The sequence below is a fragment of the Oryctolagus cuniculus genome, chromosome 9 (assembly GCF_964237555.1).
Source record: "Oryctolagus cuniculus chromosome 9, mOryCun1.1, whole genome shotgun sequence".
Classification (NCBI taxonomy): domain Eukaryota; kingdom Metazoa; phylum Chordata; class Mammalia; order Lagomorpha; family Leporidae; genus Oryctolagus; species Oryctolagus cuniculus.
Genome location: NC_091440.1, coordinates 13925837 through 14438336, shown reverse-complemented (window position 1 = coordinate 14438336; position 512500 = coordinate 13925837). Strand labels below are relative to the sequence as shown.

The window sequence follows — 512500 nt, the reverse complement described above, 5'->3', positions numbered from 1 at the left end:
CTCTGCTATGGCCTGGGAAAGCAGTAGAAGATGGCTCAAGTCCTTGGGCCCCTGCACCTGTGAAGAAGGGAGACCCGGCAGAAGCTCCTGGCTCCTGGCTTTTGATTGGTGCAGCTCCAGCCACTACAGCCATTTGGAGAGTGAACCAGTCTTCCATCTAACGACCTGTCTGTCTTTGATTCCCACTCCTACCCCGTTTTTTTAAGATTATTTTTTTGTTTTTTTATTATTTGAAAGGCACAGTTAGAGATTGTCCATCCACTGGTTTACTCCCCAAATAGCTGCAATGGTCCAGGACTGGGTCAGGCCAAAGCTAGGAGGCAGGAACTTCATTCAGGTTTCCCACGTGGGTGCAGGGGTCCAGGCATTTGGCCACCTTCTGCTGCTTTTCTCAGGTCATTAGCAGGGAGCTGGATTGGAAGTGGAGCAGCTGGGACTCCAGTCAGCTCCTGCATGGGATACAGCATCACAGGCAGCAGCTACACCACAACTCCAGTTCCTCTTTGATACTTTTTTTTTTTACAGGCAGAGTAGACAGTGAGAGAGAGACAGACAGAGAAAAAGGTCTTCCTTTGCTGTTGGTTCACCCTCCGATGGCCGCCGCAGCCGGCGCGCTGTGGCCAGCGCACCACGCTGATCCGATGACAGGAGCCAGGTACTTATCCTGGTCTCCCATGGGGTGCAGGGCCCAAGGACTTGGGCCATCCTCCACTGCACTCCCTGGCCACAACAGAGAGCTGGCCTGGAAGAGGGGCAACCAGGACAGAATCCGGCGCCCTGACCGGGACTAGAACCCCGTGTGCCGGCGCTGCAAGGTGGAGGATTAGCCTAGTGAGCTGCGGCGCCAGCCCCTCTTTGATTTATTTATTTATTTTTTTCAGTTTATATTTCATTTGTATGTTAAAGTAATGTATGAACAGAATTTCAGTTATGTTGTACTGTGAAGCTTGATATGAAAAATAATGGTCTCCCTCCCATTTCTCACTCTCTAGAGACCATTACTTATAACTGATTTTAAGTGTTCTCTATCTCTTTCCATGACGCATTTACATGGCTGTGTCTAACCTTTTGAACTTTCGGTGTTACCTGTTGGTTTCCTGCTGTGGACTGTGAAGTCTTAGCTCTTTCTCATTTTGATTAGAGCACTACTCAGTGATACCATACTAGTAAAGGCCATGGAGTATTTTCTTTTCCTACACAACTGCATTTTCTCTGGAGCTAACAGTTATCTTCTGTGAATCCCCTAGATTTTCTTGGCACTTACCATTGATTTATCTATGACCTTTGGCATACCATGTCCCCCTTGGGCCTCAGTTTCCATCTGAGAGAGGAAGAAGGGCATTTCCGTGGCAACCAAGGTCTCCTCCAAGAGCAGCAGTCCATGGGCCCACAGCCTTTTGGTTGGATGACCTGCTGGTGATACAGCTTTGCGCTTCTGAGCCTCCCACTCTTCAGGGCTGGCCAGAGACTAGAATACGCTGGTCGGCATCAGCCAGCACAGGAGGTCTGAGAGAATGTGCCAGAGGCAGTGAGTGGTGGGTGCCAGCGGGGAATGCCTCCCTGGGCGCTGTTGTGATTGTTCGTGATGGCGGCGATGCACTGCATCCAGGAGTGAAGAGAGCCTGTGATGTGTTTTGCGGCTCCTTTTCTCTACAGGTGCCCTTGGCCCGCCTCCCGTCACCTGCTCACTGATTTCTTCCTCTTGAAGTGTACTTTGTCCCTGCTCACTCAGAGCCAAGCCCATGGCACCATTTGACAATGATTCAGAGGGCAGGTGTACCAGACCTGGTAATTCTTTCAGGATTTAACCTTTCCCTCAGCTGGTGCATGTGGCAAAGGGACCATGGGCAGGAAGGTTTGATGCAATATTGTTGGTAAAAGTGAAATCGTGGTAACAGAGTAGAAGTCTATCCCTAGGAGAATGGGAACTAGTGTGAGGCCCACAGCCGTAATGGGCTGGTAGGCTGCTGTGCAGAAGAGCAGGTGCACCAACAGATGCTGATGCGGTGAGTGGGATGCCCTGACACGTGCTCCCATTAACGTGAGCACAACACAGACCCTACTATTGATGGGGTTTGTAATATGCCAGGCTCAGGTCCAGCCTTTATGAGCATCAGCTCACTTAATCCTCCAGCAACCCTGCGAGGCAGATATTATTCTTACCCTTTTTACATCTGAGAAAGCCAAACTTGGGCCAGTGTTGTATGGATGCTGTCTAAGCCAGGACTCAAACCTAGGTAAGCCTGACAATGAGAGTGCATACGTGCACACGTGTGTATGTGTGAGCTCTCCTAGATGGATGGGATTTTCAGCGGCTACCTGAGGGAGGGTAGTCTTAGGGGCAGGTGACTTGGTGAAAGCAAATATTCATTATTGAACACTTTTTTGCATTATTGGCATTTGTCATTTTTTTTTTTTTTTGCAAATACCAAAAATGTTTTCGTACATTTTGAAAAGTCAGATGGAATGAAGAATGTGATACCGAGTGTAGTGATGGAGTGTATCTATGACTCTGATCCATGGAGCCTTCTTCTTCTTCTTCCCCCCTCACTTTTTTTTTTTTTTTTTTGACAGGCAGAGTGGACAGTGAGAGAGAGAGACAGAGAGAAAGGTCTTCCTTTGCCGTTGGTTCACCCTCCAATGGCTGCCGCGGCCGGCGCGCTGCGGCCGGCGCACCGCGCTGATCCGATGGCAGGAGCCAGGAGCCGGGTGCTTTTCCTGGTCTCCCATGGGGTGCAGGGCCCAAGCACCTGGGCCATCCTCCACTGCATTCCCTGGCCATAGCAGAGGGATGGCCTGGAAGAGAGGCAACCGGGACAGAATCCGGCACCCCGACCGGGACTAGAACCCGGTGTGCCGGCGCCGCTAGGCGGAGGATTAGCCTAGTGAGCCGCGGTGCCGGCCCCCCTCACTTTTTCTGCAAACTATCAATCAGCCTGCCATTGACCTCAGATTGCACTATAGATGGAATGTTTGCGACCCTCTGAGACTCCTGTGTTGAAGTCCCGACCTCCTTGTGAGGACACAGCAAAAAAGCAGCCATGAACCACACACCTGGGTCTTCAGAACTATGAGAAATTCATTTCTTTTGTTTATTAAAAACCACCCAGTCTATGACATCCTGTTATAGCAGGCAAAACAGTCAAATCCCTCACAAAACCAAAAATTCCTGTGAAAAATGCACCCTCATGTTTAGCTGCATTTAATGGGATTTTTTAAAAAAGATTTATTTATTTATTTGAAAGGCAGAGTTACACAGAGAGAGAAGGAGAGGCAGAGAGAGAGAGGTCTTCCATCTGCTGGTTCACTCCCCGAATGGCTACAATGAATACAGCTGTGCTGATCCGAAGCCAGGAGCCAGGAGCTTCCTCCAGGTCTCCCATGCGGGTGCAGGGGCCCAAGGATTTGGGCCATCTTCTACTGCTTTCCCAGGCCATAGCAGAGAGCTGGATGGGAAGTGGAACAGCCAGGTCTCAAACTGGTGCCCATATGGGATGCCAGCCCTGCAGGCGGCAGCTTTACTCACTATGCCACAGCACCAGCCCTTAATGGCATCTTTTTGAAACTACAGCATTGGCATAGCTTTTGTCATATTTGTATGACCAATAAGATCGTTCCCCTCTAGTCGTGATTGCGCTTAGTTCTGTAACCCAGTTCCTAAACCAGGTTATCATTGTCAAGAATGAGTTTTAGTAAGTGCATGTACCTGGCATGACACAAAAGAACCACACAGTATCACACATAGGAGGCACACACATATGAAATCTGTGATATGACCCAGCAGAAAACCCAAAACGTGACCACTTGGCCTTATAATTCACAGAACGCTAAAACTGCACCTATGAAATTTGCATTCATTAAATAAAAACTTTCTAAAAAATAATAATAATTCACAGAACTGTGGTTGTGACAAATCACAGTGGTGAGTCCATCCTGCCTCTGGTGTTTGGGATGAGAAATTCATGACGTGATTTACATACCTCCCATGAAATGAGCTGCCTCCATGATGTGGCAATTGAGATCAAAAACGGTCTCCAGCTGACCACTGAGCTAACAGATTCTTCAGGGCTTCATTGAGGCAGAGCTGCAGTCGTCGCCAGCCTTCCCATTCCCAAATCATCAGACTCACCCACCAGGTCTTCGCTGTTGTTAACACAGAGTTCTGGGTCCTCTCCAGAATTTCAGTCCTTTTGGCCGGGGACCCAACCCCTGGGTTGGTTGCCGTGCAACCCAGCGGGTTTCTGCAGCTCAGCCAGTGCGGACATCACTGGTCTGGCCTGTCACAGTCAGTGTGCTGAGGGAGCCGTGACCCCTGTAGCTGTGCTTCAGGAATGGGTCTGCTTAGCTGATGACTGTGAAATGTCCCGGATGCTTCTAAAGACACGTCCTGCCGCGTGTATGTGCACCACACGAGTTTAGGTTTGCAGAACAGCAGTTCACGTGTGGCCATCACGCCCTAGTCCACAGAAGGTACATGCAGATGTTGCAACAGCAGCAACACAGCGCAGGGGTCAAGGTTCTGCAGTCAGGCCGCCCAGCTTCAAGCTACAGTTATGCAACTTCCCATCCCTGTGGCCTGGGACTGGTTTTCTTACTGAAAGCTTTTCTGTGCCTCACTTGCTTCATCGACAAAATCATAGTTGTCACAGGACTCCAGGGGACTTGTACAGCTTGAACGGGGAGTGTAAGCTTGTGTGTGTGGTGTGTGTGCGCGCACACACGTGTGTGATGAATGGCCTGTATTGGTTACCATGCAAAATGGAGCAGAGGAGGGGCTATGACCACTCCTGCTCTTGGGGTCGCATCTGCAGACTTGCTCGCCACCCTCTCCTCTTTAAGCTCTTAAATTGGAGTGGGGCACTGAGTACTTACAAGTACTTGGCAGACACCCAGTGTTACTTTATGTGATCTTCACAAGGTGTATTTCCACTATTTTATGATTGAAGAAATGGAAGTTTCGAGAGCTTACATTACTGGCCCCGGAACAGATGAAAAAAATGGGGAAATTCAAACCCAGGGTTTTTTTTTTTTTTTTTTTTTTTTTTTTTTTTTTTTTTTTTTTTTTGACAGGCAGAGTTAGAGAGAGAGAGACAGAGAAAAAGGTCTTCCTTTTCCATTGGTTCACCCCCAAAATGGCCGCTATGGCCGGCGTGCTGCGCCAGTGTGAAGCCAGGAGCCAGGTGCTTCCTCCTGGTCTCCCATGCAGGTGCAGGGCCCAAGCACTTGGGCCATCCTCCACTGCTTTTCTGGGCCACAGCAGAGATCTGGACTGGAAGAGGAGCAGCTGGGACAGAATCCGGTGCCCCAACTGGGACTAGAACCTGGGGTGCTGGCGCCGCAGGTGAAGGATTAGCCAAGTGAGCCGCGACGCCGGCCAAACCCAGAGTTTTGACTCCTAATTCCATGCTGTCTGGACCTCAAATATTTGTTATTTAAACCTATAGAGTTGTGCAGGCCAACGCTGTGGCTTTCATGTTTTTTTTTTGAAGATTTTATTTATTTATTTGAGAAGCACAGTTATAGAGAGAGGGTCTTCCATCTGCTGGTTCACTCTCCAATTGGCCACAATAGCTGGAGCTGGGCTGATCTGAAGCCAGGATCCGGGAGCTTCTTCCAGGTCTCCCATGTGTGTGTAGGGGCCCAAGGAATTGGGCCATCTTCTACTGCTTTCCCAGGCCACAGCAGAGAGCTGGATCAGAAATGGAGCAGCTGGGACTCAAACCAGCACCCATATGGGATACCAGCACTTCAGGTGGTGGCTTTATCTGCTATGCCAGAGCGCTGGCCCTCAATTAACTTTTTTTTAAAAAAGATTTATTTATTTATTTATTTGAAAGCGTTACACAGAGAGGGAAGGAGATGTATTGGGGGGGGGAGGTCAGTCTTCCATCCGCTGGTTCACTCCCCAATTGACCACAATGGCTGGAGCTGTGCCGATCCGAAGCCAGGAGCTTCTTCCAGTCTCCCAAGTGGATGCAGGGGCCCAAGGACTTGTACCATCTTCTGCTTTCCCTGGCCATAGCAGAGAGCTGGATCGGAAGTGGAGCAGCTGGGGCTCAAACCGGCACCCATATGGGGTGCTGGCATTGCAGGCCACAGCTTTGCCCACTATGCCACAGCGCCAGCCCTCAATAACTTAATATTCTATCTTTCCAATCACTCCACCAAAGGAGCAAGCATGGCGGCTCCAGCCGTTGCGGCCATTTGGGGAGTAAACCAGCATGGAAGACCTTTCCCTCTGTCTCTCCTCACTATCTGTAGCTCTACCTCTCAAATAAATAAAATCTTAAAAAAAAAAAAAAAAAAAAAAAAAAAAGCAGTTATGGGGAAAGGTTCTTACTCCAGAGAGAAGATCTTTCTAAAATCCAGAAGAGTCCACTAATGAAACGGACACTAGAAGATGTAGCTTTCTGAATTAATTTGTTGCAGTGGACACAGCCAACTACTACAAGCTGAGCAGCTTAAACAAAGCCAGGTTCATGTTGCCACGGTGTTGGAGGATGGAAGTCCAAGATCAATGCGTCTACAAGTTAACTTCTTGCATGGTCTTTACTGTCATTTGTCTTACTCTCGTCTTCTTAGAAGGGCACTGTTAGATCAGACCAGGGCTCACTGGAAGACATCATTTTAACTTAATTACCACCCAAGACCTTATCTCCAGATGGGGTTGCACCCTGAGATCCTGGGGATCCAGGCTTCACCTGTGGATTTTAAGGAACATGAATCAGCCCATCACAGCTCCCCGAGTGTAAATATCCAATCAGAGACCCAAGACTACTGTCAGTAAGTTTTAGATGGGGGCCAGCATTGTAGCATCATGGGTAAAGCCACAGCCAGCAACGCCAGCATCCCACATGGGCACTAGTTCGATTTCCAGGTGCTCCACTCCCAATCCAGCTCCCTGCTAATGGGCCTGGGAAAGCAGCAGAAGGTGGCCCAAGTACTTGGGCTCTTGAACCCACATTAGAGGCCCAGAATAAGCTCCTGGCTTTGGACCAGCCCAATTCCAGCTGTTGCAGCCATTTGGGGAGTGAACTAGTGGCTGGAGGATCTCCTTCCCTCCCTTCCTCCCTCCCGCCCCTTCACACTCTCTGGTTCTGCCTTTCAAATAAATAGAAAAATTTTCAAAAAAAAAAAAAAAAGGCTTCAGGCTGGGTCTCCTCTACGTGAGGTACCACGAGCCCCTCACTGGTGTGCGGCCCTTTATTGATTAATGTGCGTGTCTTACACTGAGTCCGCCAGGAAACAGTCCCTTAGGCAAGGATTCAAATACAGGGGCAGTTCACTGGGGGAAACAGTGATTGGGGAGAAAAAATAGGAACAAGCAAAGAGCATTTCATTAAACAAACTACTGCTGTGAGCAGCTGAGGTCCAACTCTGCTGGAGACGGCTGGTTAGGGGCTCCTCGGAGTTTCCCCGCCCAAGGGGTGAGGCAGCCAGGGCGTTTGTCCATGGACTACTGCACAGCCTGTCCTCTCTGCTCCTGGGCAGGCAGGACAAGTTGCCAAAGCCAGAAGGAGCCCCCTGCTGAGACACAGGTGCATGCAGTTAGAGATCAAGGTATTGTTCATGAAAACAGTTCTTGCCCCAGAAACATGGATATGGCTCTGACAGCTTCTACCACTTTGTGAATTTTATTTTTGTGGCAACAGAAGGCCTACTCTCTTAAGGTGATTTATAGCAGACAGAACACGCAGTAGGGCAGGTCACCACTGGGTCTGGAATGGGCATTGCCTGCCCTGTGGAGGAGGCGAGAGGAGTGGACCACGGCACCAACAGATCCTTTGCTTCTTGGAAAGGCAACAACTTGCTTTCATGAGGTCAAGGCTGTTCTACTCCAGTAATTCCATTAAGAACCATTACCACATGAAAGTGCAAAGGGTGAAATCACCCGCGTGTCAGCTAACCCCTTAAAATAGAAGGCAGAAAGTTCTAGTGTTCCACCTTGTACTGTCATGGTAAACAGGACGATGTGAAACTATGTCCCAGATACATTTTTCATTGTTCAGGGAAAAACAACAGGTGCAGCACAAAGTGAGGGGCATGGCGCAATGGCAAATTTGTTCGAAATTAATAAATTATTCATTTATTTGAGACAGTGACAGGAAGAGACAGAGAGAAAGAACTCTCTCACCTGCTGGTTCACTCCCCAAAGGGCCACAACAGCTGGGGCTGGGTCAGGTCAATGCCAGGAACTCTATCTGGGTCTCCCATGTGGGTGGCAGAAGATCAGGTGGTTGGGCCACCATCCGCTGCTTTCCCAGGCACATTAGCAGGAGCTGGATCAGAAGCAGAGCAGTCAGCACTCCGACCAGAGCTCTATTATGGGATAAAGGCGTAGCGAGTGGTGGCTTAACGGGCTGTGCCACGTTGACCCCTATTGTGTACTTTTTTAAAAGTAAATCTATAGTCCTGTTCATCTGTGGTAGGATGATCTCTAGAATGATCCTCAAGACAATGGCAACAGTGTGTTGGATTACAGTTGGATTCACTCAGTTTCCATTCCATCCTCATTTTAGGGCATTATCTGAACTGTGCAGGTTAGGAAGACAAACACATTCTCAGGCCCCTTTGCAGCTAGGATTCTGCACACAAATGCGGGTCCATCAGTTGGGTACACTGATGCATGATTTGGGAAATGGAGGCACAGGGTGTCTTCCCGCTGCTCTTTCCAGCTGGGAAGCAAGGCCATGCATGGGTCATGGGCAGCTGAACGCTGTAGGGCAGGGCCAGCAGGCTTTCTGTGGTTGCTGGGAGACAGTTGTGGGCGTGGTGACCGCACTGCTTCCTGACTCTGGGTCACAGCACTGTGGCTGCTCTCAGACTGCACAGATGGCTTCTGACATTGCCTCTGACAGCCCTTCCAGACATTTTCTTCATGTTAAGTCCCCTTCTGCTTGAGGTACCTACAGTGACTCCCATCCATGCACCATAGGAAGTTGGGCAAGGCTATAAAATGGGAAGAAAACTTTTCACTCCATACCTTCCTTTTTTTAAAAAAAAATGTTTATTTGAAAGGCAGAGAGAGACAAAGAAAAATTTCCCATCTGTAGGTTGGCTCCTCAAATGCCCCCAACAGTCAGAGCTGGGCCAGGCCCAAGCCAGGAGACTACAGCTCAATCCAGGTCTCCCACATGAGTCTCAGGGACTCAAACACTTGAGCCATCACCTGCTGCCTCTCGGGGTGTACATCAACAGGAAGCTGGAGTTGAAAGCACGGCCAGGACTGGAACCCAAGTATTCCCAAATGGGATTTGAGTATCCATAGAAGCATCCTAATTGCCCAAATACCTGCCCCCCAGCCTTTTCTTAATAATTTTAAAAATTGTGATAAAATGGCCGGTGCCGCAGCTCAATAGGCTAATCCTCCGCCTTGCGGCACTGGCACACTGGGTTCTAGTCCCGGTCAGTGCACCGGATTCTGTCCCGGTTGCCCCTCTTCCAGGCCAGCTCTCTGTTGTGGACCGGGAAGGCAGTGGAGGATGGCCCAAGTACTTGGGCCCTGCACCCCATGGAAGACCAGGAGAAGCACCTGGCTCCTGCCATCGGATCAGCATGGTGTGCCGGCCGCAGCGCGCCAGCCGCAGCGGCCATTGGAGGGTGAACCAACGGCAAAGGAAGACCTTTCTCTCTGTCTGTCTCTCTCACTGTCCACTCTGCCTGTCAAAAAAAAGAAAAAAGAAAAAAGAAAAAAAAATTGTGATAAAATATGCGTAATGAAATTAGCATTTTAAGAGTCTTAGGAAGACTCTCCAGGGGCGTTAAGTCCATTCACATTGGTTGACAACCATTACTAGAATTCTTCTCATCATCGCAGACTGAAATGCCACACCCTTAAACAACTCCCATTCTCCCCTCTCCCAGCTTGTCTGGAAGAGACTGACTGCTCTAGGGACCACATAGAAGTGGGTCCACACAACATTTGACACTTGTGTTTACACAGTTTCCCTTAGGGCAGTGCCCTCAAGGTTTATCTACATCTTTAGCATGTGTCAGGATGCTTTTCTTTTTGAAGGCTGAGTAATATTCCTTTGTATGAGTCCACCACCTTCTCTTTCTCCGTTCGTCCATCCGTGAATACCTGAGTTGCTCCTACCTCTTGGGTACTGGGAAGAATCCTGCTGTGAACATGTGTGCAAGTACCTCTCCAAGACTCTGCTCTCTCTCTCTCTCTCTCTCTCTTTTTTTTTTTTTTTTTGACAGGCAGAGTTAGACAGTGAGAGAGAGAGAGAGAAAGGTCTTCCTTTTTCCATTGGTTCACTCCCAAAGTGGCCACTATGGCAGGCGCATTGCGGCCAGCGCGCTGTGCCGATCCAAAGCCAGGAGCCCGGTATTTCCTCCTGGTCTCCCATGCAGGTGCAGGGCCCAAGGACCTGGGCCATCCTCCACTGCCCTCCGGGGCCACAGCAGAGAGCTGGACTGGAAGAGGGGCAACCGGGACAGAATCCAGCACCCCAACCGGGACTAGAACCCAGGGTGCCAGTGCCGCAGGCGGAGGATTAGCCTAGTGAGCCACGGCGCAGGCCAAGACTGTGTTCTCAATTCATCGACTACTCGGAACTGGAACTTCTGTATCATATAGTAATTTTGTGTTTAATTTCTTGAGGAATTGTTAGCTGAGATGGCTGCTATATAGGTCCTTGTCTCCCCATAACAAAAGAATTTCAGGGGCCAGTATTATTGTGTGTGCAGGTGCGACACCAGCATCCCATAGTGGGACTGGTTTGAGTCCTGGCTGTTCCACTTCTGATCCTGCTCTTTGCTAATGAGCCTGGGAAAGCAGCAGAAGATGGCCCAAGTCCTTGGGCCCCTGTCACCTACATGGGAGACACAGACAAAGCTCCTAGCTCCTGGCTTTGGCCTGGCCCAGCCCCGGCTGGTTGTGGCCATTTGGGGAGTGAACCAGCAGATGGAAGATCCCTCTCTCTCTCTCTATCTCTCCCCCTTTCTCTCTAACTCTGCCTTTCAAATAAATAAATGGATCTTTTAAAAAAAAAGAAAAGAATTTTGGACATGAGACAGAGTAGTGGTAAGCAAACTAGCAAAGTTTAATGCAGAAGTACGTCTGACAGGTTGGATGGGCAACTACCAGGAGCTGCGAGTGCCCCATCTACATTCACACGGGATTCATATGGGCATAGGGTCCACTTCTTCCTGCTATTTCTTCTTCCCTCCCCTTCTTCCTCTGAGATATTGTAGGACAAAGGGCTTTTTTGTCTGGTTGTGAAATTCCCCTCAAGGTCTTACTGCCCTGGTTATCAGACTGTGTAGCCCCTCATAGCCTCCATGGCACCAGGCCAGGAAGATTCTCCTGGGAGGTTTCCAGCAAGGAGGGCTGGACTACCTACAAAGTTCTCAGGACATGGGTAGGACTTTGATGTGGAAATGCTGGGCTGCTTCTAAGGGTGCCGGGTAGGAACGTCCATGCTTTTCCTTTTAGCTTCACCACAGGCTAATGTCTACTTTGCTACCCAAGAGAATGACCATAGTGTCTTCCGTCACTCCATATCTTTTTATTGTATGTGAGCATTATTCTACTTTAAAAGCCTAATAAAAATTATTAGGCATGGTTAAACATAGAGAACTCCTAACTAGAGGATGGATCCATGATTTTAATTCTCTTCTGGGACATCTAAGACTGGGCAGACCCACGGTGAGTCTCTTGCCCCAGCTCCAGGCTCCTTGTCTTTTACACTTGTCCCTGCTCTCCTCCCCCTTCTGAGAGGATTCTAATGGGGGCGCTTTCAGTGTCCACCACTGAGGGTACCGATGCCAACGCCTGCTCCTCGCTTCTCCTCTTCCCTGAATGTTCTTTGATCTAGAAATGCTGATTTCCCCCACCCCTCCGTAACTTTCATCATTTTGTACAGTCAGCCAATCTGACTGAAGGCGGAACTGCTGGGATTCAATGGAACCAGCTCTCTGCTAGGGAATGTTGGCATAAAATGGTGGCGTAACCCACTGTGCCACATTCGTGGCCCCAAGGTTGTTCTTTTTTTTTAAAAAATATGTATTTATTTGTTTATTTGAAAGTCAGATTTAGACAGAGAAGGAGAGGCAGAGAAAGAGAGAGAGAGAGAGGGAGAGAGAGATCTTCCATCCGCTAGTTCACTCCCCAATTGGCCGCAACAGCCAGAGCTGCGCCAATCCAATTGCTCTCTGGGGATAAACTGATCAATTGTATTCCATCAGTGGGTCTCATGGGTCTCTGGCACGTCAAGGTTCCATTGATTTATGGTCAGTTTCAGAGATGCATCTGTCATTACCCAGGATAAATTTGGAACAGCCAAAAATACAGAAAGTTTTGCTATATGAGGGGACCTCAAAAAGTTACAAATAATGCCTGGATTTCAAAAAAATTTTTTAAAGATTTATTTACTTATTTTAAATGCAGAATGAGAGAGAGAGAGAGAGAGAGAGAGCTTTTATCTGCTGATTCACTCCCCAAATGGCCACAACAGCCAGGTCTGGGCCAAGTCACAGCCGGTGCCTGGAATTCCATCTGGGTATCTCACATGGGTGGCAGGGGCTGAAATGCTTGGGCCACCTTCTACTGCCATCCCAGGCGCACTAGTAGGGAGCTGGATGAGAAGTGGAGCAGCGGGGATTCAAACTGCTCATATGGGACTCTGGCATCCCAGGCCGCAGCTTACCTTGCTGTGCCACGATGCTGGCCCAAGGATTTCCAATTTTTTGCTTTTTTAGAAAAGCAATGTTTACTTATATGAGAGACAGAAGGAGAGACAGTATCCATCTGCTGGTCCATTCTCAACATGCTCACAATAGCCAGGACTGGGTCTGGCCAAAGCCAGGGGCCAGAAATTTAATCCAGATATCCCATGTGGGAAATAGAAACTCAACTGCTTGGGCCATCCCCTGCTGTCTCCCAGGGTATATGTTAGCAGGAAGCTGGAGTTCAGAACTGGAGGCACTCCAGTACTCTGGTATGGGATGTGGGCGTCTTGCTCAGGGTCTTAGCTGCTAGGCCAAATGCCCAATTCTAAATTAATCTTTCAATTTCATTTTCCAAGAACTTTTTTTCTGTGTTATGTGAATTTTATTTCAATAATAAAAGCAATATTGAAATGATGTGCTATTTTGTTCACAGTGTATTTATTCTGAGGTGCTAACAAGTCTGAAACCAGAGTAATGTTTAGCTTCATGTGTAAGTGGATTAGTTATCAGTCATAGGGAGAGGTAGGCGTTGTGGCCCAGAGGGTTAAGCCGCTCCTCCATATCAGAGTGCCCAGTTCGAATCCCGGCTACTGTAGCTTCCAATTCAGCTTTCTGCTAACGCTCCTGGGAGGTAGTTTCAAGAACGTTTTGAGGTACCCTTCGACGTTACACTACTCAAAAGCCTTAACTTCACAGGAGTATGTTGCCTCTCAAACACACGTGAACCCACCCTGACCACAATGGTGGCCCATGATAAAAGGTGGAAAGACATTTCAACACTCTGAAATGTTTATTCTGGAGAGAACTCAAGACTTCTGCTGCAGCTCTCACCATAGCATGAATGCAGCTGCCCTCAGAAGCCCACGGCGTTCTTTGCTGTCACTCCACGCTGGCCAAGCAGGCCGCGGCTACTCATGCGGCCTTCCAAGTACCTCAGTGCTTGGATGCCTGGATGCCTGGCCTTCTCAGAAGTGTGCGAAAGCCAAGCCAGTCAAGTAGCCTGCTTATCACCCTGTATGAGTCATACGAATTCTGATGGAAAGCTCGTTAGTCTCTTCTGGCCAGCTGAGAGACATGATGAGTTTGTGCTTTTGTTTGTTTACTTATTTATTTATTTTTAGGGCTTATTTGAAAGGCAGAGTGACAGAGAGAAAGGCAGAGACAGGAAGGGATCAGCTGGGTTACTCCCCAAAAGGCCGCAATGAACCAGATGGAACCAACAACGCTGGTTTCCCACGTGGGTGGAGGAGACCCAAGGACCTGCGCTGTCAACTGCCGCCTTCTCCAGTGTATTAGCAGGAAGCTGGATTGAAAGCTGAGCTGCTGGGATTCAGTGGAACCAGCTCTCTGCTAGGGAATATTGGCATAAAATGGTGGCGTAACCCACTGTGCCACATCCATGGCCCCAAGGTTGCTCTTTTTTTTTTTAAATATTTATTTGTTTATTTATTTGAAAGAGTTACACAGAGAAGGAGAGGCAGAGAGAGAGAGATCTTCCATCCGCTAGTTCACTCCCCAACTGGCCGCAACAGCCAGAGCTGCGCCAATCTGAAGCCAGGAGCCAGGAGCTTCTTCCAGGTCTCCCACATGGGTGCAGGGGCCCAAGGACTTGGGCCATCCTCTACTGTTTTCCCAGGCCAAGCAGAGAGCTGCATCAGAAGTAGAGCAGCTGGGGCTCGAAACAGTGCCCATATGGGATGCCAGCACTGCAGACGGTGGCTTTACCCGCCACGCCACAGTGCCGGCCCCCAGGTTGTGCTTTTAAGGATGGGGAGTGGGAGAGAACCTGAGTTCTGAGTCCTGATAAATTTCTGAGGTGCTGCATGACACACAGCCAGACTTGTGGCTATCGGAGAGCTCCCAGCTGAATATAGTGCCTGTCTCGCCTGTCTCTCCTTTACACACATCCTCTTGTGCCTTACCCAAGGGGTGCTCTGAAAATTGCTTACAAACAGGCAGAAAAAGCTGTTTCTTGGGCTTTTCTCCCATCCTTCAGGAATGTCACAGGATGTCATGGGTGACCCCATCTGACCTTTACAAGAATTGGCTTTTTTTGAAAATGAGGGAAGACTTTAATCACTGGATTGCATTTCTCTTTCTTCTTCCTGGCCCATTCTGAAAAGCAAAAGGAAAGGGAAAAGTCACAGAGCGCTAGTTGAGTTTTCCCCTCTGAATGAGGTCACATCTCTTCAAAGACTCTTCAGTTACCATGAAGTTTCAGGGTGAGCAGTGGCAACCTGGCTATAATACGTGCAAACCTGGCTAGCCACGAGTTGACTTCATGTAGGTCATGTCGTATTCCTAAGAGTGATCAGCTCACTGTAAGTGATGAACAACTATGACATCTTCCGGATTTCTGGAAGTTCCTTTTCTGGGGGAAAATTTCCTCTTTCGTTGTTCTGCCTTTGAAAAAATTACCAGATTTTGTGTACCATGTAGAAGGCGAGACTGATCTAATAGTTCAAAGTAAAAAGAAATACCCAGCTTGCTTTCCCGACCCCTGCCTGTGCCTCATAAAACAAAAAATGATCCTAATGCAAACATTTGTTAAATTCTTCCCCAAACGCTGAACGTCTTAAAAGGCCCCTAATTACCAACTGCACTACTCACAATTTCTTCTAAATGGAGTAAATGAGCTGGGTTATAGAAATAGGTGGTAATAAACATTTGAATTCTATTAAAAGTGCTAAAAAATGAAAATGTTATTGAAGAAAGCTAATTTCAATTTATCAACATAATCTAATTATTTCCAAAGAGGGAATCTGACCCAGAAGTATAGTTAAATGGTTTTAAAAAGGGGCCTCATATCCCTTGTTATTTGAATATTAGATTTTATTTTTTTTGGCACCTATAGGGGAAATTGGGTTGTATTATTTCTGTGGAGGGAAAAGCAGCCAACAAGTACCTGATTTTGGCTCTCTGGTTCTTACTGTTGTTTGTTATCTTGTGTTTTTTTTCCTCCGGGCTTCTGGAATGTTCTGGAGAGTTCAAGAATTTCTCAATTCACATCTAGCCTTCAGATTACACTAGAAGAGTATTTGTCACAGCAGGGTAGGGTGTATTTCACTTAGTGCTCTGCTCAGGTGTAACACAGGATTTAGCCTTGTAAAGGGTAGTCCTAGCTTTACGCCCTGTGTCCCACAGACGTTCAGGATGGACCAACGCTAAAGGCCTCCATGGCTCCCTGACCTGGAATTTGTCCCAGATGCTAGCTCCGGCTGCTTTCTCTCTGCACTGTTTCTCTTCTTGAACATTCTGTGCTCTTTAGGTTGGTCAGGCTGATATAACAAAACGCCACAGACTGGGTGATTTAGCATCAGAAAGTGGCTCTTTCACAGCCTGGAGGCCAGAGGTCTGAATGAAAATGGGCTGTGTGCATGGTTGGCTCCTTCTGAGAGAGAGTCTGCCCCGTGCCCTTTCCCAGCTGCTGGTGTTTGCTGCTCATCTGGCAGCCCTTGGCTGGTGGAGGCTGCTCCCCAGGCACTGCCTCTGTCTCTGTCTTCCCCAGTGTCCTCCCTCTTGCACGGCTGGGCCCATGCCCCCTTCCTGTAAGGACTCACGCTGGACTGGGCCCACTCTACACAGTGTGAGCCCATCTTAAGCTGATGACATCTGCAAAGTCACATTTGGAGGCAATGGGAGTTAGGACTGGAAAATACCTTCCTGGGGACACAGTTCACTCCCAGTCACTGCTTGTTTTTAGCCCACTTTAATATTTTGTGCAATGACTCGGTCATCACCTCGCACATCAGTGCAGGAGGGGGTGAGCTCTAGACGCAGTGTGGTCTATAGGAAATGCTCTGCACTGCTGCCTCAGGCTTGTCCCTACAGCAGGTGCACCTGCACATCACACAGGGCTCTCAGGGGCTGTAGGGCTCAGGTTGTCTCTGTAAGGATTCTGAACCAGGGAAGTTCAGTAGCAAGTCTCCATAGGCATTTGCTAAGTAACTGACCATTTTTCAGCCTCCACCTTCTCTCTTGTGTTTGTGTAAAGAATGAAGAATGAACTTCACAAGCCTGACCCTGGGACTTAAGATCTGGGTTTTCTAGTAACTAGAAGCACAGCTTTAAGACACATATAGGGACACTTCAAAAAAAGTTCATGGAAATGGAATTAAAATATAGTTTTATCATGGTGAAAAATGTTTGAGATGTGTTCATAGTGGTTTTTACCCCCATAGTACACATTTTCCTTGAATTCTTTGAAGACCGCTTGTATAGACCAGAGGTTCTCAGATGGCAACATACATATCATGGAAGTTCTTGGTAAAACAGCTTCTGCCCCCTTCCCCCAACTCTTGGAGTCTCTGAGTCAATGTGAAGCATGAGTGTTTTTAGCAAACTCTCAGGGGATGCAGGCAGTGCTGGCTCAGGGTTTGTACTTTGAACACCATTATTAGATACCATGGCCGACAAATGGAAATCTCACCAACCCACGGAGCTGAAAGACACCTCTGGAAAAGTTAAAGACGTACCACAGCAAGGAGAATGTGGGGAGCAACTCGGACTAGACTAAGTTACTGGAATTAAGACTTATTCTATGCATCTGCTCTCCCACAATATGGCGCTGGGAGAGAAGGAAACAGCTTCTACGCAGCTGCCTCCAGTTCAACCAATAAACTGTAGGACCTGCTCCTGATTGGAGGAGAGCAGCGTACTCAGCATGTGGGTAGCAGAGTTGGGATTGGCGGAAGAGGACTATAAAGGAGGAGAGAGACAACATGCACCAGGAACATCTGAAGGAACACCTGTGCAGCCCCCGAGAGAGCCGGCCGGCGGTGTGCCGCTCCCCCGCGGAAGTGGGGAATGTGGCAGGGGGAACCGCCCTTCCACGGAGGTGGAAGGGTCGGTAGCCAACCCGGGAAGAACCAGCAGCAAACCCCGGGAGGGCCGAGCAGACAGAAGAACAACGCAGGGTCCTGTGTCGTTCCTCCGCGAAGACGGGGAGCGACAGAGAAGAATGGAATAGTTCATTGTGACTGTGCACGCCCTGCCCAGCAGGGCCAGCTTTGTGCATGGAGGACCTGTGCACACAGAGCCCCATCTCGGAAGAGCTCCATGCTTGAACATTCTGCTGTTGGCGTCTTCAGATTCTTGGCCATTTCTTAACAAGTGTGCACGTTTTCCCTGCACGCTGAACCTGGCCAGTGATGTAGCGCCCCAGTGTCAATGGTTACCCAGATATTGCCAACCTTAGTCAGCAGAATCTTACTGAGTGCCTACTATGTTCCCAGTATCATACTACTTGGTTGGGTTCAAAGGAAAATAAGTGAGAATCCAGGCTTTCAAAGGACTTACAGTCTAGTAAGTAAAGCTGGTACATTTAGCAAATGCATACTCACTTAAATCATGCTTGCTTGCTTTGTTTTAGAAGGGCTCCTGGAGCCTTTTGAAATATATTTAAACATTTATTTATTTTTCACTTGTTTTGATTTGAAAGGTAGAGAGACAGAGACATAGAGACAGACAGATATAGCTTCCGTCCTTTGGTTCACGCCCCAAATGCTTGCCACTGCTCGGGCTTGGCCTAACTGCTCGGGCTGGGCCTAGCAGGATCCTGGCATCCAACTGGAGTCTCCCACGTGACAGGGACCCGAGCATTTGAGCCAGCAGCTGCTGACTCTCGGGGTACACATGAGCAGGAAGCTGGATCTGTCATCTGGGTTTTCTGAGATCTGAGCCCTGCATACGGTAAATATTTTGTTAAATGAACAAACAGATCTGAAGAAAAGGACTCGGTACTTTCTTGGAAGAGGTGTTTTTAGGGACAAATGAGACACTGCACTTTGAACATGGCAGAGGTCAATGTAGAAGCGCGGGGTACCGTGATCCTGTGGCCTGAAACGGCCTGTGTCTCCCTTAGCTCGCCGCTCTCGCTGTCCCAGCCTACTCTGGGAAGGGAGGGGCCCCAGCGTCCACGGCTCCCTTCTCTGTCACTTCTGCTCACTTTGGAATGTGGCTCCCTCTTTGGAGTTTTGCCGACTTTCCTCATACTTCTGTCTGCCGGTTCTTCCTCGGGTGGCTGTCGTGCAGTTATACTAAGTATTTCATTCATAGAGGCATGTCCAAGTGGACAACATGGACAGACCAGTGCTATTGAAAGAATTTATCACATTTGCTGGGAAGGGGAAATTGCCACCACACCATCTGGGGACATGGGAGCCGGAGGACATGTCACACCAGGCTGGCCCGTGAGCGACAGGGACACACTGCACCATGCAGGGCTGCAGGGAAAGCATTAGGGAGGGTGAGAGGCAGAGGAGGGCAGCGAGGGGAGCACGCAGGCCAGAGCCCTCCCAGGGGTCCCCGGGAAGGCAGGTCTGCAGACACAGGGGAAATCCCACTCACACTCCCTCTCTCCTGCCACAGCGGCACTGCAGGCCCCATGCCAGGGCTTCACACACACCAGCCAGCAGGCAGTTCCTCGGTGACTGTCCTCTGAGCCATTCTGTCCTGACCTGACACTCCCCGCCTGTGGAGACAGGATCAGCCCGCACAGGCTGGGGGCTCAGTCCCAAGACTGCTCTGTGTTCAGATGGCCACGCCAAGCCCCAGGTTGATGGACCTGTGTTCCTGACCCACCAGCTGTAGATCCGGGTTCCATACCTGCTCCTTGGGTTTCATGTATGAGCTGAAGTGACTGTCAGAACTCAAGCAAACACCTGCATTCTCTTTGCTATTGCAAAGGTTACAGGTGGGAGAGGCAGGGCCCAAAGGCAGGGCAGGGCACACAGCTTCCTCGCTCCCTTGCTGGCTCTCTAGACGCACCACCCCCCAGGAGTTTGGCCAGAAGCTCTGCAAGCACCATCCTTGGGAGTTTCTCTGGTGACCTCACTACCCAGGCATGGTGCTGATAGTCTGGGTGGGAAACCCAGCCAGGCCTGGCTGTACAGAATCTCCTGGGCCTTTCAGTCCAGCATTCCTTCCTCCAGGGTGCAACACAGGTCTCCTTAGGAAGCCAGCAGGGTCTTATCACGCGTTATGCTATGCGACACAGCAGTCAGAGGAAGGCGGGGAAAGTATACGCATTTGGGGAGTAAACCAGCAGATGGGGAAGCTCTTTCTCTCTGTCTCTGCCTTCAGATCCTTTTTTTAAAATAAACAATCCTTATTTTCTATTAATTTTCCCCATTGATTTCCTAGCCACTCTTCTATGATTTATTTTTTGTCTGCAGCCCAAGTCCTTTTGTCTCATCACATTCCTTGCATAAAATGTATAGAAGCCTTCAGCCCAAGAGCTTCTGGGGACTTCATTTTCTTTCTGAAGGTTCTCACATATTTGTAAAAATATTAAATAAATCCACATGCTCCTCTCCAAGTAAGCCCTTTTTAAAAAGATTTATTTATTTGGAAGAAAGAGTTACAGAGAGAGGTCTTCTATCCTCTGCTTCACTCCCCGAATGCCCACAACAGTCAGAGCTGGGCTGTTCCGAAGCTAGAAGCCAGGAGCTTCCTCTGGGTCTCCTTCATGGGTACAGGGGTCCAAGCACTTGGGCCATCTTCTGCTGCTTTTCCAGGCACATTAGCGGTGAGCTAGTTCTGAAGAGGAGCAGGCGGAACACAAACCAGCACCCACATGGGATGCCGGTGGTGTGGGTTGCAGCTTAACCCTCTACACCACAAAGCCACTCTCTAGCTAAGCCCTCTTATGTCAGTTTAATTCTTTTTTTTTTTTTTTTTTTTTTTTTTTACAGGCAGAGTGGACAGTAAGAGAGAGAGAGACAGAGAGAAAGGCCTTCCTTTGCTGCTGGTTCACCCTCCAATGGCCATCACGGCCGGCGCGCTGTGGCCGGCGCACCGCGCTGATCCGATGGCAGGAGCCAGGTGCTTCTCCTGGTCTCCCATGGGGTGCAGGGCCCAAGTACTTGGGCCATCCTCCACTGCCTTCCCGGGCCACAGCAGAGAGCTGGCCTGGAAGAGGGGCAACCGAGACAGAATCCGGTGCCCCGACCGGGACTAGAACCCAGTGTGCCGGCACCACAGGCAGAGGATTAGCCTAGTGAGCCGCAGCACCGGCCATCAGTTTAATTCTTAGGCCCAACCACAGAACCTAAGAAGGTAGAAGGAAGTTTTTCCTCCCCTACACTCAGCCAGGGGTGGGAAGGGGGAACAGTCTCCCTGGGTGGGTAAGGCCCCTAAGAGATGTCTGAACACAAGAGGCTTCAGGTGGTTAGCCTAGTTAAGAAGATGCCCACATCAGGGTCCCTGGGTTCACTTTCGGGCTCTGGCTTCTAGCTTCAGCTTCCTGCCAGTGCAGACCCTGGGAGGCAGCAGCAATGGCTCAAGAAATTGAATTCCTATCATCCCCTTGGGAGATCTGGATTGAGTTACCAGCTCCCAGCTTCCACCCCAGTCCAACCCCAGCCGCTGCGGGCATCTGGGGAGTGGATCAGAGGAAGGAGAACTTTCTCTGTCTTTCTGTCCCTCTGCCTCTCAAATACATTTTATAAACATCGTAAGATATGGGGAAATCCTATGTAATACAGGGTCAAACCAGCCGAGTCCTTTTGGGCCATCTGGAACTTCTGCAACTTTCCAGAAGTCAGGTTCCTGCCTGACTCTACCTGGATGCTGTTTGGCTGTGACTTTACCCAAGACATGTAGTTAAGGAAACACAAGAGCCCATTCCCAGGAAGACAGGATAGTTGTGAATTTGATCATTCTGGAGTCTGGCAGTAAAGCTGAGAATGCTGATGAATTACGTCCCATGAGTTGTACCAGACGTCGAACTGCCTGGTGATGAGAGAACCAGCAAGGAGGGTGCACTGTTGCCTTGTTTATTATTCACATTTCTTAGATGTTGACTGGCAGGTTATGGATGCAACTCACTTCCTGCTCAGGCACCTGTCCTGCCTGGATTTGAGCAGAGAAACACAAGGGCAGTAGGGCTTGCTCGTCTCACTCCACATAACCACTGCATGATGGGACATAAACCATGATGGTTCACATGAGAGGACTCAGGACACCCACCAGACGGTGGAACCTGGCTTTGCCACAGCCCAGGTGCCTGTGTCTTTGTCCTCTGCCGGCATCCAGACACCCTGACAAGCCTCTGGAAGTCACACTGTAGATTTTCTTCTTCTGCGATTTATTGCTTGCCTTTCCCTACTGCTCCTCCTCTTGTAGCTGCAATTTCAAACCCCTCTGCCTGTCTCATTCCCTGCTGGTATTTTTCTCAGTTGTTCCTTAGAAAACCAGTTATGATTAAGAAAGTTATTTAGACAGCTGTCTAGGTCTGTGGATGATACCCTAAAGTTTTTGACAGAAGAGACTACATCACACATCAAATATGTTAAAATTCATGAATCCATATTGCATCTTTATTAATAGAGCAAACGACCAATCCCAGGGAGCCCTATGAATCCAGACTGTTACTCAGAAAATTGGTAAACAAGGAGAAAGAATGAGTTGCTTGCTCTGGCCTTCTAAGATTCCTCTAGAAATTTCTCTTTCCGCTTAAATCCGTGAGGAAGGAAAGAGAGGATACTTGTAAATATTTCAGTAGTTGTATCTAAAAGATAGACTCCTTTGTAAACACATAGCCATGAGGTAATTGGCACATCTAAAAATATCCTATCAGCATCCAAATGTCTAAATAAAATAGTTTACATCATGATCATCAGTAGACACAAATTGCTTAAGGCAAGATCGCATAAGCTCCACCTCCTGTTGGAAATTTACAGTATCCTCTTATACAGAGTTGTTCACTCCCGCTCCCTGCCAAAAAATAAAAAAAAAATTTAAACCAAATCAGATCAAGCCTGAAAACATAATGACCAGTTACAGGAAATGGTGGAGCCATGGGGTCATGCAAATACCCCAAAATGAAGAATGTTGGAAGCTATGCAAGGCAAATGACCCGGTTTGTTCATCAATAATTTTCAAGGGAAACAAAAAATGGGCAGAAAAAGCCACCCATTAAGAGAGTTTTCAGAAACACTTCGATGCAATGCAGTGTTCTGAGCTTGTGTGCACACTGCCTCAAGAAAACATCTCCCAAACACTTATAAGAAAACTGGGCCACGTTGAATATGAAGCTTTTTAGTTGAAATAATAGTACCGAGATCCTAATACACACGTGTATACACATATGTAAAATGTGCCAAAATACTGACTGATGAAATTGTGAGATGTCCGGGAGTGGTTTCGAAATAATTCCAGTTGTATGGCTCTGGAGATGGAGCAGCATGGGATTTTACAAAACAGGCTGAGAGTTCGGTGAATGTTGCAGTTGGCTGATTGGGGTTTCGTCAGCCTATTCCTTGTAGTTTTGTGTGTGTGTGAAATTTTTCATAATTAGAAGGAAAATGAATGCATGAACGATCCAGCCAACTCTGCTGTACACTTGCCATGGCAGGTGGGTGAGGGCTCGCCACCAGTTCTATGAATAGGCTTTAACTTCCAGGCCTCAGAGACACCTGCCCGTGTTGGGTATTGAGATCAAGGATGGCTGATGCCCCTGGTGTGTTCTGAGCTCTGTGCCATCACGCAGGCATCAGCAGCTCACTCGGCCATGGATGTGCAGAGGGAGGCCCTGCACGGACCAGTCACCCTTTAGAGTGAATCAAAACCAAAGCAGTCCCATGCTGAGGAGGCCACGGTGTCTGCAGATGGCTCTACCCCTCCCTGTTCAGAGTCACGTCAGCCCTGATGGCTTTGGCTCCTTGGCTAGGGAATCTGTCTCTCATCACCAAGGCCTTGAGGTGGCCAAAGCCTTGACACTCGTCTTCCAGTTCTCACAAGCCCCCTGGAACAAAAGCTAGCATTGGGAAAAACCACACCAGCCCGTAAAATGGGTTAGAGATGCATCTCACAGCACAGAATCACTCTTTTCCTAAATATCATTTGGTTCTTAAATATTTAACATTGTTCTCTCTGGGGGGTTAAACACATTTGCCACTTGCCTTGTGGCTCACTCGAATATTGATGATGTTTTCCCACGGTGCGTTGCAACATTTTTGCTGCCTACCTTGAAATCAGGTCAGCGCTGGTATGTTAGGGGCTGCTCTCTTATTCTCCCTGTGCTCCCCACGCCGGCGCTCCTGGCCTCTTCAGTCTTGACTGATGCTCTCTTTCAGCCCCGTTGCAGGCACCTGCTAAAGATTGTCGCTGTCACAAGCACTGTGACTCCTCTGGCTTCCCTGAAGGGACCCTGAGGCCACTCACCAAATCTTCTGTCCCTTCATTTCACAACAGTGGCTTGGAAAATGCCACCCAGGGAAGGAAGAAACAGGTGGCTTATTTTTTTCTCCCTGAGTAAAGGGTTGAATCTTGAAAGGCTATTAATTTTTAAGAGCAACCAAAATTGAGGAATTTTTGTTAAGTGGAAAGAACAAAACAGTTCTTTAGTGGAAATGCTTCCTGGTGCTCCTTTGTTGTGCTTAGGGGAAAAAAAATATGGCTCCCAAATGCAATCAAACCCATATGAAAACACAGAATAGTCACAGAATAATCATTTCTTTATAATTGGAGTGAAGTAGCTATTTTTGAGCCTTTAAATGAAAAAGAAAAATGAACTCGCAAGTCCTCTCAGAGTCTGGGTTTCTTTTAAAAGCAGCACTTATTGTTTTAATAAAAGCAGGTGCTAGTTTAACACTTCTATAGTCTAATTTAAGAAACATTCATGGAGAATGTTAAAATATTCCACTGCCTTTGAAGTGGGAGTAGGGGCTAAAAAATAGAATTCTTAAAAAATACTTTTGCTTCTAGCTTTATATTTCTGTGGTAATTTTTATCCTTTCAAATTACCTAAACTATACACAACATGAATGGTTTTGAAACTAATAAGTGCCCAGAATCCACTCGGCGTCTCGTGTTGGGAATATATGTCACGAGTCACCCCAAATTACTTCTTTGCTCCGAGTGAGACTCATTGCCAGCAACACTCCCAATTCTCCCACGTTTATAAGTAACGGTCGAGATTTTGTAGAGCAAACTGGTGAAGACTCTCAGTCCATGTCAGACCCATCCCCATTTCTTAGCGTCGTGTCGGTTCAAGTCTAGCTGCTCTGCTCTGCTGCAGATCCAGCTTCCTGTTGGCGCACCTGGGAAGGCAGGGGAGGATGGCCCAAGTACGTGAGCCCCTGCCACCCATCTGGGAGACTCGATTGGAGTTTCTGGATCCTGGCTTCAGCTTAGCCCACACCTGGCTGTTGTGGCCATTTGCTGAGTGAAACAAGGGATGGAAGAACACCCTCTCCCTCACCTTCTCACTCTCCCTTTCTTGCTCTGCCTTTCAAATAAATACATCTGTAAAAAAGGAAAAAGGGAATAAGGTAAAACTGCAAAACCTACAAACTGATACATTTGGCAAAAAAATTCCTCACAAGTGTTTAAAAAAAATAATGACTAGCCGGCGCCACGGCTCAATAGGCTAATCCTCTGCCTTGCGACCCCGGCACACCGGGTTCTGTCCCGGTTGCCCCTCTTCCAGGCCAGCTCTCTGCTGTGGCCCGGGAGTGCAGTGGAGGATGGCCCAAGTGCTTGGGCCCTGCACCCCATGGGAGACCAGGAGAAGCACCTGGCTCCTGCCATCGGATCAGCGCGGTGCGCCGGCCGCAGCACACCGGCCGCAGCGGCCATTGGAGGGTGAACCAACGGCAAAGGAAGACCTTTCTCTCTGTCTCTCTCTCTCACTGTCCACTCTGCCTGTCAAAAAAAAATTTTTTTAAGTAAAAATAAAAAAATAATGACTACCAGAAGCCTGTATGGGTTGACTAAATACGAGTCAGACAAAATTCATTCCAGTGGCTCTTTCCCAAGTTGATTCTATATCCATAGAGTAAGGTAACAGCAGGGTCCTGTGGTCTTAATGGCACCAGGCAGTTGACGTCATCTTTCATGCTGCAAGATAGAGAAATGTGGGGTTCGTGATGATGAGATTTGTGAGAGGTTACAATGAATGGAACTCACACCTGGGCAGCATTCATGTAGAGAGTCTTTAAGAAAATACCTTGGGGCATGGCCCATGGCTCCTCCTGGTGATGTGATGTGAGAGGGACATAAACAGGACACGCAGGAGATGTCTGTCAACCTGTGACTGACACAGAGATGGGAAGAGAAGTCCAGAGACAGAAGACTACTCCCGAAGAGTGTCACACGATGGTGACCCTTCAGAACAGTGGCCAGCGCTAGCAGGAAGATGTTCAATGACAATCAATGCAAACCTTGCTAAAAGGCTCCTGGGACTTGTTTTCGTGAGGTGTGATAGGGTAAGCAGACCTGGAAATTAGAACCTTGTATTATCCTTCTGGGAGCCTGGAGCCACAGGCCATGCAGGGCCCACATGGCCAAGCAGGAGGCTCAGTCAGGGGGCGGGGCAGTGAGAAGAACAAGGGTGAGAGCTTCAAGTGTGGTTTCCTTGAAAGAGAGAGGCTGAGCTGGCTTGGGATGGGCTAGCTTGGAGGAGCGGTATTTAGGGGCCTGTTTCCTGGCCTTGTGGTCCCAGGTGCAGAACAGTGGCTTAAGTGTGAGAGCCCCTTGCAGGAGACTGTGGGGTGTGGGACGCTGCAGCGGTCAGTTTGCACCCTGCAGGCAAACTTGGGGGAGTTCTTCTGTCCTAGGAACTGGCTGACATGGGAGGGGCAGCCCCTCCAGGCTCCAGGATGTCAGAGCACTGAGTACAGAAGCTGGAATCTGGGGTGATTACATCAACACAGTGCATAGTGCTCCCTCTAAGGAATGACTAGGACGATCAAACTTAATAATTCATGAGGGGGAAACATCTCGGAGTTTGGTTTGCTGATGGGCTAATGAGCCAGCACTGCGACACTAGAGTTCACACAGCAACCTGTCACGACCCAGGCGCTGCTCACAAGACAGTGCCTCAGAGACGTCCTCCCTCGATACCCCGTCCAGCAGCGACCGCGTTCACGGTCACTTCTGGTGATGGCCTGGTTCAGGCCTTCCCAGCCCTGCATGCCTGCAATGCTCGGGCTGCTCTAGAAGGGAGGCTCTTGTTCCCTACTGCATGCCCAGTCTTTAGAGCAGTGCATGGCCCATAGCAGGTGCTGGGTGGGGATGCAGAGCTAAAACAAACCCCAGCTGCGTCTCTAAGTGCATTCATTGGCATCTGGAAGCTGTCCACAAAAGAATAGTTCCTTGTTACTAAACACTGAGTATGTTACATCAGATTTTAGATGTCACACTTTATTTTAGGATTTATTTCTTTATTTATCTGAAATCTAGAGAGTTAGAGAGAGAGGGAGAGGGAGAGAGAGAGCACATGGGTGCAGGGGCCCCAGCACTTGGGCCATCTTCTGCTGCTTTCCCAGGTGCATTAGCAGGGAACTGGATCAGAAGAGGAGCAGCTGGGACTGGAAATCAGGGCTCATATGGGAGAGGCAGTGGCTGAACCCTCTGAGCCACAACACTGGCCCCTGGGGACCATACATTTTAAGAAAAATATTGCCAAATTAGAGACTACCCCCACCCAGAGCATACAGAATTGCACCCAGGATAATCTAAACAATATCTCACAGGGGATTAGAGAAGAATGGACATTTAACTAACGGCTACTATGTGCCAAGAACTGTGTTAGGTTGTGAAAGACAAAACTTCAGATCTCCCTATTAGGCCTCTTGCTCCTGAATAAAACCGGCTGGCTTTGAGATGTGAGTGCACTGACGAGCTGGGAAGGGTGAAGCCCTGTTCTTTCCCAAGGGCATTTTCAAAAGGGTTGTAGAAACATGGAATTTTTTTTTTAAAAAAAAAGTTATTTTGGTGCAACTTTTTATTTTTACATCCATGCATGTGTTTTTCATAACACACATTCCCGTGAACTTTCTGAAGCCCCTTGTGTAGTCTGTGTCGACTGGGTTGTAGTCTCCAGGGTCGCAATACACCCAGAATCCAAGCGTTCTGTAGATGCAGTGAACATCACCTCCAGTCAGCTGGCCTGAAGTCAGGAGATCCCCATAGACAATCTGGCTCCACCTCATCCAAGCAGATGGAGGCCTTGAGAGCCAACCCAGGGTTTCCCCCAGGAAGAAGAAAGGCTGCCCAAGACTGCGGCATCGGGAGAAGCACAGGGCAGCGTCGGGAGAGGCCCAGGGCAGCGGTTAACCCACCATGTAGCAGGCCTGTGGGGAGCAACTGGGAGCAACTCGGACTAGACTAAGTTACTGGAATTAAGACTTATTCTATGCATCTGCTCTCCCACAATATGGCGCTGGGAGAGGAGGAAACAGCTTCTACACAGCTGCCTCCAGTTCAACCAATAAACTGTAGGACCTGCTCCTGATTGGAGGAGAGCAGCATACTTGGCGTGTGGGTAGCAGAGTTGGGATTGGTGGAAAAGGACTAGAGAGACAACATGCACCAGGAACATCTATCTGAGGGAACACCTGTGCAGCCCCCAAGAGAGCCGGCCGGCGGTGTGCCGCTCCCCCGCGGAAGTGGGGAAGGTGGCAGGGGGAACCACCCTTCCACGGAGGTGGAAGGGTCGGTAGCCAACCTGGGAAGAACCAGCAGCAAACCCGGGGAGGGCCGAGCAGACAAAAGAACAACGCAGGGTCCTGTGTCGTTCCTCCACGAAGAGGGGGAGCGACACAGGCCCACCTCCCACACTGAAGTACCTGAACTTCAGTCCCAGCTCCGCTCCTGATTCCAGCTTCCTGCCAGTGTGCGCTCTGGGAGGCAGCAGAGGATGGCTCAAGAGCAGGTCCCTGCCACCCACACGGGAGACCCAGATAGAGTTCCAGGCTCCTGCTTTTGGCCTGGTCTGGCTCTGGCTGTTGTGGGCGTTTGGGGAGTGAACCAGAGAGAATGGGAGACCTCTGTCTGTCTCTGTCTCTTTGACTTTCAAATAAATAAAAATCAATCAACTGGAAAAAAAAGATCAACTAAAAAAAAGATCAGAGCAGCAGTTGCTAGAGGTGGGCTCCAGAGTGCTGGCTTTGCTGCGGACAGCAGACCTGCCAGCCCCACCATCGCCTGAGTCAGTTCCCTGAAGTGAGTCAGCTCGCACACACACACATGCACTCACACATGTCCCTGGGGACCCTGCCTATGCACTGACCCTGGCCCCCAGGGGACAAAGCTCCCATGTGCTCGGCACTGGTGTTCCTAGGCTGACAACAGACAGTCCTTCCTCTCACCTGGCCAAACCCTGTACATCCACAGCGGGTCTCAGCCTCAAGAACACCTCCCTCGTCCGGTCACATCAGATCCGCCTCCTCCCCACGCAAATGAATCCCCGGCCCTGGCACCACGCAGGCAGATTTAGCACTCAGTAGGTGTCTGCCACCGTGTCTCAGGCTGAACATTCACTCATGCGCTCCCCGGTGTACAAAGAAACGCAGTTTTCTGCCCCGGCTCTGATCTCTGAGCGCACTGCTCTGCAGAGCGGTAGAAGGAAAACAGTAAACTCGGCTTTGCTGGACGGTGAAGCATCTGCAGTGGCATCCTTCTCTTTGAGCTGAAATAGTCTCTTTTTGGGAAAACAAAATTGCCTGTAAGAAATAACAGCAAATGTTCTTAGGAGCAAGAGTGCAATCAAAACGCTTCTGTTTTCGCCATGGTTTGGCACTGTGCATGTTTCATAGTTCTGTGACTTCTAGCTACCTTGTACTTGTCTTCACTGCACATTACAAACGTGATTCCTAAGAAATGACCCAACCCAAATAACTGAGATGCAAACTCTAACCTGGGACACTCACTTCAAAAGATACCCTTTACTTTGGTGGGTTTTTGATTTCCATAAAATGCATATGTTCATTAGTTATTTGTTTCTCTAATACTACCAAGCCATTAGAATTCTGCCCATGTTCTTGTATTGGATGTTTTTAAGAATCCTAGTTACTTTTCAGTGTTTTCTAGGAAAATTGCTGGAAATAAGTGCGTAACTGCCATTTAATGCTAATTTTAAAAGCATTAATAATTGAAGCTTCTGTTACCATCTCTCCTTTTATTTGTTTGAGGTTTTATTGATTTGCAGTGCTCAAGAAAGACTATTTATATAAGACACATTAAGCATCTATCAGATGACCAGATCTTTTTTGGATGAGTGCTGGTGTTTCTGGGGTTTTAAATTGTGTCACTCAGCATTGACTTGTCCCGCCTTCTTCCTGCCCTGGTGGCATCTCAGGTGCACAGGGATGGCTTAGCTTGGGCTGCTGTCTGAAATGGCATAGACTGGGTGGCTTACACAGCCAGAAATGCCTTTCTCACAGTTCAGGGGCCGGGAAGCCCAAGCCAAGAGTCCAGGTTCTGGTGAGGGCCCTCTTCCTGCCTTCTCATGCCGGGGCAGAGCGGGCAGCAGGGAGAGAGCGAGCTAGCCCAAGCTGGCAACAACAGCCTCAATACATTCATGAGGGCAGCACTCCATGATCCAAACACCTCTTATTAGGCCCCATCTCCCAGTCCTGCTGCACTGGGGATGAAGTTTACAACTCTGGGACACACACTCAGACCATACAAAGGTCCCCTCACAGCAGAGGGCAGTTAGCACAGCAGGCCCAGCAGCCACTGTGAAAGAATCGGATGACAAGGCTGACCCTGGGCTGGCATCTGGGAACTTGGACTTCAGGAAGTTTCCCATCATCATCTAACGAGCAGCTCCCTCTGCCTAAGCCGTGCCTGCTCCCTCTGCCTAAGCCGTGCCTACAACGTGGTCTATGTTGCACAGTGGCTTTCCCTCTGGGGCTCTGGGATTTGATATGCACCAGACAGCAGGTGCCACGTGAGCAGCCCCCAGTATCAACCCCAGGCGCTGAGTCTGCCGTGGGTTTTCCTGTAGAAGACAGTCACACATACTGTCACAATCCACACTGCTCAGTTAAAGGTGTGCTGGGGAGGCCACTGGGCGAGGACACTGGAAACCGGCTGCTTGCTTCCTCAGACTTCGTGGGCCGTCTCCCCTGACTGATTTTTCCTGGAACCCTTCACGGTAATAAGTCATAGATGTGAACATGGCCGCGTGCTGAGCGCTGTGAGTCCTAGGGAGTCACTGAACCTCAGAGTCGTCCTGAGGATCCCTGACAGGGCCCTACGTCATCTGGCCTGAGCCTCTGTCTGACCTCATCGCCTCTCCCTCCCTTCCAACTCATGTGTGCTTCTCCCTCTGTGCTGGGGTGTGAATGTGCCCCTGCAAAAGCCTGTGTGGGAAACTCAATTGCCAGTGCACTCTTGTGACTAGGCGGGACCCTTGAGAGGTGATTGGAGCATGAGGGCGCATCCTGGCGAATGCGTTAGTGGTGATTGTGAAAGGGCCTGGGCTGCAAGTCCCTCCTTCTGCCCTGAGATGACACAGAAGCTCTTCACCAGATGTAGGCCCTTCCACCTTGAACTTCCCGACCTCCAGATAAGTCTGTGTTTTGTAAATTACTCGCTCTCAAGTATTCTGTTACGTAGCAGCCCAAGGCAGACTCCACCTGGAACACTTTTTCCAGAGGACCTAGGCTCAGTCCTCTGCTCTAACAGTAACCATTGTGAGTGGAATAAACGGGCAGGGCATTAGTTTAGGTGAGCTGGAACTCTTGTGTGCCTGTGAAATGATGCTATCTCTTTAACTGTCAGTTTGGTATGCCCACCTTCCTAAATGCACCTGCTACATCCTGGGACCAGGGCACATGCTAAGACCCCACTCCATTTGCATATTCAATTGGGGTGCCACTCCTTTATCCAAAGAGGTGGAAGGGGGAGAGAGCTGTCTCTTCGCCATGGACCTCACGTAGGGGTACTGCCTCTGTTTTTGCTTTTTCCATCACCAAACACTCTCGGATGGACCTTTCTAATTAACTGTACCATTTTTGGATTTTCTTTTCTCTCTCATTGATGCGCAATTCTTTGGCCCACTCATGTTGTATATTTCTGTGTGCAGGGCACCCCACATTTGCACAAACATGTACATTGCTCCTCTCACTGCCAAATACACCCCGTTCTTGTTTGCACACAATACCCGCCTTCACTTAGTATTTCTATCTCTGCAGGTGGCAAGGACCTGGATTAAACATTTGATATATTCTTTGCCCACATCAACTGATGCATGAGATGCTTCTCAACCACTTGTGTTAGTCAGGATTCCCCAGAGCAGGAGAGCCTCTAGGGTGGGTGTTAGAAGTGAACCATTGGGGGCCGGCGCCGCGGGTCACTAGGCTAATCCTCCGCCTAGCGGCGCCAGCACACCGGGTTCTAGTCCCCGTCGGGGCGCCGGATTCTGTCCCGGTTGCCCCTCTTCCAGGCCAGCTCTCTGCTGTGGCCAGGGAGTGCAGTGGAGGATGGCCCAGGTGCTTGGGCCCTGCACCCCATGGGAGACCAGGAAAAGCACCTGGCTCCTGGCTCCTGCCATCGGATCAGCATGGTGCGCTGGCCGCAGCGTGCTGGCCGTGGCGGCCATTGGAGGGTGAACCAACGGCAAAGGAAGACCTTTCTCTCTGTCTCTCTCACTGTCCACTCTGCCTGTAAAAAAAAAAAAAAAAAAAAAAAGAAGTGAACCATTGGTATATTTTTATAAGAACTTAGCTCAGCCTAAGTAGAGCCATGATGCCAGCACCTAGTCCTCAGGTGCAACGTGGGCCAAGTAAACAATGATACGCTCACTTCACAGATGAGTGGAACAGAATTCAGTGGGAAAGAATTCAGGCGTGAGACAGAGAGGAGCGGTAAGCAAGGTGGCGAGGTTTAGTGGGGTAGGACGTCCATCAGAACGGATGGGCACCTCTCCAATAGGATCTGAGAGTGCCTGGTTTATAATCAGACTGGAGTTTCTAAGGGAATGGAATCCATTCTTCCCTGTTTCTCCTTCCCTCTTCTCCCTCTTCCTGGACAAAGGATTTGCTGCGTGTGGATTAGGTGGACTTTCTCTCGGGGTTTTACTGCCTAGCATGATGGGACTGGGTAGCCCCTCCTGATGTCAGGCAGAAGCGATCTCCCTTGAGGAAAGATTGAAACCAACTGCAGAGCTACTGGGTTGTGGGCAGGACTTTGTAGTGCAAAATCCCGGGCTGCTTCTAAGGTATACCTCCAAGGCTGCTTCGTTCCTTTTTGAAGAAATTTTGTTTTCGGGCCCTGGCTCACACCTAGTCTAATCTCTAACTTCCAAACAGTTTCACCTAGGGAACCACAGTGTAACCCTGTGGTTACGCCCAGCACCCAGCCCCCACGCTGTCCCCTCCCCTTGCATTGCTGTGTCCTATTTAGACTGTGCCTCCTGAAGTTGTTCAAACTGGGGGAAGGGAACTTCGCATGGCAGTTATAAAAGGAACTGGACTGCTGAGAGCAGTGCCTGCTTCCACCAGCTGGGCACTGCTCGCAAGACAGGGCATCAACAAACGCCCTGCTTTCTGCTTCCTTCGTGTTTCTGAGTCCACCCCTTGCTGGGTAGGTGGTCTCCAGTGGGCTTATTTCCCACAGTGGGTAACTGGAGATTCATTAGAAGGAAACGGCCTGCGCAAGAATGGGAGCTGGCAAGTCGCGAGATCTTTAGGCTGAGCAGGAAAGCTGCAGACCACACGGAGCCTGCAGAGGGAGCAGTTCCAGAGCAAAGACGGCTTTCTAGGGGCTGAGGCCCCCGGAAGGGCCCGTGCTTGGGTTGAGGGTGAAGGCAGGGACCAGCTGGGGTGCTCGTTTCGGGCTCTCAGAAAGGAAGAATTCTCTTTTTTTGCAGGAAGTTCAGCCTTTCACAGATGGGACCCAGGGCAACCCACCCGCTCGACTCTGCAGACCTATTGAAATGTTCATCCTGCCCCAAACACCCTCGCAGACACACCCAGGACAGTGCTTGACCCAAACCTGCCAACCCTGTGGCCCAGTCAGGGTGACACACGGAATGTTCTCCCACGCCACACCAGTGTGAAACAGCACCTCACGTGTGGTCCTCTGTTCCCTCCCCCAGCTTTGTTTTTTCTTGTTAGCACTTACTGCCACCTGTCCCTTCTGCATGTATTGGTTTCTCCATTGATGGCTTCCCCACCCCACCCACATCCAGATGAAAGCTCCCCAAGTGGAGGTTTTTAATTTTATGCACACTGTTCTGACAGGCACATGGGGACATGACAGGAAGTCAGGATTTGCCTTAAGGACAATCGCGTCCAAAACACTAACACAGTTCCCTGAGCACCAAGAATGCACCTGAGGATTCTCGGATGCAAAATACAGGCTTGCATTTATGATTTGATCGCATGATCAAGATCAGTTACTGTGTGATCATGACTACAGCTAGCGTGTGGAAGTGCAGTTCAAAAATTCACCACAAATACTTCCAAACAAAAGCAGCACGGGTGGCAGAATGAATTCTCACAAAGCGAAACTCAGCCATTGAAATTCTGTCATATTTGCTTCCCTTTCCCCCTCTGTTGTGGTATTTTAAGGCACATTTCAGGTTTCTTGTCACTTTACTCCTACTTATCTCATAATATATCTCTAAAAATTATGGGTATTTTCTTACATAACCACAGAGTCACTAATCACACCTAAAAAGTTAGCAATAACACGTGGAGCCGCAACACCCAGATGGCAATCAAAACGCCCTTATTGTCGCAAACGTGTCTTTCTGTATTTGTTTTGCTTGAATCAGCATCTAGCCAAGTTCTACACATGTTCTTTTGTTCTCTCTTAAATCTTTTTAAATCTACAACAGTTGCTTTCGTGCCATTTGTGGCGTAATATCCTTTCTTTTTAAGCTAAATGTTTATTTCAGAAAACACAGATTAGAATAAATAGGGAGAAAATGAGATTTGTGTGAACCGTGGAAATAGGGTCCTTCCTGGGAACTAGAAGGAGGGGAGGAGGATCCCTCTGTTTTCTTGCAAGGAGCTTGCCTTGGGACGCCTTGATTGAATTGTAGTCTGTTTCCTGCTCTTCCAAAAACAATAGTGGTTGTCATTTCTGTACTTTGTAAGGCAGGGCTATTAAGATGTTGGGACTGGAGCTGGCGCTGTGGCGTAGTGGGTAAAGCTGCCACCTGTGGTGTCAGCATCACATATGGAAACTGGTTCAAGTCCTGGCTGTTCCAATTCGGATCCAGCTCTCTGCTTTGGCCTGGGAAAGCAGTACAAGACGGCCCAAGTGCTTGGGCCCCTGCACCTGCGCGGGAGACCCAGAAGAAGCTCCTGGCTCCTGGCTATGGATTGGCAGAGCTCCAGCTGTTGCGGCCAACTGGGGAGTGAACCAGTAGATGGAAGACTTCTCTCTGCCTCTCCTTCTCTTTCTGTGTAACTCTGACCTTCAAATAAATAAATTAATTAAAAAAAATGATGTTGGGACTATGTTAATGTCTGGAATATTTAGTTCAGTTCCTGGTCCACAGGAGGCTCTCTGTGTACTGTTAAAAATCAGACAGTTGCATCAATAGGTACTCTAAAATAATCTATCAGTCTTTGTCTTACCACAGAATGCAATTGGCAGAATTTAGTCATGGTGTGTTAATTGGGATGAACAGAACTAGCTTGCAGCCTCAGGCTTGGGGACTGTGGGCCTTCCTCTTCATAATTACTAACATAAATTTAAAAGTGTAATTACAACTGGCATGGATTTTTTTTTCATGCAACCGCATTTTGGATCATGCAATCTGGAAAGTGCTGTCTTAAGACAGCCGACATAGCAAACAGGCACCTTCGCACCTGGCCCGAGCAGGGGCGGATCCAGCCTGCAGCCTGCACTTCGTGGTTTGCACCTGTCCCTTCAGCATTTAGTGAGAGCCAATCACAAAGCTGCAGTGTGACTCAGCCATGATAAGGAAAGACAATGGGCTGGGTGCTGCCTAGCATATTAATGAGAATTTTCTCTCCAGTCCGTGGAGAAAGCCACTCTGATGGGTGTCCAAAGGCACAGCCAAGCCTTCAGAGTGGGAACGGTGCCAGGCGAGCAGTAGAGGATCCGAGAACACCTGTGCAGGGTTGAAATGCGTCCCCTGCAGGAAGATTTTTGAAATCCTCACCCTGGGTGCCTGTGACCATGTCTGTGTCTGGAAATGCGAGAGAGGTCTCCAACTTAGGATGGCGCAGCTTACACAGTTTTCAGCTTTGCAACAGTGTGGAAGTGATGCGTTCAGTGGAAACCATACTTGAAGTTTTGAACGGGGAGCTCCTCTCCTCTCCTCTCCTCTCCCCTCCCCTCTCCTCTCCTCCCTCTCCTCTCCTCTCCTCCCCTCCCCTCCCCTCTCCTCCCCTCCCCTCCCCTCTCCTCTCCTCCCCTCCCCTCCCCTCCCCTTCCCTCCCCTCCCCTCTCCTCTCTTCCCCTCCCCTCTCCTCTCCTCTTCTCCCCTCTCCTCCCCTCTCTCCTCTCTTCTCCTCCCCTCCCCTCCCCTCTCCTCTCCTCTCCTCTCTCCTCCCCTCCCCTCCCCTCCCCTCCCCTCTCTCCTCTCTTCTCCTCCCCTCCCCTCTTCTCTCCTCTCCTCCCCTCCCCTCCCCTCCCCACTCCTCTCCTCTCCTCCCCTCTCCTCTCCTCTCCTCTCCTCCCCTCCCCTCTCCTCCCCTCCCCTCTCCTCTCCTCTTCTTCCCTCTCCTCCCCTCCCCACTCCTCTCCTCTCCTCCCCTCTCCTCTCCTCTCCTCTCCTCCCCTCCCCTCTCCTCCCCTCCCCTCTCCTCTCCTCTTCTTCCCTCTCCTCCCCTCCCCACTCCTCTCCTCCCCTCCCCTCTTCTCTCCTCTCCTCCCCTCCCCTCCCCTCCCCACTCCTCTCCTCCCCTCTTCTCTCCTCTCCTCTCCTCTCCTCCCCTCCCCTCTCCTCCCCTCCCCTCTCCTCTCCTCTTCTTCCCTCTCCTCTCCTCCCCTCCCCTCTTCTCCCCTCCCCTCTCCTGCCCTCTCCTCTCCTCCCCTCTCTCCTCTCCTCTCTCTTCTCCTCCCCTCCCCTCCCCTCTCCTCCCCTCCCCTCCCCTCCTTCCCTCTCCTCCTCTCCCCTCCCCTCTCCTCCCCTCTCCTCTCCTCCCCTCCCCTCTCCTCTCCTCCTCTCCCCTCCCCCCTCCTCTCCTCCTCTCCCCTCCCCTCCCCTCCTCTCCCTTCCCCTCCCCTCCCCTCCTCTTCTCTCCCCTCCCCTCCCCTTCCCTCTTCTCTTGCTCTGGGTCCAGTCTGGCCTGTGGCAGTGAGCACAGGCCCCAGTTGCCCTGTAGCCACGTGGGGACAACCAGTGCTCTACAGTGCCCTGGGAGGTAAGGCGGGTTCAATTTGTTTTCCACTTAGGATCTTTCCCACTTACAATGGGTTGATCCAGACAAAACCCCCTTGGAAGGTAAGAAGTGTCAACATAGTCACTGCAGATGTAATCATGTTCCACGGAGGCCACACCTGATTGGCACAATTGGAGGTCTTGTAAGAGAGAAGACACACAGAGGGAGGAGAGGGGGCACTGTGAGGACAGAGGCAGAGACTGGGCTGCTGTGTCTACAAAGCATCACCCACCAGGGCCTGCCAGAGAGCCCCAGGAGCCAAGAGAATAATGTGGAACAGAGATTCTCCCTTCCAGTCATCGGAGGGAGTGTGGCCCTGTTGATGCCTGACTTCAGATTTGCCTCTTCCAAAGCTGAGAGAGAAATTCCTGTAGTTTTCAACTATTCTGGTCTATGGCTCTTTGTATGGCTACCAGCAGCCCTAGGAAATTTATCCACATTTCAAAGAATGGGCCATCAAAGAAGGAGGTACCTTTCTCTGAAGGGAGGAGAGAACTTCCACTTTGACTATGACCTTGTCTAAATAATGTTGGAGTCAGCGAACTGAAAAGGCTTCCATAGCGTTGGCAACTCATGACTAGAGCCTAGGGTGATTACTGACACCATAAACAAGAGTGTCAATTTGTTAAGTCAACAACAGGAGTCACTGTGCACTTATTCATCATGTAGGATCCCTGTCCTTAATGTGTTGTACAATGTGAAGTAATGCTATAACTAGTACTCAAACTGTACTTTACACTTTGTGTTTCTGTGTGGGTGCAAACTGTTGAAATCTTTACTTAATATATACTGAATGGATCTTCTGTATATAAAGAAAATTGAAAATGAATCTTGATGTGAATGGAATGGGAGAGGGAGCGGGAGATGGGAGGGTCGCGGGTGGGAGGGAAGTTATGGGGGGGGGGGAGCCACTGTAATCCAAAAGCTGTACTTTGGAAATTTATATTTATTAAATAAAAGTTTTAAAAAAAGAAATTTATCCACATTTCTGCTCATGCTTCTGCCTCCCTCTGAGTGTCGTCTTTGGTATTACACGACCACCTGGGTCTTCTCCCCAGTTCACGTGGTAGCAGAGAGTGGTCTGCAATAGAAGGACACAGACATATAGCACAGTTCTCCTTCCCCTTTCCACTCTCTTAGGGAAGGGACTCAAAGGCCACCTTGCCTTGGGGGCCTGTCTTGGGATCCACACAAGGCGTTGCCTGAGTGGATGCGATGGGTCTCATCCATGCGGGGGCTGGGTTGGCGGTCAGCTAATGCAGCAGGTGCCCACACGCTGGCTCAAAGGAGAGGCTCCTGAGCTGGCTGGAGGGACAGGGAAAGACTGGGCAGACAGAGGGACGGGCCGGGTCCTCACACTCCCCGCAAGCTGATGTTCTCCTTTTCCTTTCTGTTTCATTACAGGAATGCTTTAGCTGCCTGGGTTTATTTGATCTTCCCAGGTGGACACGATTTTCATCTCCAGAAATGCAGAAACTAAGGTGGTGAGAAATGCAGGTGAAAGGTTACCTTGCCGCAGGTAGCAAAGTCAAGATAGGACGTAGGTACAGGAGAAATTCTGGCTATGAGGAGGAAGTCGGACAGTGTGGCTCCTGTGATCTGTTGCAATGCAAACTTTCAACCAGTGTGGATTTACAGCAATAGTAGTAATACGTGTTTTACCTCATCTCTTTCCAGTGCGCTTTGAAGCATTTTTCATATATTCCCATTTGATTTTATAAAGTACCTAAAAAGATTTTATGATCTTATATATTTTTTTCAAGTTTCACATATTTATTATTCAGTGTAATAAACTCCAATAAATCAACATGAATCCACATAAAGTTTAATCAGGTTAATGAAAATATCAAAATTTGTCACTTAGTGTATGGCAGCAGAAATTTAATTTTTGCTGTAAGTAATACAGTATTTGGTGTTTCCATTATTGACTAACTATGCTGCAGAAAGAGCGATGATCTTATATTTTAAAAAGAAAAATATGAATGTTCTGATCTGCTGTTCTAGAACCACTGGTTTTTCCAGATGGATGTTTCTTTGATGTATTTCTTTGTAATCCATCTTTTGTTTATTTTAAAAAGATGTATTTACTTGAAAGGCAGGACAATAGAGGAAGACACACAGAGCAAGAGAGAGAAAGATCTTGTGTTCACTGATTCACTCCCCAGATGGCTGCAGTGGCCTGGGGCAGGCTGAAACCGGGAGCCTGAAACTCCATCTAGGTCTCCCCCTGGGCGGCAAGGGCCTACGCATCGGCTCATCCTCTGCTGCCTTCCCGGGTGCATTAGCGGAAACCGGCACACAGTATGGAATGCCTGCTTCACAGAGGGCGGCTTTACCTCCTGAACCACAGCGCCAGCCTCAGCTGTAGCCCATCTCTGGAATAGCAGAACTTCACAGTACCACATATTCGTGGTGACCTGCTCTAGGGCCAAATCTGAGCACCCCGATGGAGCCCCTGAGTCTTCCACTTGCTCTTCCACCAGCATGGATTATCAGGTTGAGGTCAGATTCCCGATTTTATTTTTTGGTGTCTTTAACAAAAAAAAAAAAAAAAACACACACACACACTTCCTTTGTAATACCCATGCTATTCTCCCTCACTGCCTTCTCACATTCCTCAAAGATGCCTCTTTTATGAGATGGAAATCACTTTTCCTGGTGCCCCAAGGTAACTTTCAGCATAAAGCAAAGTCTCCCAAATTGGGCCCTCAAATATTCTGCTTTAGGGGAAAAATGCATTGAGACACACAAAAGACACAGGACGTTTTCTGCATTTGCTGACAAGGTGCTGGGATAGAGGCTAAGCAGTGTGCCCAGCGAAGTGGCCGCAGTGTCCTCCCTGCCAGACTGGGACTCGTGCAGCATCCTGATCCCATCACCCAGCACGGCTCTCCTGGCCAGGACAGAGGCCAAGAAGACCACCTGCCTTGCAGGAGTCCTGTGGCTGTATTTTGTGGCTATTGCATGAAGAAAGGCCATGAAGTAACCTGCAGACCACACAGCCACCTTGGCCCACAGGGTAGCTGAGGCTTCCATGCCCCTGCCCTTTGAACCATATGCCCAAGAACCAACGGCCAGGTCAGTGGCCATTCAGTGATACTGTGCGACCCAGCATTGTCCCTAGCAAGGAAGGTCTCTACCAAGGCAAGACTGGCCACTGAGGGCTTTAGGAGGCCTCTACCTTGTTTGCAGTGGGATGGGAGTTACGTGGAGCCCAAGGACAAAAGGAGTCACCTAGTTCTTTGTTTCTTTCTTTATTATTTTTTTTTATTTGAAAGAACTACAGAGAGACAGAGAGACACAGAGAGAGATTCCATCTGCTGCTTCACTCCCCAAGTGGCCTCAACAGTCAGGGCCAGGCCAGGTCAAAGTCAGGAGCCTGGAACTCTATCTGGGTCACCCAGGTGGGTAGCAGGGGTCCAGGGACTTGGACCATCCTCTGCTGCCTTCCAAGGTGCCTTAGCAAGGAGCTGGATTGGAAGTGGAGAATCAAACCAGCACCCATACAGGATTCCATCACCATAAGCCATGGCTTAACCTACTGTGCTACAATACTTGTGGTGTTAGGGACTGAGTTGTGTTCCCCCAAATGTTCAAGTCCTACCCCCCAGCATCCCAGAGTGTGACGATATTTGTAGACAGGGTCTTTAAAGAGGTCGTTAAGGTAATTCAGGTGAGCTCTAACCCCATCTGACCGTGACCTTTGTAAGCACCAGAAATGTGGACGCAGACAGTGGGGGGAAGTTTGCAGGACAGTTCAGTAAGACAGCCATGGCAAGTCGAGGAGAGAGGGTTCAAGGACACTGCCTCCTCAGACCTCCACCTCCGGAGCGTGAGATGAGCTCGTGCTGCAGCAGCTGCCCGGACCATGGGTGCCCGTACAGCAGCTGGAGCAAACTGATTCACGGAGCTCGCCCTCAGTTTCAGGATGCTTGAGTTTGCATCCAACTGGAAATAAAAGATGCACTGAAATATGAGGTTCACAGAAGTGGCTCTGTGTAGTGATGGCCATTCTTCCTTCCATGTAGCACGGTTACCACTTACTATGGATGACCCAGCACCATGAATATCAGCAAAACTCGGTCCCCCTCATCTTCCCATGGGAGCTCCCAAAGCTCAGCCCTTTGGAGGCCTGGCTTTGCTCACTCTCTCAGAGACTCATCTGGTCTTTGGCTTCGATGCCGTTAATATGCTGTTAGCTTCTGCTTTAATCTGCTTGGGCTGCTGTCACAAAGTACCTCCCACTGGGGGGGTAAGCAATAGAAACTTGTTTCTTGCACTTCTGAAGGCTGAAGATTCCATGCATGACCCAAGTGCTGGCAGGTTTGGAGTCCAGTGAAGGCCTTCCTCCCTGCTTGCGCTGGCCACCTTCTCCCTGTATCCTCAGATGACCTTTCTTGTTGCTGTAGGTGTGACAGAGGGAGCCGGAGGAGAATGAGAGTGAGCATTTCTTATGAAAGCAGTAGTCCCGGCTGGCGCCACAGCTCAATAGGCTAACCCTCCACCTAGTGGCACCGGCACACCGGGTTCTAGTCCCGGTCGGGGTGCCGGATTCTGTCCCGGTTGCCCCTCTTCCAGGCCAGCTCTCTGCTGTGGCCCGGGAGTGCAGTGGAGGATGGCCCAAGTGCTTGGGCCCCGCACCCCATGGGAGACCAGGGGAAGTACCTGGCTCCTGGCTTCGGATCAACGCGATGCGCCAGCCGCAGCGCGTCGGCAGCGGCAGCCATTGGAGGGTGAACCAATGTCAAAAGGAAGACCTTTCTCTCTGTCTCTCTCTCTCACTGTCCACTCTGCCTGTCAAAAAAAATAAAAAATAAAAAAAAAATAAACCAGTCCCATCATGACTTCACCCAACCCTAAGCACCTCCCAGGGGGCCTCATCTCTCTACAGCGTCACACTGGGGATTAGGACTACCCACCCGGTGTAGATGTTGTGGGGACACACGACATTCAATCCATCACCACTTTCAGATTTTGAGCTCTAGTCTGGCCTGAGACTGTGTCCAGCTGCCTCGTGGGTACTGAAAGGAGAACCAAACTCCATCCATGCTCTGTGCTGAGCAGACCTGGCCCCCACACTTCTTTCCCGAGCCGTCCCCAGCTCAATCAATAGCAGTTCCACTCGCCCAGTTGCAGAACAACCTGGATCCACCCTTGCCTGTTCGCTGTCTCCTTGCAGCCTCACACCCCAAATCTACTCTGCCTGCTCCACCTGGCCCTCCCTTCCCACGGTGGCCAGCGTCAGCCTCTGAGTATTTCCACCACTTGGACCAGCACCTGCTGGGGCCATGGCACCATCGTCTCATGCCTGACATTTGCTTCTGCCTGTAGTCAGTTCTCAGTACAAGTCCCTGGAGGATCCTTGTGCGACAAGTCCAATCCTGTCACTCCTCCCCCTCCTCCTCAAAACCCTCCAATCTGAGTCGAAGCCAGAGTCCTGTAATTCCCTGTTGTTCTGTCCCCTCCAGCTCTGTGTGCTCAACTCCAGTGAGACTAGCCAGAGCTGGCCTAGCTCCAGCCGCACTGATGCCCACTGTTGCCCAAGCAAACGCCCACCCAGCACCTTTCACTGCCTCTGCTGTCTACCCAGTCTTCTCTCCACCAGATGTCCACATGATGACTTCTTGCATTTCTTGTCACTATGGTTATTTTGTCTCTGGTTTATTCTGTCTTCTCTGCAGTATCCCCTTCTCATAAGGCCTTCCTGACCACGCTACCCAAAATCACAGCCCCCAGACACACTGTGCGCACCCCTGGATTGCTGTTTGTTCTCCCTAGGACTCTTCATCATGTTGCTTACTATAGATTTTGCTTATCCATGGGGAACACATTCACAGATCTCAGTGGGTGCCTCAAATCACAGATGACACTGCACCCTATATATGAGTATACTCTGTTTTTTCCTATTCATATATATTTATGATAAAGTTTAATTTATAGGAGCCACTGCTGTGCACAGCAGGCTAAGCCTCTGCCTGTGGCGCTGGCATCCCATGTGGGTGCTAGTTCAAGTCCAGGTTGCTCCACTTCCAATCCAGCTCTCTGCTTATGGCCTGGGAAAGTAGTAGAAGATGGTCCAAGTCCTTGGGCCCCTGTACCCACATGGGAGGCCCAGAAGAAGCTCCTGGCTCCTGGCTTCAGATCAGCTCCAGCCATTGCAGCCATCTGGGGAGTGAACCAGCAGATGGAAGATCTTTCTCTCTGTCTCTCTCTTTACCTGTAATTCTACCTCTCAAATAAATAAACAAAAGCATAAAAAAAAAGTTTAACATAAATTAGGCACTAGAGATTAACAACAGTAACTAATAATGACATAATTATAACAACATACTAAAATAAAAGTTACTTAAAGTTTATTTATTCCTGGACTTTTCCATTTAATGTCTTTGGACCACGGTTGACCACAGGCAGCTGAAAGCTCAGAGAAGCAGTCTACTGTATATTGTGGGTATTCTGTTCTCCCCACAGCCAGGACATAAGCTCCTTGAGGTGGAGAATTTCGTGTTTCTTTTTCTTTTTTTAAAGATTTTTATTTATCTATTTATTTGAGAAGTAGAATTACAACAGTAATTCAGACAGAAAGGTCTTCCATCTATTGGTTCACTCCCCAAATGGCCTCAATGGCCAGAGCTGTGCCAAACTGAAACCAGGAGCCAGGAGCTTCCTCTGGGTCTCCCTCATAGGTGCAGGGGCCCAAGTACTTGGGCCATCTTCTACTGCTTTCCCAGGCCACAGCAGAGAGCTGGATCGGAAGAGGAGCAGCCAGGACTACAACTGGCGCCCATATGGGATGCCGGCACTGCAGGCAGAGGCTTTAGCCCACTATGCCACAGCGCGGGCCCCTCATCTGTTTCATTCACTGCTGTTCCAGGTACTTGAGGTAATTCCTACACATAGCAGGAGCCAATAAGTACTCAGTGAATGTTGGAGTCATCTTTTTTCTGCTCATTGCTCTCCTCTAGGGAGGAACAGTGGAGGAGAGGATGGGTGTGGTGGGCACAATAATACTTCCCTATCCCTACTCTATGATGCTCACCTTCTAATCCCTGCAGCCTGTTACTCCCCACGGTAAAGGGACTTTGTGGATGTGATTAATGGAAGGGTCTTGAGATGGACCCATGATAATCATGAGGGCTTGTTTCGAAGGGAGGCAGGAGAGTTGGTTTGAGGGGGCCAGCGCTGTGGCGTAGCAGGTAAAGCTACCACCTGCAGTGCCGGCATCCCACATGGACGCCAGTTCGAGTCCTGGCTGCACCACTTCCAATGCAGCTCTCTGCTGTAGCCTGAGAGGAGCTGATGTGAGGAGGGAGGAAGAAGTCCAGTGAGGCAGGGCCACGAGCCAAGCATTGCTGGCCTCCTCCAGAGGCTGGAAGAGGCAAAGGCTCAGTTCCGGCTCCTGCGCCTTGATCTCAGGGCAGTCAGTGACAAGGCTGTATTGTTGGTGACAGTTTGTTACCAGCCCCTGTAGGAAACCAGTGACACAGACTGAACTGGCTCTGGAGCTCAGCCTTGGTCAACTGTGGGACACCTCCCTCCCCTCCCCACCCTGCAGACCCCTCCTCACCCGCCTTTCTCTGAAGGGCACTCACAGGAATCTGAGGGAAATGTACGTCATTTTCGAGTCTGAGCTTTCCATGTCTGATTAAGCCTGTGCCACGGAGCGGGACAGCAAGGTAGAACTGGCTACCAGGAGTCTGGTCTGCCCACCTCCGTCCTCACAAGGGCCCGGCTCTCCCTGGCTGGGGGTTCCACACGCATCCCCTAGCTCCCCCCTTCTCTCACTTGCACCACGTCTTCCCTTTGGGCCCGCCCTCCTCTGAGACACCTGTTCCCTCTGCCGGCCTTCTCCAGGGAAAGGACTGAATTCCCACCCCTTTGAGTCACGTGTGTCCTGAGTACTTTGGAGTTTCCGAGCCCATTCAGTGGCTTCTCCCACTGGCCCTATGACACAGACCCCAGAGCAGGAGCAGGTTTTGGTACAGTCTGTTTGTTCTTCTTATCAGGGAGAAAGGTCAGCCTGACCTTCACAGCAGTGCTAGGAAGGAGCTGGGACACACGTGACTCCTACTAGTCAGCTGTGCTCCCCCTGCAGGCACCATTTTTCCTATCATGCAAGCACTAAGATATAGGAGTCACAATGATTTGGGCGCCAGCGAGGTCTGCTGACCTGGAAGTCACAGTCCCTGTGTAATTCTGTCCTCCTATGTGTGCATCAAAACAGCCCCTTTCCCAGGATGCATCTGCTTCATCTGGGACCTAAGGGGAGGGAGCCATGAAAATATGGACACTGAGCTCCGTGTGGTATTTATGAAGGCGCCGTATAATTCCCAGGTGGCTTCACACCTGGCAACACCACCCCTACCTCATAACATAAACCTACAGCTGGGAGGTGCTCCTCCCTCTCCCCCTCCCTCTCCCCCCTCCCCCTCCCCCTCCCTCTCCCCTCTCCCCCTCCCTCTCCCCCCTCCCCCTCCCTCTCCCCTCTCCCTCTCCCCTCTCCCTCTCCCCTCTCCCTCTCCCTCTCCCCTCTCCCTCTCCCCTCTCTCTCTTCCCTCTGCCTCTCCCCCTCTCTCTTTCCTCTCCCCTCTCCCTCTCTCTCCCCCTCTCCCCTCCCCCCTCCCCTCTCCCCCCTCCCCTCCCCTTCCCTCCTGCTTCCCCTCTCCCTCTTTCTCTCTACTCTCTCACTCTCCTCTTTTTCCCTTTCCCTCCCTCCCTCCCTCCCCTCTCCTCTCTCTCCCTCTCCTGACAGCAATACCAAGGCTGGAGGTGAGCCAGGAGCTCTCTGTCTCCCCTCTCCCACCCCTTCTTTTGGGCACTCTCCTGGTCCACTGCCCACTCATGATGGGTATTTGTCTGTGTGTGGCAACCCCCACACCGGTGTGTGTTTGTGTGTGTTCACTCAGCCTTTGAATAAATTTTATCACATTGTGCACCTTATATGTGTCAACACTTAGAATGTTTGTTTTTGTGCATGATAAAAGCCTGGAGTAAAATTGATACCCCATCTTGTCCATATCAACACAAAACAACCAAGCTAAGTAACCAGATGCACTCTATTATTCTAATATCCACCAATCAATGTATTTGGGATCCAATTTTCCCAGGATTTAGGTAACACAAGAGTCAGGCACAGAATAAATCAAGCCTTCCAGAACAGGCATTAACGGCTATAGCATCAAGTGCATTAAGTAGGAAATCTATTGATTCACATTAGAAAACACAAAAAGCTTCAGTGGGACACAAAAGAGGTGCGTCCCGAATATTCCCAGCGCAGACCTGACAGCAGGGAGAACCACCCCAACATGTAACTAAGTCCACAAATATTTGTGCAAAGAGTGTTGAGAGCTGCGACCCTGGAGTAAAACTTCCCCGCACCATCTGCTCCGCTGCCTGGTGCACCTGCTCCATCGCCTACCCGAGGGTTCTGGCTTAGGGTCACTTCCTCCCCAAGCTCCTGCTCCTCCCGATCAGGTGGGCTAACCTTTGGGGCGTCCACACCCACCTTCACCTTCTCATACCTGCTGTTTCCTACTCTGTCTTCCTGCTGCTCCATCTGCCCCTCCTGGAGCCGCGCTCTCAACCCGTGTTTGCGGTATAAAGGATGCCTGTGACAGCTTCTGAGATAGTCAGGTTTTCCAAAAGCCAAGAGCCCAGTTGTTTGCAATGTCCTATGGCAACAGGTGAGCCAGAGCCAGTGCCTCTGACGCACCTGAGAACAAAGAGGTTTCCTTCCAGCGAGAAAGGAAAGTGGGCTGTGTGGTGTCACAGGCAGCAGGGACACAGCCGCACTTTTGGTCCCAGCCGTTCAGTGCCCTCTGCTAGAAGCAGCGTGTTGAAGTCACTCACACAGTAGCTGCACGGATCCAGTGGGCAGCCCAGGATGGCGCTGTCGCCCCCAGAGGGCCCCCTAACACCCTGGGCTCCTGAATGCTGGGACCTCATTGTCCTGCAAGATGGAGGGAGGGGTGAGAGGCTCCCAGTGGCTGCAGCTCAGTTTCCTTCTGCCTGATGGGATGAGGCTTGGAATAGAATTTAAGTGCTATTTCTTGCATGCCTGAATTTAGAAACTTATTGATTGAAATGGGAAACGAATATTAAGGGCTTCCACCTTTGAAAAAAGTGTGTCTGCTAATTCCACTTTGGAAAAAACCGAAGGCACAGTTAATGATCGCATGGCTCTGTCTTGATGACTCATTTGTGAGAACTAAGACAAATCTAGGGGGAATCAGCATCAGATTGTAGCGAGGTAGTCACACAGATCTTTTGCCAGGAGGTGGGGAGTGGGGAGTGATTTTGATGACTAGAATACAAACACTGGCTTGGGAGAATAATTGAGAAAAGGAGACGCCTTTGAAAAAGCCCTAAAACAGAGACGATGGGTCATCTCTAACATGGGGCCTGGGGGATGGACTAGGTGCCACTACGAAGTCCTTGTTTGGTCTTCTAAGTTCCGTAGGAAGAAGCCCATCTAAATGAGAGAATGTGTACACGAAGTTTCCAGATCCGAAGAGGCTTCAGAGGAATAGGAAAGGGTGGATTGGGAGTTTTTGTACTTAAAGGTGGTGGGGAAAATGCCAGACACATGGGGGTTGTTGCGTCTGTGGAAACAGTTTGAAAGAATCTTTCAGATAATTAGCTCGGTCTGGAGTAGCTTAAAACAAGGAAAATACACAAAGTATGAAATGGCAGTTTAATTATGGCTAATGATGTTATAACTGCACATCAACACTCATAAAAAAAGACACATCTAGAATATTGGTGGGAAGATTTCTACAATTATAATGCAGTTTTGGGCTGTACATCCTAATTCCTTTGTTCTTTTTTGTCTTTCTTGTACATCATAAGCATTCAATTAGTAAGAGAAGAATGAATGGATAATGTGGATAAGTGGATAATGACTCTGGGTGGGTAAACTGTCCCTTGTGTGGGGGATCAGAGCCCCCCGCCTCTCTCCCCCTTCCTCCCTCCATCTGTCCACCTGTTGCACTCTGGAGGAACTGCTAACCTGCTGGATTGGGCTGATGGTAGGGGAAGCCATCTACGCCCTGAGGACATCCATCATTCTCTGCTGCTGCGGGGGTGGGGGGTGGGGCCCACGAAGCACATGACTGAGCACTGAGAAACCCAGGGAGGATCTTAAAGGAAAACACATGCAACTTCCCAAGTAGGAAGAAAGGAAAACTAACGGAAATGAGAGTACAGCTACAAAGTCACAGGTGGATGTATGAAGTTTCGGGGTTGAGCATTTAGCACAGAGGTGAAGCCACCACTTGCGACACCTGCATCCCATATTGGAGGGGGTGTCTGGGTTCAAGTCCTGGCTGCAGCTCCTCACTCCAGCTTCCAGCTAATGCAGACCCTGGGAGGCAGAAAGTGATGGCTCAAGAACTTGGGTCTCACCCTAATACATCAGCAGTTTGTCTATTTAAGATTTACTGGGGCTGGTGCTATGGTGTAGTAGGCTAAGGCTCCACCTGTGGCACTGGCATCCCATATGAGCGCTGGTTTACGACCTGGCTGCTCCTCTTCCAATCCAGCTCTCTGCTATGGCCTGGGAAAGCAGTGGAAGATGGCCCAAGTCCTTGGGCCCCTGCACTCACGTGGGCGACCCAGAAGAAGCTCTTGGCTCCTGGTATTGGATAGGCCCAGCTCCGGCAGTTGTGTGGCCATTTGGGGAGTGAACCAGCAAATGGAAGATCTTTCTCTCTGTCTCTACCTCTCTCTTTCTGTAGCTCTGCCTCTCAAATAAATAAATCTTTTTTTAAAAAAGTTAAAAAAAAAAAAAAGAGCAAGAGGGAGAGACTACGCAGGTGGCTGCAATGGCAGGGGCTGGACCAGACCAAAGCCAGGAGTCAGGAGTCAGGAGCTTCATCAGGTCTCCCACATGGTAGCAGGGGACCAAGCACCCGGGCCATCATCTTCCCCTTCCCAGGTGTGTTTATCAGGAAGCTGGATGGGGAGTGGAGTATCTGGAATTTGAGCCAGCGCCTCAGTAAGGAATGAGAGCTTTGCAAGTGGTGGCATGAGGTGTGGCACCACAAAGCTGGCTCCTTACGCACTCATAATTTGACAGACATCTGGGTTCTTCCCACATTTTGGCTATATAATGAATATGAATGATGAATATATAATGGGGGCTGGTGCCGTGGCTCACTTGGCTAATCCTCCGCCTGCGGTGCCGGCATCCCATATGGGCACCGGTTCTAGTCCCGGTTGCTCCTCTTCCAGTCCAGCTCTCTGCTGTGGACTGGGAAGGCAGTGGAGGATGGCCCAAGTGCTTGGGCCCCTGCATCCACATGGGAGACCAGGAGGAAGCACCTGGCTCCTGGCTTCAGATCAGCGCAGCACCGGCCGTGGTGGCCATTTGGGGAGTTATCCAGCGGAATGAAGACCTTTCTCTCTGTCTCTTCTTCTCACTGTCTATAACTCTACCTGTCAAATAAATAAATAAATAAAAATAATGAATATATAATGAATATGAATAATGTCAGAATACTTGTGTGCAAGTTTTTATGTGGACATATAAGGGATCCTCAAAAAGTTCATGGAAAATGCATATTATGAAAATCTATGCATAGATTTCAAATATTTTGTACCAAAATAAATATCTTCTAATTACATTTTCCTTCCTTCTTTCCTTCCTTCCTTCCTTCTTTCTTTTTTAAAAAAAAGATTTATGGGCCGGCACCGCGGCTCACTAGGCTAATCCTCCTCCTAGCAGCGCCGGCACACCGGGTTCTAGTCCCGGTCGGGGCGCCGGATTCTGTCCCGGTTGCCCCTCTTCCAGGCCAGCCCTCTGCTGTGGCCAGGGAGTGCAGTGGAGGATGGCCCAGGTGCTTGGGCCCTGCACCCCATGGGAGACCAGGAGAAGCACCTGGCTCCTGGCTCCTGCCATCGGATCAGCGCGGTGCGCCGGCCGCAGCGCGCCGGCCGCGGTGGCCATTGGAGGGTGAACCAACGGCAAAGGAAGACCTTTCTCTCTGTCTCTCTCTCTCACTGTCCACTCTGCCTGTCAAAAAAAAAAAAAAAGATTTATGTATTTATTTGAATATCAGAGTTACAAACTGAGAGAGAGAGAAAGAGAGAGAGAGAGAGAGACATCCTCCATCCCTTGGTTCACTCCCCAGATGGCCACAAAGGCTAGGGCTGGGCCAGGCCAAAGCCAGGAGCTTCCCCCTGGTCTCCGGCATGGGTGGCAGGGGCCCAAGCACTTGGACCATCTTCTGCTTTTCCCAGAACATTAGCAGGGAACTTGATTGGAAGTAGAGCAACCCAGGACTTGAACTGATGCCCATATGGAATGCTGGTTTCACAGGCTTAACCTGCTGCTAGACCATAACACCAGCCCCTTCATTTTTCTTAGGAACTTTTGGAAGTACCCTTATATGTGTGCACATCTCTTAGGTACATATCTAGGCATGAAATTCATCATTTTATTCTAACATTTTCAAACACACAGCAAAAGTGAACTAATGTTACAGTGAATACTGCTCTGGTCAACACAAAGATCTCCTATCTATCCACGAAGGAACCTCCCCTGCAAATGTATTTCAAGGTGAATGACGTCATTGCTTCTCCCCTAAATGCATCTGCTGGTCTGTCGACTGTAGCTGTTTGTTTAATTGGACTCCCTTTGAGGTTGTCTTCCCACGTGATAGAATGTGCCAATCTTCAGCGTGCATTAACTAGAAGTTGCCATTTACATCTCTCTGGCCCAGACCTCTACCACCACTCCAGAACATTCTCTCATGCATGCTCCCAGCCAGTCTCCATCCACTGCTCTTCCAAGCCAACTCCTGTGCAGAGTTCTTCTCCATATATTTAGTTTGCTTATTGTAAAACTTCATACAAATGGAAATATGTATATCTATCTAGTTAGCTAGCTATCTTTTTGTCTGATGTTCCTTTCCGCTCTGCAACTGTCTTTGAGATTTGTCATGTTTTACATGTATGCATATCTGTAGTTCATTTGTTTTTATCGTAGTCGTGAGCCCAGTGAGTGTGGGCATATCCTGGCGTACTGCTGCATTCTCCTGTGGCTCAGCACCTGCCTGTCGTCCTCTCCCTTCCCTCCCATGTCGCACGTTATGAATAAAGCATCAATGAACATCTTTTGCACAGGCCGTTTTGTGGGCATGTTATCATTTAGGGGGATGTAGGAGTAAATACATATCAGCAAAGTTGCTTGGCCTTACCCATGAATGTCTGTTTATAAGAAATTGTCAGGAGCCGGCGCTGCGGCACAGTGGGTTAAGCTGCCACCTACAACACTGGCATCCCATATGGGTGCCGGTTGGAGCTCCGGCTGCTCCACTTCAGATCCAGCTCCCTGCTAATGTGCCTGGGAAAGCAGTGGAAGATGGCCCAAGTGTTTGAGTCCCTGCCACCCGCATGGGAGACCTGAATGGAATTCCTGGCTCCTGGGTTCAGCTTGGCCCAGCCCCGGCCATTGAAGCCATTTGGAGAGTGAACCAGGAGATGGAAGATCTCTGTCTCTCTGTCTCTCCTCTCTCTGTAAATCTTAAAAAAGAGAGAGAAACAGAAATATATAGAGATAATTTAGGCATTGGTGACTTATTTGGGTTGTATAATGGACATTTTAATTTGTATCATAAGTGATACACATTTTAAAATATATACTTATTTGAAAGGCAGAATTACAGAGAGGGAGAGTCAGGAAGAGAGAGAGAGAGAGAGATCTTCCATCTCCATCTGCTGGCTCCCTCCCCAGATGGCTGCAGTAGCTTTTATTCCATCTTTCCCCTAGTATTCTCAATCTGTATGACAAGGATAAAAAAAGGAATAATTCACTCAAGTTCCTGCTCATCACTACCTTTGTCTGCCTCTAACCTCTTGAGCAATGAGCTAAGAAAGCCGGCTCCTTCTGCTAGAAGTCACATCCTGGTGCTTAGGAACAACAGGGGTATATTTAGGGTTCTCTTTCTTTCCAAGCTGTAAGAGTTGTATTCCAGCACTCTGCATCCTGCACAGAATCCTAGACTGCGGGAGACCAGGTCCCCATGGAGTCAGTGGGCCTTGGGACTAAGAGGACTGAGTGTCCATGGCTAGGATACGAGGAGAAAGACCCCAACAGGGAAGGCAGGAGGTGGGCGTGGGCAGCAGGTGTCTGAATGCAGTAGCTGCCCTCACCCTATCTGGTGGGTGACTTCTTCTTTGACCTATCAATGATACTCCAGAATGCACTAAGGAATGTTGGGGTGAGGGTAGGAGAGGTGCATTTGTCCTTGCTTTGGCCTTAAAGTATATGGAGGTCCAATTTGAAAAAGGGTATAATTATTCTATATATATATATATAAATAATATGGGATTCCTCCTACTACAGTTTTCTTTTTAAAAATTATTTTAAAAAATTTTTTAAAATGAAAATAGAATATTTAAAACATTTTTATTGTATTTGGAAAGGAGACAGGGCGAGACAGAAAGAGAGATAACTTCCATTCACTGGGTTCACTTCCCAAGTGCCTGCAACAGCCAGGGCCAGGTCAGGCCAAAGCCAGGAGGCAGAAACTCCATCAGGGTCTAAGCAGGAATCCAAGGACTTGAGCCATCATCTGCTGCCTCCCAGGAGCATTCGAAGGAAGCTGCACTGGAAGTGGAGGAGTGGAGGTGGGACTCAACCCGGGCACTCTGATATAGGATGCGGGAATCCCAAAGGCAGCCTAACCTACTGTACCACAACTGACCCATCCCAGTCCTTAAATTGATAATTGTGGTAAAAACACAGAATGCAGAATTTACCATCATGCCCACTTTTAAGTGCACAGTTCAGCTGCATTCACCCTGGGAAGCATCACATGATAGCATCACGTCCTCGCGACCCATGGGAGACCCAGGCTGAGTTCCTGTTTCTATTGCAGACATTGGGCCATGACAGATGGGAGAGCTCTTTCTTTCCCTCTTTGAAATAAATGGAAGTATTTCTTAAAAGACTAAAGACAAGTGTTTATTTTTATTTATTTATAATTTAATTATCAAAAGGCAGAAAGAGAAAGACCTCGCCACTGTGTCACACCCTCAATACTTGCAACAGCTGGGGCTGGGCCAGGCTGAAGCCAGGAGCCAGGGACTCCATCCAGGTCTCTTGCGTGTGTGGCAGGGACCCAAGTACTTGGGCCATCATCTGCTGCCTTCCCAAGCATGTTAGCACGGAGCTGGATGGGAGGCAGAGCATCTGGGACTTGAAGTGGCACTGCCTATGGGATGCTGGGCCTTGCAAGCAGTGGCTGAGCCCACGGTGCCACAGAGCTGGCCCTCAACTGGCTCCTTAAACACAGTGCCGAACACCCCCACCTAGACAAGGGTTTAAAAACAAAATAACATAAGAAAAGATACTTCAAGTAAACTTCAGCAGTGACCTACAGTCCCCTCATGTGTTATTTTATCTTCTGAGGATCGTAGGCGAGATCACAGGCCAGATTCAAAGCCATAGCAATGCGTGCTTTCTGGTGTCCTTCTAAATCCCCTCTTTTGGAAATGATAAAAACCGTGTCCCAAGTCCTTACTTGTTGTCCTATTTTATTTTCTATCCTAAAGATGGATTTTTTTTAATGTACTTCTCTGTGTGTGCTTCATGTGTTAATACTGATGCACAACACAGCCCGTGGCTAACAGCATGGCCTTTGGCACCAGCTCCCCGGGTCTGAATCCCCTTGTCTGCCGTTTGCTGGCTGTGTGGCCCTGGCAGGTTACCTGGTCTCTCTGTGTCTCTGTTTCTCCTCTGTAAACAGTGGATAATAGTACAGTTCCGATTTCACGTGGTTGTGTCAGTTACATTAGTTAATACTCACTAAACTAACAACAGCTCAGTATGCCTTAGATGTTCTTATAAATAAAAAAGAAAAAACACTAGAAGGAGTTAAGGTTAAAATTCAAAGCAGTTCCCATCAAAATTGTAATATGATTACTCTGATAACTTAGCAAAGGACACTAGGATTCATCCGGAAAAACAGACATGCACGAGTAGTCGGAAAAGTTTTGAAATTGACAATATAAGCTCTAACAGCTAATAAAACACATTATGAAGCTGTGAACACAAACATTTCAGTACTGGAACAGGAACAGGCAGATAAGTGGAAAAGAGCATGGATTTTCCTAATGACAAAGTCACCATTTTAAAGAAGGACTGGAGATGTAATTCAGATGGATTATTCAGGGGCTATCTGCTTAGCCATTTGGAAAAACAGAGAGTTGGATCCATATCTCACTTCTTGATGCCAAAATAAATAACATACAGACCATTGGTAAAGTATAAAACTAAAACAGTTCAAATGTGAAAAAGCATGTTGGCTTTCAAAGAAGTCTTGAATGGGAGAGACTTTTTAAATGATGCCAAAACGTGGAATAACAAAAGCAAACACTAACAATTTGTCCATGTTGAAATTAAGAATTTCAAGAGGCCAGCATTGTGGCACAGGAGGCTAAGCCCTAACTGTGATGCTGCCATCCCATGTGAGTGCTGGTTCGAGTCCCAGCTGCTTCACTTCCCACCCAATTCCCTGCTAATGTGCCTGGGAAAGCAGCTGATGATGGCCTAAGTGCTTGGGCCCCTGCCACCCACATGGGAGACCTGGATGGCGTCCCAGGCTTCTGGTTTTGGCCTGGCCCAGCCCAGGCTGTTGCAGTCATTTGGGGGAATGAACTAGCAGATGGAAGGAAGATCTTTCTCTCTCCGTGTCTCTCTCTGTCTCTCCCTCTATCTCTTTAACTCTGCCTTTCAAATAAATACATATTAAAAAAGAAATTAAGAGCTTCTTACTGCAAAAAAAGATTATACCAAAACCAGAAAGAAAAATCACTATATGATAGCAAATGGCTGATTTCCTTAACACATATAGGATGTTGTCAATCAACAAGAAAAAAGACAACCCAGTAGCAAAATGAGCAAAGGTCACGAAAGGATAAAGAAAGGTCAATGGATCATTAAAAAAAAAAAAAAGACTCCATTTTCACCTGCAAGACTGACAAATATTTACTTATTTTTAGAATGTTATTTATTTATGTATTATGAAAGGCAGAGTGAGAGAAAGAAAGAGAAACAAATGGAGATCTTCCATCTACTGGGTCACTCCCAAATGCTCTCAGAATCTAGGGTGGCTCAGGAGCTCAGAACTCACTCAGGTCTCCCACATGGGTGGCAGAGACCCAAGTACTGATGCTTCTCGGGGTACCCATTAGCAGGAAGCTGGATAGCAAGTACAGCAAGACTTGAACCCAAGTTTGGACATGGGCATACCAAGTGGCATCTTACTGCTGGGCCCAGTGTCCACTCCCGAGACTGACAGATATGTAAGAGCTGCCAACCTGTAGACAGAAGCATTTTCCAGCCCAATCAGCAGGTGTTCTGGTCCTCAATTGCTTCATAGTAAATCATAGGAAGCTTAAGGGGTTTCTGTCAAATAAATACTATAAAAAGAGAAAATGGCCCATTTATGACAGATATGTGGGCCAGGAATTTGGAAAGGGTCCAAGGGCCTGATTTTTCCTCTGTCCCTAGACAGGGACAAGGACAGTGGAGGTCCCACTGCAAGATGGCTTCTTCACTCACATCTGGCACGTGGGCTGAGGTGGCTGAAAGAGCAGCTCATCTGGGACCATCAGCCAGAGTGTCTCCTGCCGAGCCCTTGAGCCTGAGGTCTCAGGATGCTTGGAACTTCTTCCATGGCAGCTTGGGCCTGCTAGGCGAAGCATATGCAGAGAACAAGCCGGAAGCCACATAACTTTCTCTGCCCTGGCCACAAAAGGCACATGGGGTCACTTCCACTACACTCCGCTGACCAGGAGCCACAAGGCTGACCCGGTCCAAAGGGTAGGGACCTAGACCCCACATCTCAAGGGGAGGAGTGGTCAATATTTGTAGCCACATTTTCAAACCTCCATAGCGGAAGGCTCAATTTCTGTACTGTCTTTGGATGGTGATTTGACAATATCTACCCAACCCGCAGCCGGTCTTGGAACCAAAGGCATCCCACACGGACATGTCCTTGGCCCCTGTTCTCCACTTTGCCCTCTCTCTCCTCAAGCTTTTCCCTGTCTGAGTGCCGTCACTGCCACTGCCGCCCCTTCCTCTCCTAGGTCTGGCCGCCCCTGTGCAGAAGAATCAAGGTTTCACCTCCAGACCCCTCCTAGGGTCCCATGGATCCCAGCGTCTACTTCACGTCCATTGCCTCTGCTGGTTCTCAGTGTCCGCAGGTTCCAATAAAGACTAGCTGGGCTGCAGGAAGTCCAGGATCTCCACTGTGGGCTGCTGAAATGAAACGCAGCTCACAAGGCCAAGCGTTTATTTCTCCCAATGGTGTAGGGAGGGTCATAGTCCCCCTCTTGACAAGATTGGAGTCTACTGTTTCTATCCCTCCTCCTCCTACCAGGTTTTGCTGCATGCCTTATCTATTGCTACAGATCAAGTCTGTGTACAACAGAGCTGCCCAGACAGCACCTCTCCCATCACAGATTCGGGGTCAGGTCTCTGGGAAGTGCCCAGCAGTTCCTCTGCCTCTGGGGGTCTTGCGACGCTGCAGTCATTTCAAGGCTTGGCTGGGAGGGACCCCCGTATTAGCTCACCCACAAATCTACTGCGGGCAGGATTCAGTACCTGTTGCACGAGGGTCTCACGTCCCCAGGAGGGGTTGGCAGGAGTCCCTCCCAGTTCCTGGCCACACCATGGCAGCCTGCTTCATGAAGATGAGCCAGTGTGAGGACAAGGACGAGGGGGCTAGCAAGGTGGAAGTCACAGTGGGCTGTAACCTCATCGTGGAGGCGCCCTCCCCTCCCTTTTCCATAGTCTGTCCATGAGCAATGAGTCACTAGGGCCCGGCCACGCTCCTGGTGAGGGGACGACGGGGTGTGTGACCATGAGGAGCTGCAGCAGAGTTGTCCACTACGACTGCTACAGGTGCAGGCAAGGCCCCTCGGCCCTGGCCTTTATGTTTATTTATTTATTTTTCTGGAAGTTGTGCCTCATTTTATTTTAAATTAATTCATGAATAGAGAGAGAGAGGAGAGTGAGCTCTTGTTGTTGCTGGGCTAAAGGTGGGGGTAGGGAACCCAGATCTCCCACATGGGTGGCAGGAACCTGAATACTTAAGCCATCACCTACTGCCTTCAGGATGCAAACTAGCAGGAAGGTAAAATCAGCAGTGGAGCCAGAACTTGAACCCAGGCTCTGTGGAATGCAACATAGGCATCTTAACTGCTAGGCCAAAACCTCTGCCTGCGGCTTTAGTGCGCTGTCCTCAGTCAGTGACAGTGTGGCATCGCTAAGCCTGGCCACAGACAGCTATGTGTTGTTGGGGAGTGGGTGACAACTACGGAATAAAAAAAATCTTTCATTGTGATATGTCATCTCTCTTCTTTCTCTCTCTTTTTTTTTTAAAGATTTATTTATTCATTTGAAAGTCAGAGTTACACAGAGAGAGGAGAGGCAGAGAGAGAAAGAGGTCTTCCATCCGCTGGTTCACTCCCCAGCTGGCCACAACGGCTGGAGTTGTGCTGATCCAAAGCCAGGAGCCAGGAGCTTCCTCAGGGTCTCCCATGCGGGTGCAGGGGCCCATAGACGTGGGCCATCTTTTACTGCTTTCCCAGGCCATAGAGATCTGGATCGGAAGTAGAGCAGCCAGGACTTGAACGGGCGCCCATATGGGATGCCAGCACTGCAGGCAGCAGCTTTACCCACCATGCCACAGTGCCACCCCCATTCCATATTTTACTTATTACCTTTCTCATACAACTTTTTTTTTTTTTTTGCATGTGTACCTATTTCTTAGGGAATAAAAAGAAACAGGTAAAATGAATGAAGAGTGAAGAAGCAAGTGACAGCTTAATTCAGGAAGATTTCGAACAAACCCCACAGGAAGGCCCGGGGCTCAGAGGGGTCCTAGGTCCTGCGCTGAAGGTGGGGCGTGAGTGACCCGCAAGCACCAGAGAGCACTTCGAGTCTTCTGGGGCTGCAGGTTTTCCAGGCCGCACAGCCCTGGCTTTTCAGGGAGGGGAACTGTAAGTGCTGTCTCTTGGGTGAGGTGCCAGTGCCAGAATGCTGGCGAGGGGGGGGGGGGAGGCTACCTTGCAGAGGCTCTGCCCGAGCCCCTCTGACCTCTCTCACTGGGTCCCCAATGCCCTGCCTCTTCCCCAGTGTGCACTCTGTCCTCACAGGCTCCTACCACAGCCTGCAAGCCCGCTCCGATCCCCGCCTTGGCACGCGCCACCTTCGTAACTGTCAGCAGTGTTCAGATAATGCAACAGCACAAGATGTTACTTCTGTATTGTGATCATCCATCTCTTACGAGCAAAACAAGACAAGCCTCATTCCAGACATACCAAGAGGATGGAAGAAATGCTGTGCCATGCAGAAAACACTGGCCTTCCCGGGAGGGTGACTGGGAAAATGCCCCTTGTCTTCTGCTTTCCTGTGACTTTGACCCATCTTTGGTTTTGGTGGTGCCGGGCGCTGGCACAAACCACATCACCTGAGAGCTTGCTAGAAACTCAGTCCTGAGACCAACTCCAGACTCCAAATCTGCAGTTTAACGAGGTTCCCAGGGATTCTCATCTCAAGCTTTTAACAAACACTGACTACCCACTACAATCACCTGTGCACAGCACCACTAAAAATCCAGAAGCTGGGGTCTCCACCCCAGGGCTTTAAAGATTTATTTGCTTGAGAGGCAGAGTTACAGCAGAGAGGAGAGACAGAGAGAAAGGTCTTCCATCCGCTGGTTCCCTCCCCAAATGGCCGCGAAAGCCAGAGGTGAGCCTGTCTGAAGCCAGGAGCTTCTTCCGGGTCTCCCATGTTGGTGCAGGGGCCCAAGGACTTGGGCTACCTTCTACTGCTTTCCCAGGCCACAGCAGAGAGCTGGATCGGGAGAGGAGCAGCCAGGACTAGAACTGGCGCCCATAAGGCATGCTGGCGCAGCAGGCTGGTGCTTCACCTACTATGCCACAGCACCAGCCCCGCCCCAGGAGTCTGGCTGCGGAGCAGCCTAGGCATCAGTTTTTGGTTTTGTTCCTATCTTTTGAGGATCCAAGAGTTTGAGGCCCATCGCCTGATTCAGCAGCTGCCATGGCTGGGGTCTGGTTAGAAACGCAGATCCACAGGCCCCAGCCCACACCTGCCGAATCAGAAACTCCTGGGATGCAAGCCGGCAATGTAGTTTAACTAGCCCTGCAGGCAGGTCGGCCTCGGGGTGGGGGGAGGGGCAGGGCTGAGCCTTTCTGAGTTTCCACCTGCTGCTGCTGCTGGTTGGTGGGAAGTGACGCAGGGGGTGCTTGTCAGCCCCACGGACTCTGCTCACCTGCAGGAGCCCACCTGCTGTGCTTTCCTAGGTGCGGCCTGGAGGCTCCTCTTCCGGAGCCCTCCCCAGAAACCGCTGCCCGCAGCTACCCGCGTGTACCCCGTCACTTCTAACGCACTCTGCTCTTGTCCAGGCCCAGCTCCCATTCAGCTCTGAGCTCAGCAATTGCCTTTCCCGTGGAACCGGCCCCCGCGGGCTGCTGGTCAGTGAAACTCCCCGCCAACGCGCGGCCTGACCGGCGAGTGGCCTCGCCGGGCCGCGCTGGCCGCGTCGCTGTCTCCCCTCGTGACCGTGATCACACCTGCGGCCGTCCAAGGTCTTTCCCCAGAGGGCGAGGCCAGAGCCCGGGGAAGGGACAGCATTCGTCCTCCTTAGGCGACTGCCTCCTAGCTCCTGAACCTCGCGCCTAGTCCCGGAACCCCGGCGGGTCACCAGGCGACTGCTCAGCAAAGCAGCGCTCACCTCCTCCACGCCGTTCCCCGCGGGGCACGCCTCCAGTGTCCCCCACCCACCCTCCGCGGGACGCACGGTAGGTGAGGCGGGCGCTGGCGCGGGATTCTCCCGGTGCGGGAGAATGGGCTGGGAGCGGACGTGGCAACGAGCCCCAGCCCGGCATGGCTTGGGGCTGGGCGCTGCGTAGGTCCCCGCAAAACCGTAGGTCAAGGGAGCCCAGGCTAGACCTCAGCAGGGGCCTGCGGGGTCCGCGCCACGGATCCCCCGCCGGAGGCTCCTGTTGTCACCCACTCTGCTTTCGCTTTTCACCTAAACAGCATCGGGGCTCCCCGGTGGCGCTGCCCGCGCTCGCTTTGGTGGCACAACGGCGAGCCCAGCCCCGGCCCAAGGCGCGAGTAAGGAAGGCCTGGCGGCCGCCTTGGGCGCACCTGCCCGGGGGCGGGGCGCGGCGCGGCGGGCGCGCAGGTCTCGGCCCGGACGCTGGAGGGGGCTGTGGCTCTCCGGCCGTGGCCGCCGCCGCTGCTGGGCTCGCGGCGCCCGGGCTCCCCCCGCCGAGGGGCCGGCCCAGGCCCGGGGAGGGGCAGCGGCCGCGGGCACTTCCCGCTCGCCGGCCTCGGAGGCGGCGGCGGCTCGGGCGCAGGGCTGCGGGCGCTCGGCTTGGGCGCGGGGCGGGGACGCGGCCGCCGCCCGCTCTGCGCCACTCCTCCCCGCGCGAGTGGCGCTCGCCCCGGCGTCGAGGCGGCCATGGCGACCCGGAGCCGGCTCCCCACCCACCCCGCCTGCTCCGCCCTCCCCTCCGCCCCGCGCCACCTTTGATGGCTCGGACCTCGGCCGGCCGCCGCCAGCCCCGCTCGCGCGCCCGCGCCGCCGCCGCCGCCCGCGGGTATTAATAGGCAGCGCCGCCCCGCAGGCGCAGCCCGACCGCCGCGCCCTCGGCAGCAGGGGCTGGGAGCAGCGGAGCCCGGAGCCCGGAGCCCGGAGCCCTAGCCCGGGAGTCGGAGCCGCCAGAGCAGCCGGAGCCGCGGGGATCTGCAGGCGCTTGGGAGGTAAGAGGCGCGCGGCGAACAATGACCGCGGCGCGCGGGGCGGGGGCCGGCGTGGTCCCGGCCGCGGGCTGCAACTTGTGCGAGTCCGGGCGCCGGAGCGCACCGCCCCAGCGCGGCGGAGGTGGGTGCGTGGCCCGCAGGGTCCCGCCTGGAGCAGGCGGGCGGCGGGGCCGGGCCCGGGCAGCCTCGGCAACAATAGCGGGAGCTCGGGGGCTGCAGGGCCCCGCGCCGCCCCTGGCACCCCCACCCTCCCCTCCGCGCACCCGGCTGCGGGGCCCCGGGGCGGCCCCGCTCGCCACCCCGGCCCCGCGGCGCCCTTCCCCCGCTCGCTCCAGGCCCACCCTGCCCGGTGACAGCGCCGGACGCCGCTTCCGGACCTCGGGCCGCAATCTCGGCTCGGGGCCGGGGGCCGCCCACGCAGGGGTCGCCCACGCGCGGGCGTGAGGCTGCTGGTGGGTGACAAAGGGACACGCCCTCTGCCCAAGTTCCCTGCAGACAGGGCAAAGTTGGGGCTTTGAAAAAAAAATCTTTTTATTTGTAAAGGCACGAACAGATTTATTTATTTATTTTTGGGGTGGGTGGTGGAGCCTTCCAAAGCTACAACTTCCGATTGCGGTTTTACGATTTAAGTTCCGCAAACTTTAGCCGGACCCCCAGCGTGCAAGCGAGCGTGTGCGTCCCGGACCCAGGCTGGGTTTCGCCGGCGGCATTGGAGGCCAGCGGCCCTCGGTGGTTGGGTGGGGTCCCCCCGAAAGGAGGGAGGTGAGGCTCTTAAAGAGGCGAGGCCGCTGCCGAGAGATGGCTCCAGAGACGCGGGGAGATGGCCCCTCATCTGGAACAGTTTATCAGCAGCCTCCGCCTCGCTCTCCCTCCCCGCCCCCACCGGCTCCCTGGAGTCCCGGCGGCCCCTGGCTGTTTCATTTCCTCGTTGTTAGGGCTGTTCTGGTCGGCTCCCCAGGTTTGACTTGCTCAGCCCCCGCTCTTGGAAGGGGGGGTACCCCGGCGTTCCCCCACCGCATCTCCTCTCTGGCAGGCATCTGTCTCCCAGCCAAACCCTGGGCTGGCGGTGGTTGTGTTTTAAGGTGCTGTGTGCATGGTGGGGTGACTGCCAAGCCCACTTCAGAGCATCTTCCAGCATTGTCTTGCTTTTCGTAGTCTGAACAAGGATTGGAGGAAGCAAGGCCTTTGGAATCCTGAAAGCTTTTCTGGGGAGCTGCCTGAAAAACCCTCTCCGTGGGGAGCATGCGCCACGCCTGCTGAAGTCCCTCTGTCTGTCTCCCTAGCTGTCTGTCCGCTCTCCCTCCACGGTGCTCCTGCTGCTGGCCGGTTTAGTTCTGCCCTGGCACACGGGCTGGTTTGGGGGAGATGACAGCGACAGTGCACTTGATCTGTGAGCATTGCCTCCACATGGCTCACTTTATATTCCTGCAGCATTGGCCTGCAGCACGGGCACCAGTTCTGGAGTTCCTCCAAGCACAAGGAAACGTTTGTGTTTCTAGAACGTCTGGCTGGTAGGGCTGCTTCTGGTTAAAATAAATAGCAGCATTATGGGGCGGTGGCTGGCTGGCGGGGGAGGGGGGATCTGTGGTGGAGGTAGTGAGTAGACGCCTGCCTTCCTCACTTGGTGCCTCTAAGCTGCTCCTGTTTCTTCGCGGTGGCCGGGAAGCTGCTGTGAACTGAGGGATGAGATACAACCTTGCCCTCGGGGACCCAGGTTCCATGGCGCGCTCCCCTGCCGGTTGGGGTTTGCTGTTGCGGGAGAAGTTCTGTCATAGTGGGAATCCTTCTGAAGTTGAGACACACTCACCCTCTTCCCTTGGGTCTGTAGAGGGTCATAACTTGAATTGATGCAGGGTTCTAAGGGAATCACGTTATAAATAGAATCATACTTGGCAGGCAGGCATACCTAAAGAAGATTTTTGAATCGCTGTCTTGGACAGATCTCTTGCTGGGTTCTTGCAGTGTATGTCAGAATTGCTGTAAGACCACCAGGAACCTGAATGAATATTTTTTGTTTGACTTTTCATTAAGGAAAACAGTTTTTTTTTTTTTTTAAGATAAAAATCAAAGGTAGTATTGAAAGGGTTAGCTTTAAAGAAACAGTAGCCTCATGAAAATGGAGTACACAGAGTTTAATTCATTTGGAAAATGATAGACATTATGGGGAGGGTGGTTGTGATAAGCATCAAAGAACACCACCTTTTGGTTTGCACATTGTGCTGCAGTAGGTTAAACCACCCTTCATCTCCGGTTTGAATCCCAGCTCCTCCAAAGACACCCTGGAAGGCAGCAGTTGATGGCTCAAGTTCTTGGTCTCTGCCAGCCACTTGGGAAAACCAGTTGGAGTTCCTGGCTCCTGCCCTGGCTGTTGTGGGCATTCGGAAATTAAACCAGTGGATGGAAGCGCTCGCTTGCTCTCTGTCCCACTGGCTTTGAAATAAATGAATCTTGAAAGGAGGTGGGGGAACAACTTCCTCCACCCTAGAGGAGGTCGGAGACTGTGGAGGAGTGATAAGCTAGTTTTTGCACACAGAGTATGCTTAGGAAAATGACATTGAGATGTCCCCAGAGGATGGGAGACATTTTGTGGATTGTAGGTACTTAATGTTTTGATAGCATGGTGAACTTGGCATTTGAAACAAACCCTTTGTAACCGATCTTGCTTATTGCAGAGAATGGCTCAGTGCTTTTGAGAAAGGCTCCTTCCCCTCTCGCTGGAGATGCTACAGAGCAGGGTGACCCTCACCATCCTGTAATACAGTTGTTCCATTCTGTTCTGTTTTGGGTGGATGGCTGTTCCCTGTGTTGGTTGCCATTTCCCTGGGAGAGCAGAGGGATGGATGGCTAATCCGCTTCTTAAGGCTGTGTCTCTCCTGTGGTTTGGTGCTTTTGTTGGAAAGGAGAGCTCTCCAGGCCTGGGTGGTGAATGCCAAGTGGTGGATCAACTTCTTGTTCTTGCTGTTTGCTGGCCAGAATTTATGCTGTGACCTGCTCAGTGATGTTCCTCGGTCCTCGGCTCCTGCCGTGGTGACTCAGGTTTGACTGCTAACCTCGTTAACCATTTCCACATGGCCACAAAGCGCAGAGCCAAATGGTTTCTATTTGGATGACTTGAAATTGTGCTTTCCCCAACCCCTTCATCCCCAATGCAGCCTTTGTTTTTAATCATAAGCCCCTGGAAATTTATTTTATTTTTTTAATGTGGAGAAACTGACTTCTCATAGGTTGCCTTTGCCCTGGTTTAAGTCAGTTAAGAATATTTTGCCAAGTGGCTACTTGGAGCAAAAGTGGACAATTGATACTTTCTGAAAACATAGTGCCTTAAGTTTTTTCTACTTGGCACCTAAGCCAGAGAGAGCCATTGATACAATGTGACTAAAACTGAGCTTTATGCGAACTTTGAACCCAGCCCCGCAGTTTATTTTATTGCAAGATGGAAATTAGAGAGGATAAACTGCACGATTTGCAATTAATGTGGGAATTTATTACTTAGAGTGATTCAGTTCCACGTGTAAAACTCATTTGTGCATACATTAAAAAAAAAGCATAGGCCAAGCTAATTTCCCTTTAATGCTGCTATAGGTTCTTAACCCAAAGAGTAAACTTCACTTTATGTTCTGAAGACTTTTGGTGGAATGTTTTCCACAAAGGTGTCTCATTAGTTCTGAAAGAAGACTTAGATGTCCACCGTTACGGTGAGTTTCAGTTCTGATCTCGAGCTGTTTCGGGTCTGGTGTAGTGCCTGGAACATAGCAAACCCTGGGTAAATGCCTGTTGAGTGAGTAAAGACCTCCAGCTTGGAATGTTCTTTGAAATTAGTCTTCAGAGTTCTTAAAGGAAACTTGACATCAGCACTGATAGGTTGCAGTTCTGGGAATTTGAAAAATTTGCGATTTGATTGTGTTTCATTTCATTCTCGTTTAGTATTTTAATTCTCAAAGTTGGGTAACACTGTAAAAAGATAGACTTCCTATTTTTTTAAATTTATTTATTTGATTTATTTATTTGAAAGGCAAAGAGAAGGAGAAAGGTCTTCTATCTGCTGGTTCACTCCCCAGGTGGCTGCAATGGGCCAGGGCTGCTACAATCCAAAGCCAGGGGCCTGGAGCTTCTTTCAGGTTTTCCACGCAGGTGCAGGGTCCCAAGCACTTGGGCCATCTTCCACTGCTTTCCAGGCCACAGCAGAGAGCTGGATTGGAAGTGGAGCAGCCGGGACTAGAACCAGTGCCCATATGAGATGCCAGTGCTGCAGGCAGAGGCTTACCCACTATGCCACAGTGCTGGTCCCCTTCTCCCTTGTATTTCTTGCCTCTGTTTACCCTCCGCCCTCCCTACTGTTCCTCTGCCCTTCCTGGTCCAAGCTCTCCCCCAGCTTCTTAGCAGTTTCTCTCATTAACATTTTGGATTCCCATGCAAGGCTTATGCCCTTTCACAGGGCACAGCGCAGTGCTTCAGTGCACACACGCTGCGTGAGCCGGTCAGGCCGGCTGCTGGACTTCCTATCTCCTGCTCAGCAGTGGTCCAGGGTCTGTTAGGCTGAGATGTGTCTCTTCCCCTGTGGCCATCCAGCTTGTTCTTGGTTTTGACTTCTCACAGATAAAGCTGTTGTGGATTTTCTGTGCACAAGTCTTTGCATCGAGGAACGTCTTCATTTTTCTTGTGGGTCTTACAGTAAACATAAATCTGGTATATGCTTAGTTTGACGAGAGATGGGCGTCTGGTTTCCAAGGTGTGTGTTCTGTTTGCCGTCCCCAGAGCCCTGTAGATTTCCACTTCCTCTCATCCTCCCAGTCGGGCGTTTCCATTGTTGCCGCCAGGTGCACAGAGCAGTGTCTCACTGCAGTTCTCCTTGATGTTTCCCCAGTGGCCTGGGATATGTTTTCTTGTGGTTATTTATTTTTGACAGGCAGAGTGGACAGTGAGAGAGAGAGACAGAGAAAGGTCTTCCTTTGCCGTTGGTTCACCCTCCAATGGCCGCCGCAGCCGGCGCACCGCGCTGATCCAGTGACAGGAGCCAGGTGCTTCTCCTGGTCTCCCATGGGGTGCAGGGCCCAAGGACTTGGGCCATCCTCCACTGCACTCCCGGGCCACAGCAGAGAGCTGGCCTGGAAGAGGGGCAACCGGGGCAGAATCCAGCGCCCCGACCGGGACTAGAACCCGGTGTGCCGGCGCCGCAAGGCGGAGGATTAGCCTAGTGAGCTATGGCGCCGGCCTTCTTGTGGTTATTGACCATTAGTATGTCTTCCGTGAATGTCTGTTAAAGCTTTTTTCTTTTTAATTTTTTTATCTGATTACTTTATATGCTTTTATTAAGTTTCCTTGATATACAAGAAATTAAATGTACTTAATGTCGTCTTACAACTAGGATTTATTTATATTTTGTGGCTCCAGGTCCTTAGATCTATTTTATGTGAATATTTTTTTACCCAGTACTTTTTTTTTTTTTAACTTTTTTACGTCTTCATTTTTTAATGATGTCTTTTGAAAAGCTATAAGTATCAGAAAAACATTTTATATGATCTAATTATTGAATTTATTAGTAGCCAATCAATTTACTCTACTTTGGAAAAGTGACACTTTTCCTGTGTGTAAGGCCCAGGCTAGTGCTGGGCTGCTGAACAGGTCAGCCTGTGTTTGCAGAGAAGCAGTTTTGTTCTTTTCTAACCACCGAGTTTGGAAGACCTGACCTGAACATGAAAAGAACATTAGGTGCTTAGTTTGAAGATGTGGGCAAGTAGGCATTTAAAATTATGACCAAATGAATACATTTCAAGTATGTTCGTTCTTTAGCACACAGATGGATTATAGGGAAGAAAATGTTTTTGAAATTAAAAAAATGAGAGACTCGGGTAAAAACAAGATGGAGGGATTAGGGTTGTGGTACAGTGGGTCAAGCTGCCTCTTGTGACGTCAGCATCCCATATCAGAGTCCTGGCTGCTCCCCTCCCAATCCAACATCCTGCTGATGCACCTGGGAAGGCAGAGGAAGATGGCCCAAGTACTTGGGTCCCTGCAACCCCCACTGGAAACCTGGGTGGAGTTTGTGGCTCTTGGCTTTGGCTATTTGGGGAATGAACCAGCAAGTGGAAGGTCCCCACCCCCTCCCCCGTGCCTTTCAAGTGACTAAGTGACTAAATTTTTTAAAATCTACAAAAACATGGAACATTCTGGAAAGAGATTAGTGTGGCACATGTGCTTTATAGTTGTGGAAGGAATTTAGTTCTTTTTGAGCAGTTGTTTTGTGTATTTTTTTTTAATATTTATTTATTTATTTGAAAGAGTTACACAGAGAGGAGGAGAGGCAGAGAGAGGGCTTCCATCCGCTGGTTTACTCCCCAATTGGCCGTAATGGCTGGAGCTGTGCCGATTTGAAGCCAGGAGCCAGGAGCTTCTTCTGGGTTTCCCATGTGGGTGTAGGGGCCCAACCACTTGGGCCATCTTCTGCTTTCCCAGGCCATAGCAGAGAGCTGGATTGGAAGTGGAGCAGCTGGGACTAGAACTGGCGCCCATGTGGGATGCTGGCACTTCAGGCCAGGGTGTTAACCTGCTGAGCTGCAGCACCGGCACCCATTTTGAGTTTCAGTTCTGATATTCTGATCATTTCGAATGTGGTGTAGTGCCTGGAACTCTTCTATTTTTCTGAGTCAGAAAAAAGGTATTGTGAGGTCAGACATAGGTTTTCCTGATTTTTGTTCTGCCCATAGAAGGTAAAAAATAAACATTGGTTGATTGGAGTTAAAATGTGTGAGATGAACACTGCTGTTTTAGAATAAGCAGTCAGCATGGCTTTGGAGGTGATGGGAGTTGGGAGGTGGGTGTTGAAGGCAGGCGGACCTGCCCATGTCCCCTTCCATCCTTTCGGTGCTGGGCGAGTAATAGGTCCACTTTGCCTAAATCCTCAAGGGGACGTTCCAGAGTGCCTTTCTCTGCAAGTGGCAGAATGCCCGACTAACAGTGTAAGCCATCAGATTGTTAAGTTGTCTCACATCAGGAGAGGAAAGGACTCCGGCTTCATGCCTCACGCCACAGCACTGTCAGGGGCCCAGGGCGTTCTGTCCTCCTAAGTCCACGTCCTCAGCCTGCTGCCTCCTGTGCTTGAGCCTGTGGTCTCTGCAGCCCAGGTAGCTCCTGTGGCCAGCGGGTGCTGTGGCTGCAGGAGTCATACCCTTGCACATGTGTTGTTGCCCCAGTTCTTTTGGTTGTTGAGAAAACCCCTTGCTTCCCAGAACCTTCTAGTACCTGGGAAGTCTTTGAAGAATGTTCAGGGCAATGTTTAATGTGCTCTTAAAAAGAGACCCAAAGGCGACTAGACAGGGTGCCTGGAACCCCAGCAGCCGTACTGTGACTTGGGACAAAGCAGGCAAGAGGATGACAGAGCTGAAAGATGGAACCAGGTTCCTTGGTGAGTTGTAAGATCTTTCTGTGCCTGGAATGTGATCCAGACCTGGGTTTAAGCTACCTCTAATAAATCTACTTGCTTTCTGATCCTGCCCGAGTTGGAGTTTTCTGTTACTGTCATGCAGAGTATCGTGGCTGATACATTAATTGGAAGATTTGCTCTTTTGTTTACTGTTTAACGTTATCAGCCGGAAAACTGATTCCTCATTTCTTATACAGAAAGTGATCTAGTGGTCGTGTCCAGTCACTGTAAGAGATGAACCATTTTCAAGGGCTTTGGACATCCGACGACAGGTGTGAATGGTGTTAAGGTCGTCTTACCTCCCACAATAGTGGCCTTCCTTGGGATTGGCTGTGGGCAGTTTGGATGACAGCATCCTTGAGAGTGGCATTTCATTTTTTTAAGAAAATGCAATGGCAGTGCCTGCCACCTCTGTCCGCTAGAGTGGCACCCGTTGCACTTCGCTGTGAATGAGGGACTGCTGAGGGCATCTTTCAGCTGGGGTCGATGACCCCATGGAGGCTGCTGTGTCTCCAGCAGCAGGTTGTGGTGGGCCCAAGGGGGACCCAAGTAGAACGAGCTTCTTGGAAGTAGCAGGATTTGGGGGGAAACGAGAAGATTCCTACATGAGACAAGCAGCCATGCCTTCATGAAGCTAAGTGGAGTGACTTAATAACCTTCATATGAATGCAAACACATGGGTTGAGCGTGAAACATCCGGGTGGAAAAATTGAGATATAGATGGACGGTCTTCTTTATATGTGATTGGCATCGTCTTTAACAAGGAATGAGTCTTGGCCCTCTTACCATGGTGATAGGAGGATAATTCACATTTTCACTGCTGGTTTATTTCAGACTGCAGTTTCTGGAAGGGCTTGGCAAGCCAGCAAGTGTTTACGGAGGACGTCCATTGGATGAACCAGTTTCTGTTGGGGTCTACCCCTGCTCTCGGGAAGCCTAGCATCTACAATGGGAGAGAGAGAGAGTGAGAATTGTGAAAGATGTTGGTGCTGAGGGTACCCTGCTAGCAATACAAGTGGTCAAGATCGTAGACACTGGATTCCCGTTGGGAGAAGTGACATTTGAAGTGAGCCTTGAGGCCGGCGCCGCGGGTCACTAGGCTAATCCTCCGCCTAGCGGCGCCGGCACACCGGGTTCTAGTCCCGGTCGGGGCGCCGGATTCTGTCCCGGTTGCCCCTCTTCCAGGCCAGCCCTCTGCTGTGGCCAGGGAGTGCAGTGGAGGATGGCCCAGGTGCTTGGGCCCTGCACCCCATGGGAGACCAGGAAAAGCACCTGACTCCTGGCTCCTGCCATCGGATCAGCGCGGTGTGCCGGCCGCAGCGCGCCGGCCGCGGCGGCCATTGGAGGGTGAACCAACGGCAAAGGAAGACCTTTCTCTCTGTCTCTCTCTCTCACTGTCCACTCTGCCTGTCAAAAAAAAAAAATAAATAAAAAAATAAATAAATAAATAAATAAAAAATGAAGTGAGCCTTGAATAACGAACAGTGTTGTGTGTGTTTTTTTTTTTTTTTGGTTTGCCTGCTTTTTTCTTATTTAGTTTAATGCTTACTCTATAGCATGTTCAAGTATAAAAGTAAAACATCTCTTATAATCCTGTCATTCAGAGATGATGAAAATTGAAATTGTTTCCATTAAACTGTAGGTGGATAGACATACGTCCTATTTGTTTGCCCCCCTCATATGAACAGACTTTACGATAAAAAATGGAGTGGGATCCTGGCATAGCAGGCTAAAGCTCATGGGATGCCCATGTCGTGTATCAGTTTGGCTTCCAGTTGCACTCCCTGCTAGTGCTCCTGGAAAGGCAGCAGATGGTGGCCCAAGTACTGGGGCCTCTGCCATTCACCCGGGAGACGTAGACGGGATTCCAGGTTCCTGGCTTTGGTCCGGCCCAGCCCTGCCCATGTGGGCGTTTGGAAAGTGAACCAGCGGGTGAAAGATTGAGTTCTATATCCCCTCTCTTTGCCTTTCAAATAAACAAGCAAACAGATAAATCTTTAAAAGGAAAATTGGTGGAATGACACACATTGGAGGCCATTTTCCCTCTTAACACTTTCTGAGGTTTTCCATGTTGAATTTTCTCTGATATTAAAATGCTTAGTGGTTATGTGATATTCCAGTGTTTTTTTTTTTTTCAAAAATTTATTATCTTTTAAAATTTATCTAAAAGAATAAGAGTGAGGCAGAGACAGAGGTTTTTATTTGTTTGAAAGACAGAGACAGAAGGAGTGATCTGCCATCTGCGGACTCACTCCCCAAATGCCCACAATAGCGGGACTGAGTTGGACTGAAGCCAGGAGTCCTCTACACATTGACGTCTCCCATGTGGGTGGCGGAGACCCAAGTCCTTGAGTGATCTGCTGTCTCCCAGGGTGCACACTAGCAGGAAGCTGGACTTGCAAGTGGAGCCGGGATCCAAACCTAGGTAGGCATGCTGATACCAGACGCTGGAGACCCAAGTGTCTTTTTTTTTTTTTTTTTTTTTTAACTTTTATTTAATGAATATAAATTTCCAAAGTACAACTTATGGATTACAATGCTCCCCCTCCCCCATAACTTCCCTCCCACGCAGACCCAAGTGTCTTAACAAAGCCCCTCCCTCCTATTTAACCTTGTCCTTTATTGGCCTTTTTATTGGGGGAGGGGCTTTCAGTATTTTGCTGCAGTCACCACGCAGGCATAAATCCACGGGGCGAGTCTCTGGGGTCTCTTGTGGCAAGGGACAGAGGCCCAGCGAGGCGGAATGAAGCAGAATAGGGGAGTCCCCTAGCTCTGGGTACCAACCCCAACCAGGGCAAAGGTCGAGCCAGTCCCAGGAATAGAAACCTGGATCCAAGAGTTGAAGCCTCTTGGTGTGTCTCAGTGTCTTGGCTGTGCTTTTTGCTGGACACTGACTTCCTCTTTGTTCTTACCTTCTCCACTGCTGTTCTCCTTGCGACAGTTTGGTGGTGGTGGGGGGGAAGGGGGCTGGCTGTCCTACAAAATGCAGCAGCTGTGGCATCCATGGTGCTCACCCCAGGGGTCCCCCAGAAGAAAAGTTTTTTTAAAAAATATTTATTTACTTGAAAGTCACACTTACGCAGAGAGAGTCTTCTGTCCACTGGTTCACTCCCCAAATGGCCGCAATGGCTGGAGCTGAGCCGATCCGAAGCCAGGAGCCAGAAGCTTCCTCTGGGTCTCCCACGTGGGTACAGTGGCCCAAGGACTTGGGCCATCTTCCACTGTCTTCCCAGGCCATAGCAGAGAGCTGGATCGGAACTGGAGCAGCCGGGACTCGACCCAGCGCCCATATGGGATGCCGGCACTGCTTCAGCCTGACCCAGCCCTGGCCATTGCAGCCATCTGGGAGGTGAACCAGCAGATGGAAGATCGATCTCTTTCAAATAAAATAAAACTTAAAAAAGACTTGGAATTTTTGATCTGGAATTTCTTCTGAGAACTGAAGATAATATGTGAAAACTGAGCCTGGCAATTAGTAAAAAGCTTGTGACATGGCAGTGGTTATTTGTGTTAAAAACTATGAAACTGGGGGCAGGCATTGTGGTGTGCTGGGACAGCCACATCCCATATTAGAGTGCCGGTTCAAGCCTTGGCTGCTCTGCACATCCCATCCAGCATTGCTGCTCATGGGGCTGGGAGGCAGTGGGTGAGGCCCAAGCACCTGGATCCCTGCCAACATCAGGAGACCCGGATGAAGCTCCTGGCTTCAGCCCGGCCCAGCCCCGGCTTGCAGATGGAGTTCCCTCTCCCTTCCCTCCCACTCCCTCCCCCTTATTCCATCCCTCCCTCTGTCAGTGTGCCTTTCAAATAAATAAGCCATTAAAAAATTTTAAAAAAAATTAAGTTCTTGGTAAAGGTTCTGGACATAATTTCTTTCACTTTCAGAATTTTTATGTCTCCTAATTTTTTTTTCCTGAAAAGGGGAAATCCAATCATGTGAAGACCAAATTCCCCATCAATGTGTTCTCACATCTTTTTTAACATTTTTTAATAGTTTTTTTTTTTTTTTTTTTGATGGTTAGAGTTAGACGGTGAGAGACAGAAAGGTCTTTCCTTCATTGGTTCAGCCCCCAATGGCCGCTGTGGCCGGCGCACTGCGCTGATCCGAAGGCAGGAGCCAGGTGCTTCTCCTGGTCTCCCATGCAGGTGCAGGGCCCAAGCACTTGGGCCATCCTCCACTGCACTCCTGGGCCACAGCAGAGAGCTGGACTGGAAGAGGAGCATTCGGGACTAGAATCCAGGGTGCCGGCGCCACAGGCAGAGGATTAGCCAAGTGAGCTGCAGTGCTGGTCTATTAATTTTTTAAAGATTTATTTATTTGAAAGGCAGATTTTACAGAGAGGCAGAGACAGAGAGGTCTTCCGTCTGCTGGTTCACTCCCCAGATGGCCACAACGGCCAGAACTGTGCCAATCGGAACCAGGAGCCTCCTCCGGGCCTCCCATGTGGGTGCAGGGGCCCACGGACTTGGGCCATCCTCCACTGCTTTCCCAGGCCATAGCAGAGAGCTGGATCAGAAGTGGAGCGCCCACTCGACCCAGCGCCCATATGGGATGCCAGCGCTGCAGGTGGCGGCCTCACCCGCTAAGCCACAGCACCGGCCCCTCACATCTTTAACAATACCCCCAAAAAGAGAGAAGGTAATTCCAAGCGTGCTGTACCATGCCGGTGGGGCCCTGAGACAGTGCTGGCCAGACCACCAGGCTGAGAGAGAGAACCGCGGAGCTTCCCTCTCCACAGTCTCCGCTAAATGCGCACCTGTACGCGTGGCCAGTGGCACCTGTGACCTTTGTGCAGGAGCTGAGAGCGCTTTCGGGAAGTGACGCCTTGCAGGATAAAGTGGCTGAAGATGGCTGGAGGAAACCTGTGCCTTTGCCCCATTTTCTTCCCCTGGCTCAGCTGTCCCCTCCCCAGAGTGACTCAGGCAGAACTGCTACAGGTAGTCCCAGGAGGCTTCCTGTCTCCATGCTCCCTGTCCGTGCACCTGCTGCTTTCTACTGAGTCCTCCTTGGCCCTGACACCCGCCCGATCCTTGCCCGCCGCCTTCCTAAAGGGACAGGTCTACTGTTGGCTGCCAGGCAGCAGGCGCTCCGTGTGTCTGCACTGGTGTTTCCGTCCACTGTTTCCGTTCATCCAGGTGTGTCTGGGTCCCAGGCTGAGCGCTTCCCGTTTCCCAGCTCCCTTTATGCACCCAGCTCCCCTGACTGTCATCCCCCGCTTCCCATCAGAGGAAGCTGAGGTGCAGAGAGGTTGAGAGACTTGTCCAAGGTCACACAGCATGTGCCCCGCAGAGCTAGAAGCATTCCTGGTGCCTGGCACACTGCGTGATTCCTAGTAAGTGCTCAGTATTTGTTGAACGTGGGCCCTCTGAAGTGGTAAACTTTTGCCACAAAGCACTGTTTTTAAAAGCCATTTCTCTGAGAAACGTAACTTCTGAGGGCCTGCACGGGCCCTGGGGTCTGGGTGACTGCTGACGCCCTCCTCTGACCCTCCGGTGTCGGGGGTCCCTCCCCCCTTCTTCGGTGGTTATACTCAGTCTCTGCCAGTTAGAAGGGGAGCACGTCTGTCTCAAGTTGCCGGCAAGATGTAGTCTCATAGACGTCGACAAAGGGATGTCGCTTGTGGTTTTCTTCGGCCGAGACCGAGGCAAGTGGTTCTTATTTTCCCCTTTGAACTCTTCTGTATTTTCTAAAGTTCCCATCATGAAGTTTTACTGCCTTTATAATTAGCGTGTCACGTGACTTACAAGGGGCCGAGCAAGCTCTAATTTTTTTTCCCCCGAGTTGCTTGAAAAGGAAAGCCTCTGAAAGAATTTCTCCCCCGTGGATGGAGCTAAGCCTGCCGCATATGTTCCCAGTCATGTGAGACAGACTTTTGGCTCCAGCACAGACACTGCAAATATGTCCCTGCTGTACCGTTGAAAGCAGCCGCTCGGAGACCGATTGCTTTTCTCAGAGTATCCGAGGCACGTAACAAAGAAACGTGGGTGCTCCTGACTCACACGCAACAGGCAGACTTCTTGGGGAGTTAGTTTTTTTTTTGTTTTGTTTTTTTTTGCGGTTTGGAAGTTCAGGGTTGTGAGGTCTGCGTCCAGACTGACAGGGTGGTTTCATTGAGGAGGCTTAGGAGCACGACCGCCATCCAGGTGCCACTCAAGAACAGTAACCCCAGGATCCCATACATAAATCCCAAAGCGTAAGAAAAGGGGGTTCCAAGCTGGCAGCAGTGGAGCCAGGGGAAGCCTCCCCCAGGCTCCAACCAGGGTCTTGTAGCCAGATCAGCACCGGGTAGGAAACTGACTTGATTCCTTTTATTTAAAGAAATAGCCGTTTTCTCCAGGGAAGACCGTCCTGACACATGCAGAAGTGGTTTTGTCCTTTAAGCCGGGCCATCCTGGCTGGACGTCCCCTGCTGGTTCACCTGGTGGGGCCAGACCGGACGGGCGAGCTCCGAGCTGTGTGTTTCCCACTTGTTCTTCCCCAGCAGGCCTCGGTGCCAGGAGCGCCTGGCAGTTGTGAAGACTGGGGAGAAAAAGAAAGCATGCTTGTTCCCGCGGATGGGGGCGGCCCCCCCCCCGCCCCGCCCCGCCCCACCCCGCCCCACCCCGCCCCGCCCCGCCCCGACATGCCGGCAAAACCCCTGTCCTGGCAATGGCTTGCGAGGTTGGGTGCTACTCCCTCGCCCACTTTGGGCTAGAACTGCTCACCGCGTGTTGATTTGACTTGATCATTGACTTATTCAGGCACAAAGTCTTGGGTTCATCTTACAGACGAGCAGACTTCGATGATGGGGAGGCGCCCGCCAAGGTCGCACAGTTCCTGATTGAAGTCAGGCTTTCTGCTCATCTGCACTCTTCCCCGCCACTCAGTTTGGGGTTTTCCCATCACGTAACCATCCCTGAACACCCCAGGCGAAGAAGCTTAGCTTTATGGAAAAGTTGATTTTGTTCATTTTTTTAAATTACTTTGGGTCAAAAATATGAATGAAGCATCATTAAAAATGACCCTCATTCTCACTGCGTGTTTAGGCGTCCCCAAGGCAAGCATCTCCCTTGCCTCGCCCAAGGGCCACAGAGCTCTGGGTGAAAGACCAAACGGTAGAACAGTTTTTTTTCCCCCCCTTCCAGGCATTTCTGGGCGTGAGTCATGGCCTTAAAGGGGAATCTCAGGCCAGTGCCACGGCTCACTAGGCTAATCCTCCGCCTTATGGCGCCGGCACACCGGGTTCTAGTCCCCGTCGGGGCGCCGGATTCTGTCTCGGTTGCCCCTCTTCCAGGCCAGCTCTCTGCTGTGGCCAGGGAGTGCAGTGGAGGATGGCCCAAGTCCTTGGGCCCTGCACCCCATGGGAGACCAGGAGAAGCACCTGGCTCCTGCCATTGGATCAGCGCGGTGCGCCGGCTGCAGCGCGCCGGCTGCAGCTGCCATTGGAGGATGAACCAACGGCAAAAGGAAGACCTTTCTCTCTGTCTCTCTCTCTCACTGTCCACTCTGCCTGTCAAAAAAAAAAAAAAAAAAAAAAGGGTGGGTGGGTGGGTGGGGGAATCTTGGCTGCACCTTAGAAGGTGCTACCCTGGCTGCTGTTGGTACCTAAGTCACTTATGGTCTCAGCTCTGGGCAACTGGAGGGAGCCCAGGTCCCCTGAAAGCCGCTGGGTGGCCAGGAAGCCGTGTGTTTTGTAGCTCAGTGGTGACCCTGCAGGGAAGGGTGTGCTGCTCCTTGTCACCAGTGCTGTGACAGGTGGGCCCCTGGGGCCCCTTCCCTGCTGCGGGAGCCCAGCTGTTCTAAATCCACCCTCAGGACAGCATCTCATGCCTCTCACGGGGGAAGTGGCTGCATTTCGCTGAGACTTCATTTTTAAATAGCTTTGTCTCTACTTTTTTTTTTTTGGTTTCTTTTTTTAATTGCAAAAATAATAGGGTCACTGTAGAAGCAGTTGAAAGGTGAAGAATAGCAGATAAAATACACACACAAACACACACACACACACACACCCCTCTGTTAACAACCACGACGCCATCACACAGGTTGCTTGCTTCTAAATGTTTGCGGTATTTGGTTTCCTTTAAAAAATTAACTTTCTCTTGCAGAGTAGCTTTAGGCTCACAGGGACCCCTGGTCAGATTTCCTGCCCCTCCCCCCAGGCACCCCCATCCACATCCTGTGCTTTGCTTGATTTAAACATTCTTTCAATGTTTCCCTCCCCCCTTCCACACATTGCACATATGTTTTGTGAATTTCTTCCCCTCCTGCTTGCTTGCATCAGTAATCCTTAAGTCAATCCCATGAAGGTCGAAGGTCAGAGGTCTTGTGCGGCCATTTCCTGTTGACCTCTGCTCAGAGGAATGCCGCTGGGTTCACGGGATGGTGGGGGGGAATACCCCGACGACCAGCTCTCCGCGTGTTTTAGGAGTGTTTGTCGCGGGGAGGTTTCCCAGCGGCTGCTGGGAAAGACTTGGGACCGGGAAGGCGCCTGGCCCTGGTCTCTTTCTGTTATCACCTGTTTTCTCAGGGTAGCCTGTGGGGGTGGGGCTTGGGGCTCACTTTCCCTTCTAAGTGTGAGAAGACAGAGCTGTAGCAAGAGTGCTTGCAGAAAAGGCTGGCGCGTGGAAGGACGAGTGCTTCTGCCTGATACTACTGCTGGGGGTCCTGCTTACCAGCTGGGGGGTTGCACACGGGTGCAGGACGGATCCCAGGGCAGTGGGCCTGCCTTGGTAATGGTGCGTGGGCTAGAGCCGTTCCCTTGTGCTCCCCGGGACTCTGCCTTGTTTTGTTGCCTTCTGTTTAATGACTGCCCAGTAGATGCTCATTAAATCTGCGCTGAATGGAGGGGAGACTCCCTCCTGGTGTCGCGGGGTGCACTTGCCTCGGCTTTCTCCAACCCAAGCCCCCTTCACTCTGGCCTCCTTGGTTTGTACAGACCTCGCGTGTGTAGCCACGAATGAGTGGCAAAACTCAGTTCATTCACAGCCTTGCCTGCTCCGGTGCTCTCTGTTTTCTCGGTTGTGTTGTTTCTGAATTCTGTTTCTCCCCAGGTCAGGTGGAGACCAGATTAGCTTCTGGTATCTGTGAGATGCTTTAACAAGGTTGTATGAGGCACCGTGGGAGTCCAGAGCTATGAGATCTTAACAAATATCCATTTAGAGAAAAAAAATACTCATTTGGGACTATGATATCACCCACTGGTGGCCTCTGAGTTAAACTTAGCATGGCTGTTCCTAAATAGCCCGTGATTATCCGTCTTGAGGGTAATTCTGAGTAAATTGCTAGGTTGTGTGGCTGTCCCTCTGAGTCACGCAGACTCTGCGTCCCGTGAACCGCCTCAGTGTAGCGGACTGGGGACCTGGGAGTGTGTCCGACTTGGGGAGGAGAGCGACTTGGCCAGAGCGGCTCTGGAAACCGGCTCCTGGGAGTTGTGGCGCTGTTGGCATTCCTTGGTTCAGTGTCAACCTTGGACCGCCTCGAGGGAGTGGCATATGTTAGAACTGCGCGGAGGTGGCTTGGACGTGTGGATTCTGCATCGCTGGCACCCGCTGGGCAGCACGCTGGGGACTGCGGTTTGGAGAAGGTGGACGAGGGAGTTTGCGTTCCAGATCAGAAGGCTCGGAATCGGGAGTGCCTGTGGTGGGTTGATGGTTCCAGCCGAAGTCTCCGCTCTTCCTCTCTGAATCCCGCGCGCAAGGCTCCTTTGATTGGCAGTTGATTGAACAGCAGAGTGACACGTGTCTGTGGCCTCCAGCGGGTTCACTTTAACCCACTGCTGTGAACTCAGTGAAGGAGTTGTTGGTCTTTTTGGGAATTTAGGTTTTGGTGGAATGCAAAATAAGCTTGTATGCTTGTTTGGAGAGTTATGCAGGGTGTTCCACTGCTGTTTCTCGTGTCCTCCTGTCACCCCGTGGGTGCACCTGTGTAAGAGAAGGGTGGCCTGGCTGAGATGTTTGTCAGGATTGCCCAAAGTGATTGACAGGATTGCGGGTTTATTGGTTTCTTTCATCTTGAAAACACTGGGAATTAAGTTGGGCTCACCTTAAAACACTATTTGTCTTTGAATCTGTTTTTGAGCTTGTCTTCTAGAGAATTGTACTGTCTTTGGGTACAGTTTGTGGGTGTTAAAGGAAATGAAATACTTTTTGGGAAGCAATGTCAGTGCTTTCAGACAGATTGTAACTGTTGAAGTATTGGTTTAGGTATTCTGAGTGCCTTGGATCAACATGCCTGGTTTAACCTGCGCTAATTTGGAGTTTCAGGCAGTTTGAACTTTGTCAGGTTCAAGGTTGTTTTAGCACAATGTGGTAGAAAAAAGTTTGTTCAGCAAATAGTTAAAGTTACACGGGAAAAGTTTACTCAGACTTTTCCAATGCTAAGGTGTGTGTGTGTGTGTGTGTGTTTTTTTTTTTTTTTTTTTTTTTTTTTTAAGATTTATTTATTTGAAAGGGAAAGGGGGAGTTAGAGCGAGAGAGGGAGAGCATGCTTCCATTTGCTGGTTCATTCCCCAAATGGCTGCAGTGGCTGGGGCTGGGGCTGGGCCAGGCTGGAGCTGGGAGCTTCCTCCAGGTCTCCCACATGGGTGCAGGGGCCCAGGCACTTGGGCAGTCTCCTGCTGCTCTCCCAGGCACATTAGCAGGGAGCTGGATGGGAAGTGGAACAGCCGGGACATGAACCAGCACCCATATGGGACGCCAGCATCGCAGGCAGCAGCTTAACCCGCTATGCCATACTCCCAGCCCTGCTAAGGTATTAATTCTTACCCTTTAAGCAAGCCTGGTGAAGCATTACTTTGATCCTTTTTTTAAAATGTTTTTTATTTATTTGAAAGAGTTACTGAGAGAGGTAGAAACAGAGAGGTCTTCCTTCTGTTGGTTCACTCCCCAATTACCTGCAACGGCTGGAGCTGTGCTGATCTGAAGCCAGGACCCAGGAGCTTCTTTCAGGTCTTCCATGTGGTGCAGGGCCCCAAGGAGTTGGGCCATCCTCTGCTTTCTTAGGCCATAGCAGAGAGCTGGATGGGAAGAGGAGCAGCCGAGACTTGAACCAGTGCCCATATGGGATGCCAGCGCTTCAGGCCAGGGCTTTAACCCACTGCGCCACAGCACCGGCCCCTGTGATGATCTATCATTTAAATAATATCCTTCAGAAATAGTTTAAGCATGGACACTTAATTCGGGTGGTAGCCCCTGTCTCCTCTCTTGACCTGGCTCTCTTCGCTTGGGTTGACTCTGAAGGTACTCCCATAGTCCACACAGATTTGCCTCTTTGTTTTCACAGGCACTTAAAAGGGGAGTCTGTTAAATGACCTGCAGAATTTTCTGTATTGATGAGCATTTGGGTTGTTCTGAGTATTTTACCAATATGAGCAATATTGCAGCAAAAAGCTTGGGCATCTCTTTGTGAGTATATCTGAAGTGTGAGTTGTAGGGGTGGGACTAGTGGGCAAGGGTGTATTTGTTTTTAATGTACATACTGCAGGCTGGCATTGTGGTGCAGCGGGTTGAGCTGCCACCTGTAATGCCAACATCCTGCTTGGGCACTGGTTCAAGTCCTGGCTGCTCTCCTGCTAATCCAGCTCCCTGCTAACACACCTGGGAAAGCAGCAGAAGATGGTCCCGGTGTTTGGGCCTCTGCCACCCCTATGGGAGACCTGGATGAAGCTCCTGGCTTCAACCTGGCCCAGTCCTGGCTGTTGTGGCCATTTGGGGAGTGAACCAGAGGATGGAAGATCTCTTCTCTCTTCTCTTCTTCTCTTCTCTCCTCTTCTCTTCTCTTCTCTCCTCTTCTCTTCTCTTCTCTCCCCTCTCTTCTCTCCCCTCTCCCCTTCCCTCTCTTTGCTATTCAACATAAACAAAACCTTTTTTTAAAAGATTTTATTTATTTGAAAGGCAGTGTTATAGAGAGACATAAAGACAGAGAGGTCTTCCATCTGCTGGTTCGCTCCCATTCAAATGGCCACAATGACTGGAGCTGGGCCAGGCTGAAGCCAGGAGACAGGAGCTTATTCCCGGTTTCCCACATGGGTGCAGGGGCCCAAGCACTTGGGCCATCTTCTACTGCTTTCCCAGGCGCATTAGCAGGGAGCTTGATTGGAAGTGGAGCAGCCAGGATTTGAGTCCAGGCAGCCTGCACCTGCTGTTGGCCTTTGATAACCAGGAGCAGCATGGCTTGGGCCCACCACCCAGGTAACCCACAGAGCATCAGGCGTTCCCACTTTTCCAAATCTGATGAAAGAGGTGACCTTTTTTCTTTTCTTTATCATTTCGCACTTTTTATTACTAGCTGAAACTGAGCCCATTTTCAAGTGTCAGCAAAGCCATTTGTGTTCATAATCAGTGCTTCCTCTGCCTGTTCCTGTCCTTTGCCCATGCTTCTGTTAGATTGTAACGTTTTCCTTATTGATTTGTGGGAGTTTCTTAGTCACCTGAAGAAAACCAGCCCTTTGTTGCATGGGTTTCAAACGCCTCTCCCCACCGTGTGCTTGGCCATTTGACTTCTGTGTTTATTAGTGTTTTCCTTATGGCACTTGGAATTTGTGCTGTGTTTAGAGAGATCTTCTGCAAGTTGAGAACATCTTTAAAAAAGATTCATTCATTCATTTGAAAGAGTTACAGAAGGGGGGGGGCAGAGAGAGATCTTCCATCTGTTGGTTCACTCCCAGGTAGCAGCAGTAACCAGGGCTCAGCCAGCCAAAGCCAGGAGCCAGGAGCTTCTTCAGGGTCTCCCATGTGGGTCCAAGCACTTGAGCCATCTTCCATTCCTTTCCCAGGCGCATTAGCAGGGAGCTGGATTGGAATTGGAGCAGCCAGGACTTGAACTGGCACCTGTATGGGATGCTGGCGCTGCAGGTGGCAGCTTTGCCCAGTACTCGATACACTGGTCTCAGAGAGCATTTTTTGTTTTTTTAAATTCTCATTGTCTTATAAAACTTCTTGCCTTTTTTTTTTTTTTTTTTTTTTTTGACAGGCAGAGTGGACAGTGAGAGAGAGAGACAGAGAGAAAGGTCTTCCTTTGCCGTTGGTTCACCCTCCAATGGCCGCCGCGGCTGGCGCGCTGCGGCCGGCGCACCGCACCAATCCGATGGCAGGAGCCAGGAGCCAGGTGCTTTTCCTGGTCTCCCATGGGGTGCAGGGCCCAAGCACCTGGGCCATCCTCCACTGCACTCCCTGGCCACAGCAGAGAGCTGGCCTGGAAGAGAGGCAACTGGGACAGAATCCAGCGCCCCAACCGGGACTAGAACCCGGTGTGCCGGCGCCGCTAGGCGGAGGATTAGCCTAGTGAGCCGCGGCGCCGGCCCCTTGGCTTTGTTTTTGAAGTCTGTATTGATTCAAAGAGTAACATTGGAGTCTACATTTTTTCTAGTATGGATCAGTAGCAGCGCTGCTCTACAGGAGTCTGAAACCTGCTGGTAGCTTAGTATTTGGCGCCGTGGCACTGGAGTGGACCCTGTAAGACTGTTGACAACTGAGCCATGTGGTGAGCTGCGTGGCTCACGTATATTCCATGACTAATTTTTCCTTCTGCCCAGCGGTGTTTTCCTTGGCGTTAATACCTTTGCCGCATTTTCCAGGTCTTTAGCCCGTTCATTTCAGGATCTCCAGAGCCGTCAGATGCTCTGTTTCGCCTCAGAGAGCCTTTGGCTGGGAGTCTCCAGAGCTGTTCCCACTGGCCTGGGTTTCTCTCTGGCCCGGGCATCGTCGGGGTACTCTCTGCTTCCTGTTTCTGCAATCTGTTTCTGGGGCCTCTGTCTCTGGTTTCCCACGTGTTCTCGCTCATTTTGGTGGTGCTGTTCGCATCATGTGTGCGTGGAAAATGTTTGAGAGCTTGTAGGCGGGGTAGAAAATCAACGAATCGGGTGAGGAGCCGAGAGACTGTCAGAAGCAACTAATGTGTCCAGGCCCCTGTATTTCCTGCTCTGGGCAGACAGGGTCAGCTCTCAGCCTCCACCTCCGTGGCCCAAATGCTTCTAGTGGCGTCTTTGGTTCCCTCCCTAGGACGTGTGTACGTCATTAGGACTCGTGGAAGTGGTCACTGACGAGCCAGACGCTGGCTTAGGATCATCTTTTCTTCAAAAACTTCGGTGTTTTTCTGGTGGTAATTAATTTTTTTCTTTATTTTTTTTTCTGTGTGCTCACTGCTAAGAACTTCAACAGTCCTGTGAGTTTTCTTTGAACTAAACTTTACTGAACTGTAAACCACACCTAACTGCTCAGCCCCTCCCCCTATTGTCCTTTTTCCTGATACCCCTCCCTCTGCAGCTCCCTGTCTTCCTGCTGCATCTGAAGGGGATGACCCTAAGCCCAGTACCCATCTACTGTTGAGGGACTTCCTTTCACTCTCCTCATTGTCTGGATTCTGTATCGTTTAATCTCATGGAGTACTCCATTGTTTTGATAGAACACGTGCTTCAGTAGCTTTCTCAGAAAGGTACATGGGAGCTACATTCCTGTTGTCCTTACATGTAAAAATATCTTTAATGCATGCTTAGAGTTCCTGGATGACTTTATCATGAATTAAAATTACAGCTGTTATTCTTGAAGTTTCAAAGACATTTCTCCATTGTCTTTTTTTTTTTTTTTTAAAGATTTTTATTTATTTGACAGGTAGAGATACAGACAGTGAGAGAGAGAGAGAGAGAGAGACAGAGACAGACAGAGAGAAAGGTCTTCCCTCCGTTGGTCCACTCCCCAAATGGCCACTATGGCCGGCACTGTGCCAATCCGAAGCCAGGAGCCAGGTGCCTCCTCCTGGTCTCCCATGCGGGTGCAGGGCCCAAGCACTTGGGCCATCCTGCACTGCCCTCCCAGGCCACAGCAGAGAGCTGGACTGGAAGAAGAGAAACCGGGACTAGAACCCAGTGCCCATATGGGATGCCGGCACCACAGATGGAGGATTAGCCAAGTGAGCCACAGCGCCAGCCCCTCCATTGTCTTTCTAAACACACTTGTGTGTGATTTCCTTCTTTTCATTGGGAACATTTTAGAATCTTAATTTCTGTTATTTTGAAGTTTTTTGACTCTGTCCTACATCTCACTGGGGGTGATTTTAAAGTTATTTATGCTGAGCATTTGCTTTTTTTCTTAGTTTTGTTTATCTGAGAGGCAGAGCGACAGGGGAGAGAGAGACACAGAATCTTTCATCCACTGGTTCACTCCGTAAATGGTTGTAGTGGTCAGGGCTGGGCCAGGTTGAACCCAGGAACCAGGAAATCCATGCTGTTCTCCCATGTGGGCGCAGGGGCCTGAGTTCTGTTGCTTTCCCAGGCACATTAGCAGGGAACTGCATCCAAAGCAGAGCAGCCAGGACTCCATCTGGTCTCGTAGGGGATGCTGGCATTGCAAGAGGCGCGATGGTGCTGGCCTCTGCTTTTTTACTTTTAGTCCAGAGAACTTTGTTTGTCAATCTGAGACATTTTCTTGAATTTAAGAAAAATAATTTCTGCAGGGCCTGTTCTGTGGTGTCGTGGGTGAAGCCGCCACCTGCAGTGCTGGCATCCCACATGGGTGCTGGTTCAAGTCCTGGCTGCTGCACTTCCCATCCAGCTCTCTGCTATGGCCTGGGAAAGCAGTAGAAGATGGCCCAAGTGCTTGGGCCCCTGTACCCGTGTGGGAGACTGGGAAGAAACTCCTGGCTCTGGATTGGCACAGCGCTGGCCATTGCGGCCAGTTGGGGAGTGAACCAGCAGATGGAAGAGTGCGCTCGCTCGCTCTCTCTCTCTCTGCCTCTCCTTCTCTCTGTAGCTCTTTCAAATAAATAAATACTTAAAAAAATTTATTTATAATTTCTGTTAGTTGAGCATTGGGCCTTTTGGAAGATTACATTTCTCCCTTTTAAAATTTCATTTTATATTTTGCTTTCCTCTCTGAGATTTTCTCATGTTAGCATTTCAACTAATTGTCGAAAGACAAACTTCAGGTACCCCTCATCCACCTCTGGGAGCTGTTGGTCGATCTTCATAGCAGCTCTTCCTACATTTTGGATGAGGTGTTCCTGTTCTCCCCGGAGGTTCTGGGTTTGGAACATAAATCATCTCTGCTCCTTAGAATGCGTGTTTTCAGAGGCCCTTTTGCCTCATCTTTGTTCTGGTTCTGTCTTTCATCTTTCAGGCTTTCTCTAAACATTTATTGATCTTCCACTGGCTAGTAAGAGTTGGTGGAGACCTGCACTGTGGCGTAGTGGGCTAAGCCTCCGCCTGTGGTGCCAGCATCCCATATGGGTGCTGGTTCGCGTCCTGGCTGCTCCACTTCCCACCCAGCTCTCTGTTCTGGCCTGGGAATGCAGTGCAGGATACCCCAAGGTTTTGGGCCCCTGAATCTGCATGGGAGACCTGGAAGATGCTCCTGGTTCCTGGCTTCCGATCGGCTCAGCTCCGCTCCGGCTGTTGCAGCCATTTGGGGAGTGAACCAGCAGGTGGAAGACTTCTCTCTTTGCTTCTGCTTCTCTGTAACTCTGCCTTTCAAATCTTTCAAATAATTTTTTTTAAGAGTTGGTGGTAAGAGCAGAGCACTAAAACTCAAACTTGAATCTTGGTGTGTGTAAATGGGGCTTAGCGGGTGTAAATTTTTTTCTCCATGCGCTGAAGCAGCTGCTAGCCTTTTTCTCTGAGGGCACCCTCTGTGTCAGTGTGGCTGTCCATTGAAATTCTCCGGAGTGGAATCCCACCAGCCCTGCTTGGGGTGAGCCTGGCAAAGCTGGCAGTGTCCGGGAAGCAGAGTGAAGGCCAGGACCGGGTCGGGGGTGGCGGGATGGGGGCGTGGTGTAGCAGGAAGACTTCGGAAATTCCTACCTCCTTTGCAGCCGGGTCACGCCCCCTTTCTCACTGTGCCTGGCACGTGTGAGTTTCTGACCAGCCTCTTCTATGTCTCTGGATAATAAAACTCTGCTTGGGAGTGGCGGGGGAGGGGCGCTGGGGTATGAATGTCCAGCTGTGCACTGAGGGGACCTTCCATGCTCTCTGGCCGTCACCTGCGTCGTCAGCATAAGGCACCTGGGACTCTGGGAGAGAACTGGCCTCTCTGTTGGAGCCCCTCTGAGCTATCATGTCCCCTAGGAATCTGCAGCTGCGTCTCTGCATGTCCTGTCACCCCAGAGTCAGTTTGATGTCTTGCCAGTTCTGTCTTTGCTGCAGTATATCTGAAGTCTTTAAAACATGGGTTGGGTCCAGCTCTGTGGTGTAGTAGGTTAAGCTGTCTCCTGCAGCACCGGCATCCCGTATGGTACCAGTTTGTGTCCCAGCTGGTCCTCTTCCAATCCAGCGCTCTGCTTATGGCCTGGGAAAGCGGTAGAAGATGGCCCAAGTCCTTGGGCTCCTGCACCCACTTGGGAGACTCAGATGAAGCTCCTGGCTTCAGATCGGCCCAGCTCCAGCCATTGGGGCCATTTAGGGAGTGAACCAGAGGAAGACCTTTCTCTCTGTCTGTAGCTCTGCCTCTCAATAAATAAATTAAAAAAACAAAAACAAAAACAAAAAAAAACAAAAAACAACCAAGCAACCAAGCATGTGTTGACCATCATTTTAGTAGGGGTTCTGGTAGAGAGAGGTGATACGGGCATTTGGTTAATCTGCCACATTCAACAGGAAGTTCATTTTATTTTCCCAAAGCACAACATGATTTGAAACAGATCTAAACAGTTAAAAAAAAAAAAAAGATGCAAGGGGCAAGAGGTGGGTGTTGTCCACTTGGGAATCCTGCATCCCATATCCCAGCATCTGGGATGGAGTCCCAATCCCACTTCCCATCCAGCTTCCTGCTAATGTGCCCACTGGGAGCCAGCAGATGATGGCTCGAGTCCTTGGTTCCCTGCCAGCCATGCTTGGGAGACCAGGATGGAGTTCCCAGCTCCTGGCTTTGGCCCAACCCTGAATGTTGCCTGCATTGGACGAGTGAATCACCAGATGGAATCTCTCCTCTCCTCTTCTCTCTTTGCCTTTCAAAACAATTTTTTTAAAGATTTTATTTATTTGACAGGTAGAGTTACAGACAGCGAGAGAGAGAGAAAGGTCTTCTTCCATTGGTTCACCCCCCAAATGGCCGCTACGGCTGGTGCTGCGCTGATCCGAAGGCAGGAGCTTTTTCTTGGTCTCCCATGCGGGTGCAGGCGCCCAAGCACTTGAGCCATCCTCCACTGCCCTCCCGGGCCACAGCAAAGAGCTGGACTGGAAGAGGAGCAGCCGGGACTAGAACCCGGTACCCATATGCGATGCTGGTGCTGCAGGTGGAGGATTAACCAAGTGAGCCACAGCGCCGGACCCCTCAAATCATTTGTTAAAATGTATGAGATGGAAAACATGCAAATGGTGCATTTTCCAGAGGTATGGGTGCAGGTGTTTGTGGCTGAGTCAGAGAATTTCACAACCCTCCGTGCGCGAGGCGGCCTCTGATGCGGTGGCTCGGCGTGAGTGGCGTTTTGGGGTCTGCCATTCACACACGCCTTTGCCCCTGTGCACGTGCACACGCCCACGCTCACAGCTTTCTGTCTCGGCTTTCTCCCCATCACACAACCAGACACAGCCCGAGAGCATTTTTTCTACGTTTCTTGCCTGCAGATGGTTCCCTCTATTGAGGGGGTGCCTGCAGCCTCGCGCCAGCCCAGCGGTTCCCCTAGATGTGTCCTGGCCTCCCCAGGCACCCCCACCCCCGCCGCCCCGAAATCCTGCTGGGCCTCTGCTGCTGTCTGCCCTGTGCTGGGCGGGGTGGGAAAAGTGCGAACTGGGAATGAGCAGGACTCCTGCAGGCTGTGGAGGCCGATCGAGTTTCAGCAGCTTAGGGAGGCAGTGAGCCCGGAAGTGATTGGTAGGAAGGAGAGGCTGGCAGCGTAAACAAGGCTCTGAAAATAGGGTGTCATGGGGGTCGGCCCCGTGCCACTGAGCACTTATGTGGCCGGCTGGGTTTCCGTCTCCATGACCCTCTCAGAATTTCCCCATGACCTCACCTCTCCAAGGGCCGAAGCCAGAAGCACTGAGAATCATGGCACCATCCCTAGCAACACCCAGGCATTCAGCATGAAGCAAGGAGGAGAGGAAAACCGATCCCTTAGTCCTTCGGCACTTCCGGGTTTCTCTCCGAGCTGGGCCAGGTGTGGGGGATGCCATATGTGCTTTTTTTTTTTTTTTTTTTTTTTTTCCTGGAGATGGAGAAGCGGGAGAGAGAAGGCAGGCAAGCAGTTGAGCAGCTCTGCTGAGCCTGGCTGACTTTTGCATTTCCTTGCCCAGGATTTTACCAAGCCCTGTTGATGTTCACATAAAGGAAGCTAACAACTTTGTCCTTGAACATCTGTGCACATCTCTTGGGTGGGGGTCTGGAGCCCAGAGAGAGGACGGGAGAATTCAGCACATTGCTGAAAGCCGCCGCGAGGGAAGACGGACCCATGCTATTGTGTTGCGCTGGCAGCAAGCCAGCCTCGCAGGCACACCGCCATGGCGTGTCTGAAACATGCGCTCTGGGTGCTGCCTAATCACTATTAAAAAAAAAAAAAAATGCAGTGTCCTAAAAAGTGGGAAGCTAGGTATTCTGGTCGCTTCATAAGTAAAAGCCCTCAGCATTCGGGATGTCTCCCGTGTTGACCTGTGTCCGTGGACACACGCCAGCCCCAGTCGCACGGCCGTGCTCAGGTTCTGCGCCGTGTCCGTGCGCCCCAGCCTTTGCACAGCGTGCGGCCGCGGCCTCTCAGGTTTAATGGGGTCATTTGTTCTTGAGAGTTCGGTCCTTGCGTAGCAGGAGAGGGAGGAATCTTGTTGGGCAGCTGGCAGCCCGTGGAAAGCCAAGAGCACGAAGCTGTTCCCTCGTTCGCTCCCATTTCGGGTGGTACTTGAGAAAATTCCTTAGGAAGAATGTTGTGTCGTCCAGGCCGTCTGTCGCACTGAGTAGAATTTCTTCGGTGTTCGTGGACTTCGCGGTTTGTGCCTGCGGATCTGGAGTCTTTGGAATCCCAAGGAGGGTGACCGCAGGCTGCAGCCCTGGGCTCTTCTGGGAATTTTCCAAGGCCTGGGGGGAGAGGGGGCGGGAGGGGCAGGAAGTCCCCCGGGAATGAGTGACGCGCACGAAAACCTGGATTTTGCTCCGTTTGTCTCTTGGTGTGACAGCGCTCTCCTGCTGGTCTGATGGTGCCTTTAATGAAGATGAAGGAGGTGGGCTGACGTCTTGCCTGAGCTCAGCCTCACAGGTGCATTCTTTGGACATGGGTGTGACCCAGTGGGCGCTGGTGACAGTGACCCCAATCCAAACAGTGTGTTGGTAGCCGCAGCCCCAGCGTCGCCACTCTGCGTCCTCCCCAGTGTAAGCGGGACAGTGGAGCTGTCCTCATCGCTGCCCAGTTGCTCACGGCTTTGAGGCCTTGCATGTGGGGACAGGCAGCCGCGACTCTCAGTGCGCGTGTGCATTGCTGGAAACCCTGGCTCACTTCTTGCCTTCCAGCTCCACGTCCTGTTGCTCTCCACATACTCCAATACATGTTGCTTTTTTTTTTTTTTTTTTTTTGGACAGGCAGAGTGGACACAGAGAGACAGAGAGAAGGGTCTTCCTTTCACCCCCCAAGTGGCCACTATGGCCGGCATGTTGCAGCCGGCGTGCTGTGCTGATCTGAAGCCAGGAGCCAGGTGCCTCTCCTGGTCTCCCATGGGGTGCAGGGCCCAAGTACCTGGGCCATCCTCCACTGCACTCCCGGGCCACAGCACAGAGCTGGCCTGGAAGAGGGGCAACCGGGACAGAATTTGGCGCCCCGACCAGGACTAGAACCCGGTCTGCTGGCGCTGCTAGGCGGAGGATTAGTCTATTGAGCCGTGGCGCTGGCCACGTGTTGCTTTTATGTGCTGAAAACACAGAGGAAAGACTGGAAGGAAATTGGCCAAAATGTTAACAGCTTGTGTTCCCCAACTGTGCACTGTGAGCCATAACCCCAAATTTAGGACCCACCCCCCAACCCAGCAGTGATTTCCCGCGAGTTTGATTTTGCAGGTGATCAGTCAGGAGCCTTCTCCTGTGACGCCAAAGGGGAATGCTAGGTAGCTCGGTGGCTCAGTTTATCACCCTGTGTCTGTGAGATCCAGGGAGTCATCCAATGCACGTAAAGTGTGGACAAGAAACCTTGTGGACGCTGCAGCCGCAGCGTAGCGCTTAGTTAGGAGTGCCTGCGAGTTTCACAGCTCTCCTTTTGCAGATTCCAATTGTTCTTTGGCCTGCTGGAGAGTGAATAGCTAGCCCTTTGGCGGACCTACCAGACGAGGAGAGGTTTAGGAGAGGGCCCTGTTTGTTGTGGTTCACGGCCTGGCGGTGTTCGCCTTGACTGAGACAAGTCTCAGAGAAAGCTCCACGTGGGACACCAGGGTGAACAGGTCACCTGCACCGTCTGCCTTGACTGCTATCAAGTCGCCCTGCCTGGAGAATGAGAAGCAAACACCTGTGTGTTGTATCCTCTGCCAGCCGCTCTTCTTCGTGCTGGATGTCTATTTTCTCCTTAAAACAACACTGAAGGACAGGTACGATTACATTTGAGGAAACTGAGGCACGGATGCATGGAGTAACATGCCCCTGGTCACTCAGCTGGAAAACCCCACAGAACCCAGATTTGAACTTGACCAGCCTGGCACCTGGGTCTGGCTGTGGTGGGGGCGGGGGGGCGGGCAGGGAGTGCGGCTGAAGGTCAGAGTCAGGTGGGAGACTCTGCTCAGGTTCGGCCTGCAGCAGGTGCTCGGCTCACTTGATCACCTTTCCATGAACCAACCACGTTTTAGCGCGGCACCTGCACTGTCGGCCGTTCAGACACAGGAAGAATGAGGCGTGCCGTGCTTTGTCTTCAAGGAATTTGCAGCCGAAGCTGGAAGATGAGATATGTTCTTAGGGAAGTCTAGGGAATCCAAGACACAGTTCTGTATAAGGAGCCGGGGGTAGGATATGTTTTGTGTCTGTGTTGGGAGAGGAATAAGTTGCCATCTTAAGTGAGGGAGTGTATTAACATCAGCGAAACCAAACCCAGCCTTCCATGGGGTTGCTACGATGTCAGCTCCCCCCTCCTTGCTTCTGAACGGATGTCCTTTATTTATTCTTTGTGTAACGCTAGGACCTCGTCTTCTCTTCCTCCTAGTCTTGCTTCCATCTTGTTTGCGTTTGCTTTTCTGAAAACACGATTTGGGGGCCGATGTTTGGTGCAGTGGTCACGTGGTGCTTGGGACTCCTGCGTGCCCTATCAGTGCCTCAGATTGAGCCCTGGCTCTGCTCCCCATCCCAGCTTTTGGATCGTGTACACCCCGGGAGGCAGTGAATGGTGGTCAGGTACTTGGTCCTTGCCACCCATGTGGGACACCTGGCGTGAGTTGTCAGTTCCTGGGTTCAACTGGGTCTAGCCATGTTGCAGTCATTTGAGGACTGAATCAACAGATGAAAGATCTCTATCTCTTTGTTTCCAAATAAAAAAAGACTCATTGTGGTTGGGGGGGGGGCACAATATAAAATTGACCCTGGAAGTGCAGGCTCAGCAGTGTTTTCGTCTTGCAAAATGGAACTGAACCCATGACATAGCGCGCCCCGTTCCTCCCGGGCCAGCCTCTGCAGCCACCACGCGACGTCCTGCTCCTGCGATTGTGACAACTTTGGACACTGTCTGTGAAGGAGATCACACAGCGTCTGGCCTCTTGTGGCTGGCGTCTTCCTCCCGGCCGGATGTCTTTGTGGTTTGTCCATGTCGTCCAGCACGAGGTGGAATGTGCAGACCATATTCCGTCCATCGATGGGCAGCTGGGTCGTGTCCACCTCGGGGCCCCTGTGAGAAGGGGTGCTGTGAACATAGACGTGAGAATCTCTCGTGGAGGTCGTGTCGCCAGTACTTTAGGGGGTAAACCTAGAGGTGGGACAGCGGGCACTCCAGTATCTGTGGTTGTTGGTTTTTGGTTTTAGATTTATTTTTATTTATTTAAAAGGCAGAGCTAACACACACACACACACACACACACACACACAAAACATGTGCTTCCATCCACCCACTAATTTACTCCCTAAATGGCCACAATGGCCAGCACTAGGCCAGGCTGAAGCCAGGAGCCTGGCACTTCATCTGGGTCTCTCACACATGGTTGGCATTCAGGCCATCTCCCACTGCTTTTTCCAGGCCATTAGCAGGGAGCTGGATTGGAAGTGTAGCAGCTGGGACTTGAACTGGTGCCCACAAGGGATGCGCACCACAGCATGGTTCCCTCCAGTATTTTTTTTTTTTTTTTTTTTTTTTTGCTAGGTAGAGTTATAGATGGAGAGAGAGAGAGACGGGGAGAAAGGGTTTCCTTCCGTTGGTTCACTCCCCAGATGGCCATCACAGCTGGCGCACTGCGCTGATCCGAAGTCAGGAGCCAGGTGCTTCTCCTGGTCTCCCATGGGGTGCAGGCGCCCAAGCACTTGGGCCATCCTCCACTGCACTCCTGGGCCACAGCAGAGAGCTGGCCTGGAAGAGGAGCAGCCGGGACTAGAACCCGGCGCCCACATGGGATGCCGGCGCCTCAGGCGGAGGATTAACAAGTGAGTCACGGCACCGGCCCCCCTCCAGTATTTTTTTAACCTTAATCTTGCTGCTGCTTCAGTGTCTGTCAGCAGACTTTTGTCTTTCTCATCTTAATCAAATACAAATTGGAACTGTTCCTTCCCAAACCGTTCCCTCAGTTGACCTGTTTCCTTACTCTAGGAGAGGTGCCTGGAGTTAGGAACCTGTGTTTCCGGCTCGGCTTCCTCATCTCACGTTCATTTTCCAGCAGGTTCTCTCCTGGAATTGCACTGCAACAGTGTGCTGACGGCCCTGACCCCAAATCACGCATGAGAACCCCCCAGAAGTTCGTGGAGATGGAATTAAATAGGTTGATTTTGGTGCGAAAAATTTCTTTGAGAAATTTCTTTGAAAGGTCATAGAAAATAAATATTATGAAGACTACGAGGGCCGGCGCTGTGGCACAGTGGGTTAACACCTGGCCTGAGGTGCCGGCATCCCAAGTGGGCGCCAGTTCGAGACCCGGCTGCTCCACTTCCGATCCAGCTCTCTGCTATGGCCTGGGAAAGCAGTAGAGGACGGCCCAAGTGCTTGGGCCCTTCCACTTGCATGGGAGACCTGGAAGAAGTTCCTGGCTCCTGGCTTCAGATTGGTGTAGCTCCAGCTGTCTCAGCTGATTGGGGGGTGAACCAGCAGATACAAGACCTCTCTCTTTCTCTCTCTCTGCCTCTCCTCTCTCTATGTAACTCTGACTTTGAAATAAATCTTAAAAAAAAGACTATGAATAGATTTCAAAATATTGTGCCGAAATGAACTTTTAATTCCATTTCCCATGAGCTGTTCGAACTGCCTGCCCTCATACACTTTTTAAAAGTGTAAAAGGGTCCAGTGTTGTGGCACAGCGGGTTAAAGCCCTAGCCTGCAGTGCTGGCATCCCACATGGGCGCCGGTTCTAGTCCCGGCTGCTCCTCTTCCAATCTAGCTCTCTGCTGTGGCCTGGGAAAGCAGAAGAAGGACCCCTGCACCCACGTGGGAGACACAATCTCCTGCCTTCGGATCAGCTTAGGTATGACTATTGTGGTCATTTGGGGAGTGAACCAGTGGAATGGAAGACCTTTTTCTCTCTGGCTCTACCTCTGTCTGGAACTCTTTCAAAAAATTCAATAAATCTTTTTTTAAAAAAAGTATATCTGAAAGTGATATATGCTAAGTGCCAAAAATTAAAACAAATACAAGTGAAAAGTGAGATATTGACAATCCCACACCTCAGAGATAATTACTATTAACAGCTTGATTTCCCTGTAACAACTCTATAATTAAAAAAAAAAAAAAAAAGCCTAAACACTACTTTATCCTGAAAACCAACTGTGCAGTGCCCACCCCTCTGTATTTCCTCAGGCCCAAGCTGAACCTTCTCAAATATTGTATTTCTTTTTGTCTGTGTATCTCTTCAAGGTGTGAAATGATCAGTTTGTATAATTTCAGTTGATTCCAGTTGTGAATTCTCCAGCAGTTGAGCAAGAGGCATAAGCAGTGCTATAAGTGAGTTCTTTTTCACATTTAGGCTTTTTTGCCTTTTTGCTTATGGAAGGAAGGTTCACAGCGTCGCAGTGGGATACAGCACAGGCTGGGTGGCTCTCTGTCCCCGTCACCAGAGCACCCCCAGTGGGAGCGAACGGAGTGGAGGAGCCTACAAAGAACTGATCATTAGTTGGCTCCCTCTTAGGATGGTGATTCCGGAGTTTGCTTCCCTGTGACTGATTCGTCCCCATCTTTCACGTTGGGAGCTTTGCCCGAATCCCTGGTTGTCTCTGGCTGTTTCTGTTTAAGGATGAGGCTCTAGAACTCAGCTGACTGAAATCTGTGTATTGATAAGGCCTGTACGCTGGAGGACTGTTCTGTGACTCTGTTGGGACCCCTCTTTATTCTTGGGGATCCCTCAGATGTTGGCATCTCTATGTCGTTCCTGCTGGGTTTCCAGAGGAGACGGCCTCAGTGTTTTGTGTGGTGTGTGAGCTTTGCTGCCAGGGTTCAACAGGAGCTGTAGAAGTGGGCTGGGGAGGGGAGGCCCCACAGTTAGTCCCCGTAGTCAGTACAGTGTCTTTGTCCCAGCCGTGATTGTTCTAGGCCCTTTGAGCATGGGTCCGTCTCTCTCTCTGTCTCTACAGAAGGAAACGCCCTGCTTCTGCTGGGCTGGGAGCAGGGGCAGGTGCCTGGCTGCATGGGGGTGGGAGATTGTCCAGGTTCTCGGCCACTTCTCCCATGTGCAGCCCCCTCTGTCATTAGTGCTGTGTGATGTCAGGAACCCTTGAGTTTTGTCTTGGCATTGGCGTGCTGCTGCTTGTCATCTTCCTTCTATGTCACTGACCGTTCTTCAGTTCACTTCCTGTCTTCTGAACTGTTGACATTGCTGTTTTCTGTTGCCCCACTGTTCTGACTTCCTTTGTGGGGGTACTGCCTGTTTAATTTAACGCTGTTCATTTTAACGGGATTTGGGGAAAGAGATGAACGCCCCAGTGCAGTCTGTTGTGTTGGAGGACGAGTGCTGGGGGCTCTCTTCCCTTGCTGAGTGTTGTCCCATGTACTTGTGTTTCCCTGTGATGTGCATTGCAGCACCTGCATTGTGTCAGTTATGTGATTGCACTGTGACCAGCCATGCGATTCCACTGGGTTTTGCTGTCGCAGTCCTTTTGTCATCAGATGGTGGATGGTGTGTTTCTCATTTTTTTTGTTAGTATGAATCATCCTCTGTTTCACATCTTTATGGACCTTTTCCTATCTTTACAGTTGTTCTTAGGTTGAAATACTAGATATAGAATTGCAGTGTTAAAGCAGACAAGCATTTGAAGCCCCTTGAAGGTGTCTTTCCGTTTTGTCCCCTGAAAGAGTCGTATGAGTTTCTGTGTCCATCAGAAGTGAAGAAGCAGGAATGGGTGTGGCCGTTTCATTGCGGGTCATGCTTCCCCCAGCTGGCGTGGACTTGCCTAGCAAGTGGGAAAGCAATGGGGGAACCAGCGAACCTCAGGAGTCCTGTCAGCCTGCAGCCCATGAAGCCTGTCTCTGAGGCCACGTCCCAGCTGGGTGACCTCGAGCAAACTGCTGACTTCTCTAGTTTCCCGTGTTGTGGGGGAGAATGGGAATAACAGTGGGTAGACTCCAATGTGGACTTTAGCTTTGCTGGCAGAAATGAAGAAAAGCAAAACCAATAAAATCACTCTTAGGTGACAATGATAAGGTGTTCTTTGTTGTTGAAAAGTGACTTGTTTTGGGGAAAATGTTATGTTCTATTAAAAAAAAAAAAGTCAAATGATACCAAAACATAATAATAGTTTGAAAACACTCAGTCCAGATCTCAGCATTCAGAAATGTGTTGTTAACTTTCTGTGAACTTTCTGGAACTTGCCATGGGCAAAGTCAGAAAGATGGATGGGATCTTACTGTGGGTGTTCTTCTACTTAAAGGTATAAAATAAAATTCACTTTAATTAAAGTGAAGAAGCTGAAGTAAGACCGAAAGAATTTCTGCCTTTCCCACAAGAGCGATTAGGTTTATCTTTTAGAAACCAAATTTATAAGAAAAGATGATAAATCTTAGGAGATTAGAGCAATTTCTCATAAGCTACATATTTCAAATAGAGACAGATGGATTCCTCCGAAAGCTTAAAAAAAAATTAGCGCTGGCCTGCCACTGCCCCACTCCCCCCAGAATTTTCTCGGTTATGGATCTTACAGTAAAGGCTTGTAGCATTGGTATTCTGTTCCAGCACCACAGTTCTCCCGGCTCCTTCACTTTGTCCTTTGGACTGGATTCAGTGCTTGCCACCAGGCGTTTGACTGTGGTTCTGCCATTCCTGAGTTTTAATTGTGGTCCATTCTTGGTTGGCTGAATCTCACTGGCCAATAGATGCATTCCAGGAAGCCCTGTTATGCACTGTGCTGCCTGCCCATGGCTCTTCTTGCCTTTAGAGTTGACAGAGTTTGGCTGAGAACCAAGTGTGGTACCCAGGGTGGGTCCCACTCTACGGAGAGTTTGAGAACCAAGTGTGGTACTCAGGGCGGGTCCTGCTCTCTTGCCCTCAGAATTCCACAAGATAGTGCCCACCATGCTTTTGTAGCTTTGGGTATTTCTGGAGAAAACAGCCGAGGCCAGGTCATTATTTTCCCCTCTTTCACCCATGACTGGCTTTTTCCATCAGATAGATGTGCCTGTAGGATTCTTTTTTTTTTTTTTTTTTTTTTTTTTTTTTTTTTTTTTTAAGTGTGAAGCTTTCCAGTGTATCTGGGCACTTGTCACTTTCCTGGGACTTCCTGTGCCCTAACATCTGTACAGTCAAGTCTGTTTTTGCATCAGGAATTTTTAGAGGTGTTTTCATATTTTACATATATTTTGAGTAGTGTTCCCTTTTCAGGAAAATCTATCTCCTTTGTCTTCCAAGTCGAGCATCTGTTCCTGAAATCATTTATGTATCTTTGTTCGTTTCCATTGTATATTGAGTGATTTTTCCCTATGTTTACAGTTGCTTTATCTTATTACTTAAGAGGGGGACACACACACACACACATGTGAGGGAGGGCAGGCAGGCGGGTGAGAGGAGAAGCAGACAGACAGAGGTCCCATCTGCTGGCTCATTCCCCAGATCTCTGCAACAGCTGGAAACATCTGAGCTGAAGCCAGGAGCCAAGAACTCGATCCACATCTCCCACATGGGTGGCAGGAAGCCGACTACTTTTTGGGCCATCACCACTGCTTCCCAGGGTCTTCATAGCAGGAAGCTGGAGTCAGGAGTGGGAACTGGGCATCAGTCCCAGGCACTCGGAAGTGAAGGCAGGCATCTAGCTGCTGCCTGGCTCAATGTCCTCTTCTTACTTTACGTTTCATCCTTGCATTGCTTCATAGCTTCCATTCTGTAACTTTTTTTTTTTTTTTTTTTTTTTTTACTGTTCTTTCAGCTCTGAGTCCATTTCTTTGGAACTTTGTGTCTAGTCTCTGAGCCCCTCTATTTTAAAGAGACCATTTTCTGTTTTTGCAGACAGGATTAGTACTGTTTTTTCTGAACTGTTCCTCTGCTGCTTTTGTTGGTCTTTCAGGGCCAGCTTCGTGGCCAGTCGCATGGGGCCAGTCGCTCTGCTGTCACCGACTTGAAATTCTTCCTTTTTGGAAAAATGGGCCCTGCATTTTCATTTCGTAGCACCCGGATCCCCTTGGCTTTTTTGGCGATGCCTGTTACCTTCCACTTCTGCCTCTCTTCCTGCTCTGTGACCACTCTTGTTTGAATGAGAGATGCTGGGGGTGTGGAGGCTGGGCTGGGGGCATGAAGGAAGATCCGCTCTCAGTTGTTGGCCTCACTGGCATTGTAACAGTTCAGCTATTAGGAGTTTTACCTTGAGAATCTCTTCCTTGGTGGCTCTTAGGAGGCTTGTGTGCCCACAGCAAATGCTCTGGAGGCCCAGGCTGTCTGAGCCCGGGTTTCCCTTAGAGTGGGCGTGGTGGTCGGTCCCTCCCAGTCCCCCCTTCTTCACCTTCACCTCCCTTGGATGGCTCAAGGCTACAGCGTCGGTATTAAAAATGCCATCCACATGGTTTCCTCTTCAGCTTCACCGTCCTGGCCACTGGCCAGAGTTTTACTTTTAAAGACTCGAAAAGGGAAAGCAACAGCAGGTGCAGAAGTCCAACACATATTTTAATATGTCATTTTAAAGTTGCATGCTCTAATAAGGGTATGGGAGATTATTTGATGTAATTGGAAAATTATTCATAGTATATTAAAATTTAAATTTTAAAAGGTATTAAGCATGTGTAGTATAGTATGATCCTGCGTTTGCTTTTTTTTTTTAAACCGTGACTTTGAAAATTTATTTGAAGAAAAAAATCTAGATAGTGTTAACCCTGATGTTAGACTGTCCCTGCTCCTGTGTGTGGTGGCGAACGCTGTGTCCTGTGAGGGCTCTCGGCATTAATGCCCGTTGTGTGTTACTAAAATAGAGTACCCGATTCTGGGTCACGTATGAAGGAAAGAAATACTCAGCTCACGATTCTGGTGGCTGGAAGAGCCAGAGAGCGTGTGGCAGCATCTGACTACGTCACACCTCGGTGGAGAAGTGGAAAGGGAGCTGCCGTGTGCCGAAGGAGCCTGTGTGTGAGCAAGAAAGCAAGAGGGCGGGGAGGAGGGGGCCAGGTCACTCTGTGACAACTCTTGTCTCAGGAGCTAACCCTGTCCTTGGAGAACTGCACCGGTCCCTTGCAAAGGGGGTGCCCCTCATCCAACCCTTTGTTAGGTAAAGGCCCCGCCACCTCAACATCATTACACTGGGGACCACGTTTCCAGAACACAAACCTCTGTGCAGATGTTTCAACCACAGCAGGTACCTGGCCTACCCTACTCCTGTGGAGTGAAGCCAATCCGTTCTCATGTTCTTGACCAATACCAGTAGCTGCTTCTCTAAGCTCATGACTTGTTTTTTAAGGTAGATAATTTTTATGATCCCAAAGCTCTTTTGAAAAAAACACAAACAGAACTCTGGTTCCCAGTGTTTGCCAATTTCCATAGGGTAAATATTCCATCCCACTTCAGGTAACTAAAGTAGAAATTTAGAAATAGAGCTGCATAGCCCATTTTTACATGGTATTGTAAACAGGCAAGCAGAACCTCAAGGTCATAGGCAATGATAAAATGTTAACTAAAATACTAAGCCATGATTTCTGAGTATTCATTACTTGTGCTGTGAATGTAATTTACATACAATGTTTTTATTTAACGGTTGGCTGGTAAAGTCCTGGAAATCCAACAGCGGTGCATGACGTGAGCTGGTGCAAATGGGCTCCAGCGTACCGCTGGAAAGAACGCTTTCGAGGGTTTGCAAGGACCACAGCGGGACAAGTGGTGAGAGTAAAGCATCCACACGTTGGGGTCGCCATGGCAGAGCTGCCTGTGGTTGGTTCAGGTGCTGGTTTGCTCCGGAGCTTAGTTCTGGCATGGCTTGCTTTTGAGCTTATGATTCCACGTGACCACAGGACTAGTTGAACACCTGGGGAAACCATCTGCGGCTCTCTTCCTTGTATTTCTTAGCATCTGGACTAGGATGGTTCTCTCCTTGGTGGGCAGCAGTCCCAGGAAACATCCCAGAGTATTCTGATTGTCTTTTCTCACTGCGGTTACAGGTGCACATTCTAACTGACCAGTGGCATTGCATACGTACATGTTGTTTGCAGTCATCACCACCGTCCGGCTCCAGACCTTTTTCTTTCTCTCCGGGTCAAGCCCTGTGCCCATTGGTCATTGGCTGCTCAGTCTACGCCCCAGCCATTCTTCTGTCTGAATTTGCCTATTGTAAATACTTCACGTGAGAGGAATCTAGCAGTGTTGGTCCTTTTGTGATCGGCTTGGTTCACTTAGCGCCATGCCTTCAAGGCTCACCCGCGTTGTAGCGTTGGGTGGAGATTTCCTTTTCACGACTGGATAGCCTTCAGTGGTAAGTGTAGGCCACAGTTTGCTTATCCGCCCATGTGTCAGTGGGCGACCCCCATTACTTTTGGCTATTGTGAATTAAGATGCAATGAGCACAGGTGTGTAAACACCTGTTTGAATTCTTGCTTTCACTTCTTTTGAGTGCACCAAGAAGTAGAATTCCTAGGTCATGTGGTAATTCAGTTTGATTTCTTGAGAAATTGCCATGCCATTTTCCACCAGTAATTCATCCCCACCCCCACCCCTTTTTTTTTCTTTTTGACTTGGAAATTAGTGCAGCTTTCCAACACAACTCCCCCGACTGGATCAGTTCTTTCCCACGCAGACCCATGTCTTCCTACGGGCCGTGGTGTCTGAAGTGCGATGTGGTAGTCCAGTGAGGAGTACAGGTGTCGGCACAGGATAGAGCACAGCGTGGAAGGTGCCAGACGGGAAATTCAGTGCCCTCTGAGCTCTCAGATGGAAGAAAGCAGGAAAAGCTCCATGGAGGGAGTGACATTGGAGATCGTCATTGATAAAGGAGCAAAACCTTCTCAGATGGAGATCCGGGAAAGAATTGTCCAGGCAGGCCGGCGCTAACTAGGCTAATCCTCTGCCTGCGGCGCCAGCACACCAGGTTCTAGTCCCGGCTGGGGCGCCGGATTCTGTCCTGGTTGCTCCTCTTCCAGGCCAGCTCTCTGCTGTGGCCCAGGAAGGCAGTGGAGGATGGCACAAGTGCTTGGGCCCTGCACCTGCATGGGAGACCAGGATAAGCACCTGGCTCCTGGCTTCGGATCGGCACAGCGTGCCAGCCTTAGCGGCCATTTGGGGCGGGGGGTGAACCAACGGAAAAAGGAAGATCTTTGTCTCTGTCTCTCTCTCTCACTGTCTAACTCTGCCTGTCAAAAAAAAAAAAAAAAAAAATTGTCCAGGCAGAGAAGGAAAGTGGGCGGTGTGCTCTCAGGGTACACAGAAAACTGTGGGACAGTGTGCGCCCTCGTAAGGGATCCGTAGTTTGTTGAACTTCCTGGGTAGTAGAGAGCGGTTGAGTGGACAGTATTGTAGTCTGGGCAGTCGGTTGGGTTACGCGGTGCAGTTGGAAGCTATGGTTGTAAAATCCCTGTGGCTGTGAGATGATCTAGTGAGGAGATCTGAGAGGCGACTGTAAATCAATGTCATTCCCGTAACAGGCGTTTTGTCCAATTTTCAGCCTCTTGCCTTTTGACCTTCATTTAAAACGTGCTATTCAACGTGACATGTAGAATGTACATTGAACATTCCGTAGGGAGCCAGTCATTAAGACAATGAGTGGTGACTTGTGGGGGAACGGTGTTCAGGCTGGGCGTTGTCAGCTGTCAGGGCAAATATCCATCGAGCTCCGTGGTTCCTTCCCACGGGGCGGTGTTTGCTGAGCGGAAGTTGCCACTGTCTCCAGCCTGAGCGTGGCCATCAGCTGTCCTGCAGGGAGTGGGCCTCTCCGGGTGCCCGGTTCTATCTGACCTTCCGTAGCACCCCTGTGGGCAGGGAGTCTTACCCCAGCTCTGTCCTGAACACCTGGAGCAGTTCCTGCAAGAAATAAGACTCAGTAAGTGTTGAATGCATGAAGTTTTGGGATACCAGGCCTCTTGGAAGTCCTTAAAGGTTCCAAGGAAGGCGCTAGTGCCTTAACTACTTCCTGAGATGCTGAGTTGCGGGAGGGCCTTCTGGTGGCTCTGGGGGAGGTGCGGGCTCCCCTTGGTAGGACAGAGGAGTCCCCCAGCAGTCCTCCTTCAGAGCCATGTGTGGGCTTAAAGAGGAATGCGTGTCCTGCACATCCAAGACACATCAGGGGGACCCAGACTCATCCTTGGATTGACATTGCCCTTATGTGTGGCGAGAAAAATCCTTGGCCTCTTGCACCAAGTGGTTTCTGTGGTTGAAAATCCGGGTTGGCGGCAGACTGATTAGGCCTGTGGAGGTTTTGCCATTTCTGCAAGTGTCCGGTGGCTTCCCAGCATCCCAGCCACTGTGCGGTAGAGAGAACTCTGCCATTTCTACCTGCTGTGCAACGCGGGGCTGGGACTGGAGCATTCCCAGTGAGTGCCTGTGCTGGTGCAGCTGCTGGGGCTTGGTGCTCGTTCGGGAGCGGGAGGCGTGTGTGGGGCCAGGTGCGTGATCTCCGCGCCTGCGGGGCTTCACATGGATGGGGCAGCCAAGGCCCCTTGAAATGGCACCAGGAAAAAAATGTTTGACCTGTATGTAAAGCTTCTGATTTGTAATTCATTTTATTTATTATTTATTTATTTTATTTGAAAGGCAGAGAGAGAGAGAGAGAGGTCTTCCATCCACTGGTTCACTCCCCAGTTGGCCGCAACCGCCAGAGCTGTCCCAAATCTGGAGCCAGGAGCTTCTGGATCTCTCATGTGGGTGCAGGGGCCCAAGGACTTTGGCCATCTTCCACTGCTTTCCCAGGCCATAGTGGAGAGCTGGATTGGAAGTGGAGCAGCCGGGACTCGAACCGGTGCCCATATGGGATGGCGGCACTACAGGTGGCAGCTTTACCCGCTGCGCCACAGCGCCAGCCCCCTTGTAATCCATTCTTACGAAACGTCCTCTGTCCATGTCGATCAACATAGTCTGTTAAAGGTATCATTTACAGAGGGGCCTACTATGTTTTTACTCCACACTTGGGTCACTGTCGCAGGCAATCACTGCTTTTGTTGAGGAGGCAATGATAAAGGGTTGTGTGAAGCAGCCTGGTATGATAATCAGAGCGTAGAAAAGGTTTTGAGTAGCTGACAGATTACTGAGCCGGATGATAGAAATTGTGGGAATCAATTCCCTCACCAACCCAATGTCTGTTCAATTTCAATCCATATGCAGAATGTTTAACTGCCTTGCATATGGCAAAAATTCAAGTCAGGCACAGACGACTTTTAAATTCAAGAAGTAGTTTGCGGCCTCATGTCATACAGGGATTTTATATTTTTAGCGTCGGTTCCCCAGCAAAGGCTTGAAACGTGGAGAGAGGACTGTCTCAATTGCAGAGCAGCAGCCGCTGAGTCCTGCGATTGCTGTTAGCGGGGACCTTTTGTGGGATTCTTCTCCAGCTTAATTATTCCTGCCTTGCAGGGGTGATCTCTGTCTTCGAGTTGTTCAATGTGTCCTTTGATGGCAGTGTCTACATTGAGCGACTGAAATTCGCCCCGTCTTCTGTCTCTGGCCCCTCGCTGCTGTCACTGACTCTTGTCCCTGTGCCCTTGGTTTTCGTGACCCTGTCTGTAGCAGCTTCTGTAACTTGTCGCTTTTGGAGTTGCTCTGATCCAGAGCTGTAATGGCGGTGGGATTAAAGCCATCTCCACTCCTTTGTCATTTGCTTTTAAAAATGTTTGACAGGGGCCAGCGCTGTGGCTGACTTGGTTAATCCTCCGCCTGTGGCGCCGGCATCCCATATGGGCGCCTGCTTCTAGTCCCGGCTGCTCCTCTTCCAGTCCAGCTCTCTGCTGTGGCCCAGGGAGGCAGTGGAGGATGGCCCAAGTGCTTGGGCCCTGCACCCGCATGGGAGACCAGGAGGAGGCACCTGGCTCCTGGCTTCAGATCAGCGCATCGCCGGCCGTAGCAGCCATTTGGAGGGTGAACCAATGGAAAAGGAAGACCTTTCTCTCTCTCTCTCTCTCTCTCTCTCTCTCTCTCTCTGTAACTCTAGCTGTCAAAAAAAAAGTTTGACATTCTTCTCCTTTCCTGCAAGGCTATTTTGCATTGAGAGAGGAACAGTTCCTAGGCAAGCCTTTTGCATGGGATTCTCTTCCTGTGCTGCACTTGTCCATCGTCTTAGTAAGCAGTGATACTCTGCACGAGTCCCTTTTTCTGGAGACACATGCGTCGTAAGTCAAGGTCCTCCTTCCCAGTCTTTACCTCCATAGGTGTTTATTCTATTCCTTTTTCTGCCTCTCAAACTCATTAGCAAAATCAAGGTTGAGTCATAGGAAATGTGCAGTCTGCTTCCTTCCCAGAGAGGTTATAGAGCGGTCACAAGCCTAATACAACCTTTCAAGTAGCTCCATGAACCACAGTTTTGGTTATTATTCTTATTTTTTGCAGTAAAAACCGTTACAGAGGTTCATGGTGACTTAAGAAGACCCTTTCTGTGGCACTATGGGTTAGGCCAGAGCCTCTGCTGCTGGCATCCCATGTGAGCACCGGTCCCAGTCCCGGCTGCTCCGCTTCCAATCCAGCTCGCGACTAGTGCACCTGGGAAGGCAGCGGAAGAGGCATCGAGTACTTGGACCCCTGTCAGCCAAGTGGGAGACCTGGATGAAGCTCCTGGCTTCAGCCTGGCCCAGCCCCTGATACTGCGGCCATTTTGGGAGTGAATCGGTGGATGGAATGTCTCTGACACTCTCTCTCTCTCTTTCTCTCTCTCTCTCTCTTTCACTCTCTCTTTCACTGTCTCTCTCTCTCTTTCACTCTCTCTCTCTGTCATTCTGCCTTTCAAATAAATAAAATCTTTAAAACACTGCCACCTCCCACCCACACCTACTGTCTCTGTCGCCCACCCACACCTGACCCTCCCCAAGAGAAGACACTTGACCCACAGCGGCAGAACCTCTATCGTCCCCCGTCCCGGCTGATGGAGGCCTCCTGGGAACTCCCAGCCCGGGCACAGCTGCCATGGCACCCTCTGAGCTCCTGGGTTTTTCCACAACGTCTGTTTTTCCTCCTTCAAAGAGCTTCCACCTGCTGAACCCTTCACCTGCTAACTCCCAAGAACCAAACCTCTTGGCCTTGCCAACTCCCAGGACCTGCCTATATCCTCAGCGTTAGTGGGCGACCTTCCGAATCTCTGAACAGGTGACATCAGCACTGGGTGAACGGGGCTGCAGAGTATGCTTTTCAGTGGAAAAGAAGCTCAGTAATCGTTAGGTTCCATCTACACCGTATGTAAGCTCCGTGTGGTTGGCTCGAGAACTCTCCTGCTGAGTAACAGTGCAGAGAGCTTTCGGGGGCCCAGGTATTTGTTCGTATGAGATTAAGTATTGGGAATATAAGCTGTTCCCACTCTGTAGAACACCAAGATGAGTTTTATCCCCATTATTAGGGCATTATAGAAGAGTGTGCTATTCTAGTTTATTTTTAATATTTCTCTTTTCTCCTCCCACAATACAGCAGTAAAAACCAGCTTGGAGGAGAAAAAATGAAATCCAGTCCAGAAACCCCAGCAGGCCCATGTCCCGTCTGTGCATCCATCATCATTGTACAGAAGCAATTTTGTGGTTTTACAAAAACATTTGGTTTAAGATTGACTTATTCGAAAGGCGGGGTTACAGGGCAGAAGTGGGGGAGGGGAAGGAGCTGTCTTCCATCCAGACAGGAGCCAGGAGCTTCATCTGGTCTACCACAGGGGTGGCAGGGGCCAAGCTCTTGGGCCATTCTCTGCTGCTTTGCCAGGCATGCCAGCAGGGAGCTGGATTAGAAGTGGAGCAGTTGGGACGCAAACCAAAGCGCATATGGACTGCCAGCGTTGCAGGTAGTGGCTTAACCCGCTGTGCCATGATGCCGACCCCTAAAAAATAGCCTTAACATTGTAACAAATTGAGTTTGTTGTTGTTGTTGCATGGATTTTGAGTCTGTAGTTTTGAGTGGAGATGATTTCAGGCAGAGGGCGTACCACAGTCTGACAGCCCTCCTTTGAGTTAACAGCAGCGTAAGTAACACTTTGAAGGACATCTTTGTGCTTGGAGTGTTTTCATTCCTTGGGGTGGTTTACCACAGCCTGCCGCGTTGATGGTATAGGCCGGTGTTGACTTCTCCAAGTGTGCTGTCACGTGTCTGTCAACCCCAGCAGCATGATCTTTATTCTGCTTTCTCAAATTCATCTCCAAAATGTTTTCTTTGGCCAGCTTCAGAAAAAACCGTGAATTATATAAGCAGACGTTTTAAGCTGAGGAAACCAGAGAAATTGGCCCATGTAAGAAATAAGATGTGCCTCTAATATAAAGTGGTGTTTTATGAAGGGAAATAGATCTTGCGAGATATCTCTAGTCCCTTAGCTAAGTGGCAACAGGTGTGTGTGTGTGTGTGTGTGTGTGTGTCTCTCTCTCTCTCTCTCTCTCTCTCTCTCTCTCTCTCTCTCTCTCAGGGCCCGGCAGCCTTTACTAAGTAGGATGCCGTGTTGCTGGCCCCTGCCTTGTGATAGGGTTGAGGGGTCACCAGGAACCACAGCTCTTCTTACCGTGTGTGTGTGTTTCTGCCCGCAGGGGCAGTCTGCTCAGCCGCCTGCTGCCTGCTTTATTCAGAGCCCCCTGTGTGAGTGGGGGGACCATAGGCCTGGCAGAGCTGTGGTGTGCACTGTTGGGTAGATCCTTCCTCCTGGCATTTCTGTTAGTGTTTTGTCATCCAAAAATACGACTCGCACACCGTTGACGCCCTCACCGAAGCGGTTAATGAAAGACCCGGGGAAGTGACGAGAACAGGGTCTTTGGCTGGGACTCAGTTGTTGAGAGTGCCGTGGGCATCTTAGTGGGAGCCCCCTGTTGTGCTGTCCCTGGCTCCTGCTCCACTGTTGCGAGTGTTTCCTCTGGACGCCCTGCGGAAATCTAGCTGTGCTCTGGAAGGCCGTCCAAGAAGGGAGGCAGGGGCTTGTGGCCTGATCTGTTCTCCCCGAAGCCATCCCAGCATCTAGCGAGCAGTGTCTGTTTCTAAGCCTTTTTGCTTTTAATGATCCATTTGGGCTAATCCCTTAGCAGTACATCTTTAGTTCCGGAGCTACATAAAATTAGTATATCTTTGGTGTCACTGCCTGTGTATTTTGTACGCAGACTTTCTGTTGCCTTGTCATGCTTTGCAAAGTATTCTTCAGGGATTTTTGTATTTCAGGAAATTTATGAATTTCAAGAAGGCTATTTCAGCTTCCATGTTTGATTCCCCTTTCCATTTGCGTGTATCATTATAGTCTTATTTATTTATTTGACAGGCAGGGTGGACAGTGAGAGAGACAGAGAGAAAGGTCTGCCTTTGCCGTTGGTTCACCCTCCAATGGCCACCGCGGCCGGCGCACCGCGCTGATCCAATGGCAGGAGCCAGGTGCTTCTCCTGGTCTCCCATGGGGTGCAGGGCCCAAGCACCTGGGCCATCCTCCACTGCACTCCCTGGCCACAGCAGAGAGCTGGCCTGGAAGAGGGGCAACCGGGACAGAATCCGGCACCCCAACTGGGACTAGAACCCGGTGTGTCGGCGCCGCAAGGCGGAGGATTAGCCTAGTGAGCTGCAGCACCGGCCTGTGGTGGTTTTTAATCAGCCTCAAGGTTCCGTGTTCATGGCAGCCTCTGCAGAGGGGCAGCCAGTGGCCCCTGCCCTGAAGGGTTCCCTGCCATCTGTCCTGGCCAGGGCCTGGGTGTCCTTACTGGCCCTGTGTGTCCATCCATTTCGCACTGACTTGCAGAGCTTCTACAAAGAAGACAAATTCAGATCGCCCCTGGCCTCACCTCGGGAAACTTCTCTTGCTGTGTTTACACCTGCTGACCGGCACTGCTCAGGTAACAGCAGTGTTGATGAAGAGTACACGCCAATACTTGAAGGCCTTTTGGATATCAGTTGCTTATTATGTAATCAATACTATTTCTAGTTACGATGGATTGAGTGGGTAGTTTTTCATGGGTTTATCCATTGCAAATTCCTACTTTAAAGTCTACTTATTCATAGTAGGTATTTGTGTGTGTGTGTGTGTGTGTGTGTGTGTGTGTGTGTGTTTCACTGCTTAGGTAGGATTTTATTAAGACTTTTGGGGTATAACTTTCTTTTGTAATATTCTTGTTTTGCTTGGGCTCAAGTAAAATAAGTTTGGGAATGTAACTTTTTTTTTTTTTAAAGACTGTTTATCTGAGGGTTTGGAAAAATTCTCAGGCTTATTTATTTATATAGACGTAGGGGAGAGGAATATTCCGCAGTTAACTTCCTGGCGTTTTCCTCCATTTGTTTGTCTATTCGTGTTTTCTGTAATAGTTTTTTTTTTTTTTTTTTTTTTTTTTTTTTTTTTTTTAAAGATTTCTTTGAAAGTGACACAGAGAGGGGACAGAGAGAGAACTTCTATTCCTGGTTCCCTCCGCAGATGAGTATAATCGCCAGGGCTGGGCTGCGCCCAAGCCAGGAGCCAGAAGCTTCATCCGGGGTTTCCCCATGGGTGGCAGGTTCTCAAACACTTGGGCTATCGTCCGCTGCTTTTCCCAGGCCATTAATAGGGAGCTGAACCAGAAATGGAGCAGCTGGGACACAAACCAGCGTCCATTTGGGATGGCGGCGTCCCAGGTGGCAGCTTTACCCGCTGTGCCACAGCACCAGCCCCCTAGATTATTTAATTTTTACTCCTAGTTTGGTATTCTTTTGCTAGTATCAAGATTCTTATTATTTTTTTTTAATTTTTTTTATTTAATTTTTTTTAAAATTTTTTGACAGGCAGAGTGGACAGTGAGAGAGAGAGACAGAGAGAAAGGTCTTCCTTTTGCCGTTGGTTCACCCTCCAATGGCCGCCGCGGCCAGCACGCTGCGGCCGGCGCACCGCGCTGATCCGATGGCAGGAGCCAGGAGCCAGGTGCTTTTCCTGGTCTCCCATGGGGTGCAGGGCCCAAGCACCTGGGCCATCCTCCACTGCACTCCCTGGCCACAGCAGAGAGCTGGCCTGGAGGAGGGGCAACCAGGACAGAATCCGGCGCCCCCACCGGGACTAGAACCCGGTGTGCCGGCGCCGCTAGGCAGAGGATTAGCCTAGTGAGTTGCGGCGCCGGCCTAGTATCAAGATTCTTTAAAGCCCTTTGTTTATTGTTCTTCTTATACTAGTGTAGAAAATAATACATTTTCTTTTAGTAGGCCTTTGATAGGGTACCATGTACTTATATTTTCAAGTTAAAATATTTAGTGGCTTTTTTTTTTTTTTTTAAGAAAAATTGTTTGTTTGAGAGGCAGAGAAAGACATCTCCTATCCATTGGTTCACTCCCCAGTTGCTGGCAGCAGATGGGGGCTGGGCCAGTGGAAGCCAGGAGCATGGAACTTAATGCAGTCTCCTGTGAGGGTGGTGGGAACCCGGTTACCTGAGCCCTCACCACTGCCTTCTGGGTCTGCATGGGCAGGAAGCTGGAGTCAGGAGCTGGACGTGGGCACGGAGCCCAGGCACTGTGGTGTGTGATAGGACAGCTTAGCCAGCATCTTAACCACCAGGCCCAGTGCTCACCTCAAGAAACTTTGTGTTTTTCAAAATTCCCTTCCAACCAGTGAATTCCTATAAAATAGGGTGTTCGAGCTTGCGCATGCTTGGTTGGGTTTTTGGTAACTTCCAAATTCAAAGCTCGTCATCTGAGAATGTATACCATCTACGTAGAAGTCGTGTGGCAGGTGCATATCTGTGTTCGCGCACAATCGTGACTCGTAAGACTAAGAGGACGGAGTGTCTTTGCCGTTTCCTGTTCTTCAGGGATCGTGGCTTCAGCTGTCGTTTACTGTCCAGGCTCGGCTTGGGTTTCCTTAATTAATGGCCTGTTGGAGTAGATTACAGAACGCTGGTGCCTTCCAGATTTGGGCCGCTGCCCAACTGCGCCTCCGGCCCCGCTGTCTGGGTTGCAGAGGTGGACACAGGTGGTGGTGTTGACTTGTCTGCTGGGGGAGGCCCCAGATCGCCGCCCGCGGAGGTCAGAACAGATCCTGGCTTCAGCCCAGGAGTTTGCCCGGCCTGTCCCCGTCCCTTCCCCTGCCCCTGTCCCTGCCCCGTCTCGAGTCTTTAGTTTTTCCCAGAGGCTCCCAGGGAAGCTTTCTTCTCCAGGTGCCTATGCCCCAGAGTAGGATCTCGACCTTAAATGAGGTCATGCGAGCAGGTGCCCGCTGAAGGTGCTTGCACTTAGTAGGTCGAAGTGCTCCGTGGCAAGTCAGGAGGATCTGAGCGGGAAACTGGACCTCGTCAGCACTTAGCGAGTAGAAGCGCCGAGCCGTGCCGTCCCTCTTCAGCCTGCGGCCCTTCCTTTCAGCCAGAAAGCCACCTCCGTGTCAGCCGGTCTGCTCCGCGCTGTGTGGCTTGGGGCGATACCTGGGCCTGCTTGTGTGTCTGTCAGGACCCAGCACTGCCTCTGACAAGAACCAGGTGTTTGCTACGCACCCCACCTTTATTTACTCTACTTGTCCCTGTCCACTCGATCACTGAGCCCCGCAGCTTTAAACCAGGCTGCCTCTGAGTGTGTGTGGTCCTTACTCCGCCTCCAGGAAGGCCCCCAGAATTGTCTTTCCCATGGTTCGAGGCCAGGCAGGCAATGGGTCCTAGTGTCTTCCGGTCTCCACGAGAGTAGAGCACATGTGACAAATCCTTGCTGAGGAAGTGAGAAAGGTGTGAACAGGAAACAGACTTGTAACTTAGAAGAGAAGGAAGATGGAACCAGCGTTCTGTGTGCAGGTTGCATAGTTGAGCAGGTGTCCGTCTTCCTGGGTGATGAGCCCAGGAGCTTGAGAGGTACCTGTGCAAGACCTTGATTGCATCTAAGAGGGCTGAGTCACCCAGGCTGGTCACCTTGTGCAGGAGGCTGGCTGAGACGGCGCCCCCAGGCTACTGCCTGCCCCCTGTCTACTGCGGCGTGGCTGAGGGACTGTGGGCAGGTCCACTTGACGTTTTGTGCTGTGGCTCCCTCCTCTGTAGAGGGGGCTGCACTTGTAGAGATGGTATGCACTTGACGGTGGCTGTCGGGACCCAAGGAGCATTTACAGAGTTCTCATGCAGCAGTGCTGTGTCGGTTCAATTAAAGTAAGGAGACTTGGAGTTTTTTCCTCCATATTCCATGAATGGGAAGCCTAAAGTTCCAGAAAGATGAATTCTACAGTACACTCCGAATGTCAAAAACTAGGGGTGGAGCTGGCCAGTGAATTCCCTCTGTGCGGCTCTGCAGGGACAACAGTTTTGTGGACGATCTGCTTGGGCTGAAATCTCTTTTCCTCCTTTTCAGCAATTTGCAGCAAGAATGGGCTAATTATTTTAATGGGCAACATTATTTAATTAAGCGCTTTATTTATCAGCCAGGCTGACATTTAGACTTTCTCATTTTTTTTCCACAAAGGATTTCTGATTTTTTATTTCAGATTTTTTTTTGTTTTGTTTTTCCTTGACATTTCACTGTTGTAAGTCCTCACTCGTTCTCAGGGACGTAGTCCAGGACTTGATACCCTTTATATGACTGTTGTATTGTATCCTTTGGTTCATGATGATCCTGTATAGTTTATTCCTTGAATAATATTGAAACTGTTAGAGAACTGAATAGCCCTTTTCTTAACGGCTTGGTAGAAATTGCTTTCCTTGCCCCACCTTGGAGGGACGTCCCTTCACAATTCACTGGACTGGGGAAGATGTGGGAAATGTTTTCCTTAAAGTCACTTAAGGTACTGCCCTTACTTCAGAGTGCATGTCCCTGAGGTGTTCCATGGGACAAAGGACGTGGTTGCATTTTGATGTTTCTTTTTAAGAAAATTTCTTTGAGAGGCAGAGGAGACGCAGAAGGAGAGAGAGATTGGTTTCCATCTGCTGATTCACTCCCCAGATGGCCACAACGGCTGGGGCTAGGCCAGGCTAAAGCCAGGAGCCATGAACTTCTTCCAGGTCTCCCACGCGGGTGCCGGGGCCCAAGGACTTGGGCCATCTTCCACTGCTTTCCCAGGCCATTAACAGGGAGCTAGATCAGAAGTGGAGCAGCCGGGACACGAACTGGCACCCATGTGGGATGCCTGTGTTGCAGGCAGTGGCTTTACCTGCTGCGTCCCAGCGCCGGCCCTGCTGAGAAGTTTTGACTTAAACGTCCTTATTAAGTAATGAGGCTGTTGGAAATAGACTGACTTGATTTGCAAACAAACTTAACAAAGTTTTGTAGTTTCTTAAAATACCTAGTACTCTTTTCTTTTAGTTAAAATCTTCCGGATTCATTTTTAGTTGTTTACTAAATCCTGTCATTTTCCCATGGAATAAGACGCAAGATATCTTGTAGGACCTTTGAGATAAGCTAAATTACCTGCTAGGAGCCAGGTGTGGGCGTGGCTGAGCCGGCAGCTGATAGCACAAGGAACTGGCCTTTGATTGCCAACCTCCAGTGATCCTGCTCTCCTGGGAGAGAGTACCTACTCACTGCCATGTCTGGAACTGCAAGACCGCTCCTAGTAACCGAGTCCTGCAGCCACCGTGATGTCCTTTAGCAAGGGAGCGGCTAGGCCAACTGTGCACAGCCGCACTCCGGAACACTATTCAGCAGTGAGCAGCAGGGAGCTCTCCAGCCATGAAGAGCCAAGGAGAGGCTGAAATGTGCGCTGCCTATGGCAGGAAGCCAGTCTCCAGAGGGCTCTGTATGTTCCTGCACTACGACATTGCGGAGGAGGCAGCCTGCGGGGAGCAGTTTGTAGTACAGGGCGAGGAAGGCCAGAGGTTGAACACCTGGTGAGGATTTCACAGCAGTGACACTGTTCTGGGTGATGCTGTCATGGGGGATGTGTGACTGTCGCCCGCAGAACACGCAACACCAAGCCTGAACCACCATGTAACTATACTTAATAATGTATCATCCTTGATCCACCAGTTGTAACGAATGTCCCACACTGATGGAAGATATTAATGACAGGAAAAAGATCTGGGCATAGAGATAAAAAGAACCCTGCTAGCTCCGCAGTTTTCTGGAAAAATAAAAACTTCTGTAAAAAACAGAGGATCTGTCTGTCTGAAAGGCAGGGTGACAGGGCGACAGAGAGAGAGGGAGGGAGGGAGGGAGGGAGGGAGAGAGGGGGGGGGAGCTCTTGTGGCTGCAGGTTCACTCTCAAAATGGCTGGGTGGAAGCCAGGAGCAGGAACTGTGGTCTCCCACATGTTGGAAGGCACTCAAGGACTGGAGCCGTCATCTTCTGCCTTCCCAGGGACATTAGCAGGAAGCTGGCTCAGAAGCAGTGCAGTGGGGACTCCAGCCAGCACTCCCGTAAGGGATGCCGCTGCCCTAAGTGGTGACTCAGTACTGGCTCCTTGTCTGTCCATTTCAGAGAGCAGCTTCGTGTACGAGCTGTCCACACCACGAATAATCTCTCGGGCCGCTGCCTTCATCTCTCGGCTACAACAGTTTCCGTTTGTGATGGTCACCATGCCATCACGCCAGAGCTAATGAGTGGATTTTTCTTAATCCGCATTCTTGTTGATGGCCCGGTGGCCATCAGTGCTGTGATCAGCCCTGTGGCTCTGACTCCGGGCTCCCTGCTAGGATTTCACAATGGATTTTTCAGCCGCAGTGTTTTGTAAACGGGGGCTTCATGCAGCCGGGAAAGGTTTGCCATCCACGGTCCCTGCAGGTCCTCCCGTCTCTGCGAATCCGCTGCTTCCCTCCCCGGGTGTATTTCTCTGCACCCTGGGCTCCCATCTGATCTTTCTGGGCTCATTCCAGCCTCTTTCCAAGCATCCCCTTTGACTCGGGTGCGGGGGCTTACAGAGCTCCTCTCCTGAGCCTCACGCCCCTCTGCTCAGCTTGTCGGAGTGGAATTTTGCAGGAGGCATCAGGAGGCGGTAGCCCGCGCTGGAGACTGGTGAACGCTCAGCTGCGACCCTCAGAGGCTTCGTGTCGTCCCAGCTCTGGTGCCCGGCGCTCACCTACAGTCAGCCGCAAGTCTAGAGCTCACTTGCCCTTGAGTCCTGGACCGAGGGGTGTCCTTCATCCCCTCCCCCTATGCTGTTTGCCCTCAGTCTCTGAGAGCCTTAATGTCAGGCTATGTCCAGTGTGTGTCGCCGCCACCTGTTTTCTCATGGTCACCACCGTCTTCTCTTGTGTGGGCTGTTACAGGTGCTGTCTCGCCGATCTCTGTCCTAATCCATCTGACACAGGCTGTCAGATATTCTCACCTTATTTTAAAAGCCACCAGCTGAGCGTCCTCCTCCCAAGGCAGCCTTTCAGGCTGACCAAAACCTGCCTCTCACCTGCCATGGTCACCTCCTGTGGTCATCTTTCGTACCTCGATCATGAGCCACGCAGGCAAGGGTTAGGTGCTTGCTTTTGACGTTTGGAGAGGCTGACCAGTGTCCATTCTGCGGGGGAGCGGGGTGCTTCCTTTAGGAGGAGAGCATGCGTGGAGGAGAATGGTGTTTGTTAAGGAGAGCCGGGCCTGGCTCAGCCTGAGAATTGTGCCTCTGTTTACATTGCAGGGAGGGTGTGAGTGTGGGAATCAGAGAGGCAGGAAGCGGAGCTGTCTTCCAGTGGGCCGCCCTTCTCCTTGTGTTTTATCTAGCCTGACCTTTTTATTTAGAGGAAGAACGGGGTGAGCGCCAGTTAAATTTTTGTATTCTCCGGATCATCAAGAAATGGATGTCATTACAAGAGACTTGGAAAAAAAAAATACTCATTGGAGCATTTAATATTTGCACAGCAAAACCCCAGGGAGGACAGTTAGGTCAGGAAACCCTTTCTGCGGGAGGTGACTTTGGAGCTGTGCCGAGTGGAGCCCATGGTGAAGGAGAGAAAGCCAGCGGCAGCGTGCACACACGCACCCACATACACACACACACACACACACACACGCACGCACACACCTGGGACACAGGTGTGGGGCAGCAGAGCCCAGCAGGAGCAGAGTCACGGTCACGGCAGGTTGGGGATTGTCTGGCTGGGAGCCTCTGCGCTGGGCTTGGAGTTCGTCAGACCCAGGTTTTTCCAGCAGAAAGGAGCAATGGTTGGGATTGAACTTCGGGAAATAACTTCTGTGGATAGGGTAAGAGGGGGACCGTTTCTCTCCCACCCTGGGTTTTTCTGGGAGCACTTTCCCGATGTTGGTTGAGGGTATTTAAGGTAGCCTGTTCAATGGTCCTTTTCTTTTTTCCTGCAGTTCAGGAGAAAACGGTGACGACGTGACGCGATCTGGATAGTTTCTGCAGCTTCGTTTTCTTTCCCTTCCTTTGCTGGGTAGCAGGGTCACACAGCTTGTATGGAGACAGCTGACATCCCGTCTGCCTTTTCCCAAGTGTTCAAACAGGCTGAACAGTACTCCCCGTCTGAAGGGTCTGGGTGATGGTCTTGGAAAGGCACAGACTGGGGACTGGTGGTAGAAAGAGACACCGAGATCTTGCATCTACTGGTTGACTCCCCCAATGGCCACAACAGTGGGGCTGGGCCAGGCTGGAGCCAGGAGCTCCATCTGGGTTTCCCACGTGGGTGTCAGGGACCCACGTACTCAGGCCATCATCTGGATTTGCCCAGGCATATCAGCAGGAAGCTGGATTTGAAGGCAGAGGCTGGACTCAGTCCTTGGCACTCAGATATAGGATGTGGGCTGCTCACACAGTGGCTTAACCCACTGTGTCACAACGGCTGCCCCTCCTTATACACCCTACTGTCAACCTCAGCCTCCAAGCCGACCCTACCTCACTATTTCCTGGGTATTTATCCTCAGAATAAAACCCTTTCTTGATACGAAATATGAGCAAGCTATTTACAGGAGCCTCACTGGGCCAGCAGGCAGGGCCGTGTCCTGAGCTCAAAGGAATTCTTGTGACCCAAGGTTTTGTGTGTGACCCTTTCAACCTTTGCTTTTCACATAAATAGGGCCATAGGCTGTGTAGCTGGTTGCGTCTGGCTGCTTTCATTTAGCAAATGCTTTTGGGATTCATCCGCGCGGTAGTGTGTGTCAGCGTTTTGTTTCTTTTGATTGCTGAAAAATCCCTTATATGGACATTTGTGTATCCAATCACTGATTGAACATTTGGGTTTTTTTCCACTTGGCTATGAACATCAGCACACAGTCTCTGTGTGGCCACATCGTGTCATTTCTCTTGAGGAGGGGATGCCTGGGAATAGAACTGCTCACCAGGGGAAGAGTTTTCTGGGTTCTGTGCTATTTTCATGAGTAAAACTCTCAGAAACAGCCAAAATGTTCTACCAAGGGTTTGCTCCATTTTAGGTTCCTTCCAGCCATCAGCACCGTGTGTCCGGTTCTTCCACGTTCTTGGTCCCAGTTCTTGTGGTCTGCCTTTATTAGGAGTGTGAAATACTGTCTCACCCTGGATGTAATTTGCATCTCTTAATGACTAATGATAGTGCACACCTTTTCATGTGCTTATTAGCCATCTGTACATCTTTGGAGATTTAAATTCTATTATCATAGACATCTCACCACTTCTCCTTTCCCTGCCTGTTCCTTCCTGTTATATAATACCCACCTTTTCAGGAGTTATCTGCAGCCACTTCAGTTATTTTAGCCTTCCTCTTGTGATATAAATGAATTTAAAGTTTACTAGTAATTGGGCCGCGGCTCAATAGGCTAATCCTCCACCTAGTGGCGCCCACACACTGGGTTCTAGTCCCGGTTGGGGCGCCGGATTCTGTCCCGGTTGCCCCTCTTCCAGGCCAGCTCTCTGCTGTGGCCCGGGAAGGCAGTGGAGGATGGCCCAAGTGCTTGGGCCCTGCACCCCATGGGAGACCAGGAGAAGCACCTGGCTCCTGCCTTCAGATCAGCGCACGGTGCGCTGGCCACAGCGCGGCCGGCCGTGGTGGCCATTGGAGGGTGAACCAACGGCAAAGGAAGACCTTTCTCCCTGTCTCTCTCTCTCTCACTACCCACTCTGCCTGTCAAAAACAAAAACAAAAACAAAAACAAACAAAAAACTAGTAATTGTTGCTTATTGCTTTGTCCCTTACCTCTTGTTTTGCTGAAGTTTGTCCTTTAGTAGTTTTTTCAAAGAGGGCTTGGGTAACACTTTTAAAAATTCTTGCCTATTTGAAATAGCTGGCAAATACGTTTGAGTAGAAGTTTCGGTTTAAGATTTTGATTCGGTATTTGAAAGCGTTTTTGACATTTAAGCCTTGAATGTTGTTGTGGGCAAATCTGAACTTTTTGTTGGAACCTCTGCCCAGCTGTTCAGATGATTCCTTCTTAAAGGACCCAGGGTTGGGTGGGAGGATAGAAGTTGGCCTGTGTGTGAGAGGGGCCAAAAGCAGGAATTTGCTGTGGTTGACAGGGGGAAGGAACGTAGAAGCAAGCCTTGGAAGCAGCCCGGCAGCCACAGGTTAAAAGATAGCATCAGGTGGGTCCCAGCCCTGTGCCTGGGGCTGTTAGGTCCAGTCACACTGCACTGATAAAGCCCTGGGAAAGATTCTACAGGAAAACTCTCCACCCCGCAGTATCCCAGGAGAAGGAGTGGGAAGGAGATAATGTAGGCCCAAACCCATAAAACTCCAGACTGAGAGCAGCCAGGGCGCTCTGTTCTGTGCTGAGAGGCCGGTCTGGACTGCCAGGTGCATTCTCCTCATTAAACTTCACTGGCTTGCCCTGCTACTCTGTCGCAACATCTGAACTTCTTTTCTCATGGGAAGGCGAGAACCGGTGTTCCAGACTATGTCTCTGGGAACTCCAGGACACAGCCTCTTAGCGACTGTTTCATACCAGTTACCCCTGGGTAGGACATGTTCACTGATTAGGGAAAACCAGCTTTTATTTTTGTAGTCCTCCGAGTTACGCCTTAAACTTTGTGCGGACTTCGTGTTGTATCACTTCAGTTGTTCCTATCTGCGGCTTTTCTGATTCAAACCTTTCTCTTACTTTTCTCCACCTTTCCTCCCAAAGCCCTCATAGTTTCACTAGTACATAGCGGGTACTTCAAAAGGATCATGGGAAAATGGAATTAAATCATGTTTATTTTGGCATAAAAAATGTCAAAATCTGTGCAGTTTTTGCCTAACGTTCATTTTCTGTCAACTTGTTGAAGGCCCTTTGCGTGAATTTCAAGAATTTTTGCACCGAAAGGAAGTTTTATCCTTTAATTCCATTTTCCACAAACTTTCTGAGTACCCTTGGGTTTCCTTTAGCTCCTTGCCACTTGGTGCTGCCGCGATTCCTCTGTTTCTCCCTCTGCTGTTTGCCTTCCTGCTTTATTTCCCAGAGCTTCCCTGCACTCCTGGGAATCCTCTTCCACTTTTGTTCTTGGGACGGGCTATCTTCTTAAGTTTTGTGGATTTATGCAATATGCTTGGGCAGAATTTTAATCCATTGAATGCAGAATTTCTTTTGTGGGTGTTCACCTCTCATTTGCTTTTGATTTCTTTTTGGCCACATGTTTGTTAAGACCCCCTTTTTTCTTAAGATTTATTTGTGGGGCCGGCGCTGTGGCGCAGCGGGTTAAAGCTGTTGTCTGGGGCGCCAGCATCCCATATGGGCGCTGGTTCTAGTCCTGCCTGCTCCTCCTCTGATCCAGCTCTCTGCTCTGGCCTGGGAAAGCAGTGGAAGATGCTTGGGCCTCTGCACCCACATAGGAGACCTGGGGGAAGCTGCTGGCTCCTGGCTTCGGATCGGCGCAGCTCCTGCCGTTGTGGCCATCTGGGGAGTGAACCAGCGGATGGAAGACGTCTCTCTGTGTCTACCTCTCTCTGTAACTCTTTCAAGTAAATTTTTATTTATTTATTTTTAAGATTTGTTTGAAAGGCAGAGTTACACAGAGAGAGAGAGCGCAAGATCTTCCATCTGCTAGTTCAATCCCCAAATGGTCGCAACAGCTGGAGTTGAGCCAGGCCAAAGCCAGGAGGCTGGAACTCCATTCTGGTCTCCCACGTGGGATGCAGGGGCCCAAGCACTTGTGCCATCTTCCGCAGCTTTCACAGGTGCATTGTGGTGGGTTAAGGCCCCCAAGGTCTTTTTGTTGTTACCTGGAGAGTTCTTGATGAACTAGCTGTTTGCAGGAGGCTGGTGCAGGCTAACACATGGAACCACGTCCTATGCTAACAGGAGTTCTTGTGCCCCGAGGCTGTGTGTGTGTGTGTGTGTGTGGTCATTCCAGCCTTTGCCTGGCCCAGACTTTGGTGATGTCGCTGGCCTCAGCGGTGGATGCTTCCGGCACCGAGGGCTGGCCCGTGTGGTGTTGTGCAGCACCGTGCCCGGGGAGAGCAGCCACTGGGAGCCGGCACACCTGAGAAGGTTGTTGCCAGGGTGTCCGGTGGAGTTTGGGGAGTGGGGCCCTGCCAGTTTTCTCTGAGCTCTGCTGCCCTGGGCGGTCCCTCCCAGTGTCCTCCTGATCAGCTCTTTCTCACACCGCATGGCTGGAGCCACAGATGTCTTCCAGGGTCCTCACAGCGAGAAGGCTTGCATTCTCCTCTGTGTTCCTTACTGCTTCTGGGTGAATTCCAAGAGGAAGTCCTTAGGACACGGTGACAGACAACTCCAGCCTTCTCTCTTTCCTCTGCCAGTCCAAAATCTTACTGTTTTGTTATGGCTGCTGCTTTAAGAAACGTTTTACATAGATCCGAGGAATAGTTTTGCAAGAGGTTTTTGCTTTTGGGTCTGAAGTGATCAAGATTAGTATTCCCATATCACAAGGAAAGAAAGGTGACTCTCCTTTATTTTGGCCATTCCCCAAGAAACTCGGAGGTCAGAGGGAAACCACAGAGGTCAAGTCCAGCCAGAGCACGGGTTAACACCCACAGGAAGCCTGAAGGCTGCTTAGCCTTGTTTACCTGGAGAGCATGACGCTCTGTTACCAGGCTTACCAGTTTTGATGTCCAACATGCATTGCGGTTGCCCATTTATGACCAGCCAGCGTTCCTGAGATGTTCCTCTTTGCATTCTTCGGATGCCCCACTCAAAACCCACGGCTGGATTTACGTCTGAATTAAACAGAACTTTCCATGCGCAGCAGCAGCAGCAGCAGCAGTGCGTGCACGCATAACAAAAAGAGCCAGAGATCCGCAAGTAGAAACAACACAGACACCAGCTCATCTGGAGACTGAGCGAAGGACGTTCTAGCGCTGAGTGCAGGCTCATCACCAACTCAGCTCGCCGTGCGTTCTGTTACTCCATCTTTTTTTTTTTTTTTTTTTTGACAGGCAGAGTGGACAGTGAGAGAGAGACAGAGAGAAAGGTCTTCCTTTGCCGTTGGTTCACCCTCCAATGGCCGCCGCTGCAGCCGGCGCACCGAGCTGATCCGATGGCAGGAGCCAGGATCCAGGTGCTTTTCCTGGTCTCCCATGGGGTGCAGGGCCCAAGCACCTGGGCCATCCTCCACTGCACTCCCTGGCCACAGCAGAGAGCTGGCCTGGAAGAGGGGCAACCGGGACAGAATCCGGCGCCCCGACCGGGACTAGAACCCGGTGTGCCGGCGCCGCAAGGTGGAGGATTAGCCTATTGAGCCACGGCGCCGGCTTCCATCTTTTTTTTTTTTAAGATTTATTTATTTGAAAGAGTTACACACACAGAAGGAGAGGCAGAGAGAGAGAGAGAGAGTGAGTGTGTGTGTGTGTGTGTGTTCTGGGGGAACGTCTGAATTTGACTCTGCAGGAGGTAGCTGAGTGTGATTTGGGCATGAAAACCCTCCCGAGCGAGGGTGACACTGGGAGCTCTTGCAGTTGCATGAGTGGATTCCACGCCCAGCTTCAACCCCAAAGCTGGAAGCGCCCCTCCCTGGCTTTCTGGGCCCGCCCAGGTCCCCTGAGTCCCACCTCTACCTCGCTTCTCTTTTCCACCTGCACGACCTGGCTGGTGTCTTATACACTGCTTCGGTTCCACACGCACCCCTTTTCAGGTGGGTCCCAGCTGTCTCTCAGGCAGAGAACTGGTCTCTGGCGCCACCACCCAACCGCAGCTTCCCCGCCCCAGCAGCAGCCCCCAGGGCCGGGCGTCCGCCCTGGAATCGCCTCGCCTTGCCTCGCCTCACCCGCCTGACTTCCTCCCGCTCTGCTCAGATTGCAAACTTCCTGGTCCTGGGTGAGCTTTCACCCCAGTAGCTTAACCATTGACCCGCGTCAGGTTAATTTTTCCACACAAGTGTGTCACTCACTGCCCTCAACTCGCTGGCTGCTTTCTGCTTGCAGGGTAGACTGCTGGCCAGCGAAGCTGTGCAGGCCCCCTCCGTCCCCTGACTTCAGCCATATCTCTCCACGCTGACCGCCTCTCCTTCTGCCCACCATCTTTTCTGTCCTGCGCCCCTTTGTCCATGTCTCCTGTCTCCACATCCTCCCCAAGGTGGAGTTCAGTTCCTACCTTCCCCTCACTTGGGCATTCTTTGCCGTGTGGCCTCAGCCATGGTACATGCTGGCTGATGGCGCCAGTCATTAGGCAGTGTTGATGCTGTTGTATACCATGTCGTGCCAAGGTGGGGCTGAGACACTACGAAGATCCAGCCCAAATTCCTGCCTTAGGGCGGTCTTGGTGCCGGGGAGGAGGTGCACAGGCAAGCCTACCACCCATCGAGGGGTGGCTCTGGGCAGTTGGAGGAGTGGGCGACAGAGCAGCGACCCGGGATCATAAAAAGACGCAGAAGGAATCGAGAGAGGACCTTGCCCCATGCTGCCTGCCGTGTGAGCGCTGCTGTGTTTGCTTCCTTCGGAGGCATGGTGTGTGTTTCATTGGTCTCATTGCCCATGTTGCTTAGTGTGCTGCGCTGTCCCGAAAAGGTAATTAATGGGCGCTAATGATACAGCCCAGGCACCGTTGGTCTTCCCCTGTGCTCAAGTGGAAACGTCATGCCCAGCTCATCGCAGACACTGAATAATAATGTGTGGAGCGCAGTGGAGTCTGTAGTCGGAATCGTTAAGGACAAGATAGGCAGCAATATGCAAATGTATGCAAAAGAACCGAGTATGCAGAATTATTAGCATGCTGTGGCTGCTTAAAGGTGACTTTGCAAGCACTTGAAGGCTTGTGTGTGTAGGATTCCTGTGTAGGGCATGGCGCGCCTCTCGCCCAGGTGGGAGCCCGGGACATTCTCGCGACAAAGGGGACAAGATGAGTGCTGTTGGAGACTTCGGGTGGTTTGAGTGAGCCTCCTCTCTGCTGTGTTCTTCCCTGCAGGTATCGCATAAGCCGCTTCCGTCATGGGGGAGATAGAGCAGAAGCCAACCCCAGGATCCCGACTGGGGGCCCCGGAGAACTCGGGAATCAGCACCTTGGAGCACGGACAGAAGCCGCCCCCGACCCCGTCAGGAAAACTCATGTCCATCAAAATCCAGATGCTGGATGACACCCAGGAGGCATTCGAAGTTCCAGTAAGTTCAGGGGTGTGTCTGGGCAGCCCTCAGCCCGAGCCCTCTCCCCTTCCCGTGTTTCTGTGACCGTGGCCGCAGAGGGTCCGTGTGTTCACCCCTCCCCCACCCCACGTCACTGGCCCATTCCGATTCTGAGCCATCCAACCTGAGATTTATGCACGAACCTCTCATATAGTGACGTCACTTGCATTTTACCGTAACCATCCGTCCATAAAAATATGTAACATGTATGCAAAGGTATGTGATATACTGATATGCATACATACTTCTGTGTAAATAAGTATGTCTTATATAACATAGGTATGTGAGTATATGTTTGCATATGTATATAAGATATAAAATACATGATATATGAAACATGCATTTATATTAGAACTGGAGGAAGCACAGTCTAATAACTGCATTGGTTCATCACAGTAGTGCCTGTCTCGGGCTGGGTACATGTGGGTCCCGCCTCACACTGACCATATCACTGGCAGGAAGACTGGTAAGAACGCTGTCAAAGAGCTGTGTGCACACTTGCATGTCAGGGAATAGGGAGGGACTGTGTTTGCGGCTTCAGGGGCTGGGGCGTGGACAGAGCAGAGAGGCCCTGATGCAAACCCACCCTGCCAGGGACCAAGACAGGGAGACATGGGGCCAGAGGCGAGACAGAGAAGGAGCCAGCAGCCTGAGCCCCTCAACCCCTGGCCTCCCTATTTTGGCCACTTTCCCTGGAGGTGGAGGAGCCTCCCCCGTGGTGTGAGTGGAGCAGACCACGTGTCGGAGCAGAGCTGTACTTCCCTGGGGGTGGTGAGAGTCATCATCTCTGACATTGGCTCGGGTCCAGAGATCTCTGGGTACACCATGGATCTGGTTTTCTGTGTTCTGTCTTGGGCACTGAATGCTACGTCTCAAGTTGGTGGTGGGGGAAAAAAATAACTCGAATTCTGAGCAGCCAGCAAACTTCGGGAACACACCTGTTTTTAAAGTGGAGACAATCTGTTATTCTGTTGGCTAGAGTGACTGAAATTTAATAGTCAGCATTAACGTTGGGAACCTATCATTTAATCATTTATGGGATATGATTCAGTAAATTATATTTATTTCGAAGCACATTGTTCAGAGGGTGTGAATTAACATCAGGTGTCTCTGGGAAAGATAAACCTCAGACTCTGAGAATAGCTGTGCTTAAAACTGCCAATTTATGGCACGCTGCAAACCACCTTTGTTTTGCTCTAATTTTCTTGTTGTAGAATTCGTATCTTTCAAGGTCTTGAGAGCGCTTTCACATTCTGGTGAACAAAGCCGTGCCTAATTTCTGGACTTGCAGAATCCGTGGAGGAGAACACCTGCTGTCGTGTTAGATTAGGCCTTCTGGAACATTCTCCCCCCCCCCCCCCTTTTTCTTCTTTGTTGCCAGACCGGTTCAGTGAGGTGTTTGGTTTCACTGTTTCCTCTTCCGTGCTGTTAAGGACTTCTGAGCTCATGCCTTGTGCAGCCATCCTATTAAGTGGTGCTCGGGGACGCACTTCGGGCTGGGCGTCAGCTGTGGTGTGCACGGACGGCAGGCCTCCTGTCCTGTACTCGGCCACAGTTCTACAGTTTCCCAAAACCAAAGAATGTTGAGATTCCATTCCTAGCTACATTTAGCTGGGAACTATATAGGAACATCTGCCCAAGAAGTAGGAGTAGCAGCAGTGTGTTTTCATAACCTTTATCATTATTTTTAGATTGATTTATTTGAAAAGCAGAGTTATGGGGGAAAAGGGGAGAGAGAGAGAGCGAGCGAGCGAGCTTCCATCTGTGGTTCCGTCTCCTGATGGCCACAATGGCCAGGGCTGGGCCAAACCAAAGTCAGGAGCGAGGAGCTCCATCCAGGTCTTGCAAGTTGGGGGCAGGACCCAAGTACTTGAGCCGTCTGGCACTGCTCTCTAGGTGCCTTAGCAGGAAGCTGGATTGGAAGCACCGAGTAGTTGGGATCTGATGTGGGATGCAGGTGTCTTACCTCCCTGTGCCACAATGCCCGCCCGTTTTCTAATTCCGCCCCCTGTCTGGCCTCCATAAACTTCTATGTACACATAAAAGGCTCTATCCGTTTTACTGGGTTGCTACTTCCTCAGGCAGTGGCCGGAGCTTTCTCTTCCGTCCTGTTCATTTACCCATCAGGGTGGGGCCCGATTGCCCCGGGTTTAGATCCCAGCTTCTGCTACTTCGAGTTGCTCAGCTTAGCCTCCATCTAGATCTGTCGTCTTTGTAAAATGAGGCCACTGCTAATAAGCTCGACCTCATGCTACACTAGGAAAAAAAAAAAAAGAGTGGATACAAATGGATACAAATAAAGTGTCCAGAACATTCTTGGCACATCCTGAGAGCTTTGGAAGTCTAATGAGCAGTGGTGCTGTGCACCTGCCACTGTGCTGCTGGCCTGTCAAGGTAGGTAGGGACTTGCCCCAGAAACCCCTTATCCACAGCTTCCAGTGGTGCCCGGCACACTGGAGGTGCTCATTAACTGCCCGTGGACAGTGTTAAAGTGAGCTTCTTTTACAGGTGGAATGCATGGCGTTGTTCGTTTTCACACGCCTCTCCCATGCTCGGTTTATTTTCTCCTATCATCAGTATGTCCCTTCCCACCCTGTGGGCAACAGCTGTGCAAAGCCAGATATTGGCACTTTGATTGACACAACAGCTTCTAATTCACTGCCTTGCGCTCTGTAAGAACTGCGCAGCCAGGCTACGTGCAGCTGGGAGGCACATGGGCACCCGGCTGTGGACCCAGGGTCAGTGGAGAGTGACCAACTGTGGGATTCTGGGAGACCTGGCTCCCCCTGATGGCTTTCAGTCCATGTCCACAGCTCTTTGCCAAGCATCTGACCCTGGGATTGTCTTGTTCCACATGTGATAGGCCCCAAGTGAAGGCATCCTCATGGCTCACTCGCATTTGTCACACTCATGAGCAGGGCTCCAGGCCAGAAGTCCCTGGCATTTCCCGTTGGGGATGTTCTTCTGTGGACCACATTTTCCTCGGGGATTGGATTTCCTGGGTCTTTCCATGTGCCTTTTGCTTTAAAATGTGGATGCGGCAGAGTCGTCATTTCAGTGCCAATTTCCAAAATGCTTCCTGGCCCAGAGACCTACACTGTCCTCTCCGGGGCTGTCTCCCTCATTCTTTAAAGCCTTTAAAAATTAGTATCACATTGGGGGCTGGCAGGTTAAGCTGCTTCTTGTGACACTGGGATCTCCTATCAGAGTACTGCGTCAAGTCCCAGCTGCTCCACTTCTAACCGAGCTCGCTGCCAGTGCACCTGGGAAAGCAGTGGAGGATGGCCCAAGTACTCAGGTCCCTGCCGTTCATACGGGTCCAGGCTCCTCTCTTCAGCCTGTGACTATTTGGGGAGTGCACCAGCAGATGGAAGATCTCTGTTTCTCCTCCTCTCTTTGTTACTCTGCCTTTCAAATAAAATAAGTGTTTAAAATTTTTATTGTTAGTGATGAGTTTAACTTTTTTTGTTTTTATTTTTTAAAGATTTATTTATTTGAAAGGCAGAAATACGGGAAGGGGGCGGGAGAGAGCTTCATCTGCTGGTTCACTCCCCAAATGACCAGAACAGCTGGAGCTGGGCCAGGTTGAAACCAGGAGCAGTGGAGGTTCCTCTGGGTCTCCCACGTGGGTGCAGGGGCCCAAGCACATGGGCCGTCCTCTACTGCTTTTCCAGGTTCATTATCAGGGAGCTGGATTGGAAGAGGAGCAGCCGGGACTTGAACTAGTGCTGATATGAGATGCTGATGCCTCAGGTGGAGACTTTACCCACTACACCACAGCGCTGGCCTGGCTTTAGCCCTCTGAAATGGCCTCAGCAGTGAGTGCCACAGCCTTCCATTCTATAGCTGTGTCCACGACTCCCTTTGCTCTTGAACTTGGACTTGTTTTTAGGCATTCCCCCTGCAGACCAGAAAGTTCAAAAAGCAATATTTGCAGCATATCCTTGCCTGGTATTCTGTCACCTTTCTGTGGAACAGATCACACAAATAAGCCTGGATCATGGCTTCTGCTGTGTGCAGCCCTCTCTCCCAGCCAGAGGTTATAAAGTGACACCTGGGCATCTGAAAGGGTTAATGACAATCCCCCAACTCCCCCCCACCCCCCCACACACACCAGGACCACCTCCCCCCCAGAAGGCCCCAGAAGGTTTTATGCATCCAGTCTTCAGCAGACGCTGTCCTGCTCGTGGCTGGGGGGTGAGCAGATGGCTGCTTCTCCATATCCAATTGCTGTGTTTGCATCAGCAGTGTCACTCTAGGAAGAGTCGAGAAGAACAGAGTAAATAAACAGAGCTTCATTTTGATTCTTTGGAGCAGACCTGGTAACAATGCTTGGAAAAGCTGCTTGCAGGTGGCAAAAAGATCCCTGGTGTGGGTCGCAGGTTAGCAGGAATGGCAGCCACACACAGGTGCGCAGGGCAGGCGTCCAGAAGCACCGGCTGGCGGGGAGTCAGCTGGGGCAGGAGGAACTTGACCTCGGCCACAGTCACGGTGGGGAATAATCCTTGGGCCTTTCTTGTGGTTGTGTTGTGTCAGTGTTTCACGCAGACTGGGACTGGTTCTCATGCACCACAGGGCTGGCCCCCACACACTTAGGTGAAGGGCTCCATGGAAGAGCTGCCGAGTCGCGTCCTCAGGTTTGCACAGCGTTGAGGTAGGGCTGGGGTTGCTGACCCCCATCCCAGCAAGACCCTTAGCTTCCCTGCCTCCCCCTGCCCTGAGTTCCCTGGTTAGATTCAGGCCCTTTCTCGACCCCACCCCATAGGGTCCTTTTGCACTTGCCGCCCACAGCTCCCACACCGGAGGTCCCCGTGCCCTGGCTGCAGCCCCAGCTCTGTGCAGTTTCTACGCCACCTCTTCCCATCCCAAAGGAATTTACCAGAACCTCAGCCAGGCCTCTCTCAGCTTTGTCTCCTGATGGTTTGGACTTGGAATCCTGCTCCGATCTGCCTCCCTCCCTGTATCGTCGGGTCCTTTCTGTCCCTGGTGTTTGACTCGATTGATGTCAAAGGGGTTCTTATCTGTTGCATGTAGGAAGTGGAGACCCTGTGTTGATATTCTATTGATGAATTAACTTTTTTTTTAAGAGCTTTTTCTCAAAATAATTATTTGAGAGGAAGGGGGAAAGAGCCAGAGAGCGAGAGAGAACGTGAGAGGACTCCCATCTAGTAGTTCTCTTGCCAAATGCCTGCAGTGCCTCTGGCTGGCATCAGGGACCAGGAGCTACGAACTTAACCCGAGTCTCACGTGAGTGACAGGAGCCGCAGTACATAAGCCAGCGCCTCCTGCCTCCCAGGGTGCTCATTAGTTGGAAGCTGGAGTCGGGAGAGGAATACCTGGGTATTGAGCCCAGGTACTCTGACATGGGACCCCCTAGGCCAAGCACCCACCCTGATGAATTAACATTTTGTGGCTGTTTTCTTTTTTGGGGGGGGGGATTCCCCCAAACTCTTGAGGAAAGGAGGTTTTAGCCAAAACAAGCAAACCCCTCCCTGCCAAAGTGACCTCAACTACAAGGGTTACCTTATCCCTACTAAGTGCTAACAGAAGACACGTGACGAGGGTTGGGTGAGCAGGCACTGACTGTGTGCACCGCCACCCTCAGGGTGTCAGGAGGAGTCCTCATTAACGCAGCAGTGCAGGTGGCCTGGAACAAAAGCTTCCAGCGGAATGCCACTTGATTACAGGAGGGTGAGGGCAGCAATCCGTCGTTTTCTTGCAAGCACACCAGTCCCAGAAAATTCAGCAAGTCTGGGGAAGTCCGAGACCCCGACCTTTTTAAAGAAAAATGGTACATGGCACGTGGTTATAAAGGAGGCTGCATAGGTGGTTTTTGGGGCGGCTGTGTCGGCTGCGCTATCTCAGAGGCCTAATTAGCAGCGTTAGAAAGTCAATGAGTCAGCCCTGTTTTGGTTTTATTACCTTTTTTTGCAATGAACCGGCCCTTTCATTTCTTAATTTTCCCCAAAACCTGGGCCTGACATCAATTGCAAGCTTGTTCCCCCAAACGCTGTGGCTCTGGCGTGGAGGCAGGGCCCCGTGGCTGTGGAATTCTAAAGCTGTCTTTATAAGCTTGATCTCAGAGGGATGGAGCCCAGGTTTGTTGCTTTCCAAAGCTCTGGGGCTCCTTCTGGTGTGCTCCGGGTCACGTGGCAAAAGCTGAGGGCACTCGGGGCTCCTTGTTCCTAGGAGCTGTGTCTTTATGAAAGCCTCTTGTCCCCTGGCTCCTTCTTTTGTATTTTTAATGCATTTTTGTTTCTCCTTCTCTTTCTGCTGTTTGTTCAGGGAACGGTGCCCTCTTGGTAAGCCCTTGAAAGTCTGTTTCCTCGTTGAAATAATAGAGTTGCTTCAGAAAGTATGTGGAACACAGAATTGAAACCTCTGTTTACTACAGTGCAAAAGATCTTGAAATCTGTGCCCGTGAGGCATCATCAAAAACTTCATGGAAAATACTTACTAGGAAAATAAACTGTGCACAGATTTCAAAAAAAATTTTTTTTTCAGGAAAACAGACTTTAGCTTTTAATTCCACTGTCCCAGGAACTTTCTGAGGTTTTCTCATGTACATTTAACCAAAGCTCTAAGGGGCAAATATAGTCTACTCTTTGGAAGGCAGAGGGAGAGAGGAGAGACCTTCTATCTGCTGGCTCACTCTCCAGATAGCCACAATGGCCAGGCCTGGGCCAGGCTTAAGCCTGGAGCCTGGAGCTCCAACCTGGTCTCCCATTGTTGGGTGCAGGGGCTCAAGGACTTGGGTCATCTTCTGCTTTCCCAGGCACATTAGCAGGAAGCTGGATCAGAAGTGGAGCAGGCAGGACTTGAACCAGCTCCCATATGCGATGCCAGCATTGCAGGTGTCCACTTAACCCACTGTGCCACCACGCTGGCCCCATACATTGTCCTTTCTTACAAGGGTTCTGTTTCTGTCTTTCCTGGAATCGATTACAGGTGCCCAGCAGTGGTGGAAGGATGGCGTGTGGAGCCCATGGCTCCTTGACTTTGCTTTTGCCCGAGTGAGTGCTGGTGGGGTGCAGGAGGAGGAGGGAGAGAATGGACTCCTGGAAACTGTCCATTTCAAACCACAAGGGTGGTCCTGTGCCCCTCTTAGCAGCTCCGCTTCAGGCCAGGGCCAGGGGAAGGGGCTTCTACGTGTTCCCTCGTCTTCTGAGAAACAAGCCAGCATCTCGCTCTTCTTACCGCTGTTGCTTTTGGCTCCTTTTAGCAGCAGAGCTTCTGGAACCATATTCGTGGCCACTCTGTAGGGTCACTGCTTGCTTTACTTAGCTCTGGATGATAAACAGCGCTCGTCTGGGTCTGGCCTCCTGGGCTTAAAGTTAAAGGCTATTTTAGTAGAGTAAAAAGTTTTTTCTTTCATAAATCATGTCAGCCCGATCCTGCCTGCCTGGCTCTCTGGCTCCCGAGAAGCCGAGTGGAGTTTCGTGTTTGGTGTGTGCCCCTTTCAACTTCAGTTACGAGTCTTGTGATCAAAGTGAGGGCTGCGGTCCTGAAACAATGCAGTGATTTTTTTTTTTCACAGCTGTTGGCTATTTTCTCTCTGAAAAAAAAAAAGAAAAAAGGCCACTCCGTAGAAGCTAATAAATAAGAGGAATAAACTGTAATTGAGAATGTCTGTATCTGACATTATAACAGGCTGGGCCGTGTTCAGTGAAAATAAATGCAGGATGTTCGAGAAGGTTCTTTTCCCACCCCCTTTGAAATGGAAATAACGCATCCTGTTCATTACCTGTGGGAAACCCTGGTTAGAGGGGGCGCGCAGGCCCCTGGGTGCTGGCTGCGGGGAGCTCTGTGTGTAAAGGGACAGCCCCTGCCCCACCGAGCCGAGGTGTCGCTGAAACGAGAGCTCTACAGACAGCTTGCAGAGCTGTTTCCTTCCTGTCCGTCTCTAAGCCGTGGCTTTGTGTTTGTTCTGGGACAGAATGGCGACCCTGCTTTTGTTGTGGAGGTGCTGGGTGGGGGCGGGGTCAGACCGAAGAGCACGGTCACGCCTGTTACCTAAAAAGTAGCACAGCCGGGACAGGTGCAGGCGCCCTTTCTCTCTGCCTACAGCGCTCTCTGCAGCCTCCCATCAGACCTGGCTTGCTTTGGAGGGAGACTCATCCATCGCTGAGACCAAGGCCCATGTCCCAGGGGGCTTCCTGGGTCCGGGGTGGGGTGTCTAAGAACGAGGGCCACTCCCACTGAACCCTGTTCCACCAAGCACGCGTCTTGCTGAGCTTACCTGGGGCTTCTCTGGGCTTCAGTTTGATGATCAGCTTTCAAATCAAAAGCAGTGTTTGCTAAGCTCAGAAGCTTCACACGCCGTTTTGCTTTGCTGATTTTATTTATTTATTTTTGGTCTCCTCTATTTCTTTTAGCCCCCACGACCCTGTTTTTCCTAGACGTTCCCAAGAAAACCCTGTGGCTCTCCAGCGTGCACTGGACAGGGAGTTTCCGGGTGGACACAGGCCTTCAGGAGCCTTGGAGGCAGGTCTTCCCAGGGTGGGCTCTGTGGTTCACTTGAGGGAGATACTCCTGTGTCTGAATAAGATGGGAGCGTTGCAAGGGGCCCGTGTTATGGCACAGTGGGTTAAGCAATTCCCGGCTTCTTCATGTCTGATCCAGCTCCCTGCTAAGACACCTGGGAAAGCAGAAGATGGTCCAGGTGCTTGGGCCCCTGCATCCACGTGGGAGACCAGGATGGAGCTCCAGCTTTTTTTTTTTTTTTTGGACAGGCAGAGTGGACAGTGAGAGAGAGACAGAGAGAAAGGTCTTCCTTTGCCGTTGGTTCACCCTCCAATGGGCGCCATGGCCGGCACGCTGCGGCCAGCACACCGCGCTGATCCGAAGGCAGGAGCCAGGTGCTTCTCCTGGTCTCCCATGGGGTGCAGGGCCCAAGCACTTGGGCCATCCTCCACTGTACTCCTGGGCCACAGCAGAGAGCTGGCCTGGAAGAGGGGCAACCGGGACAGAATCCGGTGCCCCGAGTGGGACTAGAACCTGGTGTGCCGGCGCCTCAAGGCGGAGGATTAGCCTAGTGAGCCACGGCGCCGGCCTAGGCTCTTGGTTTTGCCCTGGCCATTGTAGCCATTTGGGGAATGAACCAGCAAATGGAAGATCTCTCTCTTTCTCTCTCAAACTCTGCCTTTCAGATAAACAAATCTTAAAATAAATAAATAAAGCATTATGCATCCAAATAGATTAATTTTTTAAAAAAACTAAACACCTCTACCGTGTTCTGTCATTGACTTAGGTCTCCCATCATTGTGAGCATTTGAGGTGGACACGATGACTTTAACTCACAAGGATGAAACAGAATGATCTAATCAAGCTGTTTTTTTCTTTTTCCTTCTGTGGATAAAGTGATCACATAAAAGAGCAATTCTCAAGCCTTTCGTGCTTTGTAATCGGAGTGGGAGGCCCGTCCTTTCTGTCCTCTCACTGAGACAAGCAGGAAGTTGGACTGGATACCCACAGTGGGAGTCTGTGCCTCTGGTTTGATCCTGTGGACTGTGATCGTGGAAATGCAATACAGGTTCCACCAATGCTTATCAGCGCGCGAGGCCAGGTGCTGCCGGTGATAAGAAAGTGAATAAAAATCATAATTGTAACTGCCCTGGTGAAAATCCCTGGCCGGGTGCCAGACATGTGTGCCAGGGCTGTGTGTGTATTATCTCATGTATTATTAGCTGAGTGAACCCATGAGAAGTGATTTACTGTGAAAGTTGGATTAGCTGGGGGAGAAGGGACTGGGGGTCCCAAGCGGCCCAGTGGGCTTGGCAGTGTCTGAGCCACATGTTGGTGGCCAATAAGGGCTTGAGTGTCCTGGACAGAATGTCAGGGAGCTGCAGGATGGAAGACGACCCAGGAGGTAGAAGTGACGGCACCTGGCAGCTCATGGGAGGGGAGCAGAGCACCCCCTGGGTGGCAGATTACGAAGGCCTTTGCTTTACGGCCGGGGTGGCTCAGCGCCATCACTGGCCCAGGTAGATGTCTTTCTGGAAACCATGCCTTCCTTTCTCCTGGCTCTTGTCGCCGATAAAAGGCATCACAAAGGAGAACGCATGGTTCCAGGAGTTCACTTCCGAGGTCCACGATGATCTCGTACAGGTCCAAACCCAAGGGCACACGTGGAGGTGGACTGCTCAGTTTCCCCTGAATTCCTGTTGACTCTTGACTTTCCACTTTGCTTGCCACACCCGGGTACAGCCCGAGGGAGGGGCTCATTTGCATGCAGTGGGTGCTGGGCCCTCATCGTTGATGCGGCTTAGTGAGGACATGAACGGTAGCGTGCATCCGGCTGTTCTACCATCTTCCAGTGGCCCTTTGCCCGGGCACGTTTCCATCACCCAGCAGGACCCAGCAGCTTAACTGCCTCTTACCTAGATGGATGCCTTTCTCAGGCATTGAAGCGCAGGACCCAAGAGCGCTGGCGGAATGGTTCGGGTGCCACATGGTTAAAAGCTGTACTGCGCTCTTTGCTGCTGTGACGCTCGGCGTGCTGGCTTAAATCTGTAAGTAGGCACTGTTGCACTGTGTGCAGGCTGAATGATCCACAGCTCAGCCCTTCTCCTCCACACCTGTGCCTGCCATCTACCCAGCCGACCAGAGCCCAGGGGAGCCATCTGTGGACCTGAGACTGCAGGAGACAGGTGGGTAACACAAGTAGCATAGGACAGGTAGCTCCCACACCTTCTCTGCTAGATGGTGACCAAGACTTGTGCCTTCCAGAGGCCAGCGAGACCACCAGGATTGGGTTTCCTTCAGCTCATGCCTCTTCTTCTCTCGCTCTCTCTTTTTTTTTTTAAGATTTATTTATTTGAAAGAGTTACGCAGAGAGATCTTCCATCTGCTGGTTCACTCCCCATGTGGCCACAATGGCCAGAGTTGAGCTGATCTGAAGCCAGGAGCCAGGAGCCGCTTCTGGGTCTCCCACATGGGTGCAGGGGTCCAAGGACTTGGGCCATCCTGCACTGCTTTCCCAGGCCATAGCAGAGAGCTGGATAGGAAGTGGAGCAGCCAGGACTCGAACCAGTGCCCATATGGGGTGCTGGCTGGGCAGGCAGCGCCTTTACCCGCTATGCCACAGCGCCGGCCCCTAGCTCATGCTTCTTAAACGTCACGCTTGCTCTTTCCTCTCTGCAGTCTAACACCAAGTGCCCCTCAGTGCACCAGCGACCCCTGGTTCCCTCCTTAATCCCATCACCCAGAGTCCTCTGCTGCATATGGGAGCGCCCACAAACGACCTGTATTCACACGTAAGCCCTGTGGTTCACGGATGTGCTCTTAGGCAATCTGTAGGTGCTCTGACCAGTAAATTCAATGACAGAGACAAAAAACGGGCAGCTTTGTGGTGCAGCTGTGGCACTGTACCCCACGTAAGGGTCGAAACGAACTTCAGCTCTTACTGCTAGCCATCTTGTCCCTTCACTTGATTTAATTATTTTTGTGAAGATCCAGATGAAGCTAAAGGGGCTTCCTGGTTGCCTTAGGCAGTGCTGACAATGCCTGATTTCCTATTAAGGGCTCAGCCTGAGCCCTGGGTAACAGCTCGCAGCACCCAGGTAGATTTCACATCCAGGACTGCTCTGTTCCTGTCTGTTTCCGCCATCACTCTGGGCTCCAGCTTTGGGGGTTTCTTTAGTGCTCGCACGTCCTGCTCCCAGGATGGGGAGAGAAGTCTCCCTCCAGCCTCGGTGGGAGTGGAAACTTCCTGAACCCCTTACCAAAAAAGTGACAGCGCCTCTTCTCGCTCTGCCCGTCCTTTGCATGTCCAGGGTCTTTTCTCGAAGTTAGTCCGCTCCACTGCCTTGCTGCTTGATTGAAGCTCCCAGAAGGTACAGAGAAGCCTTGGGCAATGAAGTTCTGATTTTCTCCAGAAAACTGGTTCAGCAGAAACTGAGCCCCTGCCAGCAGCCCGCTGGTGTCCTGCCAATCTGGGGCCTTTTAGAGAGAGTCTTTATGTGGATCCGAGTCACATAGCTTAGCTTCCAGACTGAGTTTTGCCCTCTTGTCTGGCTCCTGAAACGCTGGCCCAGCGGGCCTGGAGGGCTGCTTTTGTTTCTTGTTATTGTGTGGTGGTACACAAGGTACTGGACGAAGACAAGGGTCTTTTCTCAATGTCCCGTCTTTTCTCAATGTCCCGTACCCGCGTGAACCCTGCCGGCACCGCTGTCTGCGGTGGCATGGAGGTGGCACTTGTTTTTCCCTGAGCTAACCCGTCATCCGAGGACTTACTCTGACCTTGGCTAGGACGGCTGTGACCCAGTCCGGGTCACAAATGGGGTGTCCTTCAAGACGGCCATCTGTCTCCCAGGGCTGCAGGGAGCTTTCTGGGTCTCTTCCCCTGACTTCTGGTAGGTGCCTTAGTCTTTTGCCTTCCTTGGGTTGTAGTTGTGTCTGCTGTGTCTGCCTTCATTTTCTCGTGGAGTTCTCCCTGCGTGCAGGTCTCCCCTTTAAACAGACAGACACTGTCTGTAGGATTAGGGTCCGCCCTCATGACCTCGCATTAACCTGATCATCCGCAAGGCCCTTATTTCCAAGGAAGGTCACGTCCACAGGTCCTGGGGGCCAGAACTTCCCCACCTTTTTGGTGGTGGGGAGATACAGTTCATCCGCTGTGCAAGGGGGCTTCAAAGAGTTTGGAGGGTAGGCGTGCAGCCACGTGGTTAGGACATCACGTCCCACTTCAGGGTACCTGTGCTCGGTTTCTGATTCCAGCTCCAAGCTGGAGCTTCCTGCTGACGCTCACCCTGGGAGGCAGTGGCCCAGGTACTCAGGACCCACTACCGCAACACGGGTGTGCTGGCTCGGGTTCCTGGCTCTTAGCTGCGGCCTGAACTGTATATTTCAAAACTGGCTAAGACGGTAAATTTCATGTTAGTTTTTTTTTAAATCACAATTAGAAAAAATGATGCCATGGAGTTACAGGATTTGGAAACTGAAGTTGCCACAGTTGATTGAAGTTTGAAATTTAAGTTTCCCTGGCACCCCCTGCAGTGACTGATGTTTATTTCCTGTTCCTGTATTGGTTTGGTGGATCTTGCCTCCCAGAGAGATGTAAAGCTAGCCTCAGGCTAGGACTGGGTTCTGTGTGACCACTCTACCCCTCAGCCCCCTTGCTGGTGAGTTTCTTTGCAAGGACCCTGATGCAGTAGTTGATACAGTGGTCCGGTTTGTTTCATCAGCCCCCTCGTGAGACCCCCTCAATAAGTCGCATCATCTTAAGGGTCTCTTCACCTCTAAATGCTTGACGGCTCGAGGTTATTTAATGATTAAGAACTCTTTGCCGAGACAGGACTTCATGGTATGACCTTGGAGTTACTGGAGGTATTGGGTGTTCTTTTCTTTCCAGCAGTGGTTATGTGAACTGACTGGTTGAGTAATAAGATGCTCATAACCCCAGAAACCCAAATCTTTTAATATTTGCGTAAAACTTACCTTCGAGCAAGCGAGCTGAGTAGCATCTCTTCGCTGCATTTGGCATGCTGATCCTGTAATTAAATGTTTATTTTTTTTTTGAGTCATTTGTGACATTCCAGGAAGGGAGCTGCCAAGACATATCATTTGGACATTGTTCTAATTAATTCCTTACAAGTGATGAATTTGCTATTCTTTATCCTGCACACACTCCTCCCCCTCCTTTGCATGGATTCATCTGACAGCGAAGATGAAACAAGTCAAGAGCGGTATTGATGTTGCTGTGTTGCAGCCTTTGGAAACCTGTAGCCAGGAGCTGCATTTGTTTCAATTTGGTTTTACAAGAAAGTTGAAAGTTGTGCTTTAAAAGTGTCCCATTTGGGTAGATTTCCACGTTATGAAATACCTTCTAATTATGTGTTATCTATAACTCGAGGCCTCTGCATGACAGTGTAAAATAGTATTAAATGTTACAGCAGCGACAGGACATCAGTAGCATTACCTCTGAGGATTTTTAAGTGGATAGGGTTCTGTATGGCACAGCAGATAATAAAAACTAGCAGGGAGTTGTCAGCCACATTGCGGGAAGGCCGTGGGTTTTGCAGTCGCTTGAGTGACTAGACCTCATGTATTTCGACAGCGTTGCCCATTATAGGTTAGAGAAATGAAGGAAAAATGAAAGGTAGATTGCATATACAGTTGTAGTGTATGAGTGTTCTAAGAACTCTTCAGAAGGCTAGCGTTGTTTATAACCCAGGTTGTGATGGGTTAGTGGTATTTCCATCAGGTAGCCGCATGGTCACTGGACATGGCAGGAGCCTTGGGATAAATGAGTCATTGCCTCACGCTTGCCTTAGAGAACTGGGAACACCCCATCATGTGAAAAAACACATTTGGCCATTATTGGCAAAACTCGCCATCATCCATGAGGGTGCCGTGATCAGCAGCTTTGATCACTGCTTGTTATCATAACTTGGAGCATAAGAGATTTGGCATCAGAACGGATTATGAGGTTTACTGAGAACCAGAGAAACTTACTTGATCTCCCAAAGAAATTAACCCTAAAACTTTGAGTCCTTTGCTACTTACCCTAAGGCAATCTTTTATTTTTTTTTTAAGAGAAGTTTTTTTTTTTTTGAAAATGATTAGTTTATTTTCATCTACTTGAAAGGCAGAATGACAGGGGGAGACACACACACACACACACACACAGATCTTCTACCCATTGGTTCACTCCCCAAATTCCTGCAACAGCCAGCACTGGGCCATGCCAAAGTTAGCAGCCTGGAACTGCGTTCCAGCCTCTCATATGGGTGGCAGGGACCCAAGCACTTTCGTTCTATCATCTGCTGCCTCCCAGGGTGCATGAACAGGAAGATGAAACGGCAGTGGGGGAGCCAGGATTTGAACCAGCATTCTGCTGTGGGTCACAGGCACCCCAGGTAATGGCTCAACACATGGTGCCACACTGCCCATTGCACCCCAAGACAAACCGTGTTCATTGTAGGAATTTGGGAAAACGCATAAATGCTTAAAAGACGGAGAAATCCTTTATCATGCAACTAGACAAAGACGTTTGTGGTTTGGGAATGTTCTTACGATGAGTTCTCTTATGTATCTTCTCAGCTCAGGGTCTTCGGGTTGTATGCGACAGAAAATGGTCCTGAGCGCTGTTACCGAGGAGAAGAGGTGGTCAGCGGACTGGTGGGCCAGCTCACCATGGCCAAAGGGCATGGCAGGCGGCTACTCTGTATGTCATTCAGGCTATCGTTTGCAGAAAGCCAGGATGTACTGGTGGTTCCTCACTCTGCTGCCTTGGGAACCACACCGCTGTGGACACAGGGAGGGGATCTCAAAGAGGAGGAACTCACAGGGGTAGGAGATCCACCCAGGAACCATCACTGCCAGCCAGCCAGCCAGGGCACGGTTTAGCCAGCCGTTCACCAGGATGAGCTGGGGTGGCATGGACAGGCCCAGACTCTGGGCCACGCTGGTATTTGGGCAGAGGATGCAGAGTAAATGCAGAGGATCTGGAGAGGCCGGGGCCGAATGGTAAATCCTGGGCAAGCTCACTGACAGCCGGCGGGGGCGGGGGCAGGGGGGAGAAGTGTGCAGGCGGTATGCAGGGCTGTTCAGTTTCTCTTGTGGTCTTTGCACTCAGGGATGGCACGGAGAGCTTTCTTTTTCTCCTGGAGTACAACGTCCTCTCTAAAATCCCCCTTTTGTTCAGTTTTCTGATTCAGCTGATGACTCTTGAGAAACCTGGTGTTTCTCCATTCCTGTCTCTCGCGTTACCACCGTGCTGTCCCCGTTATAAACTGTGGCTGGGCGGATGTGGCAACTTTGGATTTTTCCTGGCATGTTCAAGGAGCCCAGCGAGGCTTTGTGGGAAACGCTTTTTATCAGAGGTGGTTTGCAGATCCTCAGGCTGTGCGGGTAGGTTTCGTGCGTCGGCACCGACACAGCTCGTTAATAATCCCTGGAAAGGTCGGACCCTGCAGATCGCTCCTGCGCTGCGAAGGCCGGGCTTGGAAGCTTCCAGTCAGGGCGCTGGTGGTGTCAGCAGCATCCTCTGTGTTTCCGAGGGGAAGTCGCCAGTGGCTTCTCTGGCTGCAGATCAGGTGGGGCCCTGGTAAGGCGTCTCGTGGGATTTGCTGCCCTTGCAGGGACTGGGAAATTCAAGGTCTCGGTTTCAGCCGTGTGTGTCCGTCCTCCAGGCCCTGTGCCTACAGGTTTTGTGCCTTTTTTTTTTTTTAAAGGGGGAGGGCCCTGCTCAGCTGGGCAGATTGTGTGGGCCCTTTCCTTCTACTCCCACTGCTGACCAGGAATCGAGACGCTGGAGAGAATCGCCGCCCTGCCTGCCCGCAGCTCTGGGAATCCCCCCTCCGTCAGGAAGGAGTTGATGTTTGGCAGCGCGATGTTCATGTTCTGCACTTTCCTTTTCTCCGAGCGAGACTGCCTCAGCCCCAGCCTGAGCATCTTGGCCGAGTCCTGCAGCCCTAGACCTTGTGCACGTCCACTGTTTGTTTCAGGAACTTGCCCAAGCCTGGCGTGTCTTCGGGCCCCCGAACACTGCCTGGTTATCTCCTCTCACCTTGTCTCCCCCTCAGTCTCCGTCCCTGCTCTTAGCTGAGGAGTTCATGCTTTGGGAGCCGTCCGTGTAGACCCAGGACGCTGCTGCCCGGATCCTCCTCATGGCGCTCAGAGAGTGCGGAGTGGGATGGTGACGAAATATGGGGCTTGGAACCACACAGGAAGAAGATGCGGGCACAGACACACTCAGATGTGAGAAGCAGGTGGAAACTCGGGGAGTGAAGGGTCCGGGCTCTCAACTGGGGCCCTGGCCCTAGGGGACAAACCTTGGTGACCAGGCTCCCTGCCCCGTGCCATCTGGACACTGTGGAAGCAGGGTCCTATGTGAAGGCGCCGGGTCCCTGTTTCCCAGCCCCAGACGCCACAGGAAACAAAATGTCTTGGTTTCAAACACGAGGCAAGCAACACTGTCATAGAAACTGGGAAGATACACACACAGGAAAGGGGCGCTGCCCGTCACCCCGTCGTTCAGGAACTATCGGTGAAGAGTCCCGTGTACTTTTGTGTTGCCCCCCCCCCCCTTAAGGAAATGGTTCTCTTCCCTAACGCATAATGACCTCCCTCCCCCACAGTCCCCCGCTCCATCCTAGAAGGAGGGCTTTGTGGGATTGGTGTATTTCAGCTGACACCCTTGCTGAGGTCCTCATATCCTTGGGGGAAGCCATACAGACTTAGACCCAAGCATACGTGGATTTTCACTGTTTGATTACCAGCGTGCTATAGACGACTTTCCCGGTCAGCAGATGTCTAACTCATTCTCTCTGTAGCTGCATAACAACTCAGATAAGCCATAAGTTATTCCATTAATTTCCTGTCAGTGGATCTTTAAAATGTTTCGAAATAGACTTTAATGTGCAAAGCAACTGATCCTTTGCTTTCTCTTGGATGGTATGCCATTATGCATCAGTTAAAAAGCACCAGGAGTAGAAAGTTTTACAGCCGAACTTCAAAGAACAGATTTTTTTAAAAAAAATTTATTTATTTGAAAGGCAGAGTTAAGAGAGAGAGAGATGTCTTTCATCTGCTCATTCACTTCCCAAATGGGTGCAGCAGCCAGGGCTGGGGCAGGTCAAAGCCAGGAACCAGGAGCTTTATCCAGGTCTCCCACTTGGGTGGCAGGCGCCAAGTATTTGGGCCATACTCCGCTGCTTTTCCCTGATCAGAAGTGGAGCAGCCGGGACGCCAGTCAGCTTCCTTATGGGATGCCGGTGCAGCAGGCGGCAGCTTTATCCGCTATGCCATAGTGCCAGACCTGATGCCTTCCATATTCTTAATATGCAATGTGAATAACACGACCAACAGCAAAACCTAACAAACATAAGAGAGGGAAAGTATAGGTCAGTTGTACTATTGAATGTAGAAACAACCATTATAAATAAAGTATTTGTAAATTAAAACCAAGAATATATTTTTAAAAATACAGACTGGGGACCAACGCTGCGGTGCAGCAGGTTTAAGAGCTGACCTGCGGTGCCAGTTCAAGTCCCTGCTGCTCCACTTCTGATCCAGCTCTCTGCCAATGCACCTGGGAAAGCAGTAGAAGATGGCCCAAGTACTTGGGTCCTTGCACTCACGTGGGAGACTCAGAAGAAGCTCCTGGCTCCTGGCTTTGGATTGGCTCAGTTCCGGCCATTGTGGCCCTCTGGAGAGTGAACCAGCTGATGGAAGACCTCTGTCTCTACCTCTCTCTGTAACTCTGGGTTTCAAATAAATCTCTTTCTCTTTTTTTAAACACAGTCCAACTGTGGTTTTGTCTCTGAATCAGGGATGACTCTAAACTAGGGAAGCCTACAAAATAATAAAGAGAAAATATCAATAGGTGTTCTTTAAAAAACTGTAATTGTTTTTAGCCATGGCTTGTAATATCTGAGTAAAATAAGAACAGATGGAAAAAATGGTGACTAATTAACCAAAACCCAGCAACAAATATTCAAGTAAATGGTAATACTAAAACTGTTTTCATTAAACTCAGCCAAATATATAATTGCCTCTAACACCACTATTCATATTACTTTAAAGGTTTTAAGCTTATGGGATAAGAAATGGGAAAGACTGAGAGAAAAACAGAAGAAATTACTTCTCTTTTCACAAGTATATCTAAAAGAAACCCAAGATAATCTTTTAAATATTTTTGGAATTAAAATTCTTAGTAAGAGTAACTGAATAAAAGCCATACATAGAAATCCATAGCTTCTTTTTTTTTTTTTTTCCCGTCCTTGGAATAATCATGTAGGTAAAAATTCGAAATCATGACCAAGAGCAAGAAATACTCAACTACATTTCCCTAGGGAGCTACCTGTGTGGTCAGAGGGACACCCGGAAACCCTGGATCAGGTCCTGGCTCTGCTGGAGGACGGTGTCCTCCAATGTGAGTTCCCCCACAGGCACTGGCACACTTCCTGCACTTCCGGTACGAGTGCCAGGGCTGTTGATTGTTCTGGCTTTTGGTGGGAGCGTGGCTAGGACAGTGCAGAAAAGTGGTTCTAAGTTCATATGGGAAAGTACCTGAGTAAGCACTCAGGACATTCTTTTCTTTCTTTTCTTTTTTAAAGACATTTATTTTAAAGTCAGAGTTACAGAGAGAGAGAGAGAGAGACAGAGATCTTCCATCCACTGATCCACTCAAATGACTGCAATGGCCAAGGCTGGGCCAGACCGAAGTCAGGAGCCAGGAGCTTCATCTGGGTCTCCCATGTGGGTGCAGGAGCCCAAGCACTTGGGCCGTCTTCTGCTGCTTTTCCCAGGCCATTGCAGGGAGCTGGATCAGAAGTGGAGCAGCCGGGATAGGAACCAGCGTGCCCATGTGGGATGCCGGTGTTGCAGGCAGCGGCTTTACCTGCTATACTGCAGCACCGGCCCCTCCAGGCATCACTGGACTCTGTGAAATGGGCTTGCTCTTCGAGATGTTGGACTTTGAGAGCTCTAGTTCTGCCACAGAAATAGAACTGAGAGTCTGAGGACGCCGAGAAGTCCTGGAGACTGGCAGTATGTGGGAAAAGAATGATTTCTTTAATGCGTGGTGCTGGCGTGCTCAGCCAAAGTTCATTTGGAAGAAAACATTCAGTTTTTCCATCATACCCCAGATACAAGGACAACTTTCAGGTGGATTAAAGCTCCAGCTGTAAATGTAAAAATAAAGAAAACATTAGGAAAGCATTTAGTGAACTATTTATGTAGCCTTTGGATTACACAGGAAACTGAACCCATTAGGGAAAAGGGAAGTAATGTGTGGATACCCATTCATTCATTCATTCGATTTTCCCGTCTGTTACGCCCGCCAATGTGGCGTCTCCACACCCACGCTCCAGGCTGGCTTTTAGCTAGGACACATTCGCATAGCTCCATCGGTTTGTATCTATCATAACTACTTTCCTCTGTTATGAACTTTTCATAAACACCCCTTTTTGTGCCACTCAGTTCATGGAGGTGCTGTAGACACTTGGAGGAATGGAAGTGGCTGTTAGCCCCCCATCATCACAGACGTTCCATTAGAAACTGGGAAATTATCACTGAACTAGACCTTGGAACTAGGCAAGTGGGTGGTCGATTCAAAGATTAACGCTCTTTTTGCATTAAGAACTTACATTGTTTCGCCATGGGGATGGTGCTGTGGTGTAGTAGGCTAAGCCTCTGCCTATGTGCCGACATACCATATGGGTGCCGGTTCAAGACCCGGCTGCTCCTCTTCCAATCCAGCTCTCTGCTATGGCCTGGGAAAGCAGTAGAAGATGGCCCAAGTCCTTGGGCCCCTGCAACCCATGTGGGAGACTCGGAAGAAGCTCCTGGCTCCTGGCTTCAGCTCAGCTCAGCTCTGGCCATTGTGGCCATTTGGGGAGTGAACCAGCGGATGGAAGACTTCTCTGTCTGTAACTCTGCCTATCAAATGAATAAATAAAATCTTTAAGTAAGTGTTGTCTCCCCACATGCCCCCTGGTATCCTGTCTGTTGACTTTCCTGATACAGTGTACAGAGCTTTCCATAGACAGCACACTAAGCTACTGCACCTGCCTTACCTTAGGTGCGTGGGATGTGTCTCAGCTCCCTAGGATGGTCCGTGTGCAGCCTGACCTTAAAACCTGCTCCTCCCAGTGTCTCTGCTTGTGCTCTGTCTCCTTCCATCCTGTGCTCTGACAGTGACTGCGTGTCTGTTCGTGTGTCATACTGAACCACCTCCTTAGACATTCGGGATGGTGTGGCTGAGTGGAGGAGTGGAGAGCTTTGTCGGGGGGCTGGGTGGGCCAGAGGGCGAGGGGAGGGGCTGGAGAAGGCCCCATGGAGGAGTGTGTCTGACCATATGTGTCCTTTCCACCCAGTTAGTCCTGGAACAATGAAACCCTGACAGCAGTGTGCATGTGTTTGCTCTACCTTCTTTCTCGGCTGTCTTTAGTGAAAGCAGCCAGCCTTGCCTTAGCTTGCCTGCCCCTCAGCTCCTGCCCCACAGCCCCGTGGTGTCCAGGCTCAGCCTGGGGGCAGGAGCAGCCAAGATCCTGCAGGCCAAGGTCTGGGGTAAGAGCCCTGGTTCTTGGGCCACTCCCGGAGACACGCAGGCCACCACCACCAGGAGCGGCTGTGGTGTCCGTTGTCCTGCGGAGCTTCGGGGTGGCTGAGGAGAGGCGGCCCCCGTGCAGGCTGGCCAAGGCACTTGGCTGCAGCCTGAGCCCTGCGCTTCCACTGCCTGGGAGGAGGTGGGCAGTGGAAGCCGGAAGACAGGGTTTCGTGGCTGTGAATGAATTCAGCCCTCTGGCCCTTAGGGCAGCCCAGCGCGCTGAGTAATGGTTTTAGAGATTTCATCTCCTGTGTCCACACGACGTGCTGGGAGCATGCAGGTGGACTGAGGCCAGGGTCTGAACTTGACCTTGCATGGCTGGCTCCGGCTAGCCAGCTCCCGTGTGCTCCCTCCTCCCCTCCTTTCCCCACCCTCTCTCCAGCCCTGAGCACCTTCGGCCAGCAACGTCCAGGCCCAGCTGGCCCTGAAGGCGTGCCTTGACTGTGTCTCCATCGTGCGCTCTTGATTGTGGAGCTCTGCTTTCTTGCCCGGTCTGCAGGGCGGTTTTAAAGACCCTGAGACAGTGCAGTCTGGAACTGTTGGTGGTCTTCCTGGGGGTTCATTCACGAGTCCATCTTAAGGACACGAAGCGGGGGGCAGCCATCATTTCTTCGGAATGGCGTGGAGCAGCGGCAATAAGGACATAATAAAAAGGTCTTGGCACAGGCTGTTGGCGTGCTTACAAGTGTGTCTGTTGGTTGTGGGGCTGCTCAGAGAAGGAAGCATTCTAGGTAATGATAAACAAAAAAGCCTCTTTCCTAACAGCCTTAGGATTTATTTTTTCATGATTTCCACACTTGGCCTTCCGGAGATACTAAGACTTCCATCAAAGTGGGATTTCACGTTATCGTTTTCCTGTAATTTATCGCGACTTTGATTTTGAGGAATGCTGATGTCTACTTTTAGTGTTCTAAGCATCTGTAGTTTTCTTTTTTTAATATTTTATTTGAAACTCAGGTCATGGAGACGGAGGGAGGGAGGGAGAGAGAACTTTCATCATTGGTTCACTCTCCAAATGGCCACAATGGCCAAGGTTGGGTATGGCTGCAGCCAGGAGCCTGGATCTACCTTCAGGTCTCTCTCATAGGTGGCAGGAGCCCAGACACTCAGACCATCTTCCCCTGCTTTCCCAGGCTCATTAACAGAGTGCTGGTTTGGAAGTGGAGCAGCTAGGACTTGAGCTGCTGCTCAGATGGGATGCTGGTGTGGTGGGTGGTGGCTTAACCTGCTGTGCCAGCACGCTGGCTCCCTTATTAACCATTTGTAAGAGTCCATCCCACGAATGTTGATAAGCACACTCACGTGGATGTGTCACACAGCTCCGACCTCTGTTCAGTCTTAGAATACTGGAACTCTGGGCCCATTCAGTGGTGCCTCCTGTTTCCCCGCCCCAGGGGGCTCATCTCCCCCTTTATTCTGTCTCCTTCAGAACCACGTGGTTCTCCGCTTTGCAGAGTGCCATTCAGTGGATGGCAGAGCCTTCCCAGGTGTACAGCCACCACTACATTCAGTTCAAGAAACCCTGCACGCCAGGGCCGGCGCTGTGGCGTAGTGGGTAAAGCCACCACCTGTGACGCCAGCATCCTACATGGTCGCTGGTTCAAGTCCCGGCTGCTCCACTTCTGACCCAGCTCCCTGCTAATGCACCTGGGAAAGCAGTGGAAGATGGCCCCAGTGCTTGGGCTCCTGCATCCACATGGGAAACCCAGAAGAAGCTCCTGGCTTCAGCCTGGCCCTGCCCTGGCTGTTGTAGCCATTTGGGGACTGAACCAGCAGGTGCAAGACCGACCTCCCTCCCTCCCTCCCTCCCTCCCTCCCTCCCTCTCCCTCCCTACCCTCCCACCCCGTCTTTGTCTCTAACTCTGCCTTTTGAATAAATAAGTAAATCTTAAAGACACACAATGGGGCTGGCGCTGTGGCACAGTGGGTTAACACCCTGGCCTGAAGTGCTGGCAATCCCATATGGGCGCTGGTTCAAGACCCAGCTGCTCTGCTTCCTGTCCAGCTCTCTGTTATGGCCCAAGAAAGCAGTGGAAGATGGCCCAAGTCCTTGGCACCTGCACCCACGTGGGAGACCCGGAAGAAGCTCCTGGCTCCTGGCTTTGGATCAGCGCAGCTCCAGCCATTGTGGCTATTTAGGGAGTGAACCATCGGATGGAAGACCTCTCTCTCTCTGCGTCTCCTCTCTCTGTGTAACTCTTTGAAATGAATAAATCTTAAAAAAAAAAAAAAAAGGCACACTGTACCCACCAGCACTCCCTCCTCCTTCCCTGCTCTCCAGCCTTTCACAACCCCTCTCTGTCTCTCTGTATTGGGTCTTTCTGGACATCTCCTATCAATGGAATCACAGGATGTGTGACCTTTTGTGACTGGCTGCTTTTCCAAGCATGTCTTAAGGAAAAAAAGAAACAAAAACACCAGAGTCATCCATTCAATTGTTGTGCAACAGGGGAGCAGTGCGTAATAAACAGTGGCTTAGCCATAAGCCTTGATCACAATGGTGTTTTTCTTCTTCCAAAGTCTTTATTTGTAGCCAGGAAAAACTGGCTTTGCTAAGATAGGAAGAGCTGCTTCAAGTGCCACCTGTTTGCAGACTTCGGGAAAAGAGCCCTACGGAGACCCATGAAAACAGTGATATTACACCTGGGCAAAGACGTAGTGACCTGGGCCAGGAAATGCACAGGTGTTGCCAGCGTCTCCCCCATGCATTTTTAAAATCAGACCTGCGATTGCCAGGCAGGTCAGAGAGAGAGGCAGCCCTGCCTTGGTTACTTCAGGGGGAAACCTGACTGCGTGTGCTGGAGAGCTGCGTCTGTGGCGTGCACAGGAATTGGACTTGCGCGGGGGCTGCTACTTCTGCAAAGCCTTGTCAGCATGGTTTTAGGCTTCTCGGCAGCCATGGGAAGATAAAGCTGGACCTCAGTGCCGCGGAGCACACAGCCTTCTCACCGCGGCTGGCGAGGATCCCGAAAGGAGCGGGTTCCAGTTAAGCAGCTGTCTCCCATTGGCTGCCTGCCCCAGGCAGGCCCTGGGTGTGCTCACTGCCCCTAACCCCCTTGGAAGAACTGGAACCGGGGCCCTGGGTTCAGCAATGGCCCTCAGGACAAGAGTCGCCCCCCTCACTCCCTTGGGATTCTAGCTGTTGGCTGGAGCTTCCTCGCTGACAAAGAAATGGATTTTCCCAGCATCCTGAGTTGTTGAACATGCTCCCTTTTCCCGTGACATTGGTATAAGTAGTAATGCAAGGCATGGTGACAGGGCTGGAGGAGAGGATAGGGCTGAGTTTGGGGAGGCACGGCTGATGGGAGCTCTTGCCGGTGCCAGGGAGGCGGGCGAAGGCCTCAGGGTTTCTCAGGGGTACCTGGGTAGCAATGGTGTTGGCTCAAGAGAGGCTGTGGGTTAGGGCAGGGTGGGGGGGGGGCATTCAAAGGAACGATCTGGGAGTGGCTGGCTGTCCAGCTCCAAGCTGGAGCCACTTCCTGGGTGCCAGGGTGGTGCTGTGCTGCAGCTTTGCCAAGAGAAATAGGACTGGAGCTGGCACCTGCCCCGTAGCAGGCATCAGTGCTTGGGTCAGAGACCGATGGATAGGCAACCTTGTCCGCAGGAGGGCACTCCTCTTCCTCAGAGTGCATCAGCACACCACGGCGAAGGTGCAGCCTGGCGACCAGAAGGGGTCTCACCTGTTCCCCCTGCCCCCACTAGCTGGGGTTTGCCACTGGTTCAAGGTGACCCTATGGCTACAGCTGGTGCCCTGCCGTGGTGACAGCGTGAGTTCAGCGCCACCATTCCTTCCAGGCAGACTTCGGGTCCCAGGCAGCCTTGATCTCCAAGAAGAGGGTGAGGTGCTGAATCAGAAGTTAGACCTCAGGCACCTCGGGAGGGCCAGCAGGTGACCTGCCCTGGGCCTCCACTTGCTTTGCCTCTGTGTGACTCCGTCCTGGGTGTGTAGGGGGCATTGCCAGGCAGAGCGGGGGAAGATGCTGGGTGCTTGTGGTTTGTTGAAGTGTAGGTTGGTTACCTTTCTCAGCTGCCCCTAGAGGGGAGTGAAGACACCAGCGTTGAAGGAAGAACAGATGACCTTGGTGGACAGTGCATTCTTGGTATTTTCGCCACTGGCATGTGAACAAAATTAGGAGTAACTGTTCCGCTCGTGGGTGAGTGGTGATCTCCGGGGGTGGCTCCCGGGTGACACTCACTGGGTCAGCAGCGGGCGGTGACTTCAGTTGTTTAAACACAAAATCGCCCACCCTGACGGTCAGTGCCTGGGACAGTGACAGCTGGTTCGGTAGAGTTTTCTGGGATGAGCCTTACTTACAGTAGGATCTGGGCGAATTCATGGGTGCTGATGGAATGCAGAATGTGGCAAAGTGGAGAAGCGCAGTGGAGTGGAGAATGAAGCATTGAGAAGCCCACAGGGAGGACTTGAGGGCCGTGGGTCGGAGGCCAGGGTTCCAGGGGCCTCAGTGTGTGCTGGCGGGAAGGAGCCAGAGCTTGCCCCGAGAAGTGGACAGCAGGTGCGGGGGGGCCCAGCGAGCCTGTAGATGTGCACGGTGTGCAGGTGCCAGGCAGCCGTGATGGGCAGGGGCCTGCCTCACCAGCAGGCCGTGTGGGGTGGCACAGGCCCCCAGCACACAACAGGGGGATGATCTCCACAGCCGGACCCAGACAGAGGCCCCTGTTCCGTGCGTGGTCGTCAGCTTGGTCAGTTTGCATTTTATGTGAGAGAGGGAGCAGTGCGCCTTGTGTGGACGGGCTCAGCTGAAAGTCTCTTTGGATCTCACACAGCCTGCACTTGGATGGACCATGAAATCTTTGTAGAGAGAGAGCTTCAAAAAGTTCATTAAAACTGTGTGTTACGAATTTGTGTGTTATAAACTTATCTTTTAATTCCAGTTCACATGAATGGTTTGAAGTACCTTGTACACACACATAGGTGCTGCTTCAGTCTAAGGGCAGTATCTGTAGGGAAGATGAGCTCCAAAACGGCTGTTAGGTTTTATTTAGAAAGTAGGTTTTGGGCTTGGTGTTGTGGCACAGTGGGTTGAGATGTTGACATCTCACACGCGCGCAGGTTTGAGTCCCGGCTGCTCTACTGCCGATCCAGATCCTTGCTAGTGCACATCCTGCCAGACAGGGGACCTGTACTTACATGGGAGACCTGGATGGAGTTCTGGGCTCCTAGCTGTGGCCTGGCCCCAGCCATGGCCCCTGCTGCTATTTGGGGAATAAACCAGCAGGTGGAAGATCTCTCTCTGTGTCTGTCTCTTTCCCTCTCTCTGTAACTCTTCCTTTCAAATAAAATAAACAAAAATAAAATGAATGAATAAAAATATATAAAAAGAGGGTAGACATTAATTCTTTTAAAGATTTATTTATTTTAAAAGAGGGAGAGACAGAGATCGAGCTTCCATGCTCTGGCTCACTCCCCAGCTGGCCACAATGGCCAGGGCTGGGCCAGGCTGCTTCCAGGAGCCCAGGAGCTTCATCCTGGTCTCCCTTGTGGGTAACAGGGGCCATCTTCCATTGCTTTTTGCAGGTTCATTAGCATCAGGTAGGATATGGACTGGTGCCCTTATGGGTTGCTGGTGTTGCAGGTGGTGGCTTTACCTGCTAAGCCACAGCATCAGCCCCTTGGTGTTATTGGTAAAAATAGTGAAAATTTGTGAGAAAATGTGTATATGTATAATACCGTCTCCTTTGTTTCTTTCAAATATATAAGGCTTTAGAAAAACATTAAAAAATCATTCGAAATGATTTTACAACGTGTGAACACTTTTGATAGGGGAATTTTGTCTTTATATAAATGTTTTAGAGGAAAATAAGATGTGTATCCATGGGTCTATGAATTTCATTAGTAAGTCAAAGCTTGTGAATATTTTTGAATATATTTTTGCTGTGGGAAAAACTTAGGTTGTAGGCATTTAGCTCAGAGAAATTGGAAAAGAAACTTTGCTCGTTTTTGACTTAAAATTTCTTTGTAAGTATGTGAGAGGCAGAGAGAAAGAGGAGGAGAGAGTGTGTGAGAGAGAGGGAGGGCTCTCCCCATCCACTGGTTCGGTTCACTCCTGAGTGCATGGGATGGCTGGGCCTGGGCCAGGCCTGGGACTTGGCCCAGGTCTCCTGCATGAGTGGCCGGGACCCAAGTCCCTGAGCTGTCACCGCTGCCTCCCAGGGGCTGCACTGGCAGGAAGCGGGGGCCAGGAGCCGGAGTCGGGTTTCAGACTCCGTAAGCTGGCAGGAGACGCGGGTATCTTAACGGCTGGGCCCAAAGGTCACGTATCAGTTTTGACTTTCATGCCTTTGCTCCAGCATGTGCAGTTCATTCTCCGACAGGGAGAGGGGCTCCTTGTGTTTTCTATGTCAAGGTTCTCTTGCTCCCCGTGGTCGGTTTTCCCTCGGCTAGTAGATGGAGGGAAGTGGTGTTTAGGGTGGTGGTGTAAAATCTGCTCAACAATAGGTGCCTGGAGGCCAGGAAAAAACACCCAAAGTGGACAGTGACTGATCCCAGTCTAGGGCTGAAGCCTGGGTTTTGAAGTGTGTATTTGTTCATTAGTCTTACTATTTCCTCTGGCACTCAGGTGTACTGAAACTCAGCGCCCTGAACAGTGTGTGTCTCCCTCAGTGCTGGAGGCTCTGTAGGGTGAAAATCCATCACGGGGGGGGGAGGAGGGAAGCTGATTTCACTGTTGTCTTTTCTTTACAGTTTTATTTATTTACTACAAAGGCAGGGTGACAGAGAGAGTGAGTGTTCCCATCTGCTGGTTTCCTCCCCAAATACTCACAGCAGCCAGGGCTGGGCCAGGCTGAAGCCAGGAAGCAGGAACTCCATCCGGGACTTGGCACAAGGGTAGCAGGAGCCCAAGCTGTTGGGCCATCGTCCTGTGCCTCCCTGGGTGTGCATCAGCAGGGAGCCGGAGGGGAGGCGGAGGTGGGACTTGAGCTCAAGTGTTGGCTGTAGCCCACGGCACCACCAAACCCTCCCCAGCTGTTGGATTTTTCGAGAGGACTGTTAAATTTTTAACCCTTTTATCAGTCATCCTGTCCCTGGGTGATTTTAAACCAAATTGTTTAAAATACGTGAAACTCATAGTCCTATTACTAAATATTCGCAGAAGTAGCAAGTTCCCCCTCCCACCCCTGTCCCCCTGCACCTCATTTCTAGAAATCTGCACCCCGCCCCACCTCCATCCCCCAGCAAAGATCCCTGGAGAATAATATCAATGGCCGAGACCATCTGGGGCAATTCGAACTTCATTAGAATTTCAGGGAGTCCTTTTCAAGTTAAAACATAGGCCTTTTTAAAAAAAAATTTTTTTACTTATTTATTTGAAAGAGTTACACAAAGAAAGAAGGAGAAGCAGAGAGGCCTTCCATCCTCTGGTTCATTCCTCAGTTGGCTACAACGGCTGAAGCTGTGCCGATCCGAAGCCAGGAGCTTCTTCCTGGTCTCCCATGCGGGTGCAGAGGCCCAAGGACATGGGTCATCTTCCACTGCTTTCCCAGGCCATAGCAGAGAGCTGGACTGGAAGAGGAGCATCTGGGACTGGAACCAGCACCCATATGGAATGCCAGCACTGCAGGCTGGGGCTTTAACCCACTATGCCACAGCGCTGGCCCCAAACATAGGCTTTAAGTGCTGGAGAATATTGTGTAGTTTTAAAGTATGGAATAGAACTGGGTACAATGGAAATGTACTCAATTCCACATTTCTGACTGTTGATTGACATTTTGGTTTTCCCAGAAAACACCTTTCCCATTTTCTTTTTCCAGCTTTATTGAGGTGGATTTGGCATGCTAAAAGCTACACATAATTATCGTATATAGTCTGCTGCGTTTGCATACATGAGCGAACCTCAAAAAGTGCGTAGAGACTGCCATTAAAAGGTGTTTATTTTGGTGCCAACCTTTTTGAAATCCATGAATAGTTTTTTCATAATACACATTTTCCATGGATTTTTTTTTGAAGAGCCCTCCTATGTGTAGGTTCAGTGTCAGCTTGTGTTACCATAACTCAATCAAATTAATGAGCATATGGGGCATGGCAGGGTAAGAGGCTGCATACCGTTCTGGCATCCCACATGAGCACCAGTTCGTGTCCCGGCCCTCCTCTTCTGATCCAGTTCCCTGCTAATGGGCCTGGGAAGGTATTGGAAGATGGGCCAAAGTGCTTGGGCCCCTGCACCCACGTGGAAGACCTGGAAGAAGCTCCTGGCTTCAGCCTGGTCCTGCTCTGGCTGTTGTGGTCATTTGGGGAGTGAGCCAATGAATGGAAGATCGATCCATGGATCTCTCTCTCTCTCTAACTCTGCCTTTCAAATAAAATGAATAACAGTAAGGCTGCTTCTTTTTAAGTCCAGCAGCACATGCCTAAACATGTACTTAGATTTCTGTTTTTTTTTTTTTTTTAATTAATATGCATAACCATTACCTCCCACAGCTTACTCACATCCCTTTGTTATTGTGTTTACAAAACAAAACAGGCAAACAAAGCAGAAAGCAGGGTTTTAGGAGAGGCCTTTGTTCTCTAGGTCCCTGGTGCTGGGCCGGTGGTGCCCCAGCCACTCTGTGTGTCCAGGAGTCCCGTGTGGCACGGGCACCACCCTGGAGAGCTGTGAAGAGAGCCCTTTCCACCCACCTGGAAGGAAAGCTCTGTGTCTCACGGAAATTGGACTTGAAGTAGGAGCTTGGCTGCGGCAGTCACTGAAGAGCCTCTCGCTCTCTCTTGAGTCAGAACTTGCAGTCCTATTTCATTATTTCCCTGGAAGAAAATGATCAGCAGGCACCACGTTCACTTGCAATTTGCCGTTAAGGCATTTCAGTGCCTTGAGATGGGAGTGCGTGGAGATGCAGGGGCCCAGGACAAGTGGGTCTCTGAGAGGCTTGGCTCTGTCCGCCTCCCCTTCTCCCTGTTGAAGGGGGATAAGCAGCTTTGCTGCTGGAGCTTGTTTGCAACCAGGGGAGGATTAACTTCTATTCCTGCTATAAATTAGACCAAAGAGAGAGATCTGCTTTATTGCTGGCGCTGAAGTTAAAAACCATTTCCCCTTCCCAAGTGATCTCTTAATTAGATTCATTAGTTTTTAAATGTTAATTGGAATTGCTGAAGTTTAATTCCTGAAAGGTTTGATTTTAAAAGCAGCATTTCATTAGCTATTGCTATTATTGTGTTCTGAGACACCTACAGAAATTTTTGCCTAAGTTTTTAAATTCAAAGAACAGGCACTAGGTGTAGAGCTATCTAGATAGACTAATAAAGCCAATTGCTATTTTAAGTCATGTTTGACTTAGCAATTTCTTGATCAGCACTTCATAGAAGGTTTATGTGAGAACCATTAGTTTTGGTAAAAACAAATCAAATTTTCAGCTATCAAAGGTACACATGTATATGGGGGGAAGGAGGGAAGGAGAGAGAGAGAGAATTTCCTATCTGCTGCTTCACTCTCCATGTGCCTACGACAATCAAGGCTGGGCAGGCCACGCAGAAGCCCAGACCTCCAACCTCTTCTCCTATGTGGGTGGCAGGGGCCCAGGTTCTTGAGCCATCCCCCGCTGCCTCCCCCACAGAGTGCAGGTTAGCAAGGAGGCTGGAATTGGGAGCCGAGCTGGGACTTGAACTTGGGCCTACTAATACGAGATGCTGGCGTCCCAAGTGGCATCTTAAATGCTGCACCAGTCCCCACTCCAGCTCGCAGGATCTGTTTAGTGTTTTACACGACAGAGTCGTAAAGTATCTGAATAAGCTGAGAGGAGAACCCTTCAATGGAAACAGACCCCGGAGTGACCAGTGGTATAAACTCACAGCTGAGTTTTAAAAGCCCTGTTTTCTAGATTCCCTGAAACTCTGAGAGAAGCAGATGTCCACTCCATTATTAACACTGCAGGAACTTTTTGGGGTTGATACAGCAGTTCTTTGGGGGAAGAGCTAGTTTGGCAGTTGCACAGGTGTTACATGTTTCTTTGGCAACAATGATTTCAAGTGACGCAGAAAATACAGATGTATCCTGTTGCTCCTGGGATGAATTCCTAATGGTAATGGGTGGATCAAGAAAACGAACTCAGGGGCAGGTGGTGTGGCATAGTGGTGAAGCCATGCCTGCAGTGCCAGCATCCATGTGAGTGCCTCTCCAGTCCCGGCTGCTCCACTTCCAATGCAACTCCCTGCTAATGCACCTGGGAAAGCAGTGGCAGATGGCTCTTGTGCTGGGACCCCTGTCACCCACTTGGGAGGCCCAGATGGAGTTCCGGACTCCTGGCTTCAGTCTGGCTCAGTCTTGGCCTTGCGACAGTTTAGAGAATGAACCAGTGGTTAGAAGTACACTCTCTCCCTCTTCTTCTCCCTCTCCCTCTCTCTCCCTTTCTCACTCACCTTCTCTCCCTCTCTCTGTAACTCTGCCTTTCAAATAAATAAGCCTTACAAAAGAAAATGAGCTTAGTCTTCACATTCTTATATCTTAAAACTAGATTCCACACAGTTTTGTCTAGGAAAGGTGACTATAATTGGCGTTAAATAATTCTCAAAATAAGTGATATGTCTGTGTTTGCCTAGGATAGTCTTCCCACTGCTCCCCTGGGTTTGATTTTCAAAGCGCAAAGTCCTTATCCATGGATACTGAAACACCTTCAGGGAGGCAGTTAGCGAAGTTTAATTTTAACCAAGGCCTTAGACCACAGACAGAATGACGTCATAGAAGACTTACTGCAGTGAATGGCGGCTTTGTCACTGCCTTTCTAACCAGGGCACAGGAACCAAGCATTCGTGGTTGAATAGGTTCCAACACCCAGCTGGTCCGGGAGCCCATGTGCTCTGCCTGTGCGCTTTCCACGTAGAATTTTCCACACCTTCTTGGGACGGCGGGCAGCCTCCCACACCTGCAGGCTGAGTGCCGCCGGCCACTAGCGCCTTGCCCGCTGTGTGGCCCATTGGTGGGGCGTGGCCTCCCGTGTGCTGTGAGTTTCCGGCGCTCATGGTGAAGAGAGAAGTACAGCGGGCGCTTGATTGGCAGTTCGTGCGATGAGAACGGAGCGGCGCTCGGGAGGTCGCAGATTTTGGACACAAGAACAGAAGCAAAGCTCTTCCTCGGCTCCCTTCAGACGGGCCGCGAGGTTGGGGACAGTGTCCTCCGCAACACCCCCAGGACCTGGGTCTGCAGACAGGCGAGGGCACGGCCAGCCTGGCTAGAAACCAGCTCGTGGGGTGCAGTTTCTCTAACACTCGTACACCTGTCCCGTGTCCAGCCTGGGCCAAGGGTTTTGTAGCAGCTGGGATGGCTAGCAGCTTGCTTTCTGTTGGAAACAGCCTGTGACTACGGAGCTGTTTCTACCGTGCGTGGCTGCAGAGTGGGCTCGGGAAAGAATAGTGAGAGGAGGGGCGACGCGACGCCTGCCCAGCGGCCGGCGTGGGGTGGCCAGCCCAGACCGGGATTGGGGGAGCTCCTCAGGAGGATACGAGGGGACGTCAAAGGGAGTCCGTGGGAGAATGAAATGAGATGCATTTATTGTGATGCAGAAGTCTTTGAGTTTCATGAAACCTTTCTCTTAATATGTATTTTTCATAAACTATTCGAAGACCCCCATATGCATGAATTTCATTTACCCCAGACTAAGTGTACCTTTTCATTCCATTTTTCAGTTTTTGAAGCACCCTCATGTTTTACTGCAGCTGTAGACATAATAGCCTGTTCTTTCCTAGAATGAAATAGTGTCAGGAAAAGGATGATCTGTTTTTCTTTCTTTCTTTTTTTTAAGTTATTTTATTTGAAAGGCAAAGAGACAGATCTTCATCTGGGCCAACACCTTGAACTGCTGAAAGTGCAGTAGCAGGAAGCTGGATTGGAAGCAGAGCCTGGCTCGAACCCAGGCACTCTGATAGGGGACACACGTGCTCCAAGGGGTGTCTTAACCGCTGCACCCAACGCCTGCCCCAGAGAGGATGCTTTTTAAAGAAATCATAATGGAAAACGTCAGGAATGCTTCCAGCTGCTAGTCACAACCGTGATGCGCTCAGTCATCACCCCTTGTTGAACTGGTGGATCCTTGTGATCTGTGAGTCTCTGTTTCTGAATTCATCGACTCCAGGCCTGTTTTCTGAGCCCCCAGATCAGTGCTTCTGGTGCTTTCCCAAGCTTGTGTAGACATGTGCAGAGCGATGTATTTAGTGCGTTGTGGGGTTTTGTTTTTTTGTTTGTTTTTTGCTTTTATGTGCTTTTCCTTGCTGATTGCAAATGTCCCCAAGCTCCACGTTAGGGCAGATTCTTTCGGGGGTGATTTGTAGTGCCTGAGCAGTGAGTTCAGAGTGGATGAGTCAAAGGCACACACTAAATAAGGTGTCTGTCAACAGAAACACACGATCAGCTGGGGGCAGCGTGTGCCGAGGCTGCCGGGAAGCCGACCCTGTGTTTTCCCTCGCAGCCTTGGGTCCTGTTCCCTGACTGCGCAGTGGTTTCAGAAAACGTAACCGCAGCAGGTGGGGAGAATTGACTGCAGCCCAGTTAAACCAACACCTGAGTTTTAAAATAGGTTTTGATGTTAGAGATTTCATGGGCTACTTAATGATCGGCCAGGTGGAACATTTCAAGTATCTTTTGGGCAAACAGGCACAGATCAGTGAGGCTTTGTCTTGTTCCAAGTGTGCTTTTGGAAATACTTTTGTGGATGTTCCAGTCCCTTGTGTAAAATGGTGTGGTGTTTACCTAGAACCTGTGCACATCCTCTTGGCTACTTTAAATCCTCTCTTGACTACTTGGCATCCCTCACAGAACTTGTACATGCGATGCAAACAGGTGTTACGCTGTGTTGTTTAGGGAATATTGACAAGAAAATTGTGCATGTTCAAGACAGATGGGAGAGCTAGTGAAAGAGATCTTCTGTCTGCTGCTTCGCTCTCCAGATGGCTGTAATGGCCCAGGGGCTGGTCCAGGCCAAGGCCAGAAGCCCAGAGTTTCACCCAGGTCTCCCACATGGGCGTCAGGTGTCCTAGCACTTGGGCCATCTTCCACTGCTTCCCCAGGTGCATTAGCGGAGAGCTGGATTGGAAGTGGAGCAGGTGGGACTTGAACAGTGCTCCACTATGGGATGCCAGCTTCACAGGCAGCGGTTTAACCCACTGTGCCATGATGCTAGCCGCAGAGATGCCATTTTTTAAAGAAATAGATATTTTAGGGGTTGGCGCTGTGGCATAGTGGATAAAGCTGCTGCCTGCAGTGCTGGCATCCCATATTGATGCCTGTTTGAGTCCCTGCTGCTCCATTTCCAGTACAGCTCTCTGGTGTGACCTGGGAAAGCAGTAGAAGATGGTCCAAGTGTGTGGACCCTACAACCACTTGGGAGACCCAGAGGAGGCTCCTGGCTTTGGATCAGCCCAGTTCCAGCTGTTGCGGAACTCCTCCCTCCTTCTTCCTCCCTCCTTCTTCTTCTTCATATTTTAAAGATTTATTGTTTATTTGAAAGATAGAGTTATGGGGTGGGGGTGGGGTGGAGAGAGAGAGATCGTCCATCTGCTTGTCCACTCTGCAAGTGGCCACCATGTCCAGGGCTGGGCCTGGCTGAAGCCAGAAGCCAAGGAGCTCCATGTGGGCCTCCCAGGTGGATGGCATGGCAGTGGACCGAGCACTGAGCCAGCTTCTGCCTTCCCAGGTGCATCAGCAGGGAGCTAGATCAGAAGTGGAGCAGCCAGGACTCAAACTGGTATTAGTAGGGGATGCCAGTGTCACAGGTGGAGGCTTAACCCACTGTGCCACAATGCTGGCCCAAAGATGCAGATTTTTTAAAAAATTGTTTTCGATCTGTGATTGTTGAATCTACAGCGCAAAACCCATGGGTACAGAGGGCTGACAATTCAGTAGTTCTTAGTTAACATAGTTGGTGAATTTGTTGGGAACAGCCTTTTAAATGATGATACTTTTATGTGCCATGATAAGAGTTTCAGCTCTTGAGACACACACTCGCACACTGTCTTTGCAAAGGTTGGCCTTTGGCGCTTCTGTTGGGAAGAGATTTCCATTTCTGCAGGAGGAATGCACCATTAGAAATACCTTCGGCTCCAGTCACGGTTTTATTTTTTCCTTATGCCGTTAGAGACGATTTTGTAGCAGAAAGCTCTCGTCTCCCTACCCCCAGAGTGAGGGCCCTGTGCTGACATGCAGATCATTTGGCTGTTGAGATGATTGACATGACACAGGCCTGCATCTCCGGGGGAGGCCGGAAGGTAACCAGATACACGTCTACCAAAGAAGGACCCTAGGGGCCAGTGTGTATACCTGTCTCTGAGCGTAGTGCAAGGACAGAGGGAAACCTAGAACTCTGTGTGTCTTAGTGATGGTTTCCAGGGGTTGCCTGGCCCACGAGAGATCCCAGTGGGATGTGAGCGGCCTGGTCCCCCACCTCTGCCTTCACGTACAGATTTCCTTCACCAGACTTTGTTTTTTGTTTTGTTTTTGGGAAATCTTCAAAATCCCCTTGGGTTTAGACTGTTGACCTTTTGAAAACCTAACTGTTTGTCTTAATAACCTTACAAGCCCTTGAACTTCAGATATGGATATAAGCTTGGTAACATAATGTGTTATTTTATTTGTATTAGATCATCCCTAACCTTAAATTAATTCATAAAATATACCAGTGAGTTCTAAACACTCAGCATTGGTGTGGCCCAGCGACCTAATTGGAAAAACTTGGACACTTTGAACAGAATTGTGAGATTAAGGGAAAAAAAAAAAAAACAGCACTGATTGTGTCGTTCTTGAAAATGCCATCCCACATCGCATCAGAGTGATGATGTTAAAACCTGAGGCTGAATAGGTTTCCATTGCTTCAGTTCTAAGGAGATGCGCAGTAATGCCAATTTTGGGTTTGCGTAGGATTTGATTTCATCTTGTACAGTCTGTGGACTTTAAATGGTGAAATATGGCCTGTTCACATGAAGGGTCTTCAAGAAGTTCCCGGAAAATTCGTAGTATGAAAAAATTATGCCTGGATTTTGGCCAGCGCTGCGGCTCACTAGGCTAATCCTCCGCTTTGCGGCGCTGGCATACCAGGTTCTAGTCCCGGTCGGGGCACCAGATTCTGTCTCGGTTGCCCCTCTTCCAGGACAGCTCTCTGCTGTGGCCCAGAAGGGCAGTGGAGGATGGCCCAAGTGCCTGGGCCCTGCACCTGCATGGGAGACCAGGAGAAGCACCTGGCTCCTGGCTTCGGATCAGCGCGGTGCGCTGGCTGCAGCGGCCATTGGAGGGTGAACCAACGGAAAAGGAAGACCTTTCTCTCTCTCTCTCTCACTCTCTCAGTGTCCACTCTGCCTGTCCCAAAAAATTATGCCTGGATTTAATTTTTTTTGCACCAAAATAAGCTTCCACTTTGTTTTTTAATGTGAGACACACACACACGCACACGCACACGCACACATTTATATACACACACACACAGAACAAGCTCTTATTGCTGGTTCATTCCCAAAATGCCTGCAACGGCTGGTGGGCTGGGTTGAAACTGGGATCCGGAAACTTAATTTGTTTCTCCCGCTTGGGCGACAGGGACCCAGCCACAGAGCCAGCTCCTGCTGCCTCTCCAAGTGTACTTCGGCAGGAAGCTGCCGCCAGGAGAGGGGTCTGGGACTGACTACCTAGGATGCGTGTGTGCATGAACTGCTAGGCACAACTTTTGCATTTCCCACAAACCTTTGGAAGCACCCTCACGTTTTCAGGAAAGGCTGTCCAATGTAGGTATAGTTTAGCCAATAAGGACCTGACCTGCCATGTTAAAAAGTTCTGCATTACCAGGGTGGGCCTCTCCCCAGCTGCGTCACCCTCCCTCCCTGAATTCTGGGCTAATCATTGACTTGCTTCAGTGGAGAATGCTAAAGGCCGGCGTGGTTTGGCTCTCAAACCTCTTCCCCGCCTGTCTTCGCAGTGAAGGGAGAATGATGGATTCTGTTCTTTGATCTGTCCCTGGACTCTGGCAGATGGCAGAGACTTAACAGATACTTACGGACTAATGACTAAATAGCAGTATCTCTTCCTGCAGAAGTGTTTCTGACTTCTGAATGAGGTGCATTAAGTGTGTGGACATTTGAATAGTCATAAAGAGGGGTAGGTAATGCTAAATGTTGGCATGGGATCATGAACTCTGGTGATGGCTGTTAGAGGCTGGACGCAGGCCCATTTGTAGAGGGGAAAGTTAGACTCAACTGGATATGGCCGTGATGGGGCCAAGCTTCACATCTCCCGCATCCTTGTCCAAGACTACCAGGAAAGCATGCTCGCTTGCTCGCTCTAAAATTTATTTGAAAGAGATATCGCCCATCTGCTAGTTCACTCCTGAAATGGCTGCAACAGCTGGAGCCAGGCCAATCCAAAGCCAGGAGCCAAGAGCTTCTTCCATGTCTTCCACGTGGGTGCAGGGGCCCAAGTGCTTTGGGCCATCTTCTGCTTCCCCAGGCGCATTAGCAGGGAGCGGAATTGGAAGTGGAGCAGCCGGGACTTGAACTGGCGCCCCTGTGGGATGCTGGCTTCACAGGGCTTTCACCTGCTATGCCACAGTGCCGGCCCTCACATGCATTCTTAAGGTAGCTTTATTGAAGAGAGGTGACTTTACTTGGCTTTCTGTTAAAGTCCTCCTAGGAAGGCCAGAGGACGGAAGACCACAGATAGCCCTCAAACGTCACACAGGAGCATCACACTGATGAGGTTCATGATAGACTCAGAAAAGGTGCTGGGTACTTACAGTAACATAGCTCATTATCAATACTTGAGTGACACTGTTGGTGTATGTTTAATATTGAGAGTATGAGATTTGGGTTTGGCCGGCGCCGCAGCTCACTAGGCTAATCCACTGCCTGCGGCGCCGGCACACCGGGTTCTAGTCCTGGTCGGGGCACTGGATTCTGTCCCGGTTGCCCCTCTTCCAGGCCAGCTCTCTGCTGTAGCCCGGGAGTGCATTGGAGGATGGCCCAAGTGCTTGGGCCCTGCACCCCATGGGAGACCAGGAGAAGCACCTGGCTCCTGCCATCGGATCAGCGCGGTGCGCCGGCCACAGTGGCCATTGGAGGGTGAACCAACATTAAAAGGAAGACCTTCCTCTCTGTCTCTCTCTCTCTCTCTCTCTCTCTCACTCTCTCACTCTTGCACTCTCTCACTGTCCACTCTGCCTGTCAAAAATAATAATAACAATAAAAAAATTAAAGAGATTTGGGTTTATAGCACCTCTGTTCTCAGCTGAACTTTTCGAAGTACCTACTGCTGCCTTTTTTTTTTTTTTTTTTTTTACTCCAGCAGATGAAGATTTCTCTCCACCTCTTCCAGATAGAAGTGAGGAAAGTCCAAAGGAATTGCCAATGTGAGAGTTCTGGGAGAACCTTCCCTCCACCCAAATATTTAATTAATTTATTTATTTGAAAGGCAGAGTAACATAGCCGGCGCCGTGGCTCAATAGGCTAATCCTCCACCTTGCGGCGCCGGCACACCGGGTTCGAGTCCCGGTTGGGGCGCCGGATTCTGTCCCGGTTGCCCCTCTTCCAGGCCAGCTCTCTGCTATGGCCAGGGAGTGCAGTGGAGGATGGCCCAGGTGCTTGGGCCCTGCACCCCATGGGAGACCAGGAAAAGCACCTGGCTCCTGGCTCCTGCCAGGATCAGCGCGGTGCGCCGGCTGCAGCGGCGGCCATTGGAGGGTGAACCAACGGCAAAAAGGAAGACCTTTCTCTCTCTGTCTCTCTCTCTCGCTGTCCACTCTGCCTGTCAAAAAAAAAAAAAAAAAAAAAAAAAAAAAAAAAAAAAAAAAAAAAAGAAAGGCAGAGTAACAGAAAGAGATGGAGATCTCCCATCCGCTGGGTCACCCCCCAGATGCCCACAACAGCAGAGGCTGGGCCAGGCCTGAGCCAGGACCTCCGTCTGGGTCTCCCAAGTGGGTGCAGGGCCTGAGCACTTGGGCCCCAGCCGCGGCCTCCCAGGCGCACCAGCAGGGAGTAGGACTGGAAGCAGCACTCTGATGTGGGGGACCCCACAGTGCTGCGGGCCTGGGCACCCGGGCTTCACCCATATCTGCTCAGTGTCAGAATGGGGACCCCACCATGTGCCAGATGGGGAAACTGAGGCAAGAGGTGGCAGGGCTGGAATTGGCACCAGCCCCCACCCCCTGCTCAGGCTTCTAGAAGGTTCTACACCCCCTCTGTCACAGCACCCCACATCAGGCCTCCCAGCACCCCCCCGCCCCCATGGCCTCCACCTTTTGTCAAAGGCTGATGCAGTGCTGGGCCCAACCCTGTGGCTGACTGTCCAAGCTTCTTCCTTACTCAGTCTGGGAATCACAGGGTTAACAAAAATTGGAACATGCAGTATCACTTGATACTTAAGGCTTCCGTGTAACTGTTTTCAAAAAAGATTTATTTTATTTATTTGAAAGAGTTAGGGAGAGGGAGAAACAGAGATCTTCCATCTGCTGATTCAGTCCCCAAATGGCAGCAACTGCCCAGGATGGGCCAGGCTGAAGCCAGGAGCTTCTTCTGGGTCTCTTATGTGGATGCAGCGGACCAAGCACTTGGGTCATTCTCTGCTTTCCCAGTGCATCCACCGAGACCTGGATCAGAAGTGGAGGAGCCAGGACTCAAAGCAGTGTCCATGTGAGATGCCAGTGTTGCAAGCCGTGGCTTAACCTGCTGTGTCACCACACCTGCCCTTCAGTGTGACTCCTAGCAAATGAAAATTTGCATATTCTTCAGTAGTCTCTCTTTAAAGAAGATTTATTTACTTGAAAGCGAGTGATAGGGTCAGGGGGTTGGGGTGGGGGGAATGGGATCAAGCTTCTATCTGCTGTTCACTCCCCAAATGGCTGCAATGGCTGGAGCTGGGCCAGGCCAAAGCTGGGAGTTAGACGCTCCATCTGGGTTTCTCCCATGGGTAACAGGGGCTCAAGTACCTGGGCTGTTTCCACTGCCTTCCCAGGATTAGCAAGAAGCTGGGTCAGAAGTGGTATAGCCAGGACTTGAACTGGCACTCAGATAGGTGATGCTGGCATCATAAGCATTGGCTGAACCTTCTCTGGCATGATACTGACCCCCAGTTCTTCAGTAGTCTTTTTTTTTTTTTTTTTTTTTTTTTTGACAGGCAGAGTGGATAGTGAGAGAGACAGAGAGAAAGTCTTCCTTTGCCATTGGTTCACCCTCAAATGGCTGCCGCGGCCGGCGCACCACGCTGATCTGAAGGCAGGAGCCAGGTGCTTCTCCTGGTCTCCCATGGGGTGCAGGGCCCAAGCACTTGGGCCATCCTTCACTGCCTTTCCGGGCCACAGCAGAGAGCTGGCCTGGAAGAGGGGCAACTGGGACAGAATCCGGCGCCCCGACCGGGACTAGAACCCGGTGTGCCGGCGCCGCTAGGTGGAGGATTAGCTTAATGAGCCACGGCGCCGGCCTTCAGTAGTCTTAATAGAAGATTCCTTACCTGCAGTTTATCTTCCAAAAGATAAAATCTCCCAAAGAGCAGGGACTAAATGTCAGTATTAGAAGTGTCCCCTGGCTGGCGCTGCGGCTCACTAGGCTAATCCTCCGCCTGCGGTGCCAGCACACCGAGTTCTAGCCCTGGTTGGGGCATCGGATTCTGTCCCTGTTGCTCCTCTTCCAGTCCAGCTCTCTGCTGTGGCCCGGGAGTGCAGTGGAGGATGGTCCAAGTGCTTGGGCCCTGCACCTGCATGGGAGACCAGGAGGAAGCACCTGGCTCCTGGCTTTGGATCAGCGCGGTGGCAGTCATTTGGGGGGTGAATCAATGGAAGGAAGTCCTTTCTTTCTCTCTCTCTCTCTCTCTCTCTCTCTCTCTCTTGCTGTCTAACTCTGCCTGTCAAAAAGTGTCCCCTGAACCCCACCTGCCACACCTCTGCCTGAGCACCCCCGACAATGAAGCTGATTCCTTCATATTGCTTTTATGTTTGTGCCAAAGACAAGCCAAGGATGGCCCGGCAAGTGAGCTGACCCGCTGTGATGGCCTGCGGGCACTGCAGGTGCCACACGATACTCAGTACTTCTGCACACCAGGCCTTCCAGAAACCTCAGCCCTCTCTGTTCTTTGTTACTGAAATGTTTCTGAAGACTTTTGTCTAATTCCAGCCCATGTAGTTACCTGTGCCCTCCAAGGGTAACTAAATGCCACAGGAAGTGTCCAGTGCTGATCTGGAGAGAAGTTACCGTTAGCCCACTAAGGGATCATCAGTAAGCCCTGGTGATGATGTACGCCTTGGAGCGAACTAGCACGGCCGAGTTCTCAGGGCATTATTTTTAAAAGAGCACATCCAAATGGGCACCAACATTTTTCAGCTTGATTTTGGCAAGCGTGGGCCCCTGAGATTTTTAAAGTAGCTTTTATCAAAACAAAACCAGCTACTTGGTTATGACTAATAGAATTCCAGAGGCTGCAGCAAACCCTCGTGGTACAATGCTCCAAGTGTGGAGTGTGGTGAACTAAGAGCTTGTGTTGATTTAGGCTGCAACAAAAGCAAGTTTGCAGCCAAGTTTGTTCAGTGAGGGAAAATGTTGAGTTTTTAATCTTTGAAAGGGCTGTTGAGGGAGATGAAAATCATGTGAAGCATTAAGGAATGCTGGTACGTGCTTTTGGCAGTGACCTTGAGGGTAGCCTTTGTTTCCTTTCTGAGGGTGAGGATGAGGATGATGACGGTGACGACGTTATCAGTAGCTACCGTGTCTCGGGTGCTGCTTTCTCCGTGCTGTCTCGGGGGTTCTCGGGATCACCCATGGGGCGGATCGTCCAGCCTGGCTTATCAGCCAAGACTGGAGTCAGAGCTGCTGAGGGTGGACAGAGCTGGGTTTGACACCTGTTCTTGCCCGGGTCTTCACATTGGTGAAATGAGGACAGTAATGCCCATAGCAGAAGGTGGTGGGGAGGCTCCTCAGTGCAGCAGTGTGTTGTGATGGCACATAGCTGGATCTGACCAAGTTCTCAGCAAGTGCTGACCACTGCCGGCCGTGCGGCTTCTGTCCAGGGTCTCACCACCCAAAACCTTGGTCCCAGTTTCAAACCCATCTATTCTTTGCTCTCGGCCTTGCCAAGTCTCAGTGGCTGCACCGGTTTGGAGCAAGTATTTTGTGGGAACTGGGTCCTGTGTGAGTTTTAGGTTTGCTGGAGTGAATAGAGTGAATAGAGTTTGTGGTCAGAATGTGTGTGTGTGTGTGTGTATGTGAGAGAGAGAAAGAGAGAATGTGCTTGATACACTTTAGAGTTGGGGCGAGGACCAATAATGGACAGTTTTGTCTCTTTCCTCAAAATACTAAATGACACCCATTCGAGGGTTATGAGCATCTTTGGAAACAGCACCCTACTTTTTGGGTTTTTTATTCCAGTTTTATTGTGTCTGAGGCCATCTCAATTCACTCATCTGTCATTATGGGGACCTCTGAGTTTCCCAGCAAAGTGATGATGGTTGTGGGTAGTCGGCCATGTGTGTGCGTCCTGGGAAAGCGCTGTGTCCCCTTCACCCTTCCCGCAGTGTCCATCTCCTAGCAACACACCAGTCCATGCCATTGCTGGTGTTTGTGTCATCTTCGCACTCAGGGGTTGGAGTTAGATGGATGGTGACATTTTAGTTCCACTTCTAACAACGGTGTGACTCTGAGCAGACTTCTAAACTCTGGTGTGTCTCAGTCGCATCAAGTGTTGGGTCTGGCTGTCTGTGGGTTAGTGACACTGCCCGCAGAGTGACAGGTGCACACCGACCAGTCCAAAGTGGGTGTTCTATCCAGCGATCACGAACGTGGAGCTCCTGGGAGGACTGTGTGTGTTGTGTTTGTGGAGATTCTGCTGGTGAGAAGTGTGTTCCTCTGCCTCGTCGCTCTGAACGCAGAGTGCGATTGAAGCCAAAGGCATGAGAATCTAGCCGCCATCAGATTGGGGCTCAGTATAAATAGCTCTGCCATGAATCACACGAAATTGCTGAGAAATTCAGGATCCTAGCTCACTGCTGGGATTAATTTCTTTTCAACAGACGGACTGTCTAGAGAATATCCTTAATTCTAGAAATGAAACCATATGTTAGTGCAACTGATGGCAGAGGGGGAAGTAGGAAAAGTGACCAGAGGATGGTCCAGAACCACTTCGTGGAGAAGAACTGCTGGCCCGGACACAGCGGGGGTGAGGAAAAAAAGATGCACTTAGGACAAAGTGCCTTTGACAGCACTCTCTTTTTAAGAAGGTTGTTTTACGTTAAACAGCCAAGGCAGAACCTTCTAGAAGCAATTTATGAGACAATGAGCTTCTATCACCAGAGAATTTAGCTCCATCTGAAGGATGCGATTTTTGGGAGAAGCAAGAGTGGAGAGGCCCCTTGAGGTTCCTGTTGGGCACCTCCAGTAGGCTCAGTCAGCCAGGTCTCCTAAGCTGTAGAAAATTAGTTGGGCAATTTTCTTGAAAGTGCAAAAGTGGTTATGGTGTAGTCATGAGATGGGTTGCTTTTGCTGAGACCTTGAATGTTGTGAAGCGATGCCCCCCCCCCCCTTTTTTTGCATTGCCTTTCATGGGTTGGATTTGAAAAATGTCAGTAAGAAGACTGAGATGGAACATGGATTCTGTTTGCTTCTTTTCCGTAGCAGATTTAAGGATCGGTAAAGTGTGACAGCACCCTTTTGGCTTTGCTAGTAGAAGTGGTCCTTTTCTGCCCACCTGAGTCCCAGCTCCTGACTGGCCCTGACCCTTGGGACCTGCTGGGCTGTGTGCCAGGCAGGCTTCACGTGGGAAAGCTCTCTGTAGGGTAAAGGGAAAGGCAGCAGAGTAGAAACACTGAGCTGGAACCATGGGCCCCCACCCCCCAGATCCAAATATTGGAAACGTCAGCAAAAGTTGAGCAACAGCCTTTCTGGTGGGCCGTCTGGCAGCTGATCAGCAATCCCAGGAATGCGTATTGCTTTGTTCTAGCAGGTTCTAGGAAGTGCTTCTGCAGAGGTAATGGCAATGAAATGTGCCTCAGAATGCTCATGGAAGTGGTGTTAATGATGAAGTAGAACCATGAGGCCACTTAAATTACAGTTTATTCAGATAGCTTGTTTTTAAGATTTATTTATTGGAAATACAGAGTTAGAGAGAGAGGGGGGTCTTCTATCCGCTGGCTCACTCCCCAGATGACCGCAATGGCCAGAGCTTAGCTGATCTGGAGCCAAGAGCCAGGATCTTCCAGGTCTCCCATATGGGCACAGGAGCCCAAGGACTTGGGCCATGTTCCATTGCTTTCCCAGGCCATAGCAGAGAGTTGGATAGGAAGTAGAGCAGCTGGGACTCGAACCAGCGCCCATATGGGATGCCAGTGCTGCAGGCTGTTTTTTTTTTTTTTTTTTTTGGAAAGAGTTACACACACAGAGAGAAAGAGAGGTCTTCCATCCGATGGTTCACTCCCCAATTGGCTGCAACAGCTGGACCTGTGCTGATCCAAAGCCAGGAGCTTCTTCCAGGTCTCCCATGCGGGTGCAGGGGCCCAAGGACTTGGGCCATCTTCTGCTATCCCGGGCCACAGCAGAGAGCTGCATTGGAAGTGGAGCAGCCGGGACTTGATCCAGCACCCATATGGGATGCCGGCACTGCAGGCCAGGGTGTTAACCCACTGTGCCACAGTGCCAGCCCCCAGATATCATTCATGAAGATGTTGGTGAAAATATCACAAAAAAATTGAATGATTAGCTATATTGTACTGTGTTTCAGGTAATGAATCAGTATTTAAAATCCGAGTTTTTAAAGATTATGTTATGAATTCTTCATTCATGAAGCTTAAACTCTGTAAAACATTTCAGAGAGAGAGAAAGGCGGTGGAGCGGTGTTGGCCAGGGGCAGAGGGGAGAGAATGTGGGTGTTGTCCTTTTGGGGTGGACGGTTAGTGTTGCAGGATGAAAGTGCCCTGGAGATGGATGGTGATTGCTCAACAGTAAGAACACGTCTCAGTGCCGCTGAACTTCACTCTTGAAAATGATTGAAATGATACATTTTGTTTAAAAAAGGAAACAAAATAATGATTTTTACAATGTATGTGTGTGGGGATCACCAGCCAAAAGATTTGCCTTCGTAAGGTAGCATTGGCTTTCGGTTCTCATCGTTTCAATAAATACTTGTATTTCTGCATGACTAAGATTGGGCCAGTATTGCAGCTCGGCAGGTTAAGCCACCGCTTGCAATGGCAGCATCCCATATTGTAGTGCAGGTTCCAGTCCCAGCTGCTCTGCTTCTGATCCAGCTCCCTGCTGATGTGCCTGGGAGGACGGAAGATGATGGCTCAAGTTCTTGGGCACCTGTGACCCAGATGGGAGACCTGGACAGAGCTCTTGGCTGTTGCAAGCACTTGGGGACTGAACCAGTAGATAGAAGATATCTGTCTCTCTCAGTGTCTGTGTCTCTGTGTGTGTGTGTCTTCCGAATAAATCAATAAATGTTTAAAAGCATAAAAGACCAAGATTGTTTGAAACACAGTCACTACGCCATCATTACAAATTTCTAAGGCAAACTTAAAATACAGTATTTTTGCAACATTAACTTACTGATTTTTCCCAGCTCAGGGTTTCTTGGCGATGACATCATAGTGTCTGTAATCTGATACGATGCGCGTTCGTGGTGGAGGCTCTTGGACACGGGACGGTTTTTTGAAGGGAATGTGAGAATGTGATAGGGTTTGCTAATCTTTCTTACTCACACAGTCTAATTGTGTCAGGTTACAAATATGTATTTGCAGGATGGGCATTTGCCCTAGCATTTAAGACATCAGTTAATGTGCCCGTGACTGCCGTGGGAGTGCCTGGGCTCGAGTCATGGCTCCCGCTCCTGATCCCAGCTTCTTGCCACCCACATGGGAATCCTGGATTCAGGTTCTGGCCCTCAGCGTAGGCCTGGCCCAGCCCCTGCTGCTGTGGGCATCGGGCCTGTACCAGTGGATGGGAGCTCTCCTTTGAATGAGCGAATGATTAAAAATACATATTCTCCTTTTCCTCTTCTGTTTTGTATTCCCTTCTCCTCACCTTCTGCAGCCTTCTTCCTGCTCGCTCTGTGTCTGTTTGAATCTCTCTTTAGGAAGTAGAACCCTGAGTTATGTGTGGCTTCAGAGAAGATATCCAAGCTAAAACTTCTGATCTGAGGTTTGACGTTTTATGGTGCAAGCATCATGAATAGATGGGAGGGAACATAAACGTTAAATTGCTTGGATCTATACATCAAACATGTTATGTCACACTGATAGATTCAATTATTACTTGTCACTTAAAAATAAAATGAAAAAACAAAGTAAAAATGTGACTAAGACATGAGAAGGGAAGATGAAAGAACTTTACAGTCTCTGTTTCTTCCTTTTAAAAAATCTCATCATAGCAGACATTGTGGCGTAATGGGCACCGCCTTCATCTTGAATGGGTGCTGGTGTGGGTCCCCATGGCACCGCCTCTGATCCAGCTCTCTGTTAATGCACCCGGAAAGCAGCAGGGGATGGCCTAAGTGCTTGGGCCCCTGCACCTGCGTGGGAGACCGGGATGAAGCTCCTGGCTCCTGGCTTCAGTCCGGCCCAGCCTCGGCCATTGTGGTTATTTGGTGGATGAACCACAGGATGGAAGATTCTCTCTGTGTGTCTCTCTCTCTGTAACTCTGCCTTTCAAATACATACATAAATAAATATTTAAAAACATCAGATCAGAATTTCTTGATCACAAACCATTAGTATTTTGTGTTAAGAGGAATGAGTATTTCTTGATAATGCATGAGACTACTTGAGCATACTGCTAAGCAGTTTATTCTTGTTTAGTTTGAAGGATCGGGTTCCCAGTAGCACAGATGACACATGTGACTTGTTCTGCAGACGCTTAGATAGTTTATAAATATTTCCCATTGTGTTGTGTTAAGGGATCCAGTGTTTTTCCTCTGAAGACCATGGAAAGCTGAGCTCAGGGAGGAGGATAGAAAAGTCCTAGTTAGAAGAGATGGACGTGAGGAGGCCAGCCTTGTGGTGCCAACAGTTGGGTCACTGCCTGCTGTGCCAGCATCCTGTATGCTGTATCCTGTATCCCACCCAGCTGCTCCTCTTCCAATCCAGCTCCCTGCTAATGCACCTGGGAAGGCAGCAGAAGATGGCCTGAGTGCTTGGGCCCCTGCAGCCATGTAGGAGACCCAGATGGAGTTTGAAGCTCCTGGCTTTGGCTCGGGACTGGGCCATCTGGGGAGGGTACCAATGATAGAAGATTTCTCTCCCTTCCTGTCTCCCTCTCCTTCTGACTCACTCTAACACTGGCTTTCAAATAAATAAATAAATCTTATAAAAAAATAAGAAGTGGGCATCAAAGATTGAATTGCAGTTTTCATGGAAACTGCTTGTTCGAGGCACGCATTAATGAAACCACATGAATTTCCCATTCACTGGACAAGACGGTCGCGTCATTAGCAGCGAATTAATGTGTTAAAAGGGTGCTTTGAGATTCCCAACATATTTACCTTAAAACCTCTACTAGAACAGTCTCTTGGAATGTAGACACATCAGTTATTAACACTGGGAATGCAACTTGATACTGTATCCCAGAAGCCTTAAAGTCTTCATTATCTTTGGACACACTGATTTATTTTCTGAGAATATACTCGCAGCAACTTGAAATATGAAAAGCACTTTATGCATAAACATGTTCTGAGTGCTGTTTATAAGAAAAATGGTAGGGGGTGCATTTGGCCTAGCAGCTAGGATGCTGGGTTGTGGCGTTCATGTCTCACGTCAGAGTGCCTGGGTTCAAGTCCCACATCCACCCCCAATTCCAGCTATCCTGTTAAAGTGTACCCCGGGAGGCAGCAGGTGGTGGCCCCAGCCATCCACATGGGAGAGCTGGATCGAGTTCTTAGCTTCTGGCTTTGACTTGGCCCAAATGGGAGTGGACCAGCAAATAAGAGCTGGGTTAAGTGGGTTAAAGCTGCTGCTTGCGATGCATAAGGGTGCCAGTTCCAGTCCCGGTTGCTCCACTTCCCACCCAGCTCTCTTCTACTGCACCTGGGAAGGCAGTGGAAGATGGCCCAAGCGCTTGCAGCCCTGACCCCTATGTAGAAGATCTGAATGAAGTTCCTGGTTCCTGGCCCAGCCCCAGTCATTGTAGCCATTTGGGTCATTGTAGTCATTGTAGCCATTCTACCAGTAGATGGAAGATCCCTCTCTCCCTCACCCCCCCTCCCCCTCAGTTTATATTTAAAAATCATTACATAATGACAGTTTTATATGAATGTTTTAAAGATTTATGTATTTATTTGAATGGCAGAGTTACAAAGAGGCAGACACAGAGAGAGAAAGGTCTTCCATCTGCTAGTTCACTCCCCAGATGGCTGCAACAGCTGGAGCTGTGCTGATCTGAAGCCAGGAGCCTGGAGCTGCTTCTGCACACAGGTGCAGGGACCCAAACACTCGGGTCATCTGCTGCTTTCCCAGGCACATTAGCAGGGAGCTGGACTGGAAGTGGATCGTCCAGGACTTGAACCAGTGCCAATATGGGATGCTGACACTGCAGGTGGCGGCCCCAGTTTCTCTGTATTTTTATAGATGTGGCTCTGTGTGTGTGTGTGTGTGTGTGTGGTTGTACTTTAAATAGATTGGAAAGAAACAAAAATGCATGCTAGTAATTGATTCTTCAGAAGGAAGAGAGGCTTATTGTATCCATAATGTTTTTGTTTCTATTATAAAAATAAGACCCTAAACAAATGTGGCCAAACATTGCCTGTCATTTCTGGGTGGTGGTTGTATGGTTACTCTCACGTCACTTTTTTTCCATGCTTGACTATTTTTAAAATTGTTCTAAAAAAATGAAGATTGGTCTATACTCAATATTTAAAATCTCATTAAGAAAATAAAAATTACTGATGACCTAAAATCTGTTTAGGAATGCACAGACTTGAATCGCCATGGCTCTTTGAAGGGGTTTCCCCTAAGGAACTGAATGGGAGTCTATGCAGTGTTTTATGTCCAGCAGAGCGGACTGAGGGGTCACCACCCCTCCATGGGGCGCTGTCTCTTCTGACTGCTAAGTCATCTTTCTCTTCTTGGAAATGATCCTGTGGGTGATGGTGAATCTTCGATCCTGTGACATCTTTCAATGGCTTTCCCTTTACCATTTCTTTTCAGAGTGTTTGTGAGTGTTCTCTGCAGTAAAATGACCTGGGATAAGCTGGAGGCATCCTGCAGTCTGACTTTTCCATAGTTACTGATTTACCTGTGGCCTTGGGCAAATCTCCCTTCTGGTTCAGTGACTCACCTTGCTTTGAGCCCCAAGCCCCGGATGGGGACTGGCAGAACACAGGGCAGGCATCAGCCAGAGTCCAGTGGAGCCGCAGGTCCCCCGCCTCTGCCTGCACTGCTCCCACAGGCAATCAGGGGTCCTCTGAGGAGATGCTCTTGTCTTTTCAATCGTCCCTCCAGGAAGAAGTCTACTCCTGGTTTCTAAAACGCTTCCTGCTGACCGGACACCGCCTGTGGATATGGGTGCCCTTCCTTGATCTGGGATATTTTTCTTCCATTCCTCCCATCATGGAAGCCTCTTTCCCCCTTGCAAAGGTTGCTCAGATGCCAGCTCCCCTGCGATGACCATGCCACTCGTATCTGAGACAGGATTTGTCATCGACCCTTGCAATCCGTTTTCTAGCCCTTGGTTCCAAAGCACTGTACTCTTTCCAGCTTTAGGTCATTAAAGGCAAGTGCTGGGTCTTGTTTAACTCTGTAACCCTGCTAGCTGCTCAATGTGTAATACAAGAGGCGCTCATAAAGTGTGGAACTGAACTGAAGCCAGTGTACTTTGCGTGTTTACAGGGCTCAGCGTATGTGAGGTGGTGATAGGAAGTGTGGCTGGGTGCTGTGTTTGGAAAGCCTGGATGAAGCTGGGTGTTACCACTGTGCAGAAGATGGGAATAGTTTTCTGTTAACAGCGCTGGTCACTGCTGGGCGTGCATGCATGTACACACACACACACACACTCATGGATTTAGGTTAAGCTGCTGGATTCACATCCACCCATTTAGCTGTTGAATTACTCTCTGCGCTACATGGTGCTCTACTCTGAAAGTGTTTCTTGTTGTCTCACTTGCCGTAACACATGTCCGCAGGGCTTCTGTTGTGCGTCCCATCTGCCTGGGATCCCGGCACAGACCTCACAGTCTGCTGGGGCAGGCAGGTGTGTAAGTGCCAACTCCACCCGGAGAGCACCACACCTCACAGAGAGCTGGGCCTGGCCGATTTCGCTGTGGCGTGTCGTAAAGTGCTCTGCCCTGCCAGGGTGGCCCTTTGATTCCCCAGGGTGATGTCACTCATTCCTTACGACAGTAAAAATAAGCTAAAAACAGCCAGATGACTCTGAAATGCTTTTTCCCACTTTTTTTTCCCCCTAGGGTGACTGATTAATGAGGGCAAAATTGGTGTCAAGGGGCATCAAATGAGTTGATGTCATTTGCACCAAGCTGTTCTTCTAGATAAGGAGTAGCCCAGGGTTAGCGCTCTGTTTAAAAGGCCTTTAGCAGGGATTTTCACATTGTTTGACTCCTACGACAAAGGGAAAATCTGGGCTCAAATCCCAGTTCACCCACTTCCAAGCTAATTGTGTGGCATCGGGCAAGTTTGTTCACGGAGCCTCACTGCTCTCTGTAAAATGGGGCCAGTGCTGTGGTGCACCAATTTAAGCCACCATCTGCAATGCCTGGCATCCCATATGGGTTCTGGTTCAAGTCCCGGCTGCTCCACTTCCAATCCAGCTCCCTGCTAATGCACCTGGGAAAGTAATGGAATATGGCCCAGGTGCTTGGGCCCCCTGCCACTCATGTGGGAGACCTGGATGAAGCTACTGGCTTTGACCTGACTCAGCCCTGGCTGTTGTGGCCATCAGTGGAGTGAACTAGCAGGTGGAAGATTTCTCTCTGTTTCTTACTCTCTCTGTTACTCTGACTTCAAATAAATAACTAAATCTTATAAAAAGATTTACAACACCAATTTTTTTGAAGGAAATGAGGCAAGCCCAATCCTAAGCTCCACCCACTATGCCCAGCAAATTAATGTTCGCTCCCAAGATTGGAGTCTGAGCGTTGACACAGAGCTTCTTCCTTGTTGCTGTGGATTCCTTCTGAGAGGAGCAGCGTGGTGGTGGCAAGAGGCATGGAGCCACCACACAGACCCCGGGAGTCGGGTGAAAGCAGGCCAGAGGCGAGCAGCCCACAGACTCGTTTATTTCAGTTGGTATAGCAGCTTATATAGCCAAGGCAGCCAATCTGGTCAAGGGGCAGTTTATGCCCTAACCAATCACAGCCTGTTGCCAGGCATGCTCCTTTGCCAGTGGCCATCTTGGCATGGCCTTCTCATTTCACATTTCCTCACTTGCTCAGTGGAGAAGCAGGCACGGCAGGGGAGTTAGTCTTTGGAACAAACACCTTTGGGTTTTAAACCAGTTTCCAAAGAAAAGCAACTGGAAAGTGTTCTTTCATTGTCAGTCAGACACATCTTTGCAAAGTATGAATGGGTGGAGGCTGCGCACAGAGGACGGGGTTCTTCCCTTAAGTAGATTGTAAACCAGAGAACAACATGGTCAGAAAGTGCTCGTGTACCTGGACAGGGAGTTTCGGTCGTGGGCTAATTCAGAAACAAGGGCCGCCATGTTCTTAAAGAAGCGCTGTGCTCTGCCCTCAGCCTGTGATGGTGAGGCAGCCGGGGTTGCACAGGCCTCACTGGCTCTGAGGAACGTGGGTTTTTGGAGCCCCATCACACCTTGTCCTGGCTCCCCCATGTGAATATCGGTGTAGACGTGGGTGTTTTGTAATTCCCGCCCATTGACCTAGCACATCTGCCCTGCCCCGGAATTCCTAGATCTGAAGACCTTGCACACTGTTCTGCAGCTCCTGTGGTTTGGCCAGGGAGGCGTGGGAGCCCAGCCCCTCGCCAGGCTCCTGCCTGTGATAGAGACGCTGCACACGGTTGCCTGCGACTGTGGATCCTGCCTCCACTCCATTTTTTTTTCCTTGTGGGAAACATTCCAGCCCAGTAGGTTCACAGGGGCAGCCAAGTGCCTCACAGCTCTCAAGCCCTCAGGCAAGGTCAAGGCAAGTATGACAGGAATCCAAGCGATGTCTGGCTCCCTGGCCAGCCAGGCCCACTGCACTCACAGCGGGACTCCTGGGCAGCCCCAGGTTAACTGTGGCCTCAGCTGGAAGCCAGTGTCTGGTCTCCTGTGACTGCTGTTTTCTGGTCACCTTCAGTTGTCCTGTGTCAAAATGAAATTGACAGGCCTGGCAGGGCTGGCTTTGGTTTTGGATTTGTGTTCTGACTCAAAAAGTTTTTTTATATTGTGGTGAAAGACACACAATAAGAAATATACCATCTTGCCCATCTCCAAGAGTTTAGTTGGCCAGCGTTAGGTGTGTGCCTGTTTTTGTGCAGTGAACCTCCAGAACTTTCTTATCTCTCAAAAGAAAAGAAGGGTCTTTTGTGTGTAAAACTTGGGCCAGCGCTGTGGCACAGTGGGCTGAGCTTCTGCCTGTGATACCATCATCCCTTAGGAGCGCAAGTTCACATCCCGGCTGCTCTACTTCTGATTCAGATCCCTGCTACTGTGCCTAGGAAGGCAGCAAAGGATGGCCCAAGTGCTTGGGCCACTGCCGCCCATTGGGGAGACCCGGATGGAGTTCCAGGCTCCTGGGTTTGGCCTGGTCCAGCTCTGTTGCGGGTATTTGGGGAGTGAATCGGCAGATGGACAATCTCCTAGTCTCATTCTTTCTGTCACTCTGTCTTTAAAATAAATAAATAGAGGAAAATGGCCCAAAACTCATTTTTGTGTACACAGATAAAATTCTTTGGGAACACGGCCTGGCCCTGGATTTTCATGTTGGTTGTGGGGGTTTTGTGCTCTAGCGCAGAGTGGAGTGCTTACTGTCTGTGCTCCACAAAGTGTGAAGCAGGTGCTATTGGGTAAATGGACATTAATTTCCAATGGCAGGTTCCACATTTGACCACTAGGAGAACAGACTGCAAACCCTGGCTGTCTCTTCCTGTTTCCAGGCCCCTCCTTGGTCTCCATTGAGACCCTCAGTAACACATCACCAGAACCTTGGGCTCAGTCATTCTGGGCTTGCTTTCCAAGAGCCCTCAGAGGCTGCCCTACATCCCTACATCCGTCTATGAACAACCCAAGTTTGCAGCACCCTCAGGCTGATGGTGGCAGCTCCCTCCCACAGCCACGGGGTGGGGGTGTGATTGGAGAAGCAGGGGGATTCCCAGGTTCCTGGCCTGCTGGGGAGCTGTGATGGCGGGAAGCGCTGTCAGTTCTTTGTCCTACACATCACCAACCTTATTTTTCCCATGTAAAAATGCGGCAGCTCAAAAACAGATGGAGTACTCATGCGTCTGAATTTTTCACTTCTTTCATTTCTTCCACAAACACGCCCAAGCCTACAGGGCTGTGTGCAGAGGACTCCCAGAGAGCAGAGGCGCAGAGGTCAAAGGCCAAAGACCAGGGGCGGATGGAGAGGGCTGCTACCTTTCCTTGCAGCTTAGCGCAGCCATGGTTTGCATCAGAAATCACTGGGGAAGAACAGACAGGTGGCAGTCGCTCAGGCTGTGTTTCCCCGAGTACTGTGATGTCACAGTAAGTTCCCAAGTCAAGAGGACAGAAAAGTTGAAAGCAACCTACGAAGATCATTCCAGGACATGGAAGAACCAATTCCTTCACTCGTAAACACACGTGAGTCTGCTCTGCTTCACACCCTGAGCTGGTTGTTGGGAAACAACCCTCGGCAAGAGAGACCTGCCCCCCAAAACTGAAGAGCTTGGAAAAGACATTCTGCAGACGGTGATGCGGGCGACGCCCCCTGCAGGCGCAAGGGGAGAGCAACAGAGGAGCCCCTTGCTGCCCTTGGCCAAGTGCCCACTTCTCTGTGTGGGGGGCCTGCCTCGCCTTGTGCTGATGAGTGCTGTGAACTCGTACAGATGTTAAAAGAACCACACAATAGCCTTCCTTGCACAGTTGTTGTGATAGACGGGGTTCAGCTAAAAGATAAAGAGTGCACTTCAACTCCAGAACAGCTGGTGAAATGCCTGTTTTCCAGGATTTCCTCTCACTGCCTTGGCCTTCTTTGTGTTTGGGAGCTGGAGGGAATCTTTGTATTTACGTCTTCACCATTGAGATTGAAGTGCAAATAGATGAGAAGAATCTCCCGTAACAGGGTGGGATGTCGGCAGCTCTGTGCTTGATTGGTAGTAGCTGCCCAGGGTGTCTTGTCCAGAAAGAGCTGGCCTTGGAGCAGGGAGTCAGGGGGGACTGGAGAGATTGGTCATGTCTGCTGGGAGGCCTGCTGCTGTGTCAGCTGCCCTGGTTTGAGCTCTTATCAGCACGTATCACGTTTCAGAGATGGTTGGGGAAGATTATAAAGATGAGTGCAGCTTGAGGCCTTAGGCACTGACTGAATTCTGAGAAGGCATCAGAAATAAGATTTTCAGTTTTGTCTTGAGGTCAGAAGGTCCTGGCCGCACTTGAGAATAAGCTATGCAAGGCGTGGGGCCTGTTCACTCTTAAAATTTTTTTTTTTTTTGCCCCAGTAGCATCTGACCCAAGAGGCCCTCAGTAAGTATTTGTCAAAGTCATGCGAGTGAAAATCCTCAAGTCACTTGCTTCTGCAGCTGCTGTAGAGAAGTGGAAGTTCAGAGCCTGTGATAACTGAGCTTTGCCAAGGCCGTGTCTGACCTTCCGGAAGGAGGTCAAGGTCACAGCAGCAGGGCAGGAAGCTGAGCCCAGGTTTGCCTGACTGCTGAGTTCGTCGTCTTTCCCTGGCAGAAGGAAATGTGAGAATGATGCCGGTGAGAGACAGACTCAGCTGCTTACAATCTGTCTGTGTTTTGAACCTGGCAAGACCCACGGTTGGATGTGGTTAGGGATGCAGAAATGGCGTTTGCCAGGCGTGCGTTGGCTTGGTGCTGCCAAGGGACCCTTTCCAGTGAACCGCGCCTTCCTGGTGCCTTCAGGACTTTCCTGCTTTGTCCCAGACCTGCCCTCCTCGCACTGGCTCCTGTCCAGCTTGTGTCCCAAGGCTTGGGCGTGTGGTCATTGTGAGCTCTCAAGGAGGAAAATGAAAAGGTTTGGAAAATGCTGAACAAGGACACGAGATGTCATTGGCAGGTGATTCGGGCTGATTCCTGGGGGCTTCCTGGGGGCACACAGCCAGGCTGGGTCTCTTCGTACCACTGAACTTCTCCACTGCTCACTGGCTCTGGCAGGATTTACCTCCTTCATTACTGTGAAAGATCATTGGAGAGTTTGGCCCCAAATTTTTCATCCCAGTTTCTTGCCTTTTTTTTTTTTTTTTTTTAATGAACAGTGATTAGCATAGATATCATTGTCTTTTTGACATTCTCTGCTCCCTCTTTCTCAGACTTTGCAAAATCAAAGGGCCCCAAGGGCTGACGGTAAGGATTTCAGACTAAATGGCAAATGATCACTCATCATCTCCCCCTCTCCCCGTGGAGCTTGGTCATTGAAACCTTACCAAAGCGGGATAAGAACCTAGCTTATCCTAAATACAGCTGTGGATGCCAGGGCCTAGTTCTTCACTGCAAACTGGGGGAAGGGGGCCCTGCATAATCGGAATAAAAGCAGCTGAATGTGTGAGCGTGGTGCCCACTTCCACCTCCTGGTCAGCACTCTCGAGGCCGGGTATCAGTAAATGCCTGGCTTTCTGCTTCCCTCATGCTTCTGAGTCGGTCCTGTGGCTGGCAGGTGGTTGCAGGTGGGCTTATTTCCCACAATCTGAACACCCCCTAAGTTTGATACATCAGTCCCGTCTGCTTTCAAGGTTTTAACTTAGGTCAAGTGATAGATACTTGGGCCGTAATATAATCAGTGAGTTCCCAAAGTACTAGGGATGGAGCAGGAGCAGCCAGGAGTCGGTCATTGTCCAGACCAGGTGATAATTTGATATTCAAAGGGAATTTTCAATGTTCATGGAAAACTGTGTTAAAAGGTTAGTTTATTTTGATGTAAAAAAAAAAAAAAAAAACTTGAGGGGCCAGCATAGCAGGTAAAGCCACCATCTGCAATACCAGCATCCCTATTGGCACTGGTTTGAGTCCCAGCTGCTCCACTTCTGATTTAGCTCCCTGCTAATGAACCTGGGAAAGTAGCGGAAGATGGGCCAAGGCTTGGGCCCCTGCACACTCGTGGGAGACCCAGAAGAGGCTCCTGGCTTTGGCCTGGCCCAGCCCCAGCCATTGTGGCCATTTGGTGAGTGAACCAGCGGATGGAAGATATCTCCCTCTCTGTGACTGACTTTCAAATAAATAAATAATCTTTTTTTTTAAAGTGTGAATTCATAATTTTTCATAGTATACATTTTCATGAATTTTAAGAATTTATTTACTTGAAAGGCAGAGCGAGAGAGAGAGAGATATCTTCCATCCCTTAGTTAACTCCCCAGATGGCCGCAGTAGCTGGAGTTGGGCCAGGCCAAAGCCAGGAGCCTGAAACTCCATCTCGATCTCCCACCTGGGTGGCAGGGCCTCAGGTACTGGGAACATCATCTGCTGCTTTCCCAGGTAATCAGCAAGGAGGTAGGTTGGAAGCAGAGCAGCCAAGGTTCGAACCAGTGCTGATAGGGGTTGGTGGTGTCGCAAGCAGCATTTTAACCCATGGAGCCACAGTGCTGGCCCCTTTCTATGAATTTTTAAAGAACCCTCATGTACAAAAATTTCAAAAATGTGTGCACCAAAATAAACTTTAAATTCCATTTTCCATGACTTTTTTTAAAAAAAGATTTATTTGGAAGTCAGAGTTACACAGAGAGGGGAGAGGCAAAGAGAGAGGTCTTCCACCCACTGGTTCACTCCAATTGGCCTCAATGGCCAGAGCTGTGCCAGTCCGAAGCCAGGAGCCAGGAGCTTCTTCCAGATCTTCCACCTGGGTGCAGGGGCCCAAGGACCTGGGTCATCCTCTACTGCTTTCCCAGGCCATTAGTAGGGAGCTAAATTGGAAGTGAAGCAGCCAGGACTCAAACTGGCGCCCATATGTGATGCTGGCACTGTAGGCAGCAGCTTTTACCTGCTACTCCACAGTGCCAGCCCCTTCCATGAACTTTTGAAGTCCCTTCATGTATTTTAAAATAATCTGTAATTTAAAAAAAAAATTTAATGGATTTAGTGATGTTTCTCTAAAGGCAGCAGGTTGTCTAGGAATACAAATGGTTGTCAGAAGAGAGTAATTTCTAATGTCTTTAGGGTTTGAAAGGAAACAGTCATACTTCTTCCTTTTTTTTTTTTTTTATTTGTCAGAGTTACAGAGAGAGAGAGAGACAGAGACAAAGGTCTTCCTTCCATTGGTTCACTCCCCAAATGGCCGCTACAGCCAGCACTGCCCCAATCTGAGGCCAGGAGCCAGGTGCTTCCTCCTGGTCTCCCATGCAGGTGCAGGGCCCAAACACTTGGGCTGTCCTCCACTGTATTCCTGGGCCACATCAGAGGGCTGGACTGGAAGAGGAGCAGCTGGGACTAGAACCCGGCGCCTGTATTGGATGCCGGCGCCTCAGGCAGAGGATTAACCAAGTGAGCCACAGCGCCGGCCCCACTTCTTCCTTTTTCTGTAACCCAAAGATTAAGTTGAACCATTGTGAGTTAGCTAGCATAAAGCATCCCACTTCTGCAAAGTGGTTTGCATTGGCAGCCGAACAATTCTGAGCATGAGTGGAGAAGAAAGTCTTGTTGATGAGTGGCTGACCTGCGACCCTCTGGTCACTTTCTGGGCTGGAGGCAGTGGGATTTGTGTAATGTCGAAGCTCAGTGGAGAAGCAGAAGATACTTGTGTGCATTTCTTACTGCGTTTTGACAGTGTTTTAATGGAGGTGTTGCAGAAATTATGGTGTGATATGAAGCCGAGGTAGGGGCTGTGAGGACTGCGTGCCCAGAAGTCCTCAGTGGCATTGGACTCTGTCTTCCCTTTGCTGTGGCACGTGGGCAGGTGGAGCTGTGCTTGGTTGACTGCAGACGGCTCTGAGTGTCATTCTGACAGGCGGCGAGGATGGCTGTCCATCTTCACCGGTGGCGTTAAGTACAACTGAAGGCCAGGCTTCCACGTGGAGCCTTCCTGTACGGATGGGATGCGGAACTAAAATGTCACAGACAAGATTCATGACTGTTGCAGTGTCTCTGGAAACATCAGTCTGCTGGTGTTGCCCGGAGTGTTTGGGTTTTGTATGTAACTAATGACGCACAGTGAGAATGACTCCTTGGGCAGCACTTTCTGCACTGTCCATTTGGCAGAGCTGCTGATTGATGGTAGCTACTGAAAGCAGGCACAACGCAAGGCTATAGGTAAGCCTTGGTTACAAAAGCTTAATAAATAAGAGTATGATGATATTGCAGGAGTAGATGAAATATTAGACTTTACGCACTGTAAAATGGTTGGACTAGGGTAAGGGAGTATGAATTTTTTTCTTGTTTAAAATTGTCTTGCATGTTATGTTCTTAAGGTTGGACTTTTGCTTACAAAAGAACCCAAGTAAGTCAGCTTTTTGGTATTCAGAAAGTTCCAAAGATGCAGTTTTGGAGTGCAGTGGTTTAAATTGTGGTTTGGATCCTGGGAGGAATAAATGAATCCCTAATGCGACTGGGTAGGATTTAGAATATCCCCATGCTTTGCAGCTACCACCTGCCGCACACATGGGGCGTTTATTCCAGCAAGGCAGGTGTGGCTGAGGGTAGGGGGAGTGGAAGTAGGGGAAGGCTAAGGTAGCTGTTGACATACAGGGTTGTTGGATCTTCTGTTCTCAATTTTAAGATGGTTTAATATTTTGTTGCCATGACAAACGCTAACTGATTTAACATGTCAGCGTTTTAAGTGCTGATTCTTGTTTTGTTCAAGTTCTTAGTTAAATCAGGATATGGTCCCAGACCTCTGATCCCCCTGCATCTCCACTAGAAAGAAATCTGTTCATTTACTCTTTATGTACGAAATGCTTGTCCATCTCTGCGTTCACCAGTTCCAGTGACTCAGTAAAGGGTGTTTGAGTGCTGGTTGTGGCCCATGTGCCATGAGGAGGAGGGTGGTGGCGTTGGGGACTTCAGAAGGCTTCCTGACTCCTGGACACAGCTCTGGCCAGGGCTATGGCGTCAAGGTGGTTTGTCTCCTGAAAGCTCCTTTACTGGAAGGTTGGTCCCCAGCGTAACCACATTGAGAGGTGGTGAACCTGGCAAGCGGAGCGGGGGCTGTGTCTGTGATCACAGCCACGCCGGTTACACGGGTCTGATCCTTACACACAAAAACACGCCTTGAGATGTCACGCTGTACTCCGTAAATAGGTGCAATTGCCATGTGTCAGTTAAAAATAAATGTGTATATTTTAACAGGGGACCCAGTTGGAAGCTCATTAGGTCATGTGGACGCCACAGCCTGTAGAGATTAATGTACATCTCATGGGAGTGGGGGCTGTCTCCAGGGACGGGGTTGTTTATCGAGAGAGCAGGTTGTCACCAAGCAGGCTCGTCTCCCCCGGCTTGCTCTTCTCTGCAGCGAGCGCCTTCCTCTGCGCCTGCGTTTTGGCCCCGATGTGCACAGCCGTGGACTCTCTCCAGATGCTGCCCCTTGCTGTTGGATTCCTCAGTCGCCAGAATCCTGACCTAAATCGGCGTCCGCGTCTCAGCGTGTGCTAGCCTCACATGTTGTGTTATAGCAACAGACAAAACAGGCTTACAGGCTTAGCCAGACCCCACGTGTCTGATTTCCTGGGGCTTGTTTTGGGTGTGTGGTCTAAGTTCTCGAGAAACCTGATTGCTTCATCCAGAGCAGTGGTTCTTGATCCGAGCTGCCTTTGGGTCACCTAGAAATCTCTAAAAACACAGATACCCAGATTCTACCACAGGAAACTTTGATTCTGTTGTTGCAACTGGACTTTTAAAAATTTCTATGTATTTATCTATTTGAAAGACAGAAAGCAGAGAGAGAGAGAGACAGGTCTCCTGTTTGCTGGCTCTCTCCCCCAAAGTCCACCACAGCCAGGGCAAGCCTAGGGCAAAGCGAGGAGCCTGGGACTCAGTCCTGGTCTGTCATGTGGGTGGCAGGGACCCAGGTACTTGAGCCATCGCTCGCTGCCTCCTGGGGCCTGCATTAGCAGGGAGTTGGAATGAGAAGCAGAGCAGGGATTTGAACCCAGGCTCTCCGATATGAGACCTGGGCCACTGAGTGACTCCCTAACCACCGTGCCAGATGTCTGCCATGTGCCTGCGTTCTCCAAGTCAAGCTGCCCACGATGTTGGCTTACGGCAGCGCTGTCTGGTGGGGCTCACCTCTGCTTCTTAGTGTGGCTCACAAGGCGGAGCAACTGAATCCGTAATTTGTAAAGTCTGATTGAATTCCGGAAGCCCTGTGTGGCCGCCAGCGAGCCGAGCCTGTTTTTAGGTGTGTGCGTTTCAGCTTGAGCAGGGACTGAGCTGAGCTAGGAAGCGGAGTGACAGTTGTCCCACTGGGTGTCGGAGAGCCTGTGTTCGGCATTTCTGGGTGGCACGCTTTGGTCTTGTTCCAGGGAGAGGCTTGGGTAAAATGAGTGAGCTCAAGCCAGTGTGTGGCCTGAGGCTGTGTCTTGATGGATGTAGATGAAGTTCAGATAGGCCTTGTGTCCTGCCCACTCTGGCCTTGGGGTCTTGCTCTGCCATGTGTAGACGGCACAACTTGGTTCTTGGGGCCCTCAACCTTTTCCTGGCCTGGCTCTTCCCCAGAGAGGTCTAACTGTTGTCACATCATACCCCGGTGTCCAGCTCTCTGTCCCCTTGTTGCCAGCCTACACATTGCCCCCTCCCCACACTTCTTCCCCCATGCGGTGCTCTGCACCCACCCTGCCTCCATTACTTCAATCCAGGCCAAATCCACCTGAGCCCCAGCTGCCTGGAAACGGAGTGGGGGCCGGCATTGTGGCACAGCCAGTGAAGCTGCGGCCTGCGACACTGGCATCCCATGTCAGATCACTGGTTCGAGTCCCAGCTGCCCCGCTTCTGATCCAGCTTCCTGCTAGTGTGCCTGGGAAGGCAATGGAAAATGGTTCAAGTGCTTGGGCCCCTGCCACCTAACATGGGAGACCCAGATAGAGTTCCAGGCTCCTGGGTCTGGCCTGGCCCAGCCCTGGTTGCTGCAGCCATTTGGAGAATGAACCAGTGGATGGAAGATCTCGGTCTCTGTCTATCTCCCTACCTTGACCCCCCCTCCCCCACACACACCATAACTGCGCCTTTCAGATAAATAAATCATTAAAAGAAAAAAATCAAAGGAAGAAACCAAACCTGTGAGTGGCTTCCCTAAGGCTACAGGCTCCTCGGTAGGTCTCCGGAGCCTTCGGGGCCAGTTCTGTGTGACGTCACCTGTGCTTCCCCCTCCCAGCCTCTGCACCACCCTGGCGAATGCCGGGACCTGCCAGCAGAGATGCCAGCCCGGGGCCTTGACGCAGCTCCTGCACCTTCCTGAGTAGCCCCTGCCAGGTGTTGTCCCAGGCTCACTCCCTCCCACGTCTCGGCTGTGGGGTTCCTTCCTGTGTGTGAACTCCTGCCCCCTCGCAGCTTCCCCGGGCCACACCTGCCTACTTTCTGAAGGCGCAAGGCAGCCTCCCTGGCCACACCCGGGCGTCTCGTCTGCCCTCATGGCAGTGTTTGGTAAATGAGCAACATGAATGAGTTAACCATCAAGCCCAAAGCTTGGTGCTTTCGGTTCCTGTACATCTTCGACTCCCAAGCTCTATAAATGAGTGACTGCACCGAAAACCCACCTGCCTGGACTGCAGCCCACAGTCCTGTTTACTGATTGCCCGATTTCATCAACTCCACTCATGTCCTTCCTTTTACAAAGTCTTGTGATGCCCTGGCTCGGGGCGTCAGTAACCCACTTATTTAAGGCCCAATTGTAGTTTAACCATGGCCAGTTGGAGGCTGCGTTCCCACTTGGAAAAGTGAAAATGCAGATAGGGCTGTCTTTGTTAGGAGTGAGTTTTCAAAGGACTCCATGGAATACAAACACACTTCATATAATTAGAATTTTTTTTGACAATTATGTACTATGATTAATGAAAGTAGAGCCAAAAGAGTATTTGCATCCATCAGTAGTAGCTGATGGTAAAAGCCATTTGCTCTGGGAAGCTGGTGTTCAAAGGCGTGGTTTCCGGTGGCCTCCGTACCCTGTCCTTGTCAATCACGGAGCTATGGCTTGCCTGTGGCTCGCATCTCCTGGTTACTCTGCATGGAGGGAACATACAGTCTCTACATGTCCCCACTGTGCTATAAGAAAATCTGAAAGTGAGCACCAAGATGCTTTAAGCGCTAGTGAATGTTAGGGGTAGAATTTAAATTGGGCTCACTATGAAGAGAAAATGTGCTGCCTGGCGGGCATTCAGGTTAAGCCTTTGGCATTTGCCAGCACCTAGTTGAGACATCCCTGAGCTGCTAGGTGGCTATGCATCTCTGTTGATCATGAGAATGATGCGGTACACTTGGTTCTGGCGAACAGTAAGTTACCCAGGTAATTGGGTGTTAACTGAAATTTGGACTTGGAGCTGTTATTTGGGGGCCACACTTCTGGCCCCCTGCAGCTTCCAGTAGCTCGTGGGGAGCTCCCATGCAGGAATGGAGAGCCACTGTGAGTGCTTCGGGCGGCAGCAGCTGTGGCTCCACTACTTCGTGAGCCCTCATTCAGAGCGCGGTTAACTCGGCAAACCCACACAAGCTTGTTCAGTGTTCCTGGGACCTGGGAGCCATAAACCCGGAGCTCTGAGAGCTGATAGCCGGTGTTCTTGTGGACAGGCTCTTAATGCTCTCGACAGAGGCGTAATAATGGATGCTCAGTAAGAAGTCTAAAATCCAGTGCTGTCTTGAAAAACTCCAGGAATTAGAAACATGTTCCGAATCTGACAGCGTACGATCATCAGAATAGTGACAACAGGTGTTTGATTAAAAAGTTTAAGGTTCAGTTCTCTGTTTAAAAACTCAAGGAATTATAAACATTTTGAAATGATTTCAATCAAAGAAGATTAAAAGTGAGAAATTTGATCTTGAAAAGGGAATTTCTAGAAGATTTTCTCCTGAATACTTTATTTTTTGATATCGTGGTAAAAAGGAGATGTCATATCTATTCTTAGAAGATGCATTTTGTGAAAATACTTAACGCTTATAAGAATGCATGCTATTATGCATCCTTTGAGTAATGAAGGAGTTTATGTGCGCTTGAGAGAATTTGTCTTTCTTTGAAAAGGATCATTTCGACTTGATTAAATAGGAAAACTCCACAAATGCTGTGATTTGCATATGTGCTTTGATGAAAAGTGGCTTTTCTGTCATAGGAATTTTGATCAGGGAAATGAGGACATCTTTATCCATCCCTAAGAGAAAGGGAAGTTGGAGAGGAAGCTGTTCATGCAGAATTAATGTCAAGAAAGGCGAAGATTACTAGGGGTGTTGACCTGTCTTTAAGTTTTTCAGAACAGGAGAGTGTAGGAGGCAATTTTTGGAAAATGCTGCCTATAGCACTTAAAGGTTTAGTCTTTTCTCCACGTAACTAGGGAACCAACAGTGCTGACGCAGGTGTCTGTGGAACAACTCGGAAGACCTTGTAGAGAGGCAGCATGATCAAGGAGAGGCCACAAAACAGGACAGAAGCCACGTCACTGGGGTGTGACAGTACCCAATCCTAAGATTTGGCATGGCAGACTAAAATGTTGGCATAATAAGCCTGCTGATTTTATACATATATTTGTCTCCTTTGGAAGAAGTAAACATGACATTTGTATTTTTATGTTGGTAGGTACTTTTAACTCATTAAACACCTGTATGATGGCTAGTCCATATATCATTGATGATGAAGAAAATTAACTAGCTTTCTTGTTGATGACACTAACTCAGATATGGGCTTTGATGACATTAGGATGTACAATTTTTTTCTTATAGATTTTATTTATTGGGGCCTGCAGCATGGTGTGGCTGGTAAACCCTGCAGTGCCAGCATCCCATATGGGGGCCAGTTCAAGTCCCAGCTGCTCCACTTCCAATCCATCTCTCTATGGCCTGGGAGAGCAATAGAAGATGTCCCAAGCCCTTGGGTCCCTGCATCATCATGGGAGACCTGGAAGAAGCTCTTGGCTCCTGGCTTCAGATTGGTGCAGCTCTGGCCATTACAGCCAATTGGAGAGTAAACCAGTGGATGGAAGACATCTCTCTCTCCCTCTCTTCCTCTCTCCCTCTCCCCCTCTCTCCCTCTCCCCCTTCCCCCTTCCCCTCTCTCCCTCTCCCTGCCTCTCCGCCTCTGCCTCTCTGTAACTCTTTCAAATAAATAAATCTTTTTTTTTTTTTTTTTTCATTTGACTGGTAGTTATAGACAGAGAGAGAGAGGTCTTCCTTCCATTGGTTCACTCCCCAAATGGCTGCTACGGCCAGTGCTGTGCCAATCTGAAGTCAGGAGCCAGGTGGTTCTTCCTGGTCTCCCATGCAGGTGCAGGGGCCCAAGCACTTGGGCCATCCTCCACTTCCCTCCAGGGGCCACAGCAGAGAGCTGGACTGCAAGAAGAGCAACCGGGACTAGATGCAGGCACCGCAGGTGGAAGATTAACCAAGTGGCCATGGCGCCGGCCCCCTAAATAAATCTTTAAAAAAATGATTTTTTTATTTATTTGAGAGGTAGAGTTACAGACAGAGGGAGAGGCAGAGAGAAACGTCTTCCATCCATTGGTCCATTCCCCAAATGGCCACGACAGCCAGAGCCGAGTCGATCCAAAGCCAGGAGCCAGGAGCTTCCTCCAGGTCTCTCATTCAGGTGCAGGGGTCCAAGGACTTGGTCCATCTTCCCAGGCCATGAGCAGGGAGCTGGATCGGAAGAAGAGCAGCCGGGGCATAAACCAGTGCCCATATGGGATACTGGCGTTGCAGATGAAGGCTTAGCCTACTGTGCCACAGCCCTGGCCCCTCGGCTGTATACTTAAGAAAAGAAGTCTTCAGGCCAGCACTGCGGCTCACTAGGCTAATCTTCCACCTGCGGCACCGGCACACTGGGTTCTAGTCCCAGTCGGGGCTGCAGATTCTGTCCCGGTTGCCCCTCTTCCAGGCCAGCTCTCTGCTGTGGCCAGGGAGTGCAGTGGAGGATGGCCCAAGTGCTTGGGCCCTGCACCCCATGGGAGACCAGGAGAAGCACCTGGCTCCTGCCATTGGATCAGCGCGGTGCGCCGGCCGCAGTGCGCCGGCTGAGCGGCCATTGGAGGGTGAACCAACGGCAAAGGAAGACCTTTCTCTCTGTCTCTCTCTCTCTCACTGTCCACTCTGCCTGTCCAAAAAAAAAAAAAAAAAAAAAAAAAAAAGTCTTTAAGGTTTCAGAGGTGGAATTTCTGACTCTGCAGGGCAGCTGACCGTGCAGGTAGGCTGTATTCTGTATCCCTGCACTGTGCATCCGCTAAAGACATCCCCGGGGAAATGCAGTTAAAATGTTCCTTCCCTGGTCACACGCGTTGTGTTTGAAGGTCTCAGTAAGACAGAGGGCTAGTGGCTACTGTGTAGGAGCATGCAGATAGGTCTCGAACGTTCTCATCCTTGCTGGACGCTCTACTGGCCAGTAGACCATTGCTGCCTAAGTGTCGTACACATCCAGGGTGATGCATACGTCATCATTTTCCCTCCCTGCCCCGCCCCAGCCCTGCCTTCTCCTCACAGTGTCTAGGGAACAAACCCAGATCCGTGAAACAGGTTCTCACCAACCCGAGAGCTGGAAATCTGATCCCCCAGGGCTGGGAGGCTGAGCTGGCATCAGCGGGTCGTGGATCCTGGGGAAAGACAATTGTCACCCTCCATGGGATTGGTTGGCTGAACAAATGGTCCCTCTCATCTCCCGGTTGCACTTAGGGATCCCTGGATCCCTCTGGACTTTGCAGAACAACCAGTTCCACTTACTTATCTGAATTGCCGACTTCCTCTCTTCCCCAGGGTCTTTTCCTGGTTGTCTTGGCCAGTGAGGGTTGCCGGTTACGTTTGTTGTTAGCGTTCAGAGCATCTCAGGATGCCTCAAGGTACTGTGAGAAAGCCTAGGATTGCAAGGCCCAGGCAATGCTCTTCAAGAGCGAGCTGCTGGCTGTGGGCTCTCCTCCGGCTCGCTACTTCCCTGAGTACTCTCACTCCCTGTTGGATGGACGGGCAAGTGTCAGCCCCGTTCACACAGATGAGCTCCTGGGACTGGAAAGCCCTGTGGGGGTCCTGCCTAACGTGGTCTGACTCGTGATCTGATTTCACAATGAAAGATTCTGAAAGCTGCTCCCAAGTTGCTGTTGTTCACAAGGGCGCTAATGCTACCGTTTTTGATAACTGGGAAGTAACGCTAATGTTCTCGGCCTCATTGCTCTCTTCAATAAATAGGCACTCGGCGCCACGGCTCACTAGGCTAATCCTCCGCCTGAGACACCGGCACCCCGGGTTCTAGTCCCGGTCGGGGCGCCGGATTCTGTCCCGGTTGCCCCTCTTCCAGGCCAGCTCTCTGCTGTGACCCGGGAGTACAGTGGAGGCTGGCCCAAGTGCTTGGGCCCTGCACCCCATGGGAGACCAGGAGAAGCACCTGGCTCCTGGCTTCAGATCGGCATAGCACCAACCGTAGAGGCCATTTGGGGGGTGAACCAACGGAAGGAAGACCTTTATCTCTCTCTCTCTCTCTCTCTCTCTCTAACTGCCTGTCAAAAAAAAAAAAAAGATTGTAACAATGTACACATCCCCATGTAAGCTTTCAAGCTGTCCTAATTTTGAAAGAAGAGAATATAACAGTTGGTCCACATTTTAAATGTTTCCTACATTGGGAGAGCTCCTCCCCCACCCCCACAAGCCTGGGACTGTATTACTTTAAGGAGTTAAGAAAGTCGGAGCAAAATAGATTCATTTAGGCTTTCTGGTCTCGAATGGCAGCCTCTTTCCAGAGCCACATTTCCTTGTCTGCTGTGTCAGCTACTCATTTTATTTCATTCAGAATTTCCCGAGTGTGTTTTCTGCATCTCAAAGGGAAGATGTGAGGCTGCCTGCTGACGTCACGGCAGCCTGAGGGAGCCAGGTGCAGGCTACGCATTAAGGCCCGCTCGTTACAGACCTGCGACCGGAGAGACAAAGAGGCTGGCCGGACCCCGGTGGCCGGGAGAAGCGTCCCCATCAGCCCTTCTGGCATCTGACCCAATAGGTGGCATTCAAGCTTCCGCTTCCTTCAAGGAGGTGATCCAGCTCGGGCTCCCGCTGTTAGGAGTCTCGCAGTGAAAATGAAATGCTCCTAGCTGACAGCTTAGTTAGCGGATCGGTGCTTGTTTTCCAGTGGTCCTTTTGGGTGGTAGCAGTGAACCTGACCGGAGCTGCTCCTTGGCACAGAACCATCCTAGTTTTCACAGCACCTGTGTTAGAGCCTTGCTCTGGGCTACTCCACCATCCCCTTGCAGGCTCAGTTCCCCTCTGTGTGGCTGCAGGTGGAACTCGGTGGACCCTTTTGCTGTGTCCCATGTACCCCAAGATCCACATGTCCCAAACTACATGGACTCACCCTCACTGTCCCTTGAATTGCTTAAGACCATCGGTCCTGGGCTGGCACTGTGGTGTAGCAGGTAACACCGCCTCCTGCAGTGCCAGCATCCCTTATGAGCACTGGTTTGAGACCTGGCTGCTCCACTTCTGATCCAGCTCTCTGCTATGGCCTCAGAAGGGCAGTGGAAGATGGCCCAGGTGCTTGGGTCCCCTGTCCGCGCATGGGAGGCCTGGAAGAAGCTCCTGGCTCCTGGCTTTGGATTGACCTAGCTCTGGCCATAGCAGCCATTTGAGAAGTGAACCAGCCGATGGAATGCCTCTCTCTGTCTCTGTCTCTCTGTGGCTCTGTCTTTCAAATAAATAAATAAATTTTTTTTAAAAAATCAGTCCCTTCCACCAAGTCTCCAAATCCGCAACCTGCGTGCCACCTTCATTTCTCCTGCTCGCTCGTCTCTGATCCCCAGATCTGTGATGCTGTGATACTTACCCCTCCTCCTGCTGCCTCTCCCTAAGAGTGGGCCGCCTCCTCCTGGAAGTCTTCCTGGGACAGGCTGGTTCTTCTGCGTCCTCTAGTATTGCCCTCACCCCACCTGCTGGAGACTGCTTATTGATGGATGGATGGATGGATGGATGGATGGATTGACTGACCTGTTCAGTGTCTACTCTGCACCAACTCCTCTGCCCTATTCGTTCAATTCTAGTCACACTCTAAAGAATAAAGGCCTGTCCTCATGGAGCTTAAGGGTTTCTCTGTGCAGGGGATGCGGGGGGAAGGGGACAGGACTGCAGACACTTATTTGAAAGTCATAGAGTGAAGCAGGTTGAGTGGTGGTATTGGTTCCTTTATGTGCATCTGGGTTTAACTCTACAGTGGCTTTCTTTCATCTTCAAGACAAAAATCCAGTTTCCTTAGCAGGTGCACAAGGCCACCATTGAACTGAGTGGGGCCTGTGCTTAACATCCGGATGCTCTCCAAGCTCAGTGTACTTGCTGGCTGCATGCCTCTGCCCCCTGGGAGGGTCCTGGCCCCTTGTTCCTCAGGCAAACTTCAACCTTGACCTCGAGTACTTTCACGCCTAGGGAACATTTCCTGATTTCTTAGGTGTGATTTCCTTTTTCCCTCCTTGCTCCCCTGGCCTCACCATGTGCCTCACTGACCATTTCTTTGTGTTCGATTCATTGATTCACTAATTCATGTATTCATTTGAGAGGTGGAGAAGACAGAACCGTTATCTGCTGCTTTACTCTCCAGTTGGCTGCAACAGCCAAAGCCAGGAGCTGGGATCTCCATTTAGGTTTCCTACGTGGGTGCAGGGACCCAGCTACTTGAGCCGTCACCTGTTGCTTCCCAGGGTCTACACTGATAGGAAGCTGGACTTGGGAGCTGAGCTGGGACCTGATCCCAGGTATTCTGATTGAGATGTGGGCGTCTTGGGCATCGTCTTACTTGGCAGGTCACGTGCCTCCCCTGACTGTTTGACATCTGGTCTCCACAGGTGCAGGAGCTGATGGCCACCTGTGTCAGGGATCTGATGAATGAGATTTCTGCATGAGATGGGACACTGGCCTTTAAATATTCCAATTCTAAGTTATCACTGCTTTGTTTTCCCCCCTATTGCGTAATTATTTATTTTTACCAAGCTTCCAAATGTCTCCACTGGCTTGTCATATGTTCTGAGTTCTATTTCTGAGTCTGGTAGGAACAGCAGATCCTAGTGCTGTTTTGTGTGTGTCTGAGCAATTGGACTCAGTGGGATGATATTTTATTTTATAACTCATTAATGTTTGTGATACTGTGCGCCCAAATATTCCATGTCATCTGTCATCCATCCCCGGAATCCATCTCACACACCAGCGCCACGAACTCTGCTCTTCCTATTCCAACAGTTGCTGCCCCGTGGCAGCACACCTGGCCTAGTGGGCAGGCAGCGCCAATCCTGCCTCACCCCCTCCGCGCCATCCCTCAGAAAGGGTGAACGTTGGTGTCACTTTGCCTAATGCTTGGTATTGAAATTAAATTTAGCACAAAGCAGAAAGCTCTAAGAGGTGACCCCTAAGATGGAAGACAGTGTGACTCTCGCTAAGTGCAAATCCGGTGCCTAACATGAACTCCTGAAATACTCACTGCTCTGTTCCCAGTGATAGAGGAAAAGCATCTGTCGGCGCGTCCTCCAGCAGGCGACCGTCTGGGCAGTATTTGGTTGGCCGTCGATCTTCAGCGGACCAGTGTACTCCAGCCGGGAACACTCTGCCAGCTTTGCCTGAGCCTCTGCTGCACGTGGGTCTAGTGTGAGGGCCCTGGGCCACGCTGAGTGATATGAGGCCCCTCCTCCTCGGGAGCTCCCTGTGCAGGTGCCAGGTGCTCGGGGCACCGTGCCTTCTGGGAGGCTATGTGTGCTTTTCCTGTTGAACAACTCCAGAGGCGTGCCCGCCGTCCTGGAGGTGAAGGCATTTAGCTTAATCCCAAGGGGGATAAGCAGATGCTAGCGCCCAGGGCCTGGCGCTAATACATGTCAACATGTATTATGACAGGGACCCGATGAGATGGAATTAAAATGAGCCTAGGCAGAAAAAATCACCCGGGAACCGTCAAGGGGATGGATGCCTGCTTTTGTCATGACAGTCAATGTGGGTTTTCAACAGAGGAGGACAAAGGTGCGCGTGCCTTCTGCCCAGTGTCCAAACCAGTAAGTGTTCCTCCCGCACATGTCCGGGAGATCTTCAGAAAGTTCGTGGAAAATGCATATTATGAAATGCGTGGATTTCAAAGTTTCTGGCCCCCAAATAAAGTCTAATTCCATTTTCCACGAACTTTCTGAAGTTTTCTCGCTCGTATTTTCTCCTTTTCCCTTTACATTTTCAAGAGCAACTCTGATGCAGGCCAACGTCAAGGAAATTTGCTGTTTCCAGGGGTGGGGGTTGGTGGGAGTGGGCAGCCCACTGTCCCCGAGCCTTGCTTTTAAAGGATCACTGGGGCGCCCGAGGCTGGGTGGGCAGGCCCTCCGAGGAGAGTGCACACAGCTTCCCCCGCTCCCTGGTGGCCAAGGATGCTGACCTAGGTGCTGCCTCGGGGCTCCTGCCCGGGGCATGGAGGGCACCAGGGAGTACAGGGCCCAGCTACTGCCTGCATTCCTCTTGGGTTGTGGTCGTTAGAGACTAACTTAATGGTCCTTAGCTTGCGCTGCGGATCTTTCTCGTGATGTTTCCGTAGCCACCGAGATGGTGTATCGAGAGAGCTCTGCTTTATGAGAAGGTGAAGCAGACAGTCAAACATGACCAGCTGTTTACTGAGCCACCAGTACCTGCCGCTGCAGTCTCTCGGGCAGATTGCTGGAATTACACGGGTGATCTTCCTCCCCCCATAGAACTTAAATTCTGGCACAGAAAGGCAGAAAAATAAGAAAGTATACCCAATGCCTGGTGGGAGTCTTAGCCAGGCAGAAAGGGGAGAGGTGCACAAATGGATGCATATGTATGTGTGTTTTATAGAAATGTGTCACCAAGGCTCTTTGAAAAGTGTGTCTAGCAGACAGCTAAAGGAAGCGATAGCATGCATTTGGACTGAGAGTCATTTCAGAGCATGAAGAGAATGTGCAAAGGCCCTGAGGCAGGAGCGTGTCTGATGTATTTGAGGACTAGCATAGCAGCTTCTGTGGCTGGAGTGGAAGGAATGAGGTGTGGCGGGGCAGGAGTGAGGTACCTAGGGAAATAGTGGCAGGTCAAGAGAGGTCCCAGTGTTACTCTGAGTGACATGGGCTGCCTTGCACAAGGACCAGGCCTGCTGCTGGGCTGTGGAAGGGTGGAAAGGCTGGGAGACTGCTGGTGGTGGCAGCTCAGGCTCATGCTACTGGTGCAGAGGGGAAAGGTGGTGGGACCTCCGGTGTATTTGAAGGCAGAGTTGATTGTTGGCTGAGGAACTGGATATTGGCTGGGGGAGAAAGTAGTCAGGGTGACTCCAGGGTTTTGGCCTGAGTAGGGGGCGAAGTGCAGCTGCCTGTTTTGAGAAGGGGTGAGCTCCAAGAACAAAGCATCGGCCCCACTGAGAGACTCTGCACACATAGACCCTGAAATGGGCGAAAGTGTGCATCTCGGAGCCTTGATGTCCTTCCTCTCTGCACGCCCATCCCAGCGGGGACTTCTGACTGTCTAGTGTTTGGCCCAGCACAGCTTGGGTACTCAGATTCCACACCTGCGGGGCAGCCATCACCATGGGCAAGTCTCTGCCAGTGGGCACTTGCTGTGCCTTCGGGGAGTTCTTAGCACCTCACGACACCCCCTCCGCTACCCCAAATCAACATCTCACCACCAGTGGCTCCCTCCCGCCCTGGGTGGGGTCACTGCCCTGGCTCCGGGTCACTGAGTCTTTGGTGTGAGTCGCCTGCCACCTCTCTCTTGGCCCTTCAGAGAACAGCCCTGTAAACACCCGCCCGTTGACACAGTTTGGGTGGTGTTGTCTTGGCGAGCCACTGTCTTGCAAAGCACAGACAAAGGCTGTTTGATGAGAGCTGCTTGGGGAACAATAGCTCCTGTGTTTCCAGCAGGAACCTCTCAGGAGAGCAAACCAAACTCGAGTGGGTGGACTGAAAAGGCTTCTCCGAGAGTAGGAAGCAAAATGCTGTTATCTTCCCCTGCAGGGTCTTTCTGCTCCCAACCGAGTATGACGTGTGCCCGGAAATGCTTTGTTCTGGAACCATCCACAGCTGTTTCAGTATCTCTCGCATCTACCTGTTTCTCGCACAGGTTGGGGGAGTGAGACCTGCTGAATTGAGTGTAGCAGGTGACTCCTTGAACTACGGTTCTGACCTTTTATTCTGCTTCCCATTATTCCATTGAACTGAGACTTCACGTTTTCTCCAGTGAAGGAAATGGGGGCTCCAAGTCCTAGAGAACGCTAAGTGGGGACCTGTGCTGCAGAAACATTTTGGCTTGGGTTGGACGTTGTGGCACAGAGGATTAAGCTGTGGCTTGGGACACCTGTGTCCCATGTTGGAGTGCTAGTTTGAATCCTAGCTACTCCACTTCAGATCCAGCTGCTTGTTAATGCACCCTGGGAGGCAGAAGGTAACAGATTGAGTACTTGGAATCCTGCCATCCCCAAGGGAGACCTGGATGGAGTTCCAAGTCCCTGGCTTTGGCTTGGTTCAGCCTTGGTTGTTGTGGGCATTTGGAGAGTGAACCAGTGTCTGCAAGATTTCTCTCCCTCTCTCCTTCCCTCCTTCCCTCCTTCCCTCCTTCCCTCCTTCCCTCCTTCCCTCCTTCCCTCCTTCCCTCCTTCCCTCCTTCCCTCCCTCCCTGCCTCTCCCCCTCCCTCCCTCTCTCCCTCTCTCTCCCTCCCTCCCTCTCTGCCTTTCAAGCAGATGAAAAAGACACTTAAGCCTATTATGGCCTAAATAACAAATGTATCTCGTGGTCTAGAAGTGCACCATTCAATGTAGCTGTCGCTTGTCACTTGTGGCTTTTTCATCACAGATTCAGTTGCAGTAGGCATGGTCCCCAGGGCTCGGTAGCTGTGTGTGGTCCATGGCTCTGAGACTCAAGGCACAGATCTGGAGCCACCCCTTCCTGGAGAAGTGCCGAGCCAGGCAGTGCTGGGTAGAAGGTGGAGTTACCGTTGAGCTCTGTCCTGACCGCGAGCCGGCAGGGGACAGGCACTGGAAATCATAGCCTTCTGTGCTGTCATGGCTATGGCCGTGTGGCTTGGGGCCTTCGTCCTGATCTTGGCCCCGATCGGGAACAGTCGCCATGGACCACACTGCCCTGTGGACATAACAGGCTGACTTCATTCTGAGACACTCACTTGCAAAATGGAACTTGTTATAGTACGTGACACATGACGTCATTGACATCCATGGGGTCGGAGGGATTTGAGCAGGAAGAACAGTGGGTGGCAGAGGCATGTTAATTGTGCAAGTCCCACAGGTGCCAGGCTAAAAACGCAGCCTAGACAGAGCCACCTTTTCTGGATGTCCCCATGGGCTGCCAACAGCGCACTGCCCAGTTGCAGAAGCAGGGTTCCATAGCCCATTGTTTTCTCTTCCCGTGTGCCCAGAGCAGGCAGAGGGTGGTGATCATGGCTTGGCTAGGACCAGGCCCTCAGGGTAAATATTTGCTATGGCTACAGGGCTGGTTTGGGGGTGCCTTGCCAGGCCTGTGAAACATTCCCTGCAGAGCAGGGCTGCCACAAGTGATGTCACCAGATAAACCAGAGGAGAGGTTCTGTCTCAGGACAGGACAGCAGCCACCTGAGCACAGAGCCAGGGACTTTAAACACCAGGCCAGCTCAGGAAGCGAGGGCCCCAGCGCCCACCAAGGAGATGCCTGAGCCCTGAAGGAAGCTGCCCGGTGTCATGCAGCCCGCAGAGGTTTGGGAACAGCCCCTAGATGGCAGAAGGAAACGGTTGGCATCATGTACAATGTTGTCAATTAGTGGAAGGAAGAGACATCCGTGGTCACGGCTCCTTCTGCCTCTGTGTTGAAGTCAAACTAGGGGGCGTGAAAATAGTAATGGGAGGCAATCACCCCCTTGCATGCAGAGGAAGGCAGAGCTGGGCTGCAGGGCCCCAGGCAAAGGTGCTGCTTCCTGCCACTCACCTGAAGGGAACAGAGCACCCCTCCACCCAGCCGGCCGTGTTGCTGGCCAGGTCTTTTTGCTTAGCTCACTATGGAGTCAGCAAGTCTTTGGGTCATGGCTGGTTTTCCACGGGGCTTTTTGAGCCGTGGGGCAACTGTGGTGATCCCTCAAGATCCCCAAACAAGTGCACGTGTGCGCAGAGAAATCCAGCGGGAGGGCAGCCTTGTGGCACAGGGTAGAGATGCCACCTACAACAGTGCCACCCCGTATTGGAACATCAGTTCCGGTCCCAGCTGCTCTACTTCCCATCCAGCTCCCTGCTAATGCGCCTGGGAAAGCATGGGAAGATATTTGAAGAGTGAACCAGCAGGTGGAAGATATCTCTCTTTCTCTAATAAATACGTAAATTTTTAAAATTTCGCTGTGCCGGCTGGCGCCACGGCTCACTAAGCTAATCCTCTGCCTGCAGTGCCGGCACCCCAGGTTCTAGTCCCAGTTGGGGCACTGGATTCTGTCCCGGTTGCTCCTCTTCCAGGCCAGCTCTCGGCTGTGGCCCGGGAAGGCAGTGGAGGATGGCCCAAGTGCTTGGGCCCTGCACCCGCATGGGAGACCAGGAGGCAGCACCTGGCTCCTGGCTTCAGATCAGCACAGTGGGGTGAATCAACGGCAAAAGGAAGACCTTTCTCTCTCTCTCTCTCTCTCTCTCTCTCTCTCTCTCTCTCTGTCTGTCTAACTCTGCCTGTCAAAAAAAATTTCACTGCGCCTTCTGCAGACTTGATTCCTTTCCTCAGTGTTTGGTCATCCCTTGCCAAGCTGATCATTTTTCTTTCCTCGAAGGAGGAAGAGACAGGCAAGTTGTTGTCCTTCCTCCCCAGATGTCTTGTCACTTCATTTAAAATAAAATTAACATTAACTGTGAGGTGAGGGCAGCACTGCCACCACCTGCCAGGTGAGCCACTATGGGGAAAGGCAGCAGGAAAGGGACGTAAGCCCAGCCCCCGGCTTGAGTGAATTCTTGGTGCTGTTCATTGCCTTTGGGATGAGCCAGCTCAAGCCTAGTACCAAGGCTGTCTGGGATTGGTTTGGGTTTTGTTTCTTCTTCCTGTTTGGTCGGGGGCAAGGAGCATTTCCTTCTTCCAGGAAAATGTACGTCCCTGGATATTTCTTGCAAGTCCATTTCTGCTTTATACCTAAAAGGCTGTGTTGTTCATTAAGATGAGTGGGAGCAATGTTTTGGGCTCCTTGCTGGGTCAAAAATTGATATTGTTTCGAAGCATTCCTGGTGAGTAGTTCTTTTCAGAGTGGTGTCAGATTAGAGGGCAGGGATCATAAACCAGTTCTGTTTTAAAGATTTAGTTATTTGAACAGCAGAGTGACACAGAGAGAGGGAGAAAGGGAGAGTAAAGGGAGGGAGAGAGGGAGGTTGGTTGGTTCACTCCCTAAATGGCTGCAACAGCCAAGGCTGGGCCAGGCCCAAGCCAGGAGCCTGGAACTCCATCTGGCTCCCCCCTATGGGTGACAGGGACCCAAGCACTTGAGCCGTCTGCTGCTGCTTTTGCCCAGGCACATCGGCAGGGAGCTGGATCAGGAATGGAACAGCCAGGACTTGAAATGTACTGCAGTATGGGATAGCAGCTTTGCAACCAGCGGCTTAACCCGCTGCACCGCACTGCCAGCCCCCATAAGTCAATTCTGATCCTGTCACCAGTTTGCATCCTGGCTGCTCTGCTTTCAGTCCAGCCCCTGCCAATGTGCCTGGGAAGCAGCAGATGATGGCCTGAGTGCTGGAGTTCCTGCAACCCATATGGAAAGCCAGGATGGAGTTCCTGGCTTCTACCTGACCCGGCCCCTGCCCAGCCATTGTGACCTTTTGGGGGATGAAACGGTAGATGCAGAATCTGCCTCTCTTTTTTTTTTTTTTTTTTTTTTGACAGGCAGAGTGGACAGTGAGAGAGAGAGACAGAGAGAAAGGTCTTCCTTTTGCCGTTGGTTCACCCTCCAATGGCCGCCGCGGCCAGCGCGCTGCGGCTGGCGCACCGCGCTGATCCGATGGCAGGAGCCAGGAGCCAGGAGCCAGGTGCTTTTCCTGGTCTCCCATGGGGTGCAGGGCCCAAGCACCTGGGCCATCCTCCACTGCACACCCTGGCCACAGCAGAGGGCTGGCCTGGAAGAGGGGCAACCGGGACAGAATCCGGCGCCCCGACCGGGACTAGAACCTGGTGTGCCGGCGCCGCTAGGCGGAGGATTAGCCTAGTGAGCTGCGGCGCCGGCATTCTGCCTCTCTTTTTACCCCCTCCCTGTCCCCTACCCCACCACTCTGCCTTTCAAATAAAATAAATCTTTACAAAAAGTAAATAATAAAAGAGACATAATTTGTGGCAGGTCAAAGTGCAGGAAAGGCCTGAGCTTGGATGACCCTACGCAGCTGCGTCCCCTCCAGCCCAGTGCTCATGTAGGCCAAGGCTGCCTTAGCCTCATCTGGGGAGTTTTTAAGTTGTGAACTGAACAGAGCCTTTGGGGCTGGATCCGAGCACCAGCGTCAAGAGCGCCTCACACGATCTGGTCAGAGAACAAGCACTCGAGTGGGTCTGTGTGTCCACTTCCATGTCTGTCAACCTCCAGTGTCCACTGCTGGGTAGACTATGCTGGACTGGACTGGTCACCTTCTGCAGCCTCATCCCCTATCACTCCTTCCCTGGGGCCCCGAGGCTGTGGGCACATCTCACCCCGCCTGCGTGTGTTCACACAGTCCTCTCTGCTCTTTGCCCTGTCTCTTTCCATCCCATTTCTCTGGGTAAGGTCCCCTGCTGCTCCCCTTGCACACATATCCACCCCTGCAGGCAGCTGTGGGCATCTGTGGCCACTGCAGAGAGGGGCTGCCCCTCTTGCCCCCTGCCCCCTACCGCAGTGGTATTGGCTAATGAACCAGTGAAGCATTGGCGGTGACATCTGCCTTCTCTTGCGGGGTTCTGAGCCGTGTTAAAGCGTGTGTAGTAATGTACATGAATTCAGATTTCCCACGTGATAGTTGTTCAAGGACAGCAAGCGGCTGTCCATCTGCCACTTTCCTATAAATGCCACCCATCTTCAAGTCAGAACGGGAGGGGTCTCGTCCTTTATTTACTGTTTAAGGACAAAGTCTGCTTGCCTTCCAAGTGATGTCCAGAAGGAGGGCGGCATGGGGGGTAACCCTGCCCCAGTCCACTGCAAAGTGCAGCACAGCTGAGCAGTTGGAGCTAATTAGACAGTGTGTTTGCCTTGGGCAGCAGCTCCGCAGGTCTGAGTCCCTGAGCCGCCTGTGAGCGTTTATTGTGTGGACTTACGTCTCTCAGAGCCATCTGTGCGTGTGGTTCTGTGGAGCAATTATATTGCAGGTGTGCAGTGGAGATGAAGTAATGGCTTCATTATTTGGTGCAGCAGCAGGCATTTTGGACTTGAGACTGGCTTTGCAAACTTCTCAGGCTTTCTTCCTGCCATTGCTTCTTTTGGAATTTTCATGCAAGTGTGTATGGGGGGAGGCAGTCATGACTGCCACCAGTTGTATGCACAATAATTTTTAACAGTCAGCCTGCTGCATACTGGAACTAAGTCACAAGAGTGGCTGCCTGATTCTCTTCGGAGCAGCACAGCTATGGGGAAGGGGAGGGTCTGGGTGGGGACAGGTGCTTGTGAACTATCTCAGACGTAAGCCAAACCTGTTTCAGGGAAGGAGTCCCCTGACTCCCACCAGATTCTCGAAAGTGTCCTGTGTTCTTCCCCAGTCCCGCAGGACCTAGTAACAAATGCTGTTTTGTGTTTCTTTGATGCTGTCAGAAACATCTAGGGATTCAAGATGCAAACTCCTGAGTCCCTTGTCATAGGACACAAAGTAGATCTCCATTTTGAAATCCATCCGTTTTTCTTGGATCTTGATTGCCATCGTCCTGTGCCTGTGTATGTTGCCCTTGACCTTTCTGATGAGAAGTGGCAGAGAGGCAGACAGTGAAGTGCACCGCGAAGAAGGGCGATGACTGAGACGGGAATGTCCCCTTGCTCCTGAGCTGTGCAAAGCCGGGGCCCTGGGTGTGCCTTGCTCTTGAGATGCCCTGTTGTGTACCAGGCATTTGGGGGTCTACTTTCCTTTCTAACTTGTCAAGCAGCCTTTCCAAGGGGGCTCGGATATCCCCACTCTTCCAAGGCAACATGGAGACGCCGTGGCTCTGTGTCACCACGTTGCCCCAAGCTACACACACACTCACACACACACATACACACACACACACCTACACCTGGTCACCGGTGTCCTGCAGGTGGAGACTGACAGGTGGGGTCCCATGCGTGCACAGAGGTGACCTCAGTCCACACGCGCCACATTGCACTGACTAGCCCAGAGAGCACAGTTTCTGGAGTGGCAGGTGTCACCTTGCATGGAGCTCTCCAATCATCAGCTCGCATGAAAGATTTGGTGAGCGCGAAGCAGTCAGTTGGGCTCTGTTCGGCTTTTAGTTCCTTGGTGTCAGCTCTGCCAGCTGTTCCCAGGAGGACTGTGACTTGTGTGGGTTGTTTTCTGGTCTGTGCTTGCACTGTTGCCCTCTTACACAGCGGCTTTTCGTCGTCAGCTGTTTGTTTATTCTCTGGCTGGGTCCTGACCACTGTACGGAAGAGTTGAACCCGATGCCCAGCCTCTTGGCCGCATTCTGCCTTTTTAGCACCTTGTTTGTGTCACCGTGGAAGTCAGTTACGCCTGCTGATGAAGGCGTAGTGGTGTTCTTGCTGTAATTTGGAAATACGAAGGGAATCACATGTGACCAGCCTTTAGGAATCCAAGACCAGTGTTTCCAGAGACTCGCTTTTGTTCTGAGTAGAACTGAGGTGCCGTGCATAGAGCCGCTGCAGGGACTGCCTGGTGGCGGGGCGGGGTCTCCATGGGGTGAGGTGCGGGCCCCCAGGCGTTTCGGCCGCCACGACACACAACCTCTGAGAACACCGATTTGACTTCACCTTTAAAAAACACTGAGTTTAGGGGCGGCGTTGTGGTGCAGCAACACCAGCATCCCATCTCCGAGCACCTGTTCTGGTCCTGCCTGTTCTTCTTATCCAGCTCCCTACTAATGAGCCTGGGAAAGCAGCAGAAGATGGACTGAGGGCTTGGACCCCTGCTGTCCATGTGGGAGACCCGGATGGGATGGAGTCCCTGGCTCCTGGCTTCAGCCTGGCCCAGCCCCCAGTTATTGTGGCCACTTGGGGAGTGAACCAGCAGTTGGAAGATCTCTTTCTCTCTCTGTCTTGCTTGCTTGCTCACTCTCTCTCTCTCTGACATCCTGCTTTTCAAACAAATCTTTTAAAAAGCTATTGATTTTAGAAGATATTTCATGTATCTGTCCAAAGAACTTTGAGCCCACAGACACTTAAAAAGAATAAAAGCCTGTGCAATGCTGAGCCCACCCACTGTTGCAAGATGTTGGTGTCTATCTTTGCAGGGAGCCTCCTGTGTGCACTGGCCTTGGCTAAAAGCAGCCTCTGCCTCTTTTCTCCCCTCCCCACTTCCTCCCATCTCTGCCACACACAGAGAACAGTCCAGGAACCAGCCGAGAGACACAAAAGCATGCTCTGGCCAGCTCTCTTTGAAAGGCTAGGCCCCACAGGTGCCAGGGAAACAGGCGGGGGCTGCCTGTTGAGGGGAGGACCTTGACATTGTACGTGCGGATGCTTGCTTTCTATGCCTGTTTCCAGAAGACTCCGATGCTTGAGGGCATTGTGGATGGAATTTAAATTCTTCACTGCAGTGATAGACCTAGAAACCCGAATTCACAAATTTTAAGAACCCTGCACAGAGCCAACTTCCTTCTTTCTCTTTAATCTGAGAGCTGAGTGGACTAGATGGTAAGAAGTTTGCTGGGCAGTGTGGCTGCAGAACATATGACATTGGACAAAAAAAGGATTGTGCTAGCGCCATTGCCATTTTAATACCCAGTGCATTTGATTCTAGCTCTTTGACTTTAACACTTTTTTTTTAAAAGATGTATTTATTCGAAAGGCAGAGAGATGGAGAGAAAGATGTACCATCTGCAGATTGACACCCCCACCCCACCCCAAATACCCATAACAGCCAAGTCTGAGCCAGGGCAAAACTAGGAGCTAGGAACTCGATCCTGGTCTCTCATGTGGGTGCAGGGATCCAAGGACTTGGACCATCTTCCACTGCCTTCCCAGGCACATTACCAGGGAGCCGCATCGGAAATGGAGCAGCCAAGGGCTGGCACTGTGGCATAGCAGGTTAAGCTGCCGCCTGCAGCACTGGCATCCCACATGGGTGCCAGTTTGAGTTCTGGCTGCTCCACTTCCTATCCAGCTCCCTGCTGATGCACCTGGGAAAAATGGCCCAAGTCCTTAGGCCACTGTACCTACGTGGGAGACCCCAAAGAAGCTCCTGGCTCCTGGCTTTGGCCACTGTGGCCATTTAGGCAGTGAACCAGATGATGGAAGAACTCTCTCTCTGTAACTCTGCCTTTCCAAATAAGTCTTAAAAAGCAAACAGACAAAACCCAGCTGCTCCACAGCCAGTCCCATGTTAGCCGCTTTCTGAGTGGGTTGATTTCCAGATGATTCTCGGCCGGATAGCATCGTAATTACAAATGTGTCCTAATGTGTTCTGCAAAGATCAGCCGTGCCTGTGCCCCGATGGTGCCCTCTGACCCCGTGGCTTCTCCCCCAGCCCAGTGGGCTGCTCCCTGGGTCCCCTGTACTCTCTTCTGAAAATTCAAGAGAAACAACAGCGTTTCGATACTGTTTGCTCTCCCTGTGACCATTGCAACTACAGGTGATGCCTTTCATTTTGTGTCATTTCTCTGAGAATGCTGGCCTGCTCAGGTCCCCGGGCTTCTGGTCTCTGTGTCCCTGACTCCGGCCTTGGTGGCCTTGAATTGTTAACTTTTAAAGGGACCACATGAATGCAGCCTAAAGGACAGGACCTCGGCATAGGTGATCTCGCAGGCCTCTCCAAGCCTGCAGCTGGCGATTCTGTGGTTGGTTTAGATCAGAGGTCCTCAGGTGGGGGCCATTTTGCCACCCAGGGACACTGATGGTGTCTTGGCAGCTGTTCCAGCTGTCTTGTGGTGACATCCAGTGGGTCAAGGCCAGAGGGGTCGCCAATCACCCTGCGATGCCCCTCATATCCCCCCCCCCCCAACAATAACCTCCCGCCCCCGCCAATAATGAATCGGCACAGGGCTTCCCAGTGCAGCCTTGGAGAGAAGTCCCTTCTAGAAGGAGCCTGAAGAGGGGCAGCCAACAGGTGCCAGTCCAGCCTGGAGCCTGGACAGTGTCTCCCAGCTCCTAGGGTATGCTGTGTTCTGTGTGTCGCTTATCGGCTTCATTCACTGCCCGCGAGTGGTCTTGGGAAAGCAGCGTGCATGCCGGGTGGGCCTGCTTAAAGGAATCCAAGCCCCCTTATGGGAGGTTGCCGGCCAGGGCGAGAAGCCTGGAGTCAGCCCTTGGGCGAGGTGTCGATTTTCCAAGCCCGGTGAACGTAGGCCGCTCATTTTCTTCCCTCTAGACTTTCCTGGCAGCTTGGTGTTTGTTTACTTTTCCCTATTTCGTGTATGGCTTTCTGCATTCCTGGGCCCTGGATCCTTCCCGGCTTAGTATTTTCTAGACGATATTATATTACTTACTCTTACTGGGGGCTCGTGCCTGAGGGAGAGACATTGCAGCAACACCGAGGGAAGGGGGTCAGAGCAACTTTTTGGGCGGAACACAAGCCAAGAGACTGGGGTAGTTGAAGACACACAGAGGAGTCCTTGGCGTGCTGGCGCAAGCACGTGGTTCTTGCTGTTTGTTTCGTGAAGTGCATGTGTGCTCCGTGGCATGTGCCTCAGATCACGATAAAAGCCGAGACGCAAAACTGACCTCTGAGCAGAGGGCAGGCCGAGTCGGGGAAGGTCTCCTGGACCAGACTCAGTCATTCGGGTGGCCGGATCTCCCAAGCAAAACAGATCTTGCGTGCCGCAGCCGGTAAAGATGCTTCACATATAAGCCTGGTTCCTTCTGCAGAGGTGCTTTGTGCAGACAGACTGAGTTTGGGCCCCATCCGCAGATCTGTGCTGGGCAGCTCCTTATCCCCTCTGCACAGAAGAACGAGACGCGTCCAGGGACCACGTGCTGTCCCAGAAGCAGAGGCCAGCGCTGAGCGGTGTCTCTCCTGTTTGGTGGGAAGCCACTGTCACATTTGCAGGAAAACCAGTACGCTACTTCCATGTTTATGAGCAGCGGGCCCAGCTGCTGACTGAAGCTCGCCACGTTGCCCTTTATCAAGGAATTGGTTGCTCACCCAGTGGCTGCATCTCAGCCGCCCCCACCACGATGGTTCTTTAACCGATTTGAATGTGAGTGGCCGAAGATGGTCACTGTGCCTTCTGTGAGCTGCCTGTTCCCTCTGGGGCTGACCCGTGGAGTTTGCCCAGGCGAGAACTGTGTGCATCCCTCCTCCATCCCGGCGCCAGCTTTGTGGGCAATCTCCCTAGAATGCAGCTCTCTGGATTGAAGATTCCATCAGGGGGATGAGGGATGGCACTCGTTTTTGTCAGTTTCGTGATGCATATCCAAGCGATGGCACTGCCTGGCCATGTTGCCCCTTAGGACTGAACCCGGGGCCAGAGCAGTGCTTCTGTGTCCCTGGGGGTGCTCTGTGAGCCAAGTCAGCCCCTCCAGGTCAAATAGACAACAGGAGATGCCAGGCAGCTGCTGGCGTAGGCGTCTGGAGCTGAGAACCAGGCAGGAGAGGCGGAAGTCTCCTAGAAGGGTGGGGGTGGTGGCTAGACCCCAGGGGCAACTTTTATGATTTTTAGGGGCACATTCTGCCACCTGTGGGTGGCAGGTTGTTTTTGTTGTTAATTACTGTGTGTATTTAGAAGGCAAGGAGATGACTCTCCCATTCACTGGTTCATGCCTCAAATGCTTGCCACAGCCAGAGCTGGTTCAGGCCAAAGCTGAGAGCCAGAAACTCTACGCAGGTCTCCCAAGTGGGTGGCAGGAACCCAAGTTTTTGGGCCATCACCTGCTGCCTCCCAGGCAATCAGGAGTGGAGCCGAGATTCAAACCCAGGCACTCTGACTTGACGTGGGATGATGGTATTCCAGTGGGATGATGGTATTCCAAGTGCCATTCTAGCTGCCAGGACAAACGCTCACCCCCTAGGGCCATTTTTGATTGAAACGGGAAAATCAGTAACTTGTACCTTGATTGAACAGGCTCAGCATGCAGGGATCTGAAAAACATTATGCTAAGTGAAATCAGCTGGATACAAATGACCACATGTTGTTCGATTTTTTTTTTTTTTTTTTAAGTGGAAAACAGCCAGAGGAGAGGATCTTTGGAGTCAGCAAGCAACCCAACCCGGTGTGGTCTGTCTGGGGGTGGAAGCAGGAATGGATCGCAAAGTGGCCTGAGGGACATTTTAGAGTGGTGGAGGAGGCGGTGTTTAACCCAGCAGTTAAAATGCCTGCAACTCACGTGGGAGTGTCTGGGTTCCAGGCCTGGCTCTGGTTCCCATTCAGCTTCCTGCTAACGCAGACCCTGGGAAACCAGTAAAATGGCTCAGCTGCTTGGGTCCCTCCCGCCCATGTGGGACCCCTGGATGGAATTCCTGGCTGCTGCCTTTGGCCTGGCCTCCCAAACCCCCACAACTCTCCCATAAAATTTTTTTTAAGGTGGTAGAAATGTTGTAGAACTAGGTAATGTTTGCCCAACCCTATAAATTTACTGAAAAAAAAAAAATTTGAATTGTGCGTTTCCAATTGGGGAAATTTATAGAATGTAAATTATACGTCAATAAAACCTTTAAAATTTACTCTGATTGGATTTCTTTGGGGGCTTGTGGGAAGGCTTGAGGACCAGCCAAAAGATTTGTGTGGGATGGATTTGCTGCTCTTCACGTCCAGGTGGTTTGGAGAAACGGGTTTGTGAGTGATGTTGTTCAGACCCGGAGCTTTGCAAGTCCTGTTCTGGGCTCACTCGCTGGAGTCGCGGCTTTAGTAAGTCGTGCGTGAGCCTCATTTCTCTCTTGCGAGGTGCTCAACACGCAGAAGGACGCGTGGTTCACATGTTCACACAGACGTTTCCACAAGCCTGCTTCAAGAAATTCATGGAAAATGAAATTGAAAGTGTGAGTTTATTTTGGGTCACCCAAATTGTGAGTGCCACAAACATTTTAAAAAATGGTATGTGGAAGAAGTGCGCATGGATTTCAGATTTTTTTTTTTGCACCTAAGTAAGCTCATGCTTTTTATTCTGTTTTTCTGTAACCTTTTTGAAGTACTCTTATGAACAGAAAACAATTTTAAGTGAGATATTTGAGTGTAACAGGAGTGAACATGCCAGAGAATCTGGGCGTTGGAAGGGGCTCTCAAAGCTAAGCGCTAGAGAGAGAAATAGCTGGGGACTGAGAAATTCAGAGCAATGCTCTGTATTGGCCTGGTTGATTGAAAGACCTCAGTGTTGGCCTGCCACAGAGTTCTGTTCATCAGCGTTCCTTCGTTCGGTGACCCCAGTGCTGGTCTCAATTTAATTGCGACTCCCCAGCCCCGCCACACACACACACCGGTGTTTAGAAAGTTCTGTACCTAATGGCCCTCCTTGTTTGTTTTGGGAGATGCTGGGATAGTTTGCAAGGCTTCTGAGAGTTCAGGCCTGGTGGGAACACATTGTGTGTGACCCAGACGGGTCACACCCTCTTCCAGAAGCGGCTCTCTTCCTGCTGGACGTACATACGGCAGCCGGTGGAATTGTTGCCTAATGCAGTAGGACTTTGAGCTGCTTGAGGGAAGCCTCTTGTTTTCCACCGTGTTCATTTGGAGTTTGTCTTTTTGAGTTTTATCATCCGTCCAAGAGCCAGGTGAACAAGAAAAATTATTTTTCAGTGGTTTGCTTTTGAAACTACTTGTTCAGTTGCGTTTATGAACTCGGTCAACAGACGTGGACTTTTCTGGGTGATTAACCCAGGAAGAAGCAGATCTGGAAAGACGGGGCCTGTACTGAGCTAGGTTGAGGCTGGCAGGGAGATGGACTACAGAGGTCAAGGCCCAGGGACATGGAAACCAGGGAAGCAAGCCGATGTGGTAGGCACCACGGTTTTCCAGGGTGTCACCTTTGTGGAGTAAACTGAGGAGCCGAGAGGTGGTTTGTGACACTGATGTTTATCTCAAGTCAGGAGGCCCACTTTATTCTCACTCTCCACCCCTCCCTGTAGCCCTTCAAGTGCTGAAAAGCCATCCAGCCCGGTCATAACTTCACGCACAGCAGATTGATACATTCACGTCTCAACCAGCCAGTTGGAACTGGGTGTTCATACCTCTGCGTTTAACCTTGACATCTATAACAGCAGGTGCCACAAAGAAATGCGTTGTGACTTTGCCTGACTGCCTGTGATCTGCCCCCCCTTCCTGTTGAGTAGTGAAGTGTTAGGCATCACCAAAATGTTTTTTTTTTTTTTTTAAGATTTATTTATTTATTTGAAAGGTAGAGTTACAGAGAGGCAGACACAGGGGTGGGGGTGGGGGTGGGGTAGAGTCTTCCATCCTCTGGTTCACTCCCCAAATGGCTGCAACTGCCAGAGCTGGGTAGATCTGAACCCAGAAGCCAGGAGCTTCTTCTAGATCTCCCACGTGGGTGCAGGGGCCCAAGGACCTGGGCCATCTTCCACTGCTTTACCAGGCCATAGCAGGGAGCCGGATTGAAAGTGGAACAGCCAGGCCATGAACCAGTGCCCATTAGGATGCCAGAACCGCAGGCGGGGGCTTTACCCACTCTGCCAGAGCGCTAGCTCCAGACCAGTATGCCTTTCACAGGAGAGAGACGGAAGTCAATATCCACCAACAGATGGTCATATTCAGTAAGGATCCTTAATTATGTGTCATTGTTTCTCTAGGAAAAAGTTCTTCATCCGCTAATGACTATAAGGGAGAGCTACAGTCCTAGTGTTGGGTACCATTTGAGTACTTACACGTTTGGACCAGCTTCCAGCATTTTTTTTTTTGGACAGGAAGAGTTAGAGACAGAGAGAGAGAGAGAGAGAAAGGTCTTCCTTCCGTTGGTTCACCCCCAAATGGCCACTATGGCCGGCACTGTGCCGATCTGAAGCTAGGAGCCAGGTGCTTCTTCCTGGTCTCCCATGCAGGTGCAGGGCCCAAGCACTTTGGCCATCCTCCACTGCCTTCCCGGGCCACAGCAGAGAGCTGGACTAGAAGAGGAGTAACCGGGACAGAACCAGCACCCCAACCGGGACTAGAACACCAGGGTGCTGGCGTGGCAGGCGGAGGATTAGCCTAGTGAGCCAATGCTATAAAGTATCTCCAAGGATTTCTTTCATGTGAAGTTATTTTGCCACTGTTTCTTTGAGCATATCATTTTTCATCACAGCCACTTTGCTCCTTTATGTCTGTAATTCCCAGTCTGCCTACATATCTGAAATCTCTCGAACAGCCAGTGTCCGTATTCCCGTGGTCCACTCTTCCTTCTAAAACTCCGCTTAGGTACAGCTCAGATTTTACTTCCGGAATTGTTACTTTCTGTTTCCTTGCTGCACGTTGGCCTTTGTTGGCCAGATCCCTTTTCAGCTGTCCAGTTTGGTAAAATGTGATGTGAGTGATCACAGGGAGACAAGGAGGCAGCACTCCTGCGCGCTTTGCTGTCTGTGTGGGAACCAAAGGATAATACACAGTGGCCCTCCTGCGGGAGGAGGTGATGAGATTGGTCCCTGAGCGTGTGTCTTACAGTGATTTGTGGACTGGAAAACCAGCAACCAGGTTTTGTTTTATGCAGCTCAGTATATCACAATAACTAAAATCCATGTCCTGTTGGTGGGAGCCTAGTGTGATTTAACTAAACTGTGGCAACTGGAATTGGTACAGATCAACTGTGCCAAATGATGGTTGCCTGTATTTATTGTTGAACATGTGGAAAAGGGGGGCGTTGCCCACCCCACTCTGCTTCTCCTTTTGTATGAAGGGCAGAGGTGGGGAGGCCCTAGCAGTTTCTGTTTCTCTTGTATACCCCGTGCTAGCTACTTCGCAAGGTCTATGGTAAAGGGAAAAAAATGGAGCCAAGAGTTGTATTGGCTTGAGTACAATTAGGAAGTGGAAGACTTAGAATTCAAACCCATCTTTCTAGCTCCAAAGTCCCTATGCTTCATATGAGCCTGCTTTTTGGTGGAAGGAGTGAAGTGTGGCGGGAAAGGAGAAGGGAGCCAGCAGTAATGAAATCGTGGACTTGCACTACTTTCCTGCTGTCACTCACCCCTCACGTCCCGCCTCCAAGGACCCATCATCTCCCCCTGTCGCAGTGAAGACACATGGATTGCTGGGAAGAGCTGAGCTTGGCAAACAGCTGGACCGTGTTTAGTCATCTGGCCTGTGATAAACAGGATGTTTCTTGGGTTTTCTCCTACAGTTTAGTTTTTTCATTTATGAGTTGTGACTCCCCGGATTGCAGTGCTGGACAAAGCAAAAGGATTGGCGGGGGGGGGGGGGTTCTCCTTCCCTTTGGCATCCTTGGGCGTTGGTTCCAAGAGCCCTGTGTGCACCATGCTGTCTCTTGGCTGTCAGCTGTGCACATGCCCTTGTGTACTGCACCATCTCTGAATGCCTTATACGACTGAAGACAATTCAGGTGCTGTGGAGGTCATTGTCATCCTGTGTTGTGTAGGGCGTAATGACAACAAAGGTGTCCATACAGATTCAGCTCAAATGCATTGTATTCCAATTTTTATCTCTTTAAAGACAGCTGGTTTGATGGGCTAGTTTGTTTAATCTTCGCTTTATTTAAAAGGCAGAGAGACAGGGAAGACCTTCCATCCATGGATTCATTCCTCATATGCCTGCAGCAGCTGGGGTTGAGTCTCCCATGTGAGTGGCAGAGGCCCAAATACTTGAGCCACCACCTGCTCGCTCCCAGGATGAGCACTAACAGGAAGCTGGAATTAGATGTGAAGCCAGGACTCAGGTCCACTGGGATATGGGATACAGACATCCTAAGTGGGGTCTGAATCGTGGTGCTGAGTGCCACCCAGTTTCCCCATGATTTGGGTTTGGTTGTGTCTCTGGATATGGAACCCGTGGACACACAGGGCTGACTGTGTTTGTAAAATTGATTGTTTGCTTTTCTTCAGAGGACAGCTTTTGCTTAATATAAAGTCATGGATACTTTTAATGTGGTGAGGGATTTTTACAAAACTTAGTTAAAAATTGGATTCTGGGATCTCGGAGAGGTCTTGTTAACGGGATGTGTAGGACTCGCTCCAAATGAGTAGTAGTTCCCACTGAACACCACCCTACTCTGTGACCCTCAGTGACCCCCCCCTTACCCCACACACCCAGCAGCAGGGGTCCCGAGGTGCCTCTGGCCCTGGCTGGCAGGTGACGGGCCTTACACCTGGTCATTCGCACGCCAGCCCCACAACCCTTGCATGCCGCCGTCTTTCCATCCTCTCCTCTCCTTCAAGACCATGCCTGTCACAAGTTTCCTTGCTTGTCCCGCTAAATAATATTTGTTTGCACCTGTTTCCTCTTGTTGACACCGGTGCCCGTGTGGATCGCTGCAGTAACAGGAAATCATGAGGTGTCACTGGCCTCGTATTTTTGCCTTTCCTGCTCCGATCCACCCAGCCCTCCGTCAGACTTTCTGAAGCTCATATAGGAGGATCACGTTGCGCTTTGGGAAGATAGCTCTTGGTGATTTTTCATTGCTTGTTGGGTGACTTGAGTCTCTTGGCGGAGCCTGCGAGGTGGCGTACGCTCTGACACCAGTCTAACTTCCTGCCCGGTTCTTCCCACCCTCTGTTGCATTTGGTGTGTTCTTTTGGGGGCAGGACCCTGCGGTTCACCCTCAGCCTGGGTGCCCTCTCTCTCTTTGCTTTGGCAGGTGCATCCCTCAGGGTTTCCTGATCTCGTGGAATGAATCCACGCCCCTCCCCCACCCCATCTCCCACGATCCCATAGCACGTGCATTCCTGGGCCTACGGTGTGGATCCCATTTTGCTTTGCGTATGTGGCTCTTCCCAGTGAATTTTTGAGGACTTTGAGAACAATAACTGGCCTGCCTGTGTTTGTCACGGGGTTGGTATCTTTAGTATTTGTCAAATGAGTAGATTCCAAGGTGGCCGCTCCTCTTTAATCGCTGTGACAGCACACGAAGCTTCAGTGTCTACGCCTGCAAGGGCAGCTTTTGGCGCTCAGCCATTGAGAGCACAGTGAGTGCGTGCCGAAGACAGGAGAGAAAGATGGAGGGTAGGAGCCTGGGCTGGAGCCACAGTCCCAGCGAGCCCAGCCCACCTGACCCGCGCTGCCGCTGAGCACCTGAGGTGCAGCCTGTCCAGGCTAGAAAGTTTAAAACTAGAACGTGTGTATCTGCAGCTCGAGTTCTGTTTCTGTGGCTTAGTGTTGAGGCCCAGAGAAGTGGGGAGCAGGAGGATCTAGAGGAGGGAGGAGCGGCACAGGGCAAATGCCTGGCCAGGCGGAGAAGTGGGAGAAGCAGACGCTGCAGGGTACCCGAAGGCAGGAGCAGTCGGTGCAGGCCCTGCAGACGGCCTGGGGGAGGGGGCAGATGGCAGATCGCACAGGGTGGGCGAACTGAAAGCGGAGGATGAAAATTTGTGTTGCTTCTCGCATATTACAAAGCCGTTCTCCTGCACTGTAGCGAGATGAGAGAATCAAGCAAGGGAAATGGAGAAAACCCGTACACCGCCCCTAATTCGGGTCTTCAGGAGGGATCTCCATCCTTGGGACATCAGCAGCCCTCAGATGTCTTTCTCCATTTGTAGACGTTTATGTGTTCTTTTAGTCTAATAGGATCATTCTTTAAATATTCGCATCGGGACAGTATGCTAGCTTTGGTTTCAATTCATAGATTAAATGTTTTCCCACAGTAGGCATCAGAACAGCATGATGACTGGATGAGTACAGAAGAATTAAGCTACGTGTGAATATGATTTCTGTAAGCAGCCTGCAGAGTGCCACCGCCAGGGAGCAGTGTGGCTGGGCCACTTTCCCCAGAGGAGCAGGGCGCATCTGTGGCTCCCCAGGTGCCAGGATTTCTGAGACCCTCCCTCCCTCTGAGGGCATGGCTGTGGGCTCCGGTAACCTGAGCATCAGCAGGTAGGTGCCCTTGCAGGAGAGGCACACCTGGTATCACTCCACCCAGCTGTGTGTGTGTCCAGGTGCAGCCGTCTGGTCATGTTGGTTGAGGGATTGGAAACTAAGATTTTTTTTTTAATGTGCTGTTCTTACCAAAATTTGTAAAATGACTATTTGGCTACTTTGTAGAGTCTGTGGCATGGAGGCTCTACTCTGACGTTTGAAGGTGGAGTAGATAATAGTTATATGTCAAAAACCTGCTAAATTTTACAGGCGGGGAGGCAGAGTTCCCTGCAGGGAACCCGCAGTATAACCAGGAATGGGTGAAGTGGAATGTTTGTTTCAAAGAGTAACTTAAGCTCCCAAGAAATATGGCATTTTCCCGTATACTCAAATTATTAATGGAAGCTTCATATTATGTGGTGTAAATTTCCCATTGGCAAGGCCCTTGGTGTATCCTTCTGTTACATTGTGTCACGTGGAAGAATTTCCACAGGGACAAGACAGAGAGAAAAGCAAAATTTATTCAGGACAGAAACCTCCAGCCATAGTGGTCTGGGGGGAGGGGCGGTCCAAGAGAGGCAAAACCAAAGGGGCTGGTGGTAGTGGGGTTTTCAAGCACAATTTTTTTGGGGGGTGGGAAACTGTCAATCAGCTAACAGTCAGTTACAAGGTGGGGACAAAACCCATCCAAAGAACTGATTGGTAATATTCGCCCTGTCTGGCTTGCTCATGACAAAACCAAAGGAACCATTGGAAGGGCGGGGTAGATAACTTATGTACCCTCATGGTGAACCTAGAAATTTGGGAGGGTGGGCTGGGCACTTTTGTCTTGCTGAAAGCAACGTTTGGGGAGAAACCTGCAGTGGGATTTGGCACCTTCTCCAGGGGGTCTCTCTCTTCTCCTCATTTTCTGCTGGGACCAACCTGGCTGCCTATTGACCCCACTTCCAGTGCCCATGGCCTGCAGAGGGAGTTGAACTCTGCATGGTCATTCCCCAAATGGTGAAAACAAAGAGCATCACCCTGGCATTCCCAGAAGTTGTTAGGATTCTGGAGCAGGAAACGGGCTCCATTTGTGGGAGGTTTGTGGAAGGCTGTAGTTAGAGCAGAAACACTAATACTCGTTAGGCAGCAACAGCTGGACCACCCTTTGTGGAACCTGCGCCGTGGGCCTGGTGCCCAACAGTGTATACCTGTCTACCTGTGGTGTTTTCATCTTCATTGTACAGATGAGGAAACCAGAGCCCCCAAAGGTCAGCACATATCAAGCTCCCATGGCCAGGGAGTGGCCAATGGGATTTAGTTCCAATTTTCTGGCTCCAAAAGAAACATGGCTGCCAAGGCACCTGCAGATCTGGGACCCCACCCCCACCCCCACCCCAGCCCCTGTGTGCTTCCTGCAAGAGCAGTGGATTTGGGCCTTTTCAGTGTTACTTGTCTTTGAGTTCCACAACCAGCTCTTTTAAACTTTTCCAGCCAGCTGGGAGGGTGGGAAATCCACCTTTGGCAAATGATGTGTGTAGGTAACATGGTGGGTTTTTCAGTACAGTTCCAGTATTCTGATATGGAACTGTTTTTTGCTAATTTAAAAATCTTTTCTTGTTAGAGAAATCATAAAGAGTCTTTGAAATTCTCCTAGAGAAAACTTGTACAGATTGTCATCTACAAGTTCATAGAAAATGAATATTAATGGTGGAAAAAAAACTATACATGGATTTCAATTTTCTTTTTCATCAAAATAAACTTGTACCCACTTGTCATAACTTGTCTGAGCATATTCTAATCTATGGCATTAAGAAGAATAAGTTTGAAAAGAGCCCCTATCAGAGGGCCAGCTCTATGGCATAGTAGGTAAAGCTGCTGTCTACAATGCTGGTTTCCCATATGGGTGCCGGTTCAAGTCCTGGATGCTCCACTTCTGATCCAGCTCTCTGCTATGGCCTGGGAAAGTAATAGAAGATGGCCCAAGTCCTTGTGCCCCTGCACCCATGTGGGAGACCTAGAAGAAGCTCCTGGCTTCTGATAGGCGCGGCACAGGCTATTGCAGCCAACTGGGGAGTGAACCATTGGATGGAAGACCTCTCTCTCTCTGCCTCTCCTTCTCTGTGTAACTCTACCTTTCAAATAAATAAAGTCTTTTTTTTTTTTTTTTTTGTAAAAAGAGCCCCTGTCAGAGCAACCTGAATTGTGCTAAAATTGAAGCAAGAATGTACTTCAAGTTTAGGGTGGAGCCTGGATGGAGTGATGGTGAAATCCTTGATGCTTCACACAGAGTTTGTGGGAACAATGCCTCCAAGTTTACAAATGGATAACTCATTTTAGGGAGGTAGAGCTGAAAGTGGAAAACCACATCAACTTGTGAGCAAAAAACAATCAGTGCTACCCAGCCCTCACTGAAGACGATGGGTACTTAAGGGCAGAAACAGTCGCCAACACTGTCAATCTCAGTGGGTTCCCCTTACCCAATTCTGACTGAAATCAAAGTAGAGTGAGCTGCTCTGCTCCATGGTCACCAAAACTGCTGCATTCAGACCAAGTGCAGATGAGACCCAGGCTTTCAAAGGACGTTTTCAATAAGTGTGGTCAAGACCAGAAGCATTTCTGGGAAGAATTATCACAGGAGGCGAAAGGCAGCTGCATCAGTAACATCCTGAAGACAAAGCACAAACAGAACAGTGGCTACCAAGAGGTGCATGTGGTCTAGCTAAGGCGGAAGCATAGGTGGTGGCAACAGTTTCGTGAGATGCTCAGGCATTTTGCTTGTTGACTTTCTTGGAAGGCCAAAAGATGGTAACATTTGTTCATGGGGGGAGTTGTAAGAAGAAAGTCAGCCCCAGCTGCCAGGACCTGGGAAAGCTTCCCCAGAGAGGCCCACTTGCCCCAACAGTGCCCCTGCTCATTCCTCTCATCCAACAAGGGTGATCTGGGGAGAATTTCACTTGGAAATGGTTAGACATCTACCTTAGAGTTCTAATTTGGCTCCTTATTTTCTTCCTTTTTTTCCCCTAATTTTTAAAAAATCTTGAAAGCACACCCATTTGTCTTCAGTTGTTAGTGTAAAGAAGATTGGATTGCATGTTTGAAGTCCCAGGATTCTCACTCAGTTCTGTAGGGATGGACTAACTGACTGGTATCATCATTTTCCAAAAGGTCTTGGACTTGATGGAGCTTATGTTGAGAAACAAAATTTTTTTTGTATTTTTTCTTTTCTTTTCTGCTTTTTTTTCTTTTGTTATTTTTGAGAAATAAATTTTATATTTATTATATTGCAAAGTTCACGGCAGTGTGTATTATGAAAAAATTCTGCATAGATTTCAAGATTTTTGCACCCAAACAATTTATCTTTTAATGATACTTTCCCACAAACCATTTGGAGCCCCCTTGCTCTTGCCTTTTCAAAAATAAGCTCTGGCGAGCAGAACCTGTTTCCTGTAATGATCAGGGTTTGCTGCTTGCAAACCGCGTTTCCAAGAGGGCCATTGCCCAGTTGCCAGGGTTCATCTTTGTTCTCCAAACGGCAGGGATTTGAGATGCAGAAGAGAGAGATTTCTTCTAGCAGTTTAGCTTTAATTTTGAAGCTGTGGGAAGAAGTTGCTTTTTTTGTTCATTTGATAAGAGGTTAACATAACTCAGCAGAATAATTAGTACACCCAGCTGGGCCAAGGCTTTTTTTTTTTTTCCCCCCCAAAGGAGGAGGCTTTGGAAGATGGAGACATTATTTATAAGGAAAAAAAAATCGGAAAACAAAACAAACATCTCTTGCATAAGAGCAACAGTAAATTCTGACCTGGAACAGAGCCGGGGCCATCCTTGTGTTGCTGGCATGTGCCCAGTGCTGGGCCTCTTTCTGCCTCCTCTCTCAGTGCAGTGGATCCCTTCACCTTACTTGACTTCTTTTGTTGTAGTTCCTGGCTTGATTTGGATAAAGAGGGGGCAAGGGGAGGCATGGACAGCTTGGGAAAGCAAGCTATTGTGGGTTGAATTGCGCCCCTCCCTGTAAGGATGTGTTAGAGCCCTAGGCTCTGAGAACCTGTGACTGTGGCCTTGTTAGGGTCCTTGCAGATGGCATGAAGATGTAAGTTACGGTGGATCCCTTGGAAGGAGGGCGGGTCCTTAATGCAGCATGCCTGATGTCCTTCTAAGAGGAGACGCAAGGAGAGAGCCCTGTGTATAAGGACAAGGCCACATGATGACATGGACATGGGGAAGACAGCCTGATGACAGTGGAGGCAGCCACAAACCAAGGGATGCCAACGATGGCAGCCACTCCCAGGAGGGGAGCCTGGGACGGACTCTCCTTAGGAGTTTCCCGCAGAAGCAAAGCCCACAGGCATCTTGATTTTGGACTTCTGGCATCTTGAACTGCTAGAGAATGAATTTCTGTTGTTCATGGCACCTGTAGCTCCCACGTCAGGTTGTGACGATGCTCACTTCTCTCCCCAGAGTGTCCACCGCTCCCCTGCCCTCCCAGCTGAAGGACTTCGTCTTTGTCCTTCTCACCTGTAGCAGGTGTATGAAGCTGTCTGGCAAGCAAGGGGCACAGCGGTCTTCAGAAGAGGGAAGACGGGAGAAATCCACAGTGCTCTCAGCCTCCCTCTCTGCTTGTACTTTGTGCCCCCACACCCTCAGTTCTTGTAACCTACTTTATTATTTATTTATCTGAAAGAGCAGTAGAGAAAGATAGACAGTGGGAGAGAGGTCTTCCATCTACTGGTTCGCTCCCCCAAAGGCCACAATGGCCAAGGCTGGGCCAGGCTGAAGCCAGGAGCTCCCTATCAGTCTCCCACATGGGTGCAGGGGCCCAAGCACTCAGGCCATCTTCCACTGCCTTCCCAGGTGCATTAGCAGGGAGCTAGATCAGAAGCTGAGCAGCCGGGACTCAAACCAGTACTCACATGGGATGCCGATGTTGCAGGTGGCAGCTTAGCCCACTGCACCAGCATGCCAGTCCCCTGTAACATTTCACCTTAGCAGGGAGCATCCTTCAGGAAAACTCCCCTAAAGTCGCCAGTCTAAGTAAAGACTGGGTTTAGGACTGATTGCATCCTGGTGGCTCCTTCCTGCCCTGCCTGGTGTGCACCTGCCTGGTGCAGGGCCCTCGTGTGCAGTGGACCAGCCTGGTGTCAGATGGCATCATGTGGCCAGTACATGGGGGCAGATGGATCCACGGGGGGTGCAGACACATCCACGTGGGGCAGGTGGATCCACTGGGGGCAGATGGACCTAGAGCTGAGTCCTGGCCCTTGCTTCCAGCGTGTGATACAACGCCAGTTGTATAAGTCCCATTCTTCTTACTGAGATAGTAAAAGGAGGAAATGTTTTCAGAGAGCCTCCTGTGTACCTGATACTGTGCTGGGCGTCAAAATTTATAAATTGAATATGATCTTCAAGAGTGCTGCTCTGCCCCAGTGCTTATGAAATAACTGAATCACTAATTTTTTCCTGAGTAAGTCTACATTTTGGGGTGCTGTTAGGGTTGGATGGATCTGTGTATATTCAGTGCAATTCACAGCATGCATTGGGTGCTCAATAAATGCTGGTTTCTTTCCTTCTGGTCTGCATAACAAGACTTAAGAATCAAATCATACAATGTCAGAGACAGCGCTGGACCAATGGTGCAAAGAGTTGTTAGTGATTGTACGAAGTGAAGACAGCTGTGCAAAGAGAAAGGGCAGCGTGTGCTGGGAGCTGGGGAGTTGGATGTGATGGCGGCACTGGTCTCCGTGAAGGCGCAGCCCCTTCCCGCTGCTGTCCTTGCTTTGACGGGGTCAGACCTGGAGAACATTTCCTCTCCAGCAGCCCTGTTACGGGGGCTTCTCAGGCACCTCTGGGCAAGCAAGCAGAGATACCCTGCGGGGTTGGGGGAAGGGGTGAGCAGGCATCGTGTGTGTGTGGGGGGGGTGGTTGGGAGAAACATTGCCTTCCTAGGAACCCAGCTCGCAGGCAGCAGATGGTTCAGAGAGGAGCCTGGAACAGCACCAAGGCCCAGTGGGGGAAGCGAGAAGCCAAGCTCCCCAGAGCACAGAGGCTGTGCGCCGATGAGCAGATGGCCGAGGAGGGGGCGGGCTGGCCCTTGTTGGGTGGTTGCACAGTAACGACTTGATTGGAGAGGAAGGAGGAAATGTTTGAAGCAAAGATATTCTATTAATTAGTACAACCGATCCACGGCCAAGTGCTGCCTGGTGAGCCAGTGACCTTCACAGCTCAGTTCCCTGAGCCCACCGGTCTCCATCCTCAGAGGCATTTGGGGGCTGTTGGTCACCCCAGGTGGCCTCCATCAGTGCTGTGCACTCTGGAGAAACCGGGCTGTGTTTGGGGAAGGCCAAAAAGGCTTAGTAAATGCCAAACTCTCAACTCTTCCTTCAGCTCTTTTTAGAATGCTACTTTTTTTTTTTTTTTTTTTTTTTTTTTTTTTAATTTGAAAGACAAAGTTAGAGAGGAAGACAGAGAACCTCCATCTGCTGGTTCACTCCCTGAATGACCTCAATGGTCAGGCTGAAGCCATGAACCTGGAACTCTGTCCAGGTCTCCCACATAGGGGCAGGGGCCCATCTTCTGCCGCCTTCCCAGGCACATTGGCAGGGAGCTGGATTGGAAGCAGAGAAGCCGGGTCTCGAACCAGCGCTCATGTGGGAGGCCAGTGTCTCAGGCAGTGGTCTCACCTGCTGCGCCACAACACCAGCCCCTCCTTCAGCTCTCGGTATCGCGCGGGAGAAAAGACTTCAAGGTTATTGTGAATGTTTGAGGCGCTCCAGTTAGGAGGAGGCGGTGGGAGTTTGCTGAGTACTGGGAGTTGGAGGAACCAGAATGAGACTGGTTTCAAGTCTGAGTCACAATCACAATCCTCAAATATAATAGCTCCTTGACTTTTCCACTTCCCAATCTCTTATTGTCATTAATAATCCCCAGTTGTTTCCGATCCTCAGGCCGAGCCCTCCCACAGATCGAATAGCCGGCGCTTTCCAACTATAAGACTAAAATGCAGTCTTATGTAACGCGCCTCGGGAAGGCGGAAGAATTTGTAAAATTGGATGATTTCATTTGGAGCACACCAGCCCTCACGGGTGTCATTGCATTCCTGTTGGTGTCAGCGTTTGGATGCTGTTTTCCTTTGGTGTGGGTGTCAGCCCCAGGCTGTTTGGCGTAATTGTGTGGATTAGAAAAAGGCCCCAGTGGGGTGCGTGAATTAGGAGAGGTGGTTTTGGGAAAACCCGCCAGAGGAGAGGACGTTCCTGAAGCTGCAGGTGCCTTGAAGCCAGAGAGAAAGGACAAATTCAAGGTTACAGAGAGGGTAGTTCCTGGGGGAGGGGACAGAAATGTGGTCCTGAGCAGCTGTGAGACACGTGGGTCTTCACCCCACAGGCCAGAGGACAAGGGTTGTGCAGTCCAGGTGGCCTGTGGCCGATCAGAGGGAGTGTCCCTGGACATTTCCAAGAAATAGTAGCATCCATCCTTCCAGGCATCAGATAAGAGCCTCTGGCAGGCGGCTGTCAGCTCCACTTAGGTCATCGTGTGAGATTGGGGCTGATCCCCTAGGCTTGCCTGGAGGGCACTTGGTGTTGCAGATGGCTGCAAAGGTGGACTCCCTGGGAAGAAGCCGTAGCTCCTCATCCCCTGCCTGGGACGGACGGCCGGCCTGTGAGCGAGTCCGGGCTGCCTGCCAGCCCTGCTTGCTGGCTCTGCCTACGGGTGCAGTCTTGGCTGTGCTCGTCCCCGGACTTGCAGGCGGGATGATCCGTATCCGAGCACCCTCAGAATGGAGCCGTGAGACCCGCGCCTCGGCCGCGCCCTGTGGGGAGCCCTGGTGTTCTGTGTCCAGACCTCCCGACCCCCAGGCGTTTCTGTTTCAGTCTGGTTTGAGTGACAGGTCCTCTGTTGAGTGACAGGCCTGAGCCCCTTCCTGGGCCCAGCTGTCCCACACCCCCACGCCCCTGTGCGTGGCCACCCCGGCAAGCAGCGCCACCTACCTGTTGCCGTCTCCTGCTCTCAGGCCAGTAGGAGGGTCTGTTTAATCCTCATTAGGGCTCCACTAGGTAGACACAGATGCTCTCTGACTCGCGATGGGACTGCAGGCCCGGAAACTCTTTGTAAATGGAAAACCCCTCCTCTACAAACACCATTGCTTGCCCTGACCTACTAAGCATGCTCTGGGTACTAGCGTTAGCCTGAAGTTGGGGAAGATCACCTAACACAAAGCCTGCTTTATGATCCAGTGCGGAACACGTCGTGTAAGTTATTGAGTCCTGTACTGGCAGCGAACGACACAGCGGTCACCCCATTGTCAAGTTGAAAAATCATTAAGTCCCGCCTTCCCAAGTCAGGGACCGTCTGCTTTGATCATCCCCAGCCTAACAGCTGAGTAAATGAAGTCCCAGAGAGGTTAAAGAAGGTGTCCAAGGCCACACAACCCACACATGGCGGACCTGAGCTGTGTCTGGTCCCCTGCAGCTCCTGGTGTGTCCCCCTGCCCTTACCCTGCAGGGTCTGGGTCCCTACCCTGCCCTACGTGATGCCCATCACATTGGAGAGCTCAGCCACCCACCACAGCCTGACATTGGTGCAGTCCTGTGCTGTCACTGTTGGTGTCCCCAAAGCCAGATTAGCACCCCCCCCCCAGTCCTGGCTTCCTTCCCACCAGAGTGACTGCACACTTCAGTGCTAACCTCTTCCAGTAACACAGCGAGAATTCCATTCAAAGCCAGCCAGTGCTGGGAGACCACGTTGCAAGCACGTTTATTACTGTTTTCAGTGGGTGCGCTCTTGAGGACAGCTCCTTGATTTGGGTCTTGTCCTCTTGAGATGCATCCAATGGCCACAGAGGGGACATGGCCAGAGGAAAAATTGAGCCTGACTTTTGAGCACGTGTGGTAGGTGGACCTGCTGTGAAGAAGTCACTCCCGCTCAGAAGCCGCCAGTGGGAAGGCAGCTGGACAGGTTCCTTACGTTGTGTATTTGTTACGTGTTCCCGGGAGGTTAATAACCCGAGGAAGGAAAACCTAGAATGCTATTCTAAACCCTGCTCCAGCTTTACAGTTTCTGTAGCAGAAATTCTGTGGCTGAGGGCAGGGCTTCCTGTCAAAAAGCAAAAGCTTAACTTGCAGCACGTGGGTGTCGCAGGTGTTGGGGTGCGGTGGGGGGGGCGCTCTGTCTGCCTCTACTTCCCACCTTCCGTTCCTGTCACTGGCTCTGCAACTGTAGGATATTATTGTGTTTAAGTTTATTTTTAATTGCTAAATGAAATTGTAAGTGTGTACTGTGTACAGTGTGGTGTTTTGAAGAATGTGTGGTAGGCTCTTGTTTTGGACCAAAGCTAAGTCTAAAGGAAATTGCTGCTGCCAGAAAGGCAACAAGAGATCTTTGAAAAGGAAACGCCACTATGAATGATCTTTTCTGCCGCTCTGAGCGGGAGACAGGGACTCCGTCTTGTGTCTGAAAGATAGAAAGTGGTCCCTTGCCTGCATTCTTAGACTACCTTCAGCGATGTGGGTGGTTTCTTTCCATCCACCTGTGAGGATGGGATTTGCATTTGCGGTGGAGCTCTGTGTCGGGGGAGGCCGTCCAACTCGGCGTCCGCTGCTCTAACACAGCACTGTACACCGGGTGCCTTCAGCAACAGAACTGGACTTCCTCACAGTCCTGGAGGCCAGGACTCAGTTCTGGTGAGGGTGTCTTCCTGTCTTGCGGATGGCAGCCTTCTTTCTGAGTCCTCACGTGGCAGAGACAGAGAGAGAGAGAGATCTTCCATCTGCTGTTTCACTCCCCAAAGGACTGCCACAGCCGTGGCTGGGCCAGTCCAAACCCAGGAGCCAGGAGCTTCTTCCGGTCTCCCACGTGGGTGCAGGGGCCCAAGAACTTGGGCCATCTTCGGCTGCTTTCTCAGATGCATTAACAGGAAGCTGGATTAGAAGTGGAGCAGCCGAGACTCGAACCTCAATTACTTTATTAACCCAAACGCTGCCATGCTGGGAGTTAGGAGTGCAACATGTGTGAGTTTGAACAGAGACAGAATTCAGCCCATGGCGGTGGCAAAGCTTCCATCTCACTTAATCCGGGAGACGATGAGACCGACTGGTGGCCTGGTGTGGAAGGCAGGCCCCCTGGGGCTCCCCAGCCTCTCCCAGGGAAGGTGGCTGTAGCTTTCCCCAGGTCCTAAGCACGTCAGCACGTTGCCTGTGTGTGCTTGCTCTCAGGCCATGAGTGGCAAGACCAGACGGGTAACCTGGGCTGCAACTTCTCCCCCTCCACGCAGTCCACCCTTCCCTCACTTCTGTCGCTGTTGGCTCCATTCCTAGAGCTCCCTGCTGGTTGTAGGATCGCCTGCATCAGCCTCTGCACCTTTGTTTTTGTACGTGGAAAGAGTGTGTGTGTGTGTGTGTGTGTATGCATGTGTATACTTCTGAGCGACGTAGAAAGCCGCGTTAAGATGTACATATCCTTGGCCGGCACTGTGGCTCACTAGGCTAATCCTCCACCTAGCGGCGCCGGCACACCGGGTTCTAGTCCCGGTCGGGGCGCCAGATTCTGTCCCGGTTGCCCCTCTTCCAGGCCAGCTCTCTGCTGTGGCCCGGGAGTGCAGTGGAGGATGGCCCAAGTGCTTGGGCCCTGCACCCCATGGGAGACCAGGAGAAGCACCAGGCTCCTGCCTTCGGATCAGCGCAGTGCGCTGGCCGCAGCGCGCCAGCCGCAGCGGCCATTGGAGGGTGAACCAATGGCAAAGGAAGACCTTTCTCTGTGTCTCTCTCTCTCACTATCCACTCTGCCTGTCAAAAATAAATAAATAAATAAATCTTAAAAAAAAAAAAGATGTACATATCCTATTCTTAATTTCCAAACAGTACGATCCTGCGAAGAAAAAATATCATCCATTTTATGGAAAGTCAAGAAACAGTTCAGTCTCCATTTACTTCTGTTTTTCCCTCCTAAACATCTATGTGATATCAACGCACAGAAGAGCATTTTGAAGACAAAACAACCAAAAAGTATCAAAAGGTCAAGCATTATTTGACAGAATCAAATGATATTTTTTCTCAAATTGTCATAACTTGACATTCTTAGTATATTTATTATAAATCCAAGCCCAGCCTTTAGCCTTGAAATCTGGATACCTACAGCTACTGAACACACACAATAAAGAACTTTCTTATTTTTTAAAAAAAAGATTTATTTGAGAGGCCGAGTTACAGAGAGGCAGAGAAAGAGAAGTCTTCCATCTGCTGGTTCACTCCCCAGAAGGCCACAGCAGCCGGTGCTATGCCAATCCAAAGCCAGGGGCAGGGACTTCTTCCAGGTCTCCAGCACGGGTGCTGGGGCTCAAGGACTTGGGCCATCTTCCACTGCTTTCCCAGGCCATAGCAGAGAGCTGGATGGGAAGTGGGGCAGCCGGGACTCGAACTGGTGTCCATATGGGATGCTGGCACTGCAGGTGGCAGCTTTACCTGCTGCACCACAGCGCCATCCCCTTTATTTTATAAATAGGAGGGGGAGAAGGGACCCAGCTGCTGCCAGGACTGTGCCCCGCCCTCACCCTCCCCGCAGTCGGAGGTGCATCTCTTGCTGCGAGGTGTCTGAGTATATTTTGTGGGCAACTTGCCAGGCACTGACGCCTGTGCTATCCTAATGCATGTGAGGCTGACGCTTTACGGCCAACTTGTGACAATTAGAAGGAGCTGGAAAAGAGGATAGGAGCACTCTTCTCCCTCCCCTCCTGTCCTCCCGGCAGCTGGAGGTACAGCACTTCACGGATGTGCCAAGGTGGTTTCTTAAGCCAGATTAAGAATAAACAGGTTTAACTTGCTTTCTCCATGCCTGTGGATATCTTAGCTTGATCATGGCCAGGATCTGTTGGAATTTGAACTGTAAACAAAACTGTCTCAGAGCAGTGGGTTATTCAGAACGTCTCCAACGATGATCTCTGAAGAGATCCAGACACTGTTCTTCTTGTCTCCTTTTCTAAAAGCCGTGGAAAGGGTGGGCGCTCAGGAGGTGGGTGTGGGCTGTCGGAACAAGTCCAGCACAGGCATTTGGGTAGCACTGGAGCTGGTGTTGACTCCCCAAGAGGCAGGTGCCATGTGGGGGAGGTGCAGGGGTCCCCTGTAGGTGCCTCTGGGCGGCTACAACTCAGTGACCTCTCAGCAGCTTTGCAGCAGTGATGTGTGAGTGTGCCCGTCACTGTGGGTCCTCGTTGGCCACTGGATTCAGACACACCCTCCAGGATGGTCTTGGCTGTCACCATTGACCTGATGGCCTGGAGGATGCTTCTCTCTTTGGGACACTTTATACCTGTTGGCTTGCTCTCCCTTTGGCTTGACATGGAAGACCCTTGGGTTTCTGTGATGTCATCAGAGTGCACCCCCTTCTCAGCCCCTAGCCGGTATGTTAACTTGTTGAAGCAGGTACTAAAGCAGACCTGACTGGCTGATCACAACGTGCAGCTAAGCCTGCACTTTGGTAAATGTTTGGGTCTGCAAAAAAGTCTAAGAACTGAAAGCAGTTTCAGGAAACGAACAGAAGTGCCCACCAGCTGATGCAAGCAGAGTTTGGTGGTGTGATTGCTCTTTAGGGGACAGGTGCATGGTGAAAGCCACAGTCCTCGTGGAAAAAAATTGCAAGACAAGACATGATACTGTGGCAGCAAAGAGTTATGTGAGTGTTGAGGTGGAGAAGGGAGACTGCAGAGTGAACCATGTGTGATACACAGTGGCCTCTGGTAAGAGCGCTGATGGAGAAAGCTCCCTTGCCTCACATAAACTTCTTGTTTTAACTGCTCAGTTGTTGAAAGAAAACCATCGCTTTGTTTAAGCATCGCCATTTGGGCATTTGATGGTTTAGAAGAACGGTTAACATACTCGGTCATCTGAGAAAATGACGGGTCACCACCTGCCCAGCCCAGGCCTGGCAGTTGGGCACACCTGGGCTGTTTAAATCTGCCATTCAATAGCTGAGGCAGGTTGTTGACCCTCCCTGCTCCTTGGTTTCTTGTTCCGGTCCTTCCTAGTAGGGGTTCCTGTGAGGGTTGAATTAGAAAAAGTTTGTGAAGTGCTTAAGAGTCAGCAACATCTGGAAGTCGCTGTGTGAGGTGTTGCTGATGTGGGTTTGGACTGCTGGCCGTCCTGCTTTGCAAGAGCCATAGGGCTGCGCCATCTTCCTACTTAATGTCAATGCTCTCTGTCCATATGGGATTCTCGTGGAGTGCCTTGTGACCAAGGCCAGGAGGCAGCTTCAGTGTGCCTTACCAGGAGCAGGAGGGTGCTTCGGGAGCATGGTAGGGGTTGGGAGGACATGGAGTACGTAGGCTGTTGCCTGGGAATTATCCAAAGAATCACAACTCAGTGGAGCATTTCCTGAGGCTGTGGATTTCATAGATTTGAAACTTCATGTATTCCCGTAGCCATCTTGCCCAAAAGCTGGCCAAAACCCACCCAGCTGAAAACGCATACATACACATGTCATGCCTACCACACACGCACTTGTGTCTGAATCACGCTTAGAAATGTTTCTTGGACTTTTGGCAGGATAACTGTTTGTCATGAGGTGATGCAAGACAAATACTTGCCGAGTTTATGGTTGTGAATGAATCCAGGATTTAAAAAACAGTAATACAGTTATGGCGTCAGTGGCGCCATAAAATGGCAGTATGTAATAGTGGCTAGGAACCCCGCATTGGACACCGGCATGCTTCCCATCTACACTCTGTAATGACAGGGAGCACTCGTTGCTTCAAAGCTGTAAGATGGTCAGTGTGTCCTTTCAACAGTTTTCAGAGGAGCTCGTTTTTGCTTGGGTGTTAGGAACAATTGCCACACGCTTAGATTTCTTAATAAGGCTCTTGATTTGTTGCTATAATTTCCAATAGGCTATTTAAGCAGGTGTTTCCAGCTATAGGATCCGAATGGCAGCTAAATTTCTGGAAAGTGTGGTTCAAATGCTCTCCATAATCAGAACTCACAAAACTGAATCTTTTTTTTTTTAACTTTTATTTAATGAATATAAATTTCCAAAGTACGACTTATGGATTACAATGGCTTCCCCCCACATACCGTCCCTCCCACCCACAACCCTCCCATTTCCCACTCCCTCTCCCCTTCCATTCACATCAAGATTACAAAACTGAATCTTGGCCGGCGCTGTGGCTCACTAGGCTAATCCTCCGCCTTGCAGCGCCGGCACACCGGGTTCTAGTCCCAGTCCGGGCGCCGGATTCTGTCCCGGTTGTCCCTCTTCCAGGCCAGCTCTCTGCTGTGGCCAGGGAGTGCAGTGGAGGATGGCCCAAGTGCTTGGGCCCTGCACCCCATGGGAGACCAGGAGAAGCACCTGGCTCCTGCCTTCGGATCAGCGGGATGCGCTGGCCGCAGTGCGCCAGCCGCAGCGGCCATTGGAGGGTGAACCAACGGCAAAGGAAGACCTTTCTCTCTGTCTCTCTCTCTCTCACTGTCCACTCTGCCTGTCAAAAAAAAAAAAAAAAAAAAAAAAACTGAATCTTTGCTGCTGAGTTTTCCCACTGGCTCTGGAGATGTGGGTCGTTAGGATAAGGGTCCTCCTTTTTCTCATTTGAGATTTCTGTTGTTACTGGAATATCAATCATAAATATATTGAGCTTATAGCTAATAAATAGTTCTAGGTTCTCAGTTCTAGTTCTAGTTCTCAGGCTGGTAATGCTATGTTATTTATTTTTTTAAAAAAATGAAAAAAATTTTTAAAAAAATTTTTAAAAAAATTTTTTTAAAATGAAAAAATTCATGGAAGCCACATGTTGGGATTCCTCTGATTGGTTGGCACATCTCCACATCGCTGGTTATCAACTTCTTACCCTTAAAGGAGTCTAAAAAAATCGCCAAACAAAAAACTATGCCTAGTTTATTTTGCTGGTATATGGATAACAGATGTGCCCTTCAGGCCCTCACAGGCTTCTTGCAGTTGGCTTTATTTGAACGTTAGAGGAAAAACTCTCTTCCTTTCCTGAATTCAAAGCCCTATAATTTTATCTTCCTACAATGTTTTTTTTATAAACAACCTATAAAAGGAAGTTAACCTCAGAGCAATTGAATACTCAAGAAGCAGAATAGAATCTAGTCACCTTTGTGTGACTAATGGGCATCCTGATTTCATCACAGGCGAGCTATGCCCGGGGAGCTTCACATAGGTCCGGGGTTTATCCTTGATTCATAGAGCAAGTGCACTAGGGCAAGTTTCCCTTGCCTTCTGATTTAAGGGGAAGACGATCCTTCCTCTTGGCTGTACATTGAATTTTTGTGTAATGCTGCTTTTCAGAGTGCTTTTCTGCTTGGGGGGCGGGGAACAGGTCTTGATTTTCTTGGTGATATAATCTCTTCTTGGAAAGAACAGGAAGGTCAAGTTGATGTCATTGTTTATCACCCGGCCTTGTTTCCGCAGGGGGCGGGGCTTGGCCTGTCTACACCAGGGTGTGCGTGTGGAGTGCAGAGGAGCACAGTGCAGTTCTTACTGCACCCACTGCTTGTTATATAAGGTTGACTTTGTAGAGGGTAACCTTGGTATTCATTGTTCCCATCTATAATTTATAACTGTGTGCAACCTGTTACCCAGATGAGATTCAGGAGTCCCAGGACCTTGGCGGAATAATGTTATGACATTTTCTGGAAAGAGTTTACTTTTCAAAATGATGCCCGTAGGGCACCCCTTGCATTTTAATGTCCTCAGAAGAAAAAAAAATATTGTGTACCGTTTTGGGGGGAAAAGGTAGAAGATGAAGCACTCGCAGATCTGTCCTGTGACCAGAATGTGCTGTGCACACCTGGCATGTGATTGGCAGGCCTCTGCCATTCTCTTCCAGAGCCCTGCCCTCCCCCTCCATGTCATCTGAACAAGAAAGACCCCTGGGAGCAGCATCAGGCCCCAGGGACCTTGGGCCCCATTCCGAAGGTCTTTGGGGTACTGTGTTTCTAACTTGTAGAGATAAGCCGCCAAGTGTATGGGGTTTGTATTTAATGATGAAACAGAAGAAAGTATTTCATTCCTACATCTCAGTAACCCGTTCTCCCTTGAGTTTTGAAAGTAGAACTTCTGGCCAGCGCCAAGGCTCACTAGGCTAATCCTCTGCCTGCGGCACCGGCACCCTGGGTTCTAGTCCCAGTCAGGGCACCGGATTCTGTCCTGGTTGCTTCTCTTCCAGTCCAGCTCTCTGCTGTGGCCCGGGAGTGCAGTGGAGGATGGCCCAAGTGCTTGGGCCCTGCACCCCATGGGAGACCAGGAGAAGCACCTGGCTCCTGACTTCGGATCAGCTCAGTGCACCGGCCACAGCACACCAGCTGTAGTGGCCACTTGGAGGGTGAACCAATGGAAAAAGGAAGCCCTTTCTCTCTCTCTCTCTCTCTCTCTCTCTCTCACTCTCTCACTGTCTAACTGCCTGTCCAAAAAAAAAAAAAGTAGAACTTCTAGGAATGCACATTTGATTTTGCTGACTGCCTCACTCCTTCCTGATTTGCCTCATCAAAGGTTTTGTGTGGTGTTTGCTCTTTGTCTTTTCTGTTTCTGGTGCTGGGTCTGCTCTACAGCAGCCCAGGAAATGCAGGTCCCGCCTGACTCATCAGCTGGCAGATAACCCTTGAGGCAGCCTGACCGTTGCAGTAATGAACAGTGAGCGCTGCCATTCCAGGTTGAACCCATGGTGCCTTCCGGGTTGAGGATAACAAACTGAAACCCCTGAGAAAGGCTGTTCTCCTGGGCTCGCTCATCCGCCTCCCACCCACGAGCTCGGAATCGCATTCCTTAACTCGGGATTGCACAGGTGCGTTGGGAGGCACTGGGGAGTCGGAAAGGCACACACTGCTGGAACACGTTCTCAGACGATTTCTCAATCATACAAGTATTTATCGGACATCTGTAGCTTTGCCGGGACGGTGTTCACAGGGCTCTTATACTGCTAGCCTTTGTGGCCATGGCTCTGGCAAAACACAGCGTGTTGGTGACAGCTGCATCTCGTGGTTTTTTATTTATTTATTTTTTTAGTGTAGAAATCTGGAATCACAAGGGCTGGAGAGTTGCACTGTGTTCCCAGGACCCTTGAAACAGCCTTGGGGGCTTGGCGGCAGAAACAACCTAGCTGTCTCATCGTGGATCTTCATGGATCTCCCGGACGGGCTTGGGAGCTTCTTCCTGGGGGAGCTGTGACCGATACAATAAATGCTTTTGAAATTTTTCCATCGGGCAGTATTCTCTCAACAGACTGCTTTGACAAATGAATGAAAAATCAAGCATAAAGACACAGACGGCCCACGCGGTAATGCATAAACGTGAGCAGAAAGACATGCAGGTGCAGGCGCGTCGCCTCTCCTAGGTGTTCTGTCCCTGCGTTGCATTTGTCTTCCTCGTAAACCCGCCTGGCCTGCGCTGTCACTGGGGACAGCTTCTTTTTCACAGGCTCACATTTGGAGATTTCGTCCCTACCGTTTTCCCCTTTCATTTTCGTTGCTTTAGATGCTGGTGAAGAAAACATCTAACAGAAAACTCCCCGCCTTCACCGTTTCTCGGCATCCAGTCCTGCAGTGTTAATACGTTCATGTTGACATGGACCAGAGCTGCGGAGCCCTGGCCATGCCTTGCCATACCCATCACCCAGCAGCTCCCGTTACCCTTTCCTCGGGCTCTGCTAGCCACGCCCCCACTTTCTATCTGTCTGAATTTGTTCTCTGCTTTCTTTCACAAACACTCGCTCCTGAAGCTTCTCTCCTGGTTCCGTGCGATTTGAACCTGCCATCCCTTGGAGGAGAAGAGAACCGTGTGGAATTGTCCCGCTAGTTTTAGTAAAAATAGATTTCCCCGGATGTACCCACCGGGACCTGCAGCTCTGGTGAACTTTTCTTTTGGCATCACCATTTCAAGTATGGTCAAGCCATCTTGTATGGTTAACCAAGAAATGAGGTGACGAACAACAGACCGAAGCTGGAAGACACAGACAGTTTTGCACTTCAGGCTGTGTCAGCCAGAATTCCATCTCAACTGTCCCATTTCCTCGCACCCCTGTGAGTTCTGTGTCTTGCGTGTTGGATTTTGGACACACAGCAGGATCTCTGTAGGGAAAATATGCTTCCAAGTCTCCTGGTGCTTTGGTCTGCTTTGAGCACTAAGGTTATCGTTGTTTGTAGATTTGGACAAAATGCGTCTCACGAATACGCGCTGTTGGTAGAATATTGTGCCTCCGAATAGCCCCGGTTCTCTCTGGAAAGGGGCACAGTTGTCATTTGTGTGTATTCTTTGTCATTTGTCACCACTGTAGATTCACATTTCAAATGCAATCAGATCATAGAAGGTTTAGAAGTCTGTTGTTTGGCAATGTAGCTCTTACCAGTTAGCTTTGTTTTTTCAGAAACATCTCTGCTTGCGAATAGCCCTTGCACCTCCCAGAGCTGAATTAGGTCACAGTAGCCGCCCATGCTACTAATTCTAGTTTATACTTAGACAGGATTTATGTGAAATGTGTCACCTGGCCCCATGCTTTTTATCATATATCTTACGTTTGCCTTCGGATTTCTTACGGCCAACCTGGAACAGTGGAGTATCAGTAGCATGCTGACAACGGGGCTGTTCTACTTTTAAGATAAGGCTTTGTGACAAGGGACTTAAGCTGAGCCAAGAGCTGAAAACCAGTATGAATTAACAATGGAGCGCACTCAATCCCAAGCCTCCTTGTCTTTGCCAAGTTTTGCAGCAATCACACAAGGGCAAGAGAGGCAACGGGTGAACCGGTTCGAGAGGGAATTGAAGTCCAGGGACTCCCAAAGCAGTGACTCAGAGAAAGTCCACTACACTCTGTGTAGTGTATTCTCGAAAGCCAACTGAGGCGGAAGGCAGAGAGGCGCCCCTGCCGCTTGCTATCGGTGCTGCATCGTTTCATTGTGCAAGCTGGGCTTCCTGTAGATGTTCCTCTCGCTGGGTGGCTTTATTCTGCATTTTTACATAGTTTGCCGTGTTTCCTGCTCAGTAGAATGTCATCCTCAACTTTTCTATTTTCCTTGGTGGACCTTTTGTTAGTGATACGCCCTGAGGACTTTTTAAAGGTGCCAGTTCTTTGGGTCACAATTCATTGAAAAATATTATCTAATTGGCTTTAGAATATCAATTCCAGATGGCAGCTTTTCTGTAACAAAAATTTATTTGAAAGAGAGAGACGGAGATCTTCCATCTCCTGGCTGGGCCAGGCAGAAGCTGGGAGCCAGGAACCGCATCTGTGTCTCCGCGGAGGTGGCAGGGGCCCAAGTAGTTGAGTCGCCATCTGCTGCTTCCCAAGTACATTTGCAGGAATCTCGATCAGAAATGGAGCAGCCAGGACTGAAACCAGTACCCCGTTGTTGGATGCAAGTGTTCCAAGCAACAATAGAATCTGTTGTGCTGTGACGCTTGCCCCATACTCACACCTGACAGTTTCTTTGTTGAAGAGAATGCTTTCTTGGTCTCTCAGTTATGGTTTGAAAATTACTCACTTACCCGCTCAGCAGACCTTTGTGGGCACCTACTGTGTGCCCCACTGTTCTAGTGAACAAAGCCAGGTCCATGACCTGGGGGAGTGCACCTGCTGGCGGTAAGGCAGCAATGGCTAAGGAGCATCGGAAGGAGATGCCTTGGTTTGGGTGTGAGAAAGTGATTAGTGAAAGTGGAAAATAAATTAGAATGGAATAAATGGGAAGGAGGGATGGGGCGAATTGCAGTTTTAAGTTAGGGTGGTCAAAGTCATTTCTGTTGAAGCTAACATTTGAGCAAAGTTGGGAAAGAGGTGAGGGGATCATCATAAGGTGTTCTGGAGAGTGTTCCAGCCATGCAAAGGCCCTGGGGTGGGTGTATGCCTGCCGTGCTCAGAAGAGCGCTGATGTGGCCGAAGTGAAGTGCTTTCGAGGGCGGCAGCTGGGTGTGAGTTCAGGTAGGTTACAGGGTGGGGAAGATCACCTGTGTCCCCCTCTCCCTACGGACCGTGGCTTTTACTTGGAGCAGGAAGGGTGACCGTGTCTGATTCCAGTAGAAGACTGTTAGGGAGCTGACTTGAGAAGCTACATGGAAATTGTTTACAGATGGCAATGGCGGATGGCAGAGGTCAGATGTGGGCAGAAAAATGCAGGGAGTTGTCACGAACAGGATTCAACAGGGCACTCAGAAAAGGCGATTTTGAGACAATGGCTTTAAAGGCAAGTTGCGCGGGACCCCGGTCCCTTGCCTGTGTGGGACTTTGTGGGAACAATTGTGTGTGGGAGACTCTCCGGGGATGGAGTCAGCGGACGTGAATGTTTGGAAGTCCCTGAGAAAACCCGTATTTCCAGGGTCCCGTGGGGTCACTGCTGCACTGGAATTAACTCGAATTAAATCCTAGCCACCGGCCAGCTGTCCCGTCTTGGAGTTTGTCAGGACTCGGAGCATCTGTAGTGTAAACCAAGCAGAATCATCTGGGCTTTTGGAACTGTGGTTTAGTAACCCCTAAGGAGCTTGTTGTCTGATACTGACATTTAAAAAAAAAAAAGGTACTGATTAAGGACTTGTTAGTCCTTCTAGTCAGCTGGGTTTTGTTTGAGATGTATTTCTGCATTTCTTTTTCCTACGTCTACGATCTAGGCGCTCATTTCCGGTCTCAATCTGGAGACTCGCTGGTGGGAAGGAGCAGTCAGTCATCCATGGCACACGTGGAATTCCTGGCTTTTTTCTCTTCCTTCCTCTTAACATCCACTTCTGAATCCCCAGCCACTCTTCAAAAGATAGTGGAACTTAAGGGCAGTGGTCAAAGTGTAGCAAATTTTATAAATACTCAAGACAGGGTTCTGATAGTTAGCACAAGGTAGAAATTAACACGGAAACTGCTTGGACTGAAAAGAAAACTTTCTTCCCCTCCCCGCTCCCCCACCCTAAGCTGCAACACCAACTCGATGTTTGTTCCTGCTTTCGTCTCAGCAGAGGCCATGGTGCCCTGTTTAGGGCTCTTGTCAAACTGATGTCTTAGCCGTGTTAGTGGCTCACGCCAGATCGTGTTCAGAATGTGCTGTAGCAAGCTAGCATGGGTTTGGCTTGGTGAAAACATTCTGGAAACCCATGCCTAGTTTTTCCGCAGTCTGCATTTTCCGTGAACCTTTTGAAGACTCGTATCTGTCAGTGTCTTTCCCCAGAGCCCAGAGTTGACACCCTTAGGCACCTGAGCTTCCCAGTTTTTCAAGGGAGGGAAAGGACCGTACTGGGTTAGAACTCTGAGCTGTTTGCAGCGGCAGAGCTGTGGTTCTCACCACCATCCCCTTCTGTGGTTAACGGCGGATTAAGCCTGAAAAGCACATGAAAACGGAGGGAGAATGTCGCAGACCATTCTCTGTCCATTCCCAAGACTCGGCCATTTACTAAGGGAACAAGTGTATTTCAACTCGCAATTCTGCATTCTGGGGAGCCCAAGAATGTGGCACCTGTGTCTCCGTGGCTTCTGGTGGAGGCTGCGCCGGGTCTTTCGTGGCAGGAGAATGGAGAGGCAAGTGCAGAAGAGACCAAGGGATAGCCAGGCCAGAGACCACCATGCTGGCTAGTGGGAACAGCCAGCGGTGGCCTCTAACAGGCCCCGCCTCCCAGCACCCACACAGTGAGCTTGGGAGGAGACAAACATTGCAGGGAGCTCTTGCTGGGCAGATTTTTCCGGGAGCCCCAGCGCTGAGAATCCTTGGAGGATTCTTCCCTCTGTGACCTGATTCGTGTATGTGTGCTTCAGAAAGCTGTGCATCAGGGCCGGTGTTTCGCAACAGCAGCAGGCTGGGCTGCCGCTCGGGATGCCAGTATCCGATATGAGTGCTGGCCCAGGTCCCAGATCCTCCACTTCCGGTCAGCTTCCTGCTGATGTGTCCAGGAAGGTAATGGATGATGGCCCAAGTGCCTGGGCCCCTGTCACCCATGTGGGAGACCAAGATGGAATTCCAGGCTCTTGGCTTCCGCCTGGCCCTGTCCTGCCCTGTCCTTCCAGTGACATGGATACCTCCTCCTGGAATGCATTGTGACCGGAATCATTGGATTAATCCTCACACGTTAGCACCTCACTAGCTTCTTTTATTCTGTTGGTGTGATGTTGAAACCTTACTACACATTAAAAGTTTAAAAGTTCATATTCATAGTGGTGAAGTTAGATGGACAAAACCATCAAACTTATTTTTATAGAGAAGTTATTGAATAATCTTTCTTAAAAATTATATATGCACTTTAGATATATTGATATAGTTTGAGAAACTTTATTAAAGTTTTCACTTTTGCAAAGTAAACCAGTGGATAAAAGATCTCTTTCTGTCTGCCCCCCCCCCCCCGCCTATCAAGTAAATAAATCTTTTACAATTTTTTGCATCAAAAATAACTTTGAAAAGCCCTTTCCAAGGTTGGAAAAAATGTTTGTCCTCTCTACCAACTGACTGAAAAAATATTTAAAATGTTTTCTGTAGAAGTTGCCTGTGGGCCAGCGCCGTGGCTCACTAGGCTAATCCTCCGCCTTGGGGCGCCGGATTCTGTCCCGGTTGCCCCTCTTCCAGGCCAGCTCTCTGCTATGGCCCGGGAATGCAGTGGAGGATGGCCCAAGTGCTTGTGCCCTACACCTGCATGGGAGACCAGGAGAAGCACCTGGCTCCTGGCTTCGGATCAGCGTGATGCACTGGCTGCAGGGTGCCGGCCGCAGCAGCCATTGGAGGGTGAACCAACAGCAAAGGAAGACCTTTTTCTCTGTCTCTCTCTCTCTCACTGTCCACTCTGCCTGTCAAAAAAAAAAAAAAAAAAAAAGTTGTCTGTAAACCCTGAGTATACTATCTTTAAAAGATTATTTATTTGAAAGGCAGTGACACAGAGCGCCAAGGGAAAAGCAGAGAGAGAGAGAGAGAGAGAGAGAGAGAGAGAGAGAGAGAAATGGAGATCCTCCATCCTTCATCCACTGGTTCACTCCCCAAATGGCTGCAATGGCCAGGGCTGGGCCCGGCCAAAGCCAGGAGCGTCTTCTGGGTCTTCCACATGGGTGCAGGGGCCCAAGCACTTGAGCCACCTTCCACTGCTTTCCCAGGGGCGTTAAGTGGTAGCTGGAGCAAAAGTGGAACAGCCGGGCCTTGAACCGGTGGTCATATAGGATGCCTGGCATCGCAGGCAGCAGCTTAACCAGCTGTGCTACAACACTGGCTTCCCACCCACCCGCCAGCCCCCCATTTTCTTTCTTTTTTTTTTTTTTTTATTTGACAGAGAGAGAACAGAAAGAGAGAGAATGAGAGAGCGCCCTTTTCCACTGGTTCATTCTCCAGATGCCTGAAAAAGCCAGTGGGGCTGAAACCAGAGGCTGGGTGACTCAGTCCCGGTCCCCCACGTGGGTGACAGGAACCCAATTCCTGGAGGCATCGCTGCTGCGTTCCGGGGTCTGTGTGAGCGAGAAGCCAGAATCAGGAACAGGAGCCAGGAACCAAACCAGTGTGGAAGCTGCTGTCTCGACCATTAGGCTAGATGCCCACTTTTGCAAGATTCTTTTTTTTTTTTTTTATTTCAAAGCATTTTAGACATTTTTTGAGTCTCTAATTCTAAAGTGATCCAGAGACAATAAATTGTGCAAAATCAGCAAAGCCAGCACTATGAATAGGTGAATTCTCCTGTGAGGTTTTTCTTATTTTGCTCATTTCATAATGGATTTCCCAGAAAGCAGTAGAAATCCCCCCCACACACACATGCATGCATGCACACATGTACACGCACACATACTTGTACACACACTCTGCGGTGTGGGAATGAAAGGAGAAGGGAGCTGTGTGCTGAGGACGCTGGGATTGAATGTCGGGAGTCACCGTGCGAGAGCTGAAAGGGCCCATTCTGCTGCTGGCTGCAAGCCGGGGCCTCGGAAACCCAATCTGAAGTGTGTTTAGTGAGAGTTCTGGGCACTGGGCTCGCTGCCGCGGGAACAAGGACACAGTGTGTCCTCCCGGGTGGCGTGGCCGGCCTGAGAGCCACGGCGGGGAGGAAGAATCCCAGCACTGTGGCCAGACCGAAGCATCTAGCTCCCAGAATGCCCGCCTTGTTCCCGCTCCCCTGGTGTGGGTTTGAAATCCCAGTTCCCATCAGTGGTGATCCCAGCGTTTCCTGATGGGACTCCACCCTCCCCCTCCCCCTCCCCCACCCCCTCCCCCCAATAGATCTCTGTGTTCTCAGTTACTCTGTCCTTACAACAACCCCAGGAGGTGGTTCAATAACTATGCCCATTTTGCAGAAGCAGAAACTGAGGCCCAAGGTGTGGCGTGCCTCAGTGTGTGTGGCCTTAGGCACCCTGCAGTCCTCCAGCCTGGGATCTCGCAGTGGGGGTGGTGCAGGTGGGCTGCCCCCCACCCCTTGCAGGTGCACCTGAGCGCTCAGGTGCCTGCATTTACTCGGACATTGTCGCTGATGTCCCACAAAGTCACAGAGGCAGGGACGTCCTGTCCTGGCTTCTAGCGTCCTTGCGAGAAATCCTGTGTGTGTGTGTGTTTTTCACCCTTTGCTTTTCTCTTAACTTAGAGGAAATCTTTTCATTCTTCCAAAATTTCACTCCGGTGTGCCTTGAGATGAGCCTCATTTGTTCTGTGAGCTACTTGTCTGGCCCTGGTCAGGCTGGAGGGTTCTAGAAGATGCTGTCCTGTTCCTGGGGGATTTTCTGTCCTCCTGGTCTGGACGGGGGAAGACCTGCGCGTAGGCTTCCAGGGCTCGGCCAGGGGCTCCAAGCATCTTGTCTTCCTCTTCTCATCTATCTTTCCCCTTGGGAGTTATCAGCTTCACCTCTTACAGTCACGTGTTTATTGTTGCTATGCTACTTTTTACGTTTAAGAGTTCTCTCTTGTTATCCAAATACTGCTTTTTCTAGCAGGTGAGGTTTTTTGTTTGTTTTTTGTTTTTTATTTTTGTTTTTGTTTTTTGACAGACAGAGTGGACAGTGAGAGAGAGAGACAGAGAGAAAGGTCTTCCTTTGCTGTTGGTTCACCCTCCAATGGCCGCCACGGCTGTCGCGCTGCGGCTGGCGCACCACGCCTATCCGAAGGCAGGAGCCAGGAGCCAGGTGCTTCTCCTGGTCTCCCATGGGGTGCAGGGCCCAAGCACCTGGGCCATCCTCCACTGCACTCCCTGGCCACAGCAGAGAGCTGGCCTGGAAGAGGGGCAACCGGGACTAGAACCTGGTGTGCCGGCGCCGCTAGGCGGAGGATTAGCCTAGTGAGCCGCGGCGCCGGCCCCAGGTGAGTTTTTTAAGCTATAAACGCTTAGCTCTGCAGATACAAAAGGCAGTGTTTCTACGTTTTTACTGCACCTGCTTCCTTGGCAGTACGTGTACCTCCCTCCTGACTCTCCTGTCGGCCTGTCGTCCCTCTTTAGCTCTGAGCTTTCTTCCCTTTGGGCGACATTGCTCACCTCTGGGCCATTTTCTCTGTTTTCTAGGAAGTTAGTCTCCGTCTTTCTTTCGCTGCGCCAGAGTGGGTTCTCTGATCCAGTGGGGATGAGCTGCCTGGGTTCCATCTGCTGCCCTCTTCCTATTTACATGAGGCAGGTCCGGCAGTGGCCTTCCTAGGGAAACCACGTGTTTATGAGCAGATGGGCGGGTCCCGGGGTGTCCTCAAGTCGTGCTTTCCTGAGCTGCTACTCTGAGAGCTCTTTACACTGAGCTTTTATGGGTCCCAGCTGGGGTACCCTCGCTGGAACCCTGTTGCCTTCCCAGCCGGTGGCCCGGCCTCTCCCACCTCACTAGGCCCTGGGGGGTCTCCAGAGCGGTAGCATACTCACGGCCAGCAGCCATAGGGACACATCAGCCGCCTGCCATGATGATTCTGCTGCTTGTATCCCATCACTCAGAGAATCTTGGAGGCCACGGTCTGCTTCCTGAGCTGTGATTGCATTGTGATCTCAGAGGGACAGCACTGCTGCTGCCCACGTGTGGCTGAGGGGCGGGGGTCAGCCTGGTCCTGGTTCACCTGCCCGGGCTGCAGGGGGCGATCTACCACACGCAACAGCCCAGCCTTACCTGCTAACCCTCCTGGAGGCCAGAAGTGAGAGCTGCAGTCTCAGCGGGGCCCTGTGCTCTCCGTCTCCTCCTCCCTGCCTCTTCCAGCTGCCCATGGTGGCTTTCAGTCCTTGGCGTTCCTCGGCTTGGAGCTGCATGGCTCTGATCTCTGTCACACGTCGTCATCTCTTGAGGCCCATAGGGGTCATGGAGGAGGCCCCGCCCCATGACCCTATCGTAACTGGGTTGCATCGGCAAAGACCCTCTCTGAATAAGGCCTCCCGGGTTAGGACTTGAGCAGCTGTGTTTGAGGGACGTGGTTCATCCCATGCTGCTGGGTTTGGTGGTGGAGACTCAGGCTGGCTGTTGGCCTCAGATACAAATCAAAGTAGAGACCGTGGAGAGAACCAGGCAGCCGTGCCCGCCCAGGCTCCGGTATCATCTGGTAGCAACACATCCGTGTGTCTGGAACATACTCAGAGCCAGCCCTTGCGAGAGACACTGGTCATCGTGGTCTGACTTCCCTCGGTACATAGCACGTGCCCACACAAGGCCATATTTGCTGAGTGCATGCACCCCAGCCTCTTCAAGCTGTCATTGTGGTTAGAAACTGCCAGGAGGCAGCTCAATAGGCTAATCCTCCACCTGCAGTGCCGGCACCCCAGGTTCTAGTCCCGGTTGGGGCGCCAGATTCTGTCCTAGTTGCTCTTCTTCCAGTCCAGCTCCCTGCTGTGGCCCAGGAGTGCAGTGGAGGATGGCCCAGGTGCTTGGGCCCTGTACCTGCACGGGAGACCAGGAGGAGGCGCCTGGCTCCTGCCTTCGGATCGGCACAGCGCTGGCCGTAGTGGCCATTTGGGGGGTGAACCAACAGAAAAAGGAGGACCTTTCTCTCCGTCTCTCTCTCTCACTGTCTCGCTCTGCCTATCAAAAAAAAAAAAAAAAAAAAAAAACTGCCAGAAAACTGATGGAAGATGCTAAGGGGGTGGGCTGAGGGCTGGTGAGGGGTGGGACTACGATTGATTGACATTCTTAGAGGGGTTAATGGAGAACAGAGCGGGCAGGGCCATGGAGGGAAGCCGTTCCCCATATGAGTGTGCCCTGGTTGTCCTGGTTACACCAGTTCCCAGACAGGGAAAAAAAACTTCCAGAAAACATTCACAGGTGCAGATTTGGTAAGCTGAGTCAGACATTCTAGGTTCCCTTCTAGAAGATCATTTCTGGAGGGTGAAACCAAAGAGCAACTCATGTTTGCAGTTTCTTTGAGGAGGCGGGGAAAGGGAGGGCAATTGTGCCCCAACTGGAGGAGGAAACATGCCCTTATTCTTCTGGAAAGAGGTAAATTCTGCTGCACAAAACTTTATGTGATAGAAGAGACTGCGAAGGCATAGGAATATCTTAAAAGCACGGTAAAGGAAAGCAGCCTGGGTTCGGAGGTTGTACTAGCACAAAGCTGGCTGCTCACCTTCCAGTCGTTCCCCGAGAAGATCAGCCTCCTCCCTACATCATCTTGTAAGAGACAGTGAGGAGCCAGCTCAGACAGGAGATATGCGGGGCCCACGCTGGAGGCAGCCGTTACCCGCGCAGTCGGGTGAGATGCAGAGCCCTATGGGGCGTGATTAAAAGTGGCCAAGAAGAAGACCATGTGGTCGTGCAGCGTTGCTGATCACTGGTGTGCTCTGCGAAGTGCAGCTATGCCTAGACTGTTACGGAGGATGGGGTGGGCAGGGCAGGACTGTGAGGTTGCTTGGAGCTGACAGAGATGTAGAGATCTGCCACTCTGCCCTCAGTACCAGCACTTGTGTGGATTTTGAGATGCTGCCTAGTAACTGAGTTTTCCTTTGTCGTGCCTGGTGTTTTGTGCAGCCCCAGGCATGTCTATGCATGTGTGTGTGTGTGTGTGTGAGAGAGAGAGAGAATGTCTGAGTGTGTGTGTGTGAAACCATGCACTTACATGTATGTGTGTGAGAGAATGAGTGTGTGTTTGACCATGCATGTGTGTGCATTGCATGTGCGTTTGACCATGCATGTGTGTGACCATGCGTGTGCATGCATGTGTGTGAGATAATGTGTAAGGGTGTATATGACCATGCATGTGTCTGTGACCATGCATGTGTATGTGAGTGCATTATGACCATGCATGTGTGTGGCCATGCATGTGTAAGAGTGTATGTGTGTTTATGATAAGGCATGTGTGTGACCATGCATGTGCAGGTGTGTGGCCATGCATGTGCATGTGTGAGTGACCATGCATGTATTCTTGACCATGCATGTGAGAATGTGTATGTGCATGTGTGTTTGAACATGGTCCTGTGTGTGGGACCATGCATGTGTGTGTGTGAGGGAGAATGTGTATGAGTGCATGTATGACTGTGCACCTGTGTGTGTGTGTGACCATATGAATGCGTGTGTGTGTGTGTGTGTGTGTGACCGTGCACACACTTGAGTGGTGAAGTTTGTTGCTCTTTGAGGAGATGCTCTGGTAAGTGGATGTCCTCGGGGTCTCTGCGTTCTGCTGACTTAAGGAGTGGCGTGGCTCCTGTCTTCCTTACTCAGACTTTATGGCTTGTTTACAGGGTCAGGTTGTTGGCTGGTTGGTTGGTTGCTTTTCTCTCTAAAGGGCTGGTGGATTTGCAGCTTTTGAACCCGATCGTTGGCATCCCGTGCTGAATTGGCCCCAGATGCTTAAGTTGTGGTGACTTCCAGGGTGTCATCGTATGCCTTCTTTTGTGGGGGAGGGGGGAACAACACAAATAAAAGAGCTCTTTGTGCTGGGAAATTGTAGTGAATATTTAGTGCATGGCCCTGGATAGTCACTCATTCTTCCCATGTGATCAGATCCTACTCCCTTGATATTTTCCAAGGTTCAAAATACACGTTCTTGATTTTCTTGTTCTCGAAAGCGGTGGTCGCAGGTTGTATCGTTGAGTCAGCTGCTGCAGTACCCAGCCCCAGTCCTCAGTTACTTCTCCCTTTTGCATCTGCGATTTTTTTATTGTAGTCAAATGAGTGCAACCCAAAGTCATCGTTTTGGCCGTGTCCTAACGTGCAGCGCACTGGTGTTCAGTATGTCCACAGCCACTATCACCACCTCTGTCTGCAGAACCCCTCTCTTGCAAAACTGAAGCTCTATCCCCATTAACCTCCGGCTTCCCATCCCCCCGCCCCCAGCACCTCGCACTCTCCCTGATACTTTCTATCCACATGGATAGGACTTCTCCAGATTCCTTATTGAAGTGGAATCCTCAGTTATTTGTCCCCTTGCACTTGGCTGGTTCCGCTTTGCATAAGGTCCCTAAGGTTCATCCGCGATGCAGCATGCATGAGAATTCTCTCCCTTTTTAGGGCTGAGTGATATTCCCTTGCGTGGGCTGACTGCGTTTGGTTTATCCCATCATGGGTGGACGTGTGGGTTTTGCCAGCTCTTCCCAATTGTGATTGACGCTGCTATGAACATGAACCTGCAGAATGTCGAGATCCTGCTTTTCAGTTCTTGTGGGTGCACACCCTGGAGTACAATTGCTGGATCCTATGATGATTCTAGTTCTAGGTTTTTTATATTTTTTAAGACCTCCTACCATGCAGTTTTCCATGGTGGCTGCCCCATGTTACAGTCCCAATGTGATTTGGAACAGTTACTTTCAGAGTGAAATTCACAACCTCATTAGAGACTTGCAGGTGAGGGAGTAAGTCTACTGTTGGTGAAAGAGGAAGAGCGATTTCCTTTAAAGAATGAGGAGGAAAGCCGGCACCCTGGCTCACTAGGCTAATCCTCCGCCTGCGGCACCAGCACCCCGGGTTCTAGTCCCAGTTGGGGTGCCGGTTCTGTCCCAGTTGCTCCTCTTCCAGTCCAGTTCTCTGCTGTGGCCCCGGAAGGAAGTGGAGGATGGCCCAGGTGCTTGGGCCCTGCACCCGCATGGGAGACCAGGAGAAGCACCTGGCTCCTGCCTTCGGATCAGCGCGATGTGCCAGCCGTAGCAGCCATTGGGGGGTGAACCAATGGCAAAAGGAAGACCTTTCTTTCTGTCTATCTCTCTCTAACTCTGCCTGTCGAAAAAAAAAAAAAAAAAGAGGAGGAGGAAAATTTTCCGCTGCCTTCCCTTCCCTGAGATGTTTTCCGTGAAGCAGGATTTAGCCCTGGATGCGTGTGACACCCAGATGGTTTTACACATTTCCTAAAAGACTTTCGCCCTGTGCACAAGCATTTTAAGCAGTGGCTGCTGGGGACTCGTTGGGATGTTACACAGAGACGGCGGAGCCCATTAGAGTGACATGCACCCGTGAAATTGTCGTATAATGAGCGCTTTTAAGTCCTCGGGAATACTTTGTAGTGATGCAGTTCCCCGGGTTTCCTTGCATCTCGGAATGTGGGCAGTGCCCACGGGGGACTTCATGGTCTGCTTGACAGGTGCGTGTTTTATGGGTGAGTTTTAGGAGCCATAAAGTTGTCATTCAACACTGAGCTGGCATTGCCCTATCAAATTTTCAGTACCGTAGAAAAGTCATTTTCTGTAAACGCTTGTACAAAGTCGTACATTTTAAGGAGATTTCTAATTTAAGAGCTAGATTGCAGGCATTTATTTTCCCCCAGGCCAGCACTGCTTAGGGAGTTCGTGGTTGCCAAGCTTGTCTTCAGAAAGGCACGGCAGTGTTTGCCATGCGAGGTGAGACCAGGGGCCCTAACCCCCAGCATGGCATCATTCTCTGCCCAATTGTGCTCAGGAGGTCCGCAAAAATCCCTGCTCATTCGCTAAAGGACCTGGTCTCCATGTGGCCTCCCCCATCCTCTCCTCCAAAGCTCTGAATTTAACACCCTGGCCATAAAGACATCCATCGAGTGTTGGGGTTTTCCACTTGTTTAGATTTCCGGGGTGACTTGTGAAGTCTCATTTCCCAGGCTCTGTATATCTGGATGAGGTCATCCAAGCCCCTTAGTTCCAGGAATTCTTTGGGAAACCTGGGTGCCTGTCAGCTGGACAGATAATTGGGGGTTCGCCTTCGTAGCAAGCAGGCAGTGTTGAGAGCTGTGAGAGAGAAGGCTCAGGCAACTGAAAACCTGCGCCACGGGAATTCTTCCACCACTTCTTATCTCTTGACCCGATTCTATAAAGTTCCTGTTAACACCCAGAGATTCCACTGGAGACCCCAGAATAAGTAGCTGTGAGTTGGTTAGACGTGTGGTTCTTTGGAGGCTGGTGTGAGACCTGGATCTCAGGACCGGGGTCTGGTGTGGATCAGCTCATTGTCCCCCTGGGTAGCCCCACTGGGGGTGTCCCCATTCGCACACACCATGTATTGGAAACAGGGCAAATAGTGCTACAGAAAGGATCGGTAACCAGCCATTGCTGCTGACATCTTATGTCCCTTCCCCTTGGATGAGGGCGCAGGGGTGGGGGCTGTGTGAAGGGGACAGTGGGGCTTCCACAAGGTCTCATGTGAGCCTTGGAGCAGATGTCCAAAGCCGAGAGCCAGATGAGGCCGACCTGATCGGTGGCGACCATTGCTCACGTCTGGGTCGCTGGCTCTAGAAACAGTGAGTTGGGGAGGGGGGGGCTACCTAGTGGCGTCTGTTAAAGAAGAAAAGGTGCTTCTTCCTCACGACCGCTAAAGCGTCTGTGGGGGCTGCTGTGGCCGTGCTGGACGGCTGTGGACAGGTCCATCGTGGAGCTTGGTCAGGCTCCGGCTCTCCCTGGCAGCCTGTCTCCTGGGCCACCCACTGGTTCCCAGCATGCTCTGCTCTTATCAGAGGGGAGGTGAACGTCTAGAATCAGTGACTGGAGAAGGCCGTGTCTTAGATCTAGGTGGTGCAGCAGGATCCACTTCTCTGGCGTCTCAGCAGTCAGCCAGCAGGCAGTAGAGACCAAGGCAGGCAGTTCTGGGCTCTGCAGGGTGCACATTGCGTTCTCAGCTGCAGTAGAGCAAATGCGTGAGCATTGTTGGTTGCAGCAGACTCTGAGTGAGGGCCCAGTGCTTTGTCAGCCCACAGGAGCATCAAGGTGAGCGAGGAGCCCCCAGCTAAATTGAGAGCAACCACGGCTACTCAGCTGTGTCCAATGGAGCAGAGTAGGGAACTTTGATCCACTTGTTCGTCCTTGCACTTGAGTGAAACGGGCTTGTCTTTAGATTTGCGGACCTGGGGTGGGTGTGAGCCAAAGCAGAGTCCACCCCAGGTGCCGCAGGAACCGTGAGCAGAAAGCTCTCAGTGAGAAGCCAGCGCGCAGGGTTTCAGCCTTCCCAGGAAAGGCCTGGGGTCATGAGTTGAGAAATCGTGTCCGCACGAAACTCCGATGCAAATGTTCGCGGCAGCTTTTGTTCGGGACATCTTGGTTGCTTCCAAGTGAGGGCAATACCTAAGTAGGTGAGCAGATGTACAAACTGGCACATGCCGGCAGAGTCCTCTAATCCAGCAAAGCAAAGACCTGAGCTCTCCGGCCCCTACGAGACACAGAGGAACGGTGGATGCAGGCTGGGAGAGGAGCCAGCCTGCGGGGGCTCTGCTCCCTGGGATTCCTGCTAGGTGACACTCTGGAAGGGGGGAGCTGTAGAGACAGATAGTGTCGGGGGGGTGACAGGGATCCCCAGGGAGGAGGGGATGGGAAAGGGGTGTGCACAGGGACCTAGGACAGGCAAGGTAGTTTGATCAGTGCCACCATCCTGCGTGACACGGTAGCGATGGAGAGGGCCGTGTCTCCCTACACCCGTCAGCCCCCCTGGAACTGTACGGCTCCTGGGAGAACCCCAATAAAAACAACAGACTTGGGTGTTTCTACCTTGTCAGCGCTGGCCCAGTGGTTATCACAGAGGCCTTGGTACCAAGGGTGTTGGGAACAAGGCAGCTGTGTCTAGGGGTGTGGGAGCCTTCTGTGCTTGCTCCATTTCCTATCATCACAAAGGCTCTAAAAGCCAAGGTCCGTTACTTCCAAGGTGGTAGTGGGGCGCTTGCCAGGGATTGGGAGGGGAAAATGGCGGAGACTCACGTCTGCATTAGAGCCAGCAGCGGAGGCCGCCACGGGGTGGGTGGGCGGGTGCTCAGGGGTTCCTGGAGATAGACAGCAACCGGCTGTGAAGGACCCACAGGGCCAGAGCCAGAGGTTTCCTGTGGCGGGGGCTGTGGTTTGTCTCGGTCGCTGCGTCCCAGAGGGCTTAACTCCTGTCGCTTCTGTTCACAGCAAAGAGCCCCGGGGAAGGTGCTGCTGGACGCAGTGTGCAACCACCTCAACCTCGTAGAAGGCGACTACTTTGGCCTGGAGTTTCCTGACCACAAAAAAATCACGGTAGGAGACATGATGTCCATGTTGCCGCTGGACCGTGTGTTCATCTGGGCACGGGAGAATCCCTGGTGGCCACATAGAAGTAAATAAAGGAAAGAACACTCAGCTCATCCTCATGACATTTTTGGTAGGAAGAGAGTGATTTGTGCCCTTGAGCAGCAAGTTCCAAGGGCACATGAAATGAAACTAGGGCCAGGCCTTTGGCGCACCTGGGAAGTCACCCCTGGAGATGCCCGCATCCCATAATATCACAGTGCTGGCTCGAGTCTGGGCTGCGCTGCTTCTGATCCAGCTTCCTGCTAATGTGCACCTCGGGAGGCAGCAAGTGACGGCTCAATTACTCGGGTTCACGATGGAGTCTTGGGCTCCTGGCTTCGGCCTGGCCCAGCCCTGGCTGCTGTGGGCATGAACCAGCAGAGATGGGACTTTTAAAGAAATTTGTCTTCCTCTCACCGCGTCTTCTCCCCACCCCCTTTCAAGAACTGCTGTCACCTTGTTGATGCACCTGCTGTCGTGTTTCAGCCAGAGTCTGTAGGTGTGTATGCAGATGCGTATATCTGCAATAGGCAAAGGTGTGGAACACTCTTCCTGTACTTTCCTCCTACGGGGGAGGTCCTTCTACTGCATATCTCCCTGCTGTTCCATTGAAGGGATGTGTACCATTGACAGCATCCACGGAAAGATGTTGCTTTTTCCAGTGTCTTGTTATCACGAGCCATGCTTCTGTGTGCATATCCTTATATTTGTGTGTGCCCTCATGGCTGCAGGTTTTGGTCATTCAAATCCAAGGGCATGGAATTGCCCAGTCATTGGATGCAGCCATCTTCGAGTTGCTGAATCTGTCAGATGGCCTTTTAGAAAGGTTTTGCCATTTGGAACCCAAAGTTAGAACACCACACCATGGTGTTTATATTTCTTTTGGTGGACAACACTTTCCCTAAGGCTGTGTGTGAGGCCCCTTTGTGTTAGTCACCTTCCTCGGCTGTGCCCCTAGTGACCACATTTCTGCTTAGCTGTTCCTACTGAATTTGTACTGGTCGCTGTGATGGGGACCGAATAAAGACTAAGATACAGGGGCTTTGTAATCCAGGTGGAGAGTCAGGACATGCAGGGCCCAGACAGGGGTCCCCTGGAGCGAGGGCATGCAAGGCGGTGGGGATGATCAAATGTCTGTATTCCAGAAATCGCTCCCAGCGCCTGCACAGGACAGCAGGAGTAGAGGTAATCGCAGGATATTCTGGGGCAGGGGGCAGCCCTTATACAAAGACCAGAAAGCAAGTGGGCTGCTCAGGAACCTGCAGAGAAGACCAGAGGACCCGGGAGAGGAGAGCAATGGGGAAGGCAGTGAGGAGACGTGGTTGAAAGGCAGCAGGAGCTGCTGGTGCAGGACTTCTGATGCCTTGGCTGTGCAGTGGAAATACAATAGGAGCCACTCAAGTTCAACTTTTCCAGCAATTATGCCGAGAAAAAAAGGTTTTGAAAACACCCAGTGAAGCTCATTTTAAGCTGTATTTTATTTAACCATATCTGTCCAAGAACATTAGCACTTCAGCCCGCGATCAGTGTATAGAACCAGGAATAGGCTGTTTTCAAGGTAAGTCCTCTGGCCATGCCATGCCTGGGAATCCGGTGTGTATCTGACACTGCAGCACCTCTCGGTTCGCACCTGCTGGGTCTGCAATGGCTGTCCACTGTTGTACCACATGGCATGGAGGCTCTGGCATGCTGAAGCATTTGGGAGGCTGTGCATGCATTTGCAAGGGTCATGCTGGGGTCTGGCTGCTGGGCTGGTCAGGTTGGAATAGGTCAGGCCTGGAGTGGGAGAGCTATTAGGCAGACAAGCTAGCAGCCACCGGAGCTCTGGGAATGTGGGAGGGGCTGCAGGGAGATGGGTGGAGTCAAGCCATTCTGGGGAGCTGTGGGGGAGGTGCTGGAAGGGGTGGACTCCCAGGCAAGCAGCTCAGAACAGCTTGGATTCCAGGCTTTGTCTGCTGTTGGGTGACAGTGGTGCCAGTCAGGGGCAGCCAAGCACTGGGGACGCTCATGAGTCAGGCATCACAGACGCTCTAGCGGAGAAACCCAGCTGGCATGCCACAGGGAGCGCGTCCTGGGGCTGGTGAAGACAGGAGCAGAAATTCAGCTTCAAGACTCAAGCTGGCTTAGATACCTGCTGAAGCTCTGACGCTGGCCCAGAATGCACCCGTGATGGGATGGGACCAAGGACGGATGTGGGCCTTGGGAAGGCAGGCAGAGGGAAGAGCCCCCACAGGAGGGGTAGAGAGGGGGAGGAAAATGGGAGAGGAAGCAATCCCACAGCAGAGCTTTCAGATTCATCCATTTTGTTGCAAATGACTGAATTTCATCTTTTTTTTTACTGCTGTGTATTATTCTGTAGAGTACATATCCCATAAATTCTTTATCCAGTCTTTGATTGACAGGCATTTAGGTTGATTGCATGTCTTAGCTATTGTGAATCGAGTTGCAATAAACGTGGGGATGCTAAAAGCTCTTTTATTTGCTGATTTCAATTCCCTTGGGTAAATTCTCCAGAGTGGGATGGCTGGGTCATACAGTAGGTCTATATTCAGATTTCTGAGGTATCGCCAAACAGTCTTCTGTCATATTTTTACCAGTTTACGTTCCCACCAACAGTGCATTTGGGTACCTTTTCCCCCACATCTTTGCCAGCATTTGTTGTGTGTTGATTTTTGTATGAAAGCCATTGTAACAGGGTTGAGATGAAACCTCATTGTGGTTGTGATTTGCATTTCTCTGATGGCCAGTGATCCTGAACATTTCTTCTTGTGTCTGTGGGCCATTTGGATTTCCTCTTTTGAAGAATGTCTGCTTAAGTCCTTTGCCCATTTTTAAACTGGGTTGCTAGTTTTGCTGTTGTTAAGTTTCTTGCTCTCTTTATATATTCTGGTTATTAATCCTTTATCAGTTCCATAGTTTACAAATATTTTCTCCCATTCTGTCAGTTGCCTCCTACTTTGCTGAGTGTTTCTGTTGCAGTACAGAAGCTTCTCAATTTGATGTAATCCCATTTGTTAATACTGGCTTTGATTGCCTGTGTCTCTGGGGTCTTTCCCAGGAACTCTTTGTGCCAATATTTTGCAGGGTTTCCCCAGTGTTTTCTAATAATTTAATGGTATATAATATATTAATATATAATATATAATAATAAAATAATTTGGTGTATAATATAATTTGATGGTCATAGATTTAATTCTTTAATCCATTTTGAATGGATTTTTGTGTAGAGATCCAGTTTTCCTAGCACCATTTGTCAAAAGAGACTGTCTTTGCAACAGGAATTGGTTTTAGCTCCTTGGTCAAATACAAGTTAGTTATAGATGCTTGGATTGATTTCTGGCATTTCTATTCTGTTCCATTGGTCTATCTATCTGTACCAATACCAGTCTGTTTTGATTATAACTGCCTTGTAGTATGTCTTGAAATCTGATATTGTGATGCCTCCAGCTTGGTTTTTGTTGTATAAGATTGCTTTAGCTATTTGAGGTCTTTTGTGTTTCCATAGGAATTTCAGCATCATCTTTTCTAGATCTGAGAAGAATGCCTTTGGTATTTCGATTGGTATCTCATTGAATCTGTAAATTGCTTTTGGAATTAGGGACATTTTGATGATATTGATTCTTCCAATCCATGAACATGGAAGATTTTTTCCATTTTTTGGTATCTTCTATTTCTTTCCTTAATGTTTTTTCCTTAATGTTTTCATTAATGTCAAAGATCATAGAGATAATTTTTTTCGAGGTATTTGTTTTTTTTATGTAGCTGTTGTGAATAGGCTTGGTCATAGAAGTTAGTTATCAGCCGTGGCATTGTCTGTGTATACAAAGGCTGTTGATTTTTGTGTACTGATTTTATACCCTGCTACTTTACCAAATTCTTCTATGAGTTCCAATAGTCTCTTGGTGGAATCTTTGCACCTCTTATATATAGAATCATGTCATCTACAAAAGGGGGTTGTTTGACTTCCTCTTTCCCAATTTGTATCCTTTTGATTTACTTTTCTCACCTAATGTCTCTGGCTAAAACTTCCAGGACTATATGGAATAGCAATGTTGATAGAAGGCCTCCTTGTCTGGTTTCAGATATTGGTGGAAATGCTTCCAACTTTTCCCCATTCAATAGGACACTGGCTGTGGGTTTGTCATAAATTACCTTGATTGTGTTGGGGAATGTTCCTTCTATACCCAATTTTTTTAGAGTTTTTGTCACGAAAGGGTATTGTGTTTTGTCAAATGCATTCTCTGTATTTATTGAAATAATTATATGGCTTTTGTTCTACAGTTTGTTAATGTGATGTATCACATTGATTTTCTGATGTTGAACCATCCCTGCATACCAGGGATAAGTCCCATTTGGTCTGGGTGAATGATCTTTCTGATTTGTTGTTGGATTCAATTGGCTAGTATTTTGCTGAGGATTTTTGCTTCTGTTTTCATCAGGGATATTGGTCTATGGTTCTCTTTCTCTGTGGTATCTTTTTCTGGCTTAGGAATTAAGTTGATGCAAGCTTCATAGTAAGAGCTTGGGAGGATTCCCTCCATTTCAATTGTTTTGAATAGCTTGAGAAGGATTGGAATTAGTTCTTCTTTAAATGTCTGGTAAAATTCAGCAGTAAAGCCATCAGGACCTAGGCTTTTCTTTGTTGGAAGGATTTTTATTACTGATTCAATCTCCATTTTGTTTATTGGTCTGTTTAGGTTTTCTGTGTCTTCATGTCTCAATTTAGATAGGTTGAATGTGTCCAGGAATCTGTCCATTTCTTCTCCGTTTCCTGATTTGTTTGCATACAGCTCCTTATGGTATCCAGATGATTCTTTTTATCTCTGTGGTATTGTTATGTTTCCGTTTTCATCTCTGATTTTATTGATCTGGGTCTTCTCTCTCTGTTTTGGTTAGTTGAGCCAATGGTGTGTTAATTTCTTTTTTTTTTTTTTTCTGAAAAACCAGCTCTTTGTTTTGTTGATCTTTTGTATTTGGAGGGGGGGGGGTGATTTTGTTTCTTCCTTAATTATTTCTTTCCTCCTACTAATTTGTGGTCTGGTTTGTTGGGTTTTTTTTTCTAGGTTTTTGAGATGCATTGACAGTTCATTTTGGGTGGGGGGGGGACTTTCCAATTTCTTGATGTAGGCACTAACTGCTACAAACTTCCCTCTTAACATTGCTTTTGCTGTATCCCCTAAGTTTTGATATGAGATATTGTCATCTTCATTCATCTCCAATAATTTTTTAGTTTCTCTTTTGATTTCTTCTGTAACCCACTGTTCATTTAGGAGCATGTTGTTCAGTCTCCATGTGTTTGCATATGTTCTTGAGACTCTTGAGTTGTTGATTTTGAGCTTCAATCCATTGTGATCAGAGAGGGTACATGGTATGATTTGGATTTTTTTAATTTGCTGAGACTTGCTTTTTTTTTGCCTAGTTTATGGTATATCCTGGAGAAAGTTCTACGCACCAGTGAGAAGTATGTGTATTCTGCAATTTTGGGTGAAAAGTTCTGTAGATATCAGGTCCATTTGGTCCATTGTGTCAATTAGCTCTGACGTTTTCTTTGTTGATTTTCTGTCTGGTTGATCTATCCATTGATGAGAGTAGGGTGTTGAAGTCCCCTATTACTATGTATTGGAGTCTTTGTCTCCCTTTAGATCCATTAACAGATCTTTTAAATAGCCAGGAACTCTGTAATTATGTTCATATATGTTTATTATAGTCACATCTTCCTATTTTATTGATCCCTTAATCATTACATAGTGTCCTTCTTTGTCTCTTTTAATAGTTTTTGTGTTGAAGTCTATTTTGTTTGATATTAGGATGGCTACACTGGCTCTGTTTTGGTTTCTAATAGCATGGAATTGGAATAGCTTTTTCCATCCTTTCACTTTCAGTGTATGTGCATCTTTGTTGAAGAGGTGTGTTTCTTGTAGGCAGCAGATAGGTCTTGGTTTATAATCCACTCGACGAATCTGTATCTTTTTTTTTTTTTTTTAAGATTGTTTTTAGAGTAATAGACAGTGAGAGGGAGATACAGACAAAGGTCTCCCATCCACTGGTTCACTCCCCAAATGGCCACAATGGCCAGAGCTGAGCCTGTCCAAAGCCAGGAGCCTCCTCCAGGTCTCCCATGCAGGGGCAGAGACCCAAGTGCTTGGCCATCCTCTGCTGCCTTCTGAGGTCATAGCAGAGAGCTGGATCAGAAGAAGAATAGACAGGACTAGAAATGGCACCCATATGGGATGCCGGCATTGCTGGTGGAAGATTAACTTGTGCCACAGCACTGGCCCTCAAGTCTGTATCTTTTAACTGGAGAATTAAAGCTATTTACATTCATTGTAACTATTGATATGTAACTACTTGGACCTGCTGTTTTTCCATGAATATTACCATCATTTACTTTTGGTTTCTTTTGTACTTTTACTGGGGAACTTTCTGATTTTTCTTTTTTTTTCTTTTTTTTTTTTCATGATAGTGGGTTTCTTTCTGTGTTTCTCTACGTAGCGCATCCTTTAGCATTTTTTGTAAGGCTGGATGTGTGGTGACAAATTCTTTCATTTTCTTTTTGTTATGGAAAGTCTTTATTTCACCTTCATTCATAAATGAGAGCTTTATATGGTACAGTATTCTGGGTTAACAATTTTTTTCTCATAAGATTTGGACTATATCTTGCCATTGTTTTCTAGCCTGTAGGGTTTCTGATCAGAAATCTGCTATGAGTCTAATTGGAGCTCCTCTGTAGGTAATCCAGCATTTCTCTCGTGTGCATTTTGGAATTTTTTCTCTATGCTTCACTGTGGAAAGTGTGACTACAATGTATCGTGGTGAAGATCTTTTCTGGTCATATCTGTGAGGAGTTCCGTGTGCTTCCTGTACTTGGACCTTCCTTTCTTTCTCGGAGTTAGGCAATTTTTCTGTAATTATTTCACTAAGTAGGTCTTCTATTCCATTCTCTTTTTCTACTCCTCAGGCACTCCTAAGACCCATATGTTGGGTCATTTGATCCTATCCCACATATCTCCAACATTGTTTTTAAATTTTCTAATTTCTTCTTCTTGTTTTTGGTCAGACTGTATAATATCCAGAGATTTGTCTTCTAGCTCAGGTACTCTTTATTCTGCCTCTTTAACTCTGTTGTTGAGGCTTTCTACTGCATGTTTTTAATTTGATCTATTGAATTCTTCATTTCTAGTATTTCATTTTGATTTCTCTTTAAAAATCTCATTTTCATGTGGGACATTTTCATTCATATCATGAATGGTTTTTTTTAGCTCTTGAATTTGCTTCTGATTACTTTTGAGTAACTATAACTACTTTCTTTAATTCCGTTTCTGGCATTTCCTCAATCTCTTCATCTTCACATTCTAGTATTGAAATATTGTACTCCTTTGTGGAGGTCATAGTGTCTTCCTTATTCTTGTTTCTTGGGTTTTTCCATTTATTTTTAGGCATTTGTAAAATTTTTTTTTCCTCCAATGGCTTTTTATCTTTGAACCATGCCTCTGTGCTTCAGTGGAATGTCTACGTTTTCAGTGAATACCAAATGATGTGTGGTGAGTGTGGCCAGGGAGTTCTGGTCCGTGTTCCAGAGCGGGACGGGTATGCAGGGTAACTCCAGGTTGAGCGTAGTAGCTTTCCTCTGGTTAACAGGATGGAGAGGAATGATCACCTCTGTTGGTGCAACTACTCTTTCTCCTCTGGGCTGAGGAGTGCCCAGATGTTTGCCCCCAGTGTGTTCAACACTCATCCCCCCTGACACACATATGATCTGCCCAGCCCCTGCTGTGAGCACTGTTCCCTCTCCTGTGAGCTGCTCTGGGCCACCAAGGAGCTCTGAGAGTGCACCGTGCACTCTGATTGCCCAGAACCCACCCCTACCCCATCTCCTTTCATGGGATCACAGTGTTTTCTCATTCTCAGCAGCCAGGGCTGGCAGGGTCAGGGAGTGCAGTTGGAGCCACTCCGCTCGCCCATCCTGACAGCAGGGGGACCACGGTGCTCCCAGGGCCACTGTCTGCAAGTATTCCAGCCCACTGGCTCAAGACCTGTCCTCCCAAGCAGATTCGATGCCAGTGGGGTTACCTGGGTTTTTTTCCTGGTGAGATCTCTGGGTCACAGGCACGCGCTGTACCTGCTAACCCCAAACTTGCTGGGTGTGTGCGCACAATCTCAGTTGGCTGCTACACGCTTAAGTGCAAACACGGAGCCGGCCCTCCCACCACTGGCCTATTTGTAGAGCTCCGTCTTTGGAGGAAGCTCAGGAGTGGAGAGGTTAAGACATCTTCACAAAGGTGCATAGGAAACAGAGCCGGGAGCTGGATACAAGTTCCATTTAGACACCAGCCCAGTGCTCTCGGCCACCACCCTGTGTTGACCATGTCTTTGTATTTTACTCTCTGTTAGAAAATCCCAACCTTAAAGGCCATTTCATGTAATTTCTAAGAATAAAGTGTTTTAGCAGAGTTGATCTGTGGTCTTAGAGAGGATGGCATGAAGGGGCCAAAGCAGGTGCTGGCCGCATTCCGTTGCCAAGTCTGGGTGCTGGTTCTGAGTGTAGCCCATTCATACCAATCAGCGAGCTCTACGGTTATACCACGTGCCATATGGACAGGCAGAGGTGACACTGCTGTAAAAACTCAGTGCCAAATGATGAAATGGCAGCACCCGGACCAGATGTGATGACCAAAGGGTGCTGGAGTCTGGATCCTGGGATGCTTTGGAGGGGCTGGGGCCAGGCTTGGTTGGATGAACTCAGGAAGGGCAGCTCACCTGTGCGAATGACAAACAGCAGCTGGATGTCCTCTCCCACACACACAGACACACACACACAGACACACACACACACACACCTTCCCAATACAATTGCTTGCAACTGGAAGACGGGCACCTCCTGCCCAGATTCTGGGCGGCACTGCCGGTCTCGCTAGGTGGTGTACAGTAGCCAGGCAGGCTGCTGGGGGCTCCACTGTCCCTTTGCGTCTTAGCCGCAGGTTGATGGGGTGTGCTGCTCCACCGTACTGAGCCTCGTAGGTACCGTGGGATAATGGTGCCCATCTCATGGGGCCTTTCAAAGGATCAGATGTGACAACATGAGGGTACTTGAAAACATTTGTGGAAAATGGAATTAAGAGGTACACTTATTGTGGCGCAAAAAGTTTTGAACTCTGTATGCACAACTGGTCTTTAAAATGTTTATGGAGGGCTGGTGCTATGGCACAGCAGGTTAAGCCACATCCTATGGCATCAGCATCCCACACAGGCACCAGTTGAGTTCTGATCCAGCTCCAATTCCTGGGAAAGCAGTGTAGAGTGGCCCAAATCCTAAGGCCCATGTGGAAGAGACCTGGAAGGAGTTCTGGGCTTCTGGCTTCAGCCTGGCCCAGCCTTGGCTGTCACAGCCATTTGGGAAGTGAACCAGTGGATGAAAGGTATCTATGTCTCTCCCTCTCTCTGTACCTCTGCCTTTCAAATAAATGAATAGAATCTTTAAAAAAAAAAAAAAAAAGGTTCATGGGAAATGCATGTTTTGAAAAACCATGGATTTCAAAATTTTGGCACTAAAATACACTTACCTTATAATTCCACTTTCCATGAACTTTTGTTTTTAAAAGATTTATTCATTCATTTGAAAGGAAGATTTACAGAAAGGCATATAGAGAGAGAGGTCTTCCATCCGCTGGTTCACTCCCCAGTTGGCCCCAACTGCTGGAGCTGCACCAATCTGGAGCCAGGAGCCAGGGGCCTCTTCCAGGTCTCCCATGCGAATGCAGGGGTCCAAGGACTTGGCTGTCTTCTGCTTTCCCAGGCCATAGTGTTGGGGTCTTAAGCCTGAGGCTGGCCCCTGACCAGCAGGGAACAGTACATACACTCCCCAACAAGGGGAACGGGAAAGGTAAGGTCGACGGGTCAAGTACACACCACAAGCACCGTGAGTTCTGTCGAAGCAGGAACTGCTTTATTGAGGAAATGTACAGGCTTATAAGGCTTACAAAAGACATGCGCAGTAGGGGAGCCAATCAGCGAAAAGGTCATGCAGGTGTGGGTGGACCATGCACAGGGGCATCTTAAGCAAAGTATAGGGATCACGCACTGTCCACATGTCTGGAGCCAAAGCGGACCTATCCCTGCCGGTGGTCTGATCTTACGTAGCTTAACCACAGCAGCCGCAGACACGCCCCTCGAACATCTGCCAGGTGCCATATTGTAATGGAGATTTTAGGCAATGCCCAACACATAGCAGAGAGCTCCATCATCGGAAGTGGAGCAGCCAGGACTCAAGCCAGCACCCACATGGGATGCTGGCACTGCAGGCAACAGCTTTACCCGCTATGCCACAGTGCTGGCCCCTCTATGAACTTTTCAAAGTACTCTTGAATGTCCTAGCATGTAGTCCCGCATTTGGGACCTCTGACAATGTCCAGAAAGCATTGGTTATGGAGTTAAAGAGATAAATTTTGGTACCAGAAATTTTGAAACAAGGGGGTCTTCAGAAAGTTCTTGGAGGGCCTTCATCGTTGCCATCGCTACTTTTTTTCACTGTGGTCAAAAATAGCACTATATATATATATATATATATATATATATGTATGTATGTATATATATATTCTTAATGACTTTTAGGTGCACAGCACAGTAGCATTAATTATATGCACGTGTTGTGCGGTAGCTCCCTAGGGCTTTCTTGTCTTATGAAATGGAAACTCTCTACCCACTCAACAGCAGTGCCCCCCACCTGCCTCCCACAGCTCTGGCAAACACCATTCTCTTTCTAGGAGGTTGACTACTGTGCACACTGCGTATGCGAGGAGTGGTGCGGTATTTGTCTTATTTCGCCATGATGGCCTCAGTGTTCATCTGTGTTTTCGCACGTGACAGGGATTGAATGATATTTGCATCCTGTGCGTGAGCCGAATTTTCTCTGTGCGTTCAGCCATTGATGGACGCAGCTAGCTTGCACCTGTTGGCTGCAGCGGATCCTGCGGCTACGCTCGTGGGTGTACCATCATTGTTATTTTTTTAAATGCGAGTGCAGGTTCCCTAATCTGAATGTCTGAAACCTGAAATGCTCCAGAATATGAAATTTTTTGAGCACCAATGTGATGCCAAAAATAGAAAATTGCTTCATTCTCAAAATTATTAAAAATATAAATTACCTTCAGGTTGTATGTATAAAGTGAATATGAAAAAAATTAATTTGGCCGGCGCCGCGGCTCACTAGGCTAATCCTCCGCCTAGCGGCGCTGGCACACTGGGTTCTAGTCCCGGTTGGGGCGCCGGATTCTGTCCCGGTTGCCCCTCTTCCAGGCCAGCCCTCTGCTGTGGCCAGGGAGTGCAGTGGAGGATGGCCCAGGTGCTTGGGCCCTGCACCCCATGGAAGACCAGGAAAAAAGCACCTGGCTCCTGGCTCCTGCCATCGGATCAGCGCGGTGCGCCGGCCGCAGCGCGCCGGCCGCGGCAGCCATTGGAGGGTGAACCAACGGCAAAAGGAAGACCTTTCTCTCTGTCTCTCTCTCTCTCACTGTCCACTCTGCCTGTCAAAAAAAAAAAAAAAATTTAATTTTGCCTATAGATTTGGGGCTCATCCCTAAGACATCTTATGTGTGCATATATGCAAATACTCATATTCCAATATCCAAAAAACTGAAACATTTGTGGTCCCAAGAATTTGGTTAAAGGATGCCCAGCCTGTACCACTGCTGTGACGGTACCTTTGCCAGGCTCCATTTGACAGGCTGTGCACACACCTACCAGATCAAGAGAAAGCATGGGTGGTCTCACAATGCCAAACGAGGGGCTATTGCCAACTGGTTTTGCTCATTTCTCAGCGTGTGCCTCATGGGCAACTAGTTGTCTCCCAAAGTTGCCAGGACGCAGGTCTGGCTCTGTGTCCCTGGGTGCAGGTCTGATGAGCTGGTGAATTCAGGCGCTGGCTTCTTGCTCAGCTTCTGCACTGTACATGCGCAAGGCAGAGCCGCCCCTCCTCATAAGGTTGGGAGGAAGCCTGAGATGCTGTGCTCAAGGTCGCAAGTGAGTGAGTGATGATTATTAAATAATCAGTTACCTCTGCCCTTGCTTAGACTTGTCCCGTGGCTGCCCAGTGCCTGGACTTGATCACTGTGTTTGCTGCCAGGGTGGCCTGTGCTGTCCCTGAGGCCAGGCACCTGTCCCTTTGAGATCACCCCACAGAGCTGAGAAGCCACCTTGTCACCGTTTCCTTGTAGATTGGACCTCTGTGGCAGGAGCGCATGGATTCTAGAAATCAAGACCCTGTGCTTCATACGCCAGCTAATTGCAATATGCAGTCTGAAGGCTGGTGAGAGGCCAGAAAGCCTTGAGTTGCATGAGCCAAGGGAGGAAGCTAAGGACACTAATGAGGGCTTCTCTGAACGGACTTAGCTGGAGTTTGCTAGAACCGGACATGGAGGCCTGGGGCTGAGGCCTGGTGGAGAAGAGGGCTCCAAGGAGCCAGAGGAGAGTGTGGTCAAAGGTGGGCTCTTTGTCACAGCCACCGCCCCCAGGCAAGACAGAGCAGCCAAGGGCAGGGTGGACACGGATGAGCGTGGCCATGTTCCAAGGAAACAAGTTATAGGTCCAGGAATGTGGACTTCGTATGGCACTGAGTTCATGTGTGATGAACATGAGTCTTCTGTAGGTTGTGTGTGGGGTTTTTTTTTTTTTTTTTTTTTTTTTTTTTAGCATTTAATGCAAAGCCAATCATTGCATCCGAGCCACACCAAAGCAGACAGGGGTTGCAGTTTTCACCCATAGGGTGTGGTTTTATGATATTCCTCTGACACAGGTATTTTATCATCTGCATTCGGTCATGCACTATGGCAGAGAAGTGACTTGCCCAGCCCTTAACCATAAAGCACATAAACAGGGCTCGCACGTGGGTCTCTCTGGGCCAGGACATGAGCTTGCTCTGCTACGCTAGGCTGCAAAAAATGTTGAAGTCCATGTGGAAATTTTGATTCTACATCTTCTCCGAGAGCTGCTTGAAGATGTCCCCTAGCTGCGTGAGCGAGACTGCTGTTCCTGGCCCTTGGAGGACAGTGCGGAGAGCCTCGCCTTGTGGCCCATGCACCTCCGTGCTGACGTTAGCATTGTCTGGCCGCAGCTGGGCAGATTTGGAATGTCCTTGATTTTGCAAAAATGGGAGTCATGAGTGCCTGTTGTCCAAGGCTGTCATGAGGACTCAGATACTGCACAGTAATGAGCCCAGCGGGGCTCCTGGCACACAGTAGGCCTGCCCATGTCTGTGACATGCACTCACCATGCAACCTGATTAAAAGCCATGGAGGTCCACTCACTGACCTCATTAACACCATTCGGGTGGGGCTGAGGAAGGAGACTGGCATCCTGTTATTCACCTTCCATCCTCCTCCGTGCCGGGAGAGGACTTTGCCCAGTGGCAGGCAGGCTTCCGAGGGGCGTGTGGTCATGGGACCCGCATCCTTGGGGTGGCCAGTGTCCCTCGCTGGTGGCGTCCCAGACCATATCACCCCTGCATCTTCTGACCCCAGCTCTTCCTGGGGCGCCAGCTGAGGATGCCTGCGGCCAGAGGGGCCTGTGAGGGAGGAACAGGGCCGGATCAGGGGCAGGTGAGTGCCGGGGAGGTGCGGTGGCCGTGTTGACAGAGCGGGTCCCCAGCGGCGCTCAGCTCCTCCAAAGCAGAGCACCCTGGAGGAACACAGGTTCTCTAGAGACTGTGGCTGTGGGTGGTGGTCCTCGTCCAAAGCCGGAAGGAAGATGTGCGATCCTTCTGTTTTTTGCCTTTGTTTTAATTGAGTCGACTTTATTTTTAGAGCAGTTTTAGGGGTATAGGGACACTGAACAGAAAGTAGGGTGCGTGTGCGTGTGTGGCTCCGCCCCCCCACTGCCAGCGCAGCCCCATGCCCCTGTTGTCACTGCATCGTGTGTGGCAGTTGATGGATTGGAGTCTCCACTCCACTTCCACGTCTAGCTTCCTGCTAATGCACACCTTGGAAGGCAGTGAGTGATGGCTCAAGTTGGGTCCCTGCCACCCACGTGGGAGACATGGATTGAGTTCCTGGCTACTGGCTTTGGCCTGATCCAGCCTTTACAGTGATGGGTATTTGGGGAGTGAACCAGCAGATGAAAGATATTCTCTGTGATTAAAAAAAAAAAGTGTTTTTAATTACGTAAGGTTCATGGTTACTGGGAGACGCACATGGTGACTACTTTTGGAGTGAGTGAAGGGGTTGTGTCTGGCAAGCTGACTGGCAGAGTTCTGTGATGGATGCAAGGATGTTTGCCATCTAACAGTTCACGAAGCTGTACATTTTTGGGTGTGGCTTTAAGCATCTGTCACTTTTAAAAGTTTGTTTTAAGAGCCGGCGCCGTGGCTCAATAGGCTAATCCTCCACCTTGCGGCGCCGGCACACCGGGTTCGAGTCCCGGTTGGGGCGCCGGATTCTGTCCCGGTTGCCCCTCTTCCAGGCCAGCTCTCTGCTATGGCCAGGGAGTGCAGTGGAGGATGGCCCAGGTGCTTGGGCCCTGCACCCCATGGGAGACCAGGAAAAGCACCTGGCTCCTGGCTCCTGCCAGGATCAGCGCGGTGCGCCGGCTGCAGCGGCGGCCATTGGAGGGTGAACCAACGGCAAAAAGGAAGACCTTTCTCTCTGTCTCTCTCTCTCTCACTGTCCACTCTGCCTGTCAAAAAAAAAAAGTTTGTTTTAAGGATGTAAGGAAAAAATATAAAACAAAAGCAAGCAGTGGCCGGCGCTGCGGCTCAATAGGCTAATCCTTCGCCTAGCGGCACAGGCACACCGGGTTCTAGTCCCAGTCGGGGCGCCGGATTCTGTCCCGGTTGCCCCTCTTCCAGGCCAGCTCTCTGCTGTGGCCCGGGAGTGCAGTGGAGGATGGCCCAAGTGCTTGGGCCCTGCACCCCATGGGAGACCAGGATAAGTACCTGGCTCCTCCTGCCTTCGGATCAGCGTGGTGCGCCAGCCATAGTGCGCCAGCCATGGTGGCCATTGGAGGGTGAACCAACGGCAAAAGGAAGACCTTTCTCTCTGTCTCTCTCTCACTATCCACTCTGTCAAAAAAAAAAAAAAAAGGCAGTAATCTAAGGGCTTCACAACATTGTACACTTACACATTTGTTAAGAGAGATCTCATGGAAGTCTTTTATCATGGTGAAAAAAAAAAAAAAAACAAGTTAAAAAAAAATGAAGTAGCCATCATACCCAAGTGAAATGCTTTGAAATGAATCTTTGAAAGCTAATGAAAATCAAAGAAATGATTTTAGAGCCAGCTGCCTTACAGTCCCTCTGCTGGGGTCCGCTGCTGAGCTGTTCTGTAAAGAGTGAGGGTCCCAGCGGCTACAGTTACCCTGAGGCTCCCTGAAACCCCAGACTTGGCCTTGTAATATTAAGACTGGGTTTTATTACAAACTTTTCCTGTGCCGCCATTTGGGATACCTCTTAATGAATTCAGTGCTTGAATGCCTGGGGATAGCCTACAGTACATTTGACTTTACACTTTACACTTTGGTCTACAGGTGTGTATTTAATTTCTTTTTTAATGAGCGCTTTCCTTGTAAAGTGATGACATATTGTTTCATTTGTCTGGTCAAGTTTCATCCGTGGTTAAAAAGAGGAGGCAGGTGAGCCTGCGAGGCTGGATTCATGGCGACTTGACCGATATAACCAGCTCGGAAGCCTGGGCTGTGACCGGGGATTAGTTTTGACAGAGCCGTCAGCAAAGACACTCTTTAGGTGACTGGAGGAATTGAATAGAGTCAGAGTATTTAATGACCATTTATAAACTCATGGAAGAAAAGTAGCTTATCTGGCTGGCACCACGGCTCACTAGGCTAATCCTCTGCCTGCGGCGCTGGCACCCCGGGTTCTAGTCCCGGTTGGGGCGCCGGTTCTGTCCCAGTTGCTCTTCTTCCAGTCCAGCTCTCTGCTGTGGCCCGGGAGGGCAGTGGAGGATGGTGCAAGTGCTTGGACCTTGCACCCGCATGGGAGACCAGGAGAAGCACCTGGCTCCTGGCTTTAGATCAGTGCAGCGCGCCGGCTGTGGTAGCCATTTGGGGGGTGAACCAACGGAAGGAAGACCTTTCTCTCTCTCTCTCTCTCTCTCTCTCTCTCTCTAACTCTGCCTGTCAAAAAAAAAAAAGAAAGAAAGAAAAAAAGATGAAAAGAAAAGTAGCTAATCAAGCACTGTGAGCTCATTTTGGTGTGTAAGAAGTTGATGCGTGTTTGCACCCAAATGCATCACACGTAGTAAGGTCTGGACATGATTACACCCAGGCAGTGGTCGTTAGCGCACCGTCCCTGGGCAGCACGCACATCAGTGTCACTTGAGAAAAGCCGCGTCTCAGCACCCCACCCCCCATGACGGGCTCCAGGGGCGGGCGCCGGGGTGTGTGTTTCACAGGTGTGCAGGGTGATTACGACACGTGCTCAGCTTTGAGAACCGTGCCACCGAGGTGTTCCCCGAGCTTCCTGGGGGCTGGAACCTGATCTTACATTCGCTGTGATAGGAAACAGGAATCTTCTAGAATGTGCATGTGGAAATTCCTTCTGTATTTACAAGTGTGTTGTTTAGTTTTCAAATACATAGGGATTTTCAAAAATCTTTTTATTATTGATATTTAATCCCATGAAGGTCAGGGAACATTGTATCATATGAAGCTTTTCAAATAATTCTGATTTTTTTTCATAGCCCAGAATATGATCTATTTTGGTAACTATATGCACATGAAAAGAATATATATTCTGATTATTATTTAGCATATGTCAATTAAATCACATTGGTTTGTATAGAGTTCCTCAAATCTTGTCTATCCTTACTGAATTCCTGCCTATTTGTTGTATAAATTATCAAGAGAGACGTATTAAAATCTGCAACCACTGTTTCTTGCAGTTTCACCAGTTTTTCCATCATATATTTTAAAATTCTGTTACTAAGTATATAAATACTTAAGATTGTTGCATCCTCATTACTAATTGACTCAATCATTAACTTTTTTTAATCACTCTAACCTTTTATATATATATTTTAAAGATTTTGTTTATTTGAGAGGTGGTTACAGAGAAAGGGAGAGAGAGAGGGGTCTTCCTTCTGCTGGTTCACTCCCCAAATGGCAGCAACAGCTGGAGTTGTGCCGGTCCAAAGCCAGGAGCCAGGAGCTTTCTCCAGGTCTCCTACGCTGGTGCAGGGGCACAAGGACCTGGGCCATTCCCCACTGCTTTTCCAGTCCATAAGCAAAGAGCTGGATTGGAAGAGGAGCAGCCAGGACACGACTGGTGTTCAAATGGGATGCCGACACGGCAGGTGGAAGCTTCACCCGCTATGCCACTGCACCAGCCCCTGTTTGTCGTCTTCACAGCACGTGTCTTTACTTGGTCCCGGCCTCCCACCACGTGATACGACACCTCCCATACTCCCATATAGTATAAACACTTAACACCTGCTCTTCCCCACTCTGCATCTTTTTTTTTTTTTTTTGCTATTACTCTCAGTTTTGCTTTTACATAAACATATGATGTTGGTATTATTTTTGTATACCAACCAATTATCTTTTCTGATTTTTATATGATGAAAACAGCCTTTCAGGGGGCAGCGCTGTAGAATAGTAGGTAAAAGCTGGGCACCATATGGGCGCAGGTTCGAGTCTTGGCTGCTCCACTTCCGATTCAGCTCTCTGCTATGGCCTGGGAAAGCAACAGAAGATGGCCCAAGTCCTTGGGCCCCTGCCCCTATGTGGGAGGCCCAGAAGAGGCTCCTGGCTTCTGGCCTCAGATCAGCGCAGTTCAGGCCGTTGCAACTAATTGGGGAGTGAACCAGCAGGTGAAAGATTCTCTCTCTCTCTCTCTCTCTCTCTCTCTCTCTCAGAAACTCTGCCTTTCAAATAAATAATCTTTTTACAAAGGAAAAAGAAAGCAGTCTTTCAGACCTCTCTGTTCATCTGCGTGGTTCCCGTGTCTGGTGCTCCTTGGGCGTTTGCGTGGGCGTGGATTTCCACCTGCTGTCACACTCTGTCTGAAAGCCTCACATTTCTTGACATTGGGATGTGATGGTGATGAATTCTGTCAGCTTCAACCAGTTTGGAAAAGTCTTCATTTCACCTTTCCTCTTGAAAGATACTTCTACTGCGAGTGGAATTCTAAGATGAGGGTTTTAATTTTTTCAACCTTTGAGGACGTGGGAAGCTTGTTCACTTTTGAGGAAACCTGCTATCATGTTAACTTTGTTCTTTGTAGGTAAGTGTCCTTTGTTCTCTGGCTGGTTGTGTAAGATTTTTTCTTTATCACAGTTTTTCACCAGTTTGATCACATTGTCCCTCTGTAATTTTTTTCCTGTTTTATTTTTTTTCTTTTTAAGATTGATTGATTTATTTTGAAAGAGTCTCATAGAGAGAGGGAGGTCTTCCATCTGCTGGTTCACTTCCCACATGGCCACAACAGCCAGCACTGGACCAGTCCAAAGCCTGGAGCCGGGAGCATCATCGGGGTCTCCCATGCAGGTGTAGGGGCCCAAGCACTTGGCCATCTTCCACTGCTTTCCCAGGCCAGAGCAGGGAGCTGGACTGGAGATGAAGCAGCTGGCACGCAAGCCGACGCCCGAGGGATGCCGGGTCACAGGTGGTGGCCTAACTCTCGGCGCCCGAGGGATGCCGGGACACAGGTGGTGGCCTCACTCTCTGTGCCACAGCACCGGCCCCTCCTGCACGTGTCTTACGCTTGGGTTTGCTGAACTTGCTGCGTCTGTGGGCTTCCAGTGCTGATCCAATCTGGGAAAATTTCAGCTCTCTCTCCCCTAGTACTGTCTCCCTCCTTGCCACGTCCTCCCCTTTGAGGAAGTACAGAGACATATTAGAGCTCCTAATCTCTTCCCACTGTGGTTTTCTGATGCTCTGTTTTTCTGTTACTCTTTCATTTGGGTTTTTTTTTTTTTTTTCAAACTTACCAATATTTTCTTCTACAGCGTCTGATCTCCTGTTTATCTCATCCATGCATATTTTTAACTCACATAATGTAGTTCTAACTAGTTCGGATCTCTTTTCTGTCTTCCATATCTCCAGTTAAGGTTGAATTTTGGGGTCGTGGTGGGTCATGTTTTCCTGCTGCTTGGACCTGGTGATTTTCTAAAGTGGATACGAGTTATTGTGATGCCGGCCTTGTTGAGTGGTAGATGAACACCTGTGCATTTCAGTTTTCTTAATTTTATTTTATTTTCTTACCAGCATTGTGGAGTTTGTTCTCAGATGCGATTATTTGGGAGCCGTTCGGCCCTTAGGTTCCTTGAGTAGGGGATGCTGTCGTGGCCAGTCTGAGCCTAGGTTTTGTTGACTTCTAGAGCCCGGCTCCGCAATACCCTGCCACGGTGCTGTGGGTCCCCAGGTTTTCTGGGCTGTCTGGTGGCAGTCGCTGGTGTTGTGAGCACCAGGCACGTGGCCTCTAAGTCATCCACGTGGTTTTTCCCAGCCTTGACCAACCTTTCACACTTAGGCGGCCCCCTGCAGTGCTGCTCGTTTGTCCAGGGCACCCGGCTGCGCTCAGCTGAGGGGTCCCGGGAAATGCGGCGGTTTGGGGCCCTGGGTCTCCTTCGTGTTCCTCCTCCCTACCCCGTAGCCCGGGAGCTCGCTCGAGGAGCTGCCTTGGGTGCGTGTGGAGATCACGTCTGCTAGTATTTGCTGTATTTTCAGAGATCGCTGTTTCTCACGGCCTGGTGGCCAGGCCTTCAAACGCTGCATGATGGGTTTTCTCCAGTTTTAAAACTGTTTCCTGTGGGAAAGCAGACCTCCTCCCTGTTACTATATTTTGACCAGGCCTGAAAATAGATAATAATCTATAAAATAGTAGGTTTTGGGAGCCAGTGCTGTGGCGGAGTGGATAAAGCTGCCGCCTGCAGTGCTGGCATCCCATGTGGGCACCGGTTCAGGTCCCAGCTGCTCCTCTTTCTGGTCCAGCTCTCTGCTATGGCCTGGGAAAGCAGGGGAGGATGGCCCACCCTGCACCCCTGTGGGTGACCCGGAAGAAGCTCCTGGCTCCAGATCGGCTCAGCTCCGGCCATTGCAGCCATCTGGGGAGTGAACCAGTACTGGATGGAAGACCTTTCTGTCTCTCCCTCTCTCTCTCTGTAACTCTGCCTCTCAAATAAATAAATAAATAAATCTTTTTTAGAAAAATAATAATAGGTTTTGAAAAAGAAAGCCATACTTATTTGATCTTAATATAACAAGATATAAATAAAGTGATTTAAATAAATATAAAATTTACATTTAAGCAGATTATTAGAAACAAAAAACATTAAAGTTTTTCTTCTTAGGGGATCACCCTGAATTTAGACTGATGCGTGGCAGTAGATTCTAGACGTTGGATGATTTTTCCATAGCAGATATTTTATCTGGTTCCTATATATGTTATGGTAGACGACGAGATTGCTTGCTTATATGCAGTTTTGATTTTTAAATGAGAGTCTTTTTTATTAAAAAAAAAGTCTTTATTTTTAAATAAGAGGAGAGCTGAACTTTCCTTGAGTCCTCTAGCTTTGGTGGGAAACGTGTTGTATTACACACAAAGCCCAGGTGTGGAGTCTGCTGGATCTGATGTCTGCTTTCAACTGTTGACATTGGGCAACTTAAGTTCTCTAAGCTTGGCCGATTTGGTCTATGAAATGACTACATTGTGGCCACCACCTACAAGAGTGTGGAAAGAACTCTGCAGTGCCAGGCACATAATAGATGCTCAAGAAATATTAGTCCCTCCCCTGCCCCTGTCCGATACGCAGCTGACCTTTTCCAAAACCTCACAGCTGCCCACAAAGTCCACCTAGCATGTTACCCACCAAAATAACCGGGGGAAAGCTGTTTAGAGAAAGAAGCGGAGGGCTGTGGCCACAGCGATTCATCTGGTCTTGCTTTTGATCCGCTGACATGAAAGCAAATCTTCTCATCTCAGAGAACTGCAGTGCAGGGCACGCATTCCAGAGGGTTCCAAGAATAGTGTTCACAAGGGTTCAGAGGTCACAGGATTGGGGAGAGATAAGAAGCCTGGCTGAGAGGGAGACAAGCAGGACCAGACAGGCGGGAGAGCTGTGTTGAAACCAAGTTGCAGAAGATGGGGCTGTGCACTGAATTGCGTGCACCCTAAAATTCCTGTGTTGGAGTCTCAGCCCCAGTATGTGGGAACGCGAGTGCACCCGGAGAGAGGATCCTTGATAGGGTGCTGAAGTTAAAATGAGGCCATTAGTGTGACCGGCGTCTTTCCACACACAGGGAGACACTGGGGCTGCCCACACACAGAGGAAAGGGAGCGTGAGGACATGGTGAGAAGGTGGCCACCTGCAGGCCCAGCAGGGAGGCCTCCCCGGAAGCCAAAGCCGCCGGCACCCTGAGCTCCGGGACTGCCCGGGAATGAATTCCTGTGGCTTGGCCCATGCGGTCTGTGGGATTCTGTCGCAGCAGCCTTAGCAACCTGGTGCCGTGGCCTCCAGATCTGACAGCAGTGCCGTGGCTCAGTGAGCGTGTTCGTCACCGAGAAGGCATGAGACTTCTAGAAGTGCATTCGCTTTAACCAAGTCCCTTTCCACCCCAGCCGTGCGGATGTGTGGGTGTGTGCTCAGGAGAGCCTCGTGGGGCTGGGAGGTGGGGAGTGTTTGCACAGAGACCCACTGGCCGGGGAGGAAAGATGGCGGTGGTTTTATGGCCTCTGAACTGCCCAGGAGCTGGGCTCTGGCCGCTGTGTTCACTGAGCAGCTCTGGGCATGCTGGTCTGGGGTGATCCAGCCTACTCCCATCGGCTCGCCATGCAGCAAACCCTTCTGGCTTGTTGCTCCCAGTTCCTCTGCTGATGGTGTGCAGCCCTCCCCCAGCCCACACGTCTCGGTAGGCAGGGGAAGCACAGGGCTCTCTCCACCCGGGGTAGGACCCATGCCCTGTGGCGTTATCCCTGGGGAGCTCTGCCCAGCAGGCTAGCTGTGGCCCATCTCGTGTCCCCCGGCCTACAAGTGACAAACCCAGATGCACAGTTGGCTCAAATCAGTGCTTAGACTCGATGCTTTCCACAGACATGCCAAAACAGATGAAGGATGTTGGGAAACAATTCATAAAATTGGCAAGTCCGTTGGCAACGCGTGCTGGATTGGCCCCGGGTGGTTTGCTGAGGTGGATTCCATGGCGAGATTGACAGATCTTGGTGACGGGGCCCCTGCCACCATCACAGAGACCAGAAACACAGAGGGCCACAGGCTCCCAACGGGGCTCTCAGTGGACTGGGTCTCCCCCCTCTCCTCCCAGAATTCTCTTGTTAACTCCCCCTCCTGCACAACACAACTATTTCAAACCCCGCCTCTCCGACCCTCCAACTCTGCAGGGAAAACAGAAGGCATCAACTAGGGACTTTCCTTCCCAGTACAGGAATGTCAGCACCTGGACTTCTGCCACTAGCCTGGCACAGTGAAAGAGCTGTCTCCCTTTGGATCCCGAGCCAGTGCCCTGGGTAGTGGAGCTGTCCCCTCGAGCCGTCTCCGGCCTCATAGAACACTGGGTGTCCCCCTGGCTGCATGTGTTCCGTGCTTCTGCTTCTGAAACACATCTCGCTCATTCCAGCGGGAAAGAAGCAAAGGAACTGCTGCCCTATTTGATGTCTCAGTCCCCTGCCGCCATTCTGTCGCCTCCTGCTTCCCAGCCAAGCCTCCTGGAGAGCCGCCACCCCTTCAGCCCCTTGTCTGAGTGCAGAGACCAGCAGATCCGCCGCTGCCCAGCAGAGGGCGCCTGCACCACTCTGCGCTTCCTGCTAAAAACACCCTTGGCTTCTGTGACTCCGGGTTCTCCTGGTTTTCTTCCCAGCCTCGCCTGCTCCCACCTGGCTGATCCTGCTCCAGGCAGTGGTCGGGGCTCACGCATTTCATTCCCTGGATCCCGCGTGGCCACGTGTCCTCCGTGGAGTGACCGTGGTAGCCAGTTCTAAGTGGGACGACTCGTATTTTGCAGATGGCGGTTTCTCCTGGTTTCTGCGCTACACCGTGCATTTCTGGGTGATGCGCAGGCACCCCCAGAACATCAGTGTGACTAGAAGCCCTCCGTCCTGGTCAGCCTCGGTGCTTCCCGTCCCTGGGAACAGCACCAGCATCGGCCCTGAAGTCCCCAGCAGAAATCTGCACCCTTCCGGTCGGTCACGGTCTCCTCCCTTAGGCTTCTAGCCGGCCCCGCAGTCAGTGCCGCTGGTTTCACCTCTCACGTCTTACTTGAACCCACCTACATGCCCGTTTGGGGGCTGCTGTGACAGAATTCCAGAGACTGGATGATTTGCAGTGACTGGGAGTCTCTGCTGCTCCGCGCCTCGGCTCAGGAGGGTTTGGGACTCTTGTCTGCCTGCCCTACCAGACGGAAAGCTCCATGAAGCAAGAACTCTGATTGTTTTCCCGTGGTTTATTCCCAAAGGCTAGCTTGGGTCGCCGTAAGCCTTTGTTCAATGAATGAAGGAGACAGAGTGGGGTTTGAGAGCCAGCTTTGGGAGCTGTCTCTGAATCCAGGTTTTCTCATCAGTGTCAAATGGAGATGCTTTTGGGTCTCTGTCTTTTAGGATTCTTGGGAGGAGCATATTCCATCTCACAAGTGGTTCTTTTTCTCTCCTTAAGGCCATGTTTGTGGGCGGGGCCATGGGGATGTTCGGTCACGCCCTTGGCCTCTTTAGGGGATGGGAGGATGAGACAGGCAAGATAGAAATGTAAAGTTTATTATACCCTCATATCAGAAGGATGATGGAAGAAAATGAAACTGATTGGAAAAATCTAAACCTAAATGTTTTCATTATGAGAATTCTGAGTGCTCATTGAAAGTCACGTGGATGGTGTAAGAAGGCGGAGGGAGGGAAGTGACCACCCAGTGTCCCGCCTCCCAAGCACGTCCCCCACATTCTTAAATATTCATCAGGATCAAAGTTGTTCATGCCTGTGTGGCGATGCGTCCTATGCAGATGCATCATTTTAATGATTTATTTCACTGAGGCTATTGTACACTTTTCTTCACTATTATAAGAATGTTAGAATTGGCCGGCGCCGCGGCTCACTAGGCTAATCCTCCACCTAGCGGCGCCGGCACACCGGGTTCTAGTCCCGGTTGGGGCGCCGGATTCTGTCCCGGTTGCCCCTCTTCCAGGCCAGCTCTCTGCTGTGGCCAGGGAGTGCAGTGGAGGATGGCCCAGGTGCTTGGGCCCTGCACCCCATGGGAGACCAGGAAAAGCACCTGGCTCCTGGCTCCTGCCATCAGATCAGCGCGGTGCGCCGGCCGCAGCGCGCCGGCCGCGGCGGCCATTGGAGGGTGAACCAACGGCAAAGGAAGACCTTTCTCTCTGTCTCTCTCTCTCACTGTCCACTCTGCCTGTCAAAAAAAAAAAAAAAAAAAAAAAAAAAAAAAAAAAAGAATGTTAGAATTGGTGATCCTTGTATGTAAATCTTTGTGGGCATAGATGTGCCATTAACAAGAGTAGAAGGGATGCATGAAAGGGTGTGGATGGGCTTATTTTAAGATTTATTTTATTTACTTGAAAGGCAGAGTTAGAGGGAGAGGGAGAAAGAGAGGTCCATCTTCCATCAGCTGGTTCACTCCCCAAGTGGCCGCAACGGCCAGAGCTGTGCTGACCAAAGCCCGGAACCAGGAGCTTCCTCAGGGTCTTCCATGTGAGTGCAGGGCCCCAAGCACTTGGGCCATCTTGTACTGCCTTCCCAGGCCATAGCAGAGAGCTGGATCAGAAATGGAGCAGCCGGGACTCGAACCAGCGCCCATGTGGGATGCCGGCACTGACGCAGCAGCTTTACCCGCTACGCCACAGCGCCGGCCCCTCGATCATGATTTCTTAATAAGTCTTCAGAAGAGCTGTACCAGTTCATTGCTCCAGCAGTCCAGCGAGACGGTGCCCTGGCCAACGCTGGGAATTATACCCACGTGCGTGGTATATCCAGGTGCAGGAGTCACGAGGGTGCTGGTATTTCCTGGCTTTAATTCGCGTGCCTAGTGCTGGCTTCCCTGAACTTCTACATTACATTTCCCCATGTGAGTTACCTGGGGTTGTTTGCATCATTTTCCTGTGGGGTTGTTCTCTTTGCCACCTTTACTTTGAAAACCCTCTTTATAGTTAGCACAATCACCTTGTTTTTGTCACATATGCAAATCTGAGCTTCCCAGGGACATTTTTCAAAAGACCAGAGGTTCAGGGGGACTTTTGTTAGCCTGTGCTTTGATTTTTTTTTTTTTTTTAAAGATCTGTTTGTTTATTACTTTGAAAGGCTGAATGACAGTAGCCTGAGCTGGGCCATGCCGAAGCCAGGAGCCTGGAACAACATGATGTTCTCCCGCGTGGGCAGTGGGGGCCCATGAACTTGGGCCACCTTCCGCTGCTTTGCTAGGCACTTTAGCAGGGAGCTGATCGGAAGCTGAGTAGCCAGGCCTTAAACTGACGCTCATGCAGGTAGCCAGTGTAGCAGGAGGCGGCATAACCCACTGCACCACAGCACCAGCCCCTAGCTTAGCTTTATTATGCATGACAGTGGGATTCTCTCCTATGTGAAAATGTTGCCATTCAAACTGCACGTGAAAGAGTTCGACCTTGGAGGCGGGCAGACCTGAGCTTGGTCCCAGCTCTGCCGCTCTCTTGCCAAGGGGTCTGGGAGAAAGCATTGAGCCTCTGCACATCTCAGATTTCCCTCCTGCGTAGCAGGAATCGCTCTGACCTTGCTCTGGGAGGTGAGCGGCTCTCTAGGTAGTGAGCGAGGCAGAGGCCACACACTGTTCATGGCCATTTCTTTCCCTCCCCCTCCAGCAAGAGCTCCTTGCATGGTCTCGGATTTATATTTCCCTTCACACGTATTTCACTCAGCGCCTAGCCAGCCGTGTGGCCGTTCTTCATGCTTTCTAAATAGTCATGCTAAACGCACCAGTGGGAGGAGGAAAATGCTTAGCTGTTTATCTAAGCCTAGGAAAGATTGGTACATTTTCAGCCCAGGCTATTAACATGTTAGGATTGGTTCTGTAAAAGTGGTACAGACAACGTGTGACACAGCCTCTGGAGGAAAAAGGGAACAGGCGGCCACACACACTCAAACGTCCTTTGATCTTAAGCGCTGCAAATCGAGTCTCAAAATGCTTGCACTCTTTCATTAAGAATGTGTCTCTCTTTGCCTTTTAGGTGTGGCTGGATCTCCTAAAACCTATTGTGAAACAGATTAGAAGTAAGTATGCACCCTGTGTTACACTGACAAGTGCACAGCCGAACAGCTCCTTTGGATTCTTGCCCTGTGCCATGTAACACAATAACACAGTAACACAATTTCTTTTTTTAACCCCCTAATTGGTTTTCATCATCCACTAACCCATGCACTATTAAAATGCATATCTTCCGCAGTTTTAACCTGTAACAATTTGCTAATCAAAAGCTTGCACGGAAGATCAAGGATTGTTTTGATGAGACACTGAAGCCTGCTATTAAACCCCAGAGTAACAGAGCTTGTCTTTGCTCCAAGGGGAGCCATGTGTGCTCGTGAAATTGATTTTAGGTTTTCTGTCCACCTTCGCCAAAGACTGTGAAATCGGATTGCAAGGGTTGTTTGGAAAAATAAGGTTCCCCAAAGTGTGTGTGCCTGTGTGTGTATGTGTGTGTGCCTGTGTGTGTGGGTGGGTGGGTGGGTGGGTGGGTGGTGAGGGGTAGAGAGATGGGACGGAGGTGAGGGAGAAGCAGTCAGAGGCATGAAGGGAGTCTGGGGTACACGCACACTGCATGTTGCAAAGAAAATGTTAGAGAGAATCTGGGAGATTCGTAAGGAAAGCAGGCACTTGCTTTCTCTTCACACCTAGAGAGATGGTCCATCCTCCCTTCTCTCTGCTCTGGGGTCAAGTCCAAGGTGACCCTTTATTCACAAGGTCATGCCACTAGACGCTGGGCAAACAGGACTGACATCCCTTTGGTTGAAGATAAGGCTCACAATAGCTGAGGGATTCTCTTTATGTTTGATTAGAAACCCCATTAGGCCACTTCCAGCAAATTATGTGTCTGTGATGACCTTGATGTTGATCGTGTCATTTAAATGAAGCTGAGAAGGAAAAGGCGTGGTTGTGTCCCTGTTCACCCAGGGCTGGCCCTGGGAGTGGGGAAGGGGAGAGCAGCCCCAGCCCTTAGGTGGCTTAGCACGAAGCCTGGACACTGACCTGGGTCCCCGCCCAGAGAGCAGCTCCTGGCAGGGAGCCGATCTGCTGCGCCAGCAGGTTCTCCAGGGATCTGCAGAGCCTCTCAGCTCCCTCTCTGGAAGAGAAGACAGAAAGTGCGCAGGCTTCCTCCCCGGCGTATCCTGCCCTTGTCATCCGGAGCTGCAGAACTGACGTGCACGGGTTCCCGCTCCTCTTTACAGCTAGTGGGGAAGAGAAGTGCCGCCCCTCCTGCCTGCAGCGTCTCCTCGCTTTGTGTTTTCTCCCAGTTCTGCCCGCGTCGTCACCATCTGCCCTTTAGGATTTAGTGTGTTTGGCTTTTCTCTACGCTTGAATGTTTTCACAGAAATTATAATCCAAAATTGATTGTGTGTGTGTGTGTGTGTGTGTGTGTGTATTCAGGTGTGTTATGGTGAAAGGTAGAGCAAAAAAGATATTTGCTGCTTTTAGTATTGTGCTGTTACGATTCGGGTCTCTTTAGAGAACCTTGTAATCCCTGGGTCGTAGGCTCTGTGCTGTCGTTCCAAAAGGTGAACCTGTAGACCACTCCCCGTTACAGCGTGAACAGCAAAACACAAACCTCTGACCCTGGGCCCAGGTTATGACGATCTGTTTGATGTTGTAATTTGGAAAAGAGAAGTCCCCGGGAGGGAAGGTGGTTTATGTGACGCAGCAGCAGCAGGGCCATGCCTTGTTTGTTTTCTCTCCAGAGCTGGGGGACTGCCTGGTGCAAGAAACGTGTTTGCTGGGCACCCTGGCAAGTGCACCTTGTAAATAGAGCAGTGGGGAACTGAGTTCCCCTTTTCTCTAATTGGCCAAAGCCTGTATTTGAGCAGAAGCAGCCAATCAGCTACATTTCCGGACAAACTTCTTTAAAAAAAAAAAAAAAAAAAAAAAACAAAACACCTTGGTATAATTTAAGTCTCTAGAAAATGTTTAATGGTCCAATGTGATACTTTTGTCATGATATTTTTTAAAAAAACAGATACTGGTTTCCCCACAACCGATCGTATGCATTGGCAGTCAAGCTGCTGTGACACGAGGGGTGTGTTAATTTTCACTCCAGGCTCTCGTCATGCACAAACACGTGTGTTCTAAGTGCTGACATGTAAGGGACATAGGGTGATGCGTGCATGCGCGCGCGCGCACACTCACACAGAAATACCCATCACAAGAGGGCGGTGGGACTGAAGGTTGCCTGAAATTACAAGGGGTGGGGGAGGGGGAGAAAGCCAGCACCCAGTAGCTCCCCCCACCAGTGGGGGAGAGAGCCCCCCTCTGGTGGGAGAGAGAGCCCCTCCCAGTCGTTGGTCTCTTTTGTGAGGTTGGGAGTGGTGGGAACTAGATGGCGCTTCCACACACAGCCCATCGTCCGTATTTCATGGCATCCTTCCTTAGGTCCTGGAGGAAGCAGAGGATTGTGGGAAAGGGGTCACTGATAGAATCACATGGGGGCGTGTGACTCCCAGCTCCGCAGACCTAGCTAGCTGCCTGCCTATCCCCTGTCAGAACTCAGCCAGTGCTGAGTGCCTTAGAGGTTGCTGGTGTGTTCCTGGGAGCCTGGGATGAGATGCATGATTCGGTGGGTAACATTCCCATAAAGTCTCTGTCAAGCACATCAATAAATGCTGTATCGCTTTTTCCCCTTCCTCTGTAGGGCCAAAGCACGTTGTGGTGAAGTTTGTGGTGAAATTCTTTCCACCTGACCACACGCAGCTCCAAGAGGAACTCACAAGGTTTGTGGTTTGGAAGCTGGTCTGGCGGCTGTGGGCAGCAGGGCTGGGGACAAACGTTCTGTTTTTGCTTTTACTACAGGGTGCATGGGAAAGGAGCATAGGACTGTTCTAGGTGGATTAGAGAAGCATTTTCCTCACATTGACTTGCCCAGAACGACTGAACCCTCCTCTCTCCCAGCTCTGCCTAGAAAAATTAGAGGAAAGAAAAGTACCCCACTTTCTGAAAATCTAGGGTCTTTATGGCTCAGGCATGAAGTGAGCTGGGCTTATGACCTGTCAGTATCATATTTTCCATCTTTTATTCATCACATCACGAGACAGTTTAGGGACATGAATCTCTCGTGTGAAACCAAGATGTGCATCTTTGTTGTTGCCACGGACGGGTGACTTTGAACTGACTTTGGTCTGTTTCTCTAAGTGTGGCCAAGTGGGAAAAACAAGAGCCTTGGCTGTGAGTTCTGCCTCTCGCTAGCACCACTGGCCGGTGCCTTGATCCCTCCCCGCTGTTGTAAATGCCCTCGTCATGGCCCACAGTCTGACGCCTGCCTGGCCAGAGTTACATTGAGGATAGTACTGTGTATCAGATCCAGCAGGGGTACAGTAAATGATGACTGTCCTCACCACCATCATGATTGTCACCGTCGTCACCATCACCATCGTCACTCTGCTTGTGGGATTCTTCCATGTTGTGTGCGTTGACGTAGTCACTCGTGTTGTATGTGATTTCATTGCTTATGGTGCTGATATACCACAGTGTATTGGTCTGTTTCTCAATGTTTGGATGTTTTCAATTCGGGAGTATTAGGAATAACGTTCTGATATAAAGCTTTTGATGAACATATTTATAGATTCCTGTAGAGTGTACACGTAGGGTTAGAATTGCCGTGTCATAGGAGACAACCTCAGGAGATGCCACCAGTTTTCCTGTGACAAATCCACACGGACTCCCACCAGCCAAGTGCAGGCACTCCAGCTGTTCAAGGTCTTCCCCAGCATTTGGCGCTGTTGTCCACATGTGAGTTATTTTTAGCCATCGTCACCATGATTGCCGTCTTTGCCATCCCGGCCAGTACAGAGCACAGGGTGGGGCTGGTTGACAGTCACCTGTCAGAAGGAAGAAATGCGCATTTCACCAACAGTCTCTACTCTATGCACTATGTGCAGGCCCTGGGATGTTGGTGGTGAAAAGACCAATTTCGATGTGAATGAAAGAGACAAAATGATCAGACAGCAGGAAGAGAGCTGAAAGCCCTTTGGGTGCTTTGAAGGAGGAAGATGTGCTAGAAAGTAACCGGGTGAGGACTTGAGGGCAGTGTGTCTGAGATCCCTCTTGAAGAACTGACAAGCAGCTCTCGTTTCTCTGAAGAGGCGCCCCCTACAGGGAAGGAGCCGCCATTGCAATGCCCGGAGGGAACAAGTGCCATTCATTCAAGTGTGGGTAGCTGGAATAGTGAGGACAGTGTGCAGTGAGGCAGGAGAGAGGCCTGATGGGACGCGGAGCTGAGAGACACTGCCATGCGGATGCCGGGGTGGGGAGTGGAATCCACAGAGTCCAGCGAGGAAGGCACTGGGGTAACTGGGCCAAGACAGCGGTACCAAAAAGGTGGCAGCAGTGGAAACAGAGAAGTGGCTGTGTCTGGAACGTGTCCTGGGAGTTGGGTCTGTCTGTCCTGGTGATGGCTTGGGGAAAGCATTGGCACGCTTGGAGTTTGGACTTGGGCAAATGGGTGGGTGATTTTGGCCATCGCTGAAATGGGAAAGAAGTAGAGGAAAGGAGAAAATCAGGAAGGGTGGGGAGTCGATTTCTGGGGGTTGCAGTTGAGGTGTGGTACAGACACCGTAGGCTGTGTCGAGAAGGCCTTCAGATGCCCGATGTGGAATTCCAGGGAGAGCGGAAGGCAAATGCACTTTGGTGAAAATGGGGGTGGGGAGAGATCTTCCATCCAGTGGTCCACTCCTTAAATGCCTACAACATTGAGCGGTAGGGCCTGGCTGAAACCAGGAGCCAGGAACTCCATCTGGGTCTCCCATGTGGTTACCAAGGACCCAAGTAGTTGAGCCATCCCCTGCCACCCTCCAGGGTACACGGTGGCAGGAGTCTGGATTGGAAACTGAGGAGCCAGGACTCTACCCAGCTCACACACTGGGCCACAGCCACATGCCCACACCTGCTTTGACTGTTTTTGAATGATTTGCCATCAGTGGTTGACCTTCAGTCCTGAAATCAGTGAAGACGTAGAGGGCAGCCTCGAAGTGGTGGAAGGCAGCAGCCTTCCAGAAACTTCTGTGCCATTTAATAGGCCTTGGTGTAGAGAGGAGGTGGCCAGAGCTAAGCCAGGTGCTGGTGCTGAGAGAGCCTCTGTTTGGGCTGCTATTGCCCAGTCGCCAGGCTGGTCCTCCGCTGGGGGGATGTGCAGTCCTCTGAGCTCTGCGTACCCCATAAGCCCAAGGACCTGGCCAGCGGCTGCTCAGCAGGGGGCCTTCCCCTCTTCCTGCTTAAGAACTGGAGACATAAATCCTGTTTGCATTTTCCTTTGGAAACCCTACTTGGGACATCATTTTTGCACTTTGAGCTTTTGTGACTCATTGTCTCTAGAAGCTTGCTTCCCAGATTTCTCCCATTCTGGTCTTTTTTCGAAAGCTCCGTGCAGCTTGTTACCAGTGAGGCAAAAATGCTTCATACTTGGCCAACGTCTCCATCAATGCCAATAAACTCCTAAAACTCCACAAGCTCCGCTGGATGTAGCAGGCTTTGTTTGGTTCTTGTTTGCTGGCTCCTAGCGTGAATTGATAATTTAGAGATCTTTGCCAAGAAGAGGAATCTTTTTGGCTCTGCGCGGAATCAGATGGAGCTGACTTTCGACTGTATTTCTCAACTCGTTACCATCCACTTCCGCCCAGGGTGTGCGATGTAGGGAACCGCATGGATCCAGTGCGCCGAGAGCCCTGCACTCTGCATTCCCAGTGTGCAGACACCTAAGGGTGAGGCGGCTGCGGTGGCGGGTGCTCTTCTGTGCGGATGATGCGTGAGGGGGTGTTGGGAGAGGCGTGCATTGCGCTCTGTGGGAGGAACTTTGCAACAAGAGTCACACAGACTGAAACTGGCCTGGGGTTTGGCAGGGTAGAAGTTCCGTTAGCTGTGTGGTTCATTTCCCTTCTATGTATTAAACTGCACATGGAGCGAGACTCTGTCATGGTGACTCCAGCACCACAGTGTCCAGGAGGAGGAAAGCCCTTGAATCGCGGGTACATGCAGGTTGGAAACGGCTAGCAGGCAGCATGTGGGAAGGAAGGGGCCTGCCTCATGTTGCAGAGCCCACGACACTTCTCTGATGGCCCTGGGCTTAGTCATACTTCTCTGTGGGCATCCTGTTGTCACTGGGGTCAATTCCTGCCTGGCTCTGTTCTCTCCTGAGAGGAGGGGCTCCTATCAGAATTGCCTGGTCTACACCACCTGCCTACTAGAGGGGTCCCTCAGATAGGAAGAGAAATGGTCAGTTATTTACACTTCAGAAAAGGGTGGGCATTCGGCCTAGCAGGTGAGATGCCAGTAGGACGCCCTCTTCCCACATTGCAGCACCGGGGTTTGGCTCCCAGCAGTGGTTGCTGGCTCCAGCTTCCTGCTAACACACACCTTAGGAGGCAGCGGTGGCAGCTCATGGTTGGGTTCCTGGCACTCAGGTGGGTGATGCAGATTGAGCTCCTGACCCAGGCATTTGTCAGTGATTTGGTGAATCTCTCTTCGTCTCTATTTCCCTCCTCCTCCTCAAATTAAAAAAAAAAAAAAAAAAAAGGTGACCTTCAAGTTGAATACATTACAGTAGATCTGTTGGAAATAAGGCCTTGGATGAGCGCCGCCCGTGATCCTGGCATTCCCTGAAAGGCAAGGCCCTTGGCTGGGGTGCTGCCACCGTCATTGCCACCAAGGAGAATGGACTCCATTCGGAGTCCTCGGTTTTCACTCTGTGTGCTGTTTTAATTTTATGTGGTGCCCGCTGAGTGAAAGTGTCTATGGATTTACTTGGAGTTGTTTCCGTTTATAGCACTACAAGGGTTGCTGTCTCCCAAGTCAGCATTGCAGCCAGCGTGCTCAACTTACAGATGGCGTCATTAAGAAAAGCCGATAGCATCCATACCCAGGAAGGGATTTCTCACATTACCAGGGCCCCAGAACAGGGAGAGTCCGCACAGTGTCCTTGCGGTTTGCAAAAAGGCTGTGCTCTCCCGATAAATGGGTGAGCTTTCAGAGCCTCAGGCCGTCTTGTGGTCCACATGAGGTCATCAACAGAGGGCCCTGGGGCCTGCTGGCTGCTGACCGTGACTTTGTCTCCAGATACTTCACTGTGAATGCAGAACCCTGTGTGTGAACTGGTAAATGGTGAAATATGCAGAACCCGATGTTCTCCAGTGGTTTTACTTTACTTTTTTATTTAAAAGGCAGAGATACAGACAGATAGAGAGGGGTCATCTTTGTGCAAATTCACAACTCAAACGCCCACAACTGCCAAGGCTGAGCTCGGCCAAAGCCAGGAGGCTGGATGGCAACCGAGGTCTCCCATGTGGATGGCAGTGACCCAACCCCTTGAGCCATCAGCTGCTGCCTCCCAGGAATCAGAAACAGAGATGGGACTCAAACCCAGACACTTGGACATGGAATGCAGGCATCTTAACCATTGTCCCAAAGGCTACCATCAACATGGACTGCCTTTAATGTATGGCCCTCCCATTTATTTGAAAAATTAGCCACATAGATTAGAGTGAAAACTTGTAGCTCTACGAAGTGTAGAGCTAATTCAGAAAGGTCTTTGATACTACTGCTTCCCATATGAGCCTGTATGTTGACGTTCAGACTATGTTCATTGCTTTTCTTCCTTTCAACTGTCCAGGGCAGGGAAGGAGAGACAGAGCAAGGGCAGGACAGGAATAAACATTAGGGGAGCTGGATAAAGGTCAGCTGTTGTCAACCGATGGATCTGCAGGATTTGGGTTTTTCATTGTTGGTGTTGCTGCTTTTGTCTTTTTGCTGGTTACACATTTGTCGCTGTGGTTTCTTAGTTCTTCATAATGGACCCTCCTAAACAACATTAAAGGGTTGCATTATTCTTTAATTGAAAATTGGTGCTGACATTTATTGAATATTTTTGTTCTGATCGTTCCAGTCTGTGGTAAGCACAGACATTTCTATAAAGATTAAATGGGGGGCGGGGGGAGGCGCGGCACTGTGGCTTAGCAGGTAAAGCCGCCACCTGCAGTGCCGGCATCCCATATAGGCAACAGTTCAAGAGCCAGCTGCTCCACTTCCTATCCAGCTCTCTGCTGTGGCCTGGGAAAGCGGAAGAAGATGGCCCAAGCCCCTGGGCCCGTGCACCTGTATGGGAGACTGAGAAGAAGCTCCTGGCTCCTGGCTTCAGATCAATACAGCTCTGGCCATTGCAGCCAACTGGGGAGTGAACCAGCAGATGGAAGACCTGTGTGTGTGTGTGTGTGTGTGTGTGTGTGTAACTCTGACTTTCAAATAAATAAATCTTAAAAAGATTAAATGGGATAATAACATAGAAAAAAGCATGACCAGAACAGGAACACTTGTTAAAGGCCTTTTTGAAAAATAACCCTTTATCCTTATAAAGGCCGAATCTTTCTACACCATGGAGTGGGAATAGCCGCATGAATAACAGTACAAAAGCAGAAGTGCTGTGTCCCTGTTGCCCATGAACTTGCTGTGATGCTGCCCCTTCTGGCGTCTCCGCCTGTGCACATGCGCACTCGCATCCCATCCGACTCACTGGCTACACTCTAACCTCCGTTTGCTGTTACTGATCCCTGCCTGTTGGCAAGTCAGGTGCCTTCTGGGCCTAGAGTTCACGTCTGGTATTTATGTTCCCGTGGCCTCTTGTTATCCAGCCTGGTCCCTCGTTGTCGTCCTTGTTGAAGATCCATCTTACGAAGTATTCTACCCGCTGAGGTGGTCTGGTCACCTCTGTGAGGTTCTGTTCTGCCAGGGTCCCCGTCCTTTGTATGTCCTAAGCCCTGGAAACTCATCCTAAAGGCTTGGCGTGGGTACAGTGGAGCAGGGTGCTGGGGTCCCCCAGGGATCCTGTGTGCTTCCCCCGGCGTGGATCTTGGTAAGACTGTTCGTTGGCTTATGGGGGCGACACTCCGGTCTTTCCATGAGGAGTAAAGTTGTGTAACTTTGGCCCAGTGCCAATGCCCAACTTCCCAAATGGCTTTTACACCAATTGGCACTCCTCGCCAGAATCGGTGATTCTGTAGCGGCTGTGGAGCAAGGATTTTCTGATTCACGCCTCCTCTGTTTGACATTGACCTCTCGTGCAAAGTGACACCTGGCCTCCCCCGCTTGGGCTGTCTGTCTGTCTGTCCTGGTGTCCTTCCCGCGCCAGCCGCAGGGTGCGTGCTCTGTTCTTCGATTGCCAGTTGTTGGGCACAGAGTCCCTTTAATAGCTCGTCTCCAACGGCGACACATTCCACTCTGCCGCGTTCCCTTTGGTTAAGGATCCTTGTGAGCTCATGAATTTTCATTCACTCAATGCGCTTTGCTTCACTTGATCATTCTTAGCGACCTTGGAGTTGTGGCCCCTTCACGACGCGTCTTGTGATGCAAGCCGCCTCCTCCTGGCATAACTAGAGGCCCAGGCTGCCCTCATCCCCTGTTCCCTGGAAGCTGCACTCCCCAAGGACCTGCTTGTGGGTCCCCCAATAGGGTAACTGTGCTGAGGGTTGCTCTGGGGAGACACTGCTTCTAGCAGGTGGGCAAACATAGTCAGTGCCCCGCTGTGTGTTCATGTTAGGATTGTCTAGTACATTCTAACATCATATAGTCCTTATTCAATTTCTTTGATATCATAATTATCTCTTTTAAACAGAATTGTTGACTTAACAGTGTAAAGAAGAGATTTTTTAAAAAAGATTTATTTATTTGAAAGGCAGAGTTAGAGGAAGAGACAGAGAGCAAACAGGAGAGATCTTCCACCTACTGGTTTACTCCCAAAATGGCTGCAGTGGCTGGGCGAGGCCATGTCAAAGCCAGGAACCTAGAACTCCATCTGGACTTCCCACAGGAGTAGCAAGGGCCCAAGGACTTGGGCCATCTTCTACTGCTTTCCCAAGACATAGCAGAGAGCTGGTTAGGAAATGGAGCAGCCAGAACTTGAACTGGCACTCATATTGGGATGCTGACATCCCAAGAGACAGCTCCACCCACTGCACCACAATGCCAGACCCAAGAAAAGAATTTTAAAATAGCTTCAGTTGAGTTTTACATTCCTGGTAACTAAGGCTTATGGAAGTGGCTAAGGGAACGTCACGACACCAACAAGATGGGCTCATCTTTCCAATTCTATTGGCAAGGTTCTCACTAACCATGATCAACTGCTATTATTGTGTGTGCCATAAAATCATTTTCAGGGATGTTAGGCAGATCCTGTGAAGAAATTCACAATGTTTTCTAGATCCTGCAAAAATATATAGGGTGATTATAATTGTACAGTTGTATGGCTCTTTCCATATAAAATGAGATGCCACACTCATTAAGTGCAGAGATGGCAGCTTGTGTCAATGGGGTCTTTGCTTTTTTTTTGGAGGAAGATATTGTCCCTGAGCAAGGCAGCAGGAGTGCCTCCCAGACTCTGCAGACTTGCCTGTTATTTGGCTTCATGTAGCTTTGTTGAGTGCCTCACAGCATGGAAAGGTTGCCAAGAGGGGCCCTGATGCCGCCGCCTTGTTCTCTTTGTGTGACGCCACCTCTCTTGATCTTCGCAGGTACCTGTTTGCTCTGCAGGTGAAGCAGGACTTGGCTCAAGGCAGGTTGACGTGTAACGACACCAGCGCCGCTCTCCTGATCTCACACATCGTCCAGTGTAAGTCCTGGGGACTTCCTCTGCACAACACGTTGAGAGTATCATAATGGTCTCATTGATGGAGGGGTCACATTTTCCAGGAAAGCAGTAACAATGTCTGGGCTGTTTTTGCTGGTAGCATGAACCCCATGTGTGGACGAGAAAAGGTTATTCCTGACTTAGTCTCATATGCGTGTCTCCAAGCATTAACCTGTGAATTCCTCGAGTTGGTGTGTTTTGTCTGCTTTTTTTTTTCTAAGTACTCGTACGTAATTGATCTTTTAGTTTTCTCAAAGGAGAAGCTTGGATGGACAGTGGGCAAGTAGATGAAACCTTTTCGTCTTGTTCGTGGATTAGATATTCATCACTGAAGGTGGCACATTAGCCTAAGACAGAACACTACCACAGAGTTCACTTTTCTAGAGTGCTTTGCCTCAAAAGTTGAGTGAAGCAAGTCACGTGAAGCTAAACTGAACCCTAGGATGTTTAAAAACTCGGTATTTTGACTTGTCTTAATCTAGAAAAAGAATAAACTAGATTGTGTTCATTGCAGGGCTTACCGATGACCCACTTGGGCACGTTTTTCCTCTTGATAAAGGCAGAAATTACTGGAAATGAAAACTATACATTGTTTCAGAAAGTAGGCCTGTAGACCAAGGTCCACATGTATAAAGAAGCACTGTTACTAAAAAAATTGTGCTATCACATCAGCTCTTTAATTTCCATTATACACAGAGCAGCTCCATGTAACCAGCCCCATCTATTCTGGTAACTGTCCAGTAAACAAGATTTCTCAAAGTTTGTAGAGAGTGTCACTCCTAGCGGTCCACACGTGGCCTTAGTCTGAAGCAATGAGGTAACTATTAACAGTGCTCATCATCTTAGTTTTTATATGAGCATATTGAATGTCTACTAGGCTTGCCAAATAGCTGCTTTAGCAAGCATAACATGAGAAAAATAAAGAAAACGGGTATTCCTTTATTATGCCAGAGCTATGTGTTACCTCATTTAATTCTTAAAACACCCCCCCTCCCCCATCCCCACGCCAAAGTCAGGGTCTACCAGTATCCTCATTTTACAAATGGATGGAACTTCGGCACAGAAGTTACATTGCTTTTGCCTTTCTTGTGTGTGTTCTTTGAAGTGGTGAGGTGGGGGACCATGCAGGCCAGGGGAGGCACTGGGGCAGGCAGACCTCATTGCTGTGAGTTCACTGATGACCCTAGCAGTTGGCCAACCCTCCCTCCTTCGTATCTTTTGGAATCCATAACGGACTCTTTTTCATAAGGCTTTGGAAATTGAATGATAGCATTCAATAATAAATACCCATTTAGCTTATGAGATGTTGAATAAACATTTCTTTCTTTAATCTCACTGCAGCCATCCCTTTCTGGTCAATGTAGAAAGTTGTTTGTTTTTTAAGATTTATGTATTTATTTGAAAGGCAGAGTGACAGAGGGAGAGACAGAGATTGTCCATCCACTGATTCACTTCCCCAGTAGCTTCAGTGCTGCGCCTCGGCCAGGCAGAAGCAGGAGTCGCTAGCTCCTTCTGGGTCTCCACAGGGGTGTCAGGGACCCAGGTACCTAGGCGGTCATCTGCCGCCTTGCCTGGTGCATCAGCGGAGCTGGATCAGAACCGTAGCAAGGGCCGGCGCTGTGGCATAGTACGTTAAGTCTCCGCCTGCAGTGCCAGCATCCCATCTGGGCGCCCGTTTGCACTTCTGATCCAGCTCCCTCCTATGGCCTGGGAAAGCAGTGGAACATGGCCCAAGTCCTTGGGTCCCTGTATTCACGTGGGAGACCTGGAATAAGCTCCTGGCCATTTGAGGAATGAATCAGAAGATGGAAGACCTCTCCTGCCCCTTCCCCTCCCCTCCCCTCTCCCTCCCCTCTCCCTCCCCTCTCCCTCCCCTCTCCTTTCCCTCTCCTTCCCCTCTCCTTCCCCTCTCCTTCCCCTCTCCTTCTCCCCTCCCTCCCCTCTCCTTCTCCCCTCCCTCCCCCTCACTCTCCTTTTCCCCCTCCTCCTCCTCCTCTCTGCCTCTCTGTAACTCTGCCTTTCAAATAAATCTTTAAAAAAGAAGTGAAGTGCCCTTAAGGCATGCGGATCCGGCTGAAAAGCCCATGAGACTATTTCAGGCATGGAAAGCCAAGACACTCTGCGGGGGGAAAAAAAAACCTACATGAAAGATCTCCGCGAGTGAGATCCCAGTGGAAAGAACGGGTCATCAAAGAAGGAGGTACCTTTCTCTGAAGGGAGGAGAGAACTTCCACTTTGACCATGGCCTTGTCTATATATGATCAGAGTCGGTGAACTCAGGGGGCTTCCATAGCCTTGGCAGCTCATGACAAGAGCCTAGGGTGATTACTGATGCCATAAACAAGAGTGTCAATTTGTTAAGTCAACAACAGGCGTCACTGTGCACTTACTCCTCATGTAGGATCTTTGTCCTTAGTGTGCTGTACATTGAGATTTAATGCTATAACTAGTACTCAAACAGTATTTTTCACTTTATGTTTCTGTGTGGGTGCAAACTGTTGAAATATTTATTTAATGTATGCTAAACTGATCTTCTGTATATAAAGAGAGAATCGAAAATGAATCTTGATGTGAATGGAAGGGGAGATGGAGTGGGAAAGGGGAGGGTTGCAGGTGGGAGGGACTTTATGAGAGGGGAAGCCAATGTAATCCATAAGCTGTACTTTGGAAATTTATATTCATTACATAAAAGTTAAAAAAAAAAGAAAAAGAAAAAGAAGTGAGGCAGCTAGGACTAGAACTGGCACTCCCACATAGGAGACTGGCATTGCAGGCAGCGGCTCAACCTGCTACACCACAACACCAGCCCCACAATGTAGGATTGTTAAAGGAAGCGTCCTGAATGGAGTAGTAGCTTCACAAACCTTCTGTGACCCTGGGCGCTGTGTCAGCAGAGGACAGTCTCACCAGCGGCTCCCGATGCCAGATAGTATCGCACTGTTTTCCTCGAGTTGGAGACAGAGAGAGCTTCCATCCACTAGTTCATTCCCCAAAAGGCCACAAAGGCCAGAGCTGGGCCAATCCGAAGCCGGGAACCAGGAACTTCTTCCTGGTCTCACATGGGTGCAGGGGTCCAAGCACTTGGGCCATCTTGGGCTACTTCCCCAGGAGCATTAGCAGGGAGCTGGATCAGAAGTGGAGCAGGCAGGACTTGAACCAGCACCCATATGGGATGCGGGCATCACAGGCAGTTCCTTTACTCGCTATGCCACAGTGCCAGCCCCAAGTTTCTTTGTTTTTCAGGCTTGTTGTACCAAGAAAGTAGATTTTATGTGTTCTCACCACGAAAAAAAGATACATGAGGCAATGGATATGTTAATAGCTCAATTTACTCATCCCAGGATGTGTACATATTTCAAAACATGTTGTAGTATTTTAACAATAATATGGAAATTTATATTCATTAAATAAAAGTTAAAAAAAAGAAAAAAACAATAAATATGTACAGTTTTTATTTTGCCAATTTAAAAGGAATATAATTTGAAAACCAATTCTGTTAACGATAGTGACTCCCACTCGCCTACCTGGGAAGTGACATCCAGGAAACCTTATCTCTGTCAGATGCCTCCCTCTCCCCAGACACCAGCAAGTGGCTCAAAGTCCCCCCAGAGTCTTGAGTTCCAGCTTACCAGTTAGATGCTGCATCCCACGTCGAAGTACCTGAGTTTGACTCCTAGCTCTATCTCCTAACTCCAGCTGCCTGCTGATGAACACCCTAGAGACAGTGGTGATGGCTCAGGTTTTCAGGTTCCTGGGACCTGCGTGGGAGACCAGGATGGAGTTCCTGGCCCCCAGTTCGGCCCCCACCTCACCATCGCCAACCTTAGCCATTACAGGATTTGGGGAGTGAGCCAGCAAATGGAAGCATTCTCGCTCTCTGTAGCTCTCTCTGCCCCTTAGAAATAAATCAATATGTAAATAAAAAATAAACTCATGAGTTCTCCAAAAGATGGGTGTACAGCTCCTGCTGTTTTCATAGCATTTCACATATAATCAGGAGATATATAATATTTTAATAATCTTCTGCTGTTTGCAAAGCCCCGGTTCTACACAGGCACTCTTGGGGGCAGGGGGTGGGTCTGCTGGTTAGGCTGCTGCTTAGGACACCAGCATTCCATATTGGAGCACCTGGGTTTGAGTCCCGACTCCACTCCTGCTTCCGGCTTCCTGCTAGTGCACCCCTTGGTAAGCAGCAGGTGATGGCTCAAGTCCTTGGGTCACTTCCACCCATGTGGGAGACCTTCAGCCTGGTCTTCTGTGGCCATTGAAGCATTTGGGGAGTGAGTGAACCAGTAGGTGAGAGCTTTCTCTGCTTTTAAAATTAATTTTTTAATTACAAATAAAACCACCACTGGAGTCGCGTGGAGATGAGCAGGGCCATGTGTCTGCAGGTTGTGTCTGAGTGCCCTGTGAGGATTATTCTTCACAGTGCATGTTTGTCAGAGTCCAAGCCCTGGAGATGGTCCATTCTTTTATTGGCACGACAGGATTTGGGGTTTTCTTGGTCATTCCTATTTTTGGCTGCCAGTCAACTGCCAAGGAGGGTAGTGGATACATGAGCTGATACGACATCTGACATAAAACATTAAAAGATATTAAGGCATATCTTGAAAATGTGTTGATTCTCAAACTCTCAAAACACAAGGAGGAGCCTACCTCTGGATTTCCAAGGAGAGTACAAGGGGAAAAATGGGTTTTATGGTCATCCGTTGCTATTGCCTTTGAGGACTGGGGAAAGTCACATGGCTCAGAAGAGACAGGAATGAGCTGTGTTGACCCTGATGCCAAAGGAAAAATGGCATGCTGAGCTCTTTAATGTGGAGTTATGGAAGGGAGTGTATTATAAGACCCTGGGGCATCAAGAAGCCCAAATGTAAAGCTCACAGGAAATTGAGGATTTAGTTGGTTTCTCCATTTGCAGTCATCCCTCATTCTCAGATTGTGTGTCCTGTGCTTCGAATGGGACGTGGCTGCCAAACTCATGCATGTCTTACGTTGACAGCACTGAGAGGGTGTTGATGGGACCAGCACGGTGTTTAGCGGTAAGCCTGCTAGGAGCCAGGCCGTCAGGCGTGTGCCCCAGGAAGGTGATCCTCAGGAGAGGGCTGGTTACAGAAGCCAGGTTGGACCCTGAGTCTCTTGTGCGTGCTGCTTCCTGTCTCACCAGGGGATTGTTCCCCACCGCCTCCCCCGCAACAACACCCTCCGTCATTGCCATCCTGGGGCCTTACCAGACACTCAAACCAATTGGGATCCTGGATCTTGGGCTGTGAACCTCCAAAACAGCAGACTAAAATAAAGGTCATATGTAACTTCTCAGGTATTCTGCGATCATGATGAAAAGCTGTCAAGTATACTATATTTGCAGATTTGATAATATGGCTGCGCCCAAAATGCTATCTGTGCACATGCCCAGATGGCAAAACATTCAAGTCGCACTATGCACAGCCCCAGTTGATGTCAGTTAGCGTGCTCTGCCTTCTTATTTCCGCTCTCAAACTGCTAACAAGTGTCCTTTTCATGGTCTATTTACTGCCACACGTTTCAATCTTTTGTGCTTATTGTTGGTGATTTCACTGTTGAAACGCCCCCCGAGCACAGGGCAGAAGTACTGTGTACAGTCCCTCAGCGTAGTGCTGGGTGCCCTATGGCGTAAATACGTGTTTAATCAGCTTCTTCAAGCGTGAGTGCTGCTTGTTAGCCATGCGTTCAATGTGAATGAATGAGCAGTGTACACTAAATCAATGCCTTTCAACAGAAAAACTCATGAAACAGGTCAGTTGACCAAAATATTCCAAGAATTTAACAGGAACCTAAACCTATATTTTCCCTGGGAACCATGGTTTAATCTCCCTAATTCATTGTTCCCAGTGACCTTGTACGTGATAACTTTCTCAAGTAAAGAGAAGCAACCCTACCTTCTTGAGACAAGATGAATGGAATTACAGAAAAGTGAGGACGCCGATGTCTAGACAACCAGTAGTGATGTCAGCGTGGCCAGGGACAGCCCCACGCTGCCGTGTTCTGTGATGGGATGGTGGCAGGGGGAGGTGAGCGTAGTCTAGAAAAGGCATTTAGAAAATAGTGTTACTGGTGTGTCAGAGCAAGAGGAAGCTAGTGAGTGAGTCTCTCAGCTGCCCAGTGGTTGCCAGGTGCACCGGATGGTGTTACACAAAACACCTGTCCCCCGGGGGGTGATTTAGGGGACTGTCGGCCCTATCGTGCTTGATTACTGAGGTGCTGCCCAAAGGCTGACCGACTGCTTACTGTGGCAGAGTGAAAGGCAGGTTTCATAGCAACCATTCGCTTGCCGTTCTTCAAAACAGCTGGCTGTGGCCATCAGGCTACTCTTAACTGCGCTTGTTAAACAGCATGGATGACCAGGAAAAGGTGTCCTGCTCCGATGTCTTCCAGTTGGCCTAAACTGAGATTGAGCCAGGGCTGTTACGCTAAGGTACAATTACAATTTTAAATCTCTGCCCTTTGTGGGGCTGCATTGTGGCATAACATGTAAAGCCACCACCTGCAGTGCCAGCATCCCATATGGGTGCCAATTTGAGTCCCAGCTGCTCTACTTCTGATCCAGCTCCCTGCTAGTGGCCTGGGAAAAGCAGTAAAAGACGGCCTAAGTGTTCTGGCCCTTACCACCCACATGGGAGACCCAGAGGAAGCTCTTGGCTCCAGGCTTCAGCCTGACCCAGTCTGGCTGTTGAAGCCATCTGGCTAGTGAACAGTGTGTGGAAGATCTCCCCTCCCCCTCCCCCTTCAACTCTTCCAAAATAAATAAATCTTAAAAAAAAAAAAAAAAAAAAAAAAAAAAAAAAAAAACCTGCACTTTAAATTTTCACATTATAATCACCATTTGACTTTGCTGTGATCACGTGAAAAAAAACATTTATTGTAGATAAATTTATAAGACAGTGTGGCCCATTATTTCTGACAACAGGACTCCAAGGAGGTTAAGAAACTCTTGAATTATTTTCTAAAAGCACTAAACTATCTGCCTTTATACCTGTCTGCAGTCCTCTGTCTTCATGATAAAGCATTTGGGTTTGCACTAGCAATTGTTGTATGTGCGATTCAGAATTTGGTTGTAGAGTTCTGGAATCCCAGGGCCTGTTTATAGGCCAGGGGGTGAGGTCATCCGAGTCTACGGAGCTCACTGCTGAGAAAGGAATGATGGGGAAGAAATGGGAAGTGGGAATGTGGGTGGCTGAAGACAGACGGGTCTCAGGTTCCTTTCCAACGCTGAGAGATGGGAGGGGTGGGAAGGTCTTCCTACGCCGCCTTCAGGACAGTGAGAAGACATCCAGCCCCTAGGATGTTCTAGAACCTCCAGCTGGGCTCTGTTGTCCACTGGCTTCCGGCTTCCGGTTTACTAGCTGTGAAATAAACACAGTATGACACACTAATCCTCTGTGGCCTGTTTCTCTCTTTCTTTTTAGCCGAGATTGGGGATTTTGATGAAGCATTGGACAGAGAGCATTTAGCAAAAAATAAGTACATACCTCAGCAAGACGCGCTAGAAGATAAAATTGTGGAATTTCACCATAACCACATGTAAGTTTCACGCATGGCTTTGTATTTCCTTGGAGCTGCTTCTCTCTGCTTCCCAACACGCACAGGTACATGCAAAAGGGAAGAAAATACAGATGCTCACAGGGCACTGTGTCCCTCCCGGAGCCTCAGAAATGCAGGGCACCCACTCAGGAGTGGGGCTCGAGGCCCTGGCTTGCCTCCCTGTGAGACCAGAGAAGGCCTGGAATCGTAGGGCATCCCATGCTTGGGTATAGAAGACTGAGTGTGACACCAAGGGGCCGTCAGGTCACTGTCGCAACAGGAAATCGAGAGAGGCCCAGGAGACGTCAGGCACAGAGGCTGTTGCGAAACTCTAGAACCTTTGTGACATCTCCATCTTTGGTTTGTTATTTTTGACCAACAAAGCATTTTTAGAGGATTCTCTGTGCTTTTCAGTGTTGCCTTAAAGCAGGCATTGAGCCTGGTGACAACAGGAATGAGATTGCCTTGAACTTTGCTTTGCAACGCTCGACTATTGTAAGTGACTAAAAATCAGTTTTAACGCAGTGGTGTTTTGCTTCTGTGTGACCTTCAAGGACACTGAGTTTCCAAACAGCTGGCGCAGTGCAAGCTGGACTTTCACTGTTCTGTGTTACATGAGCAATAGAGCTTTTGTCCTAGCTGCTGGATTTGGGGTTACAATGCACAGGAGGTTGGGTGTCATTTGGTCGGATGGCCCCGCTGTCTGTGATGAAGTGCCTTTTTATCTCCCAAGAGAAACTGTTTAATCTCAAATTAATAGACACAGAGAATGCTCACCTCCTCGCCTTTCTCTGTCACTTTCGTTTTATCAGTGGACAAACCCCAGCAGAATCAGATTTCCAACTCCTGGAGATTGCCCGGCGGCTAGAGATGTATGGAATCCGCTTGCACCCAGCCAAGGACAGGGAAGGCACCAAGATCAACTTGGCCGTGGCCAACACGGGCATTCTGGTGTTTCAGGTGAGAGTGTTGGGAGCCCAGCTGGTGCCGTGCTGATGGGAGGGGTTGGCCCTTCACCTCCGGTTCACATCGGGTGGGCCCGGGTAGCACCTCTGCTGGTGACCATTGGCTGCACAAGGAAAAGCTGACCTCAGCTTGGGTTTTTTTGTTTTTGAGGCTTTCAGCTTCCAGATTCTGTCTCATCTACCTTTGCCCTACTTGGGGAATCCATGTTAGAAATTTTTGGTTCATTGGCTTTGCTAGGGTCACAGAAACCTGTATCGCTCAGTGGACCTATGCTTAGGAAACAGTGGAAGCAAGATTTCATATCCCAGAGAAACACCTTTTCACCCTTGTGGACGAAATTTTACAGCAATGCAGTTTTTTCTTTCTTCTTTTTTTTTTTTTTTTTTTAATTTGTAATCTGATTTTGGTTGAACCAGCTTATTTGGGACTTCAGTTATCCCTAACTTAAAAAGGCAAGCGCACTGTGTGTACTTTCAATATCAAGCAGTTCTATAAACTCACGGGAGTGATGTCCTTGCCTTTAGTGATTCTTCAACGGAACAAACCACGCTTGGATCCTTGCTGTGCTTCGCTGAAGGACGCACTTGTACTCCAGCGTGTGTGTTCTCTTGCTCACCCTGCTGTGGGACCATTCTCTTAATCAATGATTCTTTTTCTTTTCTTTTTAAAGATTTATTTATTTAATTGAAGAGCAGAGTGACAGAAAGACAGAGATATCCTCCGTCCTCTGTTTCATTGACCAAATGGCCACACTGGCCAAGGTTGGACCAGGCCAAAGCCAGGAACTCCCTCCAGGTCTCCCGTGTGGGCAGCAGGAGCCCAAGCACTTGGGCCATCTTCCACTGCTTTTCCAGGTGCATTAGCATGGATGGGACCTGGAAAAATGGAGCAACCAGGGCTCAAGCTGCCGGCGTCACAAATGGTGGCTTAACCCGCTGCACCACCATGCTGGCCCCGGGCAAGTATTACTGACGCACAGTAAAGGATACGTACTTCAGGTGTGCGGGTTGGTAAGCCCTGACTGTGTAGGTCCTGTGAAGCTGTCAGCAGAATCAGAATAGTGAACCTCTAAGGGTTGTTCAAAAAGTTCTTAGGAAAATGGAGTTAAAAGGTAAATTCGTTTGGTGCAGAAAAAAATGTCTGGAAACCTCTGCATCAGTTTTTCAGAATATCCATTTTCCAAGCCCTCGTGGCAGACTCCTCGCCTGCGTGGGAAGTGTGGGTAACCTGCACTGCACTTCTGGTGGGTGCCTCAGTCCCACCTTCAGCTCCTGTAAGCAAAGCATCTGGCTTTCTCGTGGATCAGGGGCCGGCGTCCCACTGTGGGGAGCTGGACCCTGCGCCTGACCCAAAGCCCTGTGTGAGCTCACCGGCTTTGCATAGACTCCCCATCTGTTTCCCCTGGAGTCCCGGCTTGTGCGAGCCCCGTGTTGGACACGTGGTCGCAGAGCCACACCCTGAAGGGAGCATGGTGGGTTTCACGTTGGGAAGTAGGGAATAAGTGATGCATGGAGCGTGTGACTGCCACCACCCCTTCCTGCCCTGATGACCAGTGAGTACCTGATGAGAAAAATGGCCAGAGAAGCAATGCCTGCAAAATTCAAAATCCCAACCCTTAAACATTTTGAAAAAGTCACACAGAGAGAAAAGGCGTGTCTCACAATGGAATTAACAGGCTCTGGTTGTGTTGGATGCGATCTAAACATCTTGGGTTGCCAGGTAACTTAATCCTGTGTGAAGCGTGTATCTTGGAATTGGTCATCTTCCCTGTGCCTAATTCCCTCATTCTTCCGATGTGGAATCACTGGGCCTGGAGTTGCAGGGGCTCAAGAGGGACCCTAATTTCAGTTGATTCACAACAGGCTGCACTAGGTATCTGGCAGCTCCCCACTGTGGACTTGATGGAGACCAAGTCCTACTTGGTCCCCAAAGACACTGGGGATACGTGAGTCCTGCCCAGAGACTGCGTGTGCTGACCTTGAAGACGTAGGACAGTCATGGCCTGCCAGCCTAGTCCTGGTGGTGCTGTAAACTTGGTGGACACAGGAGCCAGCCCAGTGTGGACCACTGTGGAGTAAGAGCAGCTACTGGCTAGATGGGCATGTGCTTGGGGTCTCTTCCTGCCACATTCACAGTGATTTGGGGCCAGTTAAAATAGAAGTGTGTTGCAGTTCCCAAGTCTGAAATAAAGTTGTTGTTGCTGTTATTGTTATTCTCCCCCTCCTCCCCCTCCTCCCCCTCCTCCCCCTCCTCCCCCTCCTCCTCCTCCTCCTCCCCCTCCCCCTCCTCCCCCTCCTCCCCCTCCTCCTCGTCTGCCTTGCTGGGTTTTATATGAGGTTTGAGAAAATATGGACGAGGCCAGAATCTGGCATTCCTAAGAGATGGCTGCTAATTTTTTATCTTTCTTTTCACTGTTGCCTTGGCCGGCTGTGCCATCCAGACAGACAGGCTTAGTTCGAGTGCCAGATCATGTAATGAGTGCCAGGTCGTACAAGTAGTGAGAAATAGTGATCCAGGAACGGGCATCGTCCAGTAGCCACAAGGTGGGGACTGCCCCGGCAGTCCTGCCTTGCGCTCGCACCAGCAAAGCCAGCCAAGCCCAGGCTGCCGACCCGGCATCTCCTGGCTCACTGGCTGCTGCCTCTGTCCTTAGGGCTTCACAAAGATCAATGCCTTCAACTGGGCCAAGGTGCGCAAGCTGAGCTTCAAGAGGAAGCGCTTTCTCATCAAGCTCCGCCCCGATGCCAATGTAAGTGACTGGGGGAGGGGTGCCCGCTGGATCATGGGAGGAGTGTGCCCTGCTAGCGGGTGACGTCTGCGCTCAGGAGGCCCACCTGAAACTGGCCAGCTCCCAGCCCGGTGCTGTTGTGAAAAGGCACCCAGGAGTGTCTACAGGGACAGCTGTATCCAAGGGCTCAGTGACACCGCAGCTGTCATGCGTGGTAGACACTGAGAGGGTGAAGAGCACGCGCAGCTGTGTGCCTGGGGAGAGGGTCATTGCCCTGTAGGCAGCCCCGGCCCCCAGCAGATCACCCGAGCTGTGCTGTTGCTGGTGTGTCTGACCCTTGGCCCAAACTGGTGACCCCACTCAGCTTCCTGTCATATTCCAAGCGTGCACCTGTCCACCTGACGTGCCAGCGTCTGCACCCCACAGCTCCTAGGGAGCTCCTCCCTGTGGCTGGCCAACCAGGGTCTCCACTTGCTGCAGAACCCCTAAGAGCATCAGTGCTGTCCTCACCAGGGGGAGGGGCGGGGCAGCAGCCTGTGCACCTGCCGGCAGTGGCCATTAGGAGGTGCATGGCAGCTGTGTTCCCCCGTGCCTGCCCCAGCCAGTACTCAGCCCTCTTCCGCAGGGAAATAAAAGTTGGCAGGTGGTAGTCCCAGGGGGACTGGGAAGGAGACACCCATGATAGTGATTTCTAGAAGATAGATTTTGAGTTCCAAAAAACCTAACTTACAAATGAAGAATTACAGCACAACTTTGTTTGCGAAGTTGGGGCTGCCCAGGATCGTGAGTTTCCCCAAAATAGAGCTGCTGGGAACACACAGGGCTGCGGTAGACTTGTTTGTCTAATCTGGCCACTAAAACTGGGAGTGCTGAGTGTGGGAGCAGAAAATCGCCATATCCCCTTTCCAGCGTCCAAGGCCTGCTCAGCGCCAGGAAAGCAGTTTCATTTCCTGTCGAGGGAGCTGGAGGGGCCTCCTGGCCACCTGGGCCCTGGGCTCTTTCATCAGGAGACGACTTAAGACGAAAGGGAACCCCGCAGGGAAGGAAGCAGACAGGTGAACTGTGTCCAGTGACTTACGGAGGCCCACAATGAGTGTTAACTCTGGGAATTTGCCTCCGATGGGAAGTGCAAGCCCAGGAAAAACCCTTGCTTATGAATTCTGTCAAAGAAACCGTGTCACTTCCGCCAGCTCTGTCCTGCCGTGTTCTGTTAGAGCCTCAAAGGAGTGTTGCCGGGAAGGAAAATACTGACGGGGGTCGACATCTTGTCCTTAGGAACGAGTGTATTTCGCTAGGTCTTGGAGTTTAATGTCTCGTTATAATAGAACGCGCAGTTGAGGTCGCGTTGGAGAAGCATCTTCCGTGCCCCTCTGACATTCTCACAGAGGTCTGTGAGCAACGGGCCAGCCCCGAGCTGTGTCTCATCCTTGCAGAGCTCCTACCAGGACACCTTGGAATTCCTGATGGCCAGTCGGGATTTCTGCAAGTCCTTCTGGAAGATCTGCGTGGAACACCACGCCTTCTTCAGACTCTTTGAGGAGCCCAAACCAAAGCCAAAGGCTGTGCTGTTCAGCCGCGGGTCGTCGTTTCGGTTCAGGTGAGACGGGCGCTTCCCGCCTGGGTGTTGGCCCTGTGGGTCTTGTTCCCAAGCTGCTGCTCGCCCTGCTGCCCGTCACGGCTGCAGTGCTGCCCAGCAAGTGCGTGAGGTGAGTGCTTGTGGTCTCCAGGAGCCGTGGCTGATTTGGCATTCCTTGGGGTCCCAGCGGCCTGCTGGTGTCACCTGTTGGACGCTGTTGAATGTTTGAGAGCAACTGGGCAGTTCCGCCGGCCACAGCAGCCCCTAGCACACCTGTCTAATTCAGAAAGCTCTGCCTTTCCCCATGGAAGCATCTGATCATCACTTGGTTTCGCTTCACAGAATGATACGTAGTGGTGCCCATCGCTGGTCCACTTTTCCATTCATTTCTTCGACAAATATTCGACTGTCTACTGTGTGTCCAATACCATCCCAGCTGGTGAGGGGCTAACGGTGAACCAAATCACCGTACATGCCTTCAGGAATGGGCAGACTCGTGGAATGGCTGATTGATAACTAAACCCGCAAGTATTAAGTGGGTTCAGTTACTAACTGCTTTTTTTCTGTATTTACAAGAGTACTTCAACACCTGCATGGAAAAACAAAACTGAAAGATCATTTTGGTCCAAAAATTTTTGAAATCCATGCAGTTTTTTCATAATATGCATTTTCCATGAATTTGTCAAAGACTGCACTTACAGGGAAAATGTCAGGAGACCGAATGGACAGGAACCCCCGGCTGTCTTAGCCTTTATTCCCAGCTGCCACAGAAGGGGGTGAGGGTCGCACGCTCGGGTTCTGTGTTTAAATGAGGTTGCCTCTCTGTCTTTTCCCCTTGTCTTTCCTGGTGTTTGTTCTAGCGGCCGGACCCAGAAGCAGGTGCTCGACTATGTCAAAGAAGGAGGCCACAAGAAAGTCCAGTTTGAGAGGTAAGGGCAGCTTCGAGACGAGCTCCTGTTTGAGAACACGCATGCTTGTCAGGTAACAGCATCTTGCCGCCAGCTGTTTCTCCACGAAGGCCCTGGGTCACCAGAGCCATGAATTCCTATCTCACTGTCGACCTCAGCAGGTTTATGTTAGAATTATCTAAAGGCAGAGTGACAAAGAGGGAGATTTTTCCGTCTGCTGGTCACTTTCCAGATGCCTGCAGTAGGCACCACTGGGTCAGGCGAAGCCAGGAGCCAGGAACTGTATCCAAGTCTGTCCTGTGGGTGGCAGGAGCCCAGGTAACTTGGGCCATCACCTGCTGCTTCCCAGGGCGAACAGGAGCAGGAAGCTGGATAAGAAGTGAGGTGGCACTGGATCCCGGGCACTGTGACACGGGATGCAGGTGTCCCGAGCGGCAGCTTAACCTGCTGTGCCATAACACCCGCCCAATTCTGTAAACTTTTAATTAAGTAAAGTGTGGATGAGATGAAGCGGGATATATCACTATTACTATTATTGCTGTTTTTGCAAAGGCTTGCGGCTCTTAGCCCTTCCCAAGGGCTTGGCACACCTTAGCCCATGGAGTCAACTCCAGATCAGCTCTGGGAGCTCAGTGTCCCTTGATTTCCTTGGTGAAGGTGGAGACCCCGAATCTCTACGAGGCGAAGGAGGCAGCCCAGGGGTCTCAGCTGTGCGTGCCCTGGCTGGGTGGCGTCAGAGCCTCGTGCGCCTTGGCACAGCTGTGCCGCCTGCAGGGAACTCAAGTGGGACGAGGGCATAAGAAGTAACATGATGAACCACAGCGCTATTTAGTGCGTTTGGGTTTTTTAATTTTTTTTTTTTTTTTTTTTTTTTTTTTTTTTTTTTTGACAGGCAGAGTGGACAGTGAGAGAGAGAGACAGAGAGAAAGGTCTTCCTTTGCCGTTGGTTCACCCTCCAATGGCCGCCGCGGCCGGCGCGTTGCGGCCGGCGCACCGCGCTGATCCGATGGCAGGAGCCAGGAGCCAGGTGCTTTTCCTGGTCTCCCATGGGGTGCAGGGCCCAAGCACTTGGGCCATCCTCCACTGCACTCCCTGGCCACAGCAGAGGGCTGGCCTGGAAGAGGGGCAACCGGGACAGAATCCGGCGCCCCGACCGGGACTAGAACCCAGTGTGCCGGCGCCGCTAGGCAGAGGATTAGCCTAGTGAGCCGCGGCGCCGGCTTGGGTTTTTTATAACTTTTTTTTTTCCACTTCGCTTTCACGCATTTACAGATTATGATAAAGTACAGAGAAGACAGCTGAGGTGAGCACGCCGAACTGACGAACCAAATCCAAAACATCCTCACATCAAACATTTTAGATTAGGGATACTCAACTGGTAAAGCTCATGTAGATTCCCACATCAAAGAAACAAACAAAAATCCCCTGTCTGAAGCCCTCTGGTCCCAGGCATTTCCGGAAAAGGGGCCTCCGCCTGCACTTAGAATTAAGGGCTGTTGGCCGGTGCCGTGGCTCACTAGGCTAATCCTCCACCTTGCGGCACCAGCACACCGGGTTCTAGTCCCGGTCGGGGCTCCGTTGCTCCTCTTCCAGTCCAGCTCTCTGCTGTGGCCAGGGAGTGCAGTAGAGGATGGCCCAAGTACTTGGGCCCTGCACCCCATGGGAGACCAGGAGAAGCACCTGGCTCCTGCCATAGGATCGGCGCAGTGCGCCAGCCGCAGAGCACCGGCCGCGGCGGCCACTGGAGGGTGAACCAATGGCAAAAAGGAAGACCTTTCTCTCACTCTCTCACTCTCTCACTCTCCACTCTGCCTGTCAAAAAAATTTAAAAGAATTAAGGGCTGTGAACTGCTTTGACATGTCTGCTCCGAGGACTGCTTGCTCAGCTCTTGTTCCAGATGTGCCCCAACCCTCCTGGACCAACAGCTGGAGTCACTCCCCTCCTCCCCCCGCAGGGGCAGCCGCCTGGTTTATGCCCCTTCTCCTATCCGTATTTCTGCCTCCAAAGCGGATAGGAGGCTCGCTCGGGGCGTGAGCTTTCGCACCGGTAGGAGGATTGTCTTCCTGTGCAGGAATCTGCGCCTTGCTTTTCATCCCTCCCCTGCTCCTGAGATGAGCTGTAAGTGCCTTGCTGTGGTTCTAGAAAGAGTTTACACTGTTTTTGATCTCATTCCCTCAGGAGAGACTCGTAGGATGTTTCAGGGTTTTGTTTTGCTTGTGCTGAGACAAATGGGCCACTGGTGTGTAAGTCCCCTGGTGCGAGTTGGGGGCTTCCAAGCCCCGTGTCCAGAAATGTAATCTTGGGCAGGATTTCTTTCCTTTCCCTCCCTCCCTCCCTTCTTTTTTTTTTTTTTTTTTTTTTTTGTTTGTTTGTTTGTTTGTTTTGACATGCATGCACCTCTGAAACAATAAACCTCATAATTTTCTTGGATAATTCACAATTAATGTTTTGAGAACCTGGGCCAGCATTGTGGCACAGTGGGTTAAGCTGCCTCCTGCAACACTGGCATCCCATACAGCTGCTGTTTCGAGCCCCAGCTGCTCCATTTCCAATCCAGCTCCCTGCTAATGTGCCTGGGGAAGCAGTGGAAGAGGGCCCAGCACTTGGGCACCCGCACCTACGTGGGAGACCCAGATGGAGTTCCAGGCTCCTGGCTTCAGGCTGGCCCAGCCCTGAATGGCTGTTGTGGCCATTTGGGGAGGGAACCAGCAGATGGAAGACCTTGTTCTTGTGTTCCCTCTCCCTCTCTCTGTAACTCTGAATAAGTCTTTAAAAATAAAATATTTTGAGGCCCAAATAAAAAACAGCGACCTCGTGTCTCCCGTCTGGTTGCCAGTGTGGATGCTCCAGGGTTTTCCGTGTTGATTGGAGTGTTGCGAGGAAATCCCGTACGCTGGGATTTCTCCTCTCTGCACTCTGTGGCTGTCTCCGACACCCGTTCGTTGGAGACGAGAGTAAGGTGGGCTGAAGAAGGGAAGAGGCAAGGTTGAGCCCCTTCCTTCCCCTGCAGCATCTGTGTGCACTCTCAGAGCCGGACAGTCCTGGAGCCGTAGCAAGCACATTGAAAGAGTGATCCAGTGGTGGTAGTTGCCTCCATTACGGAACTGATCCAGAAAATAATTACCCAGAATACACCGATCAATGTTATATCGTTAGGCCATGGCTCGCGCCCGGGCAGCCTCCTCCCTCCCCCCCCCCCCCGCCCTGACTTTCCCCGTCGCTAGCAAGCCCTGTGCCATTGCTGGTCCTCCATCAGCAACCCCACGGCAAGTGCTGAGAACTTCCTCAAGATTTCAGTACCATGGGGACCACGCACGGGTGACCGAGTCTGCTTCCCGCTCATACTCATGAAAGCCGCTCTGGATGTTTTCTGCAAGGAGGAAGGACCTGGCGCTTCAGACTAGGGAGCTTTGGTTTCACTTAAAAACACACTCACAAAAACTCAGCTGGGCGCCAGCGCTGTGGCGCAGCTGCTCAGACCACTGCCTGCAGCGCCATCATCCCATATGAGTGGGCCCTGTTTGAGTCCCAGCTGCTCCCCTTCCAATCTAGCTCCCTGCCAGCGCACCTGGGAAAGCTACAGCGGCCGGGCCCCTCCACCCACATGGAAGACCCGGATGGAGTTCCAGGTGCCTGGCTTTGGCATGGCCCAGGCCAGCTGTTGCAGCCATTTGGGGAGTGAGCCAGCAGATGGAAGATCCCTCCCTCTGCACCCCTCATAACTCTGCCTTTCAAATAAATAAATTTAAAAGAAAAGGAAAAAAAAAAAAAAACCAACCCCTCCCCTAGTCTCATGCTGTCGTGTGTGATTTCTTCCAGAAAGCACAGCAAGATTCATTCCATCAGGAGCCTCGCCACGCAGCCTTCAGAAACTGACTCAGAGGTGCCAAAGCAGGTGCGTCCCGAGTGTGCCCTAGAACCCCGTTACGTTCCACACTTCCTCCTCCGAGCACTTGCCCATTCTACGTGGTTTGTCCTGGGGTTTCTTACAGGTGAGAGTCTGCCTGGGTGTGTGCCCTGACACCAGCCAGAGACTCGAAGCCTTGGGCCTCCAGCCTGGGGGCAGCAGGCCCCGTGGTACAGCCTGTTTACCCCAGAGCGTCTGTGTGCTGAGCCACAGCGGCGGTGGCCCTGGTGGCCAGAACTCCGCGCTGGGGGCCGGCCCACCGCCGCGAGCCAGCAGAGCTGGCTTGGATGAAGAGGTGGGGACCCTTTCGTCAGCTCCTGCCTAGGCCCCGGGTCTCAGCTGCTGGCAGGAGTCCCACGGCTGTGCTCCAGGGCAGCCGAACAGGAGCCGGGCTGTTGTCACTCTTGCCTCTGCCTTCTGAAGAGGCGCAAACAGAGGTGGTTGTCGTTTTTCTAAGGTCATGCCAAGGGGTCTCCTGGAGTCCACGATGGGTATTCCTTGTGTCCCTGCGAGCCCTTCCTTGGGAGTCCCGCTGTGGGCTGGAAGGGCCGTCTTGTTCCATAGAAACCCAGTGTGAGACGATAAGCCCCGAAGGAACCTTCTGGAACATGACAGAAGCCCTCTGATGAGTGCCTACCTGTGGTTCTAACCCGGGGTCCAGCAGCTGGCTCAGCTACTACAAGCGTCAGGACCCACCGCGAGACTAGATGCTGCCGCCTCTGTCCTCCTCAGCCCTGGTGTAATGCCCCTTTCTCTCCATCCCTTGCCCACCCCACCCCTAGTCTCCGCAGAGTGCCAGCCTGACCTTCGGAGAAGGCGCCGACTCCCCCCGGGGCCAGAGCCGCCAGCAAGGGAAGGAACTGAAGGTCGCCGCCCCCTCCGCCGCCGCCCCCGCCCCCACGGAGGATCCACGGCCACAGCCGGGGCCGCAGGCGAGCCCCGCTCTGCAGAGGAGCCCTGCGGGTAACAGGCAGGCGGACGGAGCCAGCCCGGCGCCGCCGGAGGAAGAGGAGGAGGTCCTTAAGGATAGCACCCAGCAGAGTAAAGCCCAGCCCCCGCAGCCTTGCACAGGTCCAGCATTCCGGGCTGCGCGCGGCAGCAGTACTTCCATTCCTTTCATTGACTGCAGTGACGTAGATAGCGAGTACGACTTGCTCCGGGAGCAAGTGTCCCGCTCACGGTCCCAAACAAATGACAATTATGAGGGTGATGTGACCAGCGGGGTCTATCTGCTCTCCAGGGATGAGAGGCAGGGCGAGGCTAGGCGCAGGGCTTCCGCTCACTCTGCCCTGTCTTCCAGGCCCCCTTCTGGAGAATTCCTTGACGACGACTCCGCAGACATAACCTTTGACATGAGCGGGAGCGCTGGGCTCCCGAGGCATAGCTCCCTGATAGATGAAATGTTCAGGAGCTCAGGCGCTCACAGCCCCCTGGCTGCCCCCTTGTCTCCCAGCAGCAGTAGTTCAAGTCCAAACATGAGCTGGGACAGGACCGGGTCCCAAGGCTATGTTTCGGAAAACGGACATGACCAAAGAGAAGTGGTGGGAGAAGACACTCTCCCAGGCCAGGCTCCTTGTTACGAAGGCTCTTCCCCCATCTTGCAAAGGCCCTACCTACGGACCCTTCCCAGTCGGTACAATAAATCAGAGACAGATCCGCTCATCCTTAGCCAGCTAGCGGCGATGCCAGAGGCCGTGGGTAGCTTTGATGTCCACGATAAGGGTGGGCAGGCCAGAACGGCTGCCCCCAAAGAGGGGAAGCTGGCCAACGGCATGGAAGGCCAGCTGGCGCCCCTGCAGGTGACCGAGGGCTCCACCAGCAGTGGGACTGAATCCAGTGATTCGGACTCCGAAATGGTGAGCCCTTCGCACCAGCCCCTCACCGTGGGCAACCCCGCGGTCCTGCGTTCCCCCGCCATGCTGCTGAGAAGTCAGGTGTCCCTGGGTGGCCCACGTTTGAGTGGAGAGACGGAGGAGGAGGAGGAGTGAGGAGGTCGCTGTTAGGGACCTGGGGTCCTAGGAGCCCAGGGTCGCGATGGAGGTGATCTCCGATGACTCCTTAATTTGTAGCCAGCATTTGATAGCGGGAGTTTTGGGCAGGCACGTGGCGGAATGGAATCTGCCTGGCTCCTAAAACCTTTAAGAACAACAGCCTTTCAAACAAGTGGCTTCCTGTCCGCGAAGGATGTATAGGTTAGCAGCAAGTCCTGATGATGAGTGATGACCTGGAGCCTGGCTGGCTGGCTGAAGTCTAGGAAGAAACCCTCTCTGACGAATCTGCTGATGTCGATAGTGATTGATAGTTTCCTGTGCATGTTCAGCTGTGGATGCAGCTCACCCTTCTGGGGTTGAGTTTGGGGACTGGGGTATCGTTGAGATCACAGGAGAGGCGTTGTCTTCCTTGTCCCCTGCTCTTCCAAAGGAGGAGTGCCTCTCTGTGCCTCATCAACTGAGGAACTGACAAAATTCAAGGCCAAGTGCGAGTTGGTTGCTAGCTTAGATGGTGTTGGTGAAATCTTCGTCAAGGATAGCAGCTGTCTTAAAGGGAACGCGCTGGGGTTCTTTGTTTTCCAGGCCTCCATTGAAATGCTCTAAAGGTCGGTCAGACCCTTGTGAATTGTGATTTGCTCGACATTGCCTGTTTGCTCCGGGATTGTAGTAGGGGAACAGATTGTTGGGTTTTGAGAAATCCTCTTGCTGCCTCTCAGAACCTGTTGGTAAATCACAGAAATGCCGTTGCGTGGTGATGAAGGGAAGAGCCGTGCCGCAGACAGGCTCTGTTGTCACCAGCAGGTTGGCCCATGAGCTCAGACCTCCCTGCCTTTGAGTCATGTCCAGCTCGGAGGAGGAGCGCCTCCCAGGGGCGTTGGCCACAGTCGGTGTTTGCGCACGTTCTGGCCAAGAGCGTTCTCTGTCCAGAGCAATGATGCTTGAATGATTCCCTGAGCAGGAATACAGCAGGGGGGAAGGACAACAGGTTTGACTTCTGTTTAAGTCTTGCCCTTCTGTCGGTCGCCTTTACCCAGCATTCCTGCCTGCTGTCATCTTGCGTGGTGTTTCTGTCTTGGCTGCGTATTAAAATCACCTGAGATTTCAAAAATGAAGCCTAGAGATTCTTCTCTCATGGGTCTGGGGTCCAGCTCGCCCCTCCCCCCAGCCTGCTCTGCCAGCCAGCCAGGGTCACTTCTCAACCAGACCTCCCTCACTGCCTTCTGGAATCTGATGGAATACATAGAAAGGGGTAGCTAAATCGGGGGCTTGCATGTGGAGTCAGTGCAGCGTTGCACATGAAATATTTCTTCTTGATGCCTATCATTTGTAATGTTCAGTCTTTGGTACTTTTTTAAAAGATAAGTTGTAGAATAAAATTTTTAACGATAGTAAATCCTTGATGTCCTGCCAGGCCAGTGGCCTCACTCTGCTCATCCTGTGACTTGATGGCCAGGGAAGAGCCAGGGCTGCTAGGCAGCGGAACAGAAGTCAGCAGCAGGTGCATCACAGGTGGGGGCGTCGACCCACCTTGTGGTCCACGGATAATTACCTGCCCGTGTGAATGTCGAGTAGTTGATTTTAACGATTCTGAAGACTTACTCCATTTTTATATAAACTTTTCAATTTTCCTAATCATTTGATTCAGTGCATGATGGGTGAATCAAATTGATTAATGGATAGTCTGAAAGTTGCTCCTTGAATTAGTCTGTTCATGTCTTGCTTTAGATTGATATATGCAGCAGAATTTTAACAGTAGAGGTCCTCTAAGCAAATCTTCGTTTGATGGATGTGAAACCTTGTTCTGATCAAGTGACCTCACATAGTTCTACCGCCACTGCATGACAAAGCTGAAACTGTAACTCAGCTGCCGGAGTTCAGCTTCTCCTTCTGTGTGACATGTTGGTACAGTCGAACCTTGCTAAGTCAGTATGTTAATTTTGGACAGTCTTGTATGGGTTGATAATTCAAATCTAATGTGAAGATTAGGGGTCCTGTAGATTCAGTAGGTTGGGAAGATCTACTACTTTTTATATTGTGGGGATTTTACAGTTACAACTTGTTTGTTGCGTATTCTATTTGGAACTTAGAAAACGGGAGTTACGCAGAGTCAAGTTTGGAGTTCTGTGGTTTCTCTGTGAAGGTGGTTTGTGCCAGTAAATTTGCCTTTTACCTCTAATCATACCGCAGTCTAATAATGGAATTTGAATGAACAATATTGTGTTAACTTATGCAGCCTGTGTGAATCATTAAATGTGCCACTCCAAAGCAAAACATAATCCAGTCATTGTTTTGTTTTGCTTTTCCTGCAAGGTGATTTTATCTCAAGTGGTTTAAAAGCTCTTAGTTGATCAGCGATGGAGTGATCGGTTCTGTGTGGACAAAGTTCTACGCTTGGGGAGTCGTGCGTTGAGTTTCCCTTCTCAGCAGCTCAGTTTCTGCTTGTTGGCCTGTGTGTGAAAGCAGCGATCCTGGCATCATGAATGGTTTGTAGGGGAGCTTGTCCTATACTCACAGCCTGGAACTCTGGGTGGGAAAGAGAATATAGGTGTCCTGTGAGCCTGGTGGAACAAATTTGCTCAAAGCACGTGGTCTCCCTTTGTCACTGTGCGGTGCTCAGGAAAAGCCAGCAGCCTCTGCCATTGCACCTGCAGGCTGCGACTTGGGGGAGTCCCCGGCCCCCAAGTCTTTACCTGGCTTGCAGAGGTCCCCCCAGTGCCTTAAGAAGGGCCCACATGCCCAGGACTAAGAGCAGAGGAAGCTCAGATGGGGTTGGCTAGGTAGCAGAGATTAGAGGCTTGAGAATTCACTCCCATTTCCAGAAGGGTTTCCTAAGACCTGCCAATAGGGCTTCCCAGACAATAGCTGGTGCGTGGGTCTTTAGACCCTGGCCGTTCTGTGCTGCCCTGCGAAATGATATCTCAAGGCCACGGGTGGAAGACAAACCCTAAACAGAAACCCAAGCCTACAGCCGCTCTCGGCTACTCCCGTGAAGCCTTGCGTTAATATCTCTTGTTGGATATTATTTCGAAATGCGTAAGGCCTTTTTGTGGTTGCTTTTGCTGTTGCTTGTTAAGGGCAAAATAAAAATGCAAGAAATTCTTTCAGCGTGAAGAAATGCATTCTAATGAGTTCCAGAACTGAACATGAATTGCCTCAGCTCCTCTAGCAGCCATCTGTGTGCCATTGACAATATTTTATTAGACAGGCATTTAATTAGAGGAAGTCTGGGAGCCAGCCCCTTCCCCACATGTGTGATTCATTTTGGGGAATTTCTCACAGATTCAGCTCCCCAGATTGGGCTGCCGCGTGGCCCGCACTTAAAATGTGAATAATTCTGATTCCATTCTTAAGGCCGTCTTTGAAGAATCAAAAGCAATCAGTGCTTAAAGAGCAAGGCCTCCGAACTGAAAATGCCCCATGAAGCTCTCGAAGTTTCCACCGAGTGTGCAGAATGAATCCAGCGTGTTCCGAGTGCGCATGGCGCATTAGACCTGGGACCTTTTGGATTGTGTTGTGAAGCAACCTCTAAAGGGGGAAGCAATTATTATTATTATTTTTTTTTTTTTTTTTTGACAGGCAGCGTTAGACAGAGAGAGAGGCAGAGAGAAAGGTCTTCCTTCCAAATGGCCGCTACGGCCGGCGCGCTGCGCCGATGTGAAGCCAGGAGCCAGGTGCCTCCTCCTGGTCTCCCATGTGGGTGCAGGACCCAAGCACTTGGGCCTTCAAAGGAGGAAGCAATTTAAACGTTGATAAAATGGTTGCCAGTGTGCACATAGATTCCCCTTTCCTGTCTATCATCAGTGAGCTCATGTTTTTACATTTTTTTTTTATACATATGTATACTTAAAACAGAATGATGTATTGCAACCCAGAATGGGTTTGGCGAGCAATAGCCCTGAGTAGGTACGTAGGTGAAGAAATTCCTTCAGCGTGAAGAAATGCATCCTAATGAGTTGCTTAGCCCAAAACTAAGAAACCTGGCACGCCCTTAGCCAGCAGGTTAAAATGATTGATTGGCTTCTGTCTCCATCACTTCACTTGGCCTGGCTTTTATTCCAAGGAGCCGGAAGTTTAAGAGCTGTTCGAGTTGATTCCCAAGGACGTGTCTTTATCAGGGACCTTCCTAGTGCACATGCGTCCTCCTCTGACCGTGCCCTTAGTTACTCTAGGGCAGGCCAAGCGCCCGTCCCACGGTGTGAGCCCAGGCCGACGCTGCTCATTCTTGCAAGTCAAACTGCAAAAGAGTCTGTCTAGGCAATGCCTATGCATAGAGCACGTTTCTCTGAACCTTCAAGAGGGGACGGCTTCAAAATAATCCATTGCTGGGAACTCTGCTGAGTTTTAGATTCAGCTGCGCTACCCAAACCCCCTGCGAACATCGGGAAGGCAAAGGTCCTGTTGAGTGAACTTCAGTGAACAGTAAGCGATGGAAGGAATTCACTCTGGCGACACAAAGAATTGACTGGCACTGTTTTTGCCTCGTTAGTCTGATTCCATCTGTTCCTGCTTAATGGAGTGAAAGCTAATAGAGGAACGGGGATCGCTTAAACAGACCTCTGACACCAGTTGCTGGTGTTCCAAAGGAAGCCATGACTCTCAGACCAAAACTGGCTGCCACTTAATATGATCCTGCTCTAGTTTATTTAAAAATACAAACAATGATGAAACGTAAAAAGAATCTCCAGGATGATTTGGCCTGGAGCTGTGGGGCCAAGATCAGAAGGGGCTGCCACCTGTTTGGATGCTGCTGGTCATTGCCGTGAGTGACCTGGAGACAGCTGTCCGAGGTTTCTCCCCCACGGACAAAGGTTTAAGATGCTGACTTGTGTGCCATAGACGTGTTGGGGAGGTGGGAGATGGGCTCTTGTTTTTAAAAAGGGTCTTGCCTCATCAATACCACATCGCCCAAAACACCTTAGACAGAACCTCTCGCACAAGGAGCTGTTTTGTTCTAGCAAAAGCAGTGACGTGTTCTGGCGGATGCCAGGGAAGAATTAGGAACTCTTCTTACCCTCGCATAGACTCTGATTTGTTCAGAATAACTTCCGCGTGGATTCACTAACGCGGACACCATGGCGTAGCCTGGAAACCGAGCCGCCGGTGCTGCCCTATGACCTGGAGCGGAAGGCCACTCGCTTGCGTCTCCCTGGGGCCCCAGATCGTGTTACTCTGCCACGTCTCGGGGTGGCTTTTCCCCTCACAAGTAGGGAGGATTAAACATCAGCCGTTGACACGGGATATCTGATCTGCACAAGCCACTCTGAAAGGTTAGCTGGGAGGTCGGGGCGGCTGCTAACTCGGTCTTGGAGAACAGTTCTGGAAGATACTTGAGCTTGCTGCTGGGGCCAGGTGCCGTGAGGAGCAGTTAGAAAGTACCACAAACATGCAAAAGCAATCAAACGCGGGGCTCCGGGGAGGGAGCGAGGATCACCCTGCGTGCGTGCACGCATTTGTGTGTGTCTGTGTGTGTGTGTGTGCGCGCGCACGCAGTGAAAATCACCAGTGATTAATTGCATTTTTGAGTGAGAGGTAGAGGTGCGTCGTGGTCGGGGTACCCCGAGGCAGTGGGTCTGTTTTATTGTGCATCCGGGTCACAAGCTCGCTCTGCCACAAGGGTCGTTGAGCAGCCCGGAGTTCAGTGCTGATGAGGCTGGCATTACTCATGGATCAGCTCTGCTGACAAGTCCTTTTTCCTGGGCCTCGAGGTTCCTCTGTAAGAAATCCAGCATTTGTCGCTCTGCCTGCAGTGAGTTGGAGAAAGACCTAAGGCAGAGGGCGCCTCCGCTAGGAACACACGCTGACTGCTCCTCCAGAAGCACCTTGACTTTGAATGGCTCACGGGTTCACGCCTTCCCTCTCCCACCGCCCCCTTTTGCCTTGGCAAGCTGCTGTGATAGCCTCACTAACTAACCAGATCTCACAAGCTTGGCCTGTATGATTAATCCAATTTCCTTCTGTTCTCTCTGTGTGCATATTTAATACTGTAGATAATGTCTTATTAAAAATTCCTAATACACTGAATTAATTTCCAAAGAGGAAAAAAGGCTGGGGACTTCATGCTCATTTTTGTCATTTGTTTAATAAAGTGAAGAAAACATTTTTCTGTTGTTCCATTGTATGCAGCGTTCTGTTGGCGTGTACCTGGGTGGCAGAGAACGCTGTGTTTCCAGCGCTCTGTCTCATCCTTGGAGCATGGTGTATCTTCTGTTCCCCGCATTGTTGGAGCACTGTCTGATGTCTTTTATTTTCTTTCCTTTTTTTTTTTTTTTTTTTTAACACTGCTGAATACCAGTTTGTACTTGGAATACCTGCTGTCTCTCCGGTACAGTGATCCTGCTCACTGACAGCGACCCCACCCCGGGTGGGGAAGGAGGAGGGGAAGGGATTCTTCTCGCAAGCCCCGCACTTCGTACTTGGGGCTGTGCGTGTGGCTGGGGGCGGGGGCAGGGGCAGGGGTGAAGTCCTTGGAAGCGAGCAGGATCAGCGTACCGGGGCAGAAGGACTCATGGGAACAGAGCGCATCTGTGACAGTGGCTTACATAGACACAAGGGTCTGCCTGCGTGGTTGGGATGAGCGCATCTGTTTAAGTGGGGATAGAAAGCTTGCCATCAGCCCTAAGAGCACTGGGCTGTGTTTATTTTGCTGGGAGGAGGCAGAGGTGGGAATAGAGGGAAGGCCTTGCCCAGCTCAGCCGCAGTTGGCTCCTCGTGGGCCGGTGAGCTGGCTGTCATCTGATGGGCACCCGGGATGTAGGCCCTCACAGATGCTGTCTGGTTTCCCCTTCTCTCCACGGCACCAACAGTGCGGTACCTGCACAGAGCATGGGTTTACACCACTGAGAAAACTGCTGGCTTCTCCAGTAACAATGAGCTTGGTGTTTCTCTAAGCATGGGAGGCCGGGCCCATGTAACAGTGTATGCACGGAATTAAAATCCCTTGTTCATCTAAACTGATGAGGCTTTTACTTGTCCTAACAGGTATCTCGCTGTAAAAACTGTCCATTGTAACTGTTCTTTCCCACTGATGGCTGAAGCTTTGAGTACAAGATGGTATTTTTCATTGTTACGAAGCACCACGTTCCCCACCCAAACACTGCTGCCACCCCCACCTCCACCTCCACCTCCTCCACCTCCGCCCCCCTACCTGTTCAAACCAGGAGCCTTCTCCTTTCTCTTCTTCCCATAAGAACAGCCTGGTGCACCTGCTATTTCTCACATTAGTGGCGTTTCTCTTTTTCTGCAAGTTCTATCACTGTTGCCTTTCCGAACTGCTTGATGATAAGCTGAAGTGGCTGCATAGCTGCATGTAAAACTGTTCGTAAAGGAACTGGGTCTCAAGCGCACACACACATCCCCTCAGCGACCTGAAGTATAGGATGAGGACAGCACCTGCTTTTTCTCGTGGATCCTTAAAACGTGACCTGCTTTTCGTTAGCTTGCTCCATTGGATGGGGAACCCCACTTGGATGTGAGACGCAGTGAGCCTGGCTGTTCAGGACAGGAGGGTCTTTCTTAGTAATGGCTTTCAAGTGCACATCCTCTCCAGAGAGATGGCATTCTGTTCTCTTTCAGAGGGAGCTTGCGGGGCTCAAAAGGGCCTTTATGAAAACCTCTGTGGACAATGTACTTGCCTGTCTGTGCCTTGGAGTCCATAGAGATAAAAGCTCCTATATTTTAGAGCCAGATAACAGAGAAATTATGAGACAAGTGGCATCTAGAAGCTTGCAAAATGCATTTTATCTGGGACGAATACGAAAGAAATTTTGAAAAGAAATAGAGAAAGCAACCTGTACTCTGATGGGCAAATATTTTGCAAATCTATTACTGATTTTTATTTTTTAAATTATGGCCAGGTTTTCTAGTTTTCTCTTTTACTAGGAAAAAAAAAAAAGTTATCCCGGAAAAATATTGGAGATTACCAATGTATTGATCAGTTAAAAAAAAAAGGCCAGCATAATCAAGTCTCTGAAATGTCATTTTTATGACTTGCAAAATAGATTAGAGATTTTTTTTGTCCTTGCCCAGTATTGTATGAGCTGTTTTTAGGTCTCTCCTGCAAGCTGATGAAGTTGCAGGTCTCCTAAGTTGGAAGAAGACAGGGCCGGGACTCCTTGTGCCTCCCCCTGTGCCTATGGCCAGGAGCTGGTCCGTGGATGCCACTGCCCGCCTAGTGGACACTGCAACTCCTGAGCACCTAAGGCAGTTCCAGGGCTGCACGCTACACTGAGAGCCATGTGCTCATTTGAGGCTCCGTAGCTGGGTGTGCCATGAGAGTGTGTGCATTTAAAAGGCTTTTGAAAAGCAGTGACCAGAAATGCCTCCCACGAGGGCAGTGTTAGCAGCGGCATAGAGTTAAACGCCCCTCTCGCACATTCAGGGTAGGGAGGGGATGGTCACGAGATCACTGGGACCAGATGAAGGATTTGAGAATTACCGGAAATGCAATGATGTCTGAAGCAATTAAAGCAATACAGGACCATTTCTGAAAAATTGGGCAAGTGATTTTGAGAGCGTGTGTTCAGGGGACAGGTGACCTCTTCCTAATCTCTGTGCACCCAGCGCCTTAATTAAGCCCTTGTGCTGCCTCTAATGAATCGCCCCAGTGATTTATCAGAACTCTGCGATGGAGGGCGTAACTTGGCGTTCATTTGTCATAAAGGAAAACGCAATCAGACTCTCAGGGCATTCATAATTTCCCTGCACAGCAATGGCCATCAGTCACTCTGTCTGCTCCCCAGTGCCTGGGGAGTGTCCTCACAGCAGGCGGTAGGCTGTGAGATCTGAGCTAGCCTTAGGAAGCTGGAGCAGTCACAGCAGACTCACTCTGGTTTGCTGCTTGCAAAATGGGCTACTTCAGTGAATGAAACCCAATTCCATGTAGGTCTCATAACTCTGCAGCTTGGACACTGGCCTTATTTTTGGGGCATGCTCTTCGCAGCCACCTGTGTGGACACCAGCCTGTACAGACTTATCACACGCCATGGCTCAAAGAGTTTTAAGTACTCATCCAGCTGCCAAATTCTAATCACCCTCATTAGCATATTTTGTTGATTGCTGAATGGCGCATGAGCTGCATATCTTAGTTTGGGCTGTGTCACCTGTAGCTTTGCAAAGCCTCAAGTAGGTTCTCTCGCAAGGACAGGAGGGAGCCCCTTCCCAGGGACGCAGCTCGAGTTAGCAAACTTGAACTTCCGAGTCTTGTGCCTCTCCCTTCCTCGTAATTGCTGGGAGATTTTTAGACCTGATTACTAGGTATTTACTGAGTGAGTATTGGCCTTTCTGTTTAAATACACCTCTTGCCCCTCCTGTCTTAGGCCATGTGAATAGGCACAAAGCCAGCTGGAGTAGCCTTTTGGGGAAAAGGAACGGCCCTGACTCGGTCATCCCCAGGTGTGCGCGTTGCGCATAACAAGTTCATGGCTGTCATGCACAGGTCACGTGCAGCAGGCTTTCCCCCAACGAACAGTAGGCTGATCCTGAGCTGTCGCCTCTAAGTACACAGGTGACCGTGAGGGTCATGTTCCGCTGTCCACTTCCTGAATCCTGCCTCCACCGTGGGCCCATGGGTGCTCCTTCAAGCCTGAACAACTGTCCTTGAGATGTGTGCCATTGCTTCTCTCCTGGACCCATCGTGCTCTGTCAGCCGCTCGCTCAGCCTGCCCGTCTACTCACAGACGTGTTCCTGGGTGGAACTGTGTGCAGAGGCTTCAGCTTTGGGCCTTCGGGGGGACTTGTTTGTATTGGAATGTGCGCACCTGACCTGCTCCCTGGCCGTGCGGCCCTTTGCGCTCAGTCTCTCTCTCTGCTGGATGCTGTCCAGAGCCTGATTGCACCCCGCACCCCTTAACAGCCCTTCTCAAGGCCTCTTCCTCTTGCCTCCGCCTCTCTCACTGATGAGGTCCTTGCTCTTTCTGTTCCACGGCACTGCGAATCCAAGCCCCAGCACGCTGTTAACACCGGCCCCACCCGACCTGACGCCCTGTGCGAGAGAGCTGATGGGGAAGCCCCCAATTTTGTCAGCTGATGGAGGACAAATGAAACATGACGCTAACAGCAACTCACAAGTGCATGAAATGTTTCCAGCACCTGCCACTGCCACAGTCGCTCTCTTCTGATCCCGATTTGTAGCGATAACGTTGCTCTTTTGGTGATGTTTTTGGAAAAGAGACCAGTGTAGTGCTTTGAAACGATTGCAGTTCTGCCTTGTCACTATTTCTCATTGCCAAGTTCCAATTCTTGCACGATTGTTGTATCCCGTTGTGCACTGGTGTCAATAAAATTGACATTTGTGAAGCAATTTCTGGCCTTTTTCTCCGGGGTTTACTGGGGCTGGTGGTGTGTGGGCTGTCGGGTCTGTCTCGAAACACCAGGGCTTCATTTCCGTGATGTGTATTCCAAATGGGAAGACTTGGCAGTGGAGGGATTTTTAAAACTGGGAACTTCTTGAATCTGCCTTTTCTCACGTTTTCTAATCATGTCATTCGAGGATCATGGCACTGACCGATGGCCAGTGGGCAGGACATCTGCTTTTGTTTTCTAGATGAGGTGGCTTTGCACCGCTGTGCTGGTCAGCTGGGGACTTCAGGCACAGGGGCTATCGTGAACATCTAGAACCTTTGGAGTTTCTGTGTGGTCATTCGTGCTGGGACCACGGCCACCGCCTGCCCCAGTTCCGCTGCACCCCAGGCTGTGGTCTCTTGTCATTTCCAAAGGCAGAGCAGTAACTCCAGCCCATGACAACAGGGAGGTGCTTGCAGGAAACTAAACCTCACCTTAACTTTGAAGACGTAGGCAGCAGTGAGCCTGACCCACTGTCACCGTCAGCTTTCCTATAGGGTAGCAGGAGTGCCGCATGTTAATTTCACTTCGTCTACCCACTGTTAGCTCCGCCCAGCCTGCTTTAGAAGCTCACATGTGAGTGTTGGGGAGAGAGACTCGGGCTGCAAGTCCATTTTGAAACTTGCATGTAGCTCCCAAGAGTTTAGGTACAGACGATCTGCAAAATTGCGCTGGCAAAGAGTGTCCTGGACACGTCACGTTGTAACGGGTAATGTGTGCGTTTTCACATGATGTAACACGGTATGCTTTCTCCAGGACTAACTCGTTAGCTGCCAGCCTTGCCTCCCCAAGGGGAACTGTGATCATGTAATGACCTCCACCTTTGCATTTGTCATTGACCTCCATTGCATGTGACATGATGCTAGTGTTTCTGTCCCAAACAGTGAGAGACATGGAATGACATCACCAGGTATAACAAGCTTGTTTCTGTTCTTTGTAGAATGGGGACTTAGTCGCTTGGCCTTTCTCGTAGCTGTGACCCAACGTTCTAAGACGTAGCGTGTCCTCTGAGCACACCAGCCCTTTAGATGCTTGTTAGTGTAGCTCTACTTTCTAGTCATTTCTCATGCCTCGTTGTGGTGTAGATACTGTCTTTCTTGAGTAATTTCTAGAAGCAGCAAAGGTAGTAGTTAAAGGACGAAAATACTCCTTGGAAATATACTATGCTTTCACGCTCCTTTAATTGTTAGCTAAAAGAGTTCTCTATTTTACTGTTAACTTTATAACTGAGGCTCCACTGGATTAGTCATGCTTTGGTATCTTTAATATTAAGGCAACTTGGACTTAGGAGGAAAATGAAAAACTAGAAAATAACGAACGGCATTGAGTTTGCCACAAGGTAGACCAGTTTCTAGAGACGTGCAGAGGTGAACATTGTGAATGGAAACCAGGTCCCAGGTGGAATTACTTTTTTTTTTTTTTTCTCTTTAAAACTTCTCATCCCCAAACAGGCTCCCTGACTGGTAGCCCTCACCTTTCAGAGCTGTCCATCACCTCCCAGGGAGGAGCCGGCCCCACCAACGTGACCTTGTCTCCCAACCTGAGCCCTGACACCAAGCAGGCCTCGCCCTTGATCAGCCCGCTGCTGAACGACCAGGCGTGCCCAAGGACCGACGACGAGGAGGAGAGCCGGAGAAAGGTGCCGGGAGGGGTGTGGGGGTGTGGTGATTTCTAACTGTGGGCAGAGCACACCAACAAGATTCAGCATTTGAATCCGTTTTAAGGGCATTCAATTAGGCAGAGTGGTATTGAGTCCAGACATGTTGTGGAGCCAACACCACCACCCATCCCCCCAGAACTTCCCATCTTCCCAGACTGGAACTACCTGGTAAACCAAAAAACCCTCATCCCCTATCCCTGAGCTGGTAACCACCTGGGCCCTTGCCGTGTCTATGAATGAACTACTTCAGGGCCCTCACCTGAGTGGAATCCTGCGTTTTCTGTGCCTTGTACCTGGCTTATTTGAGCGAGATGTCATCACATTGTCGTGTGTGTCAGTGTTCCTATCTATAAGGCCCAACGATATTCCATTAAACGGGTGGACCACATTGTAGAACTCCATTCATCTCCCAGTGGGCATTCGGGTCGCATCCTGCTTTGGGCTATTGTGAGTAGCGCTGCTATGAGCCTGGTGTGCCAGTAACTCTCTGAGCCTCTGCCTTAATTCTCTTCCAGAGCTAGGGTATAGATACAGAAGTAGAATCAGGTGGACTGTAAGGGGAAGAGAGCAAGGTGGCAGGCAGTAAGGGACTTCCTTTTGTTGTTTAGACAGAAAGCAAAATCCTTGGCCAGCCTGCTCTTAGGTAGTGCTGATGGGCTCCAGGGAATTGAGGGACCATGGCATCGCCAGTGGATTTTGCCCTTGACTCTTTAGACCTTGACAAACAGTATCACTCCCACTTCACGGAGAGCAACCCTGTCAGCCCGCGGCACCAGGAAGAGACCATAGTTTGTCTCTCACGTATTTCCTTGGAGACTGCCTCCCTCTGTCATTTTACCAATCTGAATCTTTTCACTGCTGATAATACTGACACAGAGGAAACATTCCTAGACTATACAGGGTGGGGACAGGAGAGGCCTTCAGATACTCATGGAAGATGCATATTATACAAACTATGTAAGAATTTCATTTTTTTGCATCCACGCAATTTATCTTTGAATTTCATCTTTCCATGAACTTTTCAAAGTGCCCCGTGTTCTCAGCACGAAAGCCTTTCTGTTATCCTAGTTCCTTCCCCACGAGAAGGAGAACCAGTGAGAGTTCCTTTGGCCCCAGTGCCAGCTCAGCAACAATGATACGTGCGTAATAGATCGTTTTCGTCATGACTGCCATAATGAGGGCATTCTTAGGCATGTGCACTCAACAGCGATGATCCTGTCTTATCTCTTGCTGGGCATTGCAGAGATTCCCGACGGACAAAGCCTACTTCATTGCTAAAGAAGTCTCCACTACCGAGCGGACCTACCTGAAGGATCTGGAAGTCATCACCTCGGTGTGTGCAACCTTTTCCTTACAGCCTTAAATTACATCATTTACGGGAACTCACGCTGCGGCTGATTCCGTGTGGCGCCTCTGGTTTCGGTGGAAAGGATTTTACTCTGGGTTTATAGAAATCAGATGCTAAGAGTGTATGCGGAATGTACTCAGAAAATGTTTAGAATTAGGCCGGCGCCGTGGCTCAATAGGCTAATCCTCCACCTTGTGGCACCGGCACACCGGGTTCTAGTCCCGGTCGGGGCACCGGATTCTGTCCCGGTTGCCCCTCTTCCAGGCCAGCTCTCTGCTATGGCCAGGGAGTACAGTGGAGGATGGCCCAGGTGCTTGGGCCCTGCACCCCATGGGAGACCAGGAAAAGCACCTGGCTCCTGGCTCCTGCCATCAGATCAGCGCAGTGCGCGGGCTGCAGCGCGCCGGCCGCGGCGGCCATTGGAGGGTGAACCAATGGCAAAGGAAGACCTTTCTCTCTCTGTCTCTCTCTCACTGTCCACTCTGCCTGTCAAAAAAAAAAAAAAAAGTTTAGAATTGTGATTTTTTAAGCGGAAAGGAATGAAGTTCTTCAAGTGAAGAAAATTTAGATGTTTTCCTGTCCATTTGCACTGATCTAGAATGTTCCATCTTTGCCCATTGTCAAATGTCGCTCCTTATTTCCGCTCAAGGGGGCCCTCAGAGATGAACGGGAGCCTCTTTTTCTCTTTGGTGATAAACGGAGCCCCCCAGGAGTCTCCCCCCAGGAGACTCCCTCTGTGACTGGAATCAGGGCTGGGCAGCCTTGGGTACAAATCTAGGGCCTCCAGATGCCCTTCCGACCGCTGGCTTCTGGGAGCAGCCCAGCTGTGGGGAGGCGGACTGTAGGCAGTGAGTTTCTCTGTCTCTTGGGCTGTGTGTTGTGCTTGGCCCCGGGCAGGCCCTCGCATCAGCAGTGTGGGCCACTGTGGGTCCTCATGGGCCACCTGGCCGCTCAGCGTTTTAGCAAAGGAGCAGGGGTGGCAGTTTCTCAGAGGCGCAGTGGAGGGTGCTCCGTGCTCCTAAGTGAGGGCTTAGCCAGGAGTTGGCCAGCATGGAGTTTCCACCGGGGCCGTTGGCCGTTGAAGAGATGTGTCCTGGCTGACACAGTGGGTGGAGCCGGTTTCAGGAAGCAGTGATGCAGGTGTGAGTACATCTCCCCAGCTTCACGGAAGGACGGGAGAGCACGGGGCCTGGCCACCCAGCGTGTTCTGGGGGCGCCGGAGGCGTAGCAGGAGCGCAAGCTCACATCGGCCGCGTGGCTTCCGCAGCACTTGGACTTGAATCATGAATTCTCCCCCTGACGCTTCCTCTCTCTGTCCCCAGTGGTTCCAGAGCACAGTCAGCAAAGAGGACTCCATGCCCGAAACGCTGAAAAGTCTCATCTTCCCCAACTTCGAGCCTCTGCACAAATTCCACACCAATTTTCTCAAGGAAATTGAGCAACGACTCGCCCTGTGGTAAGTGCCGTCTGGCTGGAGTCTCTGTTTCCGATGGCGTTTCTGTATCATCGCGGATAAGCAGCAGACAAAAGGCAAGAAACTGGCTGTTCACAAACCGACCTTCGAGTGATTTTCAATTCTGTGTGTCGCTAAGTCTCTGCCTCCATATGTTTCCCTTGGTTTCCAGTTCTTCAGAATGCTCTTTCCCTCTCGCCATGACCATGTGATTATCATGAAGTCAAGATGGTGGTGACGTTTGAAAGGCTGATGCGGGTTATAAAGGGCAGGGGCCTTGCAGGACGCTGGCGCTCGCTTGGCTCGTTTGTGAAGTGCACACAAGGGGCGTCCAGAAGGCTTGTGGAGGAGGGGGTTTGGTTTGACACAGCGGCCAAGATGTTACATCCAGGCCTGCAGGGCCTGGATTCGGGTCTCAGCTCCACTTGTCTCCCAGACAGCTTCCTTCTGTGGCACCCGCTGGGAGGCAGCAGGGGAATAGCTCAGGTTCTTGTGTCCCTGCCACCCACGTGGGAGCCTGGATTGGCTTCTGCATTCCTGATTTTCACTTGGTCCAGACCCAGCTGTTGTGGGCATTTGAGGAATGAACCAGCAAAGGAAAGATGGCTCTCTCTCTCTCTCTCTTGCCATTCAAATGAATGAAAATGCAAAAAGGTGGGTTGTTCTTTTTTTAAGCTTTATTTACTTATTTGAAAGTCAGCATTACAGAGAGAGAAAGCAAGAGCACTCTCCCATCTACTGATTCACAGATGGCCACGATGGCTGGGGTTGGGCCAGCCCAAAGCCAGGAGCTTCGTGCAGGTCTCCCACATGGGTCACAGGGGCCCACACACTTGAGCCATCTTCAGCTGCTTTTCCCAGATCATTAGCAGGGAGCTGGATTGGAAATCGAGCAGCCAGGACTCGAACTGGTGCCCATATGGGATGCCAGCGTTATAGGCAGTGGCTTTACCTGCCACCAGTAAAGTTGTTTTGTTTTTTTAAAGTTCATGGAAGGAGCCAGTGCTGTGGCATAGCAGGTTAAGCCTCTGCTTCTAGCACCAGCATCCCACATGGGCGCTGGTTCCAGTCCTGGCTGCTCCACTTCCAGTGCAGCTCCCCGCTGTTGCAACTGGGCAAGCAGTAGAAGCTGGCCCAAGTGCTCGGATCCCTGCACCTCCATGGGAGACCCGGAAAAAGAAGCTCCCGGCTTCGGGTTGGCCCAGCTCTGGCCTTGCAGCTGTCTGGGGAGTGAACCAGTGGGTAGAAGGTCTCTCTCTGTCTCTCCCACTCTGCCTCTCAAATAAATAAATAAATCTTTAACAGAAAAGTTTACAGAAAATAGAATTTAAAGACAAGTTTATTTTTGTACAAAAAAATGGAAAATCATACATATAGGAGTTTGAAAAATTTCAAGGTAAATGCATATTATAGAAGAACTATGCATGAGCTTCAAATGTTTTGGCACCAAAATAAATTTAATTCCATTTTTCCACAACATTTTTTATAGTAGGCACATTTGTCTTCTGCAGTTTTCTATATTGAATTTTTACAGTGCTTAAAAAGTGCTTTGAAAAATGCAAGCCCTATGCAACACATGAACTCCCACAAACTTTCCACACTTTGACCTTGATGAGCATAGGGGTATATATTAATATGTGAAATGGCATATGAACAAAGACCTTCAGTGCAGATTTCAGACTGGAGAGGAACTAAACAGTAGTTAGTGGCAGATGAGTTTAAAGTAATGTTAGGAATGTCCATTAAAAACCAAAGGAAGCATTAATCTGGGAGGAGAGGGAGGTACAAACAAAACCCAATCTGCTAGCGAATGCAAAATCTGTTTTGCCATTACCTAAAATAGGACCCTTTACAGAAAATTCTTTGGAGTATTTTTAAGAGCAATTTTATGTAGACAGACACATGGGAAGTTGACTATCTACTGAAGACGCATTTGAAAAATGCCAGGAAAAAATAGCAAAAGGCTTCTGCTGTGTTTTCAGCAGAAATGGGTGCAGGGAAGTCACTAGAGGTGATAAGCTATTTCTTTAAGAATTTAAAAAATTTAAAAAAGAACTACAGAGAAAAAGAGAGAATCGTACATCCACTGGCTCACTCCCCAAATGATCACAACGCCTTGGACTGGTCCAAGAACCAGGAGCTTCTTTGGGTCTCCCACATGGGTGCAGGGACCCAAGCACTTGGGCCATCCTCTGCTGCTTTCCCAGGCACATTAGGGAGCTGGATCAGAAGAGAAGCAGCTGGGACTCGAACCGGCGCCCATGTGGGATGCTGGCACTGCAGGCAGCAGCTTTACCCACTACACCACAGTGCTGGCCCCAAGTTGGTTTGAAGTGGTCCTGGGGGCATTTATTGATAAAAGGCCAAACAGATCCCAGCATGAGGTTGTCTTGGGTCAGGAGGTCCAGAACCGGGCTTCCAGCACCCGCCTCGCAGAGGAGCTGAGCTGCACCCCTGCACTGTGGGGACGATCCGCCCATGGACTCGGGGTGTCTATAGCTGGCACCACGCACTGTGGCAGCTCGGGTCCCCACGATGGCTGATATAAATGACGCCGGAGGTCACGTGTCCGAATTGTCATCCATTTGCGGTCCCGTCGGCTCAGCTCTGGAGGGGGAGCTGCCGGCACAGCTAGTCTAGGGATAAACACTGCATTCATGGGTTTATCAGGAACCGTACTCTGTGTCCCGTGACCCTTACCTATGAGAGGAAATCCAGGTGCTGTGATCAGGTTCAGTTTATCAGTTCAAGTGCATGGTCAGGAGGCCTGGCTGGACAGCGATTCCGGAGGCAAAGGTGGCGAGTGGGGGAGTTCAGTCACATCCCTCTCTGTGTAGCTGGCAACACTGGCAGCTCATTAAAATCATGTAGAACCTTCTAAAAATCTTCACCACCAGGCCAGAAGCCCAGACCAGATCTGTCAGCATCCCAGGTGATTCTGAGGTGTTAGCCAAGGTCAAGAACTCTGCCCTAGGCTGCCTCACTAGGAAAGACCCAGAGCAGGGAACAGGTCAAGGCCAGAGCTGAGGCAGAAGTCTATGCTGTCCTGAGTTTCACATTTGAAGTGGGATCATGAAGCTGCATTCCATTAAAAAAAAAAACAAAACTGTAAAATAAAAGGAAAATTGAGGTGATGGAGGAACTGGGGCATCTGACCTGGCAGGGGGCAGACCTTGGAGAACCAAGGGCAGGGCCACCTCCACGTCTGCAGGCTGAGCCTCTGGGAAGGGACTGAGTGTCTGGTGACTAACACTGCAAGGGAGGTTGGCTCTGTGCAGGGACGAGACCTCCCGAGAGCAGGTGCAGCTTAGCGGTCGCCGGCTGCCATGGGAGCTGGTGTGTGCCTGCCCCTGGGGCTGTCCGGTACAGCACGTGTCACAGTCCATTTCCAGAAGCTGTTTGTCTGTTGAAAAGAAAATTCCCCAGCCTTGGTAGTGCATCTGGGTGGGCAGGGATGGTGGCTTTGAAAAATGCATGTGTCCAGCCCTCGTCCATCCTTCCTGAACCCACTCGTTGGCGGGCAGGTCCCAGACATCTGTGTTTTTTAAAGTGTTCCTTGGGCTGACCAGGACGAGTACCTCGTTTTAGGACAGCTGACCCTGCGCTGCCTCTGACAGTCCCGAGAAAGTCTGATCCTTTGCCTTGTGTTCCGCGTGCTGGTCGTAACCCTATTGCTTTATTCTGTACACGGTGAGCGGCTGAGAAGCGGAGTGTGTGAAGGTCAGACTTTGCCCACAGGGAGCTTGCACTGTGTAAGAAGGCAGGCAGCTGGGGCGAGAGGACCAGGTCCCCCTGTGGATATAGGCACCACGCCCGGGAGGGCACGCGGTGTTGCCGCCAGCCAGCTCTGCCCTCGGTGACCCCAGGGCCATTAACGCCTGCATGTGTTGAGTGAGCAGGAGGGACCATCTCTCTGGGCACATGTATGTGTGTTTATATTCATGCATGGGAAACATGGGCTGGCCCATGCCAATTGGGATGGTTCAGATCCAAGTTCAGGTTTACCCCAGCACCTTGGGTCTATATCCAGCTGTCTGTGGACCCCACTGGGTCTCATTTCCTTGTCTGTGGCATGGGCTGTCACACAAGGTAAATGAGACCATGTTTGTGTGCTCCGTGCATTGCAAAGGGGAAAGCTGATTTGCTTAGCTCAACTTTGGACTTTGAGCTAATTTGCGTCCAGGGAAAAGTCGCCAAGACAATAGTGTGTGTGTGTGTGTGTGTATGTGCGCATGTGTGCGTGTGCGTGCCTGCATGCACTCCTCCCCAACCTGTCCCCTGGCATTTGCATTCTTCCATCTCCAGAAGATGGTCCTCAAAACTGAGAAGCTAATATTGGTTCCGTATTGGTTCATTCGGGTTTTATTCAGTGATTGTATTTTAAGTTATGGTTGCAGCTAATGAACCTACCACTTACTCTGTGCCAAAGGTTCCCCCATGTCTTGCACGCGAGCGATGCAGTCATCTTAGGTCTGCCTGACACGTCCTGTGCGAGGCCACTGTACACTCCAGTCAATGGTGGGAAATCACAGGGCAGAAAAAGCAGCAGAAGTTTCCGGAATAACCACGCTGAGCCCCGGCTTTGTCAACACACCTGCCCCTGTGCAAATGTCACCTTCTCCTAAGTCAACACACCTAAGCCGCGGAGGGTTCCCAGGGCCGGGTTCTTGGCTGGCAAAACCCAACTTACCTGTTTCGTTTTAAAAAAAAAAAAAAAGAGGGAGGGAAGGAAGAAAAGAATAACAAAACAAAAACAAAAAAACTGGAAGAACAGCTTTGCCTTTTTCCTTTTGGAAGCAAGGATAATTTGCTCAGCTGCTCCAATACGTTGAGAGAAAGCCACCTGCAAACAGCCCTTGGCACGGTCAGGGCCCCCCAATTCCAGCCCTGGAGGGGCCGGCCAGCTGATCCCCAGGGATGGGTGGAGGCCAGTTGTGGTCCAGAGGTCCGTGGCTGTGTGTGCTGTGTACAAAACTTAGCTTTGGGGCCCTACAGAGCTGGGGTACTGTGAACAGAAAGACACAGGGGTGCTGGAATAGGTCATAGGTCATCTCTCGTTCTCGCTCGCTCGCTCTTTCTCTCTCTTACACACACACACACACACACACACACACACAGCTTTCTAGGAGGAATAGCTGCATGTCTTAGAAGCAACAGGCCAGGGCTGGAGACAGGTGTCAGGATATCCCTGGGTGGCCAGGGCTCACTGGGACAAATAGGGAAAGAGAGGGGAGACCACCTGCTGCCGTGAACACAGTAACTGGACAAGCCGCTCCGAGATGAACAGGGAAATGAAGAAGCAAGTGTGACGAATTAAGATGAGCTCACCTTGGGCACAGTGATTTAGAGAGATCGGTAGTGAAGCCCTCCAGGCCACTGGAAATGGGGGTCCAAGGCTTGGGAAAGAAATCAAGCACACAGCATGAGTTTGAAAGTTGGCCATGAAAAGAATCGGATCATGGAGACAAAAGGAGCCAAGGACAGAACCTTCCAGACCATACCTTTCGGGACTTGCTTTCCATCAAGTAGACTGTGGCAGAGTAAGAGCCAGCGAAGGGAACAGCAGCCACCAAGACCCAGAAAAAGCGTGGAGAATGCAGGGTAGAGGGCCCCAGAGGAGAGCAGGCGGGATGGGAGAGGCAGGCAGCTCCTGGGGAGCAGACTCGGGAGGGAGGGGAAGTCTGCAGGGGTGAGGGGTATGAGGGGCGTCCTCTAGGTGCACTGGGGGGGCTCTTCCAGAACTCTCCCAGGTGGGGGGCTTTGTCTCAAGACAGGGTGCTTTGTGCACACAGCTGCTGCCACCTGTGGGTTACTCGTTCCTCTGCTGGCGCTGCCCGAGTGTGTCCTGGATGAATTCCAGTCCTTGCCAGCCCTGGGATGCAAGAGGGACCAGGGGCTGCGAGCCTCCATTCTCCGTCAGCAGGTGCACCCCGGCCGCCATGGGCTGGAGTGCAGGAGGACCTTGCTTTAAAGCTAAATCCTGCTCACGCCGAGGGGAGACGTTGGCTGTTAGTTTGATTCAAAGTGCAGGAGCCTGTCCGGGTGTAGTTTTCAAAACTGACCGCAAAATTCACAGTGCCTCCGTCTTCTCCCATTGCTCCTTCTGGGAAGCCCCGCTTTTTTTTTCTTTTTTCTTTTCTTTTTAGGATTTACTTTGGTTGAAAGGCAGAGTGACAGTAAAGAGAGGAAGAGATACAGAGAAATCCTCCATCCACTGGTCCATTCCCCACATGGCCACAACATCCAGGCCGGGCCTGACAGAAAACAGGACTTGGGCCATCTTCTGCTGCTTTCCCAGGCGCGTTAGAGGGAGCCGGATCAGAAGTGGAGCAGCCAGGACTGGAACCGGCGCCTGTATAGTGTGCAGGCACCGTGGGCGGCAGTTTTATCCACTGCACCACAGCGCCAGTCCCTGGAGGCATTTTTCATGTTCTGATGTTGTTTCCCTTTATTGCCTGCAGCACTGTGTGGTCCACACAGGTGGGGGAAGCAGAGCGGTGTCCACTGACCCAGGAAGGGGGCCTGGCAGCCACACTGCAGTCAGTGTCTGTCCGGGTGGCACCTTACGTCTGCATGTGCATTATAGCAAGGAAAAGTTGGCATCGCTGATCAAAATGAAAATAGTTGCCATACTCATGGCTGGATACATTGTTTTTTAAGATTCACTTAATTATTTGAAAGAGTTAGAGCATCTTCTATCTGCTTGTTCACTCCCCAAATAGCCCCAGGGGCCAGAGCTGGGCCAGTCCAAAGCCAGGAGCCAGGAGCTGCTTCTAGGTCTCCCAACCAGGTGCAGGGGCCCAAGCACTTGCGCCATCTTGCATTGCTTTCCCAGGCCATAGCAGGGAGCTGGATGGGAAGTGGGGCATCCAGAACTTGAACCAGTGCCCATATAGGATGCCGGCATCACAGGCAGCAGCTTTACCCACTATGCCGTACCGGCAACCCTGGATATATTTTTCTACTTGATCTTCAGAAACAAGAGGTGGCAGCTACAGCCCACGAGCCCGATCTGTTCTGCCACCTGTTTTTGTTAATAAAGTTTTATTGAAACCTGGCCACACCCAGTGTTTTACTGATGGTGGGCAGCTGCTGTCCTGCTACATCAGGAGAGCTGGGTGCTTGCGACAATTTCTGCACAGCCACAAGTCTAATAACGCCCACGTAAAGTCTGTCAGCGAACTTTGCCGGGTGTTGGTATCCTTATTGCTGTCTCGCAATTAGGACAGTGAAGCCATGGGAGGGGTGAGGCCCCTGGCCCCAGCCTCAAGCCCAGGTCTGATCTGACTCCAGGGCTCCGCCCCCAGACCAGTGTTGATGACGCCCAGGATATTTCACCACAGGAGGGCGCTGTCGGGCTCAGAGCCTCTGCTGAGGAGTCCTCGCTCTCCAAAGGAGAAAATACGAGTGTGGTTCTGCAGAAACAAAGCAGAGCCCCTCCCACGCCCCAGTCTCCAGACCCTCTGCCTCCTCGCTCCCTGCCCAGCCCTGTGAGGACAGCGCTGCTGCTTGGGCCACCCTGTCTGTCGGGAACACCCCCTTGAAAGCCGTAGCAGCCGGCTGGGATGTCTGCTCAGCATGGCCCTGTCCTGCTTTGTCCCGAGAAGTATCCCGTGTAGGGGTCTCAGAGCCAAGAAAACAGATGATCCTCCACCGAGTGACCTCTCACGGTGCAGTGGCGGTCCCGGTATCAGCAGGGACTCCTGTAAAACCCAGCCTTGCACCTGCTCTCAGAGCCGTCTGTCGCTCTCCAGTGATGGCAACAAAAGCAACAGGTGCGGGTGTCGCGGCACAGCAGGTTAAGCCACCACTTGCAATGCCAGCGTCCCATACTGGAGCGCAGGTTCAAGTCCCAGCAGCTCCACCTCCAGTCCGGCCCCCTGCTGATGTACCTGGGAAGGCAGCAGCAGACGACCCAAGTGCTTCAACTCTGCCAAGCACGTGGGAGACCCGGATGAAGTTCCAGGCTCCTGGCTTCAGCCTGGTGCAGCCCTGGCTGTTGTGGCCACTTGGGGAGTGAACCAGCAGATGGAAGCTCCCTCTCTGTCTCTCTCATTCTCTCTGTTGCTCTGCCTTTCAAATAAATACTTAAATCTTTAAAAACCACCACCACCCCACCCTGGGCCCTGTTCCAAGCACGCTGCACATAGAACCTCATTTAATCCTTAGCAGTGCTAAGAAGTGGGCGTGCAGCCACCTGCCCAGGGGTGTGTGGCCTTGGGCCCAGGACTGTGGCTTCTGGGTCCTCGCTTTCCCGCCCCCCTCTGCTGCTCCCTAAGCTTCCCCTCGGTTTTCTGACCGGGCCTTCTGCCACCTTCTCCAGGCCTCAGTTTTACAACCATGGGTGGTGACTTTTCTGGTTACATGACGTCATTCTCCTTTTTAAAAAAAGATTTATTTTATTTATTTGAAAGTCAAAGTTACACAGAGGATGAAGGAGGAGGTGTCTTCCATCTGCTTATTCACTCCCCAGATGGCCGCAACGGCCGGAGCTGTGCCGATCGGAAGCCAGGAGCCAGGAGCTTCCTCCGGGTCTCCCACATGGGTGCAGGGGCCCAAGGACTTGGGCCATCCTCTACTGCTTTCCCAGGCCATAGCAGAGAGCTGGATCGGAAGAGGAGCAGCCGGGACTAGAACCGGTGCCCATATGGGGTGCCGGCGCTTCAGGCCAGGGCTTTAACCCACTGCACCACAATGCCGGCCCCGACGTCATTCTCCTTAACAGGTGTAGACACTGACTTTCTCCCTTTCCCTTTGCGGCCCGGGGAAGAGCTTGTGTCTTGCTTCTGGTTTTCATTTATGGGAAATCTCACGAAACCTCGAGGACTTGTCTTCCCTGGCTGGGTCCTTCCACGCCGTGGAGCACCCGGGAAGGCCTGGGACAGTGACTGGTTTCTCCGGCCTCTGCTCGGGGCCCATGGCCGCGGGCGTCTTGGGAGAGTGGCTGCCTCTGGTCATGCAGACCTTTTTATTTTACACTTGACATTTGCGGGCAGGAAGGGTTTGCTGTAAAAGGTTATGGGTATGGTTCCTGTATCGCAAACGCTGTTGGATGCTGCTCTTGTCACGTGTCCTTTCGTCTCTGCAGGGACAGCATCAGGTCGACGTTAGGCTCAGAGAGGGCGAGTGCCTTGGCCAGTGTCACACAGCTGGAAAGGGCGAGACTGGGCATGCCGCCATGCTCCAGGCTGATTGGTGACGTGAGGACCACATCCTGGCTCCGGGAGAGCTCAGCCCCAAACATGCTCTCAGCCGGTCACTGCTGCCAGCTGTGCTGCTTCTGGCCAAAAACCCCGGATGCGGGTCCTCGGCGCCAGGGACCAGGGTGCCTCTGCCTGGTCTTCCCAGTTAGGCTCCCGGCTGTTCTCTGGCAGGGGCCCCCTTCTGGGGTCCCCCCTGAGAGGGGACCCGCAGGCGGCCAATCAGACCATCGGTGTTAGGCCTCATGGGACAGGAGAAGGAAAAGGGGCTTTGCAGATCTGCGTTCCAGCCCCGTTCATGCCGTGTGGCCTGGGGCAGGTCACCGAGGCTTTCTGATGGGAACTGTTCCCAGGACACCATCAGACCTGCCTGGGGCTGGGCTGGAACTTCTCTGCCTGACCTTGACCCCGCATTAACCTCAGAAGGAAAGAAGCTGGGGCTGCCACGCAGCCTGATGCTGCGATGGATGGGCTCGGGTGGCTGGGAGCCCGCGGCCTCTGCATTCCGTTACCCGCAGCAGTGCACGGGATCTGGGCGCCTGGGCCCGCACCGCGAGTGCTCCCCCGCGTGGCATGCGGGTGGGGATTGCTGCTAGCGGGGGTAGACTCTTCCTCTCGCTGGATCCTGAAGCCCATCACTTCATCAAAGGATGTCGAGAATCACATTCAGTACATGTGGCTAATGTATATGTAGAACAGAATATATTACGATCCACTGCTCCTGCTGGTTTTTTGCTTTTTGAACCCTCCTATCCAAGGGGACTTGGAAAAGTTCACAGAAAATGGGATTAGCTGATAGGATTATTCTGGTGCAAACACCGTGGAACCCTGCAGAAGTTTTGCAGGACACACATTGTCCCCCGAACTTTCTGAGGACCCCCTCACATGGAATTCAAAACGTGGTATTGAGGAGAGGTTTGTCTCTGTCATTTGCCCACTTGCACTTGAGTCTGATTTTTTCATTGGGAATCCTAGGAATGGAGGGAATTTAGGGCATAAGGAAGCCGCGTTTGTTTTGCAAATGAGGAGCTTAAATCCGTGCTGCAGGGGTCAGAGACGGGGACACAGAGCCAGAGTAGAAACTGCCTGCAGCTCCAAGCTGTGTAGACTGCCTGAGTGTTTTTAGCTAATGAGTCTTCCTTCTGTTGCATGTAGGAGGCGCGTGTGCATGTCTGTGGGTTGCTTGGGAAACCCAGCGTGTCAGTTGCCGCTCAATTCCACTGGGGACCTCCTGGGACACTTAAAACAAGGCCAGTGTTACCACTCTCAGGAAGCATGTCCCCTCCCCCCTACACACACACACACACACACACACACACACACACACGGGCTTGATCCTGGGCTCCTGAGACTGTCGGGGTCAGGGGAAGCTGGGAGACGAGGCTGAGGAAGACATCAGCACGTGGTGGTTGGGATTCTAGGTAGATATGATGTTGGCCTGGGGTGAAGGATGCAAACGGGAGGCCAGGTCTGGTCAGAGTCAAGGCCACGCTGCAAGGTTGCCCTTGTGAGGGGCAGTTGGGGACGAGGCAGGCAGAGCTGGCCCTTGGAGATGCCACACGGGGGCCAGTACTGGCCAGTTCCCACTGCTGTGGTGCACCAGTGCGTGACGTGCTGACGGGCGGCAGGAAGACTTGGAAACTCCTCGTGCGTGTGCATGCGTTCATCCCTTTGCCAAGGTCACGTGTCATTGCTCTTGGGAGTAAGGCGTTACGTTGCATGGGTCAGAATCAGCATGGCGGCGGCGGCTGCTGCATAGGCTTCACGCAGCTTTTCTAATCCGTGGAATCTTCAAGAGGGTTTTCGTCTTCGTTGCCCTGTGGCCGTGCCTTCCAAACAAGGGCCTCTTTTCTTGTTCAGTGGTCATCCGGGGATGTTACAGAGGAGCCGTAATTACTTTTTCATGTTCCGGCGACGCAGTGACCTTTTGCTGGCCCTAACGAGACAAAGGCTCCGGATGTGTGGATGGGTGGGTTTGGTGGCAGCGAGTAACATAGAAAGGAAATCAGTGCAGTGTCGCCCCCCATCCGGGGGACTGTGGCCCAGGGGTTTGGACCCACGCAGGACTGGGGCTTGCGAGAGCTGGGGTGGGAGGGGCAGTGGTGCTTGTTCTGGGGGCAGCCACGTCAGAGCCCCCAGCTCGGCCTCACCTAGAGCCGACCCCCTTCCGTCGCCACGCTGTGGGCGTCTCCCTGCTGCCCTGGCCGACATTGCCAGCCCGGGGCTGTCCCTCCAGTGGAAGTCCGGAGGCTGGAGACGGAGAAACAGATGTGGCTCAGAGCCAGTGGGCACGGGAGAGGCGGCCCCTGGAGCCTGAGGCTTCCGCGTCAGCAGGCTGTGTAATCAGGAGCTGGCGGCGGACCAGAGGAAGTGGAGAAAGCCGAGCCTGGCTGCCACTCTGTTCTCCGCCACCCTCCCCCAGCGCCCTCCTGCCTTGTTTCGTGCTCTGCAGGGGCGTCCATGAGAAAGAGAGAGAGGGGAAGTTGCTTGTTATCAATGGGAGCCAGAAATCCCCCCATTTCTTCCCTTGCCCACACAATCTAGATTATTCTCATTAAAAGGGCTAAATTCCAGGGCCAGCGCTGTGGCGCAGCAGGTGAAGGCATCGTCTACAGCGCTGGCATCCCACACCAGGGCATCGGTTCAACTCCTGGCTGCTCCACTTCCGATCCAGCTCCTACTCTTGTGCCTGGGAAAGCAGTGGAAGACGGCCCAAGTGCTTGGGCTCCTGGCTTTGTCCTGGACCATTGCAACCATCTGGGGAGTGAACCAGTGGATGGAAATTGACTTTCTCTTTGTCTCTCCATCTGTTTCTCTCACTCTGCCTTTCAAATAAATAAGTTGTAAGTAATAATAATAATAAGTCTAAATTACATCCTTTGGACTTTCTTAGGTGTCCTGGCAAACCTCACGCCATTTGAGAACTCTGGGTCAGTTGTTGAAGTCCCAGATGGTAGCCACAAACCAAGTTTCAACTGGCATCACCCCCTTTTGTTGGCATTTCATGAAAATCAAGTTAGCTCTGGCCCAGTGGCTGGGTGCTCCTTGAACGTGGAAATCTACCTTGCTCAGGCGTGGAGGCCATGGGCAGAGGGAGGGAGCACTGGCCAGCCCTTGGGAGAGCCCGTGGGATCTTGAAGGCAAGATGGGGTGGGGACTTTAGGTGGCAGAAGGTGCCCAGGTCAGGCTGGAGCCCTCTGAAGGTGGGGGGGGTTAATTCTCTCTCTGTGCCAAGTGGAAGCAGAAGAGCCACCAGTGGATGCCGGCCAGGGCCAACAGAATGGTCATAGCCAAATGGCTCCATCATGATTCTTTCATAAAGATTTTATGTATTTGAGAGGTAGAGTTACAGACAGTGAGAGGGAGAGAGAGAGAGATCTTCCTTCTGTTGGTTCACTCCCCAGATGGCTGCAACAGCCAGAGCTGAACCGATCTGAAGCCAGGAACCAGAAGCTTCTTCCTGGTCTCCCACGCGGGTGCAAGGGCCCAAGCACTTGGGCCATCTTCTACTGCTTTCCCAGGCCACAGCAGAGAGCTGGATTGGAAGAGGAGCAGCCAGGATTCGAACCGGTGCCCATATGGGATGCCGGTGCCGCAGGCGGAGGATTAACCTGTGCCACAGCGCTGACACCTCCATCAGGATTTAAAAGCCACTCGCCAGAAACTCAGAGCTGCCATGGCCGTGGGGCGTGTGTATACCCTAGGCCCTTGACTCGGACTGCCGCCGTGTTCCTGCATTCGGAATGCCCTTGGCTTCCAGCTTGAAGCCCAGTGCCCAGAATTTGACCTTTTTTATTATTATTATTATTATTATTATTACTATTACTATTATTATTACTTATCCCTTTCCTGTAAGTTGGCTGCTAGCTCTCCTGAACTACACGTTGACCAGGTGGTTAAAAACCACGTTTTAGTTGCGTCTGGGAAATTCTTTGCTAACAATTGGATAGATCCGCGGGTTTGCGCAGCTCGGGGTGTAGATTGAGAAACCGCACCCCTGGGGCTCGTGCACGTCCTCCCCCTCGTGGTGGCAGTGCTGGCGTGTGACTCGAGCGCTCAGCTCCGAGGTGGCAGGGATCATCCTGCCTGCCCCTCATAAACTGCCATCGGGATTAATGGAGTTAGTGCTCACAGGTGCGCCTGCACGTGCACCGGGGGTTCCATCCTCTGCCATTGTAAGTTGGAAATACACTGACTCCACCTGCCCTGCCGAGCGCCCCAGCCCAGCGGCCGGCACACGACAGAGCGCATGCGCAGAAAACAGTGCAGCCTCCGAACCCCCAGTGGGGCGCGTGGACTGGAGTCACCTGCTCCGTGCCGTGGTCCTGCCGTAATTCAGGGGCAGTGCCCACTATGCGGTCAGGACTCCCAAACTGCTCACTGCCAGGACTGCGAGTAGTTTTCTCTCTGCTGCTTAAGCCCCTGAACCATCGACATCAGCAAAAGTGAGCCCTAGAAAAATACGATACCCAAAGACTCGGCAGGAGGCGCCCATAGCTCTGCCGTCCAGCACACAGCGTGCCGCCGCCGGCCACCCCTCGGGCCCTCACGGTGTCATCACACACACACACACACACACTCACACGCGCCGTCCCCTGCACTTCCTCAGTGACAGGTCTCTCAAGGGCTCCCCAGGCAGCTCTTTGCTCCGGGCTAAGGGCTCCTGGGAGCAGAAATCTCCGTTTGGAGGCTACGTCTTGGCTCATCCAAGTGTCTCTTAGCGCCTGTCTCACTGGGAAGAATCCGTCCCACGAGCCCTGCTGCACGTGATCTCCATGCTGCTGTCACCATATGGAGGTCACCCGAGGGCTGATGGAAAAAACTAAAACCAGATAAGGCCAATTTAAAAGGATCAAAAGCGAGTGCTGCCCGTTCAAAGCCCACGTGGGGAGTTCTTCGCAAAATGAGTAGGGTCATTTCAGAGCCTTCCCCCCACATGCCGTGACCCCAAGAAAAGCGTGGGAGACACGAGGCAGGGGTGCAGGTGGGTGGTGGAGAGGGAGGATATCCGGGGGGATGTTTTGGGGTCCCGGGTGGGGACACGGTCCCCTCGTGTTTGCCCTGCTAACGCCCCACGTCTCCGCCTTTGCTGTGTCCTCAGGGAAGGCCGCTCCAATGCCCAGGTGAAAGGTGATTACCAAAGAATCGGGGACGTCCTGCTGAGGAACATCCAGGGCATGAAGGTGACTGGGGGGCGGGGCACGGGGGGCGGGCTTACAGGGCTGCGCATGCCTGGCTCCCACCCAGCCCTTGTGCCCCGGCCACACCTCGGCGGCCAGGGGTGGCCGTTTTGGTGAGCCCGTCTTCTAGCCTTGCAAGGTCCTTTTCTTTGTTGAAAGCATTCGTAATGGTTGTTTGTTTCCAAAGCTCTGGGCTGTACCCAACACGACAGGGGTTTTCTGCAAAGGCTGTTTCTCTAAGGACGTCAACCAGACACTGGTATCTGTGTGTTGGTGCCGTTCCACTCGGCTGTTCTGGCTTCTTCCAAGCATGGCAGAATATCAGATTGGGAACTATGTAGGAATCCCAGCAAATCCAGTGACTTTAAATCAGTGTATAAGGAAAACACGTTTTTAACCATTCGGACATCTGCAATGTCACTAAAGTATACCTAAAAGAAATCAAATACTAAACCAAAACTCAGCCACATTTCTATAATCTGTCTCATTTCTTATGTCTGACATTTTCATTTTAACTAGTTAATCGTTCCTTTAGTATCTTACCTCTTAATGCACACCGTTCATCTGACTACATCTGTATTCACATTCTATGGCACTTTTCCTGTGTCTCCACTGCCTACAGCCTGTCTCATAGCCTTAGTAGCTGAATCCCACCCAGAGCAGGCTCTAGCCCCCAACAAGGCCCGTGTCCAGCCGTCCTTCTGTCCATCTCTCTCTCTCTTAAAAAGTATGAAGATGTTGTCTCCCAGGTCTGGAACTACTGTTTGCTTTTCTACCATGAGCAACACTCACAGTTTTAGACGTCGTCAGAGGCAGGCCACACGGAGGGGATCAGGATTGCAGAATCCTGTGCAAGAAACAAACACACATGGAAGAGCAGGAATGACCTGAGACGCTGCCCAGCCGGAGTCTTGTGAATGCCCAAGTCCAGGTTGACGTGCAAAGCTCAGACGTTCGCATCTCTACCACCTGCCGTGGTGGTTTTGAAATTGATGTGCTTTATGTTTGTAGAGCAGTTTCAGGTTTGCAGAAGAAAGAAAATACAGAGAGTTCCCGTATCGCCTACCTCGCATCAGTATTTTGCAGTGTGGGCCCGCTGGTTGAAGCTGCTGGACCACTGCTGACATATTGTTATTAACCCAAACCCAGGGTCTGCATTTGGGCCCCTCCTGGTGCTCTCCACTGTGTGCAGTGAGAGATGTATGGTGACCTATGACCCCCAGGACACTGGCTTACGAAGGGCTCCGATGCCCTCACAGCCCCCAGGCCCCAGTCCCTGGCAATGCTGGCTTGTCACTCGGTCTTGGGTTTTACCTTCCCCAGATTGTCACCAAGCTGGACGCACACAGCCCTTCCAGGCTGGCTTCTCTCGCTCCTTAAGAGCGCCTCTCCCTTTGCTCGCTCGCTCCGTCACCTGCCTTGCCCCGTGCCCTTCCGCGCCCTTCCCCCACCAGACACCTCCTCCGACATGGGCCGTGTCTTTTCTCAGTCCACCCCGCTTTCTCACCTTTCCCACTCACCTGTGCAAGGGAGAGGCCCCCTCCAAGAGGACTCTGGCTCCTGCCTCTGCTTCAGGGGACAGTCCCCAAGTGCCACTGGCTGCCAGCACTCCTGTAGAACCTTCTCTGGCCGGTCTGCAACTCCCCCCCCCCGCCCCCCTGCCCCGGGGCTTTCCCACAGAGAACCGAATTCCTCTTCCCTCTCTACCGTCTTAGCACAGGAGTCCCCTACAACCGCACCTGGTTCCCACTTGGAGCACTCGCGTTCTCAGTGCAGCGAGCTGCCAGCGGCCTCCGTGGTGCTGGCATTTCAGAATTGTGCCGATGCCACTGGCATTTATAGCGTGGAGCCCTACGCAAGCAGAATAAAAATAGATGGAGGAGTTGAGAGCCATCGGCAGCTTCCTTGAGGACTTAGCTGGGTTTTGTGTCGTGGTGGTGGTTGGTTTTATTTTATTTTTTTATTTATTATTTTTTTTTGACAGGCAGAGTAGACAGAGAGAGAAAGGTCTTCCTTTTTGCCGTTGGTTCACCCTCCAATGGCCGCCACGGCCGGCGCGCTACGGCCGGCGCATCGCGCTGATCCAAAGGCAGGAGCCAGGTGCTTCCTCCTGGTCTCCCATGGGGTGCAGGGCCCAAGCACTTGGGCCATCCTCCACTGCACTCCCGGGCCACAGCAGAGAGCTGGCCTGGAAGAGGGGCAACTGGGACAGAATCCGGTGCCCCGACTGGGACTTGAACCCGGTGTGCCGGCGCCACAAGGCGGAGGATTAGCCAAGTGAGCCGCGGCGCCGGGTGGTTGGTTTTAAAGAGTTCTTGCAAAGTGTGGAGAGGACCGGCAGAAGGTTCTAGATGAGTTCCTGATGAGTCAGCTGCCACCCACCGACTGTCCATGTCACCAGCAGTCACTGTTTGTATGACTCTTCTCAAAACCCTACCTGTTCCTCCATGGCTGGAGGAGGCAGCTCAGACTCCAAACCTGAGCATGGCAGCCTCTTCCCCCAGTCCCGGGAGATCATTCTAGAAGCTTCTTCCACCTTCCATGCCCGACTCTGCATCCAGGAATGTGCCTCTCCTATCCTGTCTCATCTTCACAAGATGACTGCCTTGGCTTGCGTGCAGGAATGGCCTCCTTTGCTCAGCCATACATTAAAGCAAGATATTTATTAGGCACCTGCTGTATATGCTAGGTCCCAAGGATGTAGCAGCCTGTGCAGTGATGTTGCATAGAGCAGTTCACACACACACCCACACACACACACGTGCCTAGGTGTGCATGTACTCATGCCCTCAAAGGGTGTGGTGTGTAGCTGGTACAGCGCGAGTAGGCTCTGTGATGGTACAGAGCTGACCCTGTCCTGAGTCAACCCAGGTTGCCACCAGGAGGGGCGCTGGGGGAGAGGTGCCCAAGACCTCCCTGTATAGTTCTTTGCAACCTCCCGTGAATCTCTGTTTCACAACAGAAAGGCAGGAGACCAGCCCAGCAGGGGAAGGTGTGTGCTAAGGGCTGATGTGGGCTAGTATTGCACTAAATGCGGCACGATGCACATTAGGGAAGACCCTGCTACCAACCCTGAAGGGGTCCTGGGCAGGGCCGTCGTGCAGCGGGAGGCCTGGGTTAGGCAGCAGTCGCTGCCGGAGCCCCTGCCGGGGTTGTACCCCAAGGCCCCTGCTCGCTTTGGTGGCCCAACATGCAGTGAGGTGGAGGCGGAGGGGAAGACACTGTCACCATGGTGGGTGACACCGGGGACGAAGAACAGAAGAGACCTGATGCTTTTAGGAGGTCAAGTTCATGAGACCTGAGGAAGGGCTCAGAGAAAGCAGGAATCCGGAATGTTCCCCAGGCTGTTCCATCCTGCACGGTCCTGAGGTCAGGGAATAAATGAGACCCCTCCCCCTCTCCCCGCCCCCACCCCCAGAGGCAAGAGGGAAGCAGCAGGCTTCTGCAGGGACCCCTGTGTTTCCGGGACTGGACCATGGTCTGGATTGGAGACTAGATTTGGGAGTAGCCCAGCCTGGGAAGTCCTTGGGGAGGAGACTTGGAGACAGCAGCTGTTCCAATGTCCTGGGGTCTGTTGTCCCCCCCCCCATCCCCTCCGGCCCCAGCTCTGTCTTCCAGCACCTCCCCCTGACCCGGTCTCCCCCAATCCTAGGAGACCGACCCTGTCCAGCTGTCAGTCATCTCTCTGGAGTGGAGCACAGTAGGGAAACACACACGAATCCAATACATTGACCCAGTCTGGTGGTGACACTTAGAAGACCACAGGCCACCCCTGGGAGCTTGTGAACCTATCTCGCTTTAAAAAAAGCATTTATTCCCCGACTAGTGTCCATATCGTTCATCTGATTTATAATCTCAGTGCACTTTATACCCGACACCCTATGGAGCTTGTGTTTCCTGCTGAGACGTAAGTGCAGTATTGAAGAGTGAAACATACCCATATACAACGGAAGGAGAAAAGCAAACGTTACTAATGAAAACCCCACGTCGCGCCGGGCGGGACACATGACGGCGGCTCGGGCCAGCCGGGCAGGGCTGGTCCTCTACCGGCCCTCTCTTTCTGTCCCCCAAGCACCTGGCAGCTCACCTGTGGCGGCACAGCGAGGCCTTGGAGGCGCTGGAGAACGGGCTCAAGAACTCCCGGCGGCTGGAGAGCTTCTGCCGCGACTTCGAGCTGCAGAAGGTGTGCTACCTGCCGCTCAACACCTTCCTCCTGCGGCCGCTGCACCGGCTCATGCACTACAGGCAGGTCCTGGAGCGGCTGTGCAAGCACCACCCGCCCAGCCACGCCGACTTCAGGGACTGTCGGGGTGAGTGCCGCCAGCCCGGGCCAGGGAGGGGGCGCCTCGGAGACACCAGGGTGCCGCCGTGTCCCGGGCCCTGCCATACCTGGTCAGCTTGCACATGATCACCGGGACCCCGTGCCCCTGCCCCTGCCCCGTGCGTCGCCGCCTTTGAGCCTGGGTGCACCTCCAAGCCCTGCTCCGCTCATCACTTCGTCCCAGGCTGGCCGCACACACATCTCATTGCTGCCGGGCCTTGGCGATGCTCCGGTTTACACCTGTAGACTCTCCTCTCCACAAGCCTGAGGCCGGTGCGCCCATTTCCTATACCAAGCTACTGAGACCAGAGGGGTGAAGGAGCCTGCCACACAGCTTGGGAAGCCATAACCCATATCTGTCTCAGGATGATGGTACCCACTTGCTCAGCCCCTCGCCGGTGGGGGGAGAGGGTGATTTTGAGGGAGGAAGGCGTTTCCTGTGTCGCTCAGTAAAAGCCCACAGCAGGTATCCCAGACCCGCTTTCCCCACTGAACCTTGTACTTGCTCTTTGAACCAAGGTCCTTCTGTCTCTTGCGTGTGATCTTGGCAGCTGCACTCGCTGGCCTGGACCGCCAGCCCCTCTCGGGTCAAGGCCACTTGCTCAGTCCCCTGCATTCATTCCCCAGCCCAGGCTGCCCACACAGTGCGTCCCGTGGAAGCAGCATTTGAAGTGTGTGAGTTGCACACCTGCCAGTATGTGCAGGCCCTCGTCCCTTGCTCAAAGTTCTAGAAACACCTGCCGTCTCTGGGCCACCTGTGTTCCTAGATGCATCTCTTACTATCTGCACTTGCTCTGAGCTGGTCCCGGCCACTCTCTCATGCACTGGACATGCATTGAGTACCTGTGCCACTACATGAGGGAACAAGGAACGGATGTGGCTCCTGCCCTCCTGGGACCCACTGGGGGGTTCCCAAGCAGGTACCTGGGCATGGACCAACCCTGCAGTGGGCAAGTGTATAGGCTTGGAGCTGCAGCATTGGACTCTCAGCCTTGGGGGCTGCAGGGGTGGGGGTCTCTCAAAGGCAGAGATGTCGAAGTCGAGAGCTAAATGTGAGTGGCAGTTTGGCTGGCAAGGGGGAAGTGTGGAGACTAGAGATGGGAACAGCACGCCGGTCCTAGGGGGATGGAGCGGGGAACATTCCAGAAAGAAGTTGTGAGTGACTACCCTGTGGGATGCAGAGGGACAGTAGCAAAGATTAGGCTGGACTGGGGATCCCACAGGTTCTCAGAAGCCCTGCAAGGCAAGATCGATTCTCTTTATTTGAAAGGCAGAGTGAAGGGGTGAGGAGAGAAGACAGAGAGAGAGTTACCATCTGCAGGTTCACTCCCCAAATGCCTGCAACAGCTGTGGCTGGGCCAGGCTGAAGCCAGGAGCCCGGAATTCAGTCTGTCTCTTAGATGGGTGGCAGGGACCCATCACCACTGCCTCCCAGGGTGTACATTAGCAGGAAGCTGGAGTCAGAGCGGCGCGGGGACGGAAACCTCAGCAGTGCCATGTGGGGTGCCACTGTCCAAACAGCTCTCACCTGCTGTGCCAAGCGCCTGTCCTGCTATTTTTGTAACCAGTGCTTAGGAAGAACAGTCTGTCCTTGACAGTGAAACCGAGACCAGCGCATGGTGCTTAGCCTGGAACCCAAGGTGACGGGAGGGAGGCCCAGTGCTTGCTCCCGGGATGAGCACCACGGGGCCCAGACACAGTCCAGGCCCCTCGCTCCCCGCCCGGCGCACACTGGGTGCGCGCGCTGTTTGCTGGGCGGAATCTGGGGTCAGGTGTGAAGCCGGAGCCAGCCCTGGGGGCTGTCGCTGCTGCCTGCCATGATCCAGCGAGGGAAAGGGGGTTCCTGACAGTCCTGCCTGAGACGGGTTCAGTCGCCAGTTTCCTCGGCATCTGTTCACGCCCCCCACCCCCAGATTTGTCCTGGGTGGGCCTTTGCTCCTGTGGCACATCGGGGGCCGTCACTGCTGGGAAATGCAGTTGCATCCTGCAGTTCTTGGTAAACACGGGTTCCACGCGAGGAAGAACTGGGGTCCACTGGCCCGGGAGCTCCCCGGGTGTCTCAGTAGCACCTGCGTTCCCACTAAGGGACAGGGCACCCCGCGGAGTCACTGCTGTGTCCCAGGGGCTCTGGGGACGCCGGCGGGCGGCAGGGGCGCACCTGCGTTCCCACTAAGGGACGGGGCACCCCGCGGAGTCACTGCTGTGTCCCAGGGGCTCTGGGGACGCCGGCGGGCGGCAGGGGCGCACCTGCGTTCCCACTAAGGGACGGGGCACCCCGCGGAGTCACTGCTGTGTCCCAGGGGCTCTGGGGACGCCGGCGGCGGGTGGCAGGGGCGCAGCCCCGGTCCGCTCCAGCGCTGAGGCTCTGTGTCCCCGTCTCCTCCTCCGGCAGCCGCGCTGGCCGAGATCACGGAAATGGTGGCCCAGCTGCACGGAACGATGATCAAGATGGAGAACTTCCAGAAGCTGCACGAACTCAAGAAAGACTTGATCGGCATCGACAATCTCGTGATCCCAGGGAGGGTGAGCGGCCTGCGTCTGCGGTACAGGCGGGTGGAGGGCGTGTCCATGTCCGGGGCTTCGGCGGGAACCTGCCGGCGGGCCCCGCCCCCTCCCGCATAGGCTCCGCCTACCCGCTGCACCGGAAACGCCACGAGCGTCATGACACCCCTCGCCAGTCATCAGCCAAAGATGTTAACCCAAGCGTGGACCCCGGCTACTATGCTTTCTCCTTACTGATTGGTTTATTTACTTTTCCCTACTAGAGTCTAGAAAGAAAGAGGGGTTAATTGTATAAATGTAGATAAATGATAAAGGGAAAAAAAGAATTGGGTAGAGAGAAAACTAGAGAAAGCATTGTCGCAGTATTTTATAAATGCCTGTGCAAGTGTGAAAAGCATTTTTCATTATTTTTAGAGTTATTTACTGAAAAGCAGAGTTACAGAGGGAAGGAGACAGAGAAAGGCAGAGAGAGATCTTCCATCCACTGGTCGCTCCCCAAATGGCCCCAACAGCCGGGGCTGGACCAGGTCGAAGCCAGGAGCTTCGTTTCAGTCTCCCACATGGGTGGCAGCGGCCCAGGGACTTGAGCCATCTGCTGCTTTCTCAGCGCATAGTAGGGAGCTGCATCAGAAGTGGAGCAGCCGGGACTTGAACTGACACTCTGATGCAGGATGCCAGTGTTGCAAGTGGTGGTTTAACCTGTTGTGCCCAACACGGATACCATAGAAAATATTGTGGTGTAGCAGGTAAAGCTGCTGCCTGCGATGCTGCCATCCCATGTGGGCGCTGGGCGTGGGTTGCCATCCCAAGCTGCTCCACTGCCCATCCAGCTCCCTGCGCATGGCCTGGGAAAGCAGCGGAGGATGGCCCAAGTGTTTGGGCCCCTGTATCTACATGAGAGGCCCGGATGAAACTGTTGGTCCTGGCTTCAGCCAGGCCCAGCCCTGGCCATTGGGGCCATCTGGGAAGTGAACCAGTGGGTGGAAGAGCTTGTTCACTTACTCTCTCTAACTCTGAATTTCAAATAAACAAATCTTTTCCAAAAAAATATGTAGTTTTCTAGACATAGTTTAATTCTAATTCCAAATGGAAGCCGCATTTTGGCCAGAAAACCGTTCTGGAAGAGGGAAGGGTCACTCGTGCCATTTCCTCCTTACGCAAGGCATGGTGGTGGCAGGCCTCCCTGGGAGTCACCAGGAGTACTCAACATGGGGATCCCGCCTTTTCCCAGGGGGGTCATTAAGATCAAGTGAGGCTTTTCTCTGTAAAGATGGCTGTTGACTTGCCCGAGTAGACACAAGCTGTCGCTGACTGTGTCACATGCACAGCACTGCCCCCAGGTGCTGGCACGCTCATCTCCTAAGGGCCCGGGTGATCCCATAACAACATTGACCTTCCGGGCTGGCCTCACAGATGGAGCAGTCAGATGGTCAGGCAGGCACCCCGCGCCTGGTAGAGGGAAGTGGTTACAACTTCATAAAGGTGAGGCTGGAACGGGGGTGCTGCGGGCCAACTTCAGAACCATCCTACCGCCGCCTTCCACCTGCTCCCGGGTGCAAGTCAGCCCCGTACAAGGGAGGAAGGGGCTCAGGGGTCCCTGGGGAGCACATTGTAGCACTAGACACTAATGATGATCGGCCAACTCCGTGAACAGGTCAAGGTCACGGGCAGTGGATTTGCCATCTGTTTTGCCACGATTTAAAATGACGCTTGTGTCGTTTCTTAGTTTCCGATCTGAAGGTGCTTTGGCACCATTGCCTCTTGGTCTTCTCACGGAGTTGCTGGTTTCTAAGAACCAGAGTTTGAGACCCCAGAGAAGCCACCACTCCCACCCCACCCTCCTTGCCGAAGCTTCTCCACCTCTGGGGTCCCCTGCCGCGTGCAACTCCTTTCTCTGTAGAGACAGTGGTTGTCTCTGGCCGCAGGGAGCCCCTGCAGCCTGGGGTTCAGGGCGCAGCGCGACGTGGACCCTGGCGCTGAGCACACGGGCACCGTTCACCCCGAGCGCCTACTCCCTCTGATGTTCCCGGGAAGGAGCGAGCAGAGCTTGGCGCCGGCGTCGCAGGGTGGAGCCAGGGTCCATGAGTGCGCGGTTCCTATGGGGGAGGCCGGGGTGAGGAAGCGGGTGTCCCCGCGCTGACACGGCCACGCCCCCTTCCTCGGCAGGAGTTCATCCGCCTGGGCAGCCTCAGCAAGCTCTCGGGGAAAGGGCTCCAGCAACGCATGTTTTTCCTGGTAAGTGGTGAGAGCTCTGCCCTCCCCGGCCCGACTGCCAGACGGAGGGGGCGCAGCAGGCCGGGGTGGGGGCGGGGGAGCAGCCTGGGCCCTCCGGAGGGCCCCCGGAGGTCAGGTCGCTCACCTTGGCTGCCCTCTCCTTGTGCCCCTAGTTCAACGACGTCTTGCTGTACACCAGCCGCGGGCTGACGGCCTCCAATCAGTTTAAAGTCCACGGGCAGCTCCCGCTGTACGGCATGACGGTGAGAGCGGACAGGGGGCGGAGCCAGGGCCGGGAGCGCCCACCGAGCCCCATGCTGGGTGACAAGCCCACAGACTCCCCGAAAGAGTGGGCCCCTCTGGGGGCTCTAGCAGGGCACAGAGGGCCTCACCCCTCCATCTCCACGCGAGTGATTCCTTCCAGGACCAAGCAAAGCAGCAAGGCGGCTGCACTGTCTGCATTGTGTGGGGGGTGCCTCCCACCATGCTGGGCCCCTGCAGGCAGCCCCACCACACACTAGCAACTGCCTTGCCCTTTCCTCCGTGCCGCATCCTGTGGCCGGCAGTGTAGACAGCCACTCGGTACAGGATCCTGACTCTGGTACTGCCAGTCTCCGGGTTCTGCCCCCCCAATCTGCTCACGCCTTGCCGATGTGGTTTTCCTGACCTGCGCCCTGCACAGGGGCCCAGCTCTCGCAGTCCCCACCCGTTCCACCTCCTTCCCGGGTCACCGGGCATGGCTTACGGCTTAGCAGCAGCCACGACACCCCCTCTCATCCTGCAGATCGAGGAGGGCGAGGCCGAGTGGGGGCTGCCCCACTGCCTGACGCTGCGGGGCCAGCGGCAGTCCATCATCGTGGCCGCCAGGTAAGGCCGGACCCTCGCCGCCTCCCTGCCTGCCCTCGCCCCGCCACCCTGGCGAACCTCACGCCCGCCTCTGCCTCAGCTCCCGGGCCGAGATGGAGAAGTGGGTGGAGGACATCCAGATGGCCATTGACCTGGCGGAGAAAAGCAGCTGCCCCAGCCCGGAGCTCCTGGCCAGCAGCCCCCCGGATAACAGTGAGTGCACTGGGGACCCCCTGGGCGTCCAGAGCAGGGGTGCTGAGCGTACCTGACCCTCCGTACTGGGCAGGCGGGCCTCTTCCTTAGGCTCTGTTTCAAGCTGTGTCAGGGAGCTTCCTTCTAAAAGCAAGGCAGTGAAAACCGCTCTGAGGGAGTAGGAGCCAGCACTGGACAGAGCGCAAGGCCATCCTTGCTGGGTTGGGGATAGAGGCCACCCTGGCAGAGGTTGGCGGAACCCTCCCGGAACCCTCCCTCCCTTCCAAGCAGGTCTTGTTGGATTCCCGCACAGCCAGACACGCCTCCCCCCATCCTCAGCGCTTCCCTCTGTCCCGCAGAGTCCCCCGATGAGGCCACCGCGGCGGACCAGGAGTCAGAGGACGACCTGAGCGCCTCGCGCACCTCCCTGGAGCGCCAGGCCCCGCACCGCGGCAACACGATGGTGCACGTGTGCTGGCACCGCAACACCAGCGTCTCCATGGTGGACTTCAGCATCGCCGTGGAGGTACCCGGGGCGCGGCGGGAGGACAGGCCCGCCCACAGGCACAGGAGCGGGAGAGGAGCAAGGCCCACGGTGCGCTGATGGCGCTGGGTTTCCGTTGGCCTCCATGAGGCCTGTGACCTGGCTCGTTTGTTCTCGGCCGCCTTCCTCTCCCCTGGTGGCGTAGCCACAGCAGGCAGGACGGGCTGTGGATCCTTGTGGCAGTGACTACACACCCAGGGGAGGCCCCAGTGCCCAGCCCACGCACAGCTCGGGTCCTGGGGCAACAGAGAACCAGGTCCACAGGGAGGTGGCACCCCCTGTATCCTGGAGGGGACAAGGGGCAGCCCCTTCCCTCTAGGGGGGAAGCTTGGCTTTGATGATGTAGCTCTCTGTGGATCTGGACTGTGAAGATTTCCAGAACTTTCCAAACCTGCATCCCCTAAGTGTTCCACAGTGTGGGTGTGTGGCCGCGTCTCAGGGTATTTCAGGCCCAGAAAGCTCTGAACAGGGCAGTTCCCTTCACGTCCTGCTGCCGGCTGCACCTGCCCGGGTGGCGCGGGGCTGCCTCTGGTCTTGTGTGTGTGTGTGTGTGTGTGTGTTAGAGGCTGGGCGCCAGGGATGTGGTTGGTTCTCTTCTGAAGACCCCTGGAGGGGAACACGGCCAAGGCACAGGACACGCCCTCTGCCTCCACGTTGCATGTGTGTTGGACCTGTGTGCACACCTTGCTGGACTGGGAAAGGATGATCCCAGGGGAACGGGCTTGGGGGAACAATTCCCTTGGGTCTGGTCTTCCAATGCTGATGCAGAACCGCTGGAGAAACCATGTCCCCTCCCCATAGGCCAAGTGCGGGTCATCAGTGTCAAGGCAAGGGACTCACGGAGGCCATGCAGGGCGCAGGCAGGCGGGGCAGCCCAGGTGCACCTGCTGCAGCACAGCCCTACACGGCCTTCTGCGTAGACAGGGAGCCAGGGTCAGCACACGGTGCCCGCCCCACCGCCTGGCTGTTCACAACCTGTGAACGAACACAGGGCTCTACTTCTTTTCCTTAAAGATTGATTTTATTGATTTGAAAGAGAGGGAGCTCTTCATCTGCCGGGTCTTCCCCAAATGGCCATGACGGCCAGGGCTGAGCCAGGCTGAGGCCAGAAGCCTGTCTTCATCCAAGTCTCCCACATGGTGGGCAGGGGCCCACGGATTCGGGCCATGTTCCTCGGCCTTCCCAGGCACATCGCAGGCAGCTGGATCAGAAGCAGAGCCGGAGTCTCTGAGGGATGCGAGCCACAGAGGGCAGCTTTCCCCGCCATACCTCCAGCCCCTCTAGCTGTGCCCCAGTCCTTTGCAGAAGTTGGCTGCCCTGAGGGAAGCGGCTCCGGTTTTGGGGTGGGGGGGAGGTACTCGTGGCCTCTGACAGTCTCTGTCACCCTCCAACGTCTCCTTCCAGAGCCCCTTTGCAAGGTGCAAGCTTCAAGTTGGTGGCTGCCTTCATGGCCACGTGGCCCAATGCTCCCCAGCTTGCTGGCGCAGAGCCACCCCCCCCCCCAGGGAAGCAGCTCCACAGCCAGGTCCCCCCTAGTTCTGTCTCCTGCAGGCCTCAGCAGGGGGACCCTAGGGGCTCCCGTGAGACGTGGGGAGGCTGGGGTCAGGACGGCCGGTGGAGCTGCTGAGGTGGGCAGGGGAGAGCGGCCGGCTGGGAAGGTCCCTTGGGGCCGCACAGCCATGACTCATGATTCCCACGCCCTGCGGCTGCCCTGGTGATACCGCGTGTGGGTTGAAGTTTCTTCTCTCCGTGTTGGAGGCCAGGGCAAGTGTGGCTTCTGGAGGCTCTAGGAGACCCCCACCCTACCCCTGCCTCCTGGTCACGCGGCCTCACCCTGTCCAGCCTGCAGCGGGCACGAGGAGACCCAGCGCGGGTGCTGGCTGAGCAGCAGGTCACATGGGCAGGGCTGGCGGCGCCCACCCAGGGAGTTCAGGCGGCTCCAGGAGCTGAGAGTCTAAGGAACCTGCGTGGACCGAGACAGGCCTGGAAAGAGGGTTCAGTTGGGAGTCCGGCCCATGTTGGGGGCCCAGTTAACTGCCTCTGAAGAGCAAGGGGGTTCTGAAGCAGCGACTTGAATTTGGTGTCAGACTACCCGGAGGGCACATACCACTGCTCTCCATGCAGCCAGGGCACTGGCGGCCACCCTAGCCCCGACTTTACTACAGGGTCCCCTTCGTCCTGCCAAGCCCTGGTCCCAGGAGGGGCTGTCTCTCCTCAGATGCGAACAGCTGCAGGGCAGACGTGAGAAGGGTTGCAGCTCAGCTCCTGGCCTAGGGGCCTCGCCCGGGGAGCGAAGTGGACGCACGGGTTCATTTTTCATTCTGGTAACATCCATGGACAGCATCAGGCGGGCTCCTTTAGCCCTTGGTGAGCGAGTCAGAAGCAGGTTCACCTTGGCCACCTACAGTGACCGCCTCTCAGTCTCTCCCCAAGGCCATCACTGAGCCTCTGGCTCGTCTGTGCCCTCTTTAGGGCTGAGCGGGACGTCCATGCCCCAGGTCTCACAGGAGCTTGGGAGTTGGACAAGGACCATGACGTTGAGGGACCTCCTTGGCCTGCTGGGCTGGGAGGAGAGCAGCTTCCACCTGGGCCCACTAGGTGGCAGGCAGGAGCTGAGGACTCCCTGCTGCTGGGGCGCAAGGGCTGAACCATAGATAAACTTAGTTGGTCCAGGCCAGGGCCATGCTACGCCTAAGCCTGCAGGGGTCTCCCGTGCAGTTCCCCGGCAGTTTTGGGCTCCCTCCAGCCTCTGCCTCCGTCCTCACGCCCCTGTGTTCCTCCTCCTCTAAGGACACCATTCAGATGGGGTGACAGGCCCGCCAACCCAATTTCCAGACAGGGTCATGGGCTGAGGCAGAGGCTCACGTGATCCACGGAGCAGGGGGCAGTGCGCGCCCCAGCTAGGCGGTCCCAGGAAGCCTGCTCTCGGCGCCAGACGCTGCCCTGCCCGTGCCCCTGACCGGCCCCTTGTCTTTCAGAACCAGCTGTCTGGGAACCTGCTGAGGAAGTTCAAAAACAGCAACGGGTGGCAGAAGCTCTGGGTGGTGTTCACCAACTTCTGCCTGTTCTTCTACAAGTCCCACCAGGTGAGCACCCGCGGGAGGCAGGTGGGGCGGGGTCCCCTAGAGGCCTCTGCTCCAGGCTGGGGCCGCCTCCCCACTCCCACCCCGCCTCTCCGCCCCGCCGCAGGACAATCACCCCCTGGCCAGCCTGCCCCTGCTCGGGTACTCGCTCACCATCCCCTCGGAGGCCGAGAACATCCACAAAGACCACGTGTTCAAGCTGCACTTCAAGTCCCACGTGTACTACTTCAGGGCCGAGAGCGAGTACACGTTTGAGAGGTAGGCGGCCCCCGCCCCAGACTGGGACTTGTGCCCTGATGCCCTCTGCCCCGCGCTAGCAGTGTGGCACTTCTGTTCCCACACAGGCCCGTGGAGGCACGGCTTCCCCGACTGTGGCACCAGGCCTTAAGTCGGTGCCACAGGCGTCCTGCAACATGGACTATACCAGGAGCAAGGCCTGTGTGGGGGCGGGGGGAACATACTGCAAAGGACCCGAGAAAACAGTCGCATCACGTGCATGCATATTTTGGTCCAGATTTCTCCTAATACACACAGTCCTTACACTTGGGGAAGAACCTGTGCATGCATGGATTTCAGAATTGCACCCAATCAGCTTAATTCCAATTTCCAGACTTTCTGAAGCCCCTTCCTACAAACGGGGTGCAGGGCTGAGCTCTGCCTGCATGGGCAGGAGAAGACGCAACACGAACCTTGGGTTTCCTCGTGGGTGTCGTGAGGTCCACGGGCAGCAGGCTCCCCCAGGCCGGCTGTTGCAGCAGGACCCGGGGTAGGGTAGTCAGTGTCGCCGTCCTGCCTTCCAGGTGGATGGAGGTGATCCGAAGTGCCACCAGCTCGGCCTCCCGGGCGCCCAGCGCGAGTCACAAGGACTCCCACGCATACTGACGGCTTGCCTGGAGGGCCCGCTCTTCTGTGTGATGCAGCCCAGTAAAATTCACACCTGTCTGAGAAGCAAACACGGTGTCGCCGCCACTCTCGTCTGTCTCCCTTTGCAGAAGCGTCTCCTAACCTTGTCTTTTCAGCTGTTAATTTCTCATCGGAACCGGACCCCCGCCAGCTCCCCTCGGGGGCCGCTCTCCGGCTCACACCAGTATTAAGGTGGCGTCGCCAACAGTGCCAAGCGACGCCGTGTGCACCGGGTGCCGACAGCCTCGTCCTCCAGGGCACCGTGCAAGCAGTGCGGCCGCATCCGTTCAGCCCGACGGCGGCGCTGCCACGCTGCTTTGTCCTCAACCCTCCGTGGTCCCCGTCCCCGGGGACTTTCCAGTGTGTGACACGTGTGGCGTAGTCCTAAGCCAGCGAGATCCTTTTCAGATTTCGTTTTTGTCGGTCTTTCTACTTTTATAATAGGAGTTAGTAAGACTCACTTCTTTGATTAATAAGCAATTTGCAGCACACTCCGTGTTCCCCGTGGCGGGGGTGGGGCAGGTCCTGCTCCCTGAGGCGCCCGTCACCAGCCCTCTTTCCTGACCAAATCTGTCCCAGTGCCGACTGTGTCCAGACTGTGGCGGAGTTGCTTCTGCCAGCCCTCTGCCGTGCTGTGGGTGGTGTGTACAGTGGGAAGGTGTCTGGCGTGCTGTAGTGCTGTCTGTTCGCGAGCATGAAAGCCTGTCACTGAGCAGGGCCGTGGGGCGAGCCGGGGGCGCCTGGGAGCCTCACGGGGTAACGGTACGTAGGCCCCCGCCCCGTGGCTCTGCCACTGTGGTTTGAAACTGCACATTCTCTAGTAGTATATATTGTGCCTGTCTTTACTCTTTTATACGCATCGCCCTGGGCATGGGGCGTGGCTGCCGGGACCCACCAGTGAAAACCTTTGCCTCTTCTCCACGGTGAGCGGTGGCTGCTCTCCCTTAGCGTCCCCAAGCCCTTTCTAACGCAAGTCTTAAACACCCCGGAGGCGGTGGCCCACTGGGCCCCACCGCCATCCTGGAGCTGGGACTGGTGCGCACGACTTAGACACCCACAGGCGCTGGATACCTGTTCATCATTGCCTTACAGTGTGTACCAGACGGTTAAGTACTAACAAAAGGGAATAAAAATACCTCACGCCACAGTCCAGCTTATGGAAGTTTTAAGGCAAAACAAGCCACTTTGTCTTGTCTTTATTCGCGCACGGGGTGGGGACGGGGTGCTGCTGCCCTGGCTGGCTCGTCCTGCAGAGGGGCCGAGAGTGACCCCTCAAACAAGCATGTTTAGAAAGCTTTGTATGGGGCACAGACATTCTGGAAGTGTCATGCATGGTGGCTTCGCCAACAGGGGAAAAAATCTCCGTAAGCAGAGGGCTGCCAGGGGCCTGCCTTCCCCATCCCCCCAGGTGGAGTGGTCTGCCACTCGGTACGTCTGTGTTGACTCCTAACCCACATGCTGGGCCCTCCCAGAGCAGCCTGTGAGCAGCACCTCACCTCGGGGGGGCTCTGAGGCGCCCCCTGCACACGAGACACAAGATCCTGCCAGACCTCGAGCTGGTGGCTGTGGGGCTCAGGGTGCACTGCCTCCACTGCCGGGCTACAAAGTGTCAGGGCCGGCACTGTGGCACAGCCGCCCTGGCCTGCAGTGCTCCAGTCCTGGCTGCTCCAGGTCCGATCCAGCTCTCTGCTATGACCTGGGAAAGCAGTAGAAGATGGCCCAAGTCCTTGGGCCCCTTCCCCCACGTGGGAGACCCAGAAGAAGCTCCTGGCTTCAGATCGGCGCAGCTCCAGCCATTGTGGCCAATTGGGGAGTAAACCATTGGATGGAAGACCTCTCTCTCTCTGTGTAACTCTGACTTTCAACTAAATTTTTTCTTGTTTTTAAAAGTATCTTAAAGCACATAAATTCATCCCACAATTTGCCAGAGAAATGGTACAAAATGCTATGGCAAAGAACCAAACCAGACACCACAAGAGCTGCTCAAACCAAATGGACATCTAGAGAGCAGGCGGCCTTGATCAGACCGAGACAGGAGGCCGGCTGTGTGGGTGCTGGGGCACGCGGGTGAGCCACCTCCCTGGTGCAGCCAGCCAGGACATCCAGCTGCGGCCGCGGGCTCCAGCCCAGCAGATCGGCCGGGAAGGCCGAGCCTGCGTTCTGCTCGAACCACAGCAGCCAGCGTGGCGTGTGGCGCAAGGCAGGGCCCAGCCGTGGCTCTGCATCCTGGTCCCTAACAAACTGCGTGTGACAGATGGCACCCTACCCAGACGATGCTTCCGCAGGCACCGTTCCGCCAGGAGGTGGAGCTGTGTGCCACTGTAGCCCAGGGACTGCCCGGGACAGCCGCAGCTCTGGTCTGTGAGCCTGGCTCCAGAGTCAGAGGCCACCTGCACGTCTGAAGACTCAACCAATCGGAAAAGCTGCGTCTGCCCTGGGGAGCAGGGATCCTCTCAGGGCAACTCTGTCTCCTGCCGCAGCAACACACTCTCCAGAGACACAAAACGCTGTCCAGTCTCCTGTCCCAGCCACATTCTAGCCACAGGCCAGGGTGAGCACCTTGGTTCTATCCCCGACCAAAACGCATCCCTCAGACACTAACCGTTCCAGCCAAGCTCACTTCCGAGAACATCCTGAGAGTTTGAAAACACAACTGGCACCAGTCAGAACAGCCAGCATCCCTCCAACACTCCCGGCTCGGCCTCTGCCCCTCTCCCCGGAATGGCCAGCCAGAGACTCGCCCTGAGGGTCACCCGCTCACTGCCTGCCTTGCTCCCCCAAGAACCGCCACTCCCAACAATTGGCAGCATCAACACACGTCCACAGGGCAGGAGAAATCGCCGTCCCAGAAACCCACAGGGTGCCTCCAGGCGAGCGCCACGCCATGTCCTCCAGGGCCCGTCTCGAGCTGCAGGGGGCGGGCACGGACACTGGCCCCTCTGCCGTCCTGGCACACATGCAGCCACACATACATACACGGCACGGCCGCCCTGGGCTCCGCAGAGCCGCGTCCCAAGGAGAGTATGCAAGGTAAGTGTGTTATAAAATTTATTCGTGTAAGCATTCAGACGTTTTAGGTGGCAGAAATGATATGCAGATTCCACTACAAGGTGCAACAGAAAATCGTACTGGGAGAAGACGGTACATCCGGCGCACACCGGCAGTGGCACGACTCCAAACAAAGGCTGGCCCAGGGCGCGGCATCCGGGAGAAACGTGAAACAATAACTTAAAGCTCCATGAGACAAGATATGTTCCGATTTAAAACACCAAGAAATAGTACCATCAATGGGACAGGAAACCAACATCTAAGTGTACCAAGGGGATGGCGCCTGTGCTGAGGTACAGAGAGGAGCGGGAGTTATTACTCATGGCAAACCCTGCAAGTACAAAATAAAACCCAAGTCACTGCTCACATAATTCAAAATTTACATGTAATAAAGGCAAGGCAATAGACTCAAGTTATGGCCTGTCAAATATTTACTCCACTGACATTATCTACAGAAGCACTTGGCCAGTTTGTACACAGTGATTCCTTATGCACGCCAAAAGGGTTTCCGTAAAAATGACACTATATACAGATCTGTACACCGACCCGCCAGAGCGATTCTGCGTCTCCCGGGGGAGCTGTCAGCTTGAAGCAGGATACCTGAGGTTTCGCGTCTGCATTGCCTGATCGGAATCCCAAATATACACTTCCGGTTTGTGTGAGTTTTAAAGACACTCTCCTTGAATATGTGCACTATGGTGAAAAGTAAAAACAGGAATAATAAAACAATCGCTTGCAGGCGCAGGCACAGCCCCACCCCATCCGTCCCGGAGACTTCATCTGGCCGCGGCACGGCGAGGGCCGCCACGTGTCCCGCGCCGGGCGCCGGCGGCCGGGGGGACGGCCCCTGGGCCGCGCACCTGTTCAGCAGTCAGCAAAGGCTCTCCTTGACTCTTAAGGAGGAGGATGAAGAAGAAAGAAAAACACAAAACCCAAAATGCCAAGGCGTCTCAGTGCGACGAGGTTCCTCCGCCACTCAGAGAGTACCTGGGGAGAAGAGAAGAGGAGCCGAGTGAGTGCCGCCTCCAGGCCCCACGGGAAGACTCGAACCAACGGCAACAGCAACCCAAGCTGCAGGAACGTAAATGGAGCCAACATGAACAGCGTCATCAGTCTACCATCCAAACGACGCGTGACGATGACAGGCATCACGGCTGCAACACAGACGCCTGCACAGGGCACAACAGCACGGCAGGACGTGCTCGGCCTGGCCGCAGGGACGCCGGGAGTGAAGCCGGAAGTGACTCCCCACAGACTCGGCAACCTCCAACAGCTAATGGGGAAGCCCCAGCCACACAGCCGCCCGGGCCGCACGCACGTGGCGGGGGCGTGAGCGCAGGCAACCATTTCCAGTCACAAAAGCTCCGACCTCATCCAAGCAGCCCACTCTGTAGCCACGTGTGGAGACAGACCGCTCTCGAGATGTTTCAAAATTTACTATGATCACAAGAAAAAAGTTTTATGCCCAACAACAAAGAAACAGGTGAGTAAATTATGCAAGCTGGATGAAACAGACTAAGATTCTAATGACCTGTACTTCTAAGTGAGATGAAGAATCTACACCAGTTAGCAAGTATGCACAGGATTACCTGTGTCCTGGGCAACGCACAATGTCCCAGGCCACGTCTAACAAGGCCTCTGTGCACTCACAACCCTGGTACGTGCTCACGGCTCGCATGTGACAAGGGAAGGCAGTGCAGCAGGTGACGGGGTCGGGGGCCAGGGGTCACGCAGTCTCCACTCTATGATGCTGTCACCCTTTACGGTGCAGAACCTGGCCAAGGATGTATTGGTGACTTTCCTCAAACTTTCCAGCCCTCGGCGCTGTCCCAGACCACTCATGGTTACGTAAAGTCTCTTAACAGCAAGTGCTAGCCACAGACCCTGACTCTAGCTTCCAGAACTTAAAAAATGAGATCATGGGACGAGCTGACAACACGAGAGAATTCAGCGAACCCCAACTGAGATGGAGACAGGCTCTGGAGCGCTTCACGCACAGTCGCTCCCAGTCTGAGGGGATCCCCCAGGGTTAAGGCCAGAAGCGGGAGTGAGGCCGAGCAGCAGGCGGCTGCTGGCTCTCTGTGCCGCAGCCTGCGTGTTGCTGGACAGTGGTCGCTCGCAGGGCTACGCACGCTACCTCTCCGAATAGTAACTGGGCACACACTCAGGAGTGGGCAGACACGTGGCCATCAGCCCATACTTCTGTGGCAAGAGCTGCAACGTGCAGGGTCCCGTGGCCCTGCAGCTGGTTTCTGGCGTCCTGTCACTCACGCCTACTGATTTGCACAGAATTCCAGACACGTCTGCCCTAACTTGCTCCTACTTTCGCCTTGTGGCCTGGAACAAGAGAGGCAGGTACGAGGAGGAGGCGCCAAGGGACAGGCAGCGTGGCGAGCACATCACCTCTGCAGCCGCTGCACGAGCTGGGCCACCATGGTGTCGGAGATCCCGGGGCAGGCCTCCTCCGCCAGGTAGATGGCCCCACGCAGCTCCTCGATGGAACCCACGCTCCCTCCGCACGCCTGGCTCTTCTCCTTCAGCTGCAACACAGGAGCACAGGGCACTGAGTGCGCGGGTCCCGGCCGAGAGCAGCGAGAGGGAGGGGCAGGGCAGGGCAGGGCAGGGCAGCAGGCAGCACAGAGACCAGCGGCTTCCTGTGCCTCCTCCAGATCTGACCGTGAGGCTGTGCCTGCTGGCTCCTTCTGCCGTTACAGAAAAGCAACGTCAAGTGCAGCAGGAGTCACACTGGCTTCGGGGAGGAGGGCAGCCCGGTGGGCGACAGGACTCTGCCGCTGAGAGGGGGCGCCGTGGAAAACACAGCGACTCCCAGGAGGCCTGCAGCAGCCCGGCAGCGACTCACTGATGCTGGTAACGTGGCCCCTGCCACTCTGCCTAGGCACTCACGGGGTGCCACACAGTGGGCACCGCCCAGCAGAGGCCAGCGGGGGTGGGGGGTGGGGCGCACACGGAAAGCAGCGCCTGAGGCTGGCGGCCGCAAGACCCTGCACAGACCTTCCCCACCCCCCACCCCCCCACCCCACCCCCAGTCAGCCGGTCATCTTACCTCTGCAAACAGAGGAGAAATAATCGTAGATAAACACTGGGAGAAAGGTCTCTTTGGGATGTCTTTCATCTAGGGGGAGGGGAGAAGGAAGTCATCAGAAAGTTACCATGCGTGCTGGCAGCGGCACGGGGGCTTCCTGGGGGGCTATCCAGGCGCAGAGGCGGAGTCAGCCACCTCCCCCCGGGGGCCTGCGCTAGACGAGCCTCAGCGGCAGGGACAGGCAAAGCCACGCGGCCTGGGAAGCAGGGCCTGCGTCCCACGTGGAAAGGGAGCTAACAACTGGGAAGCGGGATGCTGCACCAGCTGTGCAGCAGTCACTACTGAAACCAGACGGAAGACAAAGACATTTAAAACAATTCGTCAAAATTAAGTTTTATGTAAGGACCAAAAGCAGTAATTTTAAGGCCCTTAAACAAACTCAATCAGGGCCGGCACTGTGGCATGGCAGGTTAAGCCTCTGCCTGCAGTGCTGGCATCCCATATGGGTACTGGTTTGTGTCCCGGCTGCTCCTCTTCCGATCCAGCTCCCTGCTGTGGCCTGGGAGAGCAGCGGAAGATGGCCCCAGTGCTTGGGCCCTGCACCTGTGTGAGAGACCCAGCAGTTCCTGGCCCCTGGCTTCAGATTAGCTCAGCTCTCTGCCTGTTGGCAGCCACTGGGGGAGTGAAAAACCTCTCTGCATGGAAAACCTCTCTGTCTCCCCCTCTCTAACTCTACCTCTCAAATAAAAAAATAAAATCTTAAAAAAAATAAATAAACTCAATCACAAACACAACCATGGTGTGTAGTAAGAGTTAACACTAATACACCAGGCAAACACCGTCCAGCAGAGAGCTCTGAAGTCACTTCGTGCTGGGACCTTCACCCACCCTCTGCTCCCGGCAGGGCCAGCGTGTGGTACCCCACCCACCCCCACAGCCAGCTCTACCCGCGAGACAGCCGTCACTGCACAGAGACAAGTGCCCATCACTCCAGGACTGGCAGACGCACCTTACTTCTTTCCAAATCCGCTGGCTGCAGGGCTCCGTTCTCCAGACTCTTGGGGTCCTTCTCTCGGATGGTGAAGATCCAGTCCCCAGAGTCACTTCCCCCAGAGGCCTGGCCATCTGTTTCCCTAACACAGAAGCAGGCGGGGTCCATCAGTGCACGGGCGCTCAGGGTGCCGCCCCGAGCCCTCGACCTCAGCCCACACGCCCCACCCCTACTCCCTTGGGAGTTTCTGCAGGAGACAGACACCATCAACGCCTGCCACCATGTCAGCAGCAGCAACACCAACCCTCTTCCTAACAGGGAAGGCGGCCCCTCCTGGCGTGTCACCTCTGCTCTCCACCGAGAGCCCCCACCCTCCCCTCCCGGCGTGTCACCTCTGCCCTCCTGGTGCGTCACCTCTGCCCTCCACCGAGAGCCCCCCGCCGGCCCCTCCTGGCGCGTCACCTCTGCCCTCCACCGAGAGCCCCCCGCCGGCCCCTCCAAGGCCCCCGTCAGCTGCCCTTCACTGAGGGGCGTCAGTCTGGCGGCCTCACCCCATCGGAACCTCGGCTGCAAAGCTCCTGCTGCCTCTGGGCCTGCCCAGCCACTGGGCCGCACCTTCCCCTCTCTCACAGTTCAGTTCACCCTCTGCGGTGTCCCCGGGGCCGGGGCGGGGCCTGCAGCTCTCCTCGTCCCACCCACTTGCTGAGTGACACCTGTATTCTTAAGGCTCCAGTGACCTTTCAGAGCAGTGGCCCCTAGATTTGTACCGCCTGCCTGCCCGGCCTGAGCGCCACACTCGGTGTCCTTTCCCGCACATCCTGTAAGCAACTCAAACACAGCTCACAGCGTCCTGTGACACCTGCCGTGTTGCCCCGGCTGGAGCGCCCTCTCCTCCACCCAAACCCATCGCCCAGTCCTGACTCGAAACCTCCCGCGTCATCAACCCTGGGCTCCCGCCTGTCTCCAGCACCATCCCCTCAGCAGCCGCCGAGCCCCGTGATCTCGGCAGAGCTCCCGGGGGACTGCAGGCTCATGCCCAGGGGCTCGCGGCTCAGGTGTGCCGAGAGCAGAAGGTGCCCCGCGGGAGGCTTCCGGCCCCCACCTGTCAGGATCGCTCAGCCCAGCTCCGCCATCCCTAACGTAAGGTGCTGGGCCCATCCCCGTTCCAGCCAACGGAATGCCCAGATGCTCAACCGGACACCAACTTCCCTAACTTCCGGGTCCGGGCTTTTACACAACACAGGATCACGGAAACCCGCGTTCACACCCTCGGAAACACACCTGAGGCTGCTTCATCTGAGCAGCCTTAAGAACAGGAAGCATCATGCCGAGAAAGGACGCCAGGCCTCCGGGCCCAGCCCTGCTTGCAGCCCCACCGGACAGACCTCACCAGGAGGAGCTCCAGCGCGACACCACGGGGCCGTGCGGTTCCCAGAGCCCTCGCGGCACCCAACTCAAGCAGCAGCCCCTAAAAGGGCCCCCAACGAGAGACGAGAACCAGGAGGCCCCGCAGGCGCACACCCCGGGCAGCCCAGACGGCGCCGACTCACGCGTCCGAGTCTTCGGAGCTGGAGTCGTCGTGGCTCTGCTCGGCCTTCCACCTCTTGTACCTGTCAATGAGCTCGGTCAGGTAGGACGTTTTCTTGGCATTGCGGAGTATGAACTTGTGCTTCAACAGCTCCTTGGCGGTGGGTCTCTGGCAAACACACAGCGCACACGGAGCGTGAGAACAAGCTCGCTCTTCACGGCACTTCCTCCCACTCCCCCGTCCCGCACACAGACGGGTTCTACTTCCCTGAGGATCGCAACCCCTGCCGTGGGGCACCTGTGCCGACTGCACGTGCAGGGTGGACGGGACAGTTAGTCAGCGAGGGCCTCGACCTTCCAAGGGGACCGACCCAGCACTCGCGCACAGAAATGTCACAGAAACGTCACAGCACCACACCCCACAGCTGCCTGTTTCCTGGTCTCACAAAACACTCTGCGACAAATGCTGACTTTCTGCACTGACCTGTGGCTGCGGCCAGAAAAATCATTACGGATGTTAATTTGCAACCACAGAAAAGAATCCAGAAAGGGGCCAGGAGAGCTTTCCCTCGGCCTGCAGAGCGCACGTGTGGGTTCCTGCCCCCACCAGCCCTCCCCACTTACGAAATGGGTCCCCAGGGCTGCCGCCTGGGACCGGCCTAAGGACGCCACCCCTGCCCTGGGCTCCGCACCGCCGCAGCCATCCTTCCGGCCTCGGCCGAATGCTTTGCCCGAGGATGGCGAGTGCTTCCCCAGGAACCCAGCGGAGCCACAGTGGCACAGACGGCAGGGAATCTGGGAACAGCCAACGGTTCACGCCACGTTCCCACTGCCTCTGAACGGCTAAGGCTTGGTCAACAAGAAACATGTGTTTCTCAAATGCACACTTGAGGTGGCCCAGCCTTCACTCCAGCCAGGTCTCCCTCCTGTCCATGAGAAACTCCTGGAACGTTAGGTGCTCCTGTGTCAGCCTCTCGTCCTGCGCCCAGAGCAGGTCTGTGCCCAAGGCTGGGGCAGAGAGATGTGAGCTGGGCCTGTTTCCCAGGGGAAGACCAGTGTGCTGAGCCTAGATGAAGCAGGCAGGCACCCGCCCCCACCGATGCCTGAACTACTGAGCAGACCCCAGCTGCTGAGCTGGGGCCAGCACCCCAGAGGCGCTGGGAAAATGCTCCTTTCCCCGCGAGTCCTGCACCAGAGCTGGCACCGCACTGGAGAGCAGGGTGCTCCTGTAGGACTCACCCCGGGTTTTAGGTCAGAGCCCGTGAAAACGGGGTTCGGCTAACTCTGCTGCAAACTCAAACAGCTGGAGCCACATGCACAGCGAAACAGAGGGCGGGCTTCAAAGCAACGTCCCACCCAGAGAGACAAGGGCCACAGCACGTGGGCGCCGCTGAAAACAGAAAGGGGGGGGGGGCACGCTCACACTCAATCTGTTTCTGAAACACGCCAACTCGAAACTGAAAACAGTACTTTCTGAAGACTTGTTTAGCCATTATTTTTCAAAAGGCTAGTCTTTGCCTCTACTAAAAGCAGCATAATGCTTTATAGCTAGATCGTCTATAAATATTAGAATTTTATGAGCACACATACAATGGTAAGAACATTCCTCAGGCTTAATGAAGCATGAAATGCTAAAAAATCTCAAAGAATATAGGCAGATTTGCTTAATCCTTGAAAGGCGAACTATGCATTAAAACAGGCAATCTAAAGAAACCAACCACACGCATTTAGAAAAGGAAAGTGACAGGAGGCGCTGACACAGCGGGTGGGACGGGAGGGCCGCGCGCGGACTCACGAAGCTGGGCTCCTTGTTGAGGCAGGCCTCCACGAACTCCTTGAGCGGCTTGCTGTAGCTGCCCTCCAGGGTGGGCGGGTTGTTCTTTGGGATGAGGAATAAAACCTTCATGGGGTGCAGCTCCGAGTGAGGCGGCTCCCCCTTGGCCAGCTCTATGGCGGTGATGCCCAGGGACCAGATGTCCGCCTGCAAGGACAGAAGCACTTTAGCCGAGCACGAACACAGACAGGGATAATGCACCTACCTAATCCTCTACGGTCCTGGAAAAGTTTACTACTGTTGACTGATAATGGCGGGCGGGACCTCTTAGTATAACCTCAAGACAGGCAACAACAGGAGGAAACTTAACACCCCAAACACGTTCTACCTTGCTACTCGGGGGCCCGTGCTCAGTCAGGAGATGAGCGGGCTGGGGAGGGGCCGTGTGTCCGCCAGCCAGCCCGCCCATGGCAAGGCTGAGCACTGGGCCCCGCTGGGGCAGACGAGCAAGGTGTGCACGCCAGCTCCACGGGATCAGACAGAAGGGCTCACGGGAGTCGGTTTCCTGTCTGTGCAAGGGGCGCAGCGCTCCACACACACACAGAAGAGGAGAACCTGAATCGAATCGCCAACACTCTGCCAGGTAGGTTTTGACTGTGGCCATGACACATTTTAACATAAACTCAGGCCTCAGGACACTGTCCCCATGACTGCAGCCAACACAGGACTCTTCCTGCCTATCAACAGTAACACTAACCATCGTCCCCACAGCGAGCTGACACTGAACCGTGAGCGCAGGAAGCTGGGTGCTTTAAATGCATTCTCAACATAAACTATTCCAACTACAAAGTGTTTACCTAAATGCATTCTCAACGTAAATTATTCCAATTACAAAGTGTTTACCAGGATGCACTCCCCAGCAGAGAGCGCATCTACAATCCCTAGTATCAGGTAACCATGACGTCCTCGCAACTGTTCAAAACCAGGCCCTCCAGAGCGGGGTCCTCTGAGTCAGGCACCAAGAGGCCGCCTGCTGCAGCTCACCGTCAGGTCGCCTGGGCTCTTCATCTAGAAGGGCCCCAGCCCCGCCTCCCGCCCCCGCCCCCAGCTTTAAGAAGAAATTGGTCTCCAGCTCGGATTTGTCTTCGTGTTTCTTCTTGGTGTCATTTGTTTCTCCCGGATCTCTTGTCAAACGTCCTACAGGCTTGGCAGGAACCAGCAGCCCCGTATCGGCCCCCTGCTGCCCACCGTGGCCATGACAGATGGGCTAGGTGAGTGAACGTGTGCTATGAACGTGAAGAGCAAGCAAAGCCGCACAGGAAACTCTCCCGCACTGGTGGGGCCGTGTGAGTGGCTGGCACGGATTCCTGGAGGACAGGACAAGAGCCCCAGGACTGCTCGAGTGGGCCAGGACTCAGGGCCAGGGGCCCGTGTGCCCTGCAAACCCATCACTACACCCGGAACTCAGCACGCCTCCCTTGCACTCACCCTATGGCAGGACGGGACAAGGCTGAGGCACAGCACTGCGGCACCTGTAGCGCCTGGCTGCTCTTCAACCCTCCACAACCCGGAGAGGACTCGCCTGCAAGCCTTGTGAGCGCCGGAAAGCCTCACCGGAAAGGCCCCCAGTCAGGGAGCCTCCTGCGTGCTCTGTTCCCCTCTTCTCAGTCCTTACGCTAAAGAGACTGTGTTACAGAGCAGCACGGGGCTGGTGCCTAGCACAGTGGGTAAAGCCACCAGACGCGATGTCAGCATCCCACAGAACATCCCACACAGCACTGGTTCAAATCCTGGTCGCTCCACTTCTGATCCAGCTCCCTGCTAATGGCCTGAGAAAGCAGCGGAAGATGGCCCAAGTGCTTGGGCCCTTTACCATCCATGTGGGAGACCCCTGCACCCACGTGGGAGACCCTGAAGAAGCTCCTGACTTCAGTCTGGCCATTGCAGCCATTCAGGGAGTGAACCAGCAGATGGAAGATCTCTGTCTTTCTCTTTCTTCCCTGTAACTCCCCTTTCAGACAAGTAAAAAGTAAACTTTTAAGAATGCAAAAGAAGGAATATTCCTATTGTCTTTCTCTCCACAATTTGGAGTCCTTGATTGATTGCTCACTACAATTATTTAAACCATTAGAAATGTGATTTGTTCTAGAGCCCTTTACCCCCCTGAAGGGAAGTGGGTTCCTGGCACCGAGGCTGTGCGGGGGATACAGGTAAGGGAGTGGCGAGAACCAGCCGCACGCACAGCCCCCACGTGTCCCGGCTCCTTCCTACTCCAGCCCTCTTGGGTTCCATCAGAGCTGCTGCTGTGGCCGAAGCATGCTGCCCGCGGCCACCCGGATCCAGAGCCTCGTTCCCTGCCTCTGACAACACTTGCAGACCACCAGGCACCTCGTGACCCTGGGAAGTCCCACTGTCCCTGCTGTCAGGGCTGGGCTTCAGCTGCTTTCCCTCTGGGGGCCAGAGGACAGGCCTCCAGGCTCGGGGCCAGGCAGCCAGTGCGGGAGGCGCCTGCACCTTAGTCCACACGCCCATGCGCACAGGGCCAGCTGAGATGGACTGAGCCGGCATTACCCCTGCTGGCACCTGGGGGAAGGGTGCACAGGACACACCATCACCAGACCACTGGTCCCCCTCCCAGGCAGCCCCACAACCCCAGACATACTGTGCCATCCGCTCCCTGCCTCCTGCCCCTCGCTTCACTCAGAGCTGTACCCCCTCCTGGGATGCAGGCCGGCCCCTCCCAGCTAGCCACAGAAACATCCAGACTCCTCAACACCAATGACTTCCCCTTCCAGCATCTCTTCTAAATCGAAGTCAGACGCTCTGACACGCAGACACTGAGATCTTGCGCCAGGGGGACACCCGAGTGAGCACACGGAACCCGCTGCTGACAGACAGGACTCTGCTCGACAAGGAGGGCAGTGGGAACAGCACACGGCGGTCTCCCGAATCCTGGCAGCCGCTTATCACATGAGCACGGGAGACACGATGCAATTTAAGTGAGAAAAGCAAACTATAGAGAACATCATTCCAGAAGAAACCACCATCAGCTGTCTACAACCAAGACAAAGATGATCTCATAGGAGCCCAAATCACAACTGTAAGTAGCGAAAATAAAAACGGCTTTAATAGAAGATATTTACTTAGTCAGCTGCAATATTTAGGAACACATTTATTAGGTAACACTGAGAGGTATGAAAGTTTATGGGCACTGTGGCCGGCCATCTCCACCTGCAGCACCAGCATCCCATATGGGCACCGGTTCGAGTCCGGGCTGCTCCACTTCCAATCCAGCTCCCTGCTGGTGGCCTGGGAAGGCAGTGGAGGATGGCCCAAGTGCTTGGCCGTCTGCACCAGCATGGGAGACCAGCAAAAAGCTCCTGGGTCCTGGCTTCAGATCAGCCCAGCTCCAGCCGTTGAGGCCACTTAGGGAGTGAACCAGCAGATGAAAGATACCTCTCTCTCTCCATCTCTCTATCTGTAACTCTGCCTCTCAAATAAATAAATCTTAAACACACACACACACACACACACACACACACACACACACACGTTTACAGGCACTGAACAGTCCCCAACACTCAAGCTAACAGAGCCGGTGAACCCAGCTGGGAAGCAGGCCAGCAAATGCAGAGTCCAGCAGCCAGCGGCTAACCCCGCCGGGGTTCACGTCTCCAAGTGTTGTTTTTTCCATCAAGGCACCACCTAGTCCCATTTTCACCACGGCCATGCAAACAGTTATTTCAGAGACGACTGGACACCACAATGACTTGGCTTAGGCCTGGCAGCAGGCCAGTATCTTCCAGATTATCAGTGAAGAACACACCACAGCCTCTGAGGCCGAGAGGCGGGGCTTGGAAGCGAGTACAGACAGCGCCCTCACCCCAGCCCAGTCTGCAGGGCACCATCTCCACACCTCGGCCTCACCACCCACAACTTAGAGTTCACACACAACCCTGCGTGAGGCCGTCCCCAGCTCCCTCCTTACCTCACTGCGCCGCCCCGGCCCCGGCCTGGGAGAGCAGACACCTCCCCTGCACCTGCTCACTGTAGGGGCCACTCAGCACACCGCAGAGGGACACAGTACCTGGCACCGCGCAGAGGGCACAGTACTCAGCACCCTGCAGAGGGCACAGTACTCAGCATTCTACAGAGAGGCACAGTACTCAGCATCCCACAGAGGGCACAGTACTCAGCACCACACCGAGGGGCTCACACTCAGCACCCTGCAGAGGGGCACAGTACCCAGGACTGCAGAGGGCACAGTACTCAGCACCCCACCGAGGGGCTCACCACTCAACACCCTGCAGAGGGGCTCAGTACCCAGGACTGCAGAGGGCATAGTACTCAGCACCCTGCAGAGGACACAGCACTCAGCACCACACCAAGGGGCTCACTACTCAGCACCCCGCAGAGGGCACAGTACCCAGCACCCTACAGAGGGCACAGTACTTAGCACCCTGCAGAGGACACAGCACTCAGCACCACAGAGGGACATAGTACTCAGCACCACACCAAGGGCTCACCACTCAGCACCCTGTAGAGGGCACAGTACTCAGCACCCCACAGAGGGCACAGTACTCAGCACCCCACAGAGGGACACAGCACTAAGCACCACGCCGAGGGGCTCACCACTCAGCACCCTGCAGAGGGCACAGTACCCAGGACTGCACAGAGGACACAGTACTCAGCACCCCACAGAGGGCACAGTACTCAACACCATGCCAAGGGACACAGCACTCAGCACCACGTTGAGGGGCTCACCACTCAGCACCCTGCAGAGGGGCACAGTACCCAGGACTGCACAGAGGACACAGTACTCAGCACCCCACAGAGGGCACAGTACTCAACACCATGCCAAGGGACACAGCACTCAGCACCACACTGAGGGGCTCACCACTCAGCACCCTGCAGAGGGGCACAGTACTCAGTACCCCACAGAGGACACAGTACTCAGCACCCCGCAGAGGGCACAGTATCCAGGACTGCACAGAGCACAGTACTCAGTACCCCACAGAAGGCACAGTACTCAGCACCCTGCAGAGGGTACAGTACTCAGCACCCCAGAGGGGCACAGTAGTCAGCACCACGCAGAAGGCATAGTACTCAGCACCCCACAGAGGACAGAGGACACAGCACTCAGCAGCCCATGAGTAAGTCCGGACAAAGGGACATGAAACGGGCAATGTCTTTACTCAGGCCCAATCCCCTTGCTAACAAAGCATCACAATAGTCTCACAAAGAGACTCCCGTTCTCCAGCCCAAGCCCCTGCTCTAGCAAAACCAAAAGCTCCTTCAGGGGAGAGCACAGGTACCCCCTGGGCACCACCTCCCTAACTCACCCTAGAAATACTAACAAGCACCAAGGTTCCTGAGACGCCTGGGCAGTGAGCGCCTGGCAATGCTGTTTTCAGACAAAGAACATAGACTCCCGTCAGAAGCCCTGTGCACATGAACCATTCAGGACAGCCGAGCAGCCCAGGTGACAAGGGGTGAGAAACACTGTTCAAGAGGCAGTGATAGGCCAGCGCTACGGCTCACTAGGCTAATCCTCCACCTGCGGCGTTGGCACACCGGGTTCTAGTCACGGTCGAGGCGCCGGATTCTGTCCCGGTTGCTCCTCTTCCAGGCCAGCTCTCTCCTGTGGCCAGGGAGTGCAGTGGAGGATGGCCCAAGTGCTTGGACCCTGCACCCCATGGGAGACCAGGAGAAGCACCTGGCTCCTGCCATCAGATCAGCGCAGTGCGCCGGCCACAGCGGCCATTGGAGGGTGAACCAACGGCAAAAGGAAGACCTTTCTCTCTCTCTCTCTCTCTCTCTCTCTCACTGGCAACTCAGCCTGTCAAAAAAATAAATAAAATAAAAGAGGCTGTAATGGTAAATAAGGTTCCAGACGCCTACAAACAATGCCGGTCTGCAAGCCCCGTCCCTTCAGGGGTGGGGGGAGAAGGAGCGAGACAGACAGACAGACACCGGCAAGGCAGGGATGGTGCATGCACCCAGGACGCACACTCTTCACGTTCCCAGTGCAGCCCGGCCACCCCGGGTGAGGTTCTCCACCTGGCGCGGGCTCAGGAGGAGGAAGCACCCACAGAGAAGCGGCTCTGTGTGCCAGGAGCCAGAGCGGCCCTGCACTGCAGTGCAGCAAGCCGGCCCAGCCCACGAAAGCCCCCTCCGGCCGGCCTTGGCTGAAACGCTGCTGCGAAGCGACTTCCAGGGAGGGTTGCCGAGTACGACAGAAACAGCAGAAGATTTGGCTCTTGACATGGCTGACAGAGACCGGGACAGGGTTTCTCAGGTCACCTGCTCCCCACCCAAGTGTGCGCTCCCCTTGAGAACATGCACAGGGGGACAGCAGCATTCCGACGTCGCCAAGGGCTCTGGGAAGCAGGCTGGCTGGGTTTTCAGGTACTCAGAGAGGCCCTGCATGGAGCAGACACACAGGCAGTGGCTGACAGACTGAAACCTGTGGTGTGCCAAGCTACCCCGGCTGATCTGAGACCAAGAGTAAGAGGGCGATAATCCTGGTGGGTGCACTAGGACCCTGGGGTCTAGTCTAAGCCCTGCTGCAATCAGATGAGTGGGCTTCAGCTTAAAACAAAGAGAATGCATCACGGACCTAAGTTCTCGCCAGGTCCCAGAATCACATGACCCCAGGAAACAGGCCGATGGCAGAGGTGCTGTGGAGATGAGGTTAACCACGGAGGTAACCCAACAGCTGGGGCCAGACACCCACAAACACAACGCCCACAACATGTGCGCTCTGCCAGGGGACAAAAGCCCACCAGCCACGACCACAATCCCAACAAAGAGACAGCCAGAGCCACCCTTCCCCTCCCCCACAGGAATCAGGACCTCAACCACAACGTCAACACCCTGTGAGAGCCGACGGCAAGTGCAAGGCCACAGGAGCGTCACCCAGGCACTGTGCACCGTGCTAGCAAGCTGGCCCAGCTAGTAAACACTGAGAGCATTTCTGTTTCAAAGGGAGAAGCGGAGTGAGTGTTCGGCGTGGCAGTCACCATGCCGCCTGGGCCACCTGCCTCCAGCATCTGAGGGCCCGGGCCTGAGTCCTGGCTCTGCTCCCTAGTCCAGCCTCCTGCTAATGCGCACCCTGGGAGGCAGCAGTGATGGCTCAAGTCCTTGGGGCCCTGCCACCCACATGAGAGATCTGCATGGAGTTCTGGGCTCCTGGCTGCAGTGTGGCCCAGCCCTGGCTGCTGCAGGCATTTGGGGAATAAATCCATGGGGGCGAATGGGGGGGGGGGAGGGTTGTTTGTGTGTGTAAATATACACAGAGCCCCAGATAAGATGCTAAACTAAAAACAATAAGAGAAACAGTGTCTGGCCTGTAAACCTATCTGAGTTAAACATTGCTAGAAACTCCTGCCTCAGAAAAGTCAATTCCGTGGCTCACGCAGGATTTTCACTGTGCACAGGCCGCTCACAGGAGCAGATGGTGGGAAATGACGTTACATCAGAGACCCAGGCAGCAAGGAGCACCCAGGGTTTTCAGTCCACCCTAAAAGGCTTCCCAAAGGGAGAAGGAATGCAGGAGAAACGGGGAGAGTGAGAGCGCGGACAAGTGGGAGCCTCGGGGAACCAGGATGCCGCAAGGACGGCCAGTCCTCAGTGCTGGGAGCTGCAGCCAGCACAAAGGCTCAGCTCTGCAGCTCCGGGACAGGGCCTGCAGCCGCCCTGTCCCCCCGCCGGCTCCTGTATGCAGGGGCCTCAAACATCAGTCTTGTCCAAGGCCTGGCCCACGCCCACGCCTCTCGGCCTTCAAGCCCACCTGTGCCCTCTGCAGACCACGCCTCCGGGGCCCTGCGCGGGGCATCTCCTAGGCAGGCCGCGCCCATCCTCGCACCGCAGTCCCCCTGCCTCCACCGGCACACGCTCCGTCAGGTGTCCCCACACCCTCAGACCCACAGTGCGTGTGCCGGGGGCTCGTGCACGCAGGAGGCAGAAGGCACGGGGCACAGCCAGGGTCGGAGAACCTCTTTTACGACCTATTTCAAGGCGCCAGCCTCAGTCTGACCACAGCAGCTGTGGGCACAGGAGGGGGAAGCCCAGCCCAGGCACCTGCCTGGAGCCCGCCCTTACCTTCGAGTCGTAGGCTGACTGCTTAATGACCTCAGGCGCCATCCAGAAGGGGGTGCCCACAAAGGTGTTCCTTTTGATCTGGGTGTCTGTCAGCTGGCCCGCCACTCCGAAATCAGCCAGCTTCACCGCCCCGTGTTCGGACAGCAGGACATTGGCCGCTGCGAAGGAACCCAGGAGGTGTGATGGCTGTAACGGCACCGAGGAGACACGCACATCCTCTCCCCAGCTGGACCATGTGTCGCGACAGCCGTCACGGACCACACTGCCCACCTGAGCTCAGGAGGGAGCCCCGCCCCGCAGTACTCCACTGTCCATCAGAGCCCAGGAGGGAGCCCCGCCCCGCAGTGCTCCGCTGCCCGTCGGAGCCCAGGAGGGAGCCCCGCCCCGCAGTGCTCACCTTTAATGTCTCTGTGGATCTTCTTCTCCGAGTGCAGGTAATCGAGTCCTTTGAGGATCTCTCTCAGGATGGTGGCGATCTGAGTCTCGTCCAAAGGGCCAGGCTCTAACTGACGAGAGAGGCAGACACACTGTCACTGAGACGGTGAGGGAACAGACAGTGCGGGCAGCAGAGGCAACACCGAACACCTGCACTTAAACAGGCACTGCTGTCAACAGGACAAGCTGCTACAGGGACCCCAAGAGCCGGCTGCGGAACAGCACTGCGGCCGACAGGCGAGGCGGGGCGAGCCTGCCAGAACGCGGGTGCTCCACGTGGCACCTGCGGACCCGACAGCCAGCCAGCCAGCCAGCCCGCCAGCCCAGAGCACTCGCCTTCACTGACCCAGGACACGGCCTCATGGAGTTCATCAGCAAGTCGTAAGGAGGGCAGTGTGCTTTAGACCAAAAGGCATGAAAATGTAGACGGCTCTACCTCGGGCAGCGCTGGGACTGACACATGCCCATTTCCTGGACAGACATGACGAGCCTTCCCTGTGTCTCAGGAATCCTCGAGTGACTCCCAGAAGGATTTTGTGGGGCCCAGTGTTGGGGGGGAGCCGGGACCCGCCCCCAACTGCCTACACTACAGTCTGCCTCACGCCAGGCACTCCTTCCTGGCTCACCTCTGTCAGGCCCACCCTGGTCTACACCACAATCCCCAGACTTTGATGCCTCTCCTGATACCATGGATCACTGGCATGGACACACCCAGGAGGAGCCTGGGGCTCCCGGCTTTCTCCCCTCAGGACCCAGCTGAAAGAGCTGGTGCTGGCTTTTCCTCGTCTGACTTCCTATTAGCTGCTCAGAGAGAGACAAACTGTCTGGGGCCGCCACCCGCCGGGAAGCACCCCAAACCCTAGGTGAGATCTCTCCTTGGACTGAGACCGCATATGCACACTCTGCTCCCCTGAACTGACATCTCCCAGAGTCGTCTGTCCACGAGTTTTTTTCAAGAAACACATTTCTGCCTTTTCCACGTGTACTTCTCAGTGTTCACAAAAGGCAGGAATTTTCATTTTCACAATGAAGATTTCTCACCACCTACGGGACGCAAGCAAGAAGAGATGCCAGAACACGTGCCCTTGTTCACGGCACCCTGCTCAAAATCACGTCACAGAGCCCGGGCCCACTTCCTCCCCAGCGCGTCTGCTCGCGCATAGCAGCAGCAGCTGGCCCTGAGTCCCTGCCTACCCCCGGTCTCTACAAAGGAAACAGCAGAGCTGCCTGCTGCCAGTACCACGGGAGACAGGAAGAGTCGAGGGGGCCACCATCATGGCTCAGCACGTAAAGCTGGTTTGTGTCCCGGCTGCTCCACTTCTGATCTAGCCCTCTGCTAGCGGCCTGGGAAAAGGAGCAGATGATCCAAGTGTTTGGGCCCCTGCACCCACATGGGAGGTCGGGATGAAGCTCCTGGCTCCTGGCTCCGGCCTTACTCAGCCCTGGACATTGTGGCCACTTAGAAAGTGAACTAGTGGATGGAAGATCTCTGCCTATCCCTCTAACTCTTTCAAATAAATAAATCTTCATTTTTAAAAAAAGAGAGAGAGGACAGAGGTGAGGAAAAACAGACAGAAAAATCTTCCCATGGACAATTACGGGCTGCAGCCGTGATGAACAGACCTGTGGCTAGGCCCTCTGAAACCTGGCCAGCACTCCGTCCACCACCAACACAGCCGTCAGGGAGTAGACTAGAGACACACTATACAGTGGGTGTGTCTGAGGGTTTGCTACAGAGACTGGAGTTTGAACCACTGGACCAAGAAGGCAGGACCGGTCCTCACGCAGTGCGTGGGCACTGTCCAGTTGGCCAAGGGCTGGGTGGAAGGCAAGGCACAGGCAGGTCTTCTCTCTGTGGGACTGGGCCTCCCTCCTTCCCCTGCCCCTGGACATCAGAGCTCCAGGCTCTCTGGTCTCTGGACGCAGGGACTCGCACAGCAACACCGCCAGCACTCTGGTGCTCGGGCTGACTTGGCAGGGTCTGCCGCCTCGCAGAGGGCCCATTCCGGGACTTCTCAGCCCCCATGCTGACGTGCGCCAGTTCCTCCAGCAAGCCCCCTCTCTCTCACCTACCCAGCATCTCCCTAACGCTCGTGACTCCGACAGCCCTAGCACCACCACGTGGAACTCACTCACAAGGCATCAGCTGCTCTGCACCATGGCGGTCCTCGCCAGGTCACAGCAGGCCGAGCTGTGTTCTGGGTCACACACCAGCACTGTCCATCACTGCCACTTCTTTCTCTTATTTTAATTTGAATGGCAGAGACAGAGAGATCTTTCACCCACTGTTTCACTCCCCAATTTGCCACAAGAGCTGGTCTGGGCCAAGAACTTCACCAGGGTCTCCCATGTGGGTGCAGAGGCCCAAATACTTGGGTCACTTTCTGCTGCCTTCGCAGGTGCCTTAGCAGGGAGCTGGATCAGAAGCACAGTCAGGACCCAAACCTGCGCCCGTTCGGGATGCGGGTGTCACAGGCAACAGCTTTAACTCAGTGTAGCACAATCCTGGCCCCCACTAGCACTTCTACGCAGCATGAACATGGCAGACGCTGTCATTAAGACGACTGTGAAGAAAGCTGCCGGAACGGATTAGACTGCGTCCATCCACCTGTGGGTATCTCCCAGTCCCCCTCCCCTGCATGTCGCCCCTCTTTCCTCTGGCATGGGCACCCTCAGACAGGCACACGGCCCCAGCACAGACCACATACCTGGGCCCTGCGGCGGTAAGACAGGGCAAGTGACAGAGCTCGGAACCGAGCACACATGACACACAACCCCTCCTGCTCTTGGCCCCGAAACACTGGCAGATTAACGGGACAATGGCTGCAGCCGTGGGAAGCCAACGGCGACAGATGGCAAAGCCACCTCCCCCATACAGGTCCATGGCGAGGCTGTGGACCGCTGACCCCCATGTGGGAGAGAAATCCACGTCCAGCTTGTGTGAGACAGCGTTCCGTGCCACTGCACCAGCAGCTTGACCTACATACTACCGAACACCACCTCACCGTGTAAAGCTCACGAGCTCACGTCGTGTGCTCATGTCCAAGTCTGTCACCCATGTCTGCCCGAGTCAGAGACCGACTGCCGCAGCACAGCTCCTCCTCAGATTCCAAGGCCGTCCTGGCAACACTGACCCAGCTTTAATCTGCTACGCCTCCCAGTGCCAGGCCCTCTGCTGCGGAGCCGGGCTTTATCCTCCATATGGCGCCTTCCAGCACCCAGGGCATGAGGGACCGACCGTCCTCCCCGCTGGACAGCAGCCCGTGGGAGCACCTCGGCCCACCCTCTGGTCACTGCAGGAAGCCCTGGGCCTAGTGGGCGCACACCAAACATCCGAATGCAACACAGCATCACTCGCTAGGCTGCGAAACCAAGGCACTGGGAGTGGAGACGCCGGATTTCGCTGGCCTACGTCACGGCACCCTGGAATCTGCAGGAACTGGAGAGACCACTCACACAGGCAGCTTCCACAGAGTGGCTCGGGGATCCCACTGACAATTTCTATTACTTTCATATTCTTTTAAAGGAGAAAAAGAAAAAGAACGACAGACTGAGCAGATGCAAACGTGTACAGAGAGCACAACACGTGCCCTGACACACTGCGCTCTTACTAACTACGCCGTCTCTGCAGTCTGCACGCCAGACCCCAGAGGTGCCGCTGGGGAGAGTGAGGACGGATGCAGCACCAGGGAGCAGGCGGGCAGTGCCCTACAGGACGCAGCTCGGGCACTTCTGCGCGGTCCTGGGCGGCACGAGCACGTGGCAGGCGTCTCAGCAACCAAACACGCAGACACCCTCACTGCCAAACCCCAGGGGAGCACTGCCTTTCGGCCATGCCCTCAATCACTTTTTTTTTTTTTTTAAATGATTTATGTATTTTATTTCAAAGTCCGAGTTACAGAGAGGGAGGGAGAGAAAGAGCTCCTCCATCCTCTGGTTCACTCCCCAGTCGGCTACAATGGCCAGAGCTGCGTCATACCAAAACCAGGAGCCAGGAGCTTCCTCCACGTCTCCCCCAGATGGGTGCAGGGGCTCAAGCAGCTGGGCCATCTTCCGCTGCTTTCCCAGGCCATAGCAGAGAGCTGGATCAGAAGTGGAGCAGCTGAGACTCAAGTCGGCGCCCATATGGGATGTCAACACTGCAGGCAGAGGCTTAACCTGCTCCACCACAGGACTGGCCCCACCATCTTGTTTGATGTGTGCAAGCCCAAAGCGGTCAGGACGCTCGGCCTGGTCTGAGGCCAGCCCACCTGTACCCCGTAACCAAGCCCAGCCCTTTCAGGCCCACCTGGGAATCTGTCTCAAGCATTCTATTCAGCCCCGACACCTGCTAGCAGCACCTGGCAAGGGCTCTGCGAGAAAAAGAACTGTGACAGCAGACAGGCTCCGCCGCCTCCAACTGCCCCCGAGGCAGCAGGCTGGCAGTCTTCTCTCTGTCCCACATGCCAGACACCTGTCTCCACTGGAACCCTCAACTGCAGACACTGTCACACGTGCTCCAAAGGCAAACGTGGGGCTGAGCATTCGCATTCAAGTGCCGCGTTAAGCCGCCTGCATCCCATATCCGAGTGCTGGGGTTCAAGTCCCAGCTCTGTTTCCAGCCCCAGCTTCCTGCTAACGCACTCCCTGGGAGGTAGCAGATGATGGCTCAGGTACTTGGGTCCCCTGCCTCCCACCTGGAGACCTGGACGAGTTCCCAGCTCCTGGCTTTGACCTGGCCCAGTCCTGGTCATCGCAGGTATCTGCAGAGTGAACCAGTGGATGGGAGCTCTGTATCTGTCTCTGAAAAAAAAAATTAAAAAAAAAAAAAAAAAAAAAAGCAATCTTGGGTGAAACACAGTGGCCAACTCCTTCTCCTAAGCTGAGGTGTCACTGAGACCCAATGGGAGGAATTAAACTAATGTGTCGTGTCCTCCATAAGGTGGAGTGAGGTAGACCATGGAAAAACATACACACTGTAATTCAAATGACATAAAACACTCCCGAGTTTACAGTCAAGGGCGGGGAGGGGCTACAGAAAGACAGCCTCAGACCAGAGCGCACTGCAGGCTTAGGACTTTTCATCGCTGAGCGCACAAAGAGAAAAGGATGAATCTAGAAAGACATGACGAACAAGCCAGCAAAGAGTGTCCGGTTGCAGAGATGGCAGGAACTGCCATGTGACCAAGACACTCACGGGCCTCCCCCATGCAGGAGCCCACGGGGTCCCAAATAAACTGTCCTGGGCCTCTTCAGAGACACAGACCCAAAAATATCAGACAAAAATTTTTATTCAAAGACACAGGCTCCAAATTCATTTATTCTGCTACATGGTGTCAAGTTTTATGTATGACAATATTCTGGTTTTCAAGGTCTTTCATAAGCATACAATAGACCCTCTCTAAAGTAATCCTAATAGTTTTTAACATTCAAAACCGTAATTACTACGGATAAGACAAGACATCCAAGGCCCAGATCAGAGGATCTGAGTTCAGCTCGTGGTTCTGGCTCCAGCTTTCTGCTAACACAGATCAGACCCCAGGAGGCAGCAGTGATGCTTCAAGGAACTGGGCCCCTGCCGCTTATGCAAGAGGCCTGCACTGTGTCCCCAGATCCCAGCCTCAGCCCTGGCACAGCCCTGGCTATTGCAGTCATTTGGGGAGTGAACCAGCAAATCGGAGCTCTCTCCCTCTGGTTTTCCTGCCTCTGTCTCTCAAATCAATAAAATCTAAAGGACTAATTATATCATAATTACTGAAGTGTATTCTTTCTTTGAGGGTTTGGGGCAAGTCAACAGAAAAGGGAGGAAAGACAAAGACAACAAAGTGGGAGGCAGGGTGGGTGTTTGGCCTAATGAAGAAGACCACGGGGCTGGCGCTGTGCCATAGTGGGCTAAGTCTCTGCCTACAGCGCTGGCATCCCATATGTGTGCCAGTTCGTGTCCTGGCTGCTCCTCTTCTGATCCAGCTCTCTGCTAGCTCTAGCCGTTGCGGCCATTTGGGAAATGGACCAGAGGTTGGAATACCTTTCTGTCTCTCCCCTTGTCTGTAAGTATACCTCTCAAACAAGTAAATAAAATCTTAAAAAAAAAAAAAGCCCAGGCCAGTGCTGTGCCGTAGCAGGTAAAACCACCGCCTGCAGTGCTGGCATCCCATATGGGTGCCAGTTTGAGTCCCGGCTGCTCCTCTTCTGATCCTGCTCTCTGCTAATGTGCCTAGGATAGCAGTGGAAGATGGCCCTGCATCCATGTGGGAGACCCTGAAGAAGCCCCTGGCTCCAGGCTTCAGATAGGCCCAGCTCTGGCCAATGCAGCCAACTGGGGAGTGAACCAGCAGATGGAAGACTTCCCTCTCTCTGCCTCTGCCTTTCAAATAAATAAATCTTTAAAAATCAAAAAACAAACCAACAAAAAACCCACAGTCCCTATCAGAGGGCCTGGGTCCAAGTCCCTACTCCTCTCCTGATTCCGGCTTCCTGCTAATGTGTACTCTGGGAAGCAGCGGGTAACGGCTCAAATATCTGCATCCCCGCCATGCACAGAGGAGGCCCAGAATGAGTTCCTGGCTCCTGGCTTCAGTCCCTGGACATAAAGCCATTGTGGGCATTTGGAGAGTGAATCAGTGGATTCTCACTCTCTGCCTCCCAAATAAATACATTTAAAAATTAAATAATGAGGCCGGTGCTGTGGCGCAGCGGGTTAAAGCCCTGGCCTGCAGTGCCAGCATCCTGTACAGGCGCCGGTTCAAGTTCCGGCTGCTCCACTTCTGATCCAGCTCCCTGAGAACAGCCTGGGAAAGCAGCGGAAGATGGCCCAAGTACTTGGGTCCCTGCACTCACGTGGGAGACCTGGAAGAGGATCCTGGCTTCTGACTTTGGATCAGCTCAGCTCTGGCCATTGTGGCCATTTGGGGAATGAACCAGTGGATGAAGACCTCTCTCTCCTCTGTCTCTACTTCTCTCTGTAACTCTTTCAAATAAATAAAATAAATCTTTAAAAAAAATCAAACAAACAAGTTGGAAAGTAGGGGGCGGACAGCTCAGGGGCCAAGGCTGGTCACAGGCTCCGCAGTGGGCGTGCGAGGGCCAGTCTAGTTCTACCTGTGGGCTGGCACAGCTGACCCTGGCTGCTGCTGCTCCCTCACTGGTGACGTCAGAGGACCAGGCAGTCAAAGCAGACGCTCGTTTCTTGTCGCAAGGACGGTTTCTGCCCAAGGTGGCTGGTGGTTTGCCGGGACGCCCAGGCCATATGCTAGTACACGGTGAATTCTGCACTTCCTTTTGTAACGTCGAAAACTTTACAGACTTTACTCCCAAGCTCCTAAGAAAGCAACCACTAACGGCGTTCAGCGACAAGAAATGCTGTTCTGAAGGACTCCACGTCAAAAGAACAGCCCTGCCCCAGATGAAGTTCACTGAAGACACTGTAAATCCCATCTCGCCCAGCGCAGCCTGTTCCATATCCCTGCAGTACTTCCGGGGGGGGGGGGGGGGGGGGGGGACTGAAAAGCTTTTGCCTGCAGCGTGTGCTCATACATTTACGGAGAGGAATCAGGGCATGACATACGATTTATCCAGCTATTTTGTTTTCCCCAGGTTAATGCATATTTTACACCGCATTACTTTTTTCTTAAAATCTTCCTTAACAGCATTTAAATCCAGTTTCTGTGGCTTATGACAGTGTGCAATTTCCTAAATTGGGTACATGAACTTCCCAGAAGCACATGCAGTGTGAGAAGGCTACCTTCCCAGCCCACCCGTTACTGCAGGCTGAGTGCCCTTTACCCAAAATCTTTGGGACAAGCAGGGTTTCAGATTTTGAAACTTTTCAAAATTGGGAATATTTGCATATTTCTCTTGGGTATAGGCCCCAGGTTTAAATATGAGACCCATTTCTGCTTCATTTACACCTTCTACACGTAAGCTGAAGGTAACACTATTTCTAATACTCTTGTGCCTCTGACAGTGACCCAGCACGTGAGGCCAAGTGTGGGGTCTCTCCTGATGACACTTAAACAACTCCAACTTCGGAGCACTGTGCATTTCAGAACTTCAGACTAGGATACTCAGCCTGGATTGCGGTGAGGAACAGAGCTCTCCCATAGAGAGTAACACCTGTGTGGCCCATAACTACTGAAACCATGCTGCCTTCTGCCCAGTCTTCCAACAACTTTCCATCACGCAAGACGGAAACACTACAATGATAGATTAAGGCTGCCTTGGGAGTCACTGCTCACCGAACAGCCGAGTTTGTATAGGAAGGGCCGTTGAAGACAGCCGACTACCTGGAGTCACGCACAGCCACAGCAGGGAAAGATGTCAGCGGCTAACCAGCCATGTCAGTTTTTTAAGAGAAATCCTGTGTTCCCAGCATGACAGGATATGCCCCCTCACTGGCATGCATCCCATCCAAGCTTCATTCAAAGTTACATTTTACACAGTCAGCAAGTAACATCCACTGCTCTTAAGACACTCTCCACCCCTGTGTGATGCCCTGTGTTGTGTCCTGTGTGCACTGCCCGTGTGTGCCATCTGAGTGTGTGCTGTGTGCACTGCCCTGTGTGTGCCATCTGAGTGTGTGCTGTGTGCACTGGCCCATGTGTCCCATCTGAGTGTGTCCTGTGTGCACTGCCCCGTGTGTGCCATCTGAGTGTGTCCTGTGTGTACTGCCCCGTGTGTGCCATCTTGTTTGTGTCCTGTGTGCACTGCCCCGTGTGTGCCATCTTGTTTGTGTGCTGTGTGCACTGGCCCGTGTGTGCCATCTGAGTGTGTGCTGTGTGCACTGCCCTGTGTGTGCCATCTGAGTGTGTGCTGTGTGCACTGGCCCGTGTGTGCCATCTGAGTGTGTGCTGTGTGAACTGCCCCATGTGTGCCATCTGTGTGCTGTGTGCCCTGCCCCATGTGTGCCATCTGAGTGTGTCCTGTGTGCACTGCCCCGTGTGTGCCATCTGAGTGTGTCCTGTGTGCACTGGCCCGTGTGTGCCATCTGAGTGTGTGCTGTGTGTACTGTCCCGTGTGTGCCATCTGAGTGTGTGCTGTGTGCACTGGCCCGTGTGTGCCATCTGAGTGTGCCCTGTGTGCACTGGCCCGTGTGTGCCATCTGAGTGTGCCCTGTGTGCACTGGCCCGTGTGTGCCATCTGAGTGTGCCCTGTGTGCACTGCCCCGTGTGTGCCATCTGAGTGTGCCCTGTGTGCACTGCCCTGTGTGTGCCATCTGAGTGTGTACTGTGCGCACTGTGCACCATCTTGTGTGTGTGCTGTGTGCTCTTCCCTGGGTGCGTGCCCAGCCCCACGTGGGCACTGGCGTCTGGTGCCCTTGGTGCACCGTCACGTGGGCAAGCAGTGAAAGCGGTGCATGTGCACTCCTTGGCCTGACCCCTGTCCACTACCAGGTGCCCTGCCTCAGTAATCACACCATGTCTCCTCCTCCTGGGATGAACAAAGGACACTCTTCTTAAGCAAGTTACCACACGACCATCTGAAACAAGGATGTTGACAGCTTCACAAAGCTAACAAACCACTTTCAGAAAAATGGCAGCCCAGGTGAGCTGGGCTTCTGGCACAGGGGTAGGAGGCCACTAGGGACAGCCAAGCCCCTAGCGCAGTCTCTGGGTTTGAGGCTCAGCTCCACTTTCCAGCTGGTAACGGCTCAAGGACTCGGGTCCCTGCCACCCCCAGGGGAGACCTGGAAGGAGTTCCAGGCTCCTGGCTTCATCCTGGCCCAGCTCCAGCTATTGCAGGTATTTGGGGAGTGAGTCAGTGTGATGGAAGGTCTCTCTCTCTCTCTCTCTCTCACACACACTTTAAGACAAAAAATAAAACTTTCAACAACAAAAAAACTAATTCCAGACAAAGGTCTTTATTTCTATTAAAGAATTCATTGGTTTCCAGGAAACAAAAAAACTGGCTTCCAAAGTAAATTGCTAATTTTCAGTAATATGCAAGTAAAAATAAAAACGAAATAGCTTGGCTCCTTTTTCACACAGCTTAAATGACGGAAACAAAGGGATCTGTGCAGGAAGACCTTGAACCCAAGCCTGACACCACGCACACAGCACAGCACTCACCAGATCCAGGGCAGAGCCTCCACCGAGATACTCCATGATTATCCAAAGCTTGGTGTCCTACAGAAACACAACGAGAAAGCAGGGAATTATTCCAAAAACAAATAAAACCAGGAGTAATTACCTTAAATAAGCAAGGGGTATTTCTCGCTATTACTTTGGAAGTAGAAACTTTTATTTGTTTGTTTTTTAAATATTTATTTATTCATTTGAAAGAGTTACAGAGAGAGGAGAGGTAGAGAGAGAGAGAGAGAGAGAGAGAGAGAGAGAGAGAGAGGTCTCCCATCCATGGTTCACTCCCAAACTGGCTGCAACAGCCAGAGCTGTGCCGATCCGAAGCCAGGAGCTTCCTCCTGGTCTCCCACGCGGGTGCAGGGGCCCAAGGACTTGGGCCATCTTCCACTGCTATCCCGGGCCACAGCAGAGAGCTGGATCAGAAGAGGAGCAGCTGGGACTAGAACCAGTGCCCATATGGGATGTGGCGCTTCAGGCCAGGGCATTAACCCGCTGAGCCACAGTGCCGGCCCCGGGAGTAGAAACTTTGTAAATGCGTGTCAACAAGGACATCTGGCTGAAGGTCCGGGCACGTGTTCCACGCTACAGACCCAGAAGCTCAAGGAGGAACAGGCACAGAAGGCCTCCAGAGCCCCGAGCCAGGGCAGCCACCACCGCTCAGACAGGAGCACGGACAGCGCCCTCCCTCCCGGCCAGAAGTCAGCGTGTGAGGCGGGCAAATGCTCTGCGGCAGGGGAGGGCTACCACGGCTTCCTGCCCGCCCTCGGCGGGGGGTGGCACCCACCTCAGCTTCCCGCCCACCCTCGGCAGGGGGCGCCCACTTCAGCTTCCCACCCGTCCTTGGCAGGGGGCGCCCACCCCAGCTTCCCACCCATCCTCCTTTCACAGAAAGGCAGCCGGTGCCCAGTCGCCCAGAGCTGCCGCACTCGCTCTAAGCTGCTGCGGCAGGTCCTGGCCCCACGGCAGTGCCTTCTCCTGTGTCCAGTCATCTTTCTGAGACGCACCCATCTGTCCTTGGGACCTCCAGAGCTCTCTGTTCAAAACACAAGGCCTGAAGCCCCATGCCTTGAGAACAGACGAGCCAGCCCACACCGCCACCGCCTTTCTCAAGGAAAGGGCCTTGAGGGAGGGCCTGGACCGTGTGGGCCTGGAGCTGAGCCCTGGGAACTACCTCCTCCTCTCTCAGCTTCAGACTGAGGCTGACCTGAGAGTCTGGCCTGCGGTCAGGCACCAGCAAGACAGCTGGTTGCATCCAGACCCAGCCATGGGGCACAGCTGGGCCTGCGTGTCTACAGGTTCCAAATGGGCTGGATCAGCCAAGGCAGGAAACACGGCATCTGAGCTGAACGCATACAGACCTCCACTCTTGGTTATTCCCTGAACGGCACAGTGCGGCAGCCACTTACATAGCATCTACGTAATATTAGGTATTTGAAAGTTATCTAGAGATGGGCTGCAGTACATGGAGGGTGGGCACTTGGCACAACAGGTAAGACACCTGTTGGGATGCCTGCACCCTACATGGGCGTGCCTGGGTTTGAATCTGAGCTCTGCTTCTGAATCCCCGGGCGGCAGCAGGTACTGCTTCAAGTGCGTGGTCCCTGCCACCTGGAAGGCAGACCCAGAGGTCCCGGCTCCCTTCTCTGGCCTGGCCCAGTCCTGGCTGTTGCAGGAATCTGGAGAGTGAACCAGCAAATGCAAGATCTCTTTCCCTCCTTTGCCTTTCAAATGAAGAGCTGCAATGAACTGACAATTCAATGTTAAAAACAACTTTTAATCCAAGTGCATGGATGAGCAGGCTCTATGCAAACAATACACCATTTTCTTTTCCTTTTTTTTTTTGGACAGGCAGAGTAGACAGTGAGAGAGACAGAGAGAAAGGTCTTCCTTTGCCGTTGGTTCACCCTCCAATGGCCGCCGCGGCCGGCACACTGCCCAGATCCAAAGCCAGGAGCCAGGTGTTTCTCCTGGTCTCCCATGGGGTGCAGGGCCCAAGCACTTGGGCCATCCTCCACTGCACTCCCTGGCCACAGCAGAGAGCTGGCCTGGAAGAGGGGCAACCGGGACAGAATCCGGCGCCCCGACCGGGACTAGAACCCGGTGTGCCGGCGCCGCAGGCAGAGGATTAGCCCATTGAGCCACAGCGCCAGCCTGCACTACACCATTTTCTACAGGCCCTGCACATCTGCTGATCAGAGCACTTGGGGGGACCTCGGGGCCAGTGCCCTGCGGTGACTGAGGGACCCCGGCACTCGCATCAGCGTCTGCACTCAGCACTTTTGCAGGAAGCCCTCGCTGTGGCTCTCTGTCCGGGCAGCACACCGGGGAGGGGGCTTCGGAGCCCCCTCGCAGCTCGCACCACGCTGATGCTCGCCCGCCTCGCTCTTCTGCAGCGGCCCCACCTCCAGCCCTTCCAGTCAGGAAGGCGCTGCACCGCCGGCCCTCCCCACGCCTGAGCAGGCTCCCGGTGAGCACCTACTGGGCTGGCTTTCTCTCGGGTCTATTTCTCTGTATGTCCCCCACACAGCAAGCCAGAGTGCCGGGGAGGGCGCCCTGCACGCCGTGGCTCAGGAAACGCTCACCATGGCCCTCGGTCACCACCACGGGCACCCGTGCTGCTGGCACTTCCCCCTGAGGAGCAGCTGCTGCCCCAGCGGGGCGTGCACAGCAAATTCCTCTCGAGCTTAACCTGATTCCAAGTCTACATAAACAGCCAGAGGTTAATGTATGCAGATTCCATTCGGAAGCTTCTGCAGTGACTTCACTGGCCTGTCTGAGGTCTGCCTCATCAACACACACACAGCACTCAGCAACCCTCCCCTCACTGCACCTGCTGCCTGGAAAAGGCTCAGCTTGGGCCGGTGTCAGATTTCAAACCAGCTGCTCCCAGAGAGAGAGAGAATTCCTCAGCTCTGAAGCTTCCCACAAGTACACGTGGGAGAGGGAGTCACGCCTCGGCAGTCCTGCTCCTGGCATCGCACAAGCAACCTGAGGCCAGAAATCCGTGATTCCAGGGAAAGCCAGGTCTTTCTGGATGACACGCGGGATCTCCACTGCTGTGCTCTAAGGAGACCTGGACCCCTTCTACCGTTACTCCCCCTAACTTCAGGGCAGCCGTTTGACACCGCTCCCACCCCTCCGCCGCCAGCATGCTAGGTAGGCTCTGGGAGCCTCTCCGCTCTGCAGCCAATTGCAGGACACGACACCTGGACAGCAACCTCCTGCTGGCAGGGCACCGTCACCAGGCTGCTCCTTGAAACAGCAAGAGCCAGGCGACCACACACACCAGTGTCTGCCAGCCACCCAGACAATTCGCACACTCTTCACGAGTCTACGCAGCAGGGCAGGCAACCACCTGCCTACCCGCCTTCAGCAGTGCTAGGTTTGCCTGTCAAGGGAGCCCTCCCAGGACGCGCTGCCTTGCTCTCCTGTGTCTTCCCGAGACCTGCGGGGCACAGGAGCAACCAGACCACTGGACGTCTCCAGCTGGGTGGCTCCAAGGCCAGAGCTGCCCCTTTCTGTCCAGTTCCCTCCCGGGGTAGGGTGAGGGTGCCAACTAAACATGAAGTCTGCTGAATTCAAGGACTGAGCAGGACGCCTGATGTCCTCATTGAGGCCACTGCTTCCTAGACACCTTGGCTAGGTCCTAGGACCAATACACTGGCATGTCCTTGTCCCCACTCCCTCTGCTGTCAACGTCCAGGCATCGGACACTGCACTGAAAGCACGTGGAGCTTGCCTGGCAACCTCCCTTTCCAGTTGCTCAGTCACCCTGGGAAGACAGATGAAGCCGGGTGAGCCCGGGCAGCGCCTCTGCTGCCACCTGCGGTCGGCCCTTGGCTCTCTCCCCAATCCCCAGCACTCCAAGGCATAGCTCGCAGCTGCCATGGAGGGAGAGCTGGGGTGGACAGTGGCTGCAGGAAACAGCAGGGCAAGGCTGATCCCACAGCCAAGGGTAAGCATCAAAGACAACCTTAGGCAGCAGAAGTCCAGGAGTAACACAGCAAAGCGCCTGCCTGCAGGCCCAGACGTCTGCCCTCCGTCTTCCTGCACACTGCCACCCACCCTCCACCAGCTCCGCTGGGAATCAGTCAGATGCCTTCTCCTCTCAGCTCCAGATTCTCTGCTGCTTTTTTCTTTTAAAGATTGACTGACTGATTTGAAAGTCAAAGTTAGAAAGAGAAGGAGCAACAGAGGTATCTTGCTTCCACTGGTTCACGCAGCCACAACGGCCGGGGCTGGGCCAGGCAGAATCTGAAAGTGAAGTTCGGCCCGCATCTGCACCACACTCAGAGGCCCCAGGTCCCATAACTGGCACAAACGCTGAGGTGGAGATGACAGAACAACAGCAGAGGTTTGATCAGAACAACCCGGGGGTCCCAGGCTTCCCTGAGTTCTTGGGTTGCTTTTGTTTTGTGTTTCAAGGGCCTGCCTGCTCAGCTGATGTGCGAGACACCGGGGGCTGCAGCCTGCCCGGCCCTCACCAGCTGCACAGGCTCCCCTGGAGGAGTCCACGGCACTCCAGCCTCAACGGCATCACCTCATGACAGCAAACAGAAGCAGGTCGGGGGCCCAAGTAGTGCCCATGCACTGAAGGCCAGGCCCACAAGGGGCCTGTGACCCTGGGAGACGCGCAGCCCCCGCCCCCCACTTCCTCTGTACTCAAGGCGCAGAATACCGGCCCTGCCGGCCCAGAGTTTACTTGTTCATCCCTCTAAGTGATTCGCCCAGGACACAGAGCGCAGCGTCCTGAAGGGAAAATGAAAAGGATTAGGCCCAGGCTCTATGGATAATGGAAAAGTGGGAAAAGACAGACACTCAGCCAGCCGGCAGACACCCCAGAAGAGACTTGGCACGCTGGGGTTTCCACTGCAGCTCCAGCAGGGAACGCCTGAGCCGCCCCTGAAGGGCAGCGGCTGGGCCGGCCGGGGAAGGGATGGGAGGGAGGAGAAGGGATGGTCCGGGAAGTAAGTGACCCCGTTCAGCTGATGTGGCACAGCGTGAGAGGGCGACATCCTTGGGGTGCCAGCTGGCGGAGTGCCAAGTCAACTTAACAAGCCACAGGGAAGCAACAAAACTCCTGCTGTTACAGCTACAGCGCATGTGACAGAATGAATGCAGAGAGAAAGAAAGAGGAGGAGCATGGCATCAGCAGAGTGGGGGAAGTGCACGCGGCGCCACTTGGGACATCAGCATCCCGGGTCAGAGTGCTGGCGCCATCCCCAATCCCAGGTTCCTGCTAGTGTGCACCCTGGGAGGCAGCAGGCCGTGGCCCAAGTACCTGGGCCCCTGCCATGCACTTGGGAAATCCAGACGGAGTTCCCAGCTACTGGCCCAGCCCCAGCTATCGTAGGAGTCTGGAGAATGAACCAGTATGTGGAAAAGCTCTCCTCTCCCATCTCTCAGCCTTTCAAATAAAATGAAATGAAATTGAAAAAAAGAAAGAAAACCACAGCAGCTGAGGGCAGGACCAGAGACATCCTACAAGTGACACTGCCGGGCATTCACCATGGCTGGATGGGTACCCAAGTCAGAACCAAAGGTGCTGAGTATCCGAGTCCAAGATACTAACGGCCTGTGAAGACCCCACGTGGACAGCTGAGGCAGTGTGCAGAAGGTTGTTTTCCTAAACCACCAAAGTTCGGGTGTTCAACAATTAACAGCACAACTAACCAGGTTCCAACAGGTCCGATCCCACATTCAACAGAGGAGGGTGTTCACAGCACTCTGTACTGTGTACTGACTCTACAGTACACGACAGTGAGCACTTTATGAACCTGTCTACACACGGCAGTTAGCTGCAAAACGGCCATCTGGTCTTGGCTTGAAAAACACGGTGCTGCAGATTTCAGTGGAAATCCTTAGCAGCCCACGTCTTCTGTGTGGCGGCTATCTCGTTTTCACCTTCCAGTGCTATGTCACGAGGTTTCTGGTGCTCTCCAGATCGTCCATGTGGCCACTCACATCGCCGACTCCCCTGATGACCTGGTCAGACCTGGTCTAAGGTCTACCTTGCATCTGCTGCAGAAACGTCTGCCCCACCCAGGAGGGATCCTGCCCGGTCATGGGTCAGTCTCGGCCATTTCCCTGGATCCAGCTCGGCAGCACCGGCTCAGCCAACACCACACACTGGGTGACCTTGCTGGGACATTCGGGCAGGTGCACCGGGGCGGGGGGGGGAGGGGCGGGCGGGCGGGGGGAAGCTGGGAACGTGGCTTCGGAAGGTCAGCAGACAGGCTGGCCCCAGAGGAGGCCGTCAGCAGCACCACGGAAACGAGTGCACGGGTCCCACTCAGAACCCCACAGGAGCTCCCACAGACACAGGAGACAGCCTTCCCAGAGCTCCCCGTCTCTGACCCGGGAGGAACGTCCTACCACAAATCCCTCCTCCAGGGAATCCCCAGCCCAGACGACCACGGAACGACCGGCACTCCTGTGCCCACGGAACGACCGGCGCTCCTGTGCCCACAAACTTCCTCACAGGCTCCCAAAGAATTCCTCAAGAAGTCTCTGTTCCTAACAGCCTTTTCCTGTCCCGCCTTCCCCACAATAAGCCACCTCTGTGCTGGCGCCCCCTGCGTCTTCACCAGTTCAGTGTGCAGGCTCCGAGGCCCTGAGCCCCGGAAGGCAAAGGCGCTCCCCTGTTCCCGTGACAAGTGCTACACTCAGGCCGACTGTCAGGCGGAAGGGCTCTAGGGCTTAGTGCTCTTCAGGTAACAGGACGACTCAGTCATCACAACAGAACACAATCTCCAGCTGCAAACTGCACCACACAGTGCAGGGGCAGGGCGGTGGAGGGTAGGCCACGCCCACGGGGGGTAACCTCAGCGTTCAGACTGCCACACAGGCAACCTGGCAGCCGCGCTCTGGACCCAGCAACCCAGCGGGGCGGCATCCAGAGAGAGCTGGGCATGCCGGGGTCAAGCATGTGGAAGGCAGACTCGCTCTCAGGGCAGTGCTTGACCACGCCCAACTGGGCATCCACAGCCACGTGGCTCACCCACGCCAGCTGGGGAGAGGACGCACACTGACAAACAGAAGCCTGGAACTGTGCAGCACGGCCCAGCTGTCGGGCCGTCTCAAGACTCAGGATGCACAACGAGGAAGGCTCCTTTGGGGAGAACACAAGGGAGCAATCGGGAGGCAGCTGCAGCACACACAGCCTGGGCCAGCAACAGGAGCCACAGGTTGTTCAGTACCTGCTGGACGTCAGGCGAGGGGACTCCAGGCCTTGTGGCCATCATCTCCTGTCCTCACGACTCCCAAGGCTGCAGGTGTAGCTGGCTCCTGCAGGTGCACGCCCACCCAGTGGATTCTGGGGCCGTTCCCCACAGCCTCCTGTCTCCCATCCCTTGCCCACTCTTTACAGCAGGAGGCTTCTTCACTCACGGAGGAGCGTATCAGTTCTGATCAGGAACGGGAGAGGGAAGGACCCCAGGGTCCCTTCTCCCAGGGAGCCTGAAAGGCTGTCAGAGGTGTTCCAACCTAGGACAGTTGCCTTGTGCTGGAGTAAACATGAAATGGGAGAGGGGCCACTGTAACACAAAGATCTGCTAAGGATAAGTAACCTGAACTAGCACAAGAAGCACAAAGAGCAAGTTACCGGATAGAATCCTTAGCTCAAAGCAAAAAAAAATCGAATCTATCATAACACATTAGCCAAAAATGATGCTGGAAACACTACATATACCAAAAACTATACAACACAGTCAAAACTGAGGCAAGCAGGGGCCGGTGTTGTGGCACAGTGGGTAAAGCCACTGTCTGCTATGCCAGCATCCTATATGGACACCAGCGTTGCTTCACTTCCGACCCAGCTCCCTGCTAATAGGCCTGGGAAAAGCAGCAGATGACCCAAGTGCTTGGGCCCCTGACCCACATGGGACCCACATAGAAGATGCTCCTGGTTCCTGGCTTCTGGCTTCGGCCTGGCCTAGCCCTGTCTGTTGCAGCCATCTGGAGAAGGACCTAGCTGACAAAAGATCTCCTTCTCCCTCTTCCTCTGTAACTCTTTCAAATAAATAAATACTCAAAAACAATTTATGTAAGGAAAGCACATCATTATATATTATCAATCTAAGAGAAAATAAGTATTCACTTGAAACATTTCTACAATAAGAAAAGGAGAAGCGGCAGGTGTTGGGGTGCTGCCTGCGACGCAAGCATCCCATACGGGCCCGCGTTCAAGTCCCAGCTGCTCCACTCCCAAACCAGCTCTTTGCTAGGGCCTGGGAAAGCAACAGAAGATGGCCCAAGTCCTTGGGCCCCTGCACCCATGTGGGAGACCCAGAAGAAGCTCCTGGCTCCTGGCTTTGGATCGGCCCAGCTCCAGCCATTTGGGGAGTGAAACAGCAGATGGAAGACCAACCTTTCTGTCTCTACTTTCAAATAATTTTTTTTTAAAAATCCCCCCTAAAAATATCAGAGTCAATCATTTTAAAATAGATAACCTTCAATTACTGTAATCAAGAAAAAAAAGCACACTCAATCGCAAAGATAGCCATGAAAAGAGACAATCATTACAGACTGAAAATTTTTCAAATGCCAATAAAATGCAACATAAAATTTTATGAGAGTGAATTTGAAAATCCAGGATGAAAGAAATAATTTCTCAAAAATCGAAGAATTAAGTTTCGCCAGGAGAGAAGAGGGGCGGGGCCATTCACTTCCTCTAAAATTTGTGCAAACAAGGGACAGAAGGCCGCTCCTCACGGAGGCTGCCTGAGCAGCCCCTGCCTCACTGAACTGGTCATTCCAGCAGCCAGAGGCACAGCGCTTTCTGAGCCTGACAGCAAAACCGGGGGTGGGGGTGGGAGGGGAACGGGCAGAGGGCCCAAGAGGGGGCGTCGCTGCGCATGCTGGGGGCAGCACCTCCTCCAGCAAGAGGCACTGGCCCAAAAAGGTTCTAGTGGAGGGGAAAAAAAGTGTTTTGGAAATGAACACTGTAGCCATGAGGGTCTCTGTGCATCTAAATCCTTCCACCTCCTTGTTGCTAACACCACTTGCCCATGCCAGCAATGCTCAGGATTTGCGTGGAGGCATAGGGGAAGGACAACCCACGGAGGGAGGGAACTGGAGGAGCTCCCTGCCCTTGGCTTGCAGCCTGGGGCGGGGGGACCACAGCTCAGCAAACCCCAGCATCAGCTCAGACCAGGGTAACCTAAACACATGAATGAAGCTCGTTCCAGCTTCGGGAAAGCAGGATAAACCAGCACCCACCACGTGCACGAGACCACTCAAGTTCCCAGTGCGATTTCCATTTTTAACAGGAATTTTCAGTGCCCCATGTGCTTGTCTGAAGTCTGCTCTAAGCAGCCCAGAGACTCAGTTATTGCTTTAAAATGCGTACATGCTAAGATGAACCTCCCACCCAAGATGGAAGAAACACTCAAAAGGCTTATATGCACACATACACATGGAGGCCTATGCTAGGGACGCTGGGTCCCACACAGGACCAGGGACAGCCACAGCCTCCCTCACAGTTTGGGGCGTGACCCAGAGGATGAAGATCTCTTTCTCTCTGTTTCCCCCTCTCTCTGCATTGTGCTTCCTTTCAAACAAATAAAATACATCTTAAACGTTAAAAAAAAAAAAAAAAGATGAACTCTCATCTTTCTAAGGAGGACCTCAACTTACTGAGCATCTGAGGGACCCGCACACCCCACTCCACCCGGCCCCTCCACACACTGGAAAGGGCCCCGGGCAACCTCGAGGTGCTCTCCTAGGGTTGATGCCATGGGCCCGCGCCTTCGGCAGGGGCTGTCTCTCACCGCGAGTGAGTGCGTGTGCACTTAAGGCCTCCTGGAAGAGTACCAGGTGCACTTTGCCACCCCTCACACCTGACACAGCACATTAGCCAATCTGGGGAGGGGAGGTTTCTGTGTGTAAACTCTGGCAGCCACTAAGAGGAATAGAAACACAGTACTTAAAGATGCCTGCAAGACCACCAGAGAATACGGTCACAGATAACCTGGATTGGAGGGCAAAGAAAGAAGTAACAGAGAAGCACGAAAAACGTGCCCCAAGAGGTAAGCAGAGATGGTCCTCCCCCTAACAACACGCCCAACACACAAGGACCATGGCCAGCGCCATGACTCTCTGCGAAGCTGGCAGCCTGTTACTCTAATAATCACAAGGCTATTACGCTGCTGGGTGAAAACGTCAATGGGCAATATGCAATGCATGCCAGAAATAATAACCATAAAACAAACCAAAAAAGATTATCAACCACTCGGCTTTAGCTCTTTGATGAAGATTCAGCCCCAAGAGGCCAGAGGTGACCATCAGGCGAGCTCTGCTGAGAAGGAACAGGCCCTTCAACTGCTCCCAAAGGAAGGGCCTCCTCACCTTGGCAGCACGTGCCACGCACACCGGGCCTGGGTGTCTGGGGTGGCTGAACCTCTCCCCAACCCCATGTCCTCCTTCCTGCCTTTCCACCACCCAGCTCGTCTCTACTTCCTGTGCGATTCTACTCCTGAGTAAACGCTGCTGCATGGACCATGTCTGTTAGCGAGGGTGACTGAGAACTGCAAGTGGACCACAGTGGCTCACGGACACCCAGGGCACCAACATCGGGAGCAGGTCCAGCGAGACTCGGGACCTCGCATGCATGCAGAAGCCACGGAGCTGACTGCCTCCCCTATTCAACCTGGGTGAACCACCAGCAACGCCCGCTCCACACCTGCACGGCTGTAAAAACCCTCCACGGGGGATGACGGGCTCTGAGACACCAGCCGGCCTTGCTGCTCTGTGCACACCCAGCACGCAAGCTCGGGCAATGCCGATCACAACAACTTCTTGTTAGCACTGACAGGATTCCATTAAAGGCACTGGTGCTCGCAATCCATTGTCCTTATTTTGAAGCAGCTGCCTTCATTTATCCAAATGTCTGAGAGTCCTGGGGCTGCATCAACCGCTCAGAGTGTGTTTATCTCAAGGGGAAAAAATCTAATTACCAAGCAGACCCTCACAGTGTAATTAAGACTTGTGATCGCTTACACCGTATCTTAGAACTGTATCAGAAACATCTATATTCTAGAAGAGCATATGGCATAGTTATGTGATGCAGGTACATCAGCTGTGTCTCAACACTGGACAGCCGGGGGTTTAAGTGTGCAGAATGTGTATGCTGAGACGAGAAGGACCAGAAATGTAATAAACATTTATTTTAAATTACAGGCAGCATCAGCCAGATAGCAGCGCTGAATTTCTCTTTGGAGAAGACAATGTCTAGCCTGGTCTGAGTTTTAACTCCATTCATCTTCTCGCTAGAGAAACGTGACAGTGGAGCGGCAGAGTGTCCACAGGGGCTTCCTGCAGTCCCATGAGGACAGCGTCCAGGACAGGACAGGCAGACAGCCCCATCCTCAGAAACACGCAAAGCACATCTTCCACACACAGCCTTTTCGATACTGAGCCTACAGGGGCCCCTTCCCCAACCCCTTCCCCGAAGCACATGGCTGACACTCCACACCAAACACGACTCCGTGGAAAAACGGGTGTGCTCTCCCTCTCCCAGAAGCTGCAGCTGCGCCAGGCCAACCCAGGATGTGGCTGGTGGCTGCACTGCATGCACGGGTCCGTGGGCAGGGGGCCCCAGACCCCAACCCGGCAGGACGATTAACGTGGGTGAGCATACACTACTGCAGGGAACAACACCTGAAGTCAGGAATGGGGCCGGCGCTGTGGCGCAGCGGGTAAAGCCGCCATGTGCAGTGCCGGCATCCCAAGTGGGTGCCGGGTGATCCAGCTCCCTGCTAATGCGCCTGGAAAGCACTGGAGGATGGCCCAAATGTTGGGCCCCTGCACCCATGTGGGAGACCTGGAAAAAGCTCTCGGCTCCTGACTTCAGATAAACCCAGCCCCAGCTGTTGCCGCCATTTGGGGAGCAAACCAACATTTGGAAGCGGGCTCTCTCTCTGCTTCTGCTTCTCTGTAACTCTGCCTTTCAAACAAATAGATACATCGTTGTTTAAAAGAGAGATAAAGACCTGTTACAGCCCTGGCTGAGGTCGCCCAGCAAGGGGACGCACACTGAAGGAACAAAGAAGTCCATGGGGACTGCACCCCCACGTCAAACGCAGGGCCTGTGATAAGCCGGTGCTCCACTTCCCGTGCAGCCTCCTGCTGATGTGCCTAGGAAAGCAGCACAGGAGGGCCCAGGTGCCTGGGGCCCTGCCGCGTGGGAGACCTGGGTAGAGTTCCTGGTGCCCGATTTCAGCCTGGCCCATGTCACAGCCATTTTGAGAGTAAACCCACAGATGGAAGATTTCTCACTGTGTCACTCTCGTTCAAGTCAATAATCTTTGGGGGAGGAGGAAAAAGCGAAACAGAGGGCAGGAGGCTCCTGTGGAGGAAGCGTCCCCAGTGCCCCTGGACCTGCGGTGGGCTGCCGTGCCCCAGGTCTCCCTGCAGCCAGAAACCACAACTCTGCCCCAGCGTCCCTCAGACGACACTTTCCATGTATTCCAGATGGCTCCGCTGGGTGTGCCCTACACACGATCCACACGCCGGCCCCTCTCCAGGAACACTGCGCTGCGTTCCTCCCTCCAAATACAAACCCCATCTCTCAAACACCTGGGCAGACTGCACTGAGCGAGGCTGTGTCTGATCCTGTTGCATGAATTCCCTCTTTTTACAAACTACTTACTGTACTGGCACCACCTAAATAGAATTATAAACCAAAACCCATCCCTTTAGGGAAACCCAGAAATGGCGAAAATACCAATGAGCAGTATGGAAATGGGACAGATGCTGGGGAATCCATTATGTTTAAAATATCCAGCCAGGGGCCGGTGTTGTGGCATAGTGGATAAAGCTGCCGCCTGCAGTACTGGCATCCCAGATGGGCGCCAATTCTAGTCCTGGCTGCTCCACTTCTGATCCAGCTCTCTGCTATGGCCTGGAAAGCAGTAGAAGATGGCCCAAGTCCTTGGGCCCCTGCACCAATGTGGGAGACCCTGAAGAAGCTCCTGGCTCTTGACTTCAGATCACCGCAGCTCTGGCCGTTGCAGCCGACTGGAGAGTGAACCAGTGGATGGAAGACCTGTCTGTCTGTCTCTCTCTCTCTGCCTCTCCTCTAACTCTTTCAAGTAAATAAATAAATCTTTAAAAAAATAATAAAATAAAATGTCCAGCCAAAAACGTAAGAAAGCAAGGCAGAGGGGCACGGCAGCAGAGGAAGGGACAGTGCCACCACTCCCGGGAGCACTCCCTCTGCCAGTATGCAAAGTACTGTGATGGGAGCAGCACTTCCAGAAGCAAGGAGCAGCTCCAGGTTCCGGCACAGAACACGGCACACGGGCCAGGTGGAAGTGCTCCTTGGCCGCGGGCTGGCTCTGCATCCGGCCTTCTGCGTGGGTGTCCTTGCCCATGGCCCAGTCTGCTTCCTCCAAGGCCCGTTTAGGCTCTGCTCAAACGGCAGCAGCCCTACCCACGACTGCACCTGTGCCTCCACCCATCAGAGTGCTCAGGCACGCCGACTGGTGCCATGTTTCAGGGACTGGTTAAAAGGGGGAGGAAGCACTTTCTTCCCATCCCTGGAGCAGAGGTCGGTGGGCGCCAGCACCCACAGGCACTGGCTGAATCCAGATGACGTCTCTGAGGCCATCTCTACCCCGCGCAGACACGGACGAGAATGACTGGGCGAGCCCGTGACCACCAGCCCACCTCAGCAGACACAGCGCCCCCATCCCACTATCTGCAACTCTCCTGAGAAGCAGGTTTTGGGGGTGGTTTTCTGGCTGGGTTCTGAAATCACCAGGGTTGGCTCTCGGACCCAGTTTAGATGTGCAGACACGGACGAAGCCACATCCACTGGTGCAGATCGCTGAGAGACCCACAGTGTGAACGATGTGTAGATAAACGAATCACTTCTGTGCCGGATGTGCCCGATCAACCACTCCTAAGCAGCAGGGAGCCCAAGAACTCAGCCAGAACAGCATGACACAGAGGCGGCTCCTGATGCCGCGGCCCAAGGATGCACGGAAAGGATGAGCCTGGGGACTCCGTGCCCAGCCGCAGCGTGGGTAAAGAACCTAGGGGCTTAGGCCGGCGCCGCGGCTCACTAGGCTAATCCTCCGCCTAGCGGCGCCGGCACACCGGGTTTCTAGTCCCGGTCGGGGCGCCGGATTCTGTCCCGGTTGCCCCTCTTCCAGGCCAGCCCTCTGCTGTGGCCAGGGAGTGCAGTGGAGGATGGCCCAGGTGCTTGGGCCCTGCACCCCATGGGAGACCAGGAAAAGCACCTGGCTCCTGGCTCCTGCCATCGGATCAGCGCGGTGCGCCGGCCGCAGCGCGCCGGCCGCGGCGGCCATTGGAGGGTGAACCAACGGCAAAGGAAGACCTTTCTCTCTGTCTCTCTCTCTCACTGTCCACTCTGCCTGTCAAAAAAAAAAAAAAAAAAAAAGAACCTAGGGGCTCTGCACGAGCCCCACATGACCGGCACTGCTGAGCCCCGCTGGCAAAGTGAGGGCAAGGCTGGGACAGAACGAGACCCTGCAGGTTGGGATGGGGGCCCACGGGGCAATGCCGAGGAAGCAGGAACACAAGGAAGCACACATCCAGGGCTGCAGAGTGGTGTGAGGAGCTGCAGCCACACCTCGTCCACAAGACAGCGTCCTCCCACGGGTCAGGCTCCCCGGACCCCTCCTCCCACCCTCTCCCCATCGCCACAGGGAATGCCCGGGGCGGGGGCATCCCAGACAGCCCTGGGGAGAATGCTCTGGGAGCTGTATTTCCAGACTGTCTGTCCCAGGAAACCATCCGTGACTTCATGTGAACCCTGAACCTGGTTCTCTTGAAAACAGCTCCAACGATGCCTGACGTTCCTCCTGGGTGTGCCCTCAGCGTCTACACATTTCCACGGTGTCTCCCAGCCCCTAGGGAATCTGTCAGGTCATTTACTCAGGCCTGGGGACAGGGCACCTGGATGACAAACGGGAACCTCCAGCTGCCTGAGCGCTGGGGCAGGTGACTGTGAACTTCCCGGGCCAGTTCCGGAGCAGAGCCTGAGAGCTCGGCGTCAGGGTGGGAAGGCAGGGCGGGGCGGTGGGCCACCAGGCCGCCCAACAGCCACATGCCACCAGCACAACAGCTGCTTCCTTTCTCCAGGGGCGAAAGGTTCAAGAGAGAACCACACCCTCCCGAGGGAGGCAGAGGGGATCTTAGAAACACCGCGAGACGGATTTCAAGGAAAAATGACAAGGAGACTCTGGGTCACAGGACGCTCATCAGAAGCGCTCCGGCTGTTTGCTTTGAACTACTGCAGGTTTCCTCAGTAACCAGATGCACGCAACTCCTCAGGGCTTATTTTCTCTCAAACCCCCATAACACTCAGAAAACCGACTGAAAAATCCCTCTGTTTGGAACATTAACGTGCTACGTAACTGCCTTTCATTTACCACTTCACGGCCCTTTCTCATTTCATTGACTTTCACAACACAAACATTTTAAGGAAGACTTTCCAAATACAGCTGTCACCAGGCTCTGCCACCCGTGTTCACCCACACGCTCATGCTGCCCAAGGGCACTCCGAGCTGCTCTCAGAGGGCGGCTACACCACGGGTTTGCCATCAAAATTCACCACTAACCGGGCAGGCGCCACAGGTATAACGTTTTAAGAAATGCTGCCTCTTACCCCTCCCTGGGCGCACTCAAAGCCCTGAGAAGGTTTTCGGACACCTGCTGAGCCCAATGTGAACAAACTCAACACAGTCAGCAAGGAGCTACTTGGGGCTCCCAGAGGGACTCTGCCACCCTGGGGCGAGCCCCAGCAGCTCAGCTGAGACCCATCCTCCCACACCTCGCCTGCTGCTGCCCAGTCATGGAGCCGGGCCAGGACAGGATGGAGGCAGTGCTCCGACAGGGGCTGGGCAGGCCCGACACGAGACTCAACAAGCGGAGCGCCCGTGTTTCCATCCCTCACCCGGGCCCACCTTCTCTCACAACAGCCAGTGAGTGGAACACGCACCTCCTGTCTAGAGCCAACATGCCCGTTCACATCGTTGCTGAAACTCTGAAACGCGGATACAAGAAAGCAAGCGAACCACAGCAGAGGGTTCCAGCAATATTGGTGCCATGTTATTCACACCTCTCGTGTGGTTGCAGACTCTGGAGTCTCTAATTAACCACAGTGACTAAAAGCAGCTGAGTTTTCAGGAACCCAAGGAGGGTGGCTGCACAGCCTCTCCACAGGGGCCCTGAGCTGTCTGCCACATGGAATGTGCTGGAAACCTCCAACACCTCCTCTCCACGGCCAGCAAGGGCTGGAACAGAGAAGAGGGACAGTGAGAGAACCAGGACTGAGGCGGCTGTACCCCACTCTGTCACTCTCAGGACACGGGTGCTTCCAAGAGAAGGTTTACTCTAGGAGCAAAACCGTACTGTCTGATCAATAAGCTAACGCGAGTCAGCTGCATGGGCGGAGGTGCCGGGAAGGGCCAGCGAGACTCCTGACCTGCACAGAGCCTGGCACGAGCCGCTCGCCCAGCTCCAGCCCGGCTGTCCTAGTGGCTCCCGCAGCTCACATCCTTGTGAACACATTTCCTGCTCCCTCCCTCCAGAACCTCAGCTCTGGCCCAGGCTGTGGAGCCTGGGCTCCTCCCAGTGTCCCTTATGCCTACCGAGGGCTTGGGGGTCTTTTCTGCAAGCTCTTGCCCCCTCAGGCCACTCCAGCAAGTTGGAAACGCCAAGCGACTGATCTAGAGGCTCCCAGCTCCATGTCCTCTGCCCTGACCTTCCAGCCTGGCCAGTGCTCCCAGGCACAACTCTGCTGGACACGGAGTATACATTCAAGGTGAGGACCCCTGGTGTGACTACAGGACGCACTCAGGGTGACGCCCCCTGGTGTGACTACAGGACACACTCAGGGTGATGACCCCTGGTGTGACTACAGGACGCACTCAGGGTGACGCCTCCTGGTGTGACTACAGGACACACTCAGGGTGATGACCCCTGGTGTGACTACAGGACGCACTCAGGACACTCCCTGGTGTGACTACAGGACACACTCAGGGTGACACCCCCTGGTGTGACTACAGGATGCACTCAGGGTGACGTCCCCTGGTGTGACTACAGGACACACTCAGGGTGATGACCCCTGGTGTGACTACAGGACGCACTCAGGGTGATGACCCCTGGTGTGACTATAGTACGCACCTAGGGTGACACCCCTGCCATTTAGGGAGTGAACCAGCAGACAGAAGACCTCCCCCTCTCTCTGTAACTCTACCTTTCAAATAAATAAACCAAATTTAAAAAAAAAAAAAAAAGAAAGTAAACAGGGGCAGAAATCTGATTAAAGCCAGAAAAAGTAGGGCCAGCGATGTGGAGCAAAGTGTTAGGCTAACACCTGTGGCACCAGCAGCAGCCTATTTTGGAAGCGCTGCCCTGAGTCCTGGCTGCTCCACTTCCAATCCAGCTCTCTGCTAACGTGCCTGGGAAAGGAGAGGAAGATGGCCCAAGTGCTCAGGACCCTGCCACCCATGTCGGAGACTGAGATCAAGTTTCTGGCTGTGGGCTTCAGACTGGCCCAGCCTCAGCCACTGCATCCGTTTGGGGAGTGAACCAGTGGATGGAAGATCACTCTCCCTCTCTCCCCCACCCCCGGCCTTTCAAATAAGTAAAATAAATCTTAAACAAATGAAATCTTTAAAAGTAAAAAAAAAATTACAAACACAGAAAAAGTACAACAAACTCAGCACATCACCAAATCAAGAAGCGAGGCAGGAATGAAACGCACTTCCTGGCGCTGGGCTCAGGGCCTCCCGCCACCACGTGAACGTGCGGTCTGCACGGCTGCCTGTCACTGAAGCCGCCGCAGCCTGCAGTCCTCTCAGAGGGTGAACCGCGCGGGGATCGCCAGGACATGGCAGACCCTGGAAGAACTGGGAGGAACCTTCCAACATAGTCTACACGAGTGACAGCCCCACAAGAGTGCCGCACCCAAGCGGACCGCAGACTCCCAACGCCAAGGTGAAGTGTGAGTGGAAGGCCAGACAACGCTCAACATTTTCATGCTCTTTTAAAACTCACACAAGCTTTCACAGGGCGCCCCCACCTGGCCCACACGGCCACCGGCAGGACCGGGCAGGACTCCTTCCACACCGCAGCCCCACGCCCCTCCTCACCAGCAGCATGAGCTGCCGAGGGAGCACGGAGGACCACTCTTGGCTCAATCCACTTCCTCACCAGCCATGCTCCAGTCCAAAGGGTTTTTACTTTTCCATGGGAAAACTGAAAGTTCACCAGCAGCAGATTTCTCCAAGGACACAGTTAAAATTTCTCTTCAGCCCACACCTAAGCTCTTAAAGAAAACAGTAACACCAGGACAACTCACCAGGACACACAGCATTCCTTTCCACACCCACTCCCCTGACAGGAAGGCGAGACCGCGGCCAGAACAGATGCTCTGCCAACGCCCAGCCGTGCCGGTGCAGCCCGTCTCCCCGGCAGCTCTGCTCTGGGGAAACGCAGGGCTAACCAGACAGCAGCGAGCAGCAGCCCGGCCGACACCACCCCACCTACCGCAAGCAGAAGGCTCCAACGGCAACAGAGGCTCATGGTGGCCACAATGTATCCCAATGCGCCAGGAGGGACAGAGCAAGCCACCAGGAGTCCCCCAGAGGACAAGACCACTGTCTTGGGAATTCCTGTCCTCAACCAGGAGCAGACAACCAGAGCTTTCTGTCTCCGCTCGCTTCTAAGCTCAGGAAGGTGAGCAGGGCTGACCTTGGCCTAGCTGGAGCCAGGAGGGCACCTTTTAGCGCCTGTGGAGGTAGCACGGGACTGGAGAGGAAGATGTGCCTGTCTGGGTGACACTGACGGAGCAGCCACCTCTCTGAGGGAGAGGGAGACACCAAAGAGAATTTAAAGGACTGTTTCTAACGGAAGTTCTGACCGCGGGCCGGCATCAGTCCCTGCAAGGCAAGAAAGTACTGTGCCTTTTGCACTTGGCGTGGCTATGCCCCTTCTTCTAGGGATGAGTCTGCCTGTCTCTGAAGGGGGCTTCAACTGACAAAAAGAACAGTGTCCAGAAATAGGTCCCCCGAGGAATAAAGGAGCCAAGAGAAAGGCTCCCACTGCATCCTGACGTAGGAAGCCAGCTAATGGCATTTCCTCAACGAAGAGCCCTCTGTCCAGTGCAGCTTTTTTTTTTTTTTTTTTACATGCAGAGTTAGAGAGAGAGAGAGAGAGAGAGAGAGAGACAGAGAGGAAGGTCTTCCTTTTCCATTGGTTCACCCCCCAAATGGCCACTACAGCTGGTGCGCTGCGCAGATCCGAAGCCAGGAGCCAGGTACTTCCTCCTGGTCTCCCATGCGGGTGCAGGGCCCAAGGACGTGGGCCATCCTCTACTGCCTTACCGGGCCACAGCAGAGAGCTGGACTGGAAGAGGAGCAACCAAGACAGAATCCAGTGCCCCAACCGAGACTAGAACCCGAGTGCTGGCGCCACAGGCGGAGGATTAGCCAAGTGAGCCGCGGCGCCAGCCCCTAGAAGACGTAGGTTTTTAAACAACCTATGTCTTCTACCAAACAGTTCCAAAGAAGCTGACACCCTCTCCTCACCCTGATTCATCAACAGCAACCCCCAAATCTTCCCCAACCTGTGGCAGCCCTGTCCCAAAGCTCAAGAAAAGGCCTGCAGGCAGTGCAAGCCGGAGGAGAGCACACCCAGCCGCAGCACTGGACCAGAAGCCAACCTCAGCCCAGTCAACCGGACAGAACAAAACTCTAGTAACTAAGCTGAGTGTCTAACCCAGGGGAACGCTGCTCTGTGTGCCTAACAGGTGAGGTCCGCTTCTTCAGGCCCCTCTGTGTGCGCTAAGCCAACAGCCCCCAACCAACCGCACACCTAGAAAACCCATCTGTAAACATCCCATGATGCATCACTTCATGTCCTTTTCTGAAATACGCGCTTTTCCTCAGACTCAGACTGCCTGCGGGCGTCTGATCCTTGCCTCTGCGGCTGCAGGAATTACAGAAATCTGTTTAGAGGTCCCTGTGCATCACACAAAGGAGGAGGACCAAAGAATGCACCCAGCAGAGTGCTGTGAGGCTACGTATCTCTGGGTAAAGGCTGGGCTCAAATACCTGTTCCAGAGTCACTCACAGAGTAACTTCTCGACCACCACAGCACAGGCAAGAGGACTCCCAAGAACACCCACTCCAGGCCTCCGGGTTTTCACTACACAAAATCCTCCCAGATTCTGGTCTCAGCTGTCCCACGAGAGCCAGTGCTCCCTAGGGAGCACTGGGGGGCAGGCCCCCAGCACAAGCCATCAGGAAGGGAAAGCACGTCTAGGGAGTAACTGGAACAGCTGCGAAGAGAAGGCAATCATGGGGCTGTTTTCTAGGCAAAGAGAGACCATCCCCAGAAGAGGAACACAGCATTTCCAAGATCAAAGCCAAAACGAACGTATCAGACACCACTGGATTGCACGTTTTACAAAAATACATGACTTACAGCTCAATATTATGTGTCCTTAAAAGAGAGAGACAGAGAGAAATGCCCTGCTACCCCCCCCCCAAAAAAAAAAAAAAAAAAAAAAAACTCTGGGCGGTGGGAGTGTGAACTCTTTAGGCTGCTCTGAACCACCACACAGCAGCATTAGCTGTAGGGAGGAACTCCCTCCCCAGAGAGGGGCGCCCCGAGCCCCACACAGCAACAGTCAGAGTCGTATGAGAAGATCCGTACAATCTAAGCCAACAGGGCTACACTCGCACACCACTGCCCACCTGCTAAATGGCTAACACAAAACATACTGACAATGCCCAGTGCTGGTGAGAACAGTGACCACAGCCACCCTGGGAAGCTGGCAGGCAGACACTTACCAGAGGGCTCAGCGATCCTGCTTGCAGGTGCTCCTGCTAGAGAGACACAGACCTGGCGTGCATATGGAAATGCTATAGGAACATCTACAGAACCATGATCGGAACTGTCAAATTCTGGAAATAACCCAGTGTTCAGTAAGTCAACCTGGTACACCCGTCCAGCAGTCCAAAGAGCACGCCCCTCCACCATAAATAACAATCTGACTCATGCAGGCACGTGGGCATGGAGTCCCACACGCATCACGACACCCGCAAGGAGCTGCAGACAAAAGTCTGCACACTGTGATTCCAGGGTGGGGGCTTCTTGGGAATTCTGCAGGATGCTGGACTTGGTCTGGATCCTATGTGTAGTACTACTTGTAACAATCTACACATATCTTAAAAACATAAAACTGGCCACTCAAAGACGACTTTCACTGTGTATAAATTTTAACAAATATTATGTAGTAGTGAAAAAATAAACCCACACACAGTACAAAGAACAATGCTGGATCTATTGTGGACACAAACACACATTGAAACAGAAGGATCTTCCATAGATGGATGATGATGTCATGAACAGCAACACTCTCATCTTTCTCTTGCAACGAGAAAGAGACCAACAGTTGATTTAACACAGTTAAAACAGGTCATTTTGTGGGCTAAGAACTCAGTCTAAGGCTCAGAGGCATTTCAGTGGGATCTCTGCTTTCACAGAACAGCACACCACTCTTAATTTTTTAAAAAGTAACAAAAACCCTAGCACACACAAGGGAAAAGAAAGCCAAGGTATCAGTACCTCATTTGCTCTCTCATTCATTAACATGCCCCTAAGTCCAAGTTCAAAGCTGAAAACCAGGTGATTAGTTCTGACGTTGTCATCAAGTGTTTGCTAGAAAACATACAAATGTCAGCTGGGTGAGGTCTCCAGATCACTGCTCCACTCCAGGCATCAGAAACCGTCTGTGGCGGCCAATGCTGCAGCACAGCGGGTAAAGCCGCCAGCATCCCATGTGAGCACCGGTTAGGTTCAAGTCCCAACTGCTCTAATTCTGATCCAGCTCCCTGCTAATGCGCCTGGGAAAGCAGCAGCAGACGTCCCAAGTCCTTGAGCTCCTGGCTTTGGACTGGCCCAGCCCTGGCTGTTTTTGGACACTGGGGAGAGAACCAGCAGATGGAAAACCTCTCTTTCTCTGTCCCTCCCTCTCCAACTATGCCATTAAAATAACTAAAAATAAGTCTTTTTAAAAATATCTGTGGAGTATAATTTTTGTAGCAAGAACCCAAATAGTGACGGCGCTCAGGGAGGGGCTGCCTCTCCAGGCACAGCACAGACCACACTGCTTCCTACTAGTGCACAGTGTGGAGTTCCGAACCAGCCCCAGAACAGAGTCGCAGCTGCTCTGCACGCCAACAATCCCTGCTGCACACACCAGAACACAGGCAACCAGGAGACGCCTCCGCTTTCCCAGCCAGTGTGCCAGGGGCTGCAGGGGCCCGAGCACTGCAAACAAGCTTTGAGCCTGGGCACATCCTGCTTACAATGCTCACCGAGCTGACACAAACCGTAACGGGCATGACTGTGGGCTCAGACATTCTCCGTCCAAAATACCCTCTGGGATATTCCCAGAATCCCAAATGTTATCCTTAGCAATCACATTAGTTACACCAAGCTTCCAGGACTCAGCTGCAGACACAGCACTGCTGACCCACGGGAGGGGCAGTTCTCAGCTGCAGCCACCCTGTGCCTGGGACATCCCTGGCCCACCCACTGGATGCCAGCAGCACCCACCCCCACACCCAGGCAGGGACACTCAAACCCTCAATGAGAGAAGGTACAGGTGGGGTGGCCAGCACTGGATGTAGGGGGTCTTCTCTCTCTCTGCTAAACCACCGCCCAAGGCCCTCCTCTCTCTGTGGCACAGCTCCCACTTTCTTCTCTGGCCCTTTAAATTGGGCCTTGTGATTCCAGTTCAAATGAAGTACAAACCACCTCTCCATATGCACAGTATTAAAACAGCATCTTATTTCCCCTACCCCAATGGAAAGAACTGCTGAAACCGTCTGGAAGGACAAAGAGCACAAATGAGAGAGAAACTATGCTTTCTAAGAACTTCAGGCACAGCGAAGTCCAGACACAGCAGGCACAGATGTGAACTGAAATGTTTTCATTGTGGCATAGCATGTTAAGCCACAGCCTGAAACTCCGGCATCCCATATGAGCACCAGTTCAAGTCTCAGTTGCTCCACTTCCAAACCAGTTCCCTGATAGCACACCTTGGAAAGCAGTGGAAGATGGACCAAGTGCCTGGGCCCCAGCCACCCATGTGGGAGACCCGGATGGAGTTCCAGGCTCCTGGCTTTGGCCTGGCCCAGCCCCAGCTATTGCAGGCCTTTGGGGGAATGAACTGACAAACAGAAGATCTCTTTTTCTGCCTCTTCCCCTCTTCCTCTCTCTGTAACTGTCAAATAAATAACATCTTTTTAAAAAAGATTTTATTTTATTTGAAAGGCACAGTTAGAGAGAGAAAGAGAGAGATCTTCCACTCACTGGTTTACTCCCCAAATGGCTACAATAGCTGGGGCTGGGCCAGGTCAAAGCCAGGAACCTGGAACTTCATCCGGGTCTCCCACGTGGGTGGTGGGGGCCCAAGCACTTGGGCCATGTTCTGTTGCTTTCCCAGGCCCATCAGCAGAGAGCTGGATCAGAAGTGGACCATCCAGGACTCAAACTGGTGTCCATACTGGATGTGGGCACCACAGACAATGGCTTCGTTCACTATGCCACTGCACCAGCCCCAAATAAAATCTTAAAAAAAAAAAAAAAAAAAAAAAATACATGGGGCCAACGCTGTGGCTCAGTAGGTTAAGCCACTGCCTGCCATGCCAGCATCCCATTTGGGCACTGGTTCGAGTCCCAGCTGCTTCACTTCAGATCCAGCTCCCTGCCAAGGTGCCTGGGAAAGCAACAGAGGATGGCTCCCTGTCCTCGGCTTGGGAGACCTGGAAGAAGCTCCTGGCTCACAGCTTCAGTCTGGGCCGGCACTAGTCATCCGTAGCCATTTGGGGAGTGAACAGGCAGGTGGAAAATGTCTCTCTCTCTCTCTCTCTCTCTGCCTCTGCTTCTCCTTCTCTGTAACTCAGTTAACTATGCCTTTCAAATAAATTAAAAAATATTTTTTAAAAAGGGGGGTGTGGCAGAAACCACATTGGGCACAATCATTTCCAACGCCTGGTCAAAGTTCCATTTGTCTAACCAGTCAATGTAATGTGTCTTACTTGGCAACTAGAACCGTGCTGACTTTAACTTCTTGAGCCTAGCAGGACAATGAAGAGCAGCCTGTGCCCCACCAAAGGGAAGAGGGTTACCCTGAGGGCCAAGGAACCTCAGGAAACAACAGCGCACAAGCACTCAGGCCTGGCTCCCCGCCCTGCACCCTGCACTGCCACATCACCAAAAGCTGTGCAGTAAGGGCAATGGGTCAGCCAAGTAAGACAGAGACTGCTTCCCGTGGTTTGAGAAATCGAGGGCAGCTACTCCTGGCAGTGCTGTAGCATTTGTACTTCCTCAAGGACAACGTGACCTGCCCAGGAAAACACAGAACTTCACCATCCATCGCAACTGCAGGCAGGCAGTGGCAAAATCAAGCCCGCGGGACTCCACTTCCTCACGGAGAGTGAAGACCGGCCAGCTGTGCACCAGGCCCTGCCCTCCACCCAGGACACTCCCCACCCCAAGCTGGGCGCCGCCCTGTGACCAAGTTCTGGCTTCGAGGGCGTGGGCAGAAACCACAGGATCTGTTCTAGGATGGGCGCACGAAGCCTCCCCACACGTGAGCCTGCACTCCCCTCACACTGACGGAAGGTCTTCAAACAGGGCCGCGGGAGCCTGGGTTCTCAAGTGAGCTCTGCTTGGAGGAATCCCATCAGTGTGCGAGAGGCTGGATTCCATCCCATCTTAGTCATGATAAACACAGGAGGTTTATTACAGCAGCGGGCACTGCATGAACAAACTTCACCAGGCGACCCGAGGTCAAGGCCAAGTGGATCTGGAACCTCATGTTCTAGAATCGGTGACTCAGATGAGAACAGGACACACGGATGGAATCTCCAGTTAGACAGGGTGGAGGTAACACTGTGCGTGGCCACAAGGAAGCAGTCTATGCAGCACGCAGCAACAAGTCTGCTGAGGAGCTGCAGCTGAAGAGGCTGTGAACCACTGACAGCTGGCCCACGTCACCAAACCCTGTGGGGACCTCTCCTTCGCCTAGAATCACCATTCCTAGTAAAATAACCCCAGCAGCACGGCACACAAACCCAACTCGGAATTCACTGAAACGCTGGTGACGCAATCATTTCACAGGGGACACTGACACAATGGACGGGGTCCAAGTTAAGGTTCTTTAGCTGACTTCTTGTTCCGCACAGCACTTGAACAGCGAGCAACCTTGGCCTTCCCTGGGGAAGTGCTTCTGCCCGGCCCCGAGAAGTAGCAAGCGGACTTACTCTAGTCGCTGGCACCCTCCTCCTCCCTGCAGGCAGGGTTTCCTGGCTTGGCCTCACTGTGTGCCTTCACTGCCAGCTCCCCCATCACAGGACGAGGTACGAACAAATCCAAGCAGTTAAGAAAGGAATAATTCAGCACCCACCAGACGGCAGGTACCTCCGCACACCTGACCCCATTTCGTCTTTGCAACAATGACGTATTTATACCATAATTTCCCACCTGACACAGAAGGAAGTGGGAAAGTGTAAGATACAAGCGCACCAGCAGCACATCCAGGTCCAGGGTCACCTGACTCCAAGGTCACCTGACTCCAAAACTCACTCCTTCCGCTTCAGGATGATGCATTTGACACTATGACGCACTGCCACTGTCCATACCATGGGAAAAATGGGGCACTCAAAAGGGTTCTCAAAACGCCCATCTTCAACTTACACCCTACCGCCCTTCTACAAGACCAACACCTGCACTGACCTGCAGACATCACAGCAAGGTGCAAGCTGTAACTTAGGAATTCAGGGAACAGACTCAGGAGAGGGGGAGGCCTGCTCTTAACTTACCCATGGCCACTGCTGCCCTCTTGGTCGTTTCTAACTACTAGGATTTGGGATCCACAAGAACTGTTGCAGTCTGCTTTTTCACCAATTTTTTTTTAAGATTTATTTTATTTATTTGAAAGACAGAGTTACAGAAAGATGTAGAGACAGAGAGGTGTCTTCCATCCGCTGGTTCACTCCCCAGATGGCCGTAACAGCTGGAGCTGAGCCGATCCAAAGCCAGGAACAGGAGCATCTTCCAGGTCTCCCACGTGGGTGCAGGGGCCCAAGGACCTGAGCCATCCTCCGCCGCCCTCCCAAACACATCAGCAGGGTGCTGGACTGGAAGTGGAGCAGACAAGACTCGAACCGGCATCCATATGGGAGGCCGGCACTTTAACCCACTGTGCCACAGCGCCAGCTCCACCAATTCTTAAAATTTCCAAAACCCCATGGGAACAGACATCACATCTGTAAGTTCTGGGAAGCCAGCCCCTATTAAGGAAGTTGAAATGTAAGAGATCCTCTCTAGTTTTCTTAGTGGTAGGACAGGATCACTCTACACACCTAAAATGCCAAAAACGGTTTCATGCAGGATGAGAAAGCCATCTGTAACAACGGAGTAATGGGCGGGAGTTAGGCCTGGCAGTTAAGACAGCAAACAGGAAACCTGAATCACCTGGCAGAGTACCAGTTCCTGACTCCAGCTCCTTGCTAACAGAAGCCCTGGGAGGCAGCAGGTAATGATTCTAGCAGTTGGGTTCCTGCTGCCCACATGGGAGACTTCAACGAGCTCCTGACTCCCAGCCCAGCCACAGCCATGTGGGCACTGAAGGAATGAACCAACAGACAGGAGCTCTCTGTTTTAGCGCATCTGTGCCCCCCAAATTAAAAACAAAAAGCACATTAAAAAAAAAAAAAAAAACTGAGTGCTGAGTAAAGGTCAAGGTCAAGGTCAAGGGTACTTCGTGGAGCTGCGTTTCACTGCAACCACTATTGTACTGAAGTGACTGCTTCTTGAAAACATGTGGCTAAACTAATCAATTGTCAGCAGCAATTTTTAAAAAGAACATCAAATTAAACCACAGTTGATGGCTTTTACTGCCAATCATAAGCCATCTGAATATCACATATTATTATTATTATGACTTAATAAGAACTGTTGCTGACAACCAAGTCCCACTCAGAAATGCCTTCGTGTGTGAAACAGAACTGCAACATCAAACACTTGAAACATGCTCCCTTAGGTGACGTGTGAGATGACAGGACCAGCAAAGCCAGCATTTCTCCCTCCTCCAATAACCTGAACGCTGTAACGAGTCCTTTACGGCGCCGCTCAGGGCTCGGGGCTCGGTCCAGCACTGCGTCACGGAAAACGCGTTATTTTTAAGCCTACCTTCAGATAGGACCCGTAGTACTTGGTTACGTAGGGACTGTCGCACTGACTCAGCACGGTGATTTCTTGCTGGATGTCCTCTATCTCATCCTCTGCTTCTTCCAGATCAATGATTTTGATGGCAACTACTTTCTGAGTCCGATTGTCAATGCCCTTGAACACTTCGCCAAAGGAGCCCTTCCCGATTTTCTCGAGTTTTGTGAAAAGCTCTTCTGGATCCGCTTTCAGATTCTGCAGAAAAGAAAAGAAGGGGAATTTAACACTTCCCAGCGTCACGACAGTTCTTCCATGTCATCAGCAGCGTTACAAACGCCACAGACCAGTCCCCCAGGACTGACGTGGCTCCTGGGTCAAGGACCGGGCTGGCTGTGAGCACTGTCCTTCAGCTCAGGAGTGAGGTTCCCAGGTCTCGCAGCCTGTGTGGATTAGACAACTACACGCAGCATGTGTGCAGCAAGAACCATCACCCAGCTAGATTAGAAAAGCTGGAAAAGGCTCCAGCGGCTGTATAATGAAAGTAATTAAAAATCTAAATGCTTATTTGAACAGGTTAGAATAGATATATTAGCTTATTAAAAATGCACCCTTCTCGCCAGTGCCGCGGCTCACTAGGCTAATGCTCCACCTGCGGCGCCGGCACACCGGGTTCTAATCCCAGTTGGGGCACCGGATTCTGTCCCGGTCGCTCCTCTTCCAGTCCAGCTCTCTGCTGTGGCCCAGGAAGGCAGTGGAGGATGGCCCAGGTCCTTGGGCCCTGCACCCACATGGGAGACCAGGAGGAAGCACCCGGCTCCTGCCTTCGGATTGGCGCAGCGCGCCGGCCACAGCACACCAGCCGTAGCAGCCACTTGGGTAGTGAACCAACAGAAAAAGGAAGACCTTTCTCTCTGTCTCTAACTCTGCCTGTAAAAAAAAAAAAAAAAAAAAAAAAAAAAAAAAACCAAACACCCTTCTCTCAAACAGAAAGTGCACTTTGCTCGCCCACCTTATGCCCAAATTTTCCTAAATTCAAATGGATATTTACTAAGCCATGGCTGGTTGTCACATGTGACAGGGAACGTGCATCCTACTGCTTCACAGCAGGCCACGCTTTCATGCTCACTAGATAAGCCCCAGGCCTTCACTTACATCCCAGCTCCCAGCTCTGCAACACCGCCCCCATCAGACCCCAGAAAACAGCAGCAGGCTGCCGTTCCGTCACATAAATGCCGCGCCCTTGAAACAGCTCCTGAAGGCTCTTCGCCGGGAACCTGATTAGTCGCATGCACACCTGTCTACACCTGTGGTACTCACTGCCAAGGACCCCAACACACCTGTCCGATTCATTCCCAAGGACCCCAACCAGCCGTGAGGACTCAAGCACCCATCCTGACCTCTGCACAGTGGGAGGGGCTACTTGTCACCAAGCTGAGGCTGGGCCCTAGGATGCCACCCATCTCTGCACAAGGAAGTGCCCAACCCAAAATGCCAACAGCACCAGGGACCAGTGCCAACCCAGAACCCCCAGAGCAAGGAGAGCTCAGGGCCACCAATCCTGATGCGTCTGTCCTCAATAACACGCACAGGGAAGAGGATGCCGGGCCAACCCTCCGAAGTCTCTTATTCCTTCAAAGAAACTGAAATAAAAAGGAGCAAGAAGGGAGAAAGAGAACCAGGAGGAGGAGAAGAGCGCAGGGCCAGGAGAGGCGCCATCCCTGTAGCACTGACCCGAGTGAGGCAGACACAGCACCCTGGCAACCCCCAAGGCTGTGTGTGCGACACGGGTAAGCCCTCTCTGGCTCTCGCAGGTGGAACACCCTGAAGGCTAAGACAGCTGCTCCACCGGGGCTGCTGGAAGCCGGGGGTCCACCGCTCATGGACGGCCCTGCTGCAGGCCCACACGCCCCTGTGGACACGATGCACAAGCCGCCCTGCCCACGTTCAGGCCAGACTCCCAAAACCCCCCACCCACCTTAGCAAACACATGCAGGGAGGGGCTGCATCTCCCCAGGTAAAACGCACCTGGGGTTACCCAGAAGAAAGAGCAGGTGACAGACTGTCGCTCAGAGCTCTGCTCACAGGAAGGGCACGGCCCCTACAACCCACGGCCTCACGGGCTGCCGGGGGCCACGAGGATGCCAGTTCCAGCCTTGGCTCCTCTGGCTCCTGAGAAGCTAAACAGCCCCTGGTTACAAACGAAACCACTGACCTTCATCCATACTTGAAGCCACTGGGTTACAAACGAAACCACTGACCTTCATCCATACTTGAAGCCCCGCTCCACAAACAGCTAGGTGATTTTTCTGAGCTCAGTGGTGGAACCGGGTCTCAAATGTCTTTATGCCAGTGAATGTGCACACTCGGGAAGGCTGAATCCCTACTCCAGACTTGAAGACCCGCCACCAGAGACCCCTGGCTCTGCCGAGACAGTCCACCATTTTCTTCAGTTAAGGTTGTTTTTGCAGCTCTGGGCAGCCCTCAACCAGCTTCCTTGTTTTCAAGCTTGCTAAGTACTCCAGGAGAGAGCACCACTTGGGAGTGTCCCGCTCAACCTGCACAACGGCTGGGGCTGCACCTGCACCCTTCTAACGCAGCTGCTGGGTTCAAGGGTCTCGGGGCACACCAACCACTCACGTCCTCTCTCACGTTGGATGGAATACGAGGAGAGCAGCTGGGAACTGGCAGCCACCTCCTTAGCTCCTTCCCCCGAGACTGAGGCAGGGTGGCCCTCCTTTTCTTCAAGGCCAATCCCGAAAGCTGGGCTTGGAACTCATCACTCTCTCCTCCGCGAGTGGCTCTGCATGTGTCCCGACATCACGCTCGCCCTGCTGGGCCCGGCAGCCTCCTCCTCCACGCTCCCCTCCCGCAGCCGTGCACCTGCCCAGGCCTCCCTGGCCGCTGCAGCATGGCCCTGCTGACTGGTCACCAGCGCTGCAGTGCCATCCTCACGCATAGGTCTTCTCACCCGCGCCTCCCTCCTCCTGCTGACTCCACAGCCCTGCTAGCAGCCCATCTTCTCAGTCACCTTGGCTCCAGAACCATCACACAGACTCCCCCAGGTCAGCCCTTAATACAGGACCCGCACCGGGGTTCCTCCTTGGCCTCCTGCCCCTCCTGCCCAGGGGCAGCAGACAACCTGGCCAACAACGAGGACACTCACCCTTCTCAGTCTTGCCCGAGGGCAGCCCCTGATGAAGAGCTGCCCTCAGGAGACACACACAGCTGGCTCCAGCCCTACCTCGGAGTCTGACCTCCAAGAACCAGTTACGAGCCAGGCACTGTCCCTCAAGCTCAAGGCGAACAGACAGAATCCATCGCCTTTCTTGCTGTTCTAGCCCATCCTCCTGTACCCTGTGGACCGCAACTGCCGGAGTATGGGGAGGGGCTCCTGCTCACCTCCACGCCCATGTGCCTGGGCACAGATGGTCACCCTGGACTTACAGTGAGACAGGATCCCTAACCCAAACTTCCAGAATCTGAAACACGTCTGGCCCCAAGTACTTCAGGTAAGCAGGATATGTACCTCTCAGAGCTACTGAGAGCTGGGAGGGGGAACTAGGCAGCTCTCTTGCTGACAACAGGAAGGACTGCCTCCTGGAACAGGGAATCGTCACCACTCTGGTTCCCAGGAACAGTGCTCTCAACCATCGGTGAGCAGCAGAATCACCCGGCCCTACCCCATGCCTGAGCAGCTCAGTCTGGTGTGGGGTTCAAGGATTAGATGGCGCCCAGGTGACTCTTACCCCAGGACAGGGCTCACCCCTACCACTCACTGCTCAGAGTAGGAATGAGGTGAGGCAGCCCCACCCAGGCCATGCCCATCACCCTCCTTCACCAAATGCCCCACCCCAGGCTCTCCAAGAGTCAAGTGAAAAAAGTTGACAGGAGCCTGCCTTGTTGAAGAGCACAGTGTGGGAGGTGGCCATACACTTCCCCTTGTCCACACCACCCTGCGAATGGGGCACTGGCGCTCCTGCAGGCAGGAACCCCCCTCCCCACCTGGCCAGCCTTGCTCAGTGTTCTGCCCAGTAATACAACATGGCAGACAGGGCGGTCTCGGAGTCCAGACGCCAAGAGGGCCCGCAGAGCTCCCTTCTCAGAACCACAAGACCATAAGGCAAGAACAGAGAACACATGGTGAGAGACCCACGCAGTCACTCCTGGATCCCGGTCCATGCCTGCGGTCACCCAGCCTCAACCGTGCAGCCAGCTGACTGCAGAGAGCCCAGAACCATCCAGTGAACACGCAGAATCGTTAAGACGTGAAAAACCATTAGGTTTGGGTGGATTGCTCACTCCACCAAAACAACTGACACCAAATCGGATACTAGAAGCTGGACGCTGCCCAGGCAAGGCCCTACCAGCACATGCAGGGTGCCTGCACTGCCCCAGGTCCTCCCTCTCTGACAGTGCCTCTCCCTGCACTGCCGCCGCCCACTGAGGTGATGGCTCTCTGCAGTTCATAGCTCCCCAAGCACTCTTGCAGGTAGAGGACAGGGGTCCACGGGACCAGAAGGCAGGCTGGCCGAGCGCTGGCTCCAGAACATAATCCACCCTGTGCCGTGGCTCCGACCAAGAGGCAGGGTCTAACTTTCCAGCCCTGCAGGATGGCTGACCCGCCTGTGATTTCCTGTGATGTCGGTTTTTCAAGGTTGAGCCTTCAGAGACCCCACAGCTTTCTCTTAGGTCCCTTGGAAGGCTGCCATCAACAAGCCCATTGGACAGGCCACACAGAGAAGCACCAAGGCACTAGCCAAACAACTGGCCAGCTGTGCCCAGGGAGCCCAGCCTGGGTACTCCTACTGGTCACAGCTACATGACAAAGCCAGGAATGCTGAGAAATCCCAAGTCACCGTGGTTCTAGGGCGCTGCATTCTCGTGGGACTTGCTGCCCCAACCCTGGGTAACAGAGTTCCACAGAGACCACCGTGACAGAAGCGTGCCCAGGAGAGGGGTGGGCGGCGAGACAGTCTGTACTCCGGGAGCAGGGCTTGCTTTAATAAATTGCCTGGTTTCCTTTCACCTGGTCTGAGCTCAGAAAACAGCAGTCTTCATCTCTGGCTATCTTCCCAGAAGTTCGCCACCTGCACATTTAGTGTGTGCTCACATCTGCGGGCGTGTGCAGTCGTAAAGTGGCTAACAAATGCCCTTGGCAAGAAGGCAGACATGTGCCACAGAGGACAGCAGGGCACTACTCGGAGCAGCCCCTCCCCCCGCGGCCATGCCCTCTGGCTGTGCTTGTTGAAGCCACTCCTGACTACCATGGAAACCAACTTCAGAAAGGAACCTCCAGATCCTCAGGAAAACAGCCAGGCCAGAAGGCACTCCCGAAAGGTCTGTGCCAAAGCCTAGGTTTAGAATCCCCCCAGCCCACCCAGAGCCACAGCCCCAGTAAGGCCAGGACACACCCCCGACGCCCCTCCCAGAGCCACAAGACTGCAAACACCACAGCTTGCTGCTGTCTGAGGCGCAGCTGGAGAGGATCCCCCGGGGAAAGGCAACAAGAAAGGCTGGCTCTGGGGGGGGGGGGAGTGTGAACCCCACTTGCAAGCCGTGGGACCCCAAAAGCTACTTCACATCTAGAAGCCTGCTTCCAACTCTGGGGGAAGAGTCCAGGACAAAAAGAGGTAATCACAATAAAATTTGTATTAAAATAGTCTCTAGGTGAAATGCCACCAAAGGCAGAAATCCAGCCCCAGACACGGAGGTTCCCGACACAGCTGGTGCCAACAGGGAGGTGCTTCGGGGAGGGCAGAAGGCACCTGCCACGGCCAGCACGAGGGGTGAGCAGGGAGGGGGCAGGGCACTGCCGTACCACTGGGGTGGGCTCCTGACAAGAGGGGTTCAGCCGCTGGCCTGCCCTCCGCCACCTTAGGAGCAGCATGGAAGCTCTCAGCAGACACCAGCACCTCGCTCTCAGCGTCTGCAGAGCTGAGAGCAACAAGCTCCTTCATAACTACCCAGCTGCAGAAGTGGATCCAGACAGCACCCAAACAGGCAAGTCCATCACAACCTTCCCACAGCACCAGTCCACCCTCCACGTGGGAAGCACTGGGGTAGTTAGGAGTGCCAGGGAACGGAACGGCACCAGACCTGTGGTGCAGCGGGTAAGGCCACGGCCTGCAGTGCCGGCATCCCACATGGATCCTGGTTCAAGACCCAGCTGCTCCTCTTCTGATCCAGCTCTCTGCTATGGCCGGGGAAAGTAGAAGATGGCCCAAGTGCTTGGGCCCCTGCACCCACATGGGAGACCTGGAAGAAGCTCCTGGCTCCCAGCTGTGGATCAGCCCAGTTCCAGCCATTTGGGAAGTAAACCAGCAGATGGAAGATCTCTATCTGCCCCTTTTTCTGCCTCTATGTAACTCTGCCTTTCAAGTAAATCTTAAAAAAAAAAAAAAAAAAAAAAAAAAAAAAGCGTTAGGAAGTGACGACTGCCCTTCTCACTCCGGGACAGCCTCATCACTCTCACACCACTGGACCATCTGCCCTTTAAGTTTTAGTAGGCTAAATTCTGAGACATCCTTCATACTCATACTTTCTCTGGCTTATTTTTAATTATAAGATTTAGGGAAACCTAGACAATTACTACACTTAATCAAAGTTAAGGTCAGGACGCTTAATAACTGAACAAAACAGAATATATACACTTCCCCTGGGTGAACCTGAACTTGAGCTCTCACGGCCTCCCCAAGGCACCTGTGAAAATGTCACGTGGCCTTGAGGACCCAGGGAAGAGCTGGACTCCCAGCATCATACAGGGCTAGAGTAATCGGCGACTGTGCCAGCACCAGCACCAGCCACACAGCAGGGCGATCTCATGAAGGCTGTCCCCAGGGTCACCGCCCTCCAGCACTCCACACAAAGCCACCTGCAGAGAATGGGTCATAGCTCAAACACAGGCTCCAGGAAAAACATCATCTACATTCAACTCAGAGGCTAAGAAATGGACTTGAGGAAACTTTTCAATTGGCCAAATTCTTGTGTAAGATGTGTTCCCTCCACTTGTCCTTCTAACCCTGGTCTACTCTGCTGAACACAGAAATGAGCCCTCTAATTTTCAAATAGTTATTCCAAATGGCGAACCACTCATTACCAGCAGCAATACCCACACCCAGACAAGAAGGCAAGGAACTGTAACAGGAGTCGACGAAAATCAAAAGGCAAACCTTCCCGCCTCATTCTCACAGCCATGACAGTCTCCTCCCGTCACTGTGAACCCACGCAGGGCAGGAGAGGCTGGAGCAGTCACCCGGCAGGCAGGCTCTGGCATGTGGCAGACACGGAAGGGGAATGGCCACGGCGAGGCCCTCATGGGATGGGACGTGTCATCCAGAGCTGTATCTCAGGCGAAATCCCCCACCCCACCCCCATCTGCACTGTGCCTATGTCCATGAAGCCATCCATAGAACTTTACCATCACAGTTCCCAAGTCTTGGCCAGGACCCCACTCCCCCATCCCCCCACCCCCTGGCAGAGGCACACAACCAAAGTTGCTTCAAAGACAAAGAAGTAGGGGCTAGTGTCACAGCACAGCAGGTAAGGCCATTGCCTGCAATGTCAGCCCCAGTATAGGCACCAATGCATGTCCCCGCTGCTCAGCGTCCAATCCACACCTCAGAAAAGCAGAAGATGGCTCAAGTGCTTGGGCCCCTGCCACCCATGTGGGAGACACAGATGAAGCTCCTGGCTCCCAGCTTCAGCCCAGCCCAGAGTTGGCCATTGCAGTCATCTGGGGAGTGAACCAGCGAATGGAAGATATCATTTTCAAAATAAATAAATAAATCTTTATTTAAAATACAAGACAAAGAATTACAGAAAAAGAAAAGCAACCTAATAAAACAGAAGAAAAAACTCTAAGTGTATCCACATAATGTGATATTTTTAACCTTAAAAATGCTCATTACAACATGGACTTGAGGATAACCGCAGAATGCAGGAGTCAAGGACCCTTTAGACCCCTCCTGCGCCTGTGCAGTGGTCACGTGCGAGATTCGAGCCACCTCTTCTGCTCCCCTTTCTCATCTGTAAAGTGGGGTAGACAGAAGCACTTTGTTCTTAGCTGAGTCAGATTCCCCACATAAAACTCCCACAGGGCTGCCTACCCCGTGAGTGTGTCGCAGGGGAAATGCTCGTGTCACACTGAACGCTCACACCAAGATAACACCAAGGTAAGAATCGTACACACACACACACACACACACACACACTATACCTACAGAGTGACGAACAAGGACAAAGTGTCTGCTCACAGAACTAAGACGGAGAGAAAACAAGACAAAATTCAAATGTATGTAACCACAGCACTGGGGCAGGGCTGGCCACAGCCAGGTCACCTGCGCCTCCCAACCTGATCAAGGGCAAAAAGCAAGCGGAAGTGCTCTAGGGCTGGCATCCCCGTCGAGATTACAGCACGGAGCAGCCAGGTGGGAGCCCACGTCCTCACCGGCCAGTCTCACCCCCAGCTGCACGAACGCAAGGTCACACAGACAGCCCGAAGCCAGGGCCAGTACAGCACAGCCTGTGACTGTCTTCACACTGAAGCCAACAGCAAGGGCACGGGGACTCACCCCACCACCACTGTCGTTACCTCTGTCCAGCCGCCTTCAAGTGGACTACACTCGAGGGAGCCAGAGAGATCATCAGAGACGCCTTCTCCATCCAGATGCTGGTCCCACCCTCCCCGAGAGACCCAAGCTGAGCGTCTGCAGTCGCTCCCACCCAGGGCGGAGGCAAGCCTGGTGCTCTCGGCCCCGGCTGGCAGAGGGGCAGAAGCAGCCACTTCAGACCGGCCTAGAGGGCTCTGGGGCTCTGAGCAGAACATCACAGGGTCAGGCTCCTGCTTCCCACCCCAGGTGGACAGTGAGTCTGGAGCTCGGGGTCCACAGCCATGCATTACTTCATACTCCCTCGGGAGAATTCACGAATGCAGTACTGCAGATTTTTAAACCTGAACAGCACTTGCTGTGTTCTTCTGACCAAGTCTGGCAGTGACAAATGCACACGGCATTACTAACTGACTCCCAGAGTTACTCAGCTTCAACACACCACTCGCACAGTCAACCCACGAGAAACACCAAGAAGCAGTCTGCATCTGCCATGGCTGACGCGTGGCCCTTCTTGGTCCTCCCCCCGCAGCAGCAGAGGACAGCCCTGGCGTTCAGGGAAGGTGCCGGGTGGCAGGCACATCACCCCCTCCCTGCTTCTGAACTTGGCAAACATCCCGACGAATCACAGGACTCGCTCCTCCTGCAACTGAACTCAGCCTCGGAATCCTCTTATCCCTCACCCCAGGCAGCCCCACTGATGAGCTGCCGGGCACACAGGGGTCACCTGTCTGCAGCCTGGCCCGGTCCCCCCACCAGAAAGCCCAGGCTGGCTGTTCCCCAGCGTCAGCAGCGCGACTCCCTACCACTTCCAAAGCGGGAAACCTCTGACCCCTAACTCCTCTCTCACCCCAAGACTCTAGCTGTGCCTGTCATTCTTGCCAAGTCTCTGCCCACGATGCCCCGGGCTGCCCCACCCAGCCTCCACCTGGCTCCAGTCCCTGCCCTCCCGCTGCCTCCGCAGCTGAGCCACTTCAAGGCTGGCCCAGGCCCAGGACAGACTGGATCTCCCTCGGCGCTCAGGGCTTCCCTTTGCTGGGGCCGAGACAGGTCACGCTGTGCTTGAGGGTAAACCTGAGCGTCTTCCCAGTCAGCCAGCCTCCCGATATAAGGTTATACATCCTTATATAACGCACGGTGACCCGATGAGAGCCTTGGAGAACACCTCTGTGTCATGACGTGAAGCTCTCCAACAAGACCTGCTACACAGCAAGCACTTGGAAAACGAGAACTGCTTTTGCTGGTGCAGCTATTTCGGGTGCAGTTAATTAGCTAATCTTCCTGACAACAGTTGGTCAGAAGCCAGTTATTTCTTAGAGGTCTTTCCTAGGAGTTGGAACCAGAACTCAATTCCAACCTGCCTAACTCACCAACCAGTACATTTCCCACTATGCTTCCTTAAAAGCAACCAAGACCTGGAGACTTTCCTTCGGGAAGGACAAAGCCCGTGCTCACCCTCAGCGAGAAGGAAACTGCTGCACAACCTGAAAGACTCACCTGCTGCAGACTGCTGAGCCCTAATAAGCCCGAGCAGGAGGGCCCACAGGCCCCTGAGGGCAGGCAGGGAATCAGGGTTGTATTTTAACTGGTGGCTTCCAGAAGAACCTGTAGGCTCCAGTGCCATGACCCAACCCTGAACTACAAGCCTCTGAGTCTAGGGTGCTAGCAGCATAAATGAAAGCACAGAGACTGGGCCTTCCTCCTGCACGCCCAGAGCTGCCCCAGCCCCAGCAGGTGCTCACCGTGCAGGTAGTGCTTACCTCACAGGCTGCCAGGGGGTCAAAGCTGCCTTTAGCAAAAAGCAGAGTGAGCTTCCTGACAAACTCATGGCCGGCGACTGCCACCTTCCCACGGCTGGAGTGAACTTCCCATAGCACACGGAAAAGCACTGCCTACTCAGCACATGCCACATAACAACCCAGCACAGGCCCTGAGAGCAAAAACTAACGGAGTTTTAGGTACAGCTAAACCTTATGCCGACTTCCTATTAACCAATTATTTTGCTGATTTGAGTCCTGGCTGCTCCACTTCCAATCCAGCTCTCTGCTATGGCCTGGGAAAGCAGTAGAAGATGGCCTAAGTCCTTGGGCCCCTGCACCTGCGTGGGAGACCCAGAAGCAGCTCCTGGTTTGGTTCAGCTCAGCCCCAGCCACTGAGGCCATTTGAGAAGTGACCCAGGGCATAAGACCTTCCTCTGTCTTTCTGTCTGTAACTCTACCTTTCAAATAAATAAATAATTTTTTTAAAAAAATTAAAAATTAGAGAAAAATTGCCATACTGCAGCACTTAGGTAAATTTATTGCCCACGGCCTTGATAGTACCTGATGCGCGCTGTGCGCGCACACACACACACACACACACACGTGCGGCGCACGCACACACCCCACCCTGGGAAGCCAGTGAACTGAAGCTCCAGAGCTGAGGTCACAGTTCTGGGGAAAGTGACCCTGGAGAGAACAAGGCTGGGCAGGCCACATGGCCCCCCCGGGCAGCACTGATGCCCAGGAGGGCCAGTCCGGGTAGGGGGCTCTCCAGACTCATCTGATGTCTTGTTTCTCCTTGGCACGGCAGAGTGAACAACGGGCTCTTGGGCTCCCTGAGTCTGCTGCCAGCCTGCACAGTGCCAAACACACCTGGCCTCTTGCCCACCATTGCAACCATGGCTCCCTGACCACACAAGGCTTGGGGCGGGGAGGCAGGGACCAGGAGCTGGACTTCCCCTCAGCACAGCCTCGGGGGCCAAGTGCCACCAACAGGAACAGACGTTATCTCACCCACGAGAAATAGAAAGTGTCGCCCAGAGTGCTCTTCTCCCCAGCGGGACACCCGGGTCTGACAAGCCCAGGCTTCACACAGGCCCGGCAGGCCCCGGCCAGGCCAGCCCCTGGTGGCTGTGCCGCACCCCACCACAGAGGGACCACACGGGAGCTTCAGGGGCCACAGTCTTATTGTCCACGATCTTTCAGAAATTTAAAAATCATTCTTGGCTCACGGGCAGGCGAGAGCAGCACTTAGCTTAGACCGTCTGGACCACAGGCTAACCTTCTGTCTCTAGCCTGCCGAGCTAGTAACAGCCCAGCCTGACTCCACCGAGGGACCCAGAGCCGAGTCCCAGGGCGGCTACTGTGACCTCAGCAACACGTCTCCTGCCTCTTTCAGACCTGGGGACCCCTCTCTCCGCCTACGCGCTTCCAGGCTCTCTCCTGTCCCCAGCTGTGCAGCAGGGAAGGAAAGAAACAAGACCGCACAAGCACCCGGAACACTGTGCCACGGGCTCTCTTCATCAACTCCTCACCCAGCCCTGCAGACGCTACTGTCGCAGAGGGGCAGACAGAGGCTCACCCAGGCAGCAGAGCCAGGGCGCTGGCACTCGGCGCCTTTCCCCTGAGGCCAGCGTCCCTCCTACCCCTTCCCCGCGTCTGCCAAGGACACTCGTTTTTACAGTCCCTGGACGGTGGCCCTCCCAGCAGGCTCAGACAGTGAGTAACACCCTCCATAACACACGACCCACAGTGTCCCAGCTAGAGGGGATGTTCCCACCCTGAACTGGCCCTAGCCTCAGGTCCGCCCCAACACGCACATTTCCAACAGCACAGCGCCCGCCATGCAGGAGCCATGGGATGCCAGCTGACCCCAACAGTGCGTGGGGCAAGTCAAAGCCAGCAGCCTCATAGAGCCTCCATGTGAAGGGGCGACTCATGACGTCCGCCTGCAGGGGGACAGCCCACTATAGGGCGGGACACTCCTGCTCTTCACGGCTGCCCGCACCTCCACCTGCTGGACCCCGGCAGGTCACCCCATCTCTCTGCCTTGGCCGCCTCTTCTATGGGGGAGGGGGGGTCACTGCACAGTGGGGAGGACAGCAGAAGCAATCAGGTGCCCGGCTGTGTGGCTAACCAGCGTCTCACTCCCCTACCCCTCGTTTCAGGGTCAGCATGAGGTCAGAGCCAGCTGGTCCTGGACGTGGCTCCCTGCCAGTGTTAACTGACACTTGCTCTCTGCTGCCCTTCATCAATGCCACTAATCCACAGGAACCTCGTCAAATCCTCATCTCTTCCAGAACTTTCTTCCTGAGGACCACACTGGACTTCCGGTGCAGTGCTGCTCTAAAGCCGGCCTTCCTGGAGCAGCAGCTTGCCTGCACCTCACACTGCTCCCCGGCTCCCCTTGGGGGGGGGGCTCTTAGCTCCTCCAGTCCCTCACTGCTCACAGGAGCATGCCACACCCCTGCAACAAAGCACCCTGGTGGAGCGCCAGCTCAGCCCCGCCATCACCCCTTCCCCACACTCAGCCGTGGGGCCCCCTTCTTGCTCCTGAGGGCAGGGAACGTCCTCCTCACTGCAGGAAGCACAGAGGGGACACTACTTTCTTGGGCCCTCCCAACACCCATCATGACTTCTGGGAACAGGATTAACAGCAGGCCGGCACAGCTGAGCAGAGGCCTGGCTGCCACTGTTCAGGGATGCGGCTGCTGCCCACCTGGGCCACCTGCTGTTCTCCCCCTGGCTGCACTGATACAGTGACACCAGCGTTATAGAGAAGCATGAGGACAGATATTAAAACCGCACGCTGTGGCCGGCGCTGCAGCTCACTAGGCTAATCCTCCACCTGCGGCACCGGCACACCGGGTTCTAGTCCCGGTCGGGGCGCTGGATTCTGTCCCAGTTGCCCCTCTTCCAGGCCAGCTCTCTGCTACAGCCCGGGAGGGCAGTGGAGGATGGCCCAAGTCCTTGGGCCCTGCACCCACATGGGAGACCAGGAGAAGCGCCTGGCTCCTGGCTTCGGATCAGCGCGATGCACGGGCCGGAGCGCGCAGGCCGCAGCAGCCATTGGAGGGTGAACCAACGGCAAAAGGAAGACCTTTCTCTGTCTCTCTCACTGTCCACTCTGCCAGTCCAAAAAAAAAAAAAAACAAACAAACGCATGCTGCCCCTTCCCATATTAAACTAAGCTACCAGTGAGACTACGGGAAGACAAAAAGCAAGTATTTTCTCATCAGTGCTCCTACAGGCTTCGGCAATGATACCAGACTAGAAAACATACAGACCGTACAGCACTGGAGGTGGCCCGAGGCCCACGCCGCGGTGAGGACTGGCTCCGCGGGTTCTCAGCCGCCCCACAGGACTCACAGGGCACCCAGTAACAGACGGCACCACAGTCACACAAACGGTGCCTTCCTCAGCTTCTGGGGGGCTAAAAAGATGCAGCCGCTTCGGAAAGTGGCAACCCCACGTCAACACAGAGCTGCCAGAGGACCCAGCGATCACACTCCCCGGAGACTGGAAACACCCCTACAGACACACACTCGGTGCACACTCCCTGGAGACCTGGAAACACCCCTACAGACACACACTCTGTGCACACTCCACGGAGACTGAAAACACCCCTACACACAGACACACACTCTGTGCACACTCCCCGGAGACTGGAAACACCCCTATATACACTCTGTGCACACTCCCCGGAGACTGGAAACACCCCTATATACACTCTGTGCACACTCCCCGGAAACTGGAAACACCCCTACACACAGACACACACTCTGCACACTCCCTGGAGAACTGGAAACACCCCTACAGACACACACTCTGTACACACTCCACGGAGACTGAAAACACCCCTACAGACACATACTCTGTGCACACTCCCCAGAGACCTGGAAACACCCCTACAGACACATACCCTGTGCACACTCCCCAGAGACCTGGAAACACCCCTACAGACACATACCCTGTGCACACTCCCCGGAGACCTGGAAACACCCCTACACACAGACACACACCCTGCGAACACTCCCCGGAGACTGAAAACACCCCTACACACAGACACACACTCTGTGCACACTCCCCGGAGACTGGAAACACCCCTATATACACTCTGTGCACACTCCCTGGAGACCTGGAAATACCCCTACACACAGACACACACTCTGTGCACCCTCCCTGGAGAACTGAAAGCACCCCTACACACAAAGACTCACACTCTGTCCACGGCAGCTTGCTCACGATCGGCACTAAAAATCACTTAACTGTACCCGGAGAGGAGTCAATTTCATGATATGTAAAACACACCTCCATTTAAAAGATGGAGTGAATTTCATGATCCGTAGCATATGCCTCCATAAAGCCGTTTAACAGAAAAACACAGGCGGCCATCTTTGTACACCTCTTTTCCCCAGACTGCCAGTGCTCCAGAACCAAGGCTCCGTCAGCACACCTCACCCACGGGGCAGAGTGAGGGCTCAGAGGCCCCGTGGACGAAGGCAGAACAAAGGAAGGAAGGCAGCTCTGTCCTACTCCACGGCTCCAAGGTTTACCCTGTCCCACTCTTGTCCGAAGGCCCTAAGAGCTAACAGCCAGCGAAGGCCACAACGCACTTGGCCATGGGGCTTCAACTTGGAGCCTGACTGTACAGCATCTGCCTCCATCCTGGGCTTAAAAAGAAATATGCTGCCCTATTAGTATTAACTTACTTTTATTATTTATTAATATTATTTAACATTACACAAACCCTGGCACCGTGACGAGCAAGGACCACGGTGTACGTATCAGGTCCAGAAAGGGGGAGATCAGGACCACATTTACAAGAAACCATGACTTCTCTCAGAAGATGGCTGGTATCGTTCACTCAGAAGCTGCCCATGTAGAAAGCGTCAGAGACGCTGGCCCTGGATAACTCAATCATTTTAGCCTCAGCTCCTGGCAGACAAGGAAGCTAGCGCACAGGTGGGTGAGCTGCTGGGACCACAGAGCAGACGCGGCTAGGGCGAGACCTGCCCCCTCTGCCGCGACGGCCGGCGCCCTCCACCGTGAGGCAGTGTATCTTCTGGGGGAGGCCCACGTGTCGTGGGCCCTGGTACCTGTGTGCAAGGTGGTTCCTACTCACTCCTTCATTAACACTGCCACAACCCTGGCTGGGAAAATAAAACCTGGCGTCCCAAAGCAAGGTGGCTCATGGTAACAGGCGGGGTCTGTTTCACACGCTGTCAGCACCACCTGGGAGACGGAAGGATGCATGAGCACGCAGGGCTGGCGAGGTAGGGGCGCACACAGCAGTTCCCTAGGATCCAGACGGGTGCCCCTGTAGGCCGTCTACAGCGTCCGTACAGCGTTCCTCGTCCCCGCTCAGAGACCAAGGCCATTCCACCAACTGCTTATCTGGGGGCGGATACCCAGCTCCCGTGACTCCAGTACCTTCCCGGCCCTACATCCCACAGCCCCAGTGCTGACTGGCACCTGAGCCGTTTCAAAGTATTTTAGGCAGGGATTTAAACAGGTGGCCTCTGGGACGGTGTGCGGCCCCACATAAACAGGCTGAGTAAAGGCTGCTGGGCCAGCCCTGTCACCTGTGAGGTAGAGGACAAAGGACTGACACAAACACTGCACCCGCACTTCGCACAGTCTCCTCCCCATGAGCAGCCCTGGGGTTCAACTTCACTGGCAAGAGGATCCCGCAGGCCCACACGGCACCCGCTGCTTTCCAGACCAACACCCTATACACAGCTTCTGGGCTCCAGTTCCAGGGACAGGCAGGTTACAGACCCCTCATCTGAGCACCCACAGCTCTCCGTAGTGAAGCCCCCTCTCCAGGGCGGGGCGGCAAGGCGCGGCAAAGCCAGGCGGAGGCAGCCGGAGCACGCAGGGTGTCCCTCTCAGCACCGCCTCCTCTGCCTACAGGCCCAGGTGTCCATGCTCACTGAGGAAGGACAACATTTTGTTTTGTTTTGTTGAAGTTTTATTCTTTATCTGAAAGAGCTACACAGAGAAGGAGAAGGAGAAGCAGACGGGGGCGGGGGGGTGTCTTCCATCCTCTGGTTCACTTCCCCACTGGCCACAATGGCCGGAGCTTCACCAATCCAGAGCCAGGAGCCAGGAGCTTCCTCCAGGTCTCCCACGTGGATGCAGGGCCCCAAGGACTTGGGCCATCCTCCACAGCTAGGAGAGCTGGATCAGAGTGGAGCTGCCAGGACTCGAACCAGCGTCCATATAGGATGCCAGCACTGCAGGCAGCTTTACCTACTACGCCAGATCGCTGGCCCCAACAACTGGGTTTTAATTCAGACCCCATACTTTCAAACTCAATGGCTCAGACACACAAGCTGACAGGAATGGGTGTTTCTGGAGATAAAGGACAGAGAACAAAGCCTCAGCCTCCCCCACCCCCCCAGCATGGAAGGAAAGCCCCCCATGGAAGCCAGCCTGGGCCACACAGTGCCAGAAGCGGGGAGGGGGGCCTGGCTGCACGTGATGGGCCAGGACACACCACCAACAACCAAATCCCTCCCCACCCAAGTACCCAGTGGGGCTGTTTCTTTCCCAAAAGAGAAAACTAGACACAGACGAAGGCCGCAGCATGCCCGCCTCCCTGGCAGCACTGCCCAGGAGCGTTCACACGTGGAACTGCAGCTCTCACAATTAGGCAGGCACCGCCAAGGGGCCCAGCTCACATGTAGAAACCACAGGCGCAGAACGTTCCAGAAGCAAGAAGCAACACTGGCCTGCAGGCACCAACGCAGCCATCATCAACCCATGCTCACACACACTGCACTTCCCGAGGGGCGTGCAGCCACTCTCAGGATAGCCTGGTCCCCGGGGGCAGAGGCACACCCTCATTCATGATGGGGTGCATGTGGCTGAGGAGCCCCGGAGAGACAGCGCAGGGAATGAAGTTGCCCCGGCACCTCTGCCGGCCCCTAGGGCCCACACTGGACCTGGTGGAACATGGACCCCCCTGGACAGTGAGGGAGGAAATGCCAGCCCCGCCCCCAAAGTGTGACGTCCAAAGACACTGCAGAAACCACGGACCAAAGTGCTGCAGCGCCTGCCCGTGGTGTCTCCTTCAGGTCACTGCTGCTCAGCACTCGTTCCGTTCTCCAGGAGGAACCTGGGACGCAGGAGTGAAGTGGGGCAAGGCTGGGCCACAGCTGGAGGGTGGGCAGCGGGGGCCATGGGCCCAGCAAGGCCCTGCCGGCAGGGAAGGGGCACACGAACTTCCTGACCGACGCCAGAGCACGAGCACGAGCACGAGCACGAGCACTACCACTACCACGCAGTCACGGGAATCGGGAGGTTCTGCCAGCCACGTGAATCAGGGCCACGTGAACCACGTGCTATGCAGCAGCTATTTCACATCGGGGCCCTGCCTGACCCCAGTCTCGGTGAGACCAGCCCACCTGGCAAGTGGAATAATCCAGCTCTAATGGAAAAACACCTAGGAGACCTCCAGTCACAGCCATTGTCTTCTGATCCACACTGAAACTAACAGAAAAACAAGAGTGAGGAATGCGGAGAAAAGCCCACTACAATACAACCAAGACAGGGTTCCAGCCCCAAAGCACAGGCGACAGAGGCAGCTGCCCAGTCGCGAGACCCCGAGCGCGTACAAACCCACTCCAGGCCCAGGCTAGGGCAGACCTCTCTGTAGGAATGTGGGGGCCGTCCCTGGGGTTTGGGGTCCCAGCTCCATACCACACATCCCAGCTAGGCCTGGCTGAAGCCTCGTGGAAGACAGAGGAAAGCTCCGCCCCCTGACCAGAGACAGCAGAGCCTCTTATCCCTTGGCCAAACCGGTGAGGGACTCACTGGGGGGTCCCACACCCTCCCCCTGGGTCATCTACTCAGGGAGTGGACAGCCAGTGGAGGCACCCCCCAACAGGGGTCACTTTGAGGTGAGTATGTCCCCAGGCATTCAGAGGTGAGAGCTGCCCCAGCGGCTTCACAGCGGCTCAGAAGCACAGACAGGCGGAGACATCTGGGAAAGCAGAAGGGACAGGAAAGAATAGCAGCCACTGGGAAGCATCCCATCAGAATTCCCAGGGAGAGGAAAAGTCCATCTCACCTCTCAGACTGAAGTGTTAACACAGCTGGAGATGAAGACAATAAAAATCATTACCAGAAAAACATCACATTAGAAAGAGACACTGCTGAAAACAATGACATCAAGAAAAGTGACAGGTGGGCAATTGGCACCGAGTTTAAGACACCACTTGGGACCCCCTGCATCCTACTCTGGAGTGCCTAGTTCAATCCCAGCTCTGCTTCCCATCCAGCTGCCTGCTAACATGCACCCTGGGAGGCAGCAGGTGATGGATGAAGTTCTTGGTTCCCTGCCTCCCACATGAGAGCCAGACTGAGTTCCAGGCTCTTGGCTTTGGCCTGGCCCAGCCCTGGCTGTCGTATGCACCTGGGAAGAGAAGGAGCAGATGGAAGATCTCTCTCTGCCTTTCAAATAAAGTGAAGATAAATTAAAATTTTTAAAAAAGAGAACACAGGGGCTGGTGTTGTGGCATAGCAGGTAAAGCTGCCGCCTGCAACCCAAGCATCCCATGTGGGCACTGGTTCCTGTCCCGCCTGACTCCACTTTCGATTCAACTCCCTGCTGACGGCCTGGGAAAGCAGCGGAAGATGGCTCAAGGGTGTGGGCCCCTGGCACCCACATGGGAGAACAGGATGCTGCTGACTTCAGCCTGGCTGAGACCTGACCTTTGAGGCCATTTGGAGAGTGAACCAGCGGATGGAAGATCTCTCTCTCTCCCTCTGTAACTCTTTAAATAAACCTTTAAAAAAAGCTCATGTAAACATATATACATATAAAAAAGATGATACAAAAGCAAGAGAGTGTACATACACCTCTCTACTGTACCTGAAAATGAAAGGAAAACTCCCACCTGGAGGAATTCAAGGAAAGTGAAAACACTCATGCATGCAACTTGCCGCAGTATTTGAAAGCTGGGAGCTCCCTACGCAGTCATCAATGCAGGACTCATCACAGGAACTGGTTCCACTGTAACCGGAGGAGGGAGTGGGTTCACTCAGACATACGCAAAGAAAACACTGAAATCCTAACAGCTTCCTCATCCCTGCTTCCTCCTTATCTGTCCTACCTTGTTCCAGGCACAATGAGCCCATTTTACACACGTGAGCTCTGGGAAAAGCAGAGCTCCCAAACGAACATACACACCCGCCAGAGGGAGACAGGAAAGGCCAAGCCTGACTTCAGGAGAAACACTTCAGGTTCACTCTTGGATCAAACCACGGCGGTCACTGGACAACTCGAATCCACTACTGTCAATCACTGGGTAACAGCTAAGAAGCAAGAACAGCAAATGTCCTTCTGTAGCAGATTAAACATCCTGAATTATATTACGCCGCCGAACACTGTCATTATTGTATTCCTTTTTTTTTTTTTTTTTTTTGACAGGCAGAGTGGACAGTGAGAGAGAGAGACAGAAAGGTCTTCCTTTGCCGTTGGTTCACCCTCCAATGGCCGCCGTGGCTGGTGCGCTGCGGCCGGCGCTGATCCAATGGCAGGTACTTATCCTGGTCTCCCATGGGGTGCAGGGCCCAAGGACTTGGGCCATCCTCCACTGCACTCCCGGGCCACAGCAGAGAGCTGGCCTGGAAGAGGGGCAACCGGGACAGAATCCGGCACCCCAACCGGGATTAGAACCCGGTGTGCCGGCGCCGCAAGGCGGAGGATTAGCCTAGTGAGCCGTGGCGCCGGCCATTATTGTATTACTTTTAAACAACACTCTCCATAAGGAAAAAGCAACAGACACCAAAAACTATCTGGAAATTTCAGAAAACAGTATTTTAGAACTCATTAAAACTGCTTTTCTGAAGCCAAAAAGAAACAACAAAGTTGAAAGAAATTGGGCAATCATGAGAATTTCTTAAGAAATGGATATAATTCAATTCTACTCATAAAATCGTTGTCACTCTAGGTTTCACTGAAGAAGGTGAAGAGAACAGGCCACCTCCGACACACAACGCTCTCCATTCAAAGCGCGGCACAGAAGGTGACCACCGTGGCAGGGCTGGGGTGGCCGTCGAATGGGCCGAGCACCATCTCGGACACCAGCAGCAGAGGTGGCAGACACAGCAGACACACACGACCTGGGCCACTAATAAAGAGGCCCCAGCTCCAGCCCCTACTTTCAAAGGCCTACTTAGCTCCCAGACACCACATGTCATACAAGCAAACCAACCAACACTGAGTAATTCATTTTAGGGCTTTTTTCTGTTTCTGGTTTTGCTTTTTTTCTTTGATGATCATCAGACCAGACGTAACGCTTACCCATGGATGGAACCATGGTCACCATTATAGGTGATCCCACTGCACCAAGACTACAGTGAACAGGGGATTTCTCCAGTGCCCTGGAAAACCCAGGTGCTCCTGACAGGTGCCCTTCACCACCAGCCTGCCACTCCTGCCTGGTCCCCAGCTCAACCAACCCAAAGACAAACAGGCCAGCTTATCTTCCAAGTGTCACCTGCCAACAGGTGCTGGCTCCAGTCCACAGTACAGGTGAGGCTACCCATGACAGAAAACCAAACTCCCATTTCCCACTTCCAAAAGGGTGTGAAGAGGCAAGCCCCAGGCTGGGGCCAAGCAGGTGAGTTTCTCAACCACCGGCAGAAGGCAGTCAGTGCTGCCCCATGAACCCTTCAGAGCTATTCACGCCTGACCACCGAACTCCTCAACTCCTCAGTGCCCCTTCTTGCCCGACCCGTTATAAGGTACAACCTTCCACATTAAGAAGGGTTTAAAAGATGGTGCAACCTTGGAAGCCCCTCCGGTGGTTTGCTGTGAGCCGTCTTCCCAGTCTTCGTGCTGAGACAGCTTTTGCACATGCCTGGTGTGACAGCTACGGGTGGGGAGGCATGACCAGAAAGAACTGCTAACTGAAACGCGGTTCTCTCTGCAAGGCTCACGGGGGCTCAGCCATCCCCCCTAGTAACTGTGGCCTCCTCACCAACTCTTTCTGACCAACTGACAGAGAGAAAACACACAACACTGTAAGCACCTTTCAATGCCCCAGTACCAGTCGCAATTACCTAAGCAACTGAATACCCCACTAACTCGAAAACACACAGCGATCTGCTGCTTACGCCCACGGCAGATGAAGCCATCCCTCACCGTGCTCCCCAAAAGGCAAAGCCACTGGAGAACAGGCAGAGCAGAAAGAACAGAACAGGGGTTTGGAGCCAGATGTGGGGCGTTCAAATCCTCCTTGACCTCTTGGCACCATCCTGGAGGCCCGGCTCTGAACACACCGGGGACCAGGCTCTGAACACACTGGGGACCAGGCTTCAGCAATGGGGGGGGGGGGGGTGGCTCACAAGGCTCACACCTCCTTACTTCTCTTACCAGGCGGTCACTCACAGACACTATTAACTCATGAATACAGCCTACTCACAGCGGCTAGAACCGTGGTGCTGCAGGTTCCCCTTTGACAGGAGAACACAGCTCTCCAGACAGACCTCCATCACTGTTCCTGAATCAGGAAACTGTTAGTCATTCACAACTGGGCAGTTCTTCAGAGGAGGTGAAAGTGTTCTTGCTTCTTCTCTGTCTTTCGTATTTTAAATAGGAGCAGCCACTTTGTGAGTTTTGTCTTCAATCACTACATCCGGGAGGGCCTCCAAAGGTGCTGTCCTCCCATGGAAGCTTGGGGACTCAGACTTCCTTTTCTTTTCTTTTTTAAAGATTTACTTATTTATTTGAAAGGCAAAGTTACACAAAGAGGGAGAGGGACGGTGGGGGGCGGGGGTGGATCTTCCATCCACTGGTTCACTCACTCCCCAAATGGCCATAATAGCCAGGGCTGGGCCAGGTCAAAGCCAGGAGCTTCTTCCAGGTCTTCCACGTGGATGCAGGGGCCCAAGCACTTGGGCCATCTTTCGCTGCTCTCCCAGGCAATTAGCAGGGACCTGCACTGAAGTGGAACAACCACGATTGGAACCAGCACTGAACAGCTAGGCCCGGGGAGGACCCAGCTACTGAGGCTCGGTGCTAAGAGGTCAAGGTGGATTTGAACCCCCCACATCTGGCTCCAAACCCCTGTTCTGTTTTTCCTGCTCTGCCTGTTCTCCAGTGGCTTTGCCTTTTGGGGAGCACAGTGATGCACAGGCCCCTCTCCTGCAAAGCTGGAGGCTCAAAGACACGCCCATTTTGCATACTCTTCCCATCTGGCTTCAGAAGTCCAAATCCAAGGCCGTGAAACTAAATGAGGCCAAAGAAAACCTTCTGAATTAAGTTAATCAACTCCTGACTTTAAAAAAAAGCAGCACACGTTACATACTGTGACCAGACTACAAAAATCAAGATCTGGGGTAGGCATTCGGGCCTAATGCCTAAGCCTCTGGTTGGGAAGCCCATATCCCATATCGGAGGGTCTGGATTCAAGTTCCAGCTCCACTCCTGACTCCAGCTTCCTGCTAATGTGCACTGGGGAAAGCGCCAGTTGATGGCTCAAGTGGTTGGTTCCCAGCTATTTGTGAACCAATGGACAGAAGCTCTCTTTCGTCTGTCTCTAAAATTTTTTTTAAAAAATCAAGAACCACTCAAATACATGTACATGTAAGTACTGCCCCCTCCAGGAAGGCTCTTACCTGCTCCTACTCTGCCTCACCGTACCCCGAGTGCCTGCTACAGTGCCTGCCACACGCTGGCCTGGGAGCTCATTCAGGACAGCAGGGGCAGCTCAGGCATCTCGCCCAGATCCTAGCATGGGGCAGTACCATGGCAGACACATCTTTGCTGGTTGAGGAATGAGTACTGTGCCTCAACAGGAGTATGAAAGGCACTGAGGGGGGCCAGCACTGTGAAGCAGTGGGTTAAAGCCCTGGCCTGAAGTGCCGGCATCCCATATGGGCGCCGGTTCGAGACCCAGTTGCTCCTCTTCCAATCCACCTCTCTGCTATGGCCCAGGAAGGCAGAGGAGGATGGCCCAAGTGTTTGGGCCATTGCACTCGCATGGGAGACCAGGAGGAAGCACCTGGCTCCTGGCTTTGAATCAGCGCAGCGCGCCGGCCGTAGCAGCCATTTGGGGGGTGAACTAACAGAAGGAAGACCTGTCTGTCTCTGTCAGAAAAAAAAAAAATGGGCCATTTGAAGGGCTGGCACTCTGGCATAGCAGATGAAGCTGCAGCCTACAGAACCAGTATCCCAAATGGGTACCAGTTCAAGTCCCGGCTGCTCCACTTCCAATCCAGCCCCCTGCTAATGTGGAAGATGGCCCAAATCCATGGGTCCCTGTACCCATGTAGGAGACCCGGAAGAAGCTCCTGGCCCTGGCCAGTGCAGCCATCTGGGGCGTGAACCAGTAGATGGAAGACCTCTTTCTCTCTGTCTCTAACTCTGCCATTCAACTAAATAAATAAATCTTTTTCTAAAATGGGCCATTTCTCCTTAATTAATAAAATTATCTCTGGCTAAAATAGTAACAAAGCCAGAATTCTGATATAATGTGCCAAGTTCCATACAAAGCCATCTCCAGATGCCCGGGGTCTGAAACCGTCTGCCTCTGACAGGTCAGAGTGACAGCAGCTCACCTCCACGAGACCAGCGCGTCACGAAGCGGCGGTCGCACAGCTGTTACAGGAGACGATTCCAGCTACAGGACCGTCAGAATGCCGCCCCCCCCCCCCCCGTCACTCTCCTGGAATTCTCCCCACTGACTTACCACCCAGCTGCCACCACAGCTGACCACATCATGGATTCTCTGCTCACACAGCAAGTGGGTCGCCACACCCCCACCGTCTCCCTCTCATAAGCCCAGCCTCCACCCCGACCAGCAGGCACTGCCCTACTGCTGGGAACCGGGGCCGGAGCCACGTTCCAGCAGAAAACCCCAGAGTGGCTGTGTGCTGACCCTTACGTCCCCTAGCCGCTGCTCCAGCAGCACTTGGCTAAGGCACTGAGACCGCCCGAGCAGGACCTCCCTCCCCCACCACGAGGAGCTGCTGGACACAGGCCGGCCTTCACCACAGGGTGGACTCGGCACACGGGCTGGCCAAGGCCCTGTCCCACAGGGTTGGAGACAACACCTAGGCCAGGCCACCGGCACCTTTCACCCTGTGCTGGAGCTGCTGGGAAGGCAGCCTTCTCGTCGCCCCAGGCTTGGCACCGGAAGCCAGGTGCTCCTGTGACCCCCTCCCTGTACCTGGAAGCACCCCCCCCCCCCAGCAGCGAGTCTGCCGCGGGTGCCGCGGCACCGGAACCGAAGCCTCGGAGCCCTCTAGGTGTGGAAGCAACTCCATTCCCTCCTCTCTTCCTACTTGCACTAGCTGGGGTTACTCTTCTATCGGCTATAGTGGGGGAAAACCTACAGAACCACGAGTATTTGGGGACCAGGCAGGAGTGGCAGGCTGGTGGTGAAGGGCACCTGTCAGGAGCACCTGGGTTTTCCAGGGCACTGGAGAAATCCCCTATTCACTGTAGTCTTGGTGCAGTGGGATCACCTATAATGGTGACCATGGTTCCATCCATGGGTAAGCGTTACACACCACGTAACCCAGCAGCACCAAACCAGGGAGGCTGAGAGAGTCCTCCCCAGAAACCCCAGAACCATCCTGGGGGCGGGGGGAGGGGAATGACAGCCTGTCTGAATCCCACAAGTGTAACCAGAGCCCAGGACACTGGGACAACATCCTTGTGAAGAGTCTGCCACCTCCCTCAAGTCACTCTACGGCCCTCTTCAGGAGTGACTTCTGCCCGGCCACACCGCAAAACACTCGTGTTAGGTGCCTGAACTCTGACTCCTGCTGAGCTGATGACCCTTTACAAAAAGCACCCCTGTCACCTAAGAAATTATGGGCAACCAGCTCATCAACCACTCTCACCGAGAGCTGAGCCCCCACCCCCAGCACCCCTCACCCACTCAGCCCTGCGCACCTGTGACTGGCAGGGAAAGCTGGGTGGCACGTCCAGGCTCCCCTGAGGTCTGAAAAGCAGCCCCTCCCTTCTCTCTCAACCAGCGCCCAGGTTGCAAACAGCCACAGCGCCCTGACTCATCAGCCACAGGCCCCAGTGCCCAGCCAGACTCTTTCCTCACAAGATCACGCCTGTAACCGCCTGCTCCTTCTCTACTTCCTGTCCACCACAGAGCCTCCTTGTGTGCACCTACTATGCCTCCACAGGGCAGCCACCACCCTGGGGGCTTCTGACTTCACTACCAAGCCTGCCCCAAGCCTGGGTCAGTCCAGTGCAGCATCACCGTATCTTGGCAACGCCCATGAGGGCCCCAGTACAGCGAGCAGCCCCTTCCCTCCCATCCAGCCACTGTGCTTTCAAAACCCAACACCAGGACATGCTGGGCACTCCACCTTTCCCGGGAAAGGACAACTGCTATGTGCCCCTTAAAAACAGTGAGAAGGGGCTGGCACTAGGGCGTAGCAGGTGAAGCCGCTGCCTGTGGTGCCAGCATCACTGGTGCAAGCCCCAGCTGCTCCACTTCTGATCCAGCTCTCTGCTACGGCCTGCAAAAGCAGAAGATGGCCCAAGTGCTTGGGACCCTGCACCTACGTGGGAGACACAAAAGAAGCTCCTGGCTTCAAATCAGCAGCCACTTGGGGAGTGAACCAGTGGATGGAAGACCCCCTGCCCCCGGGAAAAATAAAACTGTCTGTGGGATCATCACAGGGGCTGGTGGGCTGCAGGCCAAGGAAACCAGCAGAATCCTTTAAAAAAAAAACACACACACACAAACAGATTTATTTTATTTATTTGAAAGAGTTACAGAGAGAGGTAGAGACAGAGAAAGAGGTCTTCCATCCGCTGGGTCACTCCCCAAATGGCCCCAACGGCCAGAGGTGAGCAGATCTGAAGCCAGGAGCTTCTTCTGGGTCTTGCATGTGGTGCAGAGGCACAAGGACTTGGGCCATCCTCCACTGCTTTCCCAGGTGCGTTAGCAGGGAGCTGGATCAGAAGTGGAGCAGCCGGGATTCAAACCAGCACTCAAACGGGATGCTGGTGCTGCAAGCCAGGGCTTTACCCACTGTGCCACAGCACGGGCCCTGCAGAGTCCTTTCTGACTGGCCAGGCCTCTGCTCCTTCACTGCTCTGCGCCCCTGCCTTCCCCCATGCCCAGCAACATGAAATTCCTTGTATTTTTCCAAACACTCTGTGCCAATCTGTCTACATTCCTTCCGCCTTTGAGAGAAATTCTTCCAGAACAGAGCTCAGGCTTTGCTCATCTTCAAACTGCCTCCCTGGACGGTTGAACCCCCGCCCCCACAACCGCACTCCTGCCACTTAACGGCCACACAGGCCCAGGTCAGTGCTGCGCATGGCCAGGCGCCCGGGTTCAGCACCACTGCTAGGCCCCGCCCCTCGCTCACTGACACTGAGCACCTGTGCAGGAAGGAGACAACACAGATCAGTGACTACTGCCCTCTCACTCAAAAGTCAAGTCCTACGTGGACCAGATGTTCATTCAGAGCAGTGATTTTAGCTCAATATTTGCACTCGACAGCAGTCCTGCAGATTTCCCTAGGATCTGAAACTTTCAACTAAATAAGAAGACTAACCAGAAATACACACATAAAATGTAAGCTATTTTAAAACCACACACACACACACACACACTCATCTGAAGGACCTTTAAAAATACAACTCAGGCAAGCAGAAGTCCAGCTGTCTGTCTTCCTCAGACCCCTCATTCAAACACACCCAGAGCCTGGAGGCGGCTGAGTAGGGGAGAGCAGTTCGGTTATCCTGAGTGCACACACATACATACACACACACACTATCCTGAGTGTACACCCACACACTATCCTGTGTATACACACACACACACACACACACACACACATTGAGGGCCCTGGTCCTCATGCAGTGGCCCCAGTTTAGCCACTTAGGCACTGGGCACCTCACACCAATGAAAGTACAGCAATTTACCATAGAAAATAATATCATTAAGTCAACGCTTTCCAAAAACACTGCTGGGGCAGTGGCAAGGTATTTTTTCCATCTTTCTCCAAAAACAAAAGCAGCGGCTTTTCTTTCTAGACAGCAGAGCCAAACAGGAATGTGCTCCTACCTAGAACGCATCTGTCCTAAAACCAGACAGGCCTCCTGTTGAAGGAGGAGCTCCCATCAGGTAAGACATTCAATAATCTCCCCAAGGGTCAGTGTTGTGGCACAGCAGGTTAAGTGTCACCTGCAACACCCACATCCCATGAGCACTGGTTCAAGTCTCAGCTGTTCCACTTCCGATCCAGCTCCTTGTTAATGCTCCTGGGAAAAGCAGTGGGAGATGGCCCAAGTATTCGGGCCCCTGTTACCCATATGGGAGACCTGGATGGAGTTCCAGGCTCCTGGCTTCATCCTGGCTCAGCCCCAGCCAGCCATGATGGCCATCTGGGGAGTGTACCAGCAGATGGAAGATTTCTTTCTCTCTATCTCTCTCTAATTCTGCCTTTTAAATAAATAAGCCTTTCTAAAATAAATAACCTCACGGAAGAGTGCAGAAATCCGGGACAAGACTTATGATAAAATTCTGAATGGAAAACACCACAAAAAGCCTACATTTTGATGCAAGTCAAGATAACACAAGTATGTGCATGCAGACAAGTGGACAATAAGCAGAACAGACAATGGCCATATTCAGAGAGTGGGGTTAGAGATACTGATGCGGTAAAAGCCATTCAAGGGGGGATGGGCTGGGGGCGTTTCCACTTCCTTACGCATCTTCGAATCACGCCGCCCCATTGTTTTTTAAAGATCACGCACAGCCGGCGTGCCCAGGGCGGGAGGCGCGGCTCTCCACTGCAGCAGATGAGCAGCTACAGGCCCCTCTGCTGGCTTTCAAAAACTGCGTTATCACTGCTACCCAGCAGAAACCAGCGGGATTTCTGCTGCTCTAATACAAAACGCAAGAGGCGAGAAGTGTCATCGTCACAGAAGTCCAAACAGCCTCGTCCGATTGCTCCAGATGACATATTTAAAAATAACCCATGGGGCAGGCCGTATGTACGAATACTGAGGATATTATTTTTAAATGCTTAAGATATTCCATCATCGTGAGTAACTTTCACTCCAATTATTTGTCAGGATGCTGAGTGTCAACTTTGCTCCTCACGGAAATACGAAGAGAAAAAACTTGGAGAGAAAATACACACTTTTACACGACACACACAAAGTCAGGCATAGAAGATGCTTCAAAGTCTGGAGAAACAGAATGAAAAGGCAAGTTTACTTTAGAGACAAAAGACTTTAATTTCATAGTTGTTTCATGATACGCACTTTCCACTCATGTTCTGAGGGGCTGCTCAGCCTGTTCTCAGGAAAGCGCCTGTTCCACACACAGAGTGTGGGGGCCGCTCTCAACTCAGAATCGCTTTAGATGCTACCCAGGGCCTCTAGGGAAATGAAGATGCTGCCCCGCGACACTCTACAGGCACAACCTCAGTAGGCCGCGTGTCACTCCCGGCTGTGTGTGGCCATACAGCTGCCATCAGCACAGCCGCAACCCACACAGCCAGCGTCCGCCCCAGTGAAGAGGCCCCTCCTACCAAAAGCAAGGGCAACTCGGCTGACTTCACAAGAAAACCTGGTGACGATGATGATAACGACGATGGAGGAACACAAAGACACTCTTCTGTAAAAGTAAAAACATGGAGGGTGCTGGAAACACCACACATTGCCTGCCTCAACTGGCTGTGTGTGCAGTTTGATGTTAGTAGTGGCACCCATGGCACTGTGGCATAGCAGGTGAAGCCGCCACCTGCAGTGCCGACATCCCATATGGTCCCTGGTTCAAGTCCTGGCTGCTCCACTTCCTATCCAGCTCTTTGCTGTGGCCTGGGAAAGCAGTGGAAGATGGTCCAAGTCCTCCAGCCCCTGCACCTATGTCAGAGACCCGGAGGAAGCTCCTGGCTCCTGGCTTTGGATCGGCATTGCGGCCAGTTGGGGAGTGAACCAACAGATGGAAGACCTCTCCCTCTCTCAGCCTCTCCTCTCTCTGCATAACTCTGATTTTCAAATAAATAACTAAATCTTAAAACAAAAAAAGTGGCACCCAGGGGAAGTGAACTGGCTGGCAGGAGACAGTCTGAAGAGAAAGGAACAGAACACAAGCTGGCACGAAAGTCCAGGCTCTCTTCTCAGCTGCCCTCTCTTCTGAGGGCCTTGGGCAATTTCATAATCCTCAGTTTTCTCATCTGCAAAGTGGGTCAACAGCCCTTGCCTCAGGAGGGGTGCTGAGGACTAACCAAGGCCAGGTTGCCTCCCACAGTGCCTGGACCTATTGAGCAGGACTCCATAGAACCAGTCTCCCCTCCTACCAGGCTTCCCACTAAGGCCAACAAACATAAAACACTTTTATCTTCTGGACAGCCCCGGACACAGCGATGCCCGAAGCGCACTGCCTTTCCCACCTCCCAGCCAGGCCAGCGTGATGAGGCCCCTGCGCCGCGGGAACCATGGAGGAGGAGTCCCGGCACCTACCACACCTCCCCTCTGCTGGCACCCAGCCAGGCCGGCGTGATGAGGCCCCTGTGCCACGGGAACCATGGAGGAGGAGTCCCGGCACCTATCACACCTTCCTTCTCAACCACCTCTCACGAGAATCTGGTACAGAGAGGGGCCCCCGACACACCACAGGCACCCTCAAGGGAAATGTCCCACATCGCACCTGCAGGGGGCGGTTTAACAACTCTGAATTCCCACACTGCCCTGAAACCTCCTGAAGGAACTGCCGGCCACGTCTGGACTATTCTTCATCTGTACTCAAGATGGATCGCTATCAACTTCTACCCCCGACAGCACTCGGTTCTTGAGGGAAGCCGTGCCCCGAGCGCGCTCACGCTTCACTCCAGAACCCAGCGCACGATCCACTACCACGTGCCACACTGCTGCGCCACAGTGCCTGAAGCCACTCTGGCAAGCCACGAACAGCCACCACACACCGTGCTCATCACCACGGGACATGCGGCCAGCGCTCCCAGAAGCACCCATTCGATCCTGGACCTCAGCTGAGCACCACAGCACCCTCAACGTAAGCAAAGGTTTCTCCACTGAGGTCCCACGGGGCTCTCTGAAATACGCCTGTGCCCCGAGGACCCTGGGACCAGAAAATGAGAGAGGACTGAGAATAGTGGGTCTTGGTTCAAGTTAGGGAGGAGGAAAAGTAAACAATACTTGAACTATCACTTACTTAGAGAGAAGAGGCAAAAAAAAAAAAAAAAAAAAAAAAAAATCACACGACAAAGAGTAGTGAGGCCTACGGCCAGAGCAGTCCCGTAACCTCGGCTTCCATGCCACTGCCTGGCCCCGTGCTGATCCACCTTCCCAAAGGAGGACAGCAACTGGGGGAGAAGACACTGCACTGAGCACCTACGTGGGTCAATCCTGAAAACCCACAGTCAAGGGCTTTTCATTTAAGAACCTAAAAGCCTCCACACACTGAAGGGGAGAGAAGACACAGCGAGATTTCAGAAGCTGCAAAGTAGACAGCAGCACACAGGACGGGAGCAGGGGAAACTACTTCAGCCAGCTCTGCGTGGATCTAACACAAAACCCCTACCGGACCATCAGCAAAGAAAACAAACCTGCTTGGGGTGGCTGTCCCAGTGGAGCAGATAAAGTTGTGAACTGCTGCCTAGGACACCTACATCCCATATTGGAGGGCTCGTCTGAGTCCAGGTTCTTCTGCTTCTAATCCAGCTTCCTGCGAACGCACCCTGGGAGACAGCAGATGATGGTTTGAGTGCTTAGGCCTCTTCGGCCGGCAACAACAGGAGCCAGGAGCCTGGAATTCCACCTGGGCCTCCCACTTGTGTCTCAGGGAGACCCAGATGAAGCTCCTGGAACCTGGCTCAGCCTGGTACAACCCTGACGTTGTCATCTGAAGAATGAACCAGCAGATGGAAGATCTTCTAACTCTTTCAAAATTAGTTAATTAACTTAAAAAAGAGCGGGGGGAACAAGAGGAAGAAAGAGCTACGAGAAACTGACAGCTACTTCCCAGCGGCCCTGTCCAGTAGGAATGCTGACCGTGAGCTCAGCAGCCATGAAAGCGCCACAGGAGGGCCCAGAGCTGCCCCTGGCCCATGAGGGCCAAGCGAGGGTGCTCTCTGCCACAGAGGACAGAGACCAAACCCAGCGAGGGGACACGTGGGACCTGGAGGCGGAGAATCACTCCTGGGCAGTGAGAGCAGATGCTTCACCAGAGACGAGAACAACGTAACAGGAAGAGCTCCCAGGAGGGAAAACACACCAGAAGACATGCTCACTCCAAGAGCCGGGAAAGCGGAGGTGATCTCCCAGAAAGCCACGGAAAAGACACAAAGGGTTCGTGAACAGGGGCTTCAGCAACAGAAGGGCCACCACTTTCACACACACACACACACACACACGCAGAAAATGCAGACGGGGAGGCATTACAAATAAACAAACAGATAGATCCAGCAAAAGGCACGAGCTGCCCACCGGAGAGGGTCAACAGAGGACTTGTCATGAAAGATGAAAACACACTCATGCCAAGACCCACCACGGCGACCCCGGAACACAAGGAAACACCTGGGACCCCAGGAGGCGTGGGAAGAACAGGACCACGCACTTCACCACACCACCGCAGGCAGAAACAGCACCGGGCCCCCTCCAAACTCGGGGGGACTCACCTGCCGGCAACGTTCACCATGCCCAGATACGGGAGGAGGACGTGAGGGGGTAAAATAAAGACGTTTCAGGAAAACCTATGTCCCCCGTGCCCCACCACAGGACGGGACTGCAAGATAGGACCGGTGGACACGCCGGCAACCAACAGTGACAGGAGGCACAGAGAGCACGGCACAGAGCAGCCACGGAGCGCAGGCGAGGGCGGCAGAGGAGCAGCAGGGCACGCGCTGGAAGACGTCCAGGAGGCTCCACGTCCACTGCCGTCCTCCCTCTCAACTGCCCAAGACGAGGTCTCTCAACTGGTGAGGTCTGGGTTGGAGCAGCTGTCACAAGTTACCCGAAAACATTCCCAGAAGACAGCCGGGAAGGAAGCACGGCTTACCGGTGACGTCAGGGCTGCGGGCATGGCTGAGGCACACGCAGCATGCACACTGGGTGACCATGGTTACGAGGGAACTGCTGGGGAGGCAGGGAAGGGGTCAGGAACTAAACCTGATCTGCAGACACCAAAGCCCACTTAGGCAGTGTCTGACCCAGAGGGGACAAGCAGCAAACGTGCACCTGCTCCACAGCGGAGGGGCAACCAGAACAGAGCCGTGAGGACAGATCTGTCTTCCCACCAAGCTTCACAAAACCCCAACTAAACACAACCCTAAAGATCTGAAAACAGACACAGGATGGTCCTTCGGAGACTCAGCGCCTGAAGTTCTTCTTGGAAACCTGAAGAGGCTTCACATAATGGCAAGACAACCCCAGCTGCCTATCTGGTAGATGCTCTTTAAAAGCCTGAACCCCACCCCCCATTTAGTCACTCACCAACAGGGGACTAACGAAAAGGTTTCTTTGCTGACCCAGAACCGTCAGGCAAGCATACAGAGGCTCCCCCAAGTCAGCAAGCCAGGCCCTCCAGTGCTGGAAGACTTGGGCCACCCATGCTGGCAGAAAGCAAAAGTCCATCTTGCTTGTGTCTTCCCCAGCCTGAACCCTGGGAACCAGACAGCCATGGAGGGCCAGCAAAATCCACCTTGACCCCAGCAACCAGGTGCTGGAATCGCCATTTTCTTCTCTTTCCCAAAACATTTGGCACTGAAATTTTTAACCTACTCCACAGCAGAAACAGGAATTATGGGAAAGGAGGGATACAGACCAGTCCAAAGGCAGAGGCTGCTCCTACCGAGCACACAGGGATAAGCCAGGGCAATTTCTACTTCCTGCAGTCACTCTGGCCGCAAGATCCCAGTAGTGATAATCACGCTGAGCTAAGGATAAAAAAAAGCCACAGGAGGGTGGGCTGGGTGTGGGCCACTTCCTGCAGGTATGGAGTTTCCAAGCGGGCAACTCTGAATCACTGCGAGAGAAATTTCCCAAATAAAAAGCGACAGGTTTCTGAAGACACCACCAGACCCTGGCTCTGGAGTAAAGGAGCAGCGGCCGCTCTGTCTGACTCTCACACTGCCTCTCATACCAGGGACCTCAAAAACACCGGCCGGGGCAGGCGTTTGCTAGCACTGTGACACTGCTTCGGATGCCTGCATCCCATACTGAAATGCGAGGTTCAAGTCCTGGCTCCATTTTGATTCCAGCTTCCTGCTATGCACACCCTGGGAGGCAGCAGGTGCTGGCTCAAGTACCTGGGTCCCTTTCACCCACGTGGCAGACCTGAGAGTTCCCGGATCCCACTTCAGCCTGGCCCAGCCCAGCTGTTAGAGGCATTTGGGGAGTGAACCAGTGGACAGAAAGGCTCTCTTTCTCATTCTGTCTTTCAAATTTAAACAAGCATAATTACAAATAAATACTGTCCAAAGAACAGCCACGCCACCTGCAGCAAATGAGGCAGCTCAGTTCCAGGCATTAGCACAGCAGCTCAAAGACCACCAGAAGCACCTCAAGGAGCGAGGCAAGCAACGCTGTGTGCGGGGACACGGAACACACGCTTCCTCCGCAGCCGGAAATCACGTGACACCACGTCCGCCGTGAAGGTCTCTCCGGCCTCAGTGAAACGCTATCAACAACATTCCCAGATCTGGAATTAGCAACACCATGTCCTGGACTCCCGCAAAAGTTACTATCTTTAATCAAAAAAAAAAAAAAAAAAAAAAATTCCTGTCTTCCCCCTTCTGAAAGAAAAGAGAAGAGGAAAAACTTACTTCCAAGGAAAACGAAGTCTTAGCGTGGTTACATCTGTTGACAGAGGAAGGGGCCGCGGCCGTGGCAATCGGCAGTCTCCATCGCCCTCGGCACTCGCCTGCAGCACGCAGCCCCCAAAGCGTCAGGATGCAGGCGGGAGGGGTGTGCATGAGGGTCGATAAAGTGCTCACTGAGGGTTCCAACCACCACGAGGGGAGTAACCCCTGCTAAACCCGCACCTGGGCTGCCTGCGGCCACCTGAGCTACCACACTCAGTTACCCTGGGCTGCTTCTCGCCTCAGGTGCTGCAACACCGACTCCAACCACCTTCATCTGGGAAAGTCCGGAGGGCTACAGAATACGATGCTCACCTGTTCACGGCGCGCTGGCTGCCCCGCTGCCTCCCCAGGCTCCCGTACTAGAACCCCATGTTTGCAGCCGTGCTCCGCCACTTGCCGGGCACCAGGCTACTGAGCCCGAGGGTCTGGCCTGTGCCGCCCATGGCTCCTGGCGCCATGCTCTGCACGATCCCCATCTACTGCAGCACTGGAAGGTTCCATGCGTGAGCCTTCCCCAGGTGTCCTCAGAACCCAAACCTCACAGCTGCGCTGAGTGTCCACACAATGGGCCCGCTGACCTCCCCCCGCCCCGGGGAGACTCGGGCAGGCACCTGGCAGGGAGGCAGCAGACACCACGGAAGGGCAAGAGCCCTTCGACCACAATGTAATGCGGCTGCCCGTCTGTTTGTCTTCACTTCCCAGACTGCTAGAGCACCCAGGTTTCCCCAGTGAGGGGTTTGGGGGGGTGCTTAGAGCCCTGGAAAAGAGCTCCCACTGTGCCCAAATGGCCACCAAGCCAGTACAGAGGGCACTCCCAGCACAGGCCTCAGTCTCAGGCAGCTGGAACAATGCAAGGAGATCAGGGGACAGAGGAGGGCAGGATGACATCAACAAGTAGAAACCAAGTGTTTCAGCTCTTCTTTCAATTGTCTGCACTTTCAAATAAGAGCGTCTTCAGTTCACCACAACCTCAAAACAGGCTGAATTAACAGGCCCTGCGTCCACGTGAGTCAGGTGATGCTGTGTTTTCAAGCTGTGGGTCATGACCCAGGGGGCTGCACAATCCATCCAGTGCTGCAACCAGCGACGGCACAGTAACACACAGCGCAGCAGGAGTGACACGGACGAGCTGTGCCTCCTGAAATTCTGCTCCGGGTCCCAGCGTCAAATCCACTGCTGCCACAGAGCAGGACCCAGGAATTTCTCAAAGCGGACTACCAGAGTTCCGCGGCCGAAATTTCTAAGTCAGAAACCCCATTCTTTGAACGCTGCAATTAATGTAAGTGCACAGCTGAGGGGTGCTCCCTTATCCCCACCCGCAGCAAGCTCTTTTCATCTGAATTACAGAGAGGAACAAGGGGTGTGCACGGGACGGCGGCACGCACGGCCCCGCGTCAGCCCGAGTTCCAGTCATCCGCAGCTACTCCACGCACACTCAGCTCGTGAGTTCTACCTTTGCCTCCTATGGTGACAGAAAAATGGGGTTGGGAGGGAAGACCCCAGAAACTTCCACTAAGTAGTTACTAAAAATTGTAACATTAAGGTTTACCCTCGCCTGGCACAGGAGCGCTCAATAATGTGGCTGACTGGATACACTAAATGCACATTGCGCGTTTTCTAATTGCTTCAGTACTTCCAGTGTGGATAAGCTCTGCAAAAGTAGCAACAGAAACAAGGCAGCAGGGGGAGGAGTGTCCTGGAGGCAGGACACAGTCTCCTACCCTGGGCTCCGTCAGATGTACAGGACACCCTTGCCTCAAGCAGTAACAACCAAGGGGGCACAAAACTAACTGGCCAGACACTGAAAGACAGTCTCTCGCTACAATGCTAATTCATCTGGGTTAAATTTTTTTTTTAAAGCATTCTTGCCCAGGCTATCTGAATTCACTCTGCAGTTCTCCGAGTCCTGCAGCAAACTCCTTATACCCCCTGGTCAGACACAGGACAGACAGGAAGGAGAGGCGGTGTGCTTCTCCTCAGATCAGCCAGGTGTGCCTCATGGAACCACAGCCCCAACTCTAGGGACCCGTCCCAGGGCCTGCAGAGTCTCGAGGGGGCAGGGCAGGGAGGGGGAAGGAACGTTCTCCCCCACCGGCACCCTGGAACTGGCTTCAGCCCGACGCACCAGCAGGCAGTACCGTCTGCAGCCACTCTCACACCTCTGCCGCTCAAACACAGGAAGATGCTCTTCTTCTCTACTGAGAACTTTTACTCATCTTTCATTCTGAGAAAGCAAAATAAAAAGTTCCCTAGTAACACCACCTGGCAAAGGCACCGTACTGGGGAGGCGGCAATGGTTTCAAAACAAAAATTTGCTTTTTTTCCCAAGATTTAAACATTTGGGCCCACTCTAAGGGTGGGGGGGGGGGGGAGTAAGAGACCAAGCAGTGACCAGACACTGAGTTCCCAGCACCAGCCGAGGGGCTTCAGGTACCTTTCCGGATGGCACTGAGACAATCTGTGGTTACAGCCCGTGTAACACAGGGCAACAATCTAAAGGTAAATCGCATTTTTTAACATTACAAGAGGTCTTCTTACTCTACTAGTCAGAAACTCTTTTTCACCCTGTTCACCCTGACCTTGATGCCTTGAACGTTCAAACCAAAGCAGGAGTGTTAGGAAACACCCCCCGCCCCATCAGATTTTTACCTAGTGGTCAGCAGAAACTCACATCGCACGTTAAAGAGCTCTCAATGAGATTCAAAAAACACACTCTGGCACCCGCCCATCCTAAGATAGTTTGTTACTCCTAAAAAAAAAAAATTGCCTGAAATTCTGGCTACCACTGAAGTGGTGACACTGAGCTCCTATTTTGCTAGATTTCAAACCTGAACAATGAAATCAGGCTTTCTTGCTATGGTTTTCGGGGGACAGGGGGATGGTTTCCAATGGAGGAGGAGCAGAGGTCCAGGGGCGATCCTCAGCCCTCCCCTCCATGTCTACAAAATAACAAAAAATCTTTTTTTTTTTTTTTTTTTTTGGCCGATCTCCGGAAGCTCGTGCGTTCTCCCGCCCGGCTGGGCTGTCCGGGAAAAAACAAAACTTCAGGGGCACACTGCACAGCAACGCGAGGCTGGAACCCGCATCGCGCCGCCACCCTTTACCGACGTGCTCACGGACATGACAAGTTGGCTCGCGATGGGGGTTTCACTTTTTTTTTTTCCAAGAGCTAGAAACATAGTCACCTACGGAGGAAAAACTTGGAAGGCGTTCGCGACCATCGAAAATCCAACGCCTCCCCCCACTTCACCCCCCAAAAAAGGGGACCGCTAGGCCAAGCAGCCACAAAGCACCAACAGCCAGGTCCACGGCGCGGAACTCCTCTAAATCCCACCAAGTCGCCAAGTGGAACTCCAGCGCCGGGCCAGGGGCCTGCGCCAGGCCGGGGGCCCGCACCTTCCCGCACCGCGCCCTGTCCGCGCGCCGGCGCCCCTCCCTCCGCCCGCCGCCCGAGGAGCCGAGCCCCGCGCGGGCCCGGGGGGCCTCCACCGCCCCCGCGCCGCCCGGGGCCTCCAAGGGCACGTCTTCCCCTCCCGTCTCCCCCGGCGCGGGGCCGCCGCAGGCCCTGCACTGCTCAGGACTTGGGGGCCAGGCGCCGGTGCCCCACATCCGCACCCAGGCCTCGGTGCACCCCCCACCCCGCGCGCCCCGCCACACATCCACACCCGGCCGCCGCGGCCCGCGAGCAGCCCCGGGAGTAGGGCCCGAACCCCGGCCGACGCGACCCCGGAAGGGAGAGCCTGGGGGGGGGGGGCCCTGTTTACACCGCCAAGTTGCCCGCTTCCGCCCCAGCCCCGCATCCCCAGTCCCTGAGGCCCGCGGCTGCCTACCTGCATGCCGGGCAGGCCCGACTGCACCGGGGAGTGAGCCATGGCGCGCAGGACGTCCACTTCCTGGGACGGGACGGCCGGGCCGCGGCGATCCGCGCGGGCGACCAGGCCCGCGGGCCGCGCCGGATCCCGAGGCCACCCCAGCCCCGGCGGGTCCCGGCAGCCGGCGGAGCTCAGCGACGGGCGCCGGGCCGCGTCTCCATGCACGGCGCCCACACGGGGCGCGGGGGGCCGAGCGCGAGCCGCCGCCGCTGCCGCCGCTGCTTCTCGGCGGGAGCCGGGCGGCCTGGGCCCGCACGTACTCGCCGCCTGGACCCGGAGTGGGCGCGCACCACCGGCGGAGCCCGCGAGCGCCGAGAGCGCCCCGCCCCGGCCCGGCCCCCGCGCCCGCCCCCGCGGCCCGGCCGGGGACCCCGCCCCGCGCTTCCGGGAGGCGGAGGAGGGGAGAGGGAGGAAGAGGAGGAGGCCCGGCGGCCGCCCGGGCGCCCTAGGCCGCAGGCGCCGCGCCGCCGCCTGCCGGCCGGGCCTGCATCCCAGCGGCTCCCGCGCGCGCTCCCACGCCCCCCGGGGGGCGGTGCCGCGCCGCGAGGGCGTCCGCCGGGGCGCGAGCGGGTCGGAGCCCCGCGAGCCGGCTCGGGCGCTGAGGCGATCCCGGGCCGCCCGGCCGCCGCTGCACTGTGCCCGCGCCCCGGGCGGCCTTCCTAGACGGGGGCTGGGCCCGGGGCTGCTCCCGCAGGCCGCGGCGGAGCTTCTGCGGCGTGTGAGGAAGTTTCCGACCGCCCGGAGGCCGGGGCGGCGACTGTATGCCGGGCGTTTGCTGACTGAACGCGGTGCCGGCAGCGCGGCTGCGAGGAGCGAGCGGGGAGGGCCTGCGGGCCGCCCGCCGAGCCGGAGGAAGCGGCGTGCGGACTTTGCCCCGCGCCTCTCCGGGCCGGGAGTGCCCGTTCTGCCCGCTGGCTGTGCGAGGTGAGGCGGCCACAGCGAGCCCCCAGAGGCCGCAGGACGCGGTAAGCAGAGTCCGAGGTGTCGCAGCACCGCACCCCTGCTTGTGCTGGGAGCCCCGGGAGACCTCAGGCCGCCTTCCTGGCTGTCACAGGGACACTGCTCACTTACAGAGAAGCCGGGGCGGTGACTCTGGGGAGGATGTGACAAATACAAGGCAGAAAAGCAGCCGCTTACGAGCTTACCTAAATTCTGTACCGCTAAGAAACGTACCTCGGGAGAAGAGCCAAACCAGAAGGAACGTGCACTCTTCGAGGGCCCGTCGTGTTCAGCCTGGGAATTCCACCCAAAGTGACACAGCCTGAGGAAATGACTAGAACGTATCGAAAGCTGCAGCGAAGTGGCATTTAGAATCCTGGGGAATCTACCGTGGAAAACCCTAACAGATGCAGTAAACAGTGTTTTCGTTACGTACTCACTGAAGAAAACGTAGGAACCAAAACAATGCACAGGCACTTCAGAAAGTTCATGAAAAATGGAATTAAGGGGTATTTGTATGTTGCATAAGGTTTTGAAATCCATGCTGGTTTTTCATAATACACATTGTAAACTTTTTAAAAGGCCCTTTGTGTAGTTTGATTTCAAGCTACTGCATATAAATTAATTTTAGAAACGTGTGTGTGTGTGTGTGTGTATTAGTAGAGAAAAACCTAGAAGTATATGCACCAAAATTTAGCTGTCTGGAATTAAAGATGATTTTTCTGGTCACTAATCAGAGCCAGAGGAGACCATCGTGCTGAGATACAAATGGACAGTAACATCAGAGCACTGATCTGAAGCAATACCATGGGAAATGCTCAGAAATTGTGAGGATGTGAAATGAGGGGTAGAAGACACTGGACCATAATATTCCAGATATAAAAAATAATCAGAATAATATTTGTATACCAGGGCTAGTGAGACTAGGAACATACGGGTTCCCAGTGGATGTGGCTTATCTGGACATGGTCTGAGACTTGCATCCTTTAGCTGATCTATCTCCTGTTCTCTGTTTATCTCAGTTTTTCTTCTTTGACCATTGAGTTCCATTCTCACTGAACAAGAAGAATGCTCATAGAAGTAACAAGTTCTTCTCAGTCCTATGCAGGCATCAACCAGTGTTTACAGAACTGTAGGTCTCTGGCTGCTTTGTCTTCCCAGAACACTGATGATTGACAAGGCCTGAGTCAGGAACAGTTCTGTGCGGTTTTGCATTCGATCATTACACTTTATTTTTTTTTCCAAAAGACACCCTTTATTCATTGAGTACACATTTTATAAGCACAACTTTAGGAATATACTGATTCTTCCCACCATCCCACCCTCCCCCCCCCCCCCGACTCCCATTACACTTTTTTGTGCACTTGTTGCATTCAGACATCAGTTCAGCATAGGGCATCTAAACAGGACTAGATCCCCAGGTGCTTGTGATCCCATCCTGGAAATCTAGTCTCACTATCCTAACTTTGGAAGTTTACAGTACCATAATTGATGGCACGTAGAGTGACAACAGGGTCACTTCCAGGGCCGGCGCTGTAGGAAGCAGTAAAGCTGGTTTGGGTCCCGGCTGCTCCACTTCCAATCTAGGTCTCTGCTATGCTATGGCCTGGGAAAGCAGTAGAGGATGGCCCAAGTCCTTGGGCCCCTGCACCCACGTGGGAGATCCAGAGGAAACTCCTGGCTTTGGATGGGCCCAGCTCCTGCCATTGCAGCCACTTAGGGAGTAAACCAGCAGATGGAAGTCTTCACTTGCTTGCCCTCTCTGCCTCTGCCTCTCTGTAACTCTGCCTTTCAAATAAATAAATAAATCTTTAAAAAAAAAAAATCACTTCTACCAAGGAAAGAAAAGGACCATCCTCTCACACTTTTCCTCTCATCACTCTCCCTCCACCCCTAATAAATAATTACAACAGATCATTTACTACTGTAATTCCAAAAAGAATTTGAGGGTCTCCATAGAGATTATATGTTCTCTTGTCTCCATGGAGATACTAACCTATTGTTTTCATCCCCTGGCCCTCTTTGTCTTTTGTGTTCACTTACAGGACATGAGTTGGGTAAAGAGTTGTGCTCTGACATGTATTCTGGACCACAAAAGACATTTCCATGTCCCTACATGGAGCCCCTCCAACCAGAGAGCCCCTGTGGATTGACTTCCCCTAAGCCAGTTGCTAGTCTCAGCTGAGCTCAAAGCTTGCAGCAGAAAACAAGACTTCAACAATCAATCCCTTCACTTCTCTGGCTCTGAGTTGAAAAGATAAACACCCCCAAATGCCACTTGATAAAGAACAGCTAGACAAGTAGCACATTTGCAATTTAAATTTGCAGATTAAAGAAAGGGACTTGCATGGTGAACTTTAAAAGGAGAAATATGAGTAGCTCAGATAAGTAACAGAAGGCTTGAAGAATTTCTACACATGTTCAATAGGTGAAGACAAATTATTAACATCAGCATAAAGAAGTACATCAAGAATCATCGGATGACATGACAGCAAGAAAATACAGTTTAAAGGCCTAGGGGGATTTCCCAGCACATTGAGAAATGGTGACAACAGGGTTTTGTTCTGTGAGTGCAGAGCTCAGAGGACAGGCTCTCTTGGAGACCTCACTCTCAGTCAGCCTTTGGTTGTACCTTGCTTGCTAGGGCAGCTGTAACAAAGACCCACCAACTGGGTGTCTTACACCACAAATGTGTACCTCCTCACATTGGCAGAGGCTGGAAGTCAGGTCACAGTGTCAGCAAGGGCTGATTTCTTCTGAGGCCTCCCTCCTTGCAAGTGGCTGCTGCTCATCTGGTCTGTCTGTGGTTATCTGTGCCCTAAACCCCTCTGCATACAAGGAGACCAATAATAATGGGTTGGGGCCTACTCTGGTTGTTCTTCCTGAACTTGACTGCTTTGGAGTCATGTGTAGTCACATTTGGAGGCACTGGGGTTTAGGACTTCCTCATGAATTTGAGAGAGGGACACAGGTTAGCTCTTTTTTCTTTTTTTTCTTTTCTTTTTTTTTTTTTTTTTTTTTTTGACAGGCAGAGTGGACAGTGAGAGAGAGAGACAGAGAGAAAGGTCTTCTTTTTGCCGTTGGTTCACCCTCCAATGGCCACCACGGCCGGCACACTGCAGGACTAGAACCTGATGTGCCGGCGCCGCAAGACGGAGGATTAGCCTAGTGAGCCGCGGTGCCGGCTGCAGGTTAGCTCTTCACTATATATGAGTTTGGTCACCCGCATCACTGGTTCCTACAGGCTCAGCTCCAGGACTGCTTTCTCCTCTCACAAGGCCCTTGGGCCTGCTGCACACTTCACATTTTTGCACAAGAGACATTTCTTCATATTTCCTTGGGCGTAGTCCCTAAACTTTATCTTGCATAGAAACCAGAGCAATAACCTCCAATTATTGGATGACTAAAGCAGAAGCAAGGAATTTATAGGTGTCTGCCCAATAAAATATTTCTAATTAGAAGAAATCATCTGGAATACATAACAAAATCTGCCAGAAAGAGTTCAGAGTATTATGCAGGCCTGGAAATACTCATCTCAGAAAAAAGGTGGTTGGACTAAGACATCTCTTTCTCCCCTCTGCCCCCTTCACCTGCGTATCTCTACACTTGTAGGTGTGATTTGCCAGGAAAGTTGGGGCCTGAGCCTCCAGCCAGCCAGGGGGATTTTGGTTGTGTAGTTGCCATAATGGCAGTTCTGTGGGCTCAACACCAGGGAACTTCGAACTGTTTAGAAGAAGCATCCAGAACAGGCTCACTAGAAAAATTCTCAAGTGCAATTTTGCTTGGCAGAGGGCCAATTCACAGGGCTTGTGGCCCTCTGAACAGTGGCCACTTGACCCTGCCAGTCAGCTTGTAAAGGCTGCTGTATGCAAAGACTCCTCAAGCTCCCTGTGTGTGGATTTCCCTCCCTCCTCTGAGGCTTTGTTTCCTTTCAGATGCATCTAGAAAGGGCATAAATGAAGTCATCCCCAGACTGATGTCATCCATCCTACAGTCACGGAAACTGAAGCATAGTTCTTAAAAGCTCTTGGCCCTGTTTTCTGACAAGGAAGACAAATGGTAGAAAATGATTTTAATTTTCACCTCCAGCTGATCCAGAGAATGATGTGCTTGAAGAACGCTGTATAACCACCAAAAGTAAAATGTGGCTGTCAGTTGCAAATAGCAGTTCCAGAATGCACACGACTTAAGTAAGCTCAGAATCCTGAAAATGCCGGCCTAAATACTGCCTGTGTGCAAAGCTGGAAAAAGAAGCAGGTAGTCTTGTACCTTGATTTTTTTAAACCCATTTTTATTTGGCTTCCTAAAGAAGCTATGTAAGGGATACTGTTATCCAGAACTCTTTGAATAACAAGGGACAAAAACCTAGCTCAAGAAGGCTGGTATTGTGGCATGACTAGTTAAGCCGCTGTCTGTATTATGTACTGCCAGTTCAGGTCCCAGCTGCTCTGCTTCCTATCCAGCTCCCTGCTAATGCACCTGCCAAGACAGAAGAAGCTGGCCCTAGTGCTTGGACACCTGCCATGCAAGTGGTAGCCCCGGATGGAGGTCCAAGATCTTGGCTTCTGCCTGATCCAGCCCCTTCTGTTGCAGCTATTTGGGGAGTGAACCAGTAGATGAAAGATTCTCTCTCTCTCTCTCTCTCTCTCTCTCTCTCTGCCTTTCAAATAATAAATAAATCTTAAAGAAAGAAAACCTAGCTTAAACCTCCATAAGCATGAAAGAGAAATTTTAACTCAGGAATCCAGGCTAGAAAAAATCCAAGAGTGTGGGTATAATTATAAAATCAAAGCTCTTTGTCTGCCTCTTATCTCCTCCAGCCTCTGCTCAGCTGCATGCTTATCTAGGTGCCCTCAGAATAATGATGGAACACAGACGGGGCAGTTCCCCAGTAGGAAAAAAAAAAAAAAGACTGGAACATTCTACTCCTTGGCTGCCAAAGTGCACACCCATGCACATTCTTTTACCAGAAGTGTAACTTGTTGTACGTGCCCCCTCCCCAATATATTACACCCAAACTATGAATAACCATTTATCAACTCATCTCTTCTCCAAAGCAAGTCAAACCCAAGTGTCTCCCACTGAAGTCATCCATTTCCCAGTCCAGTGACTCTGGATAAGGTGCACTGTTCTTTGTCAAGTTCATTGTATCTTTTCACAAGCTGGTAATTTCTGGCTAAATGGTCAGTGGAATCTCCATTCCTGTGTTTATTATGGAGGAGGAACTGTTTGAAAAGCACCTTAAAATCTCTTGCTTCAAAGACAGAGAAAAGGAACCCAGCAGGCTTCACCATCAGCCCGTATTATGTGTGAAGCCTTCCTGGAAGGAAAGGTGGGAGAGGTACATGGGTCAGCCACAAGGTTTGCACTTGACTGTTCTTTGGGAAATGCTCCTTTTCCTGGGTTACTCTGCCACTACCCAGGAAAGAAGCCTAGGTCACAGTGGCTTTTCTGGAGGCTGAAGATCTTTCCTACCACACCTGCTTTGGGTGAAAATTCGGAGAGGGCTTATCTTCATACAGAGGTCTTAAATTTTCTCCTTCATAGCACCTTCATGCTTCAGCCACTTTTTTTCCATAGCATCTCTAGGTCAAAATAATTACCCAATAGGCCAATTAATTAAGAAATGAGGTGTAAACAACTCAATATGTCCTTCTGTCTTCATAACTTAGGAGCCATCTGAAAAAATAATTCTGTAAATTTTTAAAGGTTTTAATTTTGTTCTTAAGTCATCATAGTGATTAATGGGAAATATGTTCCTGTTGGACATTGGACAACTTCCCAACCTTACAATCAGAGTGGCTGCTACCACCTTCATTTCTTCTTCCACCTTGACTTTTGATTTTTACCAAAGCACCTGCCAAAAAAAAAGTAAGCAACTGGTTTGCAAACAATATGACATCATTGGAAAGAGTCTAGCATGATCTAATATTGAAACTGAGCTACTTGTCCATGTGGTGTCTGACAGATGTTCAGCCCCACTCTGTCTCCTGGAAAATGTAAAACACTGTGCCTGCCTTTATGAATTCCCTGTAGTAACCAAGGGCACCTGGGGTAGAGCTTGGGAACCAGAGATTTAAGGATTAAGCAGTCACAGGTTTGCTATTGCCCTGGTGACATAAGTCTTCTGAAAACAGTAGAAACCAAAGGCATAAGCCTGCTGACTCTAAACCCTATCATTGAAAACTTGACCCTCTGCCCCGTAGCACTCCTGGTCTTACTCTTTCTGTGTGGTTCTCTGCCTCTGAATGAGAGGATTGAAATGATAGGCAGGGTTAATCTGTCCCTTGTCCTTGGATGTACCCCATGACTGGCTGTGGAGAAAACCATGCTTCTGCCAGGAAGGAGGGCTCTGCAGGGGAAGGGCAGGATCTGCAGGTGTTTAGAAGGAGCCTGGAGGATCTGGGTCACTTCATGCTTTGATTTCTCTCTCAAGTCTCGGGCAGGACTGGCTATATAATTTGCCAGGACCAAGGCAAAATGAAAATGGAGCACTCTTGTTCAAAATTATTTCAAGATACAGCTAGGCAGTAAACCAGGCACAGGGCCCTTGTAAGTGCAGTCTGCTGCAACTGCATGCCCATCAAGTCAGCCCGGGCCCAGCTTTCTTCACAGGTGCTTATCTGCCTCTCTGACTTGCTCTCACCAGCTTTAACCAGGGAGGGTTAACACAACTTTTGCATTCTCTTCTTCCTGCTGGTGCAGGCTGGAAGGGCCTCTCTTAACCTGGATTTCATCCAAGGCTGCATGGCTTCCTGATGGGGCCAACTTGGCTGAAGTTTCTCTGTTTCTCCTTGCAGCTTACTAAAATCCACAAAAGTAGCCAGCACACTTGGCCTGACCTTTTTAGACTAAGAGCTTTCTAAGCGTGTGGCACACCAGGATGGCAGATGTCTGTGCCTTTGTCCAGGGTGGCTGGGGCACTGCCTGAGGCATCCAGAGCCCCAGGCCAATTGCCTCTGGCAGGGAGCCGCCTCATCTATCTGGATCAGCGTGTCTTACAAATACCATGCTTCTTTATGTAGATGTGGAAGCTCTATTGTACTGTGTCATCCTCTGTATCTACCAAGTGCAAAGTCTCTGAGTTTCCAGATGCAAAGATTACTGCTGTCTGCCACTCAGCCCTACCCTTACCAATCAACCAAGTGCATTTTCCCCTGGCACCCAATATTTATACTTGCCTGGACTCTTAGTTTCAGACAACAGAACCCCTGTCAAAACAACTTTGAGCATGAAGAGTAATTTATTGGGAAATCTAGCATTTAAAAATCAGCCATAATTTGAAGATTAAAATCGCAGGAGGTAAACCCAGCTTCTGGCAACTCAGCCTAGGGACTCAGACAAGGTCATTGGACTTTGCGGGCCCCTCTGTGGGCTCACTGGCCTCTGCTTGTATTCAAGTAGGCTTTTTCCAAATGGGAACAAGATGGTGTGTTAGCCTGGAGCCTTCAGCGTCCTCACAGGCTGAAACCCCGAATTAAAGGGTGCCATCTTTCATGATAGAGCTGCCAGAAGTCTCAGGGAAGACTCTGATTGGCCTGGGCTGTGGGATTGGGCAGAGCCATCTCTTCTGAATCCAGGGACAAAAGATGAGTTCTTTGAGAAGAAGTAGTGGTACACCCTAAATCAAGTGATACTGAGCAGACACGGGCCTACTGAAGTGGGGGGAGTCGGGGCGGGGGTTCTCTGGGCAGCTGCTTTGTCTGGCAATGGGTTCGGGATATTCTCATAGAGTTATAAGGGCAGCCAGCCTCAGATCAAGCATTGGCAGACTTTTTCTGTCATGGGCCAGATAGCAAGTACTTTAAGCTCTGTGAACCATTTGGTCTCTGTTGAAGTACCTAACTCCATTGCTGTATGACCAAAGCATCCCTAAGCAGCAGATGCAAATGAGCATGGTTGCATTCCTGTGGAACGCCATTTACATAAGCAGATGGCAAGTACCTAACTCCATTGCTGTATGACCAAAGCATCCCTAAGCAGCAGATGCAAATGAGCATGGTTGCATTCCTGTGGAACGCCATTTACATAAGCAGATGGCAAGTCAGATTTGTACCAGGGACTATCGTTTGTTGACTTCTAATGCAGGTGAATGATCTTGGTAGTTGAGTGAGTGGTCAGCACCACGAGACAGGGTTTAAGCAAGATGGGTTTAAGGAAGTACATGGAGGATGAAAAAGAAACTAGTCACACCACTGGATATGTAGAGTCAGAAGAGATCAAGGTGCCACCCCGGATTATGGGTTGTAAATAGGTCCATAGTACATAATTGAACTTAAAGGCAGGGACCAATACGCCAGTGTAAGTGGTGAGAACCTGAGGAGACAAACCTCACACAGAGGATTCAGAACTTCCTGGAGTGTTACCGTGGACATTCGTCATGCAAAGCGAGTCATAAAAGAGTAAAGACGAGGAGTGCTGAACTATGGAAGGTCAGGGTCCAAGTTTAGATTTTTTTTCTTGTGACCCCAAGAACGTTCCCAGTTTGTGGAAACTCGAGAGTCACTCAGGAAATACATGCTATTTATAAGTCACAAGAGGCAAGCTTCAAAATTAAAATTCTAAAATTTAGAAAATGCTTAAAAATATAGGGAAACTGGCACTTAGATACACTGCTGATAGAAATGTAAACTGGGATGATAATCTTAGCAGGACCTTTAGAAGTAGAACAAAAATCTTCAAATGTTCATGCTTTTTGATATTATATTTTTATTTCAAGATATTATACTGAGAGAACAATTATAACCTCCTTGGAAAATATATATGAGGATGGGTTTATAGAACTGTTTATGAGATTATATAATTTATTTATTGTTCAACAGTAGTTGAAATATATAAGTGTTTGGCTAAAAATGATACACTCTCAGAATGGTATAAATGCTAGGTGACAGTTTTAAATTAGTGTGCAAATTAATACTGACATACTTATTAAAGATGTTTGTGGTTCATAAAAGAATAAGTGAGAAAACCAAGGTATAAGGAAGTATATATTATAACCTTTTTTATTAGAGTAAATTATAAATGTGTTCTGGCAATGGCTGACTGGGTTATTTCAGAACAATCTTGCTGTAAAGAATGACTGGAGGAGCAGGCATTGAGGAACAGTCGTTAAGACACCACTTGGGACGCCCACATCCATATCACAGTGCCTAGTTCAAATTCCAGCTCCACTTCTGATTCACTTTCCTACTAACGCACAAACTGGGAGGCAGCAGATGATGGCTCAAGCATGCAGGTCCCTGGCACCCACATGGGAAACCTGGACTGAGATCCAGACTCCTGGCTTCAGCCTGACCCAGTTCAACTGCTGTAGGCATTTAGGAAGGGATCCAATGGATGGAAGATATCTCTGTCTATGTGTCTGTCTCTCTTTGCCTTTTAAATAAAAATAAATCCTTAAAAAAAGAATGTCTAGAAAAGCTAGACAGAAATAATTAATCAAGGGTGGGAAAAACCTATGTGCTTGAAGCCATCAGAGACCTCGCAAGGCAATTCGTGGAGAAGCTGGGAGAAGTGAGCCTGGCACTGGGGAAGCTTTTCTCCTTGAGGCAGTTGCTAATTGGAAAAGGACCACTGCAAAAGAACGAAACCAAGGTTTGGCACTTTGCAGGGCCAGGTGAGCAAACTTTGGATTCTAGCATCCTTTACAGGAGAGACAATCTGGCAAATAATCCAAACTCTTGATTGGGACCAAGAAGTACTGCAAGTTAGGAGTAAGGACGAGTCAGACACACATTCCTGAAATGAAATCTAGCCTCAGCTCGGCTCAAAGGATTTGATTAAGATCATCTATCCCACTTCACTTCCCAAAGTGCTTGAGCCCCTGCTACCCACATGGCAGACCTGAAAGAAGCTCCTGGCTCCTAGCTTTGGCCTGAGCCAGCCCTGGCCATTGTGGCCATTTGAGGAATAAACCAACAGATGGAAGATTTCTCTCTCTCTCTTTCCTTTTTTCTCTGTAACTCTGCCTTTCAAATAAATAAAATAAATCTTTAAAAAAAAAAAAGCTGAACTCTTAAAAAATGATAAATAAGGCCAGTGCCGTGGATCATTTGGCTAATCCTCCACCTGCCGTGCTGGCACCCCATTTTCTAGTCCCGGTTGGGGCACCGGATTCTGTCCTGGTTGCTCCTCTTCCAGTCCAACTCTCTGCTGTGGCCTGGGAGGGCAGAGGAGGATGGCCCAAGTGCTTGGGTCCCTGCACCTGCATGGGAGGCTGGGAGGAAGTACCTGCCTCCTGGCTTCGGAAAGGTGCAGCACTGGCGGTACCAGCCATTAGGGGAATGAACCAACGGAAGGAAGACCTTTCTCACTGTTTCTCTCTCACTCTCTATAACTCCTTCTCTGTCTCTCTCTCTCTCTCACTGTCTAACTCTGCCTGGCAAAAAAAAAAAAAAAAAAAAAAAAAAAAACACACACATGATAAATAACATTCTTCTGATACCAGAATAAAAGGAAATAGAGCTTAGACATAGACTGAGATCTAAAATTCAATAGAGAAAACAATGGATTCTTCTTCTCCAGCAGCCTTCAAAATGAAGTAATTATTAAGTAGGTCTTCACCTACAGTGTAACTGTAGACTAGAAGACTTAAGATTAGTGATTCTATAGTTTTTAAGTTGAGGAAGCTGTTCCAGGAACTTCTGTTATGGTCCATCTACCTTCCAGGCAGTAATTTAGGGGCTGAGAATAATAACATGGACTCATGTTTTTAAGACCTCACAGTCTATGGCATTCCTATGATTATAGATAAAAAGTAATAAAATAAATGTCACTCATTAACAATTATGAGCTGAATACCTGCCATGAGTCAGATTCTGATTGAGGGGTTGGAATACAGCAATAAACAAAACAAAACCCACGACCTTATGAAACGTGCGTTCTAGTTAATAGGCAAGTACATAACACGCCGAATGGTGACGAGCACAGTAAGAAACAAAGCAGGTTGACTATAAAGGATGACGGTGGGACCGCTGTGCAGAGTGGGCTGTTTGACAGATGAAGAGACACGGAAGGTCTCTGTGTTCCGAACATTTGGGAAACACTTGAAGAAGAGAGAGAGTGATCCGTGTGGCTTTCTAGACATGAGCAGTCCAGGAAATGGGAGGGTGCTGGAACATTCCTGATGGAGCAATGGTGGTAGGCAAGAGAGAATGAGAAGAAGGAGGTTGCTCAGGGACACACAGGGACTTGAGATCCACAGGAGGACTTTGAACTTTACCTTTGTGAGATGGGGAACCACTGGAGCATCTGGGGCAGAGGCAGGACACGGCCTGAATGAGATCTGGGGTGTCCCACACAGCCTGCTGGGTGGAGAAAGGGTGACCACGGAGGTCAGACCAGGGAGAGAGCCTTGTTCTTCCACAGACAAGCCTTGTACCGCAGAAACACTACAGGAGGTTTTATTAGGATTACTGGCACAGCTTTTCCATTTTGCCTGTTTTTTAGTATACAGTCTTGTAGCATTAACTATATTCATACCACTGTCAATCACCAGAACTTTTTTCCCAGAGATTTATGAATGTATGTATGTATTTAAAAGAGTTACAGAGAGGGAAAGGCAGAGAGAGAGAAAGAGAAAGACAGAGACAGAGACAGAGAGAATCTTCCCTCCATTGAGTCACTCCCCATATGACCTCAATAGCCAAGGGTAGGCCAGGCTGAAGCCAGGAGTCTGGAACTCCATCCAGGTCTCTCACATGGTTGGCAGCAGCCCAGGTACTTGGCATCCCTCATTGCCTTCCCAAGCACATTAGCAGGGAGCTGAATCACAAGTGGAGCAGCCAGAACTCGAACGGGCACCTTGATACAAGATGCTGGCATCAGGACAGCTTAACCCACCACAGCACAGCACTGCCACCCCCCCAGTGGCCGCTGCGGCTGGCGCGCTGCGGCCGGCGCACTGTGCTGATCTGAAGCCAGGAGCCAGGCGCTTCTCCTGGTCTCCCATGGGGTGCAGGGCCCAAGCACTTGGGCCATCCTCCACTGCCCTCCCGGGCCACAGCAGAGAGCTGGACAGGAAGAGGAGCGACCGGGACAGAATCCAGCGCCCCAACCGGGACTAGAACCCAGGGTGCCAGCGCCGCAGGTGGAGGATTAGCCTATTGAGCTGTGGCGCCAGCCCCTTTTATTTTCATTTAAAAAAATTTGAGGGGCCAGTGCTGTGGTAAAGTAGGTTAATCCTGCCAGAATCCCACAGGGCCGCCATTTCTAGTCCTGGCTGCTCCTCTTCCAATTCAGCTCTCTGCTACGGCCCGGGAAAGCAGTGGAAGTTGGCGCAAGTCCTGGGGCCCCTGCACTCAAAGAAGCTCCTGGCTCCTAGCTTCAGATTGGCACAGCTCTGGCCATTGAGGCCATTTGGGGAATGAACCAGCAGATGGAAGACCTTTCTCTCTGTCTCTCCCTCTCGTGTCTGAAACTCTACCTCTCAAATAAATAAATAAAATCTTTGACAAACAATTTTGATTGGAAAGCTGCCACCTGTGATGGCAGTGTCCCATAGGGGTGCCGGTTTGAGTCCTGGCTGCTCCTCTTCTGACCCAGCTCCTTGCTTATGTGTCTGGGAAAGAAGCAGAACATGGCCTAAGTACCTGGGCACCTGTACCCACTCAGTGTGGTGGAATGAGAAGGCCATGCCAAGATGGCCACTGGCAACAGGCCTGGCGACAGGCTGTGATGGGATGGCTTCGGAAACTGCCTGGCAACAAGCTGTGATTGGTTAGGGCATAAACCGCCCCTTGACCAGATTGGCTGCCTTGGCTGTATAAGCAGCTGTAGCATCTGAAATAAACGAGTCTGCAGGCTGCTCGCCTCAGGCCTGCTTTCACCTGACTCCCGGAGTCTGTGTGGTGACTCTGCACCTCTTGCCCCCACCACGCTCTTCCTCTCAGAAATGAATCCACCACAACAACTCGGGAGACCCAGCTGCAGATGAAGCTCCTGGCTTCAGCCTGGCTCAGCCCTGGCTGTTACGGCCATTTGGGGAGTAAAAGATTTCTTTCTCTCTCTCAACTCTGCCTTTTAAATAAAATAAATATCTTTAAAAAAAAGGTTTTATTTTAGTAGGGTCTCCATTAATGCAAACCACATCCACTCCTGGAAGCATTTGAAGTCACACACATCCTTTTCCTCTAACTTTTCTTCTCCACCCTTTATCTTTACCCTCCCAGAAGGCACCATCCCTTCCAAGAGGCTCTCCCTCGCATCTTTGCTGAGGTTTACTGAAGCACTCCTCCTGCAGAGTTCTGCAGCTTCTTCCACTCCCCTCTTGCTGTAACGTTTTATTTATTTGTTCATTCATTCATTTATATGAAAGGCAGAGACAGAGAGATCTTCCATCTGCTGGTTCACTCCCCCAAATGTCTACAACCACCAGGGCTGGGCCACGCCAAGACCAGGAGCCAGAAACTCAATTCAGGACTCATATAAGTGGCAGGGACCCAAGTACTTGAGCCATCACTGCTGCCACCCAGAGTACATACTAGCAAGAAGCTAGCATTGAGAGTGGAGCCAGGACTCACACCCAGTCACTCTGACATAATATGTGAGCAATCCAGGCAGCATCTTAATGGCTACTCCAAACACCCGCCCCTCTCATACTTCAAAAACAGTGTATCAGGTCTTCAGGTTTCTGGTTCCCTAAATAGACAAGTTCAATTACCTCTGTACACCCACATCGGGAAAGTTGAAAAGGAAGGAAGAAGAGCAAGGGGAGAAGGGAAGAGAGGGGGATCTATGATACACCATCTCTTCATCGCCTGGAGATCCCTGGATTGCAGGAGGGCCAGGTTGGTTCAGTTGATTCCTGGCTCAGTAGGTCAGATGAGAGGCAAATACATTCTAGAAATGTTGCCAATGTGATTAAGTGGACAATTATCATTACATGATGACTTCTGGAAGCATCTTAACATCGTCCCACTATTGCAATTGTGCTAAGGCTGGAATTACAGACCAGAGCTGCCCAGGGGAAATTTCTGCCATGATGGAAATAGTCTATACTCTATCCAGTAGAGGAACCACTAGCCACATGTGGCTGTTGAACACTTGAAATGTGGTTGGGGCCAGCACTGTAGCACAGTGGATTAAAGCCCCAGCCTGCAGCGCCGGCATCCCATATGGGTGCTGGTTTGAGTCCCGGCTGCTCCTCTTCTGATCCAGCTCTCCGCTATGGCCTGGGAAAGCAATAGCAGATGTCCCATCTCCTTCAGCCCCTGAACCCACGTGGCAGACTCAGAAGGAGCTCCTGGTTCCTGGCTTCGGATCAGCTCAGCTCTATTGTGGTCATCTTAGGAATGAACCAGCAGAATGGAAGCTTGTTCGTTCGTTTGTTCGTTCTCTCTCTCTCTCTCTTTCTGGCTCCACATCTCTCTGTAACTCTTTCAAATAAATAAAATAAATCTTTAAAAAAAAATGTGACTAGAGTTACTAAGAAACCAAATTTTAATTCAATTAAATTTTTGTGAAATGAAATGTAAACTTAAATGGTTGGCTGCTGGCAGTCATTTTGTTATGGGCTCTTCATAATGGAAGTTATGTTTTCTGATTTCCACATTCACATAAGAAATTCCATCTTGTTTGCCCAACTTCCTAATTCCTTGTACTGAGACATGTTATTGATTTTGTCATTACTCATTCCTAATGTGATCTTTATGTTGAAATCCATTTCTTCTGTAGAAACTATAAGTTTTCAGATAGCACCCTGAAATGTAATCCTTACAGGGTAGTCACAGTAATAAGCCACATTAAAAAAAAAAAGAGGCAAACTTAGTACAAATATATTTAGAAAAATATTTTCTCAAAAAGTAATCTTAAAAAGTATTATGATTATAAAAAATTATATGTCGTGTCTCATCTGATGATTACTTTTCCTAACCGAAATCATTTGTTGAGCCTGATAATTAGGTACACATAACCTTAACCTACTTGTAAAGTGACTATCTGAATGAAGAACTCAATTTTTGAGACTTTACATTCTCATCTGGATGATAATGAAATGGAGATGCGGCTGGAACCGCGGCTCACTAGGCTAATCCTCCGGTACTCCAGGTTCTAGTCCCAGTTGGGGCACCGGTTCTGTCCCGGTTGCTCCTCTTCCAGTCCAGCTCTCTGCTGTGGCCCAGGAAGGCAGTGGAGGATGGCCTAAGTACTTGGGCCCTGCACCTGCATGGGAGACCAGGAGGAAGCACCTGGCTCCTGGCTTTGGATCGGCACAGCGCACAGGCGGTAGCGGCCATTTGGGGGTGAACCAGTAGAAGGAAGGCCTTTCTCTCTGTCTCTCTCTCTCTCACTGTCTAACTCTGCCTGTCCAAAAAAAAAAAAAAAAAAAAGAAAAGAAAGAAAGAAAGAAACGGAGATGCATAATATAACTGAAAAATGACTGAATATAGAAAATAAATGTCATTTCTGTTTCCTAAAGCACCTCACATCCGTATAAGTCCAAGGCAAGGAGGATTGGAGTTTTGTGCCAAGGTGATGGTGTTTGGGTAATGACAGGGGAGATCTTCCCCTATAATAATAAACAAAACTCTCCTGAGTACAGCACAGCCCAGGCCCCATAGCCTACAGAACAATCAATAACTCCGATGAAGCTCTAGTTCTCACTGTACTTTTCTTGCATGTCTCCTGAGAAATCGCCAGCCACAGTGGACCCCATGTCCAACTTCTGCCTCCTGTCCCTGGGCAGCTGAGCACCTGCAGTAAATCTCTCTGCAGGGCTGGCCAACTGTAAGTTTAAGGTCACCAGTCTCCAAGGGGCCCTCACCACTGCCTGCAGACACATCTGCTACTCCATGTGGTCATTCCTCCCGCTCTCCTGTCCCAACACTCCCACTCCCACCCCATCACCCTCAGCAATGACTTCTTCCCCTGCTTTGCTGAGAACAGGAGTCATCAGAGAACTGCCTCAGCATCCCACCGTGTCTACAAATGTATAGCCAGTGGCCTCAGTCCCCTCTTCCTATTAGAACTCACTTGTCCCTTCTGCATCTGCGACTGTCTTCTCCACCCCTCATCTCCTTTCAGTGATTGTGTGCTGTCTCAGATTCCCCACTACTCTGGATCGTCCATCCCCCATTTTGACTCCGTCTTTCCATCAGCCTTTATACCTGCTCGTATCCCTTCTATTTTCAAAGAAACAAACCTGTGTAGTCCTTCAGCTGCCACCCAAATCTCTCTGTCCCTCCCTGGACAAGTTCTTGGACATCAGCTCCATTTCCCTATCGTATCTTCCTCTCTTAGTCCTCTCCAATTTACTGCCCACTCACCACTCTACCAAATCCATGCTCAATTCATTAACGACCGAGGCGGATGCACTCATGGGCAATTTGAGGTCTTTTATTTTCTCATATTGGCATCTGACATGGTTGACTGCGGCCTTCTTGAAGCAGTCTCTTCTGTCATGCTACTATAATAGAATACCCAAGGCAGGGTAATTGATAAAGAAGGGAAATGTATTTCTGATAGTTCTTTCCAGAACAGTTTCCACTCGGAAGTCTAAAGTTAAGGCACCACGTGGTAAGGGCCTTCATGCTGTAGCCTCACATGGCGGAAGGCAGAAAGGCAAGCGATGACAAATCCCCTCCAATAGTCAACCGAATCCCAGTCATGAGGGAGGAGCCCACGTGGCCTTTGAAAGGCCCCACCCCTTAATATTATCACCTTGGCAACAGAAGCCCATTCAAACCATAGCAGCACCTGTATCACACCCTCTCCTGCTTTCTTCTTATCCTATAGGTTTCTCCTTTTTACTGTTCCCAGAAAGCATGACCCACCTTACCCAACCATTCAACGCCAGAAGCACATAAGGCTCAGTTCCAGGCCCCCTCCCCCTCTCATTCCTCTACTCGCTTGGGTTCTTTAGACTATTTAGTTATCCTTATGACTCCCAGTTTAAATCTCTAGCTCTGTCTCCTGAGCTCCAAACACAGCAATCCAACTCTCTCACTGCATCTCCATTTGGAAATTATCCCAGGTCAACATCTTTCCCCACAAGCTTCCCTCTCCTCTTATCTCCCCAACACCGACAAATCAGACCACACAGACCCATCTGCTCAAAAATATGGGGTACAATCTTGGCCCATGCTTCTCCTTCTTCACCTGGTCAGGTGGCCCTGCTATCCTACCTTTAAGCAAGCCCTGGAATCCACCCATTTCATACATCTGTGCTGTTACTACCCGACTCTAAGCCCTGCTTCAGAGTGGTCCACAAGTCGGTCTGTTGTATTCACCTAGGAGCTGGCTAGAAATGCATTCAATTAGGCCATACCCTGTACCTACCAAATAAGAATCGATATTTAGTAAGTCCTCAGGTGGTTCACATGCCCACAGGGAAGTGCGAGAAACCCCTCTCTAAACCACTGTTATTTCTCCACCTGTTCTCCGTGCACCTACTCTGGTCCCTACCAGTGATTCTCCACACAGCTAACCAGATCATGTCATTCACACCCCAAAAGCCTTTCATAAAATGTTTTTTCATAAAATGTATTTTCTGTAGTCTTCTTTTTCTGTGCTACTGGTTCAAGATACCGTTGTCCTTTGTCTAGCTTACATCTTTATTGAATCCCTTTTAGGATCAAAAAAAAATTGGCAGCTTTAATTTTTAAACAGAACCGTAAATCAAGAGATGCTTTCATTTTGTTCTTTGTACATTTGTACAAATGTTACAATTTGCAAAAGGACTAGTTCTCAGTTCATATACTTCATATAATTGACATGATATAAAAGTCCCTCAATTATGAAAGAAGCAGTTTTCATTGGAAAACCCAATAAACTGCACTCTGACTACTCAAGAGAAATCACTTTGGATAGTTAGGATTAAACTCTGAATGTCTCAAGCATGGAAATAAGGCTCTAATATTATTTTTTATGAGAAAGACACTGTTTTGGATATGATATGAACACTATTTTTTAAATATTTATTTTCATATATTTGAATGACAGAGTGATGAGAGAGAGAGAGAGAGAGAGAGAGATCATCCATCCACTGGTTCACTCCCCAAATGGCCACAACCGCCAGCATGGGCCAGGCCAAATCTAGGAGTCTGGAACTCCACCTGGGTCTCTCCTACATGGGTGGCAGGGACCCAAGCACTTGGGCCATCTTCTGCTGCTTTCCCAGACACATTAGAAGGGAGCTGGATCAGAAGCAGAGCAGCTGGGACTCGAACTGGTGCTCATATAGGAAGCCAGTGTCATAGGTGGTGACTCAACCCACAACACCAGCCCCAAAATAAAAAAAAAAAATCTTTTAAGCCAAACAAAGCCAAAGGTGCTTGCAGGAAGAATGGAGAAGGCTGCTTCCAGAACGAGCTGCCCGTTTCAAGTGCAGCATGGCCATCCGCGGGGCCGTGAGAGGGAGAAGCCCATGAACAAGCAATGCCTGGGGACAACTTCAGGAGAAAGTGGCTTCTGCAAAGTGGGGGTCAGAGAACCTGAATGCTGGGAATGGGTTTGAAAAGACAAAATTTGGGAGGAAGGGAGAGGAAAAGTGAAAGTACCCAGAGACCTTGAGTCACAAGGATGGTGTAGTACAAGGCTCCCTATGTAGGAAAGGTTCAGGATAGGTAAATTTGCAGAGAGAGAGAAAGTAGATCATTGGCTGACCAGGGCATTGAGGGTCAGGGAGATGGATGTACAGACGGCTGTAGACAGGGTACAGGGATTCTTTGTAGTATCCTGAAAATGCTCTAAATTTGATTACAGTGGTAGTTACACAACCCTGGGACTACACCAAAAGGCACTGAGTTGTATACTCTAAACCAGGGGTGGAGAACCCTTTTCTCTGCCAAGGGTCATTTGGCTATTTATAACGTCATTCGCGGCCATATACAATTATCAGCTTAGAAATTAGCCTGCTTTATTTGCTCAAACATTGAATCCTCTCATCCCCAACGTGATGGCTGTAAGTACTCCTCCTCTGTGAGGCGTGTGAGGCCATCCAGTATGGATGGTGCTTTTCCAGGTTTACTTCGGGCAGCGGCGAGCAAAGGTGAGTTTTGAACACAGACGAACAACTCTGCAAAGAGGGAACTCCACCCCTGCTTATGTAACGCTTACAGAACCGGAGCACTGGGAGGTTGTTGTACCTAGCTTTCGGCTCCTCCTGGCCTTGCACCTGAATGATTCTGGGCAGTAGGTTATCAGGCTGGTTCCGCATGCAGTGGTTGTAGCAAAGCTGCTCAGTTTCGTTTGTTTACTTTTCACGTGCTTGAACCTTTCATTAAATGCCCCAACGAGCCTCACACATTCACCAGCGCGTTAAGTGTCTTGGAAGGCTTTTGTCCTTGCAGAGTGGGGAAATGCACTGTGTTATTTGAGTTATACTTTCCAGAGTTTTGGTTTAGCTTCAAATGATGTCACGCCTGGAAGCAGTGAGCCGAGAAGCTGGTCGGGGCCCTGGGGCTTGCCCCTCAGCTCTGAGATGGACTTGGGAAAGCCCACCACGAATGCCGCAATCACAAACGCTGGACCACACAGCCACTTGCTATCGCTGTTCCCTGATGGGTTCGCCCTTCATCTCCATGAACTTCATGACTTCAGCCTGCAGTTTTTAACACCTCGTGGGCATGTTCCTGTGACTCAGCCACCACACGGCGTGGTTAGAAATAAGATCGCTGTGCTCACAGTCAAGATCATTCTGTAACTCTTAAACTGGTGGCATTTTAACCCTCTGCTTTTGACAAAATGCACGCGTGATGCTACCACTGAAATCACTTCATTGAGCTCCCACGACTGTGCACAGAGACTTTCTTGGTGCACGATGCAGTGGCATATAATTAAATCATCTGGATCAAGAATGAGACAATTCAGTTCTTTCTTGACAAGTGCAATCAACCCTTCCTTTTTTGGGGGGGAGTCAACCATGGCTGGAGCTCCATCTGTAGAGAGGCCACTTAACATCTCCAATGTTAGCTCAAGTTTTTCACTGATAGAACAAGACTCTCGAACAAGCCCTCTCCTCTTCTGGCGCCACACATGGTTTCCAATGACGGGAGTTCCTCTCGCACATCAGACTGTGCAGTTATCCCACGAATGAAAACAACCAGGTGGGCAGTATTTGTTAGGTCCATTGTCTTGTCACAGCCAGAGAGAAAAATTGGAAATCTCCAAAATCTTGCAGTGGTTTTTCAATATTTTGTGCTAAGTCAGTAATCTGCTTTCAGATGGTTCTCCAAGACAAACTAACACCCGGAGACAATTGTAGCTTGCTGCCCACGCCTCTGCAGCAGCCGCCACGCACTCTTATACCAACTCTCCTTGTATGTGAGGCTTCAGCTTTTTTTTTTAATTTATTTTTATTTTTTTATTTTTTTGACAGGCAGAGTGGATAGTGAGAGAGAGAGACAGAGAGAAAGGTCTTCGTTTGCCGTTGGTTCACCCTCCAGTGGCCACCGCGGCCGGCACGCCGTGCTGATCCGATGGCAGGAGCCAGGTGCTTATCCTGGTCTCCCATGGGATGCAGGGCCCAAGTACTTGGGCCATCCTCCACTGCACTCCCGGGCCACAGCAGAGAGCTGGCCTGGAAGAGGGGCAACTGGGAAAGAATCCGGTGTCCCGACCGGGACTAGAACCCGGTGTGCCGGCGCCGCAAGGTGGAGGATTAGCCTATTGAGCCGCAGTGCCGGCCATGGCTTCAGCTTCTTTGAATTAGCTCACTCACTGCGTAACTCATCGGAATAATGTTGTCTCCATCACCTGAGGCCAGGTCAAAGTGGCCTGCTGTGATTCCAAGCTCCGCTGAAGAGCCCTGATTTTATCCAGATGCATTTGGTGCCCCCAATTCGCTGAGGTTAGCATGTTTGAGCTGCAAAGATGCTCCAGACTGGATTTATGTTTATTTTTTTTTTAAGATTTATTTATTTATTTGAAAGTCAGAGTTACACAGAGAGAGAAGGAGAGGTGGAGAGGTGGAGAGGTAGAGAGAGAGAGAGAAAGAGAGAAAGAGAGAGAGAGATCTTCCATCTGCTGGTTCACTCCTCAATTGGCCACACTGTCCGGAGCTGGACTGATCCAAAGCCAGGAGCCAGGAGCTTCCTCCAGGTCTCCCATGCGGGTGCAGGGGCCCAAGGACCTGGGCCATCTTTCACTGCCCTTCCAGGCCATAGCGGAGAGCTGGATTAGAAGTGGAACAGCTGGGACTGGAACCAACACCCATATAGGATGCCGGCACCGCAGGCAGTGGCTTTACCCGCTATGCCACAGCACTGGCCCTCAGCCTGGCTTTCTTCATGACTACTAATGCACTGCCATAAGCCAGGTGCACAGGTTTGCCTTTGACTCCACCACCACCACCAACATTCATTTTTTCATTTCCAGTGGAAAGATGGACACTCTGCTTCAACTTTTCTTTTCAGTGGCCATTGGTAGGCTGTCACACCATTTAAGTTCTGATAATGATCCCGTGTGTGTCACCAGCACTGGGACTGTTTTGGTTTACTCACTGTTCTAATCCTGAATCTTGGACTGGGATCATGGCCAATGCACGTATCATCAGCTCTTGAGGTCTTTTTCTGTGTGTAGTGACTTCGTTGATCTTCACCTGAGATTCAGTTTTTATGAGGATTGTTGATGGTAGATGTGTGGCTACAGGTTGGATTGGAGTTATCATTCATGTCGACAAAGAAGTCAGCATTATCAGTGGCAGTTCTTGGAGGCAAGGTCACAGGAACCATCTCACCACAAATTGACTCATGTGATCGCTGGATCACTGTAGTTCTGCCACCATGTATAATACTTCCGCAACATGTACACTCCCAGCCTGCCTGACACTAGTTGTTCTCAGAGTCACCATGGCAGACAGACCGAGGGGAGCTGACAAGAAGCACAGGTGTCTGTCCCATCGTGTACTTGTATGTGTCCTGTTCATCCCGTAATGAATGTTCCTTGCCTCTCCCTCAAAATTGATATTACTGGCTGGCGCTGCAGCTCAATAGACTAATCCTCCGCCTTGCGGCACATGCACACCGGGTTCTAGTCCCGGTCGGGGCGCCGGATTCTGTCCTGGTTGCCCCTCTTCCAGGCCAGCTCTCTGCTGTGGCCAGGGAGTGCAGTGGAGGATGGCCCAAGTACTTGGGCCCTGCACCCCATGGGAGACCAGGAGAAGCACCTGGCTCCTGGCTTCGGATCAGCGTGGTGCGCTGGCTGTGGCAGCCATTGGAGGGTGAACCAACGGCAAAGGAAGACCTTTCTCTGTCTCTCTCTCACTGTGTGGGGAGCAACCCGGACTAGACTAAGTTACTGGAATTAAGACTTATTCTATGCATCTGCTCTCCCACAATATGGCGCTGGGAGAGAAGAAAACAGCTTCTACCCAGCTGCCTCTCACCAACTTGACAAGCTGCAAGAGCCGCTCCTGATTGGAGGAGAGCAGCATACTCGGCGTGTGGGCAGCCGAGTTGGGATTGGCGGAGGAGGACTATAAAGGAGGAGAGAGACGGCATGCACCAGGAACATCTAAGGGGAACATCTAAGGGGAACACCTGTGCAGCCCCCGAGAGAGCCGGCCAGCGGTGTGCCGCTCCCCTGCGGAAGTGGGGAATGTGGCCAGGGGGAACCGCCCTTCCACGGAGGTGGAAGGGTCAGTAGCCAACCCGGGAAGAACCAGCAGCAAACCCAGGGAGGGCCGAGCAGACGAGAGAACAGCGCAGGGTTCTGTGTCGTTCCTCCACGAAGAGGGGGAGCGACACACTGTCCACTCCGCCTGTCAAAAAAAAATTGATATTACTGAGTCACTTAATAGAAATTTATGTTGCTATGAAAAAAGCCCCTAGATTTATTGAATTTTGAGTCCTGCCCGTGGTTGCCTTGGCAGGGCCAGACCAAGTAGGCCTTATATGGCCCACAGGCTGGACGTTCCCCAACCATGGTGGGCGTGGAAGCAGAGACAGGAGAGACCAGACTTACACTTTTTTGAGCAACCTGTCTTCCCAGGAAGTAACTAGGCCCCCCCAAAACCAACGTGAATCCCTTCTAGACTGGTGCTCTCCATGACCTATTGGCTCCGCCTCTTAAAGTTCCCACCATGTCCTAGCACTGCCATACTGTGGACCAAGCTTCCAACACACAGCCATTAGGGGGCTATGCAAACCATAGTGACCCCCCAAAAAATATACCAGTAAAAAGGACTTAGATATATTGAACAGTTATTTCTTGAGATTTCTATATAGTTACTTCTGGAATTCTCTCCAACTTATCATCAGCCGTTGACTTGCTGCTGTGTGAGATGCAGATTTAGCCTCTTACACGTGCCCATCCCCATGCTCCACCCCCACCCCCCGCAATGCCCACCTGACCTCTCTTGTCCCAGCATCTTCCCATTACAGCTGTAATTTAATTGTTGGTGAGATCGATATTCAGTGCTGCTGACTTCCAAATTCGCATCTCCAGCAGATTTCCTTCTGGACTCTGGACCCTATCCAAGTGCTTACTAAACATCCACCCTTTAACAAACACCTCAAGCTTCATTTTCCAAAACAGCTCTTGCTCTTCCCCCCTAGAACCTGCTCCTTTCCTGACCTTTCTCTTCTCATAAGCAGCAAGGCCTTTTCCCAGTGGCTGCAGTCAAACACCCCAGAGGGATCTGGCAGCAAACCCATTTGCTCTCCCTTCTAAAGAGATCCAGGTCCTAGTACTTTCTCTCCACAAGAAACCATTGCCGCCGTACCTCTCTCCTGCCTCTCTGCCTTGGCCTCCCATACAGCTTTTCTGCTTCTGTTCTTGGTCCCCTGGAGTTTATTCTCAAAGGTGATCCAGTGACAACGAAACTCCGCACACTGCTCACTGGCTTCGGAGCCTCCATGGCTCCTTCCATGGCTTCTCCCCATCGAGGACCTGCATGGTCCACCTCGGGCCAGTGCCGGACCTCTTCTCCGCCAAGGCCTTCTCGGGTTCACTGTACTCCAGCCAGACAGGCCGCTGCTGGAACCAGGCCCAGGGCTGACTTGAAATCTGCCTAACAACGACTTGTAGCTCTTGACTCAAAGGTCAGCTTGGCAAGGCTGCCCGTGGCCACCACGTGTAAAACTGCGAGCACCGCTATCCCTAACACCTCAACCCCCCTCCCTTGTGCATCTTCCTTTGTAGAGAACTTATTCCCCCCCAGGGCCGGCGCTGTAGCGCAGCAGGTTAACACCCTGGCCTGAAGTGCTGGCATCCCATATGGGCGCTGCTTTGAGAGCTGGCTGTTCTACTTCTGATCCAGCTCTCTGCTATGGCCTGGGAAAGCAGTAGAAGGTGGTCCAAGTCCTTCGGCCCCTGCACCTGCTTGGGAGACCCGGAGGAAGCTCCTGGCTCCTGGTTTTGGATCGGCGCAGCTCAGGCCATTGCTGCCAATGGGGGAGTGAAGCAGCGAATGGAATACCTCTCTCTCTGCCTCTCCTCTCTCTGTGTAACTCTGACTTTCAAATAAATAAATAAATAAATCTTTAAAAAAGAAAAGAACTTATTACCATTACACATAATATACATATACAAGTATTTTATTGTCTCATTAAATTTCTGTGCACTAGAACATGAGCTATTTGGAGAAATAGGACATATTATTCACTATCTGTCCAGTATCTGGAGCAGAGTAGGTGCTTAACAAACAGTTGTTAGTGAATATTTACATTAATATATTATGAGTACGATTGTGAATGTGTTTACAAATCCTTACGTAATCATATTGATACTCTGTCTTCTGAACCCCACCCCACATCTTTTCCTTAAGACTTATTTATTTATTTATTTGAAAGGCAAAGTTTCAGAGAGAGAGAGAGAGAGAGAGAGAGAGAGAGAGAGACAGAGAGAGAGATCTTCCATCCACTGGTTTACTCTCCTAATAGCTGCAATGACCAGGACTGGGCCAGGCTGAAGCCAGGAACCTGGAACTCCACCCAAGCCTCCCTGATGGTTGGCAGGGGCATAAGCTGTTGGGCCATCCTCCACTGCTTTCCCAGGCACATCAGCACCTGGGACTTACACTGGTATTCATATTGGATGCTGGTATGATAGGAGATGGCTTAACCACTGAACTACAGTGCTGGCCCCTGGGCCCCACTCTCTCTGTTTGGTATAGCAACTCCTTTGGTGGCTTCCTGAGAATGTTTCAAGACTTTGCATGTCGGAAGATGTCCTGATTCTGTCCTCTCCTCTCTGTTGGTGATTTGAGCAGTTACAGAAACTGGAAATAGAACACATTTTCCCCCAGAATTTTAAAAGCAGTCCTGCAAAGTCTTTTAGCTTCCCCTGCTGAGGCTAGAAATCCAACGCTGTTCTGAGTTCAGACTCTTTGTGTTGTCCTGCCGTGTGTGTGTGTGTGTGTGTGTGTGTGTGCTTCCTTCTGGAACCTTTTAGAATGTTCCCTCCGTCCTCAGTTCTCTGAGAATCCATGATCACAGGCCTCAGTGTAGATCTTGCTTCCCAGGTGATGCTGGGCCGATGGGGCCAGGAGTTGTCTTTGATTATATCTCTGATAATTTCTCTCCGTTTGCTCCTCTTCTCTCCCCTTGGAACTTCTGAGATCTGGATTGGGCACTTCCTGTTGTGAGCCTGACTCTGAGTCTCCCCACTTTTTGTTCTGCTTTCTGGGGAGGTTTCCTGAACTTTGTTTTCTAAGCTGGTTCCATGAGCTTTTGAGTTCTGTTAGCGTATTTTTCCCCGAGAGTTATTTTTGGTTCACTCTGTGTTCATTTTGTCCTTTCCTTTGAGTTCTGCAACAATCTCAAGCACAGAAAATTCACAAGAACAGTCCAAAGAACATCTTTTTCCAGAACTGCTTGAGAACAAGTTGCTGCCAGTGTCCTGTTATTCCAAAATTATTTTAACATAAATTTTCTACAAGCAAGGGCATTCAGACCATTAGCATTAATATTTTACTACTCCGTAATCCTCAGATTCTCTTCAGGCCTGGTCAGTCATCCCATCAGTGTCCTTTATAAAAAAGGCATCTTGTCCAACATTGTATCATAGACGTGCTGTGGTTCTTTGGTTCCAAAAATCTGGAAGAAATCCTTGGACTACCTGGTAGTCTACAGTATTCCTTCCAAAGATGCGTCACCGGAACCTAGTAATGAGGGAATCTCGGATGAGAGACACTGTATAACGTGACCCATGACCTTTGAGAGAGAAGTGTCCAACTTGGTCTCTTGATTCTTTGCAATTAATACACATTTTGTGTGGACTTTAAGATTGTGTAAATATATCACCACTTATCACACTTTCTATTTATTCATTTGTATCTATCAGTATGGATTGCTATTTTATCCAATAGGAATAACCCTTATTATCATTATATAGAGGCTGGCATTGTGGTGCAGTGGGCTAAGCTGCTGCCTGTGATGCTGGCATCCCATATGGGCACCAGTTCAAGTCCCAGCTGCTCCACTTCCAATCCAGCTCCCTTCCAATGAGCCTGGGAAAGCAGCAGCAGATGGCCCAAGTGCTTGAGTCCCTGCCACCCACAGGGGAGACCCAGAAGAAGCTCTGTTCCTGGCTTCAACCTGGCCTGGCCCTGGCTATTTGTAACCATTTGGGGAGTGAACTAGCAGATAGAAGATTTCTCCCCTTCTCTCTGTCTCTCACTTTCTCTCTGCCTTCCAAATAAATCCATCTAAAAATTATTACTTATTTTGGTCTTAGTGTGAACTCGGGTGTAGCAGTGGACATCCATTCAAGCTGATCCCTATGTTCTTCTGAACCCCCGTTCTTTGCATATTTTGTAGTTTTCTGGTACCACAAGATGGTCTGGTTCATGTAGTGTTTCCTCTGCCCCAGCTCTGGAATCAGACGTTTGTCTAGAGAGCTCTGGTTCCTACAGCAGAGGACAGAATTCAGATACAAGGTGTACCCTGGGCGTGCTCAGTGTTTCTGAGTGTTGCTGAGCCCAGAATCTCTCAGCAAGACTGGTGTGTGTGCGAGTGTGTGTATGAGTGTGCATGTACATTTAGTGTGTGTGCATGTGAGTGTATGTGTGTGCATGTGTGTTTGGTGTGTATGTGCATGGGTGTGTGCGAGTGTGCATGTATGTTTGGGGTGTGTGCATGTGAGTGTGTGTATGTGTGTGTGATGTGTGTATGTGTGTGTATGAGTGTGCATGTGTGTTTGGTGTATTTACAGTCACCCATCTGAACTTATTTCTCTATGTCTCTAACAGCATATACTGAAACCTGAGAGTCCCCAACAGTATCGTCAGTTCTAAACCAACAGCACGGGGCCCCTTCTAGGTTTTCCCGTCTTTGTAATCCCCTTCTCAGCAAGAAACCTGGCCCCCATCATCCCTCATGTATTTATTTATTGGGCCAATTTCCTTGTAGGTATCTACTAGAGACTCAGTGTTCTTGTTCCCCTCAAGTTCACACATTGGCCTCTCAATGTCAATGTAACATCAATGTGAGTACTCTGGGCTGAGCGGTGGATGTTCCAGCCATTTGCATCCCCACTGCCAACCAAAACCACAGCCTCAGCAAGTGACTTCTGCTAAGTCAGTTGCCTCTCCGAGATCTGCCTGCCAACTACTTGGCCTGTGTCTGTTATGTCCTTTATTTTTCTTTTGTCCTTGTGGCTAAATGCCATTTTAAAGCATCCCTTTGCAGGGCCAGCATGGTGGCACATGAGTTAAACTGCTGCCTGCCACGCCAGCATCCCATATGAGTACTGGTTCAAGTCCTGGCTGCTCTACTTCCAGTTCCCTGCTAATGTGCATGGGAAAGCAGTGGAAGATGGTCCAAGTGCCTGGGCTCCTGCCACCCATGTGGGAGACTGCATGGAGTTCTAGGCTCCTGGCTGTGGCCTGAGCTGCCAGATTGTTGGAGCCATCTGGGGAGTGAAACAGGAGGTGAAACCTCTCTCTCTCTCTCTCTGTAATTCTATGTTTCAATAAAATAAACCTTTTCTTAATCCCTTTGCTATCACGTTAGGCTTAAAGAAGGAGTGAAAGCCAAAGTACACTCACCCTGATGTTAGTGCTTTACAAAGCATATTTCATACACAGTCTGAGTTTCCACATTTGCAAAACCTCCAACTCACCCTCGTTTATCTGTAACTCCAGCCTCAACACTCGCACTCTGTCACAGTCATTCCTGGACACGCCCAGAGCTGCAGAAAAGTTGAGTCATCCACGGTGGAGTTCCAAGCTCAGACTGGGCAAGACAAGACTCGGCCTTCCTGTCCCAGATTCATCTCACAACGGAGCCCTTTTCACACTCTATTCGGTACCATTTTGTGCATTTCCTTGGCGATGTTGCTGGTCCCCAACACAGTGCAGGGTGCTGTCTCGTGCTCCTTACCACAGGAAGGCTGCAAAGTGGCTCGGGAGAAAATCCACGTGTGAGATCAGCTTCATTCACGCTTGGGTTCTGGTGCTGCTAGCTGCAAGTTCAGTATGAATGAGTCAACCGCAGGTGTTAAGCAGCATGCCTTTAGACAAACGCGTAACAAACAAGGTCCTGTAGGCATCCATTGACAGGCTGCGCCCGGAAGCTCCCTAGAACCTACTTGTGCATTTCCCCTGGAATTGTAGGTTCAGGACTTGCTGACTCCATGTTCAGTGACTGTAGGTATTTTACAGTTTCATGTTTATTTCAGCCCATTTTTGTTTCACTGCTGGCACACACACACAGCGTGTAACACAATCTTACACCTGAGAAACCACCACCAGAATCAAGACAATGAATGCACCTGCCGCTCCCAGCCGTCTCCTCGGTCCCTTGTCATCCCTGCTCCAGGGCAGACACTGAGCTGATTCTGTCACTGTAGATTATTCACATTGGTTCCTTCAGATCCTAACTAACACAGACTCTTGCACCTGGGAGAGCGTACACGGCCTTGACTTCTCAGCGCGCTGCAATTCAGCAAGGCGCTGAGTGCAGAGGGAGACTGCGACTTGCTATCGCTGGCAAACTGTCTCACCAGTGTGGCATTTGGGGGAACGCAGCCGCAAACGGGAGCCCTTTCCTCTCTGTCCTTCTTTCAAATAAATACATTTTTAAAAAGATGCTACAAACATTCATATAGCAGTTTGTATATGGACACTTGCTTTCACTTCTTTTAGGTAAATATCTAAGAGTAGAGTTATTGGATCAGAGGGTACATTTGTGTTTAGAAACTGAAAGGTATTTTCTGAAATGGTTATCAGTTTTTAAAATTTAAAAAATTTTGAGCCGGCGCCGTGGCTCAATAGGCTAATCCTCCACCTTGCGGCGCCGGCACACCGGGTTCTAGTCCCGGTTGGGGCGCCGGATTCTGTCCCGGTTGCCCCTCTTCCAGGCCAGCTCTCTGCTATGGCCAGGGAGTGCAGTGGAGGATGGCCCAGGTGCTTGGGCCCTGCACCCCATGGGAGACCAGGAAAAGCACCTGGCTCCTGGCTCCTGCCAGGATCAGCGCGGTGCGCCGGCTGCAGCGGCGGCCATTGGAGGGTGAACCAACGGCAAAGGAAGACCTTTCTCTCTCTCTCTCTCTCTCACTGTCCACTCTGCCTGTCAAAAAAAAAAAAAAAAAAAAAAAAAAATTTAAAAAATTTTTACAAATTTTATTTGAAAGTGGGGGGGGAGAGAGAGAGAAATTGATGGATTGTTTGGTTTTCAACCTTCTGATTTACTCCCCAAATGCCCAAACAGCCGAGGCTAGGCCAGGCTGAGCCAGGCTGAAGCCAGGAGTGTGGATTTCAATCCAGGCTTCTCCGTAAGCACGACAGGGACCCAAGCACTTGAGCCGTCATCTGCTGCCTCCCAGGTATGCATTCTCACGAAGCTGGAATCCGGAGAAGAAGTGGAACTTGAACTGTCTCTGTGATATGGTATCGGATTTTTCCCAACACTCAACATGATCAGTCTTTTGACTTTCAGTGATTCCAATAGTTCTGTAGTAGTATATCATTGTGATATTTACATTTCCTTGATGATTGAAAATATTGAGCATATTTTCATGTGCTTACTTGCCATTCATCTATCTTCCTTAGTGAGATGTTTATTCAAATTTTATTTTCTTATAGTGTTTTGAGAGTATTTTCTATCTTCCAGATACAAATCCTTTATCAGATATATTCTTTATAAATATTTTCTCCCAGTGTATGCCTGGTATTGTTATTCTCTTAATAGTGTCTTTCAAAGAACAGAAGTCTAATTTTGGTGAAATTCAGCCTGCAATATTTTAAAAAAAGATTTATTTTATTTATTTGAAAGAGTTACAGAGAGAGGTAGAGACACAGAGAGAAGTCTGCCATCCACTGGTTCACTCCCCAGATGGCCGCAATGACCAGAGCTGCACCAATCTGAAGCCAGGAGTCAGGAGCTTCTTCTGGGTCTCCCATGTGGGTACAGGTGCCCAAGGACTTGGGCCATCCTCCACTGCTTCCCCAGGCCATAGCAGAGAGCTGGATGGGAAGTGGAGTAACCAGGTCTCGAACTGGCGCCCATATGGGATGCCAGAGCTTCAGGCCAGGGCTTTAACCCACAGCCTCTAATGTTTTTCTTTTATGTATCATCCTTTTGATGTCATAGCTAAGAATTCTTTGCTATGAATCCAAGTTTATGAAGATGTTTTAAGTTTTAAATAGATCTACAACCCATTTTGAGTTAAATTTTATATATAGCTCAAGGTATACATCCACATTCACTTGATTTCTGTATGGATATCCAAGCTTTTCCACACCATTTATTGAAAGCCATTTCCCTTCTCCTCTGAATTATAATTGCATCTTTGTTGAAAATCAGTTGTTCATGTAGATGTGGCCTATTTCTGGATACTGTATTCTGTTTCATCGATCTATTTGCCTATCTTTATACCAACACCACAGTGTCTTGATGGCTGCAATATTGTATAAGTCTTGAAACCCAGTAGAATCATCACCGGAGATGGCTCAATCAGAGGTCCTTGTCTTCCCGTAAGAAAAGTACGGCAGACATGAGTCAGAGACGGGCGGTGAGCAAGCGAGCAAAGTTTAAGAAGGAGACTATACCGGCAGGCCAGCTGGGCAAAGAACTTGGAGCCCAGTGTGCAGTTTTAGCGGGTGTGGGCCCACTCTTCCTCCTCCTCCTTCCATCTTCTGGGATATTGCTGGGTGGAGGGCTTTGTGGTGGAATTCATGAAATTCTCCTGGGGCTTTATTAGCACAGAGTTATTAGACCCAACAGGCCCCTGTGCAGGGCTGGGAAAACTCTCCTAAGATGCCTCCAGGGGAGGCTGGGACCAACCTAGCAAGGTAACGGGACTCATTCTCCAGCCCCTCTTAGGCTCGCAGGCTAATGCTGTCGGCCTCCTACCCAACAGCGTCGCCTTCCAACTTCATTGCTTTTCAGAGTTGCCTTGGCTACTCCTTTGCACATCTCTCTGAGTTGCAGAAATGGCTTTTCAAGCTCCATGAAGAAGCCCGCTGGGATTCTGATTGGGATTTCAAGGATAAGCACTTCTGAGAGATGGAGCTTCAGTGGTTGGACCAGAACCAGCTCCAGTATTTATCTCCTGGCCATCCCTGGGGAATGGACCTAGTGCTCCCTTGACTGGTGATTTGGGGCCTTCATTGTGGCACCAGCTCACGTGCAAAGCAGGACACAGCCAGGTCCCCCCTGCCCTGTTCTCCAAGCTTAGCTCTCACCCCAAATCTCTACCCAGGAGCACAGAGGCATGTCCAGCTCCTTCACTGGCCATGTGGATGCACACAGTGCCCATGCCACTCAGCAGGGACACCAGTGGGGCTAAGATTCTGGAGGCAGTAAGTCCAGTGCCCCTAGCAGCTCTGTTAACAAATATACGAGGAGCTGGTGCTGTGGCGCAGTGGGTTAACGCCCTGGCCTGAAGTGCCAGCATCCCATGTGGGCGCCAGTTCAAGACCCGGCTGCTCCACTTCCGATCTAGCTCTCTGCTATGGCCTGGGAAAGCAGTGGGAGATGGCCCAAGTCCTTGGGCCCCTGCATCTATGTGGGAGACCCAGAGGGAGCTCCTGGCTTCGGATTGGCGCAGCTCCAGCCATTGCAACCAATTGGGGAGTGAACCAGCGGATGGAAGACCTCTCTCTCTCTCCCTCTGCCTTTCCTCTTTCTGTGTAACTCTGACTTTCCGATAAATAAATAAATCTTTTAAAAAAAAGACAAATACATGAGCCTAACGCCTATTGCCTGCCATTCTCTGGGAAGGTTAGGGACGTTTGTTAAACTCCATTTACAACATCAACATGAAAGCACTCCAGCCTTTACCTGCTGAGCTGACAGCACTCGTCCATGAAGACGCCAGGCAGATCATCAGACAAGAGTGGCTGGGGAGGGGCCACAGGACCCTCCTCTCTCAGGACCACACACTTCGCAGCTTAACTTGCGATGAAAGAATCCTGATAACATGGGGGCTCAGCCAAACCGGAAAAGTCTAGTTGACCATCACGTGCTCAGAGAGCCCGAAGGCAGGCACCTCCCAGGTGTCAGTCGCAAATGCCAGGTGTAAGTGTCACGGCCATGCCACCAGTCAACACCCTTAGGCTTTAGGGGTAAATGCCCCAAACCAGGAAGACAGGATGTCACGTCTCCTCTCAACGGCCTGTTCATCCCTTGGTGAGTACTTTAGCAAACTGCTTAGCCAGTCCTGCTTCGGACCCTCTGAGCTACAATGCATTACTCCATCGGTGAAAAAGAAGCGAGCCAAGCCAAGCCGGCTGCCAGCAGCGGCCAAGACATTATTCATCCTGATGCACACAGGTCCTCACGCCGCCCTGAACATGGGCAGGGGCTCCAGAGCTATGTTTTAACCAGACTAAACTCTCCAAAGCAAATCTAGCTCTGATTTCCTTCATATGGTGGGGGCGGCGGGGAGACAATACAGCTCTGCTCATTCCTCTGACACTACTCCCATGCACACCATCCATCCCTGATCTGTTACACCAAGCATTTGCAGTCTTTCCGGGGCCCTAATGTGGGCAACACAGAGGACTCTACAGAAAGACACTAGGGCACACCCACTGGGGCCACCCTTTGGATGTCTCAACACCTGATTCCCTTAATTGTCACAGCATTCTTGATCCTGTTAACGATCCTGTTCATCCACAGTGGTCATCTCACTCTGTGAAATCCAAATTTGTTCGGTAGGACGTGATGTCACTGGGAATTGAGAAATAGAATTTCCTTCATGGATCAGAGAGACCAGGCCGGGAGGAGCTACAGAAGAGTTGCTATCAGCTGGTTTTGGAAGCGTGCTTGTTCAACTAATCTTCAGCCACTATTTTTCTCTGAAATACTGTGAGAGGGAGAGCAGCTGAAGCTCTACTTTCTGCTCAGGCCGCTGGGCTCGCCTCCCTCCTTTCCAGGGAAACAGGGTCTGCAGGGGAAGCCCCTTCCCAGGCCTGGTGCGAGTTAAGCTACTTGTTGGTCAGTCCCCACACTGCTCTTCATCCATCTCCTGTTAGTCACTCAAGCCCTGAGAATTCAATCTGAGTTCCTTTCTTTTTCACATCTTTAAAAAATGTTTAGAAATTTTTAACTGACACATAGCAACTGTACATATTTATGGGGTACAGTGTGACATCAATATACTTCTGCAATGTGTAGTGATCAAATCAGGGTGACTGGCATCTCACATCAGACACTTATCATTTCTTTGTGCTGCAAATATTCAAAATCCTTGATTAGCTGTTTTTAAATATACAATTAATTGTCAACCATAGTTGTCCTACTGTGCTTTAGAACAAGTTATTCTGGCCAGGGCCGCAGCTCACTAGGCTAATCCTCCACCTGTGGCACCGGCACACCGGGTTCTAGTCCTGGTTGGGGCACCAGATTCTGTCCCAGTTGCTCCTCTTCCAGGCTAGCTCTCTGCTGTGGCCCGGGAATGCAGTGGAGGATGGCCCAAGTGCTTGGACCCTGCACCTGCATGGGAGATCAGGAAGAAGTACTTGGCTCCTGGCTTTGGATCGGCGCAGTGTGCCAGCCGTAGTGGCCATTTGGGGGGGAACCAACAGAAGGAAGACCTTTCTCTCTGTCTCTCTCTCTCACTGTCTAACTCTGCCTGTCAAAAAAAAAAAAAAAGTTATTCCTCCTACCCAGCTGCTCCCCTGTACCCATTAACCATCTCCCACCCCCTCGCCTCCCCAGGCTCTGCTTACCACTATTCAATTCTGTGCTTCTAGGAGATCAACTTTTTAGCTTCTATATAAAAGAATGTGTAGTGCTTGTCTGTCTGTGCCTGACTTGGTTCACTTAACAACTAAACAAGTCCAACCAACGTCAGAGTCAGAGGAAAAGAATTCATGGTGTTGTCCTTTAACACATTCAGCTTTTCACCTCTGCTCTTTGCCTGTGTGCTTCTGAATCATTTGCCCTCTTATGCTGGATTCCTGCCAGATCAGAGCCTGGGATGGGCTTTCCTATGGACAGTTTATTGGGGATAGGGATCCCAGGGAACAGGGGTGGGGACTGGGCAGTGTGACAGGCAGAAGGGACTCGGGGCGGGGGGACATTTGGTGTAGCAGCTAAGACTCTGCTTTGGATGCCTGCATTCCACACAACAGCGCCTGGGTTTGAGATACAGCTCTGCTCTGACTCCGTCTTCCTGCTGATGCACAGCCGGGAAGGCAGCAGGAGATGGTGCCTGTAGTTGGGTTCCTACCACCCAGGCAGGAAGCCTGGATTGAGTTCCCTGTGCTCCTGGATTTGACCTGGCTCAACCCTGGCTATTGAGGACATTTGGAGAGAGAAACAGAAAACGGGCGATCAATCAATCAATCACTCTCTCTCCCTTTCAAATAAATAAATAAGTATTTTTTAAAAGGAAGGGAGAGTCAATACAAGGTGTATTATGAATTAGTCATCACTATGCACAAAGATTCTAATCTGGCTGGGGCCTCCTGAGCAGCCACTTAGAACTTGCCTTGGAATTGTCTACCCAAGAGATAAAAGGCCTCCAGCTTCATTTTCTTATACATGAGTGCTATACCACGAAGCTGGAGAAGTCCCAGATCTATGAGATACGTTCGGATTCTAGATGCTGGAACAATGGCTGGAGAGGGAGGTGGGCTGAGGAGAGGGTGGGGGAGCCGGAAAAACGTCCAATATAACTGCATTTGTTTCCTCCTTTTGTTGGGAATGTTCATAGCAGCTTCATTCACAGTAACCGAAAACTGGAAACCATCCTAAAGTCCACCACAGGAGGAAGCACAAACAAATTGTGGTACATCTGCCAATGAAACCCTGCTCACCACAGAGGAAAGCGACCCGGGTAAATGCAGTAACACAAGCAGCTCATACGGGCGTGATGCTGAACAGGGGGCATTGGAAACAAGGATGCAGATGGCCCGAGCTCACATTATGATGTGTGAAAGTGACAAGCATTCAGTAGAAACCAAACTTTGAATTTTGATATTTTCCTGGGCTTTTTTTTTATCAGAATGTCTCTCGTAACGCAGGACAGTGGCAGTGAGCACAGTTCCCTGTCAGTGCTGAGTCACCAGGGAACAACCAACACTCATCAGTGTGCTGTACTGTACAGGTGTTCTGTGGGTTAGGTGTAGTCAATGCATCCTCAACTGAACAATATCTCAACTTATGTTGGGTTTCTTGGGACATAACCTGTTATAAGTTGAGGAGTATCTATACTTACAGTAAGAGTCTATTTATATAAAGTGAAAAGACAGACAGAACTGATCTATGGGTGGGGGAGTAATCAGAACAGTGAATCTCTCTTGTGTTAAGGAGACTGTGAAGGAGCATGAGAGAACTTTCCAGAATGATGGGAAAAGTGTATGCCTTGGTAAGAGAGTGGCTTGCATGAATTGATACATTTATCTCAGTGGACTGTAACTTGAGGTGTGCACATCTCACTGTGTGTAAAATTTACTCAAAAAACTAATTAACGCAAGCTAGAATTACTTCTCAGAAGGGTATAAGCTAGTAATATTTTGTTTGTTTGTTTGTTTTTTTTTTTTTTTTTTTTTTTTTTTGACAGGCAGAGTGGACAGTGAGAGAGAGACAGAGAGAAAGGTCTTCCTTTGCCGTTGGTTCACCCTCCAATGGCTGCTGCGTGCATCGCACTGATCTGATGGCAGGAGCCAGGTGCTTCTCCTGGTCTCCCATGGGGTGCAGGGCCCAAGCACTTGGGCCATCCTCCACTGCACTCCCGGGCCACAGCAGAGAGCTGGCCTGGAAGAGGGGCAACCGGGACAGAACCAGCACCCCAACTGGGACTAGAACCTGGAGTGCTGGCGCCGCAGGTGGAGGATTAGCCTAGTGAGCCACGGCGCCAGCCAACTCTGTCTTTCAAATAAATAAGATTTATTTTATTTAATAAAACCATGATGGTGAACTCACAGAAGCAGGACAGGAACAGCATCAATGGAAACCACTTCCTGCTCCAGTCAGTGCTATTAACACCCAGTGACGGGCATAGTTTCCTAACGTGCAGGAGTCCCGGCAATCCAAGTATACTCAGCGCTGCCAGCTTGCTAAGAACTTTCAGGCAGCCCACCAGACTCCCGCAGAGGACTCTGACTTAGAGCTCTGTGCCATTTGCAGTCATTTCTAACCCAGGACCCGCAGCTAGGGAACACTTAGTAATGGTACTAGGTAGTGCTCTGGGTTCACAGACCTAATGGGTACCAAACATTTCTTTATAACAAATGGAAGCTTTCATCCCTCCAGCCTGCTGGGCTGGGAGAAAATTGCATCTTGATGGTTATTGAGTCTCCTCTCTTCCCAGGCTCTCAAGAGAAGTTAGAAGTTCTAGATGGTGCCTGGAACATGCAAGACCACAATCCAGGGTTTTGTCATTTTTTTTTTCTTTTTGACAGGCAGAGTTAGACAGTGAGAGAGACAGAGAGAAAGATCTTCCTTCCGTTGGTTCACCCCCAAATGGCCGCTACTACTGGCGTGCTATGCCAATCCGAAGCCAGGAGCCAGGTGCTTCCTCCTGGTCTCCCATGCGGGTGCAGGGCCCAAGCACTTGGGCCATCCTCCACTGCCCTCCCGGGCCACAGCAAAGAGCTGGACTGGTAGAGGAGCAACCAGGACAGAATCCGGCGCCCCAACCGGGACTAGAACCCGGTGTGCCGGCGCCGCAGGCAGAGGATTAACCTAGTAAGCCGCGGCGCCAGCCCGTTTTGTCATCTTTTTGTCTTCGTTTTCCAAATGCACCATGTTCTCTTTCAACCTGGAGGCTCATGCTTCCTGGAGGCCCGGAGCCCTGCAGCCTCCCTAGGATCAGAGTCAGCCCCGTGCAATGCGACATAGGGCAGAACAACGCCCACAAACTGGAAGAAGTCTCTCCTGCTGCCCTTTGCTCCCTTCCAAGATCCGCCTCTCTCCCATGGGTGTCCACAGGCAGGAAGACGTCACCTCTTTAATGAGCTCTGGATTTTGGAAAAGAAAACCCAGGAGAAAAGCATGTTTCAAATAATTTCATTTTAAGCGGAGTAGCACTCAACTTCCTCTGGGGCTCAGGGTTGTAGGGGGCACAGGGAGGCACAAAGACCCTATCTACTGGGCTGACATGGTGGTACAGCAGGTAAAGCTGCCGCTTGCGGTGCTGGCATCCCGTATGGGCACCAGTTCAAGTCCCGGCTGCTACACTTCTGATCCAGCTCCCTGCTAATGCACCTGGGAAAGCAGTGAAAGATAGCCCAAGTGTTTGGACCCTTGAACCCACATGGGAGACACGGAGAGGACTCCTAACTTCAGATCGGTCCAGCTCCGGCTGTTGCAGCCATTTGGGGAGTGAACCTGCAGGTGGAGAATCTCTGATGTCTGTCTCTCACTCTGTGGCTCTGTCTTTCAAATAAATGAAGTGAATCTTTAAAAAGATCCTGTCTACTTTTGCAGAACAGAGGGGAGGGGCACTGTTGGAAGAAACACCCCAATATGTTGTCCAGTCACACGGATTCTATGTAAATAATCCCATGTTGTTTGTAAAACTGAAAACCTGTGACTCACACATTAATCATTCAAAATATTCAAGGGAAGACTTGAGGGGCTGGTGTTGGGGCACGGTGGATGAAGTTACTGCCTGCTATGCCAACATCCCAGGTTGGAGTGCCAGTTTGAGTCTGGGCTGCTCTGCTTCTAACCCAGCTTCCTGCTGAAGAACCTGGGAACGTAGCAGGAGATGGCCTAAGTGTTTGGGCCCCTGCCACTCACGTGAGAGACCCAGATGGAGTTCCTGGCTCCTGACTTAGGCCTGGCCCAGCCCTGGCATTTGTGGCCTTTTGGGGGAGTGAACCAACAGATGGAAGGTGTGTGTGTGTGTGTGTGTGTGTGTGTGTAACTCAGCCATCCAAATGAATAAATTTCTTAAAACAAATATGGAATCTTGATTGAGTCCCATCTCAACCACACAGGGAAACACATTACAACGTCCTGCACAGGGGAGGGAGCTGTCCCCATTTTCCTGCTCAGACAGAGCCTGGCACAGGAAACAGTGCCTTTTCTGAGTAGTTCTCATTCACGGCGACTCTTGCCTCTGTGTGGTCTTTGACTCAGCTTTCACCTTGGAGTGTCCCCTGAATCTGTCCAGCTGACCAGCAGTGTCCCAGGAATATGATTTTGTAGGTTTTGCAGGACTCAGGGGGATGTGATGGGCGGGAGTCTTAAAACTCACTCCAAGGCCGGCGCCGCGGCTCACTAGGCTAATCCTCCGCCTAGCGGCGCCGGCACACCGGGTTCTAGTCCCGGTCGGGGCGCCGGATTCTGTCCCGGTTGCCCCTCTTCCAGGCCAGCCCTCTGCTGTGGCCAGGGAGTGCAGTGGAGGATGGCCCAGGTGCTTGGGCCCTGCACCCCATGGGAGACCAGGAAAAGCACCTGGCTCCTGGCTCCTGCCATCGGATCAGCGCGGTGCGCCGGCCGCAACGCGCCGGCCGCGGCGGCCATTGGAGGGTGAACCAACGGCAAAAGGAAGACCTTTCTCTCTGTCTCTCTCTCTCACTGTCCACTCTTCCTGTCCAAAAAAAAAAAAAAAAAAAAAAAAAACTCACTCCAGGCAGCTCCGTCTTTCTCGATGATTCCTCTTGTGCGAAGGAGTCCGTGTCCTATGGAGAGTGTCCTCCCTACTCCCACTGGGCAGTTTCTCCTTTCAGAAAACCTGAACTGAAATTAAGTAGTTCCGCTTTCTTCTTTCATTACCCAACCTGATTCTCATTGTACACACAATGGAAGTTCACAGTTTTTAAAAACTAGGGGCAAGAAAGAGGTAGGCCAAGAGGAGAAAGGATTACCCACATCTTTTTTTTTTAATGGATAAATAGAAGCATAATTATACAGTTACCAAATATGCCACTGGTGATACTTTAAAACTTGCCTTTCCCACGGAGAAGTACGCCTTGAAAAGGCCTGTTTTACTTGCCAGCTGTTTATCATTACACGCCAGAGGTAAGCAGTAGGGCACTGCTGGGTTGTTCTTCCTAATCCAATACATCTATTTTTATAAGCTCTTGAATATTCTGCTTGTTGGGTTCCAGGTACTATCTTTTTCCGTTCCCTGACTTTCACTTACTTGATTCCATATATGCAATGTCTTACATACACAGTGGTTTATAACCTGTCCTCGCTGATACTGATGTAGGCAGGGAGGTAGCGAGAAGCTGAGGCACACATCCACCAAACCCCACTCTCCCCCATGCACCATGCTAATCCAACATGGATGCAGATTTGGCAAACCCACTTCCCATCATGCACCTGAGCCTCACTTCCCATCATGCATCAGACACTAGCACACTTCTAAGATTCCAATATGTGCTCTACAGCGACATGCCAGCCAGATGCCATGACACCCCTAGAGATCAACACGCATGCTGCAACCCCACCCCAAATTCTGCCTTCTTCAAATATTCAATCAGGCCCTGCCCCAGGCACCACCGCTATCCAGTAAAAAGACCATCCGAAATCTTTTAAATTGCGACATCATTTTCTTCTGAGGTTGTCCGCACTCCTGCCTGAATGTGTGCTTTCCCTTTGTCTTTAAGTAAAATCCTATGTGTCGCTCCCCCTCTTCGTGGAGGAACGACACTAAACCCTGCCTAGGCTTCATATCCGAGTCACGGCACCATTATGTCGCTCCCCGTTTTCGTGGAGGAACGACACAGGACCCTGCGCTGTTCTTTCGTCTGCTCGGCCCTCCCCGGGTTTGCTGCTGGTTCTTCCCGGGTTGGCTACTATCCCTTCCACCTCCGTGGAAGGGCAGTTCCCCCTGGCCACATTCCCCACTTCCGCAGGGGAGCGGCACACCGCCGGCCGGCTCTCTCGGGGGCTGCACAGGTGTTCCTTCAGGTAGATGTTCCTCTTAGATGTTCCCGGTGCATGCCGTCTCTCTCCTCCTTTATAGTCCTCCTCCGCCAATCCTAACTCGGCTGCCCACACGCCAAGTACGCTGCTCTCCAATCAGGAGCAAGTCCTACAGTTTATTGGTTGAACTGGAGGCAGCTGCGTAGAAGCTGTTTTCTCCTCTCCCAGCGCCATATTGTGGGAGAGCAGATGCATAGAATAAGTCTTAATTCCAGTAACTCAGTCCAGTCCGGATTGCTCCCCACACCTATGTGTCTGTTCCCTTCTGTCCATGGCTCCGCGTGGGGGGAGAACCCAGGAACAAGTCTAGCTGGGGGAGGGAGGATCTCTCTCTCTCCCTCCCACAACAATGTCACCCAGGTATGGCCCTGCTGTCATTAGCTATCTCCCCATTTCTTCCTCAAAAACCAGCGTCATTGTTGTTGCATATCTAGCATTTTGCTTTTGTTAAGGCTTCATGCCCCTTTTTTAAAAAAAATATTTTATTTATTCATTTGAGAGGTAGAGTTACAGAAAGTGAGAGGGAGAGACAGAGAGAGAAGTATTCTTTCCACTGGTTCACTTCCTGAATGGCTGCAATGGCTGGAGCTGCACTGATCCGAAATCAGGAGCCAGGAGCTTCCTCCAGGTCTCCCATGCAGGTGCAGGGGCCCAAGGACTTGGGCCATCTTCTACTGCTTTCCCAGGCAGAGAACTAGATTGGAAGTGGAGCAGCCAGGATTCAAACCAGTGCCCATAAGGGATGCTGGCATTGCAGGTGGCGGCTTTACCTGCTATGCCACAGCATTGGCCCCAATTATTTTTAGGAACTTATTGCTCAGGGCTGGCACTGTGGCATAGCAGGTAAAGCCACAGCCTGAAGTGCCGGTATCCCATATGGGTGCCGGTTCGAGTCCTGGTCGTTCCACTTCCGATCAAGCTCTCTGCTATGGCCTGGAAAAGCAGTAGAAGATGGCCCAAGTCCTTGGGCCCCTGTACCTGCATGGGAGACCTGGAGGAAGCTCCTGGCCCCCGGCTTCTGATCGGCACAGCTCCGGCCATTGTGGCCAACTGGGGAGCGAAACAGTGGATGGAAGACCTCTCTCTCTCTCTCTCTCTCCCTCTCTCTCTCTCTCTCTCTCTCTCTCTGCCTCTCCTTCTCTCTGTATAACTCTGACTTTCAAATAAATAAATAAATATTAAAAAAAAAAACCCTATTGCTCTGCCCACTACTTTGCCTTGACATAACACAACACCTCTCTCTCTCTTTCTCTCTCTCTCACACACACACACACACACACACACCCTGTACTCAAATGTACTCAGTGGTGGAACTGTGGCCTAGAGTTGGCTCCATGGCCAAGGTAGGCAGTTGAACTCGGATAAAGATACCTGGTTTAAATCAAGCCAGGTTTGTTCTATATTCTCCTGGGGATGTGAAACTTGGAGTCCATTAACCTCTCTCCGAAACTTATGTGAGAACATGTAAGAGGCAGGGCCTGGAGTAGCCACGCTGGCCCAGATGCCAGAGCGACCTGATTGGGAATGAGAGAGAGAACAAAGCAGAGAGGGAAAAGGGAGCGGAGACGCTGCCTGGGTCCCCGGGAGCCCCTCCCAGCCAGGCGGGTGCTCACTGCCCAGCTTTACAAACCCAGCCTTTGTGTGCTGGAGCCCCGTCACATGCAGAGAGCGAGCAGCTCCCTGGGGTCTCCCATGCTCCCCTGTTACCCCCAGCCCCACCCCTACCACGGCCAAGATCACCACCTCTCTGACGACAAGTGCAAAAGCCCAGCTCCTCTGATAGAGGCATAACAAACGCCGAAGTCTCATTTCCATGCCTGAGCCCACCCCCGCCCCCAATCCCAAGCCCCTGACTCGTTTCTCCCTGGGAACACCTCTCTTACACCTGGATCCTTGGCATTCGGGAGACCTGAATAATGGGTAGGGAACCAAGGAACCAAGCACCCCTGAGAAACAGAGTACCACGGCCTGGGCCTGGGGTTGCTAGTTCCTGCTTTAGCCCCTGGGAGGCCCCAATCTCTCTGGCCTGTGGGTGCTGTGACTACTCCTGAATCTTCAACTCACTTCCCTTTTGGGTTAAATGTGACCCAGACAGTTTCCCTCACTTGTGACCCTAAAAAGTTTGACTCAGGCACCCAGCGTTTCTACAGGGCTGGCATGGTCATGTCTTCCCACGTTCCCAGGTTTTCACTACAGTCAATGATCTCCCGTTGCTGGGCACATGGGAGATGAAATTACCAGTAAGGCAAATTCAGAATTGTTTGTTTGTTTGTTTGTTTGGATAGGCAAAGTTAGACAGTGAGAGAGAGAGACAGAGAGAAAGGTCTTCCTTCTGTTGGTTCACCCTCCAATGGCCGCTATGGCCGGTGCGCTGTACTGATCCGAAGCCAGGAGCCAGGTGCTTCCTCCTAGTCTCCCATGCAGGTGCAGGGCCCAAGCACTTGGGCCATCCTCCACTGCACTCCTGGGCCACGGCAGAGAGCTGGCCTGGAAGAGGGGCAACCGGGACAGAACCGGTGCCCCAACCGGGACTAGAACCCGGGGTGTCAGTGCCACAGGCGGAGGATTAGCCTAGTGAGCCACGGCGCCGGCTTGCAAATTCAGAATTTATCAGATGTTCTGCTGCTCCTGGAATGTGACTTGCAGCAAAAATTCCAGACTTTTAAAGTCATCCACCATTGCTACTTTCGGACATGTATGTGCTTTTGGATTTATTTCTAGACATTTCATGGCTAAATGCATATATTTATTTATATAATATACATATTTAACATACATAAGAACTTACTATATGTGTGTGTATGCCATTTTTGTCCAGGGCAAAATTTTTACTGTATTGACAGCCTTAAAAATAATTATTTTAGGGGCTGGTATTGTGGCACAGCAGGTTAAGCTGCCACTTTATGGTACACTGACATCTCATATAAGTGCTGGTTCAAGTCCTGACTGCTCCACTTCTGATCCAGCTCTCTGCTAATGCACCTGGGAAAGCAGAAGATGGCCCCAGTGCTTGTATCCCTGCTACCCTGGATGGAGTTCTGGGCTCCTATGGAGACCTGGATGGACTTGCTGGCTCCTGGCTTCAGCTTGGCCCAGTCCTGGCTGTGTGGCCATTTGGGGTGCAAACCAACAGATGGAACATCTCTCTTTCTCTCTCCCTCTCTCACTTTCTCTCTGCCTTTCAAATAAATAAATAAATAAATAAAATCTTTTGAAAGATAGTAGTTTAATGGAAAGTTCATGTCTTTCGTCCGTGTATTTAGAAGTCTATTTATAGAAAACAAATACCAATCCTCACATCTCTTATTTGGTGTTTGTGTTTCTTCTGCTGCAGCCTGCCTGGGGGATATTTTTGTTGCTGATACAGAGGATTTTGCTTTTTCCTGAAAGCCATGGGCCTTATTAGACATTAATTATCAGGCTCCTCCCTGGCTATGATGGAAAATAGTGCTGCTTAATAGACTTTTCTACCAACTGGTTGGGTGTTTCGATTGTTAAGAGAATACATTTACAACAAGAAATCAACACAGAAAATCAGAAAGCACAAGGAAATTGCTCTTAGATCCATCTGAAGTCTTATTTCTACCAAGCCACACACCCCACGTTTCAACTCTGTCCGTAATGAAATGATGAGGCTGACCCCAAAGACCCAACACTTCCTTACAGTGCTCAGAAAGACGCTAGATGAAGCCGGCGCCGTGGCTCAATAGGCTAATCCTCCACCTTGCGGCGCCGGCACACCGGGTTCTAGTCCCGGTCAGGGCGCCGGATTCTTTCCCGGTTGCCCCTCTTCCAGGCCAGCTCTCTGCTGTGGCCAGGGAGTGCAGTGGAGGATGGCCCAGGTGCTTGGGCCCTGCACCCCATGGGAGACCAGGAAAAGCACCTGGATCCTGGCTCCTGCCATCGGATCAGCACGGTGCGCCGGCTGCAGCGGCGGCCATTGGAGGGTGAACCAACGGCAAAGGAAGACCTTTCTCTCTCTGTCTCTCTCTCTCACTGTCCACTCTGCCTGTCAAAAAAAAAAAAAAAAAAAAAAAAAAGACGCTAGATGGAAACACTGGGCACACACTGACTTGGGGAAGCAGAGGACTGAAAATCAGCTCTTGGGGCTGGCTTTGGATGGAGCCGTAAGATATCAGTCTCAGTGCCGGCTCTGCTCCCACTTCTACTTCCTGCTAATGTGCACCCGGGGACACAGCGGTGATAGCCCAAGTGCTGTGTCCCTGCCACCCTGGGTGGAGTTCTTGCCTCCTGGCCTCGGCCTGGCCCAGGGCCAGCTGTTGCAGGCATGTGAGGAATGAACCAGTGGATAGAAGATCTCTCTGAGCCTCTTTGCCTTTCAAAATGAATGAATGAATAATATCTTATTCTCATTCCACACCAAATATTCATTCCCATCATCTTTCTTCTTTTCCACTTTCTCCCCAAATGGCCCCATTGTTTCTGGCAGTTATTTTGACTCCTTGATCATTTTATATATTTAAACTCAAGTAAATGCTATGTCAAAAAAATTTTTAAAAGATTTATTTATTTGAAAGGCAGATATACAGGGAGAGGGCGAGGGAGAGGGCGAGGGAGAGGGCGAGGGAGAGGGAGAGGGAGAGGGAGAGGGAGAGGGAGAGACACTCCCCAGATGGCTGCAACAGCCAGGGCTGGACCAGGCCAAAGCCAGGAGCCAGAAGCCAGGAGCTACATCCAAGTCGCCCACGTGGGTGCAGGGACCCAAGGACTTGGGCCATCCTCTGCTGCTTCCCCAGGCACATTAGCAGGGAGCTGGACTGGAAGTGAAGCAGTTGGGACTTGAACTGGTGTCCATATGGGATGCCAGTGTCACAGACTTAACTTGCTGTGCCACAATGCCAGCCCCTATTTCAAAAATTTTTTGCACCAAAATAGACTTCTTTTAATTCTGTTTTTCCATGAATCTATAGATGTACTTTCATATGACCAATGCATTGGGTCTGCAAACAATTTTGTCTAGTACTCCCAAAGATCACTAGACTTTGTTTTGTTGAATGCCAACCACTATGTTAGAGACCCTTCTGCATAGCACCTGCAAAATACTAAGATTTCAAGAAATGCTTGCTAAGTGGATGATAGAAAGCAGAGAAAATATATAGAAGTCTTACTTCAATTCAGTCAACACAAGAACTCCAGGAGGGAGGTACTATTGACTTCATTCGTTAGAGTGGGTAATACATATTTTCCACTCATTTCTCAGGATCCTGATGTGTCAACAGGTTTTACCCTCTTACAATCAATGCTGGGAAGGGGACACCAATAGGTCATTGTCTGCCTGTGTGTATCCAAGCTTGGTCACTGCTGTTAACATGACCATTTCAAATGAGTTATGAGCATTGGTGGGACTACACGTGCTGAACCTGACACTTCCTAAGTCTTCAAAAATATTACACCGTCATTCAGCATTGAAATGCAAACTTACAATGAGTATAGGAAAGCTGGAAATCCATTGCTTCTTGCAAAACAACAAGGGCCGGCTTCGTGGACTCAGAGAAGGGAGATGAAGCTGTGTCACTGTTGGTTAGCGAGATGTGCGTCCAAGAACTGCCCATCACGGGGCGAACAATGCGCAGGAGGCAGAAGTTGCCAGATCTCATGTGTAGAAGAAATAGATTTCAGAGCAGCTGTGCGGTGCAGCGGTTAAGATGCCATACTGAGGCCGGCGCCGCGGCTCACTAGGCTAATCCTCCGCCTAGCGGCGCCGGCACACCGGGTTCTAGTCCCGGTCGGGGCGCCGGATTCTGTCCCGGTTGCCCCTCTTCCAGGCCAGCCCTCTGCTGTGGCCAGGGAGTGCAGTGGAGGATGGCCCAGGTGCTTGGGCCCTGCACCCCATGGGAGACCAGGAAAAGCACCTGGCTCCTGGCTCCTGCCATCGGATCAGCGCGGTGCGCCGGCCGCAGCGCGCCGGCCGCGGCGGCCATTGGAGGGTGAACCAACGGCAAAAAGGAAGACCTTTCTCTCTGTCTCTCTCTCTCACTGTCCACTCTGCCTGTCAAAAAAAAAAAAAAAAAAAAAAAAAAAAAAAAAAAAAAAAAGATGCCATACTGAATGGTCTGGGTTTGAGTCCCAGTTCTGTTTCGGGTTCCAGTGTCCCACTAATGCACATCTTGGGAGATGGGAGGAGATGACTCAAGTACTTGGGTCCCTGCCACCCACATGGGCGACCCAGACAGATCAAGTTCCAAGCTCCAGATTTGACCTGGCCAAGCCCTGGCACTTGTGGCGTGAACCACTGGCTGGGAGAGTTCTCTTTTCTTTTCTCTTTTCCTCTCCCTCTCCTCAGATAACTAAATAAAAATTAAAAAGGAAGAAATTTCAAGGCAGAGAGGCTGGTGTGATCAATTCACAAATTATAGAGGGTTGCTGTTTAAGACAACATGTCAGAGTTTAGTTGGAAGCAATTTGTCTTTTTTTTTTTTTTTTTAACATCTATTTATTTATTTATTTGAGAAGCAGAGAGAGAGAGAGAGATTTTCCGTTAGCTGGTTCACTCCCCAAATCGCCACAGTGGCCAAAGCTGGGCCAATCTGAAACCAGGAGCCAGGAGCCTCTTCCAGGTCTCCCACATGGGTGCAGGGGCCCAAGGACTTGGGCCATCTTCTACTGCTTTCCCAGGCCATCGCAGAGAGTGAGATCGGAAGTGGAGCAGCCGAGACTGGAACTGGCGCCCAGATGGGATGCCGGCACTACAGATGGCGGCTTTACCCACTACTCCACAGCCCCACAGCAATTTACCTTTCTTAGAAGTAAATCGTGTATGTCTTGAATGGAAAGTAGCTTAGACTAATTTAAATATATTATCTTCATTTTGCAGGTTGAAAATCCAGTTGAAAAAATTAGGCCATTTGCCTGTTCCACAGTGCTAGTAAACTGCAGAACCAAGATTCAGATCAGCCATCCTGATTCCAGACCACAGTCACCATCACAACACTGCCTCCCCCAGCACTTAGCGTGGTGCCCAGAAAGAGAAACATTTGTCAGCACACACTGAACTGTCCCGAGAAGCTTTACTCTTGGTGAGAATCAAACATGAAGAGAGTGTCTCTAACCCTGGAAAAATCTTCATTCTGGAGGGAGAAAAACTCAGAGCGTAGTTGTTCCAAAGCTCTGGTCCCAGAGTCAAGTGAGAAGCCTTGAAGGTCAGCACTGCCCACCCCACCCGTGGCCCAGGTCAGTGAGCAGGGAGCATCGTGGGCACAGCCAATGGTTATGGGCTGAGCCCACTGGCAGCAGCACACTTTTGACTTTCTGTGTGGGATTTCTTTGAGATTTATATTATTTATTTGAGAGGCAGAGTGACAGAGGCTGGCTCAGTCCCCAAACCATCTCAATGACCAAGCTTGGGCCAGGCCATAGCCAGGGATCCGGAACTCCATCCGAGTCTCCCATGTAGGTGGCAGGTGTCCAAGCACTTGGGCCATCTTCCACTGCTTTCCCAGGCACCTTAGCAGGGAGTCGGATCAGAAGTGGAGCAGCTGGGACTCAAACCAGTCATTCTGATGTGGGATGCAAGTGTCCCAAACTACAACTCAACCATGTTGCTAAATACCCACCCCTCCTCTCTTTTTAAGGACACCAGTCATGCTGGATTAAGAGCCCACACTATTTCAATAGGACTTCATCTGATCTTGATTGTGCTAAAATAGACAGCTACCATTTCGAGTCTGCAATTCAGTATTGTATAGGCATCTACAGTGTCTAATTCCGGAAGACTTTCATGATCCCAGACTGAAACTCTGTACCCACTAAACAATAATTCTCCATTCCTTCCAGCTCCTGGTACTACCATTCTAGTTTTTTCTATGGATTTATCCACCCTGGGTATCTCATGTGAGTGGAATCATACATGTGATATTTGTCTTTTTGTGACTGGTTTATTCAACTAGCATGATATCCTGAAGGTTCATTCATGTTTGTAGTATGTGTCAGAATTCCCTCTTTTTTTGAAAAAGTATTTATTTATTTGAGAGAGAGAGGGAGAGAAGGGGAGGGGGGAAGAGAAAGACAGAGGAAGAGGGGGGGGAGGGAGAGAGAGGGAGAGGGAGATCTCCCATTCACTAGTTTACCTCCCACATGTTTGTAACTGTTGGGAATGAGCCAGGCCAAAGCTGGGAGCTGAGAACTCAGTGGGTGACAGGGACCCAAGCACTTGGGCCATCACCTGCTGCCCCCCAGGGCCTACGCTCACCACAACCTGGGATCAGGAGCAGAGCTGGGACTCGACCCAGGCCCTCTGATATGGGATATGGGGGTCCCCTTAACTGCTAGAACAAACACCACCCTCTTTCCTTTTTAGGGATGAGTCATGTTCCATTGTACTCACAGACCATGTTTTATTCTTCTGTCCGTCTATTGGCAGACACGGGGACCTTGCTGACTGTGGAGAACAGTGCTGCTCTGGGTATGGGTGCACAGTATCTGAGTTCCCGCACTGTTTGTTTCCACGGGCTGAGAAGTGGAATTGTTGGCTCTTCCATGTGTCATTTTTGAGGAACTATCGAAAAACCGTTTTCCACAGAGCTACCCCGTCCCACGTTCCCACCAGCACTGCACAGGGTTCCAGTTTCTCCACGTCCTGACCAACGTGTATTTTCCATCTGCCGGAGGTGGAGGCAGGGATCCCATACTGACCTTGGTGGACACAGGGAAGTTACGGGTCTTTCCATCCTGTCGACGTGCGTTCCCACAGTTTACCCAAGATTGGTGACCGATGACTCTGCTCCATTAACGTCACTCGAGGAGCGCTGTTTTACATGGTCGCAGTAAGTCCAGGTATTCCTTAGCAGCTCTCAGCAAGCACATGGCATCTTCCACTTATGTTCCTGTTTGGGGTTTGCTTTTAACTCCTTAAGTTCTTTAAAAAAAGCAAAATCTTTTAAAAGAAAATATATGGGACCAGCATTGTGGCCACTGCTCCTGACTGAGCTACCTGCTAATGGCCTAGGGAAAGCAGTGTGGAAGATGGCCCAAGGACTTGAGCCCCTGGCAACCACATGGGAGAACCGGCTGACAGTCTTGGCTCCTGGCTTAGGCCTGGCCCAGTCCTGGCTGTTGTGGCCATCTGGGGAGAGAACCTACAGGTGGAAGATGCTTTCTCTCTTTGACACTCTTGAAAGAAGGAAAGAAAGAGAGAGAGAAAGAGAGAAAGAGAAAGAGCAAGAGAAAGAGAGAAAGAGAAGAGAGAGAGAGAGAGAGAGAGAGAGAGAGAGAGAAAGAAAGAAAGAAAGAAAGAAAGAAAGAAAGAAAGAAAGAAAGAAAGAAAGAAAGAAAGAAAAAAAGAAGAGAGAAAGAGTAAGAAAAATCCTTGGCAGGGGGAGAAAATACACAATTGTCTAGATATTTCAATTCTAGAAAATTTTGGAGAACTGTATTCTAGTGTAGTTCGTTAACATAATCAGTAGGGTTCTGGAGCAACTGGGTGATGTTAGCAGAGTCACAATCTCAATCCCTAGCCCACTGTCTGCATCTGATAATCAAAGCTACTTGACTAACCCCACACGGCAGCTGGAGGGCACCAGGGTTAGAACAGGTCCCCAAGCTCCTGTGTTAGCAGCTAAGCACAATGCATCCGTGTTGAGAGGTGGGAACTTTAAGAGGTGGTTTGGCCATGAGGGTTCCACTCCCAGGAATGGATCAATGTCACAATCACGGGATGGGCTTAGCTCCTGGACAGACGCGCCCTTGATCTTGGAGCTCATCTGTGGCATTCAGCTAGAGTAGCACAGAAGGGAGTAAGATGGGAGATGAGGGGCCAGCGCTGTGGCACAGTGGGCTAATGCCCTGGCTTGAAGTGCCGGCATCCCATATGGGCACCGGTTCTAGTCCTGGCTGCTCCTCTTCCCATCCAGCTCTCTGCTATCGCCTGGGAGAACAGCAGCAGATGTCCCAGGTCCTTGGGCCCCTGCACCCACTTGGGAGACCTGGAAGAAGCTCCTGGCTCCTGGCTTTGGATCAGTGCAGCTCCAGCCATTGTGGCCATTTGGGGAGTGAACCAGTGGATGGAAGACCTCTCTGTCTCTGCTTCTCTCTGTAACGCTCTCTTTCAAATAAATCAAAATAAGTCTTTTAAAAAAGATGGGAGATGAAATGGAGTGACAACCTTAAGGCCTACGTCCCGGTCCCTCTTGTTCTACCTGCAGGCCCGGCCCAGGCAATCCGCACTCAGACTTGGGTTGGTATTTGCAGGCAGAGCCCAGGCTGCTCTGCTGAGACCACGCCCTGACAGCCAGCTGTCCCTAAGTTTCCCACCTCCCCATTCCCTGGCCAGACCCGCATAAATTGCCTCTTCCTGTCCTCTGGGCTTCTTTCTTCTTCAAGAGCACAGTCTGCACCCTGGGGCCGCTCCACGGTGCCTTGGGTGCAGCGAAGACCAAACACGCAGCGAACCCTCTCCACCCAGCTCCGGAGAGCGGACGGACATCAGAATCTCCCGGGGCTGGTTTTGCAGTCTCTTTCCTTCCCGTGTGCCCACAGGGAACCTGACTTTGTCCCTCAGCCCTGCCTGTCTCCCCATCAACCTGGCAAGCCCAGCCTGGCCAGGCCAGTGCCCTGGGGCTCAGTGGTGCCGAATTCCAGAAGGAAAGAGGCGCGGGATGGGCAAAGAGGCCAATCCTGGCTTTGCCCGTTCCTCTCCGCACCACTGTCAGCACACAGCCCCACTCCCTGGCACAGGCCCTGGGCAGGTGTTTTCTCATATTGAACCCTTACTATGCCCTGTAAGCTAGATTCTTTTCTGAATGCCGCCTTGCAGGTGAGAAAACGGACTCACAGATGTGAAAATCTTGCCCTCCTGCCCACAATTCCCCAGTCGGCATAAGGGAGACTGAACTCCAACCTCCTTCCACCAGTGGGATTCTTCCGCTGGGTCGGGCTCACTCCCTCCCCTGCTTACGCACACCCTTCCTGGGCCGCTTGCCTGAGGTTTCAACGGCTCTGCTTCCTTCTGCGTTTTCACTTCCTTTATGCAAGGGAAGTGTTCCCTTGGCTTCCTGTCTCAGCTCTCCATGGGGCTGCAGATGAGCTACCGCTGAAAGTATTTGTAAAGCTAGCTATTGCTGTTCCAAGGCTCAAAAGGAAAAATACAGAAAGACAAAGTGATAAATGACTTTTGCTGCTTTTAAGATTTATTTATTTATTTGAAAGAAAGAGCTATAGAGAAGCAGAGGCAGAGAGAGAGGTCTTCCATCCGCTGGTCCAATCCCCAGATGGCCGCAATGACTGGAGCTGAGCTGAGCTGATCCTAAGCCAGGAGCCAGGAGCTTCCTCCAGGTCTCCCAAGTGGGTGCAGGGGCCCAAGGACTTGGGCCATCTTCTACTGCTCTCCCAGGCCATAGCAGAGAGCTAGATGGGAAGAAGAACAGCTGGGGCTCAAACCGATGCCCATACTGGATGGCAGCACTGCAGGTGGCAGCTTTACCTCCTATGCCACAGTGCTGGCCCAGATTTTTGCTGTTATTTCCCACATTTTTGTTCCCATTCTTCCCATCCCACCAATAACCACTTCTATTATTGTCTTGCTAGTTTGTGGGGCGCTTCTCTGGGTGACACAAATGCCTATACCTATACTCACAACCCTCACCTCCTACATAGAATGTTGCCTACTCCATGTACTATGCCATACCTTGCTTTTTTTCACTTATTATATATTCTGTATATATATAATGTATATGTATAGAGAATACAGAAAGTCAGATTATAGGAAGCTTCCTGGTTCTTTGTTAGTATCCCAGGGTAGTCAATGAATGGCCACACTTCATGATTTATTTAGTTAGTCCCCTGGCAGGAACATCTGGCTTATTTCCCTTCTTTGCCTATTCCAAAAAGTGCTGCAAGGAATGGCCTTGAACATGGTTCATTTTGCATATGTGGAATCAGTGTGCATGCATCAAAGGAACTGTTTGATACTGCCAAATTGTCTAAGGTACACTCCGTCCAGCAGCGACCGAGAGTGCTTGGCCAACATTGTGTTGTCATACTTTGGGATTTTTCCAACGTTCAGACAGGGGTGTCTGACTGCAGTTTTTAATATGCAGCTTGTTTACGTTCCTGGAGATCAGCCATTCACTTTCAAAGTCATTCGCATTTCCTGCAATGCTGCTGCTCCTACTCTCGGCTTTTGGCCTAGTTACTGACTCTGGAGATCTTGCCTGAGATATGACTCATTAACCTCTTTTTCCTAACTCTGTCATTTGCCTTTTGACTTTGCAGAGGATGTCTTGTGTCATGCAAAAGGTGGCTGTCTTCCTTTAAACGAACATACAGCAAAATTGACCTCGTGTGTTCACGGCTAGGAATTTTGACACTGGTGTAGATTGTGAAGCCACCACAGTCAGGAGACAGAACTGCTCCTATCACCAACATACCTTCTTGGTCCTCTGCTGGCAGTCCTGCTGCCCACCTCACCTTACCCCACTCCCACCCCTCCGGAGAACGATATGTTCTCATTGTCATTTTTTTCTCATTAAGAACATCTTCTGCACAGAATCATATCTTATACAGGCTTAGAGACTGGTTTGGCTCAGCATAATGTCTTTGAGATTCATCCAATCATCCAAGTGTAGCTGTATTCACAGCTTGGTCCTTTTCATTATGAACAGGAGTTGGTTTATCCACTCATCAGCTAAAGGACATTCGAGTAGTTCCCAGTTTGGGCTAATAATGAATAGAGCTGTGTACACACTCATGCACAGGTTTTTTAAGTGATCATATTATAAATTCCTAGCACTGGGATTTCTGGGTTGTTGGACTCTCGGGAGCCAGCCGCCTGTTGTCCAGCATGGCTGTGTCATTTCACATTCTTGTCAGCAAACTAGGAGTGTTCCTGTTGCTTCCCACCCTCACCAGCTGTAGGAGTTTCCCAGCGTTTTGTGTTTCAGCCATGTTGGTGGTGTGTACCAGTATCTCAGGGGGGTTTCAATCTGCACTTGCCTGGTGGTTACGCTATGGACGGTGCTTTCATGTGCATATTTGCTTATGGCTTCTTTGGTGAAGTGTCTGTTCAAGCCTCTTGCCCATTTTTAAACTTGGGTTGTTTTCTTGCTGTTCAGTTTGGCCAGTTGGTATTAGTGGGTGTTTTCGGTTTCTTTATGATAGGGGCCTGTGTTGTGGTGTAGCAGGTTAAGTTGCCCTATGTGACCCTGGCAGCCCAGACTGAAGTACCAGTTCAAGTCCCAGCTGCTCTGCTTCTAATCCAGTCCCTGCTGATGTGTGTGGGAAGGTGGCTGAAGATGGCCCACATACTCAGGCCCCTGTCACCCATGTGGAAGGCCCTGATGAAATTCTGGGCTCCTGGCCTCAGCTTGGACCAGCCCGGACCACTGTCACCTTTTGGGAAATGAACCAGCAGCTAGAAGATCTTTTTGTCTGTCTCTGTCACTCTGCCTTTTAAAAAATATGTAAATCTTTCTACAAATTAAAAAAAAAAATGCCTGAGAGGAGCAACTTAAGAGGGAAGATGTTGATTTTGGCTCATAGCTTTGGAGGTCACAATCCGAGATTGGGTGGCCCCCTTGGTTTAGGCATCAGGTGAGGCTGGAGGGTGGTACAGAGCCAATCGAATGGTGGTGAGCCAGGAGGGAGAGAGAAGCGAGGCTGAACTCAGTTTAAATAACCCGAGGGCAAGCCCCAGAGACCTCCCACCAGAGTCCAAGCTTAGATCAAGTCTCCACCCTTAATCCACTAACATCAACCTATTAGCCACAAACAGAAGACATTGGGGTTTAAATGTCAACAAGAACTTTGGGAGGCAAATTCTGTCCCAAACGTAATGAGAATTCTTTATGCATTCTAAATCAAGACCTTGTTGGGTATATTTGAAAATATATTCATTTTTTTTTTTTTTGATAGGCAGCGTTAGACAGTGAGAGAGAAAGACAGAGGGAAAGGTCTTCCTTCCGTTGGTTCACCCCACAAATGGTTGCTACGGCCAGTGTGCTGCACCGATCCAAAGCCAGAAGCCAGGTGCTTCCTTCTGGTCTCCCATGTGGGTGGAGGGCACAAGGACCTGGGCCATCCTCTACTGCCTTCCCAGGCCACAGCAGAGAGCTGGACTGGAAGAGGAGCAACTGGGACAGAATCCGGCACCCCAACTAGGACTAGAACCTGGGGTGCTGGTGCCACAGGGAGCCACGGCACTGGCCAATTTATTCATTCTCTTAATTATGTTTTTTTTTTTCAGATAAAACTTTTGTGTGCATTATGCAAAATTATATAATTTTGGTGATCAATCATTCTTTTTCATCCCAAGAACCGTTTTTTTTTTTTTTTAAGAATTATTTATTTGAAAGGCAGAGTTAGAGAGAGAGAGAATCTTCCATCCCCAGATGGTTGCAATGGCCAAGGCTGGGCCAGGCCAAAGCCAGGAGCTAGGAACAACTTCTGGGTCTTTCACATGTGTGTCAGGAGCCACACTTGGGCCATCTTCCACTGCTTTCCCCAGGCTGCTAGTAGGGAGCAGAATTGGAATTCGGGCAGCCAGTCAAACCAGAGCCCATATGGGATGCTGGCATCACAGGTGGTAGCTTTAGCCACTTCACCACAGTGCTGGCCCCCTTTGCATCTTTTTAAAAAGTCAACTGGCCACACTTGTTTAGGCTTGTTTCTGGGCTCTTTATTCTGTTCCATTGATCGATGTACCCAAACCATTGCCATACCACATAGTCTCGAATACTATAATTTTATAAAGACTTTTAAAGTTTAGTAGTAGGATTCTTCTGAGTTTATCCTTTGTCAAAATAGCTTACATAGGGGCCAGCACTGTGGCGCAGTGGGTTAATCCTCCGCCTGCAGTGCCAGGATCCCACATGGGCACCAGTTCAAGTCCCGGCTGCTCCACCTCTGATCCAGCTCTCTGCTATGGCCTGGGAAAGCAGAAGAAGATGGCCCAAGTCCTTGGGCCCCTGAACCCATGTAGGAGACCTGGAGGAAGCTCCTGGCTCCTGGCTTTGGGTCAGCCCAGTTTCAATCACTGCGGCCATTTGGAGAGTAAACCAGCAGATAGAAAACCTCTCTCTCTCTCTCCTTCTCTCCCTCTCTCCCTCCCTCCCTCCCTTTCACTGTAACTACCTCTCAAATAAATAAAATATTTTAAAAAAACTTTTAAAAATAGCTTCTTTGCCTTTACATATACACGTTAGTATCAACTTGTCTGTATCTTAAAAAAAAAAGGCTCTGTTGGGATTTTTGTCTTTTAAAATTTCAATAAATCAATGCATCATTTTGAGGAAAACTGAGATGTTCACTGTGTTTTTCCTGACTTTTGGACACAGGATATCTCACCATTAACTTAGATCTTCTTTAGTTGCTTTATCAATGAAATGTTATGGTTTCCAGTATTTTGTCAGATTTATGCCTAATTATTTTGGGCACACAGATCCTCTCCTGCTACTTATGTGCCTCTAAGCTTGATTAGGAAGAAAAGCCTACTAAGCATTTTATTAAAAATGAAGAAAAACAACAGTTTTTTAATAGCTGGAAATATTACATCCAAAAATTCAAATCAAACCCTACCACCGGCTATTTGTTTCCAGACATTTGTCGTTACAAAAAAAAACAAAAAAAAAACAAAAAAAAAACAGTAAGAAGAAGATGGGCTGTGGGGACAGGACCACCACTGAACCTCAGTGTGACCTTGGATGAGCTGGTGACGGCCAGGCAGGTGAGAGATTTCCAGCAGTCTCTGTGTCTTAGCCCTGCCTTTCCCACAATGCACCTGTGCCTCCTCCACCATGAAGACGGGGCCAGAATGAACACATGGATGCTGGGCTCCACCAGCAGACACTGTGAAAACCTCCCCAGGGATACTCACAGCACTGAACACCACTCAAGTTCCACCTCGTTTTGTATGCAATTCGGTTCCAACCCTACCCAATAAAGGGGCAGCCAAACTGGGGGTGGGGGCGATTCCCCTCATAGTGTTTCCTCTCCTCACCTGGCTGCCTGCCTTTGTCTGAATGCGTACTTTCTCTTTAATCTCCTTAAATAAATCCTGCTCTCCTTCTTATACTACAAGTCTCTGCTCTAAGTTCTTTCGTGCAGAAAGGAGAACCTGGAATAGATCCAGCCGGGGACATGGTTAAGCCAGGCTTTGAGGGTCTCAGTGCTCATAAATGGTAAAGATGAGATCCAACCCAAATTTTCTTCCTTTTTGGCCCAAATCACTTTCTACTAAATGTCACGGACCTAGAGTCCTAACCTTTACAGCGCTGGAAATGTAATTAAAATTCCTCGAGAGGATCGGCTCCGACCCAGGTTCCCGGCTTGGCTATTTCCTGCTTCTGGGACAGAAGGACCAAGACTGAGTCATTTGTGAGAAGGATTCTACTTCCCACAGTTCCAGGGGCTGGGATCTGGGGAGGGCCTCCTGGCTGCTTCGCAACATGGCCGACGGCACCAGGTTACGAAGGGAGGGAAGGAGGGGGAACGGGTCCTCTCTCTGCTCGTCCTTCCTCTTCTTTTAAATCCCATCCTGGGGATCCCACTGCCATGGGCTCATCTGACCCTACTCACCTCCATCCACCTACAACGTCTGCGTCTGGAGAAGTTTCTAACACACAAGTTCGGGGTACATGGGCTCTGGCCCTCCCCTCGCAGTACTGGTGTTTCATGGACTCATCTTGCCCTCAGTGAGCTCTGTGGAGCCACCGCCTGCTTCCAGAAACCAGGAGGCCTGGGGTTTCCTCCCAGCCCTGGCCTCTACACTGCACGTTGCCTTAGCAGCCAAGTCAACTTCTCTGGGCCACAGCTAGCTTATCTGTTGAGTGAGGACATTGGCCAGTACCAAAGGTCACATCTTGTTGAAAGTTCGGTTGTTAAGGGGAGCGAGTGCTGTAGACCAACCTGAGGAATCAAAACTGAAACTGTCTCCCCAAGGCCCTCTACTAAATTACGAGGCCACAGCTGAACCAACCGTGGCCGTGGGTGGGAGCTTTGTTCGCCTTCCCCTGCAAAATATTCTCACACACGGAAAGAGCCCCTTGGGCTCGCGCTACCCTGCAAATCTTCACCGAACTTGAGACCTTGAGGCTGGGTCTACTCCAGCGTTTTGTGTGTCAGGACACCTTGTGTTTGTGTGGCCAACGAAAACTGCTCCATTGAGTGGGTGGGCGGGAGGAGGCCACGAATAGAGTTTTTATTTCCCTTCCAGTAACATCGCCCACAGGGGCAAAGACACTTTGTAAAGTGCTGCTGGTGACTGTCCCTTTGAGAACTTTGCCCTGAAAGCCGTGAAAAGCTGTGTACAGTCTTGTTCTTGGAAGCCCTGTTTCATTGGAGATGGAATAAATAAACAGTAGATACAAGGCTCCTTCAGGGGTCTCTGAAATTGGCCAGAAGCTACCAATGTGCACATTTCTGCACGTAGCAGAGTTAATAATTTGCTGTACAAACATCCTTTTCCGATGCAAAGGCCAGGGGGCTGGGATAGTCCTGCGCGTTCCCACGCTTCACCCACCTGTTTCTCACCCGCCCTGTCTTTCACCCCACCTGTCTCTCTGCACCCACTGGGAATCGGAGAATTGTGCCTCCCCGCCCCCACTCTCTGAAAGGGCAGTCCTCGGACCCTCAGCTCTAGGTCATGAACAAGGTGGCCCGCAACCCCCCGCCCCCACCGTCCAAGGGGCATTTTTCAGTGTCTGGAGGTATTTTGGGTGCTCAGAAACCCAGCCAGTTTCTGATCATGGCGTTTGGTGGGGAGAGGCCAGGGGTGTTGTTAAACAACCTACAGGGCTCAGGACAGCGCCCGCCCTGCCAGCAAGGGATCACGCAGCCCCATGTCAACACGCCAAGGTTGAGAAACCCCACTCTAGAGATAGCAAAGCCAGGGTGGAGGTTTCTTACCCCAGGCCCTGGGGCGGCTGCTGCTTATGGAGAAGAGGAGTGCCCACAAGCCCAGAGGAAGACTGACCCCACCGCAGTCTGCCCCACCCAGGGAGCTGGCCTTTGTCCCCGAACGTGCTGTGACATGCATTCCTGCTCTCGCAAGACCCATGTGCCAACCCCTCCCTCCTCTCTGCAGCAGGCTTCCTGCAAAACCAGTTCCTCACGCTCCCTGGCCGCAGAGTGTGTCCAAATCGCATTCTAGGCGGGGAGGCCAAAGGCTAGGGGGAGGCGAGGCGAAGCAGGCAGAGGGCCTAAGTCACCAGGAATGATCACAGGCGGTCAAGTCACAACGAGGAAGTACAGCAGAACTCAGCACCAACTCCACCCGAAGGAAGGGGATGGAGCGACATGTCCGTGGGCGATGGCCTGCTCCGAGGCGGCTTGGAGCACAGTAGGGGGAAAGCTGAAGAGAAAGGAATTGCCCGGAGACCCCGGAAGCCGGGGGAGGGCTCATGGAGAGGGTAGAAATAACAGCTGCCTCTCGATAGCGGCCAAGGAGAAGCGATTAGGCGATCATGGCTTAGCAGCCGTCCTCGTCTGTGTCGCAGCACCTGGCTTCCTCCACTCTCATCACGCGCTCACGGTGTACTCCTGAGGTCAGAGGGATTTTGCAAGGGCACGGTGCTCTCCTGAGCTGCTAACGTACATGTTGGTGTGAACGTGTAAGTCCACCTCTGGGCGTGTCGAGTCCTGCCCCGGGAGAGGGGCCGTTCCCCCTGGAGGGAGCGTCATGAGAAGCCTTCTAGAAGCAGAGCTGGAGCCTGCCATGGCCATGGGATGAGGGGCCGTGCTGCTTTCAAGGGAAAGATCCCGTTGGAGGGAAAGAAATGACCGTGTTGCTCAGTGGAAGGTTCTATTTCTTCCTCCAGATCCCAGGCCCTGATCTGATATCAACAAAACTAAACAAAGAGTCTGAGCTGGTTAGGCCAGGAGAATACTGCCCCCAACCCCCATATGGGACAAGCGAATACCAAGATGTATGGAAACGCAGCGCAGGCCACGCTACAGTTACAGAGCTCGCGCGGCGACTAGGAAAGACGCCGATGGGCTAATGACTCGGGGACCTGGGCCCGGGTGCACACAAAGCCACCGCCACAGCCTCGTCCAGGAACATCCCTCAGCGACGATGCTGCCACAGATCTGCAGCCGCAGGACACGTGGGGACACGTGGGGCTCCAGCCCAGGGGTTCCTCCACACTCTACAGGAGGCGGGCCCTCCCGTAAAGAACCCAGAACATTGGACGGACCTGCTGTGCCAGATTAAAGGGGTTACGGAGGGAGTTTTCTTCTCCCACCATTTCCACCACTACTGTGTTGCCTTTACAGAAAAAAAAAAAAAAGGATTTTACTTTTATAATTAAAAACAAATGAAAGGGCCGGCGCTGTGGTGTAACAAGTAAAGCTGTTGCCTGTGGCACCAGCATCCCATATGGGTACCGGTTCCAGTCCCAGCTGTTCTACTTCCGATCCAGCTCTCTGCTATGGCCTGGGAAAGCAGTGGAAGATGGCCCGAGTCCTTGGGCCCCTGCACCCGCATAGGAGACCCCAAAGAAGCTCCTGGCTCGTGGCTTCTGGTTTTGGATCGGCACAGCTCCGGCCGTTGCGGCCAACTGGGGAGTAGACCAGTGGATGGAAGACCTCCCTCCCCCCACCTTCTTTTCCAATAATAAATAAAGTCTTAAGGAAATTAAAATAGAAACGACACATACAAGTTAAAAATGAACAGGACGCAAGATGAGTCAGATGGAGAAGAGCCCGGAGACGGAGACGGAGATAGGCCACCATGGAACAGCGCAGGTGAGAGATGTTAACTCAAGGCAGGCCCTCCGCAGTGGGGGAGGAGAGAGGGGCCCTGACACCGAGACTTCGGGCACGCGGGCTATTAGCGGAGACCCTGAGGACGTCGTGAAGTCTAAATTTAATCATCGCTGCCATCACTGAGCACTGTCCACCCAGCGGTGCCTGAGTGTGGCGCCTGGCCTGTCATCCGATCTCACGGAAACCCCTGGGGTGGGTGCCACGATTCCCCGACCTTTCAGAGGACGGTGAGCGGCCGCGGTTCAGGAGCCTGCCCCGCGACACAGCTCGGCTGCGGCAGAGCCAGGAGAGAACCAATGAGCTCTGGGCTGCGCGCAGCTCTGAAATGTCAGGAGGCAACACTGTCCTCTTGAGAGCGGCAGAGGGATGAGGTCAACCATTCGCTTCTTCCCCATGACGTCACACGGTGCTCTACACCCAAAAGGTCACTGTGTCTGAAATCGGGACAGCCTGAGCTGGAGACCCTGACGGGGGTCTGCTGGGACGATACCATCACAGTAATACGGTCTCAGGGGAGACCGGGGAGAACAGCACCCCTGCACGCCATCGCCTTGCAGCTGCAGGCGTCACCTGCACGCACACTGAGCTCCAAGAACTGGCTCCTTGAACCGGAGCTCCGGTTTCCACGTTAAGTAATCTGGGCGCGAGTCGCCGTCCTGCCACCTGCTGGCGATAGCGTCGCCTGCAACTCGTGTAGCGCACGGGCTTTCAGCGCCGGCTGTTGCACTTGCGGGAGATTGGGGCACTGGGCGGGGTACAGCCCTCCGGGTGGTGCTCCCGGGCAGCTGGCGCTCTGCGGACATCTGCCTGACCTCGCCTCTTGGCTTCCGACGTGTGTCTGATGGTGGCAACCCTCCATAGCCACCTCTTACGCATTTTCTCACTCCGCCATCAGAAAACCCTCCCACCAGTCCAGAACTTTACCGCTCTCCATGGAACTAGTTCACGGGGACTGGCAGAACTGAGACCCACACGCAGCTGCGGCTACGCTGGGCCAGTTCTTCCCGCGGCCTCAACCCTGTCCATCTACAGCTATTTTGCACACACGGCTGTTCTGAGGATCGACCCAGACGCTCAGAGCACAGTACCCGGCACCTGAGCAGACCGAGTTAAAGCAGTGTTAATTTGCAATAGGGATGTATTCTAATGAGCGAGTACACCCTTCCACATCTATATCACATACATGTGTATGTATGAAGATAAAGTACTTTTTCCTTATTTTCTTAAAGGCTGGCCCTTACCTCCAGACTGGGTTTCTGGGACCCTGTGCTTCAGGCTCGGGCTGTGTCCGCTGCCCGGGGTCACTGGGATGTGGTCTGCCCGCTGCAGCAGAGAGGATGATGGGATGGTGGCTTCCCAGCCGGGGCGTGCGGGCTTGGTCACAGCCCCTCCGTCGTCTTCCGGAAGCCCCTGTCTCTGGAGGTCTTTAACTCTGGTGTCTGGGGAACCTCCGGAGACAGTGCTGCAGTCCCAGGGCAGTGGGCAGGGCCTGGTTGCCTGGGCGGGGGCGGAGGGCAGCTGTGGGCTGTGAGCTCCCAAGGCCACGGTGTGATCGCCGGGAGCTGTGCGGAGGCCACGGCAGCAAAGCCTTCGCTGAACTCACTTCCCCGGATGTAGTAGGAGCACCTGGAGCTCGGTTGAGCACAGCTTGCCGGGCGGCCTCAGGGCGCATGCCTCAGCCAAGCTGGGGTAGGTAGGGCCCGAGCAGGTGCACGCCCACTAGCTCACGAAGATCACGCTTCCAGAGACAGCTGCCATCACCAGTCTTGGGGATCCCAACAGCGACATGGAGCCCCCCTTGTGCCTGGCTTGGCACTTGAGCTCCTGCCCTTCTGGGTCCCACCAGAGCACAGAGGGCCATGGGAAGGCACAGGAAGTGGTGAGATTGGGTGGGTGGAGGACCAGGAGGAGGAACTCCAGGTGCCCCCCAAGAGGCTGGATAGGGTTGGGCTGGGGTCTGAAACCCACATGCCAGCCGTGAACACCAAAGCCAGGGAGAGAGGCAAAGACTGAACTGTAGGACTCACTCATGTCGGGGGACCCCAGGTGAGGGGCCCAGGGTCCCCAGGGAGGAGCCCTGGCAAAGCCACGTGACAACATCCGCATCACAGAGGCAGGCGCTCTGACACAGGAAACCAAAGGTCAGCTTTTTGTCTGATGCTTGCCGAGGCAAGGCACGGATCTTCAGAAGCTGGGTTGAAAATGCTTGGTGTCGATGACTTCTGCAGGCTGCGGAGGGCTGGTGCCCAGGCTGCTCGCCAGGCGGCCACAGCGTCGTGCCTGCCGGTTTGGGCTCAGCCCCAGGGCGCCTGGTGCGGTTAGCCTCTCCCCACCTCGTCCATGACTCTTGCAGGCTCCCGTGTGCTTCTCCAGACCACAGGAGGCACGCAGCTTCAGAGAAAAAAACATGACCAAGCCTGGGAATTACCCCTTCTTTCTTTTAAAGATTTATGTATTTGAAAGGCGGAGTTACAGAGAGGCAGAGGCAGAGACAGAGAGGGGTCTTCCATCCACTGGTCCACTCCCCAATTGGCTGCAATGGCCATAGGGAAGTTGATCTGAAGCCAGGATCTTCCAGGTCTCCCACATGGGTGCAGGGACCCAAGGACTTGGGCCATCTTCCACTGCTTTCCCAGGCCATAGCAAGGAGCTGGATTGGAAGTGGAGCAGCCAGGACTCAAACAATGGCTCATATGGGATGTGGTGGCTTTACCCGCTATGCCATAGTGCTGGCCCCCAGTTACCACTTTTTAAGAAAGAAAAAGCTGTATGGGCTCATCACAATATGAGCCGCTTCCAGCCAGCTGCTCTTCAGGGGGCAAACTGGTTTCATCTCCACGTGTCGGCATCACTGGAGGCCAACGGATGTGTGGAATTCACTGGAATCCAGGTGAACGGGGCTCTGCCTTCACTTAGGGTCCTAATGAAGACGGCCTGGGGCCCATGTGGGAGATGGCCATTGGCGAATACAGTCCGGCAATCTCCCATGTTTTCTAAAGCACTCAGACAATAGCAGTCCCCTACGTCACACTTGGCAAAGCATAGAAACCGCCTAGCAAGATCGCTCAAGCTTGCAAGCGGATAGGCTGCACCTGTTTGATAAAACTGTAATTTGTCTACATCCTACATATGATTTAAGCCAACACCTGGATCAATGTCAAGATTGTAACTGGTATTGTTAAGGTTATAATTGATATTAGTTTTGCACAGGTTTTGGGTTAGCTGGACCCTGGTAACCATGTATTCCTCTGCCGATTTTGTGGTTTTTGCCTTTATAAACCCTGTTGCGTTGGGCTTTGGGGTTGAGAGTTCTTTGGGGCACGGGCCCACTCAGCTGCCAGCAATAAGACTCTAAAATTTCTCAGTGTGTGGTGCTCCTCTGTCAGCACTCACTCAACAACAACATTTGAAGATGTATTTATTTGTTTGAAGGACACAGTTCCAGAGAGAAAGGAGGAGGGGGGAGGAGAGAGAGAGAGAAAGAGAGAGAGAGAGAGAAAGAGAGAGGGCTTCCATCCACTGGTTCACTCCCCAGTGGCTGCAATGGCCAGGGCTGGGCAAGGCTGAGACCAGGAGCCTGGCGCTTTACCCGGGTCTCCCACATGGGTGCAGGGGCCCAAACACGTGGGCCCCCCTCCACTGCTTGCCCAGGAGTTTTAGCAAGGATCTGCATTGGAAACTGGGGTTTAAACTGCGCCCATTTGGGATGCTGGTGTTGCCGGTGGCAGCTTAACCCCTCGCACAATGCCATGCCTGGTGTTCTTTTTAATGGAGCTTCACTTAGGCCGAGAGTGCTACTGGCTACAACAAGGCTCAGCCACAGAGGAAGCGATCAGGAGACTGAGCCTGAAAATGCAACAGGAAACACAGCGGAAAGAAAGCGGCGGCCGACGGGAAGGAGAGGGGCGCGGGAGTCTGGCGCGCTGAGAGTGGGCTCCGACAGGGCCCGGGAACCCAACGCAAGACACGCGCGCGCGGCTCCTCTCCCCACAGCGACGTTCTGCCAGCATTCTTCCTAACCCCACAGAAGTCTGCAAACCTCTGTGTTCCCCCGGCTGCGTGCTCACAGGGCTCTCTGGAGAGAACACTGTCCCACCGAGCCGGTGTGACCTTGCACCTGCGCCCTAACAGCTGGGCCCCATCCCGCCGGCTGCAGCGGCTCCCAGCCCTGGGCCCTGCCCCGCCCACGCCTTTGTGCCCATCCCCGCCCCTTCCCAGTGTAAGGCCTGCAGGACTTCCGTGGAAAGGCAAACAAATAATGAAGGGCAGCTCTGGACTTAGCAAGGACATCGGCCGTCCCAGCCAGTCTCTGCCGTGTGCACAGGTGGGGGCGCGTCCCCTGGGTTTCTCTGTCCCCCCAGATCCTCCCGCACGGCTGAATTTTTACGCTCTCAAAATCCGGCCGCACAGGGTCCGATTTGGTGGAAGAGGCCAGCTCAGCCTTTCCCCAAGCTTGCTCGTGCAACATGAGAGCAAGCGCAGCCTCTCCGCCACGGAGACGGAGGCAGGTGCAGGAGTGGGAGGGCTTTAGGGCCCTCTCGGGGGAGAGAAGGGGCAGCCGGGCCAGTGCCAGGCAGAGAGCGCGGTCGCACCTGCTTCCTAGGTGGGCCTCCTCCCTGAATGTGGGTGAACTTGACCCCAAGCGGAGCTCCCGGCACGCCTCCCCCCAAAGAGTGCTGTCCGTGCTCATGCTCAGCCCTGGCCTAGGCTCTTCCTTCCCCACCCTTCTCCTCCCCCATCACCTCCCCCAGAAGTGTGTGGACTGGGTGGGCGCTGACAAAAGCAAGCTGGTGGAGGAGGGGCTGTGCCCGCAGTGGCCACCAGGCGGCGCTGCGTCTTGAGCAGGATGCCTGCCAGAGCCGGCTCCTCCCGTTCACGCCAGATCTGGGCACTACGGGGTAGAGGTACGGCGGGGGGCAGGACACCCAGGGAGGGTCTCTCTCATTCAGTCGGTGGCTGGAGTGAGAGGACAGTGAGCCCAGGGACCTCAGGCCCCCGGAGTGGCACAGTTCACAGAAGTGTCACAGGACTGGTGGCACCGTCACTGTGGGCCCTGGCGACAGCCCTCCTTGGCTCACCTGTGAAATTCTGTTCGCGTAGACAGAGGCTCTATTTTCCTGCTCATCGAGAATGTTCTGCCCACAACGCCAAGGCTGCAAGGATGCAAATCTGAGGTTAGGGATCTGGGAGAGAAGCCCCCCGGGGTGCTAGGAGCAGATGCCCATCATCAATCCCTGGTCAGCAGAAGGGATCTCGTGTCTCTCACCTTGGCCTTGGCGGGACGTTCAGGTGCCTGGTGCTGTACAAAGCATGGAGGGAAATAAAACTAGAAACAAAATCTCTCCCCCATGATAGAGGGCAAGTAACATAGTTATCCCCACTGAACCCAGAAAGTGGCAGGCACGGTAGCCACCTGCTGCAGCGGGTCTGCCACCCCCCCCCCAATCGGGCAGGTGTGCAAGGGATCCTGCCTTCCTGGACCGCGCTGTTGGGAAGAGGGGAGGAGGCATTCCCGCCTTGTAAGCCTGGCAAGTGGTTTCACCAAGGAAGAGGTTCGGACACATCTGAGAAGAACAGGGGTGGAAATTCTGCAAGGAAAGGGAGAGGTGGGAGTGGGGGAGTCTCCTGGCTTCGGGATCTGAGGCTTGGTCAGAGGCACCCCACTAGATGCCCTGGAGCGACAGAGGCTGGGGCAGGTGTCCCTGGGGAGCCCGGGCGGGCGGGGGAGCAGCCTCCACTGAAGAGGCTTTGCATCACACCCGTGCCCCTGCCACCTAGGGACCCTCGCTCACGCTACACAGCCATGCCACCTGCGACACCGGCATCCCATATGAGCACCAGTTCAAGACCTGGCTGCTCCACTTCTGGGAGAGTCAGACGGAGCTTCTAGCTTCTGGCTTCAGCTTGGCCCAGCCCCAGCCCCAGCCCCAGCCCAGCCGCTGCAGCCATTTGGGGAGTGAACCAGTGGACAGAAGATCTCTTTTTCTCTTTGCCTTTCAAATAAATAAATCTTTGAAGAAGTAACTATCTAAGCTCAGGAGTTAAAGGACAGAGACGTGTTTAGCTACATCATTTGCTGGTGGAGAAGGGAAGCTCTCTTCTGACTACCCCAGCCCTCTCGTCGTAGCTCGTAAGAACAGACATCTCACATGCAATGACCAGAGCCAGGGGCTGCTTTCCCCTCCCTCCAGCCAACTGCCCAGAAATATCCTTTACAGCAGTATCTCCTCATCCAGGGTCGGGTCCCGGGATGGGATTTGTGCTGAGACATCACGTTTCCTTACTTTCCTTCACTCAAGGTCACTGTCTTCCTTCCTTCTCTCTCTCTCTCTCTCTGTAATGACTCCTCTTGTCTTCTAGTCTGTAATGGCATTGGTATTTTTCCAGAGTCCAGGCTTTGTAGACTCTCCCCCCAGGGGAGTTTCGGTTGCTCCCTCCTGACGACTGTCACTGTTCCTCCACATCCAGGCTGCTGCCCTCCTCAGCCCCTCCCATCAGCAGGTGCACAAGCTCAGGCCAGGGGCGGAGGCACGCTTCGTGCAGGTGGTACCTTCCAGCCTCCGCCCAGCAATGTGCCCTTTGCCTTGGGTCAGTTGTGGGGGTGGACTTGGAGCATAGCCTGCACCCTGCTGTTGTAGTCAGGGTTCTGCAGAGCAAAGGAGCCCATAGGATGTCTACATAGCAGCTGTCTATCAGCCATCGTCTACCCTCCATCAAGACACACAGAAGGAGACAGTAGGGGATTATTTAAAGGGACTGACTCATGCAGTTGTTGAGGCCGTCAAGTGCAAAGTCAGGACAGGCAGGCCGGCCAGCCGGCCACCCAGGCCAGAGCCAATGACCCCGCTTCAGCTGAGGGCCATCTGGGGGCAGACTCCCTTTTTCCTCGGGGGGACCTAAGAGTTTTTTTAAGGCCTTCAGCTGGTTGGGTGAGGCCCACCCACACTGTGGAGGTTGACCTGCTGATTTAATGTCAGTCTCCTCTGAGAAGACCCCCACAGCGCCATTCTGGTGGTTCACCAAATACCCAGGCTCGCCAAGTTGACACATAAAATTAACCATCACACCCCTGAAACCGCCCCCTAATGGTTGTAGCACCCACTGATAATCTTGGCCGTAATCAGTCATGGCTGTGGCAGCTCAAAATGGGAAAAATTTCCAATTTTATCATTGCTTCCACGTGCATTAGCTTTGAAAATTAGAAAGTGGCAGATAAGCTAAACTCCCAGTTTCCCTCAGTGTGTGGCATATACTTATTTATATATAATATATATACATGATATACATATATAACTTTGAGGTATGTATTCCTGCATTTTCCATTTTACTTAAGTCTTTGCTTCGTCTGGAACCTATTCTGAGCACTGCATGACATATGGAACCAGCTTCAGTCTTCTCCGGAAAACTACCTGATTTTCCTGCCACCATTTGGTGAGACGTTCATGCTTTCTCCCACTGACTTGATGCAACAGCTTTATCAAATTCTAAACCCCCACGTAACTTGGGTCTACTTTGATTCTGTTCCGTTTGTCTTCCCTTGCACCTGCATGCGCTGTCTTAATCCCAGAGGTTGTGTAGCGTGCTGCCTCATCACTGGAGCGGTGGTCCCAGCACCCCTGGTGTGTCTGAGGATGCCCTCGTCCTGGGTGACCTTTTCACAGATGTTCGTATAACAAGCGGCCTTGGAAGCTGCAGACCGTGTCTCTCTGTGACTGCCTGCTACAAAAGACGCGGGTTCCCTAAGATCGGGGTTCCTGCCTATACGTGGGATCCACTGTGTCTGTGGGACGCACCTGGTCTTCTTCATGTCACCCCCTGAGAGTTGGGGCTTGGGGAACCCACACAAGGGAGGGCTGATGCTGCTGACTCTGGGCTTTGCCAGCGTCCCGGGCCTGGGCCAGGGTGTCAGCTTGCATGAATGCTGGAACCCTCCACTGCTCACAGTCCTTCCCAGTGCTCTTCTCTTGGGAGTTCTCCTTGTCTTCTGATGTGTTTATTTGTCCTTGTCACCTTGGAATTAGCTAGTTCCAAAACAAAGTCAGACCACAGAAACATCCAGTCTTTGTGCATGGTGTTAACTTTACAAATCAGTGAGGGAGGACTTTAACCACATGGTAAAATATTCCTCTTTTCTATCCTCATGGCCAGTTTTTTTTTTTTTTTTTGGACAGGTAGTTAGACAATGAGAGACAGAGAGAAAGGTCTTCCTTCCGTTAGTTCACCCCCCAAATCACTGCTACGGCAGGTGTGCTGTGCCGATCTGAAGCCAGGAGCCAGGTGCCTCCTCCTGGTCTCCCATGCGGGTGCAGGATCCAAGCACTTGGGCCATCCTCCACTGCCTTCCTGGGCCACAGCAGAGAGCTGGACTGGAAGAGGAGCAACCGGGACAGAATCCGGTGCCCCAACCGGGACTAGAACCAAGGGTACCAGCACCGCAGGCGGAAGATCAGCCTAGTGAGCTGCAGCGCCGACCATCATGGCCAGTTTTGTAATCCAGGCCCTTATGAACTGACACTCCCCCTTATTAAAAGGATTAATTAATTCATTTATTTAAAAGGCAGAGTAAGAAGGAGGGAGTGAGAGAGAAATCTTCCATCCGCTGGTTCATTCTCCAAATGCCCATAATGGCCAAGGCTGGGACAGACAGAAGCCAGGAGCCTGGAACTCCCTCCGGGTCTCCCACTTGGGCCATCTTCCGCTGCTTTCCCAAATGAATTAGCAGGGAGCTGGATTGGAAGTGGAGCAGCTGGGACTCAAACTGGAGCCCATATGGGATGGTGGCATTGCAGGTGACGGCTTAACCTGCTGTGCCACAACTCCGGCCCCAGCACAGCCCTTTGAAATCGGAGCCCGGATTTGTTTTAATTAAGTGAGAAAACCCTTGGAAACCTCACATGACAGCATAATGCTAGAGTATGACCTGTCTTGTAAAAAAGCCTGGAGCCATATGTCAAATGGGTAACACAGCCAAGTCCACAAGCTTGTTGGGAAAATTAAATGAGTTAATGCATTGGGTCAAGCATGATCAGAGCTCAGTAATGGTCACTGTCATTAGTATTATAATGAGTTTCTTTTTTGTAATTGTGATCTTTCATTTGGTCCTGAAGATTCAAAGTCTAACCATTTTAGTGTGCGAATCTGTATGGCGAGGGAGCCCGGAATAATTCTTATGATGTGGAAATATGAATTATTGGACACCTGTTGAACAAGGACTCATTAATTCGATTGACGTGGTTATCATCATCTATAAATAAAATCCTCTCCCTCAAAGTTATCTTTTAATTGAAAACCATTGCGGATTTCTCATGGAGGCCACCCCTTAGTTGCTTTTGCAGCTGATGGGGAAGGAAGCCGTGGGGGTGCAGAAAGGGACAGTCAGTGACAGCTCTGTCCTGTGTAGGAGCCAGCATGGCCACTGAGTCCTCTGTCCCTTGGATCGCCGGGTTCATGGATCAAAGCTGTCGGGGGCGGGGGGGTGCTGAAACCTGCAGGATTTTATTGGATTCTGGCTATTTGCTTTCTTCATTCTCAGTGTGTCATCTAGATATTAAAAGTCCTGCCTCCGAGGTCATAATAAATTGTCGGAATGACTCCCAGGACACTGTGCTATTTTTTTTTAGAGGTAGAAATCTAAAATGCAAGAAGAGATTTGAGTTGTAAAGAACAAGTCTTGGGCCAGGAGCCTTGTCCAGAGGCAGGCACGAAACCCAGGCAGGGCCACGAGGCTTAGGAGGTGGCGGTGGGACGTGCTGTGCGGGCACCCGCCCCCAGCCCGGGTCTAGCAGGCTGAGGGAGACAACCCTCACCATGGCTCCTGGAGACGCCCTGAGCGTGCAGGACCAGAAGCCACAGCCGTCAGCAGAGTTCTGCTTCAGGGACACAGGACAACAGCCCGGGGACTGTGGCAGGAGATGGTCTCCAACGTGGGGGCGTCACCTTTGAGAAGGGGCCTGCACGTGTCTCCCTGGTTCTCTAAGAGGGTCCCCGCCTCGAGCTTTTCTTCTCCGTGCCGACCCCACAGCCCAGCTGCACGCACTGGTCCTTCCTCCTGACTCCCCAGAGACCCCACTGTCCCTGGGCAAACTCTGCTTTCTGTCCCCACCTGCGGCTGTCACCTGCATTATAGGGCCTTTGTTTTTTCAGCCCTGTCCTAGTCCCTAACCTGCCCCCTCCCCCCGTCCCACCGTTCCCAGATGTGAGCCAGCTGTGTGTGGCCCTCTGTTCACAGCGTTCACACGCGGCGTGGAATGAAGAAAGGGATCGGAGTCACACCCGGCCAGGCGCTTGGCAGTGGCCACCCCTTTCTGTCCAAGTCTTTGCCTCCCGGCCCTTGCTCCTTGCTGCACCTCAACAGGACGGCAGCAGCAGCGGCAGCCCTCTGCCCCCTGGGGTCTCACACCTGTGTGTGTCCCCACGAGGCTTTAGGCACGGGGTGCATTTTGTTTGGTTTCCCTGGCAACCTGTTGTCTGTTATGTCATTGTCCCCAGAAAAATTAGAAAAGAAAACTTAAAACTTCCCTATGTGTGGCTATGGGCAGAGCCTTCCTGTGACTGTGACTGTAGGGTCACTGGTTTTAGGAGACACGAGGGACCGGTGCTGTGGTGTAGTGGGTTGAGCCTCCACCTGTAGCGCCAGCATCCCCTATGGGCGCTGGTTCGTATCCCGGCAGCTCCGCTTCCGATCCAGCTCTTGGCTATGGCCTGGGCAAACAGTGGAAGATGACTCAAGTGCTTGGGCCCCTGCACCTGCCTGGGAGACCCGGAAGAATCTCCTGGCTCCTGGCTTGGGCCTGGCTCAGCACTGGCTGTTGTGGCCTTTTGGGAAGTGAACCAGCATACAGAAGACCTACCTCTCTCTCTCTCTCTCTCTCTCTCTCTCTCTCTGCCTACTTTCAGTAAATAAATGATTCTTAAAAAAAAAAAAAAAAACTGACAAAGCAAAACAGAAGGAGACACGGACAGGCCTCAGCAGAATGAAAAGGATGAGAGACCCTGTGACAGATGGCAACGTGGCCAGCCCGAAAGCCACCCTGCCTTTGGGCTTTGAACGCTGTCAGCCATGGGCTGGCCACGCTGCCTCGGGCACTCAGGCTGCAGTTTCCATCACTGAGCCTTTCCTGTCGGTAAACCGTGAAGCCGCTGGAGGAAGATGCAGACGAAGCACAGCCAAAGCTCCCGCTGGGATGCAGCCCCACCAGCGGGGACGATGGCCCTGGGACCCTGCTGTTCCCAGAAATGTGCACTTTCCCTGCCCACCAGGTGTGCGCCAAGCAGGTGCAGCCGCCTGGCTGAGGCCTGCAGTGGAGAGAGAGAGAGAGGGAGAGAGAAGAGAGAGGAGAGGGAGAGAGGGAGAGGGAGAGGAGAGAGGGAGAGGAAGAGGAGAGAGAGAGAGGGAAAGGAGAGGGAGAGGGAGAGGGAGAGAGGGAGGGAGAGGAGAGAGAGAGAGGGATAGGGAGAGGAGAGAGGGAGAGGGAAGAGGGGGAGAGGGAGAGGGAGAGGGAGAGGAGAGAGGGAGAGGAGAGGGAGAGGGAGAGGAGAGAGGGAGAGGAAGAGGAGAGAGAGAGAGGAAGAGGGGGAGAGGGAGAGGGAGAGAGGGAGGGAGAGGAGAGAGAGGGAGAGAGAGAGAGGGAGAGAGAGAGAGGGAGAGGAGAGAGAGAAGGAGAGGAGAGAGAGAGGGAGAGGAGAGAGAGGAGAGGGAGGAGAGGAGAGAGAGAGGGAGAGGAGAGGGAGAGGGAGAGAGAGAGAGGGAGAGGAGAGAGAGAGGGAGGGAGAGAGAGAGAGAGGAGAGGGAGAGGAGAGGAGAGAGGAGAGAGAGAGAGGGAGAGGAGAGAGAGAGGGAGAGAGAGAGAGGAGAGGAGAGGAGAGGGAGGGAGAGAGAGAGAGAGAGAGAGGGAGAGGAGAGAGGGAGAGGGAGAGGAGAGAGGAGAGGAGAGGAGAGAGAGAGAGAGGGAGAGGAGAGAGAGAGGGAGGAGAGAGAGAGGAGAGGAGAGGAGAGAGGGAGGAGAGAGAGAGGGAGAGGAGAGAGGGAGAGAGGAGAGGAGAGAGGGAGAGGAGAGAGAGAGAGGAGAGAGGGAGGGAGAGGAGAGGAGAGAGGGAGAGGGAGAGGAGAGAGAGAGAGGGAGAGGAGAGAGGAGAGGGAGAGGAGAGAGAGAGGGAGAGAGGAGAGAGGAGAGAAGAGGGGAGAGGGAGAGGGAGAGGGAGAGGAGAGAGGGAGAGGAGAGGAGAGGGAGAGGAGAGAGGGAGAGGAAGAGGAGAGAGAGAGAGGAAGAGGGGGAGAGGGAGAAGGGAGAGAGGGAGGGAGAGGAGAGAGAGGGAGAGAGAGAGAGGGAGAGAGAGAGGGGAGAGGAGAGAGAGAAGGAGAGAGAGAGAGAGGGAGAGGAGAGAGAGGAGAGGGAGGGAGAGGAGAGAGAGAGGAGAGGAGAGGGAGAGGGAGAGGAGAGAGAGAGAGGAGAGGAGGAGAGAGGGAGGAGGAGAGAGAGAGAGAGGGAGAGGAGAGGGAGAGGGAGAGAGAGAGGAGAGGAGAGAGAGAGGGAGAGAGAGAGAGGGAGAGGAGAGAGGGGGAGGGAGAGGAGAGAGAGGAGACGGAGGGAGAGAGAGAGAGGGAGAGGAGGGTGAGGGAGGAGAGAGAGAGAGAGGAGAGGAGAGAGAGAGGAGAGGGAGAGAGAGAGTGAGAGGGAGAGGAAGAGAGAGAGAGAGAGGGAGGAGAGAAGGGAGAGGAGAGAGAGGGAGAGAGAGAGAGGGAGAGAGATGAGAGGGAGAGGAGAGAGGAGAGGGAGGAGAGAGGAGAGAGAGAGAGGGAGGAGGAGAGGGAGGAGAG

The 512500-nt window shown here is 51.7% G+C and overlaps 2 protein-coding genes across 7 annotated transcripts; one reads left to right on the top strand and one right to left on the bottom strand.

Annotated features, from left to right (window-relative positions):
* The first annotated feature begins 60154 nt into the window (after positions 1–60154).
* On the top strand, positions 60155–345731 carry FARP1 (FERM, ARH/RhoGEF and pleckstrin domain protein 1). 2 transcript variants are annotated; one of them, XM_051850519.2, is made up of 27 exons: positions 60155–60579; positions 120673–120866; positions 244204–244308; positions 270491–270533; positions 273161–273239; positions 281016–281113; positions 288577–288691; positions 289504–289651; positions 292311–292406; positions 293819–293982; positions 294822–294890; positions 298690–298765; positions 299560–299848; positions 312588–312745; positions 314010–314099; positions 315437–315570; positions 329869–329950; positions 334020–334257; positions 336661–336791; positions 338937–339005; positions 339158–339247; positions 339769–339851; positions 339931–340043; positions 340382–340548; positions 343545–343652; positions 343756–343907; positions 344450–345731. In XM_051850519.2, the coding sequence occupies exons 2-27, from the start codon at positions 120696–120698 to the stop codon at positions 344529–344531; spliced, it is 3150 nt and encodes a 1049-aa protein (XP_051706479.2). In that variant the 5' UTR covers positions 60155–60579; positions 120673–120695; the 3' UTR covers positions 344532–345731. The 2 variants fall into 2 exon arrangements, with proteins under 2 accessions (XP_051706479.2, XP_051706477.2); XM_051850517.2 differs by having other exon boundaries at positions 312558–312745.
* Positions 345732–347587: 1856 nt separating this feature from the next.
* Positions 347588–440386, bottom strand: STK24 (serine/threonine kinase 24). 5 transcript variants are annotated; one of them, XR_007921145.2, is made up of 12 exons: positions 439988–440386; positions 400772–401002; positions 373517–373573; positions 363436–363544; positions 363039–363196; positions 354957–355142; positions 353185–353330; positions 351653–351776; positions 350665–350733; positions 350004–350140; positions 348461–348587; positions 348014–348293 (listed from the first exon to the last, which is right to left on the bottom strand). XR_007921145.2 is itself a non-coding variant. In XM_051850520.2 (11 exons), the coding sequence occupies exons 1-11, from the start codon at positions 440294–440296 to the stop codon at positions 348551–348553; spliced, it is 1563 nt and encodes a 520-aa protein (XP_051706480.1). In that variant the 5' UTR covers positions 440297–440386; the 3' UTR covers positions 347588–348550. The 5 variants fall into 5 exon arrangements, 4 of the variants coding, with proteins under 4 accessions (XP_051706480.1, XP_051706481.1, XP_051706482.1 ...); XM_051850520.2 differs by having other exon boundaries at positions 347588–348587; XM_051850521.2 differs by lacking the exon at positions 439988–440386 and adding an exon at positions 438773–439326 and having other exon boundaries at positions 347588–348587.
* Between the last annotated feature and the right edge of the window lie 72114 nt (positions 440387–512500).

Coding starts and splice junctions, on each gene's coding strand:
- STK24 (XM_051850520.2), bottom strand. CDS start 440,296: ATGGATTTCAAAACCTTATGCAACATACAAATACCCCTTAATTCCATT. Junction 363,545..373,516: donor GAGGCTCTGCCCTGGATCTG/GTGAGTGCTGTG, acceptor CTCTCTCGTCAG/TTAGAGCCTGGCCCTTTGGA. Junction 351,777..353,184: donor AGCTCCGAAGACTCGGACGC/GTGAGTCGGCGC, acceptor CTTCTGTGTTAG/GGAAACAGATGGCCAGGCCT.
- FARP1 (XM_051850517.2), top strand. CDS start 120,696: ATGGGGGAGATAGAGCAGAAGCCAACCCCAGGATCCCGACTGGGGGCC. Junction 281,114..288,576: donor GATCTCACACATCGTCCAGT/GTAAGTCCTGGG, acceptor CTTTCTTTTTAG/CCGAGATTGGGGATTTTGAT. Junction 288,692..289,503: donor GAATTTCACCATAACCACAT/GTAAGTTTCACG, acceptor TCGTTTTATCAG/TGGACAAACCCCAGCAGAAT.